The sequence below is a fragment of the Sylvia atricapilla genome, chromosome 5 (assembly GCF_009819655.1).
Source record: "Sylvia atricapilla isolate bSylAtr1 chromosome 5, bSylAtr1.pri, whole genome shotgun sequence".
Taxonomy (NCBI): Eukaryota; Metazoa; Chordata; class Aves; order Passeriformes; family Sylviidae; genus Sylvia; species Sylvia atricapilla.
Window position 1 is genome coordinate 9585354 of NC_089144.1, and position 558503 is coordinate 10143856.

General features: G+C 39.7%; 11 protein-coding genes across 23 annotated transcripts; 3 read left to right on the forward strand and 8 right to left on the reverse strand.

The window, feature by feature from the left end:
* Positions 1 to 21091: 21091 nt before the first annotated feature.
* On the forward strand, positions 21092 to 35018 carry SLC26A3 (solute carrier family 26 member 3). The gene is made up of 20 exons (XM_066320264.1): positions 21092 to 21222; positions 22003 to 22142; positions 22255 to 22365; positions 22457 to 22614; positions 23359 to 23523; positions 24219 to 24371; positions 25109 to 25191; positions 26010 to 26157; positions 26289 to 26402; positions 26500 to 26577; positions 26997 to 27092; positions 28022 to 28128; positions 28388 to 28457; positions 28546 to 28638; positions 29977 to 30072; positions 30673 to 30906; positions 32601 to 32655; positions 33120 to 33265; positions 34057 to 34122; positions 34693 to 35018. Exons 1-20 carry the CDS (start codon positions 21092 to 21094, stop codon positions 34714 to 34716), a joined length of 2268 nt encoding a protein of 755 aa, XP_066176361.1. The 3' UTR covers positions 34717 to 35018.
* A 5258-nt stretch (positions 35019 to 40276) lies between these two features.
* CBLL1 (Cbl proto-oncogene like 1) lies at positions 40277 to 49273 on the reverse strand. Of its 5 annotated transcripts, XM_066318653.1 has the most exons (7): positions 48704 to 48824; positions 47451 to 47653; positions 46542 to 46709; positions 46097 to 46197; positions 45766 to 45849; positions 44927 to 45000; positions 40277 to 44379 (listed from the first exon to the last, which is right to left on the reverse strand). In XM_066318653.1, exons 2-7 carry the CDS (start codon positions 47452 to 47454, stop codon positions 43338 to 43340), a joined length of 1473 nt encoding a protein of 490 aa, XP_066174750.1. In that variant the 5' UTR covers positions 47455 to 47653; positions 48704 to 48824; the 3' UTR covers positions 40277 to 43337. The 5 variants fall into 5 exon arrangements, with proteins under 5 accessions (XP_066174750.1, XP_066174748.1, XP_066174744.1 ...); XM_066318651.1 differs by lacking the exons at positions 47451 to 47653; positions 48704 to 48824 and adding an exon at positions 49216 to 49273 and having other exon boundaries at positions 46097 to 46194; XM_066318647.1 differs by lacking the exons at positions 47451 to 47653; positions 48704 to 48824 and adding an exon at positions 49216 to 49273.
* A 2066-nt stretch (positions 49274 to 51339) lies between these two features.
* Positions 51340 to 74478, reverse strand: SLC26A4 (solute carrier family 26 member 4). Its single transcript, XM_066318654.1, has 20 exons — positions 74290 to 74478; positions 73832 to 73971; positions 71611 to 71721; positions 69764 to 69954; positions 69134 to 69298; positions 66418 to 66570; positions 66224 to 66306; positions 65124 to 65271; positions 62641 to 62754; positions 61807 to 61884; positions 61520 to 61615; positions 59953 to 60059; positions 58500 to 58569; positions 58088 to 58180; positions 57890 to 57985; positions 56811 to 57044; positions 55281 to 55335; positions 54816 to 54961; positions 53573 to 53656; positions 51340 to 53083 (listed from the first exon to the last, which is right to left on the reverse strand). The coding sequence occupies exons 1-20, from the start codon at positions 74442 to 74444 to the stop codon at positions 53060 to 53062; spliced, it is 2343 nt and encodes a 780-aa protein (XP_066174751.1). The 5' UTR covers positions 74445 to 74478; the 3' UTR covers positions 51340 to 53059.
* A 6032-nt stretch (positions 74479 to 80510) lies between these two features.
* On the reverse strand, positions 80511 to 103231 carry BCAP29 (B cell receptor associated protein 29). Its single transcript, XM_066318656.1, has 8 exons — positions 103065 to 103231; positions 102780 to 102883; positions 99465 to 99565; positions 97163 to 97313; positions 92733 to 92868; positions 90222 to 90333; positions 82834 to 82934; positions 80511 to 81455 (listed from the first exon to the last, which is right to left on the reverse strand). The coding sequence occupies exons 2-8, from the start codon at positions 102869 to 102871 to the stop codon at positions 81417 to 81419; spliced, it is 732 nt and encodes a 243-aa protein (XP_066174753.1). The 5' UTR covers positions 102872 to 102883; positions 103065 to 103231; the 3' UTR covers positions 80511 to 81416.
* A 5382-nt stretch (positions 103232 to 108613) lies between these two features.
* Positions 108614 to 118011, reverse strand: DUS4L (dihydrouridine synthase 4 like). The gene is made up of 6 exons (XM_066318655.1): positions 117744 to 118011; positions 117363 to 117484; positions 113944 to 114061; positions 112449 to 112571; positions 110918 to 111144; positions 108614 to 109474 (listed from the first exon to the last, which is right to left on the reverse strand). Exons 1-6 carry the CDS (start codon positions 117845 to 117847, stop codon positions 109224 to 109226), a joined length of 945 nt encoding a protein of 314 aa, XP_066174752.1. The 5' UTR covers positions 117848 to 118011; the 3' UTR covers positions 108614 to 109223.
* A 550-nt stretch (positions 118012 to 118561) lies between these two features.
* COG5 (component of oligomeric golgi complex 5) lies at positions 118562 to 293461 on the forward strand. The gene is made up of 22 exons (XM_066318657.1): positions 118562 to 118626; positions 119376 to 119515; positions 120501 to 120558; positions 123440 to 123494; positions 123593 to 123662; positions 128621 to 128741; positions 193456 to 193586; positions 233323 to 233488; positions 234569 to 234681; positions 234776 to 234853; positions 247518 to 247599; positions 249904 to 250108; positions 250811 to 250972; positions 252980 to 253079; positions 270916 to 271026; positions 272402 to 272464; positions 273247 to 273350; positions 274694 to 274931; positions 283099 to 283175; positions 283661 to 283787; positions 284339 to 284418; positions 292763 to 293461. The coding sequence occupies exons 1-22, from the start codon at positions 118572 to 118574 to the stop codon at positions 292875 to 292877; spliced, it is 2451 nt and encodes an 816-aa protein (XP_066174754.1). The 5' UTR covers positions 118562 to 118571; the 3' UTR covers positions 292878 to 293461.
* On the reverse strand, positions 149992 to 155992 carry GPR22 (G protein-coupled receptor 22). 5 transcript variants are annotated; one of them, XM_066318665.1, is made up of 3 exons: positions 155613 to 155992; positions 153541 to 153707; positions 149992 to 151625 (listed from the first exon to the last, which is right to left on the reverse strand). In XM_066318665.1, exon 3 carries the CDS (start codon positions 151598 to 151600, stop codon positions 150299 to 150301), a length of 1302 nt encoding a protein of 433 aa, XP_066174762.1. In that variant the 5' UTR covers positions 151601 to 151625; positions 153541 to 153707; positions 155613 to 155992; the 3' UTR covers positions 149992 to 150298. The 5 variants fall into 5 exon arrangements, with proteins under 5 accessions (XP_066174762.1, XP_066174758.1, XP_066174763.1 ...); XM_066318661.1 differs by having other exon boundaries at positions 153541 to 154597; XM_066318666.1 differs by lacking the exon at positions 153541 to 153707.
* A 161-nt stretch (positions 293462 to 293622) lies between the features above and the next one.
* Positions 293623 to 311279, reverse strand: HBP1 (HMG-box transcription factor 1). 3 transcript variants are annotated; one of them, XM_066318659.1, is made up of 11 exons: positions 311138 to 311279; positions 307043 to 307231; positions 305680 to 305914; positions 304650 to 304782; positions 303794 to 303905; positions 303559 to 303671; positions 303053 to 303209; positions 302341 to 302485; positions 299719 to 300048; positions 296296 to 296437; positions 293623 to 294746 (listed from the first exon to the last, which is right to left on the reverse strand). In XM_066318659.1, the coding sequence occupies exons 2-11, from the start codon at positions 307209 to 307211 to the stop codon at positions 294729 to 294731; spliced, it is 1554 nt and encodes a 517-aa protein (XP_066174756.1). In that variant the 5' UTR covers positions 307212 to 307231; positions 311138 to 311279; the 3' UTR covers positions 293623 to 294728. The 3 variants fall into 3 exon arrangements, with proteins under 3 accessions (XP_066174756.1, XP_066174755.1, XP_066174757.1); XM_066318658.1 differs by having other exon boundaries at positions 307043 to 307235; positions 311138 to 311276; XM_066318660.1 differs by lacking the exon at positions 311138 to 311279 and adding an exon at positions 309450 to 309469 and having other exon boundaries at positions 307043 to 307235.
* Positions 311280 to 316810: 5531 nt separating this feature from the next.
* PRKAR2B (protein kinase cAMP-dependent type II regulatory subunit beta) lies at positions 316811 to 394826 on the reverse strand. Its single transcript, XM_066318695.1, has 11 exons — positions 394461 to 394826; positions 365997 to 366032; positions 338803 to 338855; positions 337625 to 337708; positions 327006 to 327112; positions 325614 to 325767; positions 324311 to 324412; positions 323659 to 323733; positions 322818 to 322883; positions 322554 to 322692; positions 316811 to 320391 (listed from the first exon to the last, which is right to left on the reverse strand). Exons 1-11 carry the CDS (start codon positions 394786 to 394788, stop codon positions 320258 to 320260), a joined length of 1278 nt encoding a protein of 425 aa, XP_066174792.1. The 5' UTR covers positions 394789 to 394826; the 3' UTR covers positions 316811 to 320257.
* A 23372-nt stretch (positions 394827 to 418198) lies between these two features.
* On the reverse strand, positions 418199 to 450707 carry PIK3CG (phosphatidylinositol-4,5-bisphosphate 3-kinase catalytic subunit gamma). Of its 3 annotated transcripts, none has more exons than XM_066318668.1 (11): positions 450563 to 450707; positions 442852 to 444867; positions 438652 to 438717; positions 438322 to 438547; positions 435966 to 436069; positions 433097 to 433243; positions 431769 to 431859; positions 428505 to 428635; positions 427806 to 427917; positions 425691 to 425848; positions 418199 to 420201 (listed from the first exon to the last, which is right to left on the reverse strand). In XM_066318668.1, exons 2-11 carry the CDS (start codon positions 444853 to 444855, stop codon positions 419920 to 419922), a joined length of 3321 nt encoding a protein of 1106 aa, XP_066174765.1. In that variant the 5' UTR covers positions 444856 to 444867; positions 450563 to 450707; the 3' UTR covers positions 418199 to 419919. The 3 variants fall into 3 exon arrangements, with proteins under 3 accessions (XP_066174765.1, XP_066174766.1, XP_066174764.1); XM_066318669.1 differs by lacking the exon at positions 450563 to 450707 and adding an exon at positions 446044 to 446223; XM_066318667.1 differs by lacking the exon at positions 450563 to 450707 and having other exon boundaries at positions 442852 to 445338.
* A 30764-nt stretch (positions 450708 to 481471) lies between these two features.
* On the forward strand, positions 481472 to 483192 carry CCDC71L (coiled-coil domain containing 71 like). The gene has a single exon (XM_066318670.1). It carries the CDS (start codon positions 481584 to 481586, stop codon positions 482418 to 482420), a length of 837 nt encoding a protein of 278 aa, XP_066174767.1. The 5' UTR covers positions 481472 to 481583; the 3' UTR covers positions 482421 to 483192.
* Positions 483193 to 558503: the final 75311 nt, after the last annotated feature.

Here is a 558503-nt window from a genome sequence, read left to right on the forward strand (position 1 = left end):
TTTGATACAGTCAAAGCTTATGAGAAAAAAGCTCACCCCTTTCATGAAGGAGGGCCTCCAAAGGCCTCGAGAACTTGGGCATCTCAGGCTGCTCGATTGGATCCTGCCCTTGGCATCCCTGGGACACAACTGTGTTGCTGCCCCTCAAAGGAGGCAGAGATGAACCTCCCTTTAGTCATCAGTTTGCTGAACCTGATATATCAATTTTGTTTTGCAGAAAGACACTGGGAGGTCTGGTCTGATGTCCTTCCCTACAATTTCCTTCCATGTGACTTTCTTCTGGGTAACAATAATTTTGCAATAGCAGTGAGTGTCTTTGCATATCAGTAACTTGTTGTACCCTGTAAAATTCTGTTCCCTGCACATTACACTTGTGAGAATCTATGACTTAATTAGAAAGGAGATTATGGATGAGGCCAATACAGCATATGAAAGCCTGGTTTGTTCATAGGAAACAGTCAGTGCTCTTTCTAGAAGGTTATGCAAAAAATGATTCACTGAAGGATAAAATTGCCCAGTGCCTATAATTCAAGGTCTTTGCAATGAGAATTAGAAAGATATGTGACTGTTGTTTCCCTTTTTATGTGCTCAATATGTCATGCCAATTTAAAGTTCTTTATAAGCATTCATACTAGAGCTGATCATAAAATGCCAGTAAATTTTCACATGTAAAGCAAACTCCCCCCACTTTATTTTTTTTTTAAGGTCCCAGTTACATTTTCAGCTTTGCAACAAAAATCAAACCAAAAATTGCAAATATTTTCAATTTCTTAGACAGCTGTAAAATCAATTTGTTCTATTGCTGGAAAACATGTAAATGTAAACTGAGGTGGAAAGTTTCCACGCAAGTTTTCATGTTAACTAAAATCTCAACTTATCTTCAAATGAGGCCATTAAAAATGCAGCAACTGTGCAGTATTTAATTTTCTTCAATTCCAAAAGCTGTGTCAGACTTACAGTTCACTCACAGATGCCCCTCAAGAGATATGTATTACATCAAACAAATGGTACACTTCTCCTCTGGGGATAGGTTTTCTCATGCTCTGCTCTCCTAATTCAGGACCTGACCTTTAGACCCCCTGAGCAAGCGGGGGAAGTGTGGCTAACAAGAAATCTTACAGCAGAAAGCAGTGACAATTTCTTTGCTTCTACAGAAAATCTCTGAAGTAATACATTCCCATTGTTATGTCATCTTGGCTTTATGAAAGTCAAAGTTCTCCCTGAAGCATATTGATATTGTGCAGTGTGAAAGTTTCTCAGTGATAACAGGGTGATAAACACAATATATTTCCTGCATCCTAGTTCACTGCAGTGTTGAGGCTGTAGGCTCTGTACAGCTCCTGGGTGGGAGAATGTCCTGATCTAGCACAACAAAACAACTGACACCATGAAAACCAAAGTGCATGCCCCGTGCAGTTTGCCCTTTAAGAACTGTAATTGATAAAGATTAGTCATATTAACATTACTGTTTGCTTGTGATCCTGTATATCGCCAATATTGCCAATCTGTTAATATAGGACATTAGAACAAGACTGTGCTCCTGGGAGGCACCAACCCCATGCCACAGTGTGGGCTGAGTTCCAGCTGGGGAGAAAATGATCTTGCTCTGGAGAAATGGGGCTGGTGGACACCCAGTTGACAATGAGCCAGCAGTGCCAGCTGCCAGTGCTCTGGCAGCAGTGAAGGCCAACAGCTGCAAGAGTCAGCAGGACTCCCTCTGTTCCATGCTTGTAGGTCTGGATCTAAATGCCTGCATCCAGTATTGGCTCCCCAAAGCAAGAAAATACGGGGATAAAGGGAACAGGCACAAGTTGGAGCACAGATGCTGTGCCCTTTTTCTGGGCACCAGTCCAGCCATCCACTACATATGAGACTATATAACCTGCTCTTTAGGAGTCCCAAAGAGATTTTAGAATGCTGTTGGCTACCTATTCTTCCACTCTACTATCATCATCTACTATTCAGTTAGAAAATTTCACAGGTACTATGGGTCTACCCTGGGTGAGTTACTCTGTCAGTGAGAACATTTTATCAGTTGGGTACAATTTGTTCCTATAAAATGTCTGGTTCAACCTTGCTTATCTCTTTATTGTCCTAAAGGTGCTAAAACTTCACTAATCCTCCACTCTACTGTCATCATGATTAAAAAATTTCACATCTACTTTGGATCTACTTTGGATCTACTTTGGGCTGATTACTCAGCTCAAATGTTCAAAGAGAACATTTTTTCAGTTGGGTACAATTTGTTTTTATAAAACATCTGTTCAACCTTGCTTATCTCTTTATTATCTTAGAAGTGCTAAAATTTACGTAGAAGTGTTAGATTAGTCTCATGTTTCCTTGGTTCTCTTTCTCTTTCAGTTAAAAAGAAAGTAAATCCTTTCACACTCACCAAGCCCGAGTCCAGGTCTCTGAAAACGGTCAGAGGTTGCTTCTCTGAGTCCAGGATGTATTTAATCAAGTCCTGCCAACCTAGCAGTTTTTATCTGCAGTTCACAAGCAGAAACTTTATACACACATTTTTGTAAGGATATGTAGGATAGAAAAAGAAGAGTTTAAATAATATTCAGGCAATCTAGCATGATTTATGACCATTCTCTACCCTAAGGGTTTGTGCTTCAGCAATAAAGAAATGTAAGTTTCAGGCAGTAAAACAACATCAAGCCAAATGTTGCCTGAAACTACTTGTGCATAAGAATAAGAAAAGGAAGGATAGAAAAAGAAAGATGCAGGGAAAAAATGAAGGTTAAACCAAATCAAACCAGCATGACTTGCTTCACAAAGTGAACAAGAGCAGAGGCAAACAGTACCTTTTCTCTAACCTGTAGTAGTGCATTGCAGTGGGTTTGGCTGGAAAAGAGTCTCTTAATAGTAGCTTGTATTTGGGCTATGTTTTTGATTTGTGCTCAAAACAGTGCTGATAACACAAGGATGTTTTCTTCATCCAGTTCATGTATGCCTACATGAGTGTGAGTGAAGCGCTACCATACTCCTAAACATAGCTTCAGGTTGAGAGAAATGCCTGGATAAGCTCAGCATGGCTCAGCTTCAATAGGAGGAGAATGTCTGTGGATCTTCAAGGATCTTTGAAGTTGATTTCAAGTAGAATCCAAGAAGCAGTACAAGAAGGGTAATGTTCCTGGGCCAGCTGCTGGGCAGATTTGACCTCCCTGCCCTGCTGGGATACCGGATGCTTCTATAAATATCTCAATATCACAAAGCAATAGTCTAAAGTACACTGTAAGATCATGTGACGACTCAAGGACTCAAGCTTCTGTAGGCTTAAGGAATCTATTTCTGAGATTTTTTTTTTCTCCCTCTAATGCCCTTATAAGAATGGAAATATTCAGACATTAATTCAGCATGATTTACAACATGGATTGAAATCAAGCCACCTTCTCTACCTGCTTGTTCTAGAGGGATGTTTTCCATGGCTCACTGGAAGTATTACTACAACCATTTCTCTTGCTGCAGCAGCCTCTAAGGTGACTTGCCTCTTTTTGCATTTAGAACTAAATTTAGAGTAACTACACTATAGCTCAGTGCCAGATTGCCCATGCCCATGGTTGAAATATAGTTACTCTGCTTCACTCTAAAATTACTTCCCTCCCTCCAGTGGAAGCTGAGAGAACTTGAAAACTCTGAAAGGCACCAGAGCAAGGGAAAGTTTGGGGCTATGAGCTGTGCACTCTGTTGCCACCACAAATGCCATGTACGGTGCCTTTGGGGGAAGCCTTGTAGCAGAGATTCACTTCAAACTTTTGCTTTGCTATTGTTCCTCCAACCTGATTTGTGTTGTAAAACTGTATCTGACTGTGCTAAGGAGAGAGCTAGCAGATTTACTTGGAAAATTGCAGAGCAGACTCACAGTGTCTGTCTTCACTGGTAATTGCCAAATTTCCACTGTTTCCCCTCTTCTTACGGTTCCTTTTCCAGCTGTTTCTCAGCCAAGCTAGGCATTAGCACCTCTGCTGCAAGACACAAAACAGACATGCAATGCACAGCAGAAATGTCAGGGTACTGGAGGAGGGAGCAGGACCTCCCTGTGGGCACCCACAGCCCCTTACCACCCCAGCTTCCCTGACTGAGCTGATCTAGGAGCCCACTTTCAGCTCAGCAAAAACTGTGTCAGAATTCCCTGTGCTCCGTCACAACCCAAAGTAGACGCAAGTTGGAAATTCTTCTTCTGGTCCTGAAGCCTTCTGAATTTTTCATTCTTCCCAGTAGTGGCACCTACCATTACACACCAAGAATAGGAGTCAAATCACTGGACTTGGAATGTTTGTGAGACTTCAGTGGAGTGGCTTTGCAGACTGTTGTAGTGACAGATACTCACAAAGCACCTCCAGTAGACAGCACCATGGGAAGATGAGCTCTTTATAGCCTGGAACCTTTACATAGACATCTCTTTTTTAAAGACAGCTGACTGTGACCAGTTCAGCTATGGGCAGCCACATCAGCTTTCTTCCATGAGTGACCCAATCCATTTCTCTTCTTTTGATCTGGAAGAGGCAAGGCTCTCATGGGGCACAGACATGAGATCCTGAAATTGCTGTCTATATCCAATACATATGCACATAAAACATCCAAATTCATGTCCTAATTTGGGATGCTTTATTTTACAATCTTAACTGTTTGCTTTAACTAGTGTTTGCTTCTGGGCACTTTCAAGAAGTGATTATAAGAAATCAAGAGATCAAATACCTGACTTCTTTTTGATTTCTCCTCAGCAGGTTTGCAGCCTTGAGGCTCACAGCATGGAGCAAGTGGGGTAAGTTGAATTGTGGACATTTTACATGTAAAATCTGGCAAAAAAAGGAAGGCACTTTTCCTTTGTCATACTCTCAGAAATACCCAAACCATTTAGTTTGAAATCATCCCAGAGTCCATCCTGAAGCAGATTTTATGCATTGGATTTTATTGCCAAGACCTGCAGCACAGCATTGAGCAGTGCAGCTGGGAAGTGCAGCAGTCAATATTTGCTTGGTAAATTCCTGTAGGACTACTGGCCTCAATGACATTGTAGGGCAGGAACATCACCTTGTGTTGGGCACTCAGAGGAAAATGATTCCCTTTCTGATTTTGAATTTTTTCTCTCTAGTAGTTTAATTTACTTTTTTGTTTGTTTCTAATATTGAGAGCCTGGGAGACCAGGAACTACTCCTCAGAGTGTCCTTTGCACAGAGATACATGAGCCTTTTGTTTGGCTGCATTCTTAACATATTTGTGGAGCACAGTCATATTAATGTCTAACAAGCTAATAACCAATATCTGCAATGTCCCTCACAGGCCTCCCAAACCACAGTGTCAACCACAGTTCTTGAAGTTCTGGTATTCTTGCTGGTGACCTAGTCAATAACTAAAATGGATTAAAGAGACATTGTTGGGAAACAATTAAGGAAGACATGTGACAAGACGTCCTTGTGAACAGCAGCACACAAACAATAGGACCTGAACTCCCAGGTCACCTAGGTGAGGCACAACCCACACAGGGACACAGCTGCCCTGTGCCAGCTAATCGGTCATGGAGCAAATCAGTGCAGACTCCTGAGGGACACAGTGGTGATTTTGAGCTGGTTGGTAACAAGGGAGATGGAAAATCATGTCAGTAATCCAGTCCCACTATGACTGTGACACCAGAGCAGTAACTTTTAGGCCAGCAAGAACCAGCAACATCCCCATTCTTTTTACAGCTGGCTTCCCTGCTTGAAGGCAGGAGCAGGTTTCTACAGCAAGACTTTTCAATCCAGATTTTAAGATGTAGAATAGTCTCAAGGATCTGCCACAGACTCAAAGCAGAAGTGAGAGAAAATATAAAGACACTATTTTCCCCCTTGAAATAATTTAAAGTTTGATTGGGCTTTCAGAAGGCTTCTCCCAGTGCAGGTCATTTTAATTCCAGAACAATGAAGAATGTCAAGTGCAATGAGCTGGTATCTGCCTTTAACAAGAGCTACATTGGGCTGTCAGAGGACAAGATACCCTTGCAAAGGAAGTTTCAAAGGTACATATCAATACATCCTTTGATATGGCACTGAATAAATTTTACATGTGTCAGTTTATTTTAAGTAAAGCAAATACCAGATGTTTGTCTACAAAGGAAAGGGTCACAAAGTCATAAAGCAATTCAAGAATCTTGAGACGAAGATCCTAAAAAGTGACAAGTGTTCTTACGTAATTAATATATTAATAGTGAGATACCTTGGGTAATGTTTAACTGTAGAATGAGGCTTTGGTAATAAAAATGGCACTTAAGTAAGCATTAATTATTCTTCTAGTCAAGTTACTCTTCCTCTAATTGAAGTATTATCTTCAAAAATTGGAGTGATTAAATAAGGGGCGTATTTACAAACACTTTGTCTTCAGAGAGAGTCTAAGGGTTATCAGCATAGATATACATTAACAAATAATCCTTGAGTAAAAATTGTGTTTTGGGTCAGTTTTCAAATGCTAACCAGGAATAAAGGAGTTTAATGGCATTTCATATGATATATTCTTAGACTGTCAGGGGAAAATAATATCTATCTATATGTAGCACTATCATAAAATGTCAATTTATATCAAAAGAATGGTTGATAGCGGTCCCAAGGGCCACAACTCATTTTCCTGTATGACTGGGCCAGTCTGATCATTGAGTTTGCATTGTTGTTAATTTTGTTTAATGGTTGAATTGGAATTATTCTTAGTATTTATTTGCATACACATAAATACTCTGGCATAGGCAGACACAGGTACATATGTGTCCAGGACCTGAGGGGAGAGCTATATATATTCATTCTTAAGAAAAACTGGTTTTTGTAGCTGCATCAGTCAGAGTAGGGTGCCTGGCGTACTCATCCTCAATCTCTCCTGCTGAAAATTTAGACATGAATTTGTTGGTGCCTTGAGGAGCCAGCCCTTACTCTGCATGTCATTTATCCTTTCTACACATTGGCTGGCATCTCATTCCTCTGCCGCAGACATCATGCTCTCATCCTCCCCAACCTCCCTTCAGAATGCTAAAACTATACAAGTCATTTGGGGTGTTTTTTGAGTACAAGGTACACGAGGGCATAGGACTTTACACACGGTCTTCCACAGCCGCGTGTGACCTTAGCACTCCATCAAAGCTGCTCCTCTCTGCACCCCCAGCTGAGTCTCTGCGCCTCTAGGCTACTCCCACTGCTCCCTCATTGTGGGACAAAGACAAGCAGGTTGGAGCCACGGTACAGTGTGTGCTGTGCACCCCAGTGCTCCTGCCTGGCAAGGCTCTCCTCACTCTCCTGGGGAGGCTGCGAAGGTCAGTTCTCGAGACAGCTTCCCCATACTGCTGTGCTGACTGCAGCTCCCTGGGACATGCTCCCTTCACCTGCTGTGACCTTCACCCTATGGACCTTCCAAGCTCTTGGCTGGCAGGATTGCATGTGAGTGCTGCCGTTCAGCAGCTCAGACCCACCAGGGCCTTTCTTACACAACCTGCCTAAACCCCAAACCGTTACCATGGCTTCTGGGATAAGACTCAAAAGTCTGAGTTTAAATATTAACAAAATACTCTGTAGTGCACCAGGCAGTCAAGGCTGAGCAGTGTTCTGCAATTGGGTTACACCAGTTTGGAAAAATCTTGCCTTTCAATGGCCTCATGTATACACAAAAAAGTTTCATTTTCCAGTGTATAAGCAGTTAACCAGAGAAGACATCTGCTGTCATGAAGAAATCTTTTTAATCTCATAAGCTAAATGAAGCTCAGAATCATCTCTTTCCAGCCCAAAACAAGTGCTCAGCTCTTTCTGCTCTTCTTTGGGTTGACAGAAGGAGAGGTAAGCCTAGGAGCAGGGTGCTGGGGACATTTCCCTGCTCTTCTTCATCAGCAAGGCCGATTACTGATCCCTCCAAAGGAGGCGTGCAGAATGGTCACCCTTCCACAAGAGTGCACAGGCAGCCCTCTGTGCCAGGGCAAGACCTCCAAAGGTTAATTTGTATTTTCTTGCATCCTATCAGTCTCCTCGGCAAGCTGGCTCTCCTGGTTACTTCAGCCATCTCACCCATCCGCAGTTGGGAATTTCCACTTGCATTCTCCTGAACATGCCCTGACTGTCTCCTTTGCATCACCCCGATAATTTCCATCAATTGCTGGTATGTCTCACTATAGATAGCTGGAGTTTAGTCATTGGAACAAAGCCCAGTTGCTTAGAATGAACTAATATTTACTTTCAGGTGGAAGAAAATTGTTCTAGAAACTCAAAGAACATCTTAAAGTACATGAGGAAGACAGAGTGGTGGAGGTGGAAATCTTTATGGCAAAGCCTTACGTCACACCCAAGAGATGAGGCTTTTTGGCCTTGCCAGCACTAACAGCATGAAGTCTCTTCCCACCCTGAGCTGCTCAGAGCCCATTGGGACCCAGGGTGGTCTGGGTGGTGCAGCCTTTGCAACCCAAACTGCAGCAATGCAGCGCTTCAGAATATCATGAGCGTCTGCAAAATTTTGTGTGTCCCATTTATTTATTGTGCTTGTTAATTAGAAGTTTGAACCAATGGGACCAGCAGTGCTGCACCATACCTTGCATCCATAACTCAGGCAGCAGTCCCTGCCCACCTTGTCCTGACTGTGAATCCTGCCTGTCCAAAACAGGCTGTAATCTGACTCCCCACTGCTGTTTCAATCAGGCTCTGAGAACACAGCCGAGTAAATAAAGGGCTGGATTGGCTAATGAAAGAGAATGATTCAACAAAAGGAGGGAATACACACGTGTGTGGTTGTTTTTCTAGGACAGAGGATATTTAATTGGAGTTGTCCTGATTATGACTTAGACCGACTCATCTTTATCAGATGTACTCAGATACATGGGTTTTATTTTAGGCCCATCCCAAGTTATAAATTAAAAAACCTTCCCAGAAGACCTTGGAAAATATTACAGCGTACAAGTGCAGCCAGTATGTTAAAGATAATTAACTTTTGATTAAAGGCAGATAATAAAAAGAATACTACATTTGAAAGCATTTTTCATGAAAGCCATTATGATATGAAACTGTAGTACAGTATTTGTAATGATAAAGCTTTAAAAGTTAGTTGTAATTATCACTGTAAACTTACAATGACTTCGTAAGCGATACGACAGGAATATCCTCAGACTTGGTGGCAGTTTGTAATATTGTTTTAGGACTGAGCTCTAAGTCCCAGAAACACAAAAGTTTATGGCATTATGATGAGCAAGTATTAAACTTCCACTGACAACTAGGCTGGGCCATTCAAATACACTCACTCCAAACACGTGGACTGGGTGATTTTTTTTTCCATGCAAACATCTTGAGAAATGAGACAGGTAAGACATTTTCAAGATACGAAGAAGAGTTTGATAAGGATTGTTTACTTGTCTGTCCTTTCTTTGCAAAAGCACCTCCCCAGAGCTCCAGCTACATGTTTCCACCCAGCAGACTCTGCTTGCCCCAGCCAGGATAACACATGGTTGTGCATGTGGAGACTGCCAAGTGCTGCTGGTTCCCATCTCAAGCAGCCTTTGCCTCTTTGCCCTACAAGGAAGAGCCCTGCTGGGACTCCTGCTCTTATTTTATCCTCTTTTTGTTTGCTCTAAATTACCTTCCTCATAGACTTTGGCTGGTAAGAATGGGCAGCTCCCCTTTCCCCTCCTCCAATGCCCCAATGCTCATTTTCAAGGCACTTGTGTTCAGGATTATGGTTGTTTTCCCCAGTCCCAGTGCTGCCCTTCAGACTGACAAGTTTCTTATTGTCTTATTTTTCAATGTTTTTACATGAAGCTTAACATGGGCAAGATTCCCTCTTTATTTTGACCCAAAGGACTCTTCACTCCGCAGCTCAGCACTCAGAGCTGTTGGTGGTTCACTGGGAATGATGCCAGCTATTGAGAAAGAAACTAATTTCCTGGAACTACCTTTTCCAAGATGGCCTTTATCCTAAACTATATCCTTCATCCTATACTATTAGTCTCAGTATTTTTGGCTTGTTTGATCTGGCATGGTTACAAAAGGAGCAGCCTTTTGAGGATCCAAGGGGACCACCAGCCCTGGCAGCAGGTGCTGTGGCCAGGATCTGTTCCCCAAAGGCTGCTGCGAAATAAGGTGCCACCACCTGCAGCGGTGCCTGTGTCGCCTGTCCGGCCAGCCCTGGCACCACAGCAACACAGTGGTTCTTGGCTTGCCGGGAGTGCAGCGTGGCTATGGCAAAGGGAATGAAAGGAGGGACTCTCCAGTGCTGTATCCAATCGAGTTTATTGGAGGCTCCGGACGTGGAGTCCTCACCTTGGGACACCAGCCTCAGAGAGACCAAGAGCCCCTCTGTGCTGTGACATTTAACAGGGGGTGTGACACAGGGGAGGGTTCAGTCAGGGATCAATGGGGTACAGTAAGGGTGTGGCTCTTAACATAATAGACATGTGCAACAACCATACAAAACACAATAGGAGGGGAAGGTCTGGATCCTGCCCAATCACTCGACGCCTTCCCTGGAACTTTCTGGACACAGGGAGAGGCCCCAGAGTGACAGACAGGACCAGGAGGTTATATAACCAATGACTGACATAGAACCGAACATGGGGTAAACCCTACGGGGGGAAACACAGGGGGTTACAGAACAAAGCATTATGTGAAATCTTATTGAACAAATCATACAGAAACATGAGCAAAATGCACCACCACAACCACCCAAGCACTGGAGGGTTTTCCCATTGCTGTTACTGCCCTTTGTTTGCAAAATTACTTTGCACACCCGGCTTGGAGATTTGTGGGTTTACGTATTTTTATCCCAGCTGGAGCAAGTGCAGCTCTTTTTATTATCAATGTTGTGGGTAAAAACTGCAGTAGCGGCCTCTCTGGGGACCTGAGACAACTGTGGGCCTGATTACAGTTCTAGACGGCCACATTTCCTTCACATTTGGCAAAATGAGCAAATAAACCTCTTATTTACTGAAGAAAAACAGCTAAAAAGATAAGAGCTAGGCTGAAACCATTGTCTGTATGCAAGTCAGCTAAGCCCCGTGAGCACTGAGGCTTCCCCTCATACAGGCAGAGACCAAAGTATCAGCTACGAGCATTGTACTTCAAGTGGGGAAAAAAAAAGCTGGAGGTCAGGGCTGGGCTGAATGAGAGATGTGGATAAGCCCAGGAGCCCCAGAGCTGGTGGGTTTAGGACAGTGAGCACAGAAATACAGACATTGCTTCAACAAATGATAAATGAAAATTCATTCAAATGCTGCATTTGTGGTTGGTTGTTTCGTTGTGTTGGGGTCTTTCCCCTGCATCTCTCAGTTGTCACACTTGTAAACCTCCTCCAATTAGCACTGTTAATAAGGAGTGCTACAGCTGGAATTATATTAAATCACTTTCCTACTTCTGCCTTCTCATAAGAAGGCAGTGTGCCAGGTCAGGTCACCTGCTGATCTGCATAAAGATTTTGTCATCTTCCTGTGTCAATTTGCAAACAAAGCAGATAGGATGAATATTCAGGGCTGTTGTGCAGTGAATGCAACAAGAGGGTACTGTGGGGCTTTCCAACAGCATGAGAGAGATCTCATTTGTAGGTTGAGAATAAGAGCAGCAAACAGAAATATGTTTAACTGCTTTTTGTAACTGAACTCAGTCCTTGAATTTTACCCTTAATTTATCCTACTTTTATCTATTATAATAGTATTTAAAAATAGGTATTTAAGATTTTATTTACTACTTGATGTATTTTAATGTGGTTTTAAAGAATGTGAAACCTGTATGACATAGGGAAGCAAACCTTAAAAAAGTGAAAGTTTGCTAGCACTAATCTGGATATTAAATTAACTACTGATCTTCAGCAGGTGGTCTTTGAACTTAGTGTTTTGCTTCTAAGGATCTTTGTGATATGAGTAAGAAAACCAGGCTTCTCTATGATAGACTTCAATGTATGCCTGAAAGATCTGTATGGAAATGTTTATGAGCCCACAAAAGGAAGAATTATGTAAACAGTAAATTGCAAAGTAACAAGAACTTCAAAGAATGTCAATGGTAAGTCATTGCAAAGTAGGAACTCCGATTCTCTCCCTTAACAATTACCAAAATATTCAGGAAAGTGAGGCTCCTTAAATAATCTGAAACTATCCTGATGTGTGATCAAAAGACAAAATACTCTCTATCCCGTGGCAACTTGTTTTGTACAATTCCAGGGGAAGAGCAGGCTGTTAATAAAAGCGAGTTCAGCTTAAAATTCCCAAATCATATGTGATTTTTAAGGGGCTATGTACATGTGGATACCTCTGGAACCAATACTTGGCGATAAAGTGGGGGATTGTAGACCCCAGACCTCTGCTAGATGAACACAGGGAATCCCTCTGCTAGATGAACACAGCAATGTTGCTCCACGAGCAAAACCCCAGATCATTTAATTTTGCACATTCTTGCAAAAAAAAAAAAAAAAAAAAAAAAAAGCTGACACTGATAGGAACGCAGGAACTGATAAGAGACCTGGTGAAATATTGGGAAAGACATTTTTCCATGTCACTGTTACCTGAGGGAAACTCCAGGCATAATTCACACAGTTTAAGGAATGACACAGTCTAAAGTATCTGGAGATAGTGGAGTATTTTATTGCAGTGGTATCTGCAAAGGTACATCACCCACTACAGCACAAACATAGATGATTGCTAGATGTCTTTGACAGTGTTTGAATATATTTTAATGTTCCACCAGCTACCTAGAAATATACTATTTGTTTAGGTTATTTTTAACAGTTTATTTTAAGGTTATTTCAAAATGGATAAGCAAGTAAAAGTGTGCTCAGCTGGACTTTAGGAAAGAAACTGGAAACCGTGGCCAGGCCTCATCTGCAAAACAAGGAGCTGACACCCAGTCGTGGAAGTTTCTTGTCATATTCTGCCAAACAGCATTTTGGCCATTTATAATTATTTTGGTTTTGCTTTTGCTTTCATTAAAGTTTGACTCTGCTCCTATTTAACAGAAATATTTTGAAATTAATTGAAATTCAGGTGACTGCTGTTGTGGTCTTCAAGGATCATTATTTTGACCCTGGCTTCCCAGAGATGGGATATGCTTAGAGGAGGAACATACATAAACACTGTATGCAGTGACTATGACACCTGTATGACACCTGTATGAGGTGGACAGGACACCCTGCAATGCTTCTCCTTTGGCCTGGTGGAACATAGGATGTTTTTACATTCTCACATGACTGAAAACCCCTTGCAAACTGAGGTTCCAGAAGCATCTCTGGGGCAGGTTTCCCTGTAGCCAGCAGACAGGGCATCAGGGCAGAGTGGCACGGCTGAGCCTTCCATTCCAGCACAGCACAAAATGAGGCAATCTGTATCTCTGCTTTATTTCAGATAAACACTCATTCAGATAAACACTCATTAATCTGTGTAAAATGTAACTCCATGCTCATGTAGCAGTCGCTGTACCAGTACCTGTAGCAGTATCTGGCTGTGACACTGCAAATTCCCTCACTCACCCATCACCAGCTCTGTGATGGTGCTTCCTCCTATCCCTGTGATTCCCAGTCTGGTCGAGTCTCAATGTATTGCTCGATTCAGAAACTGTGGAAGTAGAGTCAAATGCTGACTCAACAAGTCTAATTGGTTGTTTGCCTCTGATGTGAGAGAATGCTTAATTAATTTTCTTCATGAAATTAACAGAGAAAGCTTAAAATGAAAACAAATTACTTACCTCTTAAGTAAAATATGGAAAGTTCATAAGAGGGAAAATAACATTGGATTAAAATATGATACTTTTGTATTGAAAAATCAAGCACTATTTTTAATGTTGGCATAGAAGGATGTCAAAACTTTCCTTGTTCTGAAATGCAATGCGCAGGACTTTGTGTTTGTGCTCTTCATTATGGTGTAATGGAATCCTATAAACACTCAATACTGAGGCCATGATTGCTGGCTTTCAGGGAACAGTAGCTGTAAAGTCCATTAAAAAAGAGAATAAAATTGCAGGAGTGTAATAAAAGGAGTCTGAATAAAAAGTGAGAGGTATGTGAATATGGCACCAATCTTTCATTGGAAATTTCCAGTTCCACTTCACCATGCACTGCAATAACTGGGTGCTCCTGCTTATAGTGTGCTCTATACAAAGGAATGATAACTTTCAGTGACTCACATTGAGGACGGTGTCTTCCTGAGCACAGGCTCTTCCTGAGGCACTAAGCAAAATTCCAACCCTCTTTTTCTGCAGGTCTTCATAAACCTGAGCCATCAAGAAATATCATTGTTAATGGAACTGACGATCTCTTCCCACCCAACCTCACTGTCTTTTCCTTTCTGATGTTGATGGTCTGATATTTGCATCTTGACTAAACTTACTCATCCTCATCCTAGTTTTAGGTGTCACCACTGAATTTGACACAGTAACGTGGCTGATTTGAGCTGGCTTCAGGGTGCTAGTAAAAGAAACTTTCTGTAAAACCCGAAGGTACTAGAGACTATAAGAGGTGAAAAGTGAAATGACATTATGCTTCCTTCTGGCATCAGTGTCCTGAATCTGTGAGTACAAGGGGCATCTCTGCTTTCCATGAAGGCCTCTCAGGACCAAGTATTTTTCTATTTCTTTCTTGGATGTCCCCAGTGGGGGCTTCAAACCTTCCTAAGGATGCCATTCAGAGCCTGGTTCTCAGTCTTTCCTCCAAAAGAGGAGAGAGGAACAGGCACTGACAAGAGGTGCATGCCCAGACTGCCTGCTGCACTTACCACTGAGCAAAATACCTTTATGTGCTAAACTGCCCAAGTAGAGCAAAGCATCATTTTTTTAAATGGTTGGAAGAACTTGAGTTTGGGGTGTTTTCCACCTCTAGCATCACATCAAATGGTATTGTGAGCAAACTTCGCTTCAAGGTTTTGGGCAGAAACTGGCCAGAAGACAAGATGTTGCCAGAAAGCCACACAGGAGAACAGAAGATTTATACAGCACACGGTGAGGGAAAACATTGGGAAACATCAGAAATCTGCATGGGCTGAATCTGTTATCCACGTTCTCAGCCAGCTAATCTCCCAGTGTTGATACTGGTGTTTATTTAACACTGAAGAAAGAAGGGGAACTCTTCACAAGACAAATTCTGTGTCTCCAGCAGAACTGTTTTCTTCTTTATCTGTGAAAAATAGCTTTAGGACTCTATATGCAGTAAGTCACTGAATTTGTTGCTGCTTCATCTCCCTCCAGTCACTTGTTCTTCCCTCTCCATCCTGGATGGGATGGGAGGAAGGACACGTTAAGCCCTTTAGAGCTCAGCTCGACAAGGGGCTCTCAAGAGCTGTGGGTGGTTTTGAGCTCCCGTGAAAACAAAGGGAAGCTGAGAGTGCTTGAGGCTTGGCAAAGGATCAGGCTGTGACTGATTTACATCTCTGAACTCTCTGTGTTTATGGAGCTGCCTGAGAGACAGAACAATCGGGAATTTTCTTTTCCTCCTCCTCTGCTCTGCCTAGGCGAAAAGGCCACACTTTCCCCGTTAGTTAGTTTAGCTGTTTTTTGAGTATCTGGTATTAAGAAATAAATCTGGTATTAAGAAATAAAGGGTTTGCACAGCTGAACTTCAGCAGTGTGGGACACAGGTAACCAGGCTCCTGTTTGGCCCTTGTTCACAAAACCTCTTCTGCACCATCAGGGGAAAATCATGTTTTTAACAGTACTGCTGCGAATGGAAAAGCTGAAGTGTTTTTTCCCTTTGTCACTCCACATAACCACCTTATTGCTTCGGTGAATTAGTGGAAATAATCCAAGAGTAAAACACTTACAGGCGGATATGATGAAGCCTCTCCTGACTTCTTTAGAGCCAAGGGTCCCTCCTGCATTTAAACCTAGTCTTTAAAAAGCTGTTCTCTGGTTTATGCTGCAGATTCTTGTGATGTATCCTGAATATAAAGAATTTAAAATTTTAAAGCACTTCTATGATTACACCATGTGAAGAGAGAAACCAAAAGCTGTTAAACTTTTTTATGGCTTTTAAGAGGTTCTTTAAACTTTATGGTTCTACAGCTTTTTAAATGTTTGTTATTTTAATGGTAGTAAGTAAAAACCAAAACTGTTAATCCCTAAAGCCAACAGCAGGTACCAAAACAGGGTCTTGTTAATGCAGAGAAGGTACTCACAACAGTTTGGAAAGTGACCTGGGATCTCTACTGACTAGATGAGCTTATGGTCCTGGTTAGAAGTGTAGCTCTAACTTTCAAAAGAGCCTGAAGCCTCTAACAACTCTCAGAGGGCTAAAGCACAAGAAAGAAATCCTGCTGAATGGTCTAATAGATGTCTCACCTTGTGTGATTGGATATTGGGGTTCTGTTTGCTTCATCATTTCTTGGTCTAATAATTGACTGAAACGTGGGCAAACCAGCTGAGGACAGAATCCCAGGCTCCTCCTGCCTCTTCTCCTAGACCCATGTGTGTGACTGATCCTGCAGGCACGAAGGGTGCCCATCCTCATGTTGTGACCTTTCACCAGTTGAAGAAAACTTTCTTCAGGGCAGAGTCTGCAACTTCAAACCTCCAGAGGCTAGGTCAAGCTCTGACTTCCAGAGCAGAGGAGTACACTAAGGATCCTGCCAAACCGTGGTCTTCCTGATAACATGGGTATCAACAGCTGAAGCACTGCTGGGTGTTCATGTCAGTGTGGCCTAAGCAAAAGGTTGTAAGGATGGTTTTCATCAGACTCCAGTGCTGGAGTGTCCTCAGCACCTCAGCTCTGAAGGTTCACTGCTGTCATGAACACAGGCACCTGGAACTGAAGTTGAAACCTGAGGCCTCAGAATGCTATTTCCTGTATCTCCTTAGGTGGTTTTAGGTGTCTCAGGAAATGTTTATCAAAGGTTCACTTCAGCCTAGGGGATGATCCCCCCTAGGGGATCTATGGGCAGTGGAGGGCACCAGGAACCTGCAGTTCAGTCCATGCCACAGCCGATGGCCAGACACATGGTCTGTGCCTTTCCACTGTGTGTCATGGGTGCCACTGCTGTCAGCTCCAGCAAGTCACTGCTGCCCTTTGTCTGAAATCCCTGCAAAGATTATTTTTGGCAATAATCTGAGAATCCAGAACTTGCTTCTGGAAAGACAATTTAGGGACTAATAGATGCTTTGGACAAAGGTCAAGGGAGGCAAGCTTTGCTCAGGGCTGGCATGCCCAGCAGCCCATCTCCCTCATCAATGACTTAGGCTTCTTCAGAAATGAAGGGTACCCATAGCTGACCTCTATCCACCACTTCCCACTTCAGCTCAGCAACAACACGGGATTGCAACAGACAGTCCTTCTTATTCATCTTATTTTCCCATATGATCTCCGCAGACCAATCAGAAACAGTTCACCAAACAAAGTTAAGCAATATCACAGAGAACTTTAAGAAATTACTCCTTATCACCCCTCCTGAGGATAGGCTCAATGGTCAAGGCCACAGTTAAATCTTCCTTTTCTTGTAAAAGTTAACTGAAGTTAGTTATTAAAGTGCTGGCAGTATTTAGGGAGGTTCTGAAGTGAAGAAGAGCACAAGATACCTACACTGCCTGTGAAAATTTCAGGGATATCTTTATCCAAAAATTTTGGTGTAGTTTCTTCTGAAGAGGTTCCTGGAAGATATAAGGTACAACTTTAAATTGTCATTTGAGCTGTGGGATATGTGAAGTAATGCTTATAAATGAAATGCTTCTAGTCATGTGTTTTATTCTTTGTAAACTGTAAAAGTTTCCATTGTGGAATTTATTTGTATTTTTCAATTGTTTATATCACAGAGAAGTTCAATTTGCAAGTGGGTATACATAGATTTAAAAGTGGGATGGACCATGTTAATATTTGATTATTTAATTAAAATTACATACTTTTGTGTACTTCTTAGTCAATATTTAGTATAAATCAATAAAGGAAAAAATATCCCTTTGTTAATTCTTTCAACAAAGTGGCACACATGAAAATATGCATTTCCAAGATTTCACAGAGCTGAGGGATTAGCAGTGGAGTTGGAGGTTTTTACATATAAGAAATGGCAATGCTGCTAATTCCTGACCATGAAAACAGGATCAGAGGCTATATGGATTAAAACTGAACCAGAATGTTGTCTCTGGAGTTTAATTTCAGATCTAGTCTTGGCCAATAGGGAATGAAAGTTGTAACCACTCAATAGCTATGCGGTGTAATCTTGGTCTGTGCTGGTGTTCCCTGTGTGTGGGTAGACAAATTAGAGAAGTCATCAGAAGAATTGGTCTTGTCCCCCAAGGAGCCCAAGGCACTCTACAGAGGCAGTATGGGTTACTGTAGTACAGATTCTCTTTTAGAGAATTGGTGAAGAACATTGGCTTTCACCATGCTGGTACTTCTCACAATATCCTCCTTTTCTTTAAAACACCTAAAAATAAGTAATAACTCTGACCAGTAAGAAACCTCCCTATATTGAGGGCATCCCATCGTTCTAAAGATCTATGGGAAGAAAAGAGAGTGAGCAAGAGGATGGCAATTCTGACTGCAGTCGTGGTATCTGACAGCTGCTGACAGAGCCTTGGAAGAGGGAATGAGACAGGAGAAACTTGCCTAGCAGCAGTGGTATCTACCTGCAGCAAGGTGCTGCTCCGTGTGGTCCTGTTTACCTGCCAGGGAACAGGCTGAAAGCACCTTCCTCGGCACTGCAGGTGCTTGGGCTGCCCTGGTTAAACTTCACTGAAGCACAGCACTGTGGTGTTTAATGCAGAATTCAGCTTGGCCAGGCTCCTGCTCTCCCCCCGCAGCTCTAAGCCATCGGCTCACAAGGGACTCTGTAAACCGGGGAGGTGAAAAACACACGCAAAATCAGGAGGTAAAAAACACACGCGAAACACTTACACTTTCAATAAACTCAGCACTAATAAACCAAAGGATGTTTAGAGAGTTGTAAGGAAGTTATTGTACACTCCCTGAGATTGGGGCAGTAAATTTAGCCTGAAGAAAGAAGAATAGCTGGGCAAGGAGGAGGAGGAGGGACAACTGAAGTACTCTCAGAAGCTACAGCAGCTGCAGCACTGAGGAAAATCTGAAATGAAAGAGTCACTCATTCACTTCTTTTATTTTTATGGCTTATGGACTTTTCAAAGAGTGCAAATAGTACATCTTGTGCCTTATAATGTAATGGACAAAGCTATTCCACAGGACTTTCAGCAATATTCCTCTTTGTGCCATGAAGTCTAAAAGGCAGATTCACAGGCTAGGAAACAGAGCAATTTTAAAACCTCTAATAGATGCAACAACTTCTTGCAAATCTGAGTAACCACGATTTATCATGGAATAAACTGAACTATTTTTTAATTGAAATTTTATCAGGCTCACTTTTGGAACTCTTATCCCAACAGAGGGAGGACAGTAGTGTAAAATGACAGTTCAGAGTATGATTTTAACTGGTTTTGCAAAACTGGTGCTTTGAATGAGCTTAGATTATTAGGATTTGCCTCCTAGAATAATTGCCTGCCAGTTTTTGGAAAATGTTACAGATCTATTTTTTTAAATGTTAAAACAGAGAGTAAAAATGTTTAACCCAAAATAGTGAATCCTTTATGCAAGAATAGTATGTCAACAAAATATCTAAGAGGTTGGTTGACACTGTTTGGATTAGGGACACCTGTCTGTGAATTTCCACAATGAACAAGGAAACTAAAAGGAAAGCACTTAAAATAGGTCAATGATAGGCTCTGAGCAAAGTTTCAAGACAAGATTCACATTTGAATGCCAAAATTGTCATAGATTAAAAGCTTTTCATCTGTTCATAACTATGCAAAGAGCTTTGTACCACATTAAAATCTGTGCTGTGCTATCTCCAAACGTTGAGTACTCACAGATCTCAATGAGAAATGCATGTAGGGTATTTCAGCAAGAGTCAGATGACAGACATGGGCAAGGAACTGGTGCTGGTCAGGCATCTGTCAAGAGACCAGCCAGCCAGCACCAAGGCACCATGGACCATTTTCATTAAGGGAAAGAAAATAAATAAAACCCCTCAATTATCAGTGTCCCAAAAGACTACTTGCTTACTTGCTTCCTACAGTCCTTCTTCATCACTGAGTCAAAACAAAATAGAACAGGATAGAGCAGATTAGTTCCAGTTGGAAGGATCTTACAATGATCATCTAGTCCAACTGTTGCTACGAAGAGCAAGTTCCACAGCTTCTGTCTGGGACTAGTACTATATTAAACATTTAATGGTGGCTTCAAATGAGAGAAATATTTTTAGGTAGTACAGGTTTTAGGTGAATTTAATGTGGGAAGAATGTGTGGTGTAATGAGAAACATAACTGCCCAGGGAGCAGCACAGTGATGGCATCAATTAATTGCTGCAAAATACCCACTGGTATTGACTGAAGTGAGTGACAAGCAGATTCATTCTCATGTGTAATGTGGGTTCCAGGGGTCATTTTTGGAGTGACCCAAGACAGTTTCTTTCCAGCACAAACATACAAATGTGGGCTGGGACAAGGTAGAAAGTAGCATTCAGGTGAGACATTGCAACAACTGTTTGTGAACATGAAACAGATGAGAAGCAGTCCAGACAATCTGTGAAAATAAATCTTACAAATAACAAGCAGCAGTAACATGTTTTTTTCCTACAGAGCCTGATCTCCTTGTCACACAAACCTGAACCAATACATTCAGCCTTGTCTCTGGATCCAGGAGAGGATGGCTGAACCCTGCCTGGGCTCTGCCTTTCCCCTCGTGAGCTCCCAGCCATCCCAGCAGTGCCACAGAGAGAAACTGCTTGGGATCTGCTTGTTTGTTCTTTAGGAAATTAATCTCCTTTGGGGGAGGAAGTTTTTGATTGTACACAGAGTCAGAGATAAATTACCTCAAAAACCATCTTGTCCACTTTTTGCCTGCATCTTTAGAAAGAAATACTTCATGCTCCAGTGAAACACTGCTCTGCAGTGGGAGGAGGAGCAGGGCAGGAGATCACCTTGGCAAAGTGAAGCAGGTGTCTCAACCATCCCTCTTTTGATCTTCAAAGGTGGTAACGCTCAGTTTGGAGCTCACTCAGCTATGCTATGGCTGCCTGCCCCACAGTACATAAAGAGCTTACCCTGTTCTTCATTTCGGGTTTTTAAGTGCCTGGGGCAGAGAGGAGCACACACAATAACCATCCTATCCTGACATTTCAGGAGAAATGGTTGAACCTGTGGGTAACCATTATGTTATAGCCAGACCTGTCTACTCAGAGAATGCATTCAACGAAGAGCATGAGAAATTGCACAGATACCACAAAACATTTTGGGATCACCTGAAACTCTATTTTAGGTAAGGAGATTTTTTTTTTTTAATTATATCTAAGAAACAGTCCTGACTGCTCTTGGAAAGCATCTTAACAGGGTCCATCTCCCATTCCAACACAGCAAGTGAAAATTCATTAAGTAAATTCAGTGTCAGATTTTTCTAATGGATTTTGACTGCTGTTACCTTTAGAAGCCTTTCTACATCTGTATCTAAGGTAGCTTCTCTTTTTCTGGGCCCTTGGCAGCAATCATACTCTAAGAAGACCTTACTGCACCCTTTCAGTGCTTGAGGGGGTTTTATAAAAAAGACAGGCTTCTTACCATGGCCTGCCACAGCAGGACAAGAGAGATGATGGTTTTAAACTAAAAGAGGGTGGATTTAGACTGGATATCAGGAAGAATTTTTTTATGATGAGGGTGGTGAGGAGACCAGAGAAGTGGTGGGGGCCCTGTCCCTGGAAATGTCCAAGGTCAGATTGGGCAGGGCTCTGAGAACCGTGACCCAGGGGATGGCAGGCCTGCCTACTGGGGTGGGGGCTTGGATTAGATGGCCACAGAGGTTCCTTTCCAACCCAAACCATTCTAGGATTCCATGAGAATTTGGGTTGGAAAGGACCTCTGAAGGCCACTGGATATACCCTAAAGCACAAATGGCAGGGCAGGTTGATCAGGGCTGTGTCTGGGTGAGATTTTGACTGCTGGCAGCCAGAACCTGAATCCTTCCCCTTTCCTCACCTCTCTGAAGCAGGCTGTGATTCAGCTGAGCTGTTCACTGACAAAATTTTGTCCTCTTGTGCCTTTGCAGCTGCTCCCCACAAAGAGTCAAAAAAATTGCTTTGGGTTTGTTTCCAGTGGTTTCGTGGCTGCCAGCATACCGCTTCAGGGAGTGGATCCTGAGCGACATCATCTCTGGCATCAACACAGGGCTCGTGGCTGTGCTGCAAGGTACCTTTGGGAAATGTGTGTCCTGACACAGCCTGCCAAGCCAGGTGCCAAGGCACTGCTGGCTTCAGCCTGCAACACACACACCAGCTTCCCTGGGCCTCTGTCTTTACAGGTCTGGCCTTTGCCTTGCTGGTGAATGTCCCCCCCAGTTATGGACTCTATGCAGCATTCTTCCCTGTCCTGGTCTATTTTATCTTTGGCACATCGAGACACATCTCAGTGGGTAAGTTCAGGCACACCACTTACCCTCCTCAGTGATGAAGAAGTACGTGCTGCCTCTCCAGATCTTTTAACAAGTGTCTTGTGCTGCTCAGGTCCCTTCCCCGTCCTGAGCCTCATGGTGGGAGGAGTTGTCACCAGGCTGGTCCCTGATGGCAGCATTGGAGATGGCAATTCCACAAATACCTCAGCAATAGACGATGCGAGGGTGATGGTGGCTGCATCTGTAACCTTCCTCTCTGGGGTTGTTCAGGTTGGTAAATGCATGTGTGTGTGCACCGATGGGAATAGATGGAGGGTGGCCTGACCTTCCTCTCTGGTTTCTGCTGTTGTGGTCACCAAAATAATCCTCTTCCACTTGCCATGTAACTGACCCTGGCTCACTGATTAGGAGATATCTGCTCCCTCCAGTGACCAGACACTCACATGTGCTGTGAAATCCTTGGTTTTGCACAGCCCTGACCCCACAGCCCACACAGCTGCAACCTACACCTACAGCAAAAACCAATTTGCTGGATGGGAAAAATGTAGCTGTGAAAGTAATGTGAATGATGCAGACGCACCAAGGCGAGTAAAAGCTCTGCCTTGAAGTAGTAAAATATTTGGATTTTTTTTTTAAAAATTATCTTTACTCCCTAATAAAGAATTCCTACAGTTCTTCCCTTCCTAACATACTAATACATTTGTTGCTTCGTGAAACGCTTGTACCATGTGAAAATACAGGAACTGAAAACCCTGGAAATAAGGATATATATTTTAGCTATAAAATAAAAAGAATGGGTTCTAATTGCTGCAGCAATTACTCTTACTAGTATTATGCCCTCTGTTGCTAAATGTCAACTTTTGTTGCAAGTGTGATGACAGTACATCACTTAATCTCTGGATGGATGAGATTAGGTGAAAATCTTTGCTTTCATTAAATATGGCTGTCTTTCTTTCAAAGATTGCCTAAAAACACAAGGGAATCCCACTGATCCATGCTCATTTTGTGTTTCAGTTGATTCTGGGAATTTTCCAGTTTGGATTCATCGTTATTTATCTATCACAATCACTAATCAGTGGTTTCACAACTGCTGCAGCTGTCCATGTTTTGGTATCTCAACTGAAATTCATGTTTCAGCTATCTGTCCCTGGATTTAATGTACCACTTGGCATCATCTATGTAAGTGCTAGGTGTTCTTTATTTGCTATTGATGTATACCTGTGATGTATTTCTGACTGTGTATCACAAGGCAGTAATAACAACTCAGCATAAATACTGCAAAGCAGGAGGAAAAATGAGAGAAAAATGAGAGATATGTTATTAGTATTTGACCAGTCTTTAAATTTATTACCAAGCACCAAGTTACACCCCACTGGGATAATTAGATAATATCACTATCTTGTGTTGGCATATTTCAATTAAGCATTCAACTCTGCCTTAAGGATTGAATTATTCATTTTTACTGGACTGATATTATACATATTGAATTTGCTTATGACTCTGTGAGGGCTGTTGGATGAAAAAGGAGAGAGAAGAAGGACAGGAAGGAAGGAGTGAAGAAAGGCACCTGCCCAGCAATGCCATTGCTTGTACTTCCTATCACAGACATTCCTGTTGTTCCAACCATCCCTCAGGGCAAATCTGGAGGAGAGGGTCACAAGTTAGTGGAAAGGGTCTTTTGCAGATGTTTCATCATTTGGAAGATGCACATACATTCCTGGGGACTTGCAGTCCACGTCATGCCACAGGGAATAAATCCCAAACAGCACAATCCTTAGATCCATTCAGATACAGGTTCCTCTGGAAGGGATAGTGCTACTGTGCCAGGGCACGACTATTTCTAAAGCACCACATGTTTCTTCCTGATTCTGCAGACTCTGGAGAGCGTTTTCAGCCAGATCACAGAAACAAACGTTGCTGACCTTGTCACATCACTGGTTGTCTTGCTTATCGTGTTTGTGGTAAAAGAAATGAACGATCGATACAAGGAAAAGTTACCAGCTCCCATCCCAATTGAACTCATTGTGGTGAGTCACTTCCTTTGATTTTGCAATTGCTCCATATTACAACATAGGAAGCAGAGTTTTAACTATTTCTTCTCCTGTAATCCATGAAATGATGTGTTATCATTTTTCCCATAAAGAAAAAAATTACAGCATTCGGGAGACATTGTGAGATCTTTTACTTCCACATAGCTGTTCTTAACTGAACATATCTGTGGTGTTATAAACTATGAATTTTTTTCCTTGGGCAGAATTGGCTCTGACACTAGCCAGCTTCAGTCTCACAGCTGAGGCACTTCTGCACCACTCCTGCAGCAGCCACTGAAGCCCTGGACATCTGTGGCCACACACAAAATTATCTTGCCCTCCAGCAGCAGAAGGTTTTGCCCACTCTGAGCAGAAGAGGGGTGGAGGAAACCTTAAAATCCTGGAGGATGTTGTATAGATTCAAGCAGCACTTGTTTTCCCCCAGAGTCATTGCAGCACCTTCTTAGAACAGCTGGTTTACTGGGTGACATGATCTCTGTTGTTAGTGAGATATTCTGTTACAATCTGTGTGATTTGTGAATGTAAACCCAAACCTGTAAGGTCATTCAGGAATGACGTCTGAACAGCAAAGGAATGTGAAAACTTGGGTGTTAATTCTGCCACTAGTGATGAGGCTGGACAGTGTGTAAGAGAAGGAAAGTAATGGTGTTTAATTCATTCTTCACACTTGTGCCTTACTGTGCCTAATGGAGGTGTGGTTTATTATCTTTCAGACAGTCATAGCAGCACTGATTTCCTATTTTGTCAACTTTGAAGAAAAATTTGGTGTAGCAGTCGTCGGAAAACTAGAGGAAGGGTAAGTGACTTACAATTCACCAGTGGAGCAAAACGTTCTCTTTAGTTCAGCAGTGTTAAATGAATTCAGCTACGCTGATTAAAATTATCTGCTTCATCTTCTTTCAGTAGATAAACAAACATTTTTCTCTCAATGATAGGACACACTCTCAGTGCGCAAAAGTTACACACTAGAGCACATCTCCTACTCATCAAGGTGTACACAGAGACATGAAATAATTGTGTCCTTCACTTTCTGAGGCAGCTGGGGAGCAGGAGGCTGATGTTTGTCCTTTTTGTTGAGCTACTCTCTCCTGAACTCCTCCGTTTCCCTCACAGTACATGCACAGTTCAGCAGCCACCACCAGCCCTGGGAAGCCACCAGGATCCTGCACAATTCTCCTGCCTGGTCCCATGACCAGCCACCAGCATCTCCTCAGCACCATTATCCTCCAGAGGCCTCAACATCTGCCCATCCAGGACTATAGCCACATAAAGATTATTTATCCACATACAGAATATATATATATATATATGGACTTCATCTGACTATGCCAGAATTTTGGCATAAAGAATCAGGAGGCACGTGTTACGTTAAAAAGAAGGAGGAAGACATTTACTAGGACAGCAGAGTCTGGAGAGGTCTCTGTAACCCTAGGGTTGCTAGTAGGTGAAGTTTGAAGAGGAACAATTATTTCTGCTCAAGAGTCTCCTTTCTTCAGATTTCAGTCCACTGGGAAAAAAAATAAGGGGGAAAAAAAGTCCAGAGAAGAATTCTCCCTAGGATCTGCAAAAGACCCTTCGGCATCTCCTTAATGAGCAGAGTTCTTTGTCTTTCAGGTTTCAAACACCTGTTGCACCTGACGTAACCATCCTCCAGCAGTGTATTGGTGACAGCATTTCCATTGCAATTGTTGCATTTGCAGTAGCCTTCTCAGTGGCTAAAGTGTATTCCATCAAGCATGACTACCCAATAGATGGCAACCAGGTAGGCAAATAACACAGAGATCAAGATACTGCATTCATTAATGGGAAATAAGTCATTTTAGGACAGCTTTGCCTTGTGAATAACTGTCACCAACCAGCTCTTAAGAACAATCTCTTTTATTCTTATTTCAGGACCTAATTGCTTTTGGGCTGGGTAATATAGTTGGTGGATCATTCAAGGGATTTGCCTCCAGCACTGCTCTGTCAAGATCAGGTGTGCAGGAGAGCACAGGAGGCAAAACACAGGTATAGAAGACAACAGGCCATAATGGCAGCTCTTTTTTTTCCTAGCTAACCATAATATCTGAGCACTTATTCATTGTGGGTTTGTTCTCTCATGCAGATTGCTGGCATTATCTCATCTGTCGTTGTGTTGATTGTGATCTTGGCCATTGGGTTTCTCCTCGCACCATTACAGAAGGTATTCACTGGTCTCATCTAATGCTTCCTCCTGCTTCCCAAAGACAGGACTGCTCTGTGAGAACACTGTGAGTGTTCACATACTTCAGTGGGAGCCAAACAGGGTTTGAAAAGCTTGGTTCTTCTTCCCACATTAAGCCAGAGATGACCACTACATCCAGTCCCTCAAAGAGAACACAAATACACAAAAACCACTGCACCAACTTTCAGGTGCCAAAAATAAGTGGGAGTCACAGCCTCAAGTCAGACACCTGCACTGCACCATAGCTGAGGATGTTCCAGCAGCAGTGATACACCAGGAGCAGCTCCCTGGCCTTTCAGCTGCCCTTTGGCCCTATTTGCATGATCTTTTGAATCCTAATGTTCTACATTTTCTTTGTTTGCTTAAACATGGGACATGTGTTTTGGTCTTTTTAACAGTCAGTCCTCGCATCTTTGGCTCTTGGCAATTTGAAAGGAATGCTCATGCAGTTCAGGGAAGTGAGCACCCTCTGGAGAAAGGACAAGTGTGACTGTGTAAGTTGAGTTTCACAAGTATCAGAAGTTAAGTGCTCTACAAAAGTAATCTATCATAAAATTTTCTTTTTTTTTTTTTTTATTCCCTGTTTTACTTCACTAAACAGAAAGTACAATAGTTGCATGCCTTTTTTATTGGTATATCACTTGCTTATGTTTTCCATTTTGTCCCATTTATTTTGAGTAGATTCTCACTCTTAACTTAGTTTTCATCCATTTCATCAAAATCTATTAAAATAGTGCATTATATAAGGTCAAATAGAGAGGACAGTTACAGAAAATGCCTAGATAGCAGAAAATATCCAAATACCTACTGCCTTGACTAAGCATTCAGGGACACTTTCTCATGATCACACAAAATGATATATGGAAGATGCACAGCAAGAAACAAATGGAAACTGAGACTTGAAGGGTTTACTCCAAATGGTAAAGCTTTTGGCTAGAGGACAAGACTCGGTACCTCTCAGAAAATTTCAGTTCACAAATGGTTCCAGGCCTCAGTTTTCCCAGCTATCACGCAGTTATTTGGCCCATGAAAATGCTTTGAGCTCTGTGGCTAAAATTCTTCAGTATTATCTACTCATTTATCAGTCGTGTACACTCACAGCATCTATATTTGCACATATATACAACTCTCAGCTTTACCAGATTTCTGATTTACTTCTAATCTTGCCTTTCTGCTGGATTTTCACTGAGCTTTTAGTGAACCACCTATCCCATTTTAAGCCTTTATTGTCTAGAAAGCGTTGTCCCTAGAAACGCTCCCTGGTGCTCTGGTTGGTGACTCTGGCCCTGTTTTACAAGGAAAAAAACCCTCACCAAAAGCAGATGGACATCCTGGAGCAGATTTGAGACCTATTCCTGCCCCCACCCCTCAGCACATGGCTCTTGACAGGCTTTTTATGTTGCCATCCACTGTCTCCTTACAGATTATATGGGTGGTGACTTTCTTAGCTGCTGTCTTTCTTGGCCTGGACATTGGACTGGCAACAGCTGTGGCATTCCAGCTGCTGACAGTGGTGATCCGCTCCCAGATGTGAGTACTTGTTGAATGTGATGATATCCCAGGGCCTCCTGTTATAAATTATGCCCCTCTGCACAGAGAAGGGCAAGAGCCCTGTCTGTGCCTTGGTCTGTCCAGCAACTGTGCACGGAAAAATAATTTACAGGTGTAAACCTTTGGATGTGGGGTTTGCTTCAGTGGGCCACCCCAGCTGAGATGGTTTCATTTGATCCTTCTCATCCCTCAGGTTTTGATGTGGGACACCAATAATTGTGTATATGTTTGTTCACAGTCCAAGCTGCACTGTTCTGGCCAATGTTGGGAGAAGTAACGTCTACAGAAACAGGAAGGATTACTCTGATGTAAGAAATGTCTCATTTCTTTTACCACCTGCTGCACTTGTGCTTCTCTAGCAAACATTGCTACTGACACATTTGCTTCATTTTACAGATCTATGAGCCAGAGGGAGTGAAGATTTTCAAATGCTCCTCTCCAATCTTCTTCGCTAATATTGAATTCTTCAGAGAGAAGCTCATCACTGCTGTAAGTGTCTGGGGCTGTTCTGAACATATGAATTGCATGACACATTAAGCTGGATAGAGTTTCCCAGTTACTTCTATATATGCAATCATTCCACAGTTCAAGGGTGAATTTTCATTATACTGTTGCCACTGCTGTAATATAACATGTATGCACACACCTCTGAGAAAGAGAACAGCCTGACTCGTGCTGAACTTACACCATAGCAATGTTCGTGCCACATTTATACTTATACCATTACAATACATATTTTAAGAAGAAAGGAGTGCAAACATAGACAATATAAAGGGATTTTTATTTTATTTTATTTGCTCTTGTATTATTTACACACAATAAATTCTAGTTTACGCATCTTGCCCCAAGAACCACAACAGTCAGAAGAATGCCAAATGGAATCATTCTGTCAAAGAGGTCTTAAGAAACTGGTGAATGCAGCCAGACTTTCCATAACCAGCACAGAGATCCAGGACCCCTGAGCCCCCATGGTGTGAATGAGGCCCACCATCCCCAGCCTGAACACAACTTGCACCATAACCTCCCCTTCCTGCTGCTCTTAGTGGGGAGTTGATAAGCAGTGATTCCCCTGAGCACTGGTAATGAACAGCTCATTCTTCACATGAGGGACTGAAACTGGCAGAGAAATGAGAGAATCTGACACGATTGGTTCTCCATGTGCTTGGCTTTCCCCTCAGAAGAGCCTGAAGATTTTTTTTTCTGTGATTGCAGATGTTCACACCACTCTTTCTCTATAAATACAGATACTTCTAACACTTTGTCCTCTATGCATTAGATGGATGAGGAATGTAGTAGGAATATAGTATTTTAGCCTAATTTTATTATTTGCCTAATTTACCTGCCATCTAATTCTGTTAAAACCAGCTCAGAGGTTCAAGAGACATAGGCAGCCAACATGATAAAATCTGGCTTTCTTCTTCAGGAAAAAGAGCGGGTGAATAACCCACAAAGCTGATACAAACCATGAGCTCTCTGATCTTGGTCCCCCTGGTGACCACCTCATAATGCAGATGAGTAGGACATGGCAGCATTGTGCCAGCCTGCTGGAATTACTGGTCCCAGCTAAGCACTGTCACTGCTATAATGCTGTCCATGCTGGTGTCCTAAAGCAGTACAGACAGCCCTGCCTCATCTGTAGCCATTCCTGCAGACATCCATCCAACCCAGAAGAGCCTTTGTTTGAATTTGTGAAAAGTGGTAGACAGCATCAAGTCCAAACTATGGTCATCATGACTGTAACAAAAAAACTGTGCGAGATGCTTTGTCCTTGCCCTGGTGTCACAGAGGTGTTTCTTTTTATAATTATTCAGAGTGCTGTTTTTGCAGGTTGGCTTCAACCCACAGAGAGTCCTGAGGAAACGCAATAAAGCTCTGAGGAAGATCAGGAAGATGCTGAAGAAAGGAGAGCTGCAAGTGACACCGGTATGTAAGGCCACTTCCCATGGCTGAGTTAAGCAACCAAGCTCCCTGGTTTTACATGGCAGAGAAGGCTCTCATAGCCTCCCTTCTTAATTAGATACACTACTCCCCAAGTTGTCATTTCATGACATAAACACATTAAAAAAACAAGATTTTAAATGGCTCTCACAGTTAGAGACCTACAGATTTACCATGGGCAAAGCTTGCACATGTCCACTGGAGCTTTGCTTGGCAACAAATAGCAGCATCAGATCCCACAGAGGTGGATCTTTCTGCATTGGTGTAGGATAAAGCTGGTTTTCTCTCAGCACAAATCCTGCATGCTTTCTGTTGACTTATTCCAAACTTACTGAATTAAAATGCATCTGACAGGCTTCAAGAAACAATAAAAGGCCACCATTAAGTGATTATGATGGTGATTAAATAATTTCCATACTTCTCCAGACAAAGGAGAGACAGCACTTTCCAGGTGGGCCCTGCTCTGTCTCATGGGAAAATCAGTTGTGCATTGCCATTACTCTTGCCCTTGTGTAACAAGTACCACAACCCTGGCTGGGTATTAAAGAAGAGAACTAACTGTGACATTTTTCTGTGTCAACACAGAAAGGCTTGATTTGCATGGCTAACCCTACATATGAGTCAGATGAAGAGTTAGACAACAGCCAGATAGAGGAGCTGGACCAGCCCACTGTCATGACAGACTTGCCCATTCGGATCAACTGGAACACTGACCTCCCCCCTGGCATCACTGTGCCTCAGGTCGACCTCCACAGCATCATTCTGGATTTCTCATCAGTGTCCTTCCTCGATTTTTCTGCCATGACAATCCTGAGAAAGGTAATCACGATTCACGAGACAAACAGTGATCATGTAAAAGAAAAACTTACAAATGCAGCTACACTTGAGGGTTACACATGAGTGATGACGGGATGGTGCCCAGAGGGACCTGGGCCCATCTGAACCTCATGAAGTTCAACAAGGCCAAGTGCAAGGTGCTGCACTTGGATCAGAGCAGTCCCCAGTATTGATGCAGACTTAGGGAGTAAATGGATTGAGAACAGTCCTGGAGAGGAGGAGATGGGGATACTGGTGGATGAAAAGTTGGATGTGACCCAGCAATGTGCACCCACAGGCCAGAAAGCCAATCATATCCCTGCTGCATAATAAGAAGTGTGACCAGCAGGTGGTTCTTCCCCACTCTCATGAGAGATTCTATCCCACTCTGTGAGACCTCACCCGAGGCACTGTGACCACCTGTAGGGTCCCCAACACAGGAAAGACATGGACATCTTAGAACAGGTCCAGACAAGAGCCATGGAAAGGATCAGAGGGCTGGAGCATCTCTCCTATGAGGAAAAGCTGAGAGAGTTGGAATTGCTCAGCCTAGAACAGAGAAGGCTATGAGGAGATCTCCATATGGCCTTTCCATACGTAAAGGGAGCCTATAAAAAAGCATGGAGAGGGACTTCTTACAGGGGTATACAGTGACAGGACAAGAGGCAATGGCTTTAAAATGAAAGAGGGTGGGTCGTGATTAGAAGAAATCCTTGGCTGTGAGGGTGGTAAAATACTGGAACAGGTTACCCAGAGAAGCTGTGGATGCTCCACCCCTGAAACTATTCAATGGCAAGTTGGATGATGCTCTGAGCAACATGCTCCAGTGAAAAGTGTCCCTGTGCAGGGTTGGGGTTTGGAACAAGATGATCTTTTAGGTCCCTTCCAATCAAAACCATTCTATGATTCTATTCTGTGTTTGTAGTCTGCTTCTTAAAGGTATTGCTACACGGACTGGAAGGCTGGTGGCAAACTTTGAGTTGATGTGAATTTGAATGTACATTTTCTATAGAAAATGTTTAGGGAATGGTTTAAATCATCAATATAAATTGTCTTGGAATTAAAGTGTTTGCTGTGGTACCCTTTCTTCACCTGGAAAGGTTTTGGGAAGCTTTACAGAAGTATAGATATGAAATATGGCTTTAAACAGCCAGCTGGAGTTTTAACATTGGAGTTCCATTTCTGCTCCTGCGTTTGCTTCCCCAGGTGACCTTGAACAAAGCAAAAGGCACAACATTTTCAACAGTAGCAGCTACAATTAACTGTCTAGAGACACAGAGGGTGTGTAAATCTATCTCCATGGGAACTAAAGACCCACTGTGACAGTGGGAGCTGAAGTTCTGCTCAAGTTCCCAGTTACAAAAATCTCCCCCAGAAGATTGTGAAGTTATTTTTCTTAGTTTCATCATGTATCATGTAGATACAACAAAGCCATACAGCTTATGAAAGATCTCCTACTTCTCTGTGAGCTAAACATTTTCAATACTGCCTCTTTTCAAAAGGCTTGGCCATCCCTGTCTGCAGACATGTGAAGAGATTGTGCTGCCTCTATGTGAACAGAGTTTGAGTCTAGAGCCACTTACCATCACAGATCTTAAATGCCATAGAGTGGTTGGTAGATGTGCTCTGGCCAATCACTATAATGGTAATCAGCAAGCCCAGCAGAATCTAAATGGTGCTTCCTTCTGGTTTAACAGACTTTGAAAGAATTTGTCCGGCTCGACATCGACATTTACATCGCTGGGGCACCTGGTGAGTACTTCCCTTTGCATTGGCATCCCCACAGATGCCTTGTCCCAGTGCTGTGGAGGATCACCCAGTTTTACCTTCCAGTCTTGGACAGCAAACAGGTCCCACTAAGAGGAAGTGTTGTCCCTGCCATGCTGTCCCCAAAAGGCTGGGACTGTGTGTGATGGCTGCTTTTATCTATGGCCACTGCTGTGCAGCACAGCTCTGGGCTGCAGGACCCTGGGCTAGGCATTAAATAAGAAAAGGGACTCCAATTCCTTCCTGCTTGGCGTAGAACAGGGAACTACTGATGGGCATTTATGTTCCATCCTCTTGATATCTGTAAAGCCATCTGCTCTAATAAATAAACCAGTGCATTTTACCAGCAACTCCCATGTTCACTCAGTGGGAATGCTCAGGATACATGATTTCCTCCTTTTTAAGGCCTGCAGGTCATCACCTTGTGCTTTGATTTTGTTCCCTCACAGAGGGCCTCCTGGACAAACTGGAGAGAAGTGCATTTTTTGACGAAGAGATTAAGCCATCCATCTTTTTCCTCACCATTCATGATGCAGTTTTACACATTTTGCTGAAGAAGGAAGCAGCCAACTCCCCCAAATTAAAGATTGCTGAGGTAACACTACAGTCTTCACCTTCCACTACTTTATTGCCTTTGCAGTATTGCCAGGCTCCCAGCAGTGCCCTGCAGTTACAGCTGTGTATCCTACACTGTCTCTATTTTCAAAAAGACAGTCATTAAAAGTCAGCTGGTCTCCAATCAAATTGAAAAGCAAGAGTGGCCCCTGGTTCAGGTGTGTGGAAAACCATTTGTGAAAGGAGTGAATAATTCCCACTGATGGCTGGCCTGGCTGTGGACTTCAAGTCACCTCTTTGGGAAGAACACAGTGCCCATCCACCAGCAGCCCTCTGTGGTCATCTGCCAGAGACTGCTCCATTGGCTCTTGAAAGGCAGACTTTATGCTGCTTGCATATAGGCTTTCCAGCCCTGTCTGTCTTCAAAGGGAGTGCTAAAGTAGTGTGGATAAATGAGTACTGCCAGATTCCGTGATGGCCTTTCTGGGAGTGTTCCTAAATCAAGAGCAAGAAAGGATCCTGCATACAATAAATGTGTTCAAACGTACCAGACCCAGAATGTTGCTCAAGTGGAAGCTGTCTAATCCCACTTAGCTGAACCGGTACAGATCTTCTGCACTGACCCAGAGATCTGGTGGGAGTCATAAAAGCCTGACCTCCAAAAGTGAGAGCCTCCTTTCTTCTATGTCAATTTCCCAGGCATGTTCCAGAGATTTAAAAATCAAAACCTTCTTTAACGTGAAAAAGTAAAAACAGAAAAAGAAATCAGAAAAAGGAAAAACAGAAAAAGCAATCCATTTCCTAATGCACCACTTCTTGTGCTCGTTGCAGGAGAAGGGCAGAAGCAGTGACTGTGTCATCATCCCCAGGGACGGACTGCGCAGCCGGGAGTGCACAGTAAGGCTCTGGCTATGGCCCACCAGCTGTAGAAAATGCAGCCCAAAAAAGTTGCTCATGGGAATGGCAGATTACAAAAAGCATCTTCATACCCAAGCTCTTGTGTCAGCCCAGGGCAGAAAGCCACCAGACAGTTGATGGATGGGATTTGACTTATGACAAAGCCTTACAGGAATAAGAGGGATGGGGCTCAGCTCATGAGGCGTGCATGGAGCAGAGGGAAGGCAGGCAAAGGCTGCCTCAGCAGGCTGCTTCACCTGTCCACCACAGCTCCTCCATGATAAAGTCACTGGTAGAATGCCCCTGTGGCAGAGAAGTAGTCCAGCCTATCTAAATGTCTCAGGCAGAAGGGGTGACTGGAGACAGTGATAAGGAAGGGACACAAGCAGCCTTTATCACAGAGAGAAAGGCGGTATCCAGCACAGGACAACCCTGTAAGGAAGAAATGCAAGACTCCAGTCTTCCCACCCCAATGCTTTAGGGGATCAAACACACATCATTTACCAGATTACACCTACCCTGGTTATTCCGTACAGAATATGGAGTTTATTTCTTTTTTATTCCGTACAGATTCCAACAGAAACAAAATTTTAGACGTAACTTCCTAAGTATAATATCCTCCAGCAACACAGTATCACAGAAGAAAGATGAATATGGATGCTGTGATGAGCATGAAGACAGAAGGATACCTTTAAATACCTTAAGAAGGATTTACTACATATGGTTATGTTCCAGGTTTTGGAATGAGCTTGTTAGTCTTTATGTGTCTCTGTATATATAAATGTATTTATGTATATATATGGAGGCTAAAATCACACAGATTTTCTTATTTCATACAACAGTTTGTAGACAACCTGTACAGTTACTTGAGAATCTATAAATACTTGAAATCTTATATTGGACACCACAGAATAATATTTAGAACTGATATTTTATCTTCAGCATGTATATAACTTGTGTAAAGTTTCCTTGATGGTTTGTAAGATATTTAGTGGACTGAGTTAAACTTGCTCTCAGTTAACTACCACAAGCATAAGCACAGTGTACATAGTGACTAATGTACCTAATTATGAAGATTGTTCAAGAAAGACACAGGATTTTCAGGCCAGAACACGATTAATGATTTGGATTGGGCTTGTGTAAAGAGCACAAGGGAGGATACATTTATAGTGAACCACTGTGCATACATGTACAGTGAACCACCATGGTTTCAGTGACTGTATGGCTGCATCTGCCCATGCACCACCAGCTCACGGTCAGTGGGAGCTGGCCTGTGGACAGACACTAGCCCCAGAAGGCTGGAGGACCATGGCTGTGGAGCTGCCAGGTGGGTAAGGCTGGATTGCCTGGATCTATGGACAGATGGGCAGAGGGCTTCAGCTAAAGAGTCTACTCTGATACTCTGCACAACCCAGTCTGCACAATTTCCAATTTCCACAATTCAGCCCTGCTGGAAGCCTAAGGCTTGAAGATGAGCCACATCACAACTTTCAGAGAACATCCAATGCCTAAAGTGACAGAACTTTTAATTTCACACAACAAGTGCTAAAGGTATAAAAATCTTCAGCCAGGAACCATTCCTGGAGTCTGAAAGAAACAGCATGCTGAAATCACAGGAGTTTTTTGTTTTCAAATCCTAGTTTTGACTTTCAGTCAAGCTGAGGTGGCCAGAAATGTGGATTTGGACTTGAAAAAGGGCTGAAGGGAAGGAGATAGTGTTTTGTGCACACCAGAACTACGTTTTTTTACTTTTTTTATCATCAGAGTATGCAAGTGTTAAAAGAAAATATGTTAATTTTTTCTTTTTATAATCTGGAATTATCTGATGAACTCTGCTAATGAACCAAGCTGCAAGTCAGTACTAAAATTGAGGAGATTCTGAATATAAAAAAAAATAGGTGAACTTGAAGTAGACAAGTTCAGCTTTCAGGAAACACTCATGCATTTGCAAATAACCAGCTGAGGTTCTGTGGTGGGTGATCATGTGCCTGACCTGGTGTGGGAGACGTGGCCCTTGGTGGCATCACAGAGATGCTGCTTCCTGCAGACACCAGAGGGATGGTGAGCAGCTGTACCAACCCACTGCCCTTCTGAGCACACCACAGCAGATTCACTGTCATGTACCTGTTGTGTGCCAGATAATGAGCACAGCAGTACTATTGACAGATACAATCAGCACACTGCCAAACTCCCCTTCTAATGCAGTCTTCAAAAAAAAAAAATAGAGTATAACACAGTAGATCTTTCCAGAACAAGAAAGTTATTTGGTCACCAGAACATCAGAAAGGTATTAAACTATTAGAGAGTGTCCAAAGGAGGGCAACGAAGATTGTGAAGGGCCTTGAGAAGAACCTGTGTGAGGAGGAGCTGAGGTCACTTGGTCTGTTCAGCCTGGAGGAGACTGAGGGGAGACCTCACTGCAGTTACAACATCCACATGAAGAGGAGGGACAGACATTGATCCCTTCTCTGTGGTGACCAGTGACAGGACCTGAGGGAATGGCCTGAAGTTGTGTAAGGGGAGGTTTATGCTGGATATTAGAATAAAGGTTTTTCCCCCAGAGGGTGGTTGGGCACTGGAACAGACTCCCCAGGACAGTGGTCACAGCACCAGCCTAACAGAGCTCTCGAAGTGTTTGGCCAATGCTCTGGGACACATGGGGTGGTTTGCAGGGATGGTGCTGTGCAGGGCCAGGCATTGGACTTGATGATCTTTGTGGGTCTATTCCAACTCAGCACATTCTGTGCAATGCACAGGGGAAATTTCACTCTAAATATTCTCAACTTCAGGACTGAGCTCTCCAGTTCAAGAAAGATGAAATCAAATGTTAATGAAGATAACTGTTACAAGCATCTTTGTAAAATGGAGAGCTTGTATCTAAGGACTGGCAAAAAGAGAAATAGATACAGGGATTTAACTTAGGAGAGAGGAAAAGTTATGCAAGATATAAAAATAACATTGTCCTGTAAGGGGAAAAAATGAACTGGCCAAACTTAAACATCAACAAGACATTAGAAGATCATTCCTCATTTTTACCATAGTGAGATCCTTTCCAGCTAGAACAAGAGGAACAAAAAACTCAACTGCTTTTAAGATGAGACTTAAACATGTTCATGAAAACCATGATACCACATCATACCAGTGTAATCTGAACTGTCAGACTCAAGCTGCTCTTTTCAGTCCTGTGCTCACATGTACCTATACTGACTCAGGCAAATGACCCTATCAAAAGCAATAAATGAAGTGCAGTATCTGGTGGAATACCACATACTGCACTTCAAAACCATATGGGATTTTTTGACAGGATTCAGGTTAATAATAAAAAAAAATATTCTTTTCTAAATTGCACATCTCAGAACAATTAATTTCTATACTAATGACTCTTCTGACACAGCACAGTGCCACAGAAGATAAATCCCCCTTCCAAGACTATTCACCATTTCCTAAATGGACATGGCATACAGACAGCCTTGGCCAGACAGCTTTGCTCTCCCATGTCACATGTCCCTACCAGCTACTTGCCATGTTCTTAAATCACACTACTCCTTTTTTTGTCAATGTTGGCACCAGGAGCAATTGTACTTCTTATGCTTTATGAGAAATTCCCTCCAGGTACTGGTTATTTCTGCAACTCTCTGTTACTCCAACACTAGCATTTTTCTGTGCGGTTTACCCTCATGCAGATTATAACATCTTGTTGTGGGATACTGTGGTGATGTAGATTTACTACTGTATTTTTGAGACAGGAACCTTCAGAAACCTGGCTATTTAGGTTTCTAAACACCCTGCCTTGGGTGCTGTTGCTACTCAGTTAGAGCACTATCATACACTTTAGTATATTAATATGCGTTTTAGTATTTTACTCAGGAATTAAGCAAAAAGGCAAATTCCGTATCTGCTTTTAGGAGAGCTGACAGGTTTCATGTTAATTCCTCATCACATATCCTGAGCCTCTCTCTCTTCAGCACAGTGCAGATGCTTTTTAACTAAATACCAATTTTACAGCCAGCAAGTAAGATGGAAAATGGAGAAGCCACACAGCCAGTGATTCTCAAGCCTGATTATCACTTTGTGGTGCAGTGCTAAATACAGAAACAAAAAATTGTGTTTATTCAAGGTCTTAGGCCAAATGGAGAGAGGATTATAACATGCAAACATGTCTTTTTTTTTTCAATTTCAAACTCAGTTCCTATAAAGGAAGAAGTATCCTTAAGCACTTCTTTAGTGAAATGCTACTCACAGTTCTCTATTCCTCATCCTTGTGCTGAATGTGGAGAATTTCTCACTCTTTATGCATTGTTCCCTTCTGCTTCCTGAGAAGATGCCTGAAAGTTTACCTGACCCAGAAATTGCAAAAAACAAGTTGAAGAACAATCATCAGCATTTATGTGATTTTATTTAGTGGAGGAAATAATTCACCGTAAATTATCTTGGAGGTGTGTTCAAGCACTGGTTTTCACAAATTAAACAGAAGAAAACTCTTGTCAATTGAGATATACTACTTCTATTTAGTTACTAATTTGGGGGGTTTTTCCTAAGCAGTTGTGCTGAAGTTCTTTTGTGAAATATTACTACATAAAAATGGAAACATTCCTGCCCCCTGCAGACACTATCACTCTTCCCATTACCAGAAGTGTATTACAATGAGTTCTACTGGCACTCAAGAAACACTTGAATTGTATTATCAAAATTACTCACTAAAGTTTCATAATGACTGAGCTAATTTACCAGCTTCCTGCTGCTATTCCACCCACACATTTTTGGATGTACGCTGCATTTTAAAATATTTTCATCTCTTGCACTCATGAACTGAGTCTACACTGAAAATAAATTTTAAAAAAAGAAGAAAAAATCAACAAATTAATGCCTCATACTCAAGAGAATAAAGAGATCCCATTTAGAGTAGGGAAAGTTTCTAAAGTTGGTGTCTCATGGTTAAGGCAAGACTAAAAGGGGATTTCAACATCATTATTTTCACTCATGCTGCCTAAATGCAGCCAGTTCTGTCTGCAAACTGCTCAGTGTGAGCCACTGGTGTGAGTGTAATATATCTGAACACAGTGCAAAAGCTCACAATTGCGAAGGGACAATTACTGTATCAAGATGATTTATGATTTGCTAAGAATTGTTTTTAACACCATAAAACAAATAAGAAGGGAAATACAACTTGTATAATACTGATATTTACTTTAGAAATGTAATCAGGATGAAAATGAATCCACACCTTGCACACATTCCTCTGCTGGACTCTGTGGCATACATACGAAGAAGAAAAGTTCAAACTTATTTCCCATACATTCAATATTCCATTGCAGCTCCACTCCACTGTGCTCCTCCAGTCTCCCAGGCTGGACAGGACCTTCTGCTGTGAACCTGAGCCTGCTTTTGTCAGTAGCAATGCACACAGAGAGAAACAACTCAAAATCAGACACAAGTTTTACAGAGCAGAAAACAGCTTAAGAAGAGAGGGGTGTGTTCAGACTTGATCCACAGGGAAAGTATATCCACAAACGTGTTTTTGAGAACACCTGACTTCCACTAAGGGGAACACAGCTTTTCTCCCTTGCTACATGTGCAAATTCAAAAGTGAAGTTAGGTAATAGTGGAGTTACTTCCACTTCAGTTTTTAACAAACAGTTTTTGATAGTCTTTGAGAGCAGGAAGTGAAAAGAAGTAGAAAATTAATCCAGTAAGATTTTATAATTCTCTTGGATCAGTTCTAAAAAAAAACCAAAAAACCTCACAGGTTTTTGGGGTTTTTTTTAAGGCATGAAAAATATGACTTATCACAAGTAGGTAACCAGTCATTCTGTTAACAGTATTAAAAAACCCCAGCACATACAGAAAGTATAGTTCACACAATTGGCCCCTGGTTATAAAGTATGCATGGCTGCAGGCAACTCTTTAAGCAAAGTCAGAGATGGAATCAAGGATAAAGTGTAAGGAGACAAACATCTAAAGCACAGATGTTTTCAGGGGCCATCTGCTGGCGTCCTTTAATTCTTTCCATGGTGAACACAACCATCATCAAACTGTTTTTCATTGCTGATGTGACATTGTTAGAGGAATTTGCAATGGCTGATAAATTTAAATGTCAGAGTTCTCTTTAAAACCTGAGATCTGCTAGGCAATGCTTTGGGAAGGAGATCACTGCCACAGTCAAGGATATTTATTCAAAATAAACAATTAAATTAAAATGTTTGTCTTTACAGTAAGAAGGAATCCAAAGAAATCACATCTCACCATTTCTAACATTGTCAATTACACAATTAAATACAACACACGAATTTTGTAACCTCTCAGTAAAATGATCAAGTATTTAAAAAAAAAAACAAACCAACCCAACCAACAAATAAAGGAAAAAGCACTCTAAAACATACACCAAACCCATAAACAAATAAAAAAGACAGTTAACACAGGTTTTCAACCAGAGGAAGCATTTTTAAACTTTGTAAATATGAAAACTTTAACAGTGCCCTTCATTACATAGGTAATAGATTTATATATATAATCTAATCCAGATTTAATAATTAAAAAAATATATTAAGTCTCCCTCTTTCAAGACAACATAGAAATTTGACTCAAGTCCAAGACTTGCCTGCATAGGATGACTTTTCAGTTACGTCCTCTATCACAGACTTTTGATCCATGGCCACTAATCAGCTCAAGGGATCCCACTGATTTTTTGGGTAATACATTATTGTCCATATGCCATATGTCACCATTGTTGCAAACACAGAGAAAAAAATTCTCACACACTGTCTACCTGCATTGACAATGATAGAGATACATTCATCTTTTGTGCTTCTTGATGGAGAAACTGTTTTCCCTTAATCAATCCATCTGCCTCAGCATTTTCAGGAAAGCATTTTAACAGTACCTTTAAAAATAGCTCTGGACACAGCAATATTTTGAACTCTTCATCTGGGTCAAGAGATGGAAGAATCTGTAACAGAAGTTTGCAACCCGACTTACTTCAAACACACAGCAGGATGGGAAGAGCTGCCTCATTCCCTCATCACCTGTGACTGATGGGATTCTGGATTCTTATTCCAGAATGTCCCATTTTCCCCAGCACTGGTGCAGTGGGTGCACAGCCCTCCCTCGGGAGCTGGGAGTGTCCCAGCACAGCAAGCTGGCACCTGGAGTCCTCACAGCTGTGTCAGCTCTCAGCTTGGCTTGGCAGAGTCAGAGGACAAGAACCAGAGATGCAGATTGCCTCCCAGATGAAATCATGTGCTGTAACATAAACGTGCCTCCTCTCAGTCAACTTCACCGTGACAGAAGGGGTCCTCAAGAGTTCCTCGTGTGTTTGTTAGTCACTGAAAGAAAAGAATGCTGGCAGAGCCATTTTTGCCTTCACATGTATAGAAGCAGTGAATTTTCAACCAGCCCATTTCAGAGCACACTATCACGACCAGCCTCTTTTTCTTCACCACTGTATTTTATTTAAAATTACTTAGTTTTCAGAGCAACCAAACCAAATAACTCTCTCTTAGAAAGAAGTATGTTACAGCTAAGCAGATTTTCAAGCAGTTGACACTTAACTGGCCATTTGCACACCCCAGAATTTATTTGTATCCCATCTCTAAAGAAATATTTCCTTGAAAGGCAGTCTAAAAGATTTGGCTGTGGTCACAAGGAAGCCAATGGCAGTCAAGAACAGAATAAATCTAAAGAGCCCTTGCTTGACCAATTAAAAATATGAGGTTTAGACATAGAAATACAAAATTTGGAATGTTGCACTGTCACAGCTCTTTCACAAATTTAACACTTATGATTCCGGAAAATAATGTTTACAAAATAAAAAGCAACACTGAGGTTTTAAGATGGCTCAGATTACTTGAGAACAGTAGGAAACTACAAACTTTAGAAAAATCCCAAAGGACTTCATTGAAAAGCACCACTGCCAGAAACGTGGCATTTGGAAAAACAATGGTTCAGTGCAAATACTGATCAGAAATGCAAAGATAAGCACTCCAACCAACAGACAGTACTGTCTTGTTAGTGTCTGCTTCTGCTACCAGCTGCACTAAAAAGGAACCTTCTCCTTTTATACTATGTTTCTCTTTAAAAGTAATCTTATAAAACATAAATTTTTGACAAAAACAGACCTAAAAGCCTGCTTATATTGCTAGTTTTTGAGAAAAGCAAAACACCTAAAGACTGTTCAATTAAACCTGAATCATAAAATCAAACCGATAAATAATGTGTACCTTTTTATTTCTATACATGGGATTTCAGACCACTTCTCTCTTATTATCCCAGTGAGAAGCTTTCCAACTGTACACATTATATAAAGTGAGAGAGGCAAACATGACTTCCCTACCTAAAAGAAGCTGCTTTTCATGGACATGGCAAGCCAGTTCACAGCCACTTCCACACAAACACAGCCATAGGTAAACACAGCAGTTTGAATTCAACTCCACTGAGTAGCTTACATGTAAACAAAACCTTCTGAATCAAAACTACCTTTAAAACATCCTCCAAAAACCCAAACAAAAAAAAAACCAACCCACAATACATGGTTTTATGTCATGCCCAAAGCCGTATCTTTGACAAATTCATTTTGATGCATAAAGAAAAAAACAGAAAAGCTGGAATGTGGTAAAAGCAGAATTCTGCACATCTGATTTTTAGTGCCAAGATTTCATTATGGCCTGAAATCCTTATAAGTAACGGTAAATGGCAGTAGGAGAAATATTAAAATTCCTTTAATATTTCACTACACTGCTGTTTGGAAGGTCTATGTGTTGAAATGGTGTCCCAGCACTACGTGTATGTTAACTGTATATAAAAACTCACCACATTTACAACCATATTTCAATTTAATTATTGTACACAGGTTAACAAAAACACTGGATTTAACAAAAACAATATTCAGAATGGTACAACACGTGTTCGTCTTCTCCAGGAAATAATATTACAAGTGATCATCTTAGTACAATTTAGCCACACTAGCGACAGAAGTTCTGTTAAAATGCAACTGTGGTCTACTAAGCCACTTATTTTAGCACTACAGAGTATTTGAAGTTAAGAGTCCTACGGCCAAGGCTTAAAAATCATTTAAGATTCAAACCTCAAAATGTCTTACAGTCAAAATGACAGTATTCTTAAAAAACCACAACAAAATAACCCCAAAACAATTAATTAAAAGGCTTCCGTATTTAATTTCATTCTCTTCATGGCATTCTCTATGTATATAGCTGCTTGTATCATTGGTAATAGGGTCTGTATCTGGCTTGATCGGGGTGATGCGGTCCAGGAAGGGGGGCCTGAGCAGGAGGCCCTTGCATCCTGGGAGGTGGAGGCGGCCCCCTTGGAGCCGGCCATATCCCGGGACTCATGCCCCCAGGCTGCGTGAACGGGGGACTAAGAGTTCCCTGATCCTCGCTGAACTGCGGCAAGGAGCTGGGAGTATAGTGGTGCGGCGGGGGCGCGCTGACGTTGACGGGCGGCCCCCCGTGCTGCGGAGGGGGCGGTCCCGGAGGAGGGTGGTTCATGTAGGGCGGCATCTGGGCGATGATGTGTCCGGGCGGAGGGGTGATGGGCGGCGGCGCCGAGGTCATGGGCGGCGGCGGGGCCTGGCTGTACACCATGTGCGGGGTGCCCGCCGCCTGCGGGGGGTGCTGCAGAGGGTGGCTGATGGGCGGCGGCGGCGGCGGCGGCGGCGCGTAGTGCTGCTGGGGAGGCATTATGTGGTGAGGGTGGGACACCACCGGCTGGCCCTGGTACTCGGGATGGTGGTGGGCGGGCGCGGGCGCCGGCGGCGGCGGCTCTCGAGCGCCGGAACTGGAATCATCCTGGATGGGGACAGTTATTAAGTTGCTGTGTTTCCTCGTCGAGATGCGGAAGGTGTCCTGACTGACGGGGCGGGGGGGCGGCGGGGCCATGGACATCTCGGCAGGAGGAGCGCGGATGTCTTCGTGGGGCTGGTTGTAGTGCTCGTGGGGCACGTGCTGCAGAGGCGGCGGGGGCATCATGATGTGCTGCTTGGGCGGAATGTGGCTCAGGTGGTGTTTCTCGGGGGGCATGATGAAACGCTCGGGAATTTCGGCCGGCGGCGGGGCAATAGGAGGATGCACGGGCTCAATGGGAGGACGAGTAACAGGCTTCCCGGCTCTCATGTGACGGTGGTTGATGTGAGCTTGTAAGTCCCTCTGTGACAGGTAAGTTCTCTTGCACCCCTGAACGATGCTACACATGAAGAGAGAGCCTCGTACACACTGCTCAATTCGCTGCACGGGTTCGTTACAGCTGAATAAAGACAGAAGATCGATTTATTATCATCACCGAGAGCTCAACATGCATTCTTCCTCGTTAACATAATTAGCTAAATGAGAACTGACAATTTTGCTCCGCTGTAGCAATGAAAGAAAATTTTCAATGATTCGAAGTTTACCTAGTTTTTAAAGCTCAAAATGTAACTATGAAAGAACTTAAAAATTTCATGAGATAGAATTTTTAAAGTATCATCTCACACGGAAATTTCTTCTGTGCATTAAGCAGTAGCACTCACTTTCACTAAATAAATCAAACTGCTATTAATTCCTTTTCAAATTAGAGCAATAACAGGTTACCTACCCCAAAACAACAAAGCAAACACTGATCTCTTCCAATTCCAAACAATAGAATAGGAACTACGAAGTTCAGAGTACTCTCCTGCCTCTACTAAATGTACATTAATAAGAGCCACGTTAACAGAGTATCTGAAATAAAGTATTTGTTAAGATATAGATATATTTGTTAAGATACAAGTTACTTTCTTACATTTCCTTTAATAACAAATCTTGAGATAACTTACCCTGGACACATCTTGTCTCCCTTTTTCTCATGTAGTATAGCACAGTCATAGCAGAAAACATGCTTGCAAGGTATCTAGAGATAAAAAATTGCCGTAAACATTGTGTATAAATCTATATCATTCTGCAGAATACAGTTCCTCCTGCCAGTGCACAGTTTATGATAAAGTAACTAAGTTACCTATGAGGTGAACAAGTACACCAATGGCTAACAATTTACAGCATCTTTGCAGAGAAACCTTCTAGAACAGTTCATGCTGTGTTTGGGGTTATGTGTTGGTAAAAAACATTGGCAAAAGTTTGAGTCTTGCACTATTCCCAACACTGAACTTTCACAGAAGCTGTATATGCAATCTGATTACACTCGTCTTGTCGGCAGGGAAGCCAAGTTTTAAAAGCATTAACTGTCAGATGGTGAAGCCTGTTACATCATGCTTAGAAATCTAAATTAATCACAGGGATTTTTAAAGGTGCATAAAAGCGAACAGTGTTTCCTAACTTCACTGCAAGTCTTCAACTGAGGTAAAAAGCTTATTTTCAAACCTAAGTGGTGGAAGGTCAAAACCCCAGGTGGTTTTTTCCTTCATGATGGTGTTCTGTTTTTTGTTTACATTTACAGGCTTACTTTACTGAATTGGGGGGTAAAGCAAAATCAGTCAGACAGATGGAACAAAACCACTTGAGCAGTGAAGGCCTCCAGGTCCATCCTGGTACTATTCTGCTGTTTATTCAGATGCCTGTTGAAATCAGTCATCTCTAGAAGCCTCATACAGACACAGTAAAACCTGATTTTATCTACAGGGAAACCATGGCTGCATCTTCCACTGGTAATTTCACTCACCATGCGTCCATACATTTTGATGGGCAATCCACACTTATCACAGAAATGGACTGGTGTATCATCCTTTTCCCCCAGCAAGTTTATCTGGTAGGACAGAGAAGGGGGTGAGAAAACAAACCTCAACATCACTAAAGCTTCTCATTTCAATCATCATCAACAAACCCATTATTTCTGAATTAGCTGAAAAGGATGCAAGAACACCACAAACACGAGAAAGCGAGGATGTATTTTTAGTCAGACAAAAAACACTGAAAAACTTTTAATTAACAAAGTATCTACCAGGACTACTTACAGCCTGGAATTAAACACAGGCAAAGATTCATGACTTTACCTTATAATCCCAAAAAATGGGTCCAGGAAATCTCCTTTGATTGCCAAACATTTCACCTCCTTTACATTCGTATCGCTCCTCTTTGTTATAATCAAATTCTTCTGTGGAAAGGAGAAAGAGAAGAAAGACACAAGCCAACCACAACACTTCCTTAATTGACAGCAGCTGCTATTAAGAGCATGGGTCATTTATAATGAAATCATCAAATAATGCCACAGCACTTCCAATCTGCTGAGCCCATTCTACAGAAAGGCAGAGCCAAAATAATAAAACAGCCTGTTTGGAAATGGGCTCTACTGAAGCCCTACAATGCAGCAGTATTTGGAGATTTGAAACTCCTTTTTCATTTGGACAGAACCCTGGACTCTTAAGTCTCTGAGTAAAGTCTTGAACAATGTTGTAGAATAATACACTTCCCTACTACAGGGAATTTATATGAATTTACCTTCATCACCAGCTTGTGTCTTTGAAGGCATCCTGTTCATATTTCTTGGAGTTCGAGGTGCAGGTTTGGTTTTATTGGTCTGTTTTGAAATAAGCTTTATGGGGATTCTTCTACGGACATCAAGACCACCCAATGATCCTGAACTATTTGTTCCTTGTAAATCATTGTCTATGAAAGAAAATAAAAACAAACTTACCTAATTTTTTACTTAATCTAATAGTCTCTAAAGAGGCTAAATATTAACAGAAAAGTTTTAACAAAAATAATTTTCAAAGCTTGCTTAAGACTCATACAACATACCAAAATTTAATCACTAGAAAATAGGTATCTTCACATACAATTTATTCCAGATGTCACGTCACAAAACTGTACTGGCAACAGCAACTGTTTTAAGAAATCTAGCTTAAAAATAAAGCTATTTAAATAACCTAGCTAGTCACACATTTTTTCCACAACAGACACATTAACCTTACAGCTTTTCTCACAGTGTGAATGGCACTGGAGAATCAATTCTTTGTACAACCTTGACCACACAGAATTTCTTACATGAAAAGATAATTTTTACTGTTTATCCATATTGTTTATTAAAGTAGGAATGAAACTAGTTTATGTATTAACTCAACATCTTGACATATCACTTAGAAGTTTATTATAAAGTATCACGAAAGTATTGATACTTAGGAATATGTAGTTGTATCCTTCCTAAACTGAAAATTATTGTTCCTGGCTACATACAATATTCTCCTTGACCAGATTTACATCTAAATATCAGGGTGAACAAAGCAAGAAATAGCCTGATGCATGCATCAGCAGGTGCAGGCTCAGGTAATGCAACAAGCAACACCAGTGAGGAGGAGCAACTCCCTCAGCCTCCAGCGAGTTTATCTGACACACCACACAGCATCTCACCCATACAAAAACAAAGTTACATCCTTCACAAATCTTCCCAGCTGGCTGGATTTTAACTGAAGATGCCGCAGGTGTTTCAAAGCAGGGCATGCTCAGTCTGGAAGGGGTGAGCCCCGAGCAGTTCCAGCCCTTGGTTCCGCAGGGCACGGCACTCCAGCCCTGGAATGACCACCCCAAAGGGCTGCAGTGCAGGAGCACAGACACTGAAATGAGGGTCCATTAGTGTAATTCTGCACAATGCCTCACCAACTACTGTCTCTCGAAGCCTATAACCACCACACACAATGCCACAAGCAGAAGGAAAAATAAGAAAAAATGGGATTGCTGTTTTTCAGAAGCTACCACCAAGGCTAGGACATGTGTCAGTTTCAAACTGGGACTGTGCCCTGACAGTCCTGTATCTCCAAACCAAAACCCCTCAATTTCTTCAGATAGATCAAACTCCTGTCAGCACTATGGTTGACAGTTTTACTCTAAAAGGCAATATGCAAAAAGCCAAAAGCAATAAAGCTTGTTTTTACTTCTGGTCATTTGTTATTTCTCTCGGCTGTCCAGATGAACCTGCAAACACTCAACTATGCCATCAGGCTTCCCCTGGGAGTGCTCGACCCAGACACCAGAGCTGAAGCTGCTTGTTTTCCATGTATTGGCAAATTCTGTTTTCTCCCAGGATACACAAAACCACAGCACCAAACCACAAACAGTCTCTGCAGCAACCCAGTCCGTTTGCAAACAGGGATAATTAAAACAAATTTTAAAATGCAAAAACTTATGTCCAATAGGTTCTGTCACCTTTTCCTCCTTATACCCTTTCAAGCCTAGAATATTTACACGAGTTAGCTGCTCAACTAACACAAACTAGCAAATTTATTAGTCACTCCTGCTTCATAAAAACATAATAAATTCCTGTCTGCATGAAAACAACTTGCAGGATTATATCCATAAAAATCTACGACAAACATACCAAACTTGTTAAGACTACTTCAAGAAGCTCTATTAATTAGAGGTGATGCAACCTACTGTCACCTTCGTCAACTGAAGTTTTATTTTTGCATTTCAAGCTTTATTAAAATTCACAGACACAGCTCAAATACTTTATACAGATAGAGGCACAACGCGTTTTTTTTTTTTAATGGAAAGGGAAAAACACCTCCAACACCACCCTAGCAAAAAGCCCACGTCCATTCATTCATTCACTGCACTACGCCAGCGCATTAACTAGCAAAGGATCACAGCTACGCCAGCGCGCTCACCGGCGAACGACATTTAAACGACGAAACCAAATTTAAGCACACGAGGAAGTTTCCTCTCGGGCCACAACCACGGAATCAGGAAACACATCAGGGACACCGATGCCGGGAAACGCCGCGGGCAAACGAGGGTCTGTCCCGCAGCTCCGGGGCGCCACAGGCTGCACCCGGCGCCGCCGGGCCCCGGCACCCCGGAGCAGCCAGCCGCAGTCAGCAGCCTGGGCCGTCCCGCCGGCAGCGGCCCCTCAGCCCGGCCGAGCGCTCTCGGGCCGGGGGCAGCGCCGGGCCCCGCCGAGCCGAAGGTGGCCCCGGGGCCGCCGCGCCCGCCCGGGCGGAGAGCAGGCCCCGCCGCGCCCCCGAGCCCCGCCGGCGCTCCCGGGGGCCGGCTCGGGCCCGCCGCCGCCGCCCCCGCGCCGCCCCGCGCCCGCCGGCCCCGCTCGGCCGCTCCCCGCCCAGCGGCGGGCGCGGGCCCGGCTCCCCGGGCACGGACGAGTCCCCGGCCTCCCCCTGCTCACCATTGTGGTCCATGATGCGGCGCGGGGCGCTCTGGGAGCGGAAGGGCGCGGCCGGAAGCGGCGGGGCGGGGGCGGGGCGGGGGCGGGGCGCGGGCGGCGGGGCCGCGCTCGGGGTGCCGGGGACAGCGGGAGCGGAGCGGGGACGGGAGCGGGACGGGGACGGGAGCGGAGCGGGGGCGGGAGCGGAGCGGGGGCGGGAGCGGAGCGAGAGAGCCGGGCCGCTTCATACCGCTGCAGGAGCGGAGCGGGGACGGGAGCGGAACGGGAGAGCGGGGCCGCCTCAGACCGCGGCGGGAGCGGAATGCGGCCGCCCCGAGGTGCAGAGCCGCGACTAGTTGGCACTGCGAGTCGTCCCCCCTTGGTTTTGGGGAAGGGATGGAGTGAAAAGATAGCGGGGGCTCTGAGCTGAGGGGCCGCGGAGGGCCCGTCCCGCAGCCTTCAAACACTGTAAAGATGCGAGGCCCCATCGCGCCCTCGCCTGCTGACGGTCGGCCTGCATTTTTAGCATGGAAATGACAGATTGCTGCCGCGCTGTAGAGGCGATGGAACAGTGACTCTTGAGAGCACTCAGAAGCTTCGCAGCAGTGGAGCTCACTAGCTCAGGGGAGGACTTAATGTTACATTTAGCTTTTCGTAATTCCTGAGTAATTCAGTGCGATGCTGAATGTTCCTGTAGCACTGAGGAAGAAAAATACAACGAAGTCATAGGCTGTAAGTAGAAAATGGCCTTGAGCAGTCCTTCCCCAACCCTAAAGTCCAGGTAACTCTACTCCATGCAGGTCAGATTGGTGATTGTCTCACTAAAAGCCTCCCGGAGTGGGATCTTGTTCCCCTACAATGTCTCTCATTATCTTTACAGCCTTAACATTTACAAGCTGCCATTAAAGTCTAACATTTCTTGTCTTACCCGCACAAGGCAGAGGGAACAGGTTTTTCTTTTTTTCCTTTGTCAATCCTCAAGACAGACCCAAGGGAAGTGTGGCACTCATCCCTTCATAACATGCCTTATCTCCCCATAATAGGAATTCACAAAGAGAAGTCTTAACCCAAAACTAAACAAGAAACCCCCAAATACAGACACAAGGGACACGTTTTCAGTATGCACAACTTTATTTTCTAGTTAATGGGTACAATTACTTTTCAAATGCTTTTTAGAACTGTAAAAAAGCTTAAAATACATCTCCAAATTTAATATCTGACATGCAAAGGCAGAACAGTAATACTCAAAATGCATACAAAAATACCACTTTGTCATCCTACTGGAAAAAGATAAACACATTTAGTTACACTACTTAAAGATATTTTAATTAGTACAAAACCATAGAGAAATTTTAGCTTCATTGCAAAATCTATTATTTTGGTATCCTTAATTTTGATGCATACATAGAAAATTAAGCACATAACCACGTAGGCATTTGAATGCATTCTGCATATTACCTCTTATTCTTCTATGCCACTGTAGGCTTTGAGAGAAATGCTGTGTTTTAGAAAAAGTTTAATATTTTGTGCCTGTTCAATTAAGAACAACCATGCCTGGAAAAAATACACAGGCCAAGAATAAGTGCATTTTTTCATATTTTATCACAGTTAATCCCAGATCAAATGTCATATTTGGAAAGGAACTGGAAGACAATTATTGAATATTTCATTGCTTTTTAAATACCTGTACAGAGAAGAACTAGAGAAAGTTCAAAAAATAATGTAGCGACATCTCAGTCAAGGATCTGTACTCAAACGTCACAGTGCAGATGTTTTCTTGAGAAAAAAAAAAATCACTGCTACCAGTTTTTAACTATTTTTTTCTGTAGAATGTGTCCTGCGTAACAATTAGCTGAAAGCTCACTTACCAGGTAGAATATCTTTTTACTTAAAAGGTACATCTGTTCTAGAAAAGCAATACAGCTTCTAAAAAACATGTCACTGGCCTTGTGCACTGGCAACTATTCCAGTAGTCAGGCTAATAGGAGTTGGGGCCATGGTCTGATGGGAACTTCAGGCCAGTGAGGTGGGCTGACCTCCCGTGAGAGGCTGGCAAGGGGACAGAAGGAGGACAGGTAGAGTTAAAAGCATGAATTATCAAATCACAGGCTGGCCTGAAGCTTTAGTGTCAATAGAAATCAATCATCTGAAGAGTGGTCTGATTTGCCTCTGGAACACTTGCCTCATTCTCCGATGGTGGAGATGCCCATCCCATGGACAAATGGCCCATGTCCACTGTGAACACAATCCTGCTGTTTGCTGGCTTGGACTGGAGCACCAACATCACCTAGGTTCAACTGTCTGCACTGAGAAACTTCACAGTTGTGAAGGCTGAAGTCTGTGCTTTAACTAGAGAATATAGATGCTGGTTTGGTGCTGTTTCCTGTTGTGTAAGATACTGTCCATCTGGCCAAAGCTTATAGGATTTTTTTTTTCACTGATGTTGACAGAGTTCACTCAGGTCCTGAAGCCAGAATAATTTCTTTAGTGCTTAGCTTTTCCACTGTTACCTGCAGCAGAAATCTCTGTGCAGTCTAATGTGGGAAAATTTCTCTGATGTAATCAAGTAAGGAGAATTAAATGATGAAGCTAATTTTCCACATTGTTAAAGACATTTTACACCTGGATGTTTCTTACACTTCAGTTTTTATCTGTTTCCTCACAATGCAGGGTTTTTTTCCCATTTAAAAAATAATGTAATACCGAAAAATCTAAGGTAGCAGTCTGTTTTCCACCAGAATACATTTCTTCTTTATGAAAATTAAGAACATTAGTTAAGGATTAAAGTTTTGCTGCTCAAATCTTTATCTTTTGTAAATTATTGCACTTTTGCATTATGAAGTTTCATATGTAAAAGAACAGCAGCAGTTTGATGTAGAATATTAAAAGAAAAAATCTCTATAAAAATATAACTATTCATTAAACAAAAAATACACCTATATTCCATTAAAAAAAAACCCAAAGCTCAATACAAGGTTACATTCTCACTTTCTTGCTTGCACTCAGCATCAGCTTGTGTTACAGATTTCATCAAGTACCCAGGGGCTAAGGTTTTCCTTAATTTATGTCATGATCTGCCTCTTGATGAAGATTATATAACCTAGCCAAAATAATCTTAATCATCTTCTGTCTGTCCTTCATTTAAGGGACAATCATTAATAGTAGTGCAAGACTTGCTGCAGTGGGATTAATACAGAACTAATGAACCCATATCCAAGGGTCTTTAGAAGCTTTTCCTATTTGAAGTATTACTGTAGTTCTGTGCTGTTTATTGTTCATGTGACAGTTTCACCTGTCACCTCTTTCAGTGATCTAACTACCTGCAGCAATTTAAGGAATTGCTTGAAAAAAAATTCCCAGGATACATTTTTCAAGGCTTGTCAGCACATATTCTCACACTAATGTTGTAGAATTTAAAGCCTTGGCCAGCTAGAACTCCTGCTCTTTCACTAGGCTTTGTACAAATATTGAACAAAAGGCTTGCCATCCAAAGATTTTGGTGTCTTCCACTCTCCTGGGCAGACCACAAAGCAGCTTTTCATCCTGTACACACTGATAAAAGTGTAGTGCAACTTCTTCCTGACTAGTCCCATAACTGAGTACATCTTTCACAACAGTCTTCTGATTTTCTTTTTTTATTAATATATATCACAGCAGAAAGTGCTTGCAGAATCAAGGTCCAGAATATTTCTGGGATAATGTTAGCTAAAATTTGGAGAGTTACAGAGATCTGTATCATTCAGACAAACAATCAGGGTTTTCTTCAAGTGCAAAGATTGGTTTCATAGCAGAAAACGCTGGTACAGATAGAACTGGTGCGTGGATGTTGCAGTGTGCTCACAGGCAGGACAGTACCTGCAGTCCTTCAGGAAGCAAGTCGGCGCATGGCCTAGAGAAATGGTTTTGAAAGTTGGACAGAAACAGGCCGTGGTTAGTTCTCAGTTCACACCATCTGGGAAAATTATATGTTTGTGTAAACTAAAAACTCAGTGGAAGTACGAAGAAAGTAACTTCTGTAAACTGTGCAGATTGTACAAGAAGCTGTCTGCTGTGTTAAAAGGAGGAATAAAAGGGGGAGATTGATGATAATTTTGGACGCTGATGCCTCCAATCTTACAAAACCTTCTTTTAGGCACCCACCTTGTGTTTAGATCTATTTATAAGCCTATGCAAGGCAAAAGTAGTTCTAAAGTAAGAGAGATGAGGAGATACTTAAACAGATATAATCTACTACCATCTCAAGAGAAATGTGAAGTCCTCCACTTATCACTGACATTCAGTATCCAAAGAGGGTATTTATGTATGGAGGGCCATACTCTCACAGCATGACTCAAGGCTACAGGCAGAGAATAGACACATTCAGTTCTAAAGTGCATACCTCTTCCTGAACATCAAGTTCATCCTCAGGCTGGCTGGCTTCTGTGAACTCTATGGGTTCTTTAGACTCCTGCATGAGTGAAATCTTGGTAGAAAGAAATTAAGAAACATGATGAGTTACATGTTGCCCATATCATCGAAATAGATTTTTTTTTTTTTACTCTGAAGTACCTTAAAATAACTCCCACAATTTAGAAGAGTCTGTTGTTTACTGTTTCTTGACAAAGATGATGATTTAGTTCAGCTGAGAGTAACTTATAAATTGCAGAGCCTTTGGGCCTGTCTCTGCTGACATGACTAGTTATGGCTTTGTAAAAATAATAAAATCTATCTCCAAACTGCTCTATAGCATTATAAAAATGTTAATATCTACTATAAAAATAGGATGAAAAAATTATAAAAAATAAGGGTCCCGTCGTAGTCAATTATCAGTTAATATTAATTTAAATTGCCATTTATTCATAATACTTTAATAATGATTGCTAGGAAAGGAATTGTGGTGAAAAGAAAGGAGGACATTATATGACCATTTTCCTAATGATGGCCCTTTAAATGCTACAGCGTGCAGCAAACCTTTAAATACTACAGAGTGTTCTGGTTATCTGAAAAAAACAGAGAATACATCGAGGAAATGCACAGAGAAGAGCAGCAGGAATGAACACTAGTGTGGAACAGCTTCTGTACACATCCATGCCAAGTAGAGTGAGATTATAGCTTTGATCAGAAGTCTATGGAGTGGGGAAAGGGAGCAGGGAATGATTATCCATTGCAGCTAACAATTCAGAAGTCCAGAAAGCTTAAACCAAGCAGGAAATATTTGTCATAAAATATAAAATTAGAGAACCCATCTCCACAGGATAGTGTCACAGGTTCCAAAAGAAGTATTACAGACACATTAAAGGAAACTCCATCTGTAACAATTAAATACAATGTTCCAAATGCAACCTCCAGCTGATGAGGTTCTTAAGATGCCAATAGTCAGAAATTAGAAAATGTGTCTTAGGATGAAGTGTTTTCCATCTGTGCTGTTTCTCATGTTCTTTTCACTAACAAGCTCTTGGAGTTGACAGACCTTTCCTTTGATCTAGAATAATACCCATGTACTATAGAAGCTGCCCAATTTACTACACTCCCACTTTTTTTGTACTACAGTTCTAGGTCTAGTTTTCAATTGTGTCACAGAAACTTCAAGAATGGGTGCTAGATGATGGAAGGAAGGGAAAGGTGCTGCTGGATGTCCTTACCTTCTCAAATATGGGATCCTGGTTGTCACTGTATGTCATTTGATTCCTTATGTAGAGCACAGCATCATGGACAGTCAAGAAGAATATGTCTTTTCTGACAGTGTCATCAAAGAAGGCACCCCGTTCCAGCTGAGATATGAGGTTGTCTGAATAAAAAAAAGTCATAACAGGTTTATACAATATGAAGGAATTTAAGAAATAAATGTTAAAATACATGGTTGCAAATGTCAGAAATCAAAATGAATCCATAATTTGGAGTATAGTTTAGTCCTGACTTTTACTTTCCATATTTCCTTTACACCCCACCATTTTTTGTGTTCCAATGGAGCCAACAATGCTCATCAGTGTTACAGTTCACATATTGATTAGTGCAGATGCTACTACAACAGACACATCTAAAGATATCTCTTCTCAGCTTCATTTTATTCTTTGCATGAGTGGAAGTAGAAATACTTGAATATTTACCTTGATATGAAGCAAAGTATACTCTCACATCAATTCTCTCAAACTCTTTAATTATCTAAAAAAAAATTTGCAACAAGGACATCAATAAATAAAGTTTATAAGGAGAAAATACATATATGTCTGTACATCTGTGTAATACAATAGGCACATACACTTCATTTCTTTCTGTCTTCATTCCACATAGTACATTTTGTTTATTCACCATAATTAAGGTACTGCTATACTTTGCTATACTTAAAGATCCAGTAGTTAAGTACCTGATTGGGCCTATCTTCAACTATGTGTGAGTGGAACTACCCATTTTACACACACAGGCATTGCTGCCAATTAAGGTGATTGTTCTGTTCTCAAAATTTTGAATAACCATCTCTCCAAGTGAGACCTGTGATATGACACACTCATTCACTGGCACATGCAGGGCTTTTTACACAGATTTTTCCCCTCATGCAGTGCACCAGATGGAACTGTTCTCGGATGAAAAAGCTACATATGGACAGAGTCATGTCAATGAAACCTGTATTCCCACATAACCAGGCAGGAAGCTGATGCAAGGCACACACTGCTCCTGTATTTCACTTAGTTAAAAAGCAGGAGAATAGAATCTACCCCTGGCTCCCTGGTGGCAGGCAAGTCTCTTAGTGTTTTCAGAGGTGATTATTAATTCTGTTTCTGTTGATTGATAAACTTGAATCATGGTAAAGATCTGGGTTTATAGATAGACTAAATAGTCCCAGCTGCAAAATTAAGTTAGTGAAAGCATCAATCTAAATCAGATCAGCATCAATACTAAATATAAGAAAAAAGCATACTAAAGCATCAATACAAAATATCAGAAAAGACTGAAAACCGAACGATCTGGTCCCACACACTTGTAACTGGGCACCAAAAAATAATGGAAATACTTGGCCTTAATCTTTACACCCCATTTCCTTCTTCTTAGGAAGGAATATTATCCCCCTTGTTATATATTATATTATATTATATTATATGCTATATGTACTGTGAGTTTGAAAATCAATTAATGAATGTTGATGAAGCACTTGATAATAGCCACAGAAAATACTATAAATAAATGAATCCTTCTTCCTTCATAATTAAAATGAATGAATAAATGAAGGAATTAATGAGTAAATCTTGTGGCTAAAGACTGAACTGGGATGGTAAGATGAAATTTTTACTACCTCTGTGTTGAGTGAGCATCATCCTGTGCCCAGATTAAAGCAGTAGGCATGTGGAAAGAAAATATATAACTAAAATATTTCATAACATATGTATATAATGGAACCACATTTTGCAGGTAAATTTTTGAGTACTTGACTATGCAGCCTTCATATTGTTCTTTTAATGCATTTAAAATATACACACCACCAATATTCTACCTTTGCTGGTATTTTTCATGTTTATATTTCGATGGCATTTTTCAACAACATACTTTTTAAAACTCAGAAATTAACTTCAGCTAATGACTCTTGATTTACATACAACTGACCAGTTTCATTTTCCTGGAACACCAGAAAAAAATGCCCTTACCGTTTTTATTGATCTCACAGCTACAATATCCAAGAAGGTTACTGCTCCAAAATCAAGAATGAGACTGTGGATGGGCACCTTGGGGATGTTCACTTTGACTGGGAGTTCTGAATTCCAGTCCACCTGGATCTCTACTTCTTTGGTGGGAACTTGGAGATCCTGGTTGTTGTCTTCAGGTTCGTCATCAGTCTCAAAAGCTTCATTATTAATACCAGGCTCACTGATGATGCCATTCTAATGCGCAGATAATATATGGAATATAGAATTTAATCATGGGGAAAGTTTGGGAGTTACAGAAAATACCAGCCTGTGGTACCTTCTGTTGAAATTGACAAGACAGACACTTGTGACCAGTATTCCCTGCTGCCAGTCCTGGTACTGTGGTTAGCAGAACTAATGCCACTTTATAAGGCAAGGAACCATTCTCTATGGCTGAGCAGGACGTGTATTTGTTCCCTTTTCCCTCATTCTCGGGTCCTGTGAACCAATTAGACAAATCAAACGGATTTCTTCTTCCTCTCCCTACCAGCCTCAAGGCTCCTGAGCACTAGGCTGATCTCTCCCTTCCTTGCTGGCCTTGAAGGTCCCAGGACAACCAGGTGTAGTTGATGACCCCATCAGAGAAAAGGGAAGTGTAACAGTGCACAGAGCACTGTCCTGTGTGGGAAATTTGGACCAACACTGCTGCTGACAGTGATATGCCCCCAGGGGCCAGGGATGCCTGCACTGTCTTTTGTTTTCTCTGAGTATTGATGACTCATCTTCTTTCATGTCATTTTTAAGTCTAGATTGTTATACTGATACATCAAACCATGCATTAAGATCTAACCTGATCTGCAGGTGTCCAGGTAGTTAGAAACTCAAAGTTACATTAGGGTCTAGGTTACTAAAACTGTAAGTTGAGTTGTATTATAAATTCTCTATGCTACTTATAAACCATACTACCATTTAGTAAGTTACTCTTTTCATCTCTGTTTTAAAGATGAGTACAGAGTAATTCACAATTAAGCCTTAACTAAAAAGCCTCAATAGCAATCCTTTGAGAAAAAATATAAAAAAATTATTTTAAAAAGGCCTACCTTAGTAGCTTTTAATTTTCCCTTCTTGATCAGCTTTTGTATTTTCCTCAGTGCTTTGAGTCTCTTATTATATACCTTGACTGCATCAAATCCCACCTGCAGAAAAAGGACCGAAATTATTTAACTTAACTCAGGTATAATTATGAGGAAATCTCAAGGATAGTTAAGAAGCTTCCAAACCCACAACTTATCACTTACCGTGGATTTGAGGCTGCTTTTTAGTCCATCAATGTTAGCATAAAAAATTGGACTTGAAAACTTGAGAATCTTCACACCTTCTGGTTCTATAACCTGTTGTCAAAAAATATAAGGTTAAACAGCAACAGCCATATTTTGACTAATAAGAAGCAGTTTAATTGCTTCAACAGTTCAACTACATATCTAATTTAAAAAAGATTGCATGGATTTGTTGATGATTGAGATGATTCCATTTTCAGAAGCCTACAGCCCCAGCATCTAAGATGGACCAATTACCTGGATGAAGATGATGCTGAAATTTGTTATCTTTGAGGACCCTACTTCCAAATTCGACTTGTGTACAACATGCAAGGCACAACCTTTTCTTACACTGATGCATAGACTGAAGGAAAACAACTCAGCAATTACTCACATTTTTGTAGTCCTTGACCTTCTTGTAAATGTCTGTGCCAGGAATGTTTCCAAAGCCTCCCCATGAGGGACTAACAGAAATAAAAATACAGTGAAGATAAATGTCATACTTGGGCACTCACAGAATTGAAAGGATTGCTGCATACAAAGTGTCTTTGACTCCTGTAGTTTCCTTCTAATGCCAAACTAAGGGACTTGCAGAAGTGTTTCAGCTATTTTGTGTCACTGTAGTGAAAGGGCCTTTATAAAAACAAGGTACCTTGGTCTCAGCCTACTTAATGCACCTTTTTGATTAAAGAGCTGAGTGAACAACTTGTTCAGTTGGTTTTCCCAACCCAGAAAATTATTTTAAAAGCAGGTTAGTTTGCTTGAAATTTAAAAAGCCAATTTTTTACACTGAAAAAAATTGATGGCTTTTTCCCATTTCAAATAAACTGAAATACATTTACATTTTTTCAGATTATGTAAATCTTTTTGTCCAGCCTTTTTAATTTTTATTTCAGTCAATAACAAAACTAAAATGTTTTGCAGCCTCCAGATATATATTTAACAGTTGAAGCAAATTGTTTTCAAGTTTGTAAGGCCTCATCTCTCCTTTATATTTTGGTAACATTATCTGAGTTGAATTTGGGAATGTTTTTTTGAGGCTCTTCAAATTTCTTTTTTTATAATCTCTTATCGTATAAAGACTTTTACAAGGCTTTATTTTTAGGCATTTGCTGACAGTGCAACTATCCTTTGGTAATGCTAGTTACCATACTCTCTGGACTCCAAGCTGAAGAAAAGAAGTTATGTTGTATTTTCAGATAAAAAACCAATGAAAAAATAACAAGATTACCAAATAAGATTCTTCAAATCCACCTTTTCTCACCATTCCACTGCCATATATTCTTTAAATATATTCTTTATTCTTGCACCAACAAATCAACCAGAAGCACAACATTGTTTTTTTATTTTCATGCTTTCTCTTGCTCTTCTTTTACAGCCATACAATCAGTCTTGTGATTGTGATCAGATCTTGTGATCAGCAATAATTGAAAAGGTTATTGGCATGTATAACATACTGTAGTGTTGCCTGCAACACTGTAATACAGTTACTATAATGATGGACTAATTACAAAAGCCATACATCTCTTTATATTTGATCTAGAATGTTCCTGTCCCCTTCCAGGACTCAGCTGTGTGGGTGCATACAAAACATATGGCTAAGTACCACCAGAGTGGCCAACATGGTATGAAATAACTGCTAAAATAATGCAGCTTCTCTTTTATCAGAGTAATTAAATGATAGCACACTAACAGTGTCCTGTTCTACAAGAAATGGATTTTTTTAATTTCAAAGTTTTTGGAAAACAAAGCAGATATTCTGCCACACGTCATCTTGCATTTCAGCATATTATATTATTTTTTCATAATATAAAACTGGGAATTATTTCTGATACTGTATTACTTACAACTGAACTCTCAGCACAACTGTCAGCAATCCAAACAACAGGCCAGCAAGTAATCCCAAATCAAGTCCCAGAATGATGGATGCTATACATGTAAAAACCCAGATCATCTGGAGAAGAAATAACAAATGTAAAGTATTTTAATTTTAACATATGACTCCTGGTCATCCTAAAGAAACCGAAAGACAAGATGATATCTGGTAAAAGAAGCATATTTTAACTTTGGAACTGATTTTAGCACACTAGCAAATTAGCTGACTTCCATACAAAGCCTTCTTCTTCCTGCAAGATGCTTTCATCCATCATTATCTTAGTAGGCATAGTTAGCTTTTTAGGAAATAAGGGTATTTTCAACATAACAATATTTTCAAGGATTTGATTCCTTTGGTGAAATTAAAGGAGATACAGTTAAACATTGCATTTCATTATTTCTGATGATAGCAATCTTTGTTAACCTTTCTTAAAAATTGGAAAGAGTTTCATTTTACCAAGATGTAAAACACTGTAAGATGCTCCCCATGCAGACATATAGGGAAGGAAGGAGATTCCTCAGTGACATCTAAGAATCAGAAAGAACTGTTCCAAAGAGAGGTATTTCATATTAACAGGTTGATGGCACTTCTCTAAGATCTCCACTGAATATTCAGGCAGAACAGTTGAAGTGCACTCCTCAGTTCTTTCCTACATCACTGCCCATGCAGTAGACTAAATTTTTTAAAAAGCTGAGTGCTTGCACTTCTCACTGAAGTCAGTGGGACCTTTTGTCTATAAATCAGTAAATGATTGATTAACATATCTGAGATCTCTCTAAGACAGGTACTGCCCAATGACACTGTAACATCTAAGAATTGTAAGGACTGCATGGAAAAAATGTTTTCCTGCCCCAAGAGCCACAGTGAAGGTTTGTTCCACAGAATACACAGAGGGAGATATGAGCAAGTATTCTGAGATACGGTTGCAGTGTTTCATAAGAAAAGCCTGTTCATACATCCCTTAGCATGCCAAATGAATCCACATTCTAGTTTCGATTAGTTTTGTTACAACAAGAAAACACATTTTCTGAGGACTAGCTGAGATTATTCAGGCAAATGGCATGTTCATGGGCTAACAACATAAATATAGGTACATGAATTAAGGAAAGGTCATCTGACTTCTGTCAGAAAGGTTTTCTGACTCATTTAAACATGGCAAAAAGATAGAATGAGAATGGTAAAGGTGGCAACAGGCCATCTTTATTCTGCTTTTCAAGCCATATCAACACAAGATTGCTGTAAACTATGGAAATGGATATGAAGGAGTTACCACTGCACACAAATACTCTGACTGGCACCCTTACTGCAGGGTTCAGGGAATAAAGAAGATTAGCAGAATACTGACCTAAAAATGGGTCCTTTACTGACCTCATGGCATTTGCATTTTGAGGATGCACCTAAAAGTTTTCTGATGTTAACTCCTCAAAATCCTGTTTATGTGGTGGTTAAGAAAAACTTGAATGGCATTAAAAGGTAAAAAAAAAACCCAAACTGGACAAAAACATGCAGGAGAAGAAAAAAAGAATTAGGTTACTTACAGCATCCACTTTATTCTGTCTCCATAGACGGGGAACATCAAACACTTGCATGAACATCCCTTTCAAGTTAGCTATGACTACAGCTGCCAGCACAGACTGTGAAGAGAGAGAAATAATGAAAAAGTGGTATTCAGAAGCAAAGATGCACATTAAGATAGTGCTCAACATGACACACTATAAACCACAGCCCTGTCTGGAATCAGTCACAGTTTAAAGAATTAATCTTGCCCATCATAGTTGAGCACTTGAGTCTGATGTGGCTGTGCTGCAGAGGAAGAGTACAGTACCTTTTGTAAGGGCTCAAGCAATTTCCCCAGGGCAACAATAGAAATCAAAACGATCCCAGCTGAGATTATACCAGCAACCTGCAAAGAACAGTGTTTACAGGAAATGAACTTACTACAATTCCATCATCTGTTTCTAGGATTACAAAGGAAAAGGTACAAACAGTTGCACATTACATTTCTTTAGGAACAGGGAGACCTGCCAAAGTGTCATTGTGTTGAGGCATATGTGGGCAACCATTAGGCACTTGGGCTAACACAGAGGGAATTCAGTAAAGCAGGAAGTCTAAATAAACACAAGGTAGTAGCTCTTGAGGGGTTATGTTACAAAGACAGATGAATGGAGCAGTCTTTGTGTAAGCTGGACAAGGACCTGCAGGATAACCTGGAGTTTTTCACTTTTAAGAAGTGCACGACTGTAGTTTGGGAAAACAAAGTCGTTTACTCAACATGACAAAGATGTTCCACGGCTGATGGTGAATGGCAAACGGCAGAGCTGCTCAGGCCAGCACGTGGCAGCTTAAAGATATCACGGCCAGCTGGGAGAGACTTCCTCCCACATCCCACTGTGACAAACTCAGTCCTCTAACTGCAAATGAAATTCTGGGGAACTAGGGCTAAAAGATTTCTGACCCCTAAGGTAACTCCTGCTATGTAAAACTTGATTGCCCTCTTCTGGCAGAGCTACAAAAATGATTCACTACTAGAGCCGAGCTGCTAAGACACTCGTGGCTTTCCAGGCAATTATTTTAGGACTGTTTTCATCTCGTGTGAAATCTGTGGACTACAGAAAATTAAATTTACCTGTGCACAGTACGAGTAAGAAGAGGTCATTACCTGAGTCTTTCCACCGGTACTTTCTTGGACTGCAGTCCGTGAAAGAGCAGTAGTTGCAACAAAACAAGAAAAGGCACCTGAAAAAATGTTGCTGAGCCCAAAGGCAATAAATTCCTGAAAGATAATTGGATAATGCTGTAAATAAAGTTGCCTGAAGACAATTTTTCAATGGAGAAAGACAATATCTTCTGCAGTAGTTGATAAAGTAGGTGGCACAATAATATTAAGAAGAGTATGAATTAGTAATAGCTGTTAACTGTTTACACAAATTCCTCTTGTGCAGCTACCTCTGTTTGGAAAACAACACAAAGAAGTTGGGATACTCCCCCTGAAGTGGACATACTCGTCTGAGTACAAGGACAGTGTTTAAAAGACACTTCCATCAACGCTAACTTTTATTACTTCCATCAATGTTAACAAACCTAACATTTCTAAGAATTACACTGGAATAATTGCATCAAGAAACGGGTACTAGAATAAATTAACTCCCAGGTATCATCAGCTAAAGAAATTATTTTGATCAGTACAATAGTCTGAGCTTAGACAAGCCCTTAACTAACGTATTATTGTATTATTAGTAGAACTATTCAGGAACTTTGCAATAAAACACAGTTTCACTGAAAACTTGTAGTTTGCTGACTCAGACGTTTTTCACTCTAAGCATCCCAATGAACCCATGCTGAGTCTCAGGCAGAATTCTCACAGCTTTGCCCCAGGGTCACAGATGCCAGCACCTACTGATGCTGGTTTTTCTGCTCAAGTGACAAGGACCCTGAGAGCTTTATGTCCTGGGATCTGGGCCATTCCTCTGCTGGGAAATAAAGAATTTGGGAGCTGTCTGCAACCAACTCCATATAATTGACACATATAAAAGAAACATTGTTTTCACCAAGCTGACACAGGCACAGGAGCTTTTCACTCACTGCAAGCTTTTTAAAATATAATTTAAGATTTGATTTTGGCTGTCTCTCTTCTTTTCTACAAAATTAAATTTCTTGTAAATTTTCATTTAGCTCCAACTACAAGAGCAGTAACATACCTAAATTATTCATGCCTATTCCCATGTAACTGCTGTGATCTGTAAGAAAATATTGGAGGAATAGTTCCTAGTGTTCTTAGGCATTAATAATCTGGATGTATGAAGGCAATACAGACATTGGTAGCTAATTGTATCAACCAATCCTTCAAAATTATTTTACTACCTGCTTTTATGATGTTGTTTTAACTTCTCCAGATCAAATAAACTACTTACCCATCATCCTGGGCAGCATTTAACCTTTGCTACATGTAAAATTCATAGCATAGTACTGAAAGGAAGGCACTTTGCTTTCTATAAACTAATTCTTCTACTACACTATTTAATCAGTATCTTTGAAGCACATCACTGCTGGCAGAACAACATATTCAACAATAGAACAGCATAAACAGCACTTCTAGGATTATGTATTATTCCTTCAGATTTATTAAACTGAAAGTTGGTGCATTTTGGTCAAGTTTAAGACCAAGTGTTACCAGATATGACCTTAGAGGATTGTAAACTGACAAACAGAAACATATTTTTTCTTATATAATGCAAAAGTGTTTGTAAAGTCAAACTTTATGTAATCCATTAGTACTAAAATAAAGGACTCATTAAACCAAGTACTCATCTATTTGTTGTAGAAAGGGCATTTTCTAATATGCTCAAAGGATAAAATTAAAAATTAGCACAGGTGCAGGATAAGGAAGCTTTCTGACATTTTAATTCCACACCATGGGCAAGCAACATAACCCCTGGTGAAGACATTGAACAAATGCAGGAATCCTGTAAGAGCTTGTGATGCACAGCTCATGTCACATTCTGGCTATGTGTCCCTAGAAACCAGTGCTTAGAGCAGTGCAGCCATTTAGTGCACACAGCTACTCCAGCACCTCCATATGCTGCTGGGCATTAACTTCTGTGAAGCTGCAGGACTGATCTATTACGTTACAAGTATAGTAATATTGGCCTAACTGGTGTCATGCTGAGAAGTGCAATAATTTATTAACTGCAAAGTTCAGCTGATTCACATCCTCCATGAAGACTTAGCCTAAATAAAACTGTCCAGAGAAACTTCTTAGCTTGACACTGCCTTCATCTGCCCAAGCAGCCACCTCAAAATATGCCTTGCAAGTGGAAACGGAAAGAAGGTTATTAGGACATGTCAACTTGACATCACCAGAAAACTCTCCTAAAATTCCCCAGCCCTTTCAGAGCTACTGCAGTCACTAAACCAATACAGAAGGAATGAAATAGTATGAAAAGCCCATACTGAAGATGGATCTGGCTCTTTCTCTATGTGGCCATTCCAGCTAATTTTTTTTTCAAGACTTGAAAGAATTTCTCCTGTCAGACTTCAGTGCCTGTCTGAAGAATGTGTGTGAATGGTGTTTCTTTCAATTGGCTACACAAATCAGCACGTGTTACATTCACTATGTTTATAAACTACTTTGGTTATACATACCTGGTTTCCATCAATAGCATAGTCATACTTGGTTGCATAAACCTTCCCCACAGATACAGCAATAGCATAAGCAACAATAGCAATGGAAAAGGAGGCTGCAATCATCTGGGAAAACAGGCTGACATTTGGAGGCTCAGGAGGCAAAAATCTAGCATTTAGAAAATATATTAGTGTTACCAACTTTGAATTCTGTTCTTACCAGAACTGTCAAGGAGTTTGAGGCAGAGGCATACAGGTTGCTTATAATATGAAGTGTAATGTTTCAAGTTAATAAAAAGGTGGAAACAGCCCATTGACATACAGAACACGCTTATCTAGCTCACCCCAGCCCAAATCCTGATGCTATTAGTCAGCAACAAAGCTCCCATTGTCCTCAGCATGACTGAGATTTAGCCTTATGATAGCAAAGTGAAAAACTGCATTTTTTGAAGCATCAAATAAAGAATGTATTGAATAGTATGATGAATTCCATAAATATGTTAATGACACTTCGTACCATTGTTAACATACTTCTTCAGTAAGATCTCAGAAGCATTTTATCCCCTACTGTGTTTCCACAAATTTTAATTAATTAAGCCCTGAATACCAAATGGAATGTGAAGGTTACTACTGTGAAGTGCTCTGAATCTTTCAAGCAGAAGTGTTTACCAGTGTAATCCTCAACATCCTTGCTCCTATGAGCGCGGAAGTGATAAAGTTGATTGGGATAACAGTAGCAGCAGGAATATGAACTGCAGTGGGATAACTCAGGATTACAGAAATTAAATCTATGCAGAATTTCTTTATTAAAAATCCCTATCTTTTAAAAACCGTTTTCCATAGTCCTATAGTCACTTCACGAGCAGGAAGAAATTGATTTTTAGGTGGACTTTATCAATTAAACAGACATTCCTTAGCCCATTGTACAGAAGAAGGAAAGCTGAACAACACATTTAGGTGGCATAATTGATAGAGCCAAAAGTAAAACTCAGAAACTCTCCGGACCTGAGTTCCAAACTCAGGTTACAGTTCTCAATGTTTCTTTTATGCATTTTCTCTTACTACTGTCATTTTTAGCCAATTAAAATAATACCTTTTTCCCACAAAACAAAGACACTCACCCTCTTGGAATGCTCTTAACAATGCCTGCATTGTATTTTTTTTCCAAGTCGGCAGCGTATGAAATGCCAGTGGCTACTATTGTCTGTAATAAAATGAAACAACAGTTTTAAGACTTAAAAAGAATTCTTGTCTTCCTGTAGCTAGACACATCCATTTTATCTGTTTTCAGCTTTTGTTATGCTCCTTTGCTTACCACAATGACTTCTATTGGTATAGGTATAGGTATCTTGTGTTTGAAGCGATCATTTATTTCTTTAACTACCATGCAGACAAAAATGGTGAGGAGTCCAGCAATTAGATCTGCAATGTTGGTGGTGCCAATTTTTTCAAATGTTTCAACAAGAGTCTGAAAAATAAAAATGACAACATAAAACGTGCCCATGTCTACTTGAAGGATGTGTAAATACTCATGAGATGATCCAGACACATAGTGTTTTGGAGAAGGCCAAGTAACTTCTTCATTCAAGCCTGGAGAAGCCTGAGGAAAATGTATTATCAAGGTGCTACAGAATCAGTAAATGGATTCAATAGTGAATTAAATGGAAAAAGCATAACTGCAACCATTGTCTGCATAGGGAGCTTCTGATTCCCAATTTTTAGTCAATTAATACTAAGTTAAAAGAGCTAACTCTCTATTTGTGTTTTACTTCTACCTATATCAGAGCAAGGAAGGGAAGATCTGTAGCTTCTTCACTTTGACAAATAGCAAGGGAGATCTTCATTTTACTAAAGAGAGCTAGCATGGGCAACACTCTGGTTCACTCCATGCCCCCTACACGTGGTCTGTACCTTACATGGTTCCTGTTTCCACTGCTGGCAAACAGAGAATGCGTGTGAACACACAGGTCCTGCCAGGCTGTGGAGAATCCTGCACTTCAGAAAAGCAGCCACTAAACCTCACTCTACATTAAATTAACCCTCCCAAACAGAGGTAAGGCCCAGACTGGAGCACTCACAACTGAGCTGCAATAGGCATCTCCCTTCTCTACTCTTCCTGTGCCCTTGCTTCATCCTATTGCTTATTACAAGTTATTGTACAGAGAAAACACGAAAGGATGATTACAGAAAAGTCATAAATACTCCTCTGTCCTCCTAAGCATCAGTGTAGTTCTCACTTGCCTATCTTCCAGAAGATGTAATTATCCCATGCATAGTAAAATAGCTGTAGCAGAATGATCTGGTAAAAAAGGGGCTAGAAACAGACTTCTTGCATCCTGGTTGGCTCCCCCAGTAATGAGCTTTTGGTTTAAACATAAGAGGAGGTTTGCAGCAGCAGCACCACACTTGCCCTTCTGAACAGACTTTGGTTTGGAAACACAACATCTAAATGCCTAATTAGCTATGTTTTCTAAGGCAAAGAAGAAGCCTTCCTGAAACACTGAATCAACACTGGTTGACTGAAGCCCTTTTTGCCCATTCTGCTGTTTACCACAGATCCCAAAAGAATGGCAGACCACCTCTTAGACTGTTTCATTTCACAGGGAAACAGTAACTCCCTAACTTTGGTAGCAGATTCTGCTGATGTTGGATGTTTGGTGTTGCAGTTTGCTAAACAGTACTATTGAAGCAAGTCCAAAACTTGCTGAAGCAGACACAGCAAATCACTGGTTGAGCAGACCAGAAATAACAATTTCTTTGCTCTACATGCACCTGCAAACACACTGACCTGGCTCACCTGCAAGAACACAGGAGCTTTGAACTTTAACCTAGAAAGTCAGCATCCCACTCAGGCTTGCTGGAGCTGGAAGAACCACATAGTCCTTTTAAAAAGTGTACTATACTAAATACCATCCACTCAATAAACAACGAGATGGAAAAAAAATGCTGGATTAACAAGAACATCATTGTGCCAGGTCTGCTGTAAGGTCTATTATACAGTACTTTGTCTCACCTAACTTTCCTTGTTCTGCAGGGAAGAGTTTTCATTAGTTATGAAAAGGCCCATAAGTTAGCAATTTTTTACTCTACCCTCCCAAATAGTCCTCCAGATTTCTTTTTTAATTTTTACCTTGCTGTTTATAGTTATATTCATCCCATTATTGTTAATCTAGATGTCTACTGTATTTTTGCTAGTCTGGTTGCCAGAACTGGCAGGTAAAATCTCCAAATACTTTTTTTCCCCTAGAACAGCCTCTTTGAGAAATCTGCTATTCTAATATGAAATGCTATAGAAGATCTAAAATACTGTGAACCTGGATAGCTTCATGTTGAAGTCAGTGACACAACTCTGAGTAATTTTCCTGGGAAAGGATAATATTCTGTAATACAAGACCTCTAAGAATTCAGTATTTCTTTAATGCAACCAAAACTTTTTTCCATTTGAGCATTTTCTATAAAATCCACAAATGGAGTTGTGACAGTAACAGTCAGCCTGAATTTGCTAACAAGTGCCTGGGCAAAGACAGGAAAAAAGAGAATCTTTGTCTTTAGGTATTCACATGCATAGCTACAGTGTGAAATGGAGAATGATGCCCTCTACCAGAATGGTTTAAGTGTGAAGAGCCTTGGGACTGGCCAGCTTTGGGAGATGACCTGACAGGGTTAATAAATGATCAAATGTCCTTCACAATAAGTGAGAAAGTGAGATGAGACAAACTGTAGTCTCTAGAAGTGAAAAACTGTTTTGTTGGATAATCTCATTTAAACTTCATGTGAAAAAGTGCTCTGTCTGAAAAAGACTTCAAGATGGCAATTAGACTTTCTGTCTGGGGAAACCCAAAGGCATCTACTTAGAGCCCCACAGCTATAAATGAACAGCTGCAGATCTTCAGGAAAGTGAGAACTAAAGGAATGCTCTATACTTACCACCACATATATGAACCATCCCTGTGTGAAATGGAAGCAGAAGATAAGCCAGCATATAAAAATACCTCTCATAAAACCAAAGCAGATTAGAAGGGCATACTTACATATATTATGGAAAGGACACCATTATAATTTTTAGTCGAAACATTCAGAACTATTTTCAGTTGTGACACAAGCACTTGAAAAGCAGCTGCAGTTGTGAACCCCCCAACTAGTGGGTCTGCAAGGTACCTCACAATGAAACCAATCTGGAGAACTCCAAATACAACCTGGAAAAAGGAAATACAACCTGAAGAAGAACAGCTTGTTAAATAACAAAAAGGTACACTTTTATTTGGAGATTTCTTATGCTTTGCTTTTTCTTTTTGTTGATGCAGAGTCTTAGAACTGTATTTCCCCCCATTTCAGCTTAATGTAGCTTAGTATGGTCCATCCAAGGAAATAAAGGAGACCTGAAGAAATGTGTGAAAGGAAGCTCCAGGATATTGCACCATTAGTATTCTGTTTCATGCAGGTCTTCTGCTCTGCAATCACAGGGCTGTTCTGTTCTCTGTGCTCCCAGCCATGCTGTCAGACACTCTACACACGATAAGAAGCTGTTAAGAGTTTGTGATAACTTCCCATCACTTTTATGTTTTTAGTACAGGAAAATGTCTGACTACTATAAGAAGGTATTTTCCTCCCGTTAACATTAAAGCAGTGTCAACCTTGTGTCTTCAAGGCAACTATTTTACCTGTAAAATTCCAACCAGGAACGTGAGAGTGCTAGCAATCAGCACTCTCTGTGCATCTCTGGATTCAGTGTCTATCAGGGCCACAGTGCCATTAGTCCCTGTAGCATTACTGCCTTCTATGAGAAAGTTCTCATCAGGGGCCATGCTCAATACAACAGATCCCACCATCAAACTGACTACTGGGAATGGACCTGTAATGACAAACAGAACACACTGAAGTTTAACACACACTGAAAAAAAAAAATTTTATCAGACTAGACAAGAAACTCTAGATCAGAAAAACCATGTAATACTGTAATTGGGTACACTTAGTGGTATCAGGGGACCAAGAGCTGCAGGCACTGCATACATGACTGCACCTTTAAAATATCTTTAAATACTGCTCCTTCTTTAAATAACTTATGTTGCACATACAAATATAAGTTAAGTTTCATGATTTGCTTGAGCCAGTTTAGGGCTGTACCAAGGCCAAAAGAGGCAACATGTTCAACACACTCCAACCATCTCCCTTGTGTCAGCATCACAACTAGACAACACAGGTCACCAATCTAGATGAAAGCAACATTTATTTCTTTAAGGTTTGGATTTCTTTGTTTGCTTGTGGGTTTTGGGTTTTTTTGTTGGCTGGGTTTTTGGTTTTTGTTATGGTTAGTTTTCAGCTGATCCAGTGTGCCACATGATCAGGGATCCCAACACCACGGCTGTGGCAGGAACATGATCCAGTGGGTAGGACCACATCTTTTGGCAGTACTGTGTTATTACATAGGCTAAAGATGACTGAAACTATACTTTGGGCAAGGCACAGAAAAAGTGATCATTGTGTCAGCAAACCACAATCTAAAAGTAATCATATTTGTTGCAGTTATTTACTAAAATTATGCAAGAAAGGAAAATGTCAAAAAATGCCTTAAAGATGGTTAAGTTAATTTTACAGGTACCTTAGAGGATGCTTCATGCTCATGCTTCCAAGAGCGTTGGGAAAAGCATTAAAAAAAATTGTTTGATCATCTAGAAAGTAGGAATGCCACCATAAGTAGATATAACAAGTCAGATCTGGATAGCAAATGTGAGCTGCTTGGTAGGAAGAGACTAACAAAGCTGAGAAAACATATGGAGACTTTTGATGCAGCAGAGAAGAAAGCTGATGAAAAAGTGTAGCACCATGCCAAAGCTCTGGGAGGGGAAAACAATGTGCTCTTGGTAGATAAGAAGAAGGAAACACTAGGTTTTGTTAGAATGCAGAAAAAGGAACTTCAGTGATCAAGCTGTAACAAGAATTTTAAATGTGAGAACTGACAGGAAGCACACGTCATATTCTAAAGGAAGTATGCAGAAAGAATCAAGAAGGTTTACCCACAGCCTTGATGTGAGGACCTAGAGTGGGGCTGGAGTGGATATACAAGTTCTGGGTCTCCACAACAGGCAACAAGAAGATACTGTCCACAGTAATGGAAAAAGGATGCAGCAAGTAAGGCTTGTAGAGAAGACTAAAAGAGCTCTGTTTTAGCCATCTTGAGCTTTAGCTGATTGACAAAATGTTTGTCATTCATACTGCCTACTGAGGCCTTGATCTTGTCATTTCTTGCATGGAGTGTAGCCAAAGACAAGATTTAAACTTCAGCACAAATTCAAGCAAAAAGTAGGGGTATACCCGAACTTGGCTATTATGCACAATTGCCTGTATAAAGAAGAAATAAACCTTAATTTCCTAAGATCCACCAATATTAATATTCACCATAGCCAATTTGTTTCAGAAAGTAGTTATATTGTATGAAATATGAATGTCTGCAGTAAGGATTAACACTTTGTAATAGATAATTCACTGTAACTTGAACACATGCAGTTACCAACTGAGATGTGCCTTGATGTTCCCAGGAAAAAGTATGTCAGGATGGGGAAAAAAGCAGAATAGAGACCATATCCAACAGGGACTGCAACCAGCAAAGCATATGCCAAACCTGAAATGATAGATCATCAAAATATCACATTTAAAATCTCTCAGCAATCTACTATCTTGTCTAGAATAGACTTTCAGAAAGATTCACTGCTTTGGTCCAGATGCAATTTAGAATATTTGTCTGTAAGTCAGTAGCAGGCACACAAGTGAGTATCAGTGACTGTGTATCCCATGCTGGTAGCTGAATGAGAAAGTACTGAGAGATGTTCTTGTATTTGCATAGGTAGCTCAATACACAGGCTGAGATAGGAAATTTAAGTGGAGAACATCGTTGCAAGAATGTGTTGCCTCTTGAGAGAAAAGGAGAATGTGTGAAGGTTCTGGTTACAGACAGAAATTTCAAGTGTGAGACTGAATTATTGCACAGCAAATATGCTTCAGTATCTTCAGCTCTTGTGAAAATACAGCCACTTCTTTTCCCAGCAGCAGCTTAAAAACTAAACTGCCAATAGTAAGTCACGTAAATGAGAGTCTTGGTTCTCCTTCCTTTGCATACCTGTGCAAGCTGTCAAATCCAGCAAGCAATTTAAAAAATTGCCTTCAAAATCATATCCCAGTTAGACAGAGTATAGTATTCTCCTTCAAAGATTCCCCAAAACCTGTCAGAGTTCAAACTGAGTTCAACTGAACTCCTGGTTGTTCTACTGTGACTGATGGGAGGACTGCAAACAACACACATAGTTGCTGGGAATAGGAACTTCAGGGATCTTAAGATCCCAGAAGCCTCTTTTTTTGCAAATATTTTGGCCAATTTTTCTGTAATGTATTTTCTAAAATTTCAGTTTTTTTAAAATTATAGCTAGATGTAGATTTGCAATAATTTGGGTTTTTTTCCCTTTTTTCTATTTTTTTTTTTAATTCATAGGTGGAAGACCAGACAGTATATTTTAAAAAATTGGTTTTACAAATGTATTCTAATTAAGAGAAAATCAGGCAACTGAAAAAAAAAATAAGGAGGTTATAGTATGAGCACAATAGCTGATATAAGTAATATGAAAGGTCCATCTAGCCCAGTTCACTTTAAAGAGGCACAGGGATCCTGTAACTGTGCCACTACCTTCAGCAAAGATCTCCCAGCTCTGACACTCTTCTTTGGGAAAGAATCACTTTCTTTATTTCGCAGGTCACCCCCTGCCTGGGGCAGGAGTTTGTAATGTTTTTTTTTCTGCCAGTCTCGGCCTTGCTAGCATGCTCCAAGGGAACAGACAGGAGGAAATACTTGTGTCTAATCGGGAATGCGTAAACTGCTCTCTTTGTTCCCAATGTAAATCTTTGTCCCCTTCTGCAAACATTTAATTTCCATTGAGGGAAAGTGTGGGATTGACACAGCTAGTTTTGCCTGCTGCAGTGCCAAAAAATTTGTGAAAATAGTGTAAGAACTCTACTGAGATTAAAGAAATGAGCGTGGTGAATGTGTCACGGTTCTAGTCAGTCTTGTCTTAGATGGATGGTGGATGCTGCCTCAGCCAGGATGGTTCTGCCCTCTGAGTCTTCCTTAAGTACCTCGTTTGAACTAATTTCTGCTTATTTCTGCCACTTTCCTGTGTGTTCATCAACTGAAAGCTTCACTAATGATTGGAATAAGGAAGTAAAGAAAACTTAATATTGCAAGCCATGTGCTCTAAATATCCATCAAGTTTAACTTTTTTAAAATTGTGAATACGTCACCACCTCCTTGACCTGAACAACCTTATGAGATGAATTTTAAAGAAGAGTAGATATCAAGGGGATTATTTCAGGGGAGTAACTAGATTTTGTAGGCAGTTGCAGAACTATAGGTAGGCTTAGACAACCAAAAAAGAGAAACAAGACCACACAACCTATCTGATTTACGGCAATGCAATTAAAATTCTAAATATCAAAGTAGATACTCTTCGAGTAAAACGCCTGGAAGAAAAGTTAAATACATCTTCATATCAGCACATCACAGGAAATTTAAATCTTATAGCCGAGGAAAGAAAAAAAGGAATAAATTAAACCCATAAATTATTTATTGCAAAATAATACCTAATATCTAGTATTAAATAACAAGCCCAGATTTGTAATTCCATCTGCATAACATCCCTGCGGGGCTGTCCTGGGGAGCGGGAGCGCCGCCGTGCCGCCTTTACCTTGCAGGGTGGCAACGAGGCCGGTGCTGAGCCCCGAGATGATGTCGCTGATCAGCCACTCTTTCACCCGGTAGTTGGGCAGCCACTCCAGGACGGGCAGAAAGGACTTGGCGATCTGAAAGGCCCTTTTCCTTGAACATCTGCGAGAAAACGAGTGATGAACGCACCCCACGGAGCTGCAACTGGAGCGCCCCGAGAGCCCCACAGTGACAGAGAGCCGGGCTGATGCACATTTAAATTTCAGGGGCAGCGGCCGTCACAGTCCTGTCCCAGACAGGGACGGGGCGCGTACTGGCGTCAAAAGCGCGCTCCCTGAAGAATCACCCGCGGGCAGCTGCGATGCGCAGGGAGCGGGGATGCGGCCGCTCGCAGCCCGGCGTGCGGGGCACGGCATCCCTGGGCGGCCGGAGTTTGCGGGCTCCGGCGCCCCCCGGCCCCGTCCCGCCGCTCGGACCCACCTGCAGGCCTCCTGCGCCCGCTCGCGGAGCGTGGGCGGCAGCGGCGGCCGCCGCTCGTTCTCCTCCTGGAAGCCGGGCTCGCTGTAGATGGGCCGCGCCACCACGTAGTGGCTGAGCTCGGCCGGCGGCTCGGCCGCCCGCCCGCCCGCGGCCATGGCCCCGCCTGAGGCGGCGGGCGGCGAGCGCGGCCCCCCCTGCCGGCCCCGGGCCCCGCAGCGCTGTCCGCGTCCTGAAGCGCGGCCGCGGCGGCTCTGCCCGCTCCCCGGCCTGGGGCAGGGCGAGCCGGCCCCGCCGCCGCCGCATTTATACGGCCGCCCACGGCCCGCCGCTTTATTTACGGGGAAACGCAGAGAGCCGGCTCCGGGCCGGCCCGGGCGACGCCCCCTCGTCCCCCCGACACGCCGCCCCGACAGCGCCCGGCCCCGCGGGCGGGGGCTGCACTTCAAAGGCGGCGGGGGAATGACTCTGGGGCTTGCTGCACGCACACGATCCCCGCCGACGGCTGATGGCCTCTGCCCCTCGCCAGCTGCCCCCAAGAGCCACCTGCCCGCCGGCGGCCGGCCAGAGCGCTCGCTGTTAAGGAGAGCCTCGGGGAGTGAGATAGGGCCGGCCGCTCTGGCGCACTGCCCGGCCCGCACGGAGCCTCCTTGGAGCTCCCGAAGGCCTGCCGCGTTCCACGACCCGAGTTTCGGGAATCGTCTCCGTGCATAGATACAAATGCCTGGTAAACAGCACCTGCTTTCCGAACCACCCCGAGCTCACGCAGGAGCCTCGGTGGGAAGAAGTGGCTCAGGCCCCACAGGCTCTTGGCGTCACACCTGGAAGGACGGAAAGTGGCCCAGGGCTGCAGCTTCTGGTTTGCTGAAGGAGGCTCGTAGGGAATGACTCCCTGACAGCCCCGCTGTAATTTAGGATTACAGATAGGACTGGGGCTGAAAAAGTCAGTCCTGCATGCTGAATACTGCTGGCTACATTTCAGCTCTTCTATCTTATGTACCGAAGACAACCTAGCAAAGATCTTGCAGGAGTGAAGCAAAGCACGTGTCCTCCTCACTGAGGAGACTCCCTGAAATCAGTGCCAGTGTTTCAGCCAGCAGCAAAGAGGTGCTGAGGGTACAGCACCAAGCAAATATTTGTTCAATGAACTACTCAGGCATGGAGTTGGTTTCAAAGCAATGAAGTATAGTCCTAACTTCAGACATGTTGAAGGCAGCATTACTAAAATGAAAAGCTATTTGCTGAAGTAATTTTTGTAGGGTTAACAAAATTCAGGTTTCCTAATTCTTCAACTGGCTTCCCCTCTGCTGCATTTTAAGGAAATCTGGATAACCTGCTGAACTGTTTTGATCTGAGCAATGTTGTATCCAGCAATGAAGCAGCCACCCTCCCAAAACAGGTCCCAGCATTTTGTAGAAACCTGCAAGCATGGCACTTGAGTCAGTAAAAGCTGCCTTGTTCCAGAGGAACAAGGAAAGTGGTCTGATGTAAATGCTACTTAATCCAGGATGGGAAAGCTTCCACATTTTCTCATTAGCAGGTAATGGTATGGGGAAATGGAAATAATATTGGAAAAGACATATTAGACATATTCTAAAGCACATACTGAAAACTGAGCTGGCACCAAAACTGAGTAATGTATTGGGCTAGAATCCACTCCAGATAAAAATGGAACAGCATGAAAAGCAGTTTTGAAAACCAACTTTAAGCAGCTGTTGTGATAACATCATCTTAGTTCTAAAATTAATACAAAGACAATGAAATTACTCCAGCAGGTATAATGGTATCTAGGGTAATCATAAAAGCAAAGAACAGCAAAATCATTTGCAGGAACCCAGTGTAGATGCCCTATGCTTACCATGGAAACTCAGTTTTCAGGACTGGCTGTGTATTACATTTTTTTTTCTCCTAGAATACCCACAAAACTACAATTATCTTATTACTTATATAGCTAGGATTTTAGAGGAGAACTGCTTGATATCAAGAGGAAAATACATAGTACTGAACAAGTAATTAACACAATAAGGGTACAGTCAGAAGAATCAGAGTTGACTGTAACTCACACTCTTTGCAAATTTGTTTCCTGCAGCACGTGTCTGCCTGAACATTACTCCAAGCTTCAGCACCTCAGGTGATGCAGTAGGAGCACCTGCAAATGCTGTACAAGTGGGAACTCTGTAGGACCATGAATATTGGCAGGACAGAAGTTTGCAAGTTCAAGGACAAGAGGTTTAAAAAAAAAAAAAAAAAAAAAAAAGCTTTGTGTAACACAATGCATTTACTAAAATTTGCAAAGACAATCATTTCAGGAGGAGGCTGAAGATAAACCCTAGCCCAGAATGGATCCCATACACAGAGACACGTCTGTGTCAGATCAAATGCAGTGTGTTTCTGAACTGTGATGTTGCTGATCCCACTCAGGATTAATCTCCCTGCCTCTTCCCTTTCAAGCTAGAAGGCAGACTCTTAGTTTTTTATTTTTCAACTTTAGCTTTTTTTGGTTGGCTGGATTTTTTTTGTGGAGGGCTTTGTTGGATTTTGGAGGGAAGGGAGTTCAGAAGTTTTTTTAGCTTGAAATCTGCATCAGTCTTCTGAATCCTTTTGTTTACTTTATTATTTGCTATTATTTTCTAATTAGTTCATGTTCATTTTGTACTTGGTATGAAACAAACAACCTAGGCCAGATACACAGCCTGTTTCCAAGACCTCTGCTTCACTGTATGCTCTGTTTCCTTAGACCTCTAATGCCCAAGTCATGTCTGGAGAAGAATCAAAGCCTAAGATTTTGTCCATACTGGCCAAGAATAACAGTTCCTCTCTTCCTTCCTCTCACATTTTCCATTCCATACCCTGTTGAACTCTCAAAGAAAGGAGTAGTTTAGCACCTTCTTCCATAGTCACAGGAACAAGGATTTAAACCTCACACTCAGTAAGATGTAGCATATGGTCTCACCACCTAGGTGAGAAGCTATTACACTATCTTGCAAAATACAATTATCACCAAAGCTACTGCCTCTTCTGGCTGTTTTCAAAGACAAAAACAAATCAAATCAGGCTACACAGACAGTCTGACCTCAAGCAGCAGGATAAAGGGTTAAAGCAACAGCTATTTTATGTCCAGAGTCTTGCAGACGTTCTTTTATGACAGCAGTAATTTGTGTCCAATTTCCAGAGGAGTTAGAGAGATCCTTCCTGTATTCATGTTCCCTGGTAGCTGGTTTTGGCATCTCCTCTCTTCCAAGAGACACACTAGAGCTCCTATCTAACACCTACTGGTCACTAAACTTAGTGGGGAGGTTCCCAGTCACCGAACCCTGGTGCACCCAAGTATGTTTGAGCATCCAAACATCCCAGATGCACTTCATGCAGACCAAGACCACCTTCACACAGTCCTTCAGGGAACCTTTCAGCATGTATAGTCCTGGGCTTTATAGTCTGCTTCCCTCTCTGCTTAGCTCTCCCAAAGCTGGAGATGGAATAGCAAAAGCTTTTCACTTGCCTTTGCAGGTGATGGAAAAACTCCCTTTGGACCACAGCTGCATTTCAGAGTGGACACAAACCTAGAGGGACTCTTGTTTTTCTCACAAATACACCTTGCAATGCTTGTCCCTATTTGTACATTACCTCATAAACAGAACACAAATGCTACAATTTATAATAGAAAATAAAACATTCCACATTATTCCTGAACTGAGGATGCTCAGTTCTAGAACTGTTTTCAGACACTCCAGAATTAATGCACAGAGTACTGAAGCACAGGAATGACATAACTGAGAGTAGATTTTCCAACTTTTCTGTAAAATGACTTGTATTAGGTTGTAACAGGATCCAGATTACAGCTGACAGGGGGATAAGCATTGTCCAAAGGCAAGGCAAAATGAGGGCTTCTGTCCTAGAGCAAATTCAGAATTCCAAAGAACACTTGAGAACTGAGGCAGTCATGTAGTACTTTTACAGTAACTTCGCATTTGAAAAAACAAATGTCACTTCAATGCTGAGAGAAAAGCTGAGCTTTCACCCTTTACAAGAAGCTAGGAAAGCACAGTGTCTTTTCAATGAAGCTATGTAGCCAGGGACTACTGTGGCAGCAAACACACAGGAGTGCTAATGCAAGGGTACATTTTCAGAGAAGACTGCACAATTTATGTTATTAAGAAGATGTATTGTTGCATGTTTGTTGCAAAAATAAAAACAGGAAGAAACATCCTGCCTAGCTACAGGTGCTTTCATTTAAGGTAACACCAAAGCATGCAGCCAGGTCTATTAATATTCAGGTCAGCTCTCATGCACCCATCATGACCTCACTGCTTTCTTGACTCAGCAGAAAAAGGGGTTTATGAAAAAAATAATTTCTTTAAAATTTATAGAAAAAAAAATACAAAATTGACAGAATTTTATACTGTCAGTTAAACCTGTGCAAATATTTTTAGAATACTCTCTCCCATGCTTCCCCAATGAAGTATGGGAAATGCACATTTTTACTTTTGTAGAGGGAAAAAAGGCTCTGAAACAACCAGGCAATTACTTTGACATTATTTAAAGAGCTCCAAATTCTTACTTCTGGAGACATACTCAGAATAAATTAACTGTCCAACATGAATACAAAAGTTATTTTGATTCCACCAGTATTAGTGGAGATTTAACTATTTTCAGCTTTTCCCCCACAACACAGGCACATGACCAAAATGTGATGCAACAGACCGAAAGATAAGGAGATAAAAACATGAAATTTTGATTAGTTCTTTCCCTGGATACCAACTATAACTTGAGCATTACCAATGAGAGAACTGTAGTTAAAGTTGATCAACTCAGACTCCCACAAGCCCTGAAAGCATATAATGTGAAACAATGCAAATGCAAACTATTCACAAGGATCTGCCATCTACTAGAATGTCCAGATACACTATTTAGACCTACAATTTTACAAAACCCATGTGCTTTCCAAGAATAGAGTTCTACATAGCAGAATCTACAAAATAATTTTAATCTGAATAACAGAAGACTATTTTTCTGTGAACTAGTCTGAGCCTCCAAAGAGCTGGAAGTTTGGTAATGCAACTCAGTCAAACGTGTGTGACGGTCCCCAAAAGACAAGGACAAAAATGATGGTTGTCATACTCTGTGACAGGGAAACCTGACAAAGGATCCAAGTAATGGACACGACAGAAGTGAATGGAGGCAAAATACAAAGTCTGTGCATTTAAGGAATTTCCAATGCAGGGACCAGTTCCCTGTGGCCCAGTATCAAGGTTTTCTGTGTAATGTATTACAGCATGTTCCTATCATGTGTTCAATGCATGTTGCATGTCTGGAAAAACCCAGCCTCATTCCAGCTCCAAGGGAACAGTGCATACCATCCTGTACTCCTTCACACTTCAGTCATGCTCTACAGCAAAAACTGTGTAAAGCAGTGTTCCTTCTCAAGGAGAAAATTATTGGTACTGTCACTGCATTCACAGCCATCCATTTTTTATTCCATGTTATTTTTTTAAGATAAATTTTTAGGGTGAAAAGTGTAGTGCACAACATCATTCATTATAAGCTTCTAATTTTCTACCCCATTATCTACTTATACTAGCAGAAGAAGTGTTTGAAATTTGAGCAGATAAGTAATTAATAAGCAAGAGTTATTAGCTTTTGTTTGGTGTCTTGAAGTAAGAAACATTCATGAGTTTTTTTGTTCTGTTATTTAAACCAGCATTTGTTATACCTCCAAGGCTTCCAACCACAGCCTTTGGATCTGACTGGAGATAACATTCCACCACAATTTTAAATATTTGAAAAAGGGCGGAGGAAAAAAAAAAACCAAAGACGTATTCAACTACATCTTCAAAACATGTGTATGCAGGTTTGAAAAATCCGTAACTTTTCCTGGAAGTTTTTATATGAATAAAAAAAAAAAAAAATCTTGAGTGTCACAGAATCTCTGAAAACACATTCCGTTCTACTTCAGCAAGGGTAAAGTGTTTTTTTAAAACATATGCCTTCTTATTTAATATGGTATGTTATTATGCCTTATACTATTTGATAAGCTGTGTTTAAATTCCAAGCTAAACAAATCCTATTTCCAGAGCAAGCAAAACTACCACTATGAAGACCGTATTTTCAAGAAGAGTTAAACATCACCAAGTTACAAGTATATTTTGTTCCTAGTACATATAACTATTAACTATGATGAGGCAGTTAATACTGGGAGAGATTTACAAGAATAAATCCAGAAACCATGAACTTAAACAATCCCTTTAATATAACAAACATGTCAAACTTTCAAATATAAACTGGAACCAACTAACTCAATACAACAAACAAACTCAAAACAACTTTCCAAAAAGGTCTTATGCAAAACAGTGCACATTTATTTGAGGTATTGTATCCATGAAAACAAAACAGAACAAACCAAACTGTCTACATTTAAGAAGATTTTTTACTTAGCGAGGCAAAAAAAGTTAGATGGTACAGAAGGAGTAAAACAATGTAAAGAGTGTAAAAATAAAGACTGCTAATACTAGCCAACCCAAAACTTAAGTATCTCAGTATATTAAAAAAATAAACCAGAGGCATGCAAAATATTGTTAAAATAAACTCAAATCCATGTGGCTAAAGTGAAAGTCACAAGCTAGTGAGGTGGATTTAGAAAATGCAATGTTTCTTTCTTTATTTTCCTTAGACTGATTGTCATTCAGTTTTCCACTGATAAAAAGCTTTCAGCCTTCTTCAACCCACTGGGAACTGAATTTTTAAGACTCCAAACAGGTGCTCAAAGGAGGTTTAAGTAATTGTTTTTATGATCTAGAGTGATATGCAACCTCACTCAAATGCTACAAGCAATGGTGATCTGTTACCATTATGGGAGGAAAAAGCTTGGAAAACAGGTTGCTCCAGGTGGAGTTGAAAGATTTTTGAGTTTGTCCTCATGAGAGCAGTGACGAACTGCATGGTAAATCCGGTAAGCCACTTAACATTTTATTTGCATTTTGGCAACCGATACATTAGAGGAATCTGAATAGTGACCTGCAATGCACGTGCTTTTTGGAAAAATCAAGTTTTGTTTCAGGTATGCATCAGGAATATCCAGCACAAGACTTCTCTCATTGAAGCAACTGTAGCGATGCCATCCATCTTTGATGCACTTACAGGCCTTTCTTATCTTCTGCTTTATTTACATTTTGCTGAAAAGAAACAGATTAAAAAATAATTTAAGGCAAGATCAGAAACCACTGGCTCCAGACACTGCATTTTGCCCCTTTGCAGTCACACCTGATTTGTTCACCGTACACCTTTCTAAGCTGTAGTTCTATCAACACTACCCCACAGAATACCTGAGCTTCTGCTGCCAGCACTCAAGGCTGTGCAGCCTAGTTCTGTTCCCACTGGTGTCACAGCTGAGCTGTGCAGCAAACTCAGCAGAAAACACTTTCTGCTATCAACTCATTTATCCTTGGGAGCTGCACCTATTGTGTGCTCAGTACCTTCTGTTCTTTCCACTCAGAGGTAAACAGAAGATGTAAGGATGTGTGTTTTAGACCACAGGTCTGTTAGAAATGCAGCAGGACTACTATGGCTCATCATACAGGGAAGCACAACAAGGACAGGCCATGCATGGTGGTCTTGAATTGAACACAGAGATCAGCTGAGCAATCTCTGTAGAAATACAGGGTGAGGCTGGGAATGAGTAAATGGTTTCACTGAGTACAGGGAAAAAAAAGATTATTACCAGCCCAAAACTGCCTTTTTTTAAATTAACACAGGACAGAACAACTCTTCTGGAAAAGCAGGTCACCATAATTTTAATGATCATTTATTTTCTCCCAAGACCACTACTTGTAAATAGGCTAACTTTCATTTTCACTGAATTTTGCTTGAGGCAGATGTCAGGTATGGAGCATATGAACACCTGTCAGACAACTCAGAAGTACAGACTCCTAGTTCTACCAGAAATACTTACTGCATATCCTATGGGTATTATAGCTACAGACATAAACTCAGTCAAACAGCTAATTGAACTTTCAATTAATATGTTTGGTTTTTTTTTTAAATTAGTTTGTACTTCAGTTTGAACTTTATAGTAGCTTGTTTTTAGCCTGGGCTGTTTGTTGGGTTTTTTTATCCTTATGTATCAACAGTATTGCAACATTTATAATCCAGGATTGCAAAAGCATGTTTTAAGAGCAAACACAATAAAATTACTTTTATAAATTGTGTATATACTCCCTCTGTGACACACACCCACCCATACCTCCTATAATTTTCTTAAAGTATTTCAGTTTGATCACACCTGCAGAACCATCTGAATCTTATTTTACAAGTAACAGTAAAATTGAAGCTAATGATAACTCGAGTTTGTCCAAGTGCAAAAAAGAAAATGCTAATAACTTTGCAAAACAAAAATCTACTACTTCGAAGAAGTTTAAGGAATGCTGCCAGTTGTAACTTTATGCTATCCTAAAGATTTTAGTAAATTCTCTTGCACAATAAATACCAACAAACAGAATTTTGCTGGTACAATTTCAAAACACAGTACTTGTATGGTGATCCAGAGCCACCTACCTGAAGCTGTTCAAATTCTTTCATCAGTTGATCATATTCTCTTCTAAGGCCTTCAGACTGCTTTTTAACTGCAGCCACTTCAGTTTTTGCCTTATGGAAAGCTGTAAAATACCAAAATTGGTGTTTTAATTATTACCTGTATTCCTGCAGTTCCTCAGAGCCCTAGATGTGCATTAGGACTCCACTGCAGTAGACAGTCCTTCCTCTAAAAAAGCTTAGAATTTAACACAACATCACAGATGGACACATGAAGAGAGGCTGAGGACAGGGCGAGGAAAGAGAATGACCAATGTTCAGAAAGACCAGCATGAGGAATAGGAAGGGCCTGTTAGAAAGGTAGGGGTGAGACCATTAAACTCCTGAAAGAGGTAACTAGTGATGACTACAGTGTTCTGTCACATTGCAGGAGACAGTTCTAGAAAAACAAAACTATGCAACTCCAAAATCAAAACTGTCAGACCTCTTAAAAAGAACAGGGAACTTAAACACTGGGCAAGATTTGACACAGCAACTGAGATGATCTACAAAACACAGTAAGGAGGAAGATGATAGATGATTACAGGAGCACAGATCTCACCTTTTCACCCTGTTCTGAATTTTACCCTGCATGAATTAATTGATTAGTAGCATCAGTTAATGGATGAAAAGGCAGAAATGGTGGTGGGTGGATAAACAACTCTGAGTAGGTTTTTAACATCAGCAAAAAGTAATTATTACTCCACTCCAACTCAACACAAACTGAGAGCACATCTATGCTGCAGTACCAAACAGCCTAAGACTCCATGGGGGGTATTTTACAATGCAGGATAAAACAGCACAAAGTGTCATAAAGCCATTAGTGCTAAGCTGTTACATAAGGTAATTTAGACATTCTCATACTCCTCTGCTATAGCTGTCTCAGGGATCATTATATTTCTCTGATGCAGCGCCACAAGCATAGTGTAAATCTTGATCTATTCATGTGAAAACAAAGAAATGTTGTTAATGACCTAGTAAGGTTGCCTCACATGGCCACTTGAGCCCAAACGACCAAATCTGATGATACAAATAAAAAAAGAACATTTGCAAATTTCCTTGTTTGAAAAGTGTGAATCTATCCCTTTGACTGTGAACTGCCTGAGAGAGACTCTTTTTCCCCAGAGATCTCCACTGCACTCAAGAACTGCAGCACCCCTAAAAGCCTGTTCTGGAAAGACGAGGAGCTAGATGTGGTTTCTGTTAAGTGCTGAGTTACAAGCAGTCTGGTGTGAGCCAGATTTCTCTTTTGGAGCTAGTTCCTGAAACATCAGGAAATGAGATTTGACCACTCTCCTACATGCAAGAAGGGGAACAACTCTCTCACCCAAAATTTCTGCTATTTTTGAATATTTCATTTGAATGTATAGATGAAAAAAAATTCTCATTTAAGAACTCTGCAAGTGGTTTTCCTGTAACAGGACTTTTACCTACCCTGAAATCCTGATTCACTGGAGTCAATAAGACTTCTCTCTATTGATTCCAACATGATCAAACCCTCATAATTTTTCTTTAAATCCCTTCTTTCATATTGTTACACAGTTTTCCTTCATCCTATAATACAGATTTTCTAAAGGTTTTTATTTGGAATAACTTTGATTTCCACACACGTGACAAGTCAAACCCCACTGAATTTACTCTCTCTCTGATCTCAGTACTGTTTAAAATATTCAATAGTAAAATTTGAATATCAATAAAATAAACTTGTGACAATTTGATAAACTTCTGGATTTGAAGTTGTAGGGAAAAAATATACATATGCTATTTCACTTCTCTAAGAATCTGTTAATAAGAAACATAAATTTTGTTTTTGTTTGAACATCCTTGTACATAGTATAGTAAAAAATAATAATATCTCACTTCTGAAGAAGCTGTAACTCAATGTTATTGATTTAATACTATTTAGTTATTTATAAGTAGCAGCACAGTACTTTAGTTGCAACTAAAAACTACTTTATCTTTAAAACATGAACAAAATATCTAAAAGTATCTATGAACCAAGAAAGCAAACAAGCTACTGCATTGTTTTAATGTTTTGACCAAAACAGATGTATGACAGAAGTACCTCACCTAACCCTAGAAGAAGAAAAAGCAAAGAACAGATTGTCCTTTCCACCTGTGTTGGCTTTGGACAAAAACCCCAAAACATCAACAAACCACCAAATCCAGACTCATTCCTGTTGGGGCCGTACAATTAAAAGGATCATCACGTCTTTGACAACCTGAGCTCCTCAGGGCCCCCATTTCCCTGGATGTGAAGCACCACAGTGCTCACACACCAGTGCCCAGCTCCTCTGGGGCTGCGCGAGCACTGCAGTGCAGCCGAGCTCTTCAGGTACACTGCTTGGCATATGGATCCTATCATATGGACACGGATCCAGCAGGAAACAGGAGATCCTTTGTGTGCACAGGACACTCAGTTATTATTTCTGGCTTCCATCTGGCCTGTTGCTTTGCCTCACAGCAGCACAACAGCTGGACTGGCAGCAAACAAGCCCCCACAGCTGACACCTCCCACCAAGTCAATGCATGAGCAGGCAGGAGGTGAGGTGCTGCTTCTATATTAATGCACCCTTGAGAGGAATAATCAGTAAATTCCAAACACACAATCCAGCCTCAGTACTATGAGGGGTAGGCTATGTTTTTCCATTCCTTCTCCTTCCAAGAAAAATCAACAAACTATTCCTAGGGCAGTGTTTCAATGGAAGACATTTGTGGAAAGCTTTATCCCTTTAAACTTACGTGTGATTGAAGGTACAAAAACTAATGTAACATGTATGGTCTGGGAAAACTAGAGAATATTTTTTCACTGCTTTCTCTTAATCCTGTTCCAGGAGAGACAGTTTACTTCAGATTGCTCTGAATTCTAAGGATGAGGAACAAAACTGCTCTGAGGAGCTACATTACCACAGTGCAGCAGCTGTAGCATTTCTATGATCTCCTCATTTCAACAATGATGGAGAATCTAACACTAAAACCAAAGCCAAACAGCAACAAAAACAACTAATAATTCTTTGGGCATTTCCTTGCACAACAACTAGTCCTGGTCTGACTAAATCATTTGACTTACGCTGCTTGCTACTAAGGAAACGATCTGGAACTTACATTAGCATTGCTCACAATACAAGCCTACAACCCAAGTGATTTGGACTAGTTGAAGAGGAAAAAAGAGCCCTGTCTTAAAAGAGTTTTCAAGTTAAAAAAGAGCTATTCACATTTAAGAATTTAGGCACTGATGGCTCAAGAGATTTGCCAACAAACATGCTGTAAGGCTGGGAACACAACTCCAGTAACTCTAACTCAAGTAACTCCATACTAATTCTGAATTCTCTTCTTGAGATATAATGGTCAGAATTTAAAATGAGGAAGGCAGGGCCAAAAAATCTGCAGATTTGCTTCAAGTACCTTTTCCAACATCAAACAAAATTTTGTTACAAGAAGGATGTTATAGCATCATCAGATGGCATAAACAGCCTTGTATAATAAACCCGTGCTTGCTGTATGCAGCCATCTCTTCCACTCAACAAATGTGAGTACCAACTCTTGCTGCATGTGACACTGCAATGGCTCCCACCCTTGGTTATCATCTCACAGTTTTGTAAAATGTCAAATAAGGTCAGACAGACCTTGTATCTCAACTTTCCTCTGCCATTGGCTAAATAAGAAGACTGTGGCCAATTCTTTAAACTTGTTTGTTTTTAAATGCTGGAGTGCATCAGTGAAGCTCAGTATAGCTTTCATATATGGCACTAGCCTACCCAGCAACACCAAGGCCAAACTGAACTCTCCCTTGCAGCAGTTTTATGAAATGTATTCCCAGTGTCTGTATTTTTAACATGTTTCAAACATGTAGTAATCTTCACATTTAAGTAAGAGCTGTACATCTGTACATGCCATGCATACTTTCTAGAACAGCCAGTAGTTGGAAGTTATTTCAAAATCAGCCCTCCACATGAATTGTTGCTCTCTTCCTGTCTCCACCAACACTATGCAGCCATGAAAAAAAGAACACTCGTGCCAGTCTGTACACAAAACAAACCCCTTTAAAGGATGCATGGAAGTTCCATTAGAATTTCCTCCTGCCCCACCATACAGCTATGACAACAATATATAAACAGAATATTTTCAGAAAAAGCTGAACTGAAGTTTAAAAGCACCTAAATGACTGATGAGCCAGTACATATTTCATGAAACCCTGTTCCTGCCCCAGCAAAAGGACCACTGTAAGGACAAAAGGCTTTATGAAACTTCTGTCAGGTCTAACCTCATGCCCACTTGCAGGCAATTTGTTTTGTTGTGGTTTTTTGAATTGTTTTCCAAACTATCACAATGAAACAATACCATGGCATGTCTTCTTTCCCCAGAAAATTGCTAATGGTCCTAAGGCCAGTAGCCATACTGAGAACCTTTATTATCTGAATCAATATTTTGTTAGAAATATGTTTAATGTGTAGCAGAAGAAACATTCTCACATCTGTACTGGGCATTGCTACAAGTACGTACATTTATTTCTAGATATCAACAAGACATTTTCATAATATATGCATATCAATAAAATACCATCTCAGAAGTTTCTAAACAGTCATGTTATTACATGTCTAGGTATGCTAAAAATGGATTTAGGCTCTCAAGGGGCTCGCCCCACTGCTGGGTGCCTATAAAGCCCTGACAACAATATGTGGGTCTGCAATAGAATACTGAGGAACTAGCCTTCTCTGCTTAATTTCCAAAATAAAGCAAAAAAAGGCATTAAGTGTAATAGAAAAGTCAAGCCTGAAAAGAAAGCAAATTTGGTCAACACCCTTAAAATTAATTTCCAGCCTTTCCTCAGATTTTACTAATTTCACTGCTCAGTCTTGTATTTTGATTCTTCCTCCTCATCTGTTCAAAGCATGGGAATAAGGTCTTCTTAACTTAGGATTAAATTAAACAAGGAGAGAAAAAAAGTAGTCTCTGTTTTCTGTAAAAGGTAGAAAGCTGAAGAACTAGAGATGAGTCTCCTGAAAGTCTGCAAAAATCTGCCTACACTTTAATTTCAATCAGAATTTCAGAAAGAGAAGACATACAGTATTTCCTCTGCCAGTTGTAAAAAACTTTACAGGATTCAAAACTTTATAGGAAATTTGCACGACCTTTAAAGTCACAGCACTAATCTGATACTAAACTGTTTCCACAATTGTGAAGTAGGTGTACATTTAGGATTCTTCCTGGCTGCCACTGTACTGACTTAAACCACCTTGCAATTTATGTCCTACTTTAAAATAATTATTATAATAATGTATTACCGTGCATCAGCAGCTTAGTAAGTGTCCCAGACCAGAGCAATGGATACTTGAAACTGCTTTTGAAAAGAAAAAGATTTTCCTTTCAAGCAGCAAAAAAACACCCAAACACAAACCTCCTACCAACCAAGAACAAAATCCAAATTTACGACTCTTACTAATACTATAGCTGAAAAACAAACAGTAAGAAAACCTCAAAAACCAAAACCAGTCAAGATTTGATTTTTATACTAGTTTTCTATTGTATTATTATTAGGTGACACCCTTTATACTCTTCATCTCTCCCCCTGCCATTTCATGGATTAGACTTTACGGACACAGAGAAAAGGTTACTTTAATCATGTGAGCTCAGTAGCATGAAACAAATGAAAAAACATGAAACACTTGCTTAGAAGAGGCAAAACAAACTTTCCAACCTCAGCTTTCATTTTGTGTAATGCATTTTTCACACTTAGTGAACATGACAGTCAACACTCACCTACGCAGCTGCAGGAATTTCAAAAGAAAACAGTAAATTTCATTCACCTTCTCTAACACTCTATAGAAAGCTGTGTCTACAGATGTGGTTGTTCTTATCAAGTACTTTAAGTTTTCTGGCTATCAATTTGCTCAAAATAATATGTAAGAAAACTTACAAAGACTTACCTCAACACCACGCCAACTAGGTGCCCATGGTAATTCCCATACCACCCATGGGGTTTTGGCAACAAGGGGGGTGGCATCAGGAGAAGGGCTATAAATATTTCCCTTTTCACCCCTTAGAAAGACCCTCTCTACAACTTTTGCCCTCACAAAAGATTCAAGCATACCTTAATTTATACATCTTTTGGATGGACAACATCCCATGGGGAGAATGAAGCTGAAGCAGCATGAGGTAAATCTATTTATTCCTTAGCTTTCTCTAGCATTCCTGACTGAAAAACTTCCATTATATTAGTGTTGCATACCACCAGTTAGTTTAAATAAAACATAAGCATTTAAATTTTCCATTGATCCTGTCACTTCAAAGGCACTTTCCCCCCCTTTCTTCAAGAAAACAGCAGGAGAGGGGAAAACCTATCATCAAACATGCCTGAGAATGTGAACTAATGAGACTCCCTATTTAAAGATTCTTGTTGCTTCAAGCCCAGCTGAAAACAGCTGGTTTACATTTCTCATTTGAATTCCCAGTGGACAGGGAAAAAGGATCCATGAAATACTTCTGAAAAATTTATTCTTACAGTGTTCTAGCAGTGCCAGGCAATCTGAAAGTGGGGCTATGTTTTGATGATAACATGGTATCTCGTACCAAGAAAATTTGTATTTTTGTTACAGTCTGATCATCTGATTAATGTTTACAAGATTGCAGGCAGTGTTATCTTAAAACACTGATTTCAGATGAGCAGGTGTTGACAGGCATCACGCACCCTGAGATCCCAGTTAGACAGAACCAAACAGGTAAAATCTGCTTCTGTCTCAATCTGGGCTGCCTGTAAAGCAGTTTTGACAGCCTAAACCTTAAACACGGAAGCTGCTAACGAAAGTATTGTGTTACAAATTGCACGGTATGTTTCCTTGTAAACAAAGAAAATACTAAAAAAGCTAACATCTTAACACCTCAGCTGCAAAACAAATATAAATTTAGAATACTAGTCAAGGACTTTTCTGTTGTCTCACAGAAACCCTATGGTAGTAAAAAACCTCAACCACAATACTTTCCCATTTTATACAGGGAGAGTGGCTGCTGTGTATGACATGAAAGATCAAACTGATGTCTATAAGCAACCTGCAAATGATTCCATGCCCTGGTCATGTCATTGATGAAGACAGGTCAACACCATTTAAATATATTGGTCCATCTTGTAAATAATTACAACTTAAATAAGGTGTTCCAATTACACCTTATATATTTCGATAATGAACACATTTACTAAACTATTGGGATGGCAATGGCATGTTTTGTCAGCTCCTAGTCAAATGTAAAGAAACCCCATGCCAAGTTTTCTGGAAACAGAAGAAGTTAGTTCATGCTATAACTAGAATTTTTTTTTTGACATTCAGTGTTGAAATCATCTTTTTCTTATTTGCAAAGATGTCCTAACTAATACTCACCTTGTGACGTCTTCTGTAGCTCTGCTTTCAAACGTTCAACTTCCTCCTTCAACTTTTCCTCAGTTGCATCTGTTGACTCTTTCTTTTTACCATTTCCTTTTCCACTCAAAGCCTATTAAAAACACAGTTTGCTACAATTAATTTTATTTTCATTAGTCTGATATTAATGCAAAATCATATCCAGGGAATGTCAGCCCTGATCTCGCAAAGCATTAGGTTTTATTAAATGTCAACCTGACACAGGCAAATAGTCATCAAAGAAAAAAAATCCGCCCCCCAAAAAAAAGGAAATAAACAAGCTCAGTGTTCTAGGTAATGGCATACTTGTAACAGAATGGTGTTATCTCCTGTGTAAGAGTACTTTGCATGTCTCTATTAAATGTACAACTTCCATTTAGGTTATGAAATGGACTTTTCAGAAGATACACACTGGGACTTTATGTGTAACTGGTTCTAATTCTCTCCTTGTAGGTTTGCAGTTACTTCCATCTTCAGAATAGTTCTAATATCCAGATTCAATTCCCAGTGAAATTCAAGACAAAAAAAAAACTAGGAAAGAATCCAGGAAGAGCCATGTAAACACTTGACACACAAGCAATATATTCCCTGTACTCTAAAAATGTTTGCACTGTACTTATGCACCTTCTTAAAGTGTAAGATTAAATCCCATAATAAGATCCTTTTCTCATAAAGCTTCTACTATCTAACCACACATCATCTCTGCATTAGCAAAAAAAGTGCTAAATGCTTAATGGGAGAAAGAAAAGTAAAACAACTGAGACAAATAGCTGTTAGGTGAACTAGCAATATCAGAGCTCACCAGGCACATCCAAGAGCAAAGGGGAAAGACTATTTTAGGAAGAAGAAAAAGAGCTGTTTATAAAGACTGGTAAACAATTCAAGGAAAAGAGCTGAAAAAAAAATTCCAGAAGCTATTTAATCAAAGAGCTGAGATGACATTTAACGGATGGTAACAAAATCACAGCCAACTGTCCTCTTTGCTTTGTGCTCACCTCTTTCTATTAGCATGCAAATAGCTATTTCTGTAAACTTTTATCTCCTGTGCTCCATGGAACCTCTGAACAGGTGACAGTGCTGACCTTGCACACCAGAGTAAACTCACAGTATTTATACTTGCAGCCAGTGCCTTATGTACAATAGCTTTCACCTCTCTCTAACAGTGGAATGAAACACACTTGTAAATAAACACAAACGCAGGGGCCAAGCCACAGAGAAGCCTAAACCATAGGGTGTCTATAAAGTTAAAGTATTCTACCCCTGAACACTTCCCATGTCCATCACAATGGAGATCCAGCCACAGCATGCTGCCTGTACCTGTGGCTGGTTTTTGCAAACCAAACACACAAATAAAAACAGATAGGACTACAGTTTCCAATTTCTGGCTATCATTTACAAGTGGCTAAGAGAATGTGTTGCTAAGAGAATGTGAAAGCAGAACAAAAAAGAGGACTTTTGGCAAAATCACAACAGGACAAACAAGAAAAAAAACCCATACCCGTAGGCAGTAAATAGACAAATTCCATGGCTGAGGGAAGAATTTGGATCATTTTGACAAAATACCAAATCCTAAAATTTTGGAATAATTTTTTACTTGGGAAACACCTAACACAGACTAGTGATCCTTGTCTCACAACACCTCTCAAACAACTACATTTTTTTGTATCCTCTCAAGTACCTTTTGTCCAGAGTCTTCGTACAAAGATTTATTACAAAAAAATTGACAGTGCCAGTAACCATAGACACTGCTTTAGACGAACTGGAAGGAAACCTGTAGACACCCACAGGGAATTTAGTTTTGACAATGTGCTCAACTCTAAAAGCCTTCCTTATGTCTAGATGTCTGAACTCAGCTTAGAGTTCAGTCTCTTCAAACAAAAGTCAAACTAAACAGTTACAAGAAAAGATTTCATACACTTCTCTTAATTATCTTTGATGCCTTTCCTTCCTGACTAGTTATGTATTGAACCACAGCCTAATGATTCTTCACATAAAAATAGCATCTCTTCAGTCTGTTTTTTGGTAGTATTCTTATTAATACTACAACAGCGTCCAACTAAGAAAGGGAAGTATTTTGAAATTGGCTGACCTACCATAAAAAGATAGAAGAATAGAAAATACATTATATAGTAGGCTTTTTCATCTTGGACTGCTACAGCCTTAACCTAAACAGGCAACTAAAGGAATAAAATTAGTGTCTCGCTCTACTTTGTTATGATTAAATTCAGAAAGGTACATTAAGAATCTACTACTACTTTGATGAAATTTGTACTGGAAAGACAGAACTTCATTTATTTGGTTTACTTCCATTTCCTTTGTCAATAAGATGCTACTAAAATTTGCTTGCGGTATTTTGAATTACATACTGTAAAAGTATTTCTTTTTTCAACCAGAAGGAATAAAATGAACAAGCATGCCGTAGCAAACTATCCTTAGAGTACATTGTACTAACTACTTGCTGTAAACAAAGTTACTGAAGAAGCTCAAAGATACCTCCTGCAGCCTTTCGTTCTCGGCCATGTATTTTTTGGCTGCTTCTGTAGCATCATTGACTTGTGTTTCCAGAGCTGCATGAGATGCCATCTCTTTTGCCAACTGAGTAAGAAGGGTAACAGTACGTCTCAATACACTGGTGAAGAAAAACAGTGAACAGAATTGTAATTTACAGCACAAATAAAAAACAAACAAAAAAAAACCTGAATGACAAGCAAAAACCAAAACAACAAAAATCAAACCAAACAAAAAATTTAACAAACCAAAACAAGCCCTTTTCTCTCTCGACAGTAGATGTAAAAACAAAACCAGAAGAGGGCTGTTATCTTAAGAGAAACATCCAGGCTCATTGACGACAAATAATAGTAACAAGAGAGACTGAAAATATTTTCATCCATTGACACTCTGATTTTTATTTGATACAGAACCTCCTTTCTTCTAAATACACACAGCTATTAAGGGGTCAGAGACCTGATTGCTTAAAGGCCGTTTAAATGCAGTTATATGACACAGTCTTTTTAAAAGAATTAATCTCCAAACACAAAAGCCAAACAAGTTATGGTAATGAGCACAGTGAAAAAAAAAATCCCCAACTTCATAAACAGCCTTGCAAGAATAAAATTAGCAGTATGAATATAATAATCTTCGAAGTATTGTCAATACAGTTAAATCAGAACATGTATGGATGTCAGCACAGATATGGCATCTCAGTTCTAGGCTTTGCAAATACCTCCCTTGATTCTTTGCTTCACTATTTTCATTAAGCCTTTCAAATGATGCTGAATCAAGGCAACACACCACTGAATTAAATTAATGCTGATAACGTAACTATGTAGCTGCTCTTCAAATAAATTCGAAAATCCAAGTAATTGGCTTTTGCATAACTGGAAGAGTATTAACAGACCTTTTCAAGTTAAGCCTCCCTCCACCCCCTTGCTTTTTCATGGAAATCTCCTTTTCTTACTTTTTGGGGGGTTAATAAAAAAGTTAAGGTGCCCATGTCACTACTTTTCCACAGGCTAGCAAATTTACTTGCTTATTAACTTACAGATGCAGGAGTCATCAAAACATTGCAACTAAAAGAGAATCACAGAATCATGCAGGTTGAAAGAGGCTTCCATCTCATGAAAAGCAGGACAGGTTGAGCAGATTGCTCAGAGGCTCATCCAGTTGAGCTCCTACCATCTTCAGAGATGGAGATTCCACCATCCTCCAGGGTCCTTGTGCTAGTGTTTAACTGCTCTTGACAGCAGCAGTACTTTTTCTACCACAAGTCAGAACATCTCAGGTTCCTGAGATTCCCTGTCATTCCTTTTTTCATCCACTGAGATGAACTGGATCCATCTTTTTTGCTACTAGACAGACATAGAAGTCAACAGGATTTTCTCTTCAAAGTCTCTTCTGGCTGAAACCAAAGCTCCTTCATCATCTCCTCATAGGTCATGTATTTCAGCCTCCAACTTTCTCTGTAGCCCACTGCAGTACTCCAGTATTTTGGGGAATTAAAACTGGACTTAAGTCCTGCAGCTACAGCACCACATGTGTCAGACAGAACAGAATAATCACGTTCCTTGACCTGCTAACTACATCCTTGCCATCAGAGCTCAATACACGATTGGCTCTCTACCAGGATCCCCAGGTTTTTTCCTGCAAAACTGCTTCCTACCCACCCACACAGCCAGTCCCCAGCCCGAATGCTGTACATGATTATCCACTAAAATGTCAGACTTTGCATTTGTCTTTGTTGAGCTTCATGGGATTTTTGTCAGCACATTTCTTCAGCTTTTCTGGCTCCCTCTGAGAAGCAGCACTGCTCTCCAAGATGCCAACCACTCTGATTTGGTACCTTGAGCAACTTGCTGAGAGCACACACAATCCTATCATCCATGTAGTTAATAAAGAGATTAAACAATATTGAGCCCAGTACTGATCCCTGAGGAACACCAGCTGAAATTCACATTATTATCCTTTGGGCCCAAAGGTCCAGGGAATTTCCCACTGGCTTTTTTCTCCATTTCTCCTGCCTATGTATCTTCACAGTTAGGCTACGAGGATACTAAAAGATATTATGTCCAAGGCCTTGCAAAAGGGCTGTTCTGGTCTTTATCCACACTGCCATTCATCTCACTGCAGAAGGCAACAAGGATGTTCAGGCATCATCTTCCCTAAGTCAATCTATGACAGCAGTTCCAGGTCATCGTGTCCTTCATGTCCCTGAAGACGTCTTCGAGTAAAATTTGATTCATAACCTTTCCAGGGAGGTCAGTCTCTAGTTTCTTACAACTGTTTTTTGTCCTTCTTGAAGACAGTGCAATGTTTGCCTTTTTGCAGTCACCAGGATTCTCCCCAGAATCATGATCTTTCAAATTAAACCTTGCAATGACATTGGCCAACTCCCTCTGCCATCCTAGGATGCCACAGACTTTTATATGCCCAACTGGCCTATGCACTCCCTAGCTGCATCTTCCACTACTGAAGGTGATGCTAATACTCTGCTGACTCTCCTAGAAGGTGCCAGTGAGTGGTGGGTTCATGTTTTCTTGAGATTTTCTTTAGTTTTCAGCCCTTCTTATCCCTCTCTGGTTCAGCATGGGCTAAACAGAGGACCAGGTCAGACTAGCAGATGGTGTCTTTCTATCCAGGGCACAGTCTCCAGGGTCTATGACCCTCCTCTTTTCTGCACAGTTTGCAGATGAAGGGCTCAGCTTGCCCCAATACCCCCACTGATAGATAATTTCCCTCTCCTGTACCCAATGCTCTGCAATCACTGAACCCCACAACTGCTGCTGTCTTGCCAGAAGTGACAAGCTCCCAGCCTCCTCCATTTTATCCATCTCCACGCACCATTCTTGTGGAATTCAGACTTGTGGAATTCTCCTATAGGCTGATGTGCTAAAATGAACCAAAAATGACACAAAGAATGAACTGGGGGCATCCAATTACCCATTCACACTAGATGGGGCCTCAAGTTGGTTGGGTGATGGTATAGCAGTACAACAGGATAAGGCAATCCAAGCAACACTTTCCCTTCCTTTCTCTGACAGACATATGTCTTTTGCATGGATAAGCAAAACAGCTCTACTAAGAAAAGTCCTTTGATCTAGTGACTACTGGAGGAGTGCTTATTTCTCCTACATCTTGGTGAAAGGCCAGCAGCTCAAAGAAACCTCAAGCAAAACTCTTCAAGAGCAGAGCTTTTATACAAAATAATTACTGGGGTCACTTGACAACTTTTTTTCCTTAGAAGCTGAATGTAAGTAGGATCCTGAGAGAAGAGCTTCCAATTCTTGTGTAGGAAACAATCCAGCTATTCCTCTTGGAGCAGGGATTAAAAACATATTTGTGCATATTTATTTAACCTTTCTGTAAGAAGAACTTGATGCATTCCTATTACTGTTGAGCAAGGTTACAGCCACATCGTTTTTTTCCAAAGCTTTTCTGCTCAAGCTTCATATTCATTTTTCCTTCACAGTTCTTTATGCTCAATGATCTGCTAAAATGGCCACACATCACTCTAAGGGGAAGAAGTTTGTCGGAAGTCTGTGATTTTCTTGTTCTGTGTTCCTCTTGAGTACTGAGCCAATGTCAAGGAGCTTACTGAAGGAACTCCTAAGAGGACCAACTCTCCTTGTCCAGCAACCACAAAAATGTACAAATAGGCAATCATCAGACCAGCAGGTCTGTTTCTGTTTGTTCACATTATCCAGTGACCAGTGACTTCACGTGCTCCCAGCCCAACTGATAAGATCTGCAGGTTGTTGTGGCTACTGACTCACAGGTAGTCTTGGTTGCTACACGTGGGCAGTAGAGAACTTCCCTTTCCTCTACCCTGTTTTAGTAGCTGTACTTTAACATCCTGAAAGAGATACCAGACTTAAGATCATAACACCATAGCAGGCAAGTTGCCACAAAGCTTTTGATCTGAAATACAACTGAGTATTTCCTTGAAAGCTGGAATATTATCCTACAGCTCTTAACTTCAAACCTGAGCTGAAGTGGCTCAGGTCAGGCTTATGCTTTGCTTCTTAACACAGCAGAGTGCAATAACACCAGCCTGCCAGGTAATAATATTATTTAACAGTACTTTAGTTTTTGAGGGTTTTTTTATTCCAGTTTTTCATGTGCCAAACAAAGGGTGTAAATTTAAGGAAGGAAATGAGCAAGTATTCCCCAAGGAAGCTTCTGCAAAATACATGTTTTCTAGAGCATTCAAAATGTTTCTTTCCATGTGTTGCTCACACATCCTTCTAACTTTCAAACAGTTGAAAGGTATTATTTTCCCTGATCTTATTTGCCTTGCAGCCAACCTGGTCATAATTAATTCTTTAATCACCTGAAATTGTCCTTCTGATCTTTACTTTACAATTACTTTGTGCAATAGCTCCTGTCATAAATATACTATGTAAACATCAAGAAAATATTATACTTACAGCCAAAGAAATAAGGAAAAACCTGAGAGATACAGGTTTCTTTGCGACCGAAAGAGTTTCATCTGAATATGATCAAAGGCACTGCTGTTGACATTTGCAGCCTTTTCATTCACATGAACAGATGAGTATTTCCTGACTTCTCTAACAGCATCTGCAAACAAAAACAGTCTGTTCTTATTCACATCTGTGGGTGTGCATGTGTGCTAAACCAGACTTCAGTACCAGAGAAATGAACTTCGACTTTCTGCTCAGCAAACAGTAATAGGACAAATAGTGACATCAGTTATGTTATACACACAATTTAAAGATCAGTCTTAATAAATCATGAAGTGCTCTAGCACATTCCCAGAAATATGACTAACCCTTGCCCAAAATATGCTTGAACAGGTATTTCAAACACTTGTACCCAGCCACCAGGGATCAGGTCAAAGAAACTCACTCTACAGACGTTACCAAAGACCCCATGGTGTCAAAATGTCACTGCTGACAACAGAGCTAGAATTTCCTAGCAGACAAACAGCAAGAAAAGAGAAAGAGAAGTGAAAAGAAGCAGTATGTTCTCAAGTATTTGCTTCACACAGAGGGGTTTTTTTTAAGATATGCATGTGTTTTAGTAATGACAGAAAGGTCTACTTTATGCTTCAATCACAGAGGGAGAAAATTGTTTCTTCAAAATTAATCAAAACAGGAAGATTATAGTAACATAGCAGTAGTAAAATCAGTATTAACTACTAACTGTAACAAGATCATAAAAAGAATGGAAGAGGAAAGCTACAACTCGGCTTTCTTTCCTCTGCCTTTCATACATCTTTCAGCTTCCTTTCATTCATCACATACTCCTGACAATTCTGCAAAAGGGCCAGTGCACTGCAAACACCTTTCAAAGGACAAAATAATTAATTAGTACTTCTATCCACATAAACCCCAAACCTAACCCAGTTAAGAGTTCATATTACAGTCTTTAATGTAAGGTCATCACACATTCGTACAACCAACACAGCACACACATCAACAAAATACACATTTCATGACATGTTCTTGCAGAATATTCTGACCAGATGTTATTAAATTGCTGCTGCATTTGTCTAAGCAGGCAAAATCAACTGCAAAGAAAAGCACGTATGAATATCATCACTTATGACTCTCTCTCTCTCATATGTCTAAGTTATTTAGATGGCAAAAAAACCCTGATGTGAAGCTTCAAACAATCCCTCTCCCTGTGCTCTAGGAAGAATCTAGGCCTGCAGTAACTTCATGCTATGAGGCAGGTATCTCATCACTACCTCCCTTCAGCCCTGTTCTATCTTTCCACACAATCAATGACCATCACCAACTCAAAAACAAACTCTGGTCAAAGTTTTCAACAGCAGTTCAACAGAGTAAATGAAATACATTAGTTCTCAATATTAAGCCATTTACTGAAGGTCTACTTGTAAGAATAATACTAAACATAATCTTAAAAAAACAACAGAACAGTCTATTTGCATTTCTGGTACTTTATATATTAAGAATATAAATAAGAATATATAATTAAGAATATATACCATATACTTTATATATAGTACTGTAGCCTAGTCTCACATTGATATCTATGTAAGTGCCTCTGTACATTTCCCTTAGCAGAAAATAAAACCCTGCATTTTTAGAATTTCAAGTAGCCTGGAATTAAGTAGCATGTCTATTCTAAGACACTGGAAACATTTATCCATGGAGAACTGCTTAATATCCTGAAACAAAAGAGAACTGCTTTCATCACTGAAATAAAGGAGATGCTTACCACACAGCAGTCAGGACAGACATTAAATGAAATCAGTCAGGCATATGGTAACCATTAAAGCTTTACTCTTACTTCACAGATCTTAGGATCTACCCATAACCAACGTAGCCAGCAGCTGTTTTGGATCTGTGCTGAGCAAAAGTATTCAAACAGCCCAGTGCTTTGCCATATTCTGGTCTCCTATTTCAACAGCATTCAAAAGAAAGAGTGCCATCTGCTGCATGAAGTGCAGCTCAGCCCAATTCTGGTGTCAAACAAGTCCATTTACCTGTGTGAGAAAGGGAAACCAAGCAGCAGCCTAGACTAAGCTCCATTTTTCCTTCTCATTCACTAGTATATGACAATTGCATTTGGATTCCCGGTGTGGATGCAGTATTAGCCCTCTCCTCTTTCATTCCATTGTGTAACTTTACAATCAACTAGCTGACTTACACTAGGCTTGAATCCTTTCCTTTAGTTCACTGGTATAAACTCAATGTACCATGTTTCTTTTACCCATTTGTTAAGAAATTATGTAACACTTACCAAGAAACAAGACGATCAACAGAACTATTATTGTAAGGAACATCTTGTTCCAAAATACTGCCATTTTGCTCCAGAGAGGAAACATAAAAATCTTCTGCCATCTGTAAAATAGAATTGTGTTATTCAAAAATAATTAAGCACTAAAAGAAGAGCATTACAAGCCCACAGAAGAGAGCCTTGTTATTGATAAGAGACTTGTATAAGGTCTCTGAACAGCTGCTTTAATTGCAATATGATTTAGGTATACGTTGACTTTTCCAGTAATCTAGCTTCTCTTTTTTTGTTGTTAATACAGGCAAAAGCAGTTGTTTCAACTTGCAATTTTTTTGCAAGACAGCAGCTACTCTGCAGATGTGTTTTATTTTAGCTCATACTTTGGATAGCACTATTCTGTTTTCAGCTCTGACAATAACAAGGGATAGGGTAAAGACTGTAAAACCCATTCCATTATTTTTATTTTTATCCACTAATACCTCTTGTTGCCAAATAAAATTTAAAGCTTCCAGAAATTCTCTACCATCCTACTTCAGAAGGCTTATCTTTTACATAGATGAGTCTGCATAACTCTGGTACAAGGACTGTTATTACATTCTAATGTGTAATGGTGAAAAAAGGACAAGTATTGTGTTCATATTTTAAGGGTTAAAACCTCTTTCCCAAGCATAAATTTTTGGCTATAGAAGCGACTTCTGGTGAGGCCAATGGTGATGTAGACAATTTTTTTCTTTTTTTTAAACAATTAGTTGTCTATTTGATATTGCTGCATGAAGGGCTGTGGCAGAAGTCACACTTGCAGCACAAAGAAAGAACATCTGATGTGCTCAAATGAATTGAAACAAGTGATAATAAAGCATCTACTGTCCTTTGCTGCAGGTTAGAATCAGTGCTACTGTACAAATGAAATAACACCCAGTCATGCCACAGGGATGTAACACAGACATACCACTCACCATCTGATTAAATGAGGTAAAATTTCCTACTTTTGTTAAGACTATTTACACTTTCCAGAGACTGTTAAAATTTGCCCTCTAACAGCAGTTCCCAAACTATTAAGAATTTAATTTAAATGAGACTGTAGCATGATCACCTGTAGTTCTTTCCAGTTCTCCACCAGAAAGAATTAAAATGCTTTAGGACTGTGCATGCAAAAATCGTATTTAAATCTTCTAGTATAATCTGAATTCTTTACAGCAGACAGCCACTCTCTGTACCAAACAAAAAGCTTACTTCAAGCTACAACTTAAACAAAGTCAATTCACTAATTCTTTAAACTCTTCAATTTTCAAGCCCCATACTGACCTTCACTTAAAAAGTGATTTTTTTGAGGCATGACCTTATATAAAGTATACTGCCACGTTAAAATCAAGCTAAAAATTTGTCTGTTGGTGTATTTGCATTTTTATACTGTCAATTTACTTGTTCCCCAGGAACTTACAAACTTGTTAGCAAATTTGGAAAAAAAAAATTTAAAAATGTGCACACGCAAGAGAGACAACAAATTCATTTGAAGACTGACAACTGAATAAATCAAAACAATCTAGAACAGCAGTTTCCCACCTGTCAGTAACCATGCATGCCTTCCTGCTGACAGAACCAGCTCCCAGGATGTGTCAGGCAGGGCTGCTGCCCTCTGGTACTGTCACAGCAGCTAAATATGATTTTTAACACCACAAGATTCCTGCTAGCTTTGTTAAGAAGATAAATTGTGATTATCACATAAGGGATAAAATTATTTCACTCATTTGGAAACCACTGTTCAGAGGAATGGCTGAATGCTCCAAACACAAATCTATCCTTTCCATATAACTAAAAGCACTGTGTTTAATGTTTGAATGGCATTTGGTAAAGCTGCACATTACAAAGTTGCTTTTCAGCCACAAGCACTGGACTCTGTTTGCATCATAAGTGAAACATATTTCAGCACTCCCAAAGTATTCTGCTTGTGACATCAGCATGCTGAAATTCTTGCAACTAATTTCCTCACATAAGCCATTAATAATCTGATCATTATGACTCCCATAATCCTCCTATTCTCTTACATATTTGCACTTTTGCTTAGAAAACAGTAAGAAATACAACTCAGTAGTCTATGTCGAAATGCTGAACTCCTTGCAGGCCAACTTGTAAAAAACCAGAAGCTGGACTAGATTTCAGAACAATTTCAATCTCTCAAGCTGAGCAAACATGCCTAATCATTGGTACCAGCTGTGGAGGAGCCAGTCATTTTCAAGACTCATTCACAGGTTTGAGTAGTTAAATCCCGACTTTCCACAACAACTCTTGTTACTTAAGAGGACAGCAAAAGCTCCATCATTCTAAATATATCTCAAGATGCAGGAACAAACATGCAACAGTTTTTACAGAGTACTGCTGAGACGGCAGCATTTAAAAAGGAACAACCGGCTTTAAAGTTCCATTCTGCTTGTTGTTTTGGGGGGTTGTGGGGTTTTTGTGGGTTTAGTTCCTTTTAAGACTTCCTGATATTCTGAAAAGTAATCATAAGTCTGCTTCTCTTGCCTCCTGCAGAGAATCCAGCTTTATTTCCTATAGGGAAATAATATTACTCAATTTGAAGGCAAGGCAACAAGATAATGCTTAAAGTCAGGCCTCTGCATACATATAGTAAGGGTAATAAATTCATTTTGATTCTTTCCCTTACTATGTGCATTTATTTGACAAAAGTTTATTATTTTTAAATATTTGTGTTGTGTTCCAGTAGTATTTTCCTAATCTATTTATGTCTTTTATAGAGTTTTACAGAGGCCTTTATTCCAGCAGTCCTGAACCTTCTGCCTTAAACTCAAGCCCAGTTTTTTTCAAACAAGTGATGACAAATTTCTTGCAGCCGTTGCACAGTTTGCCGCTTGCTTTGAGTATCTGACGTCTTATCTGTTCCGCACCCACAATGCCTTGTGTACACCAAAACAGAAAGCTGCACCTCACAAATCTGATAAAAAACTGCTCCAAAAACCGCACTCTCCTCCCATTTATTACTGCCAGATGCCTTCCTCTGTGCTGCATACTCCGGGACTCCGGGAGAAGCCGTCCCACCTGCTGAAGCAAAGCGGGGCCCCTCCGGACACCCCGACCGCTGCTCTCGGATGAATCAGCACTGCGCAGGAAACACACAGCTCCTCAAAGAGCCTTGCGATTCCCGCACCTCCTGATATGCAAGTCCCAAACAGCATTCCTTCGGCTTAGTTCACAGCTACTTTAAGATGCAGCAAAGCTCCGTGTTTATGAGAACAGAGGCATGAAAGAAATCCAAACTGGTGAGAGGAGCGAGCTGCGTCGCTCAGCACACCTAAGTCCTACCTCAGCGGAGAAATGAACGGCAGGCAGAGCACGAGAATTACTCCGATTTCGCCGTACAGGAAGGCGGCCACTGCCGTCCACTGGAAAGTCATGGTCCCGGCGGCCTGCGGAGGAACGGCGGCTCAGACTCTCTCCCGAACGACACCCGGGGCAGGGCGGAGCGGACCGGGACAGCGGGCAGAGCCCCCGCCAGAGCCCCCGGGGTTCCTCCCGCCCCCCAGCGCTGCCGCGGAGCCCCGGGGCCCCATCCTCCCTCCTTCCCTCCCTGCCGGCCGGCCTTCCAACCTCCTCAGCGCCGGCGGCCGGCGGAGCTGATGGCGGCCAAGGGGCGGGAGCAGGGCCTCACGGCCCGGGCTGCGGAAGCGTGGGCTCGTCTCTCCCGCCGGCACAGGGCGGGGAACACACGGTGTCTGTGCGGACACGGTGCCGCCTCCGCCCTGCCCGGGGGTGTGGGCCGGCACGGGGGAGTGACACGGCGGAGGAGGCGCGGAGCTGCCGCCACCCGGCCCGGGAAAGGTGCTGGCGGGGGAGAGAGCGGGGTCCAGCCGGGCCCGGGGGAGAGAGCGGGGTCCAGCCGGGCCCGGGGAGGGAGCAGAGTCCAGCCCGGCCCGGGGAAGGTGCTGGCCGGGGGAAAGGCAGAGTCCAGCCGGGCCCGGGGAAGGCGCTGGCAGGGGGGAAAGGCAGAGTCCAGCCCGGCCCGGGGAAGGCGCTGGCCGGGGGAAAGGCAGAGTCCAGCCCGGCCCGGGGAAGGCGCTGGCAGGGGGGGAAAGGCAGAGTCCAGCCTGGCCCGGGGAGGGAGCAGAGTCCAGCCCGGCCCGGAGAAGGCGCTGGCAGGGGGAAAGGCAGAGTCCAGCCCGGCCCGGGGGGAAAGGCAGAGTCCAGCCCGGCCCGGGGGGAAAGGCAGAGTCCAGCCCGGCCCGGGGAAGGTGCTGGCAGGGGGGAAAGGCAGAGTCCAGCCCGGCCCGGGGGGAAAGGCAGAGTCCAGCCCGGCCCGGGGGGAAAGGCAGAGTCCAGCCCGGCCCGGGGAAGGTGCTGGCAGAGGGGAAAGGCAGAGTCCAGCCCGGCCCGGGGGGAAAGGCAGAGTCCAGCCCGGCCCGGGGAAGGTGCTGGCAGAGGGGAAAGGCAGAGTCCAGCCGGGCCCGGGGAAGGCGCTGGCCGGGGGAAAGGCAGAGTCCAGCCCGGCCCGGGGGGAAAGGCAGAGTCCAGCCCGGCCCGCAGCCCCGCAGAGGCCCTGCTCGCCCCGGTGCGGTGCCGAGCGGGGAGCCGAGAACGACGGCGGGCGCGGAGTTATCCAAGGGGCCGCACTTCTGTGGGAAACGCGTGGATCTACGCGCGGAGAAGGGTTCAAATGAGCTTTTTTCCCCCCCTCTATCTAGGGAATGGTTGGAGGCATTTTGCTGCGGAATGCTGCTGTGGTCATCCCACCGCTCCATGACTCGAGCTTTATCGACTGGGAACTTCAACTCTGCTCTCCAGCATTAGCACGAGTTTCTAAAGTTCAGTTAGAATACTGCGTGTGTACATCCATTCCCTCCTTCCTGTGTTACACTACATTAATGTGTTAAGACCCAGTAAATCGTTTTCTCAAGGAAAACAGGTGCAGTATTCATAAAGACAGCACAAATGATGACCAAACAACAGTCTCAAACAGGCCTGTTTGGGTCTCATGAATAAAACAGTATTCCTTCAGAAAACCTTGTTCTATTCTACTGTCCTGCACAGTGCTTTTTATCAGCATACCAAGGCTCCAAGAACATAATTTCCATGCAACTCTCCTTCTTTGCCCCTGCATAAGGAGATCCTCTGATCACTTTTTCCTTTTGATCCTAACAGATGCTGAGGAGCTGTCAGTGGAAGAGGTCACCTTGTCTACCTGGGCATCACCAGCACCCTTTGACACAACTACTTTCTTCGGGGATTTTTTTGCCCAATCAAGTTCCATCAACGTGAGACAGATAAAATGCTGTGAATAGTAGTTCTTTGTTGCTCTAATCCATTGGAACTGACATTGGCAGGAGGGGCAGAGGGGGAGAGTTCTTGCATAAGCAGTTTTGAGCAGAGCTGTTTGCAGCTGCTCACAGTCTGAAATTGTTTACTTAAAACTTCCCAGGTCTGCAGCCTGGGGATGGAGGAGCCAGTGTGTCAACACTTTCCTAGTTGCTGCCAAGCAATGTCTGGATGAAAGGTTACATCCCAAATAATTGTTTAAGCACAACAAATACTGGAGAGAGATATAAGAAGTCATTTCAATCCAATCTACACAGTAGGGATAGACCCAGTTTTAAGTAGTATTTCTAATGCATTTTCATAAACATTTTTAATCAGCACTCCAGACAAAACACAACCTCTTAGAATGTTCTGGTTATTACATTTTAGCTATTGGCTTACAGCCACTTTACTTCACTGAACCTGTTAAAACATGAATAAAGACTTTCCTTTAATTACAGAGCAGTTTCCATTTCTGAGCTGCTTACTCACCTCTTTGTAGCATTGTAAGCTGCTCTCCCACTAGCATAGCCTCATACTGATGGGACTGTATTCACTTGTACCCGATGCCAGAGATTTGGAGTCACTTTAGGGGCTTCATAAGATCTCAGAAAGACTCACTTTGAGTGTGACTGCTGTGCACTTCCTCTGCAGCTGATGCCCCCGCCAACCCAAAATGAGATATGAAGAAAAGATATGTCTCCTGCAAACATCTGTCAGAGCTCTCTTCTCTTGTTCAGTGCACTCTGCTGCTCCTGGAAGGAATTCTGACTGAAGCTGTAGAAGTCTGGGTTGTCGATCTAAGGCTGTCTCTCTTACACTGAACAACCATATGATCAATATGATGCTATATTTTTTATATATATATATATGATGCCATATATATATATATATATATGATGCCATACTATATATATATCCATATATATAAAATGGCTGCTGCTTTAGGGGAAGAATTCACAAACCTTCAAACATTACAGTTAAAAGGAATACCTTCCTCTTCCATCAAGGAGGTGACAAAAGTATTCAGAAGCAGAAATAGGAAATGCCTATATATTAAGTGGTTAGAGGAGTGAAATCAACTAATTCTCTTCTGAAACAAAAGGAAAATTTAAACTTTTTCTGTTCTATTTTGGCTTCTGTGACAGTCTTATCACATGCTGCTTTTGTCCAGCCATTGTGAGCAACTAAGCTATGATTCGTGTCAGAAAAAATATGTATAATGATGGGATTGTGATATGGGACCAATACAAAGATAAATTTTGAGAAACTGCCAGGTGGAACTGGAGGAATGGTACCTGAAAAAAATGTTGTAGTTACTGAGTGGAATGGTTGAGCAAGGACATAACTGTATGAAGCTGCAAGCAAGGCGAAACTGCCATGAAAAGGAACCAGAGGTCAGCGAAGGGTGAAGGATAAAGACTCCGAACCCCCCAGCAACCACTAGAAACAACGATGAATGGGAACTAGACATCACAACGAAGAATAGAAACTAAACTTCATAATGGGGAATGGAAACTGGCAGGGGACGACTAACATGGACATGTATAATGAATACCTGCAAAATTAACAGCTGGTGTGCATGTTGGTGGAGCGGTGACTCCCCATGCACCCAGCGCTGTCTTGCCTGCTTTTTGCTGAACACAAAATTAATAAATTTCTTAATTTGAAAATGGAATAAAGGAGTACGCCATCTCATCACACCATCAACCTAAGAGACCTAAGAAATTTAACAGTAGGCAATAGAGAAAACGGGATTGTATTGGCTGTGTGAAGGTGCTGGGGTTATTGTAGCAGGATAGAACTTGCAAAAACATACAGGTATTCTGAGAGTATGGTATTGTTGTGCAGGGGGGTTGAACATAAAGAACAAGATCAGTTACAGGAGGCCAAGAACCTAAAATAGGAAACAATGCTTTGTATCTTATGTTACTTGCTTTGTACTTATGCTACATTTAAAAACTAGAAAATAGACTGATCCCCGGTGATGTTATGAGTAACATACACGGGAGAAGGAGTACATCCAGTGGTTTTAAACTGAAAATTAATCTTTTTCCATATTCAAATGTCTTACAATGAGAAATATTACCATATTCTAAAAACAATACTGGGAGCTGAATAACTCTCATCCTTAGCAATTTATGTATATTGGAACCGTTTAGTGTTCAAAGTATGGCTTAAAGACTCCAACTTTGCTGTTTATTCTATAGAAACACAGTGAAGTATGTTCAGATGCATACAGAATTCAGAATGGAAGGAGTACAATTCATTTCACCCTTGGAAAGGGATGATGAACTTCCATTGATTTTATGATACATAAAAGGCCTGATCAAGCACTCCATAATTACTACCAACATTAACAGAAACCTAGGTCTTGTACTTCAGGCAGAAATCTCTGTGATTAATCTCACACAGGCATAACAACTGCTGCCTTCAAAATCATCAAGTACTCGGTTCCTAAATAGGTCAAGGTATTTCCAGTCCTCTGAAATTCAATTTTCTCACTGCTAGAGTAAAAATAAAGAAAGCCTTTAATTTGTGTTGATTATATAGAATAAATTTTTCTTCTCTGCTCCTTAATGGGACAGTTAGCCACAAATAATAATTGCTAGACAAATGATAAAACTCTTTAAGAAAATGGAAACAAAGAGTTTAGTTAATACTTTCACAAATCCTTTTCATCTACAATTCAGGTGCATAGTTTTACTTCAGAAGAGGCTGGAGGCATTTCAGAACTGAGAACTGTGTTGCAAGATAATTTGATCAACTTGATACTGGAAATTTGGCAGTACAAAATACCTAGTCATGCAGTTGGGAAGCAAGAACTTATGCTCTAAAACTGGGAGCTCATAATTTACACGATGGGCATTAGCTGAGGAAAAGTGAAGTATCAGAAGCAGTATTAACTGCAGAAGACGCTGCTGGGAATTTACCTGGAATGCTATACAGTTATGCCCAACTAATGTCAAGAAAACATTACTATCCAGAAGAGTGAAAAAAATAGTTGTCTGAAGGAATGGAGACACACCAAAAATGGTTGCAGAGGTTTGTCTCAGCCTAGGAGAGCAAAACATGTCTGTAGTTTTCCATTTGTTAGCACATCAAGGAAAGGTGATCATATCAGAAGAGTTACATAACTTTGCTGCCTTAAATAGTGAACTGGACTTGATGACTTGGGTCATGCCTTTCAAACTTTTGTTTGTATGCCTAAATCAGACATACTCGTCATGAAAAACAATCAAGTATTTTATGCTATTGCATTAACAAAATAGTGACAATTTAAGATACCTGAACTATGAAAAGATTTAGAGAGTAGCATCAAAAGCAACCTTCCCCCATCCAGACTGCTGTATAATAAAAAAAAAATTACAACTGCATACAAAACCAAGTAATTTATTTAGAAAATTTGGAACTATTCACATATATACTCATAGAACAATCACAGTCAGAAAACTCGGCCTTTTTTGGTATGAATTTCTGTGTAAACATATAAAGAAAAACATTATTTGATTACAAATAATTGTTCTGTACAGTTTTGTGAATTTTCCCTCGCAGAACAAATGCAGCTGGTGTGTAATGTTATTATCTCGTTCTAATTTTCACTATTTCACTCCTATATAATGATTCAAAGCCAAGTGGCTGTCATGCTTTGATAAGCAACATGCCAGCAGGCAGAAAGGACTGCAAGAGCCCCACTGAGAGAATCTGTCAGCTTTTCTTTGACCTAAAAAGTTCTGGGATTTAATCTTGCATACAATTATTCTACAGTAGACAAACAAAACTGAATTTAGTTAGTTTAAGTACAAACTTAGCTTAATCTAAAGAACAAGACTTTTAAGTTCAATCTATCTCTTCACTTCCCTTTTTTCTTCTTTCCCTTTTAATTTTCCTCCTTCCTTCTTTCCATTATTGTTTAACTATTCTGTGTTTCTTTTGCTATAAAAAGTATGGAATTTTTCTAAATTGTAAGTAAGTTACAAAGTTTTTGACTGCAAAAGAAACATCAAGTTTAAAAAAGCATAGTATGATGGGCTTTAAGATTATTACATCTGAAGCAAAAACTTCTATAGTTGCTCCCTTTATATTCTTTTGGTCTGAAATTACTGTCATTATCTGTATGCAGTTCTGATTTTAGGAGGTTTAATGTAAGAAAGGCCTTGGTTTTGCAATCATATTGCTGTAAGCAATTATCTGGTGAAAAATTAAACTACTGGGGCCTTACAATAATCAATCCTCTGCAGTAGTGAACTGTAAACACAATTCCGCATCTGTAGAATCTTGAATATTCTCTAGAGTGAAAAATGGAAGGAAAAAAAAGGTATCATCCAAATGATAATGTTTTGCTGTGTTGAAAATACATAAATACAAATGTGACTAAAAGTAAAAACCCAACTAAAACTGTTACAGTTTATCGACAATTGCAAAATACAAGTTTACACAGGACTAATATACCTTCATTTACCACACACCATAATGCTCATTCAGATAATCTAGTACTGCTGAAGTACTCGATAAGACATTAAAAACTTTCTTTTCTTGTTTTGAAGTTATGCGCTCCATCATGTACATTAAGTGGTGGTGAAAACAAGTAAAAGGAGTTCCGTGCTCAAGAGCAATGTCAACCCAGTCCTGGATGCACTGAAAAGGTGTCTCTTCATATCCTGCAAACATGGCTGGATTTGCCAAGAGTCCTCTAGCTACCATTATACCTTCAAATTGGAAATTAAAGCAGTAAGTTACATTGTAGTTTGAATTTTATGCTAAATCTTCCTGTAGATTTTGTACAGCACCCCTTAGGACAACCACCCAAAGCTTACAGGTAGTAATAGGAGAACAATGGGGATGAGTATTACACCTGTATCAGAGAAATCCACTGAACAAGGCAGACCTCACAGTATCTACAACACCTATCAGCACATTCCAGAAATTTTGAAACAAAACACAGGTCACAGAAGCATTTCTTCCCTTCTTTGGAAACTGCAACTAATAAAAACTTTGTTTTTATTTGCTACACACATTTATTGCCTTTATAACACAAAATTAAAATCGAAAGACACAAGAGGATCAGTAATTTTCTGTGCAACTCAGTCTATTCACTGTCCTTCTTCCACTAAGAGCTCAATGGCTCAATTAAGTAAATTTTAGGACTCTTGATCTCCAGTAAATCTTTCTGAACAAGCATGTAGTGTATTTGCAACTCTAGTCCCATACTGTCAGATAAACCCATACAAGTTTTATTTAATTTTTCTGTGATTAAGAGTTCTGTTTTCCTGCACTATCAACATACAATCTATCACACTCAGTATTTTCTTTAAAAATAGGATGATGAAAAAAGAAAAATTTCTTTTGTCATTGTCCATGACAGAAAAAACGGAATGCTTAATATTTTTACTACTGAAGAAGGTCAGCTGGACTGTAAGAACATTTTTTTGTATTATGCATTTCCTTCCTGCTCTGTATTTGGGGCGAAAGTCACTGTAAGCAGCATGGCAGTACAGTGTCAGCAGAAACCTGCCATGTGTACTGTTCTCTTTCCTCTTTTTCTCCAGCTGAAAGACACAAAGTCTGTAGATACAAATTACCTTTTCAGAACATATACCAAATTTCCACACTGTCTTGAAACCACTGACAGTTGCAGGAATCTATTGTGACTAAATAACTGCAAAAACCCCCAAATTTTATGACTGAAACGAAAGGGCATTGCCTCACTGTGTCCTTGAAGTTAACCATCTGGCTTAACAATAGATCCCTTTTCCACTGTGTTTTTACTGTAAGAAATCTGATCCTGTGTGCAGGAAGTAGATATTTCCAAGTTAAAGTTTACAGTTCCTTAAAAGGTGATCAGCTCCATAATGAGAGAGAATGTCTGAAGGTCCCCCTGAACTCCACTGAGTGATGAGATAGCATAATTAATCACAGAGCTTTTGTAATTTGCCTCGGAAATAATTATTTGTGGCTTTGAATAGCAGCGCTCCAGTGTTCTGATGATTACCAGTGACTCTGCTTATGAGTTTTTTAAGTCGTACAAAATATCCTCTTTCATTTGTCTCCTCAAGGAGAGAAAGCACTCAAATCATGTCCTACTTACATCCAAAATAAATACCTTGAAATCTGGTAGGTTTACTTAGAAAATAGAGTATGTTTAATCTTACCATCTGCTTCTGTCAAGTGATGAACATTTTCAGCATCTTTTAAAGTTTTAATGTCTCCATTAGCCACAACAGGTATAGACATGCTTTGTTTAATTATTTTAATTGCATCATAATGTACAGGTTGATGCCTCTCTTCTACACTTCTCCCATGTACTGTAATCCATGAAACGCCAGCTGCTTCAGCTTTTTGACACAGGTCAACTGTTCTTTTTAAGTCCTCATGGATCCTAAAATTGCAAGGAATGAAAGCAGTAGGTAGTGAGTTTCCTGGCCTATATAAAAAGCACTCCTCCATAGGGAGGAATTATCATAGATTTCCATAAATAACAGTATAAAAACAGTATTACTGATGGAAAACAGTGCTTGATTTTGGTTTTTTTTTCAAGATATATGAGTTTAGTGCATGGAAACTGGTACTCAATTTAACATTTCCCAATTATATCATATCTCTGTAATATACATGGTAAATTTTATACAGATTGAGCAAGGGTAGCTAAAAAATCTAAAATCAATGCCATGATTTTGCATATTTTGTGGGAAAACCCCCCTAATTTATAATAGTTCCTCTTTCCAGCAGGACTGGAAACTGAGTGGAAACTTAAATGACAAACAGCAAAAGCCACATAGCATATATGGTTAAATAATGGATCAAGAATGGTCATAGAATCACAGAATGGTTTGAGGTGGAAGTAACCTTAAAGACCATCCAATGGCCCTGCTATGGGGAAGTACTGGATCTTCCACAAGATCAGATTGTCTTACAAACTTCCAGGGATGGGCATCCACAGCTTCTTTGTCTGGGCAACCTGCTCCAGGGCTTTACAACCTCCACAGTAAACAATTTCTTCCTAATATCTAATCTAAACCTGCCCTCTTTCAGTTTGAAGCCATTCACCCTTGTCCTTCACATCATGCCCTTGTACAAAGTCTGTTTCCATCTTTCTTGTGGACTCCCTTTAGGTACTGGAAGTCTGCTGTAAGGTCTTCCTGGAGACTTCTCTTCTCTGGGCTGCACACAAAGCAATGCTAAACAAGTCTACAGAAGTTTAGAAGCTGATGTAGGGAAGCAGAATGTATTCCTTACAGCAGCTATGGGACCAGTTCCTGGTTTTGTTACCCATCCCTTTATACCCAACTGCAACTGTGGCTCTGCTCTCTAATAGCTCATAAAGCAAATCCTTATGATGATAGAGACTATGCATTGCTTCTCTTTTATAGAAGCCATAATCTTTTAATTTGTACTTTCATGTTGTTTGGATTGCAAGAGAACTCTAGCTTACAGTATGTTATCTGGGTAAGTAATCAAAGGCTGTGCTAGTTCTAAGTTTTGCATTACCTGCCCCAGATATCCGAGTCAAAAAATCTCAGCGGTCTTCACATGTAAGGAAATTACTGTAGTGTAATTTTGTAGTATTGCATTAACAGAATTACAATTATTATTACTATTACACTAAATTCTTTAAGAAAAAAAAAAAAAAAAAAAAAAAAGGTTTCTTCCGTGTACCACAAACAGCACTTAAGTTAGACCTACCTTATTTTAATAGATACTGAAAACTTAGGGTTGTCGATCTGACTCCGTACATGTTTCACCATATCTTTAACAAGCTCAGGTTTATTTATTAAGCAAGCACCATAACCTTCTGAAATCGCCCATCTTTAAAAGAAAAAGAACTACATTTGAAGAAATGCAGATCAGTATCAGTCACATACATCAGTTTCTTTCTTTATGATCTTCAGAATGTGTGGTTAAGTAGGCAGGGATAGTACTGTAGATCAATCATTTTTAGCAGTTTGGTACAACTGGTTCAGTCTTCCATCGTGCTACTAGAACTTTGGACAAGTTACTACTCTCTTTAGGTTAATTTTTCTGTTCACTGAATGGACTCATGAGGAAGATAAATTAAAAATTAATCGACAGTGCCTGCATAAAAGAATGTGATGTTTCCCCTTCCCCTTGTCATGGATTTCTTCTAAACAACTTCAGATGGAAAGAAGGGTTTTTTGAAGTGCAAGTGAGGTTATTATTTTAGTGATACTCTGGTCTCACTATTTTGACTGGCAAAAATAACCTTTGCTTCCACTTAACCACAGTAGTTTTTAAAATAATTTTTCTTATAATGGTACATTAAGTAAACCAACTTTTGTTATTTTGAAACTAACATGCACAAGAAACAAAGGATTCAAATGTAAGCATGTATTTTTGGCCTAAAAGGTATAGATAGTTTGACATAGCTGTCGTTAGCTTAAAAAAAACCAACCCAATGCTTCCATGGAGAAGCCTCAGATCTCTCCAGAAGTCTTCTCAAATACTATAGTTTTAAGTCAAGAAAGCCCAATTAGAATAGAGAAATTAAGTAATTGCACTGTAATTTAATCTTATACTTTCTCACATTTTTCAGGTCTTCATTTAGAAAAAGACTGGCTGACAAACATAAAATAGATGGCTCTCAATTGAACCAGTTAGGAAGAATCTTACTACTCTGTTTCACTGTCAAGACAAAATCTTTATCAATTTAAGTGAGAAGTACATGACTAGTTCACTATACTTATAAATTTAATAAAAGATGGAAGAAATTATTTTCAGTTCCTAATCTGTATAATTTTATTTTAAAGACTATCCTTCACTTGCAGAAGTTTGAGACATCACAGACTTGCCTCATTATTCTGGAAATTGCTACATCATGATTCAAAACACTCTGCGAATTATTTGCAGCAAGCTTTTTTTGGTAGTACATGTTTGACAGTTCTTGAGAAGGGATGGACCCTTCTGAGCCAATACTCAGTATGTCAGAAATGAAAAAAAAGCAAGTTGGCAAATACATATAGTTTTCCCAGTCTCACCAGGGTGACAGGATTCTGGGAACACTCAGAACAGTGCCTTACCATATTTCTGACAGGGGAAAAAGCTCTTACTCTCCTGGAATCTATTCTTAGGTTAAGATAGAAATTATGATGAAAAGGAAGACCAGCATTCTTTAGTCTCTTAGTTATTTCATTGTGTTTACCCAGCTTTTTCAAAACTTTACCTCTGAGGACAGCCACAGTTTAGGTCTATTCCATCCGCAAAAGGACAGATGATACGGGCAGCATCACACAAAACCTGTGCTTCTTTAGCAGCAAACTGAACAATCAGTGGGTGGTCACCTATGCCAATGAAAAGATATTTGGAGATTTAAAAATTCCCAGAAAATAAAAAGAATGAGTTCTAGATTTTGAATGCTTTCTTGCTATATTCTACAGCTGTCTGACCATGGTCCAGGCAACCAGGTATAGGTGACCCTGCATGAGCAGAGTGGCTGGATAACATGACCTATAGAGGTCCTTCCAAGCTCATCTATTTTGTGATTCTGTAAGCCCTCAATCACAAATAAACAAAGACAACTGGCCAGCGGTTACTTACTAAGTGAGTATGTCTATTACAGAGATGGAATTCAGACAAATATCCTGTGTCCTACACAGTTGCTGGCTTAACATACACTTTCTGGCTGAAACTGGTCTGTTGCTAATAGTTCACAAAGACCATCTATGAAACTAGGCATTCTCTAATTTTCAGCAGCCTTCATGCTTCCCCTCCTAGCCCACCCCTTCTTGTTTGCATGCTGCCCCTTTGCTATGCTGACATGGCTCTCTGTCTTGCCAGGTGGGAAACTTGCTTACAGAACCTTCAGGAATTAAAACACCCACAAGCTTTGCCCTTCCTCATCCCAGCCCATAATTCTCTCCTTTTCTGTGCCAACATTGCTGTTTTTCATCCACAGCGTGACACGCAGAGTTGGAACGAGCACATGTGTGCAGAAGCAGCTCTAGCAGCTTTGTCTCAAGTGAGAAACTGAAGTGCCAGTGCTCCTCAGCTTGGGTCTGCTGAACTACTTGTGATTTACTAAGCTCCTGCAGAGAGCCAGATGGTCATTTGGAATATGCTCTCCTCTTTTACAGCTACTGCATTGCATTAAAGGCATCTCAAATATCTCAAGCAGTCTTAGCACTCACTCTCCATGTAAACAATTGCTGTAGTTAAGAAGCAGCAGCATGATATCTGAGCACTGATGGAAAGAGATCATCCAACAAGTGCACAAAACAAGTGCACTTCTTGTACTGAAGAGACCACAAGTGCTTTCTGAACATTTTTCTGTTTTAGAGGAAAATAAGTAGCTATCGAAATGGTAGAGATTAAGTAAGAAAGGCCACCAGTACCCTCTCAATCAAGCTGAGACATTCCTAGAAATTACCTAAAAATACAGCATGCAAAAAAAATTTGCATGCTTATTTTCAAAAGTGTCCCTTTTATCCAGTGCTCTAGCTGAAGAGATTTACATTGTTATAGCTAATATTCTAGAATAAGCCCACATGCCTAGTTTCTCTTTGTTGAGCTTTAAGTAATAAAAATACTGAGTCTAGCCACAGAAAAATTTTTAGCAGCAGCCACAAAGAACACTTATCTCTATCAAAGAAATACACAACAAAGAAACATTAATGGCAGAAGAAAACGTAAAACATGAATTGCAAACCTACTCCACTAATTAGAAGAGAAAATCCCCAAACAACCAGCAAGTTAAACATAAAACCACACAAAAAGTATAAATGCTAATAATGTAAGTACTATAATCAGGTCAAAGCATGAGGCAGAATGTTTTACAGGCCTGTAAAATTAAGGACAGCATAAAAGAACTGTGAAGGGAAAAGATGTTGTTTACAACACTAGAACATTTCATCTCCTCTTTCCCTGTCCCAGCACCCCCAGAATACACTCCATATCTGACCTGTGGAACTTCAAAGCCACTGCACTTTGTGTAGATCAGAAGTGTAAGTAAATTCAAGGGGCACAAACTATTAACTGTGGAGCTTTGAGCCGTATATATTTGAGTCAGCTATAGTCTTACTCATTTATTTTTACATACAATGAGTTATTCATGGTTTTTCTGAAGTTGCATTCCACTCACAAGCTTTCCAATACGAATTTTCTCTGTTATTGCTCTGTTCTATCTCTGAATAATGCACCATAGTACATAGTCAATGCTAAAACGGTGAAATACACTTTCCCTATTAAATATACACTTATGAAACCAAAAATTCTGTGGCCTGAATAGACTAAATCATCCCACTTTATAGACTCTACATCCTGATCTTACTCACGCGTTAGCGGCGCTTTTCATTCCTCCAGTTGCAGCCTATGCTCGTACATCCCTTGTCACGCTGTTCTGCTGCAGCCACTTCATGCCAACAGATCTGTATCGTTTTTGTCACCTCTTCCCACATACTTCACATCTCTTTACAGCCATGACACTGTACAAGCCCTCGTACTTCTTCTTTTTATAGGTGTTCTGGTTTTGTTTCTGTACCATGCCAGAAGCCTTGCTTCTCCCCCTCAGCCCCAGCCACGCTAAACTTCTGATCTCTTTTGTGCCTTCTTGAGCTCATGTCTCAACAGCCCCTTCCACTTTCCAATCTGGCTAATATGAAACCCTTCTTCTTTTGTCAGTCCTTGACTCTATTGTATCAATGGCTGGTCTATTACTTTTTTCACCTTTAGTAACACTCTTATTTTTGCTAGAGACTAGAAAACTTTTCCTGGCAACGAGTTACACATTTGTCTCTGAAACACACATGAAACAACTTCTAGAAAAAGAATCTTACTGTCATCTTGTACCTGGTCTAGCTGTGGTGGGGATACTTTTCAAAATTATTTAAAGTTCATTTATAGTAGCCTCCATGGTGCTGCATTTTGGATTTTGTGATAAACCCAGTGTTGATACTTCACAGTTGTTTTGGCTGTTGTTGCATTGCACAAGCACAGTGTCAAAACTTCCTGTTTTTTTTCACTTTCCCCCAACAAACAGACTGGAGTGGGCAAGAAGTTTGTAGTGGACAAAGCTATGACAGCTGGCCCAAACAGAAACAAGGAGTATTCCATACTGTAGAATATCAAGCTCAGCAAGGAAACTGGAATGACAGGGAAAGTAAAAAAGTGGGTTGGGACATGGATTTTTTTTTCCAGAGTGACTATTGCTTGGACAGTGTCTGGGCATTGGTCTGCTAGTAGGAAATGATTGCCTTTATTTGTTTCTTTCCCGTTTTCTTTCCTTTACATACTAAGCTGCCTTTATTTTGACAAATGAATTTTTCTTGCATTTGCTCTTCCTATTCTCCCCCAGTGCTGCTGGGAGAATGAAGGAGGAATGAGGGAGCAGCTATGTGTGGTCAAACCCCACAGATATAAATCACTTTGGAGGCCTTGATTTCAGGTGGAGACAAGGTTTCCCACTATTTCATTTGAACCACTATCACTGGACTGTGCTAACTCTCACTTAGAATAGTTCTGTGTCTTTATAATCAGACACTACACCAAAATTGTTAACAGGTGTCAAGTTATGTGACCGACTTCACTCATTTGGCCCATGACCACATAAAACATTCTGACAAGGCAATGGTTTATTAAAAATAATACCTTTGTTTGTTGTGAATTCGCTGTCTCTGGCCTTTGCAGATCTCACAAAATCAGCTGCCACAATCATTGGTGTGTAACACAAATCACAACTGTACTTCCTAACCAAGGTCCTGAATGCCAACCTGCAGACACATGAAGATTAAGAGGTAAATAGTTAAGCCATTTTTCTGATTAGCAATCCAAAAATGCTGTTCTAACATGAAGTATTGTGGGGATATTTGAGTATTAGATGTGAAAATATGTAAAATGAAACGTCCCACATCTACCTCTGTCTTAGATAAAAGATATGGTAATCACCCATTTTTAGTCAAGATAAATTTGAGAAACAAGTATCTAAACAGAAAAAATACACTGAAAACAGCTGGCGTGACAGTTACTTACTTTGAATAACGGACCATAGGGGCACATATTTTTACAACTTGTCCAGAATGAAACAAATCCATGGGATCTTTTAGTTGGCATTCTTTGGTTTCTCTCTCAATCATGTATCATTAACAGCCCGTTCAGCATCTGGAAAAACAAACAGCGCCTGAAACGTTCGTCATTCAGCTACTTCACACAGTCCACGCTGCAGAGCACCGCAGTCGCAGCCCTTCTGGTGAAGCGTCCGGCCAGAAGCCGCTGCCTCGCAGTGTGCCGAGGACAGACATCCCCACACAGCCTCCTCCCGCACGGCACGGCTCGGCTCGGCTCGGCCCGGCCCCTCAGGGCACGGTTCCCCCCGGGCCGGCCCCTCATCTCACAGCACGGCTCATCCCGGCACGGCCCCTCAGGGCACGGCTCATCTCACAGCACGGCTCCCCTCACAGCACGGCCCCTCCCGGCACAGCCCCTCCCGGCTCATCTCGGCCCGGCCCGGCCCCCCCCCCACCACGGCCCCTCTCGGCACGGCCCCTCACAGCACGGCTCATCCCGGCACGGCTCCCCCCGGCCCGGCTACTCACAGGACGGCTCCCCCCGTCCCATCCCATCCCGGCCCGGCTCCCATCCCATCCCGGCCCGGCTCCCCCCGTCCCGGCACGGTTCCCCCCTCACGGCCCGGTTCCCCCATCCCGGCCCGGTTCCCCCGTCCCGGCCGGGCTCCCGCCGCCCCGCTCCCCACGTGCCGCCGCCGCCCCGCTCCCCACGTGCCGCCGCCGCCCGCTCCGTCGCGCGCCTTCGCCATCATCGCCGCGCGCCGCGTCCGGGAGTGACGCTGGGCCCGGCAGCATGGAGGAGGCGGGGGCCGCCCCCGCCCCGGCGCTCGCCGAGCTGCGGGCGGACGGTGAGGCGCGGCCGCGGGCTCGGGGGGCAGCGCACCGCGGCGCCGGGGAGGCCCGGAGGGTGCCCTGCGGGGGCGGTGTGGGGCCGGGCGGGCGGGGAGCCCCGCACGGCGAGTCTCGGGAAGGTCGGGCGGAGCAGCGAGCGCCCCGGAGGGTCTGCGGTGTGCGGAGTGTGCGCTGCGGCTCGCTCGCTCCCAGAGGGAAAAACTGCACTAGGAGGAGAGGCGAAAGTGCTTTGTCGAATTAAGAGTAGCTGCCTGAGAACTCTGGTCTGGCTTGATCCAGAGTCATAACTGCAGTATAATTTTATAATTGTTTTGTAAACTCACACCGTTGTCGAAATCCGGTATGATTTCATGAAGTTTTGTCTCATGCTACTTGTCTTCACTGACTAGTGTGTTTGGTTATGGGTGCAGGCTCAACAGCTTCACCCTGGTTACACCGTAAAGTTTGAGAAAATAAGGTATTGATACTTTTTAGTCTGTTCTGCTCCAGAGAAGGGTGTGGGGAATAAAAGAAACATACGTCATTATCACTGTTTGCAAAACCCCAAAACAAACACGAACCTCAGTTAGCAGTTGCAAACTTGTTTCTCATTATTGTAGTCTCTTCTGACGTTTGTAATATGTGATGTGGAGGACATTCACTGTTACGTTGAAGAAATTGAAGGTCAGAGAACTGTACACTGTACGGCTAGAAATATTATTTAATTCTTCTGAACCATGAATATAAAATCTATATCCTTTTTCAGAATGTTATGCTGACTTCTTCAGAGAAGACTTTGATGTGAAAGCTTACACTTCCCAGTCCATCCATCAGGCTGTGATAGCTGAGCAACTGGCTAAACTTGCTCAAGGTATCAGTCAGTTGGATAAAGAGCTGCATTTACAAGTAAGTTTAAAGCATACCTGTTATTGTGGGGTGACTGATATAAACTAGTCAAAAACTTAGTAATCATACGAGCTTGTAACTTGTGAAATTGCCCAGTGTCCTCTGGAAGCAGTTATTCAAGGTACAACTTGCAGCTAAACTAGTAGTGAGTTTGACAACTCAGTTAAGCCCACATTTAGTACTCCTGCCAGACAGCCATGTACTGCTTCAGTTTTTGTAGTCTTATAGCTGTATGCTGTTTTCCTTTTAAGAAGGAAGACTCTTCCCGAATGATTGTGTTAACTATCCTAATCACTTGAGGCCGTGTTTCAGCTTGGTGTTGTGAGAAGATAGGGAGGACTTGCACCCTTACATTGTGTGCTGAAGAGTAGCATAAGCCCCAAGACTTACCTTCAGCTACATAGATGTAACCTATGTTAACATGCCTCTAAACCTTCAGAAAGGCTTTTGAGTTTAGATAGAGGACTTTTCCTATGCAGAAATCATAAATCCACAGTAGACATTGCCATGAGAACACTTTTAAAGCTTGCATGTTAGTTTCAAAGTTGCTTCCTCCCTACCTCAGTTGGTAAGTTCTTTGGGAACTAGTTTATAAATGTCATAAATAGAAAAAAAATATACATTATTATGGTGTGATTAATAAATTCACATTTACAGTTATTATTAAATATGAAGATGTGTTGAAATATGATTGCTCTGCTGGCTTTAATTAAGATGTGCAGCGTTGCTGGACATCTTAATTAAGTACTGACCCTCTTCTCATTCTGAACTTGTTGCTCTTGTGAATTAAAACATCTTGTGTTCTTAAAACCCTTTCTCCTGTAAGATGTACCTGCTTTTTCCTGTGTTTGGCTAATGTAGGGATGCTGATACTTAAATGCCTAATATAGGAATGATGTGATATATTTAATACTTCTTTTAGGCTCATGTAATTTTAGGCTCATGCCCATTTTTCTCTTTTGATGCTTATATTTGGTTTTTTAAGGTTGTTGCAAGACATGAAGATCTGTTGGCCCAAGCAACTGGAATTGAATCCCTGGAAGGTAAATATTATTATATTATGCTAGCTATCCTTACAGTGGGGGAAACACTTTTAGGATCTATGCAGGGAGCATCATTCACTACCTCCAGTGTTAAAGCTCCAGATCTGATTTCTGAGGAGTAACATGTGGCAGCTTTTTTTTTTTTTCTTTTTCTTAACGTCAGTAGATGGAGCTCCAAGGAGAACATTTGGCTGACACTTCTCTGGAGTAGCTGCTTCATAGGAAAATGTGTTTTGATAATGTTCTGAGCAACTTTAGTAATAAAGCCTTTCTTGACCTTTTAATAAATTTTTCTAACTAAGCCTAATTTTGTTGCAACGTTGGAGGGTATCTGTTGCCGTAAGCACCAATTTTTTTCTGTTGCATATGTATGTATTGCAAAGTTTGCACATCTTAACCAAAGTGGCTATAACACATAATCTAAGCCATGTTGAGGTATTTTTTACTACTGAAGGGCTACTAAGTTAAATACATACCTTTGTTTTATTCCACTGTTTGAGATGTGGAATTTAACATAAACTGCTGATTTTCAAATGCCTTGCTTAGGAACAGTTGACTCTGTATAGAAAATGGTTGCAGTATATTGTTCTTGTGCCAGGAGTTCATTAAACCTGCCATTCTGCTCTTTGTCACTTTGCTGAGAAGGTCATATGGTTTGCTATTGTGGTGGTTTTTTTTGTGCAGACAGATATTTACCTCTGTAGCATGCTAGAATCTCTATAGCATATTCCCTTGTCCTTTTTGTAACTTAGTAAATAATTTATCTTAGTTTCTTTTTCTGCTTTCAGGTTTTAGCATAACCAAAGTTTCTGATTACTGATAGTTATATCCTTAGTGTTTGGAGCTGTTTGGGTATGCTGTTTTGTGTCAGTAATTGCATATAGCTGTAAAATTAAAGAAATAGCTATTTAATCTAGTAATGGTAGGTCCTGAATAACTTTTTAAACAGTTGGAGAATCAAGATGCAGAAATACGCGCTCTTTCTCCAGGAAAGAAGTAGACAGGAATGTATAGTCTGTCTTGTGACTGATAAATACCTCCCAGTAACAATCTTCAGCAATTTGTGCTCAGTGGAATTCTGTTTTCTGAAATAATGGTTGTTTCTGAAGGCATTCCTTCCTAAATTTGCTCTGAGAAAAGAATTATGTACTTCAAAACAACTACTCAATTAGGAAACATTTCTATAAGGCAGGTTGTAAATAATGCATGTTTTACAACTAATGTGGCAAAGTAAAAATAAAATCCGATTCACCTCAAATTTGTTGAAGTTTTTCCATTTCCTTGGGATTATGCTCTTAAAGGAAGCACTGAGTCGAGATTCGTAAGAAAAAGAAAAGGTAAATGCCAACAGATTTTTTAATTGTGGTGTTAGAAATGTATAGCTCTTGGTATATTTATCAAGTAAGTTAACAAGTGAAGATTATGGAGCTAATTCACAGCATGCATAGTCGTTTGGATGTGTGCAGGTGAATCTCACTGGACATTTCAAATTGGTACACCCAGCCTGTAGAGTCTTTTTTAGGCCTGTGCACTTTTTTTAAATTGTACACAGCTCTGGTATGTATATTCTTTTCTGTCTATAGGTAGTTCAGCAGATATCTTGAGCTACCTGTTATTTTAAGATAGGCTAAATTATATCATCATGTATCTTCCACAGCCAGTGGCGAGGGGAGAGTGCCTTTTCACCCATCCTTATTCTGTCCTCTGGGAAGAGGGCTGTTGTATGTTTAATAGCAATATTGCAGCCATGCAATATTGCTGCAAAGATGCAGCAGTGTTGTGCCACTGGCCCTCCCCCATTATTGCATTCTAGGGTAGACAATGCAGCCTGTTTTGCCAGCTTTTCACTGTATCTCATATCTTCATCCTCATGATCTGTTGTGTGCCAAACCATGTATAAATAACAGTAAATACACGAGCCTGTCACTAAGCTAATAGTTCTGAAATATGGAGAAGATGAGAATTTATATGTCTGTATAAAACCAGTGAGGTGCAGTCACAGTACAGGACAACCAGAATATAACTATTAGCAGTAGTTTTGTTTGTCTTCCATCTTACTGTATCATGCTGCAGTCTTATCTAATTTAATGATGGCATGCTTGTAAACAGGGCTTTGCAAAAATGTAGTATGTTTTAGAACGCTAACAGTAACTGGAACAAAAATAATTTCATAGGCCTGGGTTTGTCTAACTTAATTAAATTCTCAGCAGGCTGATTCTGTATTGCACAAATGACTCCTGTCCCCTACTACTTTGTTTGCAATTTACCAAGAAAAGAACAGGCATGCTTGTTGGTTTTCTTTGTGCCGCTTTGCCAAACTAATGTGGAACAAACATGATTAGAGTAGTTTGCTCTGCTTCTAATCTAAATTAGATGACCTTACAATGACATTGATACCTTACTTTTTGCTGAAGATGCTCATGCCCAGGAAGAAAACCTTGAAATAGCATTGTTTATCTTCTCAGTTCTCTTTGTCCTAGTCACTAAATAGTGTTAAATGGGTTGTGCCATTTTTATAAATCATGTTCAGGTGTTTATACCAGGTTATGTAATTTGAGCTGCAGTCCTGATCAACATTCTCTTATAAAGTAACATCCTCTAAATATTATTTGAAACTTCATGCGTGATGGATTTTGGAGTGATATTTATTCTGTGGGTTTATTTTCTCTACCAATACATTTTCCACAGCATTCAGTAAATGACCTGCTCAGTTTATTTCCCAATATGCTTACTAATTTTGGTTTCTCTGATGCTCTGTTATAAAGGGGGAAACGGCTTTTGGTTTTTGCCAAAGTAGTCTGCAGTAGTTACTATGATTTGAAGAAAAACTCTTTTTATAATTGATGAATGTTTCATGTAAAAAATCTGCTTTATTTTGCAGGTGTCCTCCAAATGATGCAAACTAGAATTGGTGCTCTACAAAGCACTGTTGATAGGTATGACATTCATTATGCAATTAGAAAGTACAAATTCTTATGTTCTATAATGCTATTTTTTAACACTGCTATGAATAATTCTCTCCTCTTATTTTTAGAATTAGAGTCAAAATTGTTGACCCCTACAACAAAATAGTGTCTCGCACAGCTCAGCTAGCAAAGCTACAGGTAGGTTGCATTAAAAATATATTTAAAAAAATCCTTTTTGAACATGTGTTATTTCACAAATGTCAGACATGGATACAGTTTTTCTTCTACTTCAGTAACCTGTGGTTCATTGTCAGTATTTTTCTGAAAATCAGTATTTGTGTCTCTTCAAGGGCTACTGAGAAGTGCTTAGTAGAAAAGTAGCAAATTGACCTTTGCACAAGCCGATTGAGTTTTTGTAAAGATGGAGCTAAGAGGAAAGGGTTATTTGAGTACAGATTAATCAAGTTCTCTTAACTTAGTGTTATTTTGCTGTTTAATGTTATGCTGCTCTTGTGTAGAAGACACTTTTTGCCCCTAAGTTAATGCAGGCTTTGCTGAAGTTTAGTAAAGAGTTTGAGAATTAATTCTTTTAAATTTCTTCACAAGTCAAGATGCAACTTAAGGAACTATTTGTGGTTGTGGGGTTTTGTAAACCCATTTGCATAGTTGTCCCTGCCTTTTAAATAAAAGTGGAGTCTACAAGAAGGATGTAGACATCTGTTAGAGGATAGCAGTGGGAGAGAGCTTATTACAATGATGGTGAGATTAAGTGTCAAACACTTCCATTGATAATTTTATAGTAGTTGAAAACTTTTCCGTAGATCTTCAGGAGTCACGTGTGTGCATTCTGTTAAGTTTATGGTTTGAAATGCAACACAGCTCCAGCCCCACAAGTGTTTAACGAGTTATTGTTTGAACTGTTTGTCTTTGCAAGTTTACCTGAATTTTGAGCTGTGGATGTACACTCAAGTAGATTGCCATCTCCAAGTGACTGCTCTTGTAGAGTAGATGAAGCTACAGACTCATACAGTTTCTAGTCTGGGGACTGGTGGACAGCTGCACTGTCTCGTCTGAACTTCTATTTTCTATGTTACTTTCAGTAGCAGTGAAATTCAGCAGGGAGCTCTTAACTCTATGCAGCTAGTTTGGCCAGATTCTTTTCCTGTTGTTTTCAGCTCCAGCTGTTAATGTTTTTGCCACTGGCCAAAAGTCCCATGACTTTCATGTGACAGGTTAGGTGCAGATTTTTTGGTTGTTCTCTGATGTGTGTTGTGCCTGGAAAAAAAGTTGCGGGAATGTGAGCCTAAAGATGAAGATCATTTCTACCCTACCCTCTCTCAAGGTCAGACTGCAGAAGGATGTCTGAGGAGAATGAGTCTGTGAACTTGGGAAATGTTTCTTGGATGGTTTGTCTTGTCTTGTTACATGGTTGCATAGGTTTTCCTGTGGTGTGAAAGTGGCATCCATCCATGGTCACCATTATTCAGGCTGTGCTAGGGGATTTGTAATACCTGACTTTTTTTGCTGTAAGTCAAGAAAAAAGAGGTACAGAGTAAGTGGGAGCCTGGTAGACTGCTCTTTTAGCATCGGTGTAGAAAGAGGAATGATGATTCCAGATTCTCTGCCAGTGAGAGTCAGAGTCTCAGCGCAAGAGCTGCTGTCCCTTCTTTTGTTGGCAGATACTTCGTGAGTGCTTTATGTTGCACTACGCTGCTGGGAGGAGTTGACAGTCAGGACACCTGAATTAATAAATGAAGCTGAATTTACGGAGACTTGAGTCAAATCTCAGCTCTCTAGCCTCCTAAAGATGCACTGCTGGGGTGTCCTTGCTCTGGGGGACTAATTTGTTGAGGAAAGAAGGGCACAGCACAGCAAAAAAGGCAGGGCTTATGACATGAAATTGCTCCCAAATTCAGGACTTGCGGTTTGGGACATTGTCAAACTGACTAATTTTATCAGCTGATCTACAGTTGGTAGAAAAAGATAGCTAGTAAGGGAGGTTGCCTTCTGTCAAAATCTGTAGGGTTGGCAGGTATGTTTTGGTGGAATGCATGATGTTTCAGTGCCTCTTGTACTTGTGATGGTGTTATTTTAATACCTCTGCATTGATTGCTGTGGGACTGCTTGCTAACTGAAGGAATATTTGACTTGCATAAAGCTAGATTTTGCCATCCTTAATTGTTTTTAATATAGTCTGGCTTTTTCATAAACATTCTCACTGCAAGTTTGTTGTTAAACTTCAAATCTAGTCCTGAATTCTAAATCTCTGCTATGTGCTTGTACATGTTTCATCTTGCTCTGTTCTTACAGCTTCATGGCATCCCAAGACAGCAGCAGACTTGGGAAGCTCACTTCCTGCTTTAAATCATCCTGTACTCTTCTGACTTTTTCCATAGTCAATCACAAGCTGAGTGGGGGTGGTTAAAAACTGAAATGTGTAGACAGGGAGTTTGTCCTTCAGAGGGTTCTTTTCTGTGCAGCTCTGTTTAGATGAATGGTTTTGCCTGGTCTCTTAGTTTCAGTGTCTTGGTGTATGAAAAACTTTATAATAGCAAAATATTTTTAAAAACACCAATAATTTTGTATTCTAAAGTTATTCTTACTTTAAAATATTCACCAGTAGCAGATATATTTGTGATGCTACTGTAAATAAATAGTAAATGTAGTCTGAAAATTGTGGACTGTCTCCTTTCTTCAGACATTATAAACAACAAAATATGTGCATTCAGTTACCTTGCATATATGAGCTACACACTGGCACATTTTCCAGTGACTCTGTCTTTATAATTAAGTCTTCTTTCAGTAATTTCTTAAAATTAATTTGAGATTAAAAGTAAGAGGCTTTTCGATGTCTCAAATTGTAGCAATAATTTCTGTTATTGTTGACACATTGCTTTAAATCTCAGGAGATAGCTAATATGTAATCTCAAAAAGCATTGGGGTTTATTTTTAATTTTACTGAAAATTACTTGGACTAACTGGGGCCACTCGCATTTTCCAAATTAATTCTTGCTTGAACAGTAGAATTTGTTCCTTCTTGGATTAAAGCATCTCCTCTAGAAAAGCATAATTCAGGGGGAGAGTGTTTCCTGAATTAATTCAGACTTGTGTCATGTGTGTAGTCAGGTTAGAGGATTTAGCATCTAGCCTCTGTGAACAGCTCCACCATTAGATACAGTTGTTTATTTCTGTTATATATAGCATTCTTTTGCTGTGACTAGGAGTTTTATTAAGTTGGACAGCTCACATAAATAAAAATACTTGAGTGAAACAGAATCTTTGTCAAGGGTACAATGCCATGGAAATTACTACAAAATTTAGAGTGCATCCTCAGTGTCATTGGATTTTTTCCTCCTACTAACTCTCAGGGCTAGAAATTAAAACAATTTTTTTTTCTCTTGTATCTAAATGGAACTTTTCCCATCTCATACTCTCTTTTAAAAGATTATTTCTTGGGACAGGAAATAATAAGCTACAATTCAACAAAGAAGAAATAATCTTTTGGTGTATAAAGTAGAAGGTGGTTTAAAAATAACAGAAAGTGAATTCCCAGGGAAAAACTTTAGCCAGAGGTACACAATGGGATTAAAGAGTAATTAATTTTGAAAGCAAAGTAGTAATACCATGCCATCTTATTTGGTGAAGCATAGTGCACTATATTAAAAGCTATCTTTGATTAATCTTGCAGAAATTTAGTTCACGGATATGAAAGTGATATGTGGATCAAGATTTTTCTAATTAAAGAAATGAATTAATAAAAATTAATACATTAATCTCTCAAAGCAGGATAAACCCTGCTTAGTTCTCACTAAGTGTAACAGAAATCATGTGGCTAGGTTATCACAGAACACTTAGAAAACTTCCTCTTCAGGCTGTGATAGAGAGCCCAAAGCAGTGAGGGTAATTGGGCTTTCCCTGATTTGTCTCAGTGGGTTTTCTTCTAATTTTTCCTTTTTGTTCTGTCTAGATGTTTAATAAAATAAAACTGTAAATATTTGTGGATTTGTTAGTTTGTGCAGGCATAGGGAAGAGACTGCCAGGTTGTACAATCCGCTGTGGATGTTGGTTGAAATGATTCACTTTATATGTTTTCCTATGTGCACTTCAACATTAGTTTTCAGCAAATGAACTTGAGTCTGAAAAAGAGATTCTAAGTCTTGTTGAATACTAAATATTTTTTTTAAGTAATTTAAAATTAATTTTGATATCCATATGCCTTCAGTACCACGTAATAACTCCAAAGACTATGTCATACTTGTTCCAAATTCCTCACTTGCCACTCTGGTTAATCTGATTGCAGATGTTGGATTGTACCTATGACTTTACTGAAATCCATGTTGCATTTCTGAATTCTATTCTAGTTGTTACCCACTCCAGGATGTTGCTTTCCCATAGCATGTATTTCAAAAAGCTAGTTGAGTGAAAAGTTACAAAACTATTATATTCAATTCAGATGTCAGCAATGCCTGTTATTCTAATTTGGTGCTAACAAAAATGCACATGAATGTGGTTCCTAAAAATTTATGTATACGTCCATATTCCTAATCATTAACCAATAATGCTCTGTATTTTAATAAGCATATGAAAGAATGTGGACTCTCAGTTGGTTGAATGAAGGTTACTGCCTTCTGAAAGTTTGGGCAAGAATTAGTTTTTACATATATGCCTACCATAAGTGTCAATATCTGTAATAATTATTTGGTCTTTAAGTTTTATTGTCTTCTGAAGTAAGTGCTACCATTTTGCTTCTTTTAGATGAGTATTTGATTGGCAAAGGCAACTTCTTAACTTTGCTAAAGCTTGAAGAGGGGAGAGATATTAAGGAAAGATGAATGAGATAAAATAAAGCTCATTTCTAATTAGAACATGCCTCTGTCGTGGGATTCTGAGTTTCCTTTGTTTTTTTTGTGTGGGTAGTGACAGAATAATCTCAATAGCCCCATAAATGTAATTACCAGCTTCTGAAAGTCTTGGTCTGTATAACATAGAGTCATATTAAAAAAATTTGGAAAACAGGGATTCAGTGTTCCAAAGTTCCTTGTTTTTATTCACATTCCCATTTCCTTTTTTGGTTAAGATGTTTCCACATTTGAGTGCTCATATTATGTGATTGTAATGTGCTGATAACATCCCCTAATAGCACAATTTCCCTGCAGGCTGCCTGTGACTTGCTGCGGAGGATAATACGCATCTTGTATCTCAGTAAGAGACTTCAAGGACAACTGCAAGGAGGAAGCAGAGAGATAACAAAAGCTGCCCAGAGTCTCAATGAACTTGGTGAGTCCTTCTTAATTACTATTAGATACATTTTTAGCTTGTGTTCGCATGATTTGCACTAGCGTTTGACTTAAAGAAGCACCCAAAACTTTTTACTCTGGTTCTTGCTTTCTCCTTCCTGATTTAAATTGAGACATGGCATGGACAGAACTTACTACTCCTTTACATTTTTAGGTTGTGAAAATTCTGTGATAATAACTTGTGTTCTTTTGGGAAACAGTTTTTTTTGTGAAGCAGTTTCTTAGTGATTTATGTTTCTATAAAACACCCTCAGAGGCAGCAGATACATGTTTAGTTTTTGGGAGACATTGCACTCCCATAAGGCGTAGTTTAAATTACAGTTTATGTCCTAAAAGAAAGATGTTGGCCATGTGACTTTTATGAGAACCACAGGTGATACAGATACCTAACCTAGTTCAGATACTGGAAGTGTTCTGCTGCAGTAGTGACTGATTTACGTTTTATTTTATTGGCTTCTAGGAAGAATAATGAGGTAGTTCTCATGAAGGCTCATGTAACATTGCTCAAATGTTTTCTGTACTTGAGCTAGCTTGAGAAATTCTACACAGTGCTGCAGGATACAGTGAGGAGCATCCCATTAGTCTTGGATATCAGTTGTTGGTGTTGCATATGGTATCTTGCCAGCTGTTTCTCCTGATTTAATGGTATTCAAATTCCAACTTCCAAAAATAGATTGTGAGAGGGCTGAACTAACAAACATTCAGAAACATCCTGAAGTTTATTTTGCATATTTGTCACTACTTCTCTTTTTATACTGTGTGATCAAAAAATTATGAGACAATGACTTAGTCTTATAACTGGCAGATGCTGTGTTGCAAACAGAAAGTTTATATGTTTTTATAGTATATCAGTCTGATTGAAGCACTTAAGTGCCAATTGTATCGTTGTAAGGTAGTATATTTTTTCTGACTCTTCTTACTTTTTTTTCCATTTTGCTCTACCATTACATCTTCACAATATATAAAATATATAACTGTCTGTTAACTACCTGGATTGCAGGTGTTGTGGGATTAATTTGAGTGCTAGATCCTATTAAACAAATTAGTACAATTTAGTGGTGAAATTTGAGATATTTAATGTAGTTTTTTAGCATTTCTTTCTTTGATCGGAAGTATCTTTTACTGCTCTTCTTCCTTTCCACTTCTTTTGTTCCACCATTGTAAAAAAAAAAAAAAAGAGCTTGCACTTTATTTTGTTGAAATGCCACAGTCTTTTGAGTTTCTTGTTTTCAAATACTTGATCTTTTTCTGAAGCTTAGCAAATTATTATAAGTAATTATTGTTAAAGTTCAAGGGAAATCTGTCCTCTTAGGCAACTCTTTTGAATTTGATCTTACAGTCCATGGAGGTAGCCAAGGCTTGTGGTCCTTGGTTTAATCCTTGTTTCTGGCTGGTTTATGGCCCAGTAAAATACCTTGTCTGCTGTCATTTCTCTCTCCATCTTATTTCCTGGTATCTCTTCCTTTCTTCTCTCTTACCTCTCCCTCTGCATCACTCCATTTTTGCCTGCCTGTCCTTGGTCACCCTCTACTGCCCACCTTGGCTGGTTTGAATTCTTCCTGCTTCCCAGCTGGCCATGCCTCCCAGCGCCTGAATGGATGGGAACAGCTCCCTGAGGAGATGCTGGTGCAGGGAATTGGAGGTGTCTGTCCCGTGTGCAGAGGTAGTGATTGCTGGGTGTGGGGTGGCTCTGTTCCGAGGGGAGGAACAGCATGGGTCAGCATGGATCAGGGTACTGCTGTGGGAGTCAGCAGGAAGGAGGCGTCCACAGGGAGCCTGGGATGTGGGATGTGGCTGAGGTTGTGCTGTGCTTCTGGACTTGGAAAGCATTGGGATGGGTGGGAGATCTCTAGCACAGAGGTGGTGGTGGTGTGTGGCAGGAGAGCGCTCAGGATGTGGTGGCTTGAGGCTGTGGAAGTGCTGTGCTTCAGAAGGAACAGGAAATGTGATGTAGTGCTCTGTGGTGTTAGGAGGGTGGGGAGCATGGGGAGCAGCCCTGGGCACTGCAGTTTGGTTGGTGAGGTATGAAAGCTTTGGGAGGCCTGGGGAAATACTGCAACATCTGATAGTAGTAAATAGGTCGTAGACATGAGTGGTGTGAAAGCCTGGTATTGATAGGGACCTCTGTGTCACAGAGGCTTGCTTTCATGTCCAAGATGAATACTGATCTGTGGTTTTAGCCAGATACTCCTGAATATCCCTTTCATCTCTCTTTCAAAGAAAAAATTATTCTGTTGTTTATTACTTTCTGTTGTACGTGAGGTGCAGAATAATTTCTGCTTTGTCAAACTCAGTTCTGTGATCTTACTGTGAAAGTTTGCACTTGCTATGGTAAAAGATACCTTCCATTTCTTTTAAGGTATTCTGGGTAGAATTTTGAGGTAACTACCAATTTTTTTTAATACACTGCTACACTCTGTGTTTATATTTGGGGGACACAAATGTGTGCATTGAGGTGTGTATTTAATATATATTCCTGTAGCTAATCTATGTTAGTTCAATCACAACTTTTTCTTAGTTGTATATTGAAGTTTATTTGGCATTGATGGGAAAGGCTATGGTAAATATATAAACTATTTGAATTAGGTAGAAATATGGGTGAGTTAGAGGAACTACAAGAAACAGGAGCTTTTACTGAGAAGCAGGTTTTTGCTGGATGCCTAAAGTTGCTAGTAGTCTGCAGATCTCCAGCTTCAGAGTATGATTTTAGGAAGATGCTTTCTCTGAAAGTGTTTGGTAAAATTTTGACCAAGATCTCTACTTAGAGCTGAAGTAGATCTGAAATTACTCAGTATTGGATTTTCACATTCTTTGAACTTAAGTTCACGTTTTGGCACAGTAAAAAGGAAACCTAATTTCCTTGTAGTTTAGAGATTGAAAGTGATTTCTGTGTGCAAATGTGCATATATATATTTATATAAAATTAAACCCGAGACTTCTGCAATTCTTCTACCTTCCAATATACTTTGGGTTCTCTAGCAAAGAAGAATAAACAATAAGCTGCTTCTCTAGTGCTAATTCTTTGAATTATGCAATCCAATTCAGCGTTTGCATAGGAAAAACAAGTGCCAATATTCAGGTGTCACACAATGCCTAATGCTGTGAATTATATGCCCTGACTATGCTTCTCGGTGGTATTTAAATACAAGTATTTTATAAAGTGAAAAAGAAACATTCCTAAGCAAGATTAAACAATAGAATGTGACAAGAAAATGGTACCCTATATACAATTCCCTTTCATAGAAGAAATTCTGTAGGTACTAAAACATCATCTGTCTTCCACGTGTGTATACAGAGATTACTGTCTTTAACAGTGGCCAGTAACTTATCAGATGGAGATGAAAAAATTCTGAATTGTGCAGCAAAAGGCTGGTTTAAGCATGGACAGGCCAATTCCATCTGTCAGTTACAGAGCTAGCTCTGGACAACAAAGGATTTCTATTTTCCTGGTTAAATGCTTATAAATGATGTCATCATTATTCATATAAATGCCTAGACTTCTTTTAATGATAATGTTTTCCTCATCTCTCTATATGCTTGTATTATAATTTATGTCTCAGCAAGTAAATCTGTTTGCTTAAATATTCTTCTGAGTATTTAATATTTCAGTGCAGGCTCTTGCACCAGCCATGATTTTGCTCTTTTGTAAACTCTGGCTTAGTCTGTGACTGAGCTGTGCAGTCATAAAATTAAGGAGAAGGGGTCTATTAAAATAACAGTTTCAGGTATCTTCAGTATAGAAGTTATTCTAGGAAAACATTGCCTTCCATGGAACTTGAGAGAGGATGGGCAAAGAGAGCTATAACCTTGCTTCAAAATTAAATTCATCTAAAGAAATAACAAAACTTTGTCAGTTATTGAAGTGTAGCTAGAATGGAGAAAATGCTACTTATGTATTTGTGTGCCTGTTGTGGTTTAACCCCAGCTAGCAGCCAAGCCCATGCTGCCTCTTGCTTGCTCATCCATGAGTGGAGGTGCAGTGGGGCAGAGAATTGGATGGGTAAAGTGAGAAAACCCATGGGCTGACATAAAGACAGGTTAATGGGTAAAGCAAAAGCCAGGCATGCAAGAAGAGCAAAACAAGGAATTCATTTACCATTTCTCGTGGGCAGGCAGGTGTTCAGTGATAGGAAAAGGGCTCCATCAGGCGGGGACACAAACACCATCACTCCAAATGTCTCCCTCCTTCTTCCCCCAGCTTTACATGCTGAGCATGCCGCTGTGTGGGATGGAGTGTCCCTTGGATCAGTTGGGCTCAGCTGACCTCTCTGTGTCACCTCCCAACTCCCTGTGCACTCCCACCCTCCTCACTGGTGGAGTGGGGTGAGTGACTTGACTCCTAAGTCCTGCTTGGCAATAATGAAAGCATCTCTGTGCTACAACACTGTTTCCAGCACAAATCCAAAACATAGCCCCTGTCAGCTACTATGAAGAAAATTAACTCTATCCTTTCTAAAACCAGCAAAATCCATTATAAGGAGGGAACAAAGCTTATCTGGGCCAGTTTTTTAGGCTTAACATTTAAGATGTAAGGGAAATTAAAGAAAGACAGCTTGTGAAGAAGTGTTTCTGGGCTGGAGACAGTTGAAATTGATTAGAGACTGCATGATACTGAGTGAAATACAATTAGAAAAAAATTATTTGGATATGCCTGGAAGGCCTCTTTATAGCTGGTATAATATAGGTGTTGATATCCTGGTCTTCTGAAGTGTACCCCAGAACTAGTGACATCTGCACAATGACAACAGTAATCTTGGATGTGAAAAATTCTTGTGAAGGCTAGAAGTAAATTTGACTTAGCAGTTTTCTAGGTAAACAATATGGATCATACATGATTTATAAAAGAAAAAATTGTAGATAAAGTTCATACATCTGTTAGAGTACAATTAGAGGCAATGGAAGGAGGAAAATGCCTGTCTTAATGTGGTTTGCATTGTGGGATCTTGTCTTTTTCAATATTCAGGTTTCTCTGTTTCAGGGCACTTTTCTGGTATTGCTGCTACATATAGTACCCTGAAGTTTCCACTGGAAGGGAATACTGTTATAAAGACTGTGAATTTATCTATGGTACTGCAGCTTATCACCCAGTTTGTTTCAAATACAAAATAGTGCTTGATAGAGGGAGACAACATGGTCTCTGTTACCCCCATGTTTGAAAATATTATTAATTAGATCAATATTTTCCCAAATATTATAAGCTTAAAAATAGCTTAAAAAGCTTAAGTATTTTTTCCTTTTTGTGTTCTGTTGCTGATGGGCTTGTTTCATGGAAAAGAAAGCATGTTCTTTTATGTACCTATATATAGTGTGTATATGTATATAATAGCATGTGTATATAAAGATTTATAATATTCATAAATACAAATACAAACAATATGTATATCCTAATATAAAATACAAAAAAAGTGTATCTCAGATGCTTTTCAGAGGAATCTCCTTGTTCTTAATAGTTTTCTTTGTGAATTCTGAGGGGAGAGATTAGATTCTAGAATCTGATGGAGCTTGTTTTATTGAAAATAGACCTTACTGCTACCTATTTTACACAATTCAAACTAACCTGGCTTCCTTAAGCAAAGGAACTCTAGAACAAATAAGCTATTTGGTGGAGTCTATATAAAAGTGCTGTTAAATAGTAGGACACACAGCTTTATCAAGAATGAATCCTGTTTAACCAACCGTATTTTCTTTGCTGGCAGCGTAACAGGCCTTGGGACTAGAGAGATCAATGACTGTCTTGTAGTTTGATTTAAATAGGGCTCTTGACACCATTGATTTAAATAGGGCTCTTGACACCATGTCACACTAGCAGGATCAGCAATAGAATCCAGATGAAAATGTCATGCAGTGAATGCAGAAGTTCAGAGAAAGCTGTACCCCAAAAGCTTTCATCTGTTGTTCACTTATCCAGCAATACATCAAACAGGGTGTTGTTAAAATGTGTTCTGTAGCTGGCTTGTATTTTTATTAATGATTTGACTGATGTAATATGGCATATATCCTTATTAAATTTACTACCAGTAATCAAGCAGAGAAGAATGGAAAGTATGTTGAGAAACAGGATTAGAATGAAGAATATTCTTAGCGAATTGAAGATACGTCTTACCTGAACTGATTTTATTTCTCTTCCAGACAAGTTCTAAGTCCTCACAATGAATAGTTATCGTTAAGAGGGGGAACAGGAGAAATGACTGTATGAATTACAGTTCTGCAGAGAGGGTTGATAGTTCCTCACAAATGGAGTGCAAGCCACTTGTTCATTTATTTTGTAACAGTGTGACATTGTTGGCAATGAAGTTTGTGCTGTTCTTTGTAAGGAAGGATGTTGTGTGCAAGGCACTGGAAAATAATCTTTTGTTCACGAGTCACACGGAGTATCAAGTCCCCTTTGAAGCACTACATTGAAGGAAGATGTAGGTTAATTGGAGAAACTCCTAAGCACAGCAGCAATGGTGGCTGAAGGTCTTGAGGATGGTCAGTGGGTAGAAGAAGGTGTGTGGCTGTGGTTTGGAGAAGAGGGGTGTGAGAGGGGGAGTAATGTTCTTCAGATAAACAAAGGTTTTTCATATGGGAAAGGGAGTTAATGGCTCTCCATATGCACTGTGATGGAAACAGTAAGTAATGGGTCTGAAATGAAGCAAAGGATTTTTTTTTTTCTAAAATGTTAGGAAAGAGTTCTGCCAGAAATGATAATTTCAGGGGATCTGTGAAGTAGTATTTGAAGCCTTTTTAGAAGTGTTTTAGACAAAGCATGTACTGGGAATGAAATCATATAGTCATGGAATGGCTTGGGTTGGAAAGAATCTTTAAAGCTGATCTAATTCATCTCCTCTACAATAAGAAGGGATAATTAGATAGAGGTGATTTTTGCCTTGAAGTAGAAGGACTCAGTGAGCTGATCTGCTCCCAGTCCTTTGTGTCTCTTGGAGATGTTCCCCTCCTTTCCCAATTTTTCTGTTTGTTTTGTGTTGTTTTGTTTGTTTGTTTGTTTTGAAAATTGGAATGCTTGATGTAAAATGTTCTTCACAAGTTATTTTTTTGGGCATTGTTCCCAGATACCACCTGGAATATTATTAGGACAGTGTGACTGGAAATTTCATGCCATCACTTCAGTTCAGCCTCTTCTTTTCATTCCTTTAGATGAGATAGATAAATCTCCTCAAAGACCTTCAGCTCAACCCTCTGGCACAATTTCTTCTGGTTGTGACTGACATTCACATAAACTTCACATAGTTCATTGTGCTACTTGAGTGCTGCAAAAACTGACCCTCAAAAACTATTATGTCAGTTTGGTCTAGAAGAATGCAATGAGCAGGAAAAGGAAGGTAATACTGACTGTGTGAATGTAAGTGTCCTGTATCAAATTCTTTTCCTCCTTTGCTGAGAAAGAAGGCAAACTGTCTGACTGTTTTTAAGAAAGATGTTACTTTAGTTCTTTTATTTTTTTAGTATTTGGGATGAGTGATGAATAGTGTTTTGCATTTATCAAAATACTAGCACTAATAATTAGCATTCAAGAAACAACAGTTCTAATTGGTTATTTTAGTAGTAAGTATTAAACTAGTTTATTTTATACCAGTTAGCCCTATCTATTGCAAGGTGGAATTACCTTTACATGTGGTTATTAAAGTATTAGTGTGGTTATTAAGTATTAAAGTAGCATAAATAGTCGAGCTAATACACAGTGACTTATTCTGAAGTGATTGCAGATCGGCTGACTGCAATATTTGTTGCTCAGGTTAAATATTGTTGTCTAAAAGCTGTTTCATTTTAGCTGCTACAGTTCTTGCAGTAACAATCAATATGTGTTATGTATCTGTGCACAAGTATTACTATACCTGCAATGGCAAACTGTCTGAGCACCTGCCATGGATACTCTTTCGCTGCCACCTTCTTCCTGTATCCTGTTCAGTGATGGACCTAATTTTTTTTTCTATTCCAAGCAATAATTTACAGTGTATGATTGCCAAGCCAGATGTTGTGTTGACTGCTGTTAAAGCGAGGATGGACTTGTTACTGTCATGTCAGTGAGGTCTTGCACTGCTAGTACACAGAGCAGACAGGTTTGGTGATACTAATACTGCTGTGCACAGTTTCTCATAAGAATCAGCACACATCAGACTTGAGGGAAATGTTGCTTTCATGGTGCTTTTGTTTAGGGACTTAGATGCCTTAAAATTTGCTGCCATGTGCAATACCTAGTGTCCTCCAAAATAATATAGCATGTGTGTGTAACACAATGCTTTGTTCTGTAGGACTAAGTGAACTGATTTGATTAATAGAAATTACATGGCTTTGATTGCATGACTTTTTGCCTGGAGTAATTAGTCTTGCTGAGAATGACTGAATTGTATTACTGGCTCAGAGCCATCTGCATTACTGCTGCTGCTTCAGGTGGTGCATCTGCATCCATAGGAAGTGCAAATATCCTGCTAAGACGTTTTTTCTTCTGTCCCCGATGTTAGCAGTAATGCTGCCAGACTTTCACTGAAATGGTTTGGACTAAAAAATACTGTGTCTTTCTGTAGCTGAATGTAATCTCCATGTTCTTCAATTTCATGTTGTTCCTTTCAGTTGAGTTGGTTTTTATTTTGCTTTGTTATGTTTTTTGTGAGATTCTGTTACCATAAGATGGAAGATTTTTCAAAAACTAGATGTGCAGATTTTTTATTTGTAGTATTCCAGGCCAAAAAATATCCTTTCTGATAGGAAGGTCAATTTTTTTCTGGTTGGCTTTTGAAATAAAGAAGAATCTTGCTAGTACGTAACAAGTTCATTAATTTGAAGATTCCAAATTAATGTGCATGTAATAGAATGACTTTCAAAACTTAATAACATTTTTCATTATTAAGAGGCCAGTACTGTAAGACCTCTTTATCCTCTTTGAGCAAGGCAGACAAAGCATACAGATTATACCATCAAATTGTGTTTTGCTGCGACTAGGATTCCTACCTTGGAAACCTGATGTTTGACAAAGCATTTTACATAAATATTTTGCATGTTTTACCTAATCTTCGGCATTCTTTTTCTAACCATTTCTGTTGAAGACACTAAATAATTACAGACACATGAGAGAAAAGACTTAAGTTTGAATTGATGCAAGAAAGAAATCCTGTTGCAATTTTGTTTTTTAATATATCCTTTAAATTGCCAGAGTTTGAAATTTAATTTTTTATATGCATACGGTTCAAGAAAAAGGATCCAAGTATAATTGTAATTCTGGGATTTCTTCATGCCTAGTTTCCTTTAAACAACTGTAAACAAGTTTGATGTTTGCCATATTAAGTGAAACTATTTTTTAATGTAAGCATTAAGTTGATTTCTGGTATTGATGACAATAATCTTTTATCTGTAACTACTCAAAAAATTTGATTTTGCCATACTATTAAGTGTTAGGTAATTTTAGTCTCAAGCACGTAGACCTTGTTGGTGGGCTGTGTGTCAGTTGTTTTAAAATGGGTTTAGTATTCCACTTTCTGTCGTGGTGTTAACCTGTTCCTAAGTTATATGTTACTAACAGCCCAGTGATAAGGCTGTGGCAGAAGTTAATTATGGTGTGTTCAAGTTGCTTTTGCTGTATCATGTGGAGTTTTTATCTGTATTCTGGGCCCATCAAAGACTGTTTTCTGTCTTTTGCGTTTTTCTTTTTCAGTTGCAGATGTCCACACCTTTTGTTCCATATATTTCTGGAAAGCTTTACTCTTTCCAACTCCCTGTCATCTGTTCCCTAAATCTGATTGCTGCTGTTTCATTATTAGGATCAGTTATGACTGTTATTGTATGGTCTAATGTATAGAAGGATTGATTAGAGGCCAGTATTACATTAAGCTAGGCTTTAGCAGGTTCAGAGTAAAATCTAGGGCCTGACAGCTCTTGATTTATTCCCTTCTAAAAGTTCAGAGGACTCCAGTGGGAAAGAAATGATAGTGGACAATAACTAAGGAAGGGGAGGGGGAACATGATAGTCTGCCACAAATTGTTTTCTGCCTGGAGAGGAATTATTGTCAGGACAGCAGAATAACTGCACCCATCATGCAGTTGATAAATTATTATGTATTAAACTCTGTATAGACAGGCTCATGAGGCACAAATAGAGTTTGCATTGGTAGCACATTCAGTTCAGTGTTTGAGATTAAGCCAGTGCTTCTTCTTAAAATTACTGTGGCTGCAGTGTTTTCCATTTGCTTTGGTAGTATATCAAATAGTATGGGGTTTTGTGAGCTAGAGGATATATCTGGGGTTTGTAGTGACACCTAATGCTGAAATAAAGGAACTTGGGAATTTTAAAAGAAAAACTGAAGCTAGAAATGAAGAATAGAAGGAGTGATGAAAAGGGAAATTGTGGAAGATCTTGGCGATTGCACCATCCTATCTTTTCTCATTTTTAGGTGTAAATGTAAAGGCCAGGTCTCATAGTTCTTTTTTTTTTTTCAATTTTTGTTTGCTTATTTTGCAATTAATGAATTTAAACGTGTAAGTCTAAAATCTAAAAACTGTATTTGTATTCTGTTTCTCTAATTACAAAATTATCCTACTTTCTTCTCAAAGTATCCCTATAGAGCAGAAAGGAATTATACCAGGCCTGTTTCTCTTTTGCTGTTAAGGCATATTTGTTCCTCACCAGAAGGATGGCATTCCAGCAAGGTTTGGACGTTGCTTTGCTTTACCTTTTGATCTTTTCAAGTGTTTGAACAGTATTTTTGTATTTGTTAGCTAAGGTGTGTCATAAGACTGGAGTTATGAAAGGATATGAGAGAACCAGCAACACAGATAGGTTTGTATTTATGAATGCTTGTGTTCAGCCAAATACAAGATAAATACAGAGGAATTTTTTATTTTTAGTTGGTTTAAAGCAGTTATGGTTCTGTAATTAGTACAGATCCTAGGGCATCTTTGAGTTTTGACACACAGTATTGTTACTGGATAGTCATACTTCTTCAACAGAAATACATAATTAAAAGTAGAGAGAAAAGCTCTGGGTTTCTGTTTCCAGGTGACATACAGAAAGTAGCAAGACCAAAAGATGTCTGCAAGCTCTATCTGCCTTTGAATCTAGTAATTTTTATTCACTGACTTTAAAAATTCCATATTATTTAAAAAAGGTTAAAAATTGACCAGACTAAAGATGAAAAGAAAAGTTTAAAAGAAGTACTTTTGACTGAGAGAAGGGAAGGGCCGCAGAGATTAGTGGTGAGTCTTTGAGAGATTATCTTTTTGCAACTTGTGTATTAGAAATACATTGTAGAGAGAATGAGTAGATGGTAAGACTTTGAAAATAATTTGCACTCTCTCTTACATATTACATAGACAAAGCAAAAGCTGTGTGTGTATGGGCATGAAGAGAAAGGCAAGTGGAATGACATAATTCCAAGCAATAAATGAATGCAGGGATATCAACAAAACAGAGGGATGTCATCTCTAATTTTGTGGTATATTCCTACTCTACTTCAACAGGCATAAAAGTTCAAGTAAACAGTGGAGAGCTAGGGCACTTAAGTTGGTGACACAAATAACTAGCATGGACAAATTTAGTTCTCTAGTTCCCTTTACAGCTGGAATGATACATCTGAAACAGTATGGATCCAGTTGTCTGTTCTACTCTGGCTGGAGGTTCTGCAAGGAAATGGCAGTTTTATGTTTCTGGCTAAGTATACCTGGGCACTGTCTGAAGCTCTGGTAGGAATTGGCATTTATAACTTTCTCTGTTCCCTCTTTCTGAGCGTTTACATACTTGGAGATTCAATAGTAAACTGCAGGTTAGAGTAGTGATCTCTGAGGTGATCAGACTTGGTGGTTTATGTTCAATGGATGATCACTTGTCCATGGGAAGGTGTGGAGAGATGTCACACGTATTTTTTTCTAGGGATGCTGGCTGAGGGTAGCTGAGTTTTGTTTACCTATGGCTGATGGTGAAATCAGTTGTTTAGTGGTCAAAGAAGTAACGCTGAAAAGCAGTTTCTAATATTGATCTTTGTCTTTCTGCTGGGACTGAAGCATTTATTAGTGTGTAACCCAGTGGCTGAACAGAAGAACACGGTTCGTTCAGAAATAACACCTCAATATTGTATGTCTGAGAAGACAGAGTGTTTCTATTTCTTTTTGAACAAACAGATTCAGCAATAGAGTGAGAGAATAGAAATGGATAAAATGGACAGGTGACTTGTGGTGACCAAGGAAAGAAGTGAGCATTGGATTAGAATGATGACTAGAAGATCAAATAATGGTGGTAGCAAATAATTTTCAGAAAATTTCACTGAGGATAATAGAATGAGACGTTTCAGTAGAAACTGTAAATGCATATGGATCTGAAAGTCAGGTAACAAAACCCAAAATATGTTACTTTCACAACCCACTGAATTAAAACAGAAAAATTGAATCATTGCATGTTTCCAAAATGTGTGGAAGAACAGTGTTGGGAGCCTAGACTACTTGTCCTCTGCAGCCCAGTGCTTAAAAATCACCCATTTCTAACACAGGAAATGTTATTTTGTGTTCTCTTATAATAAATAAACTTAGTGGATTTCAAAGCCATTGTTGCCAGAGTGGCAAGTTGTCATGCACAGGGCAAACTGAGAATAGACCCAGTGTTCAGTGTTTCATTTTTAAGAGACTTAATTTTCCATTGCAGAGGATCATCTGTTCAATAGGTGGGGCAAATGTATTTAGCCAAACTTGAAAGCTGAAAGCTTACTGAGAAGACAATACTAGGTTGTGAAATACTGGCTTTTTTGGCAATCAAGAAAGAAGGTACTCCTGGCTGAAAGCCTGTTCTAATGTAGTGACAAAGCAAAGACAACAACTACAATTGGAAAACAATGTTTATATGCCACTGAATGCATTAATTACAAATTTAGAGTATAGGTATGAAAAATTTAAAATACTGCCAAAAAAAAAAAAATCCATGACTGACTGGAACCAGAAAGACACCTATCATGGAATACACTTATTGATATATTTGTTTCCGGATTGTTCATAAGGATGGAGAATAGGAGGATTTTTCAGTAAGTGCTTTTGCTTTGTCTTTGAAGGCAGGGTAATTTGTTCTTCCATATAGTAAGGATACCAACAACTAACTGGGATGTTACACAAAAGTGCTAAGTTCCCAGAGACATTAGTTTGTAATTCCTTACTGAATAGGGAAGGAGAAAGGCCAGCTTGTGTTGTTCCAGCATTCAGAAGGAGATGGTATTTCTGTTGCTATCAATGTAGTATCAATGAGTAGATACAAAGCTACTCTGAAAAAATAGTAGGCAAGTTGAATTCATTTGAAAGAAAAATTCAGGGCTGTAAAGCTGAATTAATGATAGTCAATTTCCTTTTTTTATGGAAAATATGTGTTGTCAAACAAGTTTGTGTGTTTTGCTTACTGAATTGATTAATGAAGTTGTGTAGATGCATTATAGATTTATGTGCATATAAATTTAGATGACTTAAACCTCCCTTTAAGTTATTTTTCCCCAAAGCAGATATTTAAATAAGCCACATTCTCCTCACTTCACAGTTGCTCTACAGTCTTAATAGATGATTTTGTTACTAGGGAGCTGGAAGAGAGGAACAGGGGTAAGTAGCTGTAAAGCTTTGGAATTGGAGTGTGTCCTTGCTGGGATTGCTTTACCAATGTTGTTTTTGTTCTTTCATTCAGGCAGCTATGTCAGACAATTCTGTACTTGTGCAAATGGTACAGGGAATTGTGCTCTATAGATAAAAACAGTTTTGTGGTTACCTGTGAATAAATGCAATTATACATGTCACAGTGGGCAATTAAGTGGGCTCTTTTTCTTGAAGATTAAGGCTGTAGAGGTGCATTCATGGGGAGAAAATAAAGGACTGCAGAAGGGCTCTTGGATTAGCAGGGGAAGAAATGGCAAGAGCTAAGGACTAGAAAATGAGGCCTGGCAACTTCAGAAGTATAAAATAATTGAAAAATTGGATTATAGACACAATTTTGTTGTAATTCCTCAAGTAAATACTAGTTATTCAAATCTTAAACATAATAACCAATTCTGTACTGTTCATTTCCAATTGAAGTACAACCAATTCTGGTTAAAAAAATCTAACCAAATAGCTATGAAAATAAGACTGAAGACTTCTGTTTGTTCAGACCCTGGATGGGAGCCAGTATCCCTGTAACTATTGTTACTAGTTATCCCTGTAACTTGTTGCTATTGTCTTGCTTAAAAGATCAGTGAAAAATGTTACTCTGTGTTACACAAAGTAATGAGAAATGTAGAATAAGATTTCATTCTTCAAAGGAAACAGCTTAAAAATGCGCTATTTTCACAGGAGTTGTTTTTTCTCTTTGTCACCCAACTCATGCACGTAATTTTCAAATATTGTTTAAGCATTTTATCAACTATTTTCAGTTATTGTTTAAAACATAAAATAGTCCAATTGTCTTGCGTGTTTACCTTCCAGGTCCAACCTTCAGTTATTCACAGGCATTAAACCTGATTACTGGCTTTATTATCTTAAAGGTAGACCTTCTTCAGCTGAAAACCAGCAGAGTCTCATAATTCTTTTCATGTAATCTCAGGGAAGAATGTGGAAACTTAACCTCATTAAAAGAAGAAACTTCCTATTATTTTGAGAACATACTGTTTCTCTGCCAAGTTGTCCACAATTTCAAAGATTCCCCCCTGCCCTGATTTGCAAACTAGAATTGTAGAAACTTTTGACTGGAAAAAGTCGAGACACAAAAAAAAAAACCAGTGACTGAATCAAAAGTTTTCCTCTTTTATTGTAGTTTATTTAAACTGCTCTGGAATCTTTACTGTATGCTGTAAAACTGCAGGAAGATTTATCAGAAACTTCCAAATATATTAATTTTTAAAAGATTTCTTTAACTTGTTTTCATGGGCACTTTTTCATACTTCATTCCCATTTAATACAAGTGTAGATGAGCTGTATGCCTCCATTTTAGTAATTTTTTGACTGTAGAAGGTTATATGCCCGTAATATAATCTTTAGCCACAGATTATCTTCACAGAATCACAGAATGGTTTAGTTTGGAAGGGGATCTTAAAGACCATCTACTTCTGCTCCCCTGCCATGAGCTTAGACACCTTCCACTAGACCAGGTTGCTCAAAGCCCCATCCAACCTGGCCTTGAACACTTCCAGGGATGGAGGGTCACAGCTTCTCTGGGCAGCCTGTTCCAGTTCCTCACCTGGACTTGCCCTCTTTCAGTTTGAAGCCATTCCCCTTTGTCCTGTCATGACATGCTTTTGTAAAAACCCTTCTTGTAGGTCCCATTGGTACTGGAAGGTGCTCTGAGGTTTCTTCAGAGCCTTCTCTTCTCCTGGCTGAACAGCCCCAACTCTCAGCTGGCTTCATTGGAGAGTTGCTCCAGCCCTCTGCTGTCGCCATGGCCCTCTGGACTCGCTCCAACAAGTCAACGTGTTTTGTGGGTTGGGGCCCCAGAGCAGGACACAGCAGTTCAGGTGGGGCCTCATGAGAGAAGAGCAGAGGGAGCCATCACCTGCCTCTTCCTGCTGGCCAGATTCCTGCGATGCTGATGAGGCTAAGGATACAGTTGACTTTCTCTGCTTCAAGTGCACATTTCTGGGTCACAGTGAGCTTCTCATCAACTGATTTTCACATCTTTTGTTTTGTTTGTTCTTGTTCATTGATAGGTCTCACTTACTAGCTATTAGAGCTCTTAGCAGGAGTAATAATCTTCCTCATTATTATTAAGGTGTTTTACAACAGCAGTATGAAACACATTCACTTTTTGTTTTGTGATGATACATATATGGCAAATAGTGTTCCTTTCTCATTTCCTTTTGCCTAAAGCGTGTTTTCAGCAGCCTAGTACACAATTTAGCACTGATATTTGTAATAAATTACTAATGTGGGAAGCAGTCCTTTTCTCCTACTTATCCCTTCTTCTCTCTGTTTGTGACAGGGATTTATGAAAAATATCTTGAAATAAAATTTGGAAGAAAACTGCGGTGCAGTAGCAATAAGTTACTGTGCTTTTCTCCCAACTACTAATTGAGTTGAAATTGAGTTTAATTTGAAATAAAATCTCACAACAGATTGTGAGAGTTCCTGGTACAGTTAAAAGTAAAACTGGGCTAATACAGCTATGTTAATAGCAGTCTGACATAGCCAGAGTGACAGATTTTACAGCAGTGTTGTTTCAGCAGTGGCATTGATTTGTTTATTAGATATGGTATCAGGTTAAACTGTTACAATATATGGTAGGAAGTTGGAGATCGTATCAGGGTAACAGAACCCAAAAGTATATTTCCAAAAACCCATCTTGGAAAGGAAATGAGGGTGTGCTGTGTGCCAACAGCTTTGTGCTCTCAGCCTGCCTGCCTGCTTGCCTGGCTGTAGTGTCAGGAATCAGAAGGGGGATATATATAGAAATGCTTGTATGCAAAGGATGTAATTCATCCAAACTGTAAAAAGAATTGGTTTCATAATTTCACGGTGTGTACCTATCACACAACTTCCACTGTAACTCTTCTGTTTTTTCATTTCAAGTAAATTTCTTTTCATTGTGTGAGAATTCTTTTGTAAAAAGGGAAAACAAGAGGATACAGAAATTTATAAAGAAGATATTTCTCCCATTCTGTTTCAATTTGTAATAATCACTGAAATGTAATTTTAGCAAAGAATATAAAGATGCCTAATGATTTATCTCCTTCAATTTATTACTCTACAAAAATAATTAACTTGTGATAAAGAAGCAGTAGTTGAAAATATACTGTGGTAGTGAAACACACTCAAAGCATCCAGATGAACTGAAGTTAACTGACTAAAGGAAAATTCAATAGTATATTTTAAAATGTATCACTGGGAGCAGATGCTTAAACTTTCAGGTTTTCTCCTGTAATGATTGTACTCTGCGTGTACTTTATCTGTATGAAAAGAGGTAATAGAATAGTGCATGCTTTTGGTTTGTTTGGTTTTTATTCTGTGTATATTTTGTTAAATCAAGGGCCTTTTCTGGAGTTACTATTCGTCTTGCTCTCCCCTCTCTCAGCAATTTTGGCACAACCACATATCACACTCAATGGTTCAAAGATAAGTTCTTATTTTTTTGGCTGTTGTAACCTGAAAAATAAGGTTAGCATTTTTTCCACAGCAAGTGCATGTTTCCCTCTGCCTTTCAGTGGTCTTGATGGCCAGAGCTTCCTTAGAGTGCTTCTTTCTGCCTTCTGCCCTTTTCACTGGACCTATGCTCTTCACCTTCTTCACTTATTGGCTCTGTGTGATTTTGATTTTCCTGTTAGCCAGTTAGTATGTGTTTTTTTTCCTTTTTTTTTTTTTAATCTTCCCCTACCCAAACAATTCTCAAACCCTGGGTTTAATTTTGCTTCTTGACTTGCACAAGCGTTCTGTGAAGTAGAGAAAGGAAATGGTAATTACAGAGTCAGATTCTTCTTTCCTCTTGGCATAAGACAAATACATTCAGTGATATTATGGCAGAATGCATGAAGTAGGAGTGGAATCCGGCTCTTGTAAGGCTGGAAAATTTTAAGACAGAAACTGATTGTTCTTAGCTATATGTTGGAGGTAATTTATCTGAATAATGGGTAACAGAAGAGTAATTTAGCATATCCTAGATTTTTTAACGCTGCATTGAAACTTTGCTAAAGAATGCCGTATTCTGTCCTTTCGGAAGAGTTTAATGGCAATTGGCAATTAAAACCTTTTTCAAAGGAAACAAACATAAGTCTAGAATATTCAGCTATCAAAGAAGTTTGATGATTAGCACATGCATCAATTCAAAAATAAGTACTACATGCGCTGCAATATAGTATATTTAATGCTTAACACAACAGAAAATTTTTCCTTCTGTCTGGGCAAATTTTGTAGCTTTTCAATGTATTATTTAATTTAAAATGAAAAAATCCATCAAGGGTGGGGAAGATAGGATGTTTATGTGTGGTGAGACGTAGTGCCTGTCAGTCCAGTCCAGTACGGAGATACTCTCACCAAAACTTCCTTCATATAAATACAAAATACTGATGTTAATAAACCCAACTTTTTGGTACATACAGATAAATAATTATGTGTGACATACATACGTGTGTTTATGTAACAATGAAGGAAGAGGGGTGAATTGATCTGATGTGTATCCAACTGCATACATTTTTAATCTAATATATTTAGAAAGTAGGAAAGTGACTGTTATTCCCCAGGCACTAATAAAGTAAACAGACCTTCCAATCATGTGTAGATTACCTCTAATTACACGTATAGATTACATTGTAATCCATAAAAATTGTTGCGTACTAGAAACTAGATATTTGTGATGTATTTACATTTCTGTTTCACAGGTTTGTGATGTACTAGCATGTGAAGGTATGCTCCTTGAATATTCTAATAGATTCTGGCATTGCACTCTCCTTATTTTGGTATTTTTAGTGTGGGATAACGTCATTTTACAATGTAAAATTGAATGGAAATGCATGTGTAGTTAAAAAGCAACATAGTCAGAATACCAGCTAATACTTTAGAGACAGAAAACGTATGAAAATTGGCAGTGCTTGCCTGTGTTTCTGAAATGCATTTGCTGGAATTAATATTTTTGGAGTCCTGTACAGTTCTGCTTGCCTTAGGCTGAGTGGTGTGAAATGTAACTGAACTAATGATTCACTGTGGTGAGATCATTTTTAAGAATGTAGTGGGCTTCTTATTGTACAATACCATGGCATAAATTTGCCCTTTTTTCTTCAGCGATGCTGCCTCTTTGCATTTGTTTTAGTCTATCTGTCAAGCACCCACACCTTCATATTGCTCCTGAAATCCTCTTGTGTCTGTAGGATATGTAGTGTGTCTTCACAATTTACTCTTTTTGTCTTGTGTTAAATCTGTCATGTGCTACAGATCACGCATGGTTCTGTTTTATGATGGCTTCTGGGTGTATTTAAGATGGCACATATTCTTAGTTGTATTCCTTCCTGCTCTATGCAGACTTTTCTTCTGCAGCCCTTGAAGTGCACTCCAATGTAGTGTAAGTCCCCTTTTAAAAAAATTTAATGAAGATGAAGCATAGTAAAAATGAACCTGCTTAAATTCATAAAGGCAATCAATGAGTGTGATCGACATAGCCTTTAAAACTGGGCTTAATCTCTTTGGGTAATTCCTAGGCTGCTCTTTCTCTGCTGTGAAGTGCTGTTTCATTGCATCTGATTTTCTAATGAATGAGCTTTTAACACTAAATGTGTAATTCTTGAGGTTTTATTTAATTTTAAAAAGTAAGGTTATGTTGTCAAGAAACCTTTCAAGTCTGAAAGCTTTTCTAAATGCTTTTTTCAGATAAGGACATGATGTAGACTTATTAATCTGTTCATTATCATTTCTCCTTTCCTTCTTTTTAAATGAATGACTAGCATCTTTCATTTAAGAATGCTTTATTGGAAGATTAGTAATCACTGAAATCATGTTATCATATTAACCCTACACATCCCACTTTCTCCTCCTTCTAGTGTTCAAAATACAGAGAGTAGCTTGAAAGGGAAAGAAAGAAGTGATACAAAGAAGAAAAAATAGTTTCTGCTTAAATATTTTGGGTTCGTTTCTTTTCAGAAGTTATTCCCAAAAGAATTTTTCAAGCGGTAAATATGGGAGGATATGGGATTAAAAAAAGAAAAAAAAAAATAAAGCAGCTTATTGCATTTACTTCCTCTCTGCAAACTCTTAAATAAGATGTAGGATTTCAATTCTTGTAGGAAATCAGAGATAACTTAGATTAAAGAAGTGCTTTAAATGGGTACAGTTAAATGCAGGTATTTTTGCACGAGTTTCCACAAAAATGGCAGTGAAAATGTGTTTGAATATATGTTACATTCTAATTTCGCATAATCAGTTATTATCACTCAGGTAATAACATTTCTAGGTAAAATTTGCATGATTTTAGTGGCTGTTCCTTGTGGAATATGGAGCTGTAGTATTGTATTTTGAGTCTTCTGTTCTGGCAAGCTAAGGCATGAGCCCAAGTAAACTGAGGTACTTCACAAGTATTTTCTTTTAAGCACAAAATCAGTTTTGGCAATACACATATGATTGATAATTTAGCGATGTAGTGGAAAAGAGCTTTTTGTTCCCTTAAAACCGCACCTTTTTTTATATGCAACTTCAGAAAAGAGCTTTAGAAAGCCTAATTTTTTATGTAATACTTTAGTCAAACTAGCTCTCATATTCAAGGGTATGATCTGCTTTTTTATATAAGATAATAGTTATTGAGAATTAGCATTTTAAATATAGTGGTAGCTGGTGACACACTGATCAGTTTATGTAACAAGAGCAGTGAAATCATGCTCATCGATTTTGCAGCTTTTTGGTTTGTTTCCCCCTCCCCACCACCATTTCATTGAAATTAGGAAATTTTTGACCATGGCAGAGTGCAAACAACTTGACAAACTTATGTTTGGATGAATATCTTAATTCTTGCTTACAGTGCTGTGGTGATAACTTCATAAAGCTTCTTGATTCTTCAGTGCAGGTTTAGGATGAAACTGAAGAAGACAATGTAGAACAAAGGTATGCCATGGCTGCCTAGGAAATGCAGGAATACAGTAGCTAGCAGCATTGGTGATTGCTTTGTGACAAGGAAATTACGTGGCTAAAACTGAACACACTAGAAAGTAATAAAGTTATCAAGGGCAAGAAAAATCATCTTCTATTTTAGCTGTGGCATTTCTATGTAAATAGATGGTATGAATGAAATATTTCTGTATGAAAGGTCCTTGTGTAACACTAGATATCAGTGTGAAAAATCTAAGCTTTTGCACAGGATTGACTAGGTTGGTTGGTTGTCTTTTAGCATCAGCTCATCCCTGCTTTTTTCCTTCATTTAGCCTTTTACCTCCACCCTGTACTTTGTAATTATTCAAAGTTGTGTATTTTCTATGTAGAAATTTTGGATCTGAGATTGTATATGCAAAACTTTTTACCTTTCTTAAGAGTACTGTCAATTTTTGGACCAGCATGAATTTTCTTTCCCCATATCGAAAGTTTCTGAACCATTCACTGAGGGATATCATGTAAATGGCTTTTTCTGTGCACAGTAGTCACATGCTGGAGAAGACTGAAATAAGTGGGATATCTAAATAGAGGTCAAAATGCATCCAGGCTGTAGCTGCATAATATTCAGAGTGCCTCTGATCAATACTGTTTATGAATTAAATTTAAAAACATAATATTGTACAAAATGATGAATTTGTGCTATAGAAAAGTATTCCTAAGTGCAATTTTTGCTTATAAATTCTTCTATATTTACAGAGAAACTGAGCCATACAAATATTTTTAAAAGTTTGCACTTCTTTAAGGCTATTTATTTTCTAAAAAAAGAGGACTTGAATATTTTTGACAAATATACACATGGTGTTACGCTAACAAACAGCCATGCAACATATATCTTACATAATGAAGAAATTGAATATACAAGACCTACTCTATTTAACATATATATTGAAAATATACAGTCTCGCCAATAGTTAAAAAAGTTTTTCTTATTTGGCAGTATGTTTTTTACAATTTGTTCAAATATTCCGTTTGATGTGTTTTGGTGAATACTGAAATCTAGTCAGTGACAACCTGAGGTACTAAACATTTCTGCCTTACTTCGCTGTCTTCAAAGGTAATCTTTTTGTTCCTTTTAGGCTCTATCCATGAGTTGTGTATTACAGCGTTATTTGGCATGGGATCTGCTTCCACTATTGAAACAACTCGCTTTTTCATCTTACTTTTCAGAACTTTCTGAAACTTTTGCCTCGTGAATGCGTAAAGTAGAGGGTGAAATATAGTTGTTCCATATGCCATTACTAGAAAACATAATCTCAGCTTTACCAAAAGGTCACTTGGGCCCAAACATAAGATGGTGGTGTTTAAAACAGAGATGGGTGTCCAGCAGAGAAGGAATGTTGAGATAATCAGAAGGGACATTCTGAAGACTCTCTTTTGCCGTTCCCGTCGCTCCCGGTGCCGTTTTACAGCTCGGCGTAGAGCAATTATTACAGACACAGAAGTCCTTACACCAAAGACAACATTTTTTCCTGCACTGCTGTGGGACACATCTGTAGTCTCGTGCTGAGTGGTCAAAGAAATAGTTTTTTTCTTTCTGTTTTTCTTCTTCTGTCCCGTTGTAAATCGTGTACCAATCCGAATATTTAGGGCCTGGAGTATTTTGGTGTATGTAATTAGCATTACTATAACAGTGAAGAAAAATATTGGAATCTGAACGAGAATGTGGTAGTACATTCCTAGTTCAGTGTGGTACTCGTTTGTACTCACACACAGAAGTGTCTTATTTTCCCAAGTACTTGCACTTTGAAGACTGAAAAAGTTGACTTCAATGAAAGGAATCAGGAAGGAAAAAAGTGAGATGATCCATATTGAAGTCATTAATATCACAGCCCTTCCCATGGTCAGGATTCGATTAGCAGGTTTTACGGAGATGTCGTATCGGTCCAGGGTGATAGCAAAGACGTTGATTGCAGTTGAAACGCTTGCAAAAGAGACACAAGCCTCATGGAAGCAGCAGATGAGAGCAGTGTTACTCTCCAGTGAAAGCAGAAGGATAACTATAGTTAGAGGAATACATCCCACACAAATTATTACATCAAGTACATGAAGGTTCATTGTAATTATGTTACTGACAGAATTGATTAAGTTGGATTTCATACAGTAAAGTACCAGCACGGTGAGGTTGCTGCCAAGTCCCAAAACAATTTCTAACATCAAAAATCCAGTGAGAGAAACTTGAAAGCTTAATGGATATGACAGTGGTTGGTACATGTTGGTATCGATGTCATCAATGGCATCTCGAACAGTAATGTTAGATTCGGACTGCATGTTGACTTCCAGAATGGAGGACAAACACATTCTTTTGTTGCAGCTGGTTTTTCTCCTGAAAGGTGAAATAAAATATGGAACTATTTGATTTCTTTTTTTCACAGTTATTGTAGATAAATGCTGGGGAAGGAGGAGGGAGGAAAAGCAATATTCTTACCAAACTCTTAATTTACAGTAAGTTTAGAGCTTTAATTGGCATGGACTCAAAAGCCTGAAGATCTAGAATAAGGTCCTTGCTTTTTAAAAGAAAGCAGGATTTGTTTGAAAAAAGAAGAAATAGTGAAAAGCTTCCACTTAGGGAGGCAAGCCTTTGTTTATAGTGATGTGGTTTTTCACAAAGGGCTCATTTGTTGAATAAACCATACTTTGTGCATAGCCTTTGTATTGCTTTGAGGGTCATTTTAGAAGAATGTTGTTAAGTATTAACAAATTAGTGATCAAGTTCATTTTAAAAAGCTCTTGTGAAAAAAGAAGTGGTAGGAACATGGAGCACTGTTGCGTATATATTTTAAAAAGGATATTTGAATTAGTGATGCCAATTTATCCACATCTTTCTTATGAGGTTTACAGTAGTGTTGTGGACTGAAATGTGATGTTCTGTAATTCACTAGATTTTTATAGATTTTTACATTCTTGCATTTTAAACCTTTTGTTCATTTTAATCTTTTCTGCATCTATGTGTATGATGCTTGCCACTACAACAATTTTATAAAAGTATATATAATTTCAAATGCAAAACTTACGTGGGTTTGGGAAATTGAGTTTATTATAAAATACTGCATTTCCTTTTTCTGATTTGAATATTCAATTTCTTCGAGAAATATGTGCATATGTGGAATGGAAGAGTATTTAATTTTATTCCAGAATATATTTAAGGAAGTAATTTTAGCAAATAATACTTAAAAAGAAAATTAACTCTTTCAGGTTTTGTTTTTGTTTTGGTTTTGGTTTGTTTTTTCTTTACAAACTGCAATTAAACCCAACAGATGTACATACATAGAATGTTTCTCTTAGGAATAAGTAAGGATCAAAAAAGTATTTATTTTATCTAGCAGATTTTTTATTTTTTGTCTCATCTGCTTTAGTTTTACACATGCGGGTAAGTTTTAAATACAGCATCTGCATGTAATGCATAATGTTTGTATTATTTATATTGTCAGCCAGCTCTTGAGTTTGTAATTGATTGAATAAATAAAAGAGAGGTTATTCAATTTCTTGTTACGATACTGGAGGGGTTTTTTTCCTAGGTAGCTTTAAATTTAAGAGGGGACTTCTTTGGCATGAAAATAAATTTGAATGTCGACCTTTGTTCTATTCTGAATACATTAAAATGGATAGCACTAAGGTGAACAAAATTGAGCTCTTTTAAAATGAAAGTATGAATTAAGCACACTTGGGATACAGTATGCAAATGGATTTCATCTGCAGTTCTGAAAAGCCTCAATTGAACAATACTATTAATTGCAAATTGTATGATGAAAATTCTTGGTATTCTTCAACAGTTATTTCACATGTGCGTCTTAAATAAAAAATATGTAAATTAGAATGTATTACTCTCAGGTGTGAAATGAAACAAGAAATATTTCAAAAGCTTTGTTTCATTTCTAATTTAGGCAACCTCTATCTTCTTACATTAACCCTCATGAATATGATCTGCTCTTGCATGCTGTCCTGGCTGTGAATGGATTTCAAGAAACCATTCCAAATGCATTGCTGGATAAATGAAGTCCTTTTCTATTAGCAAAAGCCAGGAAGAAATCAAAACCAGATCTGCTAAAACAAATGACAGTCTCACCCTAACATTCTAGCAGCCGAGATTTTGTGAAAACAGAAAACCTCAGCTGTGCTGGGCTGTCATGAATAGATTAACCATCACCTCCTGGATGCCTCGCCTCGGTTTTGGGCGCAGGGAGGCAGAACCGTGAGGACAGGAGCTCGTTCACCCAGCGCCACAGAGCCGGGGCACCTACCTGTTCTCTGTGCCTCAGGGGCCTGGCACAGCGTGGCAGCAGCTTGGCAGAAACTGATACATGGTGTCACTGAGAGATTTTTGACACGCACTGTAACCTGGAAATCAAGTGGCAGCTGAGCTCTTATTTCATTTCTTGCAGGATTTTTGTTTTCCTTTTTTTTGTTCCTGCAGTTCAGCAGCAAAAAGTTCTGATTAAACATGGGGACTTCTTAATTGCCTCAGATACTTCTACAGACCAGGGCATATTCTCTGTGTCTGTTCTGAGTTTCAAGCCAGCAATAACAAATAAACCTTCTTTTAAGTGATGTTAATTTCCTTCCCCTGTTGCATTTTGTAGAAGCCTGTTTATATTTTCCAGGTTTAAAGAAAAATAATTTCTGATCTCTGTTTTCAGAGTGTGTGTAGACATCCTTAGTTTATGGTTGCGTATTTCTTTCTGTAATATTCCTGCTCATTACTTTTGAGTGATGGCTTAGTGAAAGAAGTTGCTATACATCATAAAATCCAGTTCGTGTGCTTTGAGAGTAACCATGGGTTACCTAATTTGGTTTATTTTGATTTAAGGAGAATACATAACATCATAAAATTGAGAGAGAAAAATATCCATTAGTCATTATGACAAGTAAGTTATTTAATGAGTAGTATAGAAAAAGCTTGGTTAAACCTTTATTCAGCTTGCTGGTGAAGTATGCATATTCTCCTTTTGGGATTTCATGTTTCATTGTCTCTTCATGCATCAGTAGTTTCCACAATTCTGGTTTTAAATTATAAATCCCTCTTTAAGAAATGCTCACCATTTTAAGAATCAATCATTGCACTCTTCTTTTAATGAAAATCTGAGCAGATGTGTTAGTCTTCCATGTATATTGTTGAAGTGTCATGCACGTAAATGGTAATGCAAGTGTGTTCCATGTTTTGTTTTTAATTCCTTTATGCCTTAAGAATACATTTTAGGGATGCATCCTGCTGCTTGTAGGTCATACAGCTACAAAGATACCCGGTCAACTGCATTCTTCATATTGTCAGTTGTAAAACTGAATTAGTTGCTGCATGCCCTTGTGAAGGGGAGGAAAAAAAAGGTTAAAAGTAGGGCTTATAATTTCAAAAATAAAGTAATACAAGAATGTATTTTCTAATATCACTTAATTAATGAATAAAGGATCTCTAAAATTGGACCTTATAGATTACATAGAAAAATCAGTTAGCCTGCTCTCTGTTTGCCAGTAAAATCATATTCTTCTTGTCAGCTTACGTGAATTTAGGTTTTTTGGACAAGTTTCCTGTTCTCCAGATAGTGCAGGTTACAAAAAATCCTGGCTAGAAGCAATAACTGTTGGATGCAGAGTGTCTGTGACTAAAGCTAGAAAATGTAGTTTTACAGCTCTGGTGAGCAGGTAGTTTATACATACAACTCTCTCGTCTTTTAATGAGAAACTGAATTAATGAGCCTTTTAGAAAGAATGCTTGTGTTTAATTTGCACACTGTTACACTTTCCTTTCTTGAAATAAATGTTTAGCAAATCCATGCTTTTAATAAGTGGCTTGAATGTACAGGAAAATTAAAGAAATAAGTTCTTTTAAAAAAAAAACAACAAAAAAGGGGGATTTCCTGAGCAATCAGAAATTAGTCATATTAGCCAACCTTCATAAAGGAATAAGTATACACTAATTACAGACTACCTGATCCTTCAAAGAACAACTGAATAAATCTGAAACATATTTAACTGCCAATATTTGGAATTACTGCTGAGGGACGAGAAGCATATTCCTGCTTGCTTTATGTGGTTGTTTTCCCCAATACTGTATGAGCTTAAACTGTTCTGTTTTCATGTTGTACGAACAAAACAGGTTCTTAATATTCTATAAGACTTTAATACAGAATAACATTTTTCTATCATTACATTTTTAATGGGGAAAGGGAAATAGCATTTAAATATTTCCTGGTCTTAAACATAGCAATATATTACTGCTTAATATAAGCTGAATCTGATCTCTTGCCTTTTTTTCTCCAATTTTTAATTTGGTTTAATGTTGCTTATGCTGCATATCATAATAAGGAACAGGTCTTACCTCCGCTAAAGATTTGGTAAATTCTCGATGCAGGTGAAGCAGTTCCAGGTTGGAGGGATTCATTTTGTTCACTTGTTAGCAGAGTAGAAGGGAAAGAGGGTAATAAGCATATCTTCAAAAAATGACCTTAATGAAAATTTGTGCCTGTACTGTGCCATTGTTTCAGCATAGTGCTAATGTATACAATTGCTTTAGTTCTGGTTTACAGGCTGCTGCAGTCTCCCACTCTTGCTACGGTCGAATCAATAAGCATCTGAAAATACATAATGAAAGTAATTTAACATACTGAAGGCTTCTTGTCTCCAGAGACAACACTGAGATTCAAGCTTTCTAAAAAAGAAGAGCAGTGCTTCTGAGAGGAAAGCTTGCGATGGGCAGCTTTTGCAGAATGACAGCCTACCTTGTCGCTTCTCCTCACTGCAGAGAGATGCAGTGCATTCACTAATTTTGATTGGTCAGTGATGTTGGGCTTAAACTGTGCTTCATATATGGGATTGATGCCCTCCCTCCCCCAATTTATATAAGGATTCTTTTATAAAAGGACTAAATTTACAAATGATTTATGAATTCTGGAATATATTAAGGGTATGCCTGTTTTATTTTTACCTTTTCACTCTTTACTTTGTGTACACTGGAAACCACATGGCACTGAGAAAAAAAAAAGGGGGGATTAAACCGTTATTACTTTAAAAGCTTCCAACAATCTATATTTGAATTTGCCTACTTTCCATTTCTGAGCCTTTTAGGTGTTTGAGTTTTTTGTTTGATTTTTTCTTGTTTGTTTGTTTGCTTTGGTTGGTTGATTTTTCTTGTCTTAACATTCTGAAATAATACTGCCTCTTTAAGCCATGCTGAATTTCACCGTACATGTTTACATGCAAGTGGTCATCTAGGTTTTGTAGCAATAAGTTATATTCAGGACAACTTGCTACCCACATGTATATTAGGAAAATTTATGCTGGGATGCACTGAGATTTTTCAAACCCTGATAATTATTCAGACCTTATAATTCAGTTGATTCATGATCAGAAAAAAAAGGTTTTTAGGATCCATCACTTTGTACAATGTATGTATAGTTGTGGAGGTTAATAATTTTGTTGAAATATAAACTTCTAAAAAAACTTGTATGTTCCACACGAATTTTGCTAGAGACTTGGCAGGTTTTTTGTATGGATGTCTTTCTTGCATGATGTTCTTGACCTTCACTTTGCAAGGGATGTCTTTGTTTTCACTTTTTGTTTCGTAACTTATTTCTGAATCTATCAGTATAAGCAATGCTCACAACCACATAATGAGAAGTGGAGTGCAATACCTGTTTTAATTAGTACTGGTGCTAAATAAACCTCGGGAATAATATCAGTATAAACCCTAAAATAATATTTTTCATTATTGGTTTGCTGAAACAAATAGTTTAAAAATATCGGAGTATAAAATTCCCTATAGATAGTTTATAATCGCAAATGAGCGTGGGGCTCTTTTTCACCGTGATTTAAAATATTTTTAAGGTTTTTTCGTAAAGTGTGACAAAGTACTAAACGTTAAAATAGAGTTCTTACATAAGTAACTGTGTTAAGATGGTAGTTTGCATCAAATTTTGATGGGGTCTTCTGGTTTTAGGCTGTTAATGCAAATACAGAATGCAGTTGTGTACCTCAGATGTCTTTATTTCTTTTTTTTTTTTACTTTTTTTTTCAGCCAGACATCAAATATATTATTTATCTTTAGGTAACAGCATGCTTTATTTATTGTTTATAATGGCTTCATATCCATCTAGCATGCTTCCTGTTCCATACTCCTTTGCATTCAGAAACCATGTAAATAAAGATTGCAGAAACTTTGAACAGAGATCAGTAGGTACCAGCTGGCTATGCTGAGTAGCAGCTGATTGAGCCCTTTGAGCTGTTTCTGTATCATCTGCCTCCCAAGAGCTTGAAACCAGTGATACCAGCATAGCTCTTAAGGGTGATGTGATAAAGAGGATTCCTGAAATGAAAGCATAAATACTAATATATTAAAGAGATTTACTTGCTTCACTTTCAGTATGACTAAGGATAAGTAAGGAAGCCTGTCTAAATTTAAACAGATGAATCTCCATCTCCCTTTTTAATTCTTCAGTGTGTGCTTGAACAAAGATGGAGGTATTGGATGAGCTGTACTGTTAGAAAAATATATACACACGGAGGAAGATTGTAACAGGATTTTGGGTAGACCATGAATATATGGTTCAAATGCAGGCAAAGGGGTCACAAAAGACTACCTATATGACAGGAGGTGATATTGGCAGAAGTTTTATCTGCAAGAAGTGTTTGAAAGGAGTGATAAGGAGCTGAGTTGTGAACATATATTAAGCTTAAGTTTTCTGGAGACAAAATCAGGAAAAGAAGCAGTACCATATGGAGGCAATCAGGAGTAGGTGGATGGATAGACATGCTTATAAGCCATTGCTGTGCAGATGCTAGTTAAGATGGTGTGAACAGATGACTTCATCCTCAAAGGGTAGATAGGGAAGAGTGGGCAAAAAGAGCCATGTGCAGGCACTCAGCATAAACAGAAAATGTGCTGTTCTTATACCTGTTTCTATATCAGTACAGATGGGAGGAAGAATTTGACTGATATTTTGGCCTTTAGGGTAATGAAAAGTGGGGTGAAAAGGTAATGATTGAGAAGGTTAGAAGTATCAGGGAACAGCAGGAGTCCTAAACCAGGAGACTGATGATGAAGGCTGTTAGCATTGAGAATAGCAACGCAAGGGGAGAGGGAGATCCAGATGGTAACAGAGAATAGACTGTGAAGGGTTGAGGCTGCTGGGTCTGATGTGGGGGAAAAAGAAATACAGACAGGCAGGAGATTGAATCAGAGTGTAGCACAAGGGTGTAGAGACATGTTCCTATAGGGAGACACTGGGTGCACAGGGGTAGAGATAACAGCAGTTGCCGTAACATACACCCCTGTAGTACTTCTGAATTAAATTCAGGAGTATTAAATTCACATAGCTATATGTGAGAATACATTTTTCTCTTTTGCTGAGAGGAAGTCCAGTAATTTGCAAGTTGTAGTGTGTTTCTTGGTCCTCTTCCATCTTATGTCTACTGTCTTACTTTCTACACAGAGGAGGTAGTGTCCCAACATTGACCATTACTGCATTCACATATGGTGGTAGGTAATTTCTAGATCTGAAGGTCAAAGCTCTGCTCTTGAGATTATGACATCACCCTGAATCATTTTCTTGAGCTGCAGAGTTTTAAATAAACTTAGTTTGTTTAAGAAGACTCATTAGGCTCAAAAGGTCTAGCAGAGCCAAATGGAGTAGCCAGTTCTTTTGTTTTTCTATCAGAGTCCTTGATTTTGGAGCTTTAGAATTCTCTCAATGGGTTTTAGAGTTTAACTTTACATAAACCTACTGCAGACTATTTTAACATACAGATATCGTGAATCCTCATGAAGATCTTTATTTGCACAGTTGTGAGACTGTGTCTGCTCACTTCCCTTGTTGTCTGAATTATTCTTTTTTTCATCCTGAATGCTTCAGCAACACTTTCTTTCTTTGTACTGCACATCTTGTTTCCTAGTCTGGATCTTGCTGCTCATTTAGTGACTACTTGGAATTTTACTGCTTCTGGGTGTAAAAATGTCATCTGTTTTCATATTAGCAAGAGACTTGAGATCCTAACTCATACCCTTTTTTTAGTGCCAGATAGTGTCTTTATAGCTCAAGTTGTTTTAGAAAATTAATGTTGGGTGGTTTTGAATATCCTGCCCTGGGATTGTTGTTCAGCGTTATTTTACATGGTGCATCTGCACAGCTCCAGTTAGATAGCTCCTCTGTACCTTTCATTTACCTACTCCAAGGAGTGTCATGCCCAGTTCTAACCTAGCTCTTCTCAATATTTTGTGATTTGTATCTGTTCTAGCAGTTTGAATCTATATCTAAAATTGTTTCTTACTTTGCTGTATCTGAGTTTCCTCAGTAGTCAGTTGCAAAGAACTTTGTTACAATACTGTTGAAAATCTAGAAACTTCTATACTATCAAGGAAAAATAAGCAATGGATAATAACTGTTTGAGTTTGGGAGTTGTATTGATGTGCCCTTGTTATGCTAGATTTGTAAATGTGTTCTGCTTTCTACCTGATACTGAAATTACAGCTTGCTGGTCTGGATCATGCTGTAGCATGCTTTTATGTAAATCTTGACTCCTGACCCATACACAAGGTCTAGTAATAAAGGTTTTTATTACTATTTAAGAGTGATATGCTGAATAAATGACAAAAATTCTGTTAGAATTTCTAGATAGTACAGTTCTGACTCAGATAGTAACATAGTCTTTTCTTTCTTTTGACTCAAGTACTTTATTCTCATTTTTTATATCTGTAGAGAACTGTTCTAAGGCTATTATTGCTTTTCTGCAGCAAGGACTGACATCCAAAAAATTAATTTTCCAGTTAGCATCTTACCCTTAAAGTTTATTTTCTCATCTCCCTTATTGTTGATTGCCATCTAGATTTTTTTTTTTTTTTTTAATAATGACTTATTTAGGTTGGGTTTTGCAATGGGGTTTTTTTTCACTTTTCTAACGTTCAGGTTTCCCTTGACAGAAGACAGTCCTGCACATGGGACACTGTTGATCTCCAACTGTTGGTAGAATTGCATCCCTGGAAAAATCTGGATTTTCCAGATTAAAAGCATGTTATTTCACTGTGCTTCCTCTTGTATTTACAAAGATGGAAGACCTCTGGAAGCAGCACAAAGACAAGTATTTTTTAAATACATATAGAATAGATTACATATAACTGATATATATAATAGTATATATATATATATATTTTATATGTTTATGTATTTTTATATATAATGTGTATATATTAATTTTCAAGATTCAGCATTAATGATAGAATAGCAGCTTAAATAGGGAAAAATTAACTGCTTATGCCATGGAATAAGAATGTCTTTTGAGATTCTTTTGGGTTTGTATAACTATTAGGCATAAGTTATTTGTTCAGTAGTATTCCATGTTAGAACAACTGTTGACCTTTTCAGCACTGGAAGGTTCTGTACTCATGAGGAAATGTGTAAGTTAGTGAATGCCCTTTAGCTATTAATACCAAAAATGTATCTTGCTTTAGTTTTGCGCAATGAAGTGATACCAAAGAAGAATTGCAAAACAATTACTGGCTATCACTCATATATAGAGAAGGTATCATTTTCGTATCATAACAATATATTTGGTCAAGTGGTAGAGCTAAATCATTGTCCTAGTGCATTATTGCACAATTATTTTAACGTTTTTGTGTAAAGAAAAAAAAAAAAAAAAGGCAATATCAGTTATGCTCAGGAGGGAAGTATAGCTGGTAAATTTACTAGTAATTTAAATAACATCAGTCTCATTCCAGCTTTTCTCCATGGAGGTGGTTTGTTCTCTAGTATAAATATTCATGAATGGTGCTGTATGTTGTAGTAGTTTCTGGCAGAAGTTTAATTAGCGACTATAAATTTGAAGATATTTTTTCATTTTTCTTTTAAAATTGTAATTTTTAAAGAAAAATGAAAAACTATTACCATAGTTTAATGGTAATATTGCCATAAATTTGGTTTTTCCTTCATTAAAATTTTTCTTTGACTATTCTGAGAACTTGAGAGCTTTCTGCTTTTGTAAAATATTCTTAGTTCCAAGTTGGTAATTGTTACTGAATTTTAGTGAGGATTTTCATTATTATGGAAAGGCTTTTGGCATCCTGACATCATATCTTTTGTATTGCTTTGAACATACAAATAAAAAAGGCACCTGCTCGCATTGTGTGAGCCTCGCGAAATCGTGCCTGAAAGAATGTTCATTCCCAAAGCTGCAAAGTGGTTTAGCGCAGTGGCTGAAACGTTCTGGGGCTGCAATCCTGATGCTGTGTGGCTGTAGAATGAGGAAATATTGTCTTGTGGTTTGAAGTGCCCTGGGATTGCTTACCTTTCTTTCATGAAGATATTTTGTATGTTGGAGGAAGTTTTCAGTGCTGTTCCCTGCTGCTGGGTGGCTGTGTCATCCAGCACCTCCAAGTCCCAGCTCCTGGCAGCTCTGTGTTTGTGCCTTGCACAGCAGCCTCAGTGTAGACGTGTCAGGAAGTGCTCTTCCTGGTTGGTTATGTTGCTTTGGATTGGGAAGCAGCTGAAGTTGACATGCAGGGTTGAAACTTTAGGATCTGGTTCAGGGTTCTCCATCAGATATCCCTGTTGTGAAAGTCATGCATAGCCAGATATGTGGGATGGGCAACAGTTACAATATCCTGATGCAGGAGTTTGGTCACACACCTTCCTGCTGTAATATCCTTTAAGTGGAATTGCTAATTTAAAACAAAATGATAAAACAAGAAGGCTTTCTCTAGAGTTGTTTATTCAGCAGAGATCTTGGATAGATTTTGTTTCTAGGAATTTTGTAAACTAGAAAGGTGAGACCATTGTCTCTTAGACAGTGTTCACATGTACCTAGTAGTGAGCATCGTTCCAGCTAAAATTAAAAGAAAAATCTTAGGATCTTAATTACCCTGTAAATAACAAGTGAACACAACATGAAAAAGTATCACTTGTCATGTCCCTTTAATTTTTTTAAGGCTAACACAACGGTGTAAGGGTTACCACCAGGGTGACTTCATATGTGTCAGTCTCGCTCAGGTAGCTGCTTGGCCAATTCGGTTTGGAAGTGTGTGAAAAGGATCCAGCAGGCTTACTACCCTTAAAATCAAAGTTGAGTGACCACACACAGTAACTCTGCATGTGACAGGAACATACTTTGCCTTCTTCAGACTACAAAATAAAACCTGAGGACAGTAGTTAGATTCCCCTCCTTGTTGTGAGTGTCTGATACAAGCAGTTAAAATATGTCAGCCTCTGTGTTCAGTTCAAATGTGGAAAGTTCTCCACATCAGTCTGACAGTGGTGATATTCCACAAATTAAATGCTCAAAATCTGAAAAATTATATGCAGTATGTTTTCTTGTCTGATTTTTTTAAATGATAAATTACTGCGTTGTCCTCTCTTTGCCACCTTGGTTCTTCAGTTGTTTTTACAAGATGGTTCAGGGAAATTGATAAAAATCTGTTTATGTAGTGCCATAAAAAGACGTGTGAGAGAAGTTTAAAAGTAATAAGCTATAATGATAAATGCATAATAATATGGAAATTGAACTAATTTAGTGCAGTGTGTTGGCTTCACATTTCCTCCACTAAAAAAATATTCGTTTGATTGATGTGCATGTTGATCTAAATTTAGATTTGTGTTGGTATCATATTCAGTTTATTTTCGTTCTTCCTCTGTTGTTTGGGTTCATTCATTTTCATAATTTGTATCCGTAATATAGTAGTTTAATTTTTTTTTTAATTGATTATTGAAAAACATCTCTTACCTTCTTAACTGGATAAATGAAAGAGGAATATAAACCCTTTCATATCTTCTTGGGTTTTTAAAAAAAGGTATATATTTTAGCTGTAGAATCTAAAATAAATACCTAAACTGTGTTAAAATGCGTGCATACGCATGCATATGAAGAACTAATTTTGTCTGTGAAGCTTTCAAATATCAAGGATTTTTGTGCCTAAACCATAGTTTCAGTTTTTTTCCATCTTCTAAAGTATTTTTAACCTCACTGCATAATTGTTGTCTTTGAAATCACTTACTGTAATACTGAAGCAAACCACAGCTTGTATGAAAAATGCTTTCATTTACTGTTTTTTGGGAGAAGGCTGAGAGCAGTGGTGTCAGTGGTATGTCTGAGGAAGGGAGCACTGTTTTGCATATGTGGTTGATGCCTGGAGTTGGCTTTGCAGTCATCAGGCTTGAAGCCTAAGGTTTTTACTAATAAAATCTTGGAAAATTTAGAACGGTTCTTCAAGACATTTTTATTGCACTGATGGACGATGAGCAAATGCAGGTTTATGGAGAAAAAGCTTGTCAAATTCTTCAGCAGCCTTCACTGATGATCTACATAACCAATTAAAACATATAGGTAGCTCACTGATGATCCGCATAATCAATTAAAACATACAGGTAGCATACAGTGATAGGAGCTATGAAGTGGAATAGGAAAAAGAAAAAATGTTATGTGCATTATTTCTGGTACCTTTTGAAATGAGAAGCTTCACTATTACCAGGTAGGCTAGCAGCTCTGCAAAATGATACCTTGGGTTAGGAGCTCCTGGAGGAAATGTGGAAGACAGAATAGTAACAGCAACAACCCATCAGCAGGAAAACCATGTGAGTTATTACATACTGTCTTCCTGCTACCGTGCTGTCTTTCTAAAAGAGAAATTGCTGTTCTGACACGAGTAGAGGTCTTTAGTAGTTCTCATTCTTTCCACAGTAGATATGGTACCCAGGGAGAATTTATTCCCCCTGAGAGACAGCTGGATATGGAGAACATTATTTTATCTTACTAATCAAGCAAATTATTTTTAATGCAAGGAAAGAGCGAAAGGAAAGGAGGGCCTGCCCTTTGAAAGTGGTTACTATTTTAAACTTGCTGATTGTTAGGCTTGGAATGTTTTTCTTTGAAGTTGTTTTATAGTGTAATACCTTTCCTGCTGCCTTGCTGCTGAAGTAAAAGGAAAACTCAGGGCTTTCTGTTCCCCCCAGGGCAGTTGTGGTTCTTTTTACCTGCAATTTTTTTATATCTTCTGCAGAAACCTATTTTGTTTTCCACCATCAAAAATTTCTAGGCATCTACCTGTTTACTGGACGCTTGCTAGTACCCTGTTTAGTACTCCCACTCAGAAATCTTGAAGCTGGCATTATCTCAATAAGCAATACAGGTCTAGGGTAGAATACTTCAGCAGGGATTTTCCGATGGTGTTTGATTTTCCAGTGGTTTTGCATCTTGGACTGTTGGTTGAGTGCATACCTTGATAAATGTTACAGGCTGTGATGATAGCATTTGTGAGAGTATACAAGCCACTCTCAGTAATCTTGAAGTCTGTAGGCAAAGCAGCTATTACAGTGTACTTTGGGGCAATAAAGATGGATACTAGACAGAGTTTTAGTTTGTATTCAGTACCCTTAATCTAGATCAAATTTGTGTGGACAGTTAGAGATAGTGTGGATTAACTCTTATATTAAGGATTTTAGCTTCTTGTTCAATGTCCATGACCACAATGCCTGAGCATCCTGTATCTGCGTCATAGTTTCTGTTTGCGTTATTGTGTTTTGTAGAAAAACAGTTTAGTTGTGTCCTAGATGCCTAGTGCAAATCTGGAAAGGCTGTCTGTATTTCATTAATCTGTCCAGTCTCTGTAATACAAGATCAATTTCTTTTTGAAGAATGTATGGACTGTAGAAATTCAATGCATTTATTTGCTTTGCAGATCTTTAAGCACAGATTTTTAATGACTAACTAGACTTGACAAAGTTAAACCAAGGAAATATTTTGGAGTAATACAGAGAGAATTGAGGTTTGAGTGGAAAATACAGTTCATGTATCTATCTCTCAAGACATAATTATTTTTTTTCTTAAGTAAAGTAATGTATTGGCAAAGTCAGAATATAAATTATTTCTTGTGCTAACTTCAATCTAAATTGCTTTAAGCCCTCAACTGCATTGGAAGAGGGGTGGGGGAGCAAAACAAACCTTCAGAAGATGCAAATAATTTATGAGATTTTAAAAAACGTATTGATGAAACACTATAGAAACACTCTCTACTTCATCATCCCTCTATTTCAAAATTAAACATCCCCCCATCTCTAAGGAAACACGCCTTGCAGCATGCATTATTATTAAACACAGGGCAAAAATGCAAAACTGTGTTTGGAGAATATTTCACTGGTAATTCGACACTGAGAAGTTGTTGCTTCCAACATCAACTAGGAAGTTAAATTAAGTGTAAAGATGCTTCATAAATAAAACCTATAACAAGCAGTACCATGCAGTTTAACCACAGTTAACCAAATCAATATTCTGAGTAGAACGAAGTGGACATAATGGTTTTTTGTATGGTTCTTTGGGTTGTGCCATGCTGAAAGAAATTATCATTAATGTATTAGGTGCCTTGTACTGGTGCATTTCCCCTTCTCTTATCCTTCCCAGTGCTGCCTTACGTGTGTGTGATGTGGCAGAAGGAAGAAGAAAAGACGCCTATTGAGGATGAGCCAGGCATGAAGTTAGTTGCATGAATATTTGATGAGAACTGAAGAAGTCACATGCAAGGACAGGGAAATTGGGAGAATTGCTGCAAGGGTGACTGAGCTATTCTTCAGATTTATTTATATAGGCTTTCTTCGTTTTCTTAATGATCTTTTTCTATAAATAGAGAATGTTGAGTGTTGAATTTCATGGTAGCTTTTGTATGACACTGCTAAGAGCTTGACTTGTAACCTTGCTTTAAGTTTTGGGTGCTTTGAAAAAATTCTTTAGCAATATCAATATTTCTTCACTTTGGTACCACAATATAATTCTGTTGGGTACAATTGCCATGTATTGCAGTTGGCTGAATGGCGTGCTGTGATCAGCTGGGCACAAAATTGCCTTGAATAGATTTGATCCACAACACAAGGAATTGAGAGTGGAAATGGGATTGATCCCAAAAATTCCATGTACCAGCAGTTGCACAGGAAACTGTGGATAGTAGAGAGTCCACATAAAATTGCTAATCTTTAATTTTAAATCTTGTTTAAATCTGTGATTATGATGCAAAGTTTATTTTTCTCTTTCTGTGCTTGCCTGAAAGCATCTATATTTTCAAAGTACATTTGAAGATTGGTGAGAGGTGCTAGATGTAGTTACTGAAGAAATTAATTCACCAAATCACTAATCTTTTTTAATTTTTTAGATTCTTTTTAGAAATACATCCAGCTAGTATAATTTAATACTCTGGTTTTGTGCGGAGTCTTGGCTAATGCATCTGTTGAATGAATGAATAAATAAATTGAAGGAAATGCAGTTTTAATTCTGGGAAAACCTATTTTTATGTTTTTGCTTGTGAAATTGGCAGCGATATTGTGCTCTAGGATAGCATTATTGGTTACTAACATGGTGGAATAATGGTAGCAGTTAGAAATTAACGTGAATGTTGCTGAGTTTTATAGCTTGAGCTTTTATTATTTTTAAGTAATTTTAGCACCTGCAAAATCATGTGAGGTATTGGTTTAACCAATATTACACATTCACAGATTAATATATAGCTTCCAGTCTCCATTGATTACTATTATCTAGTAAGGGCTTGTTAGATATCAAAGCAGGGAACAGTGTGAGCAGGTCACAGATTGGGTCAGCCTATTCTTTGACAAAGGCTCAAGAAAGCAACCAGGCAGCTGTTGTTTTACCCTTTGAACAGAAAAAAATATTCCTTTGACAGTGTTTTGGCTTTTGAATTCCTATGAGTAAGTAGTTTATTTATTTGTTTTGATATTTGAATGATATTTGACCTTTAAATGAGGAAATTCTGTTATGCTTCTTCTAGGAGAAGAAAATCGCATCCTAATAGTTTTAATTACTGTGCCCAAGTCTTTGCTGTACAGTTTAGCTGATACATACAGGGCTGCCCAAAATGCCACCACCCAAGGCATCCTCAGAACTGCTCCAGGTCCTCTACCAAACCTGGGATTTTGGGGTGCTGACTCAGCTGGCACAAAGCAGCTCTTGGTGCTCTTGAGGAAATGTGATTAAACTTGATTAAAGCTGCCGTCACCAGTGCCACTGACAAGCAGTGCCCCACGTGAGGCTGATGTGTTCAGCTGAGCACTGTGTACAGAGTAGTTATTCTAAAACCCCTGTGATAGATGTATCACATCTGTCATGTGTGTGGATGTATATTAAAAGTATAAAATGGTTATAAAAATTACTTGATTCATTGAAGTTCTGCGAATCACACTCTTTCTGTCAACAGCAACAGTGTAATTGTTGAATTCTTCAAATGGTGGTTCTCCAATGCATAGTGCATTCTTCAAAGTGGAATCCTGCTTCTGAAAAGGTACCAAGAGAGAATGGTGAATTTGAGGAATTGTACCCTTAGCCCAGAGGCTTTCCTAAATAACCTTGTTTATTACAAGCATGGGCATGCTGCAATGGCAGTGGAAAAATCAGCTCCGTCTGTAGTTTGAATGGACATTTTTAGTTTGAATGGACATTTTGTCCCTGGTTTTATTAATTTTGACAATTGAGATTAATTTCCCCCTTATCTTCCATTTAACAGAAGTTTTTCTTTCAACATTTATTCTGCTTAAAAGTATCAGAAGTGGTATTATTATCTGTGTGAACATTGGAAAGGAGAAAGGATGGACACAAATCTACTTGAAATCTCAATCTCTGATAAAATTTAGATTTTTGTACAAATGAAGTAATAGCATTCCTGTCTTCTTTTATATTTTTAATAGAATCGTAGAACCATTAAGGTTGGGAAAGATCTCCAAGATCATCAAGTTCAACCTTGTGTCAACTAAACGTAGCACCAAGTGCCCATACCAGGTTGTTTCTTCAGCACTTCCAGGGTTTGTGATTTTACCACCTCCTTGGGCAGCCTATTTCAATGTCTGATCACCTTTTCAGTGAACAAATTCTTCATGATTTGGGATTTTGCTTTGTTTAACCGAACAAGTTTCTGAAGTTTAAAAAAAAATATTGATTTATAGTTGAAGGTATGAGAAAGTTCCTTCCTTCACTTCACTTCAAGTTTGGTAGATTTTCTAACTCTCCATTTCTACTCATGGGTAGAAGTAAGTCAAAGGGGGAAAAAAAAAACAACTAGGGCAAAAATAATTAATCATCTGGGAATGGATGAAACGCTGGACAAAGTCCTGGAGTGGTATTAGGTAGGAGACAAAGAATGACACTTCTGTTATAACACTGTTCACGGGACTTGTGTAGCTGGGTTTAAGTGCAAATTTGTTTCTCTGATAAGTTACTTTGTATTCAACTTCTTCCCTTTATAAAAATGATTAAATTGGTAGCAAAAAATGCTGTGAGATCTTAAGACGGGAACTGTAGACAAGTGCTACCCTCTAAAAGTTATTTAAAAAGTACAGTCTCTATGGTTTGTGAGCAGTTTTACAAACTGCAGCCTCGCATGATGATTGAGCAGCAGTAGGGAAACTGCTTTAGCTTCCAAGCTTCATGCATCAAATGCTTTTTTAAATGTCATGAGAAAGTGCTGTAGCAATTGCATCTGAATATGGTGTTTTCCTTTCCTTAACTGTTTAAAGCTGAGCATCATTGGCTGTGTAAATATTGATAGCTTTAAAGACCGGAGGAAAAATTACTGTGAAAAACGTAATCCAGATAAGCTCAAATACTGCAATTTTAAGACAAAATTTTAAACAGAATATACTAAAACTTATTTTAAGTGATTCTCCCCTAATAATAATAAAATATACAGGTCTCCATGGTGCCCCATCATCTTTGTGCAGAAAATGGCAGCAAGGAAAAAACTGCCACTGCTAACATGATGTTTTACAATTACAATGGATTGAAAAAAATTAACAGTACATGAAACACATAAAGTTTCTTTCATTATTTATTGAATATTAACTTGTTTGGAGCAAAGACTGGTCCTTCATCAGTGCCTGCAGAGTGATACATTACTCATACTCCAAGAAGAAACCTCTGAGTGTAAACTGTTGTGTGTAGTTGTGCATGTTTTTAAATGATCTGAAAGAAGGCTCTTCTTAGGATTACTTGCTTGAACTGACATTAAATTTGGCATGATTGAAGAAATGGTTATGAAGCAATGCTCTCCTTTCTGCTTGTAATCTAGATAGAATCTTAGATGCATTAAAAATATTAATTAATGTACTAGTTCCCATGATTACTAGAATGAATTCACTGATGTCTGCCTTAAGCTGATGCCTTTTATAAAAAAACCTGCTTTTGTGGCTGATCGTGGCAATATAAGAGACAAAATTATAATTCTGCCATTGTGAATCTCATAAACACTGCTCCTATCTGTATTAGCAAGGCACACACATCTACCTCTGGTGAAAGGTAAAGCACCATCTTGGCTTTCTAGTAAAATACTAAATATTAGAAGTAAGTATTTTCTTATTGGTGATTGCTAAACATGTGAATTAAACAGATTTATGGATGGTGGGGTTTTCTGTATATTTATTTAAACTTCCTATCATACTGTTATGCCACACTTGGAGTTAGAATAGTTATGCATTGAGTTCTGAGAAGAGTGATCTGAATTTCAGACTGAAAAAAACCAGGCTGGATTTTTGAACCAATTAGAGCATTTTTAAGTCTGGAGAAGTTTATTTTTAGTCTTGAAGGGATTTCAACAGGCAAAGATGTCTTACAGTTTCTGCTTTATAACTATGTGTCATCTTGGACAAATCCATTTTACCTTCATTCATGGATGGATTAAATAAATTGGCAGCTTGCTTAGGCAGAACAAAGAAAAGCACAAAGAAAAGGCAATTCTGTCTTGGAACATTACACTGCAGCCCTTTCACCTGCCTCTGAATTGCAGTGAATGACACTTTCTTCTTCCTTTTGATCTGAAGCTTGATTTATAAAATAATAGTTTACTATTCTATAGTAGCACAGAAATCAGGGTTATGAGGTTGGTTCAGAAAGAGGGCAAATGAAAAAAAAGGACTAGTATGCATACCTGTAGAAGGAAGATAGTTATGCTGCTTGGTTTCCCTGCATACATGATCCCACTTGAGAAGACACAAGTGCAGTGATCCCATTCTTAGAGAAGGTCTCTGAATTCTTGCTCAGAAAATAGGAAGTAATTGAAATCTTGAAGTTTGGGGACTTGAGATTCTGTTTCTAGCCCTAGTTTCAGGTTTGAAAGTCTGAGCTGTGAAAGTTTTGGTTCATCAGTTTCACAAATTCTGAAGTGTTACTTATTTAAAGCAGGTTGAGGTAGTTGCACCAATGTATTATGTAATGTTATACTCAAAAACATTCCCCCTACCAAGGTAGTCAGAAGTTGGTTTATATCACTCTGTTATAATATATAATAGGTGACCTACTTTTGTACTTTCTACATGGGAACACAAAGAACAACACTATATTTATGTACTTTGAGATCTTCCTACACATTTCTCCATCCTTTCTTTCTTTAGGTTTTTCCTCCTTTTTTGTATTCTATTCCCAGAAATTAGAGATTCAATGAAATAAAATGACTTAAGTTTTTTCATTTGGCAAGGGTACAAAATATGCATAAATTTCTACTGAATGTAATCCTAAAAGTATATTTTCACATTTCATTGAAAATAAGGATTTCTTTTTTATTTATGTGTCTTTCATATGCCTCTATATTTGTCTAAAGTTTAGGTTTTTGTATATCTTTCACATAATTTTTTGGTTTTAAATTTGTTTTTAAGAAACTTTTTATTTAGTTTTTAGCAGGTCTTTTCCTTGGTAAGGGAGGAACTCGACTCTTGCATAATTGACTGTGAAAAATGTATTATTAAAATTGATACAGGGAAAATGCTGTTAGATGTATAGCTTAAACTAGACTCTTCTCCTTGCACTGACCTTTTCTACTGTATAATAAAACATCCCATTCTAATCCAGTCAGATAGCAGAAAATTTTCCAGCAGTAATGTTTTTTCAGATTCATGGCATCAGTTCAAATGGCATTTATGAAGCGCTTGGAGATGCTCAGATGAATGAGGCTGTGTTAGTGTGTTAGAGGGCACCGTTAGAAGGAGCAGCGTGGCTAAATAATTGCATCTTGGACTTCTATAAATTTAGTTGTACAGAAACCATCCTAAGTAAAACAGCCAGGCAAAGGCAAAACATAATCATTAAATTCCTTGGATGCCTTTTATTGGGAAAGCAGGATTCATAAAAGCACAGTATGTTGCAGGCTTTATTTCACAGTTCTGCCAACACGAATCCAATCTGAGCTCGAGCACAGCTGCTATTCCTGCCAGTCCTCCTCACTCTCCTGATGGAGCTTGATCAGCTCTCTTTGTTTTCTCTGTTCGCTTAAAATGAATGCTGTTTAATGATCTTCACTAATGAATTTGTGATGTCCTGTTCAGAGACTTTTATTTATGGAGTGCTTCCCCCCCAGCATTAAAATATCCTTTACTGACATAGTATAGGGTAAGGTAGTGAGAAAAAATAGATGTGAAGTTCAGGATGGATTATGATGGATAGAAATACATAGAGAAAACTAGATGTTCTTACAACAATTGTGCTATTCTTTTTATCCCTGTAACACAGTTACTCCTCCTCCGCCCCCCACACAACAGATTTGTAATGAAAGAATAGAATCTTGTGCAGGCTGCAACTCCCAAAGGTAAAACCCACAGTACTAGACTTCCATCTGTATAGCCTATTTTATTTCAGGGAGATTTCATTTAGTTTTCTTTGGTTAAATTAGTCTGAAATACTGTCTTTGCAAGTTCATTAAAATTATTCTATAATGGGCGTCTACCGTAATTTTTGAAGTTTTTTATTCAGTTTCTTGGTGGTAGTGCTTGCAATTTATCTGGTGTTCTTGTCATGCTGTCTGCCATGTTCTGATGTTTGTCGTGCTCTCTTGCCTTTGCACTCACCTTCATGGCCAGTAGTGTTATTCCTGACCTGTTTCCATAGAAGTCTTTTGCCCTGTCCCTTCCACCTTCATAATGAAATACTAGAGTAAAAAAAAAAGTCACCTGTTTTAGTTATGTGTAATTGGAGTGGAGAAGGGAATCCTCTTTGGTTGAATAATATATTTTTAGGGAATTTAAGAAGATTATTTCACCAGAATACTTATCTGTAATGTTTCCATTTACCAAACGTGGCCCTTACTGATTTGTAAGGGCTTTTATCTGCTTGGAGAAACTAAAGCTATACATGTAAAAAAACCCACAGCTCCCCAGGGAAGGGGATAGTGCTGGGTTTTCTTTCTACTCTGCAACTAGCATGCTAAAATGTAGTGGATCAATACTTGGAATCAATACTGGATAGTTTCTTAGGAGCAGTTAGGAGCACAGGAGGCCTAATCCTGATGAGATCTGCACACTTGGATAATTTAATAACTTGCACAGCTACGGGGGCAGGTAAAGCCTCAGTGCTGAGTGTAGGACTGGGCACAGGCTGGTCAGAGCTTGGCTTGCCTGATGCAGTGTGAGTGCTCATCACTGCTCCACAGACTGGGAATGCTCCAGGGGTTAGTGGCCACGGCTCTTCACTGGCTTGTAAGACACTATCGTTATCCCTCTCCTTTGCCAAGTAATCAATCCCTCTTCCTCTAAAACATGAGCAAATAGCTGAATTAAACAAGGGAATTACTATGAATATATATAGGATCCACCCAAGTTCGTTTGGGAAGGGCAGTGATTGAACATTTGAAAAAAGATGGTAAGAAGTATTATCTGAATTATCTGACCTTGTCTAATTGCCATTTGGAAACTTTTCCAACAAAGAGTTTATCCTTACTGAAGGTACTTGTCTCAATACCAGATAATCTGACACTTCTTGTTTCCTAGTTTGTTGCTCTGCTCAACTCTGTTCTCTAAAGAATTTGTATTTCTGCTTTGAAATTTTTGAGGGCTTTTGCCGCAACTAATTTGTGCATTAAGTTCTTTATATGTTGAAGGGATGTGCTAATTAGTGCTAACAAGTTATAGAGTAAACGGAAATCAGAATAGATACTAATTGCTGAGTAAGATACTGAAAACTTGATGTCCATACAACCCAAAACTTTACAGATTCAGGTACAGAATTTACAGATTTTTGGGGTTTTTTGCTTTAACGTGAAGCTTCCTACACACAGTAGATTAAAGACTGACTTCCATCTGTGGTTAACTGGTATTATTTGTTCTCCTGTGATTCTTTTCTCCTTGCATCTCTGCCGGGCACAGGTGCTTGTTCCTTGCATAGGTGTATCCAGAGGAGTGGGGAGATAATGCTGAGCAGTGGCTGAAAGCTGTTGGGGTCATTTTCAGGAGAATGCTTGTGTGGCTGCAGAGGTGGGGAGGAGGTGACATGGCTGGCAGGTGTGGAAGGGTGGGAGCAGTGGCAGCTGGAATGAAAACTGATAGTATAAAGTGATGTGGAACTGAAGCACGAGAGACCTGGGGTCTGGTACCAGATCAGATCCTTCCCTTTCTTAAAATCTGTACTATGGCCATATTATATAGAAGTAGGTGTCTGAATTGTTATCTTTCCATGGAGGTCCCTGAAGACTCAGCAGAAGAGGGGTAGGAGAAAGCTGACATTATGGCAGGGCAGAATGAGTAAATGGAATGACTCATAACCTGGACGGGTTGAATATTTGCTTATGACAGAATAATTTTGAATATGGGACATAACAAGTAAAAAGGACAATCAGCAATCAAAGCAGTACTCCTGGAAGCAAGTTTTGCCAATTAATTTTTGCTTTATCTCTATAGTAATAGCATTCCTTTGACATTGCACATAGCTATTGGTGTGATCTGCATGCTGTGGATTGAGATTGCCATGGTATCTGTTAGGGTTTTAAATACATTTTTCTAAATGTGGATGAGAAAATTAAAGTAATTAATTTTGCATGAACTCTGAGACAAGAATTGACCACAGCCATTTTGCTAGCAAAGTTTACACATTCTTTTTGTTATCCTTTATAACTGATTTTCTGTAATTACTAATGGAAAGAGTTTAATAAAAGGTGATAAACTCAGATGGTTTTTTAAATAAGGTTACAAGTCTGATAAAGCATGTATGTGTTAACAGTATTGAATTCTGTAGGCCTTTTAATACATTTTAATTTGAAAGAACAAGTAAAAGGTAAAATGCAAAGGACAAACCCTGAGCAACTGGAATGATAAGAGTCAATGTCAGAGCAGCTTTCTCATGTAAAAGAACAGTTTAATCTTTGTTTTATGTCTTTGTAGAGTTTATTCCATCCTAAGATCTGCAGAGTCCTTAGGCCTTCCAACCATTTTCATATTTGAGCTGGAAGTCTTCTGTGAATGTAATATGTCGAAGAAATTTTGATAAAATGTTTTCCCAAACACCTCTAATTTTTATTTTGATTTTCTTATTCTGTATTTTTAAGCTTTTATATTTCACTAGCTGTCTTAGCAGCACAAAATATCCCCTTTCTGTCAGAAGCTAACTTAAAACTCCATCCTTCATCCATCCACCAAAAAGCACCTATTGTTGCTTTTTGAATTGAAAATTAGGGCTTAATGTCATAAACCAGTAGAAATATAGTACATCTGATATAAGTATTAGTGCTATTTTAAAAACTTACAGGTTGGGAGAAGAACAAAAGTGAGTGGTAGTTGGTATTGTTGCTGGGACAGGAGGTAAGGGATTCATGGAGAAGAGCCCTCCTGTGTGAGCAGAAGCAGTGAACTGGGGTGAAGCATCAGACAATTATCTGCAGTTTTGTTCCTTGGTCAATATGCAGTTGTTTCTTGATCTTATTGATCTTTTCTGCTTATTTAATGTACTTTCATTTTATGGGACCTATACAATCATTTAATGGAGTAATGTGAATTGGGTTTGAATTATTTTCACTTCTTGCAAATTTGGTTTTAACATACTGGATTCATTTACTGGATATCTGTACTTTTACTCAGATTAAGATAAAAATGGCTCATCTACAGGAGCAGGCAACTGTCTCTAGCCAAGTGTCCCATGTTAAATGATTTGACGTTCTTGAGAAAGTTGCACACCCACAGTATCTCTGTATCAAAATGTCAGGTATTGTTCAGTAGTTTATTTGGGGGTTTTGTTGGTTTGGTGGGGTTTTTTTCTGTTTGTTTGTTTGCTTGTTTATTCTGAAAACTGGGGAAATACTAATTCACCGCGGAGCAGTCTGATCACAGCGTGAGCTGTGCTGAAGATCAGCTTGCTTATAATAGACTTTTGCTGAGCAGCAGCCCGTGCACTGCTGTGTGACAGCATCATTCTTAATCCTCAGCTGGCTGTGCGTGCTCCAGGCACCGGCTGGAAATCCAGGGAAGTGCCTCTTGCAGAGCCTCGTGCTGCAGTGCCCTGGCCTTGTGCACTCCCAGTGCTGAAGGGCCTGGGTAGCTTCAAGCTGGGCTGCACTACTGAAGGTTTGCTGCCATGGCCCTTCCAGATACTCCTTTCAGCACACACTTAATGGTGTAAACGCGTTTGTGCCAAGTCAGGCTGTGCTAGCTCTGGAGTGAAATGGGATACATTGCACCAGCTTTTCTACATTTAGGCTTTTTTTGGCTGTAGACCTTTCACTTCATCCCAGGATGGTGCACTAAGGAAACTTTGTAATCTAGACTTAATATGTATTAAGAATATAATCTGGACTTAATATATATTAAGAATAGAATATAGAATCAACATTGTTATACTTTAGTAAGCAAAGCTAGTGAAAAATACTGGGTGAGTCATGATGAATACTGTGAGTCTGTCTTTTTTTTTTTTCTATCCCCCTTTTTGTCCTCAAAACAATTTGATGGGGCTGGTTTAACAGATGGGCAGAAAACCTATCACTGTGTGTTGGAAAACTGTTTCCAGATGAAGAACAGTTTTCTTAAGTCATTTGCACTCTTTTTTTCTTTGTTCAACATTGACTGAACTAGTCAAAACATTTTAAGCACATTAAGCAATAACATATTAAGTAAGTCTATAAAATAATTAAATTGAAGCTAGAAGCTAAGAGTTCTTAGAAATACTGACACTAATATTTGACTTCGTATCAATTTTACAAAACCTGCTTTTGAATCTTCTAGGAACCTTGTGCTGTGGAGAAAGAAAAAGTTTGTTAGGGTTCATGTGCTGTTTCATACAGGAATATTTAGGATTATCTGGTAAATTTATTTCTGAATCGACAAAGATTTGTGCTTTCCCTTTGTTGTAAATGCTCAGCTATGATGATGAAGCAGAGAGACTTAAGGTTTATGTCTCTCCTTCAAGGAGAGCTTTTGTAGTTACTAAGGTGTTGCAGCACCCTTTGTTTTTCATGGACTTACTTCAGTGCATTTTCTTGTACAGGAATTGCACAGCATTTCTGTACCTGAATTCAGGTAGAGGTTTTAATGGTTCTTCCTTGTGTGTTTCGGTCCTGGTCACTGCTCTGAAGAGCTTTTATGAGTCTGCCCTTTGCATGTTCTTTGGGAAGACCCAGACTTTTAAAATTTATGTAAGGTTAATAGTCTGCATAATTTTGCAGAGTATGAGCAAGTACTTGGCAGGAAGTGCCAAAAAGCTGTGGCAGATTTATGCTGTGTTCTGTAGTCTCAAACTGGGTTCAAAGGATGCTGTTGATAACACGTGACAAGTAATGCACTAATAAATAGCTCTTCTGTGGTGGAGATGAGTCAGATAGTTATCAATTTCTAAACATACTTGCAAAGCAAAATCCTTCTGACAAGAGATACTTGGAAGTTTTTTGGATCTGCAATTTGGTGGAATGCTGGTAAAAGGTGTATGCAGATTTGGGGGTCTTTTTTTTCCTGTCCTCACTGTGTGTGAAAGGGGATAGGAGAATCCTGTAATTTAATCCTCCAGTGTCCAGTAATTCTCAAGACCCTTCAGTGTCTCCAGTATGTTTTCCCTTAGATGAGAGGAATCTCTGATCTGCAGTTTTTTCCCCATTAAGATGCTCTCTGTCTTACCTCTGCCTGCAGGCTCTCTGTGCAGTTCTCACCAGTGAATCGTTTGATTCCGCTCAAGCCCTTGCTGGAGGGGAGCCAGCAGCAATCACTTTCAGGAGGAGACAGTGAGAGGAGTGTAGCTGAAAAACAGCTCCTTAACCTTTCTCCATAAAGCATGTCACTTGAAAGTGGGGATACTATAGCATCCTTTGTTTCCAGGCCCAGACTCCTCACACCATGCCCTTGCTTTTTAAAAATATACCTTTGAAGATCTGTCTCAGCTGCTACTTTTTTTCTGGAAAGGGAAAGTCAGTACTATGCCTCCATGACTGTATTGCTAGCTCGTGGCAATGTAGGATTGAAGAATCTCATCCTACTTTTATCTATTTCCACATTTTTAGATGTTATTATCATGATAAAGTTTGAGAACTTGAGATTTATAGATCCCATTTAGTTTTCAGAACTCTGAAAAATGGGGAGTGCAGAGCAAGAGTTCTGTAGAAATTTAGGAATAAGTTCAGAGAAACACAATAAAACATGCATACCAGTGTTACTTGGTAATGGAACTATGCCATGGTTTCTTGAGGACTGACTCAGTTTTTAGCTCTTAACTCTGTTATTGATGATTCTCCCCTCTGTTGTTTTCTAGGGAAGGAAAGAGAGGTTAGATCCCTCTCTTCCCCATTCCATGTTCTGCTTCCTCTTTCCTGGCTATGCACCTTAATTTGCAGTTTTACATGGGGCAAAGGGTGAGGGAGACTCACAGCAGCATGAATGGTTACTTGGAGAGTGGAGGTAGAATGAAGAGCATCTGTGCAAACAGTACTTAGACTCCTCAAAGACATGAAGGATAGAGAAGTATTCTGATATGTTCTGCTTTATCAAGAACCAAGGAGTTTTTCTTCTTTCCCTGTTTTTTCTTTCCTCAGAAATGTACTTTAGGTGGTTTGTGTATTTTATTAACTTTAAATGATTCCCTCTGTCAGCCCACACAGACATCCCTCTTCTTAGTTGCTGCAGGGCCTTCGGTACTCAATTTCAGTTTTTTGCCTCATTCTAATTCTAAAACAAGAATTGTGTTCTACTTATTTTTACCCTTGCAACAGATTTCATACAGAATTTTTCCGTCATTTTTTGTAGCATATGAACTTTGAGTGATTATTTTTAAATACCCAACCATCAACCCCTTTTCTATTTTCCTTTCTTCTTACAAGCCAGTGCTTGTATATGAGATGATGGAAAACTGGTATTCTCTAAATGAGCCAATGAAATTATTTTCCTATTTCCTGTTATCAAATATAAAATTTTATTATTGAAGCCTTATGCTCCTAAAGAGTGCTCTGTCTTACCTAGAATGACTTTGAAGACCTGTCTGATTTCCCCTTACTCCAGCAATTTGCCTTCATGCCTCACGCTGCTCACTGAATTCAGATCAAACATAATTAACTTTGTGGTTGAAAATGAATCTTCGGGAGAGTTAGAAGATGAGACCTGGAATTGTTGCCTTTTGAGAAGATTTGACATTTTGAAGTCCAATTTTCATCCAATTTGTGATGAATAGGGCTTACTTGCTTTTCCCTCTAATTATGAAATTATTTCATAACATCATATGACATAATCAAAATACATTTTTTTCTTTAACGAGGAAGCAATAGCTGCTTCCAAGCAGTTACTGAAATGTCTTATAAAATGCATTTAATTTTGAATTCCCATATATATTAGCATAAATAGGTGGATTTTTAAAGTCAGTGCCTTGCAGAGACTGCACTTTTCACTGTTAGATCATTTCTGTAAATGAAATGGAAGTTCTGTTAAATCTGGAGTACTTGTACTCTTGTAGTCCTAGAGCTTTATTCCCTCTTCAGTGCTAGCTTTTGGGGAGTGAAGGAGCTGAGGTTCATGGGAGCTGTCCCAGCAGCCTCCTGGTGGCTGTGCTGGCCATCACAGGAGGACCCAGGGCTGCTAATCTGATGGGTGACTTTGCCTCTCAAAGGTCACTGCTAACACAAGCTTCTGCAGGCATCCTCTACTTCAACCAGTCCTAAAAAGCCATTTTTTTTACAAATATGATCTGTGTGATGTCTCCTGAAATGCAGTCAACTGATCCTGCCTTTTTAATTACTCGCAATGACTTTAATTGGGTCAGAAAACAGGAAGAGCTGTAAAGTAGTGATGTAATAGGGTTCATATGGTGGGAGGAGTCCTGCTGTAAGCAGCAACTTGCGGTGCTTGCAAGACAGCCTTGCTCATTTACAGTGCTCAATAGCTGTAATTTTTCAGTATTTCAGGCTCTCAAGCCTTGAAAAAAGCTTTTTGTACTGAGAATGACTGACTAGTGCTGATCCCAGTGTGCTGCCGTGTCTTGCTTTTGGAGTAGTTAGACCTTATGGCCCTTCTGCTACTTTCTGTTTGCCACTTTCTCCCCATTTCAGCAATCCAATAAGTACACAAGCCTCCAAAACCAAACGGCTTCCTCTTCTAAAGGGTACTGCAGTCAAGCCTAACTTCATACTGAGACTGTTTACTGGTGCCTCTGGCTGCTTTAGTGGAAGTTGGTTTTGTGGAGCCAATATCATGGAGCAACTCTTACTGCTCTTTACTTTTTAGCCATTTCCAGCTACAAAAGCAAGGCACCTTACATGTGTCTCTGTGTGATGTACTTATAAATTCAGGACTTCCAACTTTTACCTGACTGGATGTTTCTGATTTTTCTTTTATTTTACCTTTTTAAGAGAGTCCAACACACAGAAAGTAATTTGTATCTGTTCCCAAAATACCCAGGACTTCATGAGTTTCTACAAACGTTCATCTTGCAATGCTTTCCTAGTGTATTTTTTTTCTAACAAAAAGGTCTTTTTTCAGGTACGTGGTTTGCAAATGAAATGGCAAGGAAGGTAATAAAATCAGTTAAGTGAATCAAAAGTTTTACTTGATAGAATGGTCACAGACTTGGGTTTTTTTCAGTTGGTAGAACTTACAACTTCTTTTGTTTCATGGTGTTTAGGGTCATTAAGTACCCAGAGGGGTCAGGCTCAGCACTGTGCTGTCTGTCCTGTCCAGCAGTAACTCTTTGTTGGGATTCTTGTGCCAAAGACATAAGTTATGTAGTGTTAGGTAAATCCATTACTTGCTAACCCCAAGATTATCCAGTGAAGATTATCCAATGAATACATGGCAAATGCTCCTGCAGTAGGGTGAGGGTGGAGATATCAGCCAGCTGTCAGTGGCCACCCCTTATAAATGAGTTTAAAATGGCAATTTTAAACTAATAAATGAGTTTAAGGGGCAATTATGAAGGTACATGGAATCATGAATGCTGCAGGAGGAGCAAAGGAACATGATGAACAGTCATCTTCTCCCATTACAAGCCCCAAAAAGTGCGGAATGGAACTGTCAGGTGGCAGGTTCACAGCCCAGAGTTGCTGTCCCATGCAGTGCATGTTTCAGTTGCCATGGGAAGCAGTGATAGCTACATGTTTCCATGAGTTATTTAATAATTCTTTCATAGTTAATGGAAAAGAAACAGAAAGCGAGGACTGTTGAACATAACAATACTCACAATGTGTGTGGCTCATTATGTTCCTAAACCATAAACTGTTGCTCCATGGATCTTCTGCTTTGCAAGTTGTCCATGCATTGGGCTCAGCACTCTGTGCTGGAAGGAGCTTGGAGCTTGGCAGGAGCTTGGCTAACCTGAGGGTGAAATCAAGTCATGGAAGCTAATAGCCGAGACCACAGCTCATCTAGCAGCTTCTCTCTTAGGAGCTGTTGATAGAGATTATATACTGCTCGCTGAGATATCCCAGAGATGCCTACTTGACAGTAATAAGCTTTACATATTAGAATTGCACATGTTGTTGTTTCCAGTCAAGACTCTTTGCTGCTGCTGCTTCTTGATTTTCAGTGTTTTGGTAATGATAAATAGTTTTGAGTATATGGATACCATTAATTTTGAAGACCCTTGATAATATTCATTTAATTTTCTGCTGAAGTGATTTTCAGGTTTTGATTTTTTGGGGTTTTATTGTTGGTTTTGTTGTTGTTGTTGTTGTGGTGGGTTTTGTTGTTGTTGTTTTGGGGTTTTTTTTGCTTGGCAAAATGCACTTTCTGGATGTTGGAAAAATGTGAATCTTAATTGTGATGCAGTGTAACAATTTCTTCAGGATGGGATTCCTGTCAGAAAGCTCAGTATATGTTATTGAAAAATTGGATTTTTTCCTGTTTTTCTCCTGAAGAAACAGGTGCTTAATTTGAACAATGTTAGTGTTTCTTTTAGAGAAGATTCTGTTTCTTTCCTGATCTTGAAATTATTCATAATTATTAGCAGTAAACGTCACAAATTATGCTTTGTAAGGCTTGAGAAAAATCTGTTATCAGACTAAATGATATTTAGAAGTAGAACTGTAATAAAAATTATGATAGAATCAGATGAGTACACAATGCATCTGTATGTATTCTCAATTTTATTTTTAAGTATTAAATTGCTGAACATATTTTATTCTTCAAGCAGCACATTTTTTTGTCCATTCAACTCTTTTGTATTAATTACTAGATACAGTTGGCTGACAGATGTAGGTAATAGTAATTGGCTAATAGACAATTATGAAATTCTACAAAGAAAATATCTGCATTAATTATTTGATAACAGTTACTTGATAAATGAAATGTTTTCACCCATCTGTTAACAATTTGTGCCTTTAATGACTGAAAGACTTGCCTGAACTTATTGTTGGCTTCCTTGGATATGCAAACTTTTAAAAAAGGAACTTATATTTTTAGCATTTAGCTCATTACTTTGAACTCGGCTACAATAGATACTGATTTTTAATTTTATGTCTCTGTGACATTAATGATAGTAGAACTCAAATGTGTCATCAGTACTGTATTAGAGAAGACTTAGCTTTTCGTTTTTATCCATTTTGAAATAATAGAATAAACCCAGTGGCTTCTCTTTCTGTTTATGCTGATATTTAGTCATTTTGAGAAGGCAAGTACATTTCTGTGAAATCTTAATCCATGGTAATTTTCAACCTTCATACATGCATGTGCTTCCTAATTTTAACACTATGCGTTTTTTGTAGAAAATCATGGTCAGTGTACATGAAAGATCTCAGACTAATAGTGATGGATCAAACTATACTTCTAGGTTGCCAAAGAACTTTTACAGGTAGCAGAAAAAGTATGTGCCACATACCACCCCACCAGGCAGTCCTGGAGCGTGCTGTAGGTGATTGTTCCCTTTTGTTCCGTGTGTGAGGAGCAGCTGTGCACATAGGCTGCTCTAATTCCCTTCCACTGGTGTTCACAGCTGGCCAGTGATTTAAGTGTGTGATGTGTCAGGCTTGGAGGCTGTGGTGAACACTAGGGAGCAGCTTCTGTGGGGTAGGTTGGGAAGGATGTGACATCTCCTTCAGCTTCCAAGTGTTCTTGTTACTGCAGGTACAGCTAAACATAAGTGCTAAGGGTAAAAGCAATAGTTTAGCAATAGTTTATCAATCTAGATAACTTTTTAATCTAATTGCATTGGATGTTGTAGAGGGGACAAGAAAGGTTGTAAAACTTTTTTTTATTATTTCACTATCCAAATTGTACAAAATAGAAGGTATTAAAGAGTCATCAGAGGCAGCTGCTGTCAGTCTGTGTTGTGGTTAAATACTATTCCAGTTGAAAGGTGAAAAGACAGGCATTCGTGCAGGCTAACTTCAAATGCAGGTGTTTGGAATATGAACACTGTCAGTTTCAGTTTGGCTTTCAAACAATTCTTCTCTTGCCTTTTTTTTTAGTAGTGTTGCTAAGTTTTATTATTACTAGAAGAATTGGCAAGAATTCTGGCAGACGGGGCAGATTTCTGCCATAGGCTGATCTCTGAATTTCAATAAAACTTTGCTGTAGGACATAAGATAAATTTCAAGAGGTTTTAAAATTTTGCAGTTATGTTCAAGTTGTCTTACAGACAAGCTCTCTGTAACACAAGGTTCACATTGTTCTCCTACAAAGTATCTGAGGTACATAAAAGCTGTGTGATTTATAACCAATGCAACATCTATTGACTCTAAAGATGATAAAAACAGGTAAATCTGCAGCCAGTTGCAGGAAGTTATTGATGATATGACAAGTGAGGGGTGGGAGGAATTGAATATGCGTTTATTGAAGACAAAAATTACATACGTTTCAGTGTACCGAGGTAGTTAACATAGCTGTTACTAAAGAAAATGCAGTTCTGCTTTTGCAGAAGTGTTTTGCTGAAAGTGTAAGTATGAAAGGGTGAATGGTGGGTGTTGAAAAGAGGCAGGAGAGACCCATAAGGAGAGAGGAATATGAAAGAAATATTTGCAACTTACATATATGTAGTAAAGAAAAAAACGTAGTATTCCCCCCTATGCAGGGGCCAAGATAGCATGATTTTTTTTATATAACTTTGATTATATAGCAGTGTAGCACTACTAATTCTAAAGTATCTCCTGGCATTTACAAGTGTATGTTAGAAACTACCTGTGTTCTCTCGTGGGCAATCTGCATTTTTGGATGCACATATTGGTGCAAAAATAATGCTATAAACTCAAAAAATGTGGGATATATCTCACCAAAAAGAAAAGAATTAATGCAAACTAGCTAGTTCAGGATGGTAATTGTAGACTTGTAGACCTGTAAGTCCATAGCTGTCCATGTATACCTTTATCCAGGTGTAAAATATTCAAAAATTAGGTCAATACCATTGACATCATTAATTAAACTCAGATATGAACCAAAATCTCCCCTGCCCTCCTTCGAAGGCAGTGATTCAGGGAAGAGTCAACCATCTTTGCCTTCTCCGCAACTGGTGGGATGTTTGAAATAAGTTATTTTTGACTAAGATTCTTGAGACACATCATAATTTTTCCTTCATTTTCTTTTATCATTGCATGGTCTATTGCAACATGGGATGGTATTGATGGAAACTGAATCATCACACGTTTACATAACGCTCTATATTGAGGAATTCTACTTAGCTATTGAATGATAACGTATTAATAATATGCAAAAGCTGCCAAAAAGACTGGTATTTTCAGGCCAACATGTAAATTTAGGTTATATTTTGCATGTCCCTGCCTGTAACTATTTTGCTGGCTTTCATGGCTTTAGTTCCAACACAACTTAGGCAAACAAAAGACAGCCGAAGTCACATACCTTCAACTGAGTCCTCATCTCAGTTTCCTAGTTCAGGAATGAGATGGTTTACTTCATCCACTCCATTTGGAAGGGCGTAATTCTTTTACACGGGTTTACAGTGCAGTTGAAGTATGTTTTCAATGCAATTGTCTCTGATAAACACGAGAGTACATTCTTTTCATCCTGCTTCATTCTCTATACTGAAAATGATGCTTCATTTCAAGGACTGCTTATAGTTTACCTGTTGAGATTTCAAGAAATATTTTCGAGACAGTAAAAACCCTGATTACTATCTGCATGAAATTTATTAAAAATGAGCTTTATTCTCCTCTTTGTTTTCCAGTTTTGGATGCTCTTCTGTAATATGAGCAGAAATGAGCATTACCATTGGCCCTGGTAATGAATAAGCAGTGCAAAGCTGTGGGCTTAGGTTGGGGAGGGGAGAAACTTGTCAGGGTGGAAAGCATATGATGGCACTAAGTTACTCTTACAGATTAATAAAATCAAACTGGATGAACTTATCTTTATCTGTGTATTTTCACTACATTCCTTCATAATTTTCTGTTATTTGTCATCATTCTGATATTCTCGACTCTTTCAAAGCTGAACTTCATTTCTTCTGTAATGCCCCACTTGGGCTACATCTCTCTCCTGTTTCATATTATACCTTTCTGTCCCCCTTTCTGTTTTTGTCTCTTTCACACATGCTGTACATTTGCTTTGCATCTGTGATGCTATGAAGTCTGTTCAAAACCAAAATAGGACAACTAGAATTTTACTGGCAACATATTTTATTTTTACTTTGCTCCAAAAAAAGACCAAGTGGAATATTGACTTGTAGAGGTATTACTGCATTGTTGCCAGAAAAATTTAATTTTGAAAGTCCACATACATCTGAAGAGCAGTTCCTTATCTGTGCAGTGTCTAAATTTAACTCAATGATTTTATTGTGGCAAAGTGTTTGGTTTTTTTTTTTTTTCCTGTTGATTTTTAATGAACAGTATTAATTGTTGGAATAAAATGTGGACTTTGTAAGTTATATAGGTACTGGGGTTTTTTCTGTGATTGTAACTTTTGTTTCATATTACAGACCTGGATTATGTTTGTAATTTATGGCCATTGGTGGACAAAATTTTCTTTGGAATATTTTCTGATTTCTAGGCCATAGCTCATATAGATAGAATACGTGGGGTGAAATTGGTTTCAGCTCCACCCAAGTACTGTTGATGAATGATATGAATGTTACAGCTCTTTGTGAGTATTTTATCACAGAGAATTCAGAAAAAAAAATGCAGTTTTAGTTACTAAAATTGTTTTGGGAGCTCCTGAGGGAGTTTTCTCAAATCAGCCTGTTGAGGGAAGGCTTAAGAAGCTTACGGTGATTTTTAGAATTCTAGAGCCTAATGTTTCACAGTTTATCAATTTTAATTGTATTAAAATATAACGTGTGCATTCCTGCAGGTTAATAAGCTCCGTGGGTAAGATGTACAGAACCATAAGTACAGTATTCTGCCCTCATGTCTAGCCAGAGTTTCTCGTGCTATAGCCTCTATCTCTTGCCTCTTGTGCACCTCTGAGAAAGATCTGTCTGTCAGGGAGCAGAAGATGTAGTTAGATCTCTTCTTAACCATTTCTTTTCAAGGTTAACAGACTTCATTCTCAGCCTCTGCTCACACTCACATGCTTCAGTCTCCTGTTGTGGTGGTTCCCTATTGGACTCATTTATCAGTGTCTGTTTTACTGGCAGGGGTAGAGTACAGAGGCCTTACAAGTGCCAGATGATAAGAATAATGACTTCCCTCAACCTGCTGGGTACACCCAGTCTGGTACACAGCTGGCTGCCTTTGCCACAAGGATGTACTGCTGGTTTAAGTTAAAGTTTCTGCCCACTGGGTCTGTTTCTGAAAGCATCTTTCCAGCCAGTGAGCACCCAACCTCCTTATGTGGACAGGGCTCTGCCATCCCATGTGAACAGGGCTTATCTCACTTGTTTTGAACTTCATAATGTTTTTTTCAGTCCTTATCTCAAGGTTGCTAAGGTTCTTCAGGATGGCAGCCCTGCTCTCCAGGGTGCTGAGCATTTCCTCAAATTGCTGTCCCTCATAAGCTTACAGAGGGTTAATTCTGTGCTGTCACCCAGGTTACTAGCAATGGCATTAAGCATTGCATTAGCAATGGATGTGTGGCTGCTGCCTGCTCCCCTTGGAGCCCAGCAGTCCAGGCAGGGCACACTAGAAAGGAGCAGGTTTAGTAGGTCGTGGTGAAGTAAGGTTGTGAGTCTATTCAAGGGTGAGTGGGAGGGATGGGGGAGATCTAATGGTGCGTGGGAGGGGGAACCTTAAAGGAGTTCAACAACTCTTGCTTTAGGCCTAAGTGAGTGTGGGAGTCGTGTGGTATAACTTGTGATTAGACCTAAGTAGTGTTTGTCTTGGTGTGTTAAGCTATTTTCTGAATCATGGCATTTTCACAGGAATGTCTCCAAAATTTGGTGCTCATTGTTAAGTCAGTGATGATGATAAAAATAGATATCAAACTCATTTCCATCAGTTCCAGATCCTGCGTGGCATCTGATTTCCAGCCCAGAGAGCAGTAGGAATTAACTCTTCCATCAAGACGACTTAAATGCAGCTTTAATTTAATTTAAAAATAGCTAGTCAGTCTTTCTCACTGCTCCCCCATAATTGTTCTCAGTTCAGGGTGTGTTTTTTTATATTTTTGCATGCAGTCTGGAGAGAAGCAGCAGGCTTCCTCTGTAGACAGGATTGGACATAGATGATTATTAAAGCACTACCAAATATTTTAACATAAGCCATATTCAATTAAAAAAAACCCAGAAGCAATCTTTTGGAGGAAACAAAGCTGATCTCAAGTGCAAGATGACAATCCATTCTTTCTTATTCTAACCTTTATGCTTAAAACTTTCTCTTTTGTTTTAACATGCTAGAAAATGTTCAATTTTTTCATACCTACATGGTCTCTGAATTAAAGTGTTCAATTTTCAGTTTTCTTCTGAAGTAAAGCTTTGTTCAGGTAAGATGATGCTCCATCATTGGAAGTGCTCAAGGTCAGGCTGAACAGGGTTTGGAGCAACATGATATCATGGAAGGTGCCTCTGCCCATGCAGAGGGGTTTGGACTGCTTTTTCTTTGAAGGCCTCTTCTGACCAAACCATTCTGTAATAATATAATGTACATGATGGGTCTGTTTTACAGTACAAGATAATTGTCTGTGTTTAAATAAGTAGTTAAAGTTTTGCTTTCTTTGACCTACATGCTTTCCACCAGTTTGGTTTTGGTACTGTTGACCTTATTTCTTTAAAATGAAACCAGTCTTGGATTGAAGTGAAGAGCTGAGAAGTGCTCTTCTCTGTTATTTTTCGTGTTCCCCTTCACTAGGGACATCTATCAGAAAATATACCTGTTTGTCTAATATTTTCTTTTCTGGACTTAAACAGAAAGAGTGTGTTAATGTGCTCTCTGAGAAAACAAACAAGTACAGAGCCAAGGGGCCCCACTCAGTTTCTGTCTACAGCAGGATGGTTTTCACTCACTTCATGTTGCTCAAACAGCTAAAGACTGAAATCTTATGTATTATGCATGCAAGTAGTTAATTTTTAAGATAGTAGAAATTGCTCAAATAAGGACCGGATTTCATAGGAACTTAACGGCACTCTAGTGACACAGGCAGATTTCATTCTCTGTTTTTTCACTGAAGAAACATTTGCAGGAGTTTTGCCTTTAGGAAAAGGAAAGAAAGATACCAAGAGTTTTGTAACTACTGGCATTTTAGTAAAATTATTTTTTTCTTCCTCATTATTTTAATTTTAACTGCAGAAAAAATTTGAAAATTAATAATTTAACATTAAAAATCAATTATTTTAAATGTATATTCAAAGTATATGATACTGTGTATGGCACTTAGTATAGAGCAATTACATTTTTATTTTGTACACTTTACAAGGCATTGTAATTGTATGCAGTTTTGATAGGAAGGAACATCTTTTTCTGAAGAGCTTGAGTTGCATAAGATAGCTCTAAGATATTGTTTAATACTGCCAGTAGTGGAATCCCTTGATTTAAAGGCTTAATATGAGGCTTGCTTCAGCAAGTACTTTGGTGCCTGGTGCAGAGTGTGGGGCAGTCATTTCTGCTTGACTGGAGAATTAGCCTGGTTAAAACAGAACAGAAGCAAAGGTTCTTTTTGGAGGCATCAGCTTCCAGTTTAAACACTTAGAAATTTGCCTGTTCTTGCTATTCCCTACTTGCTCTATATGCATCAATTGCATGGCAAATTTTATTGTCTCCAAGCAGCAGACCACTGTTCTTTAAAGTAGGGTGTTTGCTTATTCCACCTAGGGACTGGAGATATAATGTAAAACCCTAGGTACTGGGATCTCAGGCTCTCTTTTCAGCGCTTTGGTTTTAAATTAGCTGCATTGACAAAAACCAATTGACATCTTTGGGCCCAGCAGCATCCTGGGTTGTTGGTTCAGATACAGGTGAAGCAAACAGGATGTTCTTCCTGTTCACTGGCTACTGCTGTAACTAACATTTCCATTAAGACCATGGAAGATAACAGAAACAAATATTGCCAATAGCAGTTTAGGTTCAGTTTCATGAACATCTTCTACCAATGCACACATGAGTCTTCTATAACAGTCCTTGATAAATCATGCAGCCTCTCATCTTCTCCATTCTTAAATCCCAGCAGAACTCTTGGCTATCTTAGGTATTTAGACCTGTTGTTTTCTTTTAAATTTAAATAAGAAGTTTCTTCAAAAATTATAATTTTTCTTCACTTGGGAAAAATAGCAGTGTCTTCTTAGGTTACAGATATCACCTGATATGACATTATCTGCACCTAAGACTGCAGAACCAAGTAAAACAAATGACCAATGAGAGAAATAACCCTCAAACCTTCCTCAAACAGGGAAACAAAGATCTGTGATCTTATCATTCTATGATTTAATTTGAAATTTCAGGAATGGGTTATTTTCCATTAATACCCTCTCTCCCCCCTTCCCAATCTCCCATGGAACACCTCTTAATTTGTCATTGGATTCTTGCATTTGAGGGGAATTATGTCTCTGCAGATCTTCGGTGTTCTCTCCTGGAGAATCCAATTCAGATGTTTTCATTTCCTTTTTAACCCCTCTTTATTAGTGTCACTGAGGTTGTTTCTCAGACCACAGAAGGGTTTCTCTTCTGACTCAAGTAGCCTCTTGAGTCATACATCTTAATCCCATTGTTTTATTGCTGTCATCTGTTTTCCTCTTTGTTAGTGCACCTGATTGTTCTCAGTGGTTTTCTGTTGATTCTCTAAATTCTAGCATAAGCTCAGAATCAATTCAGTCCATATAAAGAACATAATATAGTTTTTGTGGAGCTCATTAGGGTGCTAGCTTTATAGTTATCTCTGTTCCAAAATGCATTTTAGTGCTCACAGAAAGTTTCAGCTTCTAATCTTGATTCTATATTATCACAAAGAATATTTGAGGTTAAAAAATGAGATCACATAGTAAAAAGAATCTGTGTTGGTGAGTCATTTAGGTTAAGGAAAGCTAACTGTGTTGCTCAAAGTACTGTTTTTCTGCCTAATGTGCTATCTGCATATTGGATTTGTCTGTCTGTGAAACTCCTTTTATATAAGTCTCTGGGAGATATTGCTTTAAAAATGTGTTTTCAAGCAACATCTCAACCAGTATATTAGACAAATTCAGGTTTAGTAAATCAAGAAAATTTAGAATTGTAGTGACATAAATATTTGTTTTATTAAAAAATATAAAGTTCTAACCCTTTTCTAGGCTGAAGTAGCTTATGTATGTCACTTATTTCTAGCTCTTAGTGTGTTCTGCCTTGACATACAATATTTTTGTCCAAGAAAATGATTCAGCAAGCAGTTGTATTTCAAGTTTTTAGGAAGTAATGTCAAGCTGTGCTTTTCAAGCTTAATAGGGTGTGATAGAAGGGAAGCAATACCAACACCCTATGAGAGAGTTAAGGATTTGCCTTTATGTTCATGAACCTATATAAAGAGGTAGAATTATCAGGGGGATGAGAGGTACAGGAATGGTTATAGGACTACAGCTCACACCTCTAATTTGCTCCCTGGCAGTGCTGAGAAGTGGCTGGAGCAGCCTGTGGTGAGAGGGCAATGCCTTGGTGGCTGCTCCAGCCCTGGCATGTATCTACAAGATACTTAGATTCCAATTTGTTAAAAGCACAAATCTTCCTAAAGGTAAAAAAAATGTATATATATATATGCTTTTAAAATCTCTTAAGGGAGCAATGTCAGTTATAAATATATACTCACTAAACCTTTTAGAATTAGTACAGTAATAGTTTTACTCCAGAGCTTTAAGGTTAAAGCAGATGGAAAGCTGACATGCTTTAAACTGGACACCAGTCCCCAGAATTTCTGCTAGCTGAGGAGTGAGCCCCTGTTTCTGCTTAGTGCCTGACAAAAAGACACAAGTGCTTAACAGCCCATGTCCCACTCACCTCTGATCATGACCACAGTGTTATTGACTGACTGTGCATGGCAAGAAATAGAAAGATGATCACACAAGTAAGTGCCTGAAGCAAAATCCTACATTTGCTACTCCCTGAGTTAATAACCGATAGCATTGTTGTTGTGTTTCACTTGACAGGATTTCTTTACTAACTAAAATTGACCAGCTGGAATGTGTGAGTTCCTCTGCAGTATTTTAAATAAATCAGATCTTAAATGCACAGGTATTTTGGGAATGGTCTGGCTGCTCTTATGTCAGCTGTCCTTCTGCTTGGTTTCATTGTGCTGTCCAGCATAGCAACATTACTCTTGAGAGTACACGAGTGTAGAGATTTCTAATATTATGTTGTCTGAGTAGATGACAACAGCTAGCAAAAGGCACATACCCTGCCTGTGAGCTTCTGCTCTCACACAGGAATGGCAGGAAAGCACTTGCAGGTGTTTCTGACATAGACCTGCTGCCCTCAGGAAAACTGCTTTTCTTTTTAAAATGGTGTGATTGCTAGAGCTTCCTTGCTGTTAGAATAGCAACAAGGTGCATCTATAGTCATTCACTAGCCACTGAACCTACAGCATGGCCCACTGTTTTGAAGTCCTGCTGAAATGCATTGTCCAAAGACATTTTGTTAGGATTGCAGAAAATTTGGAGCAAAGCTGCAGATTTTAACAGATTGGCAGAAGGTGGCTGCCAGTCGGAGACACAGATGGAGGTATTTGGAGAAGCCAAAGCAGCATGCTCTTTCTGTTCTTTTCTTAAAACCATCAGAAGGATTAGATTTTTAGCACTTGAAGTGACTTTAGGTTTTGAGATAAAACACAGCAGGAAGAAACAGAATCTTTTCTAGTCCTCTTTCTCAGATTTTCTGTGGATTTAGGAGATCATAATCTTATCTTAATTTCGTTTTGTTTAGGCAGCCTGGGCTTCCAGATTATGACTTGTTTTAAGTGAACTACACAGCAGTTCTTGTATTTGTGATATATGTAAACATTTGGTAATATTTTCACCTTTTTAAATCTCACGTTGCCAAGAAACTTTGTCAGAGTTTACTATGGCAGTAGAGTGACTCTGTGATAGTGCTCTCCTCCTTTTTTTTCTCTGTGCCGCTAAAAGAGAGGGGTCACAAAATTAATCTTTGCATTTAAGATACTTGCTCATTGGAACTTGTGGGAGTTCAATATTAGTTTTAATGGGTTCATATGTTAGACCACCTGTAGTGATGCAGCTTAGTCACAGCAAAAAGTTGCAGGAAAATAAGGGGTGAGTGTGGCTGCTGTGGCCCGTAGCAAAAGCAGCTCTGTAAACACATCAGCACACAGGGCTTCATGAGTTGCCTGTGCTGTCCTGCTGCTCAGCTGACCCTTGGATCCATTTTTAAACAAATGCATGCAGGGAAAAGCATTTGCAGGCCTATTCTTAGTAGACTAAAACCTATTTGACTTACTGTGCTGTTAAGAGAGATGATTTCCTTTATGCTTTACTAAGCTTTATGTATTTCAGTAAGCTTTTTGTTTCAATTTCTTATATGGTATTTTTCATGTGCAGATACAGGGATGTTCTCTACATAGCTGTGAAATGAGTCACTTGGAATTTTGTGTTCAGTTGTGAACATGTGACTGCTAAAATTAATCTGAGAATTAGATTAGTTTATTGTGAATAAACAAAAATAAATGGCTACTAAAGTGAAAGGTTATTTGGCAAAGATTTAAAAGTTCAGTTAGCTTAGTTAAAATGTTTAAGTCTGTGCCTTAATAAACTTACTGTGAGGACTAAAATGAAGATAACTTTATTAGGAAGTCATAGAGGACTGGTTATAAATGAAAACAGTGGAACATCATCTTATGAAGGAAGAATCTGATACTGTGTGAAATGCCTTGGCCATTATTTTGTTAGCTTTATTTGACCTTCTCAAAAAAGCAGTGGAAAACCTGCTTTGTTAAGCACAATATTCCAAACTGTGTAAATGAGAGTAGTCCCGCATTATCTTGGTGATAAGCAGTAGAGTAAAGGTCTAGGCTACCTGGTTATGGAGAATTGGATTATTTTAAATCCAGAAAGATTAAAAAGAGGGGAAAAATCATTGAGAAGAGTTGAATTTTAATAGATTTTTTTTCTGCACTTGCCAGTCCAGCCCAGTAATCTGTAGCTACCTGGCTGATGGTGATCTCCATGATGGTAATAATTTTTGTGATGATTCTGGGATTAAAAAGGAAAAAAAAAAATTCTTTTTTTCCTCTCTTTTCTAAATATTTAGTAGTGCAATTTAAATATATAAAGTATAATTTGAGCCTTTTAATGCATCTTTAATTTCAGATCTTAGAGCAAATTACACTTATTTGAACATCTTGTTAGACAAGGTTAATGATCTGGTTATTTCACTGGGACAAGGACTTCTTGCCCCTTGTTGCCCTGTGATTTTGATTCTTCAGTTCCTAGAACTACTCATGTTTTGCACCTCTTCAGGACTCTCTGGGTCTAGAGAAGTACCTTGAAGTAAATTCCATGTATTCAATATCCAGGTTTTCTTAAGTAATTATCCTCTGATTTTCAGCTTTTCTGGTATAAGACATTACTTTGATGTACTGTATTGTCAAGTGTTGTGTACAAAAACATCCCTTGGAACTGACTGTAACTTTGAAATGTTTTAACATGCTTCAAATGTTCCATTATCCTGTGTCATGCTTATCAATGTTTTGTTGCTTTTATAGATTATCTCTCTCAAGGGATAGATCTATCTGGAATAGAAGTAATTGAAAACGACCTGCTTTTTATTGCAAGAGCTCGCCTTGAGGTGGAAAACCAGGCTAAAAGGTTGCTTGAGCAAGGTGTGGAGACTCAGGTAAAATACATTTTGTTCTTTCTTTCCTTTCAAAAGTTAAGTGGAAAAGAACTTGAGCTTGATTTGCTTTCTGTAGCACTTTCCAGTGTAAATTAAACAAGAAAAAAGTCTTACGTGAGAAATTCTCACACATGAGAGTTGTGTCAAGTAAATTGACAGAACTGGTCTTGTCAGAATAAAATTTTGCAAGAATAAAATTTCGTGGCATCTGACCCTGTAATTTGGAATAGAGTAAGTGAACTGTAAACACTGTCATAAAAGCTTGATGCCTATACACCATATACAGCACTGCCAATGTTGCCAAGCTTTATAGAGAAATATGAAAAATGCAGTTTCTTAAAACTCGTAAAATTTATGTATTTTAGCTGTGCAGAAATATATTGAAAAGATTTGGAAGATTTGCATTAAAACTTTAAAGAGCAGTTTAAACTTTGAGGTAAATATTCACTGTAGGGAAATAAAAATGAATGTGTGTAATTACATTCATTCATATTAAATGTAATTATCGACATCTTAATAACACAGCTACATTTATTCGCTGTTTGCAGTATCTTTAGTGCTATTTTCTTGCCTTTGTATAATTTAATGTTCTTTTGTCTATACTTTTTAATATTCTTCAAAAACCAAAGTATTTTAAATCCTCATTGTCAGAGTAAGAGGAGAAATGTGGTACAAGTTTCTATCAAATTTGGATCTTAAATTAGAGAACAAAGAGGCTTAGAACAAGACATTTTTATGCTGTTCCTTACTAAGTGTTAAACTTTTCTATAAGTCAATATAGCTTTTGTTTATACTGTTGAAGATTGACATGAAAATAGAATGTATGCAGAATAGAAAACCTATTGAATAAATTGGCTTGATTAAACAATTGAGGATTAAAATTATCCGTTTGTCTCAAATTTTTTTTTTTTTTACTTAGATCTGTCATTTTAACTAATTTTCTGCAGTAAGAAGTCATGGTTGTGGTAAATTCCTGTGACTATTTGCTGATAACAAATGGTAGGAAAAAACCACCCCATTTTTCACTTGATTACTATTCCAGTGTTGAAACTTCTGGCTATTTGAGCATGTTACCAAGCTGTGATTGCACTTTTTGCAAGCTATGAAGCATATATGCTATTAAAGAAAGATTGACAGAAGATAGGGCCTGAGAAAAAGCGAGTGGACATTTATTTTAAATGTAGCAAAAGTCTTCATCAGTGTGGACTCTTTCTAGTTTTTCATGTCAGATTTGACCTTCTCTGATAATTTTCTCTTCATATTAAGTACTAAAATGGAACTGACAAAGAAACCCTGGGGAAATCAATCCCACTCCACCTGAAAAATAGACAGATTTATTAGGTGTTCCAGGCTGTCTCCAGGTAATCAAGAGATTATTAAAGAATATGCCTGTTGTGTTTTAGCCAGGGGCTTGTTTCCAACGAATGGAAGAGTGTTTGGAAGAAAATTATTAGTGCTTAGTCATATCAGAAATTGGGATGTTTTCATGAGGAGGTGGTGGGTTATGCATCACAGGTTTGTTGTTGGATATGATTTGTGAATTTAACAATAGTTTCCTTTAGAAAATACGCATGCAGGCATTGCCCAAGAAATCTAGAATTTGAAACGTGACTAGTGAATAGCATGTCTTTGATTCCTGTTACTATGTTTTATTGACAAGCTGATATACATCTATACCTTCCAGCCCCTGAGATTTCCTTAAAGAGGACACGAGACCTTCATCTTTTCTCTTGCATTAGGTACTACAGAATTCCTCAGATGAACTGTCTTCCTGCCAGTACATATTCTGGTAGCTGTCTGTACCTTTGAGAATACTGCATCTGTATTTATCCAGGTGGCTCTTCAGTTATTTGATATTCATATTTGCAAATGCAGTTTTAGTTTCCATCCTCGTTTTCATCTGCTGTGTAAATAATACATGAGATCAGTTGCCTATGTAAGAGCAAGCTGTATTTCTGTATTTCATTTAGCGCTTCTCAGCAACACCTTAAGAGAAAAATTACCCTTATGTCTCCATTTTAGAGTATTTCAGTGTCCACCTAGAAAAAAAGCAGGAGCAGAAATACATTTTAAAAAGTAAGACTGGAAGTATTATTATTTTTAAACAAAAGTCATTAGAATTTGGTGAATATCTTCTTTAGAATTCAGCTTTTTTTTCAGAGATGCTGCTAGAAGTTACTAGGACAAAAAGAACAGCGCTAAAAAGTCAAAACTGCTCCTTTTGTCATTTTTATATATCCCCTTTGTTTTAGATAGAGACTATTTTCGTTATTTTTACTGTTTATTTAATGATGTAAAAGTCACATTCTAATGAGCTGTGCACAGATTCTGCCAAATAATGTCCAGCAGTAGCACATGAAAGCAGATGCTTATACCTAAGTAATGCATTGTTTTTTTCTATTCAGTGTAATCCATGTTTTTATGACATGTCCACCACTGTGGTGTTTGTGTATTTCTCAGAAAAAATGAAATCTCTTCCCCTTTTGACATTAGCCATTGACTGGTTTAGAACTGAAGCCTTCAGCTCCTGTTCCTGGTGGAATCTTAAAGCTGCCATCTGGGTATAAACTGGAAGTGTCTGTCAGTGTGTCTAGACTTAACAGGCTCTCAGAGAGCTGCAAACCACACTTGCCTTCCTAATCCTTTTAGAAAGAGTAAGCTCTCTTTGCTATTGTTGGCAAAAGTAATACAGATAACAGCACACCTAACCACACGGGTACCAGTGGCTACAGGCAGGTTTTTTATTGTTCTGTGTGCTTTGTTTGGCACTCCCAGTGTACATACCACAGATAGATGGTCTTTCGTGACCCACAGAACAATTCAAAGGAATTCTAACCCCATTTTTATTTCTAGTCCTAAGCTCCTTGTTGGCTTTCCTTCATACTGCAAGCAGGTTAATGGCAGATAGCGTAGGAAGCAGGAAAGACTGTTTAGCAGAGCATCAAGAATTTGATTAAAAGCCACCTTTCTAACAGAAGGGTCAGCAATATTTCCTGCTTTGAAATTTTTAAAAAGAGATATATATGCATCTTGCAACCACCTGAAACATCCCCGTCATTTCTTTTGTTCCCATAATGAACCATAGGCTGAAGAATCTGGATCTGCTCCTGGTACTACTTCACCACTGTTTTCAACAGCAATATTGTGCAAAGCCATCTGAATAATAAGAAATTACTGGGGAAAAGAGAAATTTGTTAAGATTACCATAGCTCTGTTCCAGGTAGAAGTTTTTCCAGACAGTTTTTTGTCTGTTGTACTTAAAAATGAGAAAACTTTCTCTGCAACTTAGCTCATGCTTCAAACCCTTCCTGCTGTGTATTGCCATGCTTGGTGTGGGACTTACAGCCAGGGATAACCAAAGTTAGCTCCACCTGGTAATGCCAACATTGGTAGCTTTAAGTCCAGGCTGTGTGTGCAGAAAAGAGCTACATTTCCATCTGCTCCATCCTCTTGAAAGGTAATCTTAGTTTGAGCTAGGTTCGATGCTTTAAACAGCAGCTGTTGTTCTCTGTGAAAGAATAATGGGTTTTTGCATGTGTGAAATATGTTAGGAACCTATGTTCTTGCTTGTGATTTTACTGATACAAATTGTAGTAATTGAGATATAGGTTGTGAGGTATCCATGGTATCACTAAAGATTGATTAAAATATAAATATCCTCTTAGGTCTAGTGGGATGTGGTGTAGAAATGAGAGCACAATTCAGATTTCCCTGGGTTTGCACTTTAAACTATTTGTCCTTCTGTGTGTTACAGAAACATTCTATATATTTTTGTTTTTGGGGGTTTTTTTTTCAGGTTTTAGAGAAGTTATGTGATCTTTTATTGTCCAGTTTCCTTGTATAAGGTGTGGACAAATCTACTTACCTGCCTAGCATGGATCTGGAGAGAGTCAAATTCACTGATAATTCATTGAAATTGTTCTGGTCATCATGAAATGAAGTGTCCTAAACATGTTAGAGAAAGAAAAGCATCGGTGTAAGCCTAATAAGTATGCTTCATTAAATTGGATGTGCTGGATTTTTTAAAGCACATGGATTTATTTTTTTCAAAATGAAGAACTTTGCTAATTATAACCTTGCAGAATAAAAAGAGGAGAAAATAATGTAGAGAAATAAATCCTAAACTCTACTTCTGACTTGTTCAAATGCTGGATTTGTATACACAGGATAAATAGGTAAACAGTATGATCTGGACACAAATTTCTTAGTTATTCACAGTGTAACATCTTTGTACTGTTGTTATTTTGGGCATATTTGGGGGCATTTTGAGTTTTCGCATAGTAATTCATGGAGAAGAATTTGTTTTGTGAATTATTCTGTTTTGCATTCTTTTTCATACTGAACCTTTCCTCTCAGTTGTTGTCTCTGGAAAAAGTACAGCTTTTTTACCTTAAAAATTACTAATTAAATGTTTATATGTAAGTGTTCTTAACTAATGCTATTTAGTGCCTGAGAAAAGTGAAGGGAGGATGAAGTGTCTGCATAATTAACCAGTTGTCTGGAGGTGATTATCCAGGAGTTGCTCAATTTATCTCAGTTCAGGGTTCCCTAAGCTAGGTGCCTGTGCAGAACATCTTGCTATGTTATGGCAAAATTAGTGAAATTAATCTGAGATCTCTCATAGACCAGCATTTAATCTCTTGTCAAGGATCTCTTAATAGCTCTTGTTTCTTATCCCCCAAGGCATTGGAGGGGAAAGTACGTACATAATTGACCAGTTTTCCAGACACAATCATCAAGAAGTTGCATAATTTATTTCCTGTCAGGCCCTCTGAGCTGAGTGCTTATCTATCACAGTTTGCAGGGTTATGGCAAGATTGGTGAAATTATTCTTACATCAATCATAGGTCAGTGTTCAGTCTAACGTCAAGGCTCTCAAGCAATACATGCACTTACCATCCTGTGGCAGTATTTTCCAGTCATGCAAATGCACTTCAAGGTGTTTGAGATATTCAGATACTAAGAATAGTTGGCATTGGGCTCCATTTTTCACTTTTTTGATGAAACGTGGAAAAACATAATAGTGTTGTGTTTTCTCATTGCTTCTAATTGTTACTGCCAAATGTGTGGATGGCTCTTGGGGTGTGACTGGGCAGGGTCCTGTGATCTTGAGTTTCTCAGTTTCTTTCAATATTGCCTACTTTAGCAAGAGTAAGTATTGTGCTGAAGCATCCCTTTTTTTCTAGATTAGTTGATGATATTTAAACACCTTGATTTAAATCAAAGTATGCCTGCTGTTTTTTGCTGGTTTAGTGTCCTCTTCAGATGGATGCTTCATTGTGAAATGGACTATGCAAGTGCATGAATATGCTTTTCTTTTTGTCAGCCCTGTGGAGATGTGCTTGACTGTAGAGCAAAGTCTAATTTTTTAGTGGGATGTCATTTTGTGTGCCCTGAGGTTGTGTAGGGGCCTCTTTAATGTTCAGCTTTAGCTCATTTAGCTTAGAATCTGTTACATTACCTACACTGATGTACTCTGCTAGTCAAAAGCACAATTTTAGTTTCCAGATGTTTTTGCCTACCCTTTGCTGCTTTTATATATTAGCTATCATATTTTGTTCATACCTTTTAAATAATACAAGCCCTTATGCACTTCAGCATGTCAGTGAGATTGATTGCTGTTACGTAGAGGTACACAACTGCATAGGTGTGCATAATTACAAAATGATCATTAGAATAGCAAATAAAGTAGAAGAAAAAAAAAAAGAGAAAAGAACCCCTCCAATCTGGCTCACAGCCATTCATCTTTTTATCCATATACTGTTGGTTACCCCCATAAAAAGCCTGGAATAACTAGAGTTGAAATGCTACTAGATTATGCTTTTTTAAAGTAAAAAAAAAAAAAAAAGTAATCACTGCTTCTTTCTTCTTCTTTTTCTTTTTATTCTGACATTTATTTCTATCTTGAAAGCTAGTAGTTGGATTTTAACCTTGTTACTGTCAAAATTTAACCAATATAGTACAATTTAGGCAGTAGTTGGTGTATTTCCTTATTATACCACAATCTTGATTCCCTGCAGGAGATCCTTATGGAAACCAGACTGAGACAGTTATTTTTTAATAAAGTGATTGACTACTGTATGATATAGAAATAGAAGAATTTTCTGATTATTCAGTTTGAAGTCAATTATTTGAATCTAGAGTAAGAAGACCGAAGTCTTATCTGTAAAGAGGAAAATTTGAACCTGCTTGCTACTTTTGGCATAAGATGAGGGTGGTAGCTATAGTTGACTTTAAATCATCTAGTTTTGTTTAGTGAAAATGGAGTATGAAATCCAAAGCCTTCTATTTAAATTCATGTTAACCACCCATTTTACTGCTTCTTCTAATTCTAATATAGACAGAGAAGACTTATTCCAACATGTTATAGCTGTCATATTGGCTTTTGTTCTGAAAGATCACAATGGCATTTGAGGCGGTTTAATTAAAATCCTACTAACTTATACTGTTTCTATCCTTTCTTTTGGAGTAGCTCTGTATACATATGGAGAATTTTCACTTAATGTGTTTAAATGTCTTCACAAGTTTTACTCTATCCTAACCTTTAAGTTTCTTTGTCGTAGAAATATACTCATGTTGCATTATTCAATTTTATTTCTCCTCTTCAGTCTTATGGTTATGGTTTTCATGATCTTGTTAACTTGCTAAATCAGATTCCTTCATCTGGCCATCTGGTGCATGGCACTACTGAAGGAGTTTTCTATAAATCTAAATTTTTTTTCATTGAACTATTCTATTAAGATGTGATGCAGCAACGCACGGCTCATCTAACAACCAAAAAATATCTTTCAAGTTTATATTAGCTGTATTCTACATCTGAACCGTAAACTTCATGGGGATTAACTTAACCTTATGAATTTTTCCCTTTACTATTCTGCTCTAAAAGGAGTTTGTTTTATCTTAAAGTATGATCTAATGGAATTGAAGTGTTAACCACGCCTCAGTAATTCAAAATCACCAAGCTGAACACTAAGCATGAATTTATACCTCTGAACTATGGATTAAAAATAAACCACAGATTTCTCGGCAACATAATCGGCTGATACTGATATAACCTAGAATATCCTTTCAGTTTCCATAGGAACAGATGATAGAATGTTTTGAATCTTGGAATAGCTAAAATGAATGTCTGACTTCAATATAGTTCACTTTTACTTTGCAGCTTGCAACCTCTGCATGTAAGGGCTAAAAATGTGCATTGAAAAAGGATGGTGGAATATTGGCGTAAGACGTATTAAAGTGGTTTAAGGAGCAATAGTAACAACAATAGCAAAAAATAGTATTGCAAGTAAAAATAAGATGTTTCTATGCATAATTCTTCAGGCGTTAGCTCTGTGTTTTGTTATACAGGTGCAAAAGGTGTTTTCATTTCCATAGGAAAGGAGAACCATTAATTATTCCTTTGTGTTAATGGCTCATTTATTAAACGTTTTACAACAACAAAAAAAATCTGTCTTGTTGGTCATTTCTAAATTTCATGTCCAGCCATTGTTTAATCTTACCATGTTACATTGTATCAGGTGTATTTTCTGATTGAAATAATTTGTAGAACACAGGAAAACTTTATGTAGCCAGAAAGAAAAGATCAGCAAAATTTTAATGGAATATGTAGAGTGTTATTTAGGTGACTGTAGGAAAAAGTGGTTATTGAAGAACAGTCAAGGAAACGTGGCAGCTTGGAGTTGTGCCTCTTTTATTAGATGTTAGACATCTCTTTAACAGGTCATGTTGCTCAATCAGAGGAGATAAGCTTTGAGTGTAGAAACATTAGCAATATTCATTTATTTATTTATCACTTTGAGATCAATGGATATGAAACTCCAATATTGATATAGAGGGAAAATATGGAGATCTTGTTAAGAATACATTAGGAATCTGAGTGCCCATAACCTGAAACATTGTGCATGCAGGTAGAAATGATAGTGTGTGACTGACTGTTCAGCACTTGGGCTCTTTTCATTTTTTGTACTTCATTTGAGGTACAACATGCTCTCCATTTGAGATATTAGATGCTTAAACAGTTTGTATGAGGCAATTAGGATGGTGCTGAAAGTAAAATTAAAGAAAGGAAGAAAGAAAGAAGCAAAATGGCAAAGAGGTAACGAGTTGTGATAGTTCTTCTTTTCAGTGAAACAGGTTTTGGAGAGAATGGAGCTGCACTGTGCTAATATAGTTCAAATAGTATTTTTTTTTTTAAGTAACTGTATTCCAAGACTATTTTAACTACCATTAATATAGAAGACTCATGAGAGCTGTAGTTATTGGAACATATGGGCAAGTTCAATAGCAACATTTTGAAAATAGAAGGATTTTAAATTATAAGTAATATCTAGGGCTTTCCTGCTCAGTATTAGAATATTGCTTGCTTGTGTATATGTATGGAAGACCCTTTGTCACATGTTACTTTTTGAATATTGATCCTTTTTCATTAATGATTTAATTCTCAATTTTGCAACAACCTTTAGCAAATTCCTCACGAAGTGTGTAGTAGGTGTTTTAGGCAACTCTTAGCAAATCTCATTCCACAAGTGGGCATGTACAGAGGAGTTCTGAATGACAAGAACTAAACAAGTAGGTTCTCAACAAGTATTTGGGTTTGCAAAAGTTTCTATGCTTTAGTGATTAGGCAACACTGGCCCTTTTTAACAACACTGGCCTTGTTTCATAAAAACACTTTTTTCACTTGTGTGAAAATAACTTTTTCTTAAAACCTGGAAGCTTATATTTTCTCACCCAGTAATATCTTCAACTGTAATTTTTCATTTATTGAAATACTTTCAGGTCTAGTAGAAAAAACATTGTAAAGCAAATGTAAGTTTTAATTCTTTAATTTATGTTCAGCAGAAAGCTTTCAGGTGTGGGGATGAGCACAGGGGACTCACTAATTTGGCATGGAAGGGCCCTTTGCCTTCCATCCACCACCTTTCCCAGTTAGCAGCTCTTGCTGGGAGTCTGCCTCCCCAGCTCTGGGCTGTCCCATGGCTGTGCAGCAGTCTCACCTGCATTTCACTCCACAGCCAGTTCTGATGAACTCCTGCAATACTCAGGATCAGGTTCAGGCCTTAAAAACATAAAGATTTTTATGTACCAGATATTGAAGTTATGAAGCGTCTATTAGTAGAAGAAACAAAATGCACAGGTTTTCCTTTTTGTGAAGAGGCAGTATGAGGAGGTACTGTGTTGGGATATGTTAGCAGCTGTTGTTTTGTAAAACCTTCAGATTCAATTAGTTTGAGGTTAGAGATTTTTTTTTTCCTGTACTTTGCATTCTTTTTTCTTCAAATTACATTAAAGTAGAGAACTGAGCTATGAAGTTGTTATTGTTTGCCAGATTTGGATTGCCTGACTATCTCCACTGGGGTGGTGGCAGTGGCAGCAGCTTGCTCTGCAGTACCCATGTGCCCATGGTTAGGGCAAACAGCTGTCCTGCCTTCATCCTTCAGCTGCATATCATTACACTGCCATTCCCTGGGTTTCAAAATGCCTTCAAAAGCATCCAAATTAAGCAGTCCTCTCACACTGGACATCTTGCTGTATTAGCTCTGTTCATTTCCAGCCTGTGACCCCAGCTGAGCCCACCAGCTGCCTTTTGGAGCCCTATATTTGAATCTGAGAGCCCTGTATTTGTGTCTGAAATGCTACTGCAGATCAGCCCGTGGCCCAGGTGAGCCCAGCAGAACTGGGAGCTGTCACCTCCTTTGCTGTTAGTGTCCCCTCAGCTGCCTGAGGAGGTGTTGGCTTAGGGCTTTGGGTGGCTTGGCCAAGGGCATCATATTTCTTGTTGCTCATCAGTTAGCACTGCTGTCTATTAATTGTATGTCTGCTGGACACGTGTTCCAGAGAGTAGTTTGCAAAGCAGACAGCCCCAGTGAAATGTTGTCAACAGCAAATGGAGCATGAAACATTTGCTTTTCCCTTCTCTTGGTGGCAGGTAGTACACTGTGGTGAAAGGAATTCATAATTAGTTGATACGAGGCACAGACTCAAATGTACTGTCTTTTAAGCAAATATTGAAAGCAGAAGAAAGCAAGAGATTGCATCTTGAGGAAGAAACCTGCTTGGACAGGTACATGTATATTTAATCAGTTTTCAATAATTCATGTAATATTAATGTAAAGCATATGGTAATACAAGTGTTTAATGAAATGGTTTTGGCTGAAATTTTAATACTTAATTGGGAGTTGTTGCCTTTTATATCTTAAAATTCTTTGGGAAAAGGTAGAATTAGCTTAAGTAAATTATTTAATGTTACTACAACTATGTGTATTATACATATTCTGCTGGAAGTAGTTTAGTCCTTAAAGTCACAAAGCTTCTTTAACTAAGAGCTGTGTCTAATTTTGCATGGTAATTTTGTGCCATGACCTCTTTCAGTGCCTTTCCCAGAGAATCCATTGCTGTCTAAACTCTCATTTTTTAACTTTACTGTTTTTCTTATGACAAGGTACTGCTTATGTTTGCTAGTCTGATTTTTTTTTAAAAAAAGTCGGCTGCAACAGATAGCGTAAAATACAGATTAATGTTATAAAAACAGCAAAAAAAGGGAGACATTGATATTGCTGCTCAGTTTTCTAGGTTTCATAACAGTTTGTATGATAGTGATACTTTATTAAAATAATGAAGTTAAATCTGTATCTTTCTAACTTGACCTTGTTTTGTAATGCCATGAAATTCATCAAGTTTTCATTTTACAGACTTAGAAAAATTTTGGTAGCAACTCTTACAAGCTCTTTAACCAAGCGTGCTATTTCTTTGTGTACAATAATGATTGTTTGAGCAATTACTTGAATAATCAGTAATTTACATCTTGAAGCAGACCCAGCATTTGTGCTGGGTAAACATGTTGGAACCATAGAAGAAAGGAAAACACAGTCATCTTTAGAGACATCTCATGCCAAAAATCCAGATGTGCAGCTATGCCCCATTCACTTTTCAGAGCCATAGTTTTTCCCCATACACAATGGGCTTTCCCAAATGTAGGCAAAAGAGGAAGGAGTGATGAATTCCTGAATACTGTTGGGAAAATTGGACTGCTCGGGAAGCCCACATTTTAGGGTAATAGAGATAACATAGGAGCAGAAATAGTCATGAGAGTGTTGTGTCTAATCTAGGGAGAATTAGTTCATGCCAGAATCTGTCCCTTGTGCTGTTTGCTGACCTGTGCTGAGGCTTTACAGCTGTTCTGCCTCTGTCACTCTGATGGAGCACGAGGACTGCCCATGCCAGGGATGAGAGGGACAGTGTGTCCGTGTGTCATCCTGCTCCTCTTGGCCACAGAGCACACATGTAGCAGGGTATTGGGTGCTGATACACAGTCTCTCTCCAGAGCTCTGATGGAGCTTTGTGCAGCTCTTCCCCTCCAGGAATGGGGAGGAAAGGAGGGTGGAAGATGAGCTCCTTTCAGTCTTTTCCCCTCCCTCCTCCAGCACTGTATATGAGCAAAGCTAAAATCCATATGCATTTGGGAAGGAATGTGTGCTGTAGTAGGAGTTACCAGCAAGAAGGATGGGAGGATGCCATATGTTCTCCTGCACTGCAGGTTTTACTCTTTCCTGGAGATTTGTTCTAAAATCCTATTGATTTCTTGTCCAAAAAATTTAGTTGTCTTTTGTACTTGATCAGTATTATAGAAGATCTGACTATTCCTGCTTAGTGTTGCTATCCTTGTGTTTATTGGGATGGAAGGATTGACTCATTTGAGAAAAGCCTGAGATACCTTGTTCTTTGTTATTAGAGTTAGGTTATAAAAATAAAAGAGTAAAATTAGTAAATTCACAGAGCTCTACTGTGAGCTAAGAAACCCTGTGCTGGTGTAGTCTGACTTGTATAGTGCTGGACATAGACTTAAATTCATCAGATGATGAGCTGTAAGGTGTAAAGAATAACAAGTGTTATGAGCTGAGAAATTATATCCTAAAGCAGGGGATTTGATAATCAGTTACCTTTCATTAGACTGAACAGTTTTGAATCTTAAATTGTATAGCCATGTAAATAAAATACTCTTTGCTCTAAGATTTGACATGGCAAAACTGCTGACAAAAATAAAGAGGATCATTGAAGTAATGGCCTGGCCTGTAAACATCTAAAAATTGATCTCCTGCATATTATTTTAAAATGGAGACTTGTTAATAATGAGGTCTACATTTGTATTTTATATTCTATGTTCAGTTTAGAACTCTTACAATTTTATAGAATATCTTTGGGATCTTCTTGTCAAAAAGGATAAACTTTAGCATAGTTTTTAGTTCAGTTCAGGTATAATTTAGTTCTGGTTCTGTTTAGTTTAATTCTGGGACTTTGCCCCATTCACTTTTCAGAGCCATAGTTTTTCCTTTGCTCTAAGATTTGACATGGCAAATAAAATACTCTTTGCTCTAAGATTTGACATGGCAAAACTGCTGACAAAAATAAAGAGGATCATTGAAGTAATGGCCTGGCCTGTAAACATCTAAAAATTGATCTCCTGCATATTATTTTAAAATGGAGACTTGTTAATAATGAGGTCTACATTTGTATTTTATATTCTATGTTCAGTTTAGAACTCTTACAATTTTATAGAATATCTTTGGGATCTTCTTGTCAAAAAGGATAAACTTTAGCATAGTTTTTAGTTCGGTTCAGGTATAATTTAGTTCTGGTTCTGTTTAGTTTAATTCTGGGACAAGTGACAAGAACTTTAAAAAAATTTAGGCTGTTGGCTTCAACTAGATCTCAGATTAATTTTTTAATCCACAGCTGAAATCTTTTCCCCTACACTGAGAGTACCTCATACTTTGTGCCTTGATAGTGGTATGTGGAAGAGCAAACTCAATCCTACGTCTTGATAAGTAACTGGACCTACATATAATTTCTCTTGCACATTAAACTTCTTCTGTATAGATATTTTCCATTGCATCTGTATACAATTTTTATGAACAAGTGATTCACTAATTTTTTTTTTTCTTGAAACCTATATAGTAAATAAACTGTGCTCAGGTAAAAGTGCTAAATGTTCTGAAACACTTTTGGTTTTTACACATCATACTATTATGTATTACAGTTTCTATAAGAGATTTTTGCATGCTGAATTTATTTATATTTCATGGTAGTTAAGTTCACAGTTTACATGTCATTCATACAGGAGGAAATACTAGGGGGATAACAGCTGAATTTTAATTAGGTATGAGTGATTACTTAGTTGCAGTAGTTTTTCTAAGATCCTTTTAGTTAAGGATCTCTTGTCTACAATCCTTTTGAATCTTTTATATGTACTGAAGGTTTTTACCTTGACTGTGAGTATTCAGAGGAGGTCTGGCAAAGCTGATAGTACTACTCATAATTTAAGTGTTCATTTCTACCTCTATGTTTGTGGCTTTCTTGGGATGGGAAAGAAGCTGGGCTGGATTAAAGTTATTGTCCATATCTTGTGCATTAGACCCAAGTTGTGTTCTTCAGTGTAAATAGCTCATCTCTTCTGTAGACAAAAACTGCTGTTAGTACGAGTAGAGTCTTTGACATAGAATTCATGAAACCGTGTCATGGTGTGTAATTTTTTTATACATGCTAATATTATTTTAACTCAGAATTTATTGAATTTTGTCTCTGAGGATCATTTTTATTGTTTTGAAGTCACGTAGAGTTTTCACTCTAGCTCATGTCATTGAAGAACCCTTCCAACCCAAGCTGTTCTGTGCTACACTTTACAGAGCATCCAATTATGCAGCAGCATCACACGTGAAGCTTAGACTGGAGCATGAGGCACATTGTCACAGTCAGCCAGTGCTGTTCAGAGGCAGGCTTTTTGTATTCCCCTGAGCTGGGATGAAATTACACACCTGGGATACAGGAAATTCTTTAATGTTTTCAAACAAAGACAGAGTTTTTGGGTTTTTCTAAATATGCAGAAGCCAGAGATACCTCATGGTTATTGTGAGTGGAATTCCTATTCCACATGCCTTAATATGACATTTCAGTTTGTCCAGACTACAGTGTCTTTGCTTTGTGAATTCTAAACCTGTCCACCTGTATAAATTGTGTTCTCTCTTCTGCCTTTTTTAGGTCCATGAAAATGTTGACTAGAATCAGAATTAGGACAGTTAATGAGAGACACAGGTGCTGAGGTGTCATATGCTTGGGTTATCCCACCCTATTCTTTATGTTCATCTTTAGACCATGTTGGCTTGGCTTACTTAGGAAAGTCACTTAAAGTAGTGTCAGCCTCACTTCAAATCAAAACATGTTACATCTCCTATTCAAAGGTATGTTTTCTCTGTCACAGAAATAAATTACTTTGGTTTGGCATGAGTTGTTTCTGACAAAGCCGTCTTGGTTATTATTTAGCACCATATTAAAATTTCCTTGTGCATATCAAAAGGTAATTTAACTGTGCAGTCAAATGTAAATAAGTTATTACTTTTTGGCAGTAAGATTTAAAATATTACTGTGCTGTTTGATGGTCCAGTTTTAAGGAACAGAAATGTATGAGATGCTAATTTCAGAATTTCAGACTGTGCAACATGCCTCCAGTATTAATCACTTTTTAATAGGAGAGCTTTAAACTCCTTCATGTATTGTTTGCATTTCAACTCAAATTTCTGGGAATTTTCTCACATAGATTAGTAATTAAGATACTTTCTGGATGTAATTAGTGCAGCATACTGTAATTAATGAACTTGCAATCACAAAATGTAGATGCATTCTTAAAGTACTACAGCTTGGATAATGAAAATATTTACAACCTGTATCATTCATGGAAAACTCTAGTACTCCTTAATATAATTTGCAATGAATCAGTGAACTCCTTTTCTCCTTCTTCAGCCCCCACTGCTGATAGTTATTTTAAGATCAGAATTAAGAGTTACATATATACTGCTCCTGTAAGCCAGATAGATTTTTAAAAGTACATTTTTGACAATGCTGAAGCTAAAGTACCTTTTCTACAGTTGGTCACACATCAGCTGTAAATATCCTGCAGAGTTCTTCCATAGTAAAGTGTTTATGAAAAGCCTTATGTTTATGAAAGCTTATTGTCCTAATCATTCCAGACTTCTACTTCTGTACAGAGCTGTACACATCCATTTAAGAGGTAGGAACAGACATTTTTGGGGGCTACTGTAGTTGTTTCTCTTGACAGCCAAATGTCATCTGACAACAAATGTTCTCTTGACATCTGCTTTTCAAAAAACAAAATAAAGGGGTGTAGAAAATATTAATGTAATGCTGTAAATTTGGAATATGGCCAAATTCACGATATTCTTAACTGTGCTCATTCTGTCTCAGTAATAGGATTTAGAAGAATTTAAGAAAAGAGCACAAGAAATTGTAGGAATATAAACCTGTTGTTACAAGAATAAATATTTAAATACTGAGGTTATTTAGTATATAAGGTACAAGTTGTGCAAATAAGATATATGTAAGCATATGAGACAGTGACTGATACAGAGAAGAGAAAGTGGAATCCTTTTGATTTTGCAGTTTTCTAACCAGGTCACACACACACCCTTGTTGTCCAACAGAGGGTTTCAGAGTAGGAAACAATTTCTACAACATGTTTCTTACCAAAGTCACAGCAGTAGGAAAAGTTATTTGTTAAGTATTAACTTTAGACCAATGAATGTGCTAATATAGAACATCTCTGAAACAGTCACACTTAAAATATAAATTTTAAGAATTTAATATGTGTCATGTATGGACAGTATTTCCATTTAAAATCTGAGAAATCTCTGAAGAGGTCTCTGTGTCTCAAAAAAGGTGCAGGCATCTGTCTCTCTAAAGAAAGATGGAATTCATTCCTTTTCGTTTTCAGCATTAATTCACACTCAAGTTAACATAAAATCACTGGTGTGTTGTAGATTCTTGACAAGACAGTCAAGACTCCTGGTCATGAGGAGCTTTAGTTAATCATTTTACAGTTAACTTTAGACATAAAGTACACTCAGTCATGATACTCATGTGCTCTGCTTTCTCAGTAATGCCAGAGGATGCAAAAAGAGAGTAACTAAGATTGCATTACCATTATTTTTTTAATAAATGTTAGAGGAAAAATTGTTAACCACTAGCAACTTCTTGTGAGAATATCAGACTGCATGTGCCTGCATTTAGGAAAGAGATTGTGCTAGGATGTGTTCAATCTCTTGGAAACAAAACCCAAGACAAAGTCCAAGTGGGTGTTAATTGTGGTAAGGTGTTTGCATGGAAGTATTCTTGTATATTCTGCAATTTACATTTTTTTTTTTAAAGGAGATCTTCAACAGCATTTCAGTCTTATTACCTGTTAACAGACATTGTTGACCTTTACAGCAGTGTGAAGGCATATTTGTATATGACAGCTAGTTAGGCTGGAGCAAAATAATGGATTTTTACCAGGAGTTTATAAAGGTCTGCTTTACTAACTTCTGACACAATTTATTATGTAAGTTAACAATATTTTAATGATGTTAAAATTAAAACGCTTTGTTATGCTTTAATATAGCCATAATGTCAAGACTTGGCTGACATACATGTTGTCAAAATGTCAGTTAAAAATTACTTTTGGCTATGACTTAAGTGTGCAGAGATTACAGTTTAACTAAGTAATGTGGTAATTCTGTTATATTTTTCAAGTAGGCTGCCTTTCTTAAGTAACTCTCATTGTGGACCTAGATAAATAGAGAAGCTTTGAAGTTTTCAAATTTGAATTCTGTAGTTCATACATTCTTGGCAAATTTTTTCACATGAAAAATAAGCTTTAAAAGACACTTAAATGTATGCACATATGTAAAATTCATCCTTTGTTGCTGCCTGCTGCAAGTTAACCTCAGCAGTGTCTTGTATATGACACAAGTGATGTCACAATGTTTATCCAAATGACATTGTCACAGGAAATAGCTATTATTAGCCCAAATGTTTCCTTCTTAAGAATCCTTTCAAACTTGATCTGCCTCTTCGAGTTTATTTTGATACAAGTCCCTGAAAAGGTCATGTCCTTTTATTACAAAATCTTTTGCCTCTTTTTTTTTTTTTCTTTTTGCTTGAAAAAGCAAGCTAACAACACTTGAACATAATTAGATCCTCTGTCTCAAATGACCCAGACAAGTATTTATCACCCAAGAGAGTTCCTGATCTAGAGTTTTTGTAAAAGTGATATCATATTAGGTGTCTGAACAATTCCACAAAGTTCAGAGGTGTTCTGAGGAATTATAAGAAAATTTGTATAGGGTTAAGCTAGGGTTCATTTAGCTTGACCCCAGCCATTTGGAGCTTTGAAGTCAGAAATTCCTGCAAGAGTCAAAAAATCTGTATGGCAAACATACAGTGTGATGATTGTTTCTGTTGGATAAGTTATCTGACAGAATGAAGTATAAGCAAGTAGGTATTTTGTCTGTAGCCATATGATAGAATGAATCTGACTCTGAACAAATGCAAATATTTTTTTTACATGAGGTATAGATATTTTTTTGTACTTTCTTGAGCCCTTTTAAATGCACTCTTTGGACTTAAAACATGTATTAGAAACAAGGCTTAGCATTGAAAAATGCTGGGTTTGAAAAATGAAAAGCATCCTGTGTTTAGGGTGTAAATCCATGTTTGAATTACATCTCCTTGGAGAGTTATCTTCATACTGATGAGGTTCAGTACTTTAGTATTTGGCTGGAGCCAATCAAGATCCTTTATTAAAAGACTTGTTCAGTCATCATCATCCCTGCTGGGTGAAAGGTGATACCTTTTATAGTACAGTTTACCACACTAGATCAGGATTGGAGTTAGCCTTCAATTCTCACTGCCAGTTTGGAGTGCCAGCATAGAACTGTGTAGCACTTAGGCCTGGGGAAGAAACTGATGTATTTTAGGACTTATTTTTATGTTGTAAAATCATCCTTTGATCCTTTAGAAGGTTAAAGAATATTTTATTGCCCTTGAGATTTTGTATGCAGACAGACACAAGCATTTTTACTGATGTAATGATTCAACAAGCAAAGTTCAAATGATCAATAAGAAACCATAGTTTCTGCAATGCTGCTGTGTCCTTTGTCAGCAAACAGGGAAGGTGAGCAAGGATTCATCATCTCTCTAGAGAAACAGCACAACTCAATAAGGCAAGTGGAGGATTCAGATCACAGGAATTCTTGCCATAGCTTGGCTTAAGTCTGAAGAAAAAAAAAAAAGGAAATTGTAGTCTGTCATTCTAGAATGGTATCTTTTTGAATGCTTTGCAGATTGTGTACTTTGTATCTTCAAAACAAACCCTTTTTAAAAAAATGCTTTTTCTCTGACACTCGCTTTTAAATCACAGGGGTGAACAGAAATGCCAGCAATTTAGTATATTTTGTTTAAAGAACCCTCTCTAGGGAAGAGGCTCACGAACCAGGATTTAATTCAGTAAAGCAAACAAGTTTAAATTACTGTAATCAGTGAATTTTTGTTTAGATCAATGATAAAGAGCTGATCATCTAGAGCTTTAATACTTGTATCAATGTCAGTAAGGATATTAAGGGTCTGATGGGTAAAGACTAAGTGAAATATCTAAGGCTTTCTTGATGACAACTGCCCATTAGGAACAAATACACATAATTTTATTCCAACCGCAAACCACGGCTTCTGAGCCTGTCCTGAGCATGTGAATGATGTGGTAATAATTTTCTCCTGGCTTAGTCAGTGGATACAAGACCTGTAGGAGAGATACCCACTTTTAAATCAGAATCTGGATCTAGAATCTATCACAACGGTCAGAAGTGGTTGGGAAGCTGTGGGAGATTCCAGATGATGGCTTGGTTACAGTGTGTTACTCCCCTCTGTAAGGTAGAGGTTAGAGAGGTGTAGTGTTTGTGTAACAAAAAAACATTCATATACTCGTTAATCTTACAATTTGAAAAGCTAAACTATATGTAGTTGTTTATTTGGCTTAAAGCTACCTCTGTGTTTCTGCACAGCATGAGATGTTAAAAGACAGCTTGCTGAGGAGCGGGTGAAAAGCTGACACGTTTCTGCAGTTCATTTATTCTGTGTGTTCTTTATAGCTCCTAGAGCAGTCTTCCCTATCTTGACCCTTTCACAGCTTCTTGTGTGAATGTTTTGACTGTGTTTTGGTGTTTAATAGTTGTTGATAGCTGCTTTTCAGTAAACCTCTTGTGTTCTAAATATTAAGAGTTTGTCTCAATTCGTCTGATAGTAGACCAATTGGTACTGGAGTCAGAACTCCTAATGAAATGTGTTTTATTTTTTGTAATTGTTCGTGTTTTATGAACATACCTTGTATTTCCACTCCCAAACAACTAACTGTGCAAAAGCAGTACTCGGTACCAAACCTTTTAGTGGTCTGTGCTTACCCATGCTGTGTTAACAGCTGTTTTAAGTTCATTCAGCTATTGATGATCTTTGTGCAAACCTTTCCCTCTAGAATTTTGCCAAAACATAATACTTTGGCACAACTTGAAAATGCTCTGGCTGCTGTTTGCTTATTGTTTGGCTAGATCTAACTTCTGAGAAATACACTTAGGCCACCTTTGAGATGGTTTCTTCCTGGCTAAAAAATCCCCCCAGTTGTGATTGGAGAAGGATATTACTTGTGATCTGCTGCAGGAAGAGTATCCTGAGTTTGAGAACTGATTTAATACTGCTCTACCACAGACCTGCACATGGTATGAGGATGTGGAAAGCAAAGCAGAGATGCATATTTTCTCAAAATCTTCAAGAAAAGGTTTGTGAAATACATATATACACACATAAAGGCTAAAAAGATCCACTAAAGCCGTAGTACTCTTTCTCACATTTTGAACCTTCCCACCTGTTTTTCACTGCTGCTACAGACTTTCTCAGGAAGCGTGTTTTTTACATGGCCTTCAGAAATATTTCATAGTACACTCTCTTTGAAATTCATTACCTTTTGAAGAAATATTGGTAAGTAATGAAGACTCTATAATTAAAGAGTAATCTTGAATTTTCACTTACTTTTAATTTTCACTGCAATATTTAGGAGTTGTTTTGTACCTGTAGGTTGAGTATTAGTAAAAATGAACTAGAGGAGAGAGAAAGCAAGGAAGGTAAAACCAGCTGAAGGTACAGTTGAATATAATCTGTGGTTATAGTAAATAGCTCTAGAAGGCTTTTCAGTGGAAAAAAGGCCGATTTTTTTTCCCAATGAATAAAGCACATAGCTTGTATTTAATTGTGTGGAAAGTATTTATATTATTTGTGTTAATCCAGCCTTGTAACAAGCATCAATGTGTCATCAGAATTACTACATAAATTACAAATATTTTTTTCTTTGTTTTGCTGTTTTTCTATCAAGCCAAAGAGAGGGTAAGGCATTCTTTTTACCTTACCATTCTCAATCTGTTCTTTATCTCTTTCAGTTTGACTTTTAGGATGCTGCTGTTTGCTTCCTCCTTCCCAGCTGTTCACTAGAAGATTCAGGACTGAAGCTGATTCAGTTGCTTTCCTACTTTATTACCAAAAATGGCAAAATTTTGCCAATGTTGTCATTTTCCCATCTCAATAATAGATAATAAAGTTGCACATGGGAGTTTATGCATATCTTCAATTTTTTGAGTGTGGGTGGAATACTATTTCAGGCTCTTACTCTGAAATGCTAAAACATGAAAGACTGTATTATTTTTTTTTTCCATGAAAACCAATATTTTTAGCTTATTTCTGATTCATCTGATTCTGAGATAAGATATCAAAGGCACAGATACAGTGCTGTGTAGAGAAGAGGGGAAAACCCTCCCTAAACTTTTGGAAATGTGTGAGTTTTAATTTTGCATTTTACCAGGGGATGAATTTTCTCGACATCATCTGTAATTGAGTTTGGTAGGAACTAGTGTGGAAGACAAATTCCATTGAATTTAAGGACCTCTAAATGCTTCATTGGACAGGGTATTTTGGTTTTGTTGGACTTTTAAATGCTATATAGCTTTATTAAAAAATGCCAGGACAAAAAATTTTTAAAAGTCTAGTGATGAGTAAAAACCTCTTCAGAAGTTTAGATAATATCCAGGGCCAGATACAGGCATTGTGAGGAACACTGGCATTACTTTACTGGAAGTAGTAAATTCTGGCACACCCTATTGCTGATGTGAATCTTTAGTCTTCAACTTTGCAATGAAATTATATGACTAACACCATTCCTTAGGTTGTCTCTATTATTATTAATGAAAACATAGGTGGCCATCAAACAGTTTTGCTTAAGAAGGACTCTGAATTGTGAGTTACTATAGATTTTAAGGTGAAAGGGGAGTATGGTATATATGACTCAAGAATCAGTATGAGTGCATACATATAATCTGTTATGTAAGTAAGATTTTATAATCTTTAAGAGCTGAAGAACAGTTTTGTAGAGAAGATGCAATTTAGTTTAAAGAATTAAAACCACCCAAAAAGATTCGCTAACTTATCAATGAATGTATTTTTAGGTGATTGGTTTTTTGAAAAGGGAGAAAATGTAGTCCTGAAAAATGCAGTGCTAATGTTTCAGCAGATAGCAAAGCAATTTTTCCCTGTTACAGTCAACAGAGTGAAGTGTAGATGTATGTGGGACAATACCTCTGCACAGGTACTGTACAGACATGCAATGGCAGGTTTTTCAGGATTGCCATTTGGAGGAGGTGCTGGTTTCTCAGCAGCAGCAGCTGATTTTCTGACCAGGCTATCACTCTGTAAAAAAGAGCTCAGCTGCTTCCTACATGAGATTTATTGCCCAATTTTAATTTATTACTGTCGGCATTCTTGAACTCTTCTACATTTCCTCCATGCAAATCATCTTCCTTAGAATAATCAAGATCAATTAAAGCAGTCAGCGCTGACAAACTGAAAACCGGGGCTTATTACAATGATTAGCAGAAATACAGGATATTAGATGATGGGTGACAGAAGTCCAAAACTAAACATGTTAATGAAACAGCTATTGAAGTGTTCCTTTACCACTAAGCAGTCATGTTACTGGGGAGTGTCAGCAGTTAGAAGTTAGGCTAATCGGGAGTAACTACAGCACCTGTAATTTTGGAACACATCTTGAAGGGTAAAAGAATCTTTCAAATACTTCTCTTGGCATTCCCAGTCATGTTGCTGTATTAATATTTTATAGTTCTGAAAGCAAATGTCTTTCTGAGGTAACAAATCTTTTGGCCTTCCAAATGTATTGATTGAATTTAAGTTTTCCTTCTAACATCTCTGTTAAAATACATTAGATACTATTTAAAAATGGTGAAGTGTCACAGGAATATGTAATACTAGAACACTTGTACTGACTTACAGTTAAAGATTTAAACTTTGTTTCTAGAACTTCTTAGCTACCACCTTTTAATCCTTAAAAGGCAAATTTTAGAGGCTATCTACTTTGGATTTCAAAAAAGGAATTGGGTGCTAAAAGAGAGTATGTAACTTACTCTCTCCTGGAAAGGGAAATACTTTTCTGGTAATTTCATGCAGTGTTCAGAAGAGAATGTTCTCCTTCCACAGAATATTCCACTTCAACATAATCCTTTGGGTTACATTTTAAGCAGCTGATGGCTGTGCTTAGGATGATGTGCTGTAGTGGCAAACAACCTTTAGTCTGCAGAGCACATTTAGCCCTTCAGGACAGTGGCCCTGACTGCTGTGTGCCCCTGAGAGCTCCCTGTTTTCCAGTGAGGGCTGTGCTTCCTGCGGTGAGAGCTCTCCCTGATGCTGCCCCCATACATTCCTGTGCACAGGCCTTAAAATGGTTGTGTGTATGAACACAGCCCACATTCACATGCTTCCTCCGTGTCCCAGCACCTCCTGGTAACCACACGTGTGCTGAGTCAGCCTCATGACCAGCACAGGTTTCTCAAGAGTGACTTCTGTCAGACCAGCTTAATTTCCTTCTGTCAAAGGGTTTTAGTGGATGGCAGCATGAAAGGTGGGATCTGATATTTTGTCTGTAATATTTCTTTACCTGTGGCATTTTCAAATTCAAGCTGAGGAAGGATAATCTTAAACTGTTGCAAGATCAATGCAGAACAATTTGGAAAGCCATACATGGTGTTGTTTCTCTTCCAGTATGGAAGAATTGTGTCCAGTGCAGTTCTGCAGGGATTTGCCTCAGGGCTAGCACTATTCAGTGCTTGCATTTATGGTCTGGATGCTGGAATACAGAATATACTTATTAAATTTGCAGGCAACACTTGTCTGAGAAGGATTAAGAGGTCTTGTAAGGACAGAATTAGAATGAACTTGTGAAATTGATTTGAAAAAATAGTATGATATTAAAAAGGAACAACATAATGAAGAAAAGGACCAAGGGAAGAAAAGCATGGCTTATATAGCAGAAAAAAACTGTGGATAAGAGACGTGCCAAAGGGGATTTTGAAGTTATAGTGGATTACAAGTTGAATGTCAACCATGTCAAGTAGATACAGAGGAGAAAAATATTGTCCTGGGAGGTATAAACAAAAGTGTACCTGGAGTAATCTCTTAGCTCCATTCAGTAGGGCCAACCTTTGTACTCTACTCAGCCCTGGGGGTTCTAGTAGTGAATTCAACATGTCAGGAAGGATGTGGACTAACCTGAGAGATAGTCAAGTGAGGAGCAATGAGAACTGGACTTACAGATAACAGTTTGGGTAAATTTCTGCTAGATGGTTTGAATTTTCATCTGTAGATATCTGTTGTTTTATAGAAGGAAAGTAAATTTGAGCTCCTTCTGAAGATCTTTTCAATTTACGTGTTGAATTTAGACATACAGGACTGATCATCCAGCATCCTGGTTGCGGTGGGTGCTCACATAAGAGCTCAGCTGAGGGCAGCCTCAATATACTTGAAGGGCAACTCCCCAGCAAGTGTCACATCTCTAACACAACACCACTTGTATATGTGTGCTGTAGTCTTTTCATAGGGCAGGGAATGTGACATGTGGCCCTTCTTTGCACCTGCACAAAGGCAAGTGACCTCCCCATTGAGAAGGGTTGGGCATCCCTGCATTTGCTTTATGATTTACAGTTGACAAGACACTCACATTTTTAATGGATTTCAGATTTCACTAATAGAAAATATTTGCTGCTGTAAACGAAGAGGATCACCTTGTTGATAATTCAGTACTGTATTTCACACACTGATAAGATTGTAAGTCCATTAGCACACTACTTGATAGGGGTGAAGGGCATTCAATACCAGCAGTTTGTTCTTTCATGTATATAGACCAGCAGCATGCTTTGCAAGTGACAAAAGAAGGAATCTTTGTGGTTTGTCAGAATGTTGAAAATCTGAATGATGACATTTTTAGGTAACTCTTACCTGGAGCCCTCTTACCTGCAAGCACATCAGTGGCTGGTTGTGATAAGAAAAGAGTAACAAGAGTAACAAGTAACAAGAAAAATGAGTAACATTTGTGTCAAAGAGAAGACAAAGAAACTTAACAAAATAACTAATAAATAATAAAAACTGATGAAGAAAAAAAGTATCAGGTTTCAAATTAGGAGAGCGAAAATAGTGAAATAATTGCTTGTTGGACAGGTGAAATGGGTATTACATTTGTTCAACAAAGCAGGGAGGACTTTATGCTCTCGGAAGCAAGGAATGGTGTCTGAGAAAAGGATGCTCCAATGATGAGTATTGTTGGAACATATACTAGATCTTCAGAAATATGTGTAAATGTATGTTCTTAAACTATCTGTTGGTATTTACCATAGCTTTTAAATTAGAGCATTAGGTTGAAATGGAGTGCATGTGTTTGTGGTTTGTTGGGACTCTCTGTACGCCTCAGAAATGCTCTACACACAGCGTCAGAAATAATCAAAGGAACTCTGTCGGCCTTTTCAGGGGTAATGTTCTTCTAATATACTGCAAATACTTTGAAAGGATCCAGTCAGGAATTTCTCTCAAAATATTTGTGCTGTACTCACTGCACCCACTCAATTGCTTAATATAAGATTGCGTTGAAAAGCTTGTGTGCAGATGTAGAGATAATAGTCATGTAAAGAAATGGTAGAGTATGGCTCACATCTTAGGAATCTGAATGTACGTTATGGGTAGATAATATTTGTGTGCAGTAGTTAACACACGTATCCTAATAGGTTTTGAGTTTCTTTCTATATTGTTTCTTGAAAATGAGTTATACTGGAGGTGTGTGAAGATGGACACAGCACTTGTGTAGAGTAAGTGGAGCTGCAGGACTTAAGCAGTAAGGCACAGTGTAAATTTGCACATAAAAAAACTCGGTGCACTGCAGGACTTAGCACTTGCAGTAACATGGCATTATACTGTATTAATAAACTGAAAGGGACAGTAGACAATTTCCTTCAGTTGTCTGTCCCCCCCATCTCTGCCTTCTATCAGCTGTAGCTTTTCTCCACTGGAGATAGTGTCATTATATTCAAGCTGAAATTGTGTGGTTTTCATCTTTACTTGTTTAGCGTGTGACAGTGTTATTAAAAATGTGTATGACATACTAGTGATCCTGGTAAGAACCTATCTGAAGACAGATAAAGTACAGTATTGCATACTGAAGATCAGTTTCTGGGAATTCCTCAGAACATCAATTTTAAAAAAAATTGTGAATTTCAGCCATTAGACACTTTTGCAACAGTCTGCGATTTAAGTGGCATTTTAATCTTTATTCAGAACGTCTGTCTGACCAGAGAATGAAGACAGCTTTTTTTATATTTAGCTTAGTATCTAGAGGTACTAAATTATGTATGCATAACATAAAAGTGAAAATAATAATTTAATTTTCTCAAAAAGGAAGTATCTAACATCCCATGACACTTACCTAATGCCTACAGAGACCCTGTGCATAATTCTATGTGTCATTTAGTGTGTTTACTTTTTGTCAGTCCATGGGGCTTTATTTACTGGTATGTAGTTAAGAAAATACAATTTTTAGCTGACATGCTCAGCTGTCATCTTTTGTCTCCTGCAAGCTGTTACAAATATCTGCATGTTTTTTAATCGACCAGTTAATTAAGAGTGCTAAACTGCAACACTTAATCAGATTAATTCTTGGTATAAATGATAAATCCATAAGCATCTCTTCTGATAATATATGTTGTCCAGGTTTTCCATAGAAGGAAACCAGCTTCCAATTGAGAAACTTTTATGCATCTTTCAGAAATTCCCTGTGGCAAGTTTCGTATTTACTACACATTGTTTCCAGGTGTGCATAGCAGAACTGGAGCTGCTGTTCTCTGATATTCTGTATGTTTTGAGCTGAGGGACTAGCATTTTCAGTAAAGGTTTACCTGAATTTCATCTGTCTCTCTACTTTAGATGACTCCATAATCTGTGCTACCAGAATTCCTTACTGTTGCTGTTACCCCTACAGCAGCATCGTGACAAGAGGTGAAGTGCCAACATCTGCAGGTGGAGAACAGAAGCCGAGAGAGTGAGAGGTCATGCAGAGATTGAGAATGTGGCAGACTCGCAGGTCTTGCTGTGCACAGGATGGGTTGTGGTGATGGGGACTGTGGTGTGAGGTACAGGAGTGGGATTCACAAAACCACTTCAGTCTTCTGGGTGAACTGAGTGAGCTGAATTGAGCACTGAAGATTTGAGATTTGCAGCAGAGGATTTGATACACTGATTTGCAGTCAGTGTATAAAAACTGAACCTCAGCACGCATTTACAGCTCTTCTAGGCCTTTTGTGGCTGGGAATTCACCAGCCACTACCTGTCCTGAGCGTAAGTACCTGGGGCTTCCTTCTAGGCATCACTTTAACTGCACAAGTGATGAAACAATGAAAGTACTGGAGAATAAGTGTTATAACACTGCAGGAAGTTGGAAGGAAGGCCAGGGTCATCCTTAGCCTGAAGGGCTTTGCCTTGTGTCTCATTTGGGAGGGAGTGACCTGCGCTTGAGCACCAGGCAGGGCTGGGGTGGTCACACACAGCTGTGGCTGCCAAAGGGCTCAGGGCTACAGCATGGCACTGGGTGTTCTTTTACATGCTTATCATTTACTTGTTTATACAAGACAATTAGTTTGTGCTTAGGGGTTGGATCTACATAATAAAGATGGTGTAGACCCAAGGAATATGATATTCATGGGGCAAATGGAAGGATAATTGTAGTCCAGTGTGGACAGTATATTTGGGAAGTTCTGCTCTTGGCTCATTTTGTGAATTTAGGCCTCAGTGACTTGCTGAAAATCATGTCTTACACGGCTGACTCTGAACTCTAGTAAATAGAAATTTTTTTTCTCCCTGTAACTTAAAACCAGGCTCAAGTAATTGCAAGAACTGCTATTTCACAGACTGTTCCTTAACTGTACTGCTATTACTTCTTACCCAGAAATTCATATGGTTGAAACTGATGTTAAAAATAAGCTTTCCCATGCTCTGACGGTTTAAACCTGAAAAGGGAGAAGAGACAGCATCTTTTAGTATCGCTTGCTTTCTGCTGCTGGTCTGGCTGTGATGCAGAGAGAGTTTAGTTAGGCATTCCCCCCTGTCCGTCCTTTTTTTCCCTTCTTTTTAAAATCTCCCCTTCTTTTGCTACTGAAGTTATTTTTTAAAATAGAGATATAGAAGGCAGAAGCAGTGGTTGCTGCAAGAAGGTACTATGGAAACCTGTCACGACAACAGTTTCAAATGAAAGTGAATCTTTAGCTGCTAAAGAAGTCTGTCTGTTTGTCAGACTCCAGTGTCTGCTCTGCGGTCAGAGTTGAAGAGGAAGGAAGTGAATAGAGCAGTGTTGAGGGGAAAATACATATTCATGCTTTTTACTTGGGGAAAACGCATTTCTGGGCTCAGCCTTGCAATTAGATATCCTGCAATGAACTTCTTATCCAGGACCTAAAATTTCTCAGTTATATAATGTATTATAACGCTGTGGTAGCACTATTGCCCGTTATGACTGGTGAGATATGTTTGCTATAAAATCTAGCTTCTGAGTGTTTCCAGATGTTTTGCTGTTTGTTTTTTTGGGTTTTTTTAGGAAGACATAGGCAGATGAATTATTCACAAAGCTCAGAAGAAGGTGGTACAGAGAGCAATAACTAAATAAATATATCTTTAGTGTGCATTTTGGTTGTGGATGTTGGTGCATATTTCTTCTCAGATAGAAAATCAAAGCGTGTTGTAAATGTGTTAGATCCCAAGTCACTTGATATTTGTTCTCCGTGCCCTTGCTAAAGAACACACCATCAAATAAGTTTTGTTGTTACTATTATAGCATGCAGAAAATTTAAAAATTACACGAATCTGGTGCTGCTAGTAATGTTAGAAATGATAGATTGATTCACTTTGGTCTGTTTCAGCACTATGCTGATGCGTAATAGTGTACATACATATATATCTATATGAACATTAATGTTTCTGAGTTAAATATTTGGAATGCCAGTGATTGATCATTTAAATATGGCACTTCCTGGGGATATTCCAAAAATGTGAGTTGAAATGCTGAAGTATTTCGTCTTTCTGTGGTCGCTGAAGGTCCTGGGCATATTTTATAATGTTTGGTGGTCATGTTTGTTGCTGCTAGCAGGACTGGAAAGCAATATCTAAGAAACAGAGAATATATAAGGAAGACATCTTTAAAAAAATATATTAAAATGCTGCTGTTCTTAAAGGATTATAAAGGGAGAGAAAGACTTTTTGGTGGAGAAGTTGCTCTGAACTACTAAATTAATATTTCATAATGTGTAAATTTAGAAAAATGATTTTTTTAAAAAATTGACAAAGGTTTTATTTTCACATTTTGTCTTAAATTTTTTACTTCAGTGTCATGAGGCCTTGACAATAATAGACGTAGTTGTAGTCTCTTTTGTCCTGTGAGATTCTGATCTTTCAGATTTTGATGACTCTGTGCACATTTATTAAAAGATGCATACTGAATTAGAAACAGATTATGGGATTGTGCAGACTTTGTCTGCTCTGTGATATAGAAAGCTTTATATCACTTTGCCATTGTGCATTTGCCCTATATAGAGGTAATTTAGGAAGCCTAATGCAATTGATGTCCTACTGTGACATGGTATTTTTATAGAAGTAAAACTCTTCACTGCTGCTAGCCTTTCTAAATGGTTAATCAAAGTGGATTGACAGATTATGTGTCTGGGGTTTTTTTTCTTTCTTTCTTTTTTTTTTTTCTTTTCTGTGTAGGTGTTTGTGACTCATAAATGCAGAATTAGACCAAAAATCTGTGACTGGATAATGGAGTATTTGCAAGTACTTTATTGCAATTTTCAGTGCAGGACAACAAATAGCCTTCACTTTCCAGTGTTTATTTGTAAGGATTTATTATTGTGTGGCCCTGCTAATCTCATAATTTCTGCTTCTGTTTTTATGATAGTGCAAGAAAGTGGTTTATAAATAGTTTCTATAAATGGGTATTCCTGAAAATGCATCTGATCTGAACAATATTTTTATATAACTGTCTTTTATGGTAGAGTAATAGGTGAAAATTGAGAAGTCATTAATGTTTTATATCCCTTCACTCTGCTATGAATCACCACTTAGCTGTTTGCCAAAATCTTTGTATTCTGTTTAGTGACAATTTTATATGAGGATCAGCTGGGTAATTTTTAAATTCACTTCTGGTCCATTTCTTCAGCTATTCATATCAATTAATTTGACCAGTTGTCAACTAAACATGAAAACCTGATCCTCCATTGTAGATGATGTTTTAAATACATATTAAGTTAGAGTTAGATAATGCTTTTTGAAGAATTCAGATGGCATTACTGTTCCAAAAATTCTAGGTATTAATAAATTCTAAGGAATTAGTAGCTATGCACTGTGTGTGTAAGGGGGGAAAAATGTCTGAATACCTTCGAAAGCTATTAAAAATGACCTTGTGTTTTAGATCTCCCCATTGAGACTAGTTTTTTGAAATATGAAACAATTAGTTTGGTTTCATACCAATTAGTAAATGTCATTTGTGATCACTAAAAAATTACTCCTCATAGAATATCCATCCTGAAAACACAGGAATGTTCAATAATACTGAGTTCAGCTTTCTTTGCAGACAGAAATTATTTTAAATTAGAGGCTGTTGCGTAGTCTGTTTCTGTGTTATGGTTGTCCATCTGTTTAGGTGTTTTCTCTGGACTGGAAAACTGTCAACCATTATGTCTTAGACAACTCTGACCACAATGAGAAACTGAAACTGCACTAAGACTAGATATTAGCTACAAGTGCAAGAATTTATCTGATTCTAGTGTTTTTCAGGTAATTAATACAAATGATTGATTCATCTATTTATATGCAGAGAGGCCTGGGTCACTGCTGTGAGCTGCTCAGCTGTGGAAGGCTTTGTAAATAAAATATACTGTAGGAGTAGAATGAAGGAGACTGGGAACCCTGTGTGTCAGGACACTGGAAATTACGTTTAGGACTTGAACGTAACTCAAAAGGGAAAGATCTGAAAGGAAAGAGCTGCTCTAAGAACAAGACTGCAGAAGGCTGGAGGGTGGACTGGGGGATGGGATAAGTAGAGCCATGAAATAAGGAAGTGGTGTTTGCATTGCTACAAATGCACAAAGGTAGGTTAAGATTAGGTCTTGTTGAAAACACCTAAGTGAGACAGGATTGGGAACCATGAAGGTTTTTCTTTATCAGACTTCGCAGTGTTTTAATTACATGGGTCTAATCTTTGTAGAATGAGGTTAAATAAAGTTGTCTTCCAAAGTCCTAGTCTATTTAGGGTTTCATACCAAACTAATTAAAATATTTCTGATTTGCTTTAGATACTCAAAGGTGAACAGCATTATATGAAATTCTGCTAAATTCCAGGGATGCAACTGAGCAGAGACTGACATGGGCTCTGCCTAGATCTCTGTATAATCCATCCCAGCCTTTTAAATTTTTACTTTGTGTGTCTGTGTCTCTTCAAAACGAAAGCTACACTGAGGTTCTTTCTCTCCAGATAAGATAGTATGTTATTGTTAAACGCCTCTCCCAGACTGTAATTCTATTTGTGGTTTGTACTGTTGACTGTTGATTGTTAGCAGGTTCTGCAATAATGCAATTAGGTGATCCAAGAAGAACATACAAAGCATTAATAAGCCACATCTGCATAGAGCGGAGTGAAAAATATGATTGACTAGCCATGATACTCATCTAAATAAGATAATATAATTCATTTTGCCTCTTTCTCAGGTTAGAAATCTCTGTCTTAATCCTCTCAGAAAAAGTCAATGCTTCATCGTGTTCTTGATCTGCTACTCAGTGCCACATGAAACTTGGCATTATCGTACATTGTTACATTTATGATAACAAAAAGATTTAAAGCTTTGGATAAGCTCAAAATGACATAGACAACTGACCACTATGTGACATTAGAAAGGAGAAATCTTGGATCAAAATACTGCAGTTCTTGGGTGATGAATTATGTTGTCTGTGTGGAGGAAGAGGTACACTCAGCTGCTTATTCTTCTCTTTCACCTCCCTTCTGTCCTGCAGGCAGCACCCCCAGTAAGTTCCCATTTGGGTAAAGGATTCAGAATGTGTTGCTGGCTGGCAGCTGAAGTCACAAGTGGGCACTGCCTTTTTTCAGTGGCTGAATTGGATCCCAATATCTGTTAGCTGCAGGCAAAGCTGAACACAGTATTTCTTTTCTGCAGATGACTTCAGAGTTTTTCCCTTCATAGTAAAGTTTTTGTATGATACAGCTTTGCCCATTTGATTTTAAAGAGTTTTTTTTAAGCCTAGAAATATAAAATCTATTTCTATAAATGTAGAATCTGTAAGAAAAAGATATCAGTTTTGTCATGCTTCTCCCAGTGGACAAATTTACGAGAGGATTTTGGAGACTTAAATTGCTGTCGGGGTGTGGGTGACACTGCCAGCACTGAAGACATGTTTGGGTGTATACATGAACTTGCTCTCTCTCAAGCTGGCCTCAGCGAAACTTGATGAAAAAAAACTGCACAAATCCATTGTAAGAAGGAGTAGGAAAGGAAAATGGAGCAGAAAGAGTGTCTTCTGGCTCATTCCTAAGCAGCCTGGTGTGATAAACCCTCCTTTGAGCAAGCAGGTGGATTAGGGCATCTCCAGCAGTCCTGGCAACCTCCAATTCTTCACCAAATTGTCTGCAGACTTTCCTGTAGGTGTGTGATACAGTGAATTTGAACTTTGTATTAGGAACAAAAAAATGTTTTAAAATTCAATCCGACAGCAAATCTGACCTTGATGGAAGTCTGTCTGTAGTTGAGTATGAAAATATTAGCTAAAATGAATTTGAAATAAAATAGCTTCTTAAAGTTTATTCCTTTTAAATACTTGAGGGCACTTCAGGGCTGTTGACAATATATGCACAGATTCCAGAAATGAGATGTTGTCACTTGCATAGGTAATTATTATCTTGTTGCAAAGACTAGCAGGAGAACAAGAAAACCCAGATGGCTTTTGGTAGATATTTGAATCATTCAGAGCATACAATTTAAAGGATATTTTTTCTGAGATAGAATTTTTTTGTGTGTGTGTGTAAAGGAGAAAAACATGTTATAACGCTTCAGCAGCTAATTCCTAATGTTAATTGTTAAGACTGAGTTAAAAGTGAAACTTGACATTTCTGTTTTGTAATGGCTTTGTTGAACCATCTAATAGAGTGAGCACGTAGATAATGATATTGGGAGGTGGAAGAAAACATCTGGTAACAAGCTTTTGTCCAAATATCAAAATTAGTAATGAGATTTTGTGTCCTTACACTTCTGTTCTTCAGTAATGGGACTTGAGTCAGCAGGTACAAGTCAGGGTTGCACAAGGACAGGAAAGGTGCTGCAGTCTTGCCTTCTGCTCTGTAAACTTCATCAGAAAGGGTCAGCTGTGTTTGTAATAGAAAAGCCACATCTTCAAGTGTGAACTGGATTTATAATCAGTAAGGGCTTTTGAGATCAGTCGGATTGTGTAAGAGGTGAGAAATGCATTTTAAGAAGCTTGATTGGGCTCAGAAGCCCCCATTTCCATGTTGCCTGACTAGTTTTTTAAATTTTGTACCATTTCTACTCTGACTTTATACTCTTCCTACACTCAAGTAGAGCACTGCAGGATAAAATTTGTAATTGTTACGGGCTAGTCAGTCTAGCTGATCCGTCCTCAGAGAAGCCAGATACTTTCTTTGAAATTGCTGTCACGTTGATAGCCTAAGGCTTGGTAAACTCTGGAACATTGCTTGATGTTTCATGAGATAATTCTTTACAACAGTTCCTGATGCCTTTCTGTCCCATTAGCTCTTAGCCATCTGTTGCTTTGATTACACTATTATGGTGAATAAGTGTTTTGGCAAGCTATTTAGCTGTGTTGAAAAATCTTGTTTCTTTGCTTTCTAGTATTTTATTTCTGCTGTTTCTTTTTATTTTTTCCCTCCTCAACCTTTGTAGTGCAATGCCTCTTGCTATTTCTTGTTATTCTAAGAAACAAAAGGCTGACCTAGTTTGAGGACATGATGAGCTTTATTACTGTGCTTTGTGGCTGTTCTCCTTTCATGTGAAAGTCCTTCTACCAAAAGAGGTTGTGTACTTCAAACGTGGGCTCACAGAAGGTAAATGTTATAACCTAACCATATTTCAATGTTTGGCTTTGGGACTCTTGTCTCTTAAAGCTTAAAATACTATTTTCTAATCTAGCTGATGTGTTACATCAGTATTGCCTATGATATTTCTGTAGCAAATGATATTTTAACCTCTCACTCCTCCCAACACTGCAAAGGCCAAAACAGTAAGATCTGGGATATCATTAGCAAGAAGCCTGTATTCTCTGGCTTTACATTGTCAATTTGACCTTTACATTTATTGCTCAGGTTTTAGAAATGAACAGAGTAAAAGACAGATGGGGTGATAATGAACATAGAGATGAGCTTTCCTAGGAAAGTTCATTTTTAGGAGTAGTGATATATCAATTATTTTTTTTTTAGGCATGGACATTTGGAAATGGAATAAAATACTGGTTTTAGACTGAAACTGAATTTCATTGGCATTTAACTTCTACTTTTAGTTTTTTCTTACTTTTTCTGTGATTAAAATAGCTTTAAAATTATTAAAATAGTTTTCTACAATTAGAACACTAATATACCTCAAAGCAAGACTTCCAGCCATTCTCCCTAAGTTATTAATTCTGCTCATTAGGTCGTTTTGCCTTGACTGTGACTTAGGTGGCCAAGCATTCTTCACTGCTTACCTGCTTGAGCTCTTTAAGTTGAACTGTGGCTTTTCCTGGAGTAACTTTTCATTTTTTCATTTCTGGTGTCTGTAAGAGATGACTAAGAACTGGGTAGCTGCAAGTGTTTGCAAAACTTTCTCAATCACTTGGTCTTCAAGTAGTACTTGTCATTAGGGATAGTAATGTTGTTTATGGAAAATTTTTGGAAGGAGGCAATGTGTTGTAATGGTAGTGAGAGGGGAGAAGAGGCAAACACTGTAAAGGACACCTGGCTGGGGATTTTTAGCCTCTCAGAGGGGTCTGTTTTGGATCTTGTGCTGAATTGGAAATTGCAACTGCTATCTCCTGCAAACAAGAGAGGCAGTATGAAGTAAACTTTAAAAAGTAAGTGATATAGTTCCCAATGTAGCACATCTTCTGTCCAGTGAAATTAGTTAACGCTAAATGTCAGTCAGAGATTCTCAGAAGTATAATCTGGAAACTGTTTTTGCACTTACTCTATAAGAACTGCACTAGTCTTTTGTATTGCTTTTACTAGAATATACATTAGTTTATGAGTTTGGTTATTTCAGTGTGCATCCTATTCTGAGACTGTTGTGGTTTAGTGCTGATTATTTCTTGATGGTTAAGGCATGTTGTGGTATTTCCTGCTCCCCACGTTGTCAGACCACTCTGTTTAAGTGATTCCTGGACTAATTAGTAATTATGGATCTTTCTTCAACTAAGCAACTAATTATTTTTGAGCTGTGCTACACTTCTGCTGCTTGTGCATTGGACATGGTGTGTGTTTTGCATAAGAGGTAAGGATGTGACAGCACAATAAAATCCCACCTGTTGAGTTATCTATCTATCTATCTATCTATCTATCTATCTATCTATCTGTCTACCTGTCAGCAGTGAAAATTTTATGTTGGGTTTCTGCCACAACCTCTCCTGAAAAGTGTTATCTGTTCTCTGCAGAATAATAAAGATTTGCAGACAGAACCACTGTTCTGATTTTAATAAGCAAAACAGACATGTCCTTTTATACATTAGTAGCTATGGAATGTAATTTCTAAGTGAGGGACTAGACCAAGTTTGACTTCTCTGTATGTGGTCCTTCCAAAACGTGCTGTAGAAGAGCATTTCCCTGGAGAGCTGTTCTTACTGGTGGTGAAGGTACTTGTGAAATTTAACTGCATGAAAGTTAAAAATTAATTACATTTGTAACACTGCTTCTTCATGAAAGTAGTAGCAATTGTCTCAGATAGTACTGACCATGAATATTTTTGCCCATTAACACATTTTCATTTGAGAAGGAACTTGATAGTCCACACAGGTGAAAACCCTGTGGCATGGGATCTTAGGGACAAATTTGTACTAGAAAAATAAATAATGATGTGAAGTACTATAAGAAAGAACAATCCATATAGTGAACCCTGTACCCTGAGAAGATGGAGTGTAAGTTTGGAAGCTGTGTTTGTAGCCATTAGTTTTGTTATACAAGTTCCTTATTTTTGGTTCAACCTTGTAATAGGAGTCTTGCTGTCCCCAAATGAGCTCAGCATCATCACCACAATCCCTTGTGAGCAGCAGGTTTTCTTGTCCAAGTTACATTACTAATGATGAAAAAGATAATTTCTCTTTCCTTAGCCATGGTTTCAGAAGATTATTCTGATAATACTAGTGTCAATCTAAAAATAAAAAACTACAATCTTGGCCCTTATAAAACAGTTGCAATATTGGCAGTTGGCAAAGCAAAATCGTTTTGTTTCATCCTAGAAGATACTTTCAAATAAGAAATATAAGATATATTTATTTAAGTCTTTAATGACATTTCTAGTTAGTCTTCACAGGCTTTTTATCTTTGTGGGAAAGGAAGTGACCAAATGGGCTTGTGATCTGAGAATGGCTGTCACTGCTGTGCTGGCCTGGACAGCATCTGCTGGGTTATTAAGTGCAGTCACCTGCTCTTTGAAACAATCACATGATGTAATTGTGAAAAAAACCCAAACCCATTCATACTAATGACTGCATGACACTTATTTTTCTACTTGTCTATGATCATTTACAGAACCAAAGGGAATGGGATGGGATAAAATTAATCAGAAATTATGTCAATAAAATGAATGGTTCTCATTCGTAGAGAAAATGAGCCAATACATCTGGTGTGAACATCTCTTCATAGCTTCTGCTGAATGAGTTTCTGTTTTGCAAAACTGTAAATTAAAATACCCATGCCTTTTTTTCAAGTGATGACTGATATCAACCTTCTGACCAAGCTATTTGATCTATTATCTGATGCATACTGGAAATTTTAGATGTTTTAAAATATTTATGAGACGTATTTCATGGTAGAAGTAGCATTTGATCATGTTGATTTTTCTTTTTTCTTCATATGTTGAACTGATGACTCACTAAGTCTTTTTAAGCTCTTACATTTGTGGAATGTAGTTTCCATGTATCTGTAACATACTATGTTGTGACTTCCCAGATGGAGGAGTGCTTTGAATGGAGAAGGGCATTATTGGTGGACTTAATGCCATCTCTCCATAATTCCCTGATTCATAGTAAATTTTGCAACCTGAAGATCACTGTGGTTAATTTTTGAGTAGGTAGTGGTGGTGCCCTACATTTTGTGGGGTCATGTTTTTACTTCACTTGTGTATGCTTTTGTTTATGCACTTTGATTATAGTTTACTGCTAACATATTACTAAATACTCTTCTGTTTCTCTTTGCCCTCTACTCTTGATTGTCATAGCTTCAAGTGTATGGCAAATGTAAAAATTCTTTACAGACAGAGATTCTGAGAACACTTCTAAATTGTCAAGTGTGGTTGCCTGCAGTGGCAGACAACTTGGTTGTAAAATACTGCTGATGACTCAACTAATTCCATCTCAAAAGTAGTTATATTATTTTCCATAATGTTCCTGTTGCATAGCTATTCTGAATGCTATTCTCTGATGTGATTCCCTTTTCCTTTGTTGTAGTCAGTTGTTTCCACTATTGTAGTCAGTTCTTTTTGACTTCAAATGCATGCTTTCCTCTTGATAAAAAGTTATGGCAGCTTTTCAAATCTCAGAATTGTTTAGCTTTAAACTTTCTCAGTTAGAAGGAAAATATTAGGGAAAAGTTCTTATCAATAAAATCTATTAGTAGTAGCAAATTCTGAAATACTGGCTCTCAACTTTTAGTCCAGTGTGTATTAACAATAAACAATTTAATTTAGAGATGTATATGCAAGCCTTAAAGTATAATAATTCATTTATATCCTGCTTTTCAAAATTTTTTTAACATAATTTTTGTCCCAAATGGGGCTTCATTTTTTTAACATATTGTCTAAATCTAGAAACTAGCTGTGCATAAAAATTTCCATCCTCTTAGGATTAGTCATAAACCAACAATGGACTGTTACACAGCCACATGAAACAAAAATTGTTTCCTGAGGTGGGAAAATTACTGTATATGAATCAAATGAAAGAATACACTTTGTTCTATGTTGTCAGGGATTTGATATGTCTCTAATTCCATACAGGATGAATACATGAGCTAGAAGCCCCTCTGTCTGTCACCATGTCCACAATTGAAAGCAAATAAGAAATAGGCCACCTGCATAATCCTTGTTCCAGTCTGATTTTAATTTTGGTATTAGATTTGGAAGATACTTTGAGTGAATAACAGGTTTCCAAAATTAGGTATTTTGATTTGAAACTTCTGGCTAAAACCAATTCTTTTGAACTACAGCTCAGGCTTTCTTGGAGTATGTTTTAGTGTCTTTCTTGCCCAGTAGCAGAATTATTTTGCTAAAGTGTGATGTGAAAACTCTGAGATTGACTTTTTTTTGCCTGCAGTTATTTGTTTCTGTATTACCTGTTTGTCAGGAAAATAAGTATCTGGCCACTGATTATTTAAGGGTGCATAGTGCCCAGCTCACCTTTTGATGCTGTTCTATTTTTTTATTATTTAATATATGAACAATAGAGCCTGACTGAAATCTAGTTGAGCGCTCTCATAGTAATAGTAAGGTATTGATTTTGTTTTACTGACTCTCTACGTGGTTCCATAATTGTGTAAGTATTCTGTAAAAATTAGAACAATTTAGGAAAGACTGGTAAGTGAGGTGTGTCTATTCTACCTTTTCTTCCGTTCAGTTTCATTCTCTTTTCTTACTGCCAGAGTCTTTTCATTCTATTCCCCATCCTATTCCCATTTATATTTTCTTTCTCTTGTTCATTCTGTCCCCAAATTCCCTCCTTGCATTATAGTACTCTTCATTTTCTGACATCCCATTAATCTTCCAGTCTTTATGGCTTACTTTCCCACCTCCACAAGCACACCCACAGGATGCTTAGAAATTTTACAGCATACCCAGTTGTCAAAAAACTAAACCTACAAGTCCCAGACCTGTAATACTATGCTGGGAATGCTCATTAACTCCCACACTGTTTGGAAAAAGAAACTGGTATAGTTAGTATAAGGTCTGCAAACCATAATACATGCCTGATGTTCCTTTGCTTTCCACTAAACCTGGGAACTCCTCATTGGAGCTGGGAAAGAAGATGGGATCTGGCTTTTTGTGCTTTAACTGTGGTTTTGATCTTTGATCCTGTAGGAACTCTAGAAAAAAATGGCACAAATGTACAGCTGTAGGGGTGTGACCTTTGAAACACTGGGTTGGAGGAGAAAGCATTGTTTGCCAACAGATCAGAAAACTTAGTGCCATAAGTGGATGTACCAGCCCAGTGCACCCTGAGCACAGCAGCTGCACCAAAGCTGAAGTGGGCTTTGCAGTGGGAAGGGCTGGTGGTCTCAGATGCTTCTGTCCACTCTGACTGCCAGCATTTCTGTCAGACCATGGTCTTTACTCCTGGCAGAAGTGACTGAGAAAAATAACAAAAGACTGCGTCTCTACTGTGTGTATGATCAACTGATTGCCCCCTCCACTAATTGCCTGTGAATGCTAATTAAAAAAGCAGTATTCAGTGTATGGATGACAGTGCTTAATTTCCAAAGGCAATAATTTGAGGCTTTTCTCTTGCTAAATAGCACCCATGCCAGTGTTTAGTGTTGGTAAGTGGAATTATCACCAGATTCAATCTTTGTCAGAGGTCTCATAAATAGTGGACCTGGACACTTTTTGGACAGTTTTCACTCCCCTGTGTTGAGCATTTATTTTTTTTTTTTATTAGCTTGGTAAATAATCACTGCATTGCTTTATTTCTTAATTCTGCTGTGAGGAAAATGAAATTATTGTCAGCATTAGAACTAGAGATGTACAAATACAAGCTTAAATTTTGCAGTAGCCAGTAGTAGTGGCTTGACCTGCTTGCTTCTTCTTATCCTTCATTAGTACCTTTTTTAAGCCTGTATCACATGTAATTTATCTATTTGAGACTGACAATAGTGTAACACTGCATGTTAAAGCAAATGTAGCACTGAATGGAGCTGTACTGTAACTAACCCCAGAATTACTGGATCAGTCACTGATCCAGTTAGATACTGCCAGCAGTGCTTCCAGTTCCTTTCTTTCCATTCATATTCAGAGGATAGCACCAAAAGGATCTGAGATCAGAGGAAATCATTCCTCTCATTTTCCCTCCATTCTCTGTTGTGCAGTAAGGATGCCAGTAACTTAAACAAAATCAATTAGCAGACTGAACTTCAAAGATGAACTTGCTCACTAAAATGATGATCGTGGATAAATAGTAGAGTTAAAGGTAATTGTTATTTTTTAATATCTTCTTTCTTCAGAATCCTACTCAAGTGGGAACAGCTCTTCAGGTTTTCCACAATCTTGGGACTTTGAAGGATACCATTGCTAATGTGGTGGATGGATACTGCACAATGCTGGAAGAGAACATAAAAAATGCCTTGGATATCAAAGTGTTGACCCAACCATCTCAAACAGTCACAAGAGGTGTGATACTTGTTTTACAGAGAATGACAACTGATTCTTTTTTATAGGAGTACAGTATGTTATTAAATGGAAGAAACTCTCACATCCAAACCTGTTCTAGTAAAGTTTCCCTGCTTGCTTTAACCAGTAGAGGGTAGGAGCAGGCATATTTCAGAAAATATTTAATTTTAAAACATTTAATTTGACAAAATTTGGTCTGTCTGATATTTGGCTCTGAGGTTTTCCTTTATTCCTCCCTGCTGCTCCTTCCTAACTTGCCCAGTTAGGTAAATTGTCCTCATAGAGTAACAGCTTTGTAACATTTTCTTAGCTGTTTCTCATGGAAAGATGACTCCAAATTCTGCTTTCTTTGTATTGGTGGGAGGATTATGGGTTGAAATTATTTGCAGTTGATGGAAGAAGCCTGCAACTATATTGTAATGCTTTTGTGAGGTGAAAATTGTTTCAAAGCAGACTATTCAGTATGAAGAAAACTTGCACTATTAAACATTTAGTTCCTGGTTAGCTCAGATACCAAAAAATACTGAGGAATTGGGTGGGCAGGCAAATTTGAACTTCGGTGTTACACACATTAGTATATTTTTTTCAAAAGTCTTGGAACAGGGTGGGGGTCCAGAACCATAATCAGTGGCATAACACCGAAGTGTATATCCTCTCTGAAGTGAAGTGATTGTTTAGAAACTGTGTGCCCTTCAGCTGGAATATCACTTTTTTTCAGTAGTTTGTCTATGCATGTAAGTCCTGAGCTGGTGATAGCTATATTTTTCACAGCTACTCTCTCTGCCATTTCACTTTGCTCTTACATCCTGTAAAACTGCTTGTTGGCTTTACTGTGGTGTTTATGTGGAATTGGTAGAGTATGTAACAGTCATGAGCATGAAGTATCCCCACTGAACTTCAGTGTTTAGTCACCTTCTCAGTTGAGACAACTGGAGCCATTCACAAAGTTCTGTTCTGAAGGTATTTTATGCTGCCTTGGCTTAAAAAAAGTATCTATCAAAATGCACGGAGATCTATATTTCCAATACTTCAATTTTCATTTGTGGAAGCTGAGATGTGCTGCTCTGTGTGTTTATTTAGGTGCCCCTGGTAGAGCTGCCATGCCAACACCTGGGAACACAGCAGCTTTTCGAGCAGCCCTCTGGACAAACATGGAGAAACTCATGGATCAGATCTGTGCTGCTTGTGGACAGGTACTCTGCACCTAATTCCTGTTTGTCTCATCATGCAGTTTGAGATGTAAGAATTTAGATGTCACTTTCCCTCTCAATAAATTCTCTCTTACAGGTGCAGCATTTGCAGAAGGTGTTGGCAAAGAAGAGAGATCCTGTGTCACATGTCTGCTTCATAGAGGAGATAGTTAAGGTAGAGTTTTTTGCTGAATATGCTTTAGTAAATATCTTAAGAAAAATGTGGTAAGAGAATGAGTTTGTTTACAATTTTAAAGTTCCATCGTTTTTTTTTAAATTAAATTGATGGGAAAGTATTGAGACTCAAACTAACATTGTGGGATATATTTGTGGTCTGTGGGTTATATCTGTAGGATGTAAACATGTTCATTTTGTTGTAATTTCTTTTGTTTTCTTTAAAAGGGAGCTGATAAGGCACCACTGTATGGATCATTAATGTCATTCCATAATACCATGTGATTTGAGTAATTAATTAAATCTGTTAGTTTGCATAGGAGAATGTGTCTCCATCTATCATTTTGAGCCATCTGTTTCTCACTCCTTGACAATTTCTCCCTTGAAAAATAATCATGGCTGTTCTTTTGAATACCTATTATTTTCCATTCATTTGCATTGTTTTTTATTCATATTTGGAATAATTTGATTAATGGTCTCCTTCAGTGGTAGAAACAGGATTAGTGAAACTGTCTCATCTACCTTAGTAGAAGAGAGCGAAAACAAAAGATGTGTTCATGCTGACATCTCTTTCCAAGTGCATAACTGGATTTTTAATTTACATGGACTTAATATTTGAAATAACTTAGGGAAGCTCTTGATATGCAAACGTGGTCTTCTCAACAGTGAAAGCAAGTAATGAAGGTTAAATGCAGCCTTCATCTGTCACTTAAGCCCATCTCCTGAAGATGTTGCACAGAGCATCACTTTTCTATGAGGCACTTAAAGATTCTCTTTCTGTGTTAAACAAACAAATTAGCAAACCACAACAACAACAAAAAAAGCAATAAAAATTCACAACTCCCCTCAAAAAGTTTATAAACTTTTAGCATATTTTCTTAATTAAATAAAGTTTAATCTGGCAAAAAATATCTATTGCTGCCTGGGTGGATCAGCCCTTCAGGGGGTCAGCACGTTTAGGGAGAAACAGAAACCTGAAACAGAGCAGAAACACTGAAAGGAAGAGTTTGGATGGAAAGGCAGCTTAGGTAAATGATCTGTTGGTGTTCATGACTGGCTCCCACCCTGTGCCCATGCTTCTCCCTTTCACTCTTCCCTCTTGTAAAGCATCACTTGAAAAGATGTTTTTCAACAACTGAAAACAGAGTTTTTCCAGTTTTTGAGGATGATAATAGAGGAAGGGCAAAGGAAATCCCTCTTGGAGACTAAATAAACAGGGAAAATGAATTTCAGTGGAAGCAGGGTGAGGAAAAACTCATTAGAAAATAAAACTTTACTGGCTGTCTTATGCTAAGCATGTTCCAGGATTTTTCTGATTACCCTTCCTTCCCTTAAAGTTCATGCTGCAGGATTGCATCTAAGTGAAAAGTTTTATTTCCCAAATAAAATACATCTATTTCTGCAGTTATCACTCTTCCAATTACTTTGCTCTTCGGTGAGTGTTCTGGTGTAGCATAGTGCCAGGCATTGTCATTCTCAGTGGGGCAGCTGAGGAGGAGTGTTAGATCCTTGTCTGATGTTCTGCTGGCAGAACTCTCTCAGCATGGCACAGTACTGCTGATGGCCCTGATGCTTGACTTAGTTCTTGCCTGAAATGGTTCAGTACAGCACCGCGTTTTTCTTGGGCATTCTCACAGTTAGACCATTTGTTCTGGTGTCTCTTGACAAAGGTGTGGCACCAGGCTGCAGATCGGTGAGGTCACACCAGAGCAGAGCTGTTGTTCAGGCAAAACCAGACACGTATTGCATGCTGCAGAAATTCAGGAGTGTAAGTACAGATGGCTGTATGGGAGAGTATGAATTGTTTTGGATATAAATAAGAGATTGGTGTTTTGCCATTTACTAATGAAGATTCTATCTCGTGTTAAACCAAACTGAAATGTGCTTTCCTCAGCAACTGTTCTGGAGAGGGAGAGAAGTTTTATTGTATTCAATTTCATGAATAAACTGAGCAAATGAACAAAACAAACTGAAGGTACTAACATTGCACCCGTTTGCTAGAGCAGCATGCCCACTCCAGAAGATAGGAAAACGAATCATCCACTCTACAGTCTGTGCACTAATTACTGTTACTGATGTCAACATTATTATTATACCCATCTTCTGCAGCAGCTGCAGTACCACTTTGCCTGTCCATCTGCTTCCTTGTTTTGATTACTGCAGTGCAAGTATCATCCTAGGAAGCATAAGAGAGGAGGAGATCCAGCCTTTTTAAAGCACAAGTCCTTTAATAGCAAGGAAGCTACTTGTGGTTTGGATTTTTTTTTTTTTTTTTTTAGTCATCATTCTCTTTTTCCATTGGGAATTTTTTGTGTCTTTCTCTTCACAGATAGCACAGCCTGCAGTTTTTCTAATTTTGTATTATGATCTCAACCATGTGCTTTCCGGCTATCTAATTACCTGTTACCATAATAATATTTAGCAGTGTTGTATCATGTTGTATCCAAAAATGCAGTTTTAAAAGCACCAGCTAATTAATTAAAGGATTCGCAAAAAAATTCTGTTTAAAAAGAAGCAAAACCTGACAGATGAAGAAACTGAGGTACAGAACTTGGAAAATTTTAAATACTGCAGTTCAGCAAGAGGGCCATGACAACACCTGCATCTGCATCTTTTCTACCCTGTAGTTTCTCCTACAGAATTCCTTTCCAATTTTTACCTGCTTTAGGTGTGGCCAAGAGTTAAGTAACAGTCTCACGCTTACGTGAGGTTCATGGAAGAACCTGGACATTAAATTTATACTGCTCATTTTTTCCACTCCTTCCCTTTGCAGATCTAGATTGTGGTATTTTTCCTTTGTCGCAATATGAAATTAATGCAATTCTGAAAAGAAATCATGCACTCACAGTACCTTCTAAAAACGGCTTCATTTCATACCAGTCATGAACTATAGATTCATTATTACTGTTTACATATTTAAATTACAGATTTAATTTTTTTTAAAAAATCTATTAACTGTTTAAAGGAGAAGTACAACTGAATGGAAATTTTGTGGGTTTTAGGTAAGAAAAAAAGGCCTTTAATGACTAGATTTTAGTTGAAGAGGGCTAAAAGAATTCAGAACTCATGGAATTATGATTTCTAGTTTTGGGGAAAATGAATAGAGCTTTCGTTGCACGCATTTTTTAAAAGGTAGGGTTAATGCTGTCATAATGTTAAGGGTAAAAATTAAAATTACAAATAAGATTCAAATGCTGTAAATTCGATATTTTTGTTCACCTGATGACTGCTTATATCAGTTCTTTCAATTGCTTAATTCACCTTCAGAGAGCTAATGGGTTACTTCAGTTTGTTCTGCTTTATTGCTTCTCTCTTTCAATGTGTTGTGACTAATCCTTCCTCAGCTGTTGTAATGCCTAAACTACAATTGACTTCAGTGTAAATCGCAGCTCAACATATCTTTCTGTGACAGCCACCTTCCTAATTAGAGATAAGAGTCCCTCTTAGCCCCTTGTAAAAGAGTTGAAAATTATCTTTGATCCTCATCTATTTTGGCTCCTTCACTCCTACACAGGCAGCAGTGAGCAGTTCTGCAAAGAGAAAAGCAGCTTGGAAAGCAGCAAATCATTTTTAAGGGGAGAGTGGTCAGTAGAAAGGATGAGCTGGGGTGTCTCCACAGGGCAGAAAGGTACAGGCAGACCTGCCCTTGCTGCCTTTGGGTGTCCTGTTTGCAACCAAGGCACATCACAAACCCTGTCGTTTACGTAAGCCTCCGGGTAAAAAAAATGAGCTGAGAGTTGTAGGGAGTGTTATTATGTACTTTGTGGAGGGCTCTTATCATTGCTTCTGCTGATGAATGTTTGGTGAGTAAGCAGGCCTTTTTCCTGAGTTGTCAACACTGGCAATGTGAGGTGTTAACGATACAGAAAGAAACGTCCTCATCATTACATAAGATAAAGAAAAAAAAAATGGAAAATATAGATGTTTATTGACAGAGTGTACTTATATTTCACCTTCTTATTTCTGCTTCCCGTCCAAACTTGTTAAAAAATGTTGCAGCTTTGAAATTATTCACCTCTACCATCACATACTCACTTTCAGTTGACCCAGTTAAAAAATAATCCCAAGTGGAAAAAATTGAGAAATAATCTAATTATTGTCTTATGTGAATTCAGAAAATAGTATGGTTTTCACCAGTTATTACAAGTATATGATTTATTTTTCCATATTTTTTGTAGAAGCAGAATTGGATTACTTGCACATCATTTCTACTGTGATTTCTGTTTGTTATTTAAGCGATAATGAGGTACTTTGTGAAAATCTAAACAGAGGTGGATGAACAGGTTTTTGGTTCCCAAAATATTGAAGACACTTTTTGTTTCAGATCTACAAATTGCTGTGCTGAATTCACTTTCAGGATTTTTGAGGACTCTTTAAAAGCCAAGAAGATCATACCAGTTAAAAGTCACATTTCTCATTTTGAATGGATCTGTGTGCCCAGACAGCCATACTAAAAGTAATTTGATTCTAATTCACATGGGAGGGCCAGAGCCTGTGCAATGGTTTTCTAATGACACTATGATTTCTGTAGAACTTTAATTCCGTTTCTCTGACAGAAATGTGCAGCTGTGAAGAAAAGGGATGGTGTAGAGATTGTGTGGGTTAGTAGGTAATAATGACCTTTCTTCTTTTTCACTTCTTGTTTGGTGATGTCTGTGCAAATTGCAGATCAGTGACGACTGCAAATTATTAAGTCAGTTGGTTTTCAGTCAGTTTGCCATTGGAAAAGAAATACATTTACCAGAAGTGCCACCTTTTATCATCATTCTTGTCAATCTTACCTGAACAGCTCCGGGCTGAGTGGACATGGTAACGAACCATCCTTTCATCCTTGGAGGGGATGTGGAGTAGTCAAGGTGAAAGCATAGTTTGAATTGAAGCTGTACATACTAAATCACTTCTCTGGGTAGAAGGAAGCTGTCAAATCCCTGGGGTAGTTACTGGCTTTTGAAAACTAAGTTCATTTATTTCCAGTTGATGCATATCTTGCAGGAATATGGAAGGATTAATTAGTGTTTTAAGTAGTTTTGAAGATATAGGGCACTGTTTAATATCTAGGTATTTTTGTTCCTTACAAATTAGTTTTTCTGAGGAATCACTTAAGAATTTCAATGTTCTATGAAATGCAGACTTAACTTTATTTTCTAGTCAAGAAGGTTTTAGAGGAATAAAGCAAACCAGCTTTTGTTTCTTTTGTCACCTGCATAAAGAGACCTTTTTAAAATGTTGCACTACTGGAAGTCTGGAAACTATTACACTTTGGATATAAACTGATCAACCTAGTGTAATGAAATTCTATGCCCTGCAGTAAAACAAAAAACATCAAGGTCATTTTTAAAATCACAGTGTCATTTATTGACATCTCTGCACCTGTAATGTATAATATAAACAACATTAGAAATTTAAATTTCACTCTTATTTTAAGAAATTTAACCCGCACTACTTTAAGGATATAGAAAAGTGTTATTGAAAACACATTCAGAATTTGTCTTTTCTTCACTGATTAATTGCACTACTGAGGATGATGGCTTTTTGTTCACAGTCTAACATTTGGCAATTATGTTGCTATAGAAATAGTGCAAATGGATTTCCTTATTTCTGTCCCATAAGATCTTGCTGTACAAAATTGTTAAATCATTTGCATTGTTGCTTTATTGGTGGAAAAAATATTTAGACTGTCCTTTAAACGTCTTCTGTTTTTAGAGCAACATTCACAAGTCCTGTATTTCTCCATCGCGGAGCATTTGATTACACATAGAAAACACTGTATGTATTAGTATGCAAAGCCTGATTTCAGGAGCCTGCAGCAACTAGCTGCATGGTAATATTCACTATATTGTTTTACATTTCAAAGAGGCTTCACAATAAAGATGTTTTTCACATTCTATTCAATGTATCAAAATTTCTACAGGGAAAAAATAAGTTGGAAGTGGTTGTCATGAAGTGAGAGCCAGTTTAGAATCAGTGGGTCAGATTTATTATTTGAATGTTAAAATAGCTATTTTAGATGCACACAAATATGATAATTCACAGATGGGAAATTATACTCATTAAGTTCTAAATTTACAGTGTGGAGGAAAGAGAGACATTTGTAAAAATAAATATATGTCCTTTCAGCATCTTCTTGCATTCTTGTCTAATACTGAAGAAGGGGGTACTTTCATTCTCATTCCTTGAATTTAGATTTAATGTCAGATACTAAATAGTTACAATAAGAACAAAGCTAAATAGATTTAATTCCATTTCAGTGATAGCTAAGTTAATTAGTAGCTTGATATGGGGTTTTTTAAATGAGGTAATCTGTTTTTATGTTTGAGAAGACTTGAAATCAGTTTTCCAGGCTTTAGCATTAATATTGTATAGTACCAGTGAATACAGATCTTCTAATACCTTTCCTTTGATGATACTGGTATTCAGCCCACTACTGTTCAATGGTTTATTAACTTCCTAGTAGCTGTTAGTGAAAATGGGTTATGTTTTTTTGAATTGGGAGAACGAGTCATTTTCATGTGAGTGAGAAGGGGTTTAGCACATGAATCGTGTCTGTAGTTTCTTCTATAATGTTGCAAGCAGGCAACATCAAATCTGAATTTCAAATCTATGCAGTCAATGCATCAATCTGAGTAATAGTGTTGCACTATTAACAAGTCTGCTTAGGTGCTGTAATACCATGCACTAAAGATAAAAGAACTACTGAAAAAAAATTAATAGACGAGTTTAAATCCCTTCCTCCCTCAGTAAAAGAGTCGTGATCTAAATCCTTTCCTTACCATCAGTCATTTCATAGAAGAAAGTGATTGAGTCTGAAGTTGCACTGTGTTCTGAAACTCAGCTTTTTATCAATGTGGGATTAATCCTGAATGGCCAGGCCCAGAAAGTGGTGATCAGTGGTGCAAAGTCTAGCAGGTGGCCAGTAGGGTACCCCCACAATGGGTCAATGCAAGGCCCAGTTCCGTTTTAAGGCTTTCATTAGTGATCTGGATGATGGGCCAGAGTATTCCCTCAGCAGGTTTGCTGATGACACGAAACTGGGAGTAGTAGCTGATGCTCCAGAGGGTCATGCTGTCATCAAGAGGGACATCAAGAGACTGGAGGAATGTGGAGTGATGCTCTGACAGGAGCCTGATGGAGTTCCTGGGACAGAGAGCAGGAAGAACTGACACTGTCCAAGTGTCTCCTGGCATTGGCTTTATACAGTGTTACTAAGCTGCATCAGGGGAAGTTTAAGCTGGACACTGGGAAAAAGTTCTTCACATGAAGAGTGATTTGCCATTGGAATGGGCTACCCAGGGAGGTGGTGGAGTCAGCATCCCTGCAGGTGTTTAAAAAAAGACTGAATGTGGCACTCAGTGCCATGGTGTAGTTGACAAGGTGGTGTTAGGCCATAGGGTGGACTTGATCATCTTGAAGGTCTTTTCCAACCTAGTTAATTCTGTGACTCTGTGATTATATTATACAATCTTAAAAGTTTTATCTGAAACCTGCTCTATTATGGGCAAGTTGCACAGTGTTTCTGTTTGTGCCAAGTATTGACAATAGTGACTTTATAGTAATAGTTGAAATGAAATAGTTACACAAAGTGAAAATACTTTTGGCACATTGCTGGTTATGGCCCTGATTCAGCAAAGCATTTAATTTCACATAAATAAGATATACCATGGAAGTCAAACTGCTTCTGTCTATTATTTTAATAAGGATAAACTTTGTCCCATTCACATACAAAATAAACTAAGCCCCACTGCTGAGAAAACACATCGCCATTTGTGGTCCAGCCTGCTGGATATATTTTGTCTGATTTATGGGTATAATTTTCATGAGCAAGTAATTCCTTTGTGAGTAGTATGTGTGACTGTGTACCAAATTTTTAAACAGTGTGAAAAGAGGGAAAATTACAGTGGCTGGGCCAGAGTGCAGTCTGGTTGTTGCAAGTGAGTTACCTAGAAGTAACATACTTTAAAGTTGCTAAGTGCTAATAATCCATACATCTTACAAAAGTATCTTTCCATTCTCCTGGTTGTGGCCAGCTGTCCAGCAGGTCAGAATGCCAGAGGGTTGCCCTAATATATGTTACTGGGCAGTTGTTCAGTTCATTTAACAAGAGGAAGATGGATCTAAACTGTCTTGCACTGCCTAAGGAATTGCATAGGGGCTACTAAATCATCTAAGTGCTTGCTCAGCTACTCAGTTTTGGGGAATAAAGTGGTCACTGGGCACAGGAACAACAGTGCCAATTCTTTTAATTTACAGTTTGGGTTGGCAGATATTAGTTTATGTAGGTGTGCTTTAGGCATTGGAGCATTTTCACAACAGATTTTTATTAGAAAATAGCCAGTTCCATGGCTGATATTACTTCCCCACCATTTTGTAGTGGTACAAAGTATGATTTATTTGAAGATTTTCTGTGCTGTGAGATCAAAATAAAGCTGCAAACAGACAGTACCATTAATTCAAACATGCTGCATTAAATGAATCTGGTTTGGGGGAAAGTTCTATTTTGCCTATAAAGTCTTACAATTGCTTGTAATTAATGTTCATGGATTTAATTTGGCTATATTTCATGATGGGGAAAATATGTAAAAAAATGTATATCTCAACCTGAATCTTGCCTATCATGAGTTTTAACAATTACTGGTTAAGGTTCTTTTGTTGAAGGAAAAACATATCACACGGCAAGAGGAAATAACATTTTTTGCTGAAGTGCAATAATTTACTTCTGTGAGACTTTCAATTATGCATGGATGTTTTATGTAGGCTTTCTATGTGCACAGTATGCACCTGAAACGGCTTTGTGCCAGATAATAACACCTCTCAGCTTCCAGAGGTTTATGTGTTTTCTGTGTTGTTAAACATATTCCCTGGGTGGGGGGACAGTATGACAGAATGGTGACCTTTTTCCAGTGTTGCTGGTTATGGCATAGGAAGCTGTTGGAAAATGATTGCTACAGAGCTGAAAAGATAATCGGATGCAGTTCATTACTCATCTTGTCAGCTGCTCCTGCTACAAGGGATTGTATCACAAGATGTTAATCTGCTTGTGACTAGATTTCAAAGCAAGCATTTTTATTTTGGAAGGGGTGTAAATAATTTAACATCCTTCAATTCAATTTCATTTTCAGAAGGAAGAGAAATGGAAAATTCCTGATTTAAAGTCTCAGAATATTAATTAATAGAAATATTAGTACATCCTTGTGGCTTATTTTACAAATGTATGATGATATGCTGCAAAAAGCTATTTAATTGCAGAAGTTGTTCTTTTTAAACTAATTATGAGGTAGTGTATTCCTTGAATAGTGGAAGTTAGTCTGCTAGCACACTTCACTGTGTTCTGCAAGACGAGTATTAGACACAAGACAGCTTTGGACCAAAAAGAGCCCTATCTACACATTGAATCACTAATGTGGATGTACCCAGTGCTCCCATACATTGTCTGCCACTGAGGCTATTTGATGTAAGTGTGGAGGAGGACTATATTCATTATTTACAGATGGGAAGATGACAAGAAGGTAATTTTAGCTAGCTGATTTTAGTTTTCTGAAAGCAAAAGGCCCAAAAGAGCAGTTACTTTCTGATACTGTGGTTTGCTGCTCACAGTGCTGTACATGAAGCATAGGGGAAGGCTTCTAAAATTTCCATTGCATTGAGATGAGATTTGCTGTGTACATTTCAAGCAAGCAGAGCTGTCTTTTCCTCTTCCAGCTTCATCCTGCCTATCTTTTTAAGTCCTTGAAGACATTATCCAGTACGAGGGACATTCCTTTAATTTCCTGCTAGACAAAAACACTCCTTTTGCTACCTGTTCCATGTAATTTCTAGTATTGATTATCGTCAGATGGAATTGCATGTTATGTTTTAAGCAGTTAAATTATATTTCTCATAAATCTAATCTAATCCTTATTAAAATACAGTATTTAAAAAACAAGCAGTGAGAGATTTAAATGTACTTTCAAAAGGAATATATTGAATTAATGTGAAAGCAAAAGAAATTACAGATATAAACAAAATAAATTGTTTCTGGATGCTCACGGTTGCATATGGCACTTTTTTGCTCCCTCAGGAGTATCTAGTGCTAATGCCTTGCTGTATTCCAGTTTTGGTAGCCACAGTCCACCCACTGAAGTACCCCCTGGTGTATGCGTAGGCATCAGTATTCTCTTGTTCCTGCCACAAACACTTACATGGTCTTCTCTGTGCTATTAATCAGCAGCTATATTTCACCTCCAGGGAGACTGCATCTCAGCACTGGACAGACTGAAATCTTGGATCATATGTTATAGAAGCAACCAGCACTCTGTAGATAGTGATTTTACTTAGTTCAAAAACAGGGCATTTATTTTTTTTCCCCTAAACATTTTTGACTGGGTAGTCAATCAGTAGGAAATGTTACTTTTTCCTGAAGCTTTTCCCTTCTGCTTCTCATTATACCTAATACAGTTGGCTACCTGAGGTATGAAGGCCCTCTTCACTACAAAATTATGATACAGTTCATGTACAACATCTGCCCAGGTCAGAAGATAAAAGCTAATGAGCAGAAGGCTAATTGGTATGACTGTGGCTACCTGTGCTAATGTGTGCATGAGAACACATGTGTGTATGCCTGAAATTATATATCTATGTGGAGATACATAGAAAAGTTACATGTTTCTACAATAACATCAAATGTCATCCCATGTTACTCTGATTTGTCACCATGTTGAATCTGACAATTGAGACAGGAATGTTGATGTGGAAGGGTACATGCATATTTGTTTACTGGACCCTTTAATCACTGTGTTTTCTGCTGAGACAGTGACAGAGATGTATATGGTAATTACAGTAATGAAAAAAAGAGTTCTTTGAATGTGCTCTCTTAAGTATTTTTCCACCTTCACCAGATTATTTAGAATTTGAATTGAGTTACCATGCTCAATAGGCAACTGTTGTTCCAGGTTGGGTTAGAGAATATGAAAACTGATTAATTTATACCTGATGTGAAAGGCCAGTTGTTTTATAGTAGTCTTCATGTTCTGAATTTGAAACTGTGAAATAAAGCGTTAAGTAATTTCACATTTATGCTATAGCAATAAATTTACCAAAGAAAATAGATTTTATGCAGTGAACCTTCTGAATAGTTTTCTGATATTCTAATTTTACTTTGCCCATTTATGAAAGTCAAGTACAATTTTGCAGAAAATACAAACATAGCTATAAAATAAATTACTTCAGTTTCTTAATCCATCGTTGTCCTCAAACAGCCAAAAATGGGATTCTGTAATCCCAGTTTATTTTAGCATTCAGTGTTAATTTTTATACATTTTATGAGCCCAAGAGCATAAAAGATGTTCTCTCTCAATTTTTAACACACGACCTATAAACTTTATCCTTCTTTATCTTTAGAGATAAAGAGTAAAGTTGGATGGATTCCTTATCTAATTGCAGAGTTTGTGATGATAATCCTGGTTTTTATCATTACTTCTAGATATATCACTCTACCTTTGCCTGATTTTCAGCTTTTATATTAATTCTTTGAGATGATTTTTTTTAAACTGAAACTTGAGCTTGAACTTGTAGTCTTTCAATGAACAGATCTTCAAGAGGGATGGAGTGGAACCTGTTAATGAATGGCATTGTAAAGAGATTCATTGCTTTGCCTATTATTGCCACTGCTAGTGAAAAGAGACCATTTTTTTCTCCTTTATCATCTTTAGTAATAGTAATTCATTTTGGAGTAGCGAGACTTACCAATATAATAGATTATGTCCACCTTTTTGTGCCACTACTGGGCAGTGCAGAAGTTAAACTGACATTTTTTTTTTTTTCTTTTCTGATTATCATTCCTATAGTGATTTGGTCAAACCAGTTAATGCAGCAGTAGGGCCGAGGGATGACATGTGCACCATGCAAGGAAGAAAACTGTTCTGTTCAGAGTGGTTTTTCTCTACCCATGACAATACTGAACAATCTTCCAAGTATCTTAACAAGTAGGCAGGACAGGATGCCCATCCTCATCTCCTCAGACAGACAGGAATCAAAACCCAGCTTTTTCTACCTCAAACAGAGATAAAAAATCAGCTTTAATGCTTGACCCTAAGTGCCAGATGTTTGGGGCAGTAGGGACACAGCCTGCCCCTGCACATTCCCTTTGGTGTGCTCCCTTGTTTCCACTTCTGGCTGCAAGCCCTGTTGGCACCAGGCAGTGAGGAGTCAGCTGTGAGGTTCACTGTATTTTTGTGTGGTTTATGTTTTTGGGAACCCGAGCTGCCCTGTGTGCAGCATGCAGTGGAGTGGTAGTGGCAGTAAATGATTGCTGTGGTGTAGCCAGCACCAGAACTCCCACGGAATGGGAAGGTCATTGCAGTGCAAAGAGATTTTCTAACACGTCTCCTGAGGTGTGCTGCTTCAGGCTGCACTCACACCCCTAGAGAGCTGGGAGCATTTCTCTCAGACTTGGAGCAAAATATTTAATTTGAGACAAGACTGAAGCTTTTCTTTTTATTTTCTGCAATAGTTTTTTGGTTTTTCTTTTTATTTTTTACTTTTTCCAAACATGAGGGAAAACTTCTCAGATTTCACTATGTTTTTATTCTCGGTGTTGAGGAGCAGCTTTGACTGGAAGCATTTACATTGCTTGAGATTCTGTGAAAAGAGTATGTTTTGAAACTTGTATTCCTTTTGTCCCTTGCTCTCAGGATGGCCAGTCTGATATTTTGTACAAATTTTGGACTGCAGTAACTCAGACACTTTCCTCTCAGTTTCAGTCAGCAACAGACTGTAAGTATTCAGTATAAATAATTTGTAATGTGTTCTGTAGTTACTTTGAATCTTGGTTTTCAGTAAGCCCTTTACTCAGTGTCTCCTGTAGCAGAACTAGAGCATTGGTTCACTCAGCACAAGGTCTGTGTGTTTAAAACTTCTGGCTTTGTAACCACACAGGATCCTCCTAAACTATGGTTGAATTTTCAGAAAGAAATATTTTCTGTTTTATTAACTAGTTGTTATCTAATAACAAAAAGTATTTTTTTTTAACTGTAAGTGAAGGTAAAAATGTTTGGGATGGTACATTATACTTCTTAAAGCAAGTGGGTTTGCCAAATTCAAAATTAGTTATTTGATTTTAAAGAAAAATTCTTAGTCTTTTCTTGTTAAACACTGACTGGTTGTAAAAATCAGATTCCAGCCATTTTTTGGATACCCTTATAAACAGGATTTTAGTTCCTTCAAAATTATATAAATACAGATAAACAGCTGGTGTTCTGACTATACACAACATTCTTTACATGTGTAATATGGAAATAGCTGATACAATCAAGGAATATTAAATATAAATTTGTTAACAAATGTGTTAACATAAGACAGTTCCATTGGCAGAACATGCTAACAACTGCAGCATGCAGTTGGATTATAGATGAGTTTGGTACTTTCATAAAAATATCTTTCATATTTGCGTAGAATGTTTAAAGTTAATCTTTTGCACGTAGAGGTCAAGTGCATGAGATGTGCATTTATCTTTGTGATCTCAGCTATTGCACTGGCCCTTCAAAATTTGGGCCTTCCAGGCTTTAGAGCAGCAGTATAATTTTGAGGAACTGGCTGCTGGATTCATGTTCGGTGGTTGCTAAGTAACTAGACGATCCCAAAAGAAAATGTATGTATCTTGTGTTAAAACGTATTAATTTTACTGTTTGCCTTACACATTGCTTTAAGAGCAGTAGGTGCATACCCTGAGCCTTCTGTGTTCAAACTGAGCACGTGCTACCTGTTCTCAGCACTCACATTTAAGATTGTAAAATTTACACATCAGTTAGTGGGACCAACCAGCACTACAGAACTGAGGGAATCCGTACATTTTGTCGTCTGTACTTTTTCTAACAGCTGTTCAAAACTTTTATTACTTACCGTTTTTAATGGTGTGTTTTATATAAACATTTATAGGGGGTTTCGATGTGAATGATGTTTTTATTTTGCTGCAGCTGAGTTTTGGGGAGACAGATGTTTTCATTTAAGCGAGGCATCTACTTGAAAATGTTCACTTTTGAAATAAATTTCTGGTGACTGAATCTACTGAAATCAGTGAGGTTTTGGATCATATAGATCAGAGGAGGCAAGATACCTCAAAAATAGTGTAAAAATAGGAATTTATGGCAGTTTAAAAAGTTTGATATTAGATCATTATCTGCTTTTACGAGGTTGGGACAGGCTTTGTAAACATAGAATCATGACCTAAAATAACTCTGTGTTTGATAATAAATGTGAATCCTGCAGTATTCAAAATTATATATTTGAGTTGAAAGCACAGGCAGGTTGAAATGGGGCAGATGTCTGGAACCTGAAAAACCTACAAATGAATGGAACAGTGTTAATCTCCTAATGTAATGGGAAATCTATGGAGTATGAGTGATGTCAGATCAAGATTAACAGTTGCTAAAGCAGTTGTACATTTGTTTCATTTCCTGTTACTTGTGGCAAGCCTTTCAAGGCTGAAAATAATGCTGCTTTTTCTGCTGGCTTTGTCGTTCTCTGAGAAGTTTAGGAATTGCATATTAAGTACCTTGTTTAAGAAGTATGCATAAAAGCATATGCTTCCCTCATCACATTTCTGAAGACTTTGGTTCATAGGAATCATCTTTGTCTGTTTTAAATTGCTATCTTCAAAGTTGCACAGCCCCACACTTATCCTCTATCAAGATATTGTAAGCAAGTCTCTAGATTTAGAGAGTTCCAATTACACCTTGGCCTTAAATGAATGATAATAATAATAAAGTTTGATACCAAATATTTATTGTACAAAATAAATATGCAGTCTTCCAATTGTAGGTTTTATACTGGTGCTTTACATCCTTTGTCAAGTGCATTTAATATTATAGTTATGTCACTTTGAAGTTAATTATAAATACTACATTATTAATATTAATCTTAGGATAACATTGTGTAACTGATATAAATGCAAAGATAGAGGCTGTTTATAGGAATAAAAAATTAGTTTAGGAATAAACTAATATTATAGGAATTTATAGGAATAAATTTATAGGAATAAAAAACTTAGCATTGTGTGTTGCTCACTGCTTTATTTTGCAGCCTCTATGTTTTTGAAGCAAGCATTTGAAGGAGAATACCCTAAATTATTGAGGCTTTATAATGACTTGTGGAAGCGCCTCCAACAATATAGTCAAAATATTCAGAGGAATTTTAACACAAGTGGAACTACTGATCTTTTTGCTGAGCTACAACAAATGGAAGAGGATGCACAGGACATATTCATGCAAAAGAAAGAAGATTATGAGTATGTATTATGAACTGTAAGACTATAAAATATGAATTTTTGCACCCTGTAATAAAACAGAATATTTTATTAAACTTACTGTTAGTCAAATTGTCACTGCAGGAGAATTGTAAAGGCTTTTTTCCCCTCTTGCAGTTACTGCTCTAACGCTATTTTAGAGCTGTAGACTTTTCATTAAGCTATAAATCTAACAGTGTTGGGTTGTCTTGTCTTTCACAAAATCTCTGACATCTGAACAAGTTCTATCTTTTTGTCTCTTTGAGTAAAGAAAATAGGAAAATGGTGAAAATTCAGTTCTGTATGCATTGTGATTACAGCAGTAGCTTTCTCCTAATGACACTGCAATCATTTGAGTGTGACAAATGCTCAGTTGTTATGATTCACAGTTTTTAGTTTATACATCATAGAATAAACATAATCTAAGTGAACTAAGAAAGATCAAACTGAAGCAGGCCTATCAAGCCTATTAGGACTTCAAGACTTATGTAAGATAAAATGAATATTTTATATGAGAATTGTATTGACTTAAATATGCTCTTGAGCAGTCAGTGGGAGACATCAGAAGAATGTTTTTCATATGCATGTATTTAAAAAGCAGAAAGGAAAAACAGGTTCAGTATTGCAAAGTTTGTATGTCTGGAAAGATTTAATGCTATTGTGTATTTTAATTTAAAATGTAGTAACTTTTTCTTATATTCAAAGTCCAGAAAAGGCCTTGAAAGATTCACTGCAACAGTATGAAGCTGCCTATCTGTCAAAATCCTTATCTCGACTGTTTGACCCCATCAATCTTGTCTTTCCTCCTGGAGGTCGGAATCCTCCCTCTTCTGACGAGCTTGACAGCATCATTAAAACTATAGCCAGGTATGCACACAGGAGGCACTGTAAATGTCATACTCAGCTTGTATTTTTTTCATCAGTTACAGTTGTAGAAAGGAGACTTCTTTAGCAGTAAATAGTTGATTACTCTTTAATTATAAAGTAGATTAGTGCAAAAATCAAGTCAGAATTTGGGATGGGATGGGATAGGATAGGATAGAGTGACACACAGTAGAACAGAATATTTCAGTTGGAAGGGACCTACAACAATAAATCCAGTCCAGCTGCATAACGTGTCAGAGCTGGCCAAAGCCTAAAACATGTTAAGGGCATTGTCCAAATGCCTCTTAAATACTGACAGGCTTGGGATGCTGGCCAACTCTCTAAGAAACCTGTTCCAGGGCTTGACCACCCTCTTGTTAAGGAAATGATTCCTTAATGCTGAGTTGGAACCTCACCTCGTGCAGCTTTGAACCATTCCCACACCTCTTCTGACTGTATCCTGGGAAGGAATGCTCAGCAGCTCCCACTCCACTTCCCCTGCTTAGGAAGCTACAGAGGGCAATGAGGCTGCCCCTCCTTTTCTCCAAACTAGACAAGCCCAAACCTTCTGCTGTCCCTCATAAGACATTCCTTCAAGTCCTTTCACCAGATCTGTTGCCCTCCTCTGGACACATTCAGATAACAGCACATTCTTCCTAAATTGTGGGGCCTTGAACTAGACATGGTGTTCAAGGTGAGGCTGCACCAGTGCTGAATATAGCAAGATAGACACCTCTTTATTATTATTTATAATAAATAATATATTTTATTATTTATTTTCTGTATTTCGTTTTTCTGGAATAAATGAAATTTTAATATAAATTTTAATGTTTAAGCTTATAAAAGATCAGGAAGAGAAACTATACTGTAAATGTCTGTGTAAAAATCTTAATTATCCTGAGTGCATCAAAGGAAAGTGGTGTTTACTTGGCTGGAAATGATAATATCTGGTGTAAATACTTTGTTAGAGTAAAACAACAAGATAATAGGTAAAGATGACTATCCCAGGTAGAATTTGTAGAATGAGATACTTAAATTGCCAGTGGTACATTTTCCTTCATAAGGTTTTGGTAGTGACAACTCTGTTTAATTAAAAGATGGGCAGTATTCACAGTATATGTGTGTGTGTGTGTGTGTATAAAATATTAAATATTGAAGCAATACTTGTGACTGGGAGTTAGAGATGCACAGAACAAGTCTGTTGGTGTGGGGACTGATACTATTTTGCTCCTTGCAAAAGAGAAAGGAAAACAACAGGAAAATGATGAAATTTCAGCTGAGTTTTCCGGAGTGACCTTCAGCTAATGATGTTTGGGGCCCTAGGGAGTTCTCAGAGAAGGTTATTCTAAGTTGGGGTGCCTAATGATTCTCCAGCTCTTGAGAGAGGTTCAACTCACCATTAGCAACATGACTCTTGTGCTTGCCTGTCTTCAGCAGAGCAGTTCTGAGTGCATCCCCAGCCGATGGAAATCTGGGGATGTTCATGAACAAAAAAATACTGGAAGTGATTTAGAAGTCTTTTCCTTCTTCATTTGTTCCCTGTCATTCCTTGGGGGCCTCTTTTGCTATAAAGGATTGCCTAAAACACAGCTTATTAGTTGTGTCAAGCTAAGGCATCCCCTGGGTATTTCTGCACAGCTCATGTAATTCCAGAGTTGAATGACTGTGTATTCACCTGTAATGTTTGAAGGCTGCTGCCAAAGCTTGAATGTAGTTAATTGCTGTCAATATTTTTGAATGGCTTACTAATAGTGATTTCATACTGAAGTGTCATTCCTAAACTTTGCTCATTTTTACTAGAATAGGAACACTGCACATAAAATTCCCCAATGCCTTGTTAAGTTGTAAACTGAATTACGGTGCGTGGAAAGACTTGGTTGTGTGTGTTCCTCTCTCTGAATTGACGTGCCGCGTGACTGTGTGTTCATAGTTAATTCTTTATCGATTCAATACAGCATTCAATACAGCCCTCTCCACTTGGTAATTAAGATTTGTGATCTTTGCTTCCAGTGAGCTAAACGTGGCTGCTGTTGATCCAGACCTGAGTTTAGCTGTGGCCAAAAATGTGGCGAAGACCATTCAGCTTTATGGTGTAAAATCAGAGCAGCTTGTAAGTAATTTTAAATTTCTATAAACTAATGTTTTTTTCGTGTACAGTGACCTGGCTTTTGTAGATTTAGAACATAACAGTTAAACAATCTAGATAGACAAAACCTTCCAATGAGCTTTCCATTTTATTTATGAACATTATCAGTTAAATTCTGCCTTCCCACAAACTCAGTCTGTTGATAGCAGTAAAATTTATCTGTATAACTCCAAATTGAATTTGCCATATTAATTTTTAAAACCTCAGAATTGTAGCTGTCATTAAACAAAATCAAGACTGTTACATTAAGTTCTTTATTAACCAGCATGTGATACTACATCAGTTACATGATACAGAATCTTTATGGTATTAAACTCTGGACCATTCAAATACAATTTTTTACTACTTGCAACAAATCTGGGGTATTTTTTTCCATGTATTTATTATTTGATGTGTTTGCTTTTGTCATACATTTCCAATAATTTACCATGCAATCTAGTATATCTAGTGATATCTGAATAGAAGAAGGATCCCCAAAGCCTTATCCTTTTGGCAAGAGCCTCCAAAAGCCAATGGATAGTACAGTGAGTTATGTCATCATAAAAAAAAAAAAATTCAGATGAACAATTTTCTCATAAGAACTGTTGCTGAAATTAGAACAGTTTTCTTATGAAGCGATGAAAATAAATTTTTGCAATATGCAGACCCACCAGAAATGACTAACTGCTTGTATTTGTAAACAAGATTTTCACTTAATAAACAACATTAATTCTGACAGCAGACTCAGACTCCAGGAACATTCATTTGCTATATGTCTTCTTTAAAGAAAGATGCTTACTAATATTTTTTGTACCAATTGGCTACAAAACATTGCAGCAATTTATTTTGTATAGTTTCTGTTTACCTTTTACATTTCTGCTCTCTCGGAATAGCTTTGAAAAAATTGAAATTCAGTAACACATACTTTGTTTACCTTGTCTATTGGATGAATTGTCTTGAAAGTTTGCAGATTTGGTGTATGGAAAAGGAATGTAGGTGAAGCAGTCATGAAGGCCATAAAGAATATTTTAAATTTCAAAATAAAAACAAATACGAGCATTATTTTGTTAGCTATATAAAGCATAGTGCTTAAGTTGGGTCTGCTTTTAAAGATACCAAATCGTGGCTTCATATTTTCATAATGAAATTTGCTTGTGACAGAAATAAGGATTTTTAGTAGGTTCTGACTGTCATCATAGGTAAAAAAATACATTGCTGTCTATTTGTCATGGAGTGTGGTGTCAAATAGCGGCATTCAACTGGAAAAAGAAAAGGACCTTTCAGCTGTAACTGTGAAAGTATCAGAGTTGTGCTCATCATCTCTGTTAGAGTCTGGCCAGTGGATTCTTTGGAAGTGAACATCATTTTGTGATCAGACAGCTGGGAAATTCTTAAAGAAACCTTGGAAAAACCAAGATACTTAGAAACAGGCTGATAAGTATATGATTTGTGGCTCTGTGTTAGCTAACCTCCAAGGAAAAGGATGTAGGAAGAAAGAGGGAGTGTAAGCCCTTAAACTTTTTGAATTTGACAGCTGAAAATGCAGACTTCAAACACTGAAAATCCAAGTGATGGGATTGGCCAAGCTGGCAGGATGAAAATCAGTGTCCTTGAAGCACATACCTACAAGTTGTAAAATAGTATTAATATTATTGCACAGCTAGCCTTTTTTGAAATTTCTTTCTTTTCTTGCTGGTAACATGTTACAAATTTAAAACCAGAAGTGCTCAACACAGTTGCTAAGATATAAGTGTCAGAGTCATCTTTTGAAGTGCTGAAATATCATTCCCAGCCTCCAGCTGCCTCTCCAGCAGGGCATGGCTCTCCCACTTGTCCTGAGCCATGCTTGCCAGCCCTCTGGATATAATCTGGAACAACTTAGCCTTTTTTTGGTACCTATTTTTGGGCAAACAGATTGAGCTTGAAGTGTGCACCACGTGTAGAATAGGAGCTATGTCAGACAGTTTCGTTATGTTTCATTATGTTTTAGTGGTTTAGCCAAGAATGCAATCTTAATTCAATCTTGCAATCCAGCCTCCAACAATAGCTTGGAGTCAACAATAGTCCTCCTCTCTAAAGCTGAGGAGGGGACCATGGAACATATCCGCTCAGATGCTTCACATCTGATAGCTAGAGTAGAGCAGTGCTAGAGATGGAAATTTAATTTCCTGGAGGAATTTGAAATTGAGTTCTCTTCCAAATTAAAAGTAAACAAAACCATCTCAGAATTCTCAGTGAGGGAAGATGGGGGCAGAAGACTTTAAAAAGTAAGTAATTTTTTTTAAATGTTGTAATATTGCAGGTAGATTTTTTAAAGGTAAAAAACCTGAAATGTGCAGTTCTAAAAAGGTTGAGACTTTCTGATGTATGTCAGGGTTTTTATTTACTCAGTTTCACAAAACAAGGAATTCACTGAGACTTCGTCATGTTTCATCAGGTATTTTTAAATAGACAAATAACAAGAAAAATGTTACTCGAGATTCAAAGGTTTTACCTTTAAGTGAAGGCAGCATCTATCAGTCTGTACATGCACTCCTAAAGCAAAAATGACAAGAAAAATTAGCCTCTTCCTGTAAATCCAAAACATTTGTTTGTGTTGCTTGTGGCTTTGTATCCTTTTCAGCTTTCCCCACATCAAGAACTTGCAGCACCTGAGACCTGTTCTTTCATTAACCAGTTCAGAGAAGATAATCTCTGGAAGCAGCAGTATGTAGATATGTTCCGCTGTTGGGTGAATCTTCAGTCAGTCTCTTGCTGATGGTTGATGTGGTTGGTGTATGCCATGCAGCATTCAGAATTACTGGCCTAATTTCACTCAGTGTAATTGCAGATGTTCTTACTATACAGAGTTTGAAGGGATAGTTAGATATTGCACTAGATTAAAAAAATACTTCTGTTAATTTAAGAGTATTAGCTTTCATCTTCACTACCAGTCCTGTGTTTTGTGGTGTTGAGAAAGGCTGCTTGGTGTATTTTCTCTGTGCCATTATAATTTTCTTTCTTCTTATTCACAATTTCCTTATAACAGATAGGCCAGACATCTTCATAATGATTACAGACACCACCAGATTTCTGTTCAGTCACCATTTCCAGATCCTTCTCATTCCAGATTGGAAAAGATATTAACAAATCTGATCATCATGTTTTGGATAAGAACAAAATTGTCCTTTTCTGCATTTGCACCTTGTAATCCAGTGCATAAATTTTAACAAAAGATGTGTTTACTGAGCCAGATTTTGTTCACTGGCCACTTTTTCTTGCAAGTGAGGTAGCCTAGGTAAAAGAACCCTAACTTTTCTCCTCTGTTCAGTTCCAGAGGAATAATCCATTTCCATTTGACCTTCAATCATCTGTCTTGATTCACACATACAAGGTGGTGTGTTCATGTTTAACTGGCCACATCAGGAAGATCAACTCTTTAATCAAATACTTACAATAAGTACAGTGAAGGGAAGAGATTTATGAGAAGGCAATAAGTTGCATTTCCTGTAAAAAACAAAAGAAGTTGAGTAATTTGAGGTGTTTATGAGAATCAATGCTCTTTAAGCAAGGAGCTTATAAATCTGCTTTCCAGAGACATTTTTACCCATTTGTTTAACTGATAGTTAAGAAGTGTAAAAGAAAACATAAAACTCACCAACATCTTTATTGAATGCCTTTGACATGGCAGCAGTAGTTGTGTGGCAGGATCCTCTAGTGCAGTGGTCTTGAGAGTTTTGGTCCTATCAGTATAAACATTTTGAGCACGCACTCTCATTGTATGTATACTTGTTTATTTATGACTTATATACATGTACTATTGAAATTCTGATATTTTTGCCATGCACCCCATTTTGTCTTGCCTAATCCTTGTGGTGCATGTGCCCCACTTCAAAGACCACTGCTCTAGAGTAATACTCTGCAGTTATCTTCCATAATAAGGGAACAGACTTGGTCTGTTAATTTTTTTGAAAGATGCCTCGTTGATTGCAGTGTTTTGAATTCATGTTTGGTTTTGTTAATATGCCACCTTATATCAGATTTTTCATTTATTTATAGAAAAAATTAAAAGATGGTAGTCTGGTAATTGAAAGTGAAACAAAACCATGTTTCCTCAGTTGATTACCTCTAATTTTTGTCATTTACTGAGCTGAATTTTGAATGTACTTGAAATGGACTTCTCTTATAGTTAAAAATCTCTTCATTGCTACTTCACAGTCTCTATATTTTTGTTTGCTGTTGATAGAGACATCATGAAATATTGAGGGTTAAAAGTTAACAAGATATGCAATTTTGCCAACAAGCAGAAAAATAAATTGTGAGATCTACTGTCCATATAGACTGAAGTACTCAGTCTATAGAAGAGCACTCTTTGGTCCTCTAGTCTATCCCCATCCCAGCACAGGACTGTTTGAAACAATATTTGTTGTTGGGGCTTTTGTTGCATTCTTTCTGGTTTCAGAGTGATGATTTCAGTTACCTGAACGTATGTACTCTATGTTCTTTTACTTTTGTGCTGTTTCTATTCAGCTTGTCATGTGGGTGGATTGAAATACACTAACACACCCACCGAGTGCACATAGATGAAATGTGTTGTGCTGTGAACATGAAGATGCAGTTGTTTAGGGAAGGTGTGATTCTCCTACTTTGTGAACCTGGAGACCTCTACCACTTCCCTCCCTAGAGTTACAGTCATCCTGTCAGACTCTTATTAATTTTGATCAGAGTCCCAGAGCAATCCTTCCCCTGCCTTGTCTGGTGGAGGCTGTGTCTTGCTGACTGCTCCCACCACAGGGCATCACTAGAGACATCATCAGAGACCTTGTTATTATCTTTTGGCCAGCAATCAAGCAAAGAGTCATTTTCAGAGGCAGGATTGTAAAAATGAGGTTGCCCACTTGCTTTTCAGAGCAGGTGGGGGCGATAATGCTGGCAAATTCTGGTGATTTAAACTGTCTTAAAAACATTTCTATATGAGGATATGGTCTGCTTACATGATTTAGGCAGACACAAACTCACTGTACTGTGTTACCAGATGGCAGAGCACATTTTAGCTCCACTCCAGTCCATGCTGACCAGTTCAGCTGTGGCACCTTGCTGAACACAACATTCATTAAGCCTGGAGCACAAGCAGAGAAAGCTCACGCCTGTTTGAAGTACAGACAAAGTATGGCCATACTAAACCAGGCAGATTCTTTTCTAAGGTTGGGGTAGAAAAAGCTAAAATCAGTGGGAGCTGTGATTACCTATAATTGGAGTGTTTCCTAAATATGGAATATTGTGTTTTCTGGGGTAATAAGTTTATCTTAAAAACAAGGAATAAATATGGAATATTATATTTTATGGAGTAATAAGTTTATCTAAAAAAAGGGCTCTTTCCAGCAGACAAGAGGCTGCAGGCAGATGATATAATGGAGATCTTTCCCACTGTCAGACTTGCAAGCAATCATGGAGAGGAAGCCCTCAGAAGGTGGAGATGGAGAGTGGGTGTAATGAGGGAGGAAGGAAGTAGAGAATTTGAATAATTTTTTTATTCTCTTAACTCAGTGTGGTTGAACTGATGCCATATATCTCACAGAAGCTGATGAATGAGGCTGAGGTCCAAAATACAGGCTGAGGGCAATGCCCTGGGAGAGCTGTTAACCCTTGCCCTCAACTACTAAACTGTCCTTTAGGGCTCATGGTAGAGGCTTGGCTTCTCATCACCATTTTAGCCTGGGCAATGGTTGTGGTGTTTGTGATTATCACTTTTGCCACTTGGAAATTTTTAAGCACTGTGCAGAGTGCACAGTCTTTCCTGGCATTCTGAAGAATTCTTCCCCAGTCTTCTTAAGAAAATGTAAGACAATGCATGGTGTATTTTTTTGTATTTCAAAGTTAAAATGCTCAAAACTCAGTAATAGAAACAGATTTTGAGATTAAAGAGAATACATAAGTGTCTCAAGAATTAGAGTCGCTGCACCAAGTTTCAAATACTTGTCACATATCCTCAAAGGGCAGGATATTGAATCACCTATTGGTGACCTCTGCTACTGGGCATGCCACGAGCCAAAATGAGAGGGAATTTGTTATTCTGATCCCAAAAGTATGGATGACTGTACACTTCAGACATAGGAACATTTGGGAGGATTTTCCTGGGTGAATGACGTTTTAAGATTCTGGATTGTTTTGAGGGAAAAGTCAGCATCAGCTGATGATATCTGTGATATGGAGTAGGCAGCCTCTTTCTCACTGTCCTGGATCTCAGTAGTATATTGAGATTTATTTATATTTACTTAAGTAAATATTTGAGTTGCATAATGTTATGCATGATTCTGGAATGTGCATCAGTTGCAGAGCACCGGAGCAGTAAATGAGCACTAATACATTGGCACAAAAGGTTTCTTGGGAAGTAACTGGGAAGCTTTGATTTAGCCTGATCTTGGTTTTGAATACAATGGTGAAACTGGATTTCAGATGTTGTGAAAGAATTCTGAATATTTAACTGGGTTAATTTTTATGTTAAAAACATAAAAATTATGTGATTTAAGATATTATTTTTATATTATTTTTATATTTTTGAGGGTTGACTGAGATCTACTTTTCAATTAACTGGTACTAGATGGTGTAACTGGGACAATGCTATTGTAAAGTATTATTATCTGTCATAATGATGAGAAGCATGTGCTTGATGACAGATTTTTTTTTTTAGTGTATTATAATTTAAGAAAGTAAATACCACAAGAAAGCAGAAGTAGAGAAGTGTAACGATTTGTTGTTGTGTCAGCCTCTTCTTCAGAGGCAAACACTCTATACATGCATATCCCAGTCACTGACTGCTTGTCCCCAGATGGTCTGGGTTTGCTTTTCAAAGAGAGTATGGGGGTTGAAAACAAGTAACTGTCCTTAGAACAGTAAATGTAAATAAGTAAATGAGATTGGTCTGGTCTGTGTGAAGGCAAATTTGTATCATTGAGGCTTGTTCCGATTACTGCTGGCCTCCCTTCAAGGATCAGCAAGATGTGTTTGTTTTTGCTGCAGAAGGGCTGTGTATTGAATTGCTCCACACTGTCACCCTGGTGTTTATGTCAATGTCTGCCTCTCTCACTTCAGAGCACAAGGTCAGCAGGGGTTTGTGACTGACACTCAGGACTTGATCTGCCATCCCAGCTGTGAACACCTGTCTGAGATGGGAGGGTAACAGTGATGTCTGTATTGGGGAGCAGAAGGTTCCTGGAAGCACCCCTGGGTGCTGTGGCCAGTGGGGCCAGGCAGTGCCTCTCATCTGGGGAGGGCTCCCCTTCCCCAAAGCAGTGCCTGGTTGCCAGAGTCCTCTTGGCCAGTGTCTGCAGGATTGCCTCTCCTGAGCTGCAGCTGGAGGCTGGGGAAGATAGGTGTTGGCCCTGGCCAAGAACTTGCTGATGAGTGTCCTACCAGCTTAGTGGTACAGACAATCACATGCCAGATCCAGGGACCCTTCCTGGCACCCTTTAATTTACTATGCTGTGGTGTAGCCAATATGTGACTGAGACTGAGCAAGAGCGAGATGCAAAATCCCTTCAAGAGGGAGCTTAAAATGCTGACAGATTGGTGTAATTTTTTCTTGCATCTAGAATTCATACTTCCTCTGCTGTAAATAAATCTCTAAGGCAAAAGTTAGGAGATGTGATTTCTGCTGTAGTAATATTGCTTTTGGCTTTAAGATTTTCTTAGATTCCCAGAGCTTCAAAATATATGCTTTCCAAAACATGTTTTTCTATCTGCAGTGCTTGTCAGCTGTACTTGACTTATTTTCATATTGCATTTGATGTTTCTACCAGAGTTTTACACCTTGAAAATAGTACAGTTGTCTGTGGCATTGTGGCTAATTGGCAACTTAAAATACTACTGGATGGGTGCAAGAAAACTCTCGGATATTAACTCCTCAGTGTACTTTCTTCAAGTAGCCAAGTATTTCTTTGATCCAACTCAGATGGCACCTTTTTGCACACCGGTGCAACCAAGCCCTTCTGTAATTTAATATTCTATTTTTAGTGAATGTAATGGATGGAGATAAAGGCTGAAGACTATCTATCTATCTGTCATGTTCAGATATTTTTAGAGCACTGATCTTTGTAATGCTGATCAGCACCAAATGTATTACATAAGATTAGCATCAAAATATATACAATGGAAAGTCAGCTCTGCTGCAGTTGTTCTTAAATTATTTTTAGTATTGCCCACAAAACTTGTATAGCTCATTGCCCTGCCATTGTTCTCAGTCTCTATAGGAAGCATTTTAAAAGATTCATTTTATCTTTTCTCAGACCTTTTCAGTCTCAGGTCTCCTTCCTGAGGCTTCAGGTAAGACAGTCAGTGATGCACATTATGAAGATTTTAATAAATTCCCACTTTGCACCAGGACTAGAACTGAGAAAAATTGTCTCTCATTGTCCTTCAATCCAATTTATATTTGAACTTGTGATTTGCAGATGCAAGATTCCAAATTCTGTTTTACGTACATTTTTAGCTAGTGTTGTGTTCTTTATTGGTGCTCAGGTGGCTTAGTCTTTTGCAGTTACGCATAATGATATTTTCCATTTTCAAATTTTAGTGGACACTCAGAACTAATATCTTCCCATTAAATATATCTGGTTCACTAGCTAAGCATTTAGAATGGATTGGAGTAGATGACTTGGAAGAGTTTTTGAGTTTAGAGGCAGACTGTAAGAAAACAGACCATATTCTTATCACACCACTCTAGAGAAAGTATGTTTGTGTTTAAAATTTTCTGAAAAAAGCTGATCCTTTCCTTTGAGTATTTTTAAAAACTAGTTTGTAATTGCTGAGGCTTAAAATAGATCTCAACTTTCTGCATATCCATCCCCTCATCATAACTATTTGTGGCAGATGAATCTTGATTTTTTTTTTCATAATTTCTTTCTTAGTGGGTTTGTGGTGCATCTGATATATTACAGTCAGTAGAAAAAGGTTTTGCTATTTGTTTTTGGTGATGTAGTTTTGAAGGTGTAATGCTGTCATGCCATGGCTTTACAGATCTTCCAGGATCTCTCTTCCTGAGAATGCAATTAAATGTGCTATGATCTTGGTTTATATTACTGCTGTTAAAAACAATCTCTACTTTATTAATGCTTGTCCTTGGTGGCTTGTAAACACTGCTGCAATAAAGAGAACAAGGAAAGAAAAGGCTAGAATACCAGGTGGAATGAAAACCCAGCAATTAATTCAGCTTAAAACAGAGCTGAGAAAGAGACAATCTTTACAAGGAATTTTTGTAGTGTCATTTGTAGAAGAGAAAGTGTTTGTCATCCTTGATCAGGGTGATGAAGATTTAAATAAGCTGTTTTCAGAGGGTTATTTAGATGATTAGCAATATGAATGGCATATTTCTGTCCAGAATCTAAAAGGCTAAGTGTATTATAACTAATCCAGGGACTATATTGGAACGTCTTGGCTTAATCCGTGAAATTATGAAAAGTAGAAGTGAAAAGGAGAATGGGATTTAAGTTAAAATATTGCAGTGAAAAAACACTTGGATGAGAAGGATTGACTCTTAGTTTTCTCTGACTGTTCATGGAGATAGGATTTTTTTTCTGAACCTTTAAGTCTATCCTTAGTGGTTGACTAGGAAAAGGCAGAGAGGAGCTGGATTAAACAAGTTCTCCATTGATTTTGTCCCAGTCTCTTTAGTGGCGAGACAATTATCCATAACATGTTGCAAGAAAGAAAAATGTTGATACAAGATTTTGCTGCAATTCTGGTTTCTTTTAGGGAAATGAAAAGAATAAAGACCTCATTTATGGGGGAAGGTATTCACTGAGTTAACATATATATTTCAAGGAGAAATGTACTTTACACTACCCAAAAACGTTTTTGGCCCAGTTAATTTATACAAATTCCTCAACTGAAATATGCTGGAGTAGCAAGAAAGTGGATGTGAGCTGCATCTCTGTTAGGATATTTACTGATATTTGTTGACATAACTGTGTGGTTTGGGATAGCTGTGTTGGGTTTTTTCCCACCCATTCTCTTATGTGACATAGTTAAATTCATCTAGCTGAATAATTCAATCAAGCAGGGGAGAGCAGGGTGGAGGGGGAGAGAGAAAAGACTTCCTGGAACCATATTCTTCCAGTGAAGGGCTAAAAATGCACTGGAATTCTGGCATCAGATTTAAACCCCAGCAAATTTATGAGACCTGTAATGGTTTTGAATTGAAAAGCATGATGAATCCTTATTGTAATGACATAAAGTGAATTTCTGATTGCTTTTTTTATTATGTGATCTTACAAGAATTAATCCATGTCTCTTATTAGGTGGTGTTATATTGAATTGTAAGCTTTCATTTGCGGGTGAATCACTATTCAGGACATATTCCAACAATGAGATCTGTCTGACAGTTCCAGGGAAATGTATCTCGTCCTCCTGTCTAAATGTCGAATATTGTGAACTTCGGAGGGAAGTATGAAATCTAATAAGCTCACAAATCATCAGGAACAGTAGTGAAATGACACCTCAGGAAAGGTTTATGTAAATAACGGGTCAGTAACAATGGTGTAAGTAATGTGAAAGATTATATTTTCCCCATTTCTTTTTTGAGATACATGAATTAATTGTATTATGCCAGTACCTTGAAGACATGGTATTACTGTCAATGAAAAACTTGTATCCATGCTATTTAAATGAGAGAACCCAAAAATATAAATTCAATGTTTGGCACATTAAAAGAATTCATTAATAGGTGTTTAAATAGAATATGTGGGAGGCTATTATATAATAAAATAATTTCAGAATAATTGCTATTTCACTGTACAGTAATAAAAGCTAAAGATGGCAGTAGGTCTAATTTAAAAATAATCAAAAGTCAGGTAAGGTTTTGTAATTTATTTTTTTGATGGAAAGATAAGAAGAGCTTTGTTGAAACAGTCATTAGGAAGTACTTATATTGGACAGAGTATATGTAGAAATATCCATCTGAAAAATCACTTCAAAAAGCATCTAAACTTTTAAAACTGGAATTAAAAATCTGGAGGAGAGTTATATTAAATAACTTCATGAAGGATTTTCTTTTTTCTCATGTTGTCTTTTGCTGGTTAGATCGTGACTCACATAACAAATGTGTGATTTTTAAAATATTTTTTTTAAGATCTACTGGCTAAACTCCAGAAAAAATCATCCAAACATAAAAGTCTGATTTTGGGAGTACGGTGTAATTCATTTTATCTTGCTAGGAAATTGGTTAAAAGACTTCTTTAGGTCTAGTATGTTATTTTGCAAGCATGTAGAAAAAGAATGTGATTGCACAATCCTTACAGTATTTTCTTATAGTAAGCTCTAAGTTATTTCTCAGCAAATTAAATTCTGTGATTCAGAAAAGGATTTGATTAAATGTTGAGATATAGACAGATAGATAGATAGATAGGTAGATAGATAGATGGTAAAGGATTTGGAATTTTTCAGTTTTGGTACAGCTCTAGTGAGTGCTGGACCATGTAAAGTTCAATTATAAACTTGTGTGAAGTGGTAATATTCTAATCTCAGTTAATGCTGGACTTGATACTACAAAAGGCAGATGGCCATTAAATTAGTTGATTGTGTTTTTTATGTGTAGGTGAATATCACCCTATAATGTTGAATCTTTCATGTGTCTTGGGATGATTTTATCTGCTCTCCCCCTCTGGAGGGGCATTCTCAGTAGCTGGTTGAAACCAGGAGCTAATGGGATTACATATAAGATATGATTAATCATTCAGTCATTAATTTGGCAAGCATGAAAAATGCAATAAACCATTACAGTCAGAAGTATCAGGATCAACACACATTGTCCTTGAAATCCTCTTCAGGCTTGGGCTGGCTGGATAATAGAAGGGGCATAATTTTCTGTAGTTGAGAAATTATTCAAAATGTTTCAGGTTTAGGATTCTCTCAGATTCCTTAAAGGAACTGGTTTTATAATTGCTTTCTGATATAACAGTTGTTTTAAAGCAGCTCATTATTTAAGCACCAGCAACCATTACTCACTTTTGATTACTTGTACAGCGCTTTTCTTCTCAGATGATTCAAAGACTTGGAGATAAATCCTGTCTTTTCTGTTACAGAAAGACCATTTGCTGTTTTTCTTCCATTTCTTTAGCTTTTGAAAATATTAAGGAAGAAAAACCAAAACAAAGCAGAAATACCCCTGAGGAAATGGTTCAATGATTGCTGCTTCCTCTAACATGAATAGTATGAGCATGATGTTAGCATGATGATGGTCAAGGATGTAACAGTCCCTTCAAATTTTTCTTTCCAAAGTAATGATTATATTTTCTATAAGATTTTTAATTACTTGATCATACACCCTCCTTTTCTATTTTTCTAGAATGTTGAATTTTTATTTTTCTAAGGAAGCTAAAAAAAAATGTCCTGGAAGCTACAAGAATGCCCTGAAGGTGCAGTATGCATGTTATTATGTACATTTTAAATTATTGCCTGAACTCACAGCTTATTCCTTTCCTCATGTCTTGAAATACTACTTCTTTGTAAAATCAGAAGCCACTCCAAGAACATAAATTCGTATGATATTATGATTTATTCTTAAATATTAGGGTGTTGTTTTTTTTTTTTTAATAAGCAGAACATTCATATTAATTTATCCTCATTAGTCAAGGACCTTCTTTCCAGTGATACATTCATTCAGATCCTACACTTTGAACCTCTAAATTATGTCTCTTCTTTTTGCAAATTATCCTCTAAGAAGCTAATACATTAAGTGGAAGCTACATTACGTGAAGTTCAGATTCTTCTGTATTTTTCTGCTAAATGGTGCTTTTTTTACAAAAAATAACAAACTTATTCTGCTAAACTTCTGTGGGTTTTAGGTGGAAAGAGATTGTAAAAAGTTCCTTTTGCAGTATGGAAAACATTAAACCTAAAAGTAAATCATCCCAATTATTTGTAGTTTATGGAAGAAATCCCAGGGCCAAGCCCTATTGACTCAGAAACTCTCTAAATGGATTCTGTGCTTTATAATAAGTTGTTATGATCAGGCAGGAAGCCAAGTACCCGATGGATTGATTGCCTTCTGCCAGAGGTATGGCAGCATCAGCTGCATCTATTAGGAATGCATTTATGGTTGAAAATGCCTGCTTGACAACTGGAGTTCAGTTTGTGCTATCAAAACACTCTTTAGTCTCGTGATCCTGGAGTTAGATTGAATGATTTGTTGAGAAGTTCTACTTTAGTCTTATTTTAGGATCTTTCTCCATAGTCCTAAAATATGATGATGTTTTCTGCTCTGAAGAAAATGGGTTTGCTGAGGCTGTGTCAGAGAAATCAAATAAATGGAGCTTTCCAAAACTGTCAGTAAGGGTGCACAGGAGATCGTAGTTGCTCTGTGAAACTGAAGTTTTTCACAAGGTAGTTAGTCTATGAAGGGAATAATAGCAAAGCAGCTCACAAATCAGTGTCTCTTCTGAGCTGCCACCTGTTGAAAGAGGGGAGTGTTAGTTACTTTAAAGCACTAAAAAAATTACAGGAAAAGATGTATCAATAGTCTAAGCTTTCCTACAAGAAAAATATAAACTCAGTTAGCATTTTATTTATAGCCCAACGGAGAACTGATGATTTGCTTCATAGCCTAATCTAAATTCTACATTCATTGCTTCAAGGTGAAAACAAGAATTTAATCCCAAAGCAGTCTTATCGTTGCACATGTCTCAACATGTGAGATCAAATCCATGCTGTCAAATTTCATGTCTGTTCTTAGGCATCAAACACAGAAAAGTGTCAAATCCAGAACACTTAGTCTGGTTATTTCCAAGACATACTTCCAAAGTAGGTCTATGCAAAGGGCTGCAAATACATTTATAGGGTGGGAATGCATCTGACATGGATACTAGGGATCTGTGCTGCTGCTTCAAATTCCCTTTATAGCTAGTGAAGGGAAATAGGTGCATACAGAGTGCATGCACTCTCTTCTCAAAGCAGGATAACCTAGGTGAATTACTCAATGGAAGTTCTTACTTCCCTACTTCATGGTTTCTTGCATATGGTCAGGTGAATCATTCCTGACATTTTCTGCACTGGGCAACTTACTGACCCAAGATGAGGCACCTGCACTCTCTGGAGGTGAAGCAGTGTAACCATGTAGGTGTACAGAGGGATACAAACTAGAAGAAACTGTATTTCAGAAGAGTTTCTGAATTCAGTTAGAGTGCAGTGCCAATAATGGCTTACAGCTTCTTGAGCATGTCAGGCTTAAGTAAGTCAGATGCCCTAAAGTCAACTGGTTCCTCTTCGTGACAGGTTTTTTGTGCATTGGCTTCTACAAATGTCCTTTTTGTTTCACTAGGCTGCCTGATACCAGTCTACTGCTTAGGTCTCAGATTCAGTTGAATTAGATTTAAAAAAAATCCCAAAATTCTTCTATGCAGCTTCCTCCAGCTAGTCAGCTGCTGGATTGAACCTGCAACCTCCCACTTTAGAGAAAACACTCATATATATGTCAGAAAGGCACTACCTCTCAGTGTTTCTTTCTCATTTCAGTTTAACAGCTGCCCTTTCTATTTTTAAATGCTGTGTGGGACAGAAGCTCACATTCACATTTTTTAGGGCACCACGAGACACAGCCTTTGTCCCAGTGCCTGGATGCATGATACAATAATCCTGGGTAATATTTCCTGGTAGGACACCTCTCTACCTCACTCTTCCTCAGGAGCATCCCGTGCTGGCAGTGTGTCATAGCTCCTGTTGGTAAAGGGAGCTCACGCTGACGTGTCACCTGTTGTAGAATTGATGCTTGCTGGGGAAAGGGTGCCCGTGGAATTACTATAAATAGTAGACAGGCTTGAGGTAAAAGCAGAAACAATTTCACCAACTGAAGTGAAGAGGTAAGAAATTGATTGCTGTTCTTAAGGCAGATACAGAAATGTGGGACAATTACAGTCCTTGTTGTTCTCTCATTCAGGTCTGGCTTCAGCATCGTTTTCCTTTGTTTTCAGTTAGCAGGCTTAAACCAGACTAACTCCCAGGGTGACTGACAGCTCCCTGGAGATGGGATCTGGCCTTCAGCTGCACTTGGTCTTTTACTTGTTTCCCAGAATAGATCCTGATTTGGGATGAAGTCACCCCTTCTGTTCCCCCTGTTTCTTCTGAGCGTAATTCACCCTTCCTGGCCTTCTGCATTTCAGGATATATCTGACTGATTAAAAAAGCATCTGATTTTTTCTCCAGTGCCCTTATAAAAAAGAAGGCCTGTGGACTGTGTCTTTCAGACAGCCTGAGCAGGCGTGCACGGGCTTCACACTTATTTGACTTAACCTATTTACACAATGCAGTCCCCAGTGGCCAGACAACAGAGGAAGATTTACATTACCCCTGGGTTTAAATGCATAACCTGTGTCTAGCACAGAGCTTAAAAAGTCCTTTCTGTATAAATGCAAATTGTTGATAAAACCCAGTATGTTGGTAAAGAAGCTGAGGGATGGTTTATGTCTACAGTAAAAGGCCATAAGCCTGGTTTCTGGGAACCAGGGAGACACGGTAATGACATTTTTCCTAAGTGGATGTATGGTTGTGTAATAGATATAAGGGGTGTCAAGAATTCAGTCTGAGGCATTAGAATAGTGGGACAAAGATAAACTGTCTGAAATCCAGACTCTTGCCAGTGACACAGTGTTTGTACGTGAACCAAAGTGGACAGAGTGCAGAACTTTCTTGCCTTGAAGGAAAGTCAGAGAAACCATTGTGATGACAGCAAGAGAGACTTCTGTAAGTGGTAGGACACACCTGCCCATGTAGGTGCCAGGTGTTCTCATGGCACACCTTCAGGAGAAATGGTCCTGGAGAGCCCTGGGCTGCCCAGTTCCAGCTGCTATTTACAAGAGTCTAGTTTTCCAGCCCTCTTTGCTTTAGACCAGAGGTTTTAGGATGCACAAGGGATCAGCATATCTAATTGTCAGAGTTCAAGTGGATTAATTAAAGGAAATTTAATATGGTAAACAGTTTTACAAAGATTAGTTGTTTTTAAGGTATTTTCAAATTTTGCCCGTGAAGCTGTTGTGCACTGTTTCTGACTGCAAGAATTTCTTGTTATTGCAGAAGGGTTATGTTTGTCCTCATTAAAGGTTTTACTTACCAATTAAGCTTTTTCATCATCAGGAGAGATAAGTAACTGGGGTGAAAAAATTTACTGGTTTTATAGTATCTTTTATGTTTAATACTTGGGAATGTGCAAAAATATAAATTAGTCTGTACAATACTTTAAAAAGCATGGAGAAGAAGGTTATTTGTGTTGGGGAGGGTGGTCAGCAGGGTGGACAGGTTTTTTCTTTGCACAGCTGTTTTGTTACTAATTGTTGAAGCTGTAAATACGAGAAGCAGAATTCTATAAACCACTCGGTCTGTGAAATAGGAGTATCTAGAAGGGATGTTGTAGCTCACATGTCTGTTCTCATCACAGAGGCAGGAAAATGCTGACACAACAATAGGTTTGTCAACCAGTTTAAAGATACATTTTGATGTCAAATGATTGAAGGTACATTGGAAACGTCTTGCCTTCTGCAAAGGCCTTGGAAACTTATTTATCCTGAAATAATCCCTAAATTTGAAGAAAGAGAAATGAACTGATATTGTCACCACAGTGATGTGAATAAATCAGAGTTCCTGGGTGCTTGCAAAAACCTCTCTAAAACTTCATCATTAGCAATGCTGGAAAATACTAGATAACTGTGCTTGCATGTTGTCTGTGTTCATGCTGTGTGGAAGCTATGGGAATAGACTTTCAGTAGTAGAGATTCACTGTTTCTCTTAAGTTAAAATTTTTCATATTATATTTGTTTCTTTTGTTCTTAAACAATTATTACTGTAGGCTCAGTTTTAGTTTAGGAGCTTTCTGTAGGACCTTCAACTGTGTAAGACACACTCCATGAAAGCTTCTTTACCATTTGCTCAGTGCATTGAATATATTTTTACTGAGAGACTTCTGGAGCTAGACATCTTCAGGGATTTCCTGGAGGATAATTCTGTATCCTGAAACATAGATAACTAGTTGGGTAATTATATCTCAGTAAAGCCTTCTATTAATAGGTATTCTTGCTTTAATGTTTAGATCTACTTCTAGAATTCACATCACCATTTGTCAGTTCTTTGTATTTCTGCAGCTTTGAGTGCACAAGACATTTTTTGTTTGGTTGCCAATTGCAATTTATTATATTTTAAATTACAAATAAATGCTGTGGTATCCTTATGAGACTGTTCCATAGTTAATGGCTATTTATGTATAATTCTGGAAGTTAGATTTGTCGTAATAATAAAAAATGCATGCTTTGTGCAGTTTAAATATGAAGAAATATTTCTTTGATTTTTGCTGAAAGATTCATAGATAAAATTCTTTAGTGATAGGTCTAGCAGTTTTGGTCCTTGTAGTTCTATTTTTGTGTTGACTTATAAACCTCCAATATATACAAAGCTCTAAGCCATCTATTTGAAAAAGCAGAGCTTTTAAGGAGAGGATGAATGGTCAGAAGGACAGACTGAGGGCGTAGAGAAAAATCTACACTGCTCATAGAGAAAAGCTGCTGGTAGTTTATTGGGCTTCCTCAGGTAGGTGATTTCACCTGACTCTCAGATTACTAAGTTGAAGTTTTGCTGGGACTGGGTCTCTCTGGGAGCTCTGAGTGCTGTGGTTTGTGAGCTGAGCAATTCCTGTTGCTGTTGTTCAGTCTGTTTAATCCAGAAATGGAAATTCTATGAATCAAGACAAGAGTGAAATGGAAGAGCATTGGGTAGTGAGGGCCTGTGGCTTTCTGCTGTGGTCCAGGTTTAGTTTGGGGAGATGCACTGTTTGAAGAGTTGGTACCAACAATTTCTGTGATCACTGCAGCTGTCTACTCAAGGAGATGCCAGCCAGGTGATTGGGCCACTGACAGAGGGCCAGAGGAGGAACGTGGCTGTGGTTAATTCTCTGTACAAACTGCACCAGGCTGTTCTGAAGGTAGGCTTTTTTTGGCATTTCCCTTCTTTCCATAATGTTACCTTCTTGCTCTATTCTGTCCATATGGTCCATTTAGCAGATGAGAACCTTTGACAAATACAGCCCAGTTTTCTGTTAAGAGCTGTACCTTTGCATTTGTACAGCTCTCTGAGACTGGGCTGTCCCTTGGAGGCACCACTGTATGACAAATTGTCAATATTAGAAGAATAAAGATATGTTTGTAGAGAATAATCACATCTGACAACCTTTGCTTTGTGAGCATAAACAACTGAACTCTTTGTTTTTTCTTATCTGTCTTTGTACTAATCAAAGTACCTGATAGCCCCCTTGGTGCATCTGCTTCAGCCCAAGCTTATTTTTTCAGAAGACCTTCACAGCTTTCCCACAATTGTGGCTAAACTGAAAAGGGGAAGGAAAGGGTGGAATCAGGAGAAGCAATACCTCACAAATATCTCCATACATTATTACTGTGACTAAAGTCTGGCCTGGAAATTTTTTAGGACTAAGCACAGCTATGAATAATTCCAATTTACTGGTTTAGTGATGCCAGTTGTTACATAGTCTTTGTGAAGTAAACCAAGCAGATATACTGGTAGTTGCAGTTAATCGTATTTAGATCCTAGCCTGATTAGAAAAACTATCATGAGTACTCCTGACTCTGGATATGTTCAAAGAATTTTAAAAAATGCTAAAAAGCCTATAAAAATTCCTTGGATTTTGCAAACAGATGGTAGATCAACTTTTTAGTCTGCTTTCTCTGATGTACTTAGTAATGAACCTCATGTGTCTTAGTGTTGGAGGGAGATCTGATATGATTCAGTCTTGGAGTTCAGTACTTATCTGGCTTAAAATACTATTGTGTAGCACATTCAAGACTGTAAGGAAATTGGTAGAATAGTCCTTCAGATCATGCCTTGACTCTCAATTTTAATATTGTTTTAGCTGTATTACATAAACAACTATTTAACATGTAGTGCTATAATAGTTGTAATACTGAGAAAGAACAACCATTCCTTCAAATACTTGCCACAGAGCTGCTTGTATAGTTCTCCATGAATTCTATACTTAGCAGTGGGAGAATACACTAGTTATTTTTATTCTGATTCTCTTAGCCCTTCAGCTAAATTTCAGCTTAACTCCATTGAGTCATTTCTGTGCCAAGGCAGAAACAGAGTCCACGGGAAATCTGAGAGCAAAGGACTGACACTGATGCATTGAAAATTCTGTCTGTATAAAGCACACTTGATAGTTATCTGTAGCTATGTAAACACTCATTACTAAGAATAACTCAGTATGTTTTTAAGTGATGCTGAATATTATGGATTCCAATAATTTGTTGAATGCTGACTATTAACAATTACTTTCCAATTTTTAGGTTATTACCAGTCAGAGCTCATTTCCAGCAGCTGCTGAGCAAACAGTCACAACTGCCTTGAAGGTAATTGAATGTCCATATGCTTCAGGGATAGGGCTGAGCTTGATTTTATTTGTTACACTTTAACTGGGCACTTATTTCCCGCATATTATTTTACATCAGTATATTTAGTAACAGGTATACAAATATTCTGACATTCCTAATTTATTGTACCTGCCCTGCATACGTGTTACCTGTGCCAAAATCACTGCTTGAGTTGTGCTTCTACTCAGAATATTCTCGTAACGGTCAGAACACAAATGTCATCTGACTGTGAAAATAAACATCTTTCTCTGCAGCATTCACACTGCAATAGCTGGATCCTTCCTCACCCCCTTCCTCCCCCGACAGATGCATCAAACTATAATTTTTATGTGACCTGGTGCTTTCCTGGAGGGGGATGTGAATGGTGGTGCAGCCCCTGTGGATGACAGCTCTCCAAGTCAGTCCTGCTGGGCACTGCCCTGGGAGGGATTGTGCGCAGGGGAATGAACAGCTGAGCCAGGTGTGCACCAAAACGTGTACATGTACATGTACAGACCAGGAATGCCAACTGCTGTGCACCTTTTTGAAGGAAGGCTTTACGCAGAAGCAGCAAGCAGCTTTATTTCTGTACTTTACTGGTAAAATCAGTTAAAGAGAAATATTATCTTTAGGTTTGCTTCTCCTATTTAGCATTTTGTAATGCAGAATAATAAAAAGCACTGATAAAATGAACTGTTTCCTAAGGTATTTTTGAGGTGTCAAAATGCAAATGCTTCTAGTTTTTGTTTCCTTACTTCTGCCTTTTTCTTATTCTATTTTAGGCAGTCCATGATCTAATGGGTAGTGCTGTTCAGCCGCTCCTGAACTCTGTAGGAGATTCAGTGGAAGCTATTATCATCACTATGCACCAGGAAGATTTTTCTGGGTAACTAGAAATATCTTTTAAATTTACCATTGCTCTAGTAAGATGTCCTGCATGTGTGTAATAGATTGTTATTGCCACAATGTCCTTGAAGCAAGAGTGCTTGTTTGTTGAGAGGAGGGTGATGCTTTATGGTTAATGAACAGAGGAAGCAGAATTACACCTATCTGTTGAAACAAATTAATCAGGTAGCATCTGTCTTCTTTCCCTTCCCCCTTTTTTATTCGTATCTGTTGAGTAAAACCCATTCCAAATAGAAAAAGAAAGCCGACAAGAGGCCATTTTTGTGCTTAAAAAAGCCCTTTTGCTTTCAAAATATGTTTTTTTGGACAGTCTTCAGAACTGTCAGTATTCCTGTTTCTCAAAGCATATAGCCTCTGATGTAATAGTTAAAATTAACTTTTTTTAAAAAAAATAAATCTCAGGTTCAGTATGTTATGCTATTTTCCCATAGCATTTTCATTAAAATTTCCAGGGTTCTTTATGTGCCAAGATCTTGAGTCTGATATATAATTGGGACTTCCTTCCTAAATTTTATTTTGGTTATTATGTTTGTTCTGACATTGCTTGTATCATCATCAGTTGTCCTGTTTTCTGTCTTTAAATTCACTGAAAACAGTATCTTTTCAGAGATGTTTTGAATATTCCTTTTGACTTCTTTTTAAAACAATATTTTACCCTTACCCTCTTTTGGCACCAGTTGCACAATTACCTCTCTAGGTGGGTAAACAGTTTCCAGCCAAGGGCTAATTTTTGTTAGATAGCCTGTGTGTTCTTCTAAATTTGGAAGAGCTCTTTTACCTGATTGTCAGTCAAAGAAAGAGGAGGATTGGTTTGTGTCCAGGGGCTTCTGTGCTGCTTCTGTGATCCTGACTTTGTAATCCTGGGTTTGGAGAGATCAAGGAGACTAATTCTATACAGAGAACAGGTTTGGGATTGACAGGCTGAATTAGTAACCCTGTGACATATGTTGATATTTTATGATCCACCTTTAGAGTTTCAAATCAACAATTGGAACATTCAAATTTAGGATCTGAATTTCCAGTGTAGGCTTCAAATTGAAGGAGGCTCTGCAAGTTGGGTAGGAATGGGGTGTTTCCCTTTATCATGCTATTTCTTGTTTCATCTTTTAATTCTTCATGGGCATGGCTGATAAAGAGATATTTTTGACTGTAGTTTCAGAGAGAGCTACATGCTCCATATTCTGAGTGGAAATGAGACTCTACAATTCATGCCATGACTTGGTGGGGTAGGAAAAAATTTAAAAGAATCCAGTAGATTTTGGTTGTGTTTTAAAGATGAATTTAGCTGCCCCTATTTCTTTTTCTTCTCCTTTTTTTTTTTAGGTCATTATCCAGCTCAGGAAAACCAGATGTCCCTTGTTCTCTCTACATGAAAGAGCTTCAGGGTTTTATAGCAAGAGTCATGAGCGACTACTTCAGACATTTTGAGTGTTTTGACTTTGTCTTTGATAACACCGAGGCCATGGCTCAAAGAGCAATTGAACTTTTCATTCGCAACGCCAGCCTAATAAGGCCCCTGGGCGAGGGTGGGAAGATGCGCCTGGCAGCGGATTTTGCACAGGTACCTCGACACTGATCTCTGCTCTTTAGTGTCATTCCACAGATTTCACTGCAATGTCTCAATGCTTTTGTCCCCATCAGAGTGTAAACAGGCAGTTGCCCTCTCTGATAAGACACTGGATCCTCAGAAGTGCATCCAGGAAGTAGTTAAAGATCCCTCATCACTGTAAGGCACATTCAGGGAGGTCTGACAGCTTTCTGTCCAGGTGACTGTTGCATTTAAATTCAGCTGTATCTTGGCATGTCCCCACTTGGCCCACCTCTTCGGCACATCCATCATTTGCCACCATTCATTCACTTCCTTCTTTCTCTCTCTTCTAATGGAATATGGTGTGTCACTTCCTTAATCACTCTGTATATCAGAGTGCCCACCCTGGTTAATGGCTAATAGCTGCTTTGCAGTGAAGGAGACAAGCTAAAGAAATACCAATATCCTGGGGAAGAGCTGCCCTATTGGAAACAGAAGGGCAGTTGTCTTGTGGAGTTCTCCTCATGACCCAATTGACGTGCCTCTCAGCTTTGCCTGACTCCTGTGCTGGACTAAACCACAAAAGAAATTGCCACATCCATACCCACTACCTGTCTGTGTTATCTACTATATAAACATTCAATTTGTCAGCAGTACCACTGTCTGGCTAACCTGCCAAAGAATCAGGCATCCACGGATCAATCTGAGGCTGCCATTTATTATTATCCAGACCAGCTGCCTGCACACTGAGTGCTGCTTTTGGCTGGTAGGTTACAGCTAGGAGAGGAAGGCAGGGAGAGAGGAATTGCTGCCACCTCCACTCCTTCTTCTGGCTGCTTTGTATCATTTGCCTGTGAGTTACTCCTGAGTAAAATTTTTTTTTCCAGTACTCAAAAATAGCAAATCAGCCCTTAACCACAGAAACGAAGGGGAAGTTTTCAATTGCTTTAATCGAGGAGGTTCCATTCTCCTCTCTATTTTGAAGACAATGGCATAAAATTGGAAGCAAAAAAAGGACACTTGACTCTTCCTGTGGAAGGAATAGAGATAATTTTTGTAATTTATGCTAATTTTAACTAAAGTCATATAAATTTGGAATATATTTTTCACCTGATTGTACTGTAAAAGCATCTGATCTAAGCACCTGTTATAATCTAAAAATATAACTTGTTTATAATTTTTTAAACACTGATTTTTCCCTTTCTGACACGGATTGCCTTTTAAGTGAAAAATGAAGGTATGTTTTTGTAGAGTGTAGAGGAATTTGCATGGTCCTCCCCAGTGTGCTGAGTATAACTCCTGGATGGACAACTGTGTAGAGATAAATATTCTGATTTCTTTCATATCACAGAATGAAAAAAAAAAGGGTTTGAATGTATTCCTGTCTCCTGCCTTCAACTGTTGCTGCATCTGGAGACTTGTATTTTTCTTTTCTTCACACTGCACTGTATTCTTGGCTTGTTTAAAAATGGGCTTAAGACAAGAAATCCGTGTCCAGCCAGCTGCACGGAGCCAACTCAGCGCTCACTCTGTGCCTTTGAGCATCTCTGCACAGAGCTCCTCTGGGTGTCCCAGGCTGCACAGTGTCCAGAGTGGCCTGGACACTGTATCCTCTTGCTCAGGATAGAAGAGAAAGCACTGAAACATTTTGTGTGTGGACGCTGCCTTATATCCATGTTTTCTGGGATGGGTGTGCTCCTCCCAAAAATCTGGTGGATTTTGTGTACGTGCCCATGATGCCAGCTCCTGGGAGCCTGCAGAAAGGTGGCTGTTGTTCTGACCCAGCCAGGAGTTCTGGTGTAAATGCAGCTTTAATCCTAATGAGGGCTAGGAGAGGTTGCTGCTGCATTTGGCTGAGGAGGGCAGGGAGCAGATATTTAGCTGGGCTGCTGGCTTGATGAGAAGGATAAATTTTTCCAAATGGCCATAAGTGCTGCGTGCAGGGGTTTTTTTTCAGTCCCAGAAAGGCACTGCATTGTTGGACTAAAGCCAAACCCAAAGGAAACAACCTGCCTGGAAAGATACTGTGTGTAGGAGTAGGTTTGTTTATAAACTGTTTTTATTTTGTGTTCTGTCTTGTACAGTAAATTTTAATTTTCTCTATGCAAAAAAGGGTTACATGTTTCTGCTCAGAACTGACTTTTGAGATCTAAAACCCTTTCTGGTATTTCAGGGTTGCTTGCAAGCAAAAGACCTGGGCAGAAATCTGTCCAGAAGCTTTGATTAATTTGAGTTCTTATTATAAACATACATGCAGTGAATCAAATAACCTCGGATTGCATCAGCTTTTGGGTGTCTCATGCTTCACATTCTTTCAGGGCACTCACAGAGTTACAGCTGCCTTATACTCAGCAAGAATAGCTTTGGCTGAGAGTCTGATTTGAAAATTTTTGCACTGAAAACATGTTTTACTGATAAGTTGCCTCAAAACAACAGGTGTCCACACAGAAGGGAGAAAACAGATTTCAGGTTCTCTTCATTCAGAACCGGGATTGCTGAGGTGCATAACATCCAATTTTCTGGAGTGAGGCTCAGCTGCTCATACATTAGGAATTACTGCTGTAGCTCTGTTGAATTCTGCGTCTTACCCCGTGTGCAATGTCAGTGTCACGTTTGGCTGTCCTGTGCATTTCAGGTTTTTTCAGCTGTGAGACTAGGTGTGTGCTACTGTGGCACCTGTAGGCAGAGCTGTGATAGGCTTGAAAAATGCCTGAATATCATTAATGTGATTTCATGTAAATCAGTGCTTACAGGAACACGGGAACATTGCAAGCCCTAGGAAATGTGCACAGCACTGCAAGGTTGTTATCAAGTGCAGTGCCACAGTTCCTTGGGAGTCTCATTTGAAACATTTCCAGTCTACAGCCTGATTATTTTCCAGTTCACTCCTGTATACTCCCGAATCGGCTTGTTTTATTTGGTTTTGTATTTTCAAGGTGCCCATAATTCAATATTCACATATTTAATACCACATTTCACTTTTTAATTCAGTACTTGTCAGGCTGGAAAAAAAAAATGTTTTCCTGGAGGCAAGCAAGCCAGCAATCCCTGATGGTTTTCAACACTTCTGTTTCTGGGGAGTGCAGGCTCTTCTCCAGAGGCTCTTTTAACTTGCTTGGTATTCAGAGTTGTTACAGCACTTAGGCACACTTTGGGACTGTGGCTTGTAGTTCAGGCCTTCCTAAAACCCTATGGAAGTGCTGGACAATGCAGCAAAGAATGAACTATTTTTATTTTGAGTTAATATTATTCTCTATATGCTTTCCTGTATTTCTTATCTAGGCATGATTTATGATTGGGATTTTTGGCATGTTCAGTACTGTATTCAGACAGTTTTGATAGGGTACAGTTAGTGCTGCCACCAATTCTTCAAGTCTTTCTCAAAAAATTACTGCAAAATATTTAGGTTTGATTGAATTTTCCTAGAAAAATGTTTTTATGGTAAAAGTTTACAATGCTAAACTCTAGTGTAGAAGAGCTGTTCCTATCTGCTGGCTAGCCTATGGTCTGAATCTAGTTTCCTGATTCAATATGTGGCATTAAAAAAAAAGCAAGAATATCAGGCTTTTGGATTTTTAAAAATGTAGACAGATTTGATCAAACATGATGATACAAGTGTAAAAGTATTTTTTATATTTTTTCCTAAAAAATTTCCTTTCTAGATTCTGTAGAGAAGAGAGAGCAGCAGGATGCTGTAATCACAGCTGTAGTCATAAAGACAGAAACTATTAAAGCTAAAATACATTTAATGTTTAGTGCTAATTATCTTCCTGGAAAGAGGGAATTATTTGCTGATATATGTTATTTTAGAGGTGTTACAGCTGAAGGATTTACTTAAATATCAACATCAATTTTGGAATTGCTGCACTGGGGAGAAATCAAATTGTACATTCCTTCAAGGCCAGTTTCCTTCATATAATAGTTCAGCTCTTCTGCTCCCTTGTTTGTTAAAGCATTCTGTCCTGGTGAATGGCTAGAAAAAAGCATTTTGAGGTAACATTTAAGAACTTGGAATTCATCTTGGCCAGGAGGAAATGTAATTGCTAAAAATTTAATGTTAAGATTTTCCAGCTGAAAAAACAGCTGTTTAAGTGATGAGAGATCTTGAAAATACCACAAAAGGCACTAAACAATAACTTCACTATGGGTTTTTTTAAAGCACTCTTCAATATATATGCATTATCTGTATCTAGACTATGGGTTAACTTCACCCTTGGGTTGCTGAACATAATCCAATTAGAGAAGCCAGGCATGTGATGTATTTTTTTCAATATGGCCAGCCAGTGAATAGTTCAACTGATAATTGACCACCTAGCCATGGGCTATGGCAGAATCACATGGGAAGAAAAGATAATATTGCCTTTTGGGGCTTAGAGAGCATGAACCATTGAGAAGAAGCATATGTTGGGCAGGAGCCTGCCACTGTGTCCTGCGAAGCATAGCAAACTAACATGAATAAATCATGGAAAAGCAATGGGTCTTAAACAAAGCTAGAAGAAACAAGTCGTTAGGCCTTCTTCTGTTCTATCTGCTGCTTGCTTTTTGGCAAGCACATTCATCTCCTAGTGCTTCCCTTGGATTCTCTGTTAATGATTATATCACATCGAGCCTCTTTGTTTGCAAATTACTGCTTGAACACCTGATTTATCACTGAATTTAACCTAGATGTTTGAATTTTCAAATCTGCAGTTTGGAAGGGAAATTTGGAAAAGAAACAGAAAATACTACTTACCCTTTTATATGTAAAGTCCACAGGACACGGATGAGTGAAAGGCTGTGCACACAGGATACAAATACTGGCTGCCAACAGCCAAAAGCATCCCCTGATGTAAGAACTCCCTGACAGGCTTTGAAACTACAGCTGTGTATCACAGCAAAGGCTGCTGCAGTATAAACTCACTGTGTGAATCAACAGTTGATGCCGTTTCAGGTGATGACAGGTAACACAACCAAGAAGTGATGCACGCTCCATTCTCTGCCCAATTCCAGCACCTTAAAAACAGCAGCTGTTCCAGCCCAATGGTTCCTCCCTAGCACTTGCTCCTGGGCTGGCACAATGCTCAGCAGAGACACTAAACCCCTCTCAGTGGCCTCAGAAATGATTGTGACAGCAGAAGGGTGCCGTAGCATCCCATTGTGTCACTGGGCTCAGATAAACACCTAAAATTCAGGCAAAGAAAACAGTCTTGGTTATTATGTGAATTATACTTTTTTATTGACGAGAGATTGGGTTATAGCACAAAGACTAGTATTGTAAATTTTGAAAAAAGAGTTTCTGTGGTTTATGTACATTTTTACCACATTAGTTACTTTCTCTCATTCCCACTCTTCATGAGTCAATGTGAGATAGTATAGTATGCTGCAAAGCTTAAAAACAATATTTTTCTTTGGCAGCTATTACTTCACGAATCCACCATCTGCTGCCATTAAATCCATCTAGTTCTAGCAATACTAATAATTTCCTACAGTGAATAAAGGTTGAAGATGAAGTAATAGAATTTTCCAAAGTAATTTTTCTTCTTTAGTACTTAAGACTAAAAATTTTAATTTATGGAAACTACAAAATACATTCAAGAGAATTCATTAAAATTTGTTTTAATAAGGAATTGGTTAAGCTGTAGAAAGTTTCACTTAAGGTCTCATTACTTCATATTATGTTCCAGGAGCGAAACAATCTTTTAAAACTTATTAAGCAAAATTATATTTTGCTATGCTGTTATTTCTTCCCCCTCATGAGTACTGTTTGATCCACGCATCTCTGTTTCCGCAAGTCAGACTGGCAGTTTGTTGCCTGTTATCAAAGTCTCTGAAGGACCTAAAGGAATTATCTTCTCCCCAGTCCCTCACAGCTACAAGCCCACAGCTCCCACCAGAGCTGGGACACCAGCTCCTGCAGGATATCAGTTGCTTCCAGCTGCCCCCAGCTAATACTGATGCCTGAAACAAAGCTCTGGAGAAATAAGAGTCCTGCTCCCATTTGTTTTTCAGGATCTGTAAGGTTCTTGTATCATGATGCAGCAAAGCATTCTTAGCTCCACTTTTTGGCTGCTTGCTCCCGATCCTGTGTGGCAGACCAGCCTCTTGGCTCCCACCTGTGCTCCTGGGGGACAAACATGCTGAACTTGCTGTAAGCTTCATTGCAGCTTGGAGTTGGAGCACCTCCCTGCAGCAGCTCCCTGCAGAGCCTGCCTTTGCTGGGTGCATCCCATCCCTTGTGCCAGCAGATTCAGCACAGCAGCTGGTGGCTCCTGAGCCACAGGGACATTGACCTCCCACCTGCACCCAGGAGAGGTGGCCTCATCCTCAGGGTGTAGAGAGCAGCCATTTCAAAGCCTAAAGATTTGGGGACCAAAAAGGGCAGCAGGCAAGAGGAAGCCAAGCTGTTACTCAGGTCTGGAACCTTATTTCTGTATTTCCACCTCCTGGATTTTATTCACTTTCTTCTCCTGTGAGTGAAATGTGCATAAAATGCAGATTCCAAGTGGCCTGGAGGTGCCAGATGTGGGCACATTCTCTGAGGTCCCTGATCTCAGTGCCTGTGCACTGCCCATGGGAAAGCTCTGTGGGGTGTTCCCCATTGCATTCCAGAGCTCCCCACCTCTCCTGGTCTGCAAGGGATCCTTGGGTTGGGCCCTGTGGCTTTCCCAGCTTTGCCAGAGTGTCATGTAGGGGCTTACAAACCCTACCCACCTGACCTATTTAGTCCCAAGAGTGGCTGTTTTTCTCCACTGCCTTTGAAGAGAACCTGTAGATGTTGAAAAGGAGATGAAATGATTCCTATTCTGCCACCTGCTTTTAAAGAGGGATGCCTGAAATATATGGCTTTGATTTGCATTATTCACTAATTTAAGTTCTTCTGGGTTTAGATGAACTATGGCATCATAGTTCACTGTACCATGTTTCTGGTTTATGCTGGAATCCCAGCATAGTTATGGGCTTTTGGTGAAGCTGGTGGCCCATCTCTGTCTGAGGAAATACTGCAGCTGGAAATAATAATATAATAGTATTAAAGACTTCACTGTGAATAGCGTCATATCACAAACACCTTGAAACTCGTTCAGCAATAGTACTTACAAGGGGAACTCATTGCATGGTGGTTTTGATCTTGTTACTTATTTTAGCTGTCATCCTTTGAACCTTAGTTTAATTGTGCATTATGGGTAAATCAAAGTCTGAATAGTCTTTCAAGTTGGGGATTTTAAAAAACAGAATAAAGCTTGATCCCTCATTTGACTGACACTTTTGGAATGCAAAAAAATAAAGACTTAACCCATGTCTGAGTAAAATTACCTGTGGGGTTTTTTAAGTGGTGGTGTTTGTATTGATGTTCACATTAACTGAAATTTTGCTGTGTAATGTTTATGTCCAGCCAAGGATCCAGAAGGGAAATTGTTCTTCCTCACTTCTGTGTCCTCATTATTAATGAAGAGCCTGTGACAGAGTTTAGATGTAAAAGCCCAAGTGGAGCCTGGCTCTTCTTCAAAAAAGCAGAACTCGCATGCTTCAACAACAGAAAGTGTTTTAAACTTGTTTGTTTTTAGAGATGGCTGCTCTAATTGAGAAACCCAACAGTATGAAAATAAATATGAAAATAATGTTTGTACTCTTTTGACCATGATTCCATATGACCCTCTGGCAACAGGTCACAGTTGCCTTCTATCTAACCTGTATAGGTTTTGTACCCCAAAATTTGGGGCCTGCTGTTCAGGAAGGAATCATTTTAACCTTGTCCTTCACCAAAGGAAAGAGTGCCCAGCTGAAATATGTCTGCAGTTTTACTGCTTTAGTGGTGGTTTGTGGAGACCTGCCTAGATTTGCTTTCTTCCTAGGCTGCGGTCAGATTTTTTGGGTATTGACATTAAGTGCTTCATTAGGAAACTCATCACAACAAAATACGACTGCTGCAAGAAGCAAAGCTTTAGTCTCAGAAAGCTTATGAGGCCCCTTCTGTTGTTATGCACAGACTGTCTCTATCATTTGTCATGAAATGCTTATTGTGTTGCCAAGAATAAGGCAGAAGTCTTGGCTTGGGCAACATAGTATGAAAGGAAAAGACAGCTTCTTGTCTTAATTCAGCCACCAGAGAGAAGTCACTGACTTAGCCTGCAAGTTTGGATTATTGCTTAAAGACAGGCCACTTCAATACCAGATGTTACGTTCTGGGAGAACGTAATTCCAATTGAACTGTTTGCTTTTGTAGATGGAGTTGGCAGTAGCACCGCTGTGCCGGCGAGTCTCTGACCTAGGGAAATCTTACAGACAGCTGAGGTCATTCAGGTGAGTTGCAGTCACAGTATGACTAAACTGTATTTCAAAACTGATTTATTACCTCGTGTTAGTTCTGATTGAACTGAGAGCGCTTTTGGCAACGCCCACCTGCAAATTAGAAATAGATTAAAGTTCTTTTTAAATTTTATGCAGAGTATAACTATGATTTAACAATCTTTGTCATGCAAATGTTGGCCAAATTGTACTTTTTGTGTTGCTTTCAATACATCTTCTGTATGACAGCGAGTTCTATAGTTACCTTAAATGTTTTCACTGAAATACAAAATTTACAGTCCTGTGTTGTTTAATTACAACAGGCAACTGCTGTAAATTTTTGCAAACTGGACCTGTGTTGTAAACCCAAGATGCAGAGTAGTGGTAAAAAACTCGATGATTTTATCCTAATGCAGTATTGCCACCACGTAGAGGCACTTTTCTAATGCATAAGATAAGCTTTTTCTTCATTTCATGAGTATATTGTTACATTTTTCCAGACCACTGCTGTTCCAGACCAGTGAGCATATTGCCAGTAGCCCAGCTCTGGGAGAGGTTATTCCATTCAGCATTATTCTTCAGTTCTTATTTACAAGAGCACCACCAGAGCTAAAATCACCCTTCCAGGTAATAAAATCAATGTCTTTTATTTTCAGATGTCCTAAGGTGAAATGAGCATTGTGTTTGCCCTAGCTGTTTTAGTTAAAAATTATTCAAGTGCATATTTTATGTAATTTTTAGGGTTTGTTTTTATTGTGGCAAAGGTATTATGGTAATTGGTTTACTAAATTAATTGATTGATTGATTCATTCATTAATAGTAATGATATGAAAACCTGATATTATTCTTTACTATTCTGTCAGCTCATAGTAGAAGCTGCAGATCTTTCCCCAGACTGCAAATTGCCTGGATCCTTCTCTTGTAAGATGCAGGAAATCTAGATAAAAACCGTGTCAGAAATGGGCCAACAGCTGATGTAGGAGATGATCTCTTGAGCTCCCAAATAACATACTGGGCTATTCCTGTTAATTATCTTTGACTTCTTAACTCATTCTGCATCACTGCAGTATTGAGAGCCTCGTGTGGCTTTCATTTATGTCATCTTTGATTCTGAAATTGGTGTGTCTGTTTCCTTTTTTGCATTCTGTGTAACTGGTGTTTGTGTTTCTCTGTACCAGAGGGCTGAGTGGTCCATTGCCCGTTACTCCCAGTGGCTCGATGATCATCCATCTGAAAAAGACAGGCTTGCTCTCATACGGTAAAATTCGTGCTTCTTTCTATTCTACTTTTGTGATAATGGAGCAGTAACTTATCTGCACACTAGGACTCTTGAAAAGTTAAAAAAAAAATGTGCCTCAGGAGATGTATCATAAATATTATTACCTTCTCTCCACTCGGGGATGAGTTGCAAAGTAACAGAAATATAAACTGAACTCTCCCCTCCTCTCTCCTGTACTCAAACTCTCCCGTGCCTTTGGAAGGAACACATAATCCTCTTGTAAAGGAAGTAAACTATGCACAATGATAGTGGACATTAATAAGGAGATTTTGCAAACTGTTTCTCTCTCTTAACTGCTGGGAAGTCAAGGCTGCAGCTGTCCTGTCATCTGTATGGGGAAGAGAAGCTCTGAAAGCTTAACCACTATAAATGTAGGTAGAAATCTAAAGATGGAAGACCCTTGTTACACACCTGGAATGTTATTCTTCAGGAAATCAGCCCATGATCTTTAGAAAGTAATAATTACATCAGATTTTTGAAATCTTGCCAGGATAAATTACTTCATACCTAAATATTATTTTGCATCTTAAGATATTAGGAGAAGTTATGAAGAGTCTTGTTTTTCAAATCAAGCAAAGTTTAAAGTATGTTAGAGCAGATTTGTATGAACACGTCAAAACCAACCTGGGGATTCTCAAGATTCAAGACTCAGATTATTATTTGGCTCTTAAAGCCCTAAATTTTCCAACCATAATCTCAGTGAACTTGGTGTCCCCCACAGCAGTGACCTGGGGAAGTCACACATAGCAGCACTGGGCTCCATCTGGCCTGGGAGCCAGCTCTGCCTTGAACTGCCATGTGTGGATGTTGCCAGCTTTTGCTGGAGTGATAAAAGCTGACTTTTACATTCTAGCCAACGGGGATTGTGCCTCAGAAAGTCAACTGTTTTCTGTCCACACTTCCAAAGCAGCCAAGAGAAGTCTGCTATAAATATTTACACTTCCTGAAGCTGATAGCACCACACAGTCCCATGCAGTGATCAGGCCAGTTGAGGAGGTACTAGTTGATCACCAGTAGATGTTACTAGGATTTATTTCTGAAACATTAAAATACAAACTGTGTCTCTTCATACGTGTATTTTTTGAAAATCATACTTGTGATTAGTCTAGTTTGTCCACGAAACTGGCTTTTCTTGTATCTCAAGCCATGACACTGAATTGCAGGGGCATGGGTAATAGGTACAGGGCTGGCAGAGCTGTATATGTAATCAGCTATGAATATTTTGATTGTAATTTCTGTCCTGATAGTACTAGCAACACTGGCAGTGTTGAATCTCAGATAAAGGAGGGAAAGCCAAGAATGCAAATCATTTGACAACTGGTGGGATTTTGTTCTCTTCAATTCGTTTTCCCGAGTTTGAAAATGCCATCCTTAAACTAAAACACATTTTTGTCTTTGTCTGCAATTAAATTTCATCCAGACTGATTCAGTTAATGTGCTTGCTGGTGGTCATGTTAAGACACTGATAAATTGTTCCCACCACAGAGGTATTAAGGAACAAACCTTGGGATGAGGCTTTTAGGCTGAGACAGTGTCATCCATTAGACCAAGTAGTGAAGCTGGAATACTTAAGTTTTCTTTTCAGTTGTTTCATTGAATCCTTTATTCATTTTGCATGGCTGCCTATCCATATGTAAGGCAAGCAAACATCAGTCACTAGTATGACCACGAATCACTCACATTTTCTTTAATACTCTATTGGAAGATTTCTGAGCCTGCTCTTTTTGTTTCTCATATGAACCTAAGTTGAACTGCAGGCATCTTGCTCTTCTATCACACTCTTCAAGCTTTTTCCACCTGTAGTTGTTTCAGCTGTGTGAGTTGAACTCTGGATGTTTGGAGCCTTCAGATCCCTGCACTGGCTTACCTTAAGATGCCATCTTTTTGTTTGCTGCAACCTTGCAAATGGTAATTTTCTGCAACTTCCCTTTGTAACAACTGTGCAATTACTCTAGGGACTGCTGCCTAGATATTAATTTCCTTGTGTTACCAGGATCTTTCTAGCTTCATATTAAAGCTAATTGGAGTGCTTCTTCCGCTCTGTAGGTCTTAAATGCTTCTCTTGCAATGCGGTGTGAATGGTACGAATTAGTCTCATTCTGAGCATTTTTGTGCGTTCCTTTCTGCTTGTATTCATCATGAAGAGTGGTATTTACCTGGCCAGAGGTATATTTGCCAGACTCCCTTTGTAGTCAACAGAAAGAAACAGGCACTGCTGCGGCTGATTCATCTCATCCTGAAGCAGGTACCTAAAATAGGTCAGTTGCATTGTGTCCTGAAAGCTCCCATTTCCTCTGATCAGTGAATGGAGTGTGGGCTGGGACACAGGAGCTCTCTCAGGCAGCCAGCTGCCCTGCAGACATTTAAACTTAGGTGAGATGACCCTGCTGCAGGTGTCCTCTCTGAGCAGGGACTGTGTTGAAAGGAGCACTTCTTTAAGTGGCGTGGGCAATTCTTTTCTTTTTCTTTTAAAATTAAACTTGAAAACTCAACTTGTCTTCCATAAAAGAAACCCTATTAGACATGACAGGATTTGAGCCAGCCTGAGGGACAGTTCATCCATTCAAGGGCCAAATTCTTACCTTTACCAGGTGTGTGTGGTAACTCCCCTTATTCAAGCTCACCCTTGCTGAAGCAGGGTTGAAAGGCAGGCGTGGTGAAGGATTCATTTCCATAGCAAGCTGCTGTCCTGAGCCGGGGAGTTGCTGTGACCGCTCACCTGCCCGGGGCAGGGACAAATGGCAGCTGGGGGAGCACCCTGAACATCCCATTGTTAGCGAGGAATACACATAATCAGGGGAATTGGTTATGTGGGTGCTTTATTGATGAGAGCTCTGGGAGCCGGGGCACAAACCCAAATCCAACTCCGACGAGGGTCCAAGAAGGCCCCAATATTATACCCCTCTGTTGCATAACTCTATGTTAATCATTAAACCTGCATCGTTCTATTGTATACATCCAAGCATGAATTTTTGTAAATATCTTCCTTTACAATTCTAGTTTGAAATAATAATCATGTTCAGCTACTAACAATTATTACAATTCGATGATCTATCTTATGATGATTAGGTGCAGTTTCACCCGACCTACTTCATTTCCAAGTACGAGCCGTCCCAATCTTCTCCTTCTCCCCCATCCCGATTACCCAGGCAGAGTTATACTTGATTTGGTTGGAACAATGGAAGCAACACCTGGTTGCAGTGAAGCTGAGACTCTATTCCCAGCTTCTGTGGTAACAGAAATTACTAACCCTATCCTAACACCATCTGTGCTTTGGGCTCAGCCTGGCTGGGATGGAGCCGCAGCTCTGCCGGGAGCAGCGGGACCAGCACGGCTCTGCCCCGGGGAAGGAGCACAGCCAGAGGGGAGGCTGAGCACCGCCGGCCATTCACAACCCTGTGAGCCCTTTGATCTCTTCTTCAGGCAGCCTGGAATTACCGGAGAGGTCTCCTGCTCCTCCCTTTGTCCTACAGGTGATGCTGTCGGAGGTTTTGCTGTTTGGGTTTACAGTAAATTTTATAGCACTGTGTTAAATAGACCTGGTGTCACAGCAGATGTGCCCTTACACAGCGGGTTTTCCATTTTCTGCTTTGCCCTAAAGTTTGCAGAGCAAACAGACTTTTGAAATAGTAAAGAAAAGTCTGGCCCCAGCGTGTCCCAGCTGCCCTGCTGATGGATGGGGACAGGAGTGCACAGTCCCAGTGCTGAGCAGAAAGATGATCCCTGCCTCCTCTGAAGCTTACAATGTAAATCCAACTCCCTTTGACCAAAGGCAGAGCCCAGGAGGGAAGCACTAGGATTCACAATTCCATATAAAATTAATTAATTAGAGTAATTGTAAGCGATACACATTAAGATCCCTTAAGAACCACAATCCAAATCATACTTTTTTTTTTTCTTCCTTTTAACTCTAGATAGAAATCTTCATGGGTTGAAATAACATTTTAAAGAAGAACTATCAGGGTCTTATATAATCAACTTGTCCTGATTTCCAAGAAAGCTCATAGTTTTGCTCATGCAAGTGAAGTAATTTAATAAGTGCTTTAAAATCCTTTTCCTTATGTGGGAGGGCATCTTAAACTTAGGATTTTTTTCTTTTTTTTTTTTCCTTACTTCTTATGGCATTTTTAATGAAGCATTAATATATGCAGAACATCCCACCAACCCTCCTTCCATAGCTCTCTTTTACAAACAATATTTGTAATGTATACCATAGCTTGTCTTTTAAAATAGAAACAGATTGCTGAACAGGTTTTATGTCCTTTATTAGACTAGAAGATGCTGAATTTAGGGCATTATTTAGTCTAATCCCTTCAAGAGTATGTTTTGTATAGTGCATAAACAGGGTTTCTTCCATCTTAAACAATAACAATATAACTATATTACATCTTCTTATATGACAACAGCTGTGATCTCCTCTGTGCTGAAGACTTGATACTGCTTTCACCCATAGAGCTGTTTATTTTTCCAAAACCACTTTGGCACTGGTGTTCTTACAGTGTCCTCAACAGGAGTGAGCCTGCCTTTTTAAAGACAAGATTTTAATGGTAAACTGGTGCATCTGAATTGAGTCCTATACTGCAAGCATTACAAAAGCTCATTTGAGCTAGGACCGCTGAAGTTCACCAAAATGTCATGGAAAATTCTGCATTTCAAGTGTTAACACAGCCATCTCTTTGAAACAATGCAAGCAAAGCCACAATAAAAGAACAAGCGCAGCAGAAGGAACCTGCAAAATTCCTTTTAGCTGCCTTTGCTGGAGTTGGTTTTGCGAGTTAAATCAGATTTTTTTGGGGCAGGAGAAAAGGAAAAAAGATAAAAGCTGCTAGAAAGTGTGACAGAAGGACAGTAATAGTGCTGTATGGCACTTGGCATAGCCCAAATCTCATTCCATCTTGTTTGATCTGATGGGAATAACAGTCTGGCAAGGGATTATCAAGGGCTCACATTGAGTGGTTTTGGGTGCTCTTTTAGGGTAAAGCTTCTCTCTTTCATCTATCTGGTTATCTGTAATTTTTTTCAAGGGCATTTTCAAAACAAGTAAATAAGTCAGTTAAGGGATAGCAGTGTTACCATCTGGATAATGATGCCAACCCACAACTTCACCAAGAGGTGTTAGAGCTTTCTAAGTTAAGCAGGTCAATATGTTTTTTTTCTATTTTCAGCTTTTGATGACTTCAAAATTACTATTTGAGCCCAACAAACTTCAAGGAGTATATAGAAGGGAAAAGACTACTGAGTGGATACTACTGAGTGGAAGGGGAGAGATTTAGCAAGATGAATGGCAGTTGCAGTAAGAAAACTCAGAGGAGTTTCTCAACTGGCATTTTAATATAAGGGACAATTCTTTGTAGCAGCTAACATCTAACATGTCTAACAATTACTGCTGACCAGAGCACTTGAGTGCTGACCTGAGTGGAAATGTGAGACATTTTTGACTCTTCTGAAGCATCTCCACTCATCAGGATGGTATCCTTGATGTCATCCTTGAGCCTTCCCTGCCTGCATCTCTCACCTGCTGCTCAGTCTGCTCATAATATACTGGCCCCTCATTGCTAAAGAGGCCAGTTTATATAAAAAACCACAATTTTCTCCTGTCCCATTCCCCCAGTCTCACTTTTTCTCTCTAAATCTTGGGATTTAAAATAAACCTCTTGATGTGCGTAATCTCTTGTCAGTTCATGATGCTGAAGGCCTTTGCTGGGAGTGAAGTGAGCTGCACCCAAAGCACTTTGTGGCTGCAGCAAGCAGTGTTTTAGCTGCCTCTTTCCCTGTAGACTCTGTGCTGCTCCCCAAGGACCATTGGGAAGAAGCAGGCTGAAGGTTTTCTGGGAGCTGACGAGGTACAAAAAGTCAGCTTTACTTTAGCTAGATAACATGAATATTCTTTCCCTGTCTTTCTGGCTGTAACAAGGGATTGCTTCTCTGTTGTGGTTTGTGGTGGTTCAAAAAATTCAAAGCGATTCCTTACAGTGTATTTTTACCTGGTGGGGGCCCTCAGCAGCAGCTCACGAGTAAGTTGTTATCAAAATTGAAGAGCTCTCAAGTGCACCAGGGCAAACATGAGGAACTGTTTCTGTGCTAAATAACTTTTTTTTTCTGAAGCATCTCAACTCACCAGTAATCCAGTCCATCCTTCTTTTGTGTCCCCCCCTCTAGTCCATCCTTCTTTTGTCTCCCCCTAGACAAAATGTCCTGGGCTTCAGCCGAGAGGGATTGTGAAGTCTGGATGCTGCACAGGGACATCAGGAGCTGTGGTGGGAATCACCTCCTGCTCTAATGTTTCATTTCCATCCCGTGCTCAGAAGTGAAGCTGCCTCAGGTTCTTTGGTTGCACACTTCCCTCTCTCCCTGTCAAGCCCCATTAGCAGGGACTGCACATGGGGACAGCCAGCTCCTGCTGGTGCGCTGTGGCAGTGCCGCTGATGGATCAGTGCTGGTGTTGCCAGGGATGGGAAGAGCTGGCAGGAGCAGGAGCAGCTCCTGGGGCCAGACTGCCATTGCTGTCATTGGCTTCTCAGAACCCAAAGCTCAGACTCATCTCTCCAGCAAACTGAGCTCAGGCTCTTGGCCTCAGGAGCATCTTCCACTCGCTGATGAATGAACTTTGCTGGACACAGATGGGTTCGAGTCATTGAGGAAGGGCCAATGACGACAAGCAGCAGCTTTACTCACAGGCAGCCAAGTGTACTGTGACCCTCCATCTTCTACCATCTCCTCTGGTTTGTCGGGTTTGGTGGGCTCATCTGAGGCTTCCCAGGGCTGCAGCACCACAGAGAGATCTTGGCTGATCTCTCTTACCATCTTAAGCCAGGAGAAACCTGTGTGTGTGAAACATGGGTTGAATATCACTCTTCAGTACTTTTGCTTTTCTTAAGCTTTGCCTGATTCACAGCCTACTGCTGCCAGCTGCCAGCAGGCACTTACCAGGGAGCAGCACTGCCTTTGAATCCGTGAACTCTTCGTGCAGGAACGCAGGGTTCCACCAAAGGCTTGTTTGTTGGAAGGAGCAGCAAACATAAATAGAGCTCTGTCTCCACAGCCCACCGTCCTGCAGCAGTGGGTGTGTATTCATAGGCACAACTTCGCGGTTGCTCTGTGTTACCATCTCCCTTGACCCTGGTGCCTCCCACCCCTTCACCAGATGTGCTCAACAGCCATCTGCCCTCTCCCAGGGGACTGGGAATGTTCCTGCCATGTTAGTAAAAGCCAGCGGGCTCCCTCACTGGCAGAGCAGCTGTGCTGCTGCCTCCTGCGCTCCCAGAACGGAATGCATGAGACAAACCCCAGAACCACTCCCTGCTCAGTGACCGCATTCGCGGCAGGACCCTGCTGCCCTGTGGGCTGTGCACAGTGCTGGAAGGGCTGTGGGGACAGTCTCTATTAGAAATGGAACAGCCGCATACCAGCAGCTGTATTAGTCTCCACTTAAAATGGGGTCTGTTGTTTGTGCATTTTCTTAATGTCACAGTTTTGCTGTAAATAGCACAAATATAATTGAAATTTAGAAGGAAACTCCAAGATGATTGTATCAGTTCCATGAAGAAATGGAAGCAGAAAAGAAGAAAATTAAATCCAAAGCTGTATTTAAGTGTGGCAACACTAGCTTGGCCTACTTAATGAATTAGTAAGTTGGAATCTCAACAGATGAGCACTTAAAGTGTTCGTTTTATAAATTGACTGTCACTCAACAATACTGCGTATTAGAATGTTGGCTGAAAGGTTACCCTGTGTTGTAAAGCCACAGTTGCCCCTTTTAGCTTTGCAATGTTTTATTTGTGCAGTTCACACGAGTACATGTGACATCCTGTGACAATGTATAATAGAGCCAGGCCGTGCCTTGGCCAAGCCCTGTCTGGGATTAAGGTGGCGTTTCCAAGGATGGACAGTGGGAGCTCCAAAGGCTGTGCCAGGAATCACCTCAGGGCATGGCGGGTGTTCACCAGTGCCCCACTTTTCATGCTGAAGTTGCACTCTGAGTGTCTGCAGCAGCTGGAGATTATTCTCTCCCTTTCTAAAGGTTACCAGTGCAGCTCTGAGCCCGAGTCTGTGCGTCAGAGCTGTCATTTCAAGCCATCTGCAACATGCTGCTGCTTATTTAAATGCTAGCTTGTTTGCTCCTCAAACATGCAGGAAAGGAGATACAGATCATGGAACAATTATACAGAGCTTTTTGCAAGGTCTTCCTTGCTCACTTCCTTCCACAGACAAGTAGGACCATCTGAGGAAAATTCTGCAGGAGGGAAGAAGGCAATTAATTTCTGTTGCAGAGCCTGAATTTACAGTAATTAATTGCTTTACTCTTTTTTTTTTTTTTTTTTAGTGGTGCACTGGAAGCTTATGTGCAATCAGTGAGAACACGAGAGGGAAAAGAGTTTGCACCAGTCTATCCCATAATGTTCCAGCTGCTGCAGAAAGCCATGTCAGCCCTTCAGTGAGCACACCTGGACGATGCTCTCACACCAGGGAATGGACGGTAACACAGCTGGGGGCTTTGGTGCCACATATGTACTCACTGTTCACGTAAATTATCCCCAAGTACATCATTTACAATGAAACGTTTACCTGCTTCATGTCTGAAACTTCTGTCTTCTTGCTTTATGTTCACATTACAGGAACTTACTTATACAGAAATATTACAAGGAAATTGTACAACTTTTATGTGCTGTATGTCTACATCTAATTGAAACATTCTTAAGCATTCCTTTTGAATTTAGAAAAGTTTAAAATTAGAACTCAAATATTACAGTGTAATTGCTGAATATCTCAAATAAGGAAGCAGCTCTTTTCCTACAAGTAGAGTTTTAAACAGTTGAATACATTTTAGCCGTATTCAGAAAATTGTACTTTTGAAACGTTTGAATCATCAGTTTCCATTTAAAAATCACTAATTTTAACACAAGGAAAAATATTTATAACTAACCTAAATGCTTCTCTATTGCACTGCTACTTGCTTAGAAATAATTTATATTGATTTCAACTCTTTTTGCTTAAACTGTAATAAAGAACATTAACTATCCAATCCTGAAAATAGTATTTGAAATTCTTCACTAGCTTCCTAATGGCAAAGCATTAAAATGTACTTTGGATGGGTTCATGTAAAGACTTGCATGCAGAACGTGCTCATTGCTGCAGGGCTGACTTTGTGATTAGTCTTCTTCATTTTATAAAACACACAACACCAAATTTTAATGAATTTATTTGAAATAATATACAAGAATATAGTGTGCAAAAATCTTAGGGGCAACATCTTGTAGACGTGTCATAAACTGAAATTTACAGTTGTGATTCTTAAAAAAAAAAAAAAAAAAACCCAAAAAACAACGCACAGCTGTTTAGTACAGGAAAAGCCATGATTGTAAATGTTCACAGCAGAAGCAATTGTAATCCTAACGCAGCTGCTCTAATTTTAGACAGTTGGAGGAGAAAAAAAAGTAAAGTGCAAGTGTTGCACATGTAGTTAAGTGCAAAGTTTGCCCCCACCATAAAGATGTCTTATGGCAAAATATAATATTGTAGAATATGTGGCAAAGACAAAACACAGAGTTATAACTATGATGGTGATGATATCAACAGCACCACTCTTCTTGAGATAACGCTATTTATTCGTTTCATCCTGTCCCGGGCCATTGTTTCCACCACAAAATGACAGCTCTCACTAGTGCCAGCTGATGCAAAAATATCTTCCTTGTGGATACAAGGTTTCTAAGTGGCATCCCAAGCAGCAGCTCCCTTGCTACATCACACCACACCCTCCATTCCCACACGTTCTGGTAACTTGCTGGCAGCAGGGCAGGCTGGGAAGCTGGAAGCTGATAATACACTTTGCCATTTCAGAAAATCCCAGGCCCCAGAATCGCAATTAATAATACAGTTGTGCAATACATATTAATTAGCAATAAGAATCAATGTATATAAACAGCTGTTACATATTTTAAAATTCCCCTTTTTGTACATTTTCTTTTAAAAATAAACATTTATACATATCTCCTTCACCTCTTTCTAAAGTACTTTAGCACCACAGGATATCCATTTTCAAGCCTATATTACCTGATACATAATGAAGTTTGGAAGAAAAATAAGGCAATTTGGTTTAAAATGCTGATAGTTTTTAGCTTACTTAATGTTCTATTGTAAAAAGCAAATCTGCACTCAGATCATTTCCATGATGGTGCCAGTATTTTATGGTCACACACAGTCACAACAAATAGTAAGACCTTGATCTTGCATCTTCTTGCCATCAAGCAACAGCCATTTTGTAAATACAGAGTTAACAGGAAAATTCTGGCTTAATGCTGTTGTGAGCCCTGAGAAAAGAGAAGAGAAAACCAGGTTAGCAATTAGCAAGCAAAGGGGACACAGCGCCTGTTTTCAAAGCCACAGGTATTTCTAATCATCGGTCAGTTACTCAGAAGAAAAGAGAAAGGCCACACCACACAGTTGTGATCTCTGATCATCAAAAGACCGTCACAACTTCTCTGTCACTGCCTGGAGCCCCCTGTCATTACTGAGTAAGGTTACCAGACTGCTAACAGTTCAGTTCACTGAACCAGAACAGTTATAAAGGGTATTTCTGCTGTAACACTGAGGTGATGGGTTCCACACATCCTGTTCTCTTGGCCTGAAGACTGTAGGGACAAGGAAAATCCTACTACAAGGCAGGGCAAGAAAGCCTTACTGAGGCAAACCCATCACTACTCAGCTACACACAAACACGCCTCTGAGTTGCTTGAGGCTCACAGGTGAGCCTGTGATCTCACCATCCAAAGCTCAGAACTGCAGTAGTGTAAGAGCAGAATAAATAAATAATATTATTTTAACTAAACCCACAAGGAAATGTAACAGAAGCTGTCACTGTTGATTAAAATAGAATGCAGTGAACAGAAAAACAGCTTGTTCTTAGCAGCTGGGATTTGGTGGAACCTTCTGCAACAAGGGACTGGAAACTGCACAAAGTATGTGCAGCAAAAAGAAGCAACTCAGCGTTGGAGATTTTCGTATTCAGTCTTAAGGCAACACTTGCATATGCTCTTGAGAAAGAAGCCTCATTTACACATCAAAGGAAAGGGGGTGACTTGAGGCTGAAGTCTTACACCACATGGATGGATGGTTTCACCAACCATGTAGATGAAGTCCACACCACCCTTCAAGCTCCTACCCAGCCATAAAATGGAAGAACATGGCAAGCACTCTGTGCACCTCAGTGGATCTTTCCTTCCACTCTTCTAGCTGAACAAGCAGAAACTTTTTTTTTCTGATGTTTGCTTTACATGGTATTTCAGCTTTAAAGCCCTTCTCTTTCTTAATATATCCACCACCTACTAATACATTGCTGCAGACTCTTAGATGGATGCCTTTCTATGAAGTGGAAAACAATTTCTTTTCCTACAGAAGTAGTGTTATCTACTGTATTTATTTTAGAGCTGAGCAGAGTAATAAACTAAAGGGATTGACAGGGAAAAATTATTTTGCCCCTTCAATATCTTCATATATGCTGATATAAATTATCAGTAAGAAAACTAGAAAAAGGTAGAGAAAAAGCTTTTACAGAAAATAAAAAAGTCTAGGTACAACCTTATGAACTCACTTCAAAGCAAAAGACCACGTGCCTTTCCTTTGCATTTCACAAGCACACTAACCTTCAGTACAACAGAATCCACAGAACTCTCAAAATATTCACACAGACCCTCTCCTGATCTGTCTCCTGCCAAGCTGCCAAAAGCAGGTTAAACAACACAGGGAGTAAATGAAGGTTTCGGTGATTAAGAAAGCAGCTTATTCTGAACAAACCACCCTGTAGCCACCCATCTGAACACATGTAACACCATAATGAAAAAGACTGCTGCACAGACATACAGAATTTGTTCGTTTTCTTTTCCAACAGTCAGGATTTAAACGTTTCTGCTCCTCTGCCAAGGCCTTGGCTTCTAGTGTGTACATCCTTCTTTCCTCATTTTTCATTTTCTTCCACCTGTCGCCAAGTATCACACTTATGGCTCTGCAAGATAAATGTTTACAGTACAGTCAGGACAGTGCTAAGAAATACCAGGAATTTTTTTTTGTTTTTTATCTGAGCACTTTTAAAAAAAAAAAAAAAGTGAGTTAAATGTGGAATTAACACACAAGAAGAAATCATCTGTATCTTAAAATTTTTAATTATCATATTTGTGATGATCTTCTCATAGTTCTTTTAATAGTTAAACAGCTGAGACTTCTGTGTTAGCTGAGCATGGGTCAATGCACATTTTAACATTTCAAAGGGTGTACATACAGCAGCTGGCATAAACCAGCAAAATAGAGATGTTACAAAAACCATCACCAAATGGTAACTCACATTTGTTTTGCTCTACTTTCATACTAGAAAATCATATGACAGATTTGCTGAAAATATGTTCTCTAATAATTAGAGCAGTGAACTGAATATGACCTCAGCCAAATATTTGATTAACTGCAAGTCCCCAAGTCTAGTTAATCAATATCTGTAGCTTCCTCTACCTTTAATCCATCCTGGGTGGAACATACTGATAAGTTTCCATTCGTGTGCAAATGGAACCATTTCTTTGAACACATCTATCACCATTCCAGAAGCTGAATTAACTCCTTTCCTTATAAACTCTAGGTCTTTTGACAGCATTTCTCTGTACTATCTTGCCATATTGCTTAACCCCATTCCCAAAAGTTGGATCAATATCCCATTAAAACTTTAACTCCGTCTTTTAGCTGAACGAAAATCTCTAAACAACAGCTCTTTTATCAGTGACTATTAAAGCTACCAAGAGGTTTGTAGACTTTGGCTTCAGATTACAGCAGTGAGAGTTCTGTGACTGGCTCTAAGAAAAAGGTGGACACAACTAAGTCCTTTTTTTTCCTCCTATTAATAAAGTTCTTTGCTGGCAGAGAAGATATTCAAAGCAAATCAAGACAATTCGAGTGTCATCAGCTATTTCCATACCATGGCACACAGAACAATTCTGAAGGTTGTTCTGCACCACAGCAAAGAAATGGTTGTGACTCCTGCAAGGCAGTGTGGTGCTGTGCAGGTTTCCCTGAGCTGCAGGGCACTCAGGGACCACATCCCAAAGTGCCCAGACAGCCCTTGGCCTGCACTGCCACACGCTCTGGGGACTCCTGAGAGCAAACTCTCAGGGGACACCACATCCCATCACCACCAAACCCATTGGCCTGTCTCTCTGGCAATGGAATTTCTGGTTTGCTAGCCAAACTGAGAACCAGTATCTTTGGTCTGTCATCAGAAGCAAACATACCCAGTTTTACTTAGCAGACTTTTCATCTTTTGACGGTATCCAGAGGCATATCACCAAAAACCTCTCTGCTCTGGGTCACCAGCTTGTACTGGATCACTCACACCCTCAGGAAAGAACACGGTGACCCAGAGAGAGCAGTCTGCTGTAAAAGCCATTGCCTTCCCAAATAAAAATACACCATGAGATCTTTTAAACAAAAATATGATTTCCTTCATCTCTGGAAGGTCCACTGCTCAAAGAATTTCTGAACACACAACCAAGTTCAACTACAGTTACAGTGTTACAGTGAAGAGTATCTAGAAAATAAACAAGTGCAGCTCTAACATCAGTTTTTCAAACATGATCTTGCAGCCCATTAAGTATCGTGTGACTCCTGGCTTGTGCTTTCAGTGTTTACAAGTTTGCTGTCTTGCTGACATGCCTTGGGCTGCTTTGTCTCAGAATAGACCATTTAACTCAGAAAACCTCAAGTTCTGTACTTTCGTACTCCCTTTAGGAAATAACAGCAGCAAACATGAGAACTCTACTGTACAGAAGTGGCTACTATGTTGTAAGATCTACACAGTAATCTGAAAATAACACAAGCTTACATTTAAAAAGCATGAGAGTTGCCTCCCAGCAGCTAAATTAATGAATGCCTCAGCAAGACTCGAGTGACAGTAGCTGAATGCCTGTATGAATTATCAGTAATGCTGTTTCTGCCATCCTGTATTTTATGGATGCCATGGAACTGCACCCAAATGCGCTGCCTTCCAGGCAGGACAGTGAGTAGTGCATTTTGAACCACACTTGTAACTTGGTCATCTCTCTCCTTCAAGGTAAACCTGCTCACCGTCCTGAAATACTCACTCACTTTATTTTCACATGCAGGCAGCCACAGCTCCAGTTTACTGCATCCATTTGAAATCAGCATTTTCAACTAAATATATAACCATCATAAACTTTTCCTGGCTGACATTCCTGGCTCCATTTCTCATTGATAGTTACAATGAGTGTGAAGGCAGCAGATCTGCTTCGCTGAACTTACTATAAACATTACACAACATCATTGTCAGGACACACAAGACTGGCTGGGATTTGTCTGGCAGGATTTTATATTCCAGCACCAGTTACAGCCTCCTTATTAGAACATTATAAAATAGTAAAACCCCTTTCAAAGCCCTGCCAACTTTAATTTTTACCAGATTTAGTTCTAGAATTTTTATGTCACAGTGCAATTTTTACAGTGACGATTTTTATAAAATTACATACAGTAAAAAAACTGTTTGCAAGATCGATCCATGTCCGTGTGTTGTGGTTTCTACTTACATATGCACAATTAGCACCAAATATTGCTTAAAACATATGTAATGGAAATCTTAATTAAAAAATGCTTAGAAGCAAACGTGCTAGAGATAAAGAACAAACTAACCAAGACTCGTCCCCCAAACACAGTAATGGAATTCTACATTCCTTATGCAGGAAACTCTTCCTGCAAGTTTTAACAGATTGTTGAATGCCTTTAGGGCAAGCAAAATTTGGCAGTGTGCTGTCTGGATCACGATCTTTGAGATACCCTAACTTATCAGTACTCCACTCTTCAATAAAATATACAAACTGGAAATAAATGCTTGTAACTTCATGACCAATTTGCAATAGTATGTCAAGACTTAATTAGAAGAACCAGAAATTTCCTTTTTTTCCATTACAGCACATGAGCAGAGCACCTCATCACTGTCGACAATGACAGTTCTGTATTTGTGTTTCTGCCAGTGCACACATACACATGTATCAGTTGCTTTATCTCAATATTTTCTCAGAAGGTAAGTTTGCCAGAAATGGCTTGTATTGAGTTTACTGAGTACTGTAAATATTCACAGTCCACCCTTTCTGTTAACATCTTCCAAAACTTATTCTTAGAATAATACACACATTTTATTTCAAATGCAAAAATTAGGCTATTTAAATCTAGAAGTGAGACACAGATACTCTTCTAACTCATCAGTAACAGCAAAATTACAGTTTGTATCATTACCTGTTGTCTTTCCCTGGATACATCTGAGTGTATTCAACTCTGTATTTTTTGGCAAAAAGCATGAAGGCATTCATTGGTCTTTTGCACTTGTTTGGAGAAGTGGCACTCACAGTACTTGCAGTCCCTGAGCTGTGGCTTTTGCCAGCTTTGCTGTACAAAGGGCTGGAGGAAAGATGTGACGATGCAGCAGAGGCACAGTTTTTACTACTGCATTCCGATCTCTCAGCATCTTGATTGTTTGATCCCCCACAGGACAGCGAAGCGCGGCGCTGGCGAGCCATGCTGCTGAGCACATACACTGCAGAGGAGTCCATCGGGGTGAAATCGTAACTGCGGGGAAAAGACAGATCATAAAGCCACCATGTAAAATCCCTAAAGATCTCTTCACTCATCAATTTTACCACATTTCTAGGATTTTTCCCGCTTTTCTGTGACATAATGATTTGTACTTGATGTGGATGTCAGTGTGAAGGACAAAAAACTACAAGACTGGCAGGTAAGTCAGTATTTTCTTCCATGTGACGAAGACTGCAACTTTACATGTTCTGCTAAGGACTTTCCTCAGCTGTGTATCAGTTAACTGTACAATGTCTTCAAATTTCATTCTCTTTTTAAACACACTTTTTTCTTTCTGCTTCTGTCCTTACCATAAATCAAACCTCATCAGTGAATGACAAGTAGAGAAAGGGAAAAAATGCAATGAGTTCGCTTGCAAATAAATACTAATGGCAAATGCGAAACCCCTATATTAAAATCATTATATTATATTCACTACTGTACAAATAACTTCTCTAGGCAGTTGAACACATACTATTTTACCTTCCAGTGAGGTTACAACGCTGCTCAGAGCCCCGTGAGGTCGCACTATTTGATGCTGTGCTGACAAACGCCTGCCCCCTAGTGACAAAAGCGCGACATTCCTCCTCGTGGTATCTGAACACCTTAGGTGACTTGTTTCCATAAAATCCAGACCTCCAAATCCGACAAACTCTTGTAATTTTTAGCTGACAACAACTGCAATTTACTTGTAGTCACTAAAGAAATAGTTTGACTCCATAGACTCTCTGTTACCATCTCCAGGTGGGAAAAACACTCTTGGAAAGGGGCTACTCAATCAAATCTAAACCCACTAAGTTACCACCACAAGATAAACAAACAACATACATATGCTAAGGCTCCTCTTACCTACTGCTCAATGTGGCTACAGTTGCATGATTTATGGCCAAAATAAGGGGTTTGAAGAGCTTTTTTTGTGAACACCAAGTGGAACTAACTACTAGTGACGAAATCCTGCATGTGGCAGTCCAGCCCCGCTCTACAAAGGCAGCTCCTCTTGAGGGACAGAACCACACAGAAGAGAGGAGCCCAGCGAGTGGCCTCCACCATCCCTCAGGAAAGTACAAAGCAGCAAAGAAGGAACAATGCTGACCATCTTGCAGGCTCTCATGAGATAAGGAGAAAGTACTTCTCTGTTCTGCAACAGGCCAGCCCCCTTCCTAGTCCTAATCTCCTGCCCATAACACAGAAACAGAATTTTGTTTTTAATTCTTCTGTCCTGTTATCACAGGTGCAGCTGTTGCATGCTCCTTTCTCAGTCACTCCTTTCTGCCCAGAAAGACAAGGAATTTGAAGTACAAGGCAGATATTCAGCTGGACTGCAAATTAGTAAAGAGCCAGAAATTCAAATTTTTCAGTGAGATGTAGCTACTGTGATTCTAACAGCTCTCTCCATATACAGTTCAGAACAGGAGTTAAGAAAAACACCCAGACAGCAAATGAGTGAAGCTAAGCAATCTGAACTTGCTCTATGCCAGATTGAAATCCTGCAAGAGCTCCCAGGGCTTGAACTGCAAAGAGTGTCTTAAATTCCGTTTTTTCTGTTGTAAAAAAACAAAGTGCAACTAGATTAAAAACAGATGCTAAAAAGGCACTAACATAGTAGGAAAAGATAGATTTTACTAAACCATCTCAAAATAGTATGGAAAAATCTTTACTATTTCTTTAGACTCTTAGAGTAGTTTATGTTGAACAGGAGCTCTGAAGGTTATCTGGTTGAAGTTCTAGCTCAGGGAAACCCCAAGGTGAATCAAACTCTGAAGTTAGGTAAGTTTGAGCTAATATAAAAGAATGCCAAAAAACAGAACACACAAAAATAATAAGAACTAATTATGAACATACTGTATTCTAAAGCCATTGCACATGCATTTACCACTAAGAAACTACTCAGATAATTGAGACATATTGTAGCATATGAAGTACGAGATAACAGCTGGCAGATATATATTGCCAGAAAATTGTACTAGGTTTCTTCCAACATAATCCACTTTACCTGGAGAATTTATAAATATATATATATATATTTAATGCTTTATCTAATCTGCCTTAAATGATCATAAAAATATGCTAAAAAGTTACTTCACTCCAAGGCACTACTTTGCAGTTTAGCAGAGCACATAATTACACAGCTTTCCTAGTACTGAGTATTCATTTTTCCCTATCATTTATCTTTTATTACCAAAACTATTCTCTCTTTTCTCTGTATAATGCTTCAAATTCTTCCAGACTTAAAGTGCCTACTCATTAAATACAAGAACCACTGAGGCCACTTTATCCAAAAATTACCTTTTAAATGTATCAAAAACACCTGAATCATCAAAGTTAATGGCATCAGGGTGTCCAGGAGGTAGACACAGATCTCCAAGATGCATTTCACAGCATGGAATGCCATGCTGTACCACAGTCAAGCTTGGATAAAAAGATGACCAACCTGAAGTGGTAAAGAGTTAAATTAGACAAACGGCCAGACAATCTCTCCAGTTCTTCATTGGAGCAATCCTATATCTTGTAATCACATCATTTTATAAAAATGTTCTGATATAGTTTCTTTCACCCAAAAGAAGAATCAGGAACTCTTACTTAGGGAATTCTTACTGTAGTTTATCTTTATCTCAAATAAAATCTCATTCTAGCAAAAAAGGAATCAAAACCTGGAGACTTTTACCATCAGAAGTTCCATTTTTAGCAAGTGAGAAAAGTCTCCCTTATTTGCAGTTTTCTTCTCTCCCCCCACCCCAGTTCTTCTGCTTTCCTGAGCTCCATTGATAAACTCAATGAAATCTTTCCTTAAGAGATAGGCTGTCTTCCTGGAGCTTTATAGCTTTACATGGGGGTTTTTTTGTTTGTTCATATTCCAGATTTCTTTACAAAGACAGTAAATTGTTTCTACACTACAACTTTATCCCTTTCTTGAACAGTATGGGATGCCAACAAAATCTGCAGTCACTTTCTGAGAGTATTTTAATATGCAACTAAATGTACTTGAGGTATTTCATACCTTTATTTTTAACATAAAATGGATGATCAAGTCTGCATTCTACAGTAAGCAAGCCATCCTCCACTGTGCCAGGATCAAAAGTCAGCTTCAGCACTGACTCACCACAGGAAATGCTTTCTTCATGAGAAATCAGCTTCAAACCATTGGAACCATAGTCCTGTTAACACACATACAGTTCAAAACAATTCCCCCAAGAAAAGCATATACCTGTGTATACTTAAGGTGTGTATACTCATCATCATACATTGTATTAAAAAATAACAATATTCTAATTTGCATTTCTATCTTGCTGGAAATTAATAAAGATGACATAACATTCAAAACACACCTAAATTAATTCAGTTCAAATGCTTTTCCGTGAGATACACAACAGCACAGTGATCAGCTCTAAACAACATTAGTGTCAACCTGTTTTCCTGAGACAGTAATTAAAGACACAGAGGTAACATAAGAAACTAAGTATTTGCTGCAGGTATTGCAGTGAATTTATTAGCACTAATGGCTACCTTGTAAGGACTGGCTGGGAGATTTTCCTCTTTTCCGCAGCTTTCAGATCTTGCAAACTCTTCAACATCCTGCCATTCTTTATTGCGTCCTTTATGAAAGCACAAACGAGAGCCTAACAGATTTTTTTAAGGAAAAAATGTCAGTGTTAGGTTAAAAAGTCTGTGTTACAAGAAAAAAAAAAAAAAAAAGAACAAGATAAAACAAATAGTTATTTGATGACACATGTTATTTTACCTTTTAGAAAACAATGCCAGACAGTTGAGGGCCAGGAATGGCACCATCCTAAATCATCATCATCTGAAAGTGATGACATGCAGAAAATGCCAGATTCTGATTCACTATTTGCCTATTAAAAAAAAAAAAAATGGTGTTGGTATTTTACTGCTGAGTATTTTAGGGCTGGTCTTAAATGTCTTAAGACAGTCTCTAATTTGCACTTGTGGCATCAGTTTCCCTTAAATACTATCAGGAATGTAACATAAAGACAAAGATTAAAGGAATGCAGTAAAGGTGAATGGATCATTTTCATCTCCTTTTCTGAGATGCATCCTGACATTTCTGGGTTTCATTCTCTGAGATTCATTTCATCCCTAAGGATTATCTTATGCTCATGTGTAAGCATTTTACACCTCCATCATTCCTTGGTCATCTACAGAGTAATTTAAATTACTCTATGGCTCAAGGCAGTTGTAGATAAATCACTGGAAAAAATGACTGTTGTTAACAGACAAATTTCAGATGCAAATTAATATATGGGAAGAGGAAACACAGGACTGACAGGTTTTGTGCATCTTGAAGGAGGGGGATCCATATTTTCTTTTGAGGCATCAAACAAGATAGCTTTTTAAAGTTCACTTTACAGAAGTAATCACAACAGAAGCAGAAAATCATCTCATCACAAAAAATATGCAGTAGCACTACAAGCCTACCCCTGTGTGGTGAAAAAGAAAAAAAAGTAACAGAAAATCTAGCTTAAATAGCAAGAGTATGAACACTAAACAGATTTTTTTAAAAAAACTAGTTTCCCTTGTCAAAAAACCTAACCCATTACTCACACATGTTTATTTTAAAATGTTTCAGAACAACTGACCCTTTCATGTCTGACTGGTGCTTCATCCACATCATTCTTGGAGAAGTTAGGATCACTGTTTGAAGATCCTGGTGGAGGACGTGCATAGGAATGTAAACTTTTGCTTGTTGCTATTATGCGAACAGGAGATGATCTACAACAGAAACATGTATTTTAAAATATCTCAGATTAAGACAACATGAGACTTTGCTGCCGTAACTCTAAAATGCTTTTATTGCAAATATTTCCGTTTGCATGAGCTGAACACCAAACAAACCTCCCACACACCAGTATTCCAACAGGATGATTAAAGGGCACAGGCTCAGGCAAAGAGAACACTTAGCATAACTCCTGCATAGGTTCTATACAGCACCCAGATGACAGTATTACTTCCACTGTGGCACCTCCTTAGCACAGTGCTGAAGTCCTTCTAAATATCTTGATGGAAATACCCTGCTCTTAAGAGAATATAAAGACATCTGCTGTGTCCAAATTATTAAATCTCAACTGCATTACTATTAACAGTATTGTGTTGGGTTTTCTGACTATAAACCTAAGAAAAGCTGTACAATAAAAATTGAAGCACAGAAGTTTCCAAGATCCCATGCTTGCTGCTCACAACCTTACAGAATTTAGAGAGCACAAACCTCAGACAATTACCACTAAAATACACATTGCATTAGATTTCCAACTAGCTGTTAAAAAAACCTAAAAATCTGAAGCACTAGAAAGCTTTAAGAATTTCATGTAAGAAATTCCTCTTAGTTTTTATCTGCTGCTTCACATGAGGTAAATGTCTATAATTTCTGAGCCTGCTGTGGATAGGCAATGTCTTTATATCATCCTTTATCTCATTCACAGCTGGAAATTAAGCAGCTTTTGCACCAGGCTCTGAGATGAGTTCTGTGCATGCTTTCACAGAACAAATAAAAAGACAAAAAAAAAAAAAAATAGGGCGCCAGTTCAAAACCAGGGTGTAAAGAGTGAAGGAAATATTTTGGAGACAGGATTATAAATCTCTATAGTTCAAAACTGAAATAAGTGTCAGTACCTGTTATAAAAAGCACACTGCATCAATGGACTCTGAGGACTTGTGGCTATATTTGCTAACTCTGTCAACCAGTTCACCCCATTCTCAGAAGAATAAGCATTTTCTGGATTGCTGTTTGAGGTATGTTGGCTCCATGAAGGCCTTGAACATTCCTGATGTGAAACATCAGCACCAAGCTGAAAAAGTGCAGGTGGAGTAGAATCTGTCTGCACAGCCTGTAATTCAGGAAGATCATCTACAAACAAATGCACAAATTACTATAATTATACTCAATTCCTTGGTGTCTGCTCAATTTGACACCAAATCTTGCAAATTTGGTGGAAAAAACCCCAAAACACAATAAAGTAATTTTATTTTCTCATATCACAACTGCCAACATTTCACAAATCCTATTCATAAAAACGGGCACAGAAATAGTAACATCTCTAGTCGATTATATATTTACACAAGAAATTTAAGAAAAAAATTAGGTAACTAGATAAAAATGTAGTTCTGATTTTAAAGTTTCTACTACATTCACCAGTTTACACAGAACTGTACTGCAGCATTATTCAAAAACCACATGCTTCACTAAAACACTAAAACATTCCCCAAAAGACAACTCAATTAATCTGTCCTTGAAGGTATGACACTAAAAAAATTCAAAATCAAAATATATTCAAGGTAAAAGGCTTCCACCAGGGAACCAGAGTTAAATAACTCAGATTAAATAAATTCTGAAAACTGGGTATATAGTCTGGTAGGGTGAATTCTTATCAATAATATACACCTTTCCTATCCCATACAGAGGAACAGTAAAGACCCCAGCTTTTTCAGACAAGTCTGTGCTATGTGCTGTCATGTAACAAAGTATCATTATTCTTAATCACTTCATACTTTCCGTTAAATGTGTTAATATTTCATATTAATAAATTAATATTTCACATACATATTAATATCGATACTTTCTAAGGTATATGCTGTTTTTCTCCAATATATGTAAGAACTGAAGTAATGTTCCTCTATCCCAGAATCTTTATTTGCAGCAGATCTAAAGCAACATGATTTCCCTTTAGGAGGAGCTCTTGAGCTTTCTGTTTGTTTTTCTTGTGCCAAAAAAACCCTGCTCCTCTGAGAATCAGAAGCACAAATTTGTGGCTCTGAGTTCGAGAACAAATGTGAGTCAACAGGCCAGTGTGTCAGAACTGGAAATGGGTTAAAGGGAGAAGTGACTGCAAAGTAAGGCCTTCAGATGTCACAATTCCCTGCCCTACTCGAGTTAAAAATCAGCAATTTCATTCAGTCAGCTTCCAATAATTTCAGTATAGGAAATCTAAAACAAATTTCAGAATTCAGTTTCCTCTGAAAAAATCATGTTATTTACCAAGTTCCATGTGCTCATCACTAGATGCATATCCAGGAGAAGAGGGCAGGTTTTCATTACACTTCAGCAACTCCAGTGATTCGTTCATCCCTGAAGTTCTCTTGTCCACTACCAGAAGGAGTTTCTGAACTGCATTAGGCATTTGATTTGTCTTCACTTCCCACACCATGTTAGGATGCTCCAAAGTATCTGACTTTAGAAAGACAGAGGTTAGAAATTTGTATACATGTAAACTGCTTTAAGTTGCATCTGATATACTACTTCATTAGCAGGACCCTAAATCCTCATTTGTCTGTAGAGTATCACAGCATATTTTAGGGGTGTCTAGACATGATCTTGTACAATCTTTACAGAAAGCAGAGCTAACTCTGAAGTCAAGAGGCTGCCTGGGGCCCTGGCCACTTGAGTTTCTAGTATCTTGAAGGATGGAGACTCCCTGGCACTTCCCCTGTTCCAGTAACCACTCTTGCTGTAAAGAAGCTGTTCCTTATGCAGGTTTGAACTTCCCACAGCCTGTGCCCACTGCCTTCAAGAGTCTGGATTTACCTCCTCAACCACCACTCAAGCCAAGATAAACAACATTCACTTGGTACCCTAAGCCAGTCAGCCCATCACAAAAGGCAGTCAGATGGGTCAGACAAGATTTGGTTTTGGCTACTCTGTCCTGGCTATTCCCAGACAATTTCTTGCCTTACAAAAAGGGTGGACATGGCTGTCAAGAGAATTTGCCCTATAAAATACACAAAGGCTAAGGCTAACCAGCCTGTAGTTTTCCCACCTCCTCCTCCTTGAAGCCTGGTGTGACATTTTCTTTCATCCAGTTATTGGGAGCCATCCTGCCACAAAATCTCTGCTTTTTGGAGACCATCCTCACAATACATCCCTGCCCATGGCAGGGGGCTTGGAACTAGATGACTTTTAAGGTCCCTTCAAACCCAAAAGATCCTGTGACCCACAAGTGACAGTGGCCTGGAGGGGTCCCATCTGGTCCCACTGCCTCATGCACAGACGCCTCACAGAACTGGCCTACCCCTCAGTTGCTCTGCTTCTGCCACACACAAAGTGTCTTGCTCTCTCAGAGGCAAGTTGCTACAACCAGGGGCTTGAGGAATCTGGGAACAGGCCTGGAAAATGAAGATCAAAGCAAAAATGCTGCCCTAAACGTTGTGAGACCAGGTCTCTTCTGTCATTTAGCATCAGACTCACATTTTCCCCAGTTGCTCTTTTAGCACTGGTGTTTCTGCAAAAGCCTTTTTCACTCTCCTTCCCATCTCTGGCCTCCAGGAAGAGCCTCAAACACACTGGACATCTAACATCCTTCACTGTGTTGCAAATGGAAAAAATAAAGAAGCTTCTACTGAAAGATTTCACTTCAGTTTAATTTCCCCAAATTCTAGGAATGTAAGGTTCATACCACACCCATTCTTTTAAATAATCTTCAGCAGAGAACTGTGAGCTTATTCTACACAACCACTGTCTCTAAAAGCTGGTAAAGAACATTATCCAATCTTCAGTAATTTAGTTACCTACTTTATTTTTTCAGATGAGGATGAATTAAAGCTACCATAACATGATTACCTTGTACTTTAATGAAGTGTCCTTGAAAAAAAATAATCACGAGTGTCTCATGAAAGAGCAGAAAACACAGCTTAATAAGAAAGAAAACCTGTAAAGTCTACCATATGCATGTCCACTAAGTAAGCTACATTAGAGAAATACCAACAATAGCTGAAAAAAAAAATAGTATTTTCATATCATAGAATGACTGGGTTGGAAGGGACCTCTGCAGGTCATCTAGTCCAGCCCCCTCCACTGCTCAAGTAGATTTACCTACAGCAAGTTGTACAGATCATGTCCAGGAGGGTTTTGACTGGAAAATTTCTACCCTTCCGATCTCCTAATCTTTGAAATATATGCAAAACTTCTATAAACTTGCATGCCAAACATAAAAAAGATGCTTGATTCTACTCAAATGACACTACTACAAAGCTACATCAGTTTATTCCAATTTTAAGGAGGAGAAGGAAGATCACAGAAATAAGAACATACAACTCAAACTATCAGTGACATTATTTTCACCTCCAAAAACATCTTTCATACAATTTATACCCCTGTCACCTGTGAGGGACAGCAAAATTACACACCACAAGAGCAGATAGATCATTTATTTCTGAACAGAAAAAACAGACCTCAGTACTACAGGTCAGGACCTTGAAGATTATCTCCAACTAATCAACTCTGAAAAGCCACTCCTTGTTTTTCTGGCTTATCTACGTCTTTCGTTTCCCTCCTTCTGCCCTGTTTTTTGGGTTTGTTTTTTTTTTTTTTTTTACCCTATATTTTTTCCTCTCTTCCTTTCCCGTCTTCCTGCCAAAATGAAGAAAGAAACTTATTTCTAGAATGTTACCTTCTCCTTCCTTCCTGCCAGGTGCCAAGACTTGAAAGTACGTGTCCTGGTATCACAACACTGAAGGTCAGAGATAAGGTACAGATACAAAATGCCAGTCTGACAAAAAAGATCCTTGTTCGAAAAATGAATTATTCCTCCAAGTCACAAGAATTTCTCTAAACCAGAGCCATCTGTGTACAAAAGTCAAAAAATCCTCTAACAAATGAATGACAAAGAAATTTAGAGAGAATTACAAAGAAAAACTAACAAAGTAACCAACTTTACTTTTCAATTTTTTATTCTGCTTGACTAAAGTCTGCTGTGGACATCACACCCTTCTCCTCAGCCTTTCAATGGTTTGAACATGAAGTGGATTGGTCATTAATTACATTGTAAAGATTTTTTTAAAATTCAAGTTTATGTTGAAAATGTGTCAGAACCATGCTTCACAGGACTGTAATTACTACGGTTGTCCTTGGAAGCTAAGTGAAATTATTATTTTGTGCTTTAAAGTAAGTTGTCATGCTGAAACAAATGACACTACTAACAAAGCCTTTATTAATTGATCCAAGTCTATTTCTAGAGGGGAAAAAAAAATAAAATTGGGAGAAAAGTAAATAAACTGTGGCTGAGAAGGGGTTCAGCAGGAACTGGGCAGCATCCACCCAAACCGCACAGCGCAGGAATGCCTGGGTGGAAATGCTTCCCGTGGTTTTTCTCCTTCTGCTATTTGCCTTTCTTCCTCCAACCTACTGACGAAGTTTCAGGCCAGGTCTACGCCTGTGCAATAGGCTGGACGGAGTTTAATTCGGAGAACAGCTTCTCCAAGCAAAACACAACATACTGGCAAGACTGGATCTACACCAGGGACTTTTCCTGGCGCAGCTGCTTTGATCAGGAATCCTCGCTGCTCATCCCGGGCCGTGCCAGAGCGCGCAGCCGAGGCAAAGCGTGATTCACCATGTTTTCGAAGCCCGGGCGGCCTGTTGTCTGAGGCAGGGCGGGCCGCGCTGCCCGGGCCGTGTGGGGCCGGTGTTCGGGGGCGGCCCGGGGCGGCGGATCCCCGGGATGATCCCGGCAGATCCCCGGGATGAGCCCCGGGATGAGCCCCCTCACGGACGCCCCTCACCGGCACCCTCGGCCCCCCCGCCCGTCACGTGACCTTGTTTACACCCGCGCCCGCACGGCGCACGCGCGCTCGGCCCCATTCATTCGAACTGCGTAACAGCGGCCCGGGGGGGCCCCGCGCCCCGGCCGCCGCTCCCCCCGCGGGGCTCGCCCGCACCCACCGACACCCCAAACGCTCCCCGGCCCGCACCGCCGCCGCTCCCGCCGCGGGCACAGCGCCCCCGCTCCGACAGAGCGGGCCGGGCAGCCGCTCCCCGGGGAAAACAAGGCGGGGGGGGGAGACACCCCCCCCTACGCCGCTTGTTTTTGTGGTTTGAAGGGGAGCAGAGAAGGCCGGCACACCCCGTGAGTTTCAACCCAGCGGTGCGAGGCGGTGGCGGCTCCGCGGGGCCGGTCAGGGAAGGCGCACAGTAAACAATGTCCGAGGTTGCCGTCGCCGTCAAAAGAGCGAACTCGGCGACCTCCTCGGCTCGGCCTGCGGCCACTCCCGCTCCCCTCCAACCTCCCGGACCCCTCCCGTCCCCATCCGGAGCGTCGCAGCCCTCAAAAGCGGCAGCTCGAAACTTTGTAGCACTTACCGAACCCGTCGCCATTACCGAGTTCCCCCTCGGCTGCCCCCCCGCCCCGTCCTTTCGGTGCGTCCCGCCCCCTAAAGGCGCTGCGCGGGCGCTGAGTGGCTAGCGACGACGTTGCTCAATTCGAAGTCCCTTCTTATTGGCTGGCTAGCCTGCCTGTCAGGACTCCTCCCGGAGGGCGGGCATGTTTTGACTCTCCTGCACAGCGGATTGCACCGCGCTTCACATCAATCACCCCCATGCGGCGTTCCCATTGGCCGCTGCCTCCGCCGGCGGCTGCAGAAGCATTCTGGGAGCTGTAGTCGCCACCGCCGCCCGCGGCTGCCCACGGGCCGGCGATAAGACGACAGCCCCCAGGATGCCCCGCGCGGGCCCGGCGATAGTAAACAAGCGGCGCGGGACACGTGTACCCGGCCCGGCCGCTGCCCCCCGCGCCCCTGCCCCGCTCGGCCCGGCCGCGCTTTGGGACCGGGCCCGCGCTGGGCCCGAGTCACGGCGGCGGGCTGAGAGGCAGCTAAAGGTCAGGGAGTGAGTCAGCAGCTGCACTCGGCCTCTGCTCCGGCCTCGTCCCTCCCTCCCTTTCATTGAAAAGACACTGGTGGGAGCTTAGGCCCAAAATACAAGCTGGGGTGGGGAGGAGAAAATAAATTAAATCCATGCAGGTTTAACAGTCCAGTAGTGTTTCCCAGACAGTCCCATGCATTTATTTACCAAAATAACATTGTGGTTTGGTTAAACATTACTATTAAAACATTTTCCCACTTACCCAGTAACTCCTGGCGATCAGAGAGGTGAGACACCTCCGGAGAGCACGTGTTTGTCACAAAATAGATGAATTACTACGCATGATGTGATACAAAGCAAGTACAAGCACAGTTCAGAAATAGACAGTATTTTAGAAACTGATGGACAGTTATAATACTTTGCAACTGTTGGGATTTTTCCAGCAAATGCACTTCTTTCTTGTCCTGCTGTCAACATCATGCCAGAAATAAGAATGTGTCTTAAATCCTGTTCCAGAATTGGTATCTGTGACAGTTCTGCCTTTCAGGCATATTAACATGGCTGTACATGAAAATAAGAAAAAAAAAAAAAAAAAAGGCTAAACAGAAATGGCTCCCTGTTTGGTTAGTGGCCACTAGAGGGAATGCTGGATTGTTGTTCCCACAAGCCTACGAGGCCTACAAAGGTAACACAATTAAAAAGTAAAAAAGGAAATGATACCATAATTGTACTTGGCATCACAACACACTTACTCTGCAGATGTCGTTGGCACATCAGTCTGAGATTTTCCTTTTCCACAAAGTAAAAGTTTGCCTGTTAGTAAAGTCATTGCCATCTGTAGGCACTGTTCGAAGACAAACTACTCTGAAAAATACCCAGTACGTTCTGCAGTGTGAACTGGAAACTATTACTCTCTGTAAGTGAGCTTAGCTTTAAAAGAAAGTAGAAAAGCCAATCCTATGGAATTTAACTCAAAATCTTCTCTGCTTAATGACCAAACAAACATGTGTTTAATAGCATCTACAGATAATTTTCCCAATCTGAAAATATTATTTAAATAAATACCTTGAGAAAAATAATCTTAAAAGTAATACTGAGATTCAAATATTAAGTGACTAGACAGCTTATTATAATATCAGCTGTCTACCCCACATCCCACAAGCTCACATTTTCCCTATATTTACAATTCAGCCTTTTTCTAAATAACTGATACATCTTTATATGAGAAAGCTTTCATGGCTTCCCCTCTCTAAAATATATTCTTTTAATAAATAGAAAACTGATAAACCAGGAACCATCTTTTTTACACCACTCCACAATAAAATTAATTTTAAGGCTGTGTTTCTTCCCCTCCTCTTTTGATCTCTGTTACATATCTAAACAGCCTTTAGGCTCTTTGGAGAGACATCTAAGCTTCTTGGGCTTTTAACGAGTTTCAGTGCAGACCCTGCGCTGCCAGATTGAGGTGGGGCAGAAAACCTGGGCAAGCAGATGTCTCCACTCTGCAAACTGCCTTCTGTGCCTGAGGTACAGCCCTTGCAAGGTAAAACTCACAATGTGCTCTTCTAAAGGCTCCCTCTGCCACAGTATGGAAGATGGAAATGGCAGAGGCCAGGTCAAGCAGCTACAGAAAATATAAAATCTTGTCTCAAGTCCCATCTTTCTTCAAAAGTCTGTTGGCCTAAAGGATATGAATCTTTTAATGGAGCACATTTCCACCCTGATATGCACTTTCTGGACTCAAAACTAAATATCTTCACAGCTATTTACTGTGAAGATTCACTGTTCTCTACAAAAGCTTCATGCATGAGTATTCAATATGAAGGCCAGTCCTCTGAGATCCACTGGCCCAGATTCCAGACACACGTCTAGACAAGTAAATACCATTGCTGAATTAGAGCCTTGGTATCACACTTGGATCTGTGACATACCCAAAAAGCACAAAAATATGAATCCTACCTAGGACTGAGATTAAAATCTTGTGAAGATGAATGTCTAAATTGTTTTGAATTTTTAAAAAGAGACATGTAACCGCTTTCTTATTTTCAAATCTACTTCTCCTTTGCATACAGTAAGTTTACATTTACTCAGTGAGGATGTAAGGGAAAATAAGTAAAGGGACAGGTAGTCCATGCAGTAGATGACAGCAAACACACACAAAACTAGCACAGGTTATTCACTAGCCCCATTGGCCCAAGGCAAGTATGTATCATCTAAATTTCAGAATTAAGATTATGTCAATGCCATTCTCCTTGCTCTGAATGCCTGGTCTCTAATTAAATCATTACTCCCCCTCCACACACCCGACCTCGCCTTACTCCATGCCCAAATGAATGGGTGCTCAGAGAGTGAATCAATACTATGTAACACAGGCACTCTTGGTAGCTTTGCTGATTCAGTTGCTTCTGCTGTTGTAAGAGGTAGAAAATAAGGTGGGGGATTGGGAAGTGTTGGTCTTGAGTTACTGTCACATTAGAGGTGGCACAAAGAAGCACAAAACAAACAGGAAAGACTACAATTAGAAAATACTGACTAATTTGCATCTTAGCTATTTGCCTCCTTAAATTTCCAGGCACAAAGTTAAGAAGCTACAAAACAGATTTTTAAAAGTAGTAATATTTGAGTCGAAGTTGTATCAGTAAAATATATGTTGGGTTTGTGCCTATCTCCACTTTTAATCCCTCCTGTTCTAAGTCAATCCTGCCCTTATAACACGGCTGTTACTGCTGACTCTCTGAAATACAGCATATAATTATTTTAATCCTGCTACAGGAGCTTTCACATCAGCATGTAGACATCCACCCTCAGTAATTAACTAAACAGTCCCCCCAGACATCAGAAGAACCCTGCTCACCACAGCTTCTACCCCTACCCAACATGGCAGCCTTGGTTCTGCAGCCATCCTGCTCCTCAATCACGTTTTCTCCTCACACAATGTGTATCTCCTAAAGCTGTTTGTGCTCCTTCCCTCTTCCAGTGGCCATTTGTGGCTAGCTGCAGTGGTGACTGGCTCTGTCCTCATTCCTAACAGCACCCCACGCTCACAATTCCTGTCCTCAGTCTCCTCACGGAAGATGCTCTTGGGAAGGAAGAGAAAAGGAAAAGAAAACTTGTTGCTCCCAGGAAAGAAGTTTTCTCTTGAGAGCTAGAAGAGAAATTTCAGTTGCCTCTTGCAGTGACTCAAATTGAGGAAAAATAGAATTAAAAAACAGGGCAGGGATTTTTTTTCCCCCCCTTCCAAGACAGGTCAGGAATCAATGAGAAATTTATTTCCTGTCATTATGGCACAGATTCCAGTTTCAGCCAAACATTTTTAACCTGTAAAGATAGAGCAAGACTAAAACTGACAATAGTATTATGAAAAAAAAATTAAAACCTTCCCATATCATAAAAGAAACTCGAAGAGTGATAAATAAAAACCTCCATCCCAGCTCAAAGCTTGCAGTAAAACAAGTCAAGAAGAGATTACAGAAAAACTGTAGGTTTCCTCTGTGCTGGTTAGGAAATTAAAATGCCAGTGAGTGTTTCTGGGCACTGGAATACAATAATCTGTACTGTAGATGATTCATTTTAGAATAGCCCTTGAACAGTTTTTACACAGGCCAATAGCTAATAATTTTCAGATACGGTTTGGGAAACATCACAGGCCAAGGACTATTCTCAGCTGACCGCCAGTATATGGCCACCCCATATGGAAAGCTAAAAAAACCCTTCCTGGACAACTTTTAAATGAGCCCAGAGAAATACTAGAAAACAGTATGAATGTTGGTCATTCAGTGCCTCTGGACTAGCAAATAGTCTCAGACACATAAAATTTCCCATGATAGATACAGCCATACAGATGCAGCCAAAACCCAATGGTACAGTCTAGCTAAGGTTGTTTAAGATAGGCACATCATGTGACTCCACAAGGACAAAGCAACAAAGAGAAAAGGAATATAGAACTTCTTGGTAAGTTGGATGGATTTTTCTAGATAAGATATTTATCAGAACTGAGTTTCCAGCATCTTCAGAGATATGAGGGAGCAGGTCCCAAAGGCTCACTCGGTTGCCAGGAAATTAATCATCCACAGAAACCTGCACAGAGCATTTTTCTCTCCCAAAACTTCATAGCTGCTCAGCTGAAATAATTCAATACCTTCAAAGAAGACATGACAAAGTACTCACATCAGGAATTATGCTATTTTTAGGCCATCTTAATTTACTTAACCTCGGTAAGAAAAGGTTGAGTCAGCAGATAACATTACAATGACCTAGTAGAACCTAGTGGTCTTGATTGGACAGCTTTATTTATGTAATAGTTTGGTCTTTTCCCTGTTCCACCATATACTCATTGGCCTCTACCAGTTCTCTGGAAGAAAGACAACCCTACCCATTGTATTCACACAGCCATGGCAATGCCAGAACTGCACTCCAGGTCATTTTGATTTACCAGCAGAAAAGGGGAAGGGGTGGGACAAAGGAGATGAGGAAGAGAGAGTGGCTGCCCAGCCAACCAGGCCACTGTGTCCTAGCACAGAGCCAGCCTGTCACTCCACTTACTGTATATCCCCTTACTGCCACTGGCTCTGCACCTGGCTGCCAGGAGGAAAATCATTTAGAGGGAGAGAAATGGTGTGAAGGAAAAGACAGTGTTAAAATCTAATTTTCTTTGGGCTTTTCATACCCTACCAAGATTATTCAGCTTCCTTTCAGTTCGTGAAGTGGGAGTGTCCAGCTTGATAAGCATCTTTCTGAGCCAAAAAGTAGGTTAAGAAGTTTGAAAACAGCCTTGGTATATATCTAAAGGAAGTACATCTCTCAGAACAATTTGAAAATAATCCTGAATTTTCTAAGACAGTCAGCAGTACATATCTGCACAGACTCAGCATACAAAGAAGCAATTCCTCTCTGGAGTAATAGTTGAGAACTACAGACACAGGAAAGTGTCTTAGAAACTTAATTAAAAAAAACCCCAAACCCACACCTATAATCATCACATGTATGATTGGATAAAAAGACCTTTGAACTACCATAAAAACTTTAGCAAGAACATATAAGAATGTCTGTGCTGTGGCAAATTGACTTCCAGCAAAGCACTTTGTTCAGCAAATGCTATCAGAAGCAGTAAGCATCTGAAAGAAAGACGACTAAGAATTGTCAGGTCTGTGGAGGATGACCAGAAGATACTGATTTTGCACATTTGGGAATGCTTGATATTGAACAAACAACAACATTTGTCACAGCAAGTGTGCCATGGACTACAAAATGGCACAATCATGACATAACTGTCACAGAGTCACCTCACAGAAAGCTTAAAGCAACAAACATTTCAAGCAAAACCAAACCACCAAAACAACAACAACAACAACAAAAAAAACCCCAACAAAACTAAACTCATCATTCCAGAAAGGGGCAGAATAGTCTTCTTTCTATTCAGTAATAGAAAAGACAGCATGAGGGAAGAAGATGGAGTGATAGTGGTTTAGGCTGTAAATGGTTTCACAATACTCTTCAGAGGTTTGCCTCCGGACTTCCACAGTTGGTCACTTCTGCACCTTAAACAGCAAATCCAGAAGGGGATGATTTCAGAAATGTTTATCTCAGACAAATTTGAATTAAATCTCACTAAGCACAATGTCATTCCACTTCTAAAAAGTGATGGCATCAGCAGTAGGATCAAGGAAATCTTGCTCTCCTCAGGGTTTGTGTCTTGTGATCAAATTCAGGAACTGCGATCAGATTGTTTTCCCTGTAATTAAGGCATTTATAAAAACCATTTGCTGTCATGTGGATTCTCTTCTGGTTAGTAAAACATATGAACCCAGGAATGCCTCTCACAGAGGATTTTCTCTCTTCATTAAGTGGGGCATATTTTCAACAGACGCAATAAAAACCTTTAATAACAGAAGCATCAGGTAATTTAAGCATGGACACAATCTAATAAGGTAAGCCTGACACAGTGTTGTTTAAAATTATTAGAATTGTCAGCTTTTTATTGAAAGGTCTGTAAAAAAAAATCAGTAACTTGATATGATTTCATTCTTAGGATTAACACTCACCACATTTATGACATGAAGCCTGGCACATTTGAAGTGTACATGTGAAGAGATCCAGGAGAAATCCCAAGTGCTAACAGATGAAGGATATAATGATTTGGATGAAAATTAAAAAGTGGTAACATGTTACTGTTGGTTAAGCCCCCTTGAATTTACCAACAAAGAAAATTCCACAAATCATCCAGTGCCCAAGAACAACACAATAAAACTGCTGCAACGTGACGCTGTATTTTGGGAATCAGAAACCCCAGAGTCTCTGATTATCCTATATTTGTTACTCCACAGCCTTTTCTCAGCTATAAACTACAAGCAAATCATCAAATAAAGTAATTATGACAATTACTGCATCAATGTGTTGTCTGCTCTGAATAAACAGAGCATCCACATAATGTCATTTATGAAAATCAGCATAAAAGTGTTAAGAATTATAATTTTTTTAAAATAAATGAACATAAATAGGTCACTTGTAACTTTATGGTAATAGAATTAAAAAAAAACCAACAATATCAATAAACGTAGAATTTTATATATAAAAGTGTTGTTTATTGTAAGGAAACTTTAAATATAACCAACAATATTGAAAATATCATGACTGGCATTTATGGCCTTGATTGTAGTTTACTGCCATACAAGTAATTTCTAGCATTTTTCTTAATCACATCAAGCCAGTGCAAAATATAGGTAGCTTTTAGAGATTAAGCATACAGAATGACAAGAGTGTAGATTTTGGTTACCTGATATTTCCTTCTAGTATAACAGGCTTCTCTTTTTCCCATAAATCAAAAGTACAAAGGCAAGTTATCACATGTGCAATGATTCATACCAGGTTTCTAGGTAAAAAAAAATTACATTTGTAAATTTTGTTGAGACTGTATTTAGTTAGGAATTTGATTTATAATTTATACCATACTATATGATATAAATTATATATTGTTATCATATTATATAATCATAATTTCATATACAGGTATGATTATCTTAATTGTCAGAACATATCACTAACTGTAGCATAATGATTACATCAACATACACAAATATATGGCATTAGAAAAGTCATTATCTAGGAAGGAAAGATGTTATAATTCAGGTGTTTGAATCAGGGCACAAGCAGCCTTCCTACAACTCTTGCAGTGTCATTTTGGCAAAGCTGCCCATCACCAGTATGCACACTGGCTGTCCATGAACATCAACAGACAGGTCAGTAAGCAGGACTGAAACTGGACTGTGCCTGAAATTTCCAGTCACAGACCCTTGTGAGCAATGAGCCCTGTGCTCATAATTAAGATGATATTCTCTCTTCTCAGTCTCAGAAGGCATCCCATGCTAATATGGCTGAACACATTATTTCATGATGACCTATAGGGTTTTGAAAGCAAGACATGTTAGCTTTAACAATGACAGATGTGTGCAAAGCTTTGGAAGTACCGATCTTTCAAATTAAAAATATTTTTGCACTTCCTCTCAAGGATTTTCAAGGACAAGCTTAGTTTAGCATGGCTTTTGATATCAATCACTTCAGTAATTGACTCTGATCTTTGATAGCTAAGATTAGACTGCAGGAAGAGAGATATACAGAGATCATTTCACTTGAAACATATTTAACAATAAAAAAGGTGAGATCTGAAAAAAAGTTAACTAGAGAACAAGCATAAATAGAGAAGACAAAATGCATAAATATAAAACAAGGGAAAAGGAAAACAATATAGGTTATGTATGATTAGGTAGAACATGACAATGACCCATGCCTTTGCTTTGAAAGCATTAAGGTTAATTTGTCAGCTGTCCTCACTCATGAACAGAATTCATGTAACTAATAAAAAATGCAGTTTATTGCAAAAATATACAAGTCCTCTAAATTGCATAAGATATTACAATGTCGTGCTGTAACATGACATATTAAACAAAGAGGACTTTAAAACGAATTACGAAATGTTAAAAACCAGATTTGGGTCATGAGCGTTACACAAAACGCATTGTCATGCTTAATCTTGTGATTCACTACATCTGTGATAAATGCAACATAAAATCATGACAACTGTAATAGTCAAAAAGTAATATCTACTGTATATCTTCTGTATTAATACATATAAACACTTTGTGTGCACTAATACTTTCAACATATCACATTCAAACTAACAGTCTTTCCAGAAAAGATTTAACCTTTTTAAAGAACAGAAGCTGGTTTAACAAGTTCATCACATGTGGGGTTTTTTTATTAATCTATTCTTTAAGGAAATGCTGTTGTTAGAGGACTTGATTTTCAAAGGTGCTGTGCTACTGCAGGCTGTTCTTATATCAGATGGAACTATCAATTCTGAGCACTTTTAAAAATCAAGTCCTTAATTTATTGAATTGCTATTTTCTTTACTAGTATTTCCACTGTCATAATTTAAAAAAACCCAACAAAACAAAAACGAAAGAACCACCCAACCAAAAGCAAACCAAACCAAAAAACCCCCATTCCCATTCTTAAAATCACAGAAAATGCTTGGCATCTATAGGAAGAGAGACAATTTTCTCAGTGGACTAACCACTACTGTGCTATATTCTCATAACAGATCTTGCTGCTCCAATGTTTAGTTCATGCACTGGTGTCGGCAATGTCCATGTTTGTTCCAAACAGAGCAACAAGCTGCTCTTCATAGTTTGCAATGTTTCTTTTCAGAATTTCCATACAAGGTCCCAAAAGCCTTTCAAATGCCTGCACATCCATAACTAAGATAAAAAGGGAGAGAAAGAGAAAGAGTATTATGTGCTCATCAGTAACAGACAATAATCGTGGTATTTATGATATTCCAGTGTAAGATTTTAAATGACAGCAGATCCTACTGAGGCATACACATTGTTCATACAGGAGGGAAATGCTTACCTTAGCAAAACCAAGATCAACCAACACACTGCTCTCTTGAAACTTCATAAATGAACTTTCTCTGTTCCTTATTTTGAAAATATTTTTGTAGTAAGATATGCTACCCAAGCGCTTGTGAAGAAGTCTGAAGGGGCCTGGATTCCTCCACAAAATAAAATTTTAAGACCCCTGAGATTTCAAAAAGCCACAACCTTAAGTGATGTTGTTGGCTGTATTTGGGCTCTAACAGCCTATTTCCTTGCTCTTTTTGCTTGCTTCCACCCAAAGTGAAAATGGTATTTGTATTGAGTTTTGAAAAAAAAAAAAAAAAAAAAAAAAAAAAAAGTTTATTCTATTCCATCTTTTGAAACACAGTTGAGGAGATTTTCTTTATCTGTTGTAACTCCTGAAGGGAGGGGGGTGACTGCCTTCTCTGATAACAGCCAGCTGTTAAAACTGGGTGGGGCAGTGTTTCTTATCTCTGTTCATTCTTCCACTACCCCCATGTGGATATCTTCCCTTAATGGGCCATTAAAGCTCACCAATGACATGACACATTACATCATCCCATTGTGACATACTCTACCCAGGGAGGAGGAGCCAAACCATTTCCACCTAGATAAAAAGGAGCCACAAGTGTCACCAAACATCCAGTGTTCCCATGGGACTCCCAAATGAAGACTGGACTCATCTCCAGACCTTTTTCTCTACAGGACCATTTCTGCTTCCAACAAGACCACATCTGCCACTCCAGGAGGGTTTACTTTTGGACTGTTTCCAACACCCTGACCAACAGGGTGTCAGGTTGTATTTCTGACTCTGTTAGGGTTTTCTAGGATTTCTTGTTTGTTTGCTTATTCTTTTGTACTACAACATTTGTCTTTTTAATATCTCTAGTAAAGAACTGCTATACCTATTCCCAAAATCTTTGCCTGACAGCCTTTTAATTGCAAATTTCAAATAATTTGGAAAAGAGGAGGGGCTTACATTCCAAGGGAAACTCCAGTCTTCCCTGGCAGATACCTGTCTTTCTAAATCAAGACAATATTGAATACTTATTTTCCCAGCAAACGGGCAAAAAGCTGAAGACAGTAATTCACATGCAATGTCAATGCACAGCCAGCCAGAATATTTTCTTTATCTGATCATGCAATGTGATCCTCTATAGCTCCAGCCAATAGGCCAGGGAGGAAACTTCATATACTTCTGACATGTTATCCAGTAATCTCTTGTCTCCTGAGAAATGTTCAAGATCTCTGCTGTTTGGGAAGTGCCAGAGATCTCTGTTATTCAGCCATAATGGGTTTCTTCCTCACCACTGCCTCTTTTTCTTTCCCATATGTCATATCTTTGGTCTCTATGGCCTGATCATCACTGTGTGTTTCAAGTTAGGAATTTTAAAAAATAGAGAAACTTTTTGGTTATTGGCTTGGTCATCAAATTGTTATGCAGGAATTCTAAATTTATCTTTGCAGTTTACAGTTTTCCCATAATTAGGACCTAAACATCAGACAATGGATGCAAAGGGTTGTCTATGAACACAACTCCTACAGTCTTCACTCTCCCTGTGCCTGAGACTCCAGTGTGATGGGATGACTAAATTAACAGCTAATGAAGACAAAAGAATTTGTTAAAAGCTTAAGTCATGGGGATAAAAAGACACAGGACTTTTAACAGAATTATTTCTTACATGAGTCAGTGTACTGAGAAAAGAAACACCTCACCTTTCTGCAGAGTATTAGACATTTATCTGATAGCTATAAGCAGTTTGCAGCAATACTCTGTACTGTCCCTAATCAATTTTTACTTACAAACAATCAGAGAAATGTTGGAGAAATTGTGTGTAATAGTATTTATCAATTATAAGTAATTTTTGCAGATAAGTAAGGCAAATAGTAATGCACAATAATAGGTGATTACTGAAACAGCCTTAAATCTTATATTCCGGAGAAAGACAGAGTCACAGTAAAAACAACCAAATAAATTATATAAAATTCTGTATTAGGGATAAAATAGTATTGACTAATACCTAAACATTTGACAGTGCCAAGAGCAAATGCAGAAGCAGCTCGGGGTTTGTTAGTTACAAGAGCAAGTTCTCCAAAATACTGTCCTCTTGAGCATCGAGCTATTTCTACTGCTCCATTCTCTTCTAGGTCTTGTTTACCCTGAAATATCACATAAAAAACAGAAAGAAAGAGTATAAGAGAAGAGATTTGCCTAACTCAGGATTTCATAAGTAAAGTTAGTGACAATGGTTAAAAAAAAAAGAGGTTGTTTTAGGGATATTTACCTTCCTTGTCATTATAATCCTTACTTCTCCAGATTCCACAATAAAGAAAGAATCAGCCAAGTCACCCTGCACAAAAAAAAAAAAAAAAAAAAAAAAAAAAAAAAAAAAAAAGGTAAAATTTCCCCTTTAGTTTCCTGGTAACATCAAAATATTTGCAACCAGTGCCTAGAAGCTCCTTTTTTTTTTTTTTTTTTTTGATACCTGTTGCAAAAGAAATCACTTTTAATTTGAAAACCATACTGTAGACACATCACAATCAAAACATCTCTACAGATCTGACAGCAAGGCCATTTCATGAAAAGACATGGCTGACTGTGCCTTACACAAAAAGCACAGCAAATCAATGTTTTGGAAGATTTTTAGGATCCTTACTACCATTTATCCACTTGTGTGTTCCTCCTAAATTATTTCCCTTAGCGAGTTTCCAGTATAAAACACCTCCAGAGGCTATGTGATATCCACTAACTATCCTAGGACAAGACAACCACAACTGTGTATCCTGAAGAGTTTACCTCTGTGTCTTCTTGAAAAGTTGACCATATTTTAACAAGACCAAGGTAAGTCTTCGATGCTCTTCCTTGGAAAGACATTTATGAAGTTTGAATTTCTAAGTATACTAAAATATCGACTCTTTAATTTATACCAACAAAGAGGGTTGCTCCTGAAAGTATCATAAGTGAAAAGTGAGCTTTGGAAACTAAATAACCTCTTACATTTAAGATTCATTGAGTTTGTTTATGTGAGAAAGAAAATCAGGGTTGAAAACTAGGCATTGTTGATACATAACAGGATTACTGTTACCTAGTATGAAAGAAAAACTAGAACTAGGAAGAAACTGTACCTGAGCAATGATTTGTTCTCCATCTTTGTACACTTTGGTACCAATCACATCAACCACTTTTAAACGCTCAGATACCTTTATTTTAAAAAAGAAAATGTAAGAAATATTTGGTTAACATCATGATAGCATCTATATAGAAAACCCTTTCATATTTCTTTCTGTGAATCTTTGCACAGAATAGTGTATCTTTATTTTCCTGTTTTGATTCCCATTAAAAAAAGAACTGCTGAATAGTGCTCCAGAGAGTATGTTACAGTTTTAACAGCTATTCTAATAAGCTTCCATTTTTGTTAGAAGCCTTCAAAAATTATGTTTAGAAAAGCATGCATGTAAAAATATGTGTAAAAATATAGCTGATAAATGAAAATATTTTTAAATTCCCCAAGTCATTGTTTAACTTTGTTGCCTAGTATCTAGTAAAACTAAGCTTTGGGAAATGGAAAATAAAGTTAATTGATGTTTTATAATACAAAATGAACAATAAAAACTTATTCTAAATTTTAAATAAATTAAATGCAGTCTTTCTCCGAAACAAAAGTATGCAAACTTCTATTGTGGAGACACTTTAAATGCCAAATTTAAAGTCTTCAAGAGCAGAACCTTATCAGGTACCTCAAATACAGCCATTAAAATAATGCAATAGAAATCTTACTTCTAAAGATTTAAGGAATGGCAATGACTCAATAAAACTTTCATACATTCTTCTCTTTTTGGCATTATTTTTTACAATGATTCTTCGGAATGTTACCCTATCCTGTAAATATAAAGAGAAAAAGAGAGTTTATTAACTGAAAATATGTGCCAGAAAATACTTAAGAACTGGCTTTATATGATCAAATTACTCAATTTTAGCCACTCAGTGTAGCTGTCAGCTGAGCTAGCTGGTGTCTCCCTACTATCTGTTGAGGAAGATTCCTCTAAAGGTCAATCAGGAGCTCCTAAAGTTAACCTGAAAATCACTATGAGGAACTTCAGGGTAGATACTGACCTCATGTGCAGAGGGTAGAGTTTACAGCAGTGAACACTGAATTGATGATTTAAGATATTTAAGAAATCCTGAATATTTAAGTGTTTAATTTACAAAGTTTATTCACTGCTCTGAGGTCCCATACAAATTGATATGTACTCAAAGAGCCTTTTACAGTTTTGTAAAAAACAAAATACATGAGTCTGGGTCTTAGGTCACAGTCCATTTTCTGCTGTTTCAGCAGAATAAGGCTCACTGCTGCCCTTAAACAGCCAACTGGACATTCCCTAGGATTTGGCCATGAAAGTGAACCAGAGAGATGGAAAATCTACATATATGGTGTTTGTTTTCTTCTCTGAACTTTGTGTGGCTGTGCCCTGGTGACAGGCAGAGGGAAAATGCACTGCAAGCCTTCACTGCCACAGGGGGGACTTACTGGCCAACACAACCCAATTTAATTTAAAGCCATTCTTACAGTGTCCTAAACAATCCCAAAAGTCACATGCATTAAGCTGGTGAATAACCACATGTTTCATTTCAATCCTGGGATCAGTCATTAGATCAATCTTGAAGATGATGGCCATCTCAGCTTACTTTTGGGGTAAAGTCAATTACTCTTGCCTAAGTCCAGGTAGTATAACCCCAGTAAATAACCTCATATTGCAATTTTACTCTGAAAACAAAGGCATTTCCAATCAAGGCAGAGGAAAAAAAATAGTATGCAATTATCAGTGGTTTTCAATGTGGGAAATTGCCATTAAAACAAAATAAATATATTTTTTAAAAAACAATGTTTTATTAAACCTCAGATTTTTATCTATGGATTCTGGAAAAACATAGCATTGTGTTGGGATTTCTTAGGATTTCTAGAATTAAACTTTCTGAAATTATAATTTTATTTTATTTTTAGTGCCGATATAGCATGCCAGTGAAATCGATATAAAATATGTGTATTTTAAAAATAGCTTACAAGAAGTACTGTACTTACCAAACCCCAGATGGAGCCAGGAGAGGTAGCTATAATTGTAGCTGCTCTGGGTGTATTGTACATTAAGGCCAACTCACCAAAACATCCTCGGTTATCATAGGTTCCAACACATCTCCCAACACCATCACATTTTACATAAATATCATATGTACCTCTGTTAATAAAATATATAAATACAATAAGTAGAATCCAACCCAGGCCTTTGCTAAGCAGCCTCTCACTATATTTTTTATACCATGAATTCCAAAGATAAAGCATTTGAAATACACATTTGCTTGCTTAAATGGTATTAAACGCCTTGTAAAGACATCTCAATGACTTCTATAAATAATAAAAGTGGTCTCTCTTTAAAGGGAAGGATAGGATTATTAGTTTTTACATTAACTCAGTGTAAAGATAAAATGGATGTACAGTGATCCATTTATCACCAGAACTTATTAAAAATTAAGATCTAACTTAGAATCTGTTTCTTAATTTTATTTTAGCCACACTAAATACAAATACCAAGTCTTTGCAGAATTGCTATGATAGGATCACTGAAATAATTATACAGGTTATTTAATATTTTAAAAAAATTAAAGTAGTAATTTCTAATGAAACAACAGAGATGCAGGAAACAGAAGGAATGTATCTGAAAAGTAAGATCATTAAATCAATATATGCATTTTTCTAACATATTGTGCATTTCTTCTCTCAATTGTTAATTTAATAACCTTTTTTTTTTGCTTTGAGAATGCGTTAAAACCTGGTATCTTGTAAAACATGAAGTTGTCAAGCCCACTGATGCTGAGCCATCATTTTCTTTGTGCTGAATATTTTTATGGTGTGCACTGATAAATCATATGAATGTAATGCAAAAATCTGTGCAGTTATTTCATTGATAAGGGACACAGAGGTGATACTCTACACCTAAAAACCACAAGGCTGACAAAATATTGTCAAGTCCCTGCAGCCTTTTGGACAAGAGATGACAAACTGTAACTTCAGAAGGCTGAAAAATATCGTCTTTCCAGCACAGAATCTGGACACACTTCTATGATGATCTGATTTAATGTTTCAGTTAGAAGTGACCTAAACCAATCTTTTTTTTTTGCCTACCTGACCACTTTAGGGCTGCCCAAAAGTGAAAGAACTTTATGAAAAGAAATGTCCCAATGCCCCTTAAACATTTGACAGGCTTGGGGCATTGACCTCTAGGGAGTCTTTTTCAGTGCTTATTTGGTAAAGAAATTCTTCCTAATGTCAAATCTGAACCGCTCCTGGCACAGTTTTAAACACTCCCATGAGTCCTGTCACTGAATACCAGGATAAAAGCTGTAGTGTAAGCATGAAATACAAGTTCATAGAATACAGACTTTTCTCACTGTGCTATAATAAGATACAGCTATTCACCTGTCAATGACATAGAAGTTGTCACCATCATCCCCTTGATCAATTACATGTTCCCCTCCTTCAACCATCTTTTCAAACATCGCATCCAACACCTGAGACATCTGTTCCTGTTTAAAAGAACACAAAGACAAGAAATTATCATCTGCTTCTAAAAATTTACCCTTCCAATTAACTAACTGGCCAGCTTCCCAATATGCAGATAAAAAATGTTAATGGTGGAAAATATTCATGCTACAGAAATGCGTGGATCAATAATAGAAAGACAGTTCTACTTAGTATTCAGTGTTAGCTTTTCCTCTTCCAGTGTTCAGAGCACAGCTTCCCACTTGTCACTGCAAATGATAAAATAGATCTTCTTTGCAACATAAATTGCTCATGACCATCCAAAGACAGAATTTTACCTTCACAACTGAGTAATGTTATACTCTTGAAAAAAACCCAAACTGTATCCATTATTCTAAATGATGCATTCACCTGATTTTGTCTTTAGAATTTCCTTACAGAATTCCAAAGTGATGGTTTAAGTATTTTGAAAGTCTAAGTTATACAATGCCTGGGCCAGATATAACCATAAAGGTCTGCAGTGCTTTGGCTGAGTAAGTAAATGCTGATTTTTTTTGGGAAATAGGAATTTACACATGGCTACAAATATACTTTATTGACAGAGAAATGTTAACAGACTAACAAAATGTGATCATTTCAATTATGACTGTCTAATAACAAAAAAACCCACTAATTACCTAATTTGTCTTATTTGATAGAAATTTGACTATTCACATCTAAAAAACCCAAACACAGCTCATTGTGGATTAAGAATCCTAAAAAGATTACTTGAAAAATTTAAATTTTATTTTTGGCTTATCCTGCAATATGTCTAAAATTCTATCCTCTGCTTTCTGAAACTTATTAAGTATTTATCATACTGGAACAAGCAGATTCTAGTGAAAACCATGGTAGAAAAAGCCTGTAGATACGCACATTGCAGTGGTTCAATTCACAGCATTTCCAGCCACCAAAAGATGGATGACATTTGCCTTTCCAAAGAACAGCAGTCTAAGTCAGTCCTTTAGAGTCCTTCTGCAGCCCATGGACAGAGATAACCACACAAGATAGCTCAGAATAATTCTCTAGAGATTTCCCCTTCTTTCCTCTGATGATAGAGAAATCTACCGTAACTCCCAGTTACACAAAATTTTTAGACAGATAAATTAGTTGTAATGAATTCCATCCTTATGCTGCTGAATTTTTCACTTACTGAAAGCTTTTAAAAATACCAGCAGTACCATGTTATCCAAGCCTTTTTGAAAAATGGAAGATAAATACATATTTTCCTTCCCAGAGTTGGCTCTGTGTGGGCACAAAGAACAGCAGAATGGCAGTATCCATCCTTAGTATAGTTGATCATAAAGATGGTAAAGATTAAAAGCATGCAGCCCACCTAGGCCAGCAAAAAATCATTTAACTGTGTCTCTACTTAGTACCTTTGTTAGTATAGGCAGGTATGTATTTGAAAAAAGATGGATCATTTCAGATATCAGTGGATGTGTTATAGCTCATTTCAGATAAAGTATGAGTGGGTGCCATTGGAAGAGACTGAAAATTATGTACAGAAGTTGCCTTTTAAAAAACTTCCATACTTGAATGAATAGGTAATGTTACTTCATTCTTTTCAGTCCTCCCTATAAACAAACAAAAAAAAATTCCTACAGAATCTGCAAAACTGACCTAACATCAGCTTGTCTAAAGCACTTGAAGCAGCACCTTCCCTTCCTCTGGCTTTACATCTGAATTGGCAAAGTGGCTCCCCAACCAACAGCCCTTGTCTGCCTTTTGAAAACAAGTGAGAACATACAGAATGCTGCCCACTTCATGGGAGGCTAGAGGCCATGTTATCATCTAAGTGCAAGCAATGCAAGAAAAATGTATTATATGTGCATAAAACATCAGAACTTAAAATATTTCCAAGATATGTTGGGAAAAAAACGTTAAACCAAACAGATGTTATTTCCTGTAATAGAGGAATAATACATATAATTAAAATCTTCATTCAGTGCGCTTCATCTTGGATTTCTGATGAAAACATTTTCAACTTATAACTATGAATCAAGCTCACCAAACCACAACTTTTCCAGTATGTAAATCTGCAACAGAGTAGAACTCACAAATCCAATTCCCTTTTTTAAATTTTTTAAGTACTTTAAGGTATTTAATATGTCTGAGAGCAGTCTATTAATTGCTGAAGCATTGCACATTTATTTTAGCTTCCTAAATAAACTGCAACTAACTTAAAGACAAGTGGTCTCTTTTCTAAAATTTTCCACTTTAAATTAAGACAAAGCACACTGCAATAACCAAACCAGGAATGTGGTTTTCACTTTTACCATGAGAATTACATAACTTGCATGCCCAGTTTGCTCTATGTGAATCCTCTGGAATCTCTGCCAGACTGAGGCTCAATTTTACTGTCATCCTGTGTCGTTATTTCAAAAAGATAAAGATTTTAGAATTAAAAAGCAGATCTGTTTCATAAGCAGTATTAATTCTGGTATTTTGTAAATTGGTGCAGTCTAAATGCTTTTCTTCCTTAAAAGAGTTCTACCTTCAAAAATACACGTAAAGTGAAAACAGGATGAGGGGGGTTTTTTGTGACTGACTGGCCTGTAGTTCCCTGAGTCTTTTTCATTTCCTTTTTAAAAATGGGGGTTATATTTCCCCTTTTCAAATCACTGGACTGCCATGATTTCTCTAATAAAATGGGTAGTGGCTTAGCCACATCCTAGGACAGTTCCCTCAAGACCCACAGATGTAACTGTCAGGTCCTGTGGACTTATGTTCTGCAGTTTCCTTAGACATTCTTGAACCCAGCTGGGGACAATGGGTGGCTTTTCATTCTCCCCATCCCTACTTTCACCTTCTGCAACTCGAGCAGTGTGGCTGCAGCACTTGCTGGTGAAGACTGAGGCAAAAAAGTTGTAGAGCACCTGAGTCTTCTCCACGTCCTGAGTAACCAGGTCTCCTGTACCCTTCCTGAGAGGACCCACATTTTTCTAGTCTGTTTTTTATCACTGACATACCTAAAGAAGCTTTTTTTTTTTTTTTTTGTTACCCTGGAGTCCTTGGCCAGATTTACTTCTGTCTGTGCTTTAATTCACTTCATAACGTCCAGCATAACACCTCTTATTGCTAGCTCCTCTATCACTTGGAGAAGGATGTTAATGCAAGAATCCCCTGGATTGCCTGCACCCTGCTGTGTTGTCCCTCTGACAGATGTGGGAGTGGTTGAAGTCCCCCATGAGGATGAAGAACTGTGAATGTGAAGCTGCTCCAGTCTGTCTGTAGAGGACCTCATGGCTCAGTTTTCCTGGTTGGGCAGCTGTAGCAGACTGTTATGGCACATGTCTCTGCTCTCCCTTAAATCCTGACATGCACTCCAGCTGGCCACTGATACAGAGGACACCACCTACTTGTCTCCTCTTCCTGTCCTTCTTAAAAATCCTGTATTCTTCCATCTCAGTGGAGTCACAGGAATTGTCCCACCATGCCCCTGTGATGCCAGTAAGGCCTGCATTAGTAAGGTGTGTGCAAGCCTGTTGAATTGCCATTCCATATCAAAAATTAGCAGTTTTGTGCATGTTTACAATTGCTTAAAAAAGTCATGATGAGATTCAGGAGAACGAAGCCCCAGACAGGAATGATAACTGGTTTACCAGAGACACAGTGGGTGATTCCATGCCTCTTGCCAGGTCAAGTGAAAACCTAAAACTAAACACTCACAACTCTCCTCTCATAGACTTTGTATCACAAAGTACTGTCCTCCAGATGAATGTTGCTTTGTTTGAAAATAGTATGTTAACCTCAATTTCTCCAAAGTCAACAAAACAAACATGGCAATCACATCTCAACAAAACTTCTTGACAAAAATTAGGTAATAGATTTAAGTATAATTAAAATCAGACTTTGTTTACTACATATCTCACACAAATTAAAAATCTAGTCACTTGTATGTCCTTGCAAGACAGCTTTTAGTCAAGAGAGCTGGCAGACCATGGCATGTCCTTCCCAGATGCCAAAGTCTCTTTTAGCTGCCAAACTACCAAATGCTTTGCTACTGCTGTGCCAGGTATGTCTCTTCTTAATATCAGTTTATAAATTTACTGTGAGCTATTTTGTTAAAGGAAAAAGAATGAAGTTCTCCTTTCTAACTCAAACACTGGGTTTTCCAAGAAGCATCAGTGTTTAAACTGCTGATACAAATGTTTCTTGTTTGACAGAATATTTCCTGAATCAAGGAAGGCACTGTAGATAAAATGGAAAGTAGGATGTCATCATCACTGACAGTCATGACAATGACAGATGTAGAAAGTGACTTTTGAAAATTTTCCTTCCTCACTTTTAGAAAACATATTCAGGAGATGGAAGGCATAGCTACATTTTTAAAATTAAAATGATGGGGCATCTAACAGCAAACTGAGACAATCATAATCTGTAATTTGACAGGAGCTGGTAAAATCCAGCTATCAAGCTGTGTGCATTAGATCTCTAAAGTAATGGATGGTATGTTTGGATTATATATGGTTGAGAATCCCACAAAAGGATGAGTGTGCTGCTGGACTGCTCCCCAGTAGACAGGAAATCTCAGTTAATTTCCTTTACAGATCCAAGACAGCCTGCACAATGCAGTGGGCAGAAGATTTCCTTGCACTTTAGCAAAACAGTAGTGACAAGACTTGCCTATCTCATACTACTTCTGAAAACATTAAAAGATCATCATGTGAACAAAGTGAATTCACAGTTATTCTGTTGTCCCCGAGTTCATAAAATGAGGCCCTGTTAAAGTGGCATCGTGCTGGCCACCTTGTCCTCACTTTGTGCAATTTGAAATACCATCTAATTAAGATTAAACATTATATTAAGAAGTCAATGAAATGGACAACACCAGAAAAGGAAAGGGGCTGGCTGTGGGGAGGGGGATAAAGGTGGAAAATGTTACCAAAACACACGCGAAGAAACCATGGGAAGAAAATGACTTCTTAAATCAACAACTCTGAGCCTTGTAGAGGAAAATAAATTACAGAATTCATGTCTACACCTCTTCACATTTGTTCTTCAATACACAACCATGCACATACACTCCAGGGGAACTCTAATAAAAATGTTAGCAGCAATATTGATCCAATTCAAAATATTTAGTTCCCTTGTGTTATATTCACTTGTAAACTAATGAAAATGCATTCGTTTCTTCACCATCAAAGACTAATTTGTATTTCAATGTGCAATCAATATTTTCAAGCAATAGTATCTTCCTTGAGAATATATCTTAACCTTCTTCCACAGTTACATGCTAAATTAGTACTCTGCCCCTCAGCTATCATGCACATGCCCATCAGTCAGGCTCAGTAACACATTTCATTCTTTGTAACTACCCCAAGTGCTACATCTACACATCATTTCAATATCTCCAGGGATGGCGACCTGAACACTTTCTTGAGCAGTCTCTTCCAATGCTTGACAACACTTTCAGTGAAGAAACTTTTCCTAATATCCAATCTGAACCTCCTCTGGGTCAATTTGAGGCCATTTCCTTTGGTGCTGTAACCTGGAAGAAGAGACTGATCCCCACCTGGCTACACCCTCCTGTGAGGCAGTTGTAAAGGGTGACAAGGTCCTCCCTGAGCCTCCTTTTCTCCAGGTTGAACCCCCAGCTCCCTGAGCTGCTCCTTGTAGGGCTTGTGCTCCAGACCCTTCCCCAGCTCCATTGCCCTTCTCTGGAAGGACACCCCAATGTCATCACCTTTGTGTCATCTAAGAGGGCAGAGTTCATGTTCAGGCATTCTAGGCTCAGTTATCTATATTATATACACTAGGAAAGCCACATTCTGGGCTCAGTTATCTGTATTATATACACATTTTATAGATGTATAAATGTGTGTATATATATGGGGGGGTGGGGTGTGTATTCCCATTAATTGCTCCAAAATCTGTAGTTGTAATTCTTCACCAAAATCCTTAAGAACCTAAGAGTGGCATGAGAATCTTTTGTTAGTGGTTTCAAGGAATGATTTGACCTCAAGTATAAGATTTCACTATTCATAAAACAGTTACATTATAATCTCTTTCATCTTCATTCAAGTTAATCAATTCTAATTGATTAATCAATATTTGTGCTCTCTTACACTAATACTCCAGGTACATAAGTGGCAATATGCCCAGAAATTGCTCTTGCATATTGGTGAACAAAATGTATAATTTATTACTTTTTAGAAAAGGGTCAAGACCTATTTTATATATTCTGTATAAGCGGGAGCAGGGCAAGGCTCTCCAATATTAAACTTCTCTGAAAGAGAATAGATGATCTAACACTGCTTGTGAATTTTTGCCTAAGAAAGGATTCAGACTTTAAGTGCAAGGGCACGGCTCGGCTTTGATGGTACCAGCCCCTTGAGCCAGCCTCTTACTCTGATAAAAGGTTCATCAGGTTTTTTAACTGCAGCCCTATGGGCTGTAATTTCCAAACTAAATAGCCTGTTGTTAATCACCCCAGCATATTTTCCTCTTAAGGGACAAAACCAAAAAAGCAACTCTGAATTATATTGTAAAAAAGAAGTGTAGAAGATTTCCTTGGCCAGTAGATGAGCTGCTGCTGCTATTCTTCCTCATGATAAAACAGTTGTGAGGCTTAACAGTGAGAAATTTCAGTGATAGCAACTTCTGGCTTATCCTCTGTAAGGGCTGAAGACATTTGGTCATCATCTTGTTTTCTCCTTGCTGGTTTACATGAAGTGATAGTGGAAGGGAAGGAGAGCAGCTTCAGAGCCCGCTGTGGTAGCCTCCAGCACCTGGAGCACGAAGGAGGGTAACATGCTTTGTGCATGTGGTAGAGTAACCAGCCTGGCACATCATGACAATCCTGGCAGCAAAACAGTAATATTATGGCTTCTGGCAATGGGGAAGCAGGCAATTGAGAAGGACAAGAAACAATACCCTAAGAGGAAGAGGTTTTCCTGGGAAGAAGAACAGGAAGAGATGCATTAGAAGAGGAGTGAGTTAATCTAATATAGCATGGGAAGAAGACAACAAACATTTGAATAGACCTGTCTCCTGATTCTTTCCTGATCTCTCCAAAAAGTAACAAAGTACACCTCTGCAAAACCTTCTTCCCTCATCTTCTAGCAAATGCGTGTTTCAATTAATATTTTTCTCTTGAAGTAATTTTTCCAAAACTGTAACAACACCGTGGGTAAAACTGATATTGAGTGACAGCAACTAGATGGCAAATTATTAAGCCCCTAAAAAGGCAAAAATTGCTTAAATGTCAATTCTTTAAAAGTATTTTTTATTTAAGGGAGTTAACTAAAGAGTACATTGTTGAACTCACATTCACTGACCAGTCACATCTTCATCAATCTACAAGATTAAAGTTTCCATAAAATTCAAGTAACTTCACAGACTTTACACTATGAATTGACCTTTAAAACATAAGAATGTTGCTCAGGGGAATGTATTAGAACTGGTGTTTCTTTACATTATTATATTTTTAATCACAGACAATATGTAAAATATTACATTTATAAATATATATGTGCAAACTTACCTATCTGATATTAAAAAACTACAATAGTTAAACAAGGGCTCAAGACACTGTTGTGTGTCACTACAAGTCCTAAGCTGTCTCAAAATCTGAAGGTTATCTTTTTATCTTCTCTCATTTAGCCTTACATTCAAATGGTTCTGCTGGGTTTTAATTTTATGTGATGGCCCTTGTCATTTGAAATGGCCTCTTTAATTAAAACACTGAGCAGAGAACTGTAAGTCACTCCCAACTACTTGCAATTTCTCCTTTGGCATCAGTGATAGCCTTATCTTATCTTTCCATTCAAAATAAAACACAGTGTGTGAGGGTGGGATAAAATGTTAAAAAAAAAGTGGACTTCACTAAGCATCATGTACTGAATTCAATTCTGATCACACTGTAAGACTGTATTATTCTGTATTATTAGTCTGTTATTCTGTATTTGAAAATGGCACTTGACACCCTCTAAAAGGCCATTAAGCCCTTTACATTGACTGTTCCCCTCTGACTGACCTTTCAAATGGTGACTTTCATACACAGAACTACAGCAGAAAGAAGCTGAAGTTCAGTGCAAGGAAAAAAACAACCAAAAACACAACAGTGGGAGCGGGAGATGCTATCAATACAAAGCTTGACTTTTGTTCCAGATACTTGAGCTTTAGCAGCAGAAGATATTATCTCTCTTCAAGATGAATAAAGTTTTTGCTAATACACCACTCTGTAAACTGCAGCATCTCTCATGGAGAGGCAGAGGTGAAGAAGAGAGCTGGGACAGGAATATTTAATTACTGCAACTACAGTGGCAGAGCCCTTGAATCTCTGCTCAGAAGCAGAATAAGAAAGAGGAGTGGGAGAAGTTCCCCAGGTACCACAGATCCTGGCTCCACAGAAGAAAGAAGCCAGACTTAAGAAGGCTACATTTTAACATTTTTGCTCTCTTCAGAGCTCAGTAGTTTTCCAATATCTTTCATGAATAAAATTATTGTAATGAAAAAACTCCTTTACAAAACTTATCTTACTCAACTTTCCAGAATGCTGCCTGTAAAGGATTTCAAGCAGGAGGAAGTGTTCTAAATCCACTGGAAAATCTGAGCAAAAGGGGGTGAACAAGACTTGGGAGACCCCCAGAGCGCATTTCAAGGCTTTGGATTGCAGACCTCTACAAAGGGAGAAATGAGCTGAGAAGTCTTCTGCTAAACACCTGGAACAGATTGTGGGAACTATCAGCAATTACAAGTAACTGATTCAAAAGAAAATCTCAAAAAAATAGTTCAAAGCATCAACATCAAGACAGCGAGCACAGTCCTGACAAGAGCTTGATAAACAGAGGAAAAATAATGGCTCAGTATTCCTTGGAAGAATTCATCTTTGGAAAAAGTCTGTCAGGTGCCCACACTGGAGCAGTTTAATGCTCTATGTCTACACAACATTACAGTACAAATACAGCAAACAGACCCCTATCCTGCAGACCAAGTGGCTGATGACTATTGAGACAGAAGATCTAGCTCTCAATGTAATGCAAGGCAGATCCCATGCAGAGGATTGATACTGTAAACACTATTAATATGACATCAGGTTCTAGGAGCACACAATAATCCATCATGTTGCAGGGCTCATAACAGAGAAGTGCTCAAAGCTTAACCAAGAGCGGTCTGCCAAAATGCCATTGGCAGGCTACTGTAATGATGGTCCAGCCAAGTGGAAGCCAAGACACACCAACAATAAGGAAAAAATATAATAAAGCAATTTCATATCCAAAGCAGATGTCCACATATTACTTTGATTCCCTCAGCTACTCAGAAAAATAATTCAGGAGCAGAAGGGTAAATGTATGCATGGCTTTAGCTAGAACAAATACAGTGCAACAGCTGATTAACTACCTATTAAACAGACAACATGAGGGAGTTAGGAAACCTTCTGTGTCATGATCCCTACTGTCCCAAGAATGCACATGTATTAGCACCCACATTGAGACTTGATGCCCTTCCATAAGAATTACTTCAGGCTTCTGCTAAGCTGGGGCTTGGTAGCTCACTGCTCTTCAGAACTTCTGACGGAGCAGTACCCACGGTCAGGGTTCAGTTTTTGTGCAGACAGAAGCAGGAGCTGGAAACGTGCAGCACAAATTAATGGGCATTCACTGTAATAGCACCTGACATCCAAACAGAGCTGCAGGCTGGTCCTTCCATTAGCTCCCTCTTGAATAAAATGTAAACTTTCTGTTCTCATACTTAAAAATCTACATAATTGTTTCTCTTTTGCTCATGCTCTCTCCCTTGACAGCACAGAATCACATCTCTTGAGGAAAGCATTTGGGATGCTGTGAGTCATCCCAGCCTCAGATGCATGTTTTGATTGATAAACTCAGCTTTACCCTTAAAACAATCTTGTGTGCTTTTTTGGTAGCATTATCACCTTTGTCTGATCCAGATCATTCATTCAGTGCATTTAGGATTTCTTAAAAGCTCATAGTTGTTTTTATACTAAACAGAAGGAAATTACCTGCATGGAAGAAAATTACCTGAAGCTTTTTTATGGTACTTACATTAAGCAAAATAATAATGTAAACACGTCACTGGTACCTTTCTCTTTCCCTCTGTTTCATAATTCACTTGTTCAATTACATCCATAACTAAACTGAAGGCTTTGGGGGTAATTTGCTGTTTTGATGGAGCACTCAGCACCTTTTGATGCTAAAAGGTAACTAATAGAAAACACTTAAACATTCCAGTTAACTGATGTGTTTCTAGACATCAGTGTACAGGAAGATTTAAAATAAGAAAATACAGTAATTAATACTATTAATGCATCCATTTTTATTAATGTACAGATTCATAATAAAGTATTTCAATATTATCATTTACGGTGGTAAGCAAAAGACTCTGTATATGATGTATCAGTTCTAAAAAATGGCATTTCTGGAATTCATGGTCAAGAAAGCATATGTAAGATGTTATCAAGTCAAATCTGTAAATTTCTGTTCCAAAGCTCAAGAGAAATAATTCTTAGCAGTACTGCTAAATGCTACTCATTATTGAGAATTTCTTACCGGGTCTAGGTTCTTAAAAAGAAGGATGTCCTTGCACGCCTCCTGCAGTCTGTTTCGTTGATCATCTGTTTTGGGGTGAATAATCTGAGGGATATAATACAAAAAAGCTCTTAGAGTGATCATCATAGAGTAGCACTAGCTGAAGGACTGAGCTAATTCAACTAAGCATTTTACACAATATTTTGACCATGATTCATAACTCTTTCATTTCAAAACCTTCAGGACTTGAATAAACACTCAAGATAAAATGGTACCACCATACCATTAACAAATGAAACATTGCTATATTCAAGTTCACAAGATATTTACATCTATGGAATCCAGGTAATTTCTGCAAGCCATTCTGGATACCTTTATCTACACTATTGCTACATAAACATTACTAGTCTCTAATCATATTTGGGCCATGCCTGTTTTATATAAAGCACCGCTGTTACATTCAGCCATTCTCCATTACTACTTCCCAAAGAATATTTTGTGAAATAGTATCTGTGTTAAATTTATATCAGAAGTTTCACAGAAATTAAACAGCAGACTTGACACTATCTGAGTGACCCAGAGATCCACTAAATTACCGGTGTCTGGTTCATCTGAGTATCAATCAAGTTTTTTAACTCATATGCTTCGATGCTATGTATAGCTGTAATACTACAGGGTAACCTTTTGGACAGTATTAAAAGCCAGAAAATTAGGTAGAATATAAACAACTAAACTTCTCTTGAAAGTCATGCTATTACATTTTAAAAGCTAAATAAACGCCCTTAAAAGGGTGATACAAATAAAATAAATACAGTTCATTATTTGTCACATTGTACCTTGAAAAATCTCAGCAATTTTAGTTTACCTTTTATCTGCCTTCTGAGAAAGGAAATCACAAGACTGTGAGGATACCAAGTAAGAGATTTTAGAAGCAGGTGCTCTCTGGGTAAATATAATTGCACAAAAATGTTTCCTTAACCATGTACCACAGATTTTGTAATTAAGAATAATACGAGTCCTACAAAGGTGATTATTACAGAGAACTTTAAAATGTTCTTTTAACACAAAATCCCAGGAGATTACTAAAGTATATTATAATAAGGATGTTTTTGGAAAGGAATGGTAAAGCTGGTTACATTTTTCCTCCTAAATGTAATGCCTGAGAATTGAAAAAGTACTTGACTATAAGCATGAAGTACCCTAGATTCTGCGTCGTCCTCTTCCTCGTCAGGATTGTAAGCTTCTGCACACACTGAAACAAAAGAAAAAGGACAGTCTTAATTCGAATTACAGTAGTGTTTCACAAAATTTACAGAACAGAAAATCCATTGTGTGGCACAGCAATAATACACAGCAATGTAACACATTCATACTGCTAAGAGTGTCCAGAGCAAGTCAACTCCAAACTGCAGATGAAACAAAGCTACACTTGTATCATTCCATGTTTTGAAAGACTCCAAATATACTTACCAATCTCTCACATAACTTGTTCTTAGTATCTCACCTTATGGTCAGGAATTTTTTTTCTGATGTCTGAATTAATTTTTTCTCTTATAATTTAAGCTATTTAAGATCAGATCATTCCCTTTGTCTCTGTAGGTTCAAGGTGGTTTAGGGTGTGTTTCTTTGGATGGTTGGTTGGTTGGTTGGTTGGTTGGCTCAAGGTGCTTTGTTGGGGTTTTCCACATACTTGAAATCTTTTTGTTCCTACCTCCCCTTTCCTTTCAAGGCTAAATATTTCTGGTTCTTCATTTTTTTCCTTACAAGTCCTGTTTTTCAGCTATCTATCTCTACTGACATTCCCTGAATTCCCTCTAATTAGCTGTATCTTTACTGAAATGTGATGCTCAAAACTGGTCCCAGTATTTGAAGAGCATTGAGTACATTAGATTATTTACTCCATACATTTTACAAGCTATGTATCTTTTTGATCCATCCATATCTTCTTTACAACAGCTTGACTATGTCTATTCATGTAATATTTATGACATATATCATTTTCAAAACCCACTGCTTAACCATCTGTCCTGTGCCTGTCTATGGCTATTCCAACCCAAGAATAGTACCATACACTTACATCTGTTAAATATGACTTTGTTTTCAAAGCCATGTCAAGATCATTTTCAATTCTAATCCTGTTCTGTGGCCTCCTTCCAATTCATTCTCAACTTTGTGACAACTGCAAATTTAATAAGCATAGTCTCTAAAACATAATCCAGATTATTGCTGAAAAAACATATTAGTGTCTAAAATAAACTCTTGTGGAATACACATGAGTGAAACAGAAGTAGCTGCTTGGGGTTTACCTTATCCAACCAGTTGTGCAACTATATCCCAGGCAACTTATATATAAATACTGCTTCATGTTACCTAGCTTGTTTATAGGGGACTCTTGTAAAACAGCATTCAGAAGTTTCTTAAAATGAAAATGTAGAGCATCTGCTCATTTTCTTTTATCCACAAATTTTAATTTCTTGTTACGGGGTATTAGATAGTTCCAACAAATCCACGCTGATTGGTATTTGTTACTTTCTTTAGGTATTTACAAAATGAATATTTGTCTGTAATTCTTCTAGGAACAAAAATGATCTGTAAATCTGTGGCAGTACTCTTCCATCCACAGCTTCCCCCCTCCTTTTCAGGATATGTTTTTTCTATTTTTCTGGAATTTTTTTCACACTCATTTTTCTTCTTCAGATTCTCAATGGTAACTGCTAACAGGGCTGAGACTAATTTAGAAAAATTCTTTCAGTTTCCAAGTATAGCAAATCTGAAGCACAGCTAACCTGGGAACACCTAACACATTAAGTACTCTCTGATTTGTCCTTTCTCTGTTCTAGGCTGTTTTCCACATACTCAAAATAACACTAGTGAAGACCAATGTGCTTCTGTTAATCAGTAGAGCAACACTTTCCTGGAACATGCTCTTACCAAAAATATACTTCCAGAACCATTTCTGTTACTCCTCATATACTTGTTGTACACAATCTTTTCTTGTACGCATTTTTTTGGTCTTGGCTTCTTTGATGTATTTTGGGTTTTGTTGTTTTTTTGTTTTTCTCTGCATCTTTTGCTATTCTTTTGTATTTTTCTTAATAATCCAAACTAGTTTTAATTTTGTACATGGTTCCTTCTTGTTCTTGACATAAATGAGCTGCTTATATTTTAGACAGATTTATTTTACTATGCTTTTTGTCATTCTCCTGTGCTGTCTCAATTTGCATTTTTTTCTCTTTATATTTTTTCTTTGGGGGACAAACAATTCTTTAACTTATTTTCTCCAGACTCCTTTACAAAGAGGTTATGCCCACTGTCCTCTCATATTCCCCTGAAACCTGTTTTAATTCTCTTTCCCTTCCTGAAATCTGTGAGTCCTGTCATTGCAGGGTAATTCTCACTCAACCTGCCTTTTCCCTCACAATTCTTTAACAGTTTCTCCCTTAGAGTTGGTATGAAGTATAATAGCTCCCCTTTAGATTGCTTTTCCCACTGTCTCAAAATCTGGCCGTAAGTGCATTGCAAAGCACATCAGTAGTCTCTTTCATTGGCTTCCAGCAGGTGACTGTTTATTAAAATCACTCATTTTCACCATCATCTGTACCCTGACAATAAAAATCTCCACCTACCTGACCTGTTTGGTGGTCTGTGTGCAATGCCTGCATAACAATAGAGCCCGTGAGCATCTGTATGGCCAGCTCCCTCTATGGCTGGGTCACAGCACAAATATCTGAACCAAAATATACAACAGGCTTTTCCTCCTCCCACCACATCTTTGCTGTGCCAGTTCAGTCACAGTGTTGCTCATGGACTAGGATTTAAGTTATTTGTATAGTGACATAGGAAGTATGGGGAATAAACAAGAGGACGCCAAATTTTATTTATGTTTATTGTTTATTCCCCATACTTCCTATGTCACTATACAAATAACTTATGAACTAGTAACCAGGCAGACCCATCAACCTCCTCATTACCACATCCAATTAAAAAGATTTAATGGTAAAGTATATCATTGCATATATTAAGCAGAGTCCCAAAGGAAATCTTGGTCCTCACTGTATCAGGCACTCAACTAAAATCTCCATTTTATAAAACTTGGCATCTTCAAAAACCTGAAGAAATTTGACCCAAGTCCCTCTGGAACTGAGTGAAATTCCTATCCAGTTCACTGGAAACTGGATTTGGGCCCAACTAATTACAAATGCCCACAAAAGGAAGTCTGCAATCTCTTGAACTACTATAATATTTTAATTCTACATAAACAAAATGTTTCTAATGGCCGTTTAATGCTACTACAGTTACTACAGTCTTGTCAGAAATAAACTTCTTGGGATTTTATTTAAAGAGTAACAATAATAACATGCCAAGTAAGCACCACATAACCCATCATAATGTAAATCACTATTTTGTTCCAGCTGTGTCCTAATGCATGTATGTGTACGTGGGAGCCAACAATCTGTGTTACAGTACAGTGTGCTGCTGGGTGTATGGAGAGAGTGTCTCAACCTGAGGTACGGGTACAGCCTGTCCTTACCTCTACGTGAAGAGAGTTAAAACAAATCAGGAATTTAATAGCTTTGACACTGTTATGCCATATCTGACATGTCTCAGAGAGCCTAGCTGAACATTTGATAGTCTTCCAGAACACACAAAAGAAACGAAACTGAATTTCTCTCATCCATGCCCATCCTGAATCATCTTATCAGTCCCTTTCATGTAGCAGGATCAGTCCAGAAAAAGAGCATGTTCCTGAGGTATTTATTCTGGGTCAGTTTGTGTCTCTGCACAACATCACTCTTCTCTGCTAGAAATGCATTTCAGTCAGTCTCAGTAGCTACAATCAGCAGGTTTCTTCATTAGATATTTCTAATTTAACGTGGTTATGGACAATATATTTAAAAACTGCAGTTTCTCCTGACTAGTGCCCACAGGCCCAAATTCTAAGAGGATTTATTCTTATCATCCATGATGAGAAACTTCTCTGGTTACAAATCTGTACTTATTTTGCCTTCATCTGGGTCACAAACAACATACCAATGCTGTGAATCTGCTGTTTTAAATATGGAATTTCTTTTCCTTTATTCCTTATTTCAGCAACACATTCATTTCTAAGTGCATACCACTACATGTCTTGATACATTTTATTTTGGTTCCTAAAATACCGTTTCTGACATTACTACGGTTCACTGAATTTTATTACATGAACACTGGGGTTTGGCACATGAGAATCCCACCATCTAAAATTGAGATGCCTTTACACAGACATCCACCATCTGCATAAGCCAGTTACAGTCAATGGAGAGGCACTTTTACAAAGTGATTCTTGTGACCTGTATTACACGCCCAGACTAAAATGAGATTAATTAAAAAGATGGTTTGTTGGTTGAGGCAAATCCTATCCCTTGTAAGATGAGTCCTAGTAGTTACAGTAAGCTGCAAGACTGGTTCCCCCAGTTCTCCATGTAGTATATATTTCCTGGAAAACAAAGGAATTCATCATCTGATGCTGATGACAGGCTGCTCATGCAGTAGCACACCTTCTGTATTCATTTCATGTATTCCAAGAAGACACTCTGTGGTGTGCATCTCTCTTGCCTAAGGCACCATGACCATGACTAACGACTGGCACCACAGACATAAACGATGCTGAATGACTGCACACTGCTGGTGCCTGCAATACTCACAGTGTTCAATATTGTATTTTTTTACCTCTCTAGCTCATTCCACATCCCAACAGTACTCAGTCCATGCTCCTTTACCATGCTCAGATGCCCTGCCATGTTTTGCTACATGCCACTGCTAAATGCAATATCCACATCATTGCTCAAAAAGCAGTCCTACTTCTGTTCTTAGAGACATATTTCATCCCATACATAATTATGGCATTAAAAATTGTGGTACAAACACTGTACATATTTATTCACTGGTTGCTAAGCTCAACTAAGTGAAAATATTTTTTTTGTTTCAGTTTTTCCAGCTGAGGGTTATGTTTCAGATCTAGTTCCACAAGGTGGACACAAACATGACAAAACCAAACACATCAACACCAAGTATTTGTAGGAAGAATGAACTGTCTAAAGACAGTGTATTATGAAAGTACACATGCACTGAAATCTGAGCACTACTCTAGGTGGATTGCTTTGTCAGCAAGACAGATGTAAACTTTGATAATTTCTATCTCATCACTCCAAGTCAATTTTCTAGCTTTCACCTGGTAAATATGTTTTTTATTCAAAATCAGCAGTACAGTCACTTCAGCCATGAATGAATTCTAAAAGGAAAATTAACATACAGTTGGCAATTGTGAGATCACTAAACACGTTAGTCATGGTTTCTCATTCCCCTAATGCTTCAGGAAACGAAGCTATCAATAAAGAAATCAGTGAAAATTCATATATAATCACTGAATAATGTATTTTTCTCAAAACATAGCAGGAAAACCAATCAATATGTGTGTACTCTTTCCAAACTACAGAACCCCCAAGTCATAAATTGTATTAGAAAGAATTTCTCAAGAGAAGAAGAGCTGTGAAAATATTTTTTCATCCCATGCAAATCAAGACTACAGTTTTGCCAGCAAGACTATCAGGCTGGAGCATGAAAACAGACCATCTCCAGCAGCTGTGGCTACACCAGCATATCATACATCCCTATAAACATCCCTATCCATGGCAGCTATGCCCATTCCCTCATACAGCAAAAAAATCACTTCCCCAGTTTAACTGTATGGAAATTGCTAAGGTGATATAGTGATAGTGTGAGATTTTCCCTGTTTTGTCAGGACTTACTTCTCTTGAATGAGAAATACGGTACACAGAGACTCCTTGCAGAGCAGGTAGTAGTTCTAAACTAGTCTAGACAAACACTACTGGACCTCCAAAGTTTCTGACATGGAAATCTATTTTCTGATATCTCACCAGTGCCGATCACTACAGGAAAAATTAGAAAGACAGCTCTGCACCTCGAAACTCCAATTCCATAAGTAGTTTTTATTCAAACAAAAGCAACCCTTTGGGGGTGGTAGCAGTGAGAAACATCTACTCATGGTCTCAGACACTTATAACTATCAAGTATCATATTATTTCTGTCTTCCTGGTTTTGACTGGAAAGATCTTCCACATGGAAGATGAATTGAAGAGCTGTAAGTAAAAATAAGGACTGAAGAGCATCCCAGAGGAAGGTTGCTCAACTCTCATCTATCTGAGTGTGAAATGAAATGAGACAGATAAAATTTCTCTGATTTCCATGCATGATTTAAGGCAATACCAACTGTCTCTGCTGTTGAGACCCACCATTTGTGCCAAACCCTTGAACTATTTCAAGAAGTTTAGATTACTTCGAATATAAACTAATTTGGAACAAAGCATGACTGCTGGGGCTATCGCTTCCCATGGTACTGTCAAAACGAAATCTGTGAAGTGCCTACTCCTGAGGGGGTCACTAAACTGAAACTTTATCTAGGCATAATTAGGTGAATACACAGAATGCCTGATACCTTGCCATTCTGTGTCCTTACTCTTTTAGACATAAAACATTTGTATTAGAGATGCTCTCCAAACTGGAACAGAAGTATGTGTAGTCAGAAAAAGTGGTCTGGCAATCAGAGAGACATGCATATTGTAGAGATTTTCTCATATGCAACAAACCAAAAATAAAGAAATTTGTTCACCAGTCTACACAATTTAGGGGATAATGACTTTTAAACAGTCAACTACCTACCACAAATAACTGAAGTGCTCAGAATGTCAGCGTAAAAATCTGAAGCTGGATAAAATCCAGACAGCTTGTTTCTTCTTAATTATCAAGAAGGTGGTCTTCAGTTCATTAGGCAGGAACTGACTGAATCAGAGTCTTGGGAGCACTGCCAAGACAGTCTGTTTCAGGATCAGCTGCTCGTGAAGGACAGTTATCTACTCTTGCTGTCTGTGCTCACACTGCAGTTCTCCAAACGTTGCCTTCATAGTCACGATCACCTACCAAAATATCAGGGTTGTGCTCAGCTACACAGCTCAATGGCAAAACTTTCATTTTGCCAGAGCTGGAAGACCTTGCTCAGCCTGCACTACGTGCTTGCAAGAAATCAGTCACACAATCAACTTTTCTACAGCATTTTCTCTTGGCCATCTGCTACCAGTGCTATTTCTAATGTGCTGAACTACAAGCTATTTCCTCAAGCATTTCTGAAAAACATGAAGTATCTAATATAACATGTAGCATCTTGAATAAGGTCCATGCCAATAGTGAGTCATAAAACCTCCCAAGGATTCTCTTTAAAAGTCCACATAGGGTTTATTCATATTTAAAAAATTCCCACAATGAAGCTGAAGTTTCACCAAGATTCTGCTGATCACTATGAAAGGCCATTTGAAGAAACATGATAACCCTCTCAAAAGACATTTTTTGATAACTTTATCCCAGTTGAGTTATTGATGTGCAGACACATTTGCACAAGTGCCTTAATATTATCAAGTATGTAAAATTGTGCTGTATTAGACCATAGTACCTTCCTCTGCTTCAAAGCACTCTGGATCACAGCTAGCACACTCATTGCTGGGTCAAAGATGCACACTACTCCCTGAAGTCAGAGGAGTTTGAATCACTAAGCAGGCTTCTTCATATAAACTATGCATCCAAACATCAGCACAAGCAGCTGAAAGAATTCCCTGCCTTAAAATAGGGCACCAGAAAGGAGCTTTAACAGAATTTCCCTAAGGACTTCCACAGTACTTAGTCCTATTTCAGTTTTTCCAATAACTGTGCAATTTATCACGATGGAGTTAAAAAAATCCAAACAACCCCAGTCAGGCTTCTGGCTCATGGCAGGAGACAGTTTTTCTTGGTGTCTCATCTGTCTGCCGAGTGAATCCCAGCACAAACACACGTTACAGTGTCCAGAACACTGCAGATAATTATTAAACAATAAAATCATCACAAAAGTAGGATGTACTTCCACTAGAAGAGTTTGCCAATATATACCATGCACTATAGTACTTACTCCATAAACTTTCCCACTACAGCATAAGGAGGAGCACAACATATAGCAACATACTGTACTCTGATGTTGACTTGTGTAACCTTCTGTTCCCATTCTCATGCAAGTCCAGCAGTTCACAGTGCTACAGCGTGTTATTTGGGATATATATAAAATATGCATAAATATTTGACAAAGTCTGAGGAGACACAGAGCTCTTCCTGTACATTCCAACTTTATATTTGCTAATACTACAGAATGGAAACAGAACTGCACCAAGCTTTTCCTGACATATTTAGTATTTCATATCAAACCATGTGATGCGATCACATACTACATCAATCACAGATTTATGATCATTTTTTCTTGCAGAAAAGTCAGCATTAGGATGATATCAGAGAGACTAAATTATTTTCCTGCTAGAAAAGTCATCTCTTACATACTACGTGAGCAAATATAAATTGCAGCTATTAAAAAAACATATTCTGAACAATGCAACCTAATCTTTGCCCATTTTGTTAGCCCATTTAAAGAGGGTTAAAAAACACAAACTGGGACAGTGGTAGCTCCTCTCAGATAATGTATTTAAGAAGGGAAAAGAACCTGCTATAGACAGCAGCTGGAAGACAGGAGTGAAAATACATTAGAAAATCTGTGTCAAGGATCTGCAAAGAGTTACGAAGACTAATCACACAAAAAGGTGGTGGTTGTTTTATGAAATCACATATTTATGGCTATTATATGTGCTAGTGTTTAAAGACTAAAACAAGATTTTAATAGCTATAGAAAAGATGTAGTCAGGGGAAGAAAATGGTTAGGAGTGACACAGAAAATAATCACTGATGACTGGACACTTAAAGATATTAAAAGATTCAAGAAAGCAGAAAAATACTGTATTGAGGGGAGACAACAGAAGGTGACCTCCAAGACTCCTGTAAAGAGTGGCTGTAGAGAGAGTAGAGACAAAGCCAAAACGATTGACTCTGACAAGCTTGTCTCACTGTCATGCCAGGGGATTTATCTGATTTAATCAAGATAAGGTGAAAACCCCACCAATAGCAGGTATTACAGTATGATACTATGGTATATAGCACAATCTATCATCACAAAATAGAGATGGTACACATAATTCCAAATATAGAACATGCCTATGAACCTTTGGAATGATGTCTAGGTCATAAATTCAAGAGTTCTTCAGAGGCACGTGTCAAAACCTGTAATCCCACTACAGTGAAGATTTGGTCTGAGCAGCTAAGGGAGTGCAAAATTCAATCTCAAACAGGCTTCACAGAAAACCCTGCAGCCATATGGGATTCAAACCAACAAGCTGAGAAAAGGCACCTGAGAAAAAGGTGGAATCATCCTTTTGGAAGGATGGTTGCTATAGCAAAGTTACCTTTGGTTTTCACCCTATGGGACTAAGGGAAGGAAGCTTAAACCCATCTTTCCTATTTTCCAGAAGTGCCCTACATTCTACATTCCAAAGTACTCTGTAATGAGATGCTCTCTGTTCCTCTTGGGCCCAGGCTGCTGGCAAAATGAAATGAGAGAATAAGCTAATGGAATTTGTCTCCTGGAATTTTAACATGCTGATTTTAGGTGTGTTGACTTTGGTTGAATGGGTAGGTCATGCTCACATAATCCTCTATAAGAAATATAATAAACCAAACTTACTAAACAGGTTCCAGATATAACAGGAAGACAGGTAGACAAAAAACATTAGGGAAAATACTTCTGCCAAGTTTTGAAATGGTTGATTTTGAACATCTGCTTTCTCAACAATTCCAAAAAATAAATTCAAGACTTTTTTGCTGACAGGATTCTTTTCAAATAGCCAAAGGAAGTTCAGAAGACAAATCAAAACTGTGAAATAATATATATACTGTTTTATTTTTCCATAGTCAAAATATAAAGTGCTGTAATGAAATAATACTGGTAACTACACACCAAGGTAAAAAAACAAGTCTCACACAGCAATCAGTACGTGCTCACCTGCATCTGCAATGGTGCAGACAACCATAACAAGCCAAAAGACGGGCAACAAATGTTATCATTCCAAGAACAGGGACAATAATCACCCTGAAAACACAGGTTACCACATTATATTTTAATAATAGAAGTTGTCTGTAACTGCATGACTACTTACCACTCAGAAAAAGAAAAAACACATTGAGGTCTCACAAAACTAATCTTTTTGTAAGAGGAAAAAAACACCAAGCCTCCACTCATTCAGCTAATGACCTGTCACTACTTGAAACTAATATTTCTTATTACCTTAGTCAATGGTAAATGCAGACAGTGCACTCTGAGGACTTCAAAAAAGGGACATTTTTTTATTTTCAGCTTTCTAAACACCCTCCACCCCTCTCACACATACACATTTGGCACAATTATGAACTAAATACTGCTGTATTCAAAAGACTAAATGGGTAAACACACAAACACATCTTTTTCCTGCCTATTATGAAACCAGTTTTATTTCTTCTTCTATCTATGGATCTTGCAGAATTCCACAGTGCTGTTTCAATCCTTGTTTTATACTATTGCAAGAGGATGCAGAATGGCTGGATGAGGTGTCATCAGCACACATGGGATGCCCCAAGGGGCATTACTTTTATGGTGGTCACCATCACTTCACTCCATTTTCTCAGTATTTACTTTAAACCACTCTGCATATGAAGAAAAGGTGAAACCTGGGAACCTAACATATGTGTGCAGGAGGGGTTCACTGATGAACACTTGGCAGTATGACCTCAGACAGCATCAGACTGACAAGACAGTTGGTTTGGACTTCCCAGTCTATTCCATTCCTAAATGACTGTGGTGACAAAAGTGTCCTTCTCCACCTGCAGTTGATCAAGAAAGATCAAGCTTATTCCCTTAAAGAAGAAACTACTAAATTGCATGAACGGCCTCCTGACTTCTGCAACAAATTTTTAATAACTACATCACATTATTTGGAAAAAAGCTGAGCACATCTCCACAAACACTTTGTTGCTGTATTCCAGGGCCTGTTCCAATATTCTCCATTTTCTGCAGACTTCCTTGTCTTACAAAAACCTCATCTCTTAGTTTCTTGCCTTAATATACAGGATCTTCTCTGGAATCAACTCTTGCATTCCCCTCCACAACCATGACCTTACATCATTTCAGCAGAAAATTGTCCTGTAAGACAACAGGAAAAAACTCTTAAGTGCAAATACAGCAAATTTCTCAGTAACTGAATCCATATCAGAAAACCTCTGAAGAAAGTGCACTTGCCATTTTGAAAACTAAACATAAAATATATGCTTCTAACTTAGTTTCCTCTTGAAACTGTGCTGTACATGCAAAAGAGATCCATTCTCTCAGGAAAACAATAAACACATGAAATTATTCTTACTGAATGGAAGGGAGGAAATATTTTCATTTTTACTTCAGGGGAAAACAGATAATACCATATTTCCCCTCTGTAAGCTACAATTCCTTAAAATTTGAAAGGGCAGAATACTGAAGATTCTAACCTGAGCTAAACATTTCACATTTACTGAAACCAATATCCTAAGAAATCCTGTATCCCAGGTAACCACTTTTCACTAAAGCTCCTAGAATTACAGCACAAATTAAAGAGTTAACATCTCACTTTGCCAGGTGCTAGCATTCAGGCTTCTAGTTCTTTTCTCCCAGGAAATGAAGTACCTACAGCTGCTTTTCAGCAACAACTTTTCTGTTAATTATCAAAGAATAAATGAACCCTTAGTGTAAGACAGAGTGGCATCTAGCTTCTTCAGCCAAAACAACTATTTGTAAAAGAATGTTCTTTTAGAGATCAAACTTAAGAGTGAATAATCAAGGCCATAGAGAAAGATGAAGGACCCCCAAGGAAATTGTATTCTTTTATAAACGCCCCATGTGTAAGCAGCAGTGCTAAAGAACTTCTTGATTTAATTTGTATACAGTTCCCTTAAGACTTCTAGAAATTTTAGGTTTAATGATTAAATAATCATTTAGTCTAAAAGTTACCAAGATAACAGCACAGCTAGGAGATAACAAAAATATTCTGGCTGAATGAACCACACTGAGATGAATGAATCAGACTGCTGAGGTACCCACTGCTGGTATGCTAAATGAAGCTATTCTAATTATAAAGAAATAGAAAACAATAAAAAGCAATAAAAATTGAAAGCTGCAAGCATTGAAAATAAACACACTTGGTGCCACGCTTGGAATAACACACAAGTGCTGCACTTGGAATACTGTGACAAATGAATCTGAAGGTACTACACTTAGTGTAAACACTTAAATCAGCGTGGGTTTTTTTATACTCTCAGGGGCCTTTCAGTGGGCCAACCTGTAAAGCAAAGGGAAAGTTATTTACAACTAGCTAAAGCTCTCAAAGTTGCACAGTACACACAAGCCAGTATATAGATTGTTCAAGCCTGGTGAACATTTTCCATCTTAGACATGCACAAAGAGAAATCAGTAATATGAAAAAACTGAGAAGTCTGGATAATAATGGGATACACAGAAGAATGATCATCAAAATATGAAAAAGCTCCAGGAACTGCAAAGAACCAGATGCATAAAAGACAAAAAATCCATTTATTGCAGCTCTGAGCACACTATTGCTGTTCATATCCCAATGTCCCCAATATGAGAGGGACCAGAGTTCATTACTGTTTTATGGTAAAAAAACTTCTTTTAGGTACCTCATTTGAAATTATTTTCAGAGAAACAGTTAGGTTGGAAAAGACCTCTGAGATCATCAAGTCGAACCTCTGACTGCTCACCACCCTGTCAACTAGACTATGGCATCAAGTTCCATGTTCACTCTTTTCTTGAACACCTCTAGGGATGGTGACTCCACCACCTCCCTGAGCAGCCCATTCCAGTGTTTAATAACCAATTCTGTGAAGAAATTCCTCATGATGTCCAAACAGAACCTCTGCTGGCACAGCCTGAGGTTATGCCCTCTTTTCTGGTTGCTAGCTGCCTGGGAGAAGAATCTGATCCCATCCTTGGCTACAGCCTCCTTTTAGGCAATTAGTTGTAGAGACCAACAAGGTCTCCCCTGAGCCTCCTTTTCTCCAGGCTGAACACCTCAAACTCCCTCAGCTGCTCCTCCCTCACAGGACTGGTGCTCCAGACCCTTCCCCAGCTCCACTGCCCTTCTCTGGACACGCTCCAGAGCACCTGGGCTAGAGAGGGGCCCAACACAGAAAGCTGACATAAGCTTAATTAATAACTTGGTGTAGATTTGGTAAGCAGGTGCTATGAAGTATCAACACAGAAGCTTCATCCATTATCACAAGACTTGGAGCTCCATGGGCTCCACTGGTCTCATCTTAATCATGACAAGTCTGGAAAAAGGCACTTTCTTGAGGAGTCATCTTAAGAATCACATCAGTTTTGTCCCAGACATACAGAGAGTGGTGCTTGCCCCTGGCAGTGACCAAGAAGGTCACTGAAACCTCAGACATCTGAACCATGTGAGGCCTTGGTGGCTTTCCCCACTCCACTCCTGTGCCTCAAAGGCACCTGATCCCTCCCCTTGCTAAATTTAAGAGAACAGCAAACAGAGCATTCATCAGGAATGCATCACTTTCTAAGCATTAAAAATAGTTCTCTTAAAAATATCAATCCAAGATGGAATTCAAACCTCTCACACCAACAGACATAAATTATAAAGACATTACTACTTTAAACTAGAAGAACGGGATCCACCATGCAGAAGAAAACCTGACTAAGCAGAGAGTGCTTCATCTCTGCAGAGTGGCTGCAGGATTCAACACCTCTCTGAGCTTGTTACAGCTTGTGCTGTAACCCACTCCCCCTCCAAGGATGAGGGAGGGTCAGGTACCGAGTCCCTGCAGGTACTGCCAAGGGAAAATCATGTGTGATCTGCAGTAAGATGGAGGATGTGTAGAGACACTGTCACTGGTCACACAGAGTATCTCCCACAGAAAAACACAGTAATTTATTGATAACAAAACTATCTAAAATGGACATGAATTACTAATGGAACATACCTAGTAAGAAATAAGCTTTTCATATTTTCTTTTATTCTTTTTCAAGAACAGTTCAGAATAAAGTGTTTCTTATTATGCTGCCACCAGTGAAAACCTAAAAGGCTCAGTGTAAGAGGGAAGATAAAAACATTCAGTGAACTGTTGATAAAATTTTAAGATCTTCCTCATCATATAAACCCATTCATAACTTCTCAGCAAAATACACTCACCTTTGAAAATCAAAAAATTTTAAAAATCAGTCAAACTTTTATTAAGCAAGTATAAATTGCCACAGGTTTCAGTGGGCACAGCAGAAGGGCCCCAGCACGTTTTTAAGCCCCCATGAAGTTAAATGTTTTTAACATAATATACCCATAAGGGTGAAGCCTGGTAATGACTATTTAAGAATTAGAGACACCATGTAAAAGCAGTGCACAGAGAACATGGGTAGCCTGAGGGACACAGAGAAGTGCAGATATACCAGAGATAAAGACGATTCCTCATGCTGGTGTATATGTCCCCCCTAGTATCTCTATTAGAGGGTAAAGAGATACAACAGACAGTTCTCAGTACATCTGTGTCTGTACCAAATAAAGGATCAATGACTCAACTGGAAAACAGAATGGCAAGTCTGCAATGGACACAACCCTCCCCAAAAAGAGGAGTTTAACATGAAGTCATGCCACTCCCAGTTCATTTTGCGCAGAACACAAAATAAAAACACAGGTTTAAACCCTCCAAAAGTTACGATGCTAAACATTTGGTTGTCAGAAAAGGTGTGCATGCACATCCCTAATGGCTGGTAAAAAATTGCTTCCACTAATCCAGCCAGCCCAGGGTTACATTATTCCTTTCCATTAAGCCACTTACGTATGCTCTACCCACCTGCATCAATGTGCAATTTCACAACCCAGCCATTAAAACGTGTTGATTTTACCTCAGGAAGGAAGGACAGTGGTAGTTTTAACTTTGCAGTCATGAAACCAACACCAGGAAGAAAACCAGAGAAGTTTCATTAAAAAAGAAGTATTCATTAAAAATGGCAGCATGGGGAAGTAAATACAGAGTTCCTGCTGGCACCACCACATATGATAAATGCACTAAGAAACCCAGTCGTCAGATGTGATTGCAGCCAGTCTATAAATAGAGACAATTCCAATTGCTCATATAAATAATTTGCCTTTGCAAATGATCCCTCAGTCATGTTTTGATTAAAGAGCCCTGCATGAGAAGTGTGAAACGAAATTTGCTTCCTCTCTTGCACAATACAGCTACTTGCCACCTCAACCTCCACTCAACTGAGGACCTCCTTTCTCATTCAAATCAATGGGGCATATTTAGTGCTTGAAAAAAATAAGGCATAGTCCTGAATACAAAGGTCTAAAAATTCATAATAGAAAAGGTAACTCATGATCAGTCAATTATAACTTTCGGCATACAGGGTTGTTTTTTTTTCTACTTAATAATTCCACCTTAATGCAAAGCTTTTAAAGATAAATTTTAAAGCTGTTTTGTCACACATACAGTTCTTAAACTAAAAATCACCCAACATTGAAACTGATTTTGCTTCAGCTTTGAAAATGTCACAGATATTGAAAAAACTTCCTCCAACTCCAAATAAGAATGACATTATGGTCAGAGGTGAACCACAAAATAGTACATCCTAAGAATTATTTGCCAGAAATATATGGATATGCCAGAATTATGAGTATTATTGGCATTTTTCAGTAATCAAAATTATACAAGCCCAGTTGCCTAAAGAATCATAGAATCATTAAGGCTGGAAAAGACCTTCAAGATCATCAGGTCCAACCTTTGACCTAATACCACCATACCCACTAAACATATCAGTGTCCCACATTGATTCATTCTTTGAACATTTACAGGGATAGGGACTCAATCACTTCCCTGGGCAGCCTGTTCCAATGCTTCACCACTCTTTAGGTGAATTAATTTTTGCCAGTGTCCAATGTAAACCTCCCCTGGTTTACTGAAGGTCATTCCCCCTCATCACTTGTTACCTGGGAGAAGACACTGACCCCCACCCGGCCACAGCCCCCTTTCAGGCAGCTCTAGAACCAATGTGGTCTCTCCTGAGCCTCCTTTTCTCCAGGCTGAACACCCCCAGCTCCCTGAGCTGCTCCTTGTAGGGCTTGTGCTCCAGACCCTCCACCAGCTTCACTGCCCTTTTCTGGACTCGCTCCAGCACCTCAGTGTCTTTGCTGTAGTGAGGGCCCCAAAACTGACCACTGGTGTGTCCTTGCCAGTGCCAAGTACAGGAGAAAAGAGTTTTTTAATAGAATAAAAACGTTATGTGACTTGATAAACTTTACTTTTTTTTCTTCGTGAAAAGTAAAGTTGGCACACTCTTGAAAGATTTGCAATTCAAACTAAGTATTTCAAACAAGAGTCAGTGCACTATTTCATTTGTTTTCCCCCCAACTTGATCACCAAAATAAAAAGTAATTTGGGAAATCATTGCCACAACAACTGACAAAGCCAGTTGGCACCCCTGAGACTGTCTGCACAAGGTCTACTCAGAAAGAAAACATGTAAGAAATTCCACTTAGAAAGTTAGAATACATAAATAAATGACAGTATGTGACAAAATGGTTTGTGGCTTAGGCAAGTATGGCAAATACCATTACTTAGTGGGTTGTATCTAGTGTCAAATATTTTTTCCAAATTAATACCTTTTTTGACAAAACTGTAAGCATCACATTCCACTTAAAGCATCTCTCTACACCAACAATTACACACTCTATTTTGCTAGATTTACTTAATTGAAAAAGCTGGAAAACATAAACCGTAAGGTTGTGCGTCATTCAATTAAGTGCTTTATATGTAAGTTTCTCAGGACAGCTTTTTGTTCTGTGTTAGGTGACACTAATATTCCATTGTTGTGGGGGCCAGAGCATCTACAGGAATTAAATTATTCCTGTTAAACTTTAAATCTACAGTTTCTTAACCACTCCACAGTCAGGTTCTGTGCAGAAGGTTTTAACAACTGGCGTCAGAGTCAGGTGTGAGGATACCACGAGCTGCACGATCACATCAGCAGGTATAGAGTGCTAGCATGGTGATATACATAGCTAGCATTTGTGTCAGACTGCAGCAAACCAGCCTCTAACAGCAGGCAGCCTTTGTCTCCTTTATGCAGCACAGCTTTTATATCATCACATGTTTTAATCTTCCTTCCCTTTCAGGGCAGGTTTTCTGCAGAGATGGCAATGTGCACAGTGCAGGCAGTGAGGGTGTCTCACACCCAACAAGCACTGCTGCTGGGCACTTGGTGGTAGGCGTACCACAAAGGATTAGAAATCCCACTTAATTGTTCTTTTTGACTGCATCAAGCACAGGCTTCCTACTCCTCTTTTCCAGGCCCTTGCTAACCCAGTGTATCAGCTGTTGTCACACTGTGTTGCTCCTGCCTCTGCTTTGATACTGTGACAGCTGTGTGACCGCAGTTCTCCAGCAGGATTTTAGTATTTTTCACATGTGGACTGTGCTTCTTGAACTGACCCATAAGAACGGTACCACTTTCCCTTCCTCATTCCTGCAACAGACCAGTTTCCTGGATAGCACATAAAAGAAGCCAACTGTGTTGGTCTAATAAGAGCCACACATATTAGGATGAACACTCCATACTTGTTCTTCCTACACAGTTTGACTTGCACAGCTAAGAAATTCAATTAACAAAATGTACAGTCTTCACCAACATGCAATAACATATTCATGTCATTGGGCACTACTGAACCACAATGACAGTTTAGATTCTCTGCTGTAATTACTCACAAACAAACTGATCCCAGGAGCACACCTCAAGAAGATCTTTTAGATTAGGATCTCATCTTTTTCAGTGTAATTATGCCACACAGTAGGCGTAAGTATTTCTCTTTTTCTTTCTTAGTTATTTTGCATTTGAAGCATTCCTTCACACTAGCCATGAGAAAATATGATTGATTCTGTGATATGTCTAAAAATCCCACAGAACAGTAGGTAAGCATTATTTAGGGAGACATTTCTGTTGTTCTTTATAAATGCATGCACACACATTTTTGTCAGCTGTTGGCTGATTCTTTGACTTCATCTATTTGAGCCTAAGCCCCAAACTCATGATGGCTGGCATTCCCCAGGAACTTATTCCCAAATGGTTAGCATAAATGGGGCAGTTTTTTTAAAAAAGGAATAAGATTAGTGCTTTTCTTCTCAGTAAAGAAAATGCCTAAAAAAATTAAATTGTGTCCTGCACAATTATCTTTGATCTTGGTATATTACTATGATGATATATTGCAATGTGTAATATATTACTATATGGGATAGACAAAAAAAAAAGAACAAAAAAGAGTAAGTGTACTCAGCTCTGGACCAGTGAGAATAGGTGTGAAAGTAGTCCCCAGATCCACACTGGCAGAAAAAATATGCCTCTTTCTGTTGCTCATTGGCAAGAATATGAGACACTAGACAGTAATCATTATTTAGGACTTCCCCCCTTCAGTCTGCAGCTCAGAGAGCAGTCATTGCTACAGTACTGCTCCAATGGGAAGCTGTATTTCCAAAACTCAGACTGTGATAGCAGGAGAGAAAAAGGAGAGAAGTAGGTATTGAATTTGTGCCTTAAAAAATGCACTCATAACTTACTAGACTGCATGGAAAACAATGTTAAGGATATAAACTCCCAATTTTGTTGCAGTGTGTAGCTGATATTCAGAGTGAAAGATGGTTTCAAAGACTGACTTAAGCTTTGAGTTTAGACTGATGGGGGTTCCTCTTCTGTTACTGGTTATTTGAAAGTGAATCTCTCCAGATTTTCATTATTTTCTTGCATATCTAGAGGGGAAAGAGTTAGTGTTTCCATGCAATCTCAGGTTTAACAAGAAAACTAAACAAGGCTTTAACAATTCAAATTAATATTTGCTCTGACAAGTTCATTTTTCTTTATTTTCTCATGGAGTTCTGTTTCCTATTCTATGTAATAAAAACATACAATTTTCCTCATGAGTGGATTGTGGCATTGTAGCAAAGAAAAATGGTAGCAATTTTTCATCCTGGCATTCTCATTAAAATTGTCCACAATAATTGTGAAGACACCAGGACTCAATCTTTTTCACTTTCACACAGAATTGTTATTAGAACAAGAAAAGGAATTATTCACCTTAACCCCTTAAGGATGCATTCATATTAATAGAACAAATACTGTTATTCCATTTTTAACAACTTGCTATATAAAACGTGCCTTGTCTTACTCATCTTTTATCCTTCAGAAGAAATCTTCTACAGCATGAAGGTCAAACCACATGAAGTCACAGATGGAATGGAATTGTTTTGGAAAACTGGTAAGCAGATACAACAGCCTACAGATTCATGCTCTATTAGTTACATTGGAGGGAGCATACCTCCCTAACCCAACACAAATGTGGATGAACAACACAGCACAGCAACCAAAGAGGAGCTTATCATAGACACAGATACTGAAACATTTTAGAGAAAAAAAGATCTGAATTATTAAATAATGACTATCAATACACAAATGCTCCCAATTTTTTTTTAAATCTTTCCTCTTTGTTTCAGCAACATGGATACATTCTCATTCAAAAAAATAACCATTATTTTATTTGTTTCAAAATAATGAGTTATGAGCATCCTGATAAAAGCTTTGGAAGATTATTAATTATTATTCTCTGATCATGTGTTATTGGGATCTCTGAGATTATCAACGATGAATGCAAACTTAGAAGCAAGTTAAAACAGAAAACACAGCGTGGCTGTTGAGGTTTAAGAATTTAGAGCACCCACTGAGACTCTCCAAACCATGCTGCCACTCACTCATTTCTCTGCCCACTGCAGCAGGGGGGAGAGGAGAATGAGAGACACAAAAGGTAAAGATCAAGGCAAAGATCACTGGCCTGACCCAGGCTCCAGCACAGTCCAAACACAACCATTCCTAAACACTGGTACAGATGAGGCCACGCTGCTGGCTGCAGGTAGGGCTTGATGTATAAACACACCTTTCCATACCTACCTTATTTACCAGTTACAGACAAAAATGAGTTTAAAGGTATTGGTCAGTCAGTCTAACAACTTGACACCTTGCTAGGCTGTCTGAGCTCTTCCTCAAACAGGCTGGGCAACAGTCCATAAAGACAAATTTGATTCATATTTCAACACCAATCTCGGATTTATGTTTCATATGTCTGAAACAAGACCAGCCCAAAAAGCTGAAAAACTTACAATGATTAATTTTATTGATACAAAACCACATGTATAATGCTTTCCTAAGACAGCAGGAAAACCTACAATTTCCCATAAAGGGGGATACATGGTAATTTGTGAACTCAAAACACAGCTCTCCTATTTTTCTAAAGAAACACTTGCTATCTAGCTTTACCAACTTGTGCAATTTAAAAATGATTACTTTGTTCATTTTAGTCAGTTTATAAATGCAGTCAAGAAATGTGATTGCAAAGATTTCTAAACAAACATGGAAATACAGAAGAAATTTCAATAAATCATCAAAACCATCTATCTAAATCACCTATGCACTGCTGCAGTATGAATTACACCCCAATTCCTTCAAGAAAAGGTGTTACCTTTCTTTAAAACTTCTGAGATAACACAACATTCCTGTGTAATTTGGTCCATTGCTTTACTAAGTATTTAGTCCAAGAGCTTTCCCCAAGGCACAGCCTAAATATTTGTGTGTGTAAAAATTAGGCCAATTACTATTTATTTCCTTCATTCCCTGCCATCTCCTTGGGAAAAATATTGAGCTCTCTCTGTAGCAACCTATCACAGAGCTTACATACTTATTCCTACCATCTCCCTCTTTCCCTTCTCTTGCCTCTTGTCCTCCCTTTCTCCACCACCTCAAATTTGCCTCATAGTATGCATCTACAAAATCTCTTCTTTTACTAAGCCTTAAGTGTTATGACAAAACCAGCTTAAACACAGTTGTATCTAAAACATGGCATGGCATTAATTTGCAACTGTTTGCCTATTTCTGTAACTCAGCTCCATCAATGGGCTCTTGTTATAAATATATATTATATGATTGGCTTTTTGCAAATATTGAAATGAGTATTATATGTGTTATATTAGGAAGTTATGTTGTATTACTATAGTACACTTAAACTGTCTGTTTGGCCGGGATAACCTCCAGTGAAGATGTAAAGAAGACTCTGCTATTGATACACCAGCTATCAGCATCTCCCATCTGAAGAAAGCACGGACCAAGGCCCAAGCTGGAGGTGATAATGAAGACACAGCCCAGAAACACACAGCTCTAAAAAGGCAGACCCAAGGAGGGGCCATAAAAAACAGTCCCTGGAATACGGAAACTAGTTTGTGGAATGGTTTGAATATTCAACAAGACTGATGCAATAGAAAGGGTATTTAAAGAAGGCCTCTGAAATAGCAGGTTGTGGACTTGGCTGATTGTCAAGTCACCTGGCTGGCCGTACTTCACTTTTTTGTTTCCTAATTGTCTTATTTTTTATTATTAAGCCTATTAAAATTTACCAGGAAAGTGAACTCTGCTTTCCACAGCTCTAAAAAATTCATATTCAACCTCTGCTGATCATGTATACAAGAAAACACTTTGATACAACCTGCTAGAATCTATGCTTCAGGTTTTGAAGTTTTAAAAGAATAAATCAAAGTTGAATATGAACCACTTAAAAACTTCTTGAAGTAATGTAGATAGTCCAAATTTTGTTTTCTTTTGAACAAGAATACTACTGCCCAACTACACACTGTAGTATGGAAGAATTTTTGTATACATGCAATGCAACTGAGAGAAGAAAAAGTTTCATGGGCTGAATCTGTCACTAGAACAGCCAAAACTGGACCTGGGAGGGAGCAAAAGAACTTCTGAGCACACCTACGCTTTTTCAGATCCACAGCAAAAGCAACAAATCTCAACAACAGGACAGGAAAAAATACTCCCAAGTTTAACATCATGATACTATTTATCAAACATTTTGAATGAAAACAGTGATTAAGAGTGGAGGCAGATGTGTATGTTCTTTAAGCATCTCTAGGCCTACACTAATTCTTTATTTTTCTACAGGAACCTTCCTGAAATTGCCAGAAAATATAAGAGGAAACAAGAGCAGGTTAAACTCTTGTTTCTGTGACTTGTCTCATTTGCAGAAGTGCACAGCAAATAGTCTGTGCAAGAGGAACTAAAGAAAGGAAGCTGGATCAATTAATTATGGATTGCATGGGAAACGGCTTTTATCACTAACTTTCCACAGACCCAGAAATGTTGCAGGGCTGATCATTGAGATCAATTCTTCATTCCCAAGAGACAAAGAGTCAGCAGTGTCCTGGCAGCAAGAAGGGGCAAGCATGTCCTGGGGGCACGAGGCATTGGCAGCCAGGCAAGGGAGGGGATTGTCCCACTCTGCTCTGCACTGGGACGGCCTCATCTTGAGTGCTGGGGGCAGTTTTGGGTGCCTCAACACAATAAACATCTAAACCTATTATAGAATGTCCAAAGGAGGGCTATGAACAGTCTGAAGGAGAAAGCCAAGGAATGGATGAGGTCACTTGACTTATTCAGCCTGGAGGAGACTGAGGGGAGACTTCACAGCTGTCCACAGCTTCCTAACAAGAAGGGGAGGGGCAGGCACTGATCTCTTTAGGAGCCAAAGGAACAGCATGAAGCTGTACCAGGAGGGTTTAGGTTGGACATTAGGAAAACTTCCTTCACCCAGAGGGTGGTTGAGCACTGGAACAAGCTCTTAAGGGAAATGGTCACAGCACCAAGCGTGATGGAGTTGAAAAAGCATTTGGACAAAGCTCTTGGGCACACAGTGTGACTCTTGGGGTGTCCTGTGCTAGGACAGGAGTTGTACTTGTGATAGTCTGTGATAATGTGCTTTAAGGAACACCAGGACCAGACTGAAGCACAGTATTCTCCTTGATCCAGTGGCTCTAAGGTGCCTACAGCTCATTGCACCACACCCTTATTGTTTTTCAGCAAAGGATTTGAGTGTTACAGTGATGGTAATTTTAAGAAGGACCCTGACAAGGCACAATATGCCTCCTTTACTGTACTCTGATCACGCAAAGTAGATGCACTTTCAAATTCTGACAGCACTCGTTCTTGTTTTCCTCACCACGACAACAGAAATCTTAGTGCTTAATTGAGTTTTAGTATTAGATATCACTGTGTGTCAGCTATGTTCTTGCTTATTTAAGAAATGTGACATATTGAACATTTCAGATTTTGGCTTAACTACACATGTGTAATGAGCAAAGGTGAATCCAACATCATTGAATTCAGTTTGGAGGTTATTCATCACTCAGAAGAAGCAGAACCAGTAATTCTTCCAGAGGAACTGGAATTACTGGTTCATCAATAAAGTTCTTCATTCTTCTTTCTTCTGTCACTTGATATGCTTCTACAACAACACTGCATCCTACCTGAGCATTTCAAAGGGGACTTTACAGTTACTTAATTCCACACCATTATTTTTGGTACAACCCCAGCTTCTGCCTTACTGTATAAAAGGGAATAGCACTTCATTTCAGCATGCTGCCTTTCTCTGACAATTTTTAATATGCCACAGGAAAGTGGGTGCCAATCTTTTTAAGAAAAACTCAATATAGTTGAGTTGATTGAAAATCACAAGTGAAATATTGTTCCTAGGGACATTTTCTATTCTTGGCTAGCAATGTTGCTTTGCTCTTCCTAAATACTAGCTTATATTTAACCATTTAATTTGATATCACCTCTGCTTTTCCATAATTTCAGAATGCAATTAGCCATTCCTCCACTAACAGGACTCTTATAGTCTAAATGCAGTAAAATTCATCGTGATTCTTAAGTACATTTTCATGCTTCCTATGGGAATCATTAAATTGAAAAGTAGCAATGAAATATAAAAATGCTACTCTGGGCATGACTAACTCAGCCCACAATGGTTCAGGGATATGGCAGACCAAAACTTTTATTTTGTCACTTTCTTCCTAATGGCACCTTACACAAAGAAGAATAATAAATGGTTCTGGCAAACTTGCTCCCAGATTTTCCCCTGTATGAGGCTGCATAGAACCTCCTGCATCCTATCTGAAGGACGAAGGGGTGCCCTTCATGCTCCCCGTTTTTCCACACCCAAGCCTCTTAACTGCCTCAACAGTTGTTTTCCTTTCTCTTCATCTTAGTGCCAGCAGATTTGAAAAGAAAAAATTAAGGATTAACTACTTGCAGCTGTCTCATTGTTCATTCTAGCTCTATAAAGTATTTTTAATCTCCTCACTAAACTCCTCTTTTTAAGAGTGTGATATCTATTATTCTTTGTGCACAGCCTAGAACAATGGAGTGCATTATTAACTAGCCCGTGAGTAGCTGTCACCAGCACTATAACTGTATTTTATGTATAGAGCCCACACTGCAAATATATACATACATATGAATAAACACACATCAGAGATATCTAATTAGGTAGCTCAATAAATTTTAAGAGCTGGAATTCTAGAACAGCTAATTTATCCTAGCTTACTTCTGCTTTTTTCCTCTACATACCAATGACAGTTCATTAATACATTCTCAGCATGTTAACAGGAACAGCTGTTAAATAATAAATGCTGTACTGTATTATTTTCAGTAGGTGCTTCAGCAATTAAACTCTGGGTGCCTAATTTCTAGCTCACTTAGGAAAAATAACTATATCTTACGCAACCAAGTAAAATACTAGGCATTAGCCAAAGAGTAACAGAAACATCAAAATACATCAAACTGTAGAGAATTATTGTTCTCTGGGAGGAAATGTTGGAAACTCAATGCAAATCAATGCACCAGAACCTCGTGTATTTCTGTTTTATTTAAATCAGTCCACCCTCAGGCAGCACAACTCCTAGGTCTGTGCAAGAGAAGTAGAGGGAACCTATGGGCAGAGGCATGACAAAAACGGATCCTGAAGTCACACACTCCCAAAATCAATCTGCAGTAGCATTAATCAGATGCAACATTCTACAGCTAACTCTCCTAATATTCACCACTAGCTTGGAGAAATATTCACCACAAAGAAAATCTTCAAAAACACTCATGAATCAACAACATTGCACATTTCCAATTTTAAAATAACTCTTAGCCAAACAGCCTAAAATTAAAAGAAACTCATATTTGAGGAAAAAAAATCCCTACATTTCATTTGGTCTGCCTACATAATACATATGGCATTTCCTAAACATGAGAATTGGCTTTGACTACAGAAGGCCATTAAGCTACCAAGCATTAAAAATAACAAAAAAACCCACCAGCTACTATCTATCTTTTCCCCTTTCCAAGTATCTTGATTGTCATAATCTACACAGACAACTGTTCAATTAAGAAAGGTATTTTACAAAAAATATGGTTATGACTGCAAACATCCCTGTGAAATGTTTATCCTATCAGCATAGTCTGATTTATATTTTTAATTTTATATTTTATCAATCAAGTTTCTTAAATATACCATTGTTCTCTGACAGTCATTTAAAATTTAAGAAAAGAAAGAAGTATCGCCTTTCACAGGCTTTCTCATTTGAAAAATAGTTATTTTAACTATTAAAGCTACCACTAACTTAATAAAATAGTACACACAGTGGACTGCAGCATTGCCTTGTTCTAGCTTAGAATGTATTCACATGATTTACATCTGATTTGCTACACCACCTGACTCATTATTTAGAATAAGATAACTATTGTATCACTCCACAACAAGACCAAAATACATGAAATATTAATTCCCCACAGAAATTATTTCCCCAATAATTGCACAAAAATTTCAGACTTCTAACATGTTTTTAGTTTCCTTTTAAAAATAAATGCTAATTTAATATTAAAGAAACAATAAGAATAAATGATTGAGGGCTTTTTGTGTGCAAGTATTAGCTTTTCAAACAATCAAACTCTCTGAATGCAAAAGCTTATCACAAATCTGTAAGAAGGACTGCATTCATTAATGTCAGCTATCAATCAGTCAAGGTAGAACTCTCCTTAAAAATGAAATGTGATTTGCATAGAGCTCTGCTCACTGCTACTGAGCACTAGTTAACAAATCATTCCTTTCATTTCAAGCGACAGTACCTCATGAAGTATTACCATTACTTAAAGCATATTTGGAATTAATTACATTTTCTTACTTTGTGCTACATATGTGAAGGTGGTCAGGCCCTGGCACAGACCAGCTGTGATGCCCCATCCCTGGAATGTCCAAGGCCAGGCTGGACAAGGCTCTGAGCAACCTGGGATAGTGGAAGGTGTCCCTGCCCATGGCAGGGGGATGGAACTGTGTGATCTTTAAAGTTCCTTCCAACCCAAACCATTGTGTGACTCTGTGATATGCTACGCACCAATCCTGCAAACCTCCTTTTTTCTCTACAGTTCCTCAGTAATCCTGAGGATTTTCACTAGTATTTTTACATCGACAAGGTTGTAACTAGCAAAACTAGAAGTCTGGATAGACTCACTGCATTATGAAATACATTCATTAAAAATGACCTGAAGTTGAAAACAAAGAGCATTTTATACTGGGATGTTAAACATGGCAAAATGAAATCACCAGGAATAGCTCACATCTCCTGCTCCCCTGACTCCTATGAGTCACCCATGAGTCTCATTACATTTCTTGGTGACTTTTATGCCACATTTTCCAATTCACAGTACTTCAAACAAATAAGATCCAGATTCTGGGCTTCACAATTCAGAAGAAAAAAGGCCTCAAAAATTAAGCCTAAAGGAAATGACACAGCAGAACAATAATGAAAAGCCAAGAACACTAACTTCTAATGACCCATAATTTGGAGGAATCTCTTACATGTAATGGAAATAAGGCAAAGGGGGTCCTCGGAGCCAGCAAGAACCAAGTTAACTTGAAGAATACACAAACCAGCACCAGGCGAGGCAAGTGCACACCTAACAAAACAACTCCCCACCACCATGGAATGGTGCTTCCAGACCTGATCTGTCAGCTCTGCACACCACAACATCACACCATGCACCCAAATCAGCCTGGGTTTGGAACACAGTGAGATTTCCAACACAGTTGTACATTTCCTCATGCACAGCTGATCACGAAAGTGCAGTTTCAGGTTGTCTGTGAAGTAAGCACGGTAACCCTGCTTACATTCAAATTACATTTAGTTCTTGCTTTCAACCTTCAGATCTGCTACAAGTGAAATTATTTTCTTTAAAGGGATTGGGGGGGAAGTGGGGGAGGGTTGCTTAGGTTTTTAGTAAATTCCACAGCAACAAGAAAGGTTCGTGCAAGTTCTGTGACCTGAAACCTTGGCTACATTTTTCAGTAAAACAGGTAACAAATCAGAGGTTAGCCCAAGTCCAACATCTTTAAAGAACTTTAGCTAATGTCATATTACATTTTACATGACAATCACTGTCAGCATAATGTTTCAACTATTACACAGACAAATGGAACTTCATTCAGCTTACCTGATGCACGTCTGGTGAATCGGTTTACTGCTGGAGCTGAAAGAAAAGACAACATCTTGATTATTATTGTAGTAGTCCTTGCTTTGTACATAACAATGTTATACTTCACTCCAAGTGCTACAAAACTACCAGATAAGCATTATATTTGTATCTTTATAGGAACACATTCATATACACTTTAATTTTTAAGTAGCTTTGCAAGAGATGGTACATAGTAACTAAAAAGGTTTCCAGACTATTTTCAGCTAAGAATTACTGTTACTGCTATTTAGGAGTGGATGTGAAACATTTAGATCTGCATCTTCATTATTTATTGAGTGCACAGAAACTGGTATCTTGCAAACAAAAATGCAAGCAGATGTTTAAAAAGTATGTAAAAAAATTAACTTCATTTTTACAAAATATACCTACTGGAAACCTGGCACTAAAACTCCTACAGAGAAAAATACTCATTTTTAATCCCATTAAAAGATCAACTTTTGCTTTGACTAACCTTTAAAACTCCTTAGGTAAGTCAATAACAATGCCAACCCCCACCAAAACCCCAGTGCAAATGTTTTATAGTGCCCTCCTGGCACATCTCCAATTGCATGCTGCAAACATTTGTAATCAGGCTCCTGTCTCGTGTCCAACTAGGAGAGACTGCAAAATACAACTTAAACTACATGGCTTTGCCTCTATTTCATTTCCAGGTTTACCAGCTTCTTCAAGAGTTACTAGAGATAAAATAGATAAATAGTTTAATGTTTTGCCTTCCAAATACTACCTTCAGTCTTCTAATTAGTAAAAACCACTGGTCTTGAATTGTACTTTCATGTGATGTTTTAACTGCAAGAGGAAAATCTGAATGACCTAATTTCAAATGTGGGCAGCAGCCACATTAAAAATGTATGCCCTTACAGTGCTTATTAATATTCAACCTTAAAAAACTGCTCTTCATGTTTACACAGAACTGAAAAATGAAAAATATTAACCTTTTTATTTTATCTCACTAAATTTTACATGGGAGTTATGCATCATGTCTTGAACACCTAAGCCAGGAGAAAAAAATTGCTGAGAAAACAGAAGAGACAGTAACAACAGCCTGAGATGCAAACTTCTCATTCCTTTGGGGACAAAAAAAGCAGAGCAAAGTTACAATTTCTGAACCACAGTCACAGATGGTTTGTACAAGCACACACAGGAGTGACAGATCCAAGTGGCAAAAATTACACTGGGAAACCCGACTACAGAGGTTTGGGTGCTAGTCACAAGGAAGGACACCTCTGGTTAATAAGCTGTTACAACCCCCAAACATATATATAGATGAGCACAAGAGTAACATAACCAGCAAAGTTATTTTGAAACATGAATTCTAATTCTCCCTAACAACTTTTCTTTAAATAAAAAGACAAAAAAAAATGTAGACACATTTTTTATCAAAATGTGACAGCATATTTTATGCAACTGCTGTTTTGTAATATGGGGGCTGTTTGAGTCCTCAAAACTGTTTATTTTGTCACTACTGTTATGGGCCAAATTCATTTCAGGGTATCAGTCATGACTGTCACCATCAGATGGCTGAGTTGTTTCCTCAAGCAAGAAAATTTGCAGCAGGTCTCAGCAGATGTGCTCATATTAAAACCAAAACGGGAATCTGACATATTTCTAACAAGAAAGCATAAAATAATGTTTTGGTCCCATTCAGAAGCTTTCCCTAAACTCAGGGAGGGCTTTGGCTGTCAGTTCTGTGTATAATCTGTAGATATAAAGATTTTATTCCTCTAGACAGCTACTCAGCAGCTTATTAAAAAAAAAAAAAAAAAAAAAAAAGAGCATGTGGTGCAAAACCAACAATTTGAAACAAGTTAAAGTTACTGGGATTATCTAAGAAAAAAGTCAGTTTCAGCTACATAATTCTAAATTCATTCTTTTATTTGGCTACACGAAGCTTAGTTTATTATACAATAGATTTTACAAATTATTTAGGAAATTATTTGTAAAATTATTAGGAAAAAAAATAGCAAGAATGTCAGAACCTTGACCAGCAATTATTTTTGAGCTTATGTGAATAATCAGTGTTTCAGCAGCAACCAGACAAAGCCTTCCTGCCCAGACTGGGATTTCATGGAGGTCATCCAAATGTGTTACTGGGAGATTTAAAGCAGAACCCACAACTCTTTGTTATGGAGCAAGTTGAACTACTCTCTATTTTTTTGGTAACAAATCATAATATACTTCTGTTGTCCAGAAAGGTGGAAGCATTAGCATACAAGAAGGTCTCAGATAATAATCAGCCCTACAGGAATTTAGCTGTCTAGGTGTTTTCAGTACAAAGTAGATGAGTGGTCAATCAGGTCATTACAACGTCTGGCAGGATAAGCATAGTAAGGTGGGCAAAAGAAAGTCTAAGATGCATTTTGCTTGAGGCATAAAACAAATACTAAATTATTCGTCAAACAGGTCAGGAGCAGAAAGTCTTGGCTCAGAAACAAATGGACAAATCAATGGCAGAAATATTCAAAAAGGGATATCAAATGCTCCTCTTGGAGCCACACAACACAAGGAACAGCAGAGATTCCCAGGGAAGAAACACTGCTTATTCTGCCTGTGATCACCACCTTCCCTGGATATCTATTTTTAGCCACCATCCTTACTGAGATCTGTGTTAGGCTGACTCTTAGGTTTGGACTGAGATGACTGTCCTGATTCACACAGCTCAAATGGAAGTGGTACCCAGAGAGACAGGGATGCCAAGAGACAGTCTTGGCATCCAGGTTGAATTATGAGGGCAGCTTTGAATTCCCACTCACAGGACGCAGGAATATTGTACTTAAATCCACAGGTTCAAGTCTCAAGCTACACACATAAAGAAGTGGTGCTTAGGCTTTGTGATTCCCACCCCACTGCTCCCCTCTCTCCTCTCAGCCACATCCAGGAGCAGGTTCTCAGGACTCTCAGTGCCTGTCTGCAGGCACAGCAGAGAACAGCTGGCTTTGTGCTCTGCAGGCTGCCCAAGGACTGCTCCCTACAACGTGAAACCCAGGCAGCTTTGTGGGAGGGTTACCCCATCCCTAATAACGTGCAACACTGCTGACCCACGCCAGTTCACAGCTCCAGTTTTCCAGCAGGGGGAAATGTGGGAAGGGAATGGGTGTGAGGCAATACTTATGTGGCTACTGAAATTAACTCTACAGCAAAAATAATCTTAAAGGTTATAGTGACATTGTGCTGAGGGCTGGTTGCTCAAAATGATTCAGTTCAAACAACTTGCTGGGAAAAAAACACATTAACTTACAGTATCACACACACACCCCCACTAACCTGTGCAAGATATAGAAAGAACACAACTCATGGACTGAAAACCATGGATTGGCATTGTAAAAGTCAGGGATTTTTCCCAATGAGAGGCATAAATAGACATACAGATAAATTCAGAACAAGTCCAGTGACATTTAATATTTTCTGCAGTATCAAAAAGAATGCTGTATCACAACAAATAATGTACAGCTGTGTACAGAGAATCTTGTTTACAAGCAAGGTGTCACTCTAATATTGAATGTGACTCTTCACGTTCTACTTTGTTACAACCAAAATCTATCACAAACTTCACAGGGGAAAATTATCAGGAGGTGGGGTGGGTGGGTGTGTGTGAGAGAAATGACAGAGGTCTGCATCCTGATGAAGTTTTGATTAAATTAACATGTGAAAATGCACAAACTTATGTAAAATATTCCAGTAGTTTGATTCTTAGCACTACGTAAGAGAATTCCACAATCCGTCACTCCTTAGTAACTGAAATTCATGTCTGAAAATCCTTGCTCAGAGAATTGTAACAGCTTCTAAAATATTTTGGCAATACAGATCAAAAAAATAAACATGAATAATCGTTAAATGATCAAGAGCAAGATAACTTTGTATGTTGAGGAGGAAATGAGAGTCTGTGGGGTGGTTTGTAGAGTAGCAAAACTAAGAAGATAATGCTAAGAAAGGATCCCTACCTGGGCATCCTCTAGATGGTTAAACTGTTCTGAGAGCCTGAGCTGTCTCCTTTTGTAAACTCAAAATTTAAATGTTTTTGCTTCAGAAACTGCCAGAGATTCTTGTGCCATTAAAGTCACCTGGAATAAGAAGCTAAATACATAGCAGACATTAGCCATGCAGCCTTCCCAAGAAGTCAGGCACTGTAAACCTGGGATTCAAGAAGAGGCTCTGCATATCAGGGGCTGTTAAGGACCTGTCTGAGCACCCTCTGACAAGCAGACCTGTAAACTGGTGCTTCCTGCAGGTCTGCACACCACAGCAGACACATCTCCAGGTGTGCTGCAGAGGGCATGGAACCCCACGTGTGTCCACGCCAGGGTGAGCACACCCCACTCCCTGCAGCTGCTCTGGGGGACAGAGGCCAACAGGAGATGCTGGCTTTCCTGCCACACTCACAGCAACTCCAGGTTTAGCAACTCTTTTAGAGAAAAACACACAAAGCCAAAATGCCTGCTCAAAGTGACAAGGGCTGGCAGGGGATTAATCTTCAGTGTTAGTAAAAATTAGAACACTTTCCACAAGCCTCACTTTCAATTAGTCACTGCAATTCCTTCATATGGCAAAGGACTAAACACCCTTAAAAAAATTCAAAAAAATTCAAAAAAATTCAAAAAAATAATAATAATAAAAAAATCTAAGTGAATGCATCTCTAAAATACATGCTTTAGTCACATTCATGTTTTTATGTCCCAAAAAGAGTTAAGTCTCCATTACCCAGGACAATGATCGGCTGGGATATGGATAGTAACAGTAATTTGGAGCCCGTCTAATTTCCCTTCATTACAGGAAACTTCCATTTTAGTTCAGGATCAATCCAGGTAGAATGACTGTTTCAGAGGCTGAGACCAACACAAGACAATACAGTTACGTTCATGTACCTTCACACTGATAAGACCTCACAAAATCTCTAGGAAAGCATGACAAACTCACTGACAGTTTGAAGAAATAACTCTGACAAAGAAAGGAGTTGCCAGGTCTATGGAGAATAGTTCTTGTCTTTTCTCTGTGAAAGGCTATGACAACTGTGAGGAATGAGAAGAAGGGATGAACACAGCAAATACACAGTTACCATTTGGACAACAAATAAACAGTCCTGGCAATACAGTAGCTAGAGCATAGCTTTCAAAGTATTTGTATTTCAATTTCTGGAAAATTAACAGCAATGGTAATATTTTAATGGTGATTTACATGAGGTATATTTTATTATTTCCCTCACCAAATACGTCAGTCTCAGAAGATTATATTTTATTTTATTAAAAACAAAACTGAAGAATAACAGCTCACAGGCTTGGCCCTTACACAAAGAGAAAAGGTAAATCATAGGCACAGGTGCCTCCTGTATGCACCAGTCAGCCAAAGAACCTGACAGGCTAGACATAAACACTGCCACCAAATTTCCCAGTAAACAAATATTAACATCTCAAGAATATCTGAAGCCCACTCCAAAACTGTGATTAATCTCAGTGAAGAACACCCACAGTTCCTAAAAGGGTAGGATCTGCACACAGAGGGATCTGGCTCCAACCAAAGAAAGGTGTGTTGCTGGAAAGCATTGCAAGGGCACACTTTCAGGAAGAAAGGGCTCCCTAAGGAGCTGTGACTGCTGCGTGGCCAGGGAGACAGAGTGCACACAGACACATGCACTCAGAGCAGAATGCAGGCAGTGAGGCATGAAGGCAACACAGGCTTTCAGAGAATCCTGCAGACTGACTGAGAAGCCAAAGATGAGGGAGAAACAACACCATAGTGGTAGCACTTATGTGCTACTGGGAGAAAAAGAGAATAATTTGGCCGTTGCAAGAAAAGTAGATGCTGGCAAGAAGAAATGGCTTCGTCTCACGGGATGCCCCGAAATTTATTTTTTAATTAAAAGTGATATCTACAGATTTTAAAACCATCTGTGCCAAGACAAATACATACACAATTATTGCTGTCTTTGCAGACATCAATACATCTATAAAAGGAATAAAATAAACAGAAACCGAAGTATCTCACTATCCCCATTTTTTTAACATACAAAATAAACTTAATTTACATGAGGTTGTAGTCCTAAAATGCAGTTGGCTTTCTGGGCTGCCAGCACACACTGTTGTATCTTGTTGAGTTTCTCATCCATCAGCAATCCCAAGTCTTCCTTCTCAGGATTGCTTTCAATCCATTTCCTGCCCAGCCTGTACCTGTGCTTCACATTGCCTTGAGATTGTGCTTCACAGGTGCAGCACCTTGCACTCAGCCGTGTTGAACTTCGAGGGGTTCTCACAGACCCACCTCTCAGCCTGTCAAGGTCCCTGTGGATCCCTTCCCTCCGGTGTGACACCACACAGCTCAGTGTTGTTGGCTAGACCCATCACTGACCAAGGTGTCCAACAGCACCAACTCCAGCCCTCACTGCTCTCCTCTTGGACATCGAGCTGCTCATCACGACCCTTTGAGTGCATCCAGCCATTATTATCCATCCATTCATTATCCATTGACTAGTCAAATCCATGCCTTTCCAGTCTAGAGACAAGGATATGATGCAGGACAGTGTCAAATGCTTTGTACAAATCAAGGTAGATGACATCAGTTGCCCTTTCCATATCCACTACTGCCATGACCCAGTTGTAGAAGGCCACCAAGTTTAATGATCTGCCCTTAGTGAAGCCATGTGGCTGTCACAAATCATCTCCTTACTTTCCATGGACCTTTGCATAGTTTCCAGGAGAAACTGCTCCATGATCTTGCCAAACACTGAGGTGCAACTGACTAGGCTGTAGTTCCCCAGGTCTTCTTTTATTTCCCATTTTTAGAAAAGGGGCTTATGTTTTCCCTTTTCTAGTCAGTGGAAACTTCACTGACTGCCATGACTTCTCAAATATGATGGATAGTGGTCTAGCCACTTCCTTGGACAGTTCTCTTGGAGTCCACGGATGCATCTCATCAGGTCCCATAAACTTGTGAATATCCAGGTTCCTCAGAATATCCTGAACCTGACCTACAGTGGGTGATTCTTCATCCTCCCAGTCCCTTTCGGGATTTGAAGTCTTCTGCAACTTAGGTGCTGTGGCTGGAGCATTTGCCAGCGAAGATTGAAGCAAAAAAACTGTTATATACCTTGTCCTCTTTCACATCCAGATAATTTGGTCTCTCATTTCCTTCTGGAGAAGGTCCACATTTTCCCTGGTCTTTCTTCTATCGTGGGCATTATCTACAGAGGCTTTCCTTGTTGCCCTTGACATCCCTGACCAAACTTAATTCCTTCAGGGCTTCAGCTTTCCTAACCTGACCCCTGGCTGCTCAGACAATCTCTCTGTACTCCTCTCAGGCCTTGCTTCCACCTGCTGTAGGCTTCTTTTTGTGTTTGAGTTTGCCCAGGAGCTCTTTGTTCACCAGTAGAGGCCTCCTACCATTTTTATCTGATTTCCTCTTTGTCAGGATGCATCACTCCTCAGTTTGGAGGAGATAATTCTTTGAATATTAATCACCTTTCTCAGGCTTCTCTTCCCTCCAGGACCTTCTCCCGTGGCACTTGATCAAGCAGATCCCTGATTAGGCTAAAATCTGCTCTGCTGAAGTCCAGGGTGATGAGTTTGCTGTGCACCCTTATCACCACCCTGAGGATCTCAAACTCCACCAGTTCATGGTCACTGCAGCCCAGACTGCCCTGGAGATTCCCATTCCCCACCAGATCTTACTTGGGGAGAACAAGGTCCAGCATAGAACATCTCCTTGTTGGTTCCCCTGTCTCTTGGAGGAGTTACCATCAATGGAGTCTCCTGCATTGTTTATGCTCTGTTGTGTTGTATCTCTGTTCCAACAGATATTGGAGTGGATGAAGTCCCCAGTGAACACCAGGACTTCTGAATGTGAGAATGCCCACAGAGGACCTCTTGTGCTTCCTGGCAGCTGCAGCAGAGCCCCTACAATGTCACCCCTCCCTGCCCTCCCTTTAATCCTGACCCCAGGCTCTCAGCTGGCTCCTCTTTCTCCCCAGACTTTGCTCCATGCTCTCCAGCTGGTCACTGGCACAGAGGGCAACACTCTCATCTCTCCTGCCTGTCCTTCCTAAAGAGCTGTGTCCTTCCATTCCAACACTCCTGTCACAGCAGCCATCCCAGGACACAAGACCACAGCCCTGCAGGTGTGGGCACCTCTCTGCCTCCTCCTGCCCTTGCACAGGGGCAGTGAAACCAACCCTCTGGCTGGAGTCACTGCAAGTTGTTCATTTAACCTGTCAGAACACAGAACCTTGAAAGTGATGTAAATAAGTCTCTCCTACTTATATCAGTTAAAGAGATTTCAGCTCTTATGAATAATTGATGTTGTATGTAATTACAAACACTGAAAACAAAAGCATTAAATGCCTGCCTGATATGTTAGACCAATGACCCAACACAGTGAAAGGGGCAGTCATAGCTCATTATTGGGAATCAAATGCTGATTTTTTCCCACCCAAGCAGCTTGATCAAGATTTTAGGCTTTCCCCACCCCCCGCCCCCATCTATTCTATCAGATTAATGGCCTTGTTAAAGCAACAAAGTGAAGACATTGGTGAGTTTTTCTATCTTAAATACACATCCTGTTACTTAGCATGTTTACCCTTAAAAATTCATCCCCGTTATTGCTTGTGACCAATGACTTTATTGCTTGTGACCACTTGGTCATTATCTGATTAAAAGTAAGCAGTGATCTAGATAAGAGGAAAAAAAAAATATATAATTCAGAGCAATATTTCTAATCTTCTGTAATACCACAGGGTAAAAAAGTTAATTTGTGTTAGAATTTTTCTACGTACAAGCTGAAGATGTGTACATGTGTAGAAATCTTGGTTTGGAGCACTTGCTGCTCTCAACCCCAGATTACTCAGGATATATGATGAAAAGCAGTAGTGTATATGAGAGAAGAATTCTACTCACCAGAGACAATACCTTGTGAAAGCAATACTGAGCCTAAAAACACCAATGGAATAAATCTGTGAGGGAGGTCAGCCTTCCTAGGCCATGCTGTGGGCTACAAAGAGCAAATCCTTCCCATAGGGCCAAGACACAAGACCTGCAGCCCTGCTTCAGCTGGTCACCACCAAAGATTCTGTTTTGTACAATTTACTGAACTTCCCATTTCTGTCCCAGCAGAGTGGTTTGGGGATTTTTTGTTTGTTAGGTTGGGGTTTTTTTATCATGATCACTACACCCAACATCACTTGCAGTAACATCCTTCTTTGCTGATTTATTACCATCTCCAAGGGATATTCTGCCATAGCCAAAGCATAGCTTAAAATTGCTACCAAACAATCTGACACAAAACATCAGTAATGCTTACCACCTTCTTGCCCTCTCTAAATGGCTTCTTTTCATTTGAAATTTCACAAGCTATTTTAAGAATATGGTTATTTGCTTTCTAACACTGCTGCATAGGCATTTAGACCCATTTCACGTTCTTTTCTGCTTTCTAATTTTGCTGCCTGAAGCATATATACTAATGTATGCATGTTCCCTATCAGAACACGAGAAAAACTGGTCTTTCTGCCAAAGCTCTTCCAGCAATGCCCAGATCAGCTGGGATCCTGTAAAGGATCAAATTGACATAACTGCTTCAGGTTCACCATCTCATAAAATAAAAAAACTGTACCTGTCCCTGAAACAATATTTCTGTCAAACTGAAAACTAGAGCACTGAAGATTTTACATGAATGACTTGTTCTCCTAATTTCCTTCCCTCAGCCATTACATAACAGTGCTTTAGGTCCTTGGCAGGGGAGGGGCTTGGTTTGTTTGACTGGTTTATTTTTTACAAAATTTTGGCCTATGTCTTTTGGCTCCTGACAGTACCTACAAGATATATTTATTACAAAGGAATAACATTGCAATCTCACTGATGGAAGTGGGCTGGAGAAGATGTCAGTATTCTTCTCTGAGGGAGTGCACCTTTGTGCAGAGTTTATAATTATCTCATCTATTTTATATCATTTGACAATGGTGAACATAACTACTTTCTCCCATACACATTCATACTATCCATGTTTAATCTAAAGCCTCAAAGATTTTGAGACTCAGGTTTTCCTACTATTTTTCATGTTTTCGTCACTTTGCTATTAGGTTATTACAACAAATCCTACATGGGCAAACATCATTAAAACTTTCCAAAGCAAAGATTTTATACAAAGACTCTGCTTGGCTCCTAGGACTGCCTTGGCAGAAATGTATGGTACAAAATACCTTGATGAGGAAGTATATGAATATGTATAATCTGCAATCTGCATTGCCTGCTTATTCACTTCCTGGTGAAATCTAAGTTTTTGGACTTGATGCACGTTTGAAAGTTTGCATATTTTAAGAACACTACGTACTTAAAGGGAGTTTCTCTTGCATTCATGATAATTCATTCTCAGCTATTCAGATCTAAAATAGACAGCTTTGTTAGCTTTCAGATAATGAGGCAAAGCACATTTTCTGCACTTGGTTTTAGAGACAGGCTGAGATGCATATCATCAGAAAGCACAGCGACTGTAAAGAAAAATTTTTTAAAGCCCAAACCCCAAGTGTTATTGCTTGAATATAATGAGAAAATGGCTGTTTCAGAAAAAAAATAAAATAAAACCCCCAACCAAACAAAATAAATATAAGCATCAAACTAGAAAAGCCATGGACAAAAAGAAAAGCTCTTCAGAAATGTTCTGCCCTCATTCCTACCACATAAAAGCAGCTGGTGGGTGATACTGATGGCGGGACTGTGCTTCCTTGAATCCAGCACGCTGACGACAAAACACCCAATAGTCCACATGCAGAGCCTACCACCCATTTCCTAGTCAAATGTTCCACTGGTTAAACAACAAATAACATAATTCCTACGTAAGACAAACTCTCCAATGTCTGGCAGCCAACAAAACCAGTTAGTGAAATAACAACACAATTAACAAGTGCCAGTATCCTCACACCAGCTAGGAACACATCCACTCAAGTCACTTGGTGGCTGACACCTTGCCCACAGGTCTGAGTGTGGCTTCTAGAACAGGTCTGGGATACTTTTGGGTTTAGTTTTTTTAGTTTCTAGTTAATGCCTGTACTCTTAGGCTACAGACCTGGGCAACACAAGCAACAAAAGCCTGGGCTACAAAAAACTACTGTAGAGATCTGAGAGTTTGAGTCAAAGGTAGGAGAGGAGGGAAAAGACAAAACCCCAAATATTTCGCTGTTCCCTTCCCAAATGCATGCCATGTCAAGTTACTGCAAGCAGCTATTAGGGATTACAGTGAAGCTGTTGGCCAAAGCACCCTTTGTGATTTGGCCTTTAGAGTTCTCAGGGGCAAGTGAATGAAGCACAGCTGGTGCTGGCAGCTGCACTCCCTTCAACACAGGCCTTGGATACCAGGGCAGTATCTGCTCTCATCTGCTCTTGTACACGTGTGGGATGACATGAGTCCAAGGAGAAGGTGAGATACACATTCAACTTGAATAATACAAACATCTACCTCCCTTTCCAACAGTCAGAACCACTATCCATGTGCACAAGACCACTGATGATGCCCTAATTATACAGACCCCCCAGGTGGGATTCAGGTTGACCTTAATGTCTGTATGAGCCATGGAAGGGCATAGAGAAATCCACCAAAGAATCCCTAGTGACAGTGATACCAAAGTGACCCCACATATCTTCACAGGTTTAATCCTGAGTTTGCTGCATGCTGGCCTGTTGATATTGCTTCAGCAGCAATGTAATCAGGTGCTGCTGAAGACATGTGAGATCTCCCAGAGCAACTGAAGCAAATAACAACAAAAATCCATCAACAATGAGCTACTGCGACTTAAAATAAAACAAATTATTGTTCTCTCTATTGATAAAGAATGGCCCAAAGGAGCACCACATTGATATATCATGCTGTCAACAATGAACTGAGGATCTTACAAATGGCACCTCCAAAACTGAACAGCTGGCAGTTGTTCTCCCCTGAACTGGGCAGGTAAAGAATGGTGGCAATTAGGGATAACTACTTTCCAAGCCACCAGGCAGGACTCAGGCCCATTGCCTTGTGATGGCTGGCAACTGACCAAAGGGCAAACAGAGCATGGGTCTCATCTCCATGATGACACCATCCTGGTCCTGAAATTCCCCCTCAAATGGCTAGCTCTTAGTTTCCAAACATGGCACCCTGTTGTCACTCTCTCTCCCCTAACAAATGTAGGCATGCAGAACATGTTGCAGCTCACAGCACAATATGTTGCACAGCCCAGTTACTGTCTTGTACTCAGTCATGACACAACTGTGCTGGCTTATTTATAAACCATGATCAAACACAGACTCAAGCTGCTGCATGTGACTGTCCCAGTGCCAAGAGGACAGTATCATATAGAGCATATATGGTGTAATGCATTCATTTAGCCTCTTTTCCCAGGCCTACACTCATATCAAAATGTTTTTCTCTTCCACAGTAATAACTCAGAACATCCCCAGAACATTCCAGGACTACACTCCAGCCTACAGAAAATTAATACAGAGCCAAGTGGCCTGACTGGGTGTGGAGATTTTTGTGTCCCAAAGGTACAGTTTGTGCATAATGATGCCAAATATTGCCACTTGAGCCCCTTTATGTATTTTTTCTTTTATTCTCAAACTGCTTCCTACCTGTGTCTCAACTATGGAATCTTTGGGGCCAAATAGCTCATTTTTTCAAGAGATTGGAGAGGTCAAAGAGATCCCACAGTTGAGCAGACCTTATGGACAGATTAACAGGATGCGTCTTTTCTGTCCTGAACAAATCGACTCATGCAAGTGAGCTGAGAAGCGGCAAAGGAAGCTGCAGACACCAATTTATTTCAGTATCTCCTGTTGTGTTAATGTGAAACAGAGATTACTGGCAGCACCTGAACAACATTCTCTGAGGAGTTGTCAAATTACAGATACAAAGATCTATCTCCTATAATTTCTTTTCTTGATACTGCAGTAGCATTAAAAGCACTCTACAAGGTAAAAACTTAATCCCATTATGTCTTTCAGGTCCAGTACTTGTGGATCACATTCAGAAGTATCTAGTAATGGCAAGTGGTGGATTTTTTAGCATTTCTCCATTTGTGCTCAATAGTTTGGGCAGCACTTGAAAAGTTGCATCTGTTGTAAATAAACTTCAGCACCACAGTCACTTTCACACCCATTTTGTTCTTCCCTGGCCAGAGATGCTTGAGAATATTGTCCTGACTTCTTTCAGTAACTATCTGTGAGATTCCTAGGAGGGGCCAACTTTCCATAACTTTCCATGATAACAAAAGTCTCCAACAGGCTGATTAGTCATCAGGCGATAAATTATTTCTTGGCATAAAATAATGGTCTTTCAACAGAGGGCTTTAAAAAAAATACAAAAACCAAACAAAAAAACCAAAACCAAACAAAACCTACTATGCTTCCACTTCAGATTCCATAGCAAAATTACATATGATAATTGCACCATTACTTGAAATACAACTAAAACCAACCATAGCAATGGTCATGACCCAAAGACTCCTTCCCTCTAGACCCATCCAAGAAGTCCAACACACATTTTCACATTGTCTGTTTACACTTACCTACCTGGGAACATGATCCAAGATTTGAGTATGGAACAGGAAAATACAGAGCCAGAATAAAGGCAGACTAGCACGTGCAGATCATCTGCAATCTTGCTCAGACTTTCTGCTTTGGAATATGGCAGAAATGCCTTAATCTGTGTCTGACAAAGTGCTACTTGTCCTGACAGTCTTCATTCAGCCTACACTGCCTTTCAAGAAATTATATTTCTTTTGGAGCAGGTAAACAGAAAATGTCCAGGCTGCATTAAAAAAGGAAAACAAAAACCTGAGGGATGAGCCTGCCTGGGTACATGGCAGACTAGCAGCCCACACCTCTGGGAAAAAAAAAAAAAAAAAAAAAAAAGCCCTACTTTCCAAGCTATGCTATATTCCAAGAGCAAGCACTTAAATTTCTTCTCTTGAGGCCAAGACAAGGTGCAAACAAGCATGCTAAAAAGCAGACTGGCCTAGTGATCTGGATATTCAAGTGTCCACAAAGATAGGCTAGATTTTCTTCTTTAACTTACTGGAAAATGCATGCTTTACATTAAATCCTCAGCAGAAAAAAACCCAATCCATTTTTGTAAATTAAATCAGAATTTTCTAATATTTCTGCCTTGCTTTCTCAGACAAAAAAAAAAAAAAAAAAAAAAAAAAAAAAAAAAAAAAACCACAAAAACCACAAACAAACAAACAAACAAAACCCACACAGACTGCTTTAGGAAGTTTCTGAAATTAAAGGACACTCAATCCATAAATCAGGATAAATATTGCTTTTCACTTACATTCCCAGCATCCACATTAGGTTACTAAGAGAGAAGATGAGGAGATTAAAATAATTTTGAGCAAGAAAAAACTAGATGAACACTTTTTGTCCTAATAGTGGATTTTTTAAAATACCCATAAAGTTACAAAAATGGACAATTTTTTTTTTTTTTTTTTTTTTTTTTAAGGACAGACAGTGACTTAAGGCTAAAAATTTATTCACCTTTTACAGGCTGTGTGAATGCAGGACCTGTATGTTAAATGTGACATGAAGAGCACATGGTTGAACATAGGATTCTGTAGCAGGAGCCCATATCTACAGCCACAAGCACCTTTTGTATAAACAGTTTGGTAAATGGCAGTATGAGTTAGGAATATCAAGTAATGCAATCTCAGGTTTATTGCTCAGCTGTTCTTGCACTTTTCAATCAAAGACAAACCCATTATTTTCTATATTTGGCCAGAAAAAAATGTCGCATCAGACAAAAAATCCTTAAATTCTAGCATCAATAGGGCCCTGGACTCTAAGATACAGAAGCTTTTTTGAGTATTGTAGGCAAAAAATGATACATGAACCCTTCACAATCCTTCAGATACATACTGCTACAAGATCCCTGCAAGCTGGGAATGGCAAATATTCCATCTCACCAAGTTACAGGGAAACTACTCAAAGGTACACAGCAAGTATGTGACACACATGAAGATTTAACCCAATTTGTTTTAGCTCACAGAGCCCTATTTTTAATTTGTGGATCATTCTTCTTCCTTAAAGGATAGTTATCAAGGGATGAGATTAGAATAGACCAAAACTTAGCCTTCAGTCCAAATTCCTCTGTCTTGTGCATTTCATCCAGATCCACAGAGTATTAAAAGGATTTTTTTCCCCCAATTTTAAAATATATCTTATGACTTTAGGATATGGGAAGTTATCCTCAGTTACTATACTACACTGTATAATCATTTAAAAATGTTTTTATCACTGATGTGATGGACTACAAAAATAGACCAGTCTATTAAAAACAGACACGTATATATTTTCTAAAGCACAGTTTCATAGGCATGGTAGGTGTTCCTGTATCATGACCTTAAAATTTCTGTAAGTACTATAGATTACCACTATCCAGTTTTACAGACATGCCAGTAATTCTAATAAACATGCCTCTTTCATTTGTTTCACACCTCCAGTTCAAAGTTCTCCTTTTTGCTTTTAAAACACGAAGTTACTTAGAAATCAAACCACTTCCATAAAATATGGACCTGACCAATACATATTATCTTAGATATCAAAACTACTGATCACCAAAAGTACTTTTTCTAAAAGTGAGAACCTTGACTAAAATTTCTTCGTATACAAACAGGAAAAGAGTGACATTTTTGTATCCAGTGCCAAGTTTCACCTCACGTTCTCACTTGGATTTGTGTAACTTTCCAACTACAGACTGCAAAACTTCAATTTTCTTCCCACTCTCTTCAGCACAATCAGTTATATGCATCTGATCCTCACTCTAGGAACACAGAACTCCATGTCAAACAATAACTACACGGGGAGAAGTTATCCTTAGGCTACACTGCAACTGTTCAATCTCTAAAACACAATTTGTGCAAGAAAAGCATGAGGCTAGTTTTGGTGGGGAGGAGGAAATTATAACTAAAATGTACTGCATTAAAGGCTCTCATGAAAAGGAAAGCTAAATTCATCCCTTCATCTAGGGGAAAAAAAATTGTCCTGGATTGCAGAGCACAAGTTAAACAATGTCAGTTCCTAGCAAGAAGTAAAAATAAAGTAGGGTTTCTGGAATAAATCTGTAAATCTTATTAGCTCAGTCTTTACATTTTAAAATCAGCACATGTGTTTATATTCTGACCTTTGTACATTTTCCAAATGAAAACAAAACAAAAACATCTAAGTAATACAACTAAGTATTTTCAGCAATAAACAGGCTCCCGTTACTTTCCGAGGGTCAGTCACAGTCAGGTAACTGCTCCAAGTGTCACAGCAATTACATTTCTATTCTTGTTATTTAGAAAGAAAGAATGTTGTTCCACAGAACCTTGCCTGTTAATTTTAAATTGGTTTCAGCAGAAACCATTCAAATACTGGAAACAAGCAAGGGCAATTTCATTTCCCAAGTGATACCCAAATTCCTTAACAAAAGAAAAAAACTGAGCTCACTCTACAATTTTCAACTGAATTTAACAACGAGAAAAGCCTCAAAGCAAAGAAGTTTCTAGTAATATGTGAAAAATAGAAGCTGATACCAAACCAGTACCTACTGTGAATGACAGGTCATACAAACCCAGTCTTGGCCTGCCAGCTGATCAGTTCTAGACATTCTCAATATCAGTATTGGTGGCTCTGAACCAGACACTCAGGTGCTTCTTCCCCCTGAACACCATAGTGCACCTTTAGGAATCCACTGCTTCCGGAATCAGATTCAGCATTTTAAGGCTGCAATACACACTCCATGCCATATACTCACTGCCTCTCACCAAGCTGCATTGTTCTCACCCCAGCTGAACTGAACCCAACCCAACCAACCAGTGCTGGAATAAATTCACGCTATGATTTAAAGAAAGCATGTGGCAGTCTGTATGTTCAGAGCTGTGTAGCCAGTTTTATTAGTTCTTCACAAGCAAATGTATAATAACTTCAGCAAATTAAACATCAAAACTTAAAAAAAAAAAAAAAAAAATAGAGAAACTCACTGCAAAGGACGTTGCAAGAGATGTCAAAGGTTAGACATCAGATGGCAACATACTGACCAGAACCACAAATAATAACTGCTTTCTCAGAAGCTAAACACATTTTAGCAAGCACAGAAAACTCTAGGCTCATAATAAGAACAAAAATAGTTTTGCTTAATCGTTAAATTTCCCCATGGCAGTGGAATGATGCCCTACCTTGTGCCCATGCCATTGGGGCCTCTAGCAGTGCTGCTGGGACAGATCCCTCCTGAGAGGTGGGACCACAAGCCAACTCCCAAAAAAGGGACCTTGAGTCTGTCACCTCCAAGCTAGAAGAGGCAATAAATGGCCTGCTTTATTAGGGAGAAGCACTAATACTCTCCTTAACCTGTAGGATTTAAGAACATTTTTCTGAAGCTCATTTGCATGTTCAGTTTTGATTCTGTCAGGGAGCCAGATGCTATAGTGGCAGAATTCTTCCAGAGTCAGACAGAAAAACATATTTTTAACATGAAAAAAAAAAAAAAAAAAAGCAAATTTCAGTGAGCATCCAGTGAGGTAGAGGCTGACACCAAGATGACTACACTGATCTGGATCCAGGAGTACTTGTCTCCTCTTCTGAAAGCCCTATACATGCTCCTGACATCAGTTCACTCCCAGATGGTTTTATGTTATCTGGTGTTACAGCTCTGAAGGCAGTGACTGTCATGCTAGAATTGTAAATAATAACCTGCCTCCTTTCAACTGAGAAGGGTGATCACACACATTTCTGTGATTTATCTTCCATTGCTCTAAAACAGAACTGCAAATAACTTCATCTCAAAACAAAGGAAATAGATCTTAGCCCCTGATTAAGCTCCTGGATAAAGAGCAGATCAAACAACCTTCTTAATTTCACATACTGGGGAAAAAAAAAAGCACAAAAGAAGGTAAACAAAACACTTGAAAATACTTGATACCCTCTTAACAGCAACAAAAGATGAAAACCAGAAATTTTTCCTACTGTCTGCTACTACCATTTGTTTCTTTTCCCTGCTTGTTGGTTTTTTGGTTTTAGCGTTTTTTATGCCAGTGCATGAGAAAGATCCTTTGGCCAAAAAAAGGTTGAGATGGAAGAAGTAGGTTGCAACACAGTGCTGTACTTTTGTGCTCCACATAACCTTCCTAGGAAAACTCTGCTTGGTGGAAATGGATCAATGACATCCAATTTTGGCAGCAGCAAGAAACTCAGGTTTTTTTACAGTATTTACAGAAGTTCTTGTCGAGAAACTCATTGAATTTCCAAAAACAAAGTCAGAGAAGAGGACAAACACCTACATATTTGTATGGAAAGCACAGCTTTCTCTTACAGTTTTCTTTGATTAGATTTCCCCAGATTCCAAGACTTCCCAGTCTCCCTACACCTCCCAAACCCTGTGTCTGCGCTTACTGAAATAATCTGAAGGAGGAGCTTGAAGAAAGTATGACATTGTTCCTCTTCTTTTTGCATTTTTTTTTTTCGAGGCCATCAAGTGAAGTAATTACAGATGAGCCATGTTCATATGACAATATATTCCAGATAGACAGAAAACTCGGGTGCACTTAAATCAGTAATTCCATTTTATTCCTGATACTAAGAAGGCAAAACCAGAAGAACAAATTACCTCTTTTGCAAGGTGGATAATGGAAATTAATCTACATTTACTCCCACCTCAACTGCCAGCAGCAGCTATGTTCCAATAGAAGGGGAAAACTGACAGATTAGCAAGGGAGACATGGAGAAAAATACTGCAGATAAATTTTTTAACAAGAATTTAAGTTAGTAGTATCTAAGAATAAATAACCATCTATCTTCTTTCAAACCAATTTTTATATGTGTATTAGGCATTAAACAATATTTCCTGTAGGCTGAAGCAACACGAAGGAAGGCAGGCTGTTAACTTTGTATTTAAATCACCTCACAGATGCTTAAATATCATAGTGGTGAAGGCTAGATCAAAGTTTCCCATGTTTAGACTACCTATTAAAAACCAGTAGAGAGAGAAATTATCAGCTAAAAGATTGGTTTTAGAGAAAGCTGCCTGAATGTTACTCAAAGTTACTGACAAAATGGCTGGAAAGAAAAAGCACTATGCATTCAGAATTGGAAAATAAAAACCCCCAAAATAGAACTAAAGATAAAATGATGACTGGGTCTAGTACCAAGGAGACTCATAAAGAAACGGATCGATAAAGCCACCGGATTCCAACTTTTCAATTTCAGTAGAAATTAGGCATAACCGGGGACAAAAATTAAACTTCTCCCTCTAATGTTTAGTATCATCAATTATTAAGAATATACAATTTTCAAAACTCATTCATGATGAAAAAATGGGTTTATTATAATGGTAGAAAACATTTTGTTGGAAGTCTTAATAAAATTTTGATAGATGTCTATAGCACATATGGTAATTGTTTCTGACTGCAAGTGTGATGAGTATCACAAACATTGTTTTGGAAGAGAATGACAAATCTCAGGACAATTCCAGCCCTCTATCAGACAAACTTTTTGTCATATTAACCATTGTTAAAACAGGAAGAATACTTAAACATAATTACTAGCTTTTAGACATTAATTTCCAAGATATTAAATAGCAAAAATTCTTCATCAACACTTATTTCAAGGACTTGTGGTATTAGTCTACATTTTTTAGCAAAGGCAATTACTAGCCCAAAGATGGAGTTCTTCAGCATCAATGAAAAACGTGACAGTTTCAGAGAGAGGATCGAAAATGGAACAATTTCAGCAGTAAAAATAACAGGAAACACATTAGAAGGACCAGATCAGTGCAGTGACAACATATATTCATATGCCAGGTCATCCAAAAGAGGACAGAGCAAAGCTGTCGGGGACAGCTTGAGCTCAAGTTAACCCACATCTCACAACACTTACAAATACCTTATAACTCATGGCATTGAATTCTGTTTTTCACACTAACATTACAAACTACCATTAAAATCAGAATGGGAAAACACATCCAGACTTTCAGCCTGTGTGCTTGGGCAGGCAAGTCTGAATCCTCACGCCTGGCTCCAGCTTGTATTCATCCCAACTCCAAGAATTCAGAACATCTTTTATTTATAGTCTACACTGAGGCTTTGCAAGGAATGTTTTATTTCCAGTGTTGGGCAAGGATTTCTTCCTATCTGGTATGGTTTACAATGGACATGTCTGCTAAAAAGGTATAATATAAAAACACTATTTATAAAAACATGTTTGACATCTCCATCACAGGGATTCAGAAGAGATTGATGCTGTTATAAAAATCTTTATACAAGCAGGATGGTATTAGGAAGGACTGAGCAGGAAAGATCATGTTACTTCTCCTTTCAAAATCTATTTTATACAGCAATTTTCTAGACCCTCCATTAAGGAAGTCTTCATAATATTTACTAATTGTCCCTTTTAGGCCAGCTTTACAGAAACCACTTCAGTCATATAACTGTAACTGTATGTGTAAGATAGCTATTCTCATTATCAGCCTTTACCTGCTCAAGCTCTCAGCTTCAAATTCTTGCTCTGATGATTTTTCCTTAATGTCATTAAGCAGAGTAATTTAAGAGTCAAACACGCAAGTGAAAAACACTTTCTGTTGTTACAGCATGCTTTTTACAACTCTACCTTCCATTATCCAGAGTGTAATAGCAAGGATGACTAAATTAAAATTTGGATTTTTTTTCCTTATTGTTCTATTCTTTATAATTTCCTTATTTTATCTGTGGTCCACAAATTACTTTTCTGAGCAGCAAAGCTAAAAGGATGCTGTTTATGGAAAAGATGGCAAACTGCCATATGGCTGTTGCACAGTTCATTCTGAGGATACCTTGTACCTACAATCTGCATTTTAGTCCTATGCAGTTCAGGCACCTTTGTCTGTCTCCATCCCCCTTCATTTCAGGCCTCCCACGTTTTTGTAGGACACGGGATCATTAGAAATACTGATTGAGGCACTGGACATTTGATTACCATCATCTTTTTGATGCAACTTCAAAATTGTGTGTTTTCTGGATTACTTGCTACATCACCTTAAATCTGGATTCACGTATTACACTGCCTAGAAACTGCACATAGAAATTCTGTGTGAGTACTTCTGCTATTTTTATCATGACATGTACAAAAAGTTCAAACAGAGCTCCTCAATTTTTTTAATGAAAAAACAAATTGACAAACATTATGCTTTTTTACAAGGAAAAGTGTCACAATGCCAGTCAATTAGAAAAGTAAAAAATGAAGAGAAAACAAAGCACACTCAAAGTCAAATTTCACCCTCTTCAACAGTCTTGTTTAGCACTATTAGTGAAAAACTGATCTACAGACCAAAAAAAGCATTCAATAAAGAAAAAGATTAAATAACCCCCCAAGTTTGTAATTACTTGTCATGATCAAAACATCCTGTTCAGTTCCATGCAGCAAATGTGTTCATTCCTACCCAGTATGTGGAAGGGTTAGCCTAAAAGGGTTCCCTGAAAGATAAGGGGTTTCAGGATAAAACCCCTATATAGAGCTATCTAGACTTACCAGTATCATCATCCAACGTCCCAAAGAAATAAAATGCGTATTTCCTTTAGAACTCTCATAAGAATACTTTCAAACAATACCATAATTGATGGATTTTTATAGTAATACCTACTTATAGACAAGCTTATTTCTTTTAACAGGTTTATCTAGTACATAGTAATTCATGTATATGTGGAGTTCATCTTTCATTCACCCACATCCACAAAACAACCAACAATATCAAATAAACTATGTGATAAATGTATCACCCCTAGAAAAATCACTTCTTCTTCTAATTTATGTATGTCAAGACCTATTCCAGCAGCAGAGAACACTGAGCCATTTTTAATGGCTCCTTTTCTCAAACTTTTCTCCTTCCTTCATTCACTTTTTAAAAACTGCTCACCTTTTTAAAGCACAGAACTTCTGTGTAATTATACTCACTTGAAGCTCATAATAGGAGTTCAAACCTGGGGTGGGAATAGTTACATTACAGCATGACTTTAAGGCATTTCCATTAAAATAATAGTTGGTGAAATAACCACTGTGACTTGCATTAAGCATTTAAAGCAGGGACATTTCACCATGTCTGTTATGTACTGCTCAATCTTTCATTTCTCCATCAGCACCATCTTGACTCTCTTAGCCATGAAGATGGCAGCTGTACCAACGTGTCTATCAACTTTCTTCACGATGACCATAACTACTATTTTTTGAAAGCAGAAAATGGCTGAAACCAATCTGGGGATCCTCCATAAAACACCTGAGTTGAAACTCTTTAAAATGCAAGTGTTATGAGGCTCCAGACATGGTAATATGAGAGATGATCATGTCAAAATATTTAACAGATCTCTCAGCTTCAGATAACCAAATTCACATCCATACAATACACTGACCACTGATTTTGGTTAAGTTCACATTTATGCTCTTCTGAAATATATTTATAACCCAAAGAGAATTTCAATAAAAGATTCAGGACATAAATTTGGGGCAGCAGGGCTATAGCAGGGTAGAAAAATAAGGGCAGAGAATTAAATGTGCTTTCACACATGTGCTGTTTTAGCTTTCTCCCCCTTACTTCGGTTCTGTATCTTCTTCCTCTTGTTTTTACCTTTGTGTTTTCCTTATAACACACTGACTTCTTTTCTTCCTCCATGTCCTGCCTTCCACTTTGCCTTCTAGTTTCTTTCATCACCATCCCAACAAATGAAATTTCCCAATCTACAGGTCATCTTTGATATTTGAAAATCAGAAGTGCAGCAGCAGCAGCCTGTACCTTGACTAATCTGTACCTTTGTGACCTAAATGTGTGATTTCCAAACCATATGTTCCAGATTTACAAGAGCAGCTCAGGCCAGTAAGTTGTCAGAGATTTGACATTTCACGCAGACTGAGGGAACTGGACAGAACTAGAGAACACAATGCAATACTTTTGCATAAGAGACTTGGCATAAACTATGGGATGTACATGATTAAACCAAGCTTAACTTCCTGACAGATGCACGAAGCACCTCTGTGCAGGTTAGAAGCACTAGGTCATTTTGCTGTAGGAGCACATACTAAAAACATGCTCTCTCTTAATGTCCAAAGATAAATCTTTGTTCTCTTCACCAAGCAGGGAAATAAATTGGGTTTTTTTCCATTCACTTAAATGCATAAACAGGACTAAACACAAAGAACAAAAAATATAAGGTTTCATTGAGAAACTGCAATGAAATCAGCAAGTGAAACAATATTCCTAGAGATTTCCTGAGGAAGCAAGTTTTCCTTTGAAACAGACGGGATACAAGCAAGAAATTGAATGTTGCTATGCAAATGTTCGTACTGACATTGCTTATAGGTTAAAATTTATAATGCAGTCACTACAAACCCATGCCAGAAAAAAATTTATGTCTTCCTATGCATACTGAATTAATTCTGTGCTCTTTTTCCAAGCTGAACAGTCAGCCAAAATCATCTCTACATTGTGTAGCAAAAAAGAAACTGAAGAAATATTCGAATATTTTGGTACAGTTCTACGGCTTTTCTGTCCATAGTTCTTTGAAATTTTCTCCTGCTTCTCTACAATACACTTAACGAACTTTAACAGAATATTAGCCAGCAGAGACACCTCCACTCATGAATGTTTAATTTTGAGCAAGGATGCATAAATACTTTTGAGTGGAGGCTGCTATCATTTCAACTAAATTATTAATACGAACATACTTATTTTTTCAAAAATGGTTGTGTCAAAAGTATTCTTTTCATCTACAATCCCAAGGAGATACATGTCTGAGAGGGAACCGCAGTCCCTACTACAAAGGCTACTAAATGGTACATATTACAACTTCACATTTCTAGTTCTTATAATTTTGTCAGACTAAGTTTTTTGACGACAAATATCTCAACTTGAATAAAACACCTGTGTCGTATTAAGGAATTAAAAAAAAAAAAATACAAACAAACCCCAGACAACTGCCAGCTTGCTTGGATTTACTCTCTAAAATAAGTGTTAGCAGAAAGAAAATATTTCAGTTTGCTCCTGTCAAAAATACCGGAAATCATTGTTTCAAAAATCTGCATTATTTTGAAGATTTGGATAGATTTTGAAGTAAGGATAAAAGCTTTGTGGTTTGGTGACTGTGTACACCAGTAGAGAAGAGCAGGCAGTAGCCAACCCCTGACCAAGGCACACTGGACCAGCAAGGCACCCGATTCAGTGCATTCTGGAATTCTCTTTCCTGCCAGAATCCATCTTCTTCCCCAACACCCACCTGAACATTTAATTTACACATGCTATTCTCTGAATGACAGCAGACATGGCACAGTGCAGAAAATTGAAAGGAGATATGGCCCAAAGCCTTGCCAAGGAGTGCTCCAACAAGGGACTGGTTGTGGCTGGAAACTCGTCTCTTCAAATTGCATCCACAGTAAGGCAGCTCCAGCCTGGGCCCACTGGGTTTGTCCTTATAGCCATACAAAGAATGCTTTATTTCTTTCTGGATTTCAAAAGAGTGACCATAGAAATTATTAAAACTTCATTTCTAAGGTTGGCTAAGTACATATCAGATGGTAATGATTTCAGCCGTTACCCATCATACTGCAGACTTTAGTGTGAATATACACATTTATAAGAAATTCACATGCTTTTCTATACAGCCCCTGATTTAAGGATATCCTACTACAGCTTGTAGGTATTTTTATGTTGTTCCCTTGTCCTTACTGAACCCTTTCACTGCTGTAATCTACCCATTATCTATATGACACAAATGTAGTTGCGTGCAAAGTTTTTTTCTGTTTTCTACAACTCACCTATTATTTCAAAATTTCTATGAATATGACATCTGTAAAGCACTTCAGACTGAATAAATGAACTAAAGCAAAGACATGCCTTTAAAATTGGTATTGTAAGGTAGAATATGTATGTTTTACCTAAACAGTGATCTCATATTATTTAGGCACAATCAGTGGGTTAAGCTGAGATACAGACTTGCATTTTCTAGCTCAAGTTTCCAAAGAAGGAACTCAAAGCAACCAACACATCAACAGAAGCATGTGGGGGAGGAGAGGGACAGCTGTAGTATTTTCCTGTTAAAATACACCACTACCTGAGAAAGACACCAAAACAAACCGAAGTAAAACAAAACAAAAGAAAAATAAAGTAAACAGAGCCTATGTTATGCCAAATGAAACATACAACACTGCAATTTTTGAGTTTAAAGAACAGCAATGCTACCTTGAAAAACTCCCCTACTAATTCATGTTAAGGCTAGATGAAACATGAATTTTTTTATCTATGGCAAATATTCTAAAACAACTGTTACAAACTGCATGAGTTATTGCCCACCAAAATAAGTTGCAAATTAACACATAAGTTGTAATGTCAAAAAAAAAAGTATAGTCACTGTAAAAGAAACAAATAATTAATTGAGCATTTTCAAATTTTGCAGACACAGTATAATAAATCTTAATATGCACTTCAGACCTGCTAAAAGTTAGACAAATTTTTTAAAAGAGGGCTCACTTTTATGTAATTTCCTATTCAATTTAGTGTCAGTAGGAATTAGCTGTTATAACTGATTAATGCTAATACACCCATGTAGGACAATTAAATATATTTAAAAAAAAATCAACCAGAAAACCTGAAAAACATTCCCAAATTAAACCGTGTGCTCCAAAGGGGATAATCTAAACGCTCTGAACATAAAGAATGTCATTTCTGAGGTCACCTTAACTCCAGGTGCCAATTCAAAACTATGACACTGATACAAAAAAATTCTCCCTCCAGACAAGGCAACTGCTTTTACCTTTATGTGATTTCTGCAGCTGAAGTAATGGACACAGCAAAGAGCTGAACAGAGGTTAATTCAAGGTTCACATAAAACTCTTAATCCCGAGTACAGGGTGTTTTCTTTTTAACACAGCTTATGCTTCAGCTCATCATTTCTGAAACAGGATAATGCTCATGTACCTTCCAAAATACATTTCAAGGACAAAACTAATACTGACAAAGAGTTCAGCTGCAGTGCTTGTAGGTATTTAGAAATATTTAGTAGGGGAAAAAATAGGTTTGGAGCATTTACAGTGAGAGCTCAACCATACTCTGATCAAATTAATTAAGGAATACTGTCTATTTGACATTTCAAATGTATGGCTTTAGCAAAGAAAAGGTATCACCACCAGGTCTAACCTCCTTCACAGAGGTTTTCATTTTACATTTGCTTATCAACTTTTCAAATTTATTGTCCTCTCCTAAGGATGCAAGCAGGATAAATTTTTTATACAAGAAGTAGTTTAATAATTCATAAAGGCAAAAAAAAAAATTAAAACCTTTCCCCCAAACTTCAGTTCTTAAGAATTGCTACTTCTAAAAACAGAAAGCAAAAGCATAAAATAAATATGCTTTAAAATCAGTATTTAAACTCATTAAACAAACATTTGAGTAGTAGCCTTTATGTCTCCCGTTATTAACAAAAGGCTGAGTGGACGCATTGTTATGTTACCTTAGAAGAATATATTCAGGGCAGACATAAAATCTGAATTTAAAACACACACTCCTGCACAATGCACACATACACAAGCACACTATCAGTAATCATTTGCCATGAGTTACTTCTTATTAACCTTCACATGGCTTCACAAATATTTTCATTTTTTGTTTCTTTTAATTAATAATTTTTTGAACTGACAGAATTTACAGATCATAATACAATGAAATGTTCAAAATATATTAAGCTTAAAAATGCGGCAGTTTAAAAGGTTTTTGTCAAACAAGTAGATCAATTCATCCAACCAAAAGATTCTAGCATGTCCCTTAATGAGAATATTTACAATAATGGCTTTCCCTCTTCAAAAGCACAACAAAGACTGTCAAAAGAATCTTGATTACAGGTATTCATTAGAAAAGCTTAGAAAGCTTTCTAGAGCACCCTGTAAAGTTACAGGTATGTAACACATACATACTAATAAATAAAACTACTTTTCTGCACTTCCCACCATACAACATGCCAGTTCTCCATTTACCAATGAGATTGTTTGACGTTAGAATAATTAATGTTTGAAAAACACATCTAGTGTTAGCAAATTAAGATATTCATTCTTTTCTTCCACATTATATGACCATTTCAGTTTTCAAAGACAGCAAATTTTCATATTCCTACTAATCTCACACAAGCACTGGAGTTTAAAATTGCCACATAAATCTGCAGAACCTGATTGACAGATTCAATTTCTCATGAAATACACGTGGGTATAGCTGCAAAGAACAGATGAAAAGAATGGCGACTGTCTTATGGGGTAACATGAAGCATTTTGAAAACTTACCCACTTCTTAAACGCCTACTTGTTTATCTACATTTCCTCATAAGACGCACATATAGCACAATATTTTAAAACCTGCACTGAAATTCAACTAACAAACAACTGCCTTCTGTACTCTGGTAAGTCAATCTACCTCCAGCACGACTCGGAGGGATGACTGCTTTGATGATCTGATGAGATACACTTCAAGCTAGTGTCAAAATAAAAAAGATGAAGATGCTTGGACGCTTTCCTCTTCTCCATCTAACCTTATGGAGTGACCCTTCAATCAGGCTGCTCATGACACAAAGACAAAGCACTGTGCACCTTTCAGAGACAGCTCCTACCCGTCCCATAACCCACACCAGCAGATGGATTGACACAGTCTCTAAATAAAACCTGTCAGCCGCACAAAGATAAGGTGTCATTAGCTGCGTGTAGATCGGTGTTACCTTCACACACAAAGATACTGCAAATGTTCTCTGCTGTCACAGCAACACTTGCTCCACAGGCCCTTCTAAATGCAGAAAATTTCACTGTGGCTTTCAGGAAGACATTATGCTTTAAATTGTGCTCTACTTTTTTTAAAACATGTAAGTGCATCTACGTCAAACGCTTAATCAAGTGCGTGAATACAGTAACATGCCCATGAGAGGTGTTTTCTGAGGTAGGCATACCCCCGCGCTAATTACAGAACGCAGATTTGTTCTTACAAAAAGGAAACATACAGACAGATCTTTGCTAGACTATTAACAGGCTCAAACGCTACAAGCTGGTGATACCTGTGTGCCAAACACCCAGCCGAACAGCAGGGAAAAGCCCGGGAGGTTAAAGTTTGCGGCGGGATACGGGAACCCTCCCGCGGGCTCCGCTCTTTGGCGTCAGCGCAGGCGGTGTCTGCCCGCGGTGCCCGGGGCTCCTCAGCCCGGGGCTCCCTCAGCCCGGGGCTCCCTCAGCCCGGCCCGGGGCTCCCTCAGCCCGGCCCGGGGCTCCCTCAGCCCGGTGCCCGGGGCTCCCTCAGCCCGGTGCCCGGGGCTCCCTCAGCCCGGTGCCCGGGGCTCCCTCAGCCCGGGGCTCCCTCAGCCCGGCCCGGGGCTCCCTCAGCCCGGCCCTGAGCCCGGGCGGCGGCTGTGCGAGCCCCCCGCGCCCCCACAGCGGGCCCGGCGAGGCGGGAGAGCCTTACCCGGGAACTGCTGCGGCGGCGGCGGCGGCGGCGGCTGCTCGTCCTCGCCGCTCTCGGAGTCGGTCTGCATGGGCTCCTCGGCGAAGTTGACCCCGCGGGCGTCGGGGGGCCCCCGGCGCGGCGGCTGGGTGCCCCTGTCATGGCCGGTGCCCGCTTTGCGGCCGCTCGGCTCCTTCTCCGCCGCCGCCTTGGCGGTCGTCGCCTCCTCCTTGAGGCGCCCGAAGTACTGGAGGGCGAACTCCAGCAGGTCCCCGGGCTGGCTCCGCAGCACCTCTACCGTGAAGCCCTGCAGCAGCTCCGTCAGCCCCGCCGGGATGGAGATGCTCATGCCGGGGCCGGCCGGGGGGGCGCAGCCCGGCCAGGAAGGGGGAGGGAGAGGGGAAGGGGAGAGGAGAGGAGAAGAAGGAGGAGGATGAGGAGGAGGAGAAGGGGGGGAAGAGCCCGGGGCCGGGGGTCGGCGGCCCGGGGGACGAGGCGCGCCCGGCGGATGGCCCGTGGGCAGCGGGAAGGGGCGGGCGGCGGCGCAGGTGGGAGCGGGCGGGGGGCGGGCCCGCGGGGGGCAGCGGCTCCGGCAGCCTCGGCGGCGGCGCCTCCTCCCCCCGCGCCGGGGGAACCTCGAGCACATGTGACCCGGGAAACCATGACAACCTCCCGCCGGGGACTGCGGCCGCCGCGCCCCGCCCGCCGCTGCGCGGGAGCCGGCGGGGCCGGGCAGGGCATCTCTGCCCCGGGCAGGGCGTCAGTGCCCCAGCCCGGGCGTCTCTGCCCCAGCCCGGGCGTCTCTGCCCCAGCCCGGGCGTCTCTGCCCCAGCCTGGGCGTCTCTGCCCCAGCCCGGGCATCTCTGCCCCAGCCCGGGCGTCTCTGCCCCAGCCCGGGCTGCTCTGCCCCAACCCAGGCATCTCTGCCCCAGCCCGGGCTGCTCTGCCCCAGCCCGGGCTGCTCTGCCCCAGCCCGGGCTCCTCTGCCCCAGCCCGGGCGTCTCTGCCCCAGCCTGGGAGTCTCTACCCCCGCCCGGGCATCTCTGCCCCAGCCTGGGCATCTCTGCCCCAGCCCGGGCTGCTCTGCCCCAGCCCGGGCATCTCTGCCCCAGCCCGGGCTGCTCTGCCCCAGCCCGGGCATCTCTGCCCCAGCCCGGGCGTCTCTGCCCCAGCCCGGGCGTCTCTGCCCCAGCCCGGGCTGCTCTGCCCCAGCCCGGGCATCTCTGCCCCAGCCCGTGCGTCTCTGCCCCAGCCCGTGCGTCTCTGCCCCAGCCCGTGCGTCTCTGCCCCAGCCCGTGCGTCTCTGCCCCAGCCCGGGCATCTCTGCCCCAGCCCGGGCATCTCTGCCCCAGCCCGGGCTGCCCTGCCCCAGCCCGGGCTGCCCTGCCCCAGCCCGGGCTGCTCTGCCCCAGCCTGGGCTGCTCTGCCCCAGCCTGGGCTGCCCTGCCGGGCCACGGCCCCGCCGGCCACAGCCGGCCCCCGCCACCCTGGGGGACCCGAGCCTTGAGCGCCTTCTCCCTGCGGGGGCGTCCGGGCATCCGCGCTGGCCGCCGGCGGGATTCCCGAGGAGCGGACATGTCCCCGCTCAGGGGAGGACCGCAGTGCATGTAGCGTTTCATAGCTGATTACTGCTCTGCTTTCTCGCGGCCATGCACCACCTTAAAGCTCATCTCCACATCGTTCCTACGCATGGAAGTGCTGTCGATTTATATTCATCCATATTATTTAGGATGGGAGCGGTGATGTCGTGCTAGCAAGAGCATCCTGTTTGTCAGCTGGTTGTTTAAGGTCCACGAAAAAATTTAGCTGGAGAAAGAAACAATTGTTTAAAAATGGGGGAAGAAGTCCAATTTAAACACTGCTGAGTGCCAACGCTCAGCATAGACACTCTTCCAAGCCATGCTGCAGAGACTACTCAGCACAGTGGTAAGTGGGTGCTGCTTGTCATCACCAGGAAGCTTAAATGTTTTAAGTAGAGTAAGTAGCAACTACGGGTGCCATGTTTTTAATGCTTCACTCAACGCCTCTTGAAAGCGAGGTCCGTGGAGTGCATGAAAACTGCATCATCCTCCCCGGTTTGTTATTACCTCTGGGCACTGGCCAAAGTCTTGGGGTTCCAGAAAGATCTGTCGTAGTCTTGTTTCTTGTTTTTATGCATCAAGCAAATTAACTGCTAAAACGTCAAAGGCTGCGACAACAGGGCTGTTTGATGATTGATTTCATTAAACATTCAGCATTACTCAAATGGCCTTGCAATGAGCTTCACATAATGGTAAGATAAGCAGTCAAATGTGAGTTTGTAGTAGCAAGATACTGAAAGACCTGACCTCAAAAAAATTATGTGACAGCAAAACACAGCAATCTCTGTGACACTTTTCACACACATGGGGATCTCAAAGCCAGTTTTAAATTGAATTCATTTCCAAATGGAACCCAGTTCTGGTTGTGTATGTATTTTCAAATGGAGCTTGGTTCACAAGTTGTATCTTCAAAGTGTTATAGACCAGGTAAATCAGTGAATGAATAAACCATGCCTGTGTGGGGGATATTGCTGCCCTGTAACAGGCAGGAGACACCTCTGCTAGTGGAGCTGTGGAATACCTTCGAGCAACATCTTGTGGCTTCATTTTACTCTGCAGGCCATTATAAAGTATTTATTTTAAGTGAAAATCACTGTTGTTTAGCACTGTCCTGCTCGAGGAACCTCTTCAAAGTCAAGCTAAGTCATCTGGGGCCAGACCATGAGTTTTCTCTGGGCTGCAGAAGATTGCTCTGTCGTCAGGCTCTAAGAACTGCCACAGTGTCCAGGGGGCTCCCAGCCCTGCCAGCACACCCCCACTTCATGCCATGCCCCAGTGCTGGCATGCCCTGAGCACAGCTGCCTGTTGGAAGCACTGCTGGTGCAGCATGAAGCCACATTAAAATGGCTGAGAATCGAAAGTAGCAGGAGAGCTGACATCTCTACGGCTTGGACAGGTGCATACCTTAGTCACTCTGGAGGGTGGGTTAGCTAGGAATGCCAGATGGGCTCATTCACAAGTTTGGGAGCTTCAAAACCTTCTCACACCCCTGAGAGGGTTGATCTGTTTGTGACCAGGCTGAGACATACCTAAGCTTTGAGGAAGTCCTCAGGAAGGGAAGTGGTAGTAATTAGTGCCTTCCAGGCACTAGGTGTTCTGTGAGCATATAATATTCCATTTAATGAAGACTTCCAGGATTAAAAGGGTTGTCATCCCTGAGGTACATCTTAGCCAGAGAAGGCAATCTTTTTTTCTAGGAATTTAGCAACAGCATAGTGTGTTTTGCCATCTCATAAAGGGCTCCCCTAGTTTGTCAGACTCCCATCCTCCCAGACTTAAAACGAGATCACTTCTCTGAGGACATCCTCAAGAGCCAGCCTTTGATGTTTATATGCAAAACTGGGATAATTTGAATAAGGGATTCCTAAGTGGCAGAACTAAAGAATGCTTCTTTCTAAAAAACCTTTCAAAACAACCCAAAACGTTTGTGTCTAGTGAAACTTAGCTTGAGTTTTGTGTGTCTCAAAGGATGGCAGCAAATTTTGTAGTTCAAGTTTGTGTCATCTGGTTTCCTTAGACGCTTTTTGTTCCAAAGACCCTGTATTGATATTTAAATTGCTTTTAAATCCTCATAAGGAGGACAGCTGTCGAAAATATGTGTTATGTTTAGCAGAGTGAACAGTTAGATAGTGAAAGTATTGGTTCACACCTCTCCAGTGAGTTTTATTAGTTGCTACTAATTTTTATGTGCCATTCTAGTTCAGCTGTAAATATCTTCTTAAAAAGAAAGAGAATATACAACCTACAGAAATCATTCTGTATTGAGAAAGGACTAGGCAGAATATTCCCCTCACAATTCCCAAGGAAATCACCTAAAGACTTTATTATCTCCTTTCCTCCTAGCCAACAGATGCACTTTCCATAACACACTGCTTACCTGCTTTTGCAAGTCATTCTTGTCCCTTCACCTGGTGTGCAGCAGTGAAAAACTAGGAGATTAGAGCTTTAGGGTGAGAAATAGCAAGCACTGTGTCTCCCATATGACAATTCCAGACGGCATGTTTCAGATAGTGGCTGGGAATACTTTGTCAGAGCTCATAATGAGATATTTTCTGATCACATGGAAGACAATGAACAGAGCACAGAGTGGAGAACTGTCAGACTTTCAAGCTTTGTCTTTACGAGGATCAATGCAAATTTAGTAAATTTAGTAAACCTGACCTAACAAAGTCCATCCAACATCCAACTACAAGCATGTTTTTTTTCTGCCAGCTTTCAATGTTTTGCCTGATAAGAATATTTATCTCCAGTCCTTCCAAAGATATGCTCTGGAACAAGTGTCTCCCAGTGAGCCCCAGCTAAACCCACAGTGCCATAGGTGGTGTGCAGAGGGGCAGAAGTGTGGGGGCTGTAAGCCAGGGCAAAGCCCTTTTCCCCTGGGGAAAGTAACTTTAGCAAGCACACTAGTGGAGTAAAGGCTTTTAAATCCTGCTGTTTGTTACCTCGTGTGAGGCAAGAGGAACTACTGTTACTGTGTGCTTGGACCATCTGCACAGCTAGCCCAGAAGGAAGAGATCCTGATCTCAGCATCTGTGATAGTCTCTCTCAATTTGGCAGCCTAGTAATTCCCACAGTGGTTCTCCATGGAAAGAGTTCATATTGCACTGGAGAATCACAGGGCAAAGCCTGGACCTCTGCCTGATTCAGCATAGCAGGAAAAGACTCACGTTTGTGTTTGGGAGATGTTACTCCCTATAATTCCTGTGCTCAAAAGATCATTGCTTTGTGTTACCTTAAATCTTTTGTCCAGGCTTTTGAAATTTTAAGTAAAGATGCACTTTGCACGCTGCTCAGAAGACATCTTCAAATCCTGCCATGTTTTATATTGACTTCAAAATCTCTTCAGCTATACAGTAATGTTTTTTCTTGCTGGCTCTTGACTGAGCAATAGCTGGTTTGTATGTTTAGAACAACCTCAGTTCAAAAGAATAAGCATGTACCAATTTCTGATCTTCCAAAATACCTTTAAAATGTTACATGTGTTGACTTTTTTTTTTTTTTTTTTTTTTTTTTTCTTTCTCAGGTCCTTCTGGCTTACTGGGCAAATCTTGCTCACTGAATTTTCCAACTGTTTTAATAGCAATCATCCAGCCATGAATTTTCCACCAATATCAAAACTTGCAGTCATGTAGATCCACAGTTTCACGCTTTTCTGTTCTCATTAGCATGATATGTCACCATTATGGTATTACAAAATCCATTACCAAACCCAAATCTATTTATCAGAAAAATGTTCAGTTCTGTAAACAATATAAGAATCTAGTGCCTGTAATGCATGGATCAAATTCAAACACATTCCTCATGATTCTTCCTTCAATTGAATCTCCTGTTCTCCATCTCATACCTTTTACTCTGCCTGTGCTTATTGTTCTGTGGATTCAAACCACTTAACTCCTCCCCTGCCTACTGTAAATCTAGGAGGGCAAGAACCAAGTAGCCATTTACATACTCCAGTAAAATTGTTATTTATGCCAATGAAGGTTCTCCCTGAGCAAACAGAAAAGCCAAGTTCAAAACTTGGATGGAAGGAATACACCTGAAGAAACAGAATAGCAGCAAAGCAGTGTAAATGAAACAGCCCCTGCAACTTTCAGTACCAATTCACAACCAGTTTAACCAGGTATACAGTTTGAGAAGTTTCCTCACACAAAATGGCACCTGTTCACCCAAGAACAAGTGCTAATTTTCTCTCCCTTTTATCACCTTTTAGGCACTTGTAGTGCTATGTAGTCAGTGAAAATTAAATGCTTGATTAGAGCTGAGATGAATCATCGTGCTCTCAGGGAGAAGAGAGCAGAAGTCGTGGCTCAGGAGGAGGAGTATCAGATTATCAGCAATTCAAATTCTAGTTGGCTTACCTTGGTCCTGAATCCAAGTGTTCTATCCACCTCATCTGCTGAGATAATATGTTCAAAAGAAATGCAGAGTATCACATATTCTAACCTCAAGCCGCTTGCTTTTTCACTCACCCTAAACCTTTTTAACCCCAAACTGTATTTTCCAGGGAGTATGAGCTTTGTGACTTATTACAAGTTCTGTTTACAAGTGTTACTATTCAGTAAATGAACAGCTGTTGATTTCCATTGAAATCTGTTGTTTGTCATCCTTGATATTCAGAAACTACAGGATACTGTCTTTTAGAAAAGTGCTCCTTTTTATGTGCCTCAATTTGGGCTCTCATAATCACCTGTAATTTCAGAGAAATATGACTAGACTTTCTAAAGTCAATATAGTGAATGCTGAATTTGTCATTAAAAGTAAACCTTCTCAATTTAAAAGCAATGAAATAAAATTACAGTGTAGATGTAGTAGACTTCATCTATTTTGAGGATCTTATTTCATTTGATGCCCTACATTTTTATGAAAATGGCATTATACACTGTCAACACAACCTGTTAAATGGCTAAGAGAGACATCTCTCCAAATAGCTAGCAACAGAAAATCATCATCAGATGGAGAAGTTCCCCAGGAATTGACAGTAGGCTGCTTCTATTCAACACCTCCTGCAATCACATGGGAGCAAATACAAACGTTGCTGATATAACTTCCAGATGACACAAAACCCAGTTAGTGGAACAGTGGTGTCACTGAGCTCAGGGAAGCATGGAATGATCTGGATGACTTGTCCATTTAAAGAAAGTCTTACTCTACAAGCTCCTTATTAATATATTGACTTCAGAAGAAAGAGTGCAAGATGTTTCTACAGAATGGAAGGACTTTATCTTGGAAGGCAGTGCTTCTAGAAGAGTTTAGTGATCAGAATGGAAAAACAGCTTTACTCCAATTTCTGGTGTAATGCTGTAGACAAAGGGACTAATGAGATTTTTGCTTGTTTCGAGAGGGAGATCAAAAACGGGAGTGGGAGATCTTCCCTCTATAAAGCATTCCTAAAACCAGTAAAAAAAAAGTACAGATTTAGTGTTCATATATTCAAAAGAATATGGAGAAACGGAGACACGCAGAAAAGAGACATAGGAATTATTCATAAGCTGAAGGAAATGTCATGAGGTGAAAAGACTGGGAGAATTCTCAACCTTTATCTAAGCACTTGTTACCATGCTCAGTAGAAGAGGCTTATATGATCTAAGAGACGAAGGATATCAGTCTGTATAGTCTAGTTGCACCTTTATGGAAAAGAATAGCTTCAGTCTTGCTTATCAGAGATGGCTCAACATCTTCTCTTGAAAAATCAAACTCCTTCATGTCACAAAAGGAGCACAAAAATATCCCCAAAGATGCAGTAATTCTTAGATCTTCTGAAATGTGAAGCACTAGTTAAAAAAATCATAATACATATATGCTTTTAAAAATCTACAGTCACTACTGTGGATGCTTGGGGTTTTTTAAAATGAAAAAGAGTGATAGTGAATGGATAGTTCTGCTTCTTTTCCTTGAGGGAGCTGGGCAATCCTATAATTTTTGAAAAATGAACTTGCTCTCTGCATATCTTCTTCTATTAGTCCTGAGCTTAGATCTGAAGCCTTCAGATCATCTACTTTGTGGCAAAAACTGGGAGAAAATGAGTAGAAATAGCTGTTGGATGGAGAAGAACGACACAATTCCATGCCTCTCATTAACTGCCAGTGTTCATAAAAAAAAGAAGTCATTAAGAAAATTAACTTCAGTTTCTTGGAAGCTAATTTCCAGAAGGAGGGAGTCAGAGCCGTGGAGTCTGTAGTTCAAAGTGATATCTTCTAGGGAAAAGGCAACTTTTTCAGTGAACACTAACTGTTGGGCTTTTAGTTTGGTTATTTTCTGTGGGTTTGGATTTTATTGTGTGGGGTTGTTCTGGTTTGTCTGTTTTGTTGTTTTGTTATGTTTTTTTTCCCTGATAGATTTAGTTGTTACTCATTATATTCTTGAGGAAATTAGCAGTTATTCTTGGCAAGAAAAATAAATCGTCTACACAAATATTGGTTAAAGAGGCACCAGCTGAAATATTTTCTTTAGTTTGAACTCTAACGTAATGACAATATTCCTGCAGACTTTTGTCCTGGTGGAAACTGCAAATAGCATTAGTGAGTAAAACCACCACTCTGAGCCTAACATGTTTCTCAGCTTGGGTGTCTCTGCATACCTACACACACCTGGGCTGGGGTAGGTACTGCTGATGACTGACACTTTACTGTCCCAAAGGCATCAGCCAAGATGGGGTCAGGTATTGCCTAATCTGTAAGGGAAGATGTGTGCCTGTAGTTGGAAGGGCTACATTTGAGAGAAGAACCTTAATTCAGACTAGCAGACCTTAAAGGACAAATGTGGATGTGTCTGAGCTGTGCACTGGAGTGTCAAGTCTCCAGTTTGTCTCGGGATAGTTTGTTTGTACAAACCTGTGGCTGTGCGTTTGATTAAAAAATAATCAAAATGTAATGACCTTTACAGATTCTGGAAGAGAAAGACTGTGTTTTTATCTCTCTATAAATGAATGGGCGTGCATGTATAAATAAACACACATGCATTTGTCTATATGATATTGCTGTTTCTATTTTGGCCGAATCTAAAGACCCCATCATATTAGTCTGTCTATGAATGCAGTGTAAGTGTCTTAACTCAGTTACCTTGCAGTGAATTAAGACTGGCCATTTAGTGTAGATTTATGGATTGTCAAAGAAAGTATGTGATTATTTTTCATACTTTTATAAGAAACAGAAATATTTACATTTTTAAAGTAAAATTTGTAATTGTGCCACACTTTCAATATTCCAACTTTAGCCCGAGGAGTGGAATATAAACTGTGCCAGACATGCATTCCCATGAGTTTTTTATCATTGTTTTCGACACAATCTATTTTTACTCAGTTCTATGGGAAATGCACACACTTTGTGCAGTTGCCAGAATGTAATTTCCCAATGCCCCTTATTTATTTCCAAGCATGCTTTTTTGGTTTCAAGTGCTTTTGCAACAGCACTTTTTCACGTTTTGCCATGTGAGTACTCCTTGCTCATACTGAACCCATTGGTGAGGACAGTGGTTACATATGTGGAGCTGGAAGGGCAGACACATAAACCAGCAGGAGCCTCCCACACTGGCCATAACAGTTGGTTCTCCTTCCTATTTTGAGATCTTCCATTATTCTTGCTCCACCTAAGGACTGCATGCAGGGACCTGGGGCAGAATTCTTGCTTTGTTCAGATTCTGCTGCAGGTATTGGAGCCCAGTGGCTGTTGGGGAGATGTGATGAAACCTCTCTCTTTTGCATGGTGATTCCCATGTCAGCGTGATTTTCTGTCCTAAGGTCACTTTCACTTGATAGAATTTTTTCTCTCATTTACTCACTTTTGTGTTAAAATCAACTTGACAATGTCCTTACATTCCTACAAACCACCCCTTTAGATCATTGCCATAAGACCTAGTCAAGGACTCTCACACTCAGACACAGTTGCAGTTCTAGGACTGTCCTTTATAAAGTGCCACAGACACGTCTGCATATAAATAGGGCACCACTGAAGAAGATCTCTCCAAAACTTCCTTGCAGTGCTGTTTAAAGACATTTTAGTATGTGCCTCTACCCTGTGATTCATCTGCAGTACAACACCACCATAGTATCATAACATCTGCATAAATGCCCCACTCCTATCTCTCCAATACAGACTTCAAACAAATAGAGAAAGGAAGAAATGTGGTCTTGAGGCCAGATATTAAGTTCAGTAGTCCTTCCTATTTCTGCTATATCTGCCTCAATACCTGGTAATCCAAATGTGAGTTTGTTCCTGGAGGTTTGGCCTGGCTGCTTGCAGAGAGGGTTGGTAACTCCTTGTAATATGTATGGCAAGGATCCAGGGTCAAGGTTAGGGTTAATCCTTGCCCTGTGGATTTCTCCATCATTCTCCTGCCATCTAGATGATGGCACAGTTTTGTCCTGCTGGGACTTGGACAAGAAGCAGATGGGTTTAGTAGCAGCTGGTAAGGCACATGGACTACCAAGATGCAGAAAGATGAGACAGGTTTTCCGTGGGTCTGAGCTCATGATTACATCTTGAAACCATGGTCCATTGCTGTGGCAGTGAGTCAGGGAGAAAGGCTGCAAGGTTACAAATGTTACAGGTTTTCCTTAACAAGTCTCCATTGCCTAGGCCTTTTAATTGGCAATGACAACAGGCAGAAAGCAGCCTTCTGAAGGTGTGACAACCTCACAGCCTTCCAGAGCCCTATAACTCATGAAGGAGACAGAAATATTTTGAAATTGGGCACCTGTAGGGAGCCAAATTTCCATGAAGTGGCATGGAAGAGGAGCCTCTCAAACTGGCAGTGTCAAAAGAAGCCTCCCAGTTTGGATGTTTCCTCAGACTTCATTGTGACAAAAGCATCTTTGCCTGAAAGGCCAAGGACTCCCACTAAGAAAAGGAGCACTGGTACTCTTCTAATCAGCCTTCAAAATAGCTCTTTTCCAAGATCGTCTACCAAGTCAATTGATAACAAGATAAATCTACATTAGGCATAATCTGCAGAATGCTTCCTGCCTCCCAGAGCAAAAACAAAAGGAAAAAGAAGTCAGTATAATCAAGAGCTGCAAGGGCTGTAGGCTTCTCCCTGGTAGCATGTCTGGGCTGGGAGATACTTCTGAGTTTGGGATAGTCAGAATAAGGCAAGTCTTTTTCTCTCACAATTTGTATAGACTGTCATGAGCAATTCACTAAGGCATCCTAGGACCCCTGGGCTCAAATGGGTCTGTGCAGACAGGACAGCTTACAAAGCCCTGATGGATCTGCATGCTTCTCAAAATGGTATCTTCTCATTTTCCTGAGTTCCTTTCTTACGAGCATGTGTGTTTAAAAGCCACATTTCTCTGGTAGCCCCACTGTAAACATTCTAAATATTCCTAAAACAGGCCACTAGCAACACTAGCAGAACTTTAAAACAGCAGATCTGCCCTTTCCATAGGAAAGAAAGGGGAGGGCAATTGCCCCAGAACTATCACTCTGAAAGGTAAGAGTCACTCATGAAGCATCCTTTAACTATCTGTAATACCTTATTCTGAAGGTGATAATGAAGTAATGTAGCAGGAACACAAGCACAGAAGTGTGGGGATCTTTGGGTGAGAAAATTCCCCGTGACCAATCATTTTTCTGACAGGAGCAGTCATCTTTTGAAGTAAGCCCTCACCTTTTTATCCTTCTCAAAATGTGTCTGGAAAATTGCAATATGGATACTCCATAGATTCCCTGAACAGAAATAGAAGAGGAAGATGCAGACAGCAGATAGCCTCTTTTACTTGGATTACAGATTGTCCTGTAGGAGCTGGCAGCAAGGTCCAGCTGATCTTATCCTTATTTTAAAATAGGATAATGATTATGGAGAACACAGAGAGATTCTCAGTGTGTGATCAGTGCCACACCACTTCCCTGGCCAGTTTCCAGTGTGATACTCACCATGCTGAGATCTTTTACTTAATTCATAAAGTGCTAGCCTAGTTTTATGGACCTCTCCATGGAATCAATTTCACATGGATTAAGATACATGGAGAAGCCCAGTCATCATTGCAGCTGGGGTGGCAGGGAAGGAACATGAGCTGGGGTTGCACTGGTCTCCTTGCCTGTCCTGGGAATGTCCAGATCAGGCACATCTGCAAATCTGGTGTATGTTTATAGAAATGAGACTGGTCTCTGTGAATCTCCACCATTTCTTGCTCTTTCAACACAGAAGCAGAGAGGAGGGAGCACCATAACACACCAGGAGGCAGGGCTGACTCCTTGCAGACCTTTTCTTTGCCTGCACCTCTGTGTGTCACATATCTAGTGTCAGCAGCACTGTTCCCTGCTTGACATTGGCCCAGCTGGATGGTAGGTCAGGAGGATAGGAACAGGGAAGGAGGGCAGAGGAGGGCAGGCAGACAGCAGCATACTGTCTCTCCTGAGACAAAAAGACATTATATCCCAGCAGGGGCCATCCTGGAGAACTACAACTGGGCTCTAATGTGCCTGGATGCAAAGGAAATTTGGGGTTCTCAGTAGCTGAGATTTTTTGTGTGTGTGTTTAATAGCCAAAGAGAAGCCAGTTTCTGCCATGGAAAGCTGGCAAGCCAACCTTCAGCCCCCCCATCCCTCCCTTTGTGAGGGGAAGCTTTGGTACAGAGATGGGTTCACTCCTTCGTGCCATGGAAATGGCACAACAATTCTAAATGACGGAGGACAGTGTGGACCCAGTATTGACTCTGTCAGAGTAAAGCTGGTTTGCATTCACAGAAAATAGGACATTTATCAAGCAGCAAAAACCTTTCATGTCCTGCCAGTATTTCAGTGCATCACGTACAGAGCTCACTGAGGATGCTAGAAATCTGCTCACCACTACAAATGATATTGGGGTTGGGTCTTACTGGATTCAAATTATTTTCTCCTGTGAAGTGGTAAGTTAATGAGAGGTGAGAAAGAGATAAGAACAATGTCTCATAGTCTTTAAAATACAGAGAAAACCACAGAATTGTGGCGCATCCGAGGCTGGCAGGGACCTCTGACAATTGTGTGTTTCAGATCCTGCCTGTTGCCTGTCACCTGTTGCCTCTTGCCCTGTCCCCACGCACCACTGAAGAGTCTGGCTCCAGGATGAGCAGTCCCAGCTCTCTAAGCCTCTCCTTGTATGCAGCTGCTACAAGCCCTTAACCAATGCCAGTGGTCCTTGACTGGGCTCAGGGTGCTGTGTCCAGTGGCACGTCCAACTGGGGAGCCTTCATCCTGCCAGGGTCCCAGTGAATGGCACAGCCATCTGCTGTGTCAGCCACTTGTCCCTGTTCTGTATCTTCTGCAAACCTGCTGAGGCTTCTCTCACCACCCAGGCCATTAACACAGCTGCACCCTAACACAGGGTGAGCCCTGGGGAATGTCACTGGTGGCAGTGGCCATGGTAAGAGAACACGTAAGGATTTGTGCCTGGAAGGGTTTAATTTCTGTTATTGATGTTGATCAATACATGGAGATATAAGAAGAGTTCTTCTAAGGCTTTATGGTAATACATACTTTATTGGAGACAGACTAATAAGTGTTAGAATTTATTTTGAAATGCCTAATTATTTTAAAATATATACTACTTAGTAAAGCATAGAACATTATTTCATTTTAAATATGTACAGCATTTTAAGACTTGGACTTTTAAAGCATATAAATATTTTAAAATAACTCCACTGTGTGAAGAGGTCTTTGCTTAATAGTGCAATGTCTTATAAACAATCTAAATAATTTAATTGATGACTTTTCCTTTCTTTCTGTGTCTCAACCATTGGCATTCCTCTGTTTAGATGTCCACATTTCTATGCCTGGAAGCCGGAGAATAAAAATAGTTACACTCTAAAAAGAGGGCAGTGCTGAGGGTGAAAGGTCCTGATCTTGCAAGTTCTTGCTCACATGGAAACTCAACAGCACTACTTGGGCAAGGAGAAATTACTCACCCAGCAGAAATTACAAAATGAGGCTGAGCTCTGCTACTAAAATGGTAATAACTCCAACATGGAAAAGATTATTCACTCTCTGATGAAACAGAATGAGCCTGAGTGTACAAATCTGCGAGTTCTAAAGAACCAACTAGGGCTGAAACTCACTAGAAATCTGTTTTGAAAACAGATGAGAATCTCCTGCTAAGCTGTTGGACTGCAGTGATGTTTCAACCACTGGGATTTTTTTAGGGTTTTTGTGTTGAACGTAGATGAGCTACAGGGATTTCAGGCCTATTTGGAAGCCAACTATGTATTCATGTCAATATTAATAATGCCTTGGGCTAGAGAGAAAGCTTGAAAACCATTTGTTTACATAAATAAAAAAACTGTATTTTTGGAGTTACTTCATTCTATGGCCTTAAAAAGAGTGTCCTTGGCATAGTAAGATGACCTTTTCCTTAGAAAAATAGTATTATATGTCAGAAATGTCTTTATTTCCTGACACAGCAGGACAGAAAAGCCATTTTTATTCCAAGGAATCCAGCTTGTTCATATGAAATCGAAAGAGAATGAACACATCATGACATCACAATACTGATTGTCTGACTCTTATAGATAAGGGTGAGTGCCTAATGGCTGTTTTCCAAACAAAGAGCTCTCAGTTAAGAACCAGGGTATATCTGTCAAGAAGGTTTTAAAGGGGAACATTACTCACAGCTCAAGCGTAGTTAAAGAATATTAAATAGACCAAAAATTCTATCTCTTCTTTCACTGCAACAAGTAAAGGGGAAAAAATACCCCAAATCTATACATCTTCTATTCTCTAGCTCTTTTTTACCTGGACCACCACCTTCTCTGATTCTGAGCACCCCTATGCTAATCTTCAACTGCAATTGGACAGAAATGGCACAGCCCACTTCCAGGATTCAGGCACAGTCCAGTTGGTGTGACCAGACCCCTCATGAGGTTTCTGCCACACCTGGACGGTTTCAAATCTGTTTGCAGCAAAAGGCATTTACCACAGTGGAAGGTTCATAATGCTTGATTTTTCAAAACATCTCAACTAATGTAATTTAAGCTAGTAGTTCTCAGCCTGCAAACAGGCACCTAAACTTTTCAATTGCTGGTCCCATTGCCCTTTGCTCCTTTAAAGACATTTCTGATTTTCCCTCTGAAACATGATGGTCCCATGAGTAATCAACCAACTTCCTAACTTGCTTCTTCTTTGCTGTTTGTGGCAGACACTCTCCAGCTGTAGGTTGGAAATGAAAAAACTGCTCCAGAGCAAAGCTCTTTGCTTAGCACATCTGGGTGGTTCTCCCATGGAGAAGGTAATGGGCAATACAATTGCCTTTCTGTTGTTTCGGTGTACTTGACTCTCCTTATCTACCTTTTCAATTGGAAAAAAAAGAGATTCTTTAAATAGATCTAGTATAGCTTGGGAAGCTCTGGAGAGAGTCGACCACCCTGTGTGGGGGTAGGTCTTCTTCTAATTAATGCTGATTTCCTTTCTTACTTTTGATTGTCTCTGAGCATAACTGCTGCATTTGGAAGAACAGAGCGATTACCTTCTCCAGATCTCAGTGTTTCCTCTGTTGTTCTTGCTTGTTATCTTGTTGTGTGCCTTATGGACCTTTGTGCTTGGCCAGCTTTCATAGTTGGACGGATGAAGGTCTAACATTTTATTGCTAAGAAGCATTTTCATAAATAATCCATTTCCAGTGTAAGGCTGCAACTGATTAGTTTCTTTCTGGGGCGAAGGATCAGAGGTCCCAAAGAAATGGAAATGTCATGTCTCTGTGTCAGTTTAAAAGTTCTTGACCCTGTTGGTGTCTAAGTTACTAAAAATTGAACTGGTCTGTCTGACTTTACGAGAATATAATCCATCAGTAGAGATCCACAAATAAGTTGAGTTTTTTTCTTTTTTTCTCTGGCTTAGCTCATTTTCTGAGCAAAGTATCACGTTACATTAAATATGTCTCCCACCACTGTTTATTTGCAGGCCTGTTCTTTAAAGGATAAGCCAATTTCCTCTCAAATGCAGTTGATTTCTCTGTGACTCACTCTGACAGCTGTGACAATCTGCTCGTCACAGAGCTATTGGTACATACCAATTTATATATCAAAAGTAGCCGAAGGTGGAGCAGTCTCATAGGTGGGTTTAAAACCTTAAAACATTATGTGAAGATTCACCAGATTACTCTCTGCTTTTGTGGGTTTTTTTAAATGATGGTATTAGTTTTTAACTTTGCATTTCAGTGAGTTATCTTACAACAGTGACTCTTACCTGGGAAAAATACTGCCCTGGAGTGTCCCAGTTCTGCCCCATGCTGCAGTATCCAGAATGATTCTATGGCAGTGTGGGAACACATCAGGCCAAGGCCGACAGTGGGCTGTTTGCCATTCTGGGGTGAATTGTTTCTGGCTCGGTACCATATGCCTGAGGGTGGCATGTGTCTTCTCAGGAAGGACAAATTACTATCCTTCATGTTTGGCAAGCTCCTTCTGGCATGCCAAAGAGGACTATATTTAGTGCTGGTACTGTTTAGCCAACAAGCTGGGAAAATTGTCATGATGCTGCCACTAGAGATTTACCAAAGCTGTTTTCCAAGAGCTGAAGAAGACATGGTTGAAGTGAGCTTTGAATTTCCAGCTTTGAATCTTGCTGCTCCTGTTTTCTCTGGGTACAGTTCATCCTTCTCCCAAGCCTAGGTCTGTGATGTTGCAGCTTGAACTGAGCTCATTTACATTGGTGGAACTCCACAAAGCTGGCTATTTGGATATACAGCTTGGGGCCCAAAATTCTGCTCTCCTTGTTCTGTTGAATCCAGGCTGTAGCTGTCACTGTTCCTGCTGCCCTGGTGACACGTGCTGTCCTGGCTGCCTAAAAGCCACATGGTCCAAATGTGCTGAGAGCAGAGATCCAGAGAGCAGCAGCAGCTGTTCCCAACAGAATCTTCCTTGCCTCTCACCTGCCCTGGGCATGTGGCTTACCTACAATTCAAAAAGCTCATGGGACCAAAGGCAATATGAGCCCTGATGCTCACTGTAAGAACTTCACCTCCTCTGTTCCTTTCCCTCGTGAAACAGCAACATCAGGAACCTCCCAAGGAAGTGGAGCAACACCACGGGGTTATCCTATTTCTCATTCATTTTATTTATCTTATTTCCAACCCAAATTTGCCACAGGAGCATTCACTGTTCAACAAGAGCATCTGAAGATTCTTCTCCTGGATGGCCATGCCTATGGGAAAGTCTCAGTTATTTACTGTCTGTATTAAGTTGAAGTTAACTTTTCAACTGGTAATTTGCTCTGTACTTAGGCTTTGGATACATAGAAGTGCTAGAAAGAGGGTAAAAGAAATTACCTCTTTAGGAAAAAAAAATTCAAACATCCCAAAGTAAACATAATTTTTATTGCTTTTATTTAAGCTGTGTGAAGAAATGGAAATTCATAGGGGATAAGCTAAACAAAATAGGCTTTTTATTAACAAAATGTTTCAAACACCTGCACTGCTCACAGCTCAAGACACATGAAAAAAAGATTAAGGAGGACCCTAATTCTCTAATTTCATATCCCTTCCTTAAAAAAATCCATGAGACTATTTACTTGTGTCTTGACACACATTTTCATAAGCAAAGGAATTTTGGAGTTATGCTTAAAAATATTCTCAAAATGTACCTTAATCCTTTGTTTGGCCATTTACATCTTCTTTTCCATCAGAAGCAAGTGTTGCTTTTGGCTGTTGTAGCTATAGCCAAAACATGAAAAATCATCTGTGCTTGGGTTGGCTGTACTGGCATTTTCTCTTCTATATGCTAAGCAGGAGGTCCTCAGGGCTGGCTAATCCTGTACACGTCTTCTCTTCATTTGCAGTTTTGGTATTGCTGGCAGGATATTGCACAGTGAAGAGCATGGGGTTATCCCCTTTCCCTGTGTGTCCCTTCTGTGTGCATAAAAATTAGGTTGTTCTGCTGATTTAATTACTGTGAGGACAGATCATCTCCTTAGGAGTCTGGTCACAATACTGACATTTCTTGGGGAAGTTTCAAGTGATTTGACACTTCCTATTATAGTACAATTTCTAGCTTATCTTCCAGTGAACAAATGTTGATTAATAATTCCTGGCATTACAAACAAATCACAACTTTTGCTTATTTTCAGTAGTTCAGTAAACTAGGGGAAGGTCTTGAAAACTCTGATTTGCTGTGCTTAGTAGACGATTGACTATTTTTGTATATTTCTCAGCTTTCCATCCATTGGGCCAAGAAAAATCTGGAGAGCAGGCTGTCCATGTCTGGGACATCCACCCTGTAAGATCTGTTAAATCCCTCAGATGTTTCTTGTTGACTATTACATTAATTAATTTACTACAGGTCCCTCACTGCCATGTGGTAACTCACAGCTATGAACATTCCTCAGGTCATTAACTCCCTCTAGTCCATTTATCTGCCAGGGAGGTATTTGTTTGCATCTTCAAATGGAGCCCTTTCTCCACAAATAAAGTAGCATTTAGACGAGTGCAAGACAAACCAGTTGTTGGAGGGCAATACACATTCCTCCTTTAGCTTGGTAAGAGGCTTTGTAAACCATAGATTTTAGGAAAAACCTACATGGTAAATTTACAAGAAACACATAACTCCTGGAAATTTGTAAAGTCTAAATGGCACACACAGACATGAAAATGCACTGAAGATTGATGTTTCCTCCCTGTACACCACTCCCCTCGCAGCCCACAGGCTTTGTGGGGCCCTGTCACAGCCTGATTTGCTGTACAGTCAGTTCCCAGGTTGTTTGATTGAGTTTGAAAAATTACCATAGTAATCAGCTGTCACAGGTAATGGTTTCCTGTGAGTTTAGAAAGAGCAGCCGCCAGCTCCTGCTGTGCTCTGTTGGGTGTGCCAGGCTTTGCTGCCAAGCTCCTTGGGTTCTGGGTCTGCAGTTCTGAACAAGGGGAGCTGTCTCTAGCCAGTTTTGACAATTCTTGCTGGGGAAGTGCACAGCCCACTCTCTCTGGGTGTACCTTCGGAGAGGTGTCCTGAGTGTCTTTCTCCACACGATTGAGGTGTGTTGATTGTAATGACCAGGTGCTGTTTCTGCAGTCCAGAGCTAACTCTGTTTCTGCTTTCCACAGTTGTTTGGTAGCCAAGAATATTTTGTTCTTCCACAAATCAACCAGAATTACTAAATCCTCATCAAGGACTGACTAAAAGATTCAATATCTCATCGATCGCATTTTATCCTCTAGTAGGCACTGAGCAGTTTGGAAGAATAAACACTTTCTTAAAATATTTTGGGTTTTTTTGGCTCTTTTAATGATATTTTTCCTGTGGGCTTCTGTGGTTTCATGCCATACTTTTATGTCTTTTAAATCATTCCGTTTGTGGATTTGTGACATTTCTGACATCCACAAATATTTATTTTCCCTTTTTGAATGGAAATGTTGCTACATGTGTGTTTGTTCCCTCATCTACAGTCATGGAGCTTCTCCCTGTAAGAGAGCCAGCAAATTGCCCACTTCTAATGTGTTTAAATTGTTCCAAGGGTTTTGCTGTCCTTTTTTGGAGGTCTTGATGTGAACTATGTGACATCTACTGCTTTACAACAAATCCTGGCAAATTTTCATGACCTATACTGTGGTTTCTAAGCCCTTTTGACAAAATGATGCATTTAATAGTTTTTCTATTATTCAGTTTCAGGTTGTAATCTCTTGATCTTGTAAATAACACTAATAAATATTTCTTGTAGTTTATATTTGATGCTGTTTTAAATTAGGATATTGCAATTATGATAAAGACTTTTCCATATATCTTTTTTATTGGCCTATCCTTTGTGAAGATGGTATTCCAAAGAGTGCTCTCTGAAGCGCTGCTTTACAGGGAGTATTAAAATCAAATAACTTGCTTTTCAGAAAGTGCAGTTGCTGATACCATTAGCTAAATTGATCACAGTGTTGGACAGCATGCCTACATGACATAGGTGGGACAACTAGAGTGTGGTGGCCCCACATTATTACTTTTTAGTCTTGGATGTCCTCAAAAAGGGCTGTATTCCTCTTACTATTGCACTTAACTGCATTAAGGTTTATCCACTTTCCCAGTCAAACGTGTATTCACGATAAAGTTCCTTTTCTACTTGATGACAGTAGTCAGGAGGCTGAATACAGAGTATGAAACCTGGGAAAGCTCAGTCTTCCAGTGCTTTGTATCTTGAAGCATATACAACCAGCTTTTCCTCATTTCTTTTGCTCTTTGTTTCCTCGTCAGAGTCAGGAGAATTTTTAGCAAGTTTCTCCCAGTGCAGGTGTTGGCAGCATCCCCAGCTACCAGTACTTTTGACGAGTGGTTCTTTTGCTGACATTCAGCTGTGCATTTCCTGGCTGTAAGATGCAGACAGTTTATTCTGGTTTTAGACTTTGAGGTCCAAGGAAGAGTAACAAGAGAAGAGAAATTAGGAATTGGGGTGAAAATCCTGAGCAGCAGCAGCAGCAGCAGAAAATAGTCAATCATATTATGGTTTTACCTACCTATTAAAAAAAGAGTAAACCTAATGTTTCACAAACTATTTATTCTCACAGAATAGTCCTGCTAACACCACTACTTACGAGGCATGAATCCCATAAAAGGGCCTCTCAGTAACATACTCTGTCTGCAGTGTCTAAACCCTGCAGAGCACACAGTTCATCCTGTGCTTAAACCCTGACTCTACACCCATTTTTGCCAGAGCTGCTGCCACTGAGTCCCTGTTCCCCTCGGAGGGCTGCAGCTGCATCCAGTGGCCACCTCTTCCCCTCCAAGCTGAATCTCCTGAATCTCCACAGGACTTTCTTGTGGAGAAAGGCCACTTGTTAGAGGCCACTCTTTACCCACACTTCGGTGTGTTGTTGCAATGACGGAATCCCAAAGGCGTCCTCTGAAGTATTAATGTGTAGCTAATTAGCATCTCCCTATAATTGCCTGCCTTTGCATGAACCATCCCCTTGAATCAAAAGGTCCCTGCCTGGAGTGTTTTGGTTTCAGACTACTTTAAACTTACTGAGATCTCTGGGTATTTTTCTCCCCAGGTAGACAGAATTACTGTTTTATGAAAATACATCATATTCTGTGGGAAGGAAACGGGTTTGTAAAACAGAGATGTTGTCATGAACGTCATCAAAATGAAGAATAACTTTGGCTGGAGGGAAAGCATTTCCTGAGGAGACCTGTTTATTTCACCAAGATTTTTTCATGCAGACATTTGACAGCTGAGCAGAGGATCTGCCATCCAGCATCAGAGACAGAGTCTGTCCAGGCCAGTATCCTGTCCTTGACAGGGACCAGCTCCAAATACTTCAGAGAAAAATGCATTTCCATCATGATGGGAAGTAACTTCCTCATGTGATGAGTTTACTGCCAGCCTCAGACACTTTCTGGCTATATTCTGAATTCTAATGCACTCTTTATCATGAACTGCATTGTGGCAACACATTTCTTAGGTTATTAAACAGTCATAGCCCTCTTAGCCTTTTGCAGGGTAATTAGTTTCAATAAAGAAAGATATAGTCAAAGGCAAAGAAGCATCTGGTACAAACTCTGAGCTGTAGTCTTGAAACTGTTTCATACTATGGGTCATTAACATTTCTATTTTCTTTCAATTTCTCCTTCCAGGGATCTTTTCTGAGTATTCCTCATTACATTAGATTTGACTTTTCTTGTGTATCTACTCATAATTTATCTAATAAAGAAATGCTGCTATCTAGTGTATTATTTTCCTTTTTTTTCTTCATGCACTTAATAAATGGATCAGTGGTCAACTCTGACCATAGGCACCAGACCAAAGAGGGTTTTGAGAGAGTGACCAGCACCAGCACACTCCTAATGCTGAACACAGAGTGACTGCACCCAGGTGTGGGATGTGCTTGCACTTAGGAGATACAGCGCTTCTGCCATGCTCAGGAATCTTTTGTTAGCTAAAATTAACTGGCACGTGTTCCTGGCGGTGCTGCTGCTGTTACCAAAGTGACAGTTTCTTCTTCTGCATTCCCAGGAGAATACCTGAGGAATGGCACACTCTGCCTACCTGCCTTCCCCAGCCTGCAGAGCGCTCTTGCCATGTCAAGTGCAGCCAGGCACCCTCAGAAACAACAAACCCCCACTCCAGGGGTAGGAATGAATTTATCCTGCTCAGTGTCCACTCGTTTATTATCAACAGGCAGGTCATCAGCCTCTCTCTTGCTGGGTATGAGACCCAATGATGCCCAAAAAGCCAGAAGCCGTGGCCTTGTGCCTATCTCCTTGTATCAGCAGACTAGAACGGGTCACCAGTGCCCCTGTTCTCTGAGGACAGAATGATGTGCACACCTCACATGGGTGCAACCACGGCATTTGTGTCTTTGGTCAGTCCTTGTTAACTGTGTAACTGCAGACAAACAGTTCATCTTTCTGTTTTCTCCAGCATGAATCTGACTTTCTGTCAGTGTGTCGCAAGGTTTCAAATATATTAGTACCTTTTGGGGCCAATTCCAGCTTCCAAATGCTGAGTGGGGTAAGCATAGCAGGAATCTCTTCCTGTTGACCTCTCTCTAGGAGAATTCATTATTTCTGGAGTGTTGTTTTTAACATATATTATGTAAGTTGCAATGAGAAGATTCATGTAAGCATGAGTGTTTTTCAGAAACTTCAGTGTTCTTGGGATGCTCAAAGAGCCCACCAGACCCTGCAGATGGTATCCCAGATTTTAATTTTAATAATTTTCTTATTTTCAAGACTACTTTACACAAACCACATTATAAAGTCATTAGCACAGAGTCTGAAATCTATATAATCCTTGGGACTCTTGTGGATTTGCAGAATGCTGCTGGTAGTCAGGAGAAAGATTTATAATAAAAATACAAGAATCATAATTTTCACTGGTATTTTTCTGAAGTAAATTGTTCATATCTGTATTTATGCATCATTGTTCACATTTAAAAAAAATCTGCTAAACATGTTATGTCTCAATACTCTGCTAGTGATAGATTAAGCACTTCTAACAAGTACAACCTGTGTATTCAATGAAGACCTGAATATAATCACATTGTACACCTGAGCTCCATTTCAGCTTCTCTTCCTGTCCTAGAATATAATTAGGATGGAGCCTTGGGGACACACTCACTGCTAACCAACATCTCAATGACCTTGCTGGGGCCAAAGCAGATGTCAAGTCACAACAGAATCTGAGGCACTGAACCCAAGAATAGACTCAAATTTCCACCGTTAGGTGCAGTCGTAACGTGAATGAAACTATGACGGATCTTAAAGACAAAGCAGCCCTTAAAATATTTGCAAAACATAATCTTAAGGCTTACAGGAGACAATGATAATTGAGACATACACAGAAAATTTAATGATTTTCTTTTTCTGCATGCCTTGTTAGAGCTTCTGAAAAAGGTTAGTGGTTAGTGACTAATTTCCATTTCCTGGTTTATAACCCTTTAAAACCAGTAAGGGTCAGTGAATTTATGCACTGGGAGACTCAGGAAATTGTGGTTCATCCTCCTGCTCCAGCAGTGGCATCTGTGCTAAAGCTTCAGCTCTCCAGGCCTTGGGAATGCCACTGCAGAACGGGACAGTTGTGCTCTGTTTGGGATGCACAGATGTGTCCCTGTGTCTACCTCCTCACCTGAAAAGCAGCTCCTCTCCCCACTGAGGCTGGACTGCCTCAAACCACATCTCTGCATTGTTTCTCCTTGTGTCAGGGCCTGCCACAAAACAAGGTCAGTCGTGGTTTCCAGGGTGGGGAGTGGAGGTTTCCAGAGGGACACAAAATCCAGCTGATAATCAGCAGCATGATCGTGCAGCCATTTATAAGGAGATGCTGGTGCCCACAGGACTAAACTACTTTTCTCTGGCTGCAGATCTCTTGTAGATTTTTTCCTGCAAATGGAGGCTGCTTCAAGAATGTCATTTCCCTTGAAGTTGTGATTAGCATTTATTTCCCCATGCTAGAGTCAAATTTAGCACTAGATCTATGTATTTTTTAAAACAAGGAACTTACCAAAATCTTCAGATTTTTCTTCATAGAACAAACCAGGAATGAATAAAGTGCTCTTTGAAAGTGGCAATATTCTATTCACATTTTACAACTACAACAATTGCAATTCTAATACTATAGACTATTAAAATTTAAGATATCTGACATTGTACAGAGTTATTAGTATGGAACTAAAACAATTCCTCTGAGTGGAACTTTGAATATGATTTCTTCCTGAGATTCAGTAGTCTTTCAGAAACTGGATTAAAATACTTACATGTATTTTGGGCTAAGCTGCTTGTTTTTCAATAATAATCAAATGAACAGAACACATCAATTTATTTCAGATCTATAAAATACAAATCTAAAAATATCATTTTTACAGACAACATTTACCATTTAGTTTATATTTTAGCATGATCTAAAGCCTATCTTGCCCAGAATAATAATGTAACAGAATAACAAAATAGCCTACATTTTAACCTTAGAGATTTCCTTAACTGGAGTCTACCATTTACATCAAAAATACTTGTGCACAGTAACCAACTAAACATCTACATTTCAATAACAGATTGGCTACATCTCATGACTGAGATACCAATTACAGTACATTTATTAAAAATCCTTCAAGAATGCACTCAGTAGTAACAGTAGTTAAAATCATAACAGTTCTGTGAAATAATCAAAGCAAATGATAACAGAATTTTAAAATTCAGTTAATCATTTATATGTAATGTAAAGCCCATGTAACACTACAATGAAGGAAGAAATTACATGGGCACAAGTGCAAAAAAGCAATATTGTAAGCCATCTTCTCTCTTTGGTAAAAATCAATTAGCAAGAAGAACACCATAATAATTCAAGTCAAAGACTAATTCAGGTTGTATGTTTTTTTCCTTTCCTATCATAGGTAGACTTGATTTGCAGGAAATCTACAGTAGAGGGTTAAAATTCTACTTAACACTGCCCATTTTTTCCTCTTTCAAGTTTAAATATTGAAATTAAAGATACGGGGTTTTTTTTCTTTCATAAATAGCTTTCCAGTAGTATTGTTTCTTCAGGAATTTTAAAATAAATAGCAAAATATACACAACTTCAAAGATTACATTTCATTCCTTCTAGGTATACCCTGAAAATACATCACCAAGGAATAAATAACTTTGGGTTTCTCAGATATTTGGTACAATGTCAATTACTCTAACATAAAGAGTTTTCTCTGAGGGATAAGGAAGTACCACTGCTTTTTTTACAAAGCTTTTTCTGTACAGGTGGAATTTCAATAACTTTACACTGAGAATATAATCTGTAATAGAATATGGACGTTCCCCACTAAAAAGTACAGTAAAAAAAATCTTTCAAAATGAAACCTTCAGAATTTCATGTCCAAATGTGAGGAACTTCCAGGTCACTTTGAAGTTCTCCTAGCAGTCAGGATTGGTTGTCTGCATCAGGAGGTTACAGTAACAGTAAGGCAATTTCCTCCAATGCCAGAGCCTAAGCTCTTTTCTACTGACAACATGTTAAAAATCCAGAAAGGACAAAATGTTGAGGAAGGGACAAAAGAGAAGGATGTGGATGAAGAACACTCATGTATAAACCATCCTGAGACAGATATGGATTGTCCACAGAGATTTCACTGTAACCATAGATTTTATATAAATTCTTTTGGTTTTGAAGGACTTGACCCTCATGAACAATTAAGGTAAGGCTATAGGGGGTTTGGAGGTTATCATCTTACTCAGCCTCCTCCTTATATTTATCTGAAATTATTGCTAAAGAATGTAAAATAAATCCAAGCCACATCAGCAAAGCAACTAGTTAAAAGAATCCAGAAACTTGAAGTGTCATTAGAAATTAAAAAAAGAAAATCTTATCTGCAAGAAGATCTTTTGGAGGGGCAGAGTAAAGTCCTTGCTTTTTTACAAGATCCATTTAAGCTGCCAGAAGAGTAAAGGCAACTTTGACTGCTCATTTATTCAGAATTCATAAATAACATGTAGGTTCACTAACCCCCTATTCACACCCACAGTTAATTTACATAAAATATTAAGCAGAATGCTTTTCTACTCCTTGTTTGATTCCAAGCACAAGATGCAAAAACCAGTTAAACTGCACCGTCCAGCCCTTATCTCTGCAAACCTCTATCTGATCAAGAAAATGCTTTTTGGCATCTTCTTCGCTTTTCCCTACTGTCAGTGCATCCCTGATATATTCAATATCTTCTTTGCTGGTTAATTGGGGCATTCCAGTCATTAGCATCATGGAGAACAGGATGATCAGCAGGTTTGTGTGGTGTCGGAGAGCTAAATAAGCCTTCACACATACGTCCTGTCAGAGAGAAGAGCTTTTGGTTAATTGAGGAGGTGAATTGAGAGGGATGGTGTAGGAATTTCACAGGACTCTCATTAACCAATGCCATTCAATCACTCGAGAATGTCAGAGACAGGAGACTCATCAGAGCAGTTCAACGGAGTTGAAACGTGACACAAATTTTTGCACCTGCTGCACAGTGCAGCTTCATTCACCACAACTTCGGGGCAACAAGAATTGTTTGGGTGTACAACTAACAGCTCTTGATACTTCTTTAATACTAATAGTATTAATACTGTTAATACTAAAACTACTAATAATTACTAAAGCATAAAACCCTAGCCTCACCAGAATTTCAAAAGAATTCTGCTACCATATAACATCTTTCTGTTAAAAGAGACAGCAATAATTCACTGTCTTCCTTTCCTGTTGGGATGTTCCCATTTAAAGACTGTGGCTGGCAATTGATACTGAACAAAGCAGCACCTCCAGGGTTTTGCTCTTCATTTTCTATAGATGTCTATTAACTTCACAGTGGTGACGGATTATTTAACAGGGAAGATTTTTAGGCTTGGTGTTCTAAGGAATTTTGCTAGCTGACAGCTCTAGTCTTCAGGCACTCTGCCTTGCTGGAGGATTTCTATCACTGTGTACTGTCATTCTGGATTCCATATGCATTCTTTTTTATAGCCTTTTCATTTCCATGTATAAATAATCTGTGCTTAGAAGAATGACATTTTCTTCAGCTTGGAAAAACACTCAATGCTTTAAAAATAATATTTCCTACTAAGCGACTAATACATAAACTGAAATGAATATTTCCTATATTAAATTTATAACTCATTTACTAGCAGCAATAAGAACAATGCAACAAAGACATAAATCATCAATCAACCAGAAATTAGGTCTGCAATGCAGTAATGTAAAAATATGAGAAGTCTTTCCAAGGTTGTTATTATTCAAACCACAGCTGAAGCAACGCTAATTTTTACCCAATTAAATATTCAATTTAACCTTTCAACAACTGTACATTAAGTTTTTGAATAATACTTGGGAAATCCAAATATTTTAACGTAAACTTCCAACAAATCCCATCATCCCTCTATAACACAGGGCAATTTTTACAAGATACATTTTTTTTTCCTCTGAAACAAGAAGTGGTGCACTAATAACCTTAACATCTATCACTGTTTACATCAGCAACACCAAGATACCCAACTAGACAAGTTAGGAAAATACTAAGGGAGAAAGATGATATATTGATGATCTGTCTGTACAATTTCTTTTTTTAGTATTGCCTGGGAACTTAAATCTCTTACTCTGTTCTCAAATAAATTCTGTCCTGAAATAAGATCATACTTATAAATGCCAATGTTAGTTTAGTTCTAGCACAGCAAAAGATTAAATGCAATGGTCAAAGCATAATTTACAATAGAAAACACCATTGCCTTATCACAGGGAATAGTTTCTCTCCATTATAGCAGGAGAAAAAAAAATTACTTATGTATAATCAACTTCAAACAGAGAAATCTTGTCACAAGAGTTAATCTGTGTTTTGTTACCCTTGAAAGAGATGAAAGTTCTTTAGAGTTATATCAAAGAAGGTTTTACATTTCTGTATGGATGATGTATCTCACTGCTTTCGGTGTCTGAGACAGAAAAACAATTATGCAGTCAAAAAAACCCCAGTATCACTGCATCTCAAAGCAGTCCTTCCAGGAATTCAAAAGATTTTAAAAATCTGCAGCTGCCTGTTAGAGTTTTTTATTCAGACAGGATGTGAATGTGGTTTTGCATTAGTATCTTCCAAGGAAGGGAATTTTTACACTTTTGAGAGAGGCAGCAAGAACCAAAAATAACCCAGACGATAGGTATGTGTCAAGGATATATGTACACGTTTACTGTGGGATTAAGAAGAAAGCTGCTAGAAGCCATAAGCAAAATCAGAGGAGCTGAGGAGCAACCAAAATCCCTTTGCCCCACAGGGAAAAAAAAAAAAAGCAACCCCACAATAAATTTGAAAGCCTGAAACTGCCCTAATTATTATTATCCTAAAATCCAGGCATTTTTATAATATGAAGTGTTCAAGTTCTGTTACATAGGCCATCCCTTCCCTGTGCAGTATACTGCAAATAAGTATTTCTCAGTGATGAATTGTGTGCCCTTCTACTTTCTGTCACTTCTGTTTGACAATGAGATTTTGTAAAGAAATGGTATAGAAGAATTTGATTAGCAGTGAAAATACAGATCTCTGTATTATCAAGTCAGCAGAGTAATGAAAACATAATGAATTGAGTAAATTAAATCTAATGAATAAAAATGAGTTCATAATTTAATGCACAAACTGTCAAAGACAAATTGACAGTTTCAGGCAAATTAATAATAGGTAGGTGGACACAGTTTAAAAAGGACCATGAAGATCTTAGATGAGGCTTACTCAAAGATTCCTACAAGTAAAAAGTGAGAGAACTGAGTGTGCACAGAAGTAAGAAAATTGATGAGTTTCAGCCAAAGGCTGGAAAGGAAATGCCACCACATATGACAATTACAGCAAGAGAAATCTGGGCAGTACTAGAGCAGCTGAAAAATTCACACATGGAACAGAAAAACACTAGTCTTCTCAGGTTAAATTATGCTTAAATACATGTTTGTGATGAGGAAAAAGCCCATCAAATATTGCTGCTTCCTTCTAATCATTTCTGTGATGTCATTAATAACCTCTGGTCTCTAATTTTCATTCAACCATCACAACAAATGCAAACAAAAAGGGAAACAAAATTAGATTAAGAACTAATAGAAAGGAAGCTCCTTGCTAGTTCAGAAAAGTTGCCAGGCCACTGATAGCCACAGAAGTGCACTAATAATGAACTATGCTCCCCTGCAGTGAACTTTGGTCAAAGCTGTTTGTAATTTTAACCTTCTCCAGCATCTGCAATATGAGCTCTGGCTAACACATCCATATGGACTATGTCCAGTGGATAGCAAAGAAATAAAATTTTATAAAAGTAGGTTATTAAGTTATTAAAAACACCAAAGACTGTAAAAAACAAAGGAATCTTCTGAAGTACAAACTGTTTTAATGTAGTCAAGTACAAAATAATGAGAGATGCTCTTAAAAATTAATGAAGGATAAATGCTGAGACTTTTCCATTAATACATGAATGAGTCAGCAGGCAGACTGAATGAACCTCTCAATATTAGGAAATATGATGAAACAAGCCAACTGAAATGTGAAACTACCATTTTGCTTTTTTTCAAACTCTGGCCACGTAATTAAAACACATTTTTCATAGCAAAATAAGTGATGCAAACCTTGCTCTGTGTTACTCTTTTACTTGTATAGAAGTACTCTAACTTTCTTTTTATGGTATTTGAGACAGAAAAGACTTTTAATGTACTACTGCCATAGTGGTATATTAACAGTAGCTATTGCAGCAGAACAACACATGAACTTCTATTTTTTGGTCAGTTTATTGTTGTCTGTGCCTAAATCATATAACTTAAAATGCCCAGGTCTCATATCACCATCACAGCTCACAACAGTAAAAGCACACTAATCACCTTTTATCTGGCTAAGGACACTAGTGGAAATGACATTGGTGCTATCACAGCATTCCTAAAACTGTCTGCATTAGTGGGATGGTAGCAGTACCTAGAAATTAGTACCAGAGTAACAACAAGTTTATTTAGTCAAACCCAGGACTCCAAGATGGAGACATTATGTATTGAAGAGAGGCTATGACCAAACTTACTTCCAACTGATTTTGGTATACGGGCTGCTGAAGTAAAGGTGAAATAGTTTCTAGAGCTGGATGATCCATATATATGAAAACAACTTGACCTTGTTGCAGACACCTTTTAATTCTCCATTACCACACTTTCAAACTTTTAACTATTTTCTGCTTCCAGAACAGAGGTCTTTTTTGAAATGATACCCCAAACTGGTGTTTCAGTCCCACACCTGCACATGACTTAGAGCTGCAGCAACAGCATCATTGCTGTACACAGCACAGCATCTCAGGCTTCCCTGAGAGCATGGGCCCAGCATTCCCTTCCCATGGCAAACCCCATCCTAACATCTTTTAATCTACAAGTCCCCTTCAAAACACCTCCACTGTGATAAATGCAGTCCTGGCAAAAATGAAGATTCAAAGATGGCACATGGTTCTTTAATTACTTTCAGAAGTTTGGGCAGTGACTTCAACCAAAGATCAATGATTCTTCTTTGCACAGGTCTCTCCACGCATGCCTGCTGCCTTTTGATTGCCTCTGGTGGACAATGTGATTTGTCCTAACATAAGAATACCAGAAGGAGGGAATTGCAAGAGGATCCAAATGGAATCCCATCCCTGGCAGGGAGGCCTGCAGGATGTGTCCAGCCTGAAGATGGGGAACACTTATTTTTGGATGAGTGAGTAAAAGCACTGAGATGCAGCCACAAATGGAGACAAAATGCTGAAGTAACTGCCTCAGGGACCCACCTGGTGTTATCATCTTAGGATAATTCCTAATTCCCATCACAGACAATCACAAGGGAGATGTGTGTGTGTGTTGGACACAGATTTGCATATATGTTCAAAGGGACATAGTCACCATCCACCAGGAAAAACCTTAATTAGGTACTCAGGTTAGAAAGCCAGACTCCACTGCGACTAGTTCACCCACAAGAACACGAAAGTTAGGCTTTAGCTTTGACTCACTCTGCAGAAGAATTTTGCTTTTGATATTATAAGCTTTCTAAATCAGGCACTTTACTCAAAGTCTCAAAAGGTGACCACAGAAATAACAACATCTCAGATATGAAAGTACTTCTGACCAATCTGAAATGATGATTCTCAATCATTTCATTAAACATAAGAACTGCATACTGAACTCCTTCTTTGACCAGGTCCTACACTAGCTCCAATGATCACAACTGGTTTGAAAGCACTCACTTTCAAACAGAAGCAATAGAACAGATTTTTAACACCATTCACTTCTTTCAGAGTTAAATCCATCCACCCACTTCACAACCCAACATCTGAGATAGATTTGGTTCACTACAGATTTTTACTCAGATGCAGCAGTCCAAGCCCCAGAACTCAAGGGCAGAGGCAGGAGGGAATAACACTGGCAAAACCAGCTGATGAATGCCTCACATCTGCTCATACCCCAAAGAGGCTCTGCTTAGAGCCCTGAGTTTCTTCTAATTGCACAAACACTGAAGCCCTCTGCAAAGTATTTTCAAATTAAGACAAGAAACAAAGAAAGAACTGCTTATCTGGTCTACTGCTAATGAATTTTTCAATGTGCCTTTGTGAATGTTTGAATTCTAGTTCCCATAATTGTACAGACAATCTTTTCTCTTAGTTGGGCGTAAAATATCCCGGAATTGTATTATGATTCAGTACATTTTATTAAGGTAATACCCAGGAGTCTAGACTTTGAAAACCAAGGCACTAATGCTCATTTCAAAGGGTAAAAAAACACTGTTTAATTGATTTGCAGCTAGATACGCATTCTTTTACCTGAAATTTATGGAAATGGAGACTTGTCTTCTTTCCGGAAGTTCCCATGACATACAGAAAATCTGGAGTCAGTACAAAAGGAACTCTCTCCTTATTAATTCCAAGGAAGCTTTTATAATTCCCAAGAATATGGCCAAAATCAATATGGAAAAGGTTACCTTCATAAAGAGAAGAAGTCACATTTAGACAAATACAATAAACTGCTAAGAACACTTCCATGTATTCACAGTACTTCCAACCCCTTTTTTTTGGTATATATGATCACACTTAAGTTCAGCAGAAACGACTATTTTCTTTCTTTTTCTGGGAAATACATAATTCTGTCCTCTTAGCAAAATTATTTATTATTTATCTTCAGCAGTTGTTAGAAGTCTGGCAGAACTGTTGTCTTATCTAAACATACATCACAGCTTTTGACAAATCAACCAAGGAAAGCTTGTGCCTCATACCCATAACAATCAGAGCATCACTACATGGAAAAGGCTTGAGGATTATGTTTCAAATACCCATGGGATTCTGGCACTACCCATCTCCTCGGCAAGTGTCATTGACTAGAACACACTTTCTCCTCACAGACCTTCATTAGCAATTTCTGAACTGCTCTGTGTGTTCAAAGTCTGCACTTGTCACCCTTTGGATCGCTTTGAGAGTGTAGAGGGCATCAGTTCCCACAAAGGTGATGAAAACCTCTCCTTTTAAGGGTCACTACACCTACAGGACTAGAGTTTGCTGCTGCTCTCCACATTACTTTATCACTTCCACAGTCAGGATATGGATTCAGATACAAGAGTATGGTCACTTAAAAACACAGATTTGTAGTAGTGGCATATTTATTAAAAAAGATAAAACATCAAATTACATAAGATGATACTTAACAGCGATCTGTAGGTGGAGCATCCTTAGATGTTCCAGATTTTAAGCCAGCTTTCAAGTTTCCCCAGCCTATCAAATCTGATTCTCTGTAGACCTCTCAGACTGAGACCCTTCTGGCTCCTGAGGCTCAAGACAGATCCTGTTAAACACTCTGAGGCAAACCTACTCATTACCACAACAGAACAACACTTCTACCTTTCCCTGTCAATTCACCTGTGCCTCATGTTCTACCACTGAGAATTAACACCACATTATATATTATATGTAACTTTGAAATTAAAGATTTCTTTGTCATTTTTTCCTCAAGGGCTTCTGCTGAACTTTTTTACTGTAGTCTTCAATTAGCTAATTTCTGCCTTCAGGGTATTTCTTCTCTCTAGCCTTCAACTGATAAAACTTTAATATAATCAATATTAAATATCCAGCCTTCCAACTATTATCCATCTCTTATCAGAGACTAATTATGAAGTGAGAGGATCATGAAACTAAAAGTGAATTCCTTAGACTAAATATAACTCCCTCCATATGTACTGATTGTTCCAGGGTTCTTTCCATAGGTAAGTAAAATAAAGGATGAAACAATGTGCAGCTATGGAAGTAACTTCAAAACGTTACAGTACGAAAAACCTGTGAGTTTCTTCTGTTTTTTCAGGTTAGAGTTTCTAATTATCCCACAGATTTTAGTAGAAAAACAAATACAGTCCATGTATACTTATTTCCTAATTTTTTTTACAACAGTACACAAAGCAATTACATTTCTTAGAAGCAAAAACAATCTGGCAACATCCAAATTCTGACAGAATTCAGTTCCACTGAACATCCACACACCAGACAGATAAACAGCTGCCTGCTTTATAATGTTTTTTTGGTGTTCAGACCTTAGATGTAGACAGTAAAATAAATATGGTTTACTTTCCTAATGACTTAGTTTGTATCAAACTGCTCCTTGGAAAATAATGGCATTACTAGTGATACATACCTCCAGTCTGTATGGAGACCAACAGTGGTGAAAACACATTTCAACATTACAGAACTTGACCTTGTAAGCACCACTGACAGGACTGGTTTGTGTCTCTTCATTCATTGTTAATTGCATTATTTAACAATAATTAACATTAAATATTAACATAAATATTAACAATAATGCATAATTGTTAATGCATTATTTATTTAAACAATACATAAATCTAGTAAAGTATAAACAGTTCATACAGCTATGAAATTCTCAAAAAAATAACCCACCTGTTTCTGTAATCATGATGTTGTCATTGTGCCTGTCTCCTATTCCAAGTACAAAGGTTGCCACACAGTAGCCAGCACAAGAATAAACAAATCTTTCCACAGCTGCCTGAAACTAAAAATAAATCTTACAGATGTTAAATGCTTCAATACTAGGCACCAAATGCAATCATTCTCAAAGCTATGTACCTTTCTGTTGAAATGTACCTATCAACAGTTAGGCAAACTGTCCTAAAATACACCACTGCACAGCAGAGATCAAGGTCACAGCCCTGCACTCCCTGTGCTGGCTTTATACCTCAGCACAGAAAAGCAGCATAGAGCAGCTCACACATTCTGAGGAAAAAAAAGCGGCAGAAAGCTGTAGTAGGTCAGTGAATGTACACAAGAAAAGGAGTTGTGAGCACCCAAACCTGCACCTAAATCCCCAAAACACATTGCCTTTCAGTGTTCTTAGATGTCCTTTCAACTTGCTCCTCATATATTACTTCTAACTTCCATTGATAAATGAGTGATTTCAGAAGCATTTTGTCTCCCAGGAGTTTGGCTGCCAGATGGATGCTAAAGGCTCATTCACTGAGTGCAGGGAAAATGAATGGATTTTTCAAATTCCCACAAGGAACAAACACAAGCATAGGGCTCTATGCTCCTAAATTAGCAGGGTGCAATCAAAAATCCTACCTAAAAATGCAAAGAACTCACCTTCTCTTCAATCATGCATCTTTCCTTCAGCCACTGGTTTAGTATTTCATCCTTAAATGCACCAGTGTTCCCAACTGTACTCTGTTGAATTTTAGCAATTGTTGTGGCATCTTTCACAATTTCAATCATTCCTAAAGAAAATAAGGAAAAGGTTAGAAGAAGTAATTTATTTTTCATCAAAGCATATTAAAAATATTCAAAATTAAATTTTAAACTGTGTTTAAAAATCAACTGCAGATCTTCATATTTCTGTGAGCAGAAATTTATTTGACAAGGAGCAATGGTTTCTGTTCATTCCCAGCTGAAACCAGCCAGAGTTCATAAAGAGCCTGGCATCAAAACTCCTCCTCTTTTAAAACTGATGTATCTGATGATGAGTGGGGACCCGCTGCATAAGGCTTTTCACATGGAGAAAAAATATTCCTGCCCTGATCCCAATTTACATTTTCCACAGCTTCTTTCCAACTTCACAAATACAAGGAGCTGAAGAAAAGCTTTAGTTTTGCTGCAGTCTAGGGATGCAAATGTTGCCAGGGCTGTGGCAGAGGAACAGAACTGGCCCTCCTGCACTAAATCCAATTTAAGCTTCTGTGCATACACACAGAAAGCTCACAATGCACAGTGAGGTACAGCAGTGGGATTGCTGGTAGAAAGCTCTGGTGGTCACGGCCATGTGGTCTGTCCCTAAACTGGACAGACCCTTGCCAAGGCACATCAAAGCAATACGGTGCAGAAACAGGGCCTTGTCCTGTTTGTGCCAGCATGGCATGTGACAGAGGAGAAGCTAGAGGGAAATGCAGAAACAGAGGCTGCAACACAACTTTGCCCTGCAACCAAGACTATCATATGCAGTCCAGACTGGGCATGCCTGTATGGGAGAAAGTCAGATTTTAATTGAATTTATTTGGTAATTGGAAATATTTTATTTTCTTTCTCTGGTTCAAATTCAACTGTTCAACAGTCTTCTAGCTTCAGCTCCAGTTCAGAGATAAGCAGGCAAACAAAACAAAACAAAAATACCCCTTTCTCTCTAAAGCGATTCAAAGCAGTTTCTGATTTGGTTTCAATTTGACTGTCCGAAACATAAATTTCTTTCTATTCACAATCCAACTCTTCTGCAATTACTGAATTATATGCAAATGTAACAAAGTAATTTCTTCCTGCCCTCTCTGCATGGCTGAATAGCCCCTGAAGGTATTTTTTTTTTTTGTCTTTACAGTGGCCTGGATATGTTTGCCATAAAACTGTTGCAGAAATACAACCTCCAAAACCCATCACCAAGACCACCAAATTAACAACCTTTGCATTTTGGTCTGTGCTTGTCAAGCTGCTGTTTTTCTCCTGGGTGTGAGCTCCAGCTCCCATTCCAGCTGGAAAATTTTATTTTTATTTCTCATTCCAGGAAAAAATCTTTCCCTGCCTGTGCTCACCAATCTCCCTCTACATGGAGATGGCCAACATCTCCTTGATAGCAGGGGAGCAGTGCTGGCTCAGGAGGCACAGCCAGGACAGCAGCTCTCAGCTGGGCTGCATCCAGCTGGAAGGGAGTGCAGCAGGAAATGCACCATGCCATGTGTTTCTGGGGCTCTGTGGTACCGAGACAAGTGACTCTTCTAAGAGCCAGCTTCAACTTCTTCGTTTCAGCAGACATGCTGCTCAGTAAGTAGTGGTAATTGCTTCACAGAGCCAGGAACACATGGAAATGTTAAAGGGAGAGAGAGCATGACCTTTTACCAGTGATACAGAGAAGAGAAAGTTCATCCTACAGGAGTCTGCTTGGCAGCAGCAGTGGAGAGGATAGATGCTTCCAAAATTACAAACTGCACTGGATACAGCGTCTTTAACAGAATGAGAATGCTCTGTTCAGGAGGAGATGCCAGCCTCAGATGCAAGACACATGTTTCCCTGAGCTCAGTGTAGAGTGGGGTACAGCCCTTGTGTCAATACACAGAAACTGCCCAAGTTCCATGGAAACATTAAGAGAGAGGGAAGAATCAGCCTGGAAGAAGACTGCATGTGAATATTGTGAAAGAACATTTTGCATGCCACTACTCTTTGGTTCTGTTCCAAACAAGCATAAGCTCTACATCAAAGTAAGCCACATTGGGCATTACTAATTTAGGCTGCAGGTATTCTCAGCAAACCAAGCAGAAGTGTTAATATGATTAACCATGCCCCTACTGTGGTGCTAAAAGGATGCTAAATTCTTACATCTCTCCCATGCCTACAGGAAAATCAAATATTATTTCCTTGAGACAGAAGAATGGGGAATCAATTGTAAATTCACAAAAGAATAACAGAAATCTGTAACTCAAGTACAAAAATGCTAGAATTTCTGGCAGAATTCCTCCTTCTTCTTTCATTGTTTCAATACATTACATGGTCTTGAGATAATTTTAAACAAAATTAAATCAGATCCTAAAAAGCTCTCTAAAAAATTAGGTTTAACACCTCTAAAGGAGAGAAACCCCAACTTTCCTTATATTTATAGTCAGTTAGCATTTTGATGTATGATTTTCCATTTCATTTCTTATTAAAATTCTATCAATAAATATAATTCAAATTCAGAACATTTGTATTAGGGGAAAAGAAACTCTCTTATGTCATGCTACCAGGTATTTTATCAGTGAGTTTGTGTTTCCTGCATTGCTGAGATATCCTGAAATCAAAAGGATGTTAAAAAATTTTATGTGGCAATGGATTTTAGAGAGGAAGTACATTACAGAAGTATATTGAAGAGTTATAAAGAGTCTTAATTGTATTGGGATTTCTTACTTAATTTCTTTCACCACAAGTTCTGAAAAATTGATCATATCTGCTGCAGGAAACAATACCCAGTGAGAAATATTGCTTGAGTATCCTGTTAAGTAATGTTGTTGCTTTTGTGTGGTATAGGATATGAAGCTTTAGGTCAGGAAAAAAATAAAATGTTTTGCTCTTTATTTTATTCCTATCAACACATTAAAATACATATTGAGTAATTCGCTCACGTTCACTACTGTTTTGTACTAAACATTGTTATTGAAGAGAAATCTACAGCACAAGCCAAGCCACTGCACAGAAATCACAGCCAGTACAGCTGCTGCTGCAGCTCAAGGAAGGGCAGAAACCACTGCCAAGATGCAACTGAAGGCTGCTCACAAGAAGTGTAATAAAGTGCTATTTACCTCAGGACCACAGCACATATTAGAATAGTTCTTCCACACACATCTTCTGTAAATACGGTATTTTGAATTTCTAGTCACACTAAGTGTGATTACATACCTATTTTGTTCCCTGTAGAAATGCAACCATATGGCAACAAACAGAGGTCCAAGGATTCTGCTTCCCAAATGGATTCCATAATTCGAAGAATCTAGTAAAACCAAATGTATATGCTAAGTTATTTCAAATTATTTGAACATTACAGATTACTCATACAAATGACACTACCTGGACTTCTAAGATGGGGCCAAACTTACTTGGCTATTTGATTAAGAGAGAAATACAGAAAGTGTGCAGCCATTCAAGATAATCAGTTACAGAACCAGGGTTTATATTTCTTCATCTATTCTGAAACCAGGAAATCTTTACTCTTCCATAAAGTATTATCCAATACAATGTATGATTCCTACATAAGGTGAGATTAAATGCATTAGCAAGCATGCCCACTTTTCCCAATTAATACCTCCAAAACCCCTAACAAACCAGTTGTCTGAAACTGGAGTAATGCTACCTACTGATTTTTCATTTGTTAACTTCTGCCATTGCATGAATAAATGATAAAAACACTTCATCAGAGAAGCAGGTCATCTTGCACTAAGTAAGATTCTGTCTCTAGAACAGCGAAATGTGAAATATGTATGGCACATGGCAGGAAAATCCAGGGTAACAGTATGCACTGTGTCTGGTTGGGATGAAGCTCCTTTTCTCCAGAGCAGCTTGTACTGTGCTGTGGTTTAGGGGGTGACCAAAGCAGTGCTGGGAACACACTGCTGTCCCAGTGTCCCAGCTGAACAGTGTCTGCTGAGTGCCAAGGCTGCCTGTTTCTCACCCTGCCTCACTGTGACTAGACTGGGGAGCACAAGAGATTGTGAGGGGACACAACCAGGCACTTGACCTGAACTAACCAAAGAAAATACTTCGTGCTGAACAATGTCATCCTCAGCAATAAAACAGGGAGGAAGAGGTTATGGTAGGCTAACCATCTTCTGTGCACAGACTGGCTGGGAACTGGTCCACCCATGGGATGTGGTGAGTGACTGCCTTAGCACCACTTGTTTTGTTTTCTTCCTTTGTTCTTCCACTTCTCCTTTGCTTATTAAACCACCTTTAGCTCAACTCACAAGTTTTCTTGCTCTTACTCTTCCTTTCCTGTTTTCCTACCCCACCAGGGTTAACAGCAACATAACACAGTAACATAGGAAACTGTAGCACAACAAAGATGATCCAGTGTTGATGTCAGCCTTGCCATACAGAGTTTTAAATACAAATTAAAGCCTTGCATTTCGTATGAACAGTGAAGACATGGTACTCACACTCTGGAAAAGTAAAATGATTTAAAAATATTTTAATATATTCATGTTATTCTTTATAAGCTTTAGTTATCATACCTGTAAAATTAGCATGTCCTGACGAAGGTCATCTCCATGTTTGAAGATGATGCCTATGGTTTCATTTGACAGAGCTGTTGGATCTGCACATTTAAATTCAAGCCAGAGAGGCTTCTTCTTAGAGGCCATTACTTTACATTTTTCTATCTGTGAAAGACACGTTAATTGCTGTTAGCTATTGTATGCCAACATCAACCCAAGAAACCCTCCTAATAGCAGCTACAGAATAGTTTACCAGCTTCCACTCAGCTATACCACAAGCAAAATTCTGAAAGCACATGTAAAGGATGTTGTTCAGCTCCTCACACAAAGCCCCCCTGAACCTGCAAAACTTTTAACCACTGTCCATGATGAAGGAAAGAGTGTATCAGACAGATTTAAAACAGGAATAGACATTCTGACAAAACTGTAAAATACAGAGCATCACAACAGCACTTTGACAGGTCCTTTGCAAAACCAAAACCTAATCATTGTCCAATGCAATTTATCACATCATCCACCCTCCTGACTTCTAGCAACTACATTCCAGATTGCTTGATTCAATTCCCTTAGTAAATTGTTCAAATTCACGGGAAAAATGGCATTTTTGAAACTAATTTAACGCAATCACTCATAAGATAAGAAAATAGACTCCCTATTTTAGTTTTATTACATTTTCAATACTGATAAATTCAGTAACGAAACAGCAGTATTTCAAATGTTTTCTCCAGTTATTATGGCTAATACAACTGTAGTATGTCTTACTTTCTATTCTTGAGTTCCTGATTCATTGTAGAACATTACTATGTACAATGAAGTAATCTAAAACTAAAAAAAAAAAAAAAGAAAAAAAAAAAGAAAAAAAAAAGAAGAAAAAAACCACCAAGTGCATGTCAGTGTTTGAGAGCAGACAGAATTCAGGAGTATTTTAGTATATTCATGTTTCATCTACTGAAATTCTGAGACTGTAGTTTAAAACAAAATAGTTTTTACCATCCTTATTTTCAGACGGGAAAGAAGTTTTTAAATCTTTGAACTTATTAGAAACTCTGATTTTGCTTTTAATATTTTGTTTAGACTTATAAAATTTTAGATTTTGAAGATTATAGAACTAAGAGTACTTGTTAAAATGAATATGAAATGAAAGCTTAGTTTTTTTCACCAAACATTTTTACTCGTACAGTTTGGAAAAAGAAAAGCTACCGTCAGTTTTTGGACATAGCTACCTTCCTTTGTAAACCTATTGTTTTGTTCATCTAAGAAGGTCCTGGTAGGACTGAATACTGAATACTTCCTAAGTGAAGAAAAACTAGAAAATCCAGAGACATCTTTATTTTAAAACCTACTTCCTGTCAAGCTGGTGATGACTTCTGTACAAAAAACAAAACAAAACAAAACAAAAAAAAAAGAGAGAGAGAATATACAAAATACAAAGAGAAATATCATTATAGCATTGAAGAAGTCACAAATTATTTCTGAATAAGAAATGTCAGAATTGGCTTCTGTGCTGACAGTGCTTCAGCTATGCTCACCTGGGAGGTGTTTAATTCTCTCAGCTTGAAGTCAGACTAGCTTACAGCCTGTCTCTCAAGGCACAGGTTTATTTACCAGAAACACGGCCATATCTAGGCAATGCCTGAGCATTCAGCACTTCCTTAAATTGGAGGGTTTGTCTGTCCTTAGCTAAGAGAAAATAAAAGAGTTTTCTCCTTGTAGGGTCCTTCCTGCACATCAAGCAAGTCCAAGGATCTTGACTGTGCTTCTTTACCCAGTCCTCACATTGCATTTCAGATGCATGATCCAATTTCCTCTCACTGCACATCTGCTGATCTATGAATCTTTTTTTAACTCTGAGTCAGCATACACAACTGCAATCTCACCACAAAACTGAAGGCAGCAATATAGAAAAACCTAAGTGTTTCTTAATGTATTTTTAACAAAATTGTAATGTGTTTTCTAACAAAACAAACATAGAGATACTGAAAAATCAGAAATAGCTGAGGTAGACATTTTGTGTTTGATGAAGGTCTGGACACAAAACTTAGTGACAGATATGAATCAGGGTAAGACAAAGAAAGTTACTAGAAGAATGGAAACAGAATATCCCAAGTCCCTGAATCAGATACAAGGTTTGATACGCTATTTAATTAAAAAAAAAAGTCAGCTACCTGGTTAAATCTTGTATTACACTAATGGAAAAACTAATAACTGCCATTTCATTATTAGAATTTCATGGGTCGTTGCAATTTTTTTAGTACATGGGGGCATGTCATTACATTTAGAAAAATAATAATAGCTCTGGGAACAAAAACCTAAACAGTCTATGCAATGTCATTGTATCCACACAAAAACAAGACCTTTTGAGATATTAGCAAAACCTTTTACCAAGTGACACATACCTGAATTTATTAATAAGAAAAAAGAAAAAAGAAAAAAGAAAAAAGAAAAAAGAAAAAAGAAAAAAGAAAAAAGAAAAAAGAAAAAAGAAAAAAGAAAAAAGAAAAAAGAAAAAAGAAAAAAGAAAAAAGAAAAAAAGGAAAAAGAAAAAAAGGAAAAAAGGAAAAAAGGGAAAAAAGAAAAAAGGAAAAAAAGAAAAAAGGAAAAAAAAGAAAAAAAGGGAAAAAAAAAGAAAAAAAGAAAAAAAGAAAAAAATAAAAAATAAAAAAAGAAAAAAAAAGAAAAAAAATAAAAAAAAAGAAAAAATAAAAACAAAGAAAAAGAAGAAAAACAAGAAGAAAAAAAAGAAGAAAAACAGAAGAAAAAAAAGAAGAAAAAAAAGAAGATAAAAACAAAAAAAGAAAAAAAAGAAAAAAACGAAAAAAAAGAAAAAAAAGAAAAAAAAGAAAAAAGAAAAAAAAGAAAGATTTGTATGAAGCTAGAACATACTCACCACTAGCGCTCCTGCTCTTAGCCCAGGATCATATGGAACTCTAAAACTTTCTGGAAGTTTGCTGCCCTGTAATTTTTCAAGCTTTTGCCTCAGCTGTGCAATAACTGCAATTACAAGAAAGAAAACAGAATGAAATCAAACACTGGAAGGCAAAAAGGTTATAGGTAATCAAACTTGTTGAGCATTATACACCTCAAAAATCCCAAACCCAAACAAACAATAACACAAAAACAACCAACCAACCAACCAAAAAAACCCCCCAACAATTCCTCCCTGTCCCCCAACAGCACCTAAATTGTAGTAACTTGGATAATGAACCAGCTTTCTATAAAGTAATTACAGATTTCCTAGACAAATATCTAGGAAAGTTACTGTTTGTAGTTTACTGTTATAGTTTACTGTTTGTTCAGTAAGTCTCCTCACTGTAATGTAATGTAATGTAATTTGAGAACTGTAAGCAAAGTAACTGAAGCTACAAAAGATTAGGAATAGCAGATTTTAAAACAAAAGTAAAGGCACTTGCTAAAACAATTTTCCAGTTGATCTGGCTTAAGAACAAGGTGCTACGCATTTCAAGCAATGAAAGAGCAGCATAGACACATTCTTGGGAGAGCAATCATCCAGCTCAGAGGGTGATGAAAGCAGTTAATCCCATGCATGATGTAATATTACCTTAAGAATTTATTTATTTATTATTACTTGCGATCTTCAAATATAAGCAAAGAGATTACAGTGAAAAGTGAAAGAAACAGTTTGACAGCATATTTACTACTGGAATAGCATGGATCTAGCAGGAATTTGTTCTTTACAGAAAATCCACAAACACTGGAGAAACATATATATAAACAAGAATAAGGTAAGACTGCATGATAGAATGAAATGAAACAGGACAAAACATTCAGACTGAAAATATGAACAACGAGGAACTTAGAAATGGCAGGACAAAAAGTAGCAATAACCTACAGAATAAATTTTAGGATATACATTTCTAAAAATATAAGAAGTAGATGGTGCCTGTAGAAAAAAAATTATGTCCTCAATAATCTGAGAATAAATTACATTAGATATAGCATTATTAGGACTCTCCACAGTTCCAGGAAGACTTATTCAGTGAAAATGTCAATTATATAAGTCATCTTTCAGTGTTCTGCTGTACATTACATCCAAATATTCTTTAACTTCAAAACCTGGTGGGTGTTAATATGATTTTTCTCTTGAAGCTTTTCTTCTTTGCCCACATAGCCTTCAAAGATAATGTATTATGGAATCCACTGCTCTTACAGACATGTACATCTGCAAGGTTGTATAGTTTTTTTCCAAAATACAGGATTCTGACTAAATACATTTAGGTTATAGAATATTTTAAGAAAAATTTAGGAAGTTGTTTAGAAACAGTGTTTTATGTGGAGCTTCAGTAAGTCCCTTTACCCACACTATGTGGTAACAACAGATTTTACACTATATATTGAAGAATAAATGCATATTTCCTTCAAATCTCTTTAGAAACACCACCACAGTCACTTCTGCATAGCCAGAGTGGAAAAGCTTTCCAATCCAAGGACTTCCTGGCCTGGAGCACACCAGGCTGAACATGCAGGAAGAGGTGATCTCCCTACAGCTCTTAGAATTTTAATACTGTCATTTGTCTTCTCACACTTACTCCCAACACCAAGCAAGTAACAGGAACGAGGATAAACAAGCTTTTACGAAAGTTGGGGGAGGAAAGAAGGGGAATGGCAGGCAAAACCCAGAGGTGAAGAGGCATGGCATAACTCTACTGAGGCTTCCAAAGCAGCGCTTACAAGAACTGGAAGTAACAATACCACATCTGTCTCACAGGACTCTCAAATATATGCCCTACATATTCACCTCTGATCCACCAGCTACTTCCATGGCATAGCAGAGGCTGCACTGGACTCCTCCCTAATCTTCCTGCCAAAAATTTTCTAGTGAGAGTTTAGAGGAAGGCTGTTATTTCTTGGCAAACGTCATTTTTAATTTCCAGTTGATATTTGTGTCTTCAGCACTGGCATTCAGCTAATGTACAAGAACTTATCTGTTTCCCAGCTGGCATGGCATGAAGTTCAAGATAAGCCAAAGCCTGGGAAAGTACTGGGCGTCTAGAACATTGATATTCTTCCCCTTTTGAGATGAAATGAGCAAACAAATCTATTACTGGCTCAGTCATTATTAACTTACACTCACATTTTAAAGGAAGTAAAAATTATGCCCTTTGACAACAATTTATCCACAATGAACAATTATTTCTTAAAGAACAGTACAGTTTGCTGCCTAGTTTTCCAAACCCGAAGAGAAAAAACAGTATTAACAACAAAGAAATGCTGTTAGCAAATACCTTGAGAAGTAACATCATACTTTTCTGCAGAAACTGATTTAATCTCCATTGTGACTTTATGCAGCAATTCAATTACTTGAACCTGCTTCATGAAATCGTGCAGCATTGCTTTTCCACAGCCCCTAAGGTAGGCTTCGAGGATGACTGCAAACCTCTGTTGGTAGTGCATGGACTGGGCAATTTCACTTCTCAAGAACCAAAACAAGAAGTGACCAATTCTTTTGTTCTATAGGTAAAGAAAAACACTACAAATTAGCATTAATTTCTTGACAAAGGGTTTTAATAATGCCAGCAACTTCAGCATAAGTTGGCTGTATTTTAAGTACTTACCCTCAAACCACGTTTCAGCAAAAATCTGGCTAAGGCGCTGTCATGGTATGGCTCAAATTTCACAGCCTGAGTAATGCAAACATAGAAGACATGTTGTTAACACATTTAAGATCCCACTGCTTACTCCTAACCAATGACATCTAGAGAACACACTGCTGCAGGAGTAGAAAATGTGTAACAAAGCAGGTCTTTTTGAGGCTTCTCTGTCTGATTCAACAAACACATTTTGTTTGCAACAGGTACTTTCCAGATTTATCATTAATGTGACAACGCAAGGCATGGAGTATCTAACCAGAGAGTCCAACCTGAACATATGCACAAAGCAACATCATTCTTGGCAAAGACCAGCAAGATCAGAAACCAGTCTGCAGTATGACTGATACTGAGAGTTCCTGAAATGATTACTGACAGATGTATTTGTAATAGCTCTTCAATAAAATGTTTCAGTAATGAAATACTGGTTTTGGTCAACATCCACTGCTTCGAGACTCTGGCACCATGGCACTGCTGGAATCCCCAGAAAAAAGCAGGATACAGGAGCAGCTTTTCAGAGCACTTATCTGGCCTTTTTTCTGTAACGAATGACAGAATAAAAGATCAGATACACACCCTACAATAATTAAGTACAATTAAGAGGAAGACTTCACCAAAGCTTTTTTTTTTTACTGTGAAACCAGACACATTTTTTCTTTTTTCAAAACCTCCACCCAAGCCCACAGATATTTCCAAGCTACTGCCAAAAAAGAGGGTCGGGTCAGGGAGGGAAGTCAACAACTATTTTCAAGTGCCAGCATTGGATTTTTTTTTTTTCTGTTACTCTCTTCTCCATCCCAATAATCAAGTGAATTGATCAATGAGAAAACCATCACACTTCCAGGTTCTGGGTAGTACCAAACTTCTCCACTTCAACTAATTTTTTTTCCAGCAGCTTCTTTCATGTTGCTTGAGGAATTCAAGCTTATAGAAGGTTTGTATTCGGACTAATGGTGGAAAAAAGTATGCACTTATATCCCATGGCAACAAAAGAGAAATAAGAAGCATACAGTCTATGAATCAGAGTCACAGAAATCCCTGTCATGGACTGAGGGGGTTGGTGAATGGCTTCAGGTTCTGGAAATAGAGTGCCAGGAAGCAGCCTGTAGGGAGATTAAGGGAAAACAAAGGGATGTGCAGAGAGCTGGGTGCATGTAGTATGCTCAGCTTTCAGAAGCAACAAAGTATGCAAACCTCTAGCAATAGTTATTCAACAGAATATAATGGCTCTTTCAAGATCACTTCGGTCTGCAGCCTGCAAAGAAGCAACCAAGCCATCAGCAAAGGTCTGCTAAATTCATCAAACAAATCATAGTTTTATAAACTCTCAGAAGTACTGTGTCACACAGTTGCATTTTATTGTTAAAATATCAACATGATTTCTGAAATGTAAATCGTCCTGTGGGTTCAATCAAATGAAAAAAAGAAAAAAAATCAAGTTAACCTTTCTGAATGAAGCAACTTATAAAAATGTCACAAAGACACGTTCTTTCTAGCTGCTGGCTAAGAGACAGACAAGAAAGCCAAGCACCAGACATGCCCTTCTCCTGTACCATAATTCTGCAAGACCTGTCCTGACTGTCTCTGCAGTACTGTTTTATATCCCCAAACAACATTTCTTTATTTAGGAGAGACAATGAGAATTCACAAATATAACAATATATAGATCCTTTTCCTTTGTGTAATGAGATTATGAGGCATGAAGGGGTTTTAATAAAATTTAATTTTCACTTCAGTAAGGTGCCCATAAGCAGTAATTATCACAAAAATTCAAATGTATTTTCTTCCAAGAAAGCCTATAAAAAAACTCATTCTGATATATACTATGTTTAATGTTCACGTAACCTTGAAAAACAAGTTAAGACTGAAATACAGGCAAACAACTGACCATTACTTCAAAACAAAACCTCCTTATTGAACTTGCAAATATATTTTAACATTGAACATTATTTAAGAAATGCTTTATGACCATCCTTATTGAGCTATGTTAGATGGTTATTTTTAAAAGTCCGGCCCTTTTACGTTCACAAAGTCAAATACCAACTTTTGCACAGCAACAACAAAAGCTGTGCATTAGAAAAGTCTGCTGGCCCTTCACCAGGTCCCTGTGTGTATCTTTTCCCTGTCAATTCAGCAGAATGCCTTTACTTACTGCCATATACATGCAGTACAGCCACTGGTATTTATCTTACAAAGAATTTTGTTGCATTTTAGCAATCCAATCCATGGCTTATCAACTCTACAGAGAAGAACAGATATTACAGGAAGCTCAATAGGTTGATTTATGATGTGGCTGCTACTATTTGAAATAAACTTGTGGGGAAATGCTTGATTTCTAACTCTACAGAGGATAAAATGGGAATATCCTGTGCAGAGTGAAATAAACCACAGAGCTTTCATAAAGGTGTGCATTTGGAAAGTGACAACCATTTGCAGAAGAGATGTGTCCACTGGAGCAGAGGAATGGACAACATCCATTCTCTGAAAAATGTAGATTTTAAATACACTGTCATATCAAAATTTTACTGCAGAATGCTGACAGCTTATGCCCCGCAGTTACCTAAGAAATAAAGACAAAGAAAGCAGCAGAGAGGTAAAGCTGGAATCCAGCATGTTTTTAGTTTTTAAGGATGTGGTAAGTGCGTTATTTCTTACAATACCACTTACTAAAAATGACACAATGAAGTTAAGGCACTATGATTCTATGCTACAGTATTTTATTTAACTGTAAAAAAGGTTTATTCTTTTAAAAACTCACCATATTTGTAATTCCTGAAAACAAACAATTTCAAGAAAAAATGGAAACAACCCCAGTATTTCCCCTATTTTCTCAGGCATTTTGATAGCAACCAATCATCATCCCAAACTCCTAATTCAGATGCAAAAAAAAGTGAATAAAATTGCTGAGCCACACGTAGACAGCAAAAGCTCACAAGCCAAGCATATATATAGCAGCAGCTACGTGGGAGGCCCAATGAAGTAACCGTAGCGACTCCTTTGGTTAATGCAGAAGTGCACAAATTCTGCCTAATCTTCAGACAAGCAAAGACAAGGCTAGAAAGGTTTTGTTGAAAGCACTACCAATGTGCAGCAAAATCTGAAGTACTAGCTTCATTTTCCAAGGTTCTCTCTGAACCTGCAGAAATAAAAAGCAGCTTCCCCAGCTGCGGCAGTTCATTTTTAATTTTTTTAATTTTTTCTTTTTTAATTTGAATTTTGTCCTCTGATTCTTTGAAAAAAGTATTTCGTGCTCTGATGGATGACAGCCTTTCCATGCAAAACAGAGCCCTGTCAAGTGTAGGAGGCCTGCAGACCCACCTGGCTCCAGGACTGTGCTTACCAGGAAGAACACAAGGTTACACCTTCCATCAGATGCCAGAGGAGACTTTGCCACTACCAACTCATGGCATCGTGTTGAGAGAAAAGCAACCAAACCAAGTAACTGATACAAACCTTTCCAATGTTTGATCTGGCAGACGTGCACACAAAGTGCTTCAAATCAATACAGCAGTGATCCCTGGCCATTAGAACCACAATTTTGTACCCAAGTTCCCAGAAGGACTTAATCATAGTATGTGGTCGTTTCAACTCTTTAGCTATTTCCAAAATTTTGGTGTGGAGGGAGTTTCTAAATAAATTTGCTCCCCTTAACAGCACAAGATTGAAGTTGCTGCAATATACTGTGTAATTACACTGATGTTCTTGACCTAAAACCCAACCTCAGATTTTTCTTCCATGTCAACATGTGCATTTTCTTTCTTTCTATCTATACTCCTTCTAAACTATCAGTAAGGTCAGCCAACAGCTCTTCAGTGCTGTGTGATTCAAACCCAATATGAACAGCGTTACAGACAGCAGAGTTAGAATTTACTCCCATCATGGCTGTGCTGGCATTAAAATTTCCAGAAAAACTTACTACTGTAAACACAAGATGCAAATTGTAAAACACAAGGCAATTATACCACAAAAACATCAACAAAGGCAAAAGACAACAAGTAGAAAAGTGTATTTCACATTAATCTGGTTACTACCACTGCCTTGACTAAACATTGAAGACTTCAAAACCAGGGAATACTAACAAGACCTACTAAAAGAGAAAATGCAAATTATGGGGTAATGCAAATATATTCCTGGAAGGCAGAGTTCAGGCATGCAAATAGACCTTACCTGCACCAGCTGTAAAAGATAATGAAGAACATCATCATCTTCTAAACTTTCCAGTTTTTGAACTGCCATTGCTCGGACATTTTCGTCTGAAAAGTTACAGTCCAGAAGTTGCATTGTGAGTCCAACATCTAAAGTGCTCTGATCCCAAGCCTCTTTTTTAGCAAGCAATTGGTATGTTTTGGCCACTATTTCTTGTTGTCCCCATTTCACAGAGCTAAGCAGCTTAGGATATGCCTTGGGGTGCTTTATGCTCTCATATCTAAAGTGCCACAACAGTTCTTTGTCCTCAGGAGAAAGTGGATTAAGTGGGTCAGTTGCTATGATCTCTTCAAGTTGCTTGCGAAGCTGGTTGGGCATTTCAGCTCGGGTCCTGTCCCCCTGGGGGTCCGATGATATCCTGTGCTTGGGCAAGGCAATTGGGTGACAATATTTGTCCAGCACAATAGAGATAGCCATTGAGTTTTCTTTATCAGGGTTAGTTGCCGATGTGAGTTTGTCTGCATTTATACTTCCTTGTTCTTCCCCCTTACCTGGAATTTTCCACATGTGGAGCACATACTCCCCACTTCGTAGCAAGAAACGGTGATCTATCAACAGAAGATTTACATAATAGAGAAGCTGGGTTTTACATTTTGCATCAGAGTTGGAGGATTCATGTGACTGAAGGTTTGTCTTTGCAGATGGTCCCTGTGCTTTGCCGCAGTATATCTGAAGATTCAGAAGTGCTCCTTTAGGCAAATCCTTGATTTTGATATCAAACTCCAACCAAATATTCCACAGAACCTCCTCAGTAAAAGGCTTTGATGAAGTTCTTCTCTGTGAAAGGAGCTGCTGCCCATGTTGAATGTTAGCCTCTACAAAGACAGTAAGATCAGTATTTCTTGGTAAAACCGGGATATCAATGCCAATTATTTTCACTCTAAATTTCCTATTACAATCCCACAAAGAGATAGTGAAGACTCTCTCATGATCTTTTCCATCTATTGTCAATTGTTCATGATACCCTGTAACTCCTGTACAGTCATCCACCAAGGGCCATTCTTCCTTCTGAACCTCATCCTCATTCGGGTCTGGGGGATTGTCAAGGACAAGGTGGATTTCTTCCCCATTCTTAAGGCACTGTCTTATCCAGTGAAAATCTTTGATTGGTGTCTCTCCAGTAATGTACTCATCTCTGCCACAAACTCTGAGAACAAAATCCAGTTCACTGTGATCTTCAGGAATGTCCATCAAAGACTTTTTCTTTGCCATTTTTGTGAAAAAGCTGTGGAGAATCATATCTGGAGTTTCATCTATTGACACTTTAATTTTCTGACTAGTTGTTCCTCTATGTATGATTATAAAAATGTTATTATTAGTGATCTTTTTAAATAAATATTCTGGGAGTGGCTTAGATGTAGTCCATGGGTGCATTGCATATAATTTAGGATCTCTGCAAGCTACCTCTATCATTCGTGGAGTGACTAATCTGCGCCGGGTAAATTCCAGCTCATCATCATGCACATTGCTGACATCAGTGACATCATAACCAATTAAATCGTTAAGCTGCCGCTGAAATTCCTGAACTTCTTCTGATGGTTTTTGTTTCTGGACAACATAGATCTTGCCTACCTTTTTCTGCAACACCTTCCAGTACAGTATGCAGTCCAATGTCTGTAATACTTGATGTTTATCATAAATTTCATACCACTGCCCTTTCTTCTGGTACTGCAGGATAAACTGATCTGGGGTGAACGCATGGTAGAAGTCTGTGGTTTGACTCATTTCTATTGCACGCATCCAAATCTGTGCCTTCATTTGCTCAACCGTGCAGTTGCCAGCTATTTCGAGTAACAGAATTTCTGGTGCTTTAGTATGTTTATTGCTTGTAGGTAAAATGAACTCAATGGATATCAGTTCCATTGATGAAAAACTACTCGACGTGCAATGAGGTTTCATTCTCCTTCTCCTTCGTTTGTTTTCTTCTCTCATAACAACAGGCTGTTCATGATCACCCAGCTCCATGCCAGAAGAAATCTAGCAAAACATACAATTACTTGATTACTTTCTCATTTACATTTATCTTTACTCTTACTTTTTAACTTTTCATACAAATTTTTTACACTTCCACTTCCTCTAATTTCTGGTCACAAATACTTGATTTACATAAACCACTTCAGATGTAATCTATTCAATTCAATACCAAATAAATTAAAAATCCTCCAACCAACTTTCCAGTGATTAAGTAATTAAAATAGAGGTTTTAAACATCCTGCCCAGATTTTACTGAGGAGAAGCAGTTCGAATATGCAACCTCCATATTGATTAGTTCTTGCTTCTATTTGATCAAGCACTCATTCCTCTGCTGCCTCCTCTGTTTTGATGCTGCTGATGTTAACAGAAGCAGGTTTTCATAGAAATCCAAAGACATACTCCTGCATATTAATAGAATGCAGTCCCACAGAGCTCCAGGAATAGCAAAAAGTAACAAAACAAGCAATTTATTTACAGTCTGGACAGACATGAGCCTATTCTCAGGTTCCTCTGCCTCTCTTTTTAGTGATGAGGAATCAGGACTTCAACCTAAAAAAAGCCCTTAAGATGCAAAAGTCAGGGACTGTTTCTGAAGATATATTTAACATGCATCTAAATTCAAGGCGAGTGTCCTTAGATGTGCTTCTTTTAAATAAATCAATTCACCAGACTGATAATATACATCCATTTTCAAAGTACACACTACCAATATGAACTATTAGTTTGTTACAGAAGAAAAATCTCCCAAGCTGATGCTGATTTATTACCCTATACATCAAATCACACCTAAAACCCAGTAAAACAATAACAAACACGAGTAGCCTACCTTATCAGCATTTAGTAAACAAAAAATACTGTTGCTCAATTAATCTCCATTGACCAATGTTAAAATGGAAATTACTCAGTGCAGATCGAGTGCACTCGCCCAAGTCAAGTTAAAGCAACATGCTGAACTTCTTTTCCAAGCAACACTTTCTACACATAAAATCTTTTAACTGCTGGAGGAAAGTAAAGCCACTGTAACGATTCCTTAGCAGACAATAAAAGAAGCAGATAAAAATAGAAAAGATTAAACTCAAACAACATAGCACACTAACTAAAATTCTTCTCCTGAGTTCCAGAAAGCAGTGACCACAGACACACCACCTCTATAATTGATAAAGTACAAGGAAATATTACCTGCTTATAAAACAAAGGCTGAATTGCTGAAGATGATTCATTTGTTTAATTTTTGCTGTTCCTATATTTTTAAGGGAAGATCATTCACACAAAAAATTTCTTTGTTTAAACTGTTCTGCTTTTCTTGCTCACTCTCATATCCAGATGCAAAGGAAGTGCTGCACTTACCAGGAAGGAAGTTTTAACCAAGTTGATTATACATATGATTGCTCATTTTAAAAGAAGTCAGAATGCTTTTCCTGTTACAACAGTAAAAATACACCAACAGTACATCAATTGAACACACACATATTGAAGACATGTTTAGAGCCTTTTAAAAATAGCAAAGAATAATCTGGGCAATAAATTTAATTAATTCAAATAAGGTATTTAAACCAAATATATTTTTGAGAGATTACCTCACAAAACAGTTAAATACAAACAGTAGATAAAAGACGATTAAAAATAGGCAATGTTTCATTATTTTTATTTGCATGGTGATAGCCATTTAAGGACTCCCAACTTAAATTTACTAGAGATTTTTAAGCCAGTCTCCATACAGGCATCTCATAGAGATTGTATATGCCAAGGATCTTGCATGGTAACCTCAGCAGCAGAACTACTGGGCAACCTTACCTCAAATATCTTAAACTCATTTATTTATTCAAACATGCAGTGAAATCCACTAGAAATGGTGACTTTAGATTCAGGAAGAAATCAAACCATAGACTTTCAACCCTAACTGTTGTGGTTAACTACAACCTGAGGTGCTGTTCTTTTACTAAAAAAATTATCCCCACAGGAAAAAAAAAAAACCAACATTAGGGAAAACATGTATAAAACAGAAAGAAAAGACATAAAACTCTCTAATTTCATCCTTTTTCCTTATGACTTTTCCAGTGAAATACTGATCTTTTGAAGCACAACAAGGAATACAAATCCTACAGCGGTAGGTATCATGCAAAAATGATGACTCTTGAAGGTAAAAAATATGAAAGAAATGAAAAGTTGTCTACAAACAGTGAAGTGCCTTTTTTTATATGCATGCTTCCTATTCATAAAACACATTTTTTATAAAAATGTGAAAAATAACCCTTCCCTCTGTATTGGAAAATAAAAATCTGACAGTCTCTTACCTGCCTCCAACATGCCAAGATTAAAAATCAGAAAATACCCTCCACCACTGACACACCTCTTCTCTCTGAGCATCACTCTGCTTGTCAGCTAAGATATTTTCTTTTTAGAGGTTATTTTTCTCAAGAAGTCAGTTTGGGGGAAACACATTCTGTCCCAGATCTCTCTATCTTTTAAAGCCAGTATTTGAATTATCTCAAAGTAGTGGTGAAGTTACCCTGAACATTTTGTTGCTGACATGAAATTTACCCATCTTGGCCCAGAAATTTCCAAAACTCATCCTCCACCCATATGCAGCCTGTCACCATGCATCAGCCACAGCCTTTGTGGCATCTCAGCACTACACACCACATTCCTCTCTCATCTCAGTTCTTAAATACAATGAAATAATTTATTTCTCTTCATTTAGACATAAGCAACTATCATTAAGGGTTTTTTTTATGCAAACAAGCAATGTAGATTTTTTGCAGAGTTCTTCCTCTATAAGTCATTGTGATGCCCCATCAAGTAAACCTGGACTCATTTCAGTTTCATTGGGTTCTGCAGATCTGGGAAAGCTTCTTGGTTTAAAATGTCCTCAGCCCATTCCTACGAGTCATGCACCTAAGGATTAATTCTTCAAACACACATACATACAAATAGCTCTTCTGCCACTACTCATAGATCAAGACCATCAAGACAAGCAAAGGCAGCATCTCTCCCTCATGCAGCAGAGAACTAACCTGCACATTTCTCAGGAAATGCAATTGTTTCACACTCTCATCCACTTATAAAGGCAGGTAGAGCAATACTTTTTTGGGTTCAGACATTCCCCCACAAATTGCATCAATACAACACAAAATGTGTGGCACTTCTGTAGCTGCCTTGCCCATAGAAGGCTGTCTTTTCTCCTGCATTCGTTTGGGCTGTGACAGTCATGTCAAGCTCAGCCCAATTCAACCTCCATCTCCAGTTCTGCCCGCTTTTCCCCAGCTTCAGAAGGCAGTTCTTGGAGCGACAGTTGTCTCTCATGTCTCTGCAACGACCCATTCTTATGGTGACACCAAACTGTATCCACTTCCTGCTAATCCATGTGTTGGTAAAAACACATATTTCCTCATGCACATGAATCTCAAAACTTCTATGTTTATAATGAAAATTAATTTCACGTTAAGTTCCTTTGTCATGCCTACACTTTACTTACAGTATTGACATTTCAATAGCTCTACTGCAAATGCATCCCAAAAACAGGAAAAAAAAAAATCACTCTGTCTTATTTCTAATTCTAATGAGCCTCATCAACCCTGAATATCCCTATATTACAAGAACTGTCCTACACTGGTCCAAAAATCCTGATGGAGTCCAATGGAGAAGGAAAAGATGGGCCTGTAAAAGGTAACTAAGACAAGCAACCAGCCTTGCCTTTGTCTCCAGTTGGGTTCCTATCTCATCACTCAGGTCAGCAATCTGACCATAACAAAACCAGCAAAAAAATCTGGTTAATTTTCAGCTGGATCAGCTCCTTTATCTGACTCAACACTCGAAGGAGCGGCTGGGCAGTGAGGAAAGAGAAGGAAAGGGAATGGAGCCAGCACAGTTAAGCATAACTGAGACTATAACATGATTCACAGCAGGATTAGGAGATACACTAATGAGTAAAGTCATTAAATTATTTGGAAAAAACCGGCTGAAAGGTGCTTTAAAAAGACAATGTGGTATTACTTATTTGGCTACAAAATATTTAGGATAGCTGTTAATCTTGATTGCTCTGTTAAGACTATGTTAGAATTCTACCAGTTACTATCATGCTTATTCTATACTACCTCCTGCTTCTGTTTCAATCCATCATGTAAAAACATTATTTAAAATTATTCTTTTCACTTTAGTGTGATCTCCTTCCCAGACAACTTAACTTTCAAGAAAATAAGCACTCTCTACCAGAGTAAGAACTACCTCCTGCATGCAATTATGTAAATAGAACACTAAAGTTTACATTCACAGTTTTAGACAAAGTTCATATGAAAGATAAATTTAAAAAAACCCAAAACCACCATGACAAGAATCAAAGTTTTCCAAGCAGCATACTACATCAAATTGCCCGCACTGTTGAGTAGCAGGAGATGACTTCTCACTTGCTGGACAGGAGTACATCTTCCCTGCACCTGCAGTGAGCCAGTGCTGAACTTCCCAGATAAGATACAGCACTAACATTTCAGGCACGAATACAACAACAAAATATCTAAAACTCTGCTCAGTTTCTTTGTCAGATCTTCTAGCAACTACTAGCTCTCATGGGAAATAAATCAGTGCAGGTTCCCATTAGCAAGTTACTTCACAGGCAATGCAGTCACATTTCTTATCAAAAGTATGTGAAACAGGAGATACAGCTCGGTCGGGAGGTTGGGGAGTCAATCAGACTGTTATCACAGCTGTAGCATTTTCACGATGCCCTGGCCTCACCTCCTTTAGTTTCTATATGAGTTGTCTATCTGAGGCTCCTGGAACAAACAAAAACTTCTAGCTGGTTCTGAAAATTTACGTAAGAATTCCGGCCAAGCTTTAGTTACCTGGGGTTGCACAAGTGATCTAGTAGTAATCTCGAAGTAATCCACCTTGGAATCAACACTTCAGAGAGTTTTAAATTCCAGGTATGGTTGCTATTGTTCCTGCCGGGACACACTCGCTATTTAGACACTGCCTGTCCTGTCAATTTAAGCCCGGTTTTCCAAAACCGATTAACTGTGTGATCTAATCTACACCAGCAAGCAACTCCCGAACGCCCTCAGCTATTATTTCAGAGGGATTGTGGTGTGGAAAGGTTGCCTGGTCTACGTGTATCAGATAGACACAAGAAATTTGTTGGACGAGGAAACAGTTACTTATTGTTTAAAAGCCGTGCTGTAGCAGAGCTGACTCACTGATCTTAACACTCGAGAGAACTGTCTACCGCATTGTTTCACTGAACGTTCCAGCAGCCTCCTGGGCGGCTTTGGCATCAAACCCGTTGAGCGCTGCTGGGGCCATGCCGTGAGGCGGGACCAAGGCCGCGGGGAGCGGGCAGCCCGGGGCTCCGCAGTGCCGGGCGGCGGGGACCGCACAGCGGCCGCGGCCGCTGCAGGAAGGGGCCCCGGAGACGAAGGAGCAGCGCGGCCGGGGCTGCCTCCTTCCTTCCTTCCCTCCCTCCTTCCCTCCCGCCCCCGGCCCAGCGCCCGGGCCCAGAGATGGCGGCCGGCGCCGCCCGCGGGCAGGCGAGCTCGCCCCGCCGGCGCTGCCGGGGCCGGGGGCGCCCTGCGGCGGGCTCGGGGCCGGGGCGGGTCCGCCCGAGGCCGGCGGGGCCGCGCCTCCGCCTGCGAGCCCGGGCCGAGGGCAGCGCCGCCCCGGGGGGATCCGCCGCGACCCCCGCTGCCCCCGGCACGGAGCTACTCACCGCAGCGGCGGCCCCGGCCCCGGCCCCGGCTCCGGCCCCGGCCCCGGCTCCGGACAGGTGTTTCCCTCAGCAGGAAGCGGCTCGGGCCAGGGGCCGGCGGGGAGGCTCCATAGCCGGCGGCAGAGGCAGCTCCGGAGCCGCTGCCAATCACACGGCGGGCAAAAAGGGAACCGGCTGCGCGGCCTCCCCGCCCCGCCCGGCCCCGCCGCGGCCTCGGGCACCGGGCCCCGGCCATCGGCCGCGGCGCGTACAGAGCCTCTCGGGGGGTGAAAGCACCGCAGCCGCCGTCAGCCTCAGTCGCCAGCACAAGGCACGCAGGACGCGTCCTGGTGTCGGCACAGGCAGCGAAACCTCCCTGGACGCAGCTTCCTGAGGTGTTCCTTGCCCAGGGTCCCACAGCCCGCTTGCCCACGACACTCCAGCGATCCCTGCCTGCCCGGCCAGCCCTGACAGCTCAACGGCTGCTTCAACCCCACACCTCAGGGCAGGGACAAATTAGTTCGTCTAAACGGCCCTACAAACCCCTAGAGATGGCAACCTACTCCAGCCTTGTGGTCTTCTGCTTAGGAAATATTTTCATGATGCCTGATTTATTGTCTTCTCCTACAGACTGAGCATCTTACTTGTCTTATTCCTCTTACTCAGTTTGGTGGTTTTCTTCCTCCCTCCCCTCCAGCTACTTTCGTGTTTGAATTTGCTGTGTTAACTGTTTTTCTACTATTTTTCTATCTCCAGATGGGGCAGTCTTGCATCTCCCTTTTTAGGTCACGTTCCTTAGACCTGTGATTCCGGTAGCTTGTCTCCGGATTCTTGCCAATTGGGCCACATTGTTTTTGGAAAGCGCTGCTCAAAACTGGACATAGTAGTATTCCAGCTAAGGCTTTGCCAAGGCTGCCCGCAGCAGGAGGATTAATTCATCAGTCTTGTGGTGCCAGACTCCAACTGCAGCTCAGGCATAACCATTCACATTCAATTCAAACAAATAAACAAACAACTCCCCCTCACCACTCTTTCCCCATCCAGGCTGCTGTCTGTTCGGCTCTGAATGGAGCTGACTGTTTCTGTCTCCACAGCTCTTGTTCAGAGTGAACAGCAAAACTCTTTCCATGATTATGTAGAGACATCTTTTCTGACCCAGATCTTGCAATGAGATTCACAGGTGAACTCTGTGTGGCACAGAGTACACACTTGCCGTGAAAGAAATGCTGATGTAAGGTTACATCTTCAGGGAACACTCCACAAGACCATAAGTTACCACAAAGACTTTAAAAATTAATATGATTTTTCCATGGAAAGAAAATATCAGAAGGAAATAACTAGTATGTTACATGTACAGATCCTATTATAAGAAGTTGGATAATTGTTGTTACAGCATGGATGGATTCTTTTGACTGAAAAAATAATTTGTATGGTGTTAAGAGAATCATACCAGTGTGAAGCAGAGAAGAGAAACTTCTGTTTCAAAATGAATATACATTACAATGAACTGTGTCTGTAAGGAATCATCATAACTGTGCTGGCCTCCAGTTCCCTTTTACATGAAAGCTAAGCAAAAACCTTCAACAACTTTCATGTGATGTGTGTGCAGCATTAGGGGAAACACAGTGAAGACTCACTTCATTCTTGATTTTGCCTGATACAATGGGTAATATCTCTCAAAGAAGTTCAGCTTTACACTGCATTACTGAATGCTGTAAAAGACATTTAAAAACCTTATCAAAATAGGAAGTCTTTTTTTGTTGTTTTTGGCAGGATCCCCAGATGGATCACTCCAAGAACACAAGTGTAGCCAGTTTGGCGACTAATCCTGTTAAAATCCGTGGACTTTATTTGGGGATGCACAAACATATGGAGATTTGAGCAGCTGAATAAAAAGCTGTCATTTGTCAAAAGACAATTATAGAGGGGATAATTTACAGCCAGAGCAAATGACACATTTCATGTTGATTTCAGCCAGAATTGTATAACGTTTTTTAAATAGCTATAAGTCAATGTAGTGTTATTTGCAATGAAAGAATAAAATATTGTACGTATTATATTTGAGAAAGGTTGGTAAACTGAAAATCTTGCTCTCTTCACGATTTAGTATGTTAGTAAAATATTACATTTTTGCAGTTAATCTTCAGCTCGTCTATATACAGCTCATTTTCTTTATTGCTTTTTCTGGCAAATCAAGCAATACAAACTTTCCTGTAGGCATGAATGCTCTCCTTATAGGTTGTATATTCTTTAGAAATACACATTTTAACATTATTTTGTTCCTCTTCATTTCCAAGTATGACTTAAACCCTTTACCACAAATTATAATTTGGTTTGTTGGTTTTGTGTGGGTTTTTTGTTTTGTTTTGTTTTGTTTTGTTTTTTGGGGTTTTTTGTTTGTTTGTGGGGTTTTTTTTTGGTTTTTTGTTTTGTTTTGTTTTTTGTTTTTTTTTGTTTTTTTTGTTTTTTGTTTTTTTTCCAGTCAAGAACAGCCTGCACAATAAATTGAAATGCATATTTTACCGTATCAAAAATGGAACTTTAAAACAGTCAGGAATACCTTAGCTTAATGAAGAAAGGTGAAGAACACAATTTGATATTTAAATGAAGCTGATTTAATCAAAATTAGTCATGCAAAGAAGCAATCATTTTGCTAATATAATCTTGTGGGGTGCAGTCAAAATGCAATTATTTCCTTTATCTACCAGCTGTAATAAAAATATGACAAGAAATTGCTGTCATGGTCTTAAATGGGAGTTTTGGAGGTTGAAAAAATGTAAGATGGTGTCTTTTGTATCTTCTGCACAGTCAAACATCAGTTTTTATGTTGTTTAGTGGAGAAACTGCAATAAAGAATAACAGCCACATTAAATGCTCAGCAACAACTTTATACACTGACATATGTTGGATGTAAATGTTCTTTTATCATTGACAAACTGGGTTCATTGCAATTTAGGAAATAGTATCTAATACTTTGGGTTCATTTTTATTTTCTATATTGCCAGCACAGAAAAGAAGTTAAATGCAGAAGCTTTGTAGGTCTTGTAACAACAAAGTCAAAGCCTGCTTGCTGAACTCAGCAATAGCTACATTCAGTTTTGTAATTGCTTCTCTATGTACAGAAAATGGAAAAACCCCACTGAATGATACATTGTCCATCCTGATGGAATGACAGGTAGCCTTCTTCTTTCTTGGAGAATTTATAACCTGGAATTTTTTAATTGGGTTGTAAACTCTTTGTGATGCATTCAGGGGAGGATTTAAAATAAATTGACAGAATCCCTTTATCTTACAGCCCTGCTATGAAAACTGATCATGTACGTATGTGATCAGTTGTATTAACATCATTGTCATTTATGTGTCCATATGCACGATCATATGGTAACTTTGGTATCAAAAATAAGTGTTTCTTCTCACTATAACTTGCCAACAAGCAGAGGAGGAGTGAGCTGAATTTTAGTTCGGCTTTTGCATCATGTTCTAGGTATGGTAGCTGCTTGTGAAAGGAATGCAGCTGACAAATAAGTGTTGCCTGCGGATCTGTCCTCCATTCACAGCTTTATGCTATGAGAAAGGCAGCTCTACTGATGCTGGTTCTGGGTCATTGCTTGGGGAAGCAGGAGAATGCTTTGGGGAAATAGGGGGATCCAGAAGAGCAAATAAAGGGAGGGCTCCTTCTGCATCCCTCTGTAGGCAGTTAAGTCCTCTCTGAGATGTCTCCTATGTGAGCTTGCTTCACAGCTAGAAGCTTGGTCCAGGAGAATCTTTTAAGATCTGCTGGGCATGAAAGAAGCCTTGTGGCCTGATCCAGAAATGATTGCTGTGAACCTCTGCAGGCAGAGCAGAGTCAGGAAATTTCTAACAAGGAAAAGATGAGTCTTTCCTATCTCTTTTCCATCTCCTCCAAGAAATACCCACTCTTTCCTTGTAATAGATTTGTGCTCCTGGTGATTGAGATTTTGCACGAAATCCCTCACTTCAAACACCTTAAGCTCACAAACAGGAAACAGCAGGTGTTCAGAAGCCTTCTGAGGTACATCTGCTGAAGACTTTGTCTCCCATTTTACTGTCTTAGGCTGTTATACTTCAGAATAGGTATTTAAAGCACAGGGGTGGGAGTGCAACCTGTTTCCTGTCAACCACATGCATACACACATCGGCTGAGATGTAAAACTCACATAATACTTCTTACTGGCTTGAATGCCTTTGGTTTTATCTGTTCATATGTGCATGAGTTTGTCAGAGAGAGATGTAGTCATTGTGGTAGCAGAGTGTCTGTAAACAGATCTTTAAGATCACTGGTTATTCTTAAGGGGTGGAAAAACTCACAAGTTTTTATGGCTGCTGACTGAGGGAGGTCTTAGTATTAGGTGGTGATGCAATATTGCATCATCTTGTGGTTTTGGGACATGACAGAGGAAATGAAAGAGGTCAGAAATAGTAAAATAAAGAAAAGGAGTTCCCAATACCAACAAGGCCTCTAGTCTAATAGCATTATGGTAAGTGCTCCTTTGTATAATGTACAGACAAGAATTCCTCAGTCTCTGAAAGTTCCTAACACAGAAAATAATGAGTCTAATTTGCTGATACATTATGAGGTTTCTCTAGACAAGCTCTCTGAACTGTGTTGCTGTGCTAACTTCCTGTCCTGATATTTATCACTCTTAATCTTTGAAAATTTGGTCAGCTGTATATTCATTTGTTGGTGCAACCTTCAGTCTGTGAGGAGGTAAACATATTTGCATTACATAGGAGTTATGTGAGGCTAGACTTTTATCAGAGGATTTCTGTATTTTTGTTCTCATAAATGAGTAATGTAAAATTCGTTCCCTACTCTCTCTGTATATTAAAGCAACATATCCTTTAGACAGACAAGTGTTTTTTGCTAGAGTTTCAGGCACTCCACAGACCAATTGATCTGCTGTCATAATTGTTGGGGATGCTGAAAAGATATTTAAGATCTATTTGTTCCACAGAGTTTAGTTGAACACAAAATTGGCTATAAAAGGAAGCTCCTTCTCAGCCTGGTCTTTTCTGGAAACATATCCTTTAATCTTCTCCAATAGCTTTAAACTTTAAGAGGTGACCTTAGCAGGGGGTCCAGATCACTACATCTGAGGGAGTTTTGGGGGCTGAATAACAGGATTTCATTCCAAAGTGTTGAATCCCTTGTACGGAAGCCTGAAGGGCAGGCCTGTTTCAGGAGGAGACTGGGGATCTTGTCTGGGAGCTGGGAATCCTGGGTTTGGTTGAGATCCTTGGGCTGCTGAGTTTCCATCTGTGACAACATTCCGTACACTGGAGATGGTACCTCATCATAGTTGTAGCTTTGCTAAATAAACATCTGTTCTCAGGTCACAAGATGGACAACTGGACACGAGGTCTCACACTTTTATAAGTTTTGGTCCATTTGCATATTGGGGTTTAATTGTCCATTTACAGCTGCAGATTATGAAGTTCCATCCTTCTTGTTCCACCCTTCAGCCACCGTTGTTTGTGCTTTTGGGCTTGAAAGTTGTCTCAGCCTCCTATTTCTGGAGTTAAAATATATCAGTTGGCCAGATCATGTCCAGGGCATATATAACACCGACCCAAAATATGTTGGTCAAGTTAAGCCACCTTACCTGCAGCACCTGTGTGGCTGAAAACAGGCAGGGTGTTGAGCTGGATCTCTTTATAGTTGTTCACCTGCCTGTCGGTCAGCTACTGAACAGACATAGCCCACAATAACAGTTTCATGAACAGCATTCAGAATTTCTTTGATGCATTTCAGAAGCTATGGGAAGTCTTACTAAATTTCAATAATGAGGCAGATATGCAGGAGCCTTGTATTTCATCCCAGCAGGGAGCAACTGTTCTTCTCTGGGAAGCTGATGTTCTTTCCCAGTATGTTTCCCTTATGTCTCCAAAAACAAAATGTTTTAGTTGAAATGGTTTGATTTTCCTTCTTGAAGAGGGTAACCTAGTCCTAGATAGAACAGGTGCTGCAGTCTTTCGAAGGTACAACTACACCCTAAAAGTGTGTGGTTCGTTGTCCGGAAGAAATGTATAGAGATTAGGGACACATGGGAAGATCCTAGGAGATATTTCCTGACTGATCTCAGATGACTGAAAATACTACAGATGGGCTTTGGACTCTTCCTAGATTCCATTAAAGAGAAGAAAAAAAAAAAGGATGCATTTCTTCCCTGACTTGAGGATTCCCATTAGAGTCATTTTGGCAGGGTTGGCACCTTTTCATTGCCCCAGATTTCATCTCGGGCCCTTTGGTGCTAATAGCACCAGTTCCAGATTTTCTCAGTTTTTTTCACTCGCGTGGTTTTTGGATCCTATCTCCTCTCCAGACCACTTGATAGACTTTATTCTCTGATTTCCAGATTTCATTCCCTTTCCCGAAAGGAAGACTTTCCCTTTCGGGAAAGGGAATGAAATCTGCTGATTTCAATGAGCAATAATTGGGCAAGCTTCGATTCATGTCCCTTGAATTCTGCTCATCCTATTCCCTTTTATGGTTTTCACCTGGGGTCCGAATTTTTCCAATTTTTTTATTTTTTTACGTTTCATTTCTTCCAGTTCATCTCCGGTCTCTTTCTATGCATTTCTTCCCTGACTTGAGGATTTCTATTGGAGTCATTTTGGCAGGGTTGGCACCTTTTCACTGCCTCAGATTTCATCTCGGGCCATTTGGTGCTAATAGCACCAGTTCCAGATTTTCTCGGGTTTTTTCACTCACATGGTTTTTGGATCCTATCTCGTCTCCAGAGCACTTGATAGACTTTGTTCTCTGATTTGTAGATTTCATTCCCTTTCCCGAAAGGAAGACTTTCCCTTTCGGGAAAGGGAATGAAATCTGCCGATTTGAATGAGCAATAATTGGGCAAGTTTTGATCCATGTCCTTTGAATTCTGCTCATCCTCTTCCCTTTTATGGTTTTCTCCTGGGGTCCGAATTTTTCCGATTTTTTTTTTACGTTTCATTTCTTCCAGTTCATCTCCGGTCTCTTTCTATGCATTTCTTCCCTGACTTGAGGATTCCTATTGGAGTCATTTTGGCAGGGTTGGCACCTTTTCACTGCCCCTGATTTCATCTCGGGCCCTTTGGTGCTAACAGCACCAGTTCCAGATTTTCACGGGTTTTTTCACTCACATGGTTTTTGGATCCTATCTCCTCTCCAGACTACTTGATAGACTTTGTTCTCCAATTTCTAGATTTCATCCCCTTTCCCGAAAGGAAGACTTTCCCTTTCGGGAAAGGGAATGAAATCTGACGATTTCAATGCGCAATAATTGGCCAAGTTTTGATCCATGTCCCTTGAATTCTGCTCATCCCATTCCCTTTTATGGTTTTCGCCTGGGGTCCGAATTTTTCCGATTTTTTTTTTACGTTTCATTTCTTGCAGTTCATCTCCGGTCTCTTTCTATGCATTTCTTCCCTGACTTGAGGATTTCTATTGGAGTCATTTTGGCAGGGTTGGCACCTTTTCACTGCCTCAGATTTCATCTCGGGCCCTTTGGTGCTAATAGCACCAGTTCCAGATTTTCACAGGTTTTTTCACTCACATGGTTTTTGGATCCTATCTCGTCTCCAGAGCACTTGATAGACTTTGTTCTCTGATTTCTAGATTTCATTCCCTTTCCCGAAAGGAAGACTTTCCCTTTCGGGAAAGGGAATGAAATCTGCCGATTTCAATGAGCAATAATTGGGCAAGCTTCGATCCATGTCACTTGAATTCTGCTCATCCGATTCCCTTTTATGGTTTTCGCCTGGGGTCTGAATTTTTCCAATTTTTTTTATTTTTTTACGTTTCATTTCTTCCAGTTCATCTCCATTCTCTTTCTATGCATTTCTTCCCAGACTTGAGGATTTCTATTGGAGTCATTTTGGCAGGCTTGGCACCTTTTCACTGCCCCTGATTTCATATTGGGCCCTTTGGTGCTAATAGCACCAGTTCCAGATTTTCACGGGTTTTTTCACTCGCGTGGTTTTTGGATCCTGTCTCATCTCCAGAGCACTTGGTAAAATTTGTTCTCTGATTTGTAGATTTCCTTCCCTTTCCCGAAAGGAAGACTTTCCCTTTCGCGAAAGGGAATGAAATCTGCCAGTTTCAATGAGCAATAATTGGGCAAGCTTCGATCCATGTCCCTTGAATTCTGCTCATTCTATTCCCTTTTATGGTTTTTGCCTGGGGTCCAAATTTTTCCGATTTTTTTATTTTTTTACGTTTCATTTCTTCCAGTTCATCTCCGGTCTCTTTCTATGCATTTCTTCCCTGACTTGAGGATTTCTATTGGAGTCATTTTGGCAGGGTTGGCACCTTTTCACTGCCTCAGATTTCATCTCGGGCCCTTTGGTGCTAATAGCACCAGTTCCAGATTTTCTCGGGCTTCTTCTCTCGCATGGTTTTTGGATCCTATCTCGTCTCCAGAGCACTTGATAGACTTTGTTCTCTGATTTCTAGATTTCATTCCCTTTCCCGAAAGGAAGACTTTCCCTTTTGGGAAAGGGAATGAAATCTGCCAGTTTCAATGAGCAATAATTGGGCAAGCTTCGATCCATGTCCCTTAATTCTGCTCATCCGATTCCCTTTTATGGTTTTCGCCTGGGGTCTGAATTTTTCCAATTTTTTTTATTTTTTTACGTTTCATTTCTTCCAGTTCATCTCCGTTCTCTTTCTATGCATTTCTTCCCAGACTTGAGGATTTCTATTGGAGTCATTTTGGCAGGCTTGGCACCTTTTCACTGCCCCTGATTTCATATCGGGCCCTTTGGTGCTAATAGCACCAGTTCCAGATTTTCACGGGTTTTTTCACTCGCGTGGTTTTTGGATCCTGTCTCATCTCCAGAGCACTTGGTAAAATTTGTTCTCTGATTTGTAGATTTCCTTCCCTTTCCCGAAAGGAAGACTTTCCCTTTCACGAAAGGGAATGAAATCTGCCGATTTCAATGAGCAATAATTGGGCAAGATTTGATTCATGTCCCTTGAATTCTGCTCATTCTATTCCCTTTTATGGTTTTTGCCTGGGGTCCAAATTTTTCCAATTTTTTTATTTTTTTACGTTTCATTTCTTCCAGTTCATCTCCGGTCTCTTTCTATGCATTTCTTCCCTGACTTGAGGATTTCTATTGGAGTCATTTTGGCAGGGTTGGCACCTTTTCACTGCCTCAGATTTCATCTCGGGCCCTTTGGTGCTAATAGCACCAGTTCCAGATTTTCTCGGGTTTTTTCACTCACATGGTTTTTGGATCCTATCTCGTCTCCAGAGCACTTGATAGACTTTGTTCTCTGATTTCTAGATTTCATTCCCTTTCCCGAAAGGAAGACTTTCCCTTTCGGGAAAGGGAATGAAATCTGCCAGTTTCAATGAGCAATAATTGGGCAAGCTTCGATCCATGTCCCTTAATTCTGCTCATCCGATTCCCTTTTATGGTTTTCGCCTGGGGTCTGAATTTTTCCAATTTTTTTTATTTTTTTACGTTTCATTTCTTCCAGTTCATCTCCGTTCTCTTTCTATGCATTTCTTCCCAGACTTGAGGATTTCTATTGGAGTCATTTTGGCAGGCTTGGCACCTTTTCACTGCCCCTGATTTCATATCGGGCCCTTTGGTGCTAATAGCACCAGTTCCAGATTTTCACGGGTTTTTTCACTCGCGTGGTTTTTGGATCCTGTCTCATCTCCAGAGCACTTGGTAAAATTTGTTCTCTGATTTGTAGATTTCATTCCCTTTCCCGAAAGGAAGACTTTCCCTTTCGGGAAAGGGAATGAAATCTGCCGATTTCAATGAGCAATAATTGGGCAAGATTTGATTCATGTCCCTTGAATTCTGCTCATTCTATTCCCTTTTATGGTTTTTGCCTGGGGTCCAAATTTTTCCAATTTTTTTATTTTTTTACGTTTCATTTCTTCCAGTTCATCTCCGGTCTCTTTCTATGCATTTCTTCCCTGACTTGAGGATTTCTATTGGAGTCATTTTGGCAGGGTTGGCACCTTTTCACTGCCCCTGATTTCATCTCAGGCCCTTTGGTGCTAATACTACTAGTTCCAGATTTTCTCGGGTTTTTTCACTCACATGGTTTTTGGATCCTATCTCGTCGCCAGAGCACTTGATAGACTTTGTTCTCTGATTTGTAGATTTCATTCCCTTTCCCGAAAGGAAGACTTTCCCTTTCGGGAAAGGGAATGAAATCTGCCGATTTCAATGAGCAATAATTGGGCAAGCTTCGATTCATGTCCCTTGAATTCTGCTCCTCCCATTCCCTTTTATGATTTTCGCCTGGGGTCCGAATTTTTCCGATTTTTATTTTACGTTTCATTTCTTCCAGTTCATCTCCAGTCTCCTTCTATGCATTTCTTCCCTGACTTGAGGATTCCTATTGGAGTCATTTTGGCAGGGTTGGCACCTTTTCACTGCCTCAGATTTCATCTCGGGCCCTTTGGTGCTAATAACAGCAGTTCCAGATTTTCTCGGGTTTTTTCACTCGCTTGGTTTTTGAATCCTATCTCGTCTCCAGAGCACTTGATAGACTTTGTTCTCTGATTTCTAGATTTCATTCCCTTTCCCGAAAGGAAGAGTTTCCCTTTCGGGAAAGGGAATGAAATCTGCCGATTTCAATGAGCAATAATTGGGCAAGTTTTGATCCATGTCCCTTGAATTCTGCTCATCCCATTCCCTTTTATGGTTTTCGCCTGGGGTCCGAATTTTTCCGATTTTTATTTTACGTTTCATTTCTTCCAGTTCATCTCCGGTCTCTTTCTGTGCATTTCCTCCCTGACTTGAGGATTCCTATTGGAGTCATTTTGGCAGGCTTGGCACCTTTTCACTGCCCCTGATTTCATCTCAGGCCCTTTGGTGCTAATAGCACCAGTTCCAGATTTTCTCGGGTTTTTTCACTCACATGGTTTTTGGATCCTATCTCATCTCCAGAGCACATGATAGACTTTGTTCTCTGATTTCTAGATTTCATTCCCTTTCCCGAAAGGAAGACTTTCCCTTTTGGGAAAGGGAATGAAATCTGCCAATTTCAATGAGCAATAATTGGGCAAGCTTCGATCCATGTCCCTGAATTCTGCTCATCCGATTCCCTTTTATGGTTTTTGCCTGGGGTCCGAATTTTTCCAATTTTTTTATTTTTTTACATTTCATTTCTTCTCGTTCTTCTCTGCTCTCTTTCTGTGCATTTCCTCCCTGACTTGAGGATTCCTATTGGAGTCATTTTGGCAGGGTTGGCACCTTTTCACTGCCCCTGATTTCATCTCGGGCCCTTTGGTGCTAATAGCAACAGTTCCAGATTTTCTCGGGTTTTTTCAGTTACATGGTTTTTGGATGCTATCTCCTCTCCAGACCACTTGATAGACTTTGTTCTCTGATTTCCAGATTTCATTCCCTTTCCCGAAAGGAAGACTTTCCCTTTCGGGAAAGGGAATGAAATCTGCCAATTTCAATGAGCAATAATTGGGCAAGCTTCGATCCATGTCCCTGAATCCTGCTCATCCCATTCCCTTTTATGGATTTGCCTGGGGTCCGAATTTTTCCGACTTTTTTATTTTTTACGTTTCATTTCTTCCAGTTCTTCTCCGCTCTCTTTCTGTGCATTTCCTCCCTGACTTGAGGATTCCTATTGGAGTCATTTTGGCAGGGTTGGCACCTTTTCACTGCCCCTGATTTCATCTCGGGCTCTTTGGTGCTAATAGCACCAGTTCCAGATTTTCTCGGGTTTTTTCACTCACATGGTTTTTGGATCTTATCTCGTCTCCAGACCACTTGATAGACTTTGTTCTCTGATTTCCATATTTCATTCCCTTTCCCGAAAGGAAGACTTTCCCTTTCGGGAAAGGGAATGAAATCTGCCGATTTCAATGAGCAATAATTGGGCAAGCTTCGATTCATGTTCCTTGAATTCTGCTCCTCCCATTCCCTTTTATGGTTTTCGCCTGGGGTCCGAATTTTTCCGATTTTTTTTTACGTTTCATTTCTTCCAGTTCATCTCCGGTCTCTTTCTATGCATTTCCTCCCTGACTTGAGGATTCCTATTGGAGTCATTTTGGCAGGCTTGGCACCTTTTCACTGCCCCTGATTTCATCTCGGGCCCTTTGGTGCTAATACCACCAGTTCCAGATTCTATCAGGTTTTTTCACTCACATGGTTTTTGGATCCTATCTCCTCTGCAGGTCACTTGATAGACTTTGTCCTCTGATTTCCAGATTTCATTCCCTTTTCCGAAAGGAAGACTTTCCCTTTCGGGAAAGGGAATGAAATCTGCCGATTTCAATGAGCAATAATTGGGCAAGCTTCCATCCATGTCCCTTGAATTCTGCTCATCCTATTCCCTTTTGTGGTTTTCGCCTGGAGTCCGAATTTTTCCGATTTTTTTATTTTTTTACGTTTCATTTCTTCCAGTTCATCTCCGGTCTCTTTCTGTGCATTTCCTCCTTGACTTGAGGATTTCTATTGGAGTCATTTTGGCAGGGTTTGCACCTTTTCACTGCCCCTGATTTCATCTCGGAAAGCTTTCGTGCTAATAGCGCCAGTTCCAGATTCTCTCGGGTTTTTTCACTCGCGTGGTTTTTGGATCCTATCTCATCTCCAGACCACTTGATTGACTTTGTTCTCTGATTTCTAGATTTCATTCCCTTTCCCGAAAGGAAGACTTTCCCTTTCGGGAAAGGGAATGAAATCTGCCAATTTCAATGAGCAATAATTGGGCAAGCTTCGATCCATGTCCCTGAATTCTGCTCATCCCATTCCCTTTTATGGTTTTCACCTGGGGTCCGGATTTTTCCGATTTTTTTATTTTTTACCTTTTCAATTAAGTGTTTGCACCCAGGACATTGCCCATGACGGGGAGCAACCCAGAAGACCATGGCTTGACTGTTCAGTACATGAATTAACTGGGCATGTTAAAAGCTCAGGAAGGAACAGTTTGTCTGAGTTAAGTCAGTTTTACCTGGATAAACAGCAAGGAATTTAGAGCAGTGTCTGCTTAGAGTGAAGGCACATCAAAGTTGATTTTTCTGAAATGGCAGATTTTGCTTGTGAGATGCTCTGGTATCTGTGAGGTGAGTGCCATGAACTGACCTCAGTGAAACTCATGGTACAAAAAATATGGCTATGTATGGCCAATGACTATAAAGGCATTCTTAACAAAACAATTATTTAGGTGATGCATGGTCCATTGAGGGGTGACACAGGAATAAATAAATTTTAGGGTTCCATGTAGTTAAGGGATGAAAAGTGTGGAGTCAAGAACACTGAAGGTCCAGAAAGGATGTGATTTTGTGCACAGAGGGTGCATGTGCAATGGTTGCAGTGTTTGTGTTGGCTGTCATTACAATAGAACTTGGCATTACCCTGTTTTCCAACCTTAATTCTATGAAAGGAGGAGTACAAAAAGCAATGATTCTTTTAGCTAGTGATTAGGGGAGAAACCAGCTGTTTGAATCTGAGTTAGTCTGATAATCTCATTTAACCAAATTATGTACGTTGAAATGCTGTGGAGTTTGAGATAAGCAAATCCATCACAGGTCCTGCAGCCAGGGAGAAGAGATGGTCTTGCATTTGATATGCTTGGAGAAATACATGTGCAATGTTTAGAAGTGAAACTTGCTAGGAGATTGAACACAAGTCCAGATTCAGCCCATGGAGGAGGGTTTAGAACAGCCTTTGGAAGTTTATCTGTGAGGAGTACGCTGGCTGGCATGAACCCAGACCTTTCAGCTGACCACAAACCCTCTGCGACATCACTGTAGCCGAGCTTTGTCACCTAACCCTCTCAGGGTGCCATCGCGCCCAGGCACACGCCCCTCGCCTCCAGTTTTGTGCCGAGGCAATTAAGAGGGTGACCTTTCCTGGGCATGTGCCTTGTGCCCGGCCCTCCCCAGCCATCACTGCCCTGCTGTGGTGCCACAGATTACGGCAGCAGTTGCCGGGCCAAAGGGCACAAAGCCAAGTGGCTCCTACAAACTCTCCGGAGCATTTTCCCGCTGGCGTCACCGGCCGCGGTGTGACGTCACCGCCCTCCCGGCCAGCGCAGGATGGCGTCATGCGCCGGGACAGAGGGACCCTGGTGCTGTGGTGACACCTGGTGGACCGGCAGGAACATCACCGAAGGGTTCTGGATTTCCGCCTCCACCTGTCCCTGATCCACCCGCGCGCTGTGAAGAATAATGTTACCCACCAGAATTACCCAAATGTCAGCCGTCAGTGTTATTCACGGTAACCCAAAGCCTAGCAATGTGTCTGTATAACAGGCCGTTCTGATGGACCAGCCAAACTGGTTGTGAGTAATTTTATCAAACTGCTTGCAGTTTTGTTGTTAGAGCTCTCAGGAATTCATCAAGGTTACTGAGAAAACAACAGGATCAAAAATAAGAAAAGAGCCTGAGAAAATGTCTGCAAAAATTGTAAACTCTGGATAGGAGAAGCACAACTGGAAGATGGACGCTTGACCAATTGGATGTCCTGAAGGATGTGTGCCTGCCTCATGAAGAATCAGCTCAGCCAACCCAGAGATGTGTGCCCACGTGGACAGTAGATTTAGAATCTGTATCTGGCATGTAATATAAACAATAAATGGCTTCTGTTGGAATCACATTGATTTGGTTATTCAGTGGCCCATTTCTCCCCTACACCAACATTAACCTAACCTAACTAACTAACTCATAATTAGTTCTGTTTTCAGTCATTAATGTCTAAGTAATTAAAGATCCTTAGGGTATGGAAATATATGATGTATTTGTGTGTTTCTGGAAGAGAGTTGGTGACAATGATTTTGATTTATCTGTGCCTCAACTACGTGTGTCATCCAAAACAAATGCTAGCAGAGCTTTCACATCCCATCAACTCACAATGTAAACTGTGTCATGTAAGCATCTAAATCCAGTTCTGGACATCCAGTTCTTGGCAGAGAAGAGTAAGACTCGGGCTGCATCAAGAGAAATATAAGCTGGATATTAGGAAGAAGTTTTTCATGGAAAGAGTGATTAAATACTGGAATAGTCTGCCTGGGGAAGTGGTGGAGTCACTGTCCCTGGATATGTTTAAAAAGAGACTAGATGTGGCGCTCAGTGCCATGACCTAGTTGAGGTGTTAGGGCTGGGTTGGACTCGATGATCTTGAAGGTCTCTTCCAACCTACACATTCTGTGATTCTGTGAAGACAGAAAAGAGCGGACTGCTCTTGCTGAGGACAGGCTCCATAGGACAGCTCAAGGTGCTCTGCCACAGCTGCCTCTCAGCTGTCTACCAGGTTTTGAGCTGAGGCTTTGCCAGGGATGAGCAGACAGCTTGGATTAAGGTGCTCACGTGGGAGCTGAGGTCTCAAAACACTTTTCAAACTTGCCTTTGCTGGGGGTTAGAGCTGGGAGTGCCCAGGGGTGCCACATGGACCAGTGAGGCTTCTGACATCCTCAGAACACTAACACCTACACACAAGGTTGGCCTGAAATTATCACTGAGGAACATGCATCTCGAGAGAGTGGCTGCTGATGCTGGGGCTCGTTCACACATCCTGACTTTTATAATCTTCCAGAAATGTGGATCTTGATGACTCCCTTGTAATTTCATTTTTCTCATCTTCCTGATTCCATTTTCTGCAAAATGTTTCCATTCATTGCACCCAGGAGCATGAGCACTACCCTTGCTTTTGTCAAACCTTTCCATAAGCCCTGAAATAGCCCTTCTTTTAGCCTCAAATGGCTACATTTGAGGAGTGTAACAACTTTATTTCTCCTGCTATGTGAAGCAGATAACCATCACAGGCACAAAGCTCTGCATGAGTGATACCAGGAGTACTGAGCCAGCCATATGTGATGCTGGGCATCAGATGGAAGCCAGGCCTTTTTCCTCAAACCATCTGCTTTTGTGCAGCCACCTTCTCTTCACAGCTTCTCAGGTAAAAGTATTTGAAAACTCTTAAATGAAATCTACTGTCTCTTCAGTTATTAGACACAATGCAATTTCTATGACAGAATATTATCTACCAGAATATCACCATGTAGCATGGTAAAACTCAGCACCCTCAGAGCACCAGCAGATTGCTGGTGGGATGGCTTCTATTCAAGCTCATAAGATAATAATTATCCTTGGATTTATTGTCAGAGGAAAACAGAGTCCAGGACAAATTATTAAATTCAGATGTAAATATCCTAGTCAAGATATTGGCAAAAGGGATACAGCAAATATTATCAAGTTCAGTAAAAGAAGTCAAATGGTTATGAAACCATTATAAATACTTTTCCAGTAACATGAGAACATGATCAAGTTATACTGTATTCAAAGCAAAGAATGAAAAGCATACCAGTAGAACTGCATACGGACTTACGGGAAATGATGTTTTAAAAAGGAGAAGCCACAGTTTCTGATTAACAGTATGAAGTCAAATGCTATGGAGTCAGCAATACTAACTACCTTCAATACTAGGCTTTTCTGGAGCAAATAAAATTTTTAAAGAAACATCTATCTCTAAGTTGAAAGATAAAATTTTAAAATATTTGACCTCTATTAATAAGTTTAAAACATATTTAGAATAATACCAACCCCCTCCCCCCCGCCCCAAGCCACCTTGGATTAAAAGACTTTCAGAAAATCTGTGTGGATAGGTAGAAGGATGAGCTGTTCACCTTTGAAGCTGGTGATGGCGCAGCCATCCCTGCCTCCTGTCCTCAGTCACTGGCCATGGGAGATGGACTGTATTTGCTAAGTTGCAGATGCTCTTGGCCTTCACTGGTTAGGAAGAAACCCCAAATACCACTGAGGGCACAATAACTTATTTCTATCAGGGAGAGCTGGATCACTGGAAACCTCAATGCAAGGTACTGCTGGGAAATAGGTTTCTTCAGCACTTACTTGATGGATTTAGGATGAAGAAAAGCCTGCTGTAAAGTTTGTTTTCTCCTAGAGAAAAGAAAGAGAGAGGAAAATAGAGAAGCTAGTTGTTTCTCTTTAGAAAGAGAAAACATCTGCCATTTGGCTTGGTTTGGTTGGAGTGGGTGTAACTTGGTGACATGTTCAGCCAAAGACTTTCTACAAGGGCATTCTCCTGCCTTAGTCTGTTCCTGCTAGACAGAGGGACCGCACAGGCACGGGAGCTGTCCCATGTGGGGGAACAGGTCTTACTGTATTCAGCCACTCTGCAGTGATGGGAGACCATAGAGCTGGGCCAAAGGCAGGAGGGTTCTGCCTACTACACTAGTGAAGCCAATGACTTCTCTGTTGCTGCTGCTTGCAATGACCTCCAAAGTGACTATCAGGAAGAAGAAATCTATACGCAGAGCTGGGATTAAGGCATCAGTGATATAGAACAGGTACCTTGGAAGTAAATTACTCAAAGGAACTAGGCAGAGATGTAACACAGGGAATATCTTGTGCTCACAGCCTTGTGGTGACAAATGATAAGAATTCAGATGAGAACATTTTAGACTATGGTGAAGGAATATAGCACCGTGCAATGAAGAGGACATATTCCCATTCCTTTTCAGTCAGTTGTGTTATTTCTGTTTGTCTCATGCTTGTTTTATGACAGGTAGCTTGTTTGTGGTTTGTATTCAATGGCTTGGCTTTCTTGCATGTGCTCATACAGCCACGTCACATAACCAAATCCATTCATTAAATTATTCAGTGTTAATAAAAGAACCTTGACATATTGGAGTCTTTGCAGGCAGACAGCTAGCCAGCTGCTAACAACTATCTACAAATATGTACACTGAACTCAAAACTGGATTGCAGATGTTTGGCATTAACTGAAACACAGTTTCCCTAAGGGTGGCCTTATTTTCAGAGCAACACTCAGTGTAGGGAGGTTTACTGTGCGCAGATGGATGGTCTAGAATGCATCTGCCTGTCCTGGCGCATAGGATGCCTGATTCCAAGATCTTCCCGTGTTTCCCACAGGTACCAGAGTGAACATCTGTACAGCCCATGGCTGGCCCATATTCTGTCAAAAAATCTTTAGGGAATTGACAGATATCTATCTCTTCACAGTGGTAGGTCTCTTGTTCTCCCTTTGCTTTATATGGATCTCCATTTGTCTTGGGTAAAACGTGATGACCTGGCATTTAATATTTTTTCTGCTTGTAGTGGATACAGAAGAATTCCCTTGTGTCACCTCAGTACACCTAATGCTTAGATAATGGAGGAGCACATGTACATCAGTGCCTGAAGAAATCAAAGAATGCAATCCTGGGGCATGCACACTATCAGCTGTAGTGTATTTTAAAAACAAATTCAGAGCATCTGAAAACAGAATGCCACTTCTTTTCTTTTACTGAAAATTCATGCATTTTCTATGGGCATTTCAGCATCTCACTTAGATAAGTATGTGATTACATCCTTCAGTTGCTGAATTAGGTCAGGACAAGATGGATACTTTTCTCAGCCTCATAGATTTCTATTTTCTCATAGTAAACTACTTTGTTCAGCAGGTACCAACTTTATATTAACATATTCCCAGTTAAAACTTGTTATGGTTGTAATTTTCTTCTGTTTTCCCTCTTTCTAACTTTAGTCTTTGAGGCCTGCTTATGGGTTACGTAAGTGATGACAGGTGCATTTTACCAGTATTTATTCCTTTCAAAATTAATAAGTGCAAAGTTTGTACACAAAAATCACAAATTTTTTTTATAGGGTTGAGTTTTCACATGCTAGAGGGGAACTCTGAGTCTCTGTCTCCACCATGCTTCCCACCCACAAACTAGGCCACCTTGTTGCAGTATCCTTCAGAACTATAATTTTATATAGCCCTGTAATGTTAATTATTATTTTCATCATGGCCAGTACAGCAACTGCCACTTATGTACCTGGAGGAGGATTGGAATCTCCAGGCTATCTTCTGGGTTTAATCCTGGGGAGAGAACCAAGCTTCTCACCAGTACATCCAGACCAAGTCTTGATGCTGTGGTAGGATTTCTTTTAACAGTTCTTGTTAGATTATTCTTAACTATGAATTTGCCTAATTATTCTTTGGATGGTGTAAGCTTTTGACACCCATGGCATCTTGTAATTACTTCCACAGTTCAATTATGCACTGCATAGAAGGGTGTCTCTTTTGTGCCACCTGAGAATTTAAATTTTGCTTTCAGGATCTTGTTTTACAAGAAAAAGCAGACAACCATTCTCCATTTTTCTTTCCCATAAGCCTGTTTTTCACAGGCTAGATGTCAATCCTTGTACAGAAACCATCCAATTGCTTCTTTACCATGTTAAGTTTCATACTCACAACTTTTCTAGATCTAGATGGAAAGAAATTACATGGTTTGGTGGCAGGTGAGAGAAAAATGAAAAAAGGGAACAAAGAAGAACATGAATATGGATTGAGACTTGAAGGAACTGCATGCAAGAGGAACATTAAAGGGAGAGGAAATGAAAGATGAATTTGGGTTGTTTGTGTTAAAAAAATGAGGCATTAGCTTGACAGATAGAAGTATTAGCTGAAAAGGGTAGTGATACACATAACAAAATAAGAATTATCCCAACAAGCCTGGGGAATGGAGAGGAAAATTTAGGAATGGTGGGGAGCTATTTCTTCAGGTGATGATTTGTGGGGGTAGCTGTACTAAGGTGTTGAGTGCAGCAGTAATTACAGTCTGTATCTCTTCCAAAAATAATGAGGTGAAACTTTGTTGGTGATGTCAACACACCATTGATGATGGTGATTCTCACAGTTGATGGGGAGAGGGGCAGAACCCAAGTGCTGCAGCCATAGTGGTGCTGGTTCTTCTTTTTTCCACTCTTTTTACCCCTGTGTTACAGAAGAACATACAGAAGATAGCTAGGAGCACAACTTCTTGCTCATTTGGGGTACCTGGCCTACAGGGGAAAACCAAGAGCATGAAGCAAATTCTACAGCTGGCCACTATCCCAGAGGGACCTTCAGTCAATTCAGTCTATTCAGTGCTTGTCCCAGCTCAAAAAAGTTTGTCTGTCTGAGTCCAAAACAGCTCAGCTTCTTTGCTGATGAGAGCTGTTGCAAAGAAAAGGAAGAGATTGGGCCTGTCTCTCCTTCCCTTGGGAGCTGCTTTTAAGTTAAAGCTCTTCAGTCTGCAGCTGAGTCTGCACTTCCTCTCAAACATTCTTCTTCTGACCTGGACCTTGCCACCCTGGTTTAACTTGACTTCCTGGCTTGACCTCAGACCTGATTCAACATGACAGACCTCCTGGCGGATCAGTGGCCTGAGGTTGACCCTGATCACTGCCTCCAGAGCTGCTCCTGATCCGGACTCACCAACACAACTTCCAGACGTGTGGGTGAGGCAGTACTCCTGCCTGTGTTGTCACCCTCAGCTCCCATGATCTGTGCCTTCCCTGGTGGAGCAGCCTGCCTGTACTGCCCCCAATATTGTTCCTGTCACCTTACAGAGCTCTGCATTTCAAATGCAGAAACTGTTAGGCCTGGCAAAGTATATCTCCATGTCAACTAATCCTGGACAGGGAATAGGGGTTTTGTCCTGAAGATATTTTCAAAACATCAAAACACTTTATCCTGTTATAGATGTCAGAATTTTCAGAATAGCTATTTTGGTGATAAATTTAAAGCAAGCAGAGGCTCAGGGCTTAAAACACTTTTGGGAGACCATGGCTCATGTTTTTCTACCAGTGCTTGATCAGCTCTACAAAAAGCAGTGCATCCAGCAGTGTTAATGAATTATACTAAAGGAATCCTACACTATACTAGCCATAGTTTGAGACAACTGGGTTGAGAGACAAAGTCAAACACAGATGTGCCAGATATCCAGTAGCTATATATCCAAATGGTTTCCCAGTGAAAACTCCTTAACCTAGTTTCACTAGCTTTGTTCACCTTTAATATCAGCACATGACATACTGCTGAAAAGAATACCTTTTTATCAGCAGTAACTAAATGGTGTATCTCTGGATCAGAAACTGGGGATGCTGTTTGAAGTGGAAGTAACTAGGGATTTGATCCCAAATAAGAAGTGGTGAGTAACTTACAGGAAAGCTAATGTACTGGAAGATAACCCATGAGGAGGGAGAGGAGGCTGCATAGGAGTTTAACTGACTTAACAATGACCAATTTGTTTTTGTCACATCTCTCTACTTCTGCTCTGGATGTCACATAACCATAAGTTAATTTAAAAAAGAGATTGGTGTAAGGAAATGATAATTTTTGACTGAAAATATATCTACAACTGTGATAGATTTCATTTCACTGTAATCAGGATTCCAAGAGGATTCCTATCTAAACTAAGCATAACATCTTTCTGAAATCATGGAGATAAATCAATGAAATGCCCATATCCATGCTGACAGCTAGCCTATGTCAGACTTCAGTGATTTAAAATGTGTGTGATTCAGTTTGCCATCAGGTGAGGCATTTTCTTACAATCCACTTGTCTTCCTCTGTTAATATTTTAATCCCTTTCTAATCTTTCCACTTCTGTATAACTGGAAAAGTCTCCACCTGCACATGTTTAAACCTCTCCTGGCACAAGAACAGTCTGCTAGGAAATGCCTGCCACTGGGGAAAGTCATTCTACAATCTCTGCCTTGGTGAGCTGGATTTTTTGTTGTCGTTGGTTCAAATCATATGCAAATAAAGATTATGTCTGGGAACCATTTTCAGCAATGGTTCATTATCAATAATTGTTACATCAGTCCTGGAGTCTCAGTCTTTCTGTTTTCTCTATTGTTTTTGTCCTAATTTATTTTTCCTTTGCTATTGTTCGTGGCCTGTACATATCAAGATCTACATCTTATCCATTTTGGAACTAAATTGTTTAATTCTACAAACATTGTGGGATAAAACAGGACATGCAGCAAGCAAAGCAAACTTGTATCATAGGGTATTATACTCTATTAGTCATGGGAGGAAATGGTGCTGTTGAAATACCATCTGATTTTGGCAGCAAGCAAATGGGCAGGAATTTCAGTGATTCAGCTTTCAGTCAGGGAAGGACAACCAGGAAGAAGCTAGAAAAGGAATGGAGAATATAAAGAATATGAAAAGGAAGATGATTCCGATGCATGTAACACATATTGTTGAGGATAAATGTGGTATTTCTCTGTTATGACATGTCCAAACCATTGCTACAGACCAGAGACACCAGTCTTTGTTTCAGACAAAACCTGAGGTTAGCCTCTGGCATCTTCATTTACACTTCTAAATAATGATCACTTTTTCCGAAGTGATGGGCCATTTGCAGTTCTCACTGCCTACAAGGGAAAAATGAATGGCTCAGGCCATGAATTGCAAATGCTGAGCATTAAGTAGCTCCCTCCAGACAATGCACTGGAACTTTAACTTTGAGTTGTCAGTGTTGAAATCTTAGGAATCAAAATGCAGATGTAAGAGAATGCTAATAGACAGTGAAAATTCTGGCTTAATTATATGGCTTTAATTAAAGCAATAGTAACCGGCGTGTGGATACTCTTAAATGTGAGCAACAATGGCTCACTGAGCTTAAACTGAATAGTAGCCTGTATAAACTAAACCAAACAAAATGGTGTAAGTGACCGCACTAGGGTTTACCATGGGTATAATTAAATCAGTAAAAGATTAAACCACTACCATTTCTTATTTGGAGGAGCCTTCCAAAGATAGCTGAGGGGAATGAGGATCAAATATAGATGATTTGTTAACTCTAACTACTTTTTGACTTTACAGTGAAAGTTTGTATATTTTGGAGAATATTTAATTCAATTGGTTGATAACATTTGTATGTATCTCTGTGACAACAAACACAATTTAAAAAATCACCGCATTTCTGAAAGATAATCTTAAAATTCTGCTAAATAGGCTACTCATCCACCTGGAGCCATTGCAGGTTCACCGAGGATGAATGAACTCGCCTCTTTTGTGGAGAGCCTTTATAATAATGCAGATCATGCACAGGGTCAGAACCTCAGCTAGTATCTGTCGTTGTGCCTGTATTAAAATGAAGGGTATCTATAGCTACAGAGAATCTTTCATTTGAAAATGTCCAATCTAAAAGCCTAGATCTCAATGTGTTATCAATCTATTTTTATCCTTTCTTTGTAGCAATGTTATCGAAAATGGTCAAAATAATTAATGTGTTCAAATTATCCAGTTTTGGTATTTATTGTGTGCTGGCATGAATTCACAAGAATTTAAAAATTATTATAAGAAATATTATGAACCAAGTGGTACGGAACTATAAATTATTAGAATATTTGGAGAAGTTTATGAAAACCACACTTGAGGCTTTTTGAACTGAATCCACATTAAATAACATAAAAAATACTTTCAAGGAAAAGAAAACGACACCGTTAAAAGTAACATGGCAGACTCCTAGCAGATGTAAGTCGGGGCCGCCTCTCTGTGTAGTAAAGATATTCAGCTCATGTGATGTGAGGAAAGGCGGCAACTCCACGCTCCCTACGCCAGGTCTGTGCCGGCTCCCAGCGCTGCATCCAGACCGCGGGGGCCACCAAACCCCCCTGCGGCGGGGACAGAGGGCCCTTGCCAGGAGCAAGGGAGCTGGGCGGAGATAAGCCTTGCAGGCTTTTGAAGCCCATGCCTAACTCGGAGAACAAAAGAGAGATTCAAAAGGAGGTGTTAATGCTAACAGCTAAATCTACATAATAATTGGCTGCTTGCAACTTTCACTGAAACAGAGAGATCAAGACCTTTTCCACCTAAAGTGTCTAAAGCTCTCTCTCCTCTGCCCCGTGAAAGTGCCAAAGACGACAAGAAAAAAACCCCCAAACCCAGCTTCTGTCACTTTCCATTAAAACAAACACAGCGGGCAGTAGGTTTTGCAAGATTCATTCGGACAAAGAGAACAAATAAGAACGAGCCTGACTAAGTCGTGGTCCAATGACACAGTAAAGCTGCTGTAACTCTCTATTTAATAAAGCCACATCCATATGACATACAAAGCTGAGCTAGTGTCAACTCCCTCGTACTAATTCACTCAAAGCTTGAAGGGTAACTTTTCTCTATGGACTTTATGCTGGATCACGTATTGTGTCCTCCCTAGGCCAACATAAAACATAAATCCAATATAAACATTGCATTGTATCCTGTGGCAAGTTCAACAACAAAAAAAATCAATTGTGGCTGTCTCTGTTCTGGAGTGAATTTGTCCTGTCAGCTCATCTGGTAATGCACAAAATCTGGTAGGAAGGAAAATGACAGCACAGGCTGGAGGATATCATAAAAAAAATTCACGAATTGACATGCTCAGCTACATGGTATCAAAAAATAAGATTTAATTAATTAAGTTTTAAAATAATTAGTAGTAGGCTTTAAAAGTTTTGTGGTTTGAGGCAAGTGAATGAAATTAACACTTGTTGTAACAGTGATGGTACTTTAAATAGACTGCCTCAGGAAACAATGCGATCGATACTACAAGATGACATGATCTGTGATGTGCAAGAACCATGTTCTTGAGCAACATATTTCTTAGGCCAGAATTATATTCAAGAATCAGTACTTATATTTTACACCTTTAATAATATTGAAAAGTTATCAGTTGGTCCTGTATAGGAAAGCAGCACATATTCTACTTCTGGTTTATAAATGAGGATCATCATTTGAAGGATGTACAGCAGGAAACAGAATTCACAGAATGTGAATGAAGGAACAGAAGAAGGAGAATGTTCCAGCAGAAATTACACCAGCAGAAAACAGAATTAAAAGAATTTAAAAAAAATTAAAAGGAAAGAAAGAGCTGGCTTTTTGCAATCAGTGAAACAACATATTCACAGAATTGTGGACAACAGATTCACAGAATTGTGGAGATTGGCAGGGATCTCTGCAATCCTCTAGTCCAACCCCACTGTTCAAAGCAGGGTCAGCTACAGAAGGCTGCTCAGGACAGTGTACAGTAGGTTTCTGAACATCTCTGAGACTGGAGACTTTACAACTTCTGTGCAACCTGCTCAAATGTACAATCGCCTTTTCCTTACGTTGCTGCACAGCCTGGTGACACCTCCTCACGGTGACAGTTTCTTAACGATGGTGCATCTCCTGCAGGCTACGAGACCACCTTCCCACTGCTCCCGCCTCAGCAAAAGGCCCCGGGCATTCCCTACAGCCTGAGACCCGCAGAGCTCCACCATCCTTCTGAAGCTCCATTGGAAAGTTGTCTTAGAATGAAATAGGTAAGAACAGAAAAAAAAATTAGGTGTTCTGAAATAACCTGATTCGTGGAATCATTTACTCTTTAATAAAGATGTTGGAGATTTTTTTCCTCTGGTCTAGCCTGTGCAGTTTCCAAACCCTGCGTCATCTATCTACACTACTCCCACCCTTCGGTTGAGCTCCTTAGCAGGTTAATTGGTGAAGGCGATACAGTGTGGCTCTCTCACTCTGCACTGGCTTTCCAAAGGTGACACAGTGGTTAGAGAACTGTTACTTTGTCTACAATAAAGTTAACCTCCGCTGAATTACTTCAAGGGTAGCAAAGAATGGAGATTTGGGAGTATTATATAGTCAAAGCCAACAGAAGTGGTTAAACAGATGGCTTAGGTGGACTGAAAGGAATAAGAGAAAAATAAAAGGAAATAAAAACAGGATTAGCAAGAAGAGTTTTAACTTTCGATATAAAAAGCAAGGACTTGTTAATGTTTTAGACCAAGAGACCATCATGGCTGTAGTAAACAGCTAGCCAGGCTATTATCAGTATTTATTGATAGCAGGGCAATGATGACATAAGTGATGTACAGTTTGCATGGTTATGTGCATCACATACAGATTATTTCCCAGAATGTGGAAAAAATATTATTCTGCTAAGGTATCTTCCAGCAGTGTTTTTTGTATCACAAAGCATGCTCCTTTCCTTTGTGCACTTTTAGGATTACTACAGGGTTTTTGTGAATGTATCAGTCTTCTTAAATTTGTTAAAGATGTTTTCCTCTCTCAAACATTGTCAATGAATGCTAATAAAATAAAAAGCTTATTAAAAAAAAGAAATCCTCTCCTCCTCTCTGCATGCAGTCAGTCACCATTTTGAGAGCGAGTGTATTGAGGCAATGAACAAAGCAAAAAATGAGTATGCAATGACTGGAGACAGTGGAATATTACCTCGGGCTCCATCCTTGCTGTGCTTCTTCCCGAGTGTAGCTCGTAGATGTTGATGGATACTGGAACCTCTGTGATTCTTTCTCTGCAAATGTTTTGTTACCATTAAGCACAAGAATATATTCTTCTGGTCGTTGCAAGCCGATGCAACAGTAAAGCTCTGGGAAAGAAATGCATTTAATTGATGTAAATGCCTTCTTCTAACAGGTCTGAAGAGTAGAACCTGCCTTGATGGCCAGCTCCAGGGTCCACCCAGTCCAGCGTCCTTGTCTGTTAGAGGCCAAATGAGCAAGGGTAGGGAAAGAGTGTGAAAATGGTGCAAACACCAATAGTTACTTCCCCAGTTATATTATTCCTTCCTCCCTTTCATACCCTTTGGCTTACAGCCTTTCTGAGCCCACGGTTTTCATGTACAAGAGCTATTGATAGATTTTTTTCTTCCAGTCATGTCTAATACTTTTGAATAGTGTGCTCTGTAATGACTGCAAATGTACTGGGGTATATTTTTCCCATTATGGGATCCACAACTTTGCTGAAAAATGAGCTCCACAAACTAATTGTAGGTCATCTGGGGGAAACCACCCCCCTGGCCCCCTCCAAAAAAAACATAAACCCAACACATGTCTTTTTGGTCATTTAAAGTTTTCTGCTTTATAGCTTCATGTGCTTCCCCGTCATTCTTGGATTATAAAAACTAAGACATAATAATTTCTTATCCACTTTCTTTATACTATCAGAGTTTTATAAACGTTTATCATATTCTTCTTCAGCCATCTGTTTTTTTAAATTGACGAGTCTTAGCCTATTTAATCTCTTTTCATAGAGAAGCTGTTCCATATTTCTGCTCATGCTGGTTAGCCTTCTTTGTATCATTGCTATTTTCTTTTAGAGACAGTAAGACTAGAAATGCATAGCATTCAAGATTTGTGGAGGCACAATGGGCTCGCACTCAGCAGAACGCTGTCTTCTGTTTTTCTTTCTATCCCTTTTATAGTGATTCCTACCACCCTATTTCCTTTTTTTACTGCAGCTGTGATTTCTACAGATAGTGATTCCACGATTTTTTTTCTCCCTTATTACTGATTGAAAAAATAATTCTTGTAAATTATTTGCTTTTGTCTCTCTTTGAAAGTATTTTCAGGAATTTTGCCAATACTTGTCTGGGCACTTCTCAGGCCCAGGAACTTGATGATTACCGTGTAACATGTGAAATTTAGTTGTGAATGGATGTGGAGTCATGCTTGCATTGCCACACAAACTTTCCTGAAAATACACTAAAGGCATTTGGGAGCCAAATTAAGTGAAGCAAGCTGCCAGCTAATGCAACTCCTCAAGAACAAAGGATACTAGGAAAGAGTGTAGAATCTTTGAAGACATTGAACAGTAAGGCTGCTTTTGCTAACCTGGGTAGACGAGAGTGAGTGAAGGTGGTGGTTTGATGGTGAAGGAAAAGTCCTGTCATCAGAAGTGATGTGACTTAATATCCAGGATTTAAGGGCTCATCAGCAAGGCCCCAAACTGTGTGATCATTTGTACAGATAAGATTGTTAGCATTTAAAATAACTAGGAGTTACCAGTGGGCTTTTTCTGGTACCAGGCAGGCAAAGAAAAGAAAGTGTCTCTATTGTGCAGCAATTAGTGTACCACTTTCTCAATTGGTACTTAGTTCTTCCTTCTCAAGAATTCAATACAGAAAAGAAATTCTAACAAATAATTGGAAACAAAGATTACAAGGTTTTTTTACTTGTCTCTGTTCCAACGTGGACATTTTCTGTATTTTTAGAATAATGATTGTTAGAAGATCTATGGAAAATTGAGTCTATACATCTTAGTCAAGCCATTTTGATCCACTTTTTCATTTTATTCATCTATTAAGGAAAGGCAATATTTACTTACATAACTCAGAAGTACTGTGAGTGATAATTAATGCTTACAAGAAGTAGTATGATTGAAATGAAGAGCTATGCACTTCCAAAGGATTATTAATTTTATTATCATTATTATTACTGTACTGAGCTATTGGAAATTACTAAAAGATAGTCAATGGATTTTCTTGAGATGACTTTGTAGGGTATTAAAAGAAGAGTGTTACACTGCAGAAGACTCATAATGAAGTTGTAAAAATGAGATAACATACCATGCCTTAAAAGGGTATTGTCCATCCTTTAAGTTAAAAGTAAAAATAATAAATAAATACTACATGATAAAATGTGCTGACCTATCTTTTCACTTGCAGTTGTAGTGACTCGTTTACGGCTTGCTTGAGAAGCTTCCCCTCCTGCCTTGATGATTTTTGAGTCATATGCCAGAAACGTTTGTAATTTTGGGGAAATGTTATGGCCAATGGGGAACTGGGTTCCTGCAGATTACCGAGGGCCCATTTGTCAGCTGAGCTGCTGAATTATAGCTGCCTCCACCAAGAATGTGAGCCCAGGGCAGCTTCTGTTGTCCAGCAGGTGATGAGCCTCTGCTAAGCCATGGTGACCCGATAGCCAGAGTGTGACCAACAGCAGCACAGCTGGATCAGGAGATGCCTGTCCCTGGTGCTTCCAGTTCTGGGCTCTTGTCCTCTGCTTTATAGGACACCTCCCTCAGTTAAACCAATCTGGCTACATGACTGCATTCTAAAGCATGCTGTGAAATGGATCCCCTTAAAAACGGCTCTAACACCATCATTTTGGGAAAGGTTTCTTTTTAAAATATGGGTCATTTACAAAGCTGGTTTAGAATATGGCTGTACCTTGAGACTGTCCCCATGAAAATTTAAAATAGCTTTGTTAATATCCACTTTAAATGGGTATTTAGATTAATATTCTTGAGTTTCCCATGGACACAGGTTGAATAATCCTGTGAAGAAAATTAATTCATTTCCACTGGCAGTAAGGAATAATTTCTTATGCAGAATTTCTGCCTCTTACTTGACTGGATTTCTAGACATTCCAATTTAGGTTCTTGATGAGTTGAGAATAAAACATTTCCCTATTCTAATCTGAAAGATTAATTACAGAACAAAGACTGTCTATGAAGAAAAATGTTATTCCTCTCCCTTTACCCATGCCGAGAGAAAGTAATTAGTTAGGGGTCTAATCAAACTCCAAATAGGATTTGTGCAGTAGGTTAAACCACCTCTGCCCTTGCTGGCACCTTGCTGTTCTGGGTGCTGGAAAGAGCTCTGGTTTAATTGCAGCAATCCAGGAACCTAACAAGACACTCTGCCTGTGACAAGAATCTGAAGTATTGGAAAGCATGATCCAGAGGGACATGGGACTTCACAACAGCTGACAAAATTGTGCTGCAAAAGCAAGTGTAGCAGAGCCATGCAGGAAATGCCTTGCTGTGGACTCAGCAAGGTGGTGACTCTCACAAAGGGCTAAACCAACTCAAGTGTTAACTGCTTCATTTGGGATATGCTTTGTTGGGATATTAAGCCAATCCCAAAAAAATGCTGTATGTATCTCAGAGTTCACAGAAAGCAGCTTGGGAGAAAAGGATCTGGGGTCTTGGTGGATACCAGACTGAATATGAGCCAGCAACATGCCCTTGTCACAAGGAAGGTGAATAAAGTGTTGCCAGCAGCTTGAGAGAGAGATTCTCCCATTCCATTCAGTGCTGGTGAGGCCACACCTGGAATACTGTCCAGTTCCATGTTCCTTGGTACAAAAGAGACGTGGATACACTAGAGAGAGTCCAACAAAGGACTGCAAAGATGATGAAGAAGCTGGAGCACCTCTGCTATAAGGAAAGGCTGGGTGAGCTGGGACTATGCAGCCTGGAGAAGAGAAACCTCAGGGAGATCTCATCAGGATATACAGACACCTGCGGAGAGGATGGAGCCAGCCTCTTCTCAGCAGTGTCCACTGACAGAGTCAGAGATTCCCTCCAAACATCAGGAAACACCTTTTCAGTCTGAGAGTAACTGAGCACTGGCACAGGCTGCCCAGAGAGGTTGGAAGCATCCGTAAAGACCATCGAGTCCAACTGTGTTCCTCACAGGAATACCTAAAACTAAACCACATAACAGAGTGTCATTGAGGCGCCTGTTGAACTCTGACAGGGTTGGTGCTGTGACCATTTCAGTGGGGAGGCTGTTCAGTGACTAATCACCCTCTCAGAGAACTTTTTCCTAGTATCAAATCGGAACTTCCCCTCACACGGATTCATCCCGATTTGTCACGTCCTATCAGCAGTCAGCAGAGGGAGGAGCCTGCATCTTTGGAGATATTTGAAATCCATCCAGATACAATCCTGGTGGCTATGATAGAGCACAGAGGTTGGACCAGATACCTCTAGAGGTTCCTTCCAGCTCTAACTGTTCTGTAATTCTATGGCTTATGATGTTGTTTACTGACCAACCGACAGGTTCATGCTAAAAACCTCTCTACAACCGGGTGGATGTATTTTATACGTCAAGCACTTCACTATATCATATCTGTTGGCCCATTTTTGTTGTCTCAATTCCTTCACGGCTACTCCCTCGAGGAGTTTGCCCATCGAAGTGTCCAACCAAATCCTTACTCCACCACATTTCACACGACAAGCCACCTTCGCCCCGCGGCCTGTGAGGATCCTCACCTCTCAGCGCGGCGCAATACGGGCCCGGGCTCACCGCGCCGTGCGGGGCCTCGCGCCCTTCCCCGAGGGAAGGGGCCACCCGCTGGGGACGCGGGGCTCCGTGCTCGGGGCCGCGCCGGGGGCCGGGCTGGCGGACGCGGCGGAACCAGCTCCGGGGGCAGACACTCCGGGGCGAGGAGCCCGGGGCGAGGAGCCCGGGGCCAGGGTCCGCGGCCCGCCGCCCTCACGGCCGCAGCCCCCGGGGGGCGGGGCCGGGCCGCGCGACGCGTTTCGAACGGGCCAACGGGCGGCGCCGGGGGGGGCGGGCGCGCGCAGGCCCCGCCCGGGACTTTAAAGCGCCATTTTGTGCTGGGCGCAGGACATCGATCGCTGCTCGTCCCCGGCGGGCGCCCGGCGGCGGCTGGAGCCTGCCTGCGGCACTGCCTCCGCTCTGCCTTCTCGGCGTCTGTCCCGCCGCCCCCGTCCCGCCGCCTCCATGACCCGCAGTAGGAAGCAGGCGGCGCTGGAGAGGGGAGACGGGAAGATGAACGCGGAGGCGGGTTGCGCCGCGTCGGCGGCCGCGGGAGCGCAGGCGGCGACGGCGGCGGCGGCGGGAGCGGGGGCAGCCGGCGGCGAACCGACGGCCGCCGCCTGGGGGCTGGAGGGGGAGGCGGAGAAAGTTGTGTACTCGCGCTCGCAGGTCTCCTTCGCCGGCACCAAGGCGCTGGGCGACGCCCTCAAGCTCTTCATGCCCAAGTCCACGGAGTTCATGAGCTCCGACTCGGAGCTGTGGAACTTCCTCTGCAGCCTCAAGCACGAGTTCTCCCCGGTCATCCTCCGCAGCAAGGACGTCTACGGATACTCCTCCTGCCGCGCCGTGGTCCCCGACCCGCCGCCGCCCTCGGAGCGGCCCCGCCGCCGCGCCGGCAAGCGGCGCCTCCCGGCCGCCGACGCCAAGCGCCGGGCCGGGGCTGCGGGCGGTAGCGCCAAGCGGCGGCGGCGGCGGCGGCGCCGCAGGAGGGAGCGGGGCAGGCAGCGGCCCGCGGCCGGTGGCCCCCGCGCCGAGGAGGAGGCGGCGGCGCCGGGCGGGCAGGCGGACAGCGAGCGGGGCAGCCCGGCGGCCGCCGCCTGGGAGCCGTTCGGCGGCAAGTCGCTGGAGGAGATCTGGAAGGCGGCCACCCCCCGCCTCACCACGTTCCCCACCATCCGTGTGCGGGGCAGCGTGTGGAGCCGGCGGAGCCTGGCGGCGGCGCGGCGCCGGGCGCAGCAGATCCTCGGCGTGGACCTGTCTCCCGTGGTGCGGGTGCGCCGCTTCCCCGTGGCACCGTCCTGAGCCCGCGGGGGCTCCGCTCCCCGCGCCTCACCTTGGCCGCGGTGCGGACAAAGAGACCGGTATCAGTCACCTGTTTACATTGCTTTTGTCTGGATCGTGTTCTGCTGCTGCACTTTATGGCCCGCTCGGGCGGCGCCGGGCCCCCTGCCGCACGGGGGGCGGTCTGCCGGGCCCCAGCCTCGCCCCGGGGTGGGACCGCCTGGCAGGTATCACGCGTGGGGACCAAGTTCCACTTCTACTTTTTTTTCTCTCCCATTGGGCTACCTCACTGGTCCAGAAGTCCACCCAAGAATTATTTTCCAAAGGAACTTACTTTCATGCTTGTATAATAAAGCACCATCTGATTCTTGCTATTTTTTTTTTTTTTAATTCTTTTCCCTCCTTCCCCTTTTCCAATGGATTATGTATGCTTTGTGGTGTTGCACTAGTATGTGCTCAGGGTATTTTGAATCCCAAGCATTCCCAAGTTTCAGTTTACTCTGATAAAGGATGCATAAAGAATGGAGGTTCAGGACTTGTGGCTGTTCTTGATGGTGCAAAAAACTTTTTAAATTTTAATTTCTGGAGCTTAGTGATATATAAAGATGTATCACGCAGTATAATTGTTACACTTTTGTATCTAAAGTCATTTTTAAAGTTTTCTAGTTGAACTAAGTATTTGTTTCTATGGAGCACCTAAAGTTAGAATCATCCTGATATTTTATAACCCTGTTTACTTTAGGGAAGCTCATTTGGTCAACCTAAGTGAACTTAATAAAAGTCAAAGAACAAACGGTGTTTCAATTCAATGAAGCTGCACAGGGATGGGTTTCTGGTGAGCTACACCACCACTGAGGCGCACTGTCAGTGAGCTCTGGCTTTCAGAAGAATGTGTCTGCTTCTCAAAGTAATGTACGGGTGTCTGGAGGTGAACTATGATCCAGAATTGGTGCTGACAACCAACCAGAAGTCAGTAGCTTGCATGACACAAATATCACACTGAAGTGCCTCTCTCTGCAAAAAGAGTGAGAGTTGATATCTGGTCACTCCAACAAAGTAGCACTTGTTGTCGTGTGGTTGTGAGATGGTTAATGATGGATAATTGTGTTTAATATAATTACTTGGGCATAATTATTTTTATAAACCTTTCATGGGTTCTGCGGTAGACTGATGAAAAATTCATGATGTAGCTTGATTATTTTGACTGAAAAATAGCATGTAGTCATTCTATGTGATAGGGAGTCTCTCTTTTAACTGATTTATTAAAGGGTTTTTTTTAGCTCTTATGCCTTGCAACTGGTGTGTGAGGGAGAAAGTGATTATTTTCTTTTTGCAATAATTTTTTTTTATGCTTGCAAGAGGATTAAGAAATGCTGGGTAATACACAGTTTATGTTCCAACTATCCTGGCAGATAGGACTAACCAATTTTCATGGTGGAATGAACAACATCACAACTTGCTTATGGAATCATTTGGTGGTTTAAAATTTCTGATGTCTCTTGGCTCCTTGTTGCCTGCCTTCAACAAAGGCAGTAAAACATCTTGATGGTATAGAGGCTGCTTGTAAAAACTTGCTAGTGTTAATGTAAAGCAGCCAGCTTCTTCTAAAAACATGTATATTTTGCAGGTTTTTTTCTTACTTAGTGGGGCTGCAAACTCTTTATTCTACCAAACTAATGCTTAATCTATTCAACATCCATTTGCCTTTTGAAATTGTTTACATAACGTTTGACCGTCTGCTGATGGCTGCAGTAGTGCCACGTCGTATTTCAGAACTGAATTAAATGAAAGTTCAAGGGTGCATATTGTTGTGCTCTTCTCTGGGTATAATACCTGCTTGACTGTGAAAGCAAAATTGGGTTGATTTAAAACCCAGTAAGGTAAGCTGCGAAGTGGCCAGATGCCGAGGCTCCAGGTATTATTTTCAATTTTGAAATTCTACTTCAGAAACCTAAGTATTGTTACTAGTTCTGGAAGTGTATAGGTGATTTTAGTGCTCCTACTGCTAGGTTGAGGGGGTTTTTTAGTAGTATTTTCAACTCTTGTATAAAGATGATAAAATTAAGGATTTGGCTTGTGCAGATTCTAAACTCCTAAACAGGCACAAGACGGGCTAGGTCAGATTTCAAGGGTGAGAGTTAAGACTGCCAGAGGTATGATATGGGACACACTGTATTAAATTTGTGCTGCCTTGTTTGGAGGCATATCCTGAAGTGTTCTGTGTAAGAACAAAATACCTTGAACAAAGTAACTTATAACTCTGTTGAGTGACTCTTGCACTGGAGGCTCTGTGAGTAACACTTGCTTATTTTTCTCTTGGTTATGTTTTGGCTTCTTAATTTAGAAGTGGAAGCTTTACTGGGGGTAGAGTTTGTTTAGCTGATAGATACCCAGTTAGCAGGTTGGGTTGAAGTTTCACTGGAGATGGAACTCCTCTGACAGCTGCATGTACAGATTTTTAACTGAGCTATTTCTGTTTGTGAAGTCAGTTAAGAATGGGAAATCTTTAGTCGGGTTTTCTGGCAATGTAATGAGCTGAAATAGCTCAGCAAAGGTTCTGAGTACAGGACGGGGTGTGAAAGCCAACGGGTCACAGGGAAACTAAACCAGTTTATTCATTAAGATCGTATTCATGGCAGTTTGTGGCAATCCAGGACAGAATTGTCTGTGGTCCCGTTTCCCCTCCCCCCCCCATCTTTTTCCTTCTCAAAGGTACTATTCCCACCTGCCTCTCTCTGTTCATCTGAGGAAACTCAGCAAGCAGAAAACTCTTCAGTTTTAGGTTTAGCTTCTGCTCAACCTTCTAGCTGTAGACCAGATCTGAGAAAGGTTGGAAACACGTGTGCAGTATTGCCACAATATTGAGTTAGATAATTTTAAACGTATCAATAAGTTTATTTTGTGAAAAGGGCTGATACTGTTTTTGTATCAGCCTGTATTTGTGGTGTTGGAGATAGCGTAATGGATTAGACAAACCTCTGGTCTGGCTCCATTTGGCTGTTCCTGCACCCACACTGAGCAGTGTCTGAGGTGTGATTTGCTTGATTTAGCTCAGTGGTTTCAACATCCTGTCACATGGGGCTGATTCTGAGACTGACAAAATGCAGGCCCAGAATAAATCCAGTGTACAATGCCCAGTCTACTTCAGTCAGCACGGATGGTCTCACATGAAACAGGAATTTTGTGCTAGCCTCTGTTGCTGGTTCCCTCCCTTACAAGCTCCCTTTATAGAATATAATATGGTTTATTTACTTTACCAGATCTGAATTTTCAACTGGTCACTCAAAGGTTACTGAACTTCAAAATGTCACAGTGCCAAAAAGTTGGACGATGGCTCCAGATGTCAGTTGAGGTGACCATTGATCTAACATGTTGCCTGGTGTAGTCTTTACATTCAAGAGGCAGTGCCTTCCTCTGAGTCATTGCACAAATACATTGTTCAGGACTAAGCTGATAAAAGGAGAATGCAGTGCCTTGCAAGAGTTCTCCTGGAGTCTATTGTTACATAAAAGTTTTCACATCAAAAGCATCAAAGTGTACAACTGATCCCTGAAATCCTCGGTTGCTGGTCTTTAAACAACAAAAAGCCTTAATATCCCCAAACCTCATGCAGAGCATCACTGTATTTGCAGAAGGCAATTCTAGTACTTGGATTTTGCATTGAAGGGGTAGGAAATGTTGTGTGTATCAGTATTTCCTTGCCTATCAGAAGCAAAAGGCAGAGTGAATCTGGTTTTAAGATTTCAGTATTAATCCCAAATAATTTTTCACTTACTGCTTCTTTAGCAAGGCAGAGTCCTTGGCTCTTCATGCTGTTTAAAATAGCTGACATGGTAATATGTATTGGTTCAATGCTGTACTTCAAGCCCAAGGTTTGCATGCCTATGAAGCCAGTAATATAGAAGGTGCCTCTATTTCCTTTTAATCAAATGGACCGACAGAAGTTTTGATTTGTATGTATAAGTCAAAACCAGTGATTTGAAGTTGAACAGGTTTTGTTTGATTTGAAATGCTCAGGTTTTACTTGTATCTATAAACACAGGAAATCTGGAAACAAAGGACTAGATTGATAAGAGTGAATGGAAAATACCTTGTGGAAATGGGGCAATTCATATCAAGAAAGAAGGTAGATCCTAGAAATCCTAGACTTCAAAGACACTAATTTCAGTGCCCCCTTTGTCACACTTGTAAGGGCGAACTTTGAAGTTATAAGGACCCTGTTTAAAGAGTTTGAAGCATTTAACTGTACAATAAGTACTGCCTAAGTGAGGAAAGATTCTTGGATATCCCAGTTTTTAGGAAACAGCTTGCTTCTTTATCCACTATTTGTTTTAGGTGAGCATAACTCTCGTAACCAAGAAGACTGAGGCAAACCCATCCCACAGTATTTTTTGGTGGGGAATCTTCTCAAGTTGGAGTGCTCCTGATGGTTTATTCCCAAACTATAAAGAGGCATCCAGTATAAGTGGAGATAGGACTATGTAGGAGAATTTTGGAAAGTGTCTTAGCCCTAATCAAGGCAAAGCCATTTTTCCATACTGTAAAAATAAAGCGTATTTATATCTCTTCAGTGTTGCTACTTAAATATCTTCATAAGATTACAAAAAAATCTTGCCACCGTTTTCTTTATTTAAAGAGACCTGAAAATGTTTTCCAGGGTTGATTCCAAAAACAGAGTCTTTATCCATTTATTTATTTATTGTAAAGCTCCTCATGAAGCTGCTAAGGAGTGCTCAACATTATAGGAGATGGAAGAAGCGAGCCTTCATTCTTGAATTTTTACTCAAACAGGTGTGCAGTGCAGCCAAACAGAAATGTCTGTGGTTCTCTGTACTTTCTCCTGGGCTTTAAGAAAGCTTCCATTTTGGTTTTCTTTCAGCTTCCTTGTTTGAGACTATAGAAGATTAGCATGGATACTATTGCAGTTAAGAGCTGATAGTGTCAAAGGAAAGTCCAATCTCTTGAACTGCTCTCATTGTTCTGGGTTTCTCTCCCCATTGCTGCTTCAAGGATGCAGACATCCTGCACCTGCCCCTGCTCCCATTCTCCCTTCCCAGGCTGATGTTGAGGGGAGAGAAAAAAATTGATCACTCTAGAATAGATAAGAGGTGAAATTCTTCCTCTGAAAAACGGGTGGGATTTTTGTTGTTTCTGCGCGTTTTTGTTGGCTGGTTGGGATTTGCATTTTGTTTTTGTATGTGTGGCTTGTATATAGCTGGCTGCTGCCTTCCACCTCCTCAGAGAGTCTTCACTTTGCCTTTGCTGTGCCATCAGCCGGCACTAGCTACCTGTTACTTTGCTTGTGCAACTGAGCAGCCTGTTCATCACCTCATGTTGCTCATGCCAAGCCACCTTGCTGTAGGATGATCTCTGAAGATGGAGAGGACACATTCATATGTACACATAATAAGTGTTATCCAAACCTCACATTTTGGCAGCAGTGGATGTTACCCAAAATATCAGATTCCATTTCCAAGTGGATGGTATTTCCTGGAGGAGAGGTAAGAAACCAGACTGAAGGAGCCCAATGTGACAATTTCTTGTGTTTGAGTCTGTGTGATCCAAGATGCCTTTTCAAACTATTTTTGAAAAAAAAGGTTCTTTCCATCTCCCCATTAATTCCTAAAAATTCAAAAATGTAGATACTATGTTATTTTTTTTTTCCTTTCCAGTGGAGCGGTTGAAATAACAACCATCCACCTCAGAACTGTTAAAGTCACGTATAACTGAACTTATCCCATGTCCCTGTAAGGTAAATGGTGAAAAAAGAACATATACTACTGAATTAACTGTGCATGTCAGATTATGTACAAAGCTGACACAACACATTTCCCCACTTCCAGGGTATGTGCCTACTCAACTAGAGGGAGTTAGTGCCACAGTCTGGGACCAACGATGCAAGTTTTCTTGAAATAAAGCAGAAAGTGTGGGTTAGGGCATAGTCCCCTATCCTGTGCTTACCCTTCATTCTTCCCAAGCTCCAGCATAAGGTTGCAAATAGCAATGATTTCTGAAGTGTACAAGTATAATTATGTATAGCAAAGGCTAAATTTTACAGATGGTATGTATAATTATGCAAGCTTGTAATTAATAATAGTTTATGTATGTACTCATGCACACATACATTCAGATCCCAAAGCAGTTCTCCTAAGGAGGCTTCTGTTGTAGGCTTTCTTTGTCCAATGCTATTGGAACATATATTCTAAAAATATCCCATTCATATTCTAAACATGCCTCACATTTCTATGCTATGCAGGGCAGCAAAACTATCCCAAAGCCACAGAATTCCCTCCTGGAATCTACCTTGTGTACTTCCTAATGGTTATCCTATCCAGAAACCACTTTTCCAGTAAGGTTTCTGTAGACTTCTGCCTCATGCTAAATCCACTAATAAAAAAAAGTTGTGGTATAATCTCCACTTAGCACTTGCAGTCTTGGGAGGTGGTGGGGGAAACTCAGCTCTTCCAGAAGAATGGGTACCGAATTTTTCTTTTACTTTCACTATGACAGTTTGAGAGAGGAAGCAACCCGAGGCAGAAAATCTTAAAGCCAATCTTTTTTGTTAGGAGAAATACTGAAGTGCAGTTCCTGCTGCTGTTGAGTGGCCTTTGGCAGGAAGGGTGACACAGCTTAGTCACAAAATGCCTTCCAGTCAAGTACTTTTCCCAGGAAAAAACACAGAGCACCTTGTCCTGTGAATGTGCAGAAACTGTGCAGTGCTGATTCTGAGTGGGCTTTAATGTGGTTGTAAATGTCAGGTGTGGTTTTTCATAGAAATTCTCAGAACTTTGTAGCTTAGGCTATACTGAGGAATACTCATCTTTTCATTCCTAGATACTTCACAAAACACAAAGTTTACATCTTTTAAAAGCTGCCCGCACTATTTCCCCCCCTCCCCAAAGATATATCAGTTGCTCAGGAAATTGTGCTTGTGCAACACAAAATAACTCAGGTTGAGAGGGACTTACAGAGGTTAACCTTGTCAAACAACATCCTCCACAAGCAAGCACAGATAAAAGATATTTTGAAAAGTGGTCCTTTAAAGACATCCTAACTACTCAGAAAAAAAAGAATGAATAGGGAGAGAATTCATTAGAAACAATGCTGGGGCAAATTTTCCTGTATTGAAATGTATCCCAGGGTCCTGAGAGAACTGACTGATGTCATTGCCAAGCCACACTCTGTCATATTGGAAAAGTCATGGCAGTCAGGCCAAGTTCTTGGGGGCTGGAAAAAAGGAAACATCATTTCTATTTTTCAAAGAGAGGGAAAGGAAGACCCAGGGAACTGCAGACTGGTGAGTCTTTCCTCTGTGCCTCAAAAGAACATGGAGCAGGTCCTCATGGAGCAATGTTAAGATGCATGCAAGACAAGAGATGTGATCTGAGACATCCCATTTAAAATCATGCCTGACCTGTCTGGTGACTGCTGAGGTGGAGTGCCTGCAATGGTCAAGGGAAGAGCAACCAATGCCACCTGCCTAGAATTCTGTAATGCTTTCAACACAGTCTCACACAACATCCTTATATCTTAATTGGGGAGATGTGAATTTGGAGGGATGGGCTGTTTGGTGAATAAGGAATTGGCTGGTTGGATGCAGCCAAAGAGCCGTGGTCAATGACAGGCTGGATGGGATTTTGAGTAACCTGGACTAGTGAAAGGTGTCCCTGTCCATGGCAGGGGGATTGGAACTAGATGACCTTTAAGGCCCATTCCAACCCAAGCAATTCTAGAACTCCAGTGGAAAAAAGAAGGTGCTGATCTTTGATGTTGTAAAATATGTACATTGTGACCATAATGTCATTTAGAGCTTTTTATCCTCTCATCTTGTACGATCAAATTAATGATGCTGAACAGAAACATCCCAATACTATTTCTGGAAAAGTGGAAAGAGATAGAGGAGAAAGTGGAGGAAATCTTTGTCAATTTTTATTTTCTTTAATTGTTCCATCTACTTTACTACTGCCTTTGTTTTATGATCCAGCCTTTCACTGCAGCTCCATGTAATTTGACAGAATTCCTGAGTGCAGTGAGTTGTGCTACAGAGAATATACCCTAGGTGCTCTTAAAACATATTAAGTCTTTGAATACTGACTAGATATATCAAATGTGCTCATTTATTAGCAATAAATAATGATCTTCTTTGTAACAAAACGTGCATAAATTACTTCCATCTGCCCATAAATTTCACCTCATTGTCCAGTATCTAATGGAAACCTTTCTATCATACCAGGTGTCTTAATAATCCCCTGGTGTTTGTATCCTTCTGATTTGGCTTAATACTTATATCATTGTCTGTTTACTCATGTCCAGCTTCCTCTTCCATATTTCCACTGCATGTAAAAATCCCTTTCCTATAAAACAATCATAATTTCTGGGATCATTGACTACTTGAAACAATTTGAATGAAACAAAACCTCATGGAATTTGGAGAGCTGCCTGAAATGATCCTGAAAAATAAGTTTGTCTTAATGAAAAATGTCCCATTTAAAAGAAAAGCACAAGGCAGCCTGTTGTTTTTCCATGATTTATTTTGCTGACATTTTTATAAGAACATCTTTTATTTTTGCAAACAGTCTTTCATTAACCTAAATGTTTTAAAGATTCCATTTTTGGCAAAGGTAGAAAAGATAATGGAGGTGAAAGATACTTAGGCTTTTGTGTTCATTATTGAGTAACTTGGTTTTTTTTAAGTGCAGAACAATATATCAATGAACACTGGAAATAATTTATTTTTAATTATTTTCTCCATGGTTTTCTTGCTAGTAGAGTCCAGTGCAAGGCTGTGAAAGTACCCACCTAAAGGGATTGTGAAACGCATGAACAGGGCATCTGGGCACTGCCTGGGCAGGAGGGTCTTTATGTTGGGCACAACTCTGGCACACGATAGGATATTAGGATTGCTGTGTCCTCCCTACTGATGCTAAGCATTCCCCCTCTCCCAAGGCACTCCTTCCCTGAGAGAAGGTGGCCTGAACCCCAGGTCTGCAAGGCTGTTGCCCTCCTACAAATACCACCACATCAGACTCGCAGCTCCTGCCTTGCCAAAATTCTACAGAATATCTGGAGTGCCAGACAAGGAAATAATATTTCATGTCAGCAGTGTTGCTAATTAACATGTAAATGATTTTGCTCACTTTTCACCATCACAAGACAGGCTTACAAAAAATCTAAATATTTTAAAATTATATATATATATATATATACCTGCAATTTTTACAAGTCACAAAATATCATGCTTTTCAAGATTTTCTTTGCCTTCAGGAAGGATGGAATCTCATTTTAATTTTGAATGACAAAGAAGTTTTCTCAGTCTAGGAATGGGGACAGTAAGAAAAACAACAAATACCATGATCCTGGCAATAAAATCCCAGAGTTGGCAGTCGTGGGTCAGAGAAGACAAGGCTTGGGAGGGAGCCAGACCCTGCCTGTGAACAGGAGCAGCAGGCTGGAGACAGCTGTCTGGAATCTGTCTGGGCAGCAGGCACCCCAGGAGATGAGAGAGTCATGCAGGGAAGCAGCTTTTTGCTGCTATGGGAGCTGAATATGGGAGCTTGTTTCCACTTAAAAGGAGGTTCCTGTTAGAACTGCAACTGGCAAACCCTGCCCATGAAGATGAAAGCTAGACAGCTTCCCAGAATAGAATTACACGTGCAGAAGGGAGTTGCTGCATGTATAAAAAACATCTATATTAGAGGATTCATTGACATGGTTATAGGGTTTGAGAATGGGTGAGTGGTTTGGTTGTTTGGTTTTGGGTTTTTTTTTTTCGATGAGGAATAAGGTTATAGGAAAGGGAGAGAACACAGGAACAATGTAGAGAGATGCAGGAACCGTGTAGGGAGACATAATTTCATAACTGTGCCTTTCTCTATGCACAGTTTTAAATAACTGAAATGAGGTCAGATCAGGATTCTCCAGGTGTTGGAACATGTGGGGAGGTGCAGATGACCTTTGCTAACAAAGCAGTCTTTTACTACTCCCATGAAAGTTGGGAATGTTTATGAAAATTCATTGTAAATTGTATGAGTTTGCAAAGCCCAGAGCACATCTGATTTCTGGCTCTAGGCTTCTTGTGCACAGAAATTCCATCACACACCAATGATTATTTTGGGTCTAGCTGGAACATGAATTTGAGGACATGTTAAAGAGTTTCAACCACATTAGCCATCCATTTTCTTTTCATCTTGGTAGCTGCAGTTTAGGCATAAATTGTGCTTAGGAAGACCCAGGTATCAGGATGTCTCATGGTGGACCACTTTAATTCAATCCAGCTGATATCAGTCTCTCTAGACTACATTAAGGAAAACTTGGAAGCATGTGATAGCATAATGCAAATATTTAACCACTTTCACTGCTCCAGGCAAGTCTGGAGTTCAGCATTCCCAAACCAGCATGCGTGGCAGAGAGTGCTGGGCTTGAGCACAAACTCAGAACTGATGAACAGTGCAGGCATCACCAGAGAAAGGGCTGGCTGATCTTGGAGATGAGGACAGCATCTGCAGGTGTGATAGCTTTGATAGTGTGTTGCAGCCTCTTACTCGCTGGTGCCTGCTCCTTGTGCCAGTGCAAATAACAGAATTGGGTCCAAAGGCAGTGACTGCTGTTCATGTAGTGACCTATTCAGCATGTGGTTACTAATACTGCAACACCCCAAATGTGTCTCCTGCAGTACAAGGGACCTGCTGCATTTTCAGATTTCCTTGCAACTGCCAGATCTCAGTTTTTTTGTGACCATTTTGTTCCTTCTTTTGTTCCTTCCTTGTTTTGTTCCTTCTTTCTTGGAAACCTGTTTTTTCCTGCTTTCCCCAGCCTTTGCTGTTCTCCTCTATTTTTTTCTCTTTCCTACTGTTCTCTTCCGAGGACATCAGCATCCCAGAAGACCACCAGTGGGTTTGCAACTGACAAACTGATGCAACCCATTGGCTGTGCTTCAAGAGGGCTTTCAGTGTACCCAGAAGCAACATAACCCTCTGGCAGTGCCAGGATGCTGACAGCTGCTGAATGGTGCCTCATTAAACTTGGAAGGTTATGGCCTTGCTCTTGAAGATCCAGACAGATTCCTGGGGTTGGCATGGCTCAAGTGTCTCCAGTGCAGACAGGCCAAATCAATCATTGGTGGGAGCAAAGCACCCTGCCTGTTCAGCACCTGAACAGTTTGGAGGGGAACTTTTCTTCTGCCACTCCTTTGGAGCCCCTGGCCTTCACTGAAGAGCCATGCAAGGACATATCAAGGGGTATGTCTTTGGTCCTCTTCCCCAGCCCAGCTGGAATCAGGGGAATGACCAGCTTTCAGCCCCAGGTATGTGCTGGTGGCCAGCTCTGGTGCTGTATATCTGTGAGCGACCGCAGCACCATGCCTTCACCATCCACCCCTTGCTGTTTCAGCCTCCTCTTCCTTCCTTCCTTCATACTTCCCCTTCCTGGTGAGCTGAAGCTCACAATGGGGGAGGAGGTGATAAATGTAAATTGTCACACAAAGTGACTAAAGGCATGGGCTTTCCTTTTGTCTTTCCAAATCCCACAGAGCCGATGCTGGGCTGTGGCTGTATTCCAGACAGAATATATGTCCCCATAAAACTGTGCTCAACAGCTCTCAGTACTATTGAAACCACTAGCATGTTAAAACACCTTGTTACTAGTGGCAACCATTTTCTGCTAGTCTAATTTCTGTGCTTTCAAAGAATGGGAAGGGATAAAATAGCATTTCTTGTTTGCTTAGGAAGCCCTAGTGTCCTTTACATTCCTGCACAAGTCAGTCTCCTGTTTACTGCTTTTGCAGACCACACCATGGCCAGTGAATTATCCCCTCAGCAGCCTCTGGTGCAGAGGGTTTTCAAGACACCTGCCATAACCCAGATTTTCGCATGCTGGAACCTGTAAGCTCAGCATAGGTCACAGCCTGTCCAAATGTGCATTGTGAGCCCCATCTCTCCTGCCTTCTCTCTCCTGAGATGGCCTCTCAGACATCCTCATTTTTCCCCAGCAGAATTATTTTGTCTAGCTCAGAGATAAAAATAGCTCGCTGTTTTCTAGGGACAGATTCTAGAGAGATATTCTCAAGAGAAAAGCACTGAGCACCAGAAAAAATAACCAAAGGAGTACAATTCTATGATAAACCAAATAACTTTAAATATGCCTATGTGGTCTGTGGATACGACTATGAGAAATAAAGAGGAACAATTTTTGCTTTTCCAGTCCACCTTTTTTTGGTTGTTCTTCTGCTTTTGTCAGAATAGGCACTACTCTGAGCACTCCTGGAGAACCTTAACTAAAGCAGGAGTTAGAAACACAGCAGTGACACAATTCCCATTTCAACCTACAAAGTTAGCTACTGGGAGCTGTGGATATATTCAGTTTAGTTGTCAGAATTTTGTACTCATACATAAAAGTTTTGATATGAACTTTTGCTCATCTCAGTCTTGTGCAGAAGGTGCAAAACATTACTACAAAAATCCTGTGAGGACTCAGAGGCAGCCTGGTGAGGTGCTCATAGGTTTGCCTTGGCTCTTTCTCCATTGCCATGTGCCTCTGCTCTCTGCCCATTTCCAGAAGTGTTCTGAGTGCAGAATGCTTGAAGGGTTTTCTCATCTGACCTCCACCAAATGTGCTCCCACCCTTTTCTTGACAAGCAAACATGATGCACCTCATGGCATGGATGCACAGCTTTACAGGATAAACTGCTTCTTAACAGAGCAGCTTAAATGTTTTGAATCTTTGCTGACCTCACTTCTAGTGCCAGCTGAAGTGATGGCATCTAGCTTCGAGATTGGAAGCAATATTATTCAGTAAATGTGACTCTAAATCCCAAACCCTTAACAACAAGAGACATCTTAGTGATTCGGTGTCTCTCATTGGGATCCTTTCTTCTTCACTAAAGGCTCCAGTTCAGTAATTATTCTGCTTGCCTCATGCTGAGCAAACCCTCAGAATTTGCATTAAAGTTGGACTATTGGGTTGTCACTCAGCACCCCTGTCTGCTCTACAGATGGTGATGTGATGGTGGCCACTCCAAAGCCCCTCCTGGTTTAAACTGCCAATTCCAGTCCCCTTTGGTTTCACCTTAAATCTGTTCCCTTGTTTATTACCCAAACCCAATGTGTTTGTACTGGGATGACAAAGCATTCCCAGAAAAACAGCTTTCCTCCTATCCCAGACTTTTTTCCAGCTGTTACATTGTCTGGGATTTTAGTAACAGCTGTTGGGATATATATTTTCCTCTAGTCTGCCCCCCAGCTGGACAGTGTGGTAGGATGCATAATGCAATAGAGACAGCACATCCCAGATCCTATTCCTTTTTTCCTAAAATCCTGTCCAGTACCATACACGAATTTTGGCATTTTCAAATTCATTCTGTGCAACTGCAGTTTTGGTGAGCCGTCTTTCCAAAGGTTCTGAGAGAGAAAATCAGATGTAGCCTGGGGGTCTATTTCCACGAGGTTTGACACTTGTGTTGCTATGTCTCTTGAGTTCTTAATTTACCAGACTCCTTCCAGCCAAGGCAACAGTGGTGTTTGTTCAGGAGGTTTTCTGGGTGTTGCAACACTCCTAAAGACTGTTCTTCAAAAGATGTATCACTGAATGATTCATTGCTCTTGCAACCTCCTTGGTTGTCAGCCTATAGTTCCTCAGTTTCTTCCATGCTTGTATTAAGCCGTAATGTGCCTTTTCCTTTTCCACACTTGCAATGAATTTCGGGTTTCTCAGTCAGATGCATTGCCTTCTGTCTGCACACAAGTGACAGTGTGGCACCCAGGAGTGGCAGTGGCTCAGGAAGGAGGCTTGAGATGTTCCCCTGATTCAGTGCTCATTGTTTCTCTGAGCTAAACCTGGGGAAGCCACTGTGGTCACTGCACAAGCTCTGAGGTTTAGGGGTGTGGTGAGGAGGGGCTGAGGAGGGGCTCAGGGCTACAGCAGTGCTTCCTCATAATTTGTCACCCAAACACTTGACTACATTCCTCAGACGGTTTAAACAAAATACAGACGTGATGGATTTGTGCAATGGTGGTGTTAAAGAATGCAATTCTTCTCTGTTTTGATTCCCAGTCCTTGTCCGTCTCTGCTGTCCGGTCCCCATTGCTGCTGCTGCACATCATCTGCCTCTCTTCAAGGCCAAATTCCTCAGCACCAGAGATAAGCTGTCCTTGGTTGCTGGCCCTCGCCTGTATAATGCCTTACTGGGAAGTCACTACTAGATAGACAAAGCCAAGTCTGCCCTTCAAGAGTATGGGTTTACATGCAATAACTTGGAACAAGGAAAAAAAAATCCGCGGGAAAACAAGCACAGCAGTACAGTATGTGCCAGTGCTCAGGGTGGTGAAAGGCAGCTCCAGTGATGATAATCCTATGAGACAGTATTGTATTTGGCACTCAGACAGCAGTGTGATCTGCATTTCAGGAATCCCTTAGCAAGACGAGAAAAAGGTTTCCAATCTAAAGGAAAAAAATGACAGAAACTGGGAGTGAAAACTCACCTTGTTTAATTTATGGCATGTCCATGTTCATATCCTCCATAAATCTTGGAGAAGAAGGGATCAACCATGGTTCTCCCGCTCACCTCTAATTGATAGTGTTCTTTCTCTGGAGACTTAAGTTCCAAATAAATAGGATTTATCTTCAGAATTTATGTTTGGTTTTGTTCATGAGAGAATTATTCTGTTTTCTTAACTTCAGAGAAAATGAATCATTGTGCAGTGGGAGGCTTGGGCACAAAGTTGAACAAGAATGAATTTCTTGTTTTATGAACTAGAGAGTACAAACCCCAACACCTTTTAGTAAATATTTTTTCATAAAGATTTTTTGCAGTCTGCTATAGTTGAAACACTAATAGTCCACAATGCCTAGAAGTATTTTAGGAGCTTGTCAATATTTTATTTTTTAAGTATACAATCATCTAAAATCTAACCACGTATATTTTTCCATTTGCTATTTTGATATCTTTAGCTTTTAATTATAAAGCATTACAAGTTGGATAAAAGCCTACTCTAAAATTTTTTTGAAGTTGAAAAGGTAGCAATTTTCACATAATGAAAGCCTAAAAAACTTCAGTATATACTTCACATACCAGCACACAAACAAAACTCATTGTAGAGTTCTTGTAATGTGTGAAATGTTTTGACTCAAATAGTTGGTGATGAATAACTATAGAGATATATGTGTGTGTGTATAAAGTCAGATTTGATTTGTGGTGACTGTAGCACCTCCTTAATCAAATATCTTAATTACAAGTCATGGTGCACCTAGTCTCTAAAAATAACACACTCTTTTAAGAAATTTATGCTACAAATAGGTAAAAAAGATCAGGTTTTGGATTTTTTTACCTAACATTTAACAAGATGCCTAACATTTAACAAGATGTTAGGCATTGTAATTTTCAGTCTTTTTTTTCTCTATTAGAAAGTAAGTAGTGAATTAATATCTTATTTTCTTATACAATCAGAAAAAATGCTGATTATACAGAAAAATTAGATAGTGAAATTCCTGAAGTTTGCAAGGAATCCAGAAGGCAGACACAGGATTTTTAAACATGCTGAACTGAATTCAGAAGCCAATAGGTTTCAATTCGCGCATGTCCACTGAAACCCATGTATAACCTTGCTATGGCAACAACATTACTGGAGAGAATTAACATAGAGATAGACTTGGTATTACTTTATGTCTTGCTTCAGACTGCTCAAATAACAATAGCAATAGCATGGAAGTGCCTTTTTTGCCAAGAACAATAAAAGGGATGCACTCCGTCTGAGTATTCTTGGCAACAAATACCTCACACAAATTCAGCTCTAATATGAAGTATTTTCAATATTTTATCTTTTCATTGGGTGTGCAAAGGATAACAGTCCTTGGAGCAAGTCCCTATCAGTTTTTTCCTCTTTCTGGAAAAGAGTGCAATTCTTAGAAATAGGGCCTGCATTTCATTCCAGGAGAAATTCTTACTCATTTTAGCAAAAATAGAGGGTTACTTTTCCTTATTAGTTCAGCGCAGAAACTCAAAACTCAAATTGTGATATACCGACAAACTCCAAATTGTGGCAAGGGGCTGGTGAGAGAGGGAAGACTTCCTTTGAAGTCTCACGAGGACCTCTGGTTATCCAAGGAAATAATGATGTTCAGCATTTTCTGTGAACCACATAGTGACTTCAGTGAGCAGGTCTGTGTGGGTGATTGTCATATTGCTACTTCTGATAATACCATCTCCTCAAAATATTTTTTTTCACATTGTATCACCACGAGCTCTATCATTATTTGAGACTCCATTTTCATTAAAAGAGGGAAGTGCATGCCTTACCCTTAGAACCATGGAGCATGTGAATTCCAACCTCTTAAAATAAAAGACAATTCTAGTTTTAATACATTTTAAATCAAACACAAGACTTTTAGGGTCTGGGTTTGTTTATTGTTGTTTGTTTTTTTTAACCTGGCAAATCGTGCTTCTCCTGCATAGGCAAATTGTCTGCTTCTAGAGACAAGAGCTAGATTTCATTGTCTTCAGGTTCTAATTGTTTTCTTTACCACAGCACAGCAGTGATCTCTGGGCAAGAAGGAGGACGATTTTGGTTCTTCTCATACTGAAAATCCCTCTGAATTCAGTGGAAGGAGGGATGAAACAGCGACTCATAACAAAGAGAGCATTGTTCAGCATTGCAGGGGTCTGGGATGCTGGTGATGCCTTTCTTCTTTGTGCTCACTTCCTCTGGCTCATTAGGGCTGTGGCTTTTGGTTTTACAGTCCAGTGTGTATATTTGCTGTTGGGTGTCAGCAATGTTTTGTGGGCTCTGGTGCTTACTGTGCCACAGGGCAGGTGTTCCAGCAATACTTTCAAATGCAAGATCCATTGTCAGGGAGTGGGATGTCTCCTCCTAATTTAAATGCACAAAATCTAAGACTGGTTTGCATTTCACTCGAGATTAGATTTGCATGGGGTTTTGTTTCCCTTTTTTTTTTTTTTAATTTCCAGCAACACAGCGTAACTTAAACCCCAAGAGGCTGCCTTAAGCACCTGTGCAGCTCTTGTATTTCTTGATATGTTGATCAGCAGTGTGCTTCCTTCTCACAGAGTGTCAGCAGGCTTCATTTTCTATGCTGAAGTGGTAGTAAAATAGCACAAAGAGAGGCTGGGAAATTGAGAATTATGGGAGTTATCAAGACCTCAGTCTTGTAAGAGGTCCCTGGAGGAGCACTGATACTTTGTTCCAGTCGAGGTAAGAGCCCTGGCATCCTGGTTAAGTGGGTGCCAGGCACATGGAGTGTTTGGGCAGCTCTAGGGGAGGAGGGGACAGTCAGTGTCTTGAGAATAATGGGTACTTTCATAACCATATGCATAAGCTTTCAAAATGCATATTTTAAAATTCTGATATGTAATGATTTTGTTTTTGCAGGATAAACTATTAAGATTAATTACCATCTATTTTAATTCTTTATAATTACTGTAAAGGTTAGACAGATATATTTGTTCCATATTAGATTTTATTCTCATACTGAAGTATGTGTTTAGATTAATTCTACCTGAAGTGGATGAACTATTTTGGTTTTACAAAGCAATCTGGGCAAATTTCCCAACTGGGCATTTTAAAAGAAGGAATCCGAAACACCAAATGTGCTCATCATCCCTCGATGAAGAGACCTTTTCCCTGCAGGGAAACCTGCATTATTGTTGTTCATTCCACATTTCAAAAGCTATTCAGCTATAAATTGCAGACACAGTCAAAATACATTTTTAATTACTACTAGTATTTCCGTGGCTCTCAGAGGTGGCAGCTAGCTTCTTGAAGCATTGTTGTATCTGAGTGCATCTGCTGCTAGTGGAAGATAAAAAAATTCTCTTTGCTTTGGTATTTCCATGTTAGAAATAAGTTTATATATATAATTCCCAGTTTCTCCTGTCTTCTCTTCAGGAGACTGTATGGCAGGTGCTGTGGCTGTATAAAACCCGTTCTTCCTTTGCACTTCAACCTGTCCCAAGAATGCAGGACAAGGCCAGAGCACCTCCAGAGATTGGGAAGGAGCCTTCCCTGAAGCAGTGGAAGTACTGCTGCCCATGCCCTGCCTCCTGTGCAGTGTCTGACTCTGTATCCAAGGTTAAAAACAGCCACGCTGTCCTTTAAGGCTGCTGGTGTTACAGAGCCTGCGTATTGTATCCTGCTTTGGGAGAGCTGGAGGAAGCAGTGTGAAACTCATGTTTATAAAAGGATGTGAGATATAAACTAACACTCCCTTTCTGATATCTGAAGATTTATCTTCCAGCTGAATTCCTAAAGAGAAAACTACAAAAATTCAACCTCGGTGTTAATGAAGAACCCATAAACTGCATTTATCTGAATTTACATATGGAAGAGAAGGTGGTATGATAAAACAGAGATTTAACTACACATCCCTCTCTGAAAATATAAACACCCTTTCCCTGTGTTTATGCTAGACTGTCTACAGATGCACTGTAGTACCAAAAAGGGATCCTTGGACCCCTGAGCACAGCTCTGTGCCAAAGCTGAGCGCTTTGGCAGGCGGCTGCAGCACACAGAGCAATGGGGCTGCTCTGCAGATGAGGACAGCAGCTATCATCATGACGTGAAAGGCAAATCCAGGGCAGGAATTTGAGTGGGGAGAGCTGTGGTCAAAGATGGGAGATGAGCAGTTGGGGAGGAAGATGTACAATTATTCTGAACAAGAAGGAAACACTGCCTGAGCAGCAAGGATGAGTAAACAGGATAATTACCAGGAATTTACAGAAGTATTACTGCAATCATGGAATGGCCTTTGTTTGAGCACAGAGAAGGCGGTGGAGGAGCCAGAAATAAAATCCTGGTTAAAAGTGGCAATGACAAAGATTTTAGAGTAATTTTAATAGAAATGAAGAATAGGGGAAGGCGAAAAATTATTAATTAATTTTTGAGACATCAATGGACCTTGAATGAGAAGAGAGCAAAGAAAATACGTGGGTCTGACTGCTCACTCACAGTTGTTGGTGCAAATGTGATAATTTTAACTGGAGAAAAGAATAAAAAAATAGGCAGATATAAAAGGGAAGCAAGGCAGCACCTCTGCCAAAGATAAAATGGGAGACAAAGGAAAAAAAAGCCAGGAAGAAAATCTCAATGAGAAAAGGATACACTTGACTGTTGAAAGTGAAGTAGGGAAAAATGAAAAAGCAACTCTTCCTCTTAAGAAAGAGGTGTAGGGGCTCCTTTAATGCCCAATGGAGAGAGAAGCTGGTAAGAGGAAGAAAAGGAAATCAAAATACTGGAAGCAGAAGCCTTGAGCTTTTGAGAAGCCTGGAGATGAGGGGGAGGAGGGAGAGCAAGCAGCAAGCAGAAAAGGAGGTGGAGCTGGGCAGGCTGCTAAAGCCTCCTAGACTCCCAGGGAGAAGGAAAGAAAACCAGGAAAAAATGGTTAGTGAGAAGCTGAGAGGAAGCACAAGGCGGGTGCGGGGACACGAGCTACAGAATTACAACTGGAGCAGTGAATTGCAGCGAGAAGGAAGCAGGAAAGAGGTTTGGTAATGCATCCTCATACAAAACCTCTTCCCATTCTGTCTGAACATGTTTCTGTCAATTTGATTAAATTAAGCAGTTGATCTCATTATCCAAGTGATGGGTGGGTGCCGCTGCATGGCCCTCAGGAGCATATAAGGCCTATAGGAAAAATTGATTTATGGGTCAGTGGACAAAATTTAAAAAAATCCCTAAAAATCCCAAACAATGTGATCCCAAACAAAGCTTATCTTTTCCCATTTTATTTTTTTAATTTTTTTTTTCCTTTTGGTGGTGAACGAATAAGAGCAGAAATAAAATTCTCTGCATCTGTTGTGAAGAAAAATACCTAATTTCAGGTCTACATAAGGAATGCCCAAGGAATAAAGTAGGAAATTTTTTCTACTGCTGCTACTGCAGGAGCTGCAGCCTCACTGTCCCCCACGAGAGAGCACAGACCACACTCCAAGGAACCGCATTTCATTCCTGCCAACAGGAATTTGACTCCACCTTTCTCTGGTGACTCCTTAAGGGCTGGGCTGATGAGTCCTTTGCCTGTCACACTTTGTACAAGGCACAAAGTGTCACCAGCTGGGACTGGTGTGTGTCACTTGCCTGGGCTGTTGTCCTCTCTGGAGGGGCATGGCAGGTTCACACCCACTGGCTGCCCAGTGCAGGTTGTGGTTAGTTAAATTCCTCCACGTTTCACAAGCAGGAACTGCAGGGTGGTGTTGAGGGGTTATCTGCCCTCCCTGCTGGCAGCCAAAGGTGGCCCACAGAAGAATTGCTGGGGTATAAAGAGAGAAGGTGAATGGCTTTGTGACCTGAGATCGGAGTAAAGTTTGAAGACCAAGGAAACATGTGACATTTGTTTTAGATGGGCTAATCTTTTTTTAAGGAAGCATAATTATTTGTGGTGATCAAACATTAGCAGCCGCTGTGAGAGAGGCACAGGACTCCCTCACAGCTTTCACATTGAGTCCAGTGGATGCTGGAAGGTGACTGGAGTATGCAGTTAGCAATGTTTGGAGGAGATGAAACTGCCCAAAGGAGCACTTGGTTGGTGGGGCTTGGTGTCTCCCTCTGAGAAACTCTTACCAGCAAGGATTGGTTCATTTGTTCTAAAGCACGAGTCTGATGAGAAGTGGCTCAGGGAGCTAGGGGTGTTTGGCCTGGCGAAAAGGAGGCTCAGGGGCTCTACAGCTACCAGAAATGTTGTAGCAAGGTAGGTGTTGGTCTCTTCTCCCATGTAACAAGGGACAAGATGAGATGACATCAGCTCAAGCTGTGCCAGGAGAGGTTTAGATTTGAAAAGTTTTGTCACCAAAAGGGTTGTAAAGCTCTGGCTGCCCGGAAAAACAGTTGACCCACCATTGCTGGAGCTCTTTGAAAGACATGTGGATATGCCACTTACAGACATGGTTTAGTGGTGGATTTAGCGGTGCTGGGTCAACAGTGGGACTTACTGATCTTACAGGTCTCTTCCAACCTAAACTCTTCTATGACTCTACAATTTGCTGAGCTCGTGTTTGGGGCAGCAAACATACATGCCTGAATATAAATGTGGTCTGCAGAAGAGAAGAAATTAGGGGAAATCCTAGCTCTTGCTCTGTGCAGTGCCTGCCTCTCTGCACTTAGACTGTGAAAGCCCTTGCACAGGCAGTGGGCAGTCTGCTCAGCAGGGGAACAGGATCCATTCCTCTCCATGGCTGTTGGATTGCACCAGCACAGAGGTACTGGGCTCCAGTCCCCAAGGAGCACACCAGCAGCCCTGCTTGTGAAGAGTCTTTCTGGCCAGTACCGGGGATCTTGCACCATCCCTCCAAGACCCAGCCGTGTTCCCCAAGGCAGCTATTTCTCTTCAAGCATGGTGCATTCCATGGGTTGCTTTGGGCAGAGGTCTGTAGACCTGCCAAGCACCTCACCATGTGTGGGGCCTTGGTTTTTGCTGTTCCTCTCTGGCCTGGGTAAAGTGTGTGTGCCCCGTGCTGAGACTTTCCCACCGTTTGCATGATTCTACAGCAGGCTTCCCTTATGCCAGCTGCAAACTCCACATCCAGGGGGGCTGGAGAGGCTGGAGCTGTTGTCCAGCCATTCCACTTGTTGGTATGAAGGATTGAGCTGTCTGCACCATCCCTGTGCAGTGGAGCTGGGGATCACCTCTCCTGCTGCCCCGACTGACGCCGAGCCTGCCCGCAGTGGCACTCAGCTGGCACTGGCTTAGAGCAGGGCGTGCTCTTGCTGCTGAAGCAAGGTCTGTTTAATACTTGTCTGTACTCAATGTGTAAATATTATGAGGAATCTGAAAAAAAAAATCTCCTGAAAGCCACTTTACACAGATGTTACCATGAATAGATTATTGTCCATTTATGGCTGAGGGAGAGACTTTGTAATTTACAGTTCATTTTATATCTCTATGATTTCTGTGGCACTGGGAGTAGTCAGCAAAAATCTATTAATAACAAAGAGGACAGAGTTAGGATCTCTGTAATAGGAAGAAAGAAAGATGGTGGAAGAGTGATTCATGGTTACTCAAAGAAAACAGTTTTATCTGTTCGCTCAAAGGCAGATTGTCTTCTTAAGAAAAAATATCGCTATGTAAACAGGGGTACATAATAATTTATAATGAGACAATTTAAACAGGTGATTCTTCATAAAAGTACAAATAAATGTACTGCTGTTTTGACAACAATCTTGTTAATGGCCAATGTTGCCTTTAATTACCTTCTTGGATATGCTGCTTTGGACTTTCCTTTACCCATTCCTCATGCTATGTGAGCTCCTCACAACAGCCTTGGCTTGCGGGGTGGCTTTTGTACAACTGAAACTTGGAAATGTTGCCAACCTTTAAAAGAATCACAGCAGAAGAAAGCCCTGAGATTTTTCTGATAACCTTAAAAGCAATGCAGAATGTAGTCTCACTGCAGGCATCAAACCCAGAGGGGTGCTGGAGCCAAGGGAAGCTCTTGGCTCAAGCTTTGCTTATCAGCACATGATAAATCCAGGTTGTTAATGCCACATGAACAATGTGTAAAGGAACATGAACACAGGCCCATAAATCAGGGCCACCTTGTCCATGGAAGAACTGCAATACTGCCAAAGAAACCTCAGAAATGGCTTTTGTTGTTGTGGGTTTAGAGTGTTTGGAACAGAGGGAGAGCCTGAGAGGGAACTAATACAGCAGAAGACACTGGGCTCTGATGTCTCACCGTCTGGGCTTCTTTTTCTACTCAGTGAAGCTGTTCTAGGAACACCCTTGGTCCCAGGAGTGCATAGGCAACTAAAAATAACTCAAAATGAAAGTCAGCTAAAGTCAGCCCACCTGGAGGCTGCAAACACATTTGTATCCTGTTCTTTCCTTCCTTCCTTCCTGCCTGCCTGCCTGTCTGCTTCCCTGGGCTCAATTTAACCAGAGAACAGGTGTCTTCCTGCACACCAGAATGGGAAAGATGAAGCAACTCCTTCTCTGTTAAACCAGAGGGGGATTGATCACTCGTGTTGACTAACTTGTAAGTTGGAGCTGGGTGATGCTAATGGCCTGCAGATGCTTCCTTCCCAAACCTCAGCAGTTGCAGAGGGGCCAATAAGGTGGCCCATGGGATGGCTGTCCCCCCTGAACTGCAGAGGAGCAGATTGCCTCACATCTCACGGAGAGAGGAGACACTACTACACCAGCCAAAGCCAAACATAACCATGAGTAATGTCAGCACAGGCAGCAGGAAAAACCATCCTGGGCTTATACCTTTCTTCTACTCCTTTGATCTTCTCATGGACTGTTAACAGTTACCAGTTGAGGTCTTCTTTCCATCACAACTGAAGGGAGATAAGCAGACATAAACAGTTGAATTATTTTATTTAGTTAGACCTTTTTTATGTACAAGGCATCTGCTTCATGTTCCTTTCAAAGAATGCCTTCAAAGACACCAGTTTCTTTTGGCATAATCATGTTGATCCAAATCTAACTTGAAGGCAAGGCAGGGCAGAGCTGCTCTGCCAATTCCTGCTCTTGGAAGTGGTCACCAGCTGTGGACATTTTCTAGAGGTGAGACTGAGTGCAAGGGAGCACTGAGCTGTTTATCGGCTTTTCCAGCAATTCTCATGTGGACATAGACACATTACATAAATTTTTGCCCTCTGCATTTCCATAAATGTAACAAGAGTAAAGATAATTTTTTCTAAATAGCTTCTGGATCTAATGAAGAAAGACACCACAAATAAGACTTCTGAATATTTAACCAGGCCCAACAGGTAGCCTGCAGGCCAGATCCTGCCTTCAGCTTTGAGGTGCTCATTTTGGCAGTCCTCTAAGGACAACCTACTGCCCTTGCACGTGAGCTGATTCCTGGACCTGTGAGCAACGTGGGGTGTGAGGGGGATCCCCAAATGGGGGCCACCCCACACTGCTCCAGGGGCCAGCTCATCCTGGAAACACTTTCTGTTTGGATGGAAAATGGAGATGCACAGTGTTAATTGCCTAAACCCTGTATTTTGGTTTTGTTTTTATCTTTGCATGTGTAATAAGTTCATATACAGAATGGTAATTGGAAATACCCTGAATGAAAGACACCAAATATTTTGGCAAGAAAACAAAATCCATGGTTGTTCTTGTGCCCTTTGCTTCCTTTCAATATGCTTTCAACTTCATGTCAAGCTTGTTGTTTGATCCCCCCAAGAAAATGGATTCATTCACCTGAGGAAGTCATATCTGAACTGGGAGAGCCCCCCATTCATCATCCAGGAGCCAAGAAACAATTTCAAGCTCTCACAGCCATTTTCCTAGGACCTCTCCATTTCCTGCTTCTTTTCTGTTTCATAAACCTTATCTTCTCTCACAAGCCCTTCCTCAAAACCAGCTGTTCTTATCATCATCTCCCTTCTGGCCTGAAAGATGCTCCCCATCCACCATCCACCATCCCTTTGTCACATCTTCCAGCAAGAACTTTAGAGCGTGAGCTCATGGCCAGCACTGCCAAGGGGAGCTCCCCAAAACCACTTGTACAAGTCTCTCTGGAGTGTCCTTTGGTACAGCCACATGAGGCATTAGGTGTGCAGGACTGCTTGTCCTTGTCCTTGTCCTCCTCCATTACTCAATACTTGCCTGTTGTCTCAAGTGCTATATTTAAACAGTGCACTACTTGGAGCACACCCTGTGCTTTTCTTTTGTGATTGCACAGTGCCTCATAAAATGGGATATTGCTTCATGGCTTGTGCTCTTCAACATGGACACAAAGCAAACACATAATATTAATACTACTAAAAGCCTTTCCTTACTTCCTGCTTTTGTCTTTCTTTTCTCTGCTTATTTGTTTTTGTTTTTTTTTGTTTTTTTTTTTTTTTGTTTTTTATTCTTACAGCTATCCTTATTTCATTTAAATAAAAGAACTGCTCAGATATCTCTTGGTTTTTATCTTCCCAAAGAGAAATAATTGGTAATTCACTTAGGGATTTTCCCAATGTTAAAAATACTGAAAACAGAAACAAGCAACGAGGAGGTTGTTTTTAATAAAATAATGTGTCTTGGTGAGAACTACTGTTGCTTCGGAAACTGTTCCATTCTGTCTCAGCAAAAGCCTATGCATAATACTGAAACAATCCCTAATTAATTTGTTTTTCTTTTTGCTTTGATCAATACCTCAAAGAACAGCTCTTTTGTATTAAAAACCCCAAAGTCTCTTACACCTTTCTGTTTGATCACTTTAAGAACTGCTACTGAATAATTAATTTTGTTCTTAGAGAACATCTTCACCTCCTCTCAGATGCATCACTAAGCATGGCATACAAAACACAAGACACTTACAGCTGTACCTCGTAAAAGGCAATTTTTCTTTCTTTACTGCAAATAGAGAGTTTGCCCCTAAATCTTCTTTTAGTTATTCACAAATGATTTGTATATAGGAGAAAAGTGTACCAAGTAGTTTTGGCTCTTTATTGGAGTGAAGATATCAACAATTCATACAACACTCTATGATCAGTATTATCTAGGCAGTAGAAATCTTACACATAATCCCCATTTCTTGATGTGGGACCTAAACCCTGCTTCCCTAGACAGTGGTCTGAGCAGCAGCCTGAGGAGTATTTATGTAAAAGGGCTGATCACAGACTTTTGCAGTCCTGCTGGGGTTGAGATATGACTACAACCTTACTAATTTTGCTGTTATTTTGCTTCAGGGATAGAGAAGAGAGACAGACACTATAGCAATATATAAATTGTTAGTAAAATTAAAATTTTTGTTTGATCTGTCCTTTCTTTTTCTGGCAAAGACTGTTACTAAAAATTCTATTTAGGTAAGCAAAAGAAATGACAAAATTTAGGGTATAAAATACCAGATTTTCATAAACCATGGGTAATTTTTGTTGTGCTTAAGCAGCAGCCTGATGGAAAAAGAAGACAAAGGATGGGACTGAGTTTTTAGTATGAGCAACTTGTTCTCCATTCATATGCTCACTGCATCCCAGAGCATTAATGGTTCCATAAATGAGCCACTGAAACGGTAAGAGTATCTACATATTTTATTTATTTTATAATAGCTGTTAGTCTTATACCTGATTTGATAATACAGATCATCACATCTTGATTTTTGTGTGCTTAATTTAAACAGTAATTAACTGTGCATTATATATGCAAATTTCAATGCAGAAGTCTCTAAAAGTAAATGATGATGAGGCTGTAGTCAAAAATGAAGTGTACAAAGCTGTTGCTCAGTTCCTGTGTGAGTGTAAACAGTAGACCAGTTGAAGAAACAGAATAGCTGTTATAGCCCAGCCTGTGCCTGTAGGTCTCCAGACACATGGTGAAGGGAAAAAGAAGGCATTAACCTAAGGGGCCACATTCATCAGAGCCTTATGACCAGGGTATCCCTTCTGGGCAAGTTCTGCTGTCATGAAATTTGGCTGCTTTCATGGCTCAAAGTGAACAGAAGACATCCAAAATGCTGTAGAAGGGGATGTAAATGACAATGTTTCCTTTTAGGGAAATGAAAGAAATAGATACCTGAAAGCTGAAGTGCAAATACACACTGAACTCAGGCTGACAAAATTTGGTACATTGCCCTTTGGCCCAGCCCCATGATTTATCTCTGAAACAGAGTTGAATGGGACATCTAAGTAATTGTTTCTGTGTGCTGAAGTCCAGTGACAAACTAGATCTGCAATGAAAACACAAATCTTTAATTACAATGGCTCCATTGCCTTAACAACAACTTAGGCTCTTGTTTCATGGTCACATCCATGAGAAAGTTCACATCCTGATGGAGATAAGTCCTGCTTCCTCCAGCTCTTGCACAGTTGCCACCCGTCCTCCCTTTTGCCCCACACTTTATGTGGCCAGGCAATAAGTTGGCTCTGGGAACTCATCTGGCTTAAAACAACCTGGTTTTCCTCTAGGAAGAATTGCCCCCAAGCCTCCTCAGCACTGCCTTTGGAGTCAGCCACTGACAACAAAACCCTGGGTGAGGTGGCAACTGCCTCTTGCTCTCTCTCCTGCTGGGGACATTAACTTCTCAGAATCAAAAGTGGTCAAAAAGAGAAAAGAATCCCAAATCATTCTAAGCTTTATGGGAGGGATTTCGAAAATTGGCCAGCCCAAACTTGAGTGTTAAGGCAATTAAGTTGTCTTTGTTCTTCACCCAAGATACACTTTTTTCCCACTGTTTTTAAAAACTTTCGGTGAAGGATGCCCTTTTAGACTCAGGATAGAACAAGAGAAAATTTCTCTCCTCTATCTCCCTGAATCCATCTAATCCTTCTTCCTTCCTTTTGACTTATCTTTACGCTCATATCTTTTGAGTTGTGGAAGAGGTTTGAGTGATGTGTTCCCCAAAAATTGCCTACGGCCTTCAGTGTACCTATAGAAAAGCATACATTGATATTCCTTAGGAGATGGATGAATGAACAAATACCTCAGCATGTACACACCTTGGGTAGGTATTTGTTTTTAAAAATAGGTGTGTAAACAGCCACGCTGGAACTTGCAAAACTTCTTGGTATAATTATTCCTGTCCTATGACTGTATCCCTATGACTGTCCTATGACTGTTTTCCTGTATGATGAATATTCTTTTAACATAGTTCAATGTAAACATTTGATGAGTTAAGAAAAAGCTTTCTTGTTTGTTGGAAATAGGTTCCATTGGGTTATAGTACTAAGAGGCCCAAGTTCCTTGAAATGTTTGAGGAATAAATTTTTTGTGTGCTAAAATATAAACTGCTGGAGCAGTCTGTTCCTGAAGGACTGCATCCCACAGAGGGACCCATATGGGATGCAGTTCTGGAGCACTATGTGAAGAGCTGCAGAGATGGGAAAGACCTGTATTGGAGGACTGTGTCTCATTGTCTCATGTGATGAACCTCACACTGGAGCAGGGGAAGAGCACAAGGAACAAAACAGAGAGAACGTGTGACATAGTGACTACAACCTCTGCACTGCTGGCAGGAGGAGGAGGTGGAGGAACTGAGAAAGAAGTTAGGCCTAGGAAGAAGGAAGGGATGGAGGGGAAAGGTGTCTTAAGATCTGGTTAAATTTCTCATCATCCTACTCCGATTTGATTGGTAATCATTTCCCAAATCTAGCCTGTTTTGACCGTGACAATAACTGGTGACTGATTTCTCCCTGTCCTTATCTCAACCCAAAACCCTTTCATTATATTTTTCTCCCCTGCTCAACTGAGGGGGGGAGTAACTGATTGGCTTGGTGGGCACCTGGCATCCAACCACAGTCAGCCCACCACCACACATGGTTGTGTTGGAAATGAGATATCCAAAGCAACCACTGGCAGGTTTACAGGCTTGTAGTGTGTGAAGTAGGAAAAACTGGTCATGACAGCAAACTCCAGACTGCCTATAGTAGAGACTGAATATAACCATTGTCTTGGCAATGTGGGAAAACAAAATGCTTGGTCTCTATATGAAGAAAACCTCAGCATACTGAAGGATGCTCCAAAGCAATTCAACCTCACAGATGTCAGTTGCCCCTAAGTAATCCTATTATAGACCAATACTTTTAATTTTGTCCATCTGCTAATCTTCAAGGTCACTTCTCCAGGCTTTCTCACCCTGCAGGAATTCCTCAAGTCAGCATCTTCTCCTCTGGCTCACAGATCACTGAGTTCAACAGTTCAGTATGGTCAGGATACAGCCAACAAATTCTTTGTCTCTACTTTTGGTCATCTACTGGTGATTATAAACACCTCAAATTGTCGTTGTTCTTTGTCCCATGCTTTTATTATGAACATCTGATAAGCATCTCCAACTGGAAGTTTTTCAAACAGTGCTTGAAGAATCCTTGACTTCTTCCTCATCTACAGTTTAGTGAAAACATAATTTGTTTGAGACTCTGTATTCTCACCAGGACTCTTTCCCTTGCTCATCTGAGCCCTGCACCACAGACAGAGTCACAAGAGCTGTGAGATACACAGCCTGGGTAAATAAATGTGACAACAATGCTTGCAGTTACTCCTTCCGTAACAGCACTGCCACGTAAGGTCACATTTATTTTCATAGCCTTTGTTTTCTGACCTGTTGATTATAAGACCTTTTTGTTTTGCTGTTCTGACTAAGCTGTTTGTCTTTTGTTGTATCTCATCTGGTGATGAATAGATACCCTCAGCAAACCAAGACTGCTGAACACCCCTGGGACTCCAGTCTCTGTGCAGATATTTGTTACACAGCACTACAAGACATTGCAGGGAGATGATGTCCCTTCACCTATACTGCTAGTGACATCAAAGCAATGGTTTAATTACCTGCATACTGAGAAAGGTTTTGGAAAATATAAACAGTTTTGCAAAGAAATCCGTAAATTTTCAGTGTCTTGCTGCAACAGCATTGGTGTCAAATGCTTTCTTACAATCACTGAAGTGTAAGAGTACTACTTGCTACTAATTTTTTGTATTACGTAGTGTAAAGGTATGGTCAATGAACAAAGTACTGGGAAGGAAACCAGCCAGCTTTCACTTAGTGGTTTGCATTCAGAATAATTGTAAAAAGCCCCATACTGGGCAGGAGCATGATTTATCTCCAGTTGCTTTCTTATGCAAATGGTGGATTTCCTCCTTTCCTTTGAGATGAATTTTAGATCCTGTTCTCTGCTGTAGTTTCTTCTTTATATCACTTTGAGTGGATATCCTTGCTGACAGTCTTTATTACTGTAGCTAGTTGCTGGAATCTTCCAGTTCACCCTATGTAATCCGTGTGATTATCCAGATCTTTTCTCTTCCTTGCATTGCCAGGTTCAGTCTTGTGTCAGCTGGGGGTCTATTTAGTGTACAATAGAAGTAATCCATGATCCATGTTGGAATAACCTGTATGCCTTATGTGTTTTTGTGCTTGCAGTGATTCTCTGCTGCTTCCTTTCTTCGGAAAGCTCCATCACATCCTCACCTAATATCCATGGATTTGCTTCTCATGGGTCTCTAGGTCTAGCCCGTTGAAAAGGGATTCCAAGTCCTTCCAGACAAAAACCTCATCTGAGGAGGAGTTGGGGACAGTGCCATGATGCTTCCTACTGCATGACTGAGCCATGGACTCTGGGTGACCACTTCTAACCCATTTCCATAGCTTATGCAAACATATCACTAAATCCGTCACTACACTACAAATCCTGCAGTTAAGAGTAAAGAGATGGATCTGAATATGAATGCTCCAATTGTATAAAATGCTTCTACTCTCATTCTGCCAGAGAGCCACATAGAAGGGTCTTGTCCAAAGGTGATTTTTTCTCTTGCTTTCTTACTTGTGAACTACCATCAGAAGTACCTGTCTGCTTTACGCATAATATATGGACTCAGGAACTCCATACAAGCAATATAGTTTATGCAATTTTATACATTTGTGAATAAAATAAGTGGTATTAATGAGACAGACATAAATCACCAAGTGTTGAATGTTCATTTTTGGTTTTGCTAACATTAAAACACTACAACCCAAGTGATCAGTGTTAATAGGTACTAAACTAATGGGCTATGAAAACTGTTGATGGTGCTGGAGAAGTTTCTGTGAGCACTTTTGGAAAGCTATAACTGCTAGAGCAATTTAGAGAGCTTGGCTAGGCTAGAAAGCACTCAGTGTAAACTGATTTTTACAAGTCACAGGATAATGATGGCCTTCTTCTTTTTGTGAGATTGGTTCATGACTTGTAACTTAAAGCCGGAACTCTTTTTTTAGTGATTGTCAGCTGCAGGTGCTGATTCTTATGTTGGCATCTGCCTTTTGCTAAAACCCTCCATGCAAGGACTGAGATTCCTGCTAGGACATCATCAAGAAAATTACTGTAATGATCCCAGCTGGTGCAAGTGGAAATGGGTGTGAAGCCTTTTGCAGAGCATGATGGAGAACTGCTGCCCTTTCAACAGGCCCCTGGAAATCGGTTATCCCCTGCCACCCAAGAGCCAAGTGCTTTACAAACAGTACACGCCTACTTCTGAGCCCTTGGATAGCTACAGAAGTCACTGAGACCATGGAAAGCACTGACTTTTTGACACTAAGGCACAGAATGTGGAGCCTTCTCCATTTGTGTGTGCTGTGAACCAACAGGCCAACAAGCTTCTGCCAGTAAATCCAAATGCTGTCACCAAAGAAGCTGCTCAGAAGCAGAGAGGTATGAGTTAATAGATCCTGACAAAGTCAAGTTCATAAATAACTTAATCAAAATACATGAGCGTGTCAGATGATAACCTTTTTCTTTCAGTACTAAAGATTAACAAAAGGCTCATTGTCACCAAATCACAAAAGGTTGCTGAGGCTATTTTTTGCTGAGTTTCTTAGGAATTAGAGGATAGCTGGCAATTTCACTTACAAATATTTGCCTTCCTAGTCAGGCAGAGGAACCTTTGAAGGCTGGAAGAACGATGGCTGTGCTGCATCTGCAGAGAAGGCAAACGAGCTCTAAAGCAGGAAGGGTTCTCTTGGATTGATAGACAGAGCTGGAAACCTCTATTAAAATGTATGTTCAGGATCTGGCCCTGACTTCTGGGACTTCTGGGATTTCAGGGTCTAGCACAATCCACCTAAAAGCTGGCTCCCAAAGGTAGCAGCCATGCTGACTGACCTCTCTGGGTGCTCTGTGGAGTGTCTGCTGTGCTGAGCAGTCCCAGTCATTTACTCATCACTCAAAACCTCAGCGACAGCAATCTGCATACTTGCTTGGCAGCCATCCCAGTAGCACAAGAGCACTCTGTGATGGGCTCTTTGAGTTTCTAAGCTCGTGTGACTATTTTTCAGACCTTGTAATAGCAACATTTCACACTGTCTTCCATGGTTTATTGATACAATGGCACTGCAAGTGAAATATTAGGCATACACTCTTCAAGGGACTAAGCAAACCCTTAGAGATGATCAGGTATTTCGAGCTCTACTACTTTAAGAAGAATATATCCATATATATGGACACCCTCCCCCAAAGAAGGATGGATTTTTAACCTCTGCTCTCAGACAGGTCCCATTCTCACATGTGGAATTCCAAGAGCAATGACAGATTAGAAACTCCTGCCAAAGTCACTCAGGCATTTAATAGAGTCTGAAGAAGGCAGTGTCAATCTTTCCTTTGTCCAGAATTACTTTAGCAGAAGTATACAGGCTCTTCACATTCTCTGCATGGTTCAAGTGAAGCAAAATCTCATCTATGTGCAGCGATCTCGCGGCATTAAATCACATTTAACCTAAATTGTTAACTGTTGTTGATTCTCCATGTTATAATTACATTGGCTAGAAACAGGATCAAGTCAACAGCGTGGAGGAGACGTCAGTGGGGTGACTGTGAAGTGACAGGCAGCAGCACCAATCCCCGGCCCCTCCACACAGCTCGTGTGCGCTCGCAGCTCCAGGCTGGGAGGGCTCAGGGGAGGAGGGGGGCTCTGCACATATGTCCAGAAATTGCTGCAGTGGATGGCTTGGCTCAGCTCTCGCTGCTATTTAAAGGCACATGAGCTGCATGTTAAATTGGGCACTCGTATTTGCTTGGCTATCCAATATACAGCGGGTCTGACTGTGCTATACACACATTGAGGACAAAATGCAGGCAGAGCCCATAAGCACAGAAATGGCAGGACACTAGGGGCTGACTCCTGCTTCTCCTCTCCAGATGAGTTTCATAAGTGCAACTGCCCAAAACAGAACAGTATTAGTAAATTAAGATTATTGTTTGCCGCTGTGCTTTGAGCTGCCAAGAAGGGCTTGGTTTCTTCCTCAAAGTGCCAGCTCAGATAGATCTCTGGACTTCTAGTGCAAGAAAAGAAAGAGTGTTTGCAAGCACTTGCAAGCCAAAAAAATAAAGAGGATTTGTCTCTTCCATCACCAAAATACTCAGCATGAGTGCCCGTTGCTAGCAGCGATTCCAGCTCTGCAGGAGGTGGCTGTAAAGCCTCAGGATACCTGAAGATTTACTGTGGACTCATTCTAGGAAAAATAAAACCAGGAATTCTGCTACGTCCTTAAATTTCTGTCTAAAATACTTATCAGCTGACAAGGAAAATGCTAGCAGAAAGGTTTTAAAGCACAAATGAGTATGAGAGGAACCACAGCACAAAGAAATTGAAGCTGTGTCTATATTAGCAAATTAAATATGCCTGGGGCCATCACTGGCACTGAGGCCAACTGGCAAGGAGCTGCCTGCATCTGTAACATTAAACTGTCTTACCCTCCAAAACAGGATGGCCACGGGGAAACTGATTCTGGGAGCAGTCCCTGGCCCATGGTGGTGCTGAACTCTACTCAGGCTGGTTGGGATAGAGCTACCTGGCACTGGTCAAAATGTGTCAAGATCTGTGCTAAAAATTTGTGGTATGGAGGATAGCGAGTGCTGAAGGATGTTCCTGGTACTGTTAAATGTAGTGACATTGAGGAAGCCCGAGAATTCCAACCACTGCTATGGACAAAAAGAATAATCTCAGAAAGAATAGGAGCAACACCACCCTTTTAGGTTCCTGGTTGGAAGCATGAGGACACGTAAGATGTGTACTTTGCCCCGAAATCCTTGCTGGTGAGAGTCACAGCCCACGTGCATGGGTGAGCACTCACCTCCTCTGGAGTACAGCTTTGCATTTTGCCAAAGAGGAGCTTCTGAATTTTTTTTTTTTTTTTAAGTATAGCTTTTCCTGTGACTTTGTTTGGTTTATAAAGCTTTGTTTTGCTGTAATTCGCTTCCTTGTTGTTCTAGAGTCTGTAACTGCCAATATGTATGTACTTTCACCTCTCAGCCCTTTTCCATCTTTGAATTTCATTTTCATGACAATAGATGGGAAATATAAACACTGAATAAGATAGCCACAATATTCGTTGTGATGGAAGACATCAATGCTTAGTTATTTAAAACAAAACAAAACAAAACAAAACAAAAACAAAAACAAAACAAAAAAAAAAACCTAAAATAAACCAAACAAAAAAACAAATCCCAGGAAAGATGACTCTCTGCTTCTAATGGCAGCTCCCTTTGTAAATCTGAACAATGTGGAGCAGGCTGGCCATGGAGCTGGGCTGTGGTTTCTTAACACCAACATGGTCAGGGGCAATGCTCATTTCAGTTATCCTCACAATCACTCATTTCCATCACACAACTGACATTTCTTGGCAGGATTTTTTAAAATTGTATCAGGTCCTTAATCCAGTTCAGAATAGAGCCCTGTAAAGTGTTGTCCTGTCACAGCTGAATGGGCTGAAGACCAGCAGACAGGACACAAGAGACAGAGAATGGGGGGCAGGGAAGGCACCAAATATTGAGCTTGCATTGAGTTTATAGTTGCTCTCTTTTTCTAATGCCTGCTGCTTTTGCTTTCTGCTCCACCTGTGGGTGAAAGTATAACCTGAGGAGATTGTGAGCTCAGACTTTCACAGCTGTTCCATTGCTTGTTTTCTTTGCTCTCTCCCTCCTTCTCAGACTTCAGTGATGATTTGTGCATAGTCCCATGCTCCTGAACTGCTTTGGCAAAGCAGTGTTTAAACTTCCTCTTTCCATGAAGGAATCATCCAGAAGGCAGGAGGTTTTCAAGGGAAACATCAGTTTCTTTTGCCTGTATAAGACTGGTAAATCTGGCCAATGCCACCACATCTTTGAAAGCAAATCCTTATTCTATCAGGATTTCCATGATCACTCAGGTTACTTAATAGACTTTTTTTCTGCATTCACCTTCACTAAAAAGATTAACAGCTATCAGATGTTTAATGCAATTAACAACACTGTTGAAAGGGGGAGAACTGAAACTAGAAGAGAAGGAAGAGATTAGGTAATGCTCCTTCAATTAGATTTTTTCAGCTTGATTTGGTCTAATGAAATCACTCTACAGTATTTAGGGACATGGCTGAAGCAATCATGAAGGTGTTTGCAGCTGAAACCAGTTCTCAGGCATCTGTGGTTGAATTACCCAGTTTGTAGATTATCTGTGCCACAGATAAAAAGCTAGCTAGTGTTTGACACAGCTCATTAGCATCAGCTCTACATGTATAAAGCATTGCATATTCCAGAGTCAGGTCAAGTCTGGAAATAGTCCAACTACTTCCATTCAGGGCAAAGCTAAGGTTTTCTCCTGAAAACTCATCTGGATGTGAGCTGACTTTACACCAGTTCCTGTATCACGTTCCCTGCTGAGCTCCTGGAGAATCATCACAATTCATCATAGGCTTAGGCACAGCCTAAAGGAGATGGTTTGGGTCATTTCTGACTTGTTAGGTCCATTGAAAAAGCCACACCTAACGTGAGTCATGAGTTCCTAAGCCTAACTGGATCCAAGCTAAGTTGACAGAAAGCCTTGGACCATCTGTGTTCTGTGTTCTCACAGAGCTGTATGGTTCCTTTTGTCCATCACCTAGACTGTCTCAGCATCCTGAGGCTCCAGTGGGAGCTGATGATATCTTGGAGGATTTGTGAAGCTGCAGAAGGCTGGAAAAGAGGTAAGCATTAAAAGACCTGGTATGGGTCAGATTAAAGTCATTTAAAAGTTGAATAAAAAATTGCCTGCTGGACTGTGATGGGAAGAAGAAACTCAGATACAAAGTAGCAGCCCACAGGGACTGGCTAAGAATAAGTCACACTGAAACAATTTAATTTCTTTCTACATTTTGATCCAGCCCTGCCTGTGACTGTGGCTTTTCTCGCTCCAGGCTTTGGGTGTTTTCCAGGATTTGCTAAAGATGCAGAGATGATGTCACCAGCTTCAGTGCTTGGGTGGTCCTCATTGCAGCCCTTTTCCTAGGAAATGAGGTGTCCTGATGGTGCAAATTTTACCTGGCACTGACTGATCTGTGCTGCAGCAGTCACCTATTCTGATGAGCCTTTCCCAAATAAAGGGTCATTTTACTGCTCCTGGCTCTTGACTGGCAGAATATCAGTTGCTACACAACTGCAACAAGCACCAAAAGGGTTTTAGCCAAATCACAACACAGTATGAGAAGACAGAAATATTTAAAGATATTTAAAATATTTAAGGTATCTAAACAACCCTGCTTCTTTCCATTAACAACCCTGTGGCTTTCCACTAATTACAATGGAGTAAGAAATAAAATTAAATACTCGCCTTAAAGTATCTTTAAGTAGTAGTTTAATTCTAAAATGGATTTATGTAGCCATTAGAGTTCCTCTATTACAACTGCACTCTACTTGTACACTAAGTAATTATATGACTGTGGTGGTTTAGCATGAATGTGAAAAGTTTTTTTTTCCCTAAGGAAGTTCTAGCATGGATTGTGATTGACAGCTCGGCTGACGAATGGGAGTGTTTCTATGTCTCTGGAAACACAGTCTTGAATCACAAGTCCCAAGTGACTCATTCCTTTCCTTTTCTGGCTGGCAAGGAGGTAACATCACCTCATGAGTTGGGGTTTGGGCTGGGCCCCCCAGGGCCAGGCTTGGCTGGGTCTTGGGGGGGGGGCTGCCTGTGGGACAGTGGGTGAGACTGTCTGTGTCCCCTCTGTCCCCTCCCGGCTCCTCCGATGGGGAGAGGAGGAGGACTGCAGATTTCAGATCGGTGGTGTTAGCCCTGTGCCAGAAGCCTCCGGTCCGAAGGAGGAGAGATTTTTTAGAACTTTTCTCCAGAGCTCCAGGGAGCTGATCCAGGTTTGAGTCGCTTTAGATCTGACCAGGGGTGTAGAAGGTTTCGTCCATCAGCGTTCCTGAGCAGATCCCTCTCTCCCTTCCTCCCTCCACCATCACCTGTGGTCTTGAAGTTCCTGGAGTCTGCTGGAGAGGAAAAAAACCTCTGGACAAAGACTTTAACCCTTTTCCCTCCTTCATGGAAAACAGAGTGATTTGAAATGTAGAGAGACAGCATTGAGACAAAGTCAGTGAAAGAACTGAGGAAGACTTTTGGAAGATGGGATGGAGGAAGTGAACATTTCTGACTGGACTTCCCTAGATGTGAATTATGGGGAAACGGACTGTTTTTGTAATATCCTAATGCTGCTTGGGGGAATGCAAGTTCTAGCCAAAGGGTTGTGTGTATTGATATACATGGGTTTTAATTGAGAATTTTGAATAGAATATGTCCCTGGCTCCTGGGAAAGAATAAGGTGGTCTCTATTTCTTTTGAGATAGAGGTGGTTTTAGAGATAGAAGTGAATCCCTGTTTTGTACTAGAAAAGCCTTCTTAAAATGATACCCCAAACATGTGGGAGCCCATAAACAGCTTGGAAAACTGTTATATGGGTGAGACTGCACAGAATCTGCAAAAATTCTGGGTGATTGCGGATCTCTGAAAGCCACCAGACCTTTTCTTGTGGTGTGTTCTCCATAACTCTAGAGAGGCTCCTCTCCCAAGGTGATGTAGGATCATGTTTAAATGGTGGTGACTAACTGAAAATCACAGTTTTCTCTCTGTGGTGAGTGGGAAAGTGAACAGTTGGGGGGAGGGGGGGGAAGGTGTTTGAATGTCTCATATTTTTTTTTCTTTTTCTCTTTTTCTTTAGTGTATATTAATAAAATCTATCTGTTTTTACTTTTAAGTTGTGCCTATTTTGCCTTTTCCTCCCAAAGTCCTATCTCCCAGTTGATAAACAAAATTTGGCAAATGTGAAACCACGACATAAATGGTGCATTGGCTGGGAAACCAAATTGAAACCACAACAATGACTGGGAAAGTTGTGCAGGTATTATATATGTGTTCTTCCATACTCTGAGATATTTTGATGTACATTTAAAAGAAGAAAACCTACAAGTCCAGACACTGCCTGGAAGAATCCAGTTAAAAGTGTAGTGATGTAATAAGAAACACTCTTGTCTTCCAGCAAAAAACACTAATATGCTGCCCCTCACACTTTTCAAACCACATATTCTTTATATGCCACATCCAAGAAACTTCCTTTTCTGATTCACCAGTACTGAACAGTGATCAGCATTTTCCAGTGCTTCAAATGATTAACACCTTATTCATCACATACTTGAAGGAAGGCTGAATGACACCCGTGACTCAGATTTTTCTCGTACTATAATTATACACCTACAGCAGAAATGGAGGTTTCATGACTTTGTCACTGCAGGTAATGGATGTGTCTTTGTGCTGACAGTGATGTGAGATCTATCCATCTGCCTGTCTCCTGGCTATCAGAGGAGATCAGAGTGACTCATCTCTGGGGTACCAGGTCACATCAGAGTCTGCACAGTAGTTCCTCCTTGTTTCCTTCTTTGAATTTGGCTCCTATGTCCGGGAAAATCTGGGACAATGGATCCCATGATTAAATTTTAAGGCAGATTAAGTGGCTTGGTCCAAGGATCTCACCTCACTGCAGATGTCAATGCACACCCATCTGTGTCAGAGCTGGCTGCTCTGGGCTCCCCTTGGAAAGGAGGGAAATCAGGCCTGATTCACCTTCACTAGATTAAAAATCAGCATTAGCATGAGGTGACTCCTTTTATAAAGGTGTGGGTTCCCCTGCTGACTCCTGAGGCAGCCTGCAAGATGTGCTCTAGCATCGATGGCCGTGCTGCAGAAAACCTGCAGTGATGGGTGATGCATCCTGCTCTGGGTGAGTCAGGAACATGCATTTTGAGATCTGATAAAATAACCTGCTCTGTAATCCAGACATAGTCTCCCACCCTCTCTACAAGACTTATTTCTCTTTTTTTTTATCATCTTTTTATTGCAAATATAACATTTGGACAGATCCACTGGATTAATTGGCATGACAAATACAAGACAAATGAAGTTATTTTATGCCCACATATGAGAACACCTCATCTGTTCAGATAAAATGCCCTAGGCAGCCTTTCCCTCTGCCACACCCTCAAATCAACAGGCTTCTAGTCTAAAGTAATATACAATGAAAAAATTGAACTTGTATCAGAATAAGCTGAACACCTTCAGCCTCAAGTCACTTTGGAAAGGTTCTCTGGACTGACAGAGCTGTGCTGAGTCCTCCAGTGCTGAGGCTGTTCCCATTACGGGGTGCAGCAGGAAAATCTCAGGAGCACCAAGGACAGAAAAGCCTGGCACTCCCCCAGGGTATGGAACACCCGTTCTGCTGAGGGCAGAGTCTGCTCTCCCCCGTGGTGGCAGGAGGTAGCACAAGCAGGTGCCAGAAAATCTTCAGAAACCCACTGGAAAATCAACCGAATTTGACCTTTTAATTTGCTGTGATTTCCACTTTGGTGCAGCAGCCCACCAGCACTGATTTCGTCTTTCAAAAAAAAAATAAATTGCTAATTTTCCAAGCTATAGATTTAGAGCTAATTTCAAAAGAGGCAGCATAATATGTTCTTTTCAGGATCTGAAATGCTCCACTAGATGGTCTCCCTGTTTTTGTTTGTTTGTTTGTTTGTTTTATTACTATTATTATTATTATTATTATTATTATTATTATTAATTTTGATGTATACATCCAGTAAAAGGATAGTATCTAATCCCAACTCTAATGCCACTGGCCACTTTTTAAGTATAACTGTATCATTAAGTGCTTTTGCTGAACAATCCTTTTGGGAGGAAGAGAGAGAAAAAAAGAGCCTAGCAACAAATAAAAAGCCATAACATTTTAGCAAAAAACATTTATCAAATCACATGTAAGCCCTTTCAGGATTGTAATCAATTTTAGTGAAAATAAACTCAAAGACGAATTATGGCAATTTAAATACTGTTACAAAAGTGCAGCCTAGACAGGTGGATAAAAAAGAGAGATTAAAAGTTCCACAGCACTCACAGTAACTTTCCTGTCAAGCCTTGGACCAAACAAAGCAGTAGGTATATTTACTGAGGAACACCCAAAAACCCCTCATGTGATGTGATTTCTGAAATAAAGTGCCCCAGCGAATGCCTAGAGAACAGCCAGACTCAGACTCAGTGGCCTCCACTTCTGAAACATGCCACACCACCAACTTTTGGCCATGCTAATTTTCAAGAGGGTGTGAAAACCTCCTTTTACATCACAGATACTTGTGATGAATTTTTTTGAGTGCCATTTCATAAGCCTATTTATGTAAGCTTCTTCTAGGCCTTTAAAAGCCATATCCAGAACAAGATGTTCCATAATCCAACCTTCTCAACGTTGTTATCCACCTTCATACTCTGGAAGAAAACCTTTCTTCTTGTGTCCCTCACTCTCTGATACAGTCTCAGACAGGATATCCATGGATATCCATGAACTGCAGTTTGCCTTCCAATGACAGCAGAAGTTCCCAGCTCCAGCTGGTGCCCAGGGCCAGAGTTTCCCTCCCTGCTCCTGACTCCACTGCACCTTGGAAGAGCTGCACCCTTGCCTGCTAATGATGCACTGTCCAACAGCATCAAAATAATATTTTATAATGTGATGGCACTGAGAGAGTATTTCAGCTGGTGGAGGCTGTGAGTGAAAAACACCAAGGTGTCAGGTGAGAGCAGAGTGGTACAGAAGAACCCCAGATCTTTATTTCTGACATCTGAAATTATACCCTCCAAGGCTGCATCCTGACAGGAAGAGCAGAAGCTTGTGCGTAGAATTTTTCAGGAATGTCTCCATTAGTTTTAATGACCAGGCATAATTGTAGCACAGATTTTTGAACCAGGTACCTGGAAAGTTTTGACAGGCTCTATCAAAACTTTTGCAGTTCATCTCAAGGACTACCACTGCAATAAATGTCATTCTCTAGTTTATAGTTCTAATCCTGGAGCAAGAGCTGACGATTGTTAATTTTATGCTTTCTTTCTTTCTTTCTTCTTACTCATTATGTAAGCATATTTCATTCCTGCTACGCTTTCTGAAATCAATCTTCATTTTAATGTATAGCTCCCTACTGCCTTTTTTTCCAGTAAACAGATGAAGATTTAGTGTTAGCCTCTAACACACTGAATCCATTTATGATAGTTTACATAATCAGATTTTCAGTGCACTGTAAATCCATCTTTAAAGGCTTACATTGCTCCAGGACTAAACTGGTTAAGTTTCTGAGTTGTTTTTCATCATTTGTGTACAAGTCACCATTTTAAGCAACAGTTAAGATGCTATTTTGGTGGGGCTTTAGCACCTTCTATGTGTCATTGATTATTCTTTCCCCAGTGGGGAATTTCTACAAATAATGTTATATTTCAGAATAACAACTACTTTGGGCATAAATATCTTCCAAGCTACTAAATGTCATACTTTCTTGCAGCAGTATTGAATATAGTGGTTGACTTTCGCCATTAAACAAAGTGATGACATTTCATAGGGAGGAAGAAGTGAAAGTAGCCAAAACCTTAACATGCAGATGGGTGGTGAATCTATGAAGCAGCTCTGATGGGGAGCAGGAATGTGCTTCTACAGGCTGCCCATGGATTTTTTTCAACTATGTGGCACCCTGCTTTTAAGCTCTGAGGGGCATCAGGAGTAACAGGAGCAAGACACAAGCCCAGGTGCAGGGCAGTGCAGTTGGGGCTCTGAAATGGTCCCTTCCTGCCATGGAGGACCAGACTTCTTCAAGCACAATGGTTTACTCTGCTGTGTCCTTTGCCAGTGAGCCACAACAGCAAAGTGTAAGCCCAATGGAAGGGTCTGGCAGCCACTGAAGCAGACACCAGAAGAGCCTGCCCAACTTACACAGGGATGTGTTGCTTCCCTGATGTGCATTTTAGAAGGCTTCAGTTGAGTCATGGCTCAACAGACACATGTGTGACCTTGACATGAAGAAATTGGAGGGTGAAGCCCCTCAGCAGCTGCCAGCCAGGCTGGAGCATGGAGACACAACTGGAGATTGCTTGAATTTACAAGCGTGGGTCTGACCAGCAGCTGATCCTTCCCTGAAACCTGACATTTCTTCCTCTCCAGTGTGAGGGCAGCTCTACAGAAAAGCAACCCATTACGCAACCTGAGTTTCTAAATTGATTGCATAAATCAACAAAATTTTCTCATAAGGAAGCACATTGCCTTTGGTTCATACCTTCCCATATAAAGCAGACTCAATACCAGCCTTGAACTTGGTTTATGACTGTTCACACTGAGGTGTTATTAAATCATTTTCGAAGATGAACTGGTGTGGAGTGAGAAAATTGCACTAGGATGTAGCTTGTGAGTGTGGACAGAAGCCAAATACAAAGTGTCCAAGTTCAAGGCCGGGAGATAACAGCTTTCCAATGCCACAGCTGGCTTCAGTTTTCCCTGAGATTGCATTACCCTGCAAAACCAAGGGTAAAGGAACAAATGATAATATGGATTTAAATGGAGAAAATCCAATATTACTCAGCTACAGCTGGGTAAGTATCACTTTGTTTAGCATATGCCAATATGCAGAACTTGATCAAAACAGCCAGATGAATGTCTGTTTTAAAATATTTGGTCCAGGTAAAACCCTAGGTCTGTCCTGGAGATTTATTTTAAACACATAGAATTGCCTAGATGAGGAGCAAACTGAGAAAAGAAAGGTGTGGAAGGGGCAGAAGAGAGGAAAGGGCTGGAAGGAGCAAAGTCTGAAGTGAAAGCTTGCTGAAAATAAGTAAAATATTTGTACCCCTCAAATACTGAATCAGAAAAAAACCAAAACAGACCAACAGAGCCACGTAAGCTTTAAAGGGTTCAGATGGCTCACGTGGACAGCAAACACTGCCTATGGACGTTCTCCCTGACACCCTGATACCAACTGCATGATATTTGTGGGACTTTGGGATGAATGTTTTTCTTTTAAAACTTAGGAACAAACCCACAGGTTAAAACCCATGGCCTCAGCACATTACTAAAGTTATAATGTTAAACTCTTTCAGAATTTGGAAGTGCTAGAAAGAAGCACATCTGTGCTCTCTGTGCACATCCTCAGTTGAGTGGCCTTTAACTACACACATAGGTCATACCAATATGCCAGGCTCTGCTGTGCTGGGCTTTCTCCACACTGTTTGACCTCCAGACACCTGTCCTCTGTAAATATGGGCTGTGGCACTCTGCTGAGTTTAGCAGGGCAGGCAGGCAAGAAAATTTTCTGGGAAGTACTTGCTGAATTTATGGAGCTTTCAGGTCTGGATGGTCTCACAGCCATTGAGCATTAAATTGTTCTGTGAGACACAGACACAAATTCTTCCTAAATCCTTGAGTAATTTCTTTTGCTGGTGCCCAGGGCTTCAGCCCTAGAACTGGGAACAAAAAATAAGCATATTGCTTAATTGAGAGTAATATGATCCTTATCAACCAGGTGGAGCAACAGCATGAAGCAAAGGAGAAGGTGAGCAGCCAGCAGTCCCTGAGCTGCCCTCTTTAGTCCCCTGTTCTACATTAAGCCATAAATTTGCCCTCACAGCAACAACATCCACATTTCTCCCTTGTATTGGTTGAAGCTGGATGTAACTTTGTTCTCTGTCTGTGGGATGTGACCCGTGCTAAGGAATAGTAGGTTAGAGCTAAGGCTGTGCACGCTGCTCTCAGTGGGGCCACAGCCTGCCCTAAGGGTGCTGCAGGTTGGTGGGGTCCAGGTGGAAATTTTGTGGCTCACTCTACTTTGCTGGAGTCTTTTCCTGTTATGGAGTTGTGTGCTATTTGAGGTGGTCTCTGGAGGACTCTACAATGTGATTGGGTCATAAGAGCTGGAAAAGACCATCTGCCCACAGAATAATTATTTATTCTAGAAGGCAGGTCAGAGGACCTGAGATATTTTTTACTGTCTGTTCATGTCAGAAGTGTTTCTAACCAGATATGGATATGAGCTAGATTTCCAAATTCACATACACTTGAAATTAAAAGTAACCCAAATCAGGCTGCATGGTCAAGGACTGAATCTTCAATCATGGTCATGGACAGGGCTGAATATACAAGTTCTTTGTATCAAGGAAGAGAAAGATGGGCTTGGACCAAAACTTGTGTATGCAATAGAGAAAAAAAAAAATTTTTCTGGAGTTGGAAGTTGTGATGGAGTTGGAAACTGTGTTGTACAGCTCTGGGTTCATCCCTGTTCCCAGCTCCAGCATATGTAGAAAAGGTGTTCCCAGCTCTCCAAAAGAGGCAGGAACAGTGTGTTCATGGGTCTGAATAACTTCTGTGTGCAGAGTACTCCAGCTGAATATCCTTAAAGTTAGGCTCCCTTTGCAGAGTTGACACAAGGGGGCTGGCTGTCCTGGGGAATCTCTAATAAGCCATGTTTACTGTGAGGCTGCTGGGTGCAATCTCATCTGCACAGATTTGTGATGGAGCTGTTACACGAGTGATTGTGGGACCTGAATTTTTGCACATATGGAAAGGTGGAGCTCACATTTCTGCACAAGGCTAAAAATCAGAGCTGGAAGGAAGGAATGTGGAAGGAATTCACCCTGCAGTGAAAAATGTGGATTTTGATAAGGGAGGCACCATCAGTCATTACCTAGTGAGCATGAAATGTATTCCTGATACGGTGTAAATTAGCAAACTCCCTAGGATAATAACAACAAAGCAATGGCACCCTTTATAGGAAGTACCTGAAAGGACTTAGCCTGCAGCTTCCCAGGGTGCTGATCCACTTGGGCAGCTCCCTGCCTGGGAAGGGGCTCCCTCAAAGTAAGATATCTGCCCTGAACACACAGGGAGGGAGTTGGTGCTGAGTGAGGGATGTGCTGCTGGCAGACTGGGTCTGGAGCTCTTTCTCATCTTGCATATGCTGAAGCACCACATGTACATCTTGAAAAGCCTGTTCTACTTAAAAAAGAAAGAAGAAAGAGAAGGCATCAACTGGATGTCCTCCACGTACACTCTATCAGGTCTTCTAATCAGATAATGTATTGGTCAGCAGCAGACTACAATATCCAAAACTTAAATCAGCTACTATTGGACTATATATTTTGAGGTAGAAAGCTGACATACAGTCAGGATTGACAAACCAGTCCTTGGACCCACTCAGTCAGAAATATATCTGACAACAAATTTGTGGCAGGAATTTCAAAACAATGAGATAAAACACAGCCAGTATGACAGTATTTATGCCGTTTCTGTTTGCTGAGCCCTCAAGGTTCCTCTTTTTTTTCCCAGCCAGAAGATTATCAAATTTAACATTTAAAGTGGAAGTGGCAATGCTCCTCTAATTCTTGACACTTTTAAATGCATGTGTAAATGTGATTTCTTAATTAACAGTGAAGCTGAGCAGTTCGCTGAAGACGTTTCAGTAGAAAGTTTTTGAAGTTGAATTTATAAACAAATTTCAAATCTCCTCAAATCCATAATTATCTGTCACAACTGATGAGCACTGAAAATATCTTCCAAGATATTCTTAACCGTTTAGAGCTGTTGGAGCTGTGAGTTGTTATACCTTTGTTACTTCAAACAGAGAATGTTTATATGAAGTTTATATTCACCACATGGTTCTGTGAACTAGATTTAAGGGAAACAGCAAACACAGTGAAACTGTGATGAAGTCTGGAGAGCTGGTGAAAGCATGCTTGCACAGACAGTGTAGATCCAAGTGTGAGACATCCTGTACACTCCTGTGGGATGTTCCTTAACGTGAATGGCAAACTGAAAATGGTGTTTGGCTGCCTCAAATGCCAGCTGTGCCCACAGGCTTGTCTCTCAGCACTTCCTACCTCTGAGAATTCCAAAAGATGCTGAATAAGCTGTGGGAATCCCCCTTTGTAGTCATGGTAGAGAATCTGGGAGGTGGGAAGGAGACTGCATCATACCAGCTCCTCCATATGTGGGTTACAGCCCTCTGCAAGCCCAAAGCACTGCCAGCCACCCACCTCCAGAAGGGCCAGTTACTGAGTCATCAGAGTTTTGACATCATTTCCTCACATTTTTAAACCACTATTAGAATCAAGAGCGAAAATACTGTCCCAGATACTGTCCCAGCTCTTGGATTTTTGACTGACATAAGGACCATGAGAAGGGTGGGTGCAGCTGTTCCCAGTGTCCTGCCTCAGTGCTCCTCAGCGGAGACCCTGTTTGTCTCTTCTTTCAGAAGGGCTGTTTGGAAGGTACCTCTGTCTCAATTTCATCCAATCTGCATAACGTGACTCACACCTCTGACACCACGGCCATCCCCAAATACTCTGAGCTGTTGACAAGACACTTGTCTTGCTAAGTGTGCCACGCCTGTCACACCAGAGTTCACTCATACCTTGAATCAGAAGCTGGTGAAAATACGGTCCAGCAGCACAGTGGGAAATATGGAGAAGTGGTACAGCGTGGTTTGATCCTAACACTGAGCCTGGAATGGCCCTGGTCAGATCTGGGATCTGAGCATCCATCACGTAGGAACATTTCTTCAGGAGTTTTTAAGGAGCTCACACTAGTCACAATATGGGACCCTCCAATGTATTAGTTGGAAGATTGTCAAAAAGTAGACTCTCAAATATATTAGTGTTTATTTAAAAATGGAGTTACAGGAACAAATTGCATCTCATAACAATGATATTTCTGACAGATATATTTCTCAAATAATGTCATTTGGACTTGCAATAAAAACATGAAAATGCCAGCAGTATCTCTCTCTGTGACCTCACTCTTAAGATTTTTGATAGTAAAATAATTCAACATTTCAAAATCATTTCCCCCAGCCAGTCCTTGGCCTTGAGTACACCACCAAAAAAAAAAAAAAACAAAACCATTCCATTGTGTTCAAATAATGAGAAGTACTGATGGCATGAAAAGGAGGGGCTCAGCATCAAGGATGACATCCAGTTTTATCATGCTCCCATGTAGCCTGCTGAAGATAATAAAAAGAGACTACTCGAACCGGAAATTTTTGTTCATCTCTAGTGTTTAAAATAGTAATCTCAAAAACTATCCTGAAGGCTCAAGGATGGCAAAGACCTTTGCACACAAGGAATATTTTAATAGCTCATTTATCAAGTTTATTCCTGGCAGTTAATACATACTTTTGTCCCCCTAAGTTTGTTTTGAGCCATGGCTGTATTTATTTTGGGATGAAGAGAACTGCATGATATTTCTCCATTCCTGGGACTACAGTCCAGTGTAGCAAACGAAACACTAACATTAACTGTAGTGGCACTCTTTGCTCATCCTTTGGTTCAACTCCTGTGCTAGACTGAGCAGTACAATCTTTCCCTCAAACCTTCCAGGTAGGAACCAACCTGTGGAGCCTCTGATTTGTCAGCCTTGCCCCCAGCCTCGCCCAGCTCCTGCCATGAGAGGGGCACAGTGGCACCTCCAGCACTGCACAGCTCAGAGAGAGCACAATGGCAGGAGGAGGGAATGAGGTCTTTTCAGTGCCAGAGCATAAGACATTTGTTCCATGAGGCAAATGTGGGTTTGTGGTTCAGGAAAACTTTTGGGACCTGGCTTTCTATCCCCTGGAATTTTTAATTGTAAACCAAAAAGTTATACACAGAATTGTTTGGAAAAAAGGATTTGATGTCTTAATTTTAGACGAAAAATTGCATTTCCAGATGGAGTTTGTAGATTTGTGACCTAAAGTTGTGGTGTATATTAATACCCAAACTGCTGGCACAAGCTTGTCTTGCAGGGAGACCAAAGCAAGGCTGAAATGAGCCCTCACTGAAGGCAGCAGCACAATTCCTGTCATACTCAAGGACCTGAGATTTTCCTTAGGAATGGGGGTGGATGACGTTCAGAGATGAACAAAGTTCAGAGATGACTGAGGTTCATAGTCATATTTCCAGTGAAGCACAACTTCCTCTGGCCAATCCCCAAGGTAGCACCACTTCCCTTGCAAAGGCAGCCTAAGGGAAAATTCCTACCCCTGCCTGTCACCTCTGTTTTCCATCCCTTGGGGAGGAGTTCAGGAGGGCTGCCCAAAGTGGGACCCCAGAGGCAGATGGAGAGCGACAGGGCCAGAGAGCAACTCACACCACCTCTGCCTTTCCCACCTGTAAAGGTGGGATGTGTCAGCTCACCTCACCACTTCTTCCAGCCCATGTGTGGGAGCAGAGGGGAATCTCAACCATCAGCCCCATGTCTGGCTGGCGAAGTGGGGGACCCCCTCTGTCCCAGGCTGCCAGGGGACAGGGTGGGGGGAGCTGGATCCTAGGCACTGCTGCAAGGCACATGAGGGAGGAACGTTCATGTAGGTCGTGTGGGTTCGTAATTACTTGTTGAAGGACATGAGAATATGCATGGAAGGGGAAGGACAAAGTAACACTACTTTAGAGAGGGGTTGGATTGCACTCTCGGGCAATTGGCAAGGGCCAGGTCATCCTGTGGCTTCACCTTCACCAGCAACAATGAAAAAGGCAGTGGTGTGGCCACTGCCACCACCTCACCATCACTCTTTGCTGCTCCTGCATCTTCTTCTGCTAAAGCAGCTCCTCTCCATGTGCAGAATCAGATTAGAGGATGGAACTCAGCAAAAGGCTGGGTTTTGGTGTTTGAGTTTTTTTAAAACCCAGCAGGTATTTTTCAGCCAGATCAACCATCTGGACAGGTTTGCTGTAAGGCTGAGCTAGAAGAGCAGAAGCACTGGCACAGGTCGAGTATGGAGAGAGCCCAGCTGAGCCCACAGCACACACACAGAGGTGTAGCACCTTGGGATGCTACATCTGCAGACCAAAAACCAGTAACTTGGAAAAACTAATGTCCCTCTCATGCACATGAGAAAGAAGCACAAAGTTGATCCTCAGACAAAATCTTTACTTCTCAAATTTTTATAAATATCTTCTAACTTTTGAGTCTGGCAGCTATATGCCAGTTTGTATGCCTTGCACCTACAGTTTTCCATAGATGTTTTTCATTCTAATTACATGAGAGTTGTTGCAAGAGGACAATGTCTGCAATGGTGAATAAGGAATAAGGAAATTGACAGTAAAACAGCCACAAGTCAGTGAAGGGCAGTGAATTCACTATGAGTGAAATGCAGGAAGAAGAGGTAAGCAAACAGGACGACTGGCAGATTTTGCTGCAAGAATGGTAGGGGTCCATTCTCACCACAACTTTATTGCTGTTGGCAGTGGTTTTTTAACCCCTCTATTGTGTCTCTGCTGGATGTGGCCAGTGGCCTGGGTGCTGCAGCAGGGAGCAATCACCTGCACACCACTCCTGTAGGGATTTTTCTTTCTGTCTCCAAGTTTGCCTTGTTAGTGTTATCTGGAAGTTCAGGGCTAAGGGTGCAGCTCTGTCTCCCTATTTCCTTCTGCAGGCTTGTGTGTCCTCTGCCAGTTAGTTGCACATGCAATTCCCAGAACATGCTCCTAATTCAGCATTTACAACTTGCTAATTGCCTGCAGGTTTCCTTGATGGAGATGCAAACATTAATTGACCATGCACTTTGATACCCAAGATAAAAGTTTCCCTTGTCTGCTGATTTTTCCATACCTGTACAATTGCAAATGTTTCTTCTATCTTTAGGGATCACTGGGCCATTGCTTGAAGTGGGCTCCGTGGTGCATCCTCAGCCTGGTGCTGGCCCACAGCCACAGCAAACAAAAATGCTCTGGAGGGTGGCCACAACCAGACAGTGGAGCTCAGCACATCATCACAAGGGTGTGCAGAGCTGGACATGGGGCTGAGTTTGGGGACATGTCCCCTCCCTTCCCATGTCAAGGTATGCACTGCCTCAAGGATGCAGGGTATGGCTCCACAGAGAGTGGGGAGGACGGACAGGAAGAAGTTCTGGGAATGAGGGGAGGAAGCACATGGGGCAAGGATCAGGGCTGGGGCAGGGGTCACTAGGGAAGGGTGTGATTTGAGGCATGACAAGGGTAGCACAGCCCTTGGAGGAGGGACAAGAGGGCCAGGGAGGGAGACTGGAGGATGGAGCATTGATGTGGGATGTTAGGGTGAGAATGTTTGGTGGGTTGGTGGTGGTTTGAAGGGGTTGGAGAGGTGTAAAGGGCCTGTGGCATTGAACAGGAGAGTCCGTAACAGAATCACCCAGGCCAGAGACCTGAGGGAGAAAATTTCCTGGCCTCAGTTCCAGCAGCAGAGTGGTTTCAATGGATTGTAACAAGTTTTCTTCACTGGGAGTTGCCACTTCACATGTTGCAAGGCCCTTGGCATCCACACACACACTGCAAACAGGAAGCCATCCTGTCTGTGCTGGAGCCCAGGGCTTGCTATCTGCAAGCAGTGGGCAGAGAGCAGAGGGCAGAGGGCAGGAAGATCTCTGCAGAACGTTGGGAAGGTGCAATTGCAGCTGCCCTCCCTATGTCATGCAGCCGTGGGATGCCCGAATGCACAGGTGGAGGCTGACTGCACAGTAAGGGCTGGGAGGGGGGGCTGTCAGCCCCGTGGGGACATAGTTCCACACTTGAGGGCAGTGCAGCACTGGCCTGACCTCTGATGTCACCTCTTGACCTTAATCCCCTATCCTGTGGCTGATTTCTGGACCCAGTCCAGCATTTTGTGCGTCTTGCAGGGATCGGCAGGCTTTGAAACTGCAGCTTCCTCACTTGGATGGGGGATGAGATGATGAGGAAGACAACTGTGCTAGAGGGAGGGATTTAATGTACCCTCCCAATATCTCCCAGTGCTGTATTAGTCACAAAGGTCAAATCTATTAACAGACAGAGCTGCAGTGTGTGGCAAATGGGTCATATGTTACCAGCTTCTTGTTTCCACTCTAATTCATGCTAGAAGGGAAGTACTGTGATGTCAAACAATTCTCTGGGACCAGAAGGCTCAAGGCAGGGAATGCTGCTTCCATCCGCTGGCTAACAGGAACAGGAAGGAGAGGGGGAAGCTACCAAAAGATTTTGCCTATATAAACTATTTACCTAAATTCCCCAAGGGGATAGGAGAGCCCAAAGTGAAGCAAGAAGCACTCAGAGAAACTTCTCTTCCTGCCTTTGTATTTACAAGGAGAGAGCTGTTGCAGACCCTTTCCCATGTGAGCTTTCTAACCAGACCTCTTCAAATCCCATGTTGGGCATCCACATGTTACTGCCTGTCTACACAAGCTAGAATTGCCTTAGCAGTGGGAATGAAATAAGAAAACTCAATTCCTAAGGAGCAGGTCCATAGGGCAAAGACTTGGGTTGCTGCCTGAGGAAGAGTTGGCAGCTGTGGGAAGAGGTTACCTCCCTGGTGGTGGTACAACTGTTAGTGCTGCTGTGTGGTAAATGAGATCAGAGAACTGAGCTGGCTGGAAAAGAATTTTTTCCCCCTTCTTTTTCCTCCTTTCAGCCGGGTGAATTTTCAGCCAGATCAGTTTCCTGGACTAGTTCATGGTGCAGCTGCATGTTGACTTGTGATGGCATGATATGAAGACTGCACAAAAATAGACTGAAGGCACAGACGGGAGAGACACTTTCAATAATGCTCACCAGATGCAGCCTGAATGACCTCTGAGGCTCCTCCTTCCCAACAGTTAACAAAAGCTCTGTTAGGCAATGTCTTCAACAATCCTGAGGCTTTGCACTGGGGAAGGTCTGCTCTTCTTCCAACATCTGTCTTCAAATGCCAGCTTCCCCTCCCCATTGAATATGAGCAAGAGGAGCAGATGTGATAAGGAAGACAAATAGGAGGAAGGATTCTGAAAAGGTGTTTGATACCCACAGATGTAAACTCCTGCTGCCAAATGCATCCTTGAATAGTGGGGATCAACGGCTGGTCCATGTGGAGAGGCCCAGCTTTGTAAACTGGGTGTCTGAGCAGCATGCAGGGGAACAAACATAATATAAAGGTTCACACAGAGGTGTAAAACTGCAGTGTCAGAACTAAAATGCTGCAAGTTCGGTTTTTTCATCTCAATAGTGCAAAGAAGAAACAACTTGATTTGCTGAGGGCTAGTGGCATCAGGCTGAAGAATAGATCCAGGTGGGGTCAGATATTGGTCAGATATATGTAAAGTTTTTTGTGAAGGGCTGTGTATTCATTTGTGCTGTGCATCCATCTGTGCATGCTGTCCTGGATACACTGGAAGAAAACTGAGAAATACTAATAAATTGTTAGAAAAAATATATTTATTGGGTCTGAGAGGCTGGTTTCCTCACAAGCAACATGTTTTACAGGAATCTTTTTTGAGCCCTAAGCTGAAGGACGTTTTCAGCAAGCTGCTTGCTTGTGCATTTCCCAGTGCACAGCTGATGTGAACAGACATGGCACGTCACAGCCTGGAACGATTTCCAGTCTCAGTGCAGGTCAGCAGCCATGCCATGACTGCAGAGCAATTTGGCACATTTCTAGTTTAACCCAGTTAATCAGATCAGCTTCTTAAAATGATTTTTTTCAGCACTCCGAGAAAAGCAGTCTACTTCAGCTGAAAGAATAAGACTTCCTCAAAATAACTGACCATAATGTATGCACTTATTGAGAAACTTCATGTAGGTGTTGTAAGCCAAACAAATCAGTCCTTCAGGAAAACATAACCTCAGAACAGGAAAGCCTTATTTCAAGGTCATTACCCAAAATAAGTGTTGTCTGTATGAGAAAAAATCATGGTATTTAGGAACATGCCCAAGAATGTGAAGCATTATACAGTTCTGTGAAGAAACATATTTATTTTGCTGGTTATTGCTGATGGACTAGTGCTTTGAGTAGCAAATGAATTGTGGTTCCTTCCATTTGGATATTTCTTAAACCCACATACCCTTAAGGAAAATTGAAAGTCTTGGCCTTTTGGGGGGCTTTGCACCTTGCTTTGGGGCCATGACTGTAAAATCTCACTACTAGATTATATCACATTTGAAGTGGAGGCAGCTCTGCTTTTTTCAAAGTGCTTATTAGAAAGTTTGAAATAAAATAACTGTGCTGTGGGCAATACCTACATAGTAGTTATTATTTAGGATATCATGGAGACTCTGGAAAGGAATATCTCTGAATTTAACATTTTCTTGGATCCAGTCAGGACTGAAATAATTTGGATTTGGCTGATAGATAACTAACACAGATAAATTGCAAATTCTGCCTGTACAGACTCACCTGTGCCATGTCTCCTGTTATCTTGGAGATTTTCTTTGACCCTGCAACTCCTCACTTAACTGCTTGTCTTTATGTCTCGAGGGCTTGATCTGCTGGAGTCAGTGGAACCTTTGCTCCTGATTATAGTGAGGCATGTCTGGGCTCAGCCTAAACATTGATAGAGTTGAAACTACAGCTTTTCTTCTGCCTCCTCATCTACACCTTTGGACTGCAGTTTAACTGTGCCAGTTTCATCCAACCCCCCAACTTCACCTCCTGCAGTGCTGCATGCCGCCACCTTAGCTCCCTTTGGGTCCCTGTATTTACTTGAGTCTATCTTACCTATTTTCACTCCAGGTAACAGCAGTTGTGCTGGCTTGGATCATCTAACCCATTCATCTGCTCTGCCTTCAACAGGGGCCGTAAGCAGATTTGTATCAATCAGTTACTGCAGTTTCCAGCTATTTTCAGCTCAGGATTCCAACTATTTTCAGCATTTCCTGAACCTGCTGAGGTTTGCCTGTAGCACAGACCCCTCCAAACACTTGAGTGAGCATGTAAGTTCCTTGCATCCTCAGAGTGCTTTGGAAAGGACCTCCTCAGCAGGTCCAGTGCCTGCTGCATGATAAACTCCTTCCTTCTGTGTGCTTGGAACTTGGCTCCTACCAGCTTCATGAGCTGGTCTCTCATTGTCCTGGAGACACAACCAACACTCCATCCCTATCCAATCTCACTGTGTCATTAATGATATCATAGCTTTCCCTGTACTGTGTCCCACATCTCATATATTTTCCAGCTTTACAAGGCTTATTCTCATGCACTACTCCTTTTACAGAAGTTGTCTCACATCTTTGCTCTTCCTGAATCTTCCATCTCTTCCCTATCCTATCCAAGGGCCCAGAACTGCACTGGGCATCCAAGGTGCAGACACAAGATGGATTTATATAACAGCACAGTGATCTTTCTACCTTATTGGCTTTTCCTTTTGTAGTAATCCCAAACATTTATTTGATCTTTGACTGTTGCAGAACAGTGATTTCACATTTTCAAGAAAGTGTCTGTAGTAGTTCAACCAAGGCTTCCTTCCTGAGTAGCAGCAGTAAGCATGGAAAACACTATTTATATGTGAAGATGAAGATGCTTCTCCTTAAATGCTTTCATGGCTTTATACCTGCCTAGATAGAATTTTATTTGCCATTATTTGAGCTGGTCATTCTCTCTCTCTGAAGATCTCCCTAAGTACTTCACCATCAGCCCTTGTATTCCCTACCAGTAACTTTGTCTTTTTACTTTGTAAATTTTTGACCTCCTTGCTCACTTCATCTTGCATTTCTCTGTTCTGGCTTCCCTCTCCTGCTCACATCTCCAAAAACACAATATCCTTTAGATTTCTTCACTTGGACCCATCGTCCTACACATTTGTTGTATGTAGTCTACACAATCCAGGAAAGCCGTACTTTTTTTTTTTTTTTACTTTGCCATGTGGTTGACATCATGTCAAACAGAGTTGTACCAAACCTCCAGTGTCTGAAGGGAGACTGTCCCTGCTGCAAGGGAGAGAGAGAGAGAGGACAGGATGCTCCTGCCAGGCAAATGAAGTAATATTTAGGGATTTCCAAAATTACTCACCATGTCATTTTTATTTTTGAAAGCTATATAAAATAAAGTTGTGGGTTTTGTTACCAGGAAAAAGAGGATTTATTATCCTTTTTTGACCCTAATGGTAAGCCAACGTTTGGATTGTTTCAAAACCTAGCTGTTTATTTACAAAGAACAGGCACTGCTTTCTTTGCTTAACATGAGGAAACACTTTGCTTGCAGCTCCCAGCTCTTTTCCAGTGGGTACTGCCTGCAGTCTGTACTACCCAGCAACACCCGGCAAAGCGCTTTGCCAGCGCAGCTCGGCTCCCTCAGAAGACTTGTGGTGTGTCTGCCTTTTGGGGGGTGGATCCTATTGTTCCAGAGAGTTTATTCCATAAAGGAAGTTAGTGGTTCCCTGTTGCCTAATGAGAATGAATAGGGCTGCAATACCTTCTGTTTCCAACCAGCTTCAGCATGATTTATGACGGAAGGAACTTCATAAGGAGCCAGTGGTCTTCCAGTTGTGTTGATTTTTCAAGAAAAATACTCTGTCTGAATACACTCATTTTTTTTCACTACTTTCTTTCACCAGAAAAGCACAGTTCAGGCATGCAGTCTTCATACCATAGACATCTCAGCTCTCTGGAATTCCAAGCAAAGTCAAGCCTTGCTGTAATAATAGCATGGAATTCCACCACTGGATACAATGTTAGCTGGGCTCAAGACTTCCAGAGATTAAGGTCCTGGCTGAGCTTCCCTATTGAAAAGTTGAAAGTAGTACATTGCATCTTTTCTTGTTTTCAAGGGTTTGTAAGTGGAGTGTCTCTAATGAAAACGTTAGGGAGACAAAGAATTAATTTGGAAATCTGAGTTGGCTTTAATGACATTCAAAATTAGCTACATGTTTTTGCACTACACAAAAAACTTTCAATAGGTCTGTGAAATTCAAAAAAATACATGTGGCAACAACTGACTTCAGCTCCTGACTCTAAACCTTTGCTTCTTCTCCATGTTGGAACATCTCTTGGTATTTTCCAGTGATTTTTCTCATGGGGATGGTCTGATTTTTCCTCTCTCCATTCAGACTGGTCCATACTACAGTTTGGAACACATCTCTGAACACCTGAGGTGATGTAGGTCTGAGCAAACCTCCTGTAGCCTGTTCACCTTTTGATTATGTTGCCCAACATCACTGGGTAGCCACACCCAAACATAGCCTTACAAACCAGCAAATTACCATTACCACTGCAATTCCCAATTTCTGCATGGTGTAACCCAACCCATGGCACAGAAGAAGGGGTAGCATCTCTTCCATAATCCAGGGATTTTTTTTTTTTTTTTGTTCAGTGTCCAGGCTTTTTCTGAGCTATCTGCTAGGAAGATGTGCTCTCTGCTCTGTTTCAGAGGAAACAGCAGAGAGGGCTTTCTAACAGCAGCCTTCTGCTGCACATTCTCCACTGCAGAGGACATAAATGCTTTTTCCCAAGAGACAGTGCCACTTTTCTTGTTGCAGACACTGCTTCTCACACTCCATTTTATGAGAGGATATATTTTCAGCTTAAGGTGTGTGTAAAGAGCAAAAACAAAGAAGTCCTCCAGTTGTGTGAGTGATGTTACAGCATGCTACCTTCCATGGCAGCACAGCAGCTTCCTCACTCTGCTGCATGTCAGCATAAGGGTAAAAAACCCACGGGCAGCTTGGTGGGCTGAGAGCTTTCTCTTGACTGTAACTTCGGTTATTACTCCTTCTTAGGTTCCTCTTCCCCTTCAGCAACTCAAAGAGCAATTGTCTGTCCAGGGAGAGAATGTCCCAAGCTCCCTCACACAGAGAAGCTCTGAAAGTGTGTTGCATGAGACCCTTTTCCATGTAAGAGCCCAACTGTGAGACCTGGGCAGTTTTTTGCATATGTCAGATGTGTAACCTCATGGTTAACAAAGGCTGAGACAGTGTTTGATGTGTCAGATAGGATCTTCTGTGTACATCTTGAGGTGAGCATACACAGTCTTGCTAAACCCCCAAAAAGGCTCATGAGCTTCTCTCAACAGTTCTTCAGTACATCCTCTGTTGCTGGGCCCAGTCTGATGGGAACAGGAGAGAATGGAAGATGTTGCCTAGAGAAATGCACTCTTTCTGCAGAAGCTGTTGATATCTGCCTTCCCCACTGTCTTGCAGCTCTTTGACTCCTGTGGTCCAAGAGCCCCCAGATACATCTCAGACCTGAGTGGCATCATCTTTTCTTCAGGGTTTTGTAACAATAAAGAGACACTACACAAAAGAAAAAACACCAACTTGAACTAGTACAGGCCAAAGAGTTATGATGAAATTACTCCTTTAAGTGAATAATTTTCACAGTCCTTGCTGCAAATATGAAAATGCAGCATGGCTTGTAATGTGTTAAGTTTGTATTACAATATACTTCGTTAGAAGCTAATGACCTTGCCTCTCAGATGCAATTAATTGAAATTTCCCATGGAATATGTGACATAAATAGTTGCAGTTTCAAAAATACCCTAAGTGTTAATACTTTATACATATATTTTTCATTGCATTGGCTAGTTTGTCCTTAATCCAATAATAAACCTTTAGTTGTTCAACTCTGACAAAATTGTTTTGGTATCAAAAAGCTGACAAAATCCAGTGTTTGTGAGTGGAGAAGTAGTTCTGCTTTAGTGGATTCAGACTCCACTCAGCTCTTCGTGTGCAATAATTTACACCTTGTTCAAACAGGAGTTTTTGCAAAATTTGGCTTTGCATTTGTAATGCTTGAAGTCACTCGCACCATTACATCCATAAACAGTAACTCTTAGGTCGAACCCCCACATATATATTTTTTATTTCAACCAGACAAATGTTCTGCTGCAGTTTGAGCAGCAGCTCAATCCAAAGCAGAGGCCAGGAGCCTACAGTGGAGGGTGAGAGGGGTGAAGGACTGCATCAAGCACTCAGGTAAACAAAATGCTTGTTAATCTTTGCCCTCGGCATGCAGCAAGCGTGAGGGAGTGAGCTCTCATCTGGAAGTGTATTTGGAGAGACGTAGCAAACATGCCATAAATTAACACCCTTGTTGACTTAATGAAAACCTTCCTGCCTTAACAACCTGCCAGACAGGGGTATGATTGATCCATCTTCCCAGCAGTGCTCCCTACCACAGAGGAAATCTGTGTGCTCTGTGAAGGATGGCTGGAAATGAGCAGTGAGAGCAGCTGTCCCAGCCAAAGGTGGGTCATGTCCTCAGCAGCCTCCACAGCACTGGGTTTGCTGGGTGCTGCACCTGTGTGTGTGCGCTGCCACCACGGGAGATCTGCCACCAGCAAGGACATAGTTGAGATTTATTAAAAGGAGCTGTGGTTTAAATAAATCATAGACAGCCTCAGTGCACTGTGGTTCAGTTGGACTCAGCTTGCTCTTTGCCTCTGAAGCTTCTTGTTACCAGAAGCCCAACTACAAAGATGTGGCTCCTTTCATGTGGTGTCCTGCCAGGCTGGGTCACCAGTGTGCTACTGAGAGCATGGGTCTACTCCAGTGTCTGCCACCGGGCCCTCCTCTGCCTCTCTGTGGGAGGCTCCAGTCCCTCTTCTTTATTATGAGGAATTCTGTGCAGAGAATTGCTAAGACATCCAGCATCTAAGCCATCTGGGAGACAAACACAATTGCTCTGTCACCTTTTTTGTGCCTCTTCTGTGGATCTGCATGTATAATCTCTTTGGACTAGAAGATTGTTTTGTTATAATCAATGACAAGTTTGCTAAAAATTAGTGTCTTACTATTGTCATTTTACATGTGTTTTTGAGGGATGCTGAAAGGCTGGGGATGACATGCAGTGGGACCAAATTAGGAGGCACAAGGAGAGCTTGTGTCTCCTTTAATAGTGGTCTGAATCTGCCCTGGTTAATTGGTTAAGCCTAACAAATATTTGTCAGCAGCTTGGCTTGTAGGAGGGAACTGTGAGGATCAGTCCCAAGCATGGCTTTGCTGTCGAGAGGAGCTATTTTATATGCAGACCTTTTGAGGTTGCAAAGGGTACAGGAAGGGTATTTCCTTCAGCTCCGGCTGAGGAAAGTGAGGACTAGTGAGAGGTGATGGTGCTCATCTTGCTGATGTGCCCTACAGTATGTTGCAACCAGGACCTTGTCTTTGCATGGGATTTTCTACTGCAAATAGCTATTCCATATTTCCTCTTTGTTGAGAAAAGAAGACCATTTTAAATAGCACACCCCTGGCAGCAAATTTTAGGGTTCAAGAGCTGGGTACTTCTGGTGCTGCTTCTGGCAGAGGACAGTTTGGGTTGCAGATGCACGAATGAGCTTGCATGTAGGAGCTGCCCTTTTGGGAGCTGCTTTAAAGCATTTTGATAACATGCATTTCTTTCTCCCTTGTGTCTCCCCAGCCTTTAAACAGCAGATTTCAGCACACACAACTTCTGTTCCTGGACTTGTCCATTTAGATAAAGTGAATTTTCTGCTGTAGTTTTTCAGTCACTCTGGGTTGATAATCTCTGCTGCTCCCAGTGTTGCTCCCCACCCTCTCTCCTGTGCCCAAGGGGCAGCAGCCCTTGCTCCCCACGACCAATTGCACAGGGAAGGACAGTCCTGGCATGGGACCCACACCAAGGACTTTCATGGAGATCTGGTGAGGCAGAAGAGAGGAACCAACAGGCAGGTGCACTGGTGTTCTGCTGTGTTAGAGGTATTTCTGTTAGCATGGAGTTATATCATTAAATGGAGAATGTACAGAAGAAATTTCAGCCATGAACCTTGTTTCAGTGTCCCTGATCTGAATAGCCATGCAGGGGCTTCTTTGTGTAAGGGAGGCTGCAAACAAAGGAGCAGGATACTCAAGGCAAGAGAGATTTTGGTAAATGTGTGAAAAGGAAGCAGTTGATGCAACACTTCCTCTCTTGGGCAAGGGGCAGCTGAGCTCTCAAGGCAGCTTAAATCTTTGTGGGTCCTTTGTGGGAGCCAATATGAGCAGAGGTGCTGGCACTGGGAGAGCCTGGGGGGATCAGAGGCAGGTGCTCTCACCAATGCACCCCCTCATACCTCTTTGTCTGTTTCCCTCCTCTCCACCCCTTCTCCTTTAAGAAAAATACTGTTTGTAATTTTGTTCATAATTTTGGTAGTAGGGAGAATTTGTTTATCAAGTACCAGTTTAGCTCAATTTTCCTGTGTTTCTGAATGGTTTTCTAGCACCAGGGCTATTTTTATTGACAGTGTTAAATCTGAGGTCTGGCATTGTGCTGGCTATGATAGCTGGCAGAAGGTCTGCCCTCTAATCCTACGTCTTTTGCATCTCTTTTTCCTACTCAGTTCAGGATGAAATGTTCCTATTCTTTTCATGGCTTTGTTTTACACCCTGGTTAAAGAAGAAAAATATATAAGCTGTGTAACAGTGCTTGCTTGTTCTTCATCAGATGTGACTTTACACATGTGGAAAGTGTTTCCTACTCTTAAAAAAAAAAAATAAATAAAGGGAAAAGCAAGTTGGAGCCATACCAACCTAGAGGTAAAAGCTACCAGGAATATAAAATGTCATCCTAACACAGCAGGAGTGAGCCACAGGACAATTCCAGAAGCAGCTTTCCAGCAGCGCAGCCCTGCCAAGGAATCAGGTGCTGCTGTGGCTGCTGCCATCGGGGGTTGGGTTTTTTAATTGCGTCACTTGAAACGTGGCCATGAGCATAATCTGAAGAGAAAGGCCGCCAGAGGAGGGCAGTGGGCGGCCCTCTCACCAGGCTGTCTCCTGACAGCTCCACCTCTGCCTGCCCAATCCTCGCTGCATTGACACAGCTGTGTGTAAACATCTCTCTCCTGTGCTCCTCCTGTGCTTTTTCAGAGAAACTTCTGCCTTTGACTGATGAACAGCCAAAGCACTTCTCACAGCTTTCTCTGTTCCCAAGGATGGAGGCTCTTCAGACCTTTAATGGGATCTTCATTGTCCAAATCCAAATATCTTTCAAGCCTGTCTTTATTGAAATGATGCACCAGATGTCCATGTCAGAGCCATGAGGATTTGGCATTTGCAGATAGGCAGGAGGGAACACAGTAAAAGGAACCATTTTCTCTGTAACAGACTCTGCTGAGAGCTGTGTTTATGTTAAGCCACGCTCTCACATTTCAGACCAGTGCAGTGTGCCATCCATGGCACCGAAATACACAGGATGGTGCATTTTTCAGTGGATTCCACCTCTGTGGACTCTCCTGATTTCTGGCTGCTGCTCAGCTGACAGAAGTGCTCAGGTCCACACCAAGCCTTGTTTCTCTGGTAGGCTTCTCCCATGTTGCTGTCCACCAAGGGTACCCATGATGTTTGACTAGGAGGTGCAACCAGTGCTGCAAGAGGGGGGGAAAACTGCAATGCCTCCAGATAGGTTTGCTTTTTAAGCTTTACCTACCTGCTAAACTGGCAGGTAGCTGGTATACAACAGGGGCTTTCAAACCCTCCTCCTGTCCAACACAGTGTTACCTCCCCATCCACACCAGGCTGGCACTGCCTGACATCTCACCAGTGTGAACTGCATTGGCAAAACCCCCATAACTGTGTTAATATTCAGGGATCACTTGTAGTATTGCTTAGAGTCCTTAATTGTATGAACAGGGAGACATCAGTGACATCATGGACTGCAATAATCTCCCCTTATCCTTCAGTAAGGAAGTTTCCAATGCAAGCAGTTATACCGTGACAGGTGATTTTTCAGTGGCTCTTTTACAAAGCAACAAAGAGAAAGAAAACTTGCCTTTGAAGATGTAAAATTACCCATCTGAGTGGGTGCACAGCAGCAGCAGCATCACACAAGCAGCACTGGGTGTGTGCCTGGATGGCTGCTCCAGCTGCATTCCCTGCAAAGGGCTGAGCTCCCAGATCTTATGTCCACAGAAAGCAATGAAAAATTCTGTGGTAGAGAGTACATAACTTACCTGAGACCATAATCTGCAGAGATTTCTTTGCTTGCTTCACATTCCTTTTCTGAAAAGGAAGGAAAAAAAGAAGTTATTTCTCTGGAATGCTTTGTTTAATGCTATTTGTAAATACTTTCAATTATTTTTCCTGTTATGGAAGCCTAGAAGGCCAGTGAGTCCTTTTTGTGGGGTGTTTGCAATCAGACACAGCCATATCTGCAGAATATTCCTGTCTTGTAGACGGTTTCTCTCCCCCTGCTGTGTCAGAAATCAGCCTGCCTGGCTGAAGCTAAGCATTTTGAAGCAACTATAAAGTTTGTACATCTGTGCTTTTGATTTTTTTAGTTTGGGTCCCCGCTCCACCTAGTTAATACATAGAAGAGTTCTCCAATCAGCCTGACTTATGTGTTAGCCACTTCTGTTGGATACTCTTGCAGACACTGCAGCTGCAAGGAAGTGATTCTCAAGTTTTGAAGAAAAAATTAGTCTGCCCTCTAGCTGCTGAATACACCCTCTTTCCTGCTTTCTCGACTTTCCTGGAGCAGCTGGGACAGAGAGTCAGTTTTGCTCCCTCCCCTCATGCTTCTGGAGCTCTGATGGTCCTTGTCTTGCCCAGGGGCCCCAGCTGCGTTTGCCACACAGTTCTTCTTTATGGACATGATCACCTGGATGGCCACTGACTGATAAAGGACAGCTGAGTGACTTCTGCACAGCAAAGCTGGCTCTCCGAGCCACAGGGCAGCAGTTTGTGGCATAATTTCAGCTGCATTGCCTTTGCCATGGTGAGGAACCCATTCTTGAAGGGCAGATAATGTGTCACAGCCCTGAGAGTCTGGTCATGCAGAGTACTCAAGTACCTGGTTTTAAACTCAGTACCTTATAAACCACGTATAAGATAAGGACCACACTGATAAGGGGAGAAATTATTTTAGGAGTGTCAGCATAGCTCAGTGATTTTTGGCTGTGGTAAAGCCTAGGGCTGGCCTTTCGCAAAAGAAAGCAATTTCTCCAGTGATCTGAAAGAAAAAAAAAAAAAAGTACATAATTTCAGAAACGTTGAAAGAGTTGCTTTGAGTGTTTTATTTTGGGTTTTTTTTCCTAGAAAAATCAAAGGATTTCTTGCAGAGAAAACTTTCAAGCACTTTCAAGAGGAACTACTCTGTTTTCAAGCATTTGAAATGAAAACTAAAAAATGAATATTTAGGGAAAGCAGCAGCTTCTTTTTTAAAGCCGCCTCTGCCTAATCACTGTGCTGGAGATAACAGGGATCAGGCCCAGCTCCTTTCTTTGCCCAGAGTAACTTGGAGAGCCATTGCTGTGATTTAGTGATGGTGAAGTTTTTCCTTTCACAGAGCAAGTACACAGGGGTGAGGCCACCGTGTTGAGAAGGGTGCAAAACTGATCAAATTACTTATTTTGGAGGCAAAACAATGCCCCTAAACCAAAATTTCCTGTTTCTTGGAGAAACGGCCTAAGTGAAAGGCTGTGGTATAACACCTTCTGTCTGAAGGGAAATGGCTATAGGGCATCTGCAGCTGCTGAGCTGAACAATTAAATCATCCCTGACCCTCGTAAGAAGTTAGGAAGAGGGAAAAAGGAAGACCACTTTAAACATTTCTCGGGTTTTTTCCCCCCCCCCCCCCTTGGAAAACTAGAGTTTTAACTAACATGAACTTTGTGGCGAGTGTGCACCACCACCGAATGCTTGAAAGCAAAATGTACAACCTCCTCCCTGCAGGTATTTAGTTAAGGTCAGAGGGATAAGGTGAGCAGCCAAATGGCTCAGGCTCCCCGAGGGCTTTGAAGACGGCAGAGAGCAGGATCGAGCCGTAAACACAGCCCCAGGAGGTGGAAATCCCTCGGGCAGTCTCAGGGCGCAGTGAGGGCCGGTGACAGGCGGCTCTCGGTGAGGGGCTGTCTCCTTCAGCAGCGAGCTTGACGTGTACGGAACAGCCGGCACAGGCGGCCAGCGTCTGTAAATCACGTTTAATAAGGAATTTTCCACTTGGGAAGCCGCTAGGTGGCATGTGAGGCGCAGCAGAAGCGGAGCGCCGAAGCAGGAGGCAGGGCCGGCTCCCCAGAGGCCAGGCCTGAGGGGCCGCCGCCGGCTTGTGACAGCGGCTGTGCTCTAACACCCCTTAACTGCGTGGCTGCTGTGTTTGTTCTCATTGTTTGGCTGGGATTTTGTTTAATTGTGGTGTCTTGGCGTTTTATTTGTTTGTTGTTGGCTTTTCACAAGGTGTGTGCTATATGGTTAATTACTTTGTGGTAAGGATATGAGTTTTATTAATGCTGTTAGTAAAGAAAATAAGGCATAGCGGTGGTAGTGATAGAGTATGCTTAAACTGTCTGTTTGGCTGGGATAACATCCAGTGAAGATGTAAAGAAGACTCTGCTATTGATACACCAACTATCAGCATCTCCCATCTGAAGAAAGCACGGACCAAGGCCCAATCTGGAGGTGATGATGAAGACATAACCAAGAAACACACATGCTCTAAAAAGGCAGACCCAAGGAGGGGCCATAAAAAACAGTCCCTGGAATAGGGAAACTAGTTTATGGAAAAATAGGAATATTCAACAGACTGGTACAATAGAAAGGGTATTTAAAGAAAGTCTCTGATATAGCAAGGTGTGGACTTGGCTGGATGTCAAGTCACCCAGCCGGCTGTACTTTGCTTTTTTATCTCCTAATTGTCTTATCTTTTATTAAACCTATTTCTTAGAATCTATCCAGAAAAGTGAATCTCATTTTTCACCTTTGTAGAGTTTGTTTGTTTGTCTTGGGAGGTTTTTGGGGGGTGTTTTTTGTTTTGTTTTTTTAAAGGAAAGAAAAAGTTCGGGGATTGTGGGACGCAGTATTTTAGCAGGCAGGAACCAGCTCACAGCTCTGCACAGGTATCTCCTGTGGGGTACAAACCAGGAGTGAGGTACCTACCCATCCTCCTGGCAAGCCATGTACAAGCTTTCACAGCAGTTACCAGTTACCCCTGGCTGTCTTTTCAGCTTTAAACAAAGCGTTATTTTACACAGATCTTCACTGGCTAGGCCTTTATCTATGGCCAGATATATTTTTAAAGATCACTGAAGAGCCACAATCACTCTTTACTATTGCAGTTTTGGAACTGTTATCTAGTTATATCGTCTCTGCCTTGTAGTGAACCATTTGGTCATTTTCTTGTGGTTTTTTGTTTGGGTTTTTTTTTCCCTCTGGTGTGTTTAAGTTGAACAAACTCCAACAAAGATCCCATGCAAACACAGATGACTAACCAAGGCTATGTATTTGTAGCGATGGGTCACAAACACATCTTTGTTTCAACAGGTAAAACCATCTTCTACAATGCACTTTTGATACATTCCTCCAGTGATTTTTGCAAGTAATGCCATAGAGGTCTCTTAAATTGTCCCAGTGCATTGTTAGCATACACTAGTTTGGAAATAACCCTCAGATTTCTGTTCCTCTAGGTTGCTTGATCATGGCACAGAATGATATTTTCTACCAGCTATCCAGCTTGCAGAAATAGTACAATTTAGAACAGAAAACTTAGTGAATGAACCAATTGAATGGTATGCTAAAATATATGAAAAATAAAGGGTACTTCTATGAAAAATGTGGAAGTGTAAATAGCCCTGGCTATACATGGGAGGACACAGGTTCTATGCAGTAATGAGTCCTGGTCTCTAGGAAGAGAGAGGTAGAGAAGTGTCTTGAAAGGCAAAGAGGCACCTTAGTTCTGCACTGGGTGTCCTTTGTACAACTACCACCATGAAAGCTGTAGGTTGGACATGTGAAACATGAGGGCAGGAGCATGTTCCCACTCCATCACTCATAAAGAGAACCCAGTCTCTAATTTGATTATGAATTACAAGGACTCATCATTAGCTCTGGAAATGGTCCTTGCCTTTATTTTTCTGCCCCATTCCAATATTTGGGTAGTATTGGCTGGATGGTCTCCATCTGCAGCCTACACAGATCTCAAGGAGCATCAAGACATCCATGCTTCTGCTGCTTTGAGTCTTGAGTAGACTTACAACTGAAGGAACAATTTAAAAGTTTTAAGAAAGACTTGCTCTTTTGACTACATTTGATTTTTTTCAGCAAAACACCACTAAGGGCTTTTCAAAGCAAACTTCTGTGTTTGTTTTCATAATTTCAGCATTGGCTGTCAAAACAACCCTCTTGGTGGCTCTCTTGTTCCTTCCTGTGGTATGTGGGCCTGTGTGGCTGGCTTTTGTTTGGCTCTGCAGTTCAGAAGAATCTGTAGAACTGAGCAAAAGGACGAAGGCAATCCAACTGCTTTAAAAAAGAAAACCAACCCCCAAACAAACAAGTTATTTAGTTTTTTTCTGACTTATTTTCTCCTTTTGTCTAAGAGTTCAGGCTGTAACAATTGGGCATTGGGGCTCTATATGTTTCTGTGGTTCAAAGTAAATAGCTCTGTTGTTTAGAAGCAGTGATGGACCTACACTGTGTTATTTGATTAGCAATAAGATGCTTTGAAAGTTGAGGTAGCATTGGATCTACTGTGAAGAGAGATGGCGCTAAAGGGGCCCAAACTGCCTGTCTCCAATAATTGCTGTCTCCTGCCCTTTGCTTAGTTCAGGCATGTTGTCCTCTCGCTCCCTTCTGCAGACTGCTTTGGCTTATTTCACTCTGCCAGCAAGTGTTTCCCCAGGACCCAGCTATTGCTCTGACCCTGTCAGGTAATGAGCATGGCCTTAGCATTTAAGTTGATGTAAATTAAAGCAGAAGCAAGAATTTAGTCTGAATTGCATTTGATTTTGACATGCTGATGATGCATGCTGTAGCCACACAGGTGCAGAGACCCTCTATTAGCAGGAATAAATCTGGAGAAGAAAATCCCATGAGGAACTCCCAGATGGAGATGGTTTCACTCTCACAGATGTCTGAGAAATCAGAAATGTTCACCATTTACTGTAGAATGAACCCAGATTCCTGGGGCCTTTGCTCAGCAGAAAGGCCATGGAGGTCATTTGCCTCTCTATAACAGCCTCGAAGTAACCAGAGAGGTGTTCTCTGGGCAGTGACAAAGAGTCAATCCCTGCTCATGCCTGGATTCAGGTGGGAGCTCTGTACCCTCTTGCCCATACAAAACTGGACAGGACAAGGCATGCCAAGGGGGCACCTTGAGGAAAACATTTCCACCCGGTTTTGGTTTATTTGCTCAACCCTTGTTTTTCTGGCTGCTCTCCCAGAACCAGGGACGGTCTCTCTTGCTTGGAGAAGAGGTTATATGTCCACAGTTCTGTAGCGCTGTGGCCTTACGCTGATTGCCTGGACAGGTGACTTCAAATTCTTGACATTTTTCATCTAATGGTGAGTTTAATCAGTTCTCAGTAGTGTCACATTTCAGCTGAGTTTAGACAGCAGGAGAGGCCACTGTCTGGTTGCTATTAGGTGAAGTTGAAGAAACACAAAGTAGACTGGAGGAGGAGTCCCATAAGGAAGAATACTACAAAGGATTGACCAGAACCCCCATCTAAGGTGTGGCCATATCCCATCTGACCTGTTCTGCAGGGTCTTGGCTACATGAACTGGGCTTCCAAAACCCCAGCAGTTATGAGCAGAGGGTATTTATGCCATGATTGCAACACCAGTTTTTCCAAGAATTTTAGCTGACCTCACCACTGTTCCACTCAGACTCCTTGGAAAAAGATCATTCTGGCCCGACTTTGGGAAAGTGCTTATTTCCTCATCAGAAACTGTGTCCTGATCCAACCTCAGTGATGTAAGGCACAGATAGGGAGGGGCCCTGGTGTTTGGCCTCAGGCCAGGTTAGCAATAAGGACACACCTGCAGCACTCTGTAAGCAGGGATTTTGTTTTTTCTACAAGTAAAACAACAATTTTTTCCCTAAATATTTTCTAAAATGTTGGCTGAGATAACTACACTCCTGCACTCAGCCAAAACAGCTACCTGGTAAAACTTTGCAAAGTAGAGGCTGATCCAGGGTTTGCACTTTGATATTGCAGTAGAAATGTTGCCTAGGACTGTGGGAAAAGAATTAAGTTCCTCAAGCAGTGCTAGGTTTTTAAAAAACAGCTCATGATCATGTGCTTAGTTTCCAACTCAAAGCTTTTAGTGCATGTTCCTCACTAAAGGGTCAGCTTAGTTTTCCAGGCACTGTGTTGGGCTACGTGGTACAAACCAGAGGCAGCTCACTCACAGCACAGGGAGAAAGAACATTCAGGTCTTATGGGTAGGAAGGACCATCATTTAAAGAAGCAAAATCTGATCACAAGTGAAAAATACTTTGATGCATTAAAATTTTGAATGTTGAAATGTTTGGCATGTGAGTGCTTTTAATATTGAATTATCCTAATTAGACTATGAAATAAAAATATTCTGTTCTGACAGTGCCCAAATTGAACTTTTAGCCTTACCCAAAAAGGTGCTTATATTTTTTTCCAGTTAAATATCACTGAAATCATCCTGTTTCCTGGGGTATCTGGGTTTCATCACAACTGTGTTTACCCGTGCACAAAATTCTGTTAGAAAATTTTCAGCTCTTTTTAGCTGTGACTATTGGCTAATATAAAATCAGTTAACTTGCCTGCTGTATAAATTTGCTCTAAGAAATTACTTGACAACATTTTTTTAATAAAAGCTGCACCAATGCATGTATGTTTGAAACCTGAATATAAACATTGTACACATCTCTTCTGGCATGAAGACTGTGGACAGCCTTAAGACATTTTGCCCACTCTCAGTTCCCGCACATCTATTAGTACATGTGATGAAAAATCCCCTAAAATTTAGGGGATTTGAGTTGCAATGCACCAGAAAGGGCAGTAGTAAGGAGGAAAGTCAGTTCCAGATCCTCTGTCTGGTCCTGAGTTCCTCTGCCAAAATGTGATGCACACACTGCCCTGTATTTTCAGTTTCCTTTATCATGAGATGGAAGGACTGGACAGATACCAGAAAACTTGTAGACTCCCTGACTACACAGAGGGACAGAAAATGGAAATAGTCTTTAAGTCCTGACACTGTATCAATACACAAGGTGAATGAGGGAAAGACTCTTCTGAGTAATAGTACTGTAACTGCACATTCAAGAAGTGACAGCAGAAAAAACAGTTTTCCACTTGGGAATGTTATTCTTTTAGAGAGCCTTGTTTTCCTCCTGTGATGATATGGTGACAACTTATAAACATGAACAGCACAATGAGTAGTAAGTATGTCCTAGTTACAGGGTCAGGAACAAAGCTCCTTAAGTCACAGAAAGAAGTGTATTTTTAAATCCATTTTTACCATCACAGTGCAATGACTAGATTTGCTGAAAAAATTCTCAAGGGGTTTTCATTCCATTATTTTAAATTTTAGCATTATGATGATGATTATTCTTTTATTTCTTGCAGTCTAGCAGTTGAAGTTGATAGCAAAGGTAGCAGCCATAGAGTGTAATTATTCCAGTTGCTGTTCTGATTTTGGTTTAAGATCCTTGAAGCCAAAGCTTTTATGTGCTGAAAATCAAGGGCACTCTGGTGAGTGCTTTCCTGAGTTCCAGAGAGTGATTACCTGTGACAGCTAAAGATCTCATCTATTATTTATCAGCTTTATCGTATTTTGAGTTTTGTAGGCAGTGGAGTAATAAAACACCTCTGCATGGAAATGATTCAACATCACAGAGATTGATCCAGCAATAATCTGGCCAGCATGCAGGTAGAGAACATGGGCACTGGAAGCTTTATGGAAGAGATGGCTTGCCAAATGCTAGAGTTTCTTTATTGACCACCTCTCATAGCATCTTTCCCTTTTTAAAAACCTGAAACATTCATCCATGCTGAAAACCAGAAAAGGCACTTTCATTGCCCATTTCTGCAGAACATGGTGCTCAAGCATATGCCAGACACTACTGTTATCACCAGCTTGGAAAAATGACCTTTCTAGGACTAATGCTAGGTTAAATTTCCATGGAAAAGCCTGTCTGCTCCCCTGCCACTCCAGGAAACCCCATTTATGGAAGCAGATGCTTTCTACCAACCTGATACTCAGTGTCTGATGTCCTGCACCAGGAGGGGCTGGTCCATTGCAGGCCCCATGAAAAGGGCACTCAGACTCTGTAAAGCATAATTTAAAATCCTCTTTATTAGAGTGTCTTGGTTTCAATGCAATAGAGTTTTCCTCCTAGTATATGGGACAATGTTGTGTTTCAGATTTAGTATGAGACTGATGTTGATAACACTGATGTTTTATGTTGCTCAGTATTGTCAGCCCTAAGCCAAGGACTTTTTAGCATCTCATGGTTTACCAATGAGCAGGTGCACAAGAGGCCGGGAGGGAGTGTGGCCAGGACAGGGGTCCTGAACTGGCCAAAGGGACATTCCATATCACAGAACATCATGTCCAGTTAATAAACTGGTGGGAGTTGTCCAGGAGCCACTGATGGCTTCTTGGGGTGGTGAGCAATTACACTGGCCATCACTTCTTTTTCTGGGATTTTATTCCTCTCTTTTATTCTCTCTTTATTACTATTATTATTTTATTTTATTTTATTTTAATTATTAAACTTTTGTTATCTCACTAGTTTTACCTTTTTCTGGTTCTGCCATTCCACTAGTCTGAGGGGGGAAACAAAGGGGGAAGTGGAGCAAGCAGGTGTGGGGCACCTTAGTTGCCATCCGGATTTAAATCCTAACATGGAGAAAACACTATAAAAATCTTACATTCCTTCAGACAGCAGGGGCCCTGAGCTGTGCACCCATGTGCAGTACATGGAGCAGACCCCTCCACACAGAGGATTACACCAGTTGGGTCATTTGAACAGTTGCACGATTTTCTTACAAGATAGTAACTCTGCTCCTCATTTCTGCTGTGTCAGACAGTGGGGATGTTCACGCCACAACTTCATGCTGCACTTTTGGACAAAGGCAAGGCCATGCTGATGATGTTATTGCTGGTGACAAGTGGGAGATGCCCACAGACTCCTGATGGTGAAATTTTCCCTGAGGCTGCGGGGTACCCCAGTGCATACACGGGCTAAATGCTCCACGGGTCACAAGGTCTTCTTCTTGTGAGATCACTTTTTTCTCAGCACATCTTTCAGCAAACGATGTTAGGGAGGTTTAAGACACCTGTAAAAGCCTTTTAGAAGGTGAAAACTGTACCTCAATTCAGTGTTGTCAAACTCCTACACGTTGTCACTGGCAGATGTTCTTTAAACAATGTAGAGTTACACTTCATTGACACGAATGACCCCAGTGTCTTTGTGCTCTAGCTGATTCATGCTGGCATTTTTATTATTCTGCAGCTATTGAAAAAAAATAGAGTCCTGATCCCCTGTCACCCCACCCAACCCTGTCATTGCTCAGGCCTCTGCCAAGGAAGTGGAAGAGGCTACCAGACCAGAAGAGCAGCCCTCTTGCTCCTCAGCACTCGGGATGCACTGGTGCAAGCAGGCACAGGGTGTGCACAGGCTGAGCCCTCCTGCTGATGACCAGTATTTCAGCACTGACAGCAGACCATGGAAGAGACGTGACAGGGCTAAGGCAGTGACCTCCCTGAGCACCTGATGGATCCTGCACAGTTTTTCTTGCCCTTTCAGTGCAAATTGGGCAGAAGATGGCAGTGTGGAAGGAGACATTGAGAAGTCATGGGGTCCTCAACCCATAGTGAGGGTGGAGGGTGGTGGCTGGCAGGCAGCAGAGGCTGCCAGGACCACCCTGGAGCACTGTGTTTGATGGGCTGGTACTTGGAAAACACAGATGCCCCTGCTCAGTGCTCCATAATATCTCTACTTGCAGAAAGCCACATTGTTCATGATCACATCTCCTTGATCACTGCTCTTGTATCTGTTCAGCCAGGGTAATTTTACTTTTCTCGCTCTGAAAGAAATACCTTTGAACAAAGTCGCCTTAACCTCCACAGAGGGTTATTACAAGTTACTCAGGCATGCCTGGAGTGTGCAGTGGGGCTGCTCAGGCTTCAAAAATCAGATTATAAATCTGGAGGAATGTGTTCTTGAGGCGTGAGTCACCTTAACTGTGACATATTCATTTGGACTGTTTCTGCTTAAAATAGAAACTCTGAGCATCATACAGCAGCGGGAGGTGACAAGGGACGGACAAAATCCTCCAAGCACTTGATCCAAAGGGGAACACAGCAGAGGATGTGCCCAGCCCCAGCAGCAAGGAGCTGTATCCATGTATCTTGCAGCTGCAGCTGAGCAGGTTCCTCCCCTAGGCACATGGCAAAGTGTAGAAGTGCTCAAGAGTCACAGAAACCTGTGCTGACATGATCTGAAAGCAAATACTGTTTAGGACTGTCCTTCATAGCTGCCAGGTGAAACCTTGGGCTGTGGTGCTTGCAGCCCGAGTGGGGCTCTGGTGTGGGAGCAGGGAGCTTCTCAAACACTCCCACTATGGTGCTCAGAGCTTCTGCCTCCAGGGCTGACATTTGCCCAGAGCACAGCTGGCATGGGCTGCAGCAGGGCTCAGTATGCAGTGAGGCCCTGGTGTGCAGTGAGGTGGTGAGGGTGCACTGGTGCACAGGCTGTCCTCCAGGTGGGATCCCAGATCAACTAACAGCAGGGAATGCTGCCTTGGAGTGCCTCAGGAGGAGCAGCCTCTCCTGGGGGTTAGACAACCTGACCTGAGAGTGCCTCCAGGAAGAGTTTGTGGCAGAGGTGAAGGATCATGTTGGATGTGATTCAATGGCACTCCCCAGAGAAGCTGTGGCTGAGTGCTGCCCTGTCCCACAACCAGCCACTGCCCTTGGTAAATGGTGCACCAAAACAACCTGGAACCCTGTCCTTGTTTTTGTCCCACAGTTGAATCAGAGCCTGCGGTGAGGGGAAGGGCAAAGCACCAGTTTGGCAACTCTTTTTAGTCAATGAGTAAGCAAGGCTGGCAACAACCTGCTGACCATCTCGTCATTGCTAGTGGTGTCTCCTGGTTTACAAGTCCCCAGTTTGACTTCAGCAGAGGATTGGACATTTGTGTAATGCAGCTCTGCTCTTATACAACTAACTCCAGCCACATGTTTTCTGGTTTCACTTGTGATTCATAACATGCAGGAGCTGAAAGGTTCTCAGTGGCTCCTCCCAAACAGAAATCACACTGCATTATTTAGGTAAACGTTCAAAGTACTCAGACCCTTGAGCAGCAACAGGCACATCAAACAAATTGACAGCAGTTAATATTTATAGGACCAAAGCTTACAGAAAAATAGTCGTCTGTGAGATGATCTGAGCAACAACTCTAAAACCAGAAGTAAAACCTTCCAGATTAAAGGGACAGCAAAATTCTTGTCAGTGTGTGACAATGAGATTTGCTTCTTTCCCTTGTACATGCTCTGTGGAGTCCCTTGTGCCCTTAAAGGAATTTCCAACTGCCTTGCCCTGCCCTGGAAAAGTGAAGATTTAAGGTACTCCAGGTGTAACAAAGGCTTCTCCTCCATGGCTCCTAGCAGACATTGTGCAAGCTGTTCCTTGGGTTTCACAAGTCCATCACTGCTTCATGGCATCCCCTTTCCCTGTCTCCCCATTGGCTATGGGGCCTGGTGTCCAGTTGCTCTCTTCCCTATGGTCATTTGCCCCCTGCCCTGCCCCCTGTACCACCCACAAACCTCAGACCTTATATAACAGAAAATTCACATGATCCTCCTCTTTTGGCCTCTGGATTCCTCCTTCAGCACATGGAATAAACGCCTGCTGGAATTAATCTGGGGCTGGAAGCCTTCTGCCTCTCTTGCTGAGCTAGCTGGTAATGTGTGTGGATGTGTGAGCCTGAATGATTGCCTGAACTCTTCTCAAGCAGTTTCTCCACTGGAGAGGTTGACTGGGATCTAGTTGGGCTATAGCTGCACTACGAAAGAGACAAACTGTTACAATGCTCTTTCACAAAACTGCATGTACAACTTAGACTGAAAGCTTCTGACGCTAAAATCAGGCTTTATATCACATGCCTCAATGAAAGGACTTGTAATAGACTAATCCCAAAGTCCATGGAATGCTTTCCTGGAATTTGTGTGACAACCAAATATTGCAGGCTAATGCTTCCTAAGCTGTCATGGTCTGTAGGACATGGATCCATGGGCAATTTTTTTAGGATACAATTCTCACTTGCAGACTGATAACTTTGTTCAGTCCCAAATTTTTGTGGCATGCAATGTAGGACTCTGAGAACTGTACCATGCGAGAAAAAGCTGCAGACACAGGGACAGAGTGAAAAACAGAGAAATCCTATGGCCTCCCCTCAAGCTGTTAACCTGTGATATGTGTTTTTGACCTGCAGCCCAGGGAAAGTGTCTCCTGAAGTTGCTTGCATGCTGCATCCTGGTGTCAAAGCCCACGAGATATCACTAGACATTCATGCTGAACCTCCTGCTTGGCAGCCTCAGCATAAATCCAGCTGAAGAGTGGGACAGTGGTCCTCCTTTTTGGAACAAATACTCCCTTTGATTTAGCCCATTTCTGGAAACCACCCTCACATACAGGGCATGCCCCTGGCCAGGCATCTAACCTGGTACTTGCCCCAGAGTTACAGCCCAGACCAAGAGTCTACAAAATCAGGGGAATGGTATGGGGGAGTGGTCTTCAGTACATCACATTTTACATCCCAGATGATGTTCTAACTGCAAGTTTGTTTGTGGAGTCAGAGTAAAACTGGAACTAGATGCAGATTGGGGCTGAGTCCCCTCAAAAGTCTCCCTCTTTTCCTCTGATAGACAAAAAAAGGACAAGAGGCAGGGAGAGGACAGCTGAGGAGGACACACCACAAGAGAGGTACAGAGGTGTTCAGTCATGGCCAGAATGATGCTGGTCTGAGGGGGACCTGGGAATTCTACTTGTGGCCACAGAGCTCAGGTGTAATCCCTGGACAGAGGAAGGCTTAATGCAGGGTGATTGTTGTGGGGCTTAGGCTACCTGGTGCAATCCTCACCTGATACTCCTGGGGTCTTGTGCTCTTTCAGCCTTTCAGATCCCAGAAGATCTCTGAACAAGAAATCCTGCTAAGAAGCCTCTCATAACCATGCCATAACTACACAAGTTAATCCTCCACTCCCCTCCTTCCTGCATCTGCAGGGGCTGAGCTCTTTCTCTCACAGTATGACAAATCCTTATGCTGAATTAATTTGATTGTTATTTAAATCAGCAGCTTTCAACCTGCAGCCCATTAAATCCCACTGGTACAAGGTAAGTAGCCAAAAAATGTGAAGCCTATTATCAGAAGACTTGAATTTGTCACAGGGGGATCCCACATCTGTTGGGGAAAATATCTGGGTCCATAAATAAATAATAGTCCACAGCTTCCCACATACTGGATGTGAAACATCCAATATTTTGGTGGAACAGCCTTCCTGTGGAGTTAGTTTAGCCATGAGATAAAAATAGCCATGGTTAACATTTGGAAATGTGATCTATGTTTTGCAAACTTGCAAAAAGCCATTATGCAAACCCAGTTGTGTCACAGCTGTGTCTTTTAATATCACAGGGATTTAAAATTTGGCCAACGCAACTGCCTAGGCCAGTTCTTTCATATTTTTGAAGAATTTTGAAGAAAAAAAAGTGCAAAATAATGTGTATTTTGTGTGGGGCTCTGTTTGGTTTCTTGCAGGTTTTTAGCTCTTCCTCTATTCCTTGCATAATGCATTACAATGATAGTTCAGGGAGAAAAGCCTTTTGTGGCTGCTGGTGGCAGTAGAAAATGTTTTACCAGTTAAGTCAGGTAGGTGTTTTTATTGGTGACTGAGGAAGAAGAGGAGGTTAAGCCATGTGAAGCTGTTTCCATGCTCCAACATTCATTAACAAGATGAGGCAGGGACTGTATTTGCTCCCTGAGGGGATTGGTGGTCAATATTGCAACACAATTTCATGCTGCACAAGGAAAGCACATCTTAAACCCTCTGATGGCTGAGGGTGAGTTAAGCAGATGCTGTTGTTTCACCTGGTCCCATTATATAGCTTATAAAAAAAGGGTTTTGGCTGTGAGCTCATCTTGCCACATCCATAATTATTGAGGATAACACAGAATTAGACAACATTAATGACATGAAATTATTCTTGGTTCTTTGCAGTATGATGGCAAATGTCCATGTTGAAGTAGGCAGATGCTATTTGCCTTGGTTTGCAGATGTGGAAACTGAAGCACAGGGGTGAGCTGCTCAAGATTACAGGATATAACTGGCAGGATTTCAACTAGGATTCAGTCCTGGGGTTTTTTTGTTTTTCTAGAATCCTCTTGTGTGACATTTTCCCTGACTTTGCATTATGCCTCCATAGCTTGCCTCTGCACTATGCCTCCATAGCTTGCCTCTGCACTGTTGAACTTCTGACATGTCATGTGCTGCTGTGGGTGAGCAACTGGGACATCTCTAGAGGCTGAAATTGTTGAAATCCCCTTCACCTTGGGCATGAGTTAGCCACTCTCCTGATCCTTTGCTCTCTGCAACACTTAAAACACCTTGCCTGCACTGAGCTTCCTACAAAAGCGCCTTCTTCCCTAGAAGTTATTTAAGAAAATGTTCTGTAGCTTTTCTTCAGAAGTGCTAGAAGGGCAACTGGGCAGGAGGTTGAATCAGCTGATTTCCTGACATCTGCTCCAGTCCTACCTGATTTTATCTGAATGACTAAAAAATTTCTGACATCCTGTCTGGCACTGTGCCGAGGAGCCTCAGCTGTTTGTCACCTGTCATCTCCTGAGTCGTGATGGCTCCAGTCCTTCTCTTCCAGAGCCATCACTGCTGGAACCTCCTGGAGGCAACCAGTGACTTGGGATACCAGGGCTGCTGTCTAACCAAGGGCTGATGGCTTGGCTCTTGCAGCTGCTGGGCATCTGTCAGCAGCAGGAGTCTCAGTTTGCGTGGCACTGTCCCTCCCAGCAGCTGAGCCAAGGTGGAAACACCAAGGAGTGAGGACAGGCAGCTGCCCAGTGCCCAGATAAGGAGTGCCCAACTCCTGCCTGTGTCTCACTGTAAATCTGGTGGGAGTTAGGTAAGAAAACACTTTTTGGGTTCTGCAGCTTAAGTGCTTGTCTGGACAAAGGAGGGCTCTGCTCAGAGGACAGCTAAGAAGAATTGA

What these genes read in the sequence shown, in the direction of transcription:
- SLC26A3 (XM_066320264.1), top strand. Translation starts at nt 21,092, where the DNA reads ATGGTTGAACCTGTGGGTAACCATTATGTTATAGCCAGACCTGTCTAC. An exon ending in TCCCAATTGAACTCATTGTG is followed by an intron (nt 24,372 to 25,108) that starts GTGAGTCACTTC and finishes ATTATCTTTCAG; the next exon opens with ACAGTCATAGCAGCACTGAT. An exon ending in ACCCAATAGATGGCAACCAG is followed by an intron (nt 26,158 to 26,288) that starts GTAGGCAAATAA and finishes TTCTTATTTCAG; the next exon opens with GACCTAATTGCTTTTGGGCT.
- CBLL1 (XM_066318647.1), bottom strand. An exon ending in CCATTTTTTGGGATTATAAG is followed by an intron (nt 45,850 to 46,096) that starts GTAAAGTCATGA and finishes CTGTCCTACCAG; the next exon opens with ATAAACTTGCTGGGGGAAAA. An exon ending in TCAAAATGTATGGACGCATG is followed by an intron (nt 45,001 to 45,765) that starts GTGAGTGAAATT and finishes TTTTATCTCTAG; the next exon opens with ATACCTTGCAAGCATGTTTT.
- SLC26A4 (XM_066318654.1), bottom strand. Translation starts at nt 74,444, where the DNA reads ATGGCCGCGGGCGGGCGGGCGGCCGAGCCGCCGGCCGAGCTCAGCCAC. An exon ending in ATCAAGGCACATCTCAGTTG is followed by an intron (nt 69,955 to 71,610) that starts GTAACTGCATGT and finishes TTGTCATTACAG; the next exon opens with GTCCATTCCCAGTAGTCAGT. An exon ending in GTTAAGAGCATTCCAAGAGG is followed by an intron (nt 65,272 to 66,223) that starts GTGAGTGTCTTT and finishes TCTAAATGCTAG; the next exon opens with ATTTTTGCCTCCTGAGCCTC.
- BCAP29 (XM_066318656.1), bottom strand. Translation starts at nt 102,871, where the DNA reads ATGACTTTCCAGTGGACGGCAGTGGCCGCCTTCCTGTACGGCGAAATC. An exon ending in TTTTCCTTATTTCTTTGGCT is followed by an intron (nt 92,869 to 97,162) that starts GTAAGTATAATA and finishes TTTCTTCACCAG; the next exon opens with TGTATTGAGACGTACTGTTA. An exon ending in AAGAATTTGAACAGCTTCAG is followed by an intron (nt 81,456 to 82,833) that starts GTAGGTGGCTCT and finishes GTTTCTTTTCAG; the next exon opens with CAAAATGTAAATAAAGCAGA.
- DUS4L (XM_066318655.1), bottom strand. Translation starts at nt 117,847, where the DNA reads ATGATTGAGAGAGAAACCAAAGAATGCCAACTAAAAGATCCCATGGAT. An exon ending in CCTATGGTCCGTTATTCAAA is followed by an intron (nt 117,485 to 117,743) that starts GTAAGTAACTGT and finishes ATGTGTCTGCAG; the next exon opens with GTTGGCATTCAGGACCTTGG. An exon ending in AACTGTGGCTGTCCTCAGAG is followed by an intron (nt 112,572 to 113,943) that starts GTAAAGTTTTGA and finishes TTTCTTTTAAAG; the next exon opens with ATGGGCGATTTCAGAAGGTT.
- COG5 (XM_066318657.1), top strand. Translation starts at nt 118,572, where the DNA reads ATGGAGGAGGCGGGGGCCGCCCCCGCCCCGGCGCTCGCCGAGCTGCGG. An exon ending in AGACAGCTGAGGTCATTCAG is followed by an intron (nt 283,176 to 283,660) that starts GTGAGTTGCAGT and finishes ACATTTTTCCAG; the next exon opens with ACCACTGCTGTTCCAGACCA. An exon ending in GACAGGCTTGCTCTCATACG is followed by an intron (nt 284,419 to 292,762) that starts GTAAAATTCGTG and finishes TTTTTTTTTTAG; the next exon opens with TGGTGCACTGGAAGCTTATG.
- GPR22 (XM_066318666.1), bottom strand. Translation starts at nt 151,600, where the DNA reads ATGTGTTTGTCCTCCATTCTGGAAGTCAACATGCAGTCCGAATCTAAC.
- HBP1 (XM_066318658.1), bottom strand. An exon ending in TGATGAGCACATGGAACTTG is followed by an intron (nt 305,915 to 307,042) that starts GTAAATAACATG and finishes ATTTGTTTGTAG; the next exon opens with ATGATCTTCCTGAATTACAG. An exon ending in CAGTGTGCTTTTTATAACAG is followed by an intron (nt 304,783 to 305,679) that starts GTACTGACACTT and finishes TTTCTGTTGTAG; the next exon opens with ATCATCTCCTGTTCGCATAA.
- PRKAR2B (XM_066318695.1), bottom strand. Translation starts at nt 394,788, where the DNA reads ATGAGCATCTCCATCCCGGCGGGGCTGACGGAGCTGCTGCAGGGCTTC. An exon ending in GCCGCCGCAGCAGTTCCCGG is followed by an intron (nt 366,033 to 394,460) that starts GTAAGGCTCTCC and finishes CTTTTCTTTCAG; the next exon opens with CTCCAGCAGTAAACCGATTC. An exon ending in CTGGCTCCATCTGGGGTTTG is followed by an intron (nt 324,413 to 325,613) that starts GTAAGTACAGTA and finishes TTATATTTACAG; the next exon opens with GATAGGGTAACATTCCGAAG.
- PIK3CG (XM_066318668.1), bottom strand. Translation starts at nt 444,855, where the DNA reads ATGGAGCTGGGTGATCATGAACAGCCTGTTGTTATGAGAGAAGAAAAC. An exon ending in GATGCATGATTGAAGAGAAG is followed by an intron (nt 427,918 to 428,504) that starts GTGAGTTCTTTG and finishes ATTTATTTTTAG; the next exon opens with TTTCAGGCAGCTGTGGAAAG. An exon ending in TCCATTTCCATAAATTTCAG is followed by an intron (nt 420,202 to 425,690) that starts GTAAAAGAATGC and finishes TCTCTCTGACAG; the next exon opens with GACGTATGTGTGAAGGCTTA.
- CCDC71L (XM_066318670.1), top strand. Translation starts at nt 481,584, where the DNA reads ATGACCCGCAGTAGGAAGCAGGCGGCGCTGGAGAGGGGAGACGGGAAG.